The sequence below is a fragment of the Puntigrus tetrazona genome, chromosome 9 (assembly GCF_018831695.1).
Source record: "Puntigrus tetrazona isolate hp1 chromosome 9, ASM1883169v1, whole genome shotgun sequence".
In the NCBI taxonomy this organism is placed as follows: Eukaryota; Metazoa; Chordata; class Actinopteri; order Cypriniformes; family Cyprinidae; genus Puntigrus; species Puntigrus tetrazona.
The window spans coordinates 21,329,152-21,743,533 of NC_056707.1; the positions used below are offsets into that span (position 1 = coordinate 21,329,152).

At 37.8% G+C, this 414,382-nt stretch overlaps 5 protein-coding genes and 1 pseudogene across 25 annotated transcripts in view; all 6 read left to right on the plus strand.

Moving 5' to 3' along the window:
- Positions 1–64,580, plus strand: part of znf385b (zinc finger protein 385B) — a 110,345-nt gene extending 45,765 nt beyond the window's left edge. For 2 of the 3 annotated variants that reach the window (XM_043248684.1, XM_043248682.1), the window contains exons 3-9: positions 33,432–33,574; positions 45,498–45,608; positions 55,526–55,718; positions 59,504–59,815; positions 61,505–61,689; positions 61,890–61,991; positions 63,268–64,580. In XM_043248684.1, coding sequence (XP_043104619.1) covers positions 33,432–33,574; positions 45,498–45,608; positions 55,526–55,718; positions 59,504–59,815; positions 61,505–61,689; positions 61,890–61,991; positions 63,268–63,480 — 1,259 coding nt within the window. In that variant the 3' untranslated portion in view covers positions 63,481–64,580. The remainder of the gene's footprint in view (positions 1–33,431; positions 33,575–45,497; positions 45,609–55,525; positions 55,719–59,503; positions 59,816–61,504; positions 61,690–61,889; positions 61,992–63,267) is intronic. The other variant, XM_043248683.1, reaches the window with a different exon arrangement.
- An 8,663-nt stretch (positions 64,581–73,243) lies between these two features.
- On the plus strand, positions 73,244–101,190 carry sestd1 (SEC14 and spectrin domains 1). 2 transcript variants are annotated; one of them, XM_043248673.1, is made up of 19 exons: positions 73,244–73,362; positions 75,429–75,492; positions 76,672–76,757; positions 77,866–77,974; positions 79,289–79,379; positions 81,258–81,371; positions 86,579–86,692; positions 88,207–88,301; positions 88,518–88,573; positions 90,616–90,836; positions 93,140–93,262; positions 95,391–95,585; positions 96,234–96,348; positions 96,669–96,828; positions 96,920–97,001; positions 97,095–97,217; positions 97,728–97,919; positions 98,886–99,007; positions 99,966–101,190. In XM_043248673.1, exons 3-19 carry the CDS (start codon positions 76,703–76,705, stop codon positions 100,120–100,122), a joined length of 2,124 nt encoding a protein of 707 aa, XP_043104608.1. In that variant the 5' UTR covers positions 73,244–73,362; positions 75,429–75,492; positions 76,672–76,702; the 3' UTR covers positions 100,123–101,190. The 2 variants fall into 2 exon arrangements, with proteins under 2 accessions (XP_043104608.1, XP_043104609.1); XM_043248674.1 differs by lacking the exon at positions 73,244–73,362 and adding an exon at positions 73,395–73,497.
- A 3,484-nt stretch (positions 101,191–104,674) lies between these two features.
- ccdc141 (coiled-coil domain containing 141) lies at positions 104,675–129,253 on the plus strand. 3 transcript variants are annotated; one of them, XM_043248666.1, is made up of 27 exons: positions 104,675–105,073; positions 107,014–107,136; positions 108,165–108,356; positions 110,766–110,874; positions 111,063–111,316; positions 112,501–112,620; positions 113,338–113,532; positions 114,204–114,376; positions 114,532–114,673; positions 115,351–115,470; positions 115,638–115,829; positions 115,926–116,105; positions 116,236–116,415; positions 116,529–116,654; positions 116,742–116,930; positions 117,566–117,727; positions 117,968–118,126; positions 120,930–121,070; positions 121,253–121,450; positions 121,747–121,930; positions 122,108–122,220; positions 122,325–122,387; positions 122,810–123,328; positions 124,093–124,214; positions 125,764–125,936; positions 128,709–128,848; positions 129,006–129,253. In XM_043248666.1, the coding sequence occupies exons 1-27, from the start codon at positions 104,942–104,944 to the stop codon at positions 129,021–129,023; spliced, it is 4,419 nt and encodes a 1,472-aa protein (XP_043104601.1). In that variant the 5' UTR covers positions 104,675–104,941; the 3' UTR covers positions 129,024–129,253. The 3 variants fall into 3 exon arrangements, with proteins under 3 accessions (XP_043104601.1, XP_043104599.1, XP_043104600.1); XM_043248664.1 differs by having other exon boundaries at positions 104,676–105,073; positions 124,093–124,913; XM_043248665.1 differs by having other exon boundaries at positions 104,676–105,073; positions 117,968–118,117; positions 124,093–124,913.
- Positions 129,254–130,007: 754 nt separating this feature from the next.
- On the plus strand, positions 130,008–286,169 carry LOC122351533 (titin-like). 16 transcript variants are annotated; one of them, XM_043248646.1, is made up of 204 exons: positions 130,008–130,217; positions 131,831–131,934; positions 132,558–132,761; positions 134,509–134,796; positions 134,888–134,976; positions 135,068–135,282; positions 135,764–136,016; positions 137,152–137,388; positions 137,477–137,590; positions 138,442–138,681; positions 138,993–139,058; positions 139,146–139,404; positions 139,768–139,816; positions 139,926–140,138; positions 140,224–140,366; positions 140,475–140,656; positions 140,790–141,020; positions 141,094–141,332; positions 141,429–141,670; positions 141,777–141,941; positions 142,030–142,198; positions 142,286–143,979; positions 144,067–144,348; positions 144,438–144,704; positions 144,792–145,064; positions 145,160–145,423; positions 145,527–145,787; positions 145,867–146,127; positions 146,216–146,479; positions 146,567–146,827; positions 146,910–147,170; positions 147,299–147,559; positions 147,656–147,797; positions 147,890–148,058; positions 148,151–148,382; positions 148,631–148,915; positions 149,007–149,132; positions 149,717–149,905; positions 151,273–151,323; positions 164,999–165,277; positions 177,565–177,855; positions 178,148–178,435; positions 178,862–178,981; positions 179,075–179,348; positions 179,607–179,790; positions 180,123–180,206; positions 181,139–181,406; positions 181,499–181,759; positions 181,978–182,187; positions 182,274–182,351; positions 182,445–182,471; positions 182,585–182,638; positions 182,737–182,787; positions 183,052–183,102; positions 183,459–183,530; positions 184,008–184,067; positions 184,275–184,346; positions 184,735–184,887; positions 185,071–185,178; positions 185,505–185,615; positions 185,906–185,998; positions 186,316–186,423; positions 186,591–186,695; positions 192,579–192,668; positions 192,886–192,960; positions 193,470–193,544; positions 193,629–193,706; positions 194,190–194,234; positions 194,558–196,180; positions 196,651–196,695; positions 196,849–197,247; positions 197,367–197,636; positions 197,727–198,002; positions 198,090–198,229; positions 198,312–198,438; positions 198,549–198,815; positions 198,926–199,192; positions 199,373–199,636; positions 199,792–199,931; positions 200,018–200,144; positions 200,591–200,857; positions 200,963–201,229; positions 201,329–201,595; positions 202,309–202,448; positions 202,668–202,794; positions 203,605–203,747; positions 205,105–205,228; positions 205,417–205,683; positions 205,783–205,880; positions 206,041–206,209; positions 206,295–206,561; positions 206,654–206,920; positions 207,007–207,285; positions 207,725–208,133; positions 208,219–208,343; positions 208,435–208,701; positions 208,798–209,067; positions 209,154–209,453; positions 209,541–209,843; positions 209,931–210,118; positions 211,087–211,201; positions 211,297–211,581; positions 211,677–211,828; positions 211,917–212,064; positions 212,164–212,341; positions 212,430–212,551; positions 212,633–212,920; positions 213,250–213,546; positions 213,643–213,829; positions 213,909–214,024; positions 214,142–214,441; positions 214,937–215,236; positions 215,332–215,437; positions 215,645–215,841; positions 216,377–216,688; positions 216,787–217,065; positions 217,206–217,505; positions 217,596–217,898; positions 218,022–218,540; positions 218,642–218,944; positions 219,033–219,332; positions 219,415–219,711; positions 219,820–220,104; positions 220,204–220,497; positions 220,593–220,892; positions 221,011–221,319; positions 221,683–221,882; positions 221,996–222,425; positions 222,531–222,839; positions 222,943–223,124; positions 223,226–223,355; positions 223,460–223,759; positions 223,854–224,171; positions 224,275–224,571; positions 224,674–224,973; positions 225,425–225,739; positions 225,853–226,001; positions 226,219–226,369; positions 226,460–226,741; positions 226,822–227,124; positions 227,220–227,525; positions 227,612–227,893; positions 227,992–228,291; positions 228,397–228,699; positions 228,784–229,092; positions 229,215–229,496; positions 229,626–229,925; positions 230,037–230,330; positions 230,421–233,375; positions 233,493–233,828; positions 233,915–234,199; positions 234,304–234,603; positions 234,708–235,010; positions 235,101–235,376; positions 235,471–235,767; positions 235,853–236,155; positions 236,237–236,536; positions 236,626–236,913; positions 237,837–238,139; positions 238,408–238,710; positions 238,849–239,154; positions 239,238–239,525; positions 239,610–239,900; positions 239,990–240,277; positions 240,632–241,219; positions 241,304–241,408; positions 241,491–241,688; positions 241,810–242,106; positions 242,215–242,802; positions 242,914–243,216; positions 243,317–260,419; positions 260,526–260,822; positions 260,934–261,521; positions 261,612–261,914; positions 262,042–262,626; positions 263,030–263,329; positions 263,417–263,719; positions 263,838–264,143; positions 264,233–265,999; positions 266,125–266,418; positions 266,504–266,782; positions 266,911–267,210; positions 267,301–269,367; positions 269,484–269,786; positions 269,880–270,185; positions 270,273–270,563; positions 270,652–270,951; positions 271,057–271,362; positions 271,449–271,751; positions 271,868–272,149; positions 272,237–272,830; positions 272,941–273,231; positions 273,320–273,619; positions 273,707–274,009; positions 274,099–274,401; positions 274,503–275,087; positions 275,191–275,496; positions 275,591–275,890; positions 275,983–276,558; positions 276,676–276,981; positions 277,910–278,503; positions 278,644–284,340; positions 284,457–284,753; positions 284,844–286,169. In XM_043248646.1, the coding sequence occupies exons 2-204, from the start codon at positions 131,844–131,846 to the stop codon at positions 285,140–285,142; spliced, it is 80,955 nt and encodes a 26,984-aa protein (XP_043104581.1). In that variant the 5' UTR covers positions 130,008–130,217; positions 131,831–131,843; the 3' UTR covers positions 285,143–286,169. The 16 variants fall into 16 exon arrangements, with proteins under 16 accessions (XP_043104581.1, XP_043104591.1, XP_043104583.1 ...); XM_043248656.1 differs by lacking the exon at positions 194,558–196,180; XM_043248648.1 differs by lacking the exons at positions 198,549–198,815; positions 198,926–199,192.
- A 6,837-nt stretch (positions 286,170–293,006) lies between these two features.
- LOC122351535 (titin-like) lies at positions 293,007–400,357 on the plus strand. The gene is given in 172 exon segments (XM_043248663.1): positions 293,007–293,213; positions 294,770–294,873; positions 294,984–295,187; positions 295,270–295,557; positions 295,648–295,736; positions 295,815–296,023; positions 296,217–296,478; positions 298,294–298,359; positions 298,544–298,802; positions 298,883–298,958; positions 299,040–299,258; positions 299,533–299,675; positions 299,756–299,943; positions 300,054–300,284; positions 300,451–300,689; positions 300,812–301,020; positions 301,112–301,276; positions 301,396–301,564; positions 301,688–303,390; positions 303,477–303,758; positions 303,849–304,115; positions 304,236–304,508; positions 304,604–304,867; positions 304,966–305,226; positions 305,341–305,601; positions 305,689–305,952; positions 306,033–306,293; positions 306,394–306,654; positions 306,742–307,002; positions 307,121–307,262; positions 307,607–307,775; positions 307,867–308,095; positions 308,507–308,791; positions 308,897–309,022; positions 309,135–309,323; positions 309,940–310,419; positions 310,714–311,208; positions 311,543–311,587; positions 315,825–316,103; positions 317,635–317,904; positions 322,456–322,740; positions 322,835–323,119; positions 323,246–323,530; positions 324,679–324,969; positions 325,164–325,451; positions 325,984–326,100; positions 326,198–326,471; positions 326,564–326,747; positions 326,865–326,945; positions 327,071–327,338; positions 327,430–327,462; positions 329,538–329,609; positions 329,972–330,034; positions 330,237–330,317; positions 330,632–330,838; positions 333,498–333,584; positions 333,748–333,834; positions 334,015–334,101; positions 334,272–334,358; positions 334,524–334,607; positions 335,340–335,384; positions 337,954–338,004; positions 338,148–338,546; positions 338,689–338,958; positions 339,078–339,353; positions 339,451–339,590; positions 339,958–340,084; positions 341,130–341,393; positions 341,505–341,644; positions 341,738–341,864; positions 341,958–342,224; positions 342,312–342,578; positions 343,050–343,316; positions 343,431–343,570; positions 343,939–344,065; positions 344,557–344,699; positions 345,209–345,332; positions 345,676–345,942; positions 346,059–346,156; positions 346,395–346,563; positions 346,642–346,908; positions 347,025–347,291; positions 347,401–347,679; positions 347,769–348,177; positions 348,256–348,380; positions 348,471–348,737; positions 348,827–349,096; positions 349,172–349,471; positions 349,575–349,877; positions 349,963–350,150; positions 350,240–350,354; positions 350,440–350,724; positions 350,807–350,958; positions 351,045–351,192; positions 351,283–351,460; positions 351,560–351,681; positions 351,767–352,054; positions 352,145–352,441; positions 352,551–352,737; positions 352,825–352,940; positions 353,025–353,324; positions 353,595–353,894; positions 354,078–354,183; positions 354,284–354,480; positions 354,590–354,895; positions 355,042–355,320; positions 355,413–355,712; positions 355,801–356,103; positions 356,230–356,610; positions 356,935–357,237; positions 357,326–357,625; positions 357,773–358,069; positions 358,227–358,511; positions 358,607–358,900; positions 359,035–359,334; positions 359,447–359,755; positions 359,951–360,141; positions 360,248–360,677; positions 360,762–361,070; positions 361,183–361,364; positions 361,454–361,583; positions 361,717–362,016; positions 362,097–362,414; positions 362,502–362,798; positions 362,878–363,177; positions 363,297–363,611; positions 363,699–363,847; positions 363,944–364,094; positions 364,268–364,549; positions 364,646–364,948; positions 365,076–365,378; positions 365,492–365,773; positions 365,893–366,192; positions 366,272–366,574; positions 366,667–366,975; positions 367,134–367,415; positions 367,511–367,810; positions 367,888–368,181; positions 368,262–371,231; positions 371,318–371,638; positions 371,735–372,019; positions 372,187–372,486; positions 372,577–372,987; positions 373,074–373,349; positions 373,437–373,736; positions 373,840–374,142; positions 374,241–374,540; positions 374,633–374,920; positions 375,028–375,330; positions 375,426–375,728; positions 375,813–376,118; positions 376,248–376,535; positions 376,653–376,943; positions 377,050–377,337; positions 377,434–378,024; positions 378,131–378,235; positions 378,369–378,566; positions 378,648–378,944; positions 379,050–379,637; positions 379,757–380,059; positions 380,133–393,515; positions 393,518–396,565; positions 396,568–396,615; positions 396,618–397,274; positions 397,373–397,669; positions 397,755–398,342; positions 398,429–398,680; positions 398,683–398,730; positions 398,823–399,119; positions 399,213–399,500; positions 399,607–399,905; positions 400,065–400,357. Coding segments are annotated over 171 exon segments (61,251 nt in total). The 5' UTR covers positions 293,007–293,213; positions 294,770–294,782; the 3' UTR covers positions 400,215–400,357.
- A 12,688-nt stretch (positions 400,358–413,045) lies between these two features.
- LOC122351743 lies at positions 413,046–414,360 on the plus strand (annotated as a pseudogene).
- Positions 414,361–414,382: the final 22 nt, after the last annotated feature.

Here is a 414,382-nt window from a genome sequence, read left to right on the forward strand (position 1 = left end):
TCTTATTGTTTCACTGCTGTAAACCTACACAATAATTTTGAGGTATAGCTGGAAAGTTAAATTATTAATAGTTGAAAGAATCAAACAACAACCATAAATAGAAATAGAGAGGCTAGAGTTGCTAAAACACATTTAAATCATGAACTTCAAGGATATTGTGTGCGTTGGTGAAAATCATTATAGCTTAAGTTTATAGTCTAAGGAACCAAATGAGCTATTGGATTGCCATTTGGTACCTCCTCAAAAATAGGTACCTGTCCCCAAATCCTGTTTCAAATACCTGGAGTGTTTCTGAGAATAAGTGGTTGAGTCTGTGGAATGCTGAGAGGTGTATAATAAATTCTTGACAAATCAATCAGTCCACAAGAGAAAGTTCATTGTGGTTTCCCTTGAAACCCACCCAAGGGTTATCTGGAATCAATTTTCCGTAAAAACGTATGTTATTCGAGTATGATGTCATGGTGAAAACCTGCAGCTGGACTCTGAGTTCAGAGAATTGCACTTTTGGCCCTGATCACATTTGCCTCACGTCAAACCTCATTTTCATCCTTCCAATAAGTGTTACACATGGGATTAGGGTTAGCTGAAGAATTGGTAGATGCTGATAGAAAAAGACAAAAGCTCATCAAATCGGCACCTGTTTTCCATCCCGCACTGTTCGGTTCCAGGCTTTCTTAATTTGCTAGATTGAAGTGGGAAGTGATATTGTGCCATTAGTCTAATGGAAACGCCTGACTCTCCGGGGAATGCGTCTGTCCACCGCGATTGATTTCTTTTGTAGCACTGCAACATAAACATGAATCTACTCTACCGTATGGTTATGCTTTCAAGTGATGCCATTAAATATTTTACCGATTTGGTGATATATAGGAACAATCCGGCAATGGAGTTGGAGTCTAAAAGGGACCGTTAGCCCAAAATAAAAGTATTATTACCGGTTAGATTTTTATGATACATTTAAGAAGACCTTTGTTTAATTTGAGCATGTACAAAGCAACTCTCTTTGTGTTTCACTAAAGAAAGGAACTCATACAGGTTTGGAACGGCACAAGGGAGAGTAAACGATGACAAATGTTCATTTTTAGCTGAACTGTTCCTGCAATGAGTGTAGCTACATTACTGCAGTTAAAAACTGCATATTTCCTGCAGCCCCCAGACTGTCATTTCTATTGTTTTAAATAACAGATAATGCCTCCATATGCAAGTCCTCTCAGAGCCACGTAGCAAGCTGGAGTTTGTCTGTGCACATATTTTCTTTTCAGCATAGAGCATCAAAAGTAATTGCTTCTGAACTGCTTCACAGTTTGTCTGCTTTGTGTCATTTTGATTTGACATGTCTTTGTCAAGTTTAGGATTGTGTCTATACATATCTCACTTGAGACCCGAAGCTCTTTCCAACTGTGACGCTTTTAGATGAAAACTACAGGTTTCACAAAGATGCCTCGAGGTGGTGGAAAGTTTGCCACTTTGTCAGCTTGTCATGCCAGTGCAATTCCAGCAATTTACATTTGCTGATTTATACATGTCATATGACCTGCTTAGTTTAAACATTTGATAACAGGAATGATTCAAGATTGTCTCTGTAAGCTAAGCTCATTTAAAAATGCATAAAATATGAAAAATTTAAATATTCTATTGGCAGAGCCATCAAAAGTTGAGGAAAAGTACAATGCACAACACTACAATGGAAAAATAAGAAATAAAAAGCTCTCAATATTATCACCTTACAATAATGGCAACAGATTTCCCTAATCCTTTAAAAACTGACTTAGGAGACCTCCCATGTTTGCATATATATATTTACTACTGGCAAGAAATTCAGACTTTTTTATGATGCCATTTAAATTTGGCCATTTAAATTAAACCCCACCCCACCCAAACCCCTGTTTAAGAAATATTTATATAAAGAGGTCCAAGTAAACCAAAAAGCAAACAGAAAATGTTAGTTCAGTTTTACCACCAAACATGAAAGCCATGATTGCGCTTGGTAGAGACTCTTGGGAAATCACGTTGTCGCCATTATTGTAAATTGATCTTGGGAGCCTTTTATTAGCTTCCTTTTCATATGGGCTCCTGTCTATTACAGGTTGCAATTTAGCTTTATTGCTCTCAGTCCTTAAAACTGGGAATTGCGTAGTTTTATAAGAGGTCAGTGGAGTCCTTGTAGGTCATTGCCCAGTGATTGTACATCTAACTTGAAGGGGCCTCTTGTCTTTATCTCCAGACTACCCATTCTGACGCAGAGCCTATGTAATACTGAGAATATTTCACTAAGTACCTTTAAAGATGTTATTTATAAGTAACTTAGGAACAAAGAGGATGCTAATCGGGAAAACTGAGAGACATCAGGCTTCTTTCCTCACACAAACAACTCCATAAAATCAGTAAACATGAACTTTTGTGAACTTGGCGGTGGTGGCCAACACAGCGCTCTAGCAGGGGTCTGCATACTGCTTGTAATGTTGTAGCTGAGCTGGGAGAAGAGCCTAAAGGAAAAGTGCGAATCGGCATGAAGGACATCTCAGAAGCTTTAGCAGAAGGAAAGTCCAGATGGAAAACGACAGTTTGGCCTGTCCATTGTGCAATGAAGTACACCAGTTCTTCACAAGCAGAAGTGTAAATGCTTGACTTTGACTGGCCTTGCATGCTCTCCAGACTATGACTGGCCACATACGCAAGGTGACACCGACTCTCATGCTCATGAGCAAAGATAAGTGTATGCAAATTCTGAGAGTTGCAACCTACCCTCAAACTGGCATGGCGGAATAAGACATGGTTCTGCACCTATGGGAATCACTGTGCTAGACTCTTTTTCCAAGGCGTATTTGAGCCTCTTATTTGAAAAAGACTTTGATATGAAGCCCTCTAATTATTTGATGAGCTTCTGATGGTGAAGTCGTCGCCCTTCCAACACTAGATGAACTCTCCCTGAGAAGCCTCTGGTAGCAGCTGGGTAGACTGGACATTTTTGAGAGCCAATTATTGAATAAGTTAACTCACAAGTACAATTAACAGCAGTCAGTTGGGTAAATTGTATGCAGTTGAGTTCCATTCACTTGAGGCTAGCAAACAGGGGGCCTGTAGCTACTGTCTTTCAGAGAATTTCCAGCAGGCCTCTCTGGTGCATGTCTGCTCTGGATGTAGTGAGGCTTAAACGTATTTGATATCCTTACTTCAAAGCCTAAAATGTGTACACCATTAGAGTAGTACATGATTCAGTTTTCAGTTATTGAAGGAATGTTCTTAGTTAGTAAAACAAACGAATTGTGGCCCTGTGATAATCCAAAGTTATGTCATGAAACTGATTGCACTGTCGCGCGATCTGACATAATGGTGTCATTTGATTCATATGTCAGTAGCTGATTGTTTTTGCAAATGTGCTTGCTGCTTAACACTATGCTTGACTGGTGTTTGCAGCAGTTGCAGTGTTTTCGTGAAACTCTCCACCTTCCCCTAGCTCCAATTCTGTATAGATCTACTGGGGATTTATGTGTTATAAAATTGGGACCAGGGTGATATTTGTTTTTTCTATAAAATATAAAAATTATAAATGTATAAAATGTATGTATTTTTAAAAATATATCTCTAATAATACTTTTATATATATATATATATATCTATATCTCAACAAATCACATATTACAATGATTCCTGAAGAATCATGTGATACTAAAGACTTGAGAAATGATGTTTCACCCAGCTTCAAATTGCATTTAAAATATCATACAGAAAATGTCATATAATTTTTACAAAGAACATTTATTTTGCATTATTGTATTAAACAATGTGCCTAAAAAATGCCTTGAGTAAACTTCTGACTAATGATCGTTGAAACAAAATATGCCATATTTACTAATGAAAGCTTAACTTGAACTCTGAGGAATTTCAACTCACTCAGATTTTGACATGACTGGTGGTATTCGATATGAATACAAATATACTAGAAATGAAGTAAGTCATTATTTTCAAAACATCACTAATAATTTAATGTAGTTTGTAATAAGATGTGGGTATCTATTAAAGGTTGCTTCATGAGGGATACAGTTTCCTGATCTTTTGAGATAAAAGACTCATTGTACTACCAAAACATACTGGAAACTTAGAACCCCAAACCTGTGGAATATGTGTATGTCAACAGCTGTACGTGACTGATGCTTACTTGCTCACCGCTGTTGATTGTAATTTGTAGGAAGTATATTTTAAGTAAAAACTAACAACAACAAAAAATAAAAATAAAGTAGAACTGTAGAAATGTGCATCCAGATCATGCTAATGCTTGCCCTTTTCATTTTGCAACTGAAGTTTAACAGGATGCCGCCTATTTAATGTCTGACTCCACAGTCTGAATGGCACATTCATGACTAGTTTTAGTGTAGATGTTTTATCGTTTAATTCAGGTTTAGAGGCTGATATTGAAGGATGAGTCTGGAAATGAACCTACACATTTGTGAGTGAATGGAAATATAGCTATTCCTAAATTCACATGCAAAAGAGAGTGCTTACATAAAAACTTTAAAGGTACAGTACCAAAAAAGATTCAAATTTAGGTTTTATTTATATTTAAGAGGCAGAAAAATTTATTGAGTTACATTATTCATACATGAATGCATTCTTGTGCAAGTGTTGATCGCTTTGATATTCAGTAGATATAATTTGACACCTATTTTAATGTGTGTTTTGAAAACTACACAAAAACGCTGTATGGAACGCCTAAGATGCACATCAATTCTAAAATGTATAAGATTAATTATATGTAATCATATATCATGTATTACAAATTAAAATGATTATATTCAGGTCTCCTACTTCTTAGAGAGATTTAGTGCCAGGTTTGTCAGGAAGTTACAATTTTTGTTCTATGAATCACTGGATGGAAACGTGCTTTATAGATAAATGACTTGTAATAACATTAAGATATCTTCTAAGAGATGCTCTATAAGGTTATTGTATGCCACTCAAGGGAAAATGCAATGATAATCACATTCAAAATAAAAGTTTGTTTAAATTATATATGGTTGTGTACTGTGTATATTTATTCTCTAGTGTGTTTAAATGTATATTATAATGCATGTAAATACATGTAAATATTTTACGATACATATGTCAACTAAAAACTTTTATTTTGGATGGATAAATCGTTTGACAGCACTAATTAAAATGCTTAAAAAGGAATTACTAAAAGTGCATGACCCTCTTTAAATGTCAGTGAACAGACAAATTTTGCACCAAAAATTATATTTCTATATAAATATATACTATATACAGCCTACAAGAAAGATTTTAATGGGTATCGACAGCAAACAGCGCACTTATTAAATTGTTTTCTATTCTCATGCTATGTTTCCACAGCCTGAGGGGTACGACATTGGGATTGTATTTCGCCCGGCCCCCGGCTTCTGAAGAAATCACAGCAGGATTAGCGGAAGTTGTGCCGCACCTGACACGAGTGATCATTCCGTCACCGCGGGGCTGCAGCTCAATGGCGATGATAAACAACCAGTACCCGGCGTAATTCAATCAGCACTCACTGGCATGAGAAGGGAGCTCACAGCGAGATTGGCCCCGGCTTTGATAAGGTCCTCTCGAAGTCCTAAATAAAGACATTTAAGGAGAAACAAAGGACTCTGGAAGGTTCAGAGGGGCCAAGAACAGAGAGTGAGAGATAAAGATAGCTAGGAGCCGGCCTGAGGGGAGGGCTGAAAGAAATTAAAGAGGACTGGGCTTGAGACAGGAACAGGCAGTCCACATTCCAATGTGTTTTGAATGTCTAATGCAGAAGAACTCATAGAGCCAGCGACAAATCAGTGATCCTGAGATTACCTCCCGCTATGTACTTCCAGAATGCACAGCGGAGTTCATTAGTGCAATGTGTCTAACATCTTCATTTGACCTCCTAAGCTGGATTTTATATTGTCCTGAGCTTATTTGATTTACGATCTGGTAGAGGCGGCCAGCCATGTTGAGTGAAATATTTGTGTCCTGGCTGCAGAGATTCTGTGCGCAGACGTGTCCAAATGCGTGAAGACGGCAGGGAATAAATCTTCAAATTGGGAAAATGTGAGCTTCCCAGAAGTGGAATCTTGAAAAGGCCATCCTGATCTAATGCCCGGAGAGAACGGTATAAAATATTGTTTAATTTTGAACTGTGGAATCGAAGGCCCAAAGGCTTTCCCTGTGTGTTTCAGACAACAGATTCACTCTGATTTTGTTGGTTTGGCGTTGATTTTTACTCCCTTTACTCTTCAGTTATTCTGTAATGAGAACCACCAGACCTCGGATTGGCATCGCCTATAAAGTTGTCATGAAAACATCATTTCTATATTTGCTTGGCTTAGGCAAGTATGTGCACTCATTCTTCAGTGCATGATATTCATATTTCTGTTTGACACCTCTAAAGCCAATTAATAATAACGTTATATATTCATTACTTCTAATTAGTTAATGATAAATTAGAACAAATAATGCTAGTAGTAGTACTAGTGATGCACTATTATTATTATTACAGGCACTGAAGAATTATCTTCCACCTAGACTGAAATGAAGCAATAGATTTTCCTGCAGGATAAAAATCGCTGAACAAGGAAAATATAGTTGTTTAGGAACCACGTTCTTGGCTTGTCTCTTCTAAATTGCTTTAGGGAACCAAAAAAACAAATTAAATGGTTGTCTGTGTACAGTAAGCTACAAAATCAATTTGAATTTAAAAGTCAGATCATTCATTTCTTTATGAATTTGAGAAATATGACTTGATAGTTGACTTTTCCTCCTTTGAGACACTGAGATGCACTTGAGATTACCAGCTTGAGCCAAGAGAAAGATAGTTAAGAGAGAAAATTGCCATTGCTCGCCATTTAATCTGGATTATGTGTAGAGAAATGGTGCAGATTATAAAAATATGTAATTGTGATTTCTTTTTTATTGGCTTATTCGGGCAATATCTAATAGCTTGTGAGTTTTTTACATTTATTCAGTCTAGCTTTTCTGTGTGATGACACCATTATTTATTCAGCCTTACAGTATATCTAGCGGAGTAGAAAAAGAAGAATTGCAACATCTCTTCATGCAGATGTTTCTTCCATATAATCCTTAGTAGTATTGTCAATGTAATTTTTAAGAACCGTCCCTTTAAATTCCATAAACACTGCTCAGAAACTACATGCATTCATCATCGCACGTGTTTCTGTGTTTGTCCTTGTCTCTGGCTGAAACTCCACCTTTGGTCTATTAGCTTGCGCTGTGCCATCCTCCTCAAGGCTCAGTGCTCTGTACCTGATTTAACACTTCCTAATGTTCCTATGACTCACCATCCCACCTCTTTATCTTTGCTCTGCCCTTTACAGCATTAACAAATTGGAGATCTCTCTCCTACATGTCTTCATCCAGCTCATTAGCAAACTGTTGCCACAGGCCTCGTTTGTGTTGGCACACCACCCACACCTAAACATAGTCATGTAAAGGTCTGGCACTGTCTGAATGATATTCAATGAAATACAGACACACTGTATGGCTCTTACAGCTGTACACTGCATTTAAGTGTTTTTTTTGTGGGTAAACATGCATTATATCGAATGCTGTAAGTTAGCTAAGCGGTTTTACTATTTAAATAAAATGATTTATAACTGTCATGTTCAATTAGTTTAATCATTTAATGCTATTTAAATATTTAATAGTAAATGTTTGACAACAAATGTTTGCAGCTTTCATTTAGTGACTATTCAAGTAAGTCCATAAGAATTCAGTTAATCGGGTCAATTATTAAGACTAAAATACATGGTAAGGTGTGTAATCAAGAAACCCACTTCTCCTTGTTTAAAAGTGTTATATAAATAAGATTGACATTGACAATTCCAGCACCGTGTTGATTTTGCACAGGCAAAACTAAACGGAACCATTTGGGCCTTATGGCTGCTAAGTTACCTTCACTACATTAAAAATATTCTGCACTCGTTATTGTCCAGAAGAAAGATTATTTACAACCCAAGTCCTTATAGAGGAAGCTATTATTTACTGCGTATTCCTGACCGCTCACACGCACTATATTATCCTGCATATGACGACAGGCCAAACAAGCGCTTTTAGTAGGGCAGCAGTTCTCAGAATGTCTTTGACAGCACCAAGGTGAAATGGAGCAGTTTTACGAATGTCTCAAATAGGCACCCTCAGCGCCACTAATGCTATACTTTGTCAAAGGTAATATGGGTAATAGTCTCCTGCAAGTCCCCAAACGTGTGGGCTTGACAAAAGAAACATTAAATGAATTTTTCTTTGCAACAGAAAGGTTGAATATTTTCACCGCACAAAATAAATAAATATGAAATAAAGCCCAAAAAAACACAATGTAAAATATTAAATCTGTTCTAATTAATATGGTCAAAAATGACCAAAACTTTAAAAAAATTATGACAAAGTAAAAATAAAAATAACACAAGCGCATTAAAAATAAATTAAATGGAAATAATACTATGTTTTTTCAGGCCCTATTATGAAGTTTTCTTGATTGAGGTTTTGTCTTGTTTGAGTTGGGGATGACCTAAAATATTTACTTCACCTCATGTCTTTCCAACCCATACAAAAACTTTAACTTTAAAAACCTGCAGAATAATGGCATTTAAATGAAACTCAAAGTCATTGAAATTTCAGTCTCATCATTTAAATTCGGTTACTAAATTTTAATAGATCCAAAAGATCAAAAAGGTTTCAAATGATTTCACACATGAATCAAGCACCCTCAATTCAAATGGAATTGTTTTAAATTAAAGTCTTCATGTACTTAATGGTTTGTTTATCTGGATTCAATGGATGTAAAGGAAAATCTCTCAGTTCTAAATATTAACCAAAGTCTTGGACCATAAAAATATGACCGTATTGCTTTTGAGTAAACTGTCCTTTAAGTAATTTATTTTAGAGACAGAAGCAAACTTCACACTTGTCATGACCGATTTGAAGACTACTTTGTATTGTCAATGGAAAAATCTTTTGATATGTTTCATATTTATAGTTCCCTTAGCTTTGCATGTTGTTGTAAAACAGAGAAAGGTTAGAGTAGTTTTCGCACGAATGGAGGCAGCCTGCTAAGTGATCAGCCGCTTGTAAGGCTCCTCTCTATCCAGTTCTGTAACCAGAGAAGGAGACAAACTTCCAGTTGCTGGGAAATGCTGCAAACAGATGCTGCCAGTCCCTGTCCCTGTAAATCACATCAGCACTCTCCGGTGGGGTGGAGGTCATAACCCCTTTACTAACCTTCCTAGGCTTACGGCACCGCCGGACGCCGAATATATGTCGTGGATGATCGGGACAGCGTGTTTGGAGAAGTGCGAACTGTTCTCCGCCGGATTTCTGCTGAAAAGGGAGACGAAAATTGACGCTGGTGACAGGTCTGGCTTCGCTCATTGTAACTCTTATGGACTTGCAAGCCAATCTAAGACATCAAATAATATCTGGTATGTCCGAGTGACAGCGACATGAGTTTCCATTCAGGGCGAATGCGAGATCAAAAACAACAAGGTTGTGTGAAAGTAGGAATGGCTGAATGTAACTTCATTTTGCCATTTCAAGCCCGCCTCCTTCCTCAGCTGCAAGCTCCGCCTGTCTCTCCTTTGAAGTTCTGGATTTACATGTCGTGAACCGTTGTATTCATTTCAGAATGTGAGGTCTCGTGACTATCACATGAGTCAGAAGATAACTTGATCCCAAGAGAATTCTGTTTAATTTCTTTCAAATGTTCTCTGGGAAACTCGAGGCAGATGAAGGCTTGAGACCTGCAAAAGCCCACCAAGAGATGTTTCTTCTACTCCCAGATTTGCAACTCCTCCTCTCCACCTGTGCATTTATGTGTGTGTGTGTGCATATTTATATATATACATCGCTCAGAAACGCTTTCCTTCATGAAGTCACTGTGTGGTCGGGTTGTTTTCTGTGAGAGCTGATCTGTTTCGTTAGCGCCTCCTGGCGTATTTTAGCCATGCAGGGTCCGCTTGTGACAGAATCATATTAGGATTTCTCTGCAAATGCGCACGTTGCTGCAGCCTGTCACGCATTTTGCTTTGTTTTCATTGTAGGTGCTGTCAGCTATCTCTGTGGCTGATGTGCGATTTCCGCCAGAGGTTTCGTTGTTTTGTTGTATTTACCGGGTCTGTTCTTTTGTCAAGGTTGCTGGTTTTCTTCTTTCACAGAGAACAGGTGGTCTGCCACAATATGTGTCTTTGAAGGATCTGATAACACACACATTTATAAGCACCCAGCTGATTTGAGATTTCAGTAAGCACTGATCTGAGATTTTAAACCACAGAATATTTTTTTTATTTTTAGCAATTGGTTGATGCACTTAAATAACCCGAAAACTTTGGAATGACATCATGCACCATACCGTCACAGCTTTAATTGCATTTTTAAGATTGTCATTATTACCCACAAAATACCTTTATTAAATTCATACACCATATGTACCAACTGCATAAGTGCATGGTATAGTTGGGGCGCACACTCCGCTTAGTCCCAGACTATTCAGAAGGATCACGTAACACTGAAGATCGGAGGTCAATGCTGAAACGACCTTGTCTCGCAGTAATAAATTTGACAAATATATTTTTTATAGAGAAACGGTTTTATTAATATTATTTCATATTGCTGATTTCATTATATTTTGATTAAAAAAAGAAGCCTTGGTATATAAAATATACAATATAATGTATACCTTTTTTACTTATGTTATATATGGTGCGTGTTTTAGTTGGAACCTTTTTTTCAACAAGAAGGAATAATATAAAACTGAAATAATAATTAAGAAGTTATAATGAAAACCCTTCAATTTAGGGTGATTCAGTTAATGCTCCAAATGAGTTCATTCAGTGGAGTTTTTTAAATGAATCAATACAAGAACTGATTCGTGAATCGTGAATCTGTTTGGGATTAGTCACACTGTGTGTTTGTTTTGACTTTGAACCCATGAGGACGTCTCAATAGGCAGGTGTCATTTTAAGCCTTTTAATACCATCACATTCAATTTAGCCTGAAAACCCCTTTTGATAATTACTTTGAAATGACACACAGTAGATACATGATGATGAACACAGGGTTTCTACACACATGGGCTATTTCAATTTATTAGTGCACTCTCACCTTACTTTTCATAACTCATTTCATTTAATATTTCCAAATCTTTACAGGAGCCTTATTAGCGCCCAGTCTCCAACGAGACTTTTTGAGTGACCAGCCTGTCTTCCAGCATCTGCCAGTGAGTCAGGGGTTGCCTCGATTTACGAGATCCAGATTCTACGGTAGCTGAATCACAGCCAGGTGCGCGATTTAAAGCAGATCGGCCAAAGCCCCGCCTTGATCAGCTGCTCTGCTGATTTCCCATACAGCTTCTCGCGGCTACATCCACAGCGCAGCGGTAATCTGCACTTTTCCCTTTTCTCCACTAGAGGGACTGTGGGAGCCGTGATCTGCCGACTCCGCCTCTGGGTAGACTCTCTCTCTTTCCTCTCTCTCTCCTCTCTCGCCTCTCTCCCCGCTTGGTTCAGCTGAGAGCAGCACGCGCTCAGAGTGTATTTCTCTCTGTCAGCTGTACTGCACGGATTGCCCTTGCACGAGTGCTCATCACTGAGCTTGACCGCACAGAAATCTCACCAGCTGCGCTAAACGCAACCATGCTCTTAGGGTGAGCACGGTTTACGGCATCGATTCGCCTGCACGCTTTCTTTTCTATACCTACAGTGGTAAAGTTACCCGAAAGAATAGACCTGCCTTCAATCTAGATATGCAACAGAAAGCGCTTGTGATTTATCAGGGCTGCGCTGCTGTTTGGAACTGAGCTTTAGTAACATAACTGTGCTTGGATTTCATGTAAGATCCTGTCAGCACCATTGTTTTGTTTATGTAAGTTAAGTTTGTTCCATCACAATACAGCGTGACACCTTAACTTCTAAACAGACCGACTGTTTCCTTTATTGTAATTTTGCAAATCAGAAATTTCATATTATCGCGGATACCTGTCTTATAAGACCAGATGTGTCTGTTAATAGTTTTGTTCTTTCACTGAAGGCACTGAATAATGTCTCTTTCTTTAATTTAAAAGTCTTAATTTGTTCTTGTTTTGGTTTTCAAGTACACTTGGAGTTCTTTAGCTGCTTTAAAGCCAAACAGGTTCATCGAGAATTTTTCACGTCATATTACACCTACCCGCCTGAACGCCGACCGCCTCGTAGCGACATTGCGCTTACACGCCCAACCGCTGATGTGGGTGTTCGTGGAGCGATCGCCTCCTTCAAAAGCCTATTGATAGCTGAGCGATGAAAGCTTCAGGAGCACCTGTTCATGAAGTACTTCACGCAGTGTCACATTCCAGAGGAGTGCACTCGAATAATCAGGCATGTCTGTGGGGAGCGGGCTTGAAATTGCTGTTGATGGTCGCTGGTGCGGCTGTCTGCCAGTCTCCCCAAGCCCCCGTGGAGTAGCACCTGGGGCTCTGCCTTGCCAGAACTTTAGCAGCTTCAAGTGGCTTTCGGTTTCATTGCACCTAATAGAGTGACTAAAAGAAATGAGTTCAGTGCAAGCTCTTTTTAATGTTTATCCAAATATTTTTACACCCCATTTTAATGCGTAGAGACTGTAAGTAAGCCATTTATGGGGGTGATTGAATGAAAAGAGCAAACAGGTGGCTTTGTGGCTATATCAAAACATTGTGCTGTTTGTTTATGTATCCCGACATAGCATGGTAAGGAGTTTAGGCTAGACGACATGAATTAGGAAGACTCGGGTGCTCGGGAAGCCTGGCTGAAAAAAAGTTTTAGTGGGTGACATTAGTGTATCTAAAATCACATTTTATCATTTGACAGCATTTGTATTTATTGTCAGTAATACAATAACTTCATATACTTATACATATTTATAATATGCATTTAAGAAATAGTTTTTCTTTGTTAATATTTATTTATACATTTATTTGTTCTTCTTTTTGCTTCTTCACAATGTAAGTGCATCATGTTTTTTTGTTTTTCCTACAGTGTGGAGGTAGTACATGACCTTTGATCTCATCAGTTGCTCAGTACAGAATGCTAATCAAACTAGCTTAGTTTGTCATCCAGAAATGTTTTTCATCACCCAATTCTCTACCATTTTTTTAGAAGTATTTATGCCCACATTGATTGACATATATATATATATATATATATATATATATATATATATTCACCCTTTCACAACATTCTACATGCCCAAAAGAATGTTTGAAAGCCACCTCTACATCATTTAATTTCAGGAAATAATGCTCATTGAGGAGGCATTTGCATAATCAGGTTTCTTAAATTGGTATATATGTGATTAAATATTTAAGCACTGTATTTGAGCATCATCCCCTGTGAGCAAAAAGTTTTGTTGATCTAGGAGGCGAAGCTCTCTCTGTCTCTGTCTCTGTCTAAGAAGTCTCTCTCTCTCTCTCTCTCTCTCTCTCTCTCTCTCTCTCTCTCTCTCTCTCTCTGTCTCTGTATCTCTCTCTGTCTCTGCATCTCTCTCTCTGTCTCTCTCTCTTCTCTCTCTCTCTCTCTCTCTCTCTCTCTCTCTCTGACTCTCTCTCTCTCTCTCTCTCTCTCTCTCTCTCTGACTCTCTCTCTGACTCTCTCTGTCTCTCTCTCTGCCTCTCTCTCTCTCACTGTCGTTTCCTCTTTCTGTCAGAGGAATCTGATAGTTGAGTGTTGAAAAGAAGGAATGCTTTTTGGCTAGCTGTACCAGCCTTCATGAGACAGAATAGACCATCTTAATTATGATTCATACTCTCCGGTCCTGTTGTGCTGCCCTGTTGTGGTCGTCCAATTGTTAAACCATAAAAAATACAGCTTGAAATTAAAATGGTCATAAAATGCTGACTCACATGTGTATTGTATAAAGAAGCAGATGCATTTCTTAGTCACTTATCAAAGTTTGGGGTTATAGAATTTTTTTTTCAAGAGTCTCTTAGTCTAATCAAGAATACATTTTTTGATTAAACCTACAGTAAAATCAGTGAAACTGTGAAAGAGTATTACAATTCAATGTAACTTTAATTTATTCATGTGATGGTATAGTAAAGCTTAGTGTACATTACTCCAATGTACACTGTTGCATGATCCTTCAGAACTCATATTCTAATATGCTGATTTGGTGCTCACTTAAAGATTATTTGATGAATTGAAAGTTCAACAGAACAGCATGCATTTGTGCACTAAATGTGAAAGTATTTGCTGTGCTGTTTGACAGTGTTAAATATTAAATGTATTTTTTGATTCACTTCTGAAATGACTTTTCTTTTTCTTTGATGTCACCAAACTCCTTTACTTCAAACCTCTGGCTACGTTCAGGTTTATATCACAACTTTTAACAGTACAATCAATTTTGAGTCCTGCTGTAGAATGTTGAATTTAAATTTCCTGTGTGTGAAATATAAAATAAAATATACTGTCTCTTTAAACTCGGATCTATCAGTATGCAAAACGAACTAGACTCTGAGGTCCATTGTTTTTAAAGTATTTCCAAACCATTAAGGGAAATAAGTTTGCAGGTACCAAGTGTCTTGTGTTGCCATGGTAGACTGCACTGATATGCATGACAATTACCCTGGTCACGTTTGTGGACCTGATCTCTCATCTCTTATCTGTAATTAGAGTCGAAGCGCTCTTCCACGCTTCACTGCGAAGTAATCGTAATTGCAAACATTTGTTATAGCAAACAACTCTGTCAGCAGTAACAGTGATAAATCTACAGGCCTCTCTCATTGACCCTAGGTTAATACAGCCGCCGTTTAGGTTTTAATTGACGCAAAGCGTAACTCCTGCCCAGGAGGAATGGTGCGACACGGCATGGCACGGCAGGCGTACATAGCGAATATGTCAGCCGCAGCTTTGAGCGATGCAATAATCCCCTTGACAGGATTTGATTTGCATGCACTTCTATGCTTCTCACTGCACTGAATATTAATGCCCAATATTGTTTGATAAAGTAAAATCAGAGAATACATCAGGGAGTGAGAGAGGAGAAGTCACTTGGAGCATCGGCCCACGCGACGCGAGCAAACCTACTGGGACCGGGTCGAGGTACATTTCCAACCAGCCCTGGGGTTTTGGACCATGTGCCAAGTTGATAACGCTCAGAGCTGGCTTTAGCAGGCATTTGAGATCCTTTGACAAAATAAAAACGCCCCAAAGCGCATTAACACAGGTGGCCGGGAGGCGTTCGGTCTGTCTGTCTGTCTGTCTGTCTATGTGTCTGTCTGCTCAAGGGATGTTGTTACCAGAGGGAGCCAGGCTTGGAAACAAGCATTAAGGATGGAGTTTGGGCTCGAGCGTGACAAGAGGTTCTCCTGTTCCTGCTGTTCCTTAGTCTCCATGGAAACGACAGAGCTGAAACAACAAGTACTGCCGCTGGTAAAATCACTTTATGAAAGTAATTTGCACAGCAAGAGCAGTTGCGTTCGGATGCGAGATCGAGCAAACCCACATGTACTCTTAATAGAGTGATATTTATGTTTCCGTTTTGGTCCGTCCTTGTGTTCAGTACAAAACAGCCCACTCGGATACCGCTATCTTGCGTAGAGTCTAAACATGAAAAGCATAAATGCTTGTCATTTGATCCTGGCCCTGCTGATGCGACAGTCAGGTGAACAGGCGCAGCCCTAATTGTATCGCTCGCACTTTACGGAGGTTTGTTAATGCAGATCTGTTTCCGACAGAGGTCTTGTGTCGCTCCGCTCGCTGAATGTGACAGGGTTTGTTCTTAGTGTGAATAATGAAACATGCTCCCAGAGTGTGGTGAGAGATCCCGTGACAGCCCGCTTTAATGATCTTGTTATTGTTCTTTTGCAGAACAGATGTTGGTGACTTAACGATTGTTTGCGTTTGTGATCTCCCACTTTTCCGAACATTACCATCCCGTAAATCTCTGTGTTTGATTTGCGCTGCATCTATTGCATTTTTGTAAGCTTTTAATTATCAGTGCTTCTTTCTGAGCCAGACATTACCTTTAGTGTTGTTGATACTTGGGGGTAGGTTTGAGTTGTTTTGGGTTTCAGTGAGTAACTCGTTCAGTATGGGATGATTCCATACATTTTTGCTGCAGTCAAGAAAGCCTTTAAATTTAAGTGTTACTTTCTGCATTGCTATACCATTTATGCACCTTCCTGATGAGCCTACTGCTTTTTCAATTATGGGTGGCACTTCCGTTTGGGTTTGACTGAAAGGAGTCATTTCAAAACATAAGTTGGCCTAGTTATAACACGTGACGTGTTATAATTAGGACATCTATGGCATCTATGACTCTTTTCAGTCACAACATATACTATGGTCTTTTGGCCTGTTCTCCCTATTTAATTTCCAACGAATAATTCACTGGAAAGCATTAAGTTTTTATGTCTCATTCCAGGTTTGTTTTAGTACATCATACATCATGAAAATTTTTGATTAAGGCAGCGTATGCTACATAATACAGATATACTGTATATTAATACAATGATATTTCACCCGTCTGTTATTGCTATGGTAAGAATTGTGCTTATTCATGGTCTGTTTACACTTATACTCTACAAAATGATATTTTATATTTCACTGCTGAACGGTGATTACAATAATGTCATCTCTTTGTACCCAGTGAAAAAGCGTATTGTGTTCATAGAGCAAAATTTTCACTGATTGTTTTTCATTTTAAACGGAAGTCACTCCTATAATTTGTGCAAAGTATCCTGGGCGATTAAGGTGGATGCATATGAATGAATGAAAGTGAATGGTGTGCAATCTGGTGTGACTGGCTAATAGATAGTCCCCATTCTTGATTCCAAATGGCTGTGCCTTAGTAAGTGACTTTTCAAAAATACACCTGTGACCTCCATTTCATCTATGAGTTGCTGCAGTTCCTTTATGATGCATTTCAGCAAAATGAGCGGTTTGTTATTTTCAAATGTATTTTCTTACCAAAACCTTCCACCATCAAAGAAGCTTTCCCATGAGGAGAAAGCGTTGATGCGCACGAGAGTTTCTGAAGAACAGAGCTGTCCAACCTGCCAGTCAATGCATGTATTCAAGATACCTTCACGCACCCGTCTGCGCAGACGTGATACGTCATCAGATCGGAAGGCGTCATTAATTTGCACTTAGTACTGTAATGTCTTCTTACCCGGTGAATGAGACATGAAGCAATCTGACAGCATTGCATTGAACTCTCCACCAGCGCTGTTTCTTATCGTGTCGCTGGTTAGCCTCTGGTCTGCTTGTGTGCATTCATGTGGTTTGGAAAGGGTTATGCAAGGAGGGGTGGGATTTTGTGCTGTTAAAACTAGCTTGCTTTTGCTAGCCTCTCTGAGAAGCCTCTCGCTCCAAGAAGCTGCAGTTTAAAGTAAAGGGCCAATGTTTGGCACAATGTGAAGTGGTGCTTTAGCAAGTCAAATTTTCAAGTCCAAATCATATTTAATTTTTTTAATGCACTAAGACCGTTTTGAACACTGCACCACTGACTACCAGCATTGCGCAAAAAAAATTAGAACACATTAGCTACCGTGTTACACCCCATTCAGAACATCTTAGTAATTGCATAACAACAAATCTTCTTTTGGAAGTCCAAATGTTTAGTTTGACTGTACTCTTCACTTTTCTTCATCAGAGCTTTTAACAGTTTAGTGTGATATTTCGTGGACTCAATGCTTTTTCTTTCTTTAGATGCAGTCTTCAGAAAACGCCTAGGGAAACTAGTAATCATATTATTGACAAGCTGCCAACATGTCCGACATTCTCAGCTGAAGTGTTGTAGCTGAATAACTGTACACAGTCTATTTTATCTCATTTCTTTTTCTTTTTCTCTTTCTTTTATTCTTCCTTCTGGTGGTTTTATTTGGTGTGCCATGTTTTATTGTTCAGTGAAGTGTAGATCTTGAGAACGATGATATTGGTGGTATTTCTTTCATGCTGGTTTTTCGCCAGCCTTACATATCTGATGCATGTCTCTCAGCGGGCCAAATGTTTCCTTTCCCATCCTCCCAGAGTGGTCACAGATTTAGCGGCGGTCCCATTGCTGGCATGTCTCAGTGCGGTGAGTTCACAGGTGTCCAGAAAGCAGGTGATGGATCTCTTGAATGTTCCCAGAGCATTGTCTCTCAGTCAGTATCCTCCCGAGAACCACTAATCCTTCTGTCAACACGAGAGTCTATCTCTCCAAACGATCCGTCCGCGAACACGCACATCTCCTGCACTTCATTCTGTTGATGAGGGTCTGACAGCTGTGGATTTTGGCGGTGGGATGCATTGAATCTTCTGAGCATCCAAACACAAGAAGTTGGCTCCAGTTTTTGCCCCTTTGATTCCACCCTCCTCCTCCTCCTCCTCCTCCATCTTCTTCCAGCCTTTATCTCTCTTTCCATCCTTCATCTCTTGCAGGTGGTTTGAGTCAATCTCGTGAGTCACTCCGGGGTTCATATATAGAGTAAAATAAGAGTAAAAGATTCACCACCCACAATTCCACAGAGTGATTGAGAGAGCGAGAGTAGCCTTTCTCTGTATAGCTGTAATGCTTCTGCTCATTTGCACTTTCACTCGAGGACCTTGCTTCCATTTGCACACTTATACAGTAGTAGTAGGTATGTTCGCCTCCTATCGGAGAACAAACACCACACTTCTCCTCACACACAAATGCACACTTACACCTAAATGTGTGGGCGAAACTTTACCATCATCTCCCACAACCTGTTACGAAACAATCTGTAGAGTTTCTAGTATATGTATTACTGAAAAGCGAGTATTTGAGAGAAGTGAAACCATTTTATCGTAAAGTACACTTTGAGTGCACTAAACAGATGGTAGACGGCAGCAACGCTTTGAGAATGGGATGATGTGTTTTGTAACATTATCTTTGTGTTCATTCAGCTGAAGCCAGAAAAAATTTTTATTCCAAGTATGCAAAGACAGATGTGACTGAGCCAGCAAGTGCAGGCAAGGTCTAGTTGTACAGTACTGTTGCTAGTAGCAAATCTCAGAAATAAACCGGGTGGATAGTCACTTTTTTTTAAATGTGTGTTGGAAATGCATTTTTCAGGATTTTCAACAACAACATTAAAATAAAGCTAACTGAGACTTATCTCATCTCACAAAAACATATCAAAAAATTCTTAAATGAAACATTACAAAATATCAAAATTAAGTTAGCTTTTGCTTAGAACAACCAAAATAATCTGCCAATGGGGTAAGCAAAATAATGTTACTAAACAAGAAACCAAGAAACAATATGCTTACCCCACTGACAGATTATTTATTTTGAAAACAAGATAATTTTTCTTTGTCTTTTATATTTAATTCTGTGGCAGAAGACTTAAAGATTTTTTTTCTAAACATTCTGACTTGTGAGTTTATATCTTGCACAATTCTGACATGATGTCTCACAGTTCTGAATTAGAAGCATCTATTGAACATTTATCAATTTTTGATTAATGGAAAGAATCATCACCAAATTAATCAAAATAATCAGTGATTACTACCTAAAATGTTGACTGGAAAGTTAACCTAATTGAGTTGTAATCTTGTAACTATACATTTTTAAACGTCTGCCAACAAACACTTCAATCTATGTCCAAACCCGTACTTCCACGGAAAGACGGCAAGAAAAACATTGCCGTGTGGGAACGCTCCGCTCTGACCTGTAGATGCTCTCGTAATTCCAAGCTGTTCATTGCATCACCTGGCAATTTCTGGCAATCTAATCATTCCCTGTAGCACAAGGACACACGCTCATTGTGAGGCATGATTTCATTTACCCGTTGTCAGGAGATTTTTATTAGAAGCCACACCAACCTCGTTTTCTCAAATTGTGTTTAAAGTCACAGACTGAGCCCGCTCTGTCTCGCTCTGATGTGGACCTGAAGCACTGGCTTGTAAATCTGCATTTAAATTGAATTTAGGACATTATTAGATTTGCTTGAAATAGTGATGGCTTTGCATGTGTCGTATACATGTGAATGTCTCCACTGAAAAACACATTTGAGCAGCTGCGTGAGCATTAAGTAGTTTCATCCGACCCGCGGTCACTATGCTATCCAAAAAGGGTGTCTCTTTACACCTTACGTCTAGCTGCGATTGACGGCCTTTGTGTGATCTAGTCTGACAGAGAATGTGCCAGAATTATGCCTTCTGTTTTCTTTTCAGCACCACTTATGATCTATGACTGACTTCATAAAGCCATGTAAGCCGGCTAATAGTTGGTCTATTTTAGTATCGTATCCATTTACACAAGACAGTCAGTCAACACTAAGCCCAGACTTATTAAATCCTAAAATATGTTTTGAAGTCAGCGTGAAATCAAAATTGATCCCATCTACTTTTTGTGCAATATGAATTTGGCTCGCAAATCTTCCTCACAATGTGACTTAATGTCCCACGGCTGTAACTTTTTGTCATATACATGCAAATTTTATATCGAAAGTTTGTATCTCAAAATTGTTACTTCGTGCTACAGTGTGACTATGTTGTATTGCAAAGTGTGTCATTTTAATTTTGATGCAATATTACTAGTAGTCAGGGTCACATGATCCTTCGAAAATCATTCTAACATGCTGATTTGTGGCTCAAGAAAAGGAAAAGGGTGGTAAAGCAATCGGTGGGGGGCAGAGTTCAGTAAGGAGACAGCTCTGGGGAAAAAAGATGGTTCTTGTTCTGGGGCATCTGAAGCGCCTACCGGAAGGCAGAGAGAAAACAGTCCGTGGGCAGGGTGAGAGGAGTCCTTAAGAATATTGTGTGCTCGGCACAGACAGTGTTTCTTCTGGGTGTCCTCAATGGCTGGAAATGGAGATCCTGGGATGCGCTGGACGGTTTTCACCAACCCCTGCAGTGCCTTGCGCTCAGCAACAGAGCAGCCCCCATACCAGTCTGTGACACTTGTTTTTTATGGATGGATGAAAGTCAAAAGAACAGCTTTTTTTTTTAAATATGATTAATTTTTAACATTATGTCAGGCATCATTGCTGAATAAAAAGCGATTAATTAATTTTTTATTAATGTTTGATTTCAAATATTTGAATGGTAGTGTATTTCTTAAAATTGAGACAACTGTGACTTTAAATGTCACAGTGTGCTTTTTTCAAATACCAAATCCCATCATTTATCGGGTAATGAAGTAAATGGCCTGCAAATTGCTTTTCATGTTGACATTAAAATGCGTGTGCGTGTGTGTGTGTGTGTGTGTGTGTGTGTGTGTGTGTGTGTGTCTGTGACCTACCCTGTAGCAGTTAATGCATGCTCTGACACATTGAGCTGTGGTGCACATGCAGCCAATTCAGGCTTGAATCTGACCACCGTTTCGGATCTGTCCACTCTCCATAAAAGTGGACAATGTTGGTTTGATTTCAGAGCCTCTCAATGATTCAAACCTGATCATTACCATATCCAATTATAAAACAGAAGAGTCTTTTTGCATCAGTGAGCAGTTTTGCAGTAAGTAAATAATTTATTTAAGCAGTTTTTTTTTTTTTTTAATGCAGTGCTCTAACACATAATTCTCTTTTAATCTAATTACTATGAAAAAGCGTTTTTAGACACTGAGTGTACTCGGTGCACCAGCTAGTTTGTAAACATGTAAACCTGCCGTGTGGGGGTGGAAGTAGAGCTGAATGCTGCTGTTATAATACCACTGGGTTTATATGCTCTTATGCATTACATTTCACCATTGCAGTGTGTTTTTTCCGTTGCTCTTTTAGACTCTCCTCTGCGTGGCTTCACATCAGATCAAGCTAATATCATTGACCTGCTGTCGTCTTACTAATTAATATCTTTGTGATGGACGGAAGAAACTCGCCCCTTAGCAGACATTTCACATCCGTAGTGATTTACGGTGCACTAATTACATGGACAGTCCCTCTGGAGGAACCGAGGGTTAAGTGCTGTCCTCAGAAGCCTCATTGATGAATGAATAGGATGGTGTCTTCAGTTTCTGAGTCACCTGATTTGAACTTGAAACTTTGATGTTAGCAACCTTGATCCAAATGTAATGCTAATTTAAATAATTGTGTGTCTCTCTTATTTTTTCTTTACAACACAGTTTTATTTTAGTTTTAAAATACTAATACAGGAAGACCTGCGTGTTAAATGACAGGATTTTCATATTTTTAGGTTGTTAATTAATTTTTTCCCCTCTGTCAATTAACATTTATTTACAATATATAGCACTTTATGCAACATAAAGCTATTTTATAGGAATAAGAAAGAAATAAGACTATATACATGGTAAAGTATGTGTGTGTGTGTGTGTGTGTGTGTGTGTGTGTGTATATATATATATATATATATATATATATATATATATATATATATATATATATATATATATATATATATATAGCAAGTCAAAGGCAGAATAAAGTGGCAGAAATTTCTTTTCAAAATATAAAAAGAATAGTTTAGGCAAAAAGAAAACCTCATTATTCTGTTGTTCCAAACCCGCAAGGTTTGTGTTTTTGTGAGGAAAAAAAAAAAAAAGGTGCTAAACTGATCTTTTCCATACAATGAAAGTAAACTGAGACTGTCAAACTCTTAAAAGGACACAAGAAAGCTCTATAAAAGTATACTATAAAAATGTGGCTTTGTGCGCTAAATTCCAAGGCTTCTGAAGTTATAAAACTTTTTTTTTTTTGTTTTTTTTGCGGGACTGAATTTTAGCTGTAAACTCCACATTGTCATTTGCAAAACACCAAGTCGCATAGAACCAGTGGCGCGAGTTGTATGGACCGCTTCTGTATCTACGATCTTCTACTGAATGAAGAAGCACATCACTGAAATTTTGATGAATAATTTTGGTTGAAATGAAGTCATGCACGAGGTGGATAAATGATGACAGGATTTTCATTTCTGTCTGAACTACATCTTAAACAGCAGAAGCAAACCGCCATTGAGTTTAATCGTGCACCTGCTCGCGGATATTCTAAACACTGTAGATCACAGAGACAGTCTGCTGTTGGGCTGAATTATTTTCTCTCCTTGGAGATCTCCTTTATACGAGCAGAATCAAATTCAGATGTGTGGGTTGGGCTGCGCTCTCAGAGAATAGCTGCAGCAATGAATGTTCATCGTTTATGGCAAGGATGAATAAGCCCCTGTATCCCGGGCCTGATGTGTGCTCATTTAATCCCAAACATTTTCCTTTTGTTGGCGTAGGAAATTGTCCTCAAACTGTCAGCATTGAGTGTTTCTGCGATTCAGAGTGTTCTCCTGTTGTTTAATTCTTCAAGCTGCATCTCGCCGCAGCCTTTCTTTTTTTCGGTTTCCGTTCAGTGGGTTTCTACGCTTCCAATAGTAACAGCCAGAAAAATATGAAGTCATAACCACAGTATCTGTTTTCCCCTGTACAAAAGCTTAAGAAACATTATCCCAGTCTAATAACGTACACCCTTTGGAAAGGCCTTTTTTAGGAATTAGCGATGAAATCATTCTCCGAGGGCCATTTAATAGGAAAAGTCACTCTCAGTTGGGTTTGGAACGCCATCAAGATATGGGATGGCTTAATTTGCTCAAAGTACTGGTCTTGCTTGTTTTTCCAGCTAGATCTGAAAAGCTTCACCTCCACCCTCATTTACTGCACACTACTATAATTGCATAAATCCAGCTGTTATTTCGCCTTGTGGGTGTAAATATCAGGGCAGTGCTATATGTGGAGATACAAATGAGATGTTTATGATCTCTGAAAACTCTTTTGCTGTAGTGTTTACTGAACTGCAAAGATGTGCTTTGCTTTGTTTTTTTCGTCGCAGCTTGGTTTAGATTAGGTTTCAGATGACATCTGAGCCGGTGCAGGTCCAGTACGATTTCTCTTCGCCGCTCATTTGTTGCAGCAGGTGGCTAGAGACCTGCGGGGTGCGAGTTAGTGACCACATCTCAAGATCTCCCTCGCTCGCTCTATCTCTCTTTCTCAGCTTGGTTTCTTGCTTCCAGTACAAGGATTAAACCGATTAAATCCCACCTGCCACAGATGCACCCTCCCCCCCTGAGGAGACCCCCTTCCCGAAACCTACCTCACCTTTTCCATTCCCGCCTGGGAGAGATGGAGCGAAAACCTAGACCTGACAAACAGCCTGGACTCAGAGACCGCACAGGGTAGTGAATGAATCATTTCTTCTGAGTTGGATCTTTTCGATGTGAATCAGTTTGCAAGAAAACATTCGGAAACATTCAGTCTTGAATCATTCACGTCACGTTATTTTAATGATTAAGTGTGCTGTAAATATATATATATATAGACCACAGAAATTAATTACATTTTAAAATATATTGCAATAGATTTTTTATTTTATTTTAGATTTGTAATAGTATTTAGGTTAAAATTTAGGTTAAAAATAAAAATAAAAATACCGGCCTCAAACCTTTGAACTTTTGTACACTACCTCTCTTTGCCGTTTTTGCATATTAAAAAAAGAATGTAGTAATTTAATTTATAAAAACCATCTGTGCTGCATTGCATTGATTTGCTGCAAAGCATGTAATAACTTAATTAAATTAATAACTATTAATTTATTTGTGTTTATTAATGTGCAGTAAAAACAGTACTATTGTAAAATAATATAATATAAAAATGTTTTCTGTAATATATTTGAATATACTTGAATAAATTCTACAATGTCAGACCAAAAAAATTGTAGTTCTCCCAACTCAAAATCTTCTAGTGACTTGTTGCATTTAAATTTTTCTATTGGCCCAGTTGAATTTACGGTTTACTGTCAGTTTACTGTTTTTTAATCGTGGCAACAGTTGTCCCAACAGAAAATTTGCAGAGCAGAAAATCAACTGGGCGATGGAAAAAAATTTTGATGCAATAAGTCAATAGAGTTTGGAGGTCAAAGTGAATTAGTGATTTAAATGAATCATTTAATCATTTTTTGAGTATTTATTTTAACAAACTGTTCAATAGAAGCGATTTGCCATGAGTCAGAACTGCCATCACTCCAGGATGTTCATGTGTAGCTTTGACATTTTTCACAAAGCTGTCCAGTAGTGGGAGAATAGTGCACACAGAAAGTTCCCCAAACTTAGACTTTTGACTCCAGAAGCTCTGCTTGATTCCATGCGTCGTTCCAAAGTGTTACAATTCAGTCACCGTGATTAATGGAGAGTGAATTTTTGGCAGTTGTTGTTCTGTATGCAGTGAATTAATGTTAGGACTCTATTCAAGGACACGTATCCTCTGTTTTGTGCTGCAGGCTTCTTTATGCTGTCACATTTCTCTTGATTCATCAGAAGGTATTCGTATAGTATTTCTTGCATCGTGTGCTTTGGAGGATACCTTGGATTTTTTTTTTTTTTTCACGGCCAGTTTTAAAAGGTAAAGTATTCGAGATTTGTGTGTGAAAAACTTTTGGTAATCTTTTCATGCATTCTTCATGAGTAAATACTTTCTCTGAGAGTACTTTTCTCCACGCTTTTCGTGAACTGTGTTTATATTTTAAAAAGAATAAATCTGTTGAAAATCCCTGTCAAACTCTTAAGAGGGCTAAATTTGGAATGAAAAGTCAATTCGTGCGGTATTCCTCACTTATTTTTATCTCCCAGAGTGCCCCTGTGAGATAAGGTGCATGTTGGCTAACCTTTGGGAAAAGAGCAGCCTCACACAGCGTACCATTTGATTTGCCGTTGTCAAATACAATCAGACGGAGAGACTCTGAATTGCGAAAGGGTGAAGGTGAGCCAAGGGGCTCTCGCCAGCTCTCGTTCCTTCTCCGCGGGAGGGTCCGACCTCTCACTAAATCAACGCTGCAAATGTCACGGCGTCCCATCCGACAAGGCAAAGTACAGATAAGCACTTCGGTCCTGACCTACTGTGGCCCAAAAGGATTTTAGACACTTAAGTCACACTTAAAACTGTACAAATGTCACTGCTTTAGATAACAAAATAGGAAAGAAAGTATCTGCAAACTGCTTTAACTGAAAAATAACTTTTAAAAACACATATTTGAAAGAACTCCTCAAACTCACGAGTGATAAAAATAGTAATAATGCATGATATTAAGTTAAAATATATAGTTTTTATTTTTAATGTAATAAACATATTAGAAGGATAACATGCTCAAGGATATTGTTTTAAATCATAATTATAATGGGTGTTCTGCCTAATATTTTGGTGAAAACAGTATTTAATGCTGCAATAAATGAATAATATCTTATTCAGCAATGCATTTAAAATATAGCGAAAGTGACAATAAAAGATTTGTAATGTTTGTATGTTAAAAGATGCTGTTTAATGAATGTTCTGTTGATTAATGAATCCAGACAAAATTACTTGTTTTCCAAAAAGGCAGTATTCAACATTGATCGTAAGAATAACCACTGAATAACTGAATGATGATTAATAATAACTGTGCACCAAATCAGCATATTCAAATGAATTTCTGAAGAATCCCTGTCACTGAAAACAGGAGTAATGGCTGCTAAAAATGTAGATTTTCGATCACAGTAATAAATTACATTTTTTAAATATATTCAAATTTGAAATGGTTATTTTAAATAGCAATAATATTTCACTGTTTTTATTGTATTTTTAATCAAATAAATGCAGCTATAGTGCATATAGTAGACCTTATTCAAAAACATTTAAAGTCCTATTTAATACCACACATCTGATCAGTTGTGTATATTAACAAATCGACATTTTCAAAGCTTTTGACAAGTGGAAAGTGTTTCCAATGAAGCTTTAGCTTGAAAAGTATGTTTGGCCTATGTTTCGATATTTCACTACAGTCCATTGACATTCAAACATTTTTCAGTGTTGCTGAAGTGTCTAAATATTGTTTTTTGGCCGCTGTGTGTTGCAGTTGTATTAATGGCGCTGAAGTCTGCTGGCCGTTTGCTCGTAGAGCAAATCTCTGAGAGACGAGTGCCGCTGCCAGCTGCTGCTCAGGCATTTCATTTCTCGAATCGGACTTGGAAGCTCATGGCTAGATGATGAAACCGAGTTGAAAGAGAAGCTTGGGTCAAGGCTGATTTAAATATTTTCTTTTTATCTTCTCGATTTCAGACTTCATTCTCTGCAAAAAAAAAAAAAAAAAAAGCTGATGACTTTGAGTCAACAGAAGATCATTTTGACAGCTTCCGTAAGCTTTGATTACAGACCATTCGATCACTCTCAGTTGAATGGTACTTATCCAGCTAGACTGACCTTTGAACTCGGTTTCGTGGTTGTACACCTTGTACACCTTGCTTTGTTTCCACAGTCAGAAGTGGTCTGCTGGTTTCTTTGTATATCTGCAATTCAAGGTCTGTCAAGCCAGATAAGTCTAATGCCCCCACGGGCCCTTCAGAGTCCGCTCACTGACTGTCTGATGCATATTGTAAACACAAAACAGAAAGAGCTACATGTCTCAGGATATTCTGAGAGCTGGGTATCAAGAGCCTGCTAACCCACCTGGAAACAAAGATTAAAGTGATTTTAGGAAAGAAAAGTGGTTATACAATTTCCCCATGAAGATTTAAGTTTGGTATATAAAATGGCATGTATATAAATGGCACATAAATGAAAATCCATCTTGTCACTTTTCATATAGGAAAGCGAACATTTCTATTTGGGAAGATCCTTGTCAGAATATATAATTTATCTGCACATTTTGATTTGCAAAAGATTTTCGTTTTAAACCCAGTTTGACAACAAGTTCAAAGTTTAGGTTTGGTAATATTTTTTGATATTCTGTGTACAAAATAAATACGCACCGTACATGTAACATCTAAGCAAAACTTTTATTTTGGATGTGGTCGCTAACAATCACAATTTTCAGAACTTCATAATTGACCCGACCTCAAACGTCATAAAAAAAACATTAATCATACGGCTTTGTTCGCATATAACATAAATACAGACATTTCCCAGGCAGCAGGTTGCAGCTAAATGACAAATTAGCATTTTAGAAGGAAAGTATGTAGTAATGAAATTGCAAAACACAATGCAATACTCTGTTTTGAAAATGAAGAAAGAAGTGTTTTCTAAAGAACCCGAAGACTGCCTGCGGACACATTTTCAGCTTTACTAACAAGCTATCAGGCAGGAGGCTAAAAACACTAGCGGGTCTTTGTGAGGTTGTTAAAAAACCCCTGTTGTTTACCTGGCCGGGGTAGTTCAGTTTTGGATTATATGCTGCAATTCATTCTAACCTTTCAGTTACCTTTACTAATGACATGCAGCTCATAAGCTTCTGGTGGTGCAGCTAATTTTTTTTTAGCATTGTTAGGAGAAGCTAACCTTGGAAACAGCAAAATGGTATGATCATTACAGTACCTGCTTCAACAACTGAATGCGGTATGTTGGAGTGCTTTGTGCGAGTGTAAGGCTCTTTAGCCCGTTGGAGGCTGATTGGACTTTGGTTGGTGCTATTTTTTCCTTAAAGAGGTTAATTACTACATCAACAGAATCAGATGCCTAATAAACAGACATGTTAATAGATTTTACTCCATTTTACCAGTTTTTTTTAACCTCCAAATAAAAACATAACCCGTGTTCTGATTGAATTTTTATCAGCATATGCAAACATCAAATATTTCAAAAATGGAAATGAAGAGTTTCGCTGTTTTCAGGGTCAATGCGAATCCAATCACATCCTCGGGAACCTTGCAAATTACGCAGAACTTTCCTTACAGCATATTCTCTGGCTGTCACCAGCGTTTCCCAGGTAACAGTCATTACTTTCATGGGTTTCATTCTCTGGATGCTGATGTGGTTTAAGAGATGGTGCTTTTGAATCTGTTTGAATGACACATACATTCTGGGCTCTGATAGACCTGATGACTGCCGCTGTAAGAGAAACAAACTGAATATCACACCAGAAGCTCACTGTCGAGTCTGTAATCTCCTTGAACAGAATAAATAGAACGGATGTTTTCGTCTTTAGCCTCCAAATAGTTCTTGGACAGGTACTATGGCAATAGCATTATGGTAGTTATTCATTTCCATAGCTACATGGTATGATTCATATGTCTATTTATTGTGCTGTCTCATTATACCTCTGTTTGCTTTGAGTCATAATGTTGGTCTGTTATTAAGTACCCTACATGACTATTGCCCCAGTTTTTTCTCAATTTTCAATCTGGAGAAGTTGACACTAGTTTCCAAATGCCAGTCATCTGCATATTTGAGTTGACCGACTTCATTGAAAAAGTGTATTATGGTCTCTGACTGTGATTCCACTCATTCCTAGGATATCAATTAAATCTGTTAATGTATGATCCTCAGTTGTCTATTGTGTGATGCCCAGATTTTGCCCAGATGCCCAGAGTTTGGCTTCATTGGCAAAGCAAAATAAAAACGCATAAGCATAATATTGCGTATGATACTTGTTAATTGTATTGTTTTAAAAGAGCGCTGAATATTGAGAACAGCACTGGCTCATGGTGAATATTGTGTGAATATGTGGTTTGTTTTATGTATGTGTGTCTAATATATGCCAGTATATGATACGGTAATACTACAATTAACAGTATTTTACTGTAACATATTTTACAGTGAATATCATAAATCACTGACTCTGATGCTGTTGTTTTCTCCCAGTGGTCTGTTTGCTCTGGTCTGCTTCATAACACCTGTCCTGGCCAAACACAGCTCTTTGGCTTCAGAGTGCACAATGAAGAACAGTAATTACTGCTGCCTCTTTCACACACACACACTTTATCCTGTCATCGGTTTTAGTGATTGGCCCTGACCACAGTCTTCAAACCACTGGCATGTCTGCCCTGCAACAGAGCTCCATGTCTCTCTTTAATGGTCTACTAGTATTGTTCCCAGCAATTTAAGCTGGCGCTTGAAGTAGAGTAATAGCGTGGTAGAATAAATAGAGAGAAACAACAGAAACGGTTTCTCAGGGAAATACGTTGACTTTGTTTTTAAACTCTTTGATGCATGGCTTTCATCACTTACTCCAGGGTTTAATGGTGCATCCTAACCACCATGGCTGATGACTCCTTATCCATAATTCTGTGACTGTTATACGTCACGGTGACTGAATCAAAAATCACACTCTTTGTAGGTACTTATTTTAAATAAGTAATTACTTTTGAGACCATAAATATATAAGGGAAGTATGTGATTTTGGATGAAGCCATGTGAATACTAATTTTTACCTGAATACTAAAAGGGGAAATATGTGATACTGCAAGCAGCCTGCGAATTTGTACATACTACTTTTCAAATACTTTTTTTTTTTTTTTTTTTTTACCTACTGTATAATATGGAAATATGTAATATAGATATATAGGAGATATTCTCTTATCATATACTGTTTTTCATCTACTATATAGAAGGTAGGTATGTAATTTTTGGATGCGGAATGCGTACCTATTACTTTTCACATAATATTTTTGCGTAATGTATGGTAGGGAACTATGCAGTGTCATACGCAGTCTATGATTTCAGACGTATTTATCTTTTTGCCAACCATATAGTACGGTAGTATGCAGTTTTGAATGCAGAACGTGAATATGTACATATTTCTCTTCACATACTGCGTTACTGTATTACACAGAAGCGTGCGATTTTTGGATGCAGAATGTGAATCTTTACATACTACTCTTCACATACTATTTTTGCTTATTGTATAGTAGGGAAGTACGGGATTACAGATGTAGCCTGTGAATTCTGAAATACATTTTACATACTGTTTTTCAACTAGTATAAGGCAATAGAAGGTGATTTTTTCATACTGTATAGTATGGAAGTATGCCATGTTGGATGCCGAATGTAAATCTTTACATACTACTCTTCACGTACTACTTTTGCCTACTGTATACTAGAGACGTATGCCGTTTCATATGCAGTCTGTGATTTCAGGCATATTCGTATTCTCTTTTCACATCCTTTTTTACATCTACTATATAGTACAGAAGTATGCAGTTTTTTGGATGCAGAACGTGAATCTGTACATGCTTCTCTTCACATACTCTATTACTGCTGTAGGAAAGTATGCGGTTCCAGGTGCAGCCTGTGAATCTCTTTTGCATACTGTTTTTTTTTTTACCTGCTGTATAGTATGGAAGCGTGTGATTTTTGGTTGTAAACCAAGCTACTTTTAACATGCTATTTTCACACACTGCACAGAAGGGAAGTATGCGATTACAGATGCAACCGATGTGTAAAAAGAATTGGCTGACAATCGTGATAATCCACAAAGTACCTCTGAAATACTATCCTTTATTGCAGTGGCCAGATGTGTAACTCTCTTAAAATGAATCATTTTGGCAGAGAAAAATATTGGTAATGATTATAGTCTTGTTTTGAAGTAAAAGGAATCGCTAAGAATATTTTCCTTCGCGATTAAACAATTCATGCATCAAAGCGGTTAAACTAATACGGTGAGTCAAAACCTAAATGATGAGGACAATCATTATCCATCGGAGTCTTTGCATCTCTGATGGTTTCATTAAGCTTTGAAATATGCAGCGTTTCGCCTCATCTGAACCATGAAAACGCAGTTGTTTTATTGAAACTGAATGTTCTGGTCGGGCCACAGAGCTTCAAATCACGGCTATGAATTTTGATGCCAGTCAGAGGGCCAAGTTCAGTTATTGCATGTGGTTCTCATTAAACTCAGCAAATGGGAATAAAATAAGTGTGTTTCAGCGCTCGGATGTACAGGTGGTGAGGGAGACATCTGTCTAGTGATGGAGTGTGTGCATTTGTGTTATACCGAAGTGGACTTGTTCTGGCCTCTGCATTGCAATCAGTGAGGTTTAAAAAAAGTGAAATTAGAAGCGATTTTCTTGAAATGTTGACTCTGACAGTCTGAACGGAGCGTAACCATAACAGTTTTTCTTCATCTCCATAATTTGATTTTGTTTTACAGCCACGAATGCAGTTTTATATAACCAAATAATACTTGTAAAGCAGCCACAAAACACACTACAAGACGCCTCATTGAGGACGTCTAGTCAGCCTTGACTTGTTGGACGACATCTGAAAAGAAAGCCAAAATGCATTCCCCGTGCTCTGCCTTACTCCTTTTGCCGTTTAGCTCATTTTGACAGCCATTGATTCCTTGTTTATCTTTTGCACTTTTCTTCAGGCAGACCAAATGACAAGAAAAAAGCACATTTGCAGCTTGTTTTTTTTTTTTTTTTTTTTTCCTGCAAAGAGCAAAATGTGCCACGCTAGCTTATGATTAAAGCAGCATTAGTGTGCATTATACCTCCTGGGTGCTGTGCAGTAGCTTTAGATGTTCCTGTATCCCCTGCCATGCTAAAAGCATGTTTGCTTTAGCATCGTTTTTTAGAAGCATTACAAGGATTTGTTAACCATTACATACAGAAATTCAAGACTAAGACGACATGACCGCTGTCTGCAATTTTTTTTCGACTGTACTCAAGCTGATTATGTTTCGCAGCCTGACCTCTGATTCTTACAAGGAAAGATCTTGGATCTCTTTTAGTCGGGCAGCGAACTGGAAATGACCCTTTTTTCTTTCGTCACATACATGATTAGATATCTCCATGGCGCATTACACGAGATCCTTCTTCATTACACGTCCGATTGGAGCTGTCATTTTGTCATATAAATGGACATGGTACTGCTCACGCTGATCAAAGCGCATTAGGGGCCAATTTATTCAGCGACGTTGCAGTAACGTTACAACTCTCTTCTATTATTGTAGAAGTATGTGATCCAGATCTCTAGTCAGAATGAATGACTGTAAGTAAATGAAAAGAGGCTAAGTTACTGATTGTATAGAATTAAAAATAATTTAAATGAACAAGCTTACTTATGTGACAAATACGCATGCTAAAATGACAAGGCAGGCATTTAGAAGACGCTTTTATTCAAACCCACTTACGATAGACTTGTCATTGTCACAACAGTGAAAATTTACAAACGGTCCCTTAATGAGCTTAGACCATCAGAGTTCAAGCTAAGATCATTATCCTATGTCACACCACCCCTTTGTTGAAGAAAAAGGACTCTAGTATTCCAAAATTCAGTATCAATATTTTGAACTCTTTCATTTTTACAGAGACTCGTTTTATTAAGTCATTTTAACTTTCTGTTTAGTTTTACTTATTTTATTGCTTAAGTTGGCAAGGCAGTGTTTAAAATTTTAGATAGATAGATATTTCTTTTTTTTATCAATACAGTGATAATGAATAAATGAAGTGAGATTTATTTCTCTGCGAATAATGTGCATGCAAATGATGTTTTAAAGGGATAGTTCACCCAAAAATGAGGAAGACCGAATTTTCATATGTAAATGAACTACATTTGGAACATTGCATACCAGAACTAGTCTGTTTTTGTGCCAGTCTTCCTCCCCAGAGCACCAAGGTATTCTGCTTCTTTGGCCAGTTTCTTCTTATCAATGCCTGTTCTCCAATGCCTCTCATCTTGCTTTCCTCATCTACGCTTGAGTGGATGCAAGAAGGGATGTTTTATCCCCAAAGCATTGCAAGTTTTGTGTCCTAACTCTCTCCACTCTTCTTCCACTCCAGGAAGTTCCTGTCATAGCAACACGCTCCCCGCTTTGGTTCGGACTCCTTCTCTAATGATGCAGTCCGGTCTGGACATGAAGCCTTTCATGACCTTCCCCGTGGAGAGCTCCTCTCCGGTCGGCCTGTTCCCTAATTTCAATACGGTAAGCAAGCATGCTTTCATCTCCCTGCTCTTGGCCGCCTGCCCCTTTAATGTTGGCCTCGTTCCTGTGTGTGTTGACACTGATGGAATTAAAACCTTCTCTGAAAATCATGGAGTGAGGAGGGATAATGCTCTTTGTTAGGTGTATATCGTCCTTCACAAACTGAAGCTTGTGTGGTCGTTTGGAAGAGGGTTCAATAATTGCGTGCTAGCGGCTATTTAGGATGGCGTAATATAGAATTGAGCCATAAGGTTAGCAGATAGCAGGGGAAAAAAACAATGCTGAATCCAATCCTGCAGAGTTAGGACAGCAAAATAAACCAGCTTTTTAATGTTTAAACGGTAATTAGGTATTTACAACCTTGCCAAATTAGGCAGATGCCAGCAGGGACAGGTTGTGCAACGTGCCCCTCATCAAACAACTAAGTAAGGTAAAGTAAGAATATTTTTACCAATCTTTTTTCTGTAAGAAATTAATAATTTTTTTTAAAGCAAGGTCACATTAAATTGATCAGAAATGGCGCTGAAGACATTTATAAGGCTACAAAAGATAAATGCTAGTCTTTAGAACTTTCTGTTCACCAAAGAATTCTAAGAAATGTTTGTTGAGCAGCAGATCAGAATATTGATTGATTTCTAAAGCATCATAATACATTCAAGATTCGAGCCCTGATGTTGAAAGAGCTTTGCGTCTTAAGAATTGATTCTATTTAATTGTATGTCTAAAACATATTGTTGTAGAAAACAATTATTGTAACGTGTAATGATAATTCATAATATTCCCATTTTTATTGTGTTTTAATGAAATAAGTGCAGCCTTGTGGGTCATCTTTCAAAACTTCTTTCATCTTTCAACTTCTTTTAAAAATGTTACTGTGGCAAACTGTTGTGTAAGTGTTCACTAGCAGCTAGGATGAACTAAAATGAATTTTGTCAACTGCAAGGTGTTTTTTTTTTGCAAAATTATTGGTTGCCAGGAGGATAATTCCAAATATGATACATTTAGTATATTGTTGACCCTAGTGGTTCAATGTTTAAGTCACAGATGGGATCGTTTTTGGGTTCAGCAATAACAAAAAACCCAATATAACTTTGCTTTCCATTTATCATTTGACATACTTTAAGGTCCTCTTCAATACCACAGCATAAAAGTACTAGCCTAACTAAGAAATAGCATAGATAATTACAACAGCACAAAGTTAGAAATAAAATAAGGTTGGTAGCATTCAGGTACGGAAATGTAATAATTAAGTGTAAAATAGCACTGCATAGTGTTTACTGTATAAATTACATATATATTCATCTTTTTCAAAGCTTGATTAGCATTAATGACATTTAATGACAGGCTGCTGTCCCTGATGCACGGGTCCAATGATACGCTTCAAAAACTTTTACCAGAAGGACTATTATGAGTATTTTATCAGAATTGTGTCCGTTCAGATGCAAGAAGGTGCAAAGGGAGATTCAGTTCGGTGTTCATGCAGCGTCTGAAACTGAATACCAGATCGAGTTCTCTTTCACCTCTCCTTTTGAATCCCTTGAGTGTGCAAACACGCATGAATTGGTGAATTCAATATTTTTTTTCACCTAATTCTCTTCTGGATCATTGTTTTAAACATCCTTACCTAAACTCTCTCCGTTCCTAGCAGACCGTAGGCAAGACATTAAGGCATCGCTGACAAATTGGTCATTTTTGCTCCCACTGTTCAACATGAGATGATGTTTTACTTTTTTACGATATTAAAACAGCAGCAATATCAGATGTTTAGTTAAAGGCAGAATGTCTGCAGTCGTGTCGACCCCTCACGCATTGATTCAAGCCCCTGATCCAACCCCCAAAATGAGAGGGAGCAAAATCGATTTGTGCTTTTATCTCCACACCCAGACTGCTGTAGTGATGGCAATGAAGGGAGACAGAGAGAGCGGCTGATGGGATCTGGAATAGAAAGAAAGTCAGTCTGAATTTGGGGCTTGTTTAACTGCCGTGGTTTTATTGTGCACCTTGAAACCTTTCTTTTTCTTTCTTTTCACTTTCTCCCTCTGTCCCTTTCGCTTTCTTGTCACTCTTCTCACTTTCCGCAATGCACCGTCCTGCTGTGACTCAAGGTGACAGGGCTCTTTAAAGTGGTTAGTAAAGGCCAAGCCTTGGGTCAGTGTGGCACAAGGATGGCGTGCCGTTCCGAATTACAGAATTAAATTACAATGTATTTCCAATTGACTAATAACTAAGTTATGTGTGTGTGTTTGTGTGTGTGTGTGTGTGTCTGAGAGAGACAGAGAGAAAAATAGAGTGTGTGAATTACCTTTGAGTCTGTGCATCTCTCAAAAGTGTATGGCTAAAACTGTGAAATTTTAAAGGAACACTTCATTGTTTTTGTAAATAGGCTCATTCTCCAACTCCCTAAGTTAATAAATTGAGTTTTACCATTTTGGAATCCATTTAGCCGTTTAGGATACCATTTCATCCATGCTTAGCTTAGCGTAGATCATTGAATCCAATTAGACCAGTAGCATCGCGTTCAAAAATGAAGTTTTTCCTATTTAAAACGTGATCTATATAATCTAGGAAGTTTGCTGCCTTACCATGGCCACTAAAGGTGCAGTGATATGTGGAAAATAGTCCCCAGCTTGCAAGACACGCTCCCTGTGCAAACAAGAGGTTTCTGGCTGTTCAAAAACTCAACAGTAAAACTCAACTTATCGACTCTGGGGGAGTTGGAGAAAAAAAAAAGTGTTCGTTTTAGTTCATTTTCTTCACTAACAGCGCCATTGTTATCTCACTTGTAAGAAGCCAAATTGTTTTTTAGTTGATGTTACGGATAAAGTGGTCAGTAGCACTAAAAACATTAGCGTTTATGTTAATGTCTGTGTGTCTCTGAAGGAGAGAGTGAGAGAGACAGAGTATGTGCTTTTTCCATACATTATAAAATGTGTATTTATATATACGTATGTGTGTGTGTGTGTGTATACGCACAAACATATAATGCTTCCTGCAAATTTGTAAATCTGTCTGCAGTTGACCGCACTGTTTTTATGGCCCAGCACCCAACGGATTGCACAGAAAATAAACAAATAAACAAGGCAAAAGCTGTCATAATTACTGCTTGACTGTTGGTGCAAATCAAGAGGTTCTCCAGGCTGCAATCACGCCACCGCAAAATTAGCGTAATTATACCATCTCCCTACAAGGCCATCAAATGAATTATTTTCTCCTAATGAAACTAATCACAGTAGTCTCTGTTGAGCTTTCCAGGAATGGCATAGGCTAATTATAGTTAGTGATGCGCATGATTTGTGGGTATTTTGGAGGTATCGCTTGATCAGCGCTGCTGTTTGTTTGTCCCTTATACTCATGTCATGGTGACTCCCCTCCAATCAGCATCTATGCTTCCGAGTTGGATCATTTCGACTATGCAGCTCATCGTGAATGCGTATGCGTGGGCTTACCTGTCTTTGAAAGCGTGTTAGCTTTCTTACCTCAAAACAACTTATTGCTGATTATTTTGCATTTGGCTTGAGCCTATTCTACAATTAAAATTTTTTGAAATTGAATTAAAATGATTTTAACCAATAACCAAATTATATGGGTGTCCTCAGTTTCGCTTTACATGCAGTAAATCTTTCATCCCTTCACCTAACAAAAGCCATCGATCTTCAGGAAGTGATAACGCTTTGGAAGGTAATCAGCAGCACAAGCTTTTAAAAAGTAAAAAAAAATAAAAAATTTTGCCCAACATTCAATTTAGCAGTCAAATTTGTTTCTGACAGTTTGATATATTCTCTTTTTAAATTACAGCATACGTATGATTATTTTTAAGTTAGTGGGTTTTGAAAAGGACTGCATAACAGGCATGACTCAACCTGGAGATTCAGAGGAAAGAGAGCTGCCATTGTGTCATAAAAACAAAGAGTTGTGCGTGTGTGTGCCCTGACATATGCCTCTCCTGGCACACCGTCAGAGCTGACTGTTTGTGGAACATCATGAGCAGGTGTCCTTATGTATAATTAGTGCTTCCTCCACTCCACATGCAGAGAAGCCTGCAAGTCCTCCCAAGCTGCTATTAACACGAGCCCACCATCTTACTGAACTCAAAAAAACACATTCTGCCTCTTGCAGATGATAACAATATCATGCACACTAGGGATGAGAATCGTGAAGAATTTAGTAATGATTTGGTTAAGTTTCACTAAATATTCAAAACCACCATGTTTTAATGGTTACTTTTATTCAGAAGGAACACATAAACTTAGTAATAAGTGACCAAAATATTTATTTAAATATGTATATTTAATATTATATACTATTTATATTATGTTACAATTGTGATTTCCATTTATTGAGCGTCCTGTTTAGAGAATCCTAAGAATGTGTGTATCATGATTCACACAAAAATGATTAAGCATCACATCTGTTTTCTGCTTTGATATTAATAGGAAATTATGTAGTGCACCAAATAAACATGTTAGAATCATTTATGAAAAAATTGAGATTGAAGATTAATTGTGTTTACATGTGTAAATGTGTGTGTGTGTGTGTGTGTGTGTGTGTATATATATATATATATATATATATATATATATATATATATATATATATATATATACACACACACACACACACATACACATACACACACACACACACACACAGAGAATAAACAATCTAGTACACTTGCATGTGATTTCTTATTCTTCTTTTTATTGTTGCTCCACATTGGCGGGAAAAGGGATCTCAACCAAACTGATTGAAAGCAGTTGTGAATAAGAACCGATTTCTCAGTTCATGACGGTAATGAATACAAATCATAACAACAGTAAGTGGAATCAGACTAATTTGTGAAATATATCGAATAAATCTCCGCGGTGGAGGCAGTTGCGGCAGCATTGGATAAAGAGGAGTTAGTCATCAGTGTGATTGTGTTTATGTGCTTGAGAGCACTGCGCCCGATCAGGGATCCCAGCGTGATTACAGCGAGCGCATAGTCACGGCTCTCTCTCTCTGTGACTGAAATCAATGCTGCCAGAGTCACAACAGACTGAGGCCGGTTTGTGCTCAGCCAGGTGTTCTCAGCCATGAAGAGAAGCACCACATTATCCATCTGCTGTGCTTTCTGTGCTTCAGAGACGGTCTCTGGCCTTGGCAAGGTCACAGCTATCGACTCACTCCAAGATATTCTCGCTATTACAGAGCTACAGATATCATTGAGGGAGACCGTAAATAGGTTCAGAGACAGCCAGAGAAAGAATGATGGAAGAGAGACGTGAAAAGAAAGATTGTTGTTTTGTCAGTTGTCCCCGAGAGTGGACATTAGCATGAACTCTTTGCTTCTTGGGCGTTTTCTTTCCGTTCGACTAATGTCATGGCAACAGATTGAAGAGATTTGAATAAGATTTGCATGTTTATATCGATTGATTAATCTTGGTTTGCTTTCTTGACGTTGCGGGTGATCTGTGTTGAGCGCACTCTTTCTAGATGATATTACTTCTCGAATTTCATGTTTGTTTACTTGTTTCGATTTTTAATTATGTCAGAATGGAGGTGAATGACAGGGAAGTGTAATTGTAATTCATCTGACAGTGACTGAGGGCTCTTCGCTTCCACTCAAGCTAATGTGATTAAAATGCCTGATTGACAGGTAAATCTCATGAGATGGAGCTCCTCCCACAATGCCTGACATCATCATCTGTGTTTGTATGTAAAAAAAAAAAAAAAAAAAGCTGATGAGTGAGGAGTCAGAATACATTTGAACTGATAGACAAATAACTGAAAAAAACGTATGCAAGATGTGCTTAATCTTGATAGAGCACACATAGAATAAAAAATAAAAAATGATTGCTAAGGAAATAGTAAAAGAAAAACTCTACGATAGTGTTTTTATGACTTTCAAGAAAAAAAAAAATTTGAAAGACTGATCAGAAGAGAGAACGGTGTTAAATTTATGACGTTGTATTAGAAACACCCTTATAATAGCGCAAACAATTTTTTTTGTAATTTGACGGGAAAGTAACATAATACAAGGAATAGTGTCATAAATGTAAATGTTTAAATATACGTGTATAAAGGTATAACGTTTACATTAGCCCGTTTTCATTTTAAAACAAAACCTTTGCTATGATTACTCCTGTGAATCACATTACAACTTTTGAAAAGAGCCTTTTACTGTAGACGGAGATCGTTTATAAACCGAGGTAAAAAAAAAGCCAGCGTAGACGAGGATCATTTTAATTTTAAACACAGTTTTAAAATGAAAACTCACTAGCCTCAACGGGGCTTTAGCGTACTGTTTACAGTACCGCTGGTTTATCATTTATTTACATTTACATTTTGAATGTTATTTGTGATTCTACAACATTTCGACATTTAACATTTAAAACCTGTTTGTCCGTTTAATTCAAAATCGCATTGTTGACATTTCAGATCTGTAATCCCTGAGCATTGTCAGTACAAACTAATTAATATTCATGAGCTCGTATTTTGCCACACGAGGACATCGCAAACCCATCCATCTCCAGTTTACCCCTTCTGTCAAATTTCTTTCAGCGCCACAGGTTGAGCTGCATCTCGTACGGCAGGTTTTTAATACGCATCAGGACGCCCCAACCGCACGCAGAGGAAGAGCACAATAACAGTCCCACCAGCTGCATCTTCTCTCCTGACCCCTCCATCTCCCACAGTCATTATATCTTTAGCCTGTAACTTCCCTGCACTGATAGCTGTTGTGCTTGTTGCGGTGGGAGAGCGAGATTTTAATTACAGATTACCGCTGTTCAGCATCATGCACAACAGGTAGCATGTCAGAGAACTGACAGACTGCATCTATGGACTTTGGATTCTTTAAAAACAGGATGGTTAGGGGGTGGTAGGGGGCATTTTCTGTGCTGCGGTTTTGTAGAGTTGGCGGAGTGGTGAGGAACTGCATTAGTGACCCGCAGAGGTCATGAATGGATGGCTGCTAGACCACTTTAGTGTCCTCTAATCAAATAGAGAGGATGGCACTCTTATCCCAGGATAAAATGGCATCAGCAAAATAGGAGGTCCGGTTTATGCAAACTCATAATTAGTCCAATAGCAATCTGACTTAACAGAAGTGAACAGTCATTGATGGCTTAATTTGATCTTTGTAGCATGACAAAATGTTATGAAAAATAAATGTTTGTTTTTTTGTTTTTTTAATGGTATCCATCTTCTTCACATAAAAATGTATTATCTTAATTATGAACACACTGGTTTGTAGTGCACATAGTTTTACCTTTTTTTTTTTTGTGAATGATAGCTGTGCATAAGTCTTTATTTGTATTTATTTTTGCGTACTTTTTTGTACTATCAAATGATTAATCGCATCCAAAATAAGTTGTTGTTTACATAATGTGTGTGGCGTACTGTGTATATTTATTGTGTGTGTATATATAACACACACAAAATGCATGTATATGTATTCAGAAATGCTAATTTTTTAATATTTATTTCTAATATAAATTATATGAATATAAATATAGACATGTAAATAAATGTAACATTTTCGAAATACATGCATGCGTGCGTATAGTAAATATAAATAATAAATATACACAGCACACACATTATGCAAGATATTATGCAAACAAAACTTTTATTTTGGATGCGATTAATCGCAATTAAATGTTTGACAGCATTACTTTATGTAAATGTATATAGTGCTTATATTTCCATTTAGTAATTTTTCATTCGAAATTCACGATTGGCGAGTATTCAGACAAAGCTGTCAGTGCTAGAAACCAACAGCACAGGTACTTGCTGATTTCCAGTACTCCAGTGATTTAATTGCTGTCGCTGCGAACGGGGCTTGAGACGCCATTAAGCTAAACGTGTAACTGGTAAATGTGGAATTCCAAACATTTTAGTTAAATAAAGCCAAGGCTTTGGGTGTAATCCATCCAGCTCGAAGGGTAACTGTCGTAAATACTTAATGGACCGAGTTCATATGAACTCTTATCAGTAGTGAACAGAATTCGCTGTGTAGAGTTGACTCCTGTTTACCCAAGCTCATCAGTTATTCAGAGCTAATCAGCCTGAGATGCGAGGATCAGCAGGCAGGCAGGGTGACAGCGAGCGTGTGTGTGTGTGTGTGTGTGTGTGTGTGTGGTTGAGAGATGGAGAGAGAGCTAGAGAGAGAGAGAGAGAGAGAGAGGTGTTGCTGTGAGAACAGACCTCTACTGCATCGCTACCGGAACGCTCTCTCTGTCCGTCTCTGTCTCCGCCGGTCTCTCTATCGCTTGCGATTCCTCACTAAAGTGCGCTATGGACACTCTCTGTTTGCGTCAGGTAAAATATTGCCAGGATTGTGTCTGAAGTTGAATGTGCTGGGGTTTTTCTGTGAGCTGTGAAATGCTTCGAGAGGCGACTGTAGCGAGTGTGCGAAACGGTTAAATGACTTGGAGGCAAACTCAGAAGTCAGCTCTCTCGTGCCAGGGTTTCATGCATGGCTTCGAGAAGTGGCGAAACACTGTGCGTAATCCCGTTGGACGCTGCTCAGCACATATTTTAGAGCTTGTTAAATTTTGTCCGTTTATTTTCTTGTCTCATTAAATTCTCAGATCCATGAGCATAGATTTGTGATACCATATGAACGGAAACATGTCCCTACCACAGTTAGAAACTACTGAATAGCGCTTATCGTTATTGCTGCTGTAATTGTATGTCATTTTAGCATTGCATGTTTGTGGTGTATTTTTACTGGGTCAATTATTTTATCTATAAATATAAATTAACAAGGACACTGCCTGCTGTTACAGTTGTTAGTTATTCAATAAAACGCCAACTCTTTCTCCATTTTCTTTACCATTCTGTTCAGAAGTTTAGAGTCAGTAAGTGGCAGTTAATTCATTTATGTTACAAAATATATGAAATAAATGCCGTTTTAACTTTCTATTCATCATAAATTCCAGATATGTATCATGATTTCTAGCAAAAAAAGCTCCGAAGGATCCTGTGGCACTAAATACTAAAAAAAGTAATGGCTGCTAAAATTCAGGTTTCCAAAACAGAAATAAATTACAAATATATTCATAGTTTGTTTAACAGGCAATAATATTTAATATTGTACTGCTTTTTTTTTCTTTCTTTTTTTTTTTTTTTTTTTTTTTTTTTTTTTTTGATCCATTAAGTGCAGCCTTGGTGAGCCTTAGGGACTTCTATCAAAAATAGTTTAAGTAACTCACTTTAAATCTTGTTTTCGATTGAAACATTCACTCTGGCACAAACCAGATGTTTACTTTTAAATGTCTTGTAATTGCAATTATTATTTCAAATCATCAAAAAGAGTCTGTTTGGATGTTTTAACGATACGTTCAAACGACAGAGGACAAATACTTTTGTTATATAAAAAGAATCGAGTTGTTGATGAAATATTCATTTGATTTTAAAACATGCTTGTGAATGTTAAAACCAAACCCACGCCGAGCTATTCCTGGATCGCGGTAATGAAGTGTATTTGTTGTGTCATTTCGCTGCCGCATTACTGGCATTCAGAATTTAATTGGAGAAAATGAGGGCATATTTGTAAAGGTTTATAAAAGGCTTTTGTTTGCTTGAATTTCATTTTATTTGCTTGAATGAAGGATAACTAGCTGGCGGAACTTCAGAAGCTGCAAGTGATCAGGTCCACAGAGGTGCTTGGATTCTCTCCTGTTCTGATGTGGCAGAGATCGCATTTGCTTTCCTGTCTTCATCCTCCTTGGTTCAGTAATCAGTGTGTCTATTTCTATCAGGTAGAGCCCAGGAGACCGGCAAGGCTGCCATTGATTCTCACCATTAAACAGCTGTCTTGCCTGCAGCTTGGGATCCTCATTGCTCTCATTTCCACCTAGCGTTCAGGGTCGTGGAGACCGTCTAATGCAGGGGGCACGTGTGTCCGATTCCCATCTCGCTAACAATCCTGATTTCGTATTTTGCAAACGATACTTTTTGGTGCGTTCATCAATGCGACTGCTTTGCGAGTACTAGCAGCAGCTGTGTCCCACCGCAACTAGGTAATGTGTCGGGACAAGAAGAAGCCAGCTTTACTGTTTTATTCATGTTTTTGTCACTTTGAATTTACCACCAAACCTTTACGTGCACAGAACCCAGGCGCCAGCATCCTGACAATGTATTGCAATAGAAGCAGCTGTTGAGCAGAGATGGAATCTCAAAGCTGCTTTACGCTCGACTACTCGGTTGACTTGGACTACAAATTAGAATCTTTAAGTTTGCAAGGTGGAATGTTTTCTGCAAATTCTATGATACAAATCTTTGTCACACTTTATGTTTGGTTGGTTGGTTTATGCTGTCATTCGCTCCTATATTACTCGGGAATCTTATTCTAGTAAATCAGGAATTGTTTATCTACCTTATTTACCCCCAGTTGGTGAGTATTAGTATCTTAAAGGTATATATTAGTACCTAAATAGAGCATATGTGACCCACAAATCCAGTCATTAGTAGCACGGGTATATTTTTAGCAAAAATCAGGATATTAAGTTATCCATTAGGATATTTTGTATTTGTTTATTTATTTTTGTACCCTCAGATTCTAGATTTTAAAATAGTTTTATCTCAATTATTGTACAAATCAGTGGAAATGTATTTATTCAGCTTTCAGATTTTTTATATATATATATATATATATATATATATATATATATATATATATAAATTGCAACTTTAACCCTGTGGTATTGTGGTGTCCAGGGTCCAGACACATTAGTGCCTCTTTAAAAGCGTACCACCCCAGTAACATATTTAATAATGTGAAATATGAAATAGTCCTGAAACAGGCTTTTTAGAACTTACCCAAATCATATAAATGTAACAAACATTATTATGCTCACCAAGGCTGCGTTTATTTGATTAAAAATACAGTAAAAACAATATTACAAAATATTATTGCAATGTAACAAGACTTTTCTGTTTTAATATGTTTTAAAATGCAATTTAATCAGCAATTATTCAATCTTGAGTATCACATGATTCAGAAGTCATTCTAATATGCTGATTTGTTGAAAAAAGTTAGGTAACAATTTCTGTATTTATAATACATTGTAAGGATATTCTTAAAGCGTTGTAATGAATGCATAATGCATTATAAATAACTTCATAATATGTTGTATCATCATTTTTTTCAGTTGAAAGTACTAGATAGCTACCTTAGCCTCAATATTAGCCTCACAGGAAAAACTCAAGTTGTAAGGTAATGTGTAAATCTTTAATAAACAATGTCAAGATATGAAATAGTCTATTATAAATGAATTAGATTTAATATGGTGTTCATAGGGTGTTATAAATAATCATACTGTTGAAAGTTATAATCACAAATCTGTAAATATTATAATAGTATAATCACATTTTCGTACATAGGATATTCTAACACATTATAAGGTTGTTTATAACGCATTATGCATTCATTCTAATGCCTTAAGAATACACTGTATTATAAATACAGGCTTCACAGAAAGTGAAAATCTGTGGATTCTTACTGGATTCTTTGATAAATAGGAATTTGAAAAGAACAGCATTTGTTGACAATGTGTGACATTTATAAATGTATTTGCTGTCACTTTTGATCAGATTATTTCATATTTTATGGATAATGGCATGCATAACCGTGAATGACTTAAACCTTCATTTTACGTCAGAAACCTTCTCATAACAGTTTGGTTATGAAAAATACTTTATACGATTAACTGTGACGGGAAGCATGAAAAGATGCGAAATTAACATCATTAGTAGTTCACATCCACAAATTAGACAGATTATAGCAATTGCGCGCTGAACATTTTTTAGTGCACGCTCACTTCAGAAAACCCCTCAGCCAAACGGTTCAAACCCTGACAACAAACAGACTCTGATCCACGCCAGAATCTCTAGTGTGAAAGCACCCTCAAGTGTTCCTCTGCTCTTTGTCTTCCAGATGGACCCTGTCCAGAAAGCAGTAATCAACCACACATTTGGAGTCTCCATTCCTCCCAAGAAAAAGCAAGTTATTTCTTGCAACATCTGTCAGCTCCGCTTTAATTCAGATGTGAGTACCAAAAACAAACTTTTCACTGGTTATCCGTGTGTGTGTTTATATGAGGACGTGTAAATGTTTGTCTTTGGTGTGTGCATGTGCTGCATCTCCTTCCAGTGTACCCTTTTCTCTTAAATATGAAAGAGAAGTGATCTTAGCCCGTTCCAGTTCTGCTTGTGTAAAAGTGGCTGTTATAGTGCTGTGTTTCACTCTGCACGCTGATGGCTGATTAAAACTAGCCCCAGTACAGCCGTTTAGGGTGCAAGTGGCAACGCTCTTCATTAATCATACAAAACAAGGTAAGTGCGCTAATGTATGGTGATTTTTAGCAGACGTGATGCTGCCAGTTCCCTCAGCCAGCTTTTAATGAACACTTCTCAGCCATTTTCGACAAGATGCATGCTGGATCATTTGAATGGTTTCATTAAATCAATTGTTATGTTTGCTGTTTTTCGGCGGTCTCTCGTTCTCTTCCTTTACCTGTGTTGATTGCACCGTAAATCATTGAGTCCATAATGCACACAGCAATTAAGCACAGGTACCACAGTACGCCTTTAAAATACATTTTTTCTTTGTTAGTTGAATATACAAAGCATATGTTTTTAGTGTTGGGAATCAAGGATCATTTCTCAGAACCATTTAATTTTTAGTAAAACAAAAAATGTAATCGGGTTTCAAAATGTTTGGTTTTATTAACTGTGCTTGATTCCTGGCTCATGAGTCACGGCCAATTTTAGGGGAAAAATACAAAACAAATCATCAGTTGTGAATAGGATCGTGTGCCGTTTGAAATTGATTTGAGAAAGTCTGTTCCGAAATAGAATTTCAATTGATCAAATAATTTCCTTGAATTGAAATGGCATTCTAAGCAATTCCTTAATCTCAAATTATTAATTGACCGAGCCTCGTTTCAAAGATTTGAAAACAATTGAAGATTTGTTGAATGTTATTCCGGTTCCACTTCCTGTGGGTTGTGGTATGGTAAGATTTAAAGCGAGCAAATTCTATTCATTCTGAATTTTTCAGAACTCTGTTTGCGAGCTTGCAGTTAAAATTGAAAACGAAAGTAAAAGACTGAGGAAGAGTGCATAAAAATATGGCAAAACATGTTTAATTTGCCTTGCCATTTCTGATTCTGACACATTTTATCAGCATTGTAGTCTGCTTCGTGGATTATTTTTGACTCTTTTGAAGAGACTCTTTTTGATGAATCACCAGAATGACTCATTATTCAATTCACTCTAAATCCACTTCATTTATTTGGTTGTGTGTGTGGGGGGTGTGGGTGTGTGTGTGAGTAAATTATACAAACACGTATACGTACAGTGTTGGCCAAAACAAACAAATTATTATTACTAAATTATAAAAACACTAGTACAAATGATTAGAACACTACTATTTTCACCAGCTAAAAAAATGGTTTCTAGTCAGTTATTTCTGTCTTCTGTTGTAATGTGTTTATGGGAAATATCAGTTTTCGTAGGCAACCATTCAATTTGACATTAAATGCAATGAGATGTATTTTTGTACAAGGAGTAAGACAACAGCCAGTGCAACACACGACAGCAGAAGATAGAAATAACTTACTTGAAACCATTTTTATTCTGGTGAAAATACTAGTGTTCTAATCATTTTGGGCACCGCTGTATATATGTATAATGTATGTGTGTGTTGGTTTGTCACTCAGCTGCTGTTTATGATATCCCTAGGCTTTTGTAATCTATAATAGATTTTCATGCATAATGTCACAAATAAAATGTAGCATTATTTACTCACTGCAGAGCGGTAAAATCCCAGCGGTTGCTCTAAACAGTACCGTTGTGTTAACGAGTGCGCATACAGGTGTGGGGTTCTGCATAGAGTTCTCTGGCAGAGGCTTGTGTTGTGGTGTTCTCTATGGGAGAGGGGTAATTACTTACTGTACTGCCATGTTGTTCCACTCTGTCTTGGCATTGATTAAGCCATTTAATTTAAGATGAATGGCACAGGGTGGCAATAAGCCCTGGCTGACGGAGGGCTCCCACTGCGAGCGGTAATTGAGAAAAGGTTTCTCTCCGAGTGGAAAACAGACGCAGGAGAACCATTGTGCATCTGTTTTGTCTCCTCCAGGTCTTTTTCATCTTTATCATGACAAACAGGCAGGAATGCAGCACAGGAACCCGGGGAACCCCTTTGGACTTCTGAGCAAAGGCAGACGTGGTCCTGTTGTCTCAGTGGGGCGGCTGCTGGGTGTCCCAGCCGGCCTGTTGTTCCCTCCTGCGGTGCATAATTGCTTGATTGCTATCGAGTTTGAAACCAACGTTTTCCAACACGGCCAACGTGCTTCTGAATTGAAGCGACTGCTAGAGATTAACTCGTCTCAGCTTCCTGTTATCGTCTTCCCCTCGCTCTCTCTCTCTCACTCCAAACAAGCACAATAAAACGGAAAGTGAAATGACTGCCCTTCTTGGGATAATTTAAAACAGTTTCCTCTTGCAGTCTCCCATTTGAACAATGCTTTAAAGATTAAGCGGCGTATCTGAGCTAGCGTGGGGCGAACAGAAGTGTCAACGGATGTTCCCCAGACCGCTGAGCTCTTTGATGCTAATTCTGGGTGCATGTGTTGCCACGTTGTGATCTCCACCGATAGAGCTGTCTCTCCTGCTCTCCGTGCTCCCTGGAGATGCTCATCTGCAGGCCCAGTCCAAAGCACATCTTGCTTAAGTGGAAGTGATGGTCTGGTTGGCGTGTCAGGACGAATCAGCCCGTGTCCCGTGTTTACCTTCGTTCTCTGCGGGCCTGAAGATGCCGTGTTTGTCGAACGCTGCGCCGTTACCATTTTCTGTTCCAGGGGAGCAGAGATTCGTACGTGTTATACACAGGCAAAATGACTCTTATCGGTCTCACGGCTCGCTCATGTAGATTAGCCATCGCCCTCGGAAGCTACAAACTTTACCCATGGTTTTATTAAAGCTCAAACGCCTCTTCGTTTTGCCACAGTCCTGCGATGTAATTTAATCCCATATTTAGTGCATGCTTTAGACTCACTGTGTCATCCAATCCTGTTGCCAGAGGGGAAAAAACATTGTGCAACCAAAGGTTGAGCACATCCTCGGCCAAGCTCTAATGAAGTTTTGAGGGAAGCAGTAGTTCCACTCAGTGGTTTTGTTTCCATAATGAGTCCAAGTGTGCTGCTGTGAAGTGTCTAATGGGCATTTTCAGTGAAAATACACCATAAACAGATGAGATAAATAGGGTGTGATATTCCTCTCTGCTTGGTTTGTTATTTTACACCACTGTGAGAATATTTCAAAATGATATTCAGATTCATTTGGACTTTTAAAACACAATCATATTTACGTAGTTCATTTATGTGTGAACTTTTCTTTAAATTTGTGTTTAAATTTTTTCTGCGTATGACGTATGTAATCTAATTTGATTATACATGTAATCAAAAAATGCTTTTTTTAATCAAATTTGAATAGTGCTTGCTTGTTCGAAAGGTTTTGAAAAAATTGCTAGATTTGTTTCTTTGTCATTTCTACAGCATTCTAGGCGGTTGCCAGGTTGCTGCTTTGTAGTTGCTAAAACGTTGTTGCCGAATGTTTGGTGCAAATGTTTTTATTTCAAATTTAAACTTTAGATCGTTGCATCTATGCTTTCATCAAACATTCCTGAAAATAAAATAATAAGAAATGTTTCTTGAGCACCAAATCGGCATGTATGCAAATGATTTCGGGAAAGGTCATGTGACCGTAAAGACTGGACTAACGATTGCTCCAAATTCAGCTTTGCATCACAGGAATATATTACATTTTAAAATAGAAAATGTTACATATTTATTGTTATTTGAAATTGTATTAATATTTTATAATTTTACTGTATCCTTATTGAGCATGAGAGACTTTTAAATGGTCATGCAATGCAACTGCTGTCACAGGGAATACTTTAACTCCACATCATCAGGCATCACGGATGTGACTTGCTGGTGAGCATCACCACTGCTGTTGGGCTAATGTGTATAAATGGACACACTCACACGCATTGCATGTTCCCCAAGTCACTATAGATTAGCACTAATTAATGGCCCAGATCAATGTGTGTAAAAGCCAAACCTTAAATGCCATTTATGTCCATTATGTTTCAAAACTTTGCCAGGCGTGTAATTACGGTATTTAACTGTTCAAACCCGCCACGCAATTTAGTGACCCCGTGTGAGTTTATAGTTCAACTCCAGCCTCTGAAATGCCTCATATAAATGACCTTACCATTAATGTGTTCAGCATTTTATTTTATATGCTTTCCACGAACTAAACACGCTCCCATTTTCTGTAGAATGCAAGTTTTTTAATGCTATAATTGCACTTCAGGCAGGGCCTGCAGGCAGCTGACAATTCTATAAATTGTTTTTGGTTTGATATGGTGTTTTTATTTCATATTTTAACTCCGAAATCTTGGCCCTCTGTTTAGCTGTTAAAATAAATTCTTGCAGATGTGGCCTGAATAAACTCTGCGAATGTGGGAAAATCGACGCTTTATATTCAGCTTTTCACCGTACTGCCTTTTACAAATACGCAGAAACTGTTTATACCGAATCCTTTTGTTACCTGGCAGCTTTGTCTTTTTTCAGTTACATTATATTGTCTGCATGGTTTTTTTTTTCACCTTTGCAAGGTGTGTGTTTTGAAGGTTGTGTGTTCTTTTGAAGCCTGCATTAAAGAAATGAGAAGAATGGTTTGCGAACGCTCTTAGGTTTCACTTATCTCCTGTAAATGAGCTGTTTTATCTCCATTTGTGCTCAGCGTAACAGAGAAGCCCCGGCCATTTCATTTGAAGTTACCTGATCTGAAGGCGTGCGTCCTGCTGTGATGTGACATTAGGTGAAGTGGTGGCTTCCCTCCAGAGACCTACAGCCCTTATGTGAGAACATGCCAATATGGCAGATAACCAGCACATCTCATTAAAGCTTTATGGTCTCTTATACATGCTGTGTCATTACAGCCGCCACACCCCCTGCAACACGTGTCTCTGTTGAACTGTTGTCGTTGCTTGACTAATGTTACCCAGCAGCATAAGGAGCTCCTAGTCTCAAATGTCCTATTAACACCTGGTATAAAGATGGTGGACACTGCTAAATTTTAACATTTCCCATATTTGTATTATATGAACGATTTCTGAAGGATCATGTGACACAAGAATCGCAAGGGTGGGTGCCTCCTCGAAGTGCATTCAAAAGCGTTAATTATGCCGCTTATTTCATGGTCATTTGCCAAGTTGTAGATAAGTTAAAACTAGCAGCTCCTTGCAGTGCAATATTTGATAGGAAGGGTAAAACTTGTGCTTATTTTTGTCGGTCACTGCTCATTAGGGCAAACAGTTTGTGTGTATCAGACTTGGAACTACCTGTGCATTAAATGATTTTAATGCATACCCGCCAGCCAATCAGAATAGAGTATTCAGACAGAACATGGAATAAATCTAAATATATGAGCTATTTTTGAATAGTAGTGAGTAGTAGAAAAGTAATTGTTGTATAAATATACACAATACACACATATAAACAAAAACATAACATAACATAAATATATACAGGACTGTAAATACTATCAAAATATATGCGTCTCTTTATTTATATATATATATATATATATAAATAAAGTTCACACACATATAAACAAATACTTTTATTTTGGATCTATTAATCACGATTAATCACTAGTTGTATCTTGTCTGGGCCTTCAGAATACCTGCCAGATTATAGGGTTTCTCCACTTTCAATACCTCAGTTTAGAAACCATGCTAACAGATATTTCTCGGATGAATGCACGTGATTGGATCGCAGAGACAGATCTTAATACCAGGTGTGTGCACAGCTTAAATGTGAGGAGATAAGAAAAAAGCTGGAAATGAATGTTTCAATGCATTTAGATCTGCAGAAATTCTTGTGAACTTCTTGTGAATATGTGGATCAGCTCCATTAATTCTTGTACTACGGCAAAATACTTAATGTCTGAGTTTTCCTATTGATTTTTTTGTCTAGAGCCCGCGTACGTTATATGTAAATGTATTGGCCTTGCTTTGACCATCCTCTTTGTGTTTAAAATGACTAAACGAATCAATAATGGAATTGTTAAGGAATTGAAATCAATTCAATACCTCACATTCCTGTCCCTAGTTAGAAAACACAGCTAATTCTTGCCTTAAAAAAGGTTTTATGGAGGATAGATTACCGGTGGGGGTTTAGATCAAGGCATACCCTGTTAAAAGTCTTTTGTATTGAGCTGAAAGTTGTTGTTTTTTTTAAATGAAAATGCATTTTACTAAACACTTTTATCTGCGCTCTGAGATAAAGAACTGAGGAGTGGAAATTGGCTAATAATCAGGCTTTTGGCATGTCTTGTTTTTTTTTAGTTTTTTTTTCATCAAACGAAGGTTGTTATTGTGCTTAAAATTATTTTAAAGGCTGAAGTGAAGGGAAAGAGTATGTCATAATTGCTGTATGACTTCATGCGTTGAGGGAGTTTGTGAGGTTTTGTGGCAGGGACCTGTGGCCTCGGAAAAACAACAGCGGTTGGCACTAATAATGCTTGTATTGCATAATTGGCTGAATCGTTTGAAATTGTCAGTGCAAGACTAAATTTGTTGCATGCACGACCACGAGCGCATATATGTTTAAAAACTGAACAATATCAACAGCAAACCATATATAAACAAAACACTATGCAACCATCTGCAGGTAGTCCTACTACAAATGAGGCCGATTCAGATGGCTTTTTTTTTATTATAGGCATTTCTACACACTATAGTCTGTCCCGTATTTTAACATAGAGAAAAAGTATACAAGATGCTTTTATGAGACACATTGAAGTGGGATCAGAGCGTAACACACACAAAAACCTATGACAAATAGAAAAGCAAATACGTTTCTGACAGTGATGCCCCATCTGAGGCCGGTCTGTTTATTGCATCAGCCAGCCTGTGAAAAGCACAAAGACAAAGCATGTATGCATGAGAAAGTAGGCTCCCTACAAGCTACAAGATCAACTGTGTGCTTTCATACAACAAGCTGTTACAATGTGTAGGTGTGTATGTCTTTGACAGGTATCTTGTACAGTACATGAGCGCTGAACGGGAGGAAACACAGACAGCTGTAGGGTAATGCACTGATATTGCTGGCAGCTCCTATTTGCAAATATCAGCAGAAAGGCTTACTGATGCTTATCGCACATGCAAGCCTTTTTTGTTTGCTCGTTCGTGTCCTGCTCTTGTTGCAAAGACATTTTTGCAACATAGCTATTAATAAAGAGTGTATGTGTCTGACTGTTCACTGGAGATGCCATATACTCTCGTTGGGCCTTGCTCATGAAACGCGAACAGAATGAATTTCTAATTGTCTGGAAGACGCAAAACATTTTGATTGAACTATTCACACATAAATTTGTATGGTTTCTGCATAAATATTAAGCAGATATATATAATTAAAAATGATTCTTGAATATACAAATTAAAAATGCTTGAATACACAAATCAGCTTTACTATCACAGGAATAAATTACATTTTAAAAATACATATAGAAAACTGTTTTTATTTTAGCAGTATTACACAATATTAATGTTTTACTTTTTTTAATTAAACAAATTCTAACTTGAGTTTAAAAGACTTCCTTCAAAAACTTAAATTAAAACAAAAACAAATAAACCCCAAACTTTTGAATGGAAAGTCTGTTTAATTTAAATCTATTTATTTTATTTTAATTTATTTTTTAATCAAAACTGATTCCAATTCCAGATATCTTTTTTTCTTCTTTTTTCAAAATTATTGGAATTTCACATTTATTTGTGACTTCTTTTTATTTATTTATTTTTTTTTTTTGTGGAATACAAAAGATATTTAAAAAATGCCTGTGTTTTATTTCCAATGTATTTTGGACCCCAGCATCATTCAGAATATAATTTTTGTGCTTTGCAGAAGAAAGGAATGCAAACAGGTCTAGATCGCCATGATCAAATGATGACAGAATTTAATTTGTGCAACGTTCCCTTTAATTTGTGAAACGTGAACTGGTTGGTAAATCCATTGTTAGTTTCAAATAATTTACCGAGAAATTTGTGCTGCTCGTGTTCCATGAATGAGGCCCTGTGATTGCTAGAACTACTCTGGAAGACACTTGATGTTATAAAAACTGAAATTACAGTCAGAGTGTGGATGTTTTTGTAAATGTTAAAATGGACACACACACACTTAGCTTTGGAGAAAGTCAATTTATAAATGTCAAGTGCACTTAATCCAGGTCACAGGAGCTGCTAACATTTGCACAGTGCAGAGAAGACAAAACGCCCCGGGTCGTCACATCATTCTCTCCTGTCACTGTCTGCAGCAGCGTCCCGTGTGTCATTACGACTCTCATGCCTGTCACTTGAACAAGCAATCTGTGCTGTTGGTGCGACGGACATTACGCACCTCATTTTCGCTTGGTCTGTCTCTCTCTTTCTTCTATCTTATCATATTTCATGTTTTTCCCAGCTCTGGCTCAGATGGTTCAAAACACATTCACAAAATCACAAGTGAACTGCAGCCATTTTGTCTTTACGACAGAAAAGAGAAAGCAAAAAAAAACAAAAAAAAACTTTGACCCCTCTTTAATCACAACGCCTTTGCGACATGCTGTTAGCCGCATGCTTTGTTATAGATATTCTTTTGTCTGTCTGTTTGCGTGTTTGTTTTGATCAAATGTATATGTATTAACTAGTGAAGTTAATATGTTTCTTTCAATAGAGGCACATCCAGTACTGCTCTGAAATCACTCAACTTATAAAATCCGAGTCCCCTAAATGTGTGTTCAGACTGACAGCGACTGAACTGACTGTTGGCACCAGTACATTTTATTATTTAAAAAGCATAATTACAAGATAAATATCATATTGTGATATTATTTCAGAATATTTTAATGTATGTTTTATTGAGATTTATAATGTTAAATATTTAAAAAATGCAACAAACATGCATGTATGTGTATATATACATACATGTGTGTGTGTGTGTGTGTGTGTGTGTGTATATGTATGTATGTGTATACATACATATATATGTGTGTGTGTTTGTGTGTGTGTGTATATGTATATGTATACATATATACACACACACAAAAATAATTCATTCGTTGTTGCTTAAGAACAGCCTCTGTCAATGTGAACGGCTCTTACCTGACTTAACTTTTTTTCTGTGATTTATAATGAAAATATTGCTTTAAATGTTTAGTCGTTACTAAAGGACAGTAATTAATACTCAGAAATTACATTCCTTTAATTGCCATTTTAACACCTAGAATACCCCCCAAACTTTGGATAATCTGCTGTAAAAGCATCCATGAGCAGTGCTGTCTGGATTTTCCCGGCACTGTCAGAAATCCCTTAAACTTGCAGTTAGTGAACGTGACAGAGTATCAGCATTTGGAGAGAAAATCCATCTGCAGGTCTTTTGGGATTTTGTCACTTTTGATGTCATAAAAATGAGAAATTGAGCTCCTAATTCTTAGCAGTCAGATATTCAAAGGATCCTAATCCCTCATAAGCACTCTCTCTCTCTCTCTCTTCTGCTCCATCTTGCTATTTTTAAGTGCGAGGTAGTCATTTTCCCCTTAAATCTTCACTTGGAAGTTGAACTAAAGATATGAGTGAACTCTCCATTAAAGGCCTCAATGAGTGCCGGCTATTAGTTTTCTCCGTTGACAATCGATTTCCTCCAAACAAACAGTGTCCGGCTCTATTTCGTGCGCTCGGGAAAATTTGTTCGTCTCAATCTCATAGTTACCTCGATTGGAACAGTGCCTGCTATTGAAAGCACGTTTGAGATGTGTGTCTGTGTGTGTGTGTGAGATTGCAGTCCATGATGGTAGATGCTAGTGTGAGAAATGAGCCTGATTGGATGGTTCATTTGTTCTCCTTTGTAGAGCCAAGCCGAGGCGCACTACAAAGGCAGTAAACATGCCAAGAAGCTCAAAGCACAGGAGTCCACGAAAAATAAGCAGAAAAGTGCAGCCGCCCAGGACAGCGGCGCTAAGACAATCACCACCACCAACACCACCACCACCACCACCACTTCCTCCTGCACTGCAGTCACTGCCAGCTGCTCTGATCAACCAGGTTAATAGCTCCTTTTGTTCTTGCTCCACATCACCTGTCCCGTCCTCTTTCTCCACTTCTACCCTCTCCGTGTGTGTTTACTCCCATGCTTTTCTAACCCTTACCCCTGTTTCTTCGCTCCATCTATGTGCTTGTGTTCGTGTGTACTGTATGTAGTCGTGTTTTTCCTCGTAAAAAGCCCATTTAGGATGACCGGGGGCACCCGTCAAGCTCAAAAACGTGCTCGCGTGCGAGGTAAGATTCAGTTATCACGCTAACAACAGCTCACTTTTCCTGCTTATTTCGTCATTACCTGCATATTGAGTTTCCCGCACATGATCTTTCGCCTGTTTTTGTGTTGCTTTTAAATGTTTAATTATGGAAGGCGCACACAGAATTGGAACAGGCGGCCAGATGCGTGCTGGGATGCTGTTATGTTCTTTTTTCTTTCTTTCTCCCTGGCCTTTGATTTGACTGAATTACATTTGTGTTCCATTTCAAAGAACATAATCATCTGATCTTTGCTTCACGCTGTGACCCACTCAATTTCAGACCCTTGTGTCTGATTAAGAATCAAGACCGGGATGTACCAAGACACATGCCCTACGGGGTGCAAATCCGAGCCAGTGCATACTTTCCGAATTCGCTCGTTCTCTAGCCGGAGACAGATTTGGGTGCGCCTCATTTATTAGGCAGTGGTGGTCCTCATTGATATGCAGTGTCTTTGCACAAATCAGGCCAAATGAATGTCAGCCTGATTCACAGATGGCTTATGGGTCCTCGCTGTCACGCCGTCGTATTGGCGCGGCGTTGAGCTCGGCCCGAGACTCTGGGAAGGGGGCTGCTGTTGACGTCTCTCCCCGAACCCTTGCTATGCACAATGCAGTCAGATTTAGTTTACATGGGAAAACTTCAAGCGCTAAATCATTAAAATTGCTAGCTCCAGTGCTTTACATAAGAGCCCGCTTTATGTAATGCTTCAGAACTCGGTGTGTTGGATTATGTGCGCACGATAATTGCCCTGGGTTTTTTAAGATCCAAGAAATGTTCCCTACTCACCGTCTTCCTCGGAAAGGATAGCGCAAGGTCGTTTCAATATAGCGGTCACTGCTTGATCTGCATCCAAACAACAAGTGCCTATTGTTATATTTGTGTTATTTGGCTCTGTTCCAAAACCTGGGGAGCTGCCTATGTTGGCTGTATTTTAAGGTATTATTGGCACATTCTTGTTCTAAAGTTTTTCTTAGCTGATTTCGTAATCTGAAATATACGCTACCATTTTGAATTGATCAAAAGTGACAGTAAAGAAATTGTTATAAAAGTTTTAATGCTAGAATCTAGAAGCATGTAAAGATGTGTTAATGTCTCCACAAAAATAATAAGCAACACAACTCTTTTTAACGTAAATAATAAGACATTTTTTGAGTCACATGGGACTGATAAAAAAATATATTAGAAAATAGATGCGTTTCCCAAAAATTACAGTTTTACTGTATTTACTGTAAATAAATGCTGTTTTGGTTATCATAAGAAAACAAATTATATTAATTAAAAACTCAAATGTTTCTGCCAGTAAATAAATAAAAATGTATATTATATTATATTACATTATATTTTTTAAGTTGAACTCCTTGATGAACTCCTTGGTAATCAAAACCTTTGAGCTACTGGAATACATAATAAGCATTGCTTTAATTTAATTCTAGTCAATTCAGTTTACTACCAAAACCTAATAATTAGAATTAATGTTTAATAACTATTTTGTTACTCTGGACCACAAAACCATTCATGATGGTACATTAATGATTTTGTACAGATTTATACATCGTCTGGATAAGCTTTTCATTCATGCATGGTTCATTGTGACTTTTAAAAATGAAAATGAAGTCCTTAGCAATGCACATTACTAACCAAAAATGTATTTTTAATATTTACGGTAGGAAATTTATGAATACATTCATGGAACATGATATTTACTGAATATGCTAAAGATAAATCAATAGTTTTGTCACATACAGTGAGTCTGTTGCTACAAATATAGCCGTGCTACTTATGGCTGTTATGTTTTGTGCTCCAGCATCTGATGTGTGTGTGCGCTGCTGTTTCTTGTGTGCTTTTTATGAAGAGTTTCTGCCTATCTTGCCTCTTCCAGGCTGGCTTAGAAAGCAGCTGCCTGTGTAAGCATTGAGGAAGCTTACTAGGTTTTGAAACAGAGCCTGTATTTCTTTCAGTTTTGAAAAGTTTTCCAAATAGTTGTACTTTATCTCTGATCTATTTTCTTATTCAGCTACAATAAGTTCTTTATGACTCACCGCAAAAATATTGAGAACAAGAACAAAGAGGCATATGTCTCTATGTCTACCTACCACGCTTTGGAAGATTTGAAATATAAACTTAAACTTGGAGAGAGAGAGGGAAAAAATGCAAAAGAGCAGCAGTTCCAGCAGCCTAGAGGTTCAGGCTAGTGTCAGCGGGTGTAATGTCACTGTACGGGGGAACATTAGACTGTTCTGGCTGCTTTGAGTCCTCCGGGAGAGGAAAAAAAAGCACGAGCAGAGAGTGACATTCATATAAAGCAGCGGAGTATTCCCTCAGAGGCCTGTTAGAGAGTGGGTGGAGAGTATAAGCATCCGACATCAAGTGCTTTTAGGGCCTCCCGCGGCATGTAACGCTATGACAAGGGCGTAAGGGTGGTGGGCGATCCAGGGGTCACGTCCTATCACATTACAGCACGCGGGACCCGAGCAGGAGCCTGACCCGGTGTAACTCATCTGACATAGAAACTAGAGCGTTTGCCTGCAGCGAAGGGCCTCATATCAAAACCAACCACACAAATAGGTTAAGAGATTTAAAGGAATGAGGCCCTATATAAATAAAAAAAAAAAAAAAAAAGAAAATATGTAAAGTGCAATAATAATAATAATAATTAATAATAATAAATTATTATTATTATTATTGCACTTTCCATATTTTTGTTTATTATTATTATTATTATTATTATTATTATGCTTTTAGACCATAAAGCTTTTATTTTGGTGAAATGAAGGAAGATATTTGAAGTTGACTCATTTTAATGTGCTTCCAATATGTTCCAAAAATAAATAAATAAAAATACATGTATGTGTGTGTATTTATATATACATAGAACAAACACACATATTATGTAAATGCAGACTTTTATTTTGGATGTAAATAATATAATTATAAATATTATAGTTATAAAAATAGTTGTTGTTGTAGTTGTAGTTGTTGTTAATGTTGTGATTATTATTATTATTATGATAATTACTTATAATTAAACTTTCAAGCACTAGTTTTTGTGACACATTGTAACACATTTAAGTTTCTGCTTTTAAATGACTATTTTTCATTTGTCTTTATATTAAATTATATTACATGTATGTGTATTTGTTTAATTTATATTTATACCAAAAAAGATCTATAAAACACTGAAAGAATGTGAATATATAGAATAGTTTCACTACATCTCAGCCTTTTATGCATTATTAATCATACTAGGCCAAAACATCCATTATCTTTTCATTTAAATGTGTACCCCTAAATTCTTTATTGACATACACTCTGCTCCTGCTTCTTCACTAAAGTCATCCGACATAGAAACTAGAGCGCTTGCAGAAAACGGCCTTATATCAAACCTTAACTTACAATCCCGGAAAAAACAGACAGGAAGGAGATGAAAAATGTGCCAGTGCACAATACAACATGCTGAGCCCTTCACCACTAACTGTCAGATTTGCTCTTTCCTTGTTTCTTTCTCCCTCTCTTTCTCACTCTCATGATCCCAGAGAACAGCACAGAGCCGCTGGCTGCGCACAAAGTCCCAGCTTCCCCGCAAGCCTTTGTGCCAGCTCCCGCTGCGCCCGCGGTGGCATTAGTGCCCAGCCCTTGCAAGACGGCACCCGCTCATGCCAGCCCACCCACTGAGCCGACAGGACACGCGGCGGCCCTGAAGAACACCTCCAAACCAGCAGCGCTGCCAACAGCCCCGTCAGAGCCCAGCGTGGAGTCCGAGGAAGAGAAAGCCAAGAAGCTCCTTTACTGTTCGCTGTGCAAAGTGGCTGTCAACTCCCTCTCGCAGCTGGAGGCGCACAACACAGGTGCGGCCAACATCTGCCTCTGCATCGCAATGTCTTTCCCACGGCATTATGCCTTCGTTTTTTTATCATAAATGTTTCACAGAGTGACCCTCCGAGGCTCGGGAGTGTGGAAATTTACTTGCAGTTAAGACATAAATCAAACCCAGCGTAGCAATGCGAGGCTCATCATCGATAATGTATGAAGAACTGGAAAATGTAGATGGGGTTCCCACGGTGACGGGAAACCTGGACACATTGTGGAATTTTAAAAAGGCAATTTCTAAGCCTGGAAAAGTCATGGAAACTAATCAAATATTAAAAAGTCACGGACATTTATGCAGCCGGTATGCATTTCTTCTAGTTATGCTCATCTTTAAAATATTTCAACTGGAAGAAATCGCCTTAGAAATATTATCCAGACACACCGGGAAGAATATGTTCAGATGAGCGGGCTGCAGTCAGAGTAGTATTAATATATGAAATATATTGGTCATGCTTTTGATGACATTCACTATATGTCTTGATATTTTTCAATTAGAAGAATTAGTATTTTAGCCAAACATCTTTTTTGGCAAGTTGATTTACAAAAAAAGCACAAAATAAAGTACAATAAAAGTATAGTTATAAATATTTTGTCACTGTGAACACTGTGAATTCTAGAAGAATTGTATACAAGACTCTAATAAACAGCAGTTATTGAATATCATGCAAAAGTCTGAAACTGAAACAAAGTTCGAAAGTTTGGGGTCAATATTTATACTTTTTGAAAGTTTTTTTCTGCTCATCAACGCTGCATGTATTTGATCAAAAATGCATTACAAAAAAGCAATATTATGAAACTTTATTGCAATTTATTGCTATTTTTTATTTGAATACGTTAAAATGTTTTGAAAAATCTTCACTTTCAGCAGTGTGGCGTGACGATTTGGAAATCATTTTAGTATGTTAATTTTGTGCTCAAAATGAATTTCGTATTATTTTTCATTTTGAAAACAGTTCCTGCTTAATACTTCTTTCAAAAACTGTAAACTGCAGCTTTCTCTGATTAGTGGAACGTTAAAAAGAACAGCGTTCAATTAAAAATTGATGTGAATACATTGACATTGAATGACGTTGAATACTTTTGTGACATTATAAACCTGGACCGGCTCTTTTGATTAGCTTAATGGGCCCTTGCAGAGTTAAAGCATTACTTCTTATTTTACTTTTAATTTTATTTGTTATTTTTCCAAATTAAAAATCAACCTCAAATCTCCCAGACAAACCCCCACCCCTAGACTTTCGAACGGTTGCGTAATTTTAAACCGATTCACTTCAACACAATTTGAACATACTGATGGAAATGAATCAGACTTACAGTAGCAACACAAAAGCCTTTGTTGCATCTCATCGTCTCTTAATATTCTCATCCTCGCAAAGAAGAAACACTAATTAGTCTAATGAGTCATTAGTAAACACAGTGGCCAAATAAAATGCAAATTAAACCATAATATTGATATTATACCCACAACAAAATCACCGTGTACTAGTCCATTCAACATCCCTGGAAAAGCTCCAAAAATAAACATGTCAGCGAGTAAAAGTAAGCTCTCCGCTGACATAATTCAAATGTCCAGTGAATCAAATCACTTCTAACAGCCTAAGCCTTAAATAAACAGATTTGCTTCAATGAGGCCAGAGAAAACATCCTCATTTTGTCTGTTTCGTCAGGTTCAAAGCACAAAACCATGCTGGAGGCGCGAAATGGAGCGGGCCCCATTAAAGCGTACCCCAGACCCGGGTCCAAACTCAAAGTTCAGGCCACGCAACTGAACAAAGGCTCAGGCTTACAGAACAAGACGTTTCATTGTGAAATCTGTGATGTCCACGTCAACTCAGAAATCCAGCTTAAGCAGGTATTCGCCATTGGTTGCATGCGTCGAGGTCGTTATTTATGCGGCTGACGACAAACGTAACGCGTACGGCGATGAATGATGCAAATAGAAATGTGATTCTGTGACTAAATTTGCACTTCCTGTTGTGCGGTTCAGGCAAGTTTGGTCACAGATGTGTTTGGGTTGGGTTCGGATGGCAACGAGTTGTGTTTTCTTCACAGCATATCTCCAGCAGGCGGCACAAGGACCGAGTGGCAGGCAAACCCACCAAACCCAAATACAGCCCTTACAACAAGCAGCAGCGGAGCTCCAGCTCTCTGGCAGTAATGCATTATTTATGCTCTTTATAATCAAGCGCTTTCATCAAGTGTTACTCGCGTCTCAAGTGTCAGGGCTGTGAGGAGTTTGTTGTGCACTTTCTAGGCTGACAAATGCCTCTTTGGGATGCTAATGCTTCACGAGGGCTTAATGGTTCGCTTGTCATTTTTTTCAAATTGTATGCAAAATATGTTTGAAACGTCTTATTGTTTGTTGGCCCTTCGCTAGGCTCCGCCTACCTTGCTTACTGTTGCCAGCTCAGATGAGCTTAAGAATAGGATTTTAGACTTGCATTTTATTTGTTGTTGTTTTTATCAAAAAAAGTATTAAAAGATGTACAATTGTGTTATGTATTATAATTATAATAACATAAATACAAATGTTTTGTCATGTATTAATGTTAATTATAGCTCTAATATAAATAATAACAATAATTCATATTTGTAGAGTATTGAATTATTAATAATGATGGTGAATAAGAGTAAAGTGTTAAATTATTTACTATTATACTTATATTTATTAAAGTAGTAGAAATAATATTATTAATAATTGCAATTTGTGTGTATTATTATTATTATTATAGTAAATAGTTTATTATTCATAATAATCATAAGCATCACAATTATTAGTAGTATTATCATCATTATCATTGTCGTTCTTGTTCTGTCAGCAAAGTATGAAACCTGTTAAAATTATTAATAGTAATAAGTTTAACAACATTATTTTGTAATGTATTAAAATATTAATTTTAACACTAATATCGGTAATAACACAAATTCATATTTGTTGAGTATTTGAGTATTAATAAATATTTACTATTGTATTTCTGTTACTAAAATACTATTTATTAAATCACTAATGTTATTAATAATTGCAATGTTTGTTGTTATGGTAAATGAAGTAAATGTATTTTATAATTAGAATAATGTTATTATTATTATTAATATATTGTCTAATTTTATTATAATCAGTAAACTGTTAAAATATGCATATAATATAATTTATTATTATTATTATAGCAACAATGATGGAATAATCATTATTATTTGTAGATTATTAAACTAATGTTATTATTTGCACAAATCCTTGGTGTGTATTATAACACAGAATCACTCAGTCTCAGTATTTAATTAATCTCAGGCTTTTGTGGTTTATTATCCGCACAAGGCCATAAAATCCATTTCCTTTCGATTAATTGCGCAGCCCTAATTTCGTTATTGACATAGGCACAGTTCTTGCTCCTCCACCAAAGTAATTGCGTGTGTTTTGTCTTTCCTCCAGGCCAAACTCGCCCTGCAGAACGACCTGGTGAAGCCCATTTCCCCGGCTTTCCTCCAAACACCCTTCTCCCCCACCACAGTCCCGTCCATCTCCCTCCACCCTCGCCCCAACGCCTCCATCTTCCAGACAGCCTCGCTCCCGCACTCCTTCCTCCGCGCCGCTCCGGGACCGATCCGACCCACCACGGGCTCCATCTTATTCGCGCCTTACTGAGCGAGCGGACGTTTCTCGAACCACGCCGCGCCACGGCCTGTATGCTCGAAACGATGGTGTATTTATTCAAAACTCGATCCTCAACCGTCCTCGCCGTCGCAAAACCCAGGAAGGATGCCGTCTTTTTGCGAGGGCTTTTGCTTTTGAAACGCTACAAATAAAACGAGAAAAAGTGTCGAACTGCTTCCTGAAAGACTTGAATTATCATGGTCTTCCTTTTCAACTCAACCAACCATCTCCGGACAAGCACACGTCTTGAGGCGCTGTCGGGAAACGATCCCAAATCTTACCGTAGGACAGTACGTGTCCAGTCAACGGCTTGATGTTGTCAGGGGGCCTGTGATGCAGTTTTTGGCCTGTGTGCTGTCTTGTATCGTGTAGTCAATAAGCTCAACCACCAGTACTTCAGCGGCGCCCACTCTTTCCCTTTTAACGGGACACACAGCGTTTCTCTTCTCCACATGTGTTCGGGTTCCTCTTTTCAGCATAAAAATAGATTCAACCTGTTTTCAGCGCGAGACGAACTCTCTTTTGTGTATTAGGAAAACCGCGGGCCTTTCATCTCTCTGTGATGTCCTTATTCGTCACGTCTCCGATGATGCAATAATGTACAGATCATTAAATATTGATATTCTCCATAGTGTATTTAACGTTTACCTAAAAGGTTGCAATACTAGTTGTATTTTATGAGCTGAAGGAGGCACTAAGAGAACTAGGTACGATATTTGGTACGTTATTTTTAGAGATCAAAAAAACAATTTCCATTCACTGAGAATTCTTTATTTGGCTGTGGAATTTCATCGTCCATAGTATAAATGTATGTATGTATGAGAGTCTGTACATAAAGATACTACGTTTTCAATAAAATAATATATTTAAATGATTTCTTGATGAATTTATACCGTATTTCACTTTTGTTAAATGTGTAGCGAACTGATGAATCGCCTTCGTAATTTATTTTATTTAATTTTTTTAATTACGCTGCTTCTACTGTACTGTTTTCCTTGAGTTCGTTTATTCGTGTGGGAGATTTGGTTGATGAATTTTATTAAAAGCGGTTCAGTGTTGTGTAATTTGATTATTAAATTTAATGTGTTTCCCCCCGTAGTCCTTATTCTTTTTGTGTGCATTCATCTCCTTGATGAATGACTCATTCGAATCTCGCTCGCTAATATAAATAACAAGTTCCTTCATTTCTCTGTACGCACAATGCAATTAATGGAAATGATAGAGAGAGAGATATATATAAATTGTGTGTGCGCGATTTTGTTCATTGATTTATGTATTTTTTATTTGTCAAGGATGTAGTCAGTCGATGTAGGCTTTTCATTTTATTTCACATCATTACTATTTGAATTTCAGTGCATTAATTGTGTTATTAATTACATTTGCCTCCCGTTGTTTCATTTTTTTAAGTAGTTTACGTGTACGTATATATTGCTGATATTTGTCATAAATGCCAAGCACGAAGCATCACCCCTATTTTTTTTTTTTTCTCTCACTCGCCTCACTATTTCTTCAATATTGTGACTTCATTTGTCATGATAATGTTCCTGTGATTATGTGTGCAATGACAACTGCAATAAGACGCAGATCAGGGCGTCTGGCCGGTGATTGCTGATATAATGGGACTGCCCTTCACCTCTGCTTTTCATTAGGATTGTGATAGTAATACTGGCTGACAGATGTCCGGCTCTCGGTGAGAGCAGCTTAGAGACGCACAATCCTTTCTGACACGCTCCCTTCAAACACTCAGAAGAGCCAATCAAAAAGCACAGGCCGGATTCCGGTTCACCGGGGACCGGACACCCCCACTGACCTGTACCAATGTCACCCTTGGCATTAATAAAATGATGCCGCTACATTCCACGTACAGTACTTTTAGAGAGGTAAGCCAGAGGTTATATTTCAGGATGTCTAAAAGAAAACCGGTCTCAGTTGACCAGAGTGGGGGGGGGATTAACCTGTGCTCATGAATCATTTCGAAATACGTTGCTCTTGTTTTATTACAATTCTGTATGCTTCATAATGTGCTGTAGGCGTATCTGTTATGATTTTGAATCTTCAGCACTGGTTTATATTGAATATAGACTACAGGAAGTAGTAAAAAAAACTTAATTGTAAATATCGCTTTGGATTAAAAACGTCTGCAAAGTGATCAAATGTAAATGAAGAGTCAGAATTTGAGCAATGCTTAACTGGCATTAAAAAAAAAACGTGAAGATCTTTAAAGAGACGAGCTATAGTGTAGGAAATTGAATTTATTGTATATTATTTGCAGCTACTTTGACTTGTAAGTCTGAATAATAAGGATTTTTTTAATTGAACAGGTTATCGAACCGAAAAAAGCAGGTAAATAATATCAAAACTAAGCAGTATATGGAGTGCACGTGAGAAGTAAAAACTGCTCGGTTGTATTTCCAAACTAAAAAAAAAAAGTAATTTGGTGCAATAGCTGATGTTTTTATGGCCATAATGATAATCTGCACAACAATATAGCACACCACTTACATAAAATGCTTATAAATATCAGTTTTATATCTCCCAATAATGTTTTAGTAAGATGATATTTGCATGTTTCGTTTTATGATCGAAGCTCTGCCGTTTTTATTGAGGAATACATAATGCAATACACTAAAATGATGGCTGAGTAATGTACAACTAAACCTTCATAAACCTAAAAGCATCCTATTTGATAAAAAATGGAAGGCTGGTGAAGTGAACCAGTTACACGAGTCCAGTGTTCGTCCTGAAATATTATTAAAAATAAGCTTACGTATAGTTATCCTCACATAAAACGCACAAAAATAAATAAACAAACCACAATCTTGACACTTAAAGGCCTTTACTTGCCTTAAAAAAGTATAAACTGTCAATCAGATGAAAGATTGTCTTCAAGTGTTTTTCTGAAAAGTCCATCATTTAACTGATTCAATTGAAATATTTACCACAGACTGAAACGAATACATAAAAGACCAGATAAAACAAATCTAGAGTGTAAATATTACATAAATATTCAATTTGTGCCAGTGCAGTATTGTATTTGGGTTGTGTATTCTATGCCCCAAGAAAGCGCACAAATGAACCCCCGACAGCAAAGAAGAGTCATTTTGAGAAGAATGGGCTCTGTGTGGAGCGTGTGATTGGTAGGCACCCGTCTCATCAATCCTACAATAGCTATTTTGTCTTTTTTTGTATGTTTTTCATATTTTTCTTTCATACAGGCAGAAAGGTAGGGCGGCCGTTGATGCAAAAAGAGGGTTTGCTGAAAGGATTGAAGATTTTCCAGACGTTTCATCCGAAAAAGCATTCATCTACAGCACGGGCCTACATCCAGAAAACATATTTGCTTGTTAGATAACGACATGTTAAACAGAATGTACGTGATGTTCTCCATTGAGCGTTTTGATGAGGCAGCCAGATCATTATAAGCGCCCCCCAAACGATAAGTTTCGCATCAAAGCCGTCGGTTCCAGGTTGGGCTGTGACAAAATAGTGAGTCAATTTGTTAAACCAGATTATGAAAGTGTAGGATAGATTGTGTTCGATGCCTGCACAGCTACACGTCTATGTATAGTTTCCGTAATCGGTGTAAAAAAAGAACGGGAATTATTGTCAGAGGATACCCGGTCACTCCGGCCTTATCCGAAAATACGGCAGTAAACTAACGTAATATAATACGTGACCACTAATGCTGGCTGATAGTAAATCCTTTTGAGTGACGGTGGGGTCTATTTGAGCAGCTATGTCTAGTTGATGCTTTGCTCTCTTGTGTTTGAACTGGACTGAGACTCGAGTATAAATCAGGTGCAGAGATCTTTACGTGGAGACAACATTGCGCCTTGGAGACTGAATCTGCGAACAAGGGCAGTTTTGTCGCTCAGCTCAAATGAAAGGGCAGTTAATCCTCACTGTTTGCTCAGCATTTCAATAAGAACTCAAATCATTTGTCTTCCATAGGGAAGAATTACTCGCCATCTCCTTGTGGCCCTCTTTGACGTATTTGGAGAATGGTTGGTCTTTCTTAGATCGGGAGGTAATTTATTGCATTTAAATATCATTTTTGTCCTTTGAGATGCAAAAATGAGTCAATTGCTGATATATAGAAGGGCTAAAATATTCTAAAATTGCTATGCATGAATCATTTGTTCTTTAGAGAATCTTATGAGATGCATTTGGGTTCAGCATTTGGGTTTTGCCGATTGAATCTACAGTCGATCGGTATATTTCAATAATGCTAATATACTATATTACCAAAATTATATATATCTACAATTACACCGAAAGGCCTTAAATACAAACCAGAAATACAAATGATCAAAGTTCATTGAGTGGCTTTTTTACAAGCTGAGATAAATACTAAAACGTGTAATGTTCACTGTGAAAATGACATGACACTAAAGCAACTTTTTACAGTATGTGTGCTTACAGTGTACTTAAAGAGTACCTACCTAAGAAGGTACTAGCAATAAAAGGTGACTGCATGATGTAGGTTCAGGGTTACTGTAGACTGTTACAATACTGAAAAAAAAGTAATATGAAAAAAACCCATCAATTTCAATTGAATGTGTTTTCACTGTAAATGATAAAAAGATGTTCTTTTTCACTTTCAAAAACCACATTTAACAATATTTCAGCGTAAAATGGCTCTATTACAGTTTTTTGTTATAAAGATTAGCTTTTACCAACGAACAGGATTTTATTGTAGAAACCGTACTGTATTTTACTGACAAAATCACCATCATTTTTAGATTGTGTATTGAGTATTATTATATTGTTTTAGTATCAAAGCAAATGTAGAGACGCAAGTGATTATACTGAGGTATTTTTCTCTGGCAAATCATCGGTGGCCCTGTCCCAAATGGCACCCAAACCCTCACTGCCTTCCTCTGAGTCAACACTTTCCGACGTTATGCCGCTTTTATAATAACTAATTTCATAAGCTCATTTCATACTAACGATTGCTCTCTGCTACAAGCACGGCCTACACAACTTGAAATTGCTCGTATTCAGCTTTTCTTTGACAAGCACTCTTGAAACCCTTGCGTGCCAAAACGTTAACTAACTAAAGTACACTGACTATAGTGCTGTTGGTGTAAATCAAGCTCGCTGTCACTTACAGCAGCAAGACACTTTAGCGTTTTTATCAGGGCTCTTTACTAATAAACATCAGTCAGCTCCGCTTCAGATCACACCATAAATGTGCTTCACAGCAATAAAGCTTATAAGATATAAGCGGTGTTTATGAAATGTATTTTGTAGTGGGTCTCTTGTGAATCAAGTTTTCCAGCGCTACGAACCAGCTAGTGTTCCAGTATTGACAATCTCCGTAACTTTTACTGCAGTTAATATATATTGCATACATAAATCAACAGTCATCTTTTATGTGGCAAAATAAATGAGCGCGCCGGATCCTCAAAACAGCAATTGCTTCCAGTCATTAACTCTTTAATGTAATTATTTTTAATTTGCAAGACTGATCGATACTAGTTTTTCCACATAAAATGACCCATAATCCAGCGCCAACCTGCAAAACTCCATTACGTTTCTTCTGAAAGTCCCAGCACACCCATCTATTTGCAAGGATGAATTGATTTCATTCAGGCTTGTTTGTGAATTTTCCAATTTCTTTTTGCAAATTAGATTTGTAAGATAAATTGGAATCTCGTGAGACTGCTGGAAACTGCCGGGACTTTGTCTGTAGTCATAAAGGCTTTGGTCTACATTCTGCATTAATAGACAAAAGTGCTGTAAACAAATGACTTGTCATCTGCGTGCACAACAAAGATCAATTTTAAGGTAAGTCGGTTCTTGGCAGTCATCTCGCTAACAACCAAGGGTAGGGACTAGAAAAGACTATAAAACATTAAATACTATAAGACTATAAAACATTAAATACAAATAGAATTTATTACAAACAGGCAGACGACTATACTAATGAGATTTGTAGTGGGTGGGATTTACCGGTGGGAGTTCCCGCCCAAATAAATGCTATTGGCTCATTTAGCTACCTGTAAGGCGGGGCTTCCACTTCTAGCCTATCAAAACTGCGATTGAACTAGAAAGCGCCAGGCCTACTACAGCTACTATAATTAATGTGATAATTTCCCTCACTATTTACTTACGAATGGACCATATTCATCCTTTTATGCTGTCCCTTATAGCTACAAATTCAAAAAGACCAGAACATGCGTGGTACCATGTGCTTAAATCCATGCACAGTTATGTAACGCACTCTTTGCTACCTATTAGCATGTTAATGCACAACTGACTGAAAATACACTAAAAATATGCCGTTGATGGGGTGATGACTGAGCCACATTTATGCTATTAATTATGGTCATTTGGAGCCGCCAGGATCCTGACAGTCGGAGGCTCGATTGCGCCCTCTGTTGACTGCATTTAGTCTGCGGTTATTTGGTGAGGGTTTCAAACTACCTCCAAACTTTACTGAGAAACTTACGATGGGCTACTGCAAGAAACAGACAGACAGACAGACAGATAGATAGATAGATAGATAGATAGATAGATAGATAGATAGATAGATAGATAGATAGATAGATAGATAGATAGATAGATAGATAGATAGATACTCAATGCATAATATATAGATACTCAATGCATGATAGATAGATAGATAGATAGATAGATAGATAGATAGATAGATAGATAGATAGATACTCAATGCATAATATATAGATACTCAATGCATGATAGATAGATAGATAGATAGATAGATAGATAGATAGATAGATAGATAGATAGATAGATACTCAATGCATGATAGATAGATAGATAGATAGATACTCAATGCATGATAGATAGATAGATAGATAGATAGATAGATAGATAGATAGATAGATAGATAGATAGATACTCAATGCATGATAGATAGATAGATAGATAGATAGATACTCAATAGATAGATAGATAGATAGATAGATACTCAATGCATAGATAGATAGATAGATAGATAGATAGATAGATAGATAGATAGATAGATAGATAGATAGATAGATAGATAGATAGATAGATAGATAGATAGATCATAATCAAAGTGACTGGACACACTGTCCTTGCAATGTGAGTTCCAGTAGGTCTGCTCTTGTCAAACTGTCCTCAGGGGTGACAGGCAGTAATCACATATCAGCACAATTACTGCGCACTGCCACGAGAACAATACGCTGAGCTGGCCGTATCTCTGCATCTGCTCGTTACCGCAGTAAAGCTCATTGTGTAATCCAGCGGCAACCGTCTCACTGTGGTGACTGCGTATCATTCCCACCGCCGTTCCGTTCAGCCCAGCAGCTTTATTTAACTAACAACTTTATCTCGCCAAATCATTGAAATTCGAGCCAACACCGCGTATTTATCCAACGCACCAGTGCCCAAACAACCTGTTCGCAAAGGTGATTTCTACAGTAGGATGACGGAAATGTGGAGGTCGACCCGAGACGTTTTCAATCTCAGCTGAAGTGCTACATCTGCATTGCTTGTTTGCGAGAATGATGAGAAACATATCTTTAGAACAGCGGTGAAATTTAAAAGTAGTCGATATATAAAAAGTGACTGGACTGAAACGTGTGTTTTCTTTGAAACATATTGAAAAAAAAAAACAGCATATGCTGGTTAGGTAGCTTTTGGTGCGGGTTTGAGCTAGTTTAAGCTGGTTTTAAACCGACCGGTACACGACTAGCTAAGGACCAGTTTAAACCAGCTGTTTGATGTTAAAAAGTTATATTAAAAGTGCAATAAGCTGAATGGGCTCCTGCAAAGTTGTGACATCGAAAAAGCCTACTGCAAGAGTGATTGAAGAACAGATTATTTTTCAATGTTTTTTCTACATGAGTTCTTAATTGAGGTCCCCCCCTCAAAAAAAAAAGTGCTATTGGCTCATTTATCTACCTGTAAGGCGGGGCTTCCGCTTCTAGCCTATCAAAACTGTGATTGAACTAGAAAGCGTCAGGCCTACTACAGCTACCATAATTAATGTATATATATATATATATATATATATATATATATATATATATATATATATATATATATATATATATATATATATATATATATATATATATATATACACATATACATACATATAAGTACATATACATACGTGTGCGTGTGTATGTAAATTCTTTCAATGTTTTGTTGAAGAAATCAAATCATGCATAATGAGTATTTGAGAATGTAAAAATGCTACAAAAAATTCTCTAAGGGGTAGGTTCAGGTGTAAAAAGAACGAGTGAGGGAGTGAGTGTGTGTGTGTGTGTGTGTGTGTGTGTGTGTGTGTGTGTGTGTGTGTGTGTGTGTGTGTGTGTGTGACTGACGCTTGGTGTAGATAAGGCTGGAAATGATTTATGTTTGACAGAAGTGACAAACGAGAGCAGTTTCCAGCAGTGACTCAAACAGAGCAAACAGAGACATCTAGTGGCATCTTTCTAAGCCTTTTAAACCTCGATAATTAGGCTACTCTGAGCTAATATTATTACCATAGCAACTGAATCTATCCATGTTCTTCTATTTTTGGAACTCACACAACATAAGACGTGGGCCCACTTATCTTCATTTCCCTTTCATGCATCTTAAAGGGAAATTAGATGAGTCTGTCATCAGCTAAAGCATGACTTTTCTATCAAATGCATTAGTTTGTATATTTCGTTTTATTATTAAAATGATGGGAGGGACACTGTAATGTTTAGTGCAAATGAGCACGTTTCCCATACTACAAAATAATTTACGAAATGCCTTTTGCATTAATGTTTACAATCTACATTGTGTTTTCATCTAGAGCCAAACCTGATGAGAAGTGCAAGTGCTGTTTTATAATAGCACTTAGCAGAGGTTTTTCGACTGCTTGCTAAGTGATTGTCAGTTATACTATAGATAGATGATAGAGGGTAATGAACAGCATGTGGTTGTGATTGAGAGGAAACTCAATGAACTCAATAAGACTGATAGCAGTCTACAGTTGTAATATGTATTCTCTTTTTGTTTAATTTAAATGTGTTCACAGACACAGCGAACAATATAGTTTGAGAAAGAAAATGTCATTATTATTATAACTCAATGAAAATCAGTCAAACAGCATACGAGTTGAGTGTATCTGCATATGCAATATCTTTCGAACTTATGTGAGATGAATAACTATGCTTGACTTCTAACTCAAGGAGATATTTTACTGGACTGATCGTCTCAATATCAGACACCGTTAAGCCATTTTGTTCAATTTTAAGCCATCATATACAGATTTCTGTAATTTATTAAACAAAATGTAATGTTTTAAAGTGAGACAACAAAACATGAAATCCATGAAAATCAAAATTGATCAAATCTACCAAAATCAAATCTATTTCTAATATTTGGGTAATATCAGTAACCAGTAACCAGAAAATGTCTTAGGTTTAAAATAGAGAAACGTCAAATAATATATTCATCAACAAATATGTGCAAAACAGGCTTTACAAAAATCTAACTTATTTTGAGTACAAACTGATTACTATTACTGAACACTATTACTTTTATGAATTTCTTTCTTTAGTGTAATCTTTAGTATTAATGTTGTATTTAAATATTTGTCTAACATTTGTCTGCTTTGTAAGGTTTAACTGATTACTTAATATAAAATGTTTCATTTGGAACATTTGGATAAGAGGAGGTCTGTATAAAATATCATTTATTTAAAAGACGCACTGTGTGTTTAAAGAAACTCTAGACCCCACCCATTACAGTGTGAGACACGCCTTGTTTCGTCATGTGGGAGGGGCTACATGAGCAGGACCGGCCCCTTTCTAACAAAACACAACGCCGAGTCTCTTCTCGCTATCAAAGGCGATTATCAATAACGTAGATCGACTCCGGGGCTCAATACGGAGAAAGGTAATTTTATTTTTCCATATAATCCATGAATGTGACTAAGGATGCTGTGAGGTTCTGAGCGAAAGCACATGGACCATGCATCCGCGTCTTTAGCAAGGCTAACAATCACAGCATTATTGTCGACGTTCATCTAAGGTAAGTTAGTCAGGGATCGTCCTTATATTCAACCCCAAAACGCACCGCATTCACGTTAGTCATGCATTAACCTCCGTAGTATGAAATATAGGTCATTGCATGCGGATCTGCGGCTCGCGCGTGCCAGCAGCCATGCACGCTGCCAGAAAATGTGGTTCATGCTCATGTGGAATGAATGCCAAACTGTATTTAAATATGTATTTTTCCATGACACCCAAGCCTCGTACGCTGTCGTTAGTAGGGGTATCGTTTCACTGCGCAAATGATCTGTAATCATAATAATATGTAGGCCATATAGGTGGATCCCGTCTTTGTCTCGCGCCTGAGCACCACAGCACGAGCGACTCATTCCTGCAACTCTGAGCCAGCTGTTGGTTTGAGGCCAGACACTGATTCCCAGAACTAGCCAACTGTTGTCTTTATGTGTCCAGAAATGGGTCTCAAAGACCACTGTATGAATTTTGATGCTCGAACTGCTTAAGTTTTTGTTTATAGAGCGTCACTGACGTGCTGTACAAGTAGACTGAATCTCATAAGAGCTGTCAAGAACATGCCCAAGTCCTATCTCCTCATTTAATTAAAAGAATTGAATGGGAAAACTATGCTTTGCTTAAAGAAAACAGACTTTTTTTTTTACATGATGACATTATGACTGATAAGCAAAGCCTTTTGAATCTCATTACTGTATTCTAAATTCAGCTTTATCGTGATATATCCTAGTTTTGCCTTTTATTTATGCTTATCTACATTAAAGCATTGCATCACAGTATTGTTTGTACTGAATGCAGCAGTCTCTTACAGTAAGAGAGTCTTGTGACTATTACAGTGACGAGAGGGAATGTGAAAAGCATTGGCTTAACTAGCATACTATTAATACAATTAAAAGATCAGCCTTTCTTTTAATTATTTAAAAGAAGTGTCTATCCATCAAGAAGGTTTTTTTCTTCCATCTTTAGTGTCATAATCCAAATAAAATGGAAATCTTCTGTTGCTTCACATAAGAAAACCAAGCGAAAACAAAGCTCAGTAAGGGAACAATTAGATGTATAAAGTTGAGTTAAAGTTGTCATGCAAATTTTTCACAATCCTTAATGGACCTAAAAGGCATACTTTTTGTGCTTCTTTGATTTTGGGTTGAACTATTAGTTATTTATTTAATAGTATATCAGTGAATTCATTGTAAATGCGAAATAGGCCACCTCCTTGCATATTAAAGCTGAAGTTGCTGTTGAAATCATTTTTCCTAATGCAGTGAATGTGCAGAATGATTATTACGTACTAGAACCATTTGGAGAGATTTGCACAAACATGGTTATTGGCAGACATTTGCATTGGGTTTGGCCAGCGGGCTGCAAGGTTCTCAGCGCTGCAGTGCAATGTAATACTTTTAAAGGTCCAAAGGCCTTTTTTTGTGCTAGCACTCATTTCTGGCTTTCGGACACATCAGCAAACCTTGTAATCGCTGCTGAGCTGTCCTTTTCTAAATGATGTGGCGCTTTTCCGTGCATCAGCTTATGTTAAGACGAGTTTGCCAAGCCATGTTTCCTTTGCAATCCTCCCTAAATCTTGTATTGCCATTTAAAGAGGCTGCTGATAATCTTTTTTGATGGACGTTTAGTTGGTATGACCTTCACTAACAATTGATTGTTGATGGTCGATTATTGAATGCTTACCACTACCACTTCTATTCTCAGCAGTTCATAAGGAGTTCTATACCACTCAAATTAACTTACCTGATGTATTCAGATTGGTCAGACTGTGATTGCCATAAGCTGAATTCCAGAATCCCAATCACCTAAGAAGGTCTTAAAGTAGATTTTTCTTTTTCGTTCCCCCTCACTATCTGTAACTCTTCCACATGTCCTGTTTTCCCCTTTCTCCTCCTCCTTTCTTTCTTTGCTTCTCTCCTGCATCTTTCTGCCTCTTTGCAGATCATGGACCAGGAGGGAATCGCATGAGATGGAATGTACTTGATGTGCTGCATCACAGTTGAAGGTGAGCGAGACTGTCAGCTTTTTTTGAAAACTAGATCAGCCTTCATTTGAGGACTCCAGATCTCTATGTAGTTGAATCATGCTGTGAACATTGCAGTGTTGCCTAATTATAGTGATTTTAACCTAGTTTTCTCCTTGTTTTGCCTGTTTGTCTGTTTTTGTATCGTTCTGGTATTTCTGGCATGGAGAATGTTGCTCTGTTAAGGGTTTTGTTGGAAGCCTCTTTTGTTTAAAATTGTTCTTGTGTGTTTATTATAAAAATGAACAGGAATGCAGTGTGTGACTTGGCATTAAAGTAATAATCCACTCAGTTGAAGTTCTGCCATTAGTTACTCACTGAGAAGTTGCTCCAAACCTCTCTTTTTTTAATTATTATTATTACTATTTTAGTTTTCAATGAAATGCTGAAGAATCTTTACACAGTCCCAACCTGGCTTTCTTCAAGCTATTTCCTAAACTCACTCTCATATTGTTTCTGAACCAGTATGACTTTGTTCTGTAGAACGTGAAGTAAGATATTTTAAGAATTGTCTCTGTTTTGGTCACAGCTGAATTTCCGTTTTATGGACAAAAAGTGTCTGGTTGCCAACATTCTTCAGAATAGCTTTCGTGTTCTGCAGAAGAAAGTGAGCGATACAGGTCTGAAACAACATTGTTGAGTAAATCTTGACCAGTCACGACAGGTTTGATATTCTGCGAGTAATGACTTCAGTTTTGGTTGGTTGGTTCCTTATACAAAGCTGTTGTTTTTTTTCAGTGTTTTTTATGCTGTTATGAGTAGTGGTAGCCATTTTGGAGTACAGTATTTCTTTATTTTACAGAAAAGCATTTTTTTGTGTTTTAATATTGGTCAAAGAACTGTATGTTATGTCTGCCTGAAGAGCATCTATTGAATTATTATGTCTATATGCACAATGTAGTCTGCATGTAGTTTTATCCATTCTGTGGAAAATGTTCAGGCTGTAATTCTGAATATGCAGGTTTTTACTCCTATATGATGTATGTTTTCCGACTCTTAAAGGGGTAATTCAGCCAATAATTGAAACTCTAATACTCATAACTCATATACTCCCAAGTATACTCAAGTAGATCCAATACTTTCTGAAGAATACACATTTTTAAGTATAATCTTTCTTTCAATATTTTCTTAACACAATACTATGTTGTCAACTCTTTGCAGCTGCATAAGTAGAGAATAGTCTCATTCCAACATGGAGGCCTCCCAAATACTGGCTGTGCTGAAGAAGAAGCTGGCCTTTCTGTCAGGTAAATCCCTGAAAAACAAACTGTTTTGTGATTTGATGCTAAGTGAAGTGTTGAGTTCATGATTTTAATGCACACAGAAAAAAAAAAGCGTTACAGAAATGTGTTTGCTGCAGGCCGCCCTCCTCTCCTCTCCAGTGTAGTCCATGATGTGAATACTCTATTTGCATTTCATGATTAGATGTGACCATAGCGGTGAGCCAGAAATAAGCTGCTATTTGATAAAACTGACAGTGCCAAGTCATGATTTGAAACCCTTCACTTCCTTTCTTGTTTGCCATGATGGACTGTGTCTCAGGCAGCATTATTTCATCTTCTATATATTTGTTTTAGAGAGGGTTAGAAAGACGTTTTTGGGGGCAAATAATTTGAAGTAGTTATTTTATTTGTCATTTATGCAAGCTGGGCATTCCCATTCATATCAAGGATGACTAAAATGGCCTCAGTATAATACAGTGTTGAAATTGTTCCAAATTAAGAATATCAGAGTCGACTATTACTACATGACTACTTCCACAACATCTCAACATGCAGAAGTCCTTCAGACTTCATCTCTGACAGCAATTCAGCGTATGGAAAAACTACTTTTGCTTGTATGTTCTTTAGAACATCCTTATAGATTTCAGAAATGCAGTATTATCAGGGTATGAAGTTGCTTTGTCCATTATCATAGGTAGTATCTTTGTCAGCATGGCTCTTGCGTTGAGGGGAAATGAATGCCTTTCATGTCAACAAGAACATTGGCTAAATGGACTAAAAGTTCTTTTAAAATGTCTACTTTTTGTTGATGTGCTGTGCCTCAACAGTATTTATTTTTTTCGCTAAATTTGATAATGAAAGCCTCAAGGAAAGGAATTACTGAAGCATTTCATGCTTGGTGTCCTTGAAACGGTGCATGTTCCCATAGTCGGCATACTGTGAATTAATTGTAGGTTGCAATGTCACAAGGCTCTACTCCTCCAATAGCTTTTTATATTACTTTAGTAATGTTTTTGTCACTCTTTTCCTTTAAGACACGCTCTGACACTCTTTTTCCATTCGAACATCATATTTCACTGCGTGCTGCTGGATGTTCTGCATATTTCCTGACTCGGCCTGTTTGGTTTTCCAGGAGGCAAGGACAGGCGCAGTGGTTTGATCCTGACCATCCCGCTGTGCACCGAACAGACCAGCATGGAGGAGCTCAGTGCCACCCTGGATTACCTACTGGGCATTCCCAGGTAAAACGCAGCTTTGGAAACCTTTTTTGAAATTCATGCGTCACTCCATTGCAAAAGCTGTGTATCAAGCCGTCAAAGAATTGAGAGAAGAAATGGAGCATTAGTCTGATCACTGTAATTATAATGCACACTGTTACGGTATTCACACACGGAATGGAAAGTGGCCATAATTCATAGTCAGACTGTGGTTAGAAGTTGAAAAATGCTTTTATTGATTTCTCCAGACCTTTGAAGGTCTTTTAGGCTCTAAGGCACTGGAAAGATTTTGCTGTGTTTCTTGTTATTTTGTACTTTTGTGTTTTACTGTATTGATTTTATTTTATTTATTTTTTTTAATGAAATGAATTGCTCTGATTGGATGAAGCATGTCCTAAACCCCTGGATAAATATGCATATTCTGTATTCATACCAAGTTGTTTTGCAGCCACAGGCTATGTGAAGAATAATGAAATTTTTGGGGGCTTTATTTAATATATTTATCGAACCGTTCTTTTATCATTGTTGCAGTTTGTCAAAATACAATGGTAGAAATCAGTGAAAGTCAAAGGTTTCTTGTATCTCTGTGAATTGTAAATTACCATTTATTTACTCTAGTTTAAAACGTTTAAAGACTAAGCTTTAGAATCAATCGTTGCATTTTTAAAATCAAATGTATAGTATGTGTAGTATTAAAATGGATATTAAGAGATGGATCATTTTGCTTAATGTTAATATTTAAGTGTTATTTGATTATTAGTGCTTTTAAACATGAGCTGAGCATTATTTGATAGGCTGTAAAATTATGCACAAACAATTAAATATTACTTGTTAAATCATACTAATAAAGGTCTAATATTAGTCAATAGCAAATGTAGCAGCAATGTGTTTAGTAACACAAAATTAAAGTAACACACAGTATTTATTTCTTTAACTTCAATTTCTTCAATAAAAGAATCAGATTAAAGTCTGACAGTCGAGATGGCCGCTGACCTTCTCCAAATTACTTTCTGGTGACATTTTTAGAGGCACTTTACAGGGTGAGTTGGCTGTTCTCTTCCCTCAAAGAATGAAAAGTGTTGTTCAGCCCTAAAAAAAGTTTTTTTTTTTCTTTTTACAAACCAAAATAGCAACTGCATGATTGAATACATGTTTCTTGGAATCTGTGACTCACACGAAGTCAGTTTTTAAAATGCCACCACAGAACAAACAAATGAATCTGTTTAACAACACCGCCACAGTGGAGTCGTTGTAATTGATTCATTGTATGAGGACTGACAACATGTATTCGTGCTACGTAACCAAATAAAATGTCATGTTTTTTCTGTATCTCTGCAGCGAGAAGTGCAAAGCTCGTGGTTTCACAGTCATCGTCGACGGCAGGAAGTCTCAGTGGAATATAGTGAAGACTGTTGTTCTGATGTTGCAGGTAGGAAAATAGATTTTTGGCTTTTGTTTTTGTTTGGTGGAAAAAGGCAAGGGAAAAGTAGTTCATGTGAAACGTGTGTACTTGTTTCTTTTGACATCTGTTTCTGGTTTTTTTCCCACTTTTTCCACTAATGAACCCCATTTAATAATTGTGGTGATTATTTAAAAAGTGCTTAACTCTATTATCGCTAATCACAAGTCACTTCTGAAGCAATACCTGTAAATAATGAGATTTCAGTGCTGTTATGAGAAGCCAATGCGGTTGTGTGTGTTGGAGGCGCTTCCTGGTTCTGTAAAAGGCATTGTGTTTTTGGAAATCTTAGACTGAGCTTAGTTGAACAGAATGGATGCTTGTTCTGCCCTGTTATTTTCCCCTGTTTATGGGACACACCACTTAATTGCTGCTGTAAACTTAGGCTTTTATATTATGACTTACTTTGTGTGCAAAATTCAAGTCCAGTCACTAAGTGGCCATCTTGGCAGTGGCTCTGGACTGCAGAGGCAATTTCTAGGCAACAGCAATGAAGTTTGGCGACAGTGGTATTGTACATGTAGTTGAAATAGTGCTAAAATGCTTTCTTCAGGATGTTCCAGCTAAGAAGCATGTTTTGATGGGGAAAACAGGTTGTTGGCTTTTTAATTGATCCTATAGCCTCTGTATTAATCGTTGCAGTTTTATTTTTTTATTTAAATAGTCCAAATACTATACTGCGTACTAGTTTTCTAATCCCAACAACTAAATGCCACTTGAAGCTGAACATCCAACTTGGAGAGGTGCATTGTGAAATAATGACAAAGTATGACGTTCCACAAACATTACAGCACTCGGTCACTTTTAAACAAATAAACTGTATCCGTGAATTTTCCCCCACACATTAAATTGGTGTGTTTTCAAAGACAGATGTTGAACATACTGTAAGTGACCCCTCTCTGTTTCTAATAGTACACTTGATACACAGTGACTGTGTAATTTACAGTACTGTTCAAAAGTTTTGTTTTTAAAGTAACTGATATTTTTATTCAGCTAGGATGTTAAATTGATCAAAAGGGACAGTATTTTTTAAATTAGTTTTTTAATTTGTCATGGTTTAAAAACAGAATAAAACATTTTTATTATGTATGTTTTCTGAGCTGCAAATAAGCCTATAGAATTATCTGAAAGATCCAATTATTATGGAGACTGGAGTAAACTCAGCTTTGCATTACAGGAATAAATTGCATTGAAAATATCTTGACCATATATTAAAATTATTATTACTGTATTTTTGATTAAATGCATACAGCCTTGGTGAGTACATTAGCGGTTTTGTTCAAAAAATGCAACAAAGAAAAAAATGACTGATCCTAAACTGTACGTTAGTGTTTTTTTATTTTATTTTTTTGCAAATGAATTATTAAAGACCGCTGTTGGCATATAAACACTTGTTTCAGGCATTAGATTTCCTGAAGGAAATAGCAGCTTGAAGGCAACATTACAACATCATTAGCTTCAGGCTTAGGATGAATTTTATTAATTTGATTTGTTTTTCTATAAACTATATCTATAAAATGTTTTTAATAAATTCAATAACGACTTTCGAATTTAGCACTACGATGTTTGACGAACAAAAACAAGACCTTGTTACATCTACTTTGAATAGAATGCAGCGCATGGACTATTTTATCATAACCTACAATATTGATTTGACAAAGAAATCCTTCATGTTAAAGTGGATTCAAGCACGTAGATTTGTGTAATTTAGCTTGGAGTATTGGTAGTAGAGATGGCCCTTGTTCTCTGCTCGATCGATCCACCACTATTGTAATAAATCGCTTGCCTCTTATTTTATATTTGTGATTTTTAGCTGGAGTGTAAACTGATGGGTTTTGTTCCCCTTAGAATGTGATCCCAGCTGAGGTCTCTCTTGTCTGTGTGGTGAAGCCTGATGAATTCTGGGATAAAAAAGTCACCCATTTCTGCTTCTGGAAGGAGAAGGACAGGCTTGGCTTTGAGGTAAGCGTACTAGAGGTGTTACAGGTGCACAAAGAGCTACACTTTGACTTATCTGTATTTGACATTAGGGATGGGCACAAGTACTTGATCAAACATGAAAATGTAACATTTGTGTTGTTGTTTTTTTTATTATTTTGTGCTTGCAATAGCATGTTGAGCGGTATCTTGTGGTCTGATTGGTTAGAGGTTGAGACCGCAGTGTATACAGACACTGTTGCATCGATTTTTATTTGTACATTGACCTCACAATACATACTGTCCAAAACAGCTGTACAGGAAATAATACCTTTTTTAAATAAACTCCTTTTTTTTGCCACAAAACAAACAGGATAACACTTCCATTTCTAAGTTTGGACATACTCATTTTTATTATTAGAATAAGTTTATTTTACATTTTAGCAATTTCAGCACTCAATTATTGAATTAAAACTTTAACTTTTTGTTTTTATTTTATTTTTTTTAAACCTGAGCTTTTGTTTTCATCCTAAATGGACTATTTAAAATGGTTGCGCTGGGATTTCCGTATACATCAGACTACTGCTACATCACTTTGTATAACTGTGCGTAATACAATCACACAGACTGCGTATTTAATTAGTAACGCCTGAAGGATCTCATGCGTATAAGTCGGTAATTTCCCACATTCACTGTGAATAATAAAACACCAAATACAGACGCTGCACTTCTTCATTTACAATGACTCTAATACAATGATTTCCTTACTCATTTATTTGTCAGGAAAGTGGTGTTGTGGGGGGGAATAAGGTTTGCAGGGCAGATTTTGGGCTTTAAAGGTCATGCAGCACATCTGGGCATGTCCGAATTAATCATGCAGGAAACTGCTGCGAATAAGAAGTCTTTGTTTTAGTATTGTATTTTTATTTTTTTCCTTTTTAAGGTTGACTTGTGGTTTAACAAAATATGTGTGTGTGTATATATAATATTTCATTAACTTCTGAAAGTAATTCTGACTTGGTTGTAGAAATCATTTGAAACAACAATCAACGTTTATTTTAGCCTTCCTAAATACTACCAGTAATATTTATTGCACATTAAAAAATATGTTGTATTATTTATGATAATTGTATTTAAAAATAAAAATATTATGTAAGCTATTTATGCGAATATTTAGCATAATAATTCTAAAGGTGTAAATTGTACATTTCAAATGGGTTGGTTTGGATCTTTCACTTTAATAGATCTGTCCATTTCATCGTCTCTCCTGTAAAAATTCATAAATTAGAGCAGACCGCAATGTTTCCTCCTAATTGGGCCATGAAGAAAATGGATTAAGTTAGCAGCCGGTGGCGTTTGTGTAAAATGAGCGGCCTTCCACCATGCGCTTTAGGAGCAGGAAATGGGGCTGTATGTGAACGTAACCATAACATGATGGTGCAGATGTGCACTACAGCACGCAGTCGTGCATAGTATGGTCAACACTGAACCGAACACCCATCTGTCTGGCTATGTCTTGCTCCGTGCCCTCACTGGGCATGAACCGATAACTCCATGTTGCCTGGAAACCATCGCACGGATCCTGCCAAGAGCTGAATGACGTATTTAGAAGGACAGTCGAACCACTGTCTCCTAAATAGAAACCTCTGTATGTGTATGTTTGTTGGGGTCATTGTGTTGTTTGTGCTGTGATCTGGGCCAGCAGGCCCCTCTAGCTGCTTACAACTACCAGATGGCACAGTTTTGGCTGAATGGAGGTCAGTGTATCAGCATTAGGAAGTGGAGGCTTGAATACAGAGACTAGTAAAAAAGGGTCATTACCATACTCTTGACCTACTTGAGGATCCATACTTGAATGGGGGTTTTGTACGTGCGGCCGATCGCTGAGGTGCACGAGGACCGTACGCTCCGCATTAATCATTCTGCCCAAGAACCTCTTCATCACTGATGCTTGGCCGGGCATAAGTGAGCATATGGGAAGAGAAAGACCCGGAGGCCTTATTAAATAAGTGGATCCTCTTTCACTGCCACTTAGGGTCCACGGGACCATCTGTTACTGGACTGCACATTTTTTATGCTTATTATTGCTGATTTTTCTTTCTTGTAAGGAGTTCAAGATGCTGATGCTGAGGTTCACTATCAAGGGAGTTGATAGAGATTGGCTGATTAACTCTGTCTGTCTGGCAGAATTTTCTTTTTTAGTTTGATTCATATATTGCTTGCTCCAAGAGCAAGGCCTTCAGTGACACAAAGGCTGCTTTTCCAGCCAGGTGGTGTATTATTGACAATCTTCCGGCAGAGGTTAAGTGGATCCTGCTAACCAGCCAAATCTTGACCCATTGATTTATTTATTGACAAGGTCAGTTTTGACAATTTAAATTGCATTGCATTAGCTGATGACCGTATTGGCAGCCATTGAGGGTATATTATATATGTAAATACAACTTAAAAATAAAGTGGTTTTTTTTTTATATATAAGCTGAGCCACCCTGCTCAGTAAGTTGGGGTTTTTTTTTTTTTGTTTGTTTTTTTTATATATATATATATATATATATATATATATATATATATATATATATATATATTATTATTATTATTTTTAAATGTGATTTATTCATATTATAGCAAAGCTGAATTGTCATCCATATGTCACCCAAATGTTACATATGTTTAAAAACTCTTAAAAAGTTGATTTGGTGCTGAAGAAACGTTTCTTATTATCAATTATTGTCTTAAATAACTGTTTATTACTGCTGCTTCGTACTTTTGTGAAAACTTCATACTTTTTTTTTTTTTGTTTTTGTTTTTCATAATTCTTAATAAAATTAAATTAGCAAACTTTTTCCATTACAATTACCTTTTGTTGCCTTTGATCAATTTAATGTCCTTGCTGAAATGAAAGAATTTAATAATAAAAAAAAATCTTACTGACCCCAAAAATTTTAATCCCCCACTTATTTTTATGCATCCAAGAGCACAGTATTTTTTTCTATTTCTGATGTGCTTTTTTAAAATTGTGTTATACACTTGCAAGGTAACCAGAATGCGAGCTCCTTTAGGTGACTGTATCGATCAGAGAGCTTTAGCAGACGCAGTGTTTAATCTCCTCCAGCTAACCTTGCAGATGTGAGGGCACCGCTGGCACACGTCCAAGCTGTTGCGTCCCTCAGCTCAGGGTCACTGTGCGTGAGGAGGATTTCAAAGAGCACACATTTCTTTGATTAAATGGATAGATTAAAAGTTTGGTGAGCAGATGGTTTTTAAAAGGCATAGTTCACCCCAAAATTAATATGGTGATTTAATTACCTGAATACAGCACTGAATACTGAATATAGTATGCTGTTTGTTTTTTCTCACAGATGTCAAGCCTTAAAAAAATTTCACTAATAATTGTCCTCTTTACTATATCTCTTAATCCCCACATTTGTCCTGTAGCAAAATATACAAGAATCAATTGTGTCGTTGAAACGTTGAATGCTTTTGGTTAAAAAATATCAATCAACAAATAATATGAAAGGGGTTTGAGAGTTGAAGATTGTTACTCAGTCTGTTAATCTCACAGTTAATGGATGATCTTAAATAGATACTATAGAAATAATATGGACTCTTTAAGCGGTTTTCTTGTTTCAATGAAAGCATAACAGCTTCCATGTTTGGAATATGATTGATGGCAGCAGTGTTACTTTTGAGAGAGCATTTGAGAAAGGTGTTGGGTTTTTTTCCTCCAGCTTTCTATCTTTTTTTTATTTTCTCTGCACGTCCTCCCATCTTTGGATTTGCAGTGATGTCATGGCAGAAGGGGATAAGACGAAATACAGTTTAAAAGCTTTTGTGCTCAAACTGCATTTTGGTATCTGCCATGGAAACTTCACAGCTCAAAACAAGGCTTTTTAGATGTGATTCGAATTTGAAACGAACCTCACTGTGACTCTCAAACTGTCCCAGGCAGAGGCAAACACGCCCCTGACATCCTGTGAGTAATATACCCCAGATAGTATGAATCCAAAATATTTTTCCCCTCTCTCCTCTACGCTGGAACGCAGGCCGGATTTGTTTGCAGCGAGGCTTTGTCCCTCCGTCCCGTTTGTTGACTCAGCTGAACACATTTGTAAAGACAGCTGTGCTGTCTCTCTTCCCGTCCTCACGCTGAAGTGCAGGGTGGAGGGGGGTCACATCGTTTTTGAGACGGCATACATGAAGACATAATAATGAGTAACATTTGCATTGAAAGCATAACGTAAGCTTCCTCCTCTAAATTCTGATTTAATGAGCCTCCTTCTCATCTTAATGCACCAAGTTGTTACGCTGCTTGACAGCTGTAAATGGTTTTGTTTTGCATTAATGACCAGCGGATTGTACATTCGCCCTGCTTATTACATGGCTACATACCAATTAAATAAGTAAATAGACATAAAATAGATATGAAATGGACATGAAATATTGATTAAGCTGGTTATCTGAAAAGAAAGACCAGAGAGTTGCGCAAGTTGTGTGTATTATTCATCACATGCACATAGTGGTAGTTACTGTGATGTTACAAAAGCGATAATTCAGTTATAAAACAATAATGTCTATTAAATGTTTTTTTTTTTTTTTCATTCAAAGATAAGCATTTTCTTAGATGCAATGTAAAGTGTATTATTAAAATCTTTTATTATGCTCTTAATTATTCAATATTTGGTCGCGTAAACACTTAATATGCATACATTGCTTTTAGCTAAAAGCCACATCTGAAATGTCTTTTATAACCTTTTGTTAATCATATACCTTGTATAATTTATTCAGAGATCGCTATAAAAATAGCCTCGATGCTGGCATGGCATGAATAAATACATAAAGCTAACAGCCAACACCTATATTTAAAAAGCTGTAATCATTCCCTTTGTTTCTAATATTTTTGGGTGACTGCTATTAAGTGACTGTTTTTGATTTCGACCCAGCAGATGAGCTGCGTCACCTCCTGAGTTTGTCCTATATGCTTTCAAATATCAAATAAATTATTCATGGATATTAACCTTGCATGACATTTCTGCTGCAGAAGGTCTTGCGCGGTTTTGATTATGCTACATTACATGCACAGATGCCCGTTTAATTGGTAACATTAACGAATGCTGCACTTTGCCCTCTTTTAAATACCGTTTTTAAATTTTTTTTTGGTCTCATAATAGGTCAGAATGGTTTCACTTTTTGTTCTATTAATATTCTAAGCACAGATGCTGAAGTGGCCTAAGAGTTAATTTTCTCTGTTTCAGGTGATTCTGGTTTCTGCCAATAAACTCACACGCTACATTGAACCATGCCAGCTTACAGATGAATTTGGCGGGAGTCTGGTTTATGATCATTTGGACTGGCTCAACAAAAGATTGGTGAGAACAAAATCCCTTCTTTTAAATGGCACCCTTTACTGGTAGACCGGAGTGATTCGGGGTTGTTGTAGTTAATAGACTGGGTAATGTATTCATAATATATGCATGTGATATACATGGATTGAAGTTCTCCGTCGCTACAACAGATTTCCGTTAATTGCAGCGAGTCTATGACGGATTTCCATCTGATGGGGAAAAAATGAGGGGAAAAGAAACGCGTAGCATGTTGTTGTTGTTCTTTTATGCGGCACACGGCTGCAGCTTCTTACTGACAACATAGTGATGCTCGCCTCATTCACAAGCAGGTTATTAGCAGAGAGCAGCAGAACTTGAATTTCAGAGCGGGATTGCGGCTCTTAATAATAATTCTACTCATTCCCGCAGGCTCCAACGCAATGTATCACATTTGCACATGCTTTTGAGTCTTGAGAACTCACTTGCGTGCTCGTTTTCTGTGAGCCCACAGGTCGCAATAAGGAGAGTGACGGCTCTTATTAATTATTAAGGGAGTTTGCAAATATGATATTGATTTAACACAACATATCAATAAACAAGGTCTGCATGATTTTGCTCTATATCGACGAAAATAGTTCATTCATGAAAAATGTGTTTTTGAACGAATCTAGTGAGTCAGTGATTCATGATTATCCAGTGTTATTTTGCAGCTGAATAGATTATAGTTAGACCTAACTGAAAAACTTTAAGTTAATTTAATTTGTATCTTATTGATTTTGTTTGTGCTATTGTTAAATATTTTATTAAACATTTACATTAAATTGAATTACAGGAATATATATATATATATATATATATATATATATATATATATATATATATATAAAATGAACTAACACTTTGAATATTACTGTAATTTTGACATGGCATTTGTAGGTTTCTAATAGTTAATTTCTGGGGACCAAATGGTTTTGGCGTATTGATTCATAACCCTGATTTACAGTATGTTCAGACATATTTCAAAATGTTTTAGCAACAATGTTGTTGTTTTTTTAATTGAGTTAAAGTTGAGTACTGGTTAATAGAAGTTAACTAGAAGTAAAATTAAATGTTATGAACATTCTCCTTATATTCTTACATTGAAAATAGTGTGGGAAAACATGGCTTTTTGTGAAAACATTATTTGCATTTTGAATCTTTTTAATGGTGGCTGTTTAATTAAAACTGTTTAATATTTTAGTATTTATTAATATTTTTAATTTGTATTTCTATTATCTGTATTTCTATTTGGCTTAGTTTAGTTAGTGTAGTTAAAATTTCATTTTCATTCAATTTTTTTTTTCATTTTTACTTTATAATTATTTTTATATTAGTTAATGAAAAATACATATTTTTAGAAGTTTTAGTTTTAACAAAAATAACACTGCTGAAATTGTGATTATCATCAAAAGGCTGAAAAATAATTGTAATGTTTATCTATATTGCCCTGTCCTAGTGGCTGTTTCATCAGTATGACATTTTTAGCTTGAGGTCTTATTTGCCATTTGTTTTTCATCTAGGTCTTTGAAAAATTCACAAAGGAATCCACGTCCCTTCTGGATGAACTTACCGTCATAAATGAGAATGAGAAAGGAAGCCAGGCAGAGAAGGAAAGGTACTTTGTCTCATTATCATGAGCTCCTAATTAAGACTGCCATTTCAAGGGCCACTGTTTTTCTGTTAGCTATTAGCCATTCTTAAAAGTGTAATTGAAATGTTTAGTGCATTTAAAAAGCAATCTAATATCCAGAGAAACCCACATGTTTGTTTCATTAAATGGTCATGATTTTAAAGACGAATGCTCAGGAACAACATATTGTTACACTCATAGGTCTTCAGAGAGCAACATCCTGCCTTCATTTGATCCCGAAACGGTCCTACAGACTGGTGAGTGCCGATCTGTGCTGTGTTTGTATGCATGTATTTGACTTTGCCTTGAAATTGCAAAATTGCAATCAGTTATTTCTGTAATACTTTAGGTCCATTAGTAAAACTAGTTGCAAAAGCAGATTTTGGTTTGGGAATTTTAACTGCAATGCTCTGTCTAGCATGTGATGTCAACAGTGAAGCTGTTTTTCCAGCTGGCCTGTAACTCCATTCGTTTTATTGCTGGGGTAGAGCTAAGAACTTGGCTTTAGTGTTGTTTAACACTCAAAAGCGATTTCACAGCTCTTATTTGAAGCTAAAGCTGGTTTGTAAAGTGTGGTGACTCTGCCCTGATCAGTATGTTTGTACACCATACTATATTCTAAAGAGTGAATTCAATGGATAGAGTGTGTGGCTCTGCTTTCAATAAACAGTTAGAGGCAGGCTTGTGCACTTCAATTGCCTCTTTAAATGCCTTAAAATTAGAATTAGAATGCAGTTAAATGTATAATTGCAGTTTTAAATAATGCACTTTGCTTTTCTGTTTGAAATAAACATGCTTAATGAAATTAAATGAATTTTTACATTAATATATTCGCATTGGCATTGCCTGCCTGTGGTGTCTGAATTTTCGATGCACTTTTGAAAGGAACGTAAGTTTAAACATTTAAAAAAGAAATAATTGACGAACAAAATAAACAGTTAAAGGAATAGTTCACCAAAAAATTACCTCATAGTCACCCTGAAGCCATTTTATTTTCCCTGAGAACGCTGAGTTCCGACTTCTTGGATGACCTATGACTTGATGTATGACACTTGCTTCATATGTCAAGTCAGAACGCAGCCAAGAAGCCGGAACTTTGTGCTCAGTCAGTTATTTACGTTACAGTTTTAAATCTAGAAATATTTTTGTTACAAAAATCCATCGATCTGCTTCAGAGGACATGTGATAACCCCCCAAAGGCGTATAGGCTAGTTTTATGTTGCATTACTTGTGGAAATATATCCGATTTATGGATTTCTAAATAATGGCCGCTATGCACAAGCATTACCAAGCATGGAAGAACCAGGAATTTAAAAGAAAAACAAACTGTACTGTGTTTTGCTAATTTGGGCTAATAATTGTCTTTTGAATCTTCGCTGATTAAATTCCAATTCCAATGCAAATTCCAGTGTAACATCTTAAAAAAACACAATTAAATTCATATTCATGTTCACAAGTTAAAAAGCAACAAATTCTCAATGAATCCTGAATTTTGCCTGACCTTGGTTAGAATAATTCAGAAGTATTGGCACAAATAAAAATGGAACAATGGTGCCAAATAATGTTTTCCTCTGTTCCTTTCTTCTGTGTTTGAGTACGTCACTTTGTGTCTAATTTAGGTGAAATACAGGCCTAATATATTCATACTGCATCAATTCAATCCGTACCCCTTGACAGATGGGAAAATTTGCCATTTGCATTCATCATTTTCTTTTTGTTTGAAACTTTGCTTACGAAACATTTTATTATGTTTACTGCATTCAGTTTTCCAACGGCTTAAACGTTGTTTTCTGTCCTAAATGTTGTTTTTTGGCCCTATTTCCTGTGTTCTTGCATAGTAACTAGATGTGTATATAGCATATAACCACAGTGTAAGTGCACATTGGTGCAGTGTATCTACATCTGTAATATTTCTGTAACTACACACAACTTTTAAAATGGCATGTGTACAAATGTGTAACAGGACATTTGTAACAATGCTTTTTCCCCCTACACTAAGTGCTAAGTAACATGAATTATATAAATACTTTTTGTAATGGCAATATGCGTAAGAGTAATTGAAACAATTTGATCCAGGAGGTGGAAACTGATATGAAAAGCAGTAATACCAGTGTGGTTAGTCCTGTTACACATTTGTACTTACACATGCCATTCAGTGGGTTTTTACATGTGTTTGGAAGATGCTGTGTACCAATGTGTACATACACATTTAGTTGCCTTGCAAGTGCACAGGTATTAGTGCCACTTAATATAAAGAGGGACCATTGTTTTTCTCCACTGATTTCTTCCTGTCTTGCAGGACATGAGTTGCTCTCGGAGCTGCAGCAGAGGCGTTTCAATGGCTCTGAGGGTGGAGGAGGTGGCACAGCCTGGTCGCCCATGGACGATGAGCTGCTGGCTCAACCTCAGGTGATGAAGCTCCTGGACTCTCTGAGGGAGCAGTACACAAAGTATCAGGAAGTTTGCAGACAGCGCAGCAAACGCTCCCAGCTAGAGGAAATCCAAACCAAGGTCATGCAGGTAAGACACTGGGGGGATATATAAGAATTGTAAGCCAAAAAAGGAAAGATCACTTTCAGATAGCTGGGTTGTGTTGTAGAAAAACTGTCTTTAGGTTGCCTTTGGTGCTTTTCAGCTGCAGAAACATTCCTCTTTGTTTTAGCCAAGAAACAAAACTGTTGTACTTTTGTTTTGCCTAATATTTTTGGGATCTCTTTGCAGAGTCATCTTTTATGAGCGCTGCATGATGTGGTGGAGTGCGAGTTACGATTTTATCTGTCAGCCATTTTGCTTTATACGAATGTCTTAATTTCACTGAGGTTTGAAAGAAGACATCTTGCTCCACAGTGTCTGTTCAGAATGTGGCTGGGTTTTGGTACTTTTGTGAATCAGCAGTCTTGGTCCACAAATAGAGCTGTTTTTGGTGGTTCTTCGCACCATACAATCTTTGAGTCTTTCCACAGAAAAGATTTGTCACATAATTCTTTCACAAACTGTACCGCGCTGTTTTCTTGGAAGGCTTACAAAATACACGCCCACAAAATGCCCACTGAGAATCCAATTACCATAGAGAGAGCAAGGCCTATACACAGACATATACATTGCGCTTATGTTTTCTTTTAATAATAATCACGTAATTACTATGCAATTTTTTTACTTTGAGGAATATTCCACTTCTGAGGTACCATGTGGAGGTTTAAAGGGGTTGTTGACTGCGTTTTTATAATAACACATAATTTACCTTTATTCTACATTGCTCTGTTGCTTCTTCTGTGAAGGCTCTGATTTCCTGGTTTTATGAAGCCCCTCCTCCAGAAATACGCAAGGGGCTCAGGTTGGCTGGCCCAGTGTATTGTGATTGGCCCGGTTTTACATACATTGTTTAGATGTTAACATTGTGTAAACCAGGATTAGGCCATAGTTCTATTAGGACATTTAAGTCATTTTCATAAACGTGCTTAGAAACAAACATTACTGGGGTGCATCTTTAGACAAAACAAAGGCACTGATGAAGATTAAGACATCAGTGCAAGTTTATTTCAGTTGAAAAGCCTAGTCCTAGACTGTAAGTCTGAGCCATAAGTTTGCATTGAATGTTTTATGCCATAACTATTGTTTATGTTTAGGCAGCAACATTACACACTAGTTAGTGTTAAAAAAATCAATCAACCAGTCCTTTTAAAATCCCTTTCATAAACCTCTGATGGATATAATTTACACTTAATATTTGTTCATGCATTCATATGAATCCTTAGTTTAATTTAATATAGAATTACTAGACTTAAACTAAACTAGTTTAAACTATTTCTTCATTAGTTGTAGATGTGCAATCACCAAGTGTAGTGTTTAGGCTGTGTAAGGTGATGGTGAAACCAGAGGTTGTGTATCGTATAAAAGTCTCTGAGCCACTCTTGTCAGATGTAATAAAATGTCTGTTTCCATGGTGATCAGGATATGGGGAGGTACACATCTATGTCGGCAAAGAGTTTTGGCCTACTTCTTTTCTGTGAAAAATTGCGCAGGGAAGGGGGGATCATTTGTAAGCCGCAGTGCCTGAAGCAATTACAGACGGAAAGGCGTGCAAGCTAAGCAGCGGTTCTTAAAAAGTTCAGTCACCTCAGCATTAGACAAATTAATGACTTTCTTCACAAAGCGGGTTCTTTTGCTGCTCTTCCAGACTTTTCATTTGCTCCCCTAGTTCATTAAACAACAAAAGTGAAATTAGTTGGTCTGGCATTTCACCTGTTATTCCAGTTTTTACCTCTCAGCTGACTGAACTTGCATATCAAGCAAGTTAATTAAATGGTTAGTTCATCTATAATTTAATATTTTGTCTTTTTATTTCACCTTCATGTTGTTCCAAACCTGTATGCTTTTCTTTCTTTGCGACACAAAAGGTTTAATTTGGAAAAAGAACAAAACCCCATACAGTTAATTTGACATTTGAAGACACCATATTGTATGAGAAGCACACTGAAGTACAAGTCATAATTCACTTAACAATCTTCCATTTTGCTGCAGCTCTGAAATCCCATTTGTGCTCTGATACTGATGTTCAATCAAAGTCTGACAGCTGGAAGATCGCGCAGCCCTCCAGACATGCAACCCACATTTGTCTTTTTGTAAATGAGTAAATATCTGATTTAGTAAATCTTTCGTTTGTGCTCTCGTCGACCTGATCCTGTCATTTAGATAATTACATTTGCTCTGTGTTCTTCTTGATTTCTTTCCGATTAGAGTCTGTTTAGAGGCTCGGGGTCAAATGTGGCAGTGATTCACTAATTAAAGGTTTCTTTGTGTGTGTTTGTTTTGTGTGTGAGCAGGTTGTGAATTGGCTGGAGGGTCCTGGCACAGAGCAGCTCCGCACGCAGTGGGGGATTGGAGACTCCATTCGTGCTTCTCAGGCCTTGCAGCAGAAACATGAGGAGATTGAAAGCCAACACAGTGTAAGTAAAATCAGTCTCTAGTTCGTTTTTGTTTTTTGGTAATTGTATGTGTATGTATGTATGCATGTATGTATGTAGAGTTAAATGCAAATCAAATTACTTTTTGAAAAGACAGTTCCATACAATGATAGTTTAGAGTGAATATCTAAAAAAGACAAAAAATAGTATCATGCACTATATTCCAAGTTTTCTCAAGTTCCCTGTATGGAGTCAAAATAATGCCACATATACTTGCACAAAAATTCAAAAGAAAAGTATTGAGGAAAAAAAATGCTTTTTGCAAACAAAAAGGAAGAATATAAATGAAATGAAGCATTTTCGGTGGCCATAGCTGCTAATTTATTTGCAACACTGCTTTTAATTTGTGTTTGTCCAGTGTGAAGCGTGGGTTTTTCTAAATACTTATCGGTTTTGCAAACAAACATTTTTTATTTATTTATTTTTCTGCAATATTCAATTCTTCTGCAGGTGTATGTGGCATTATTTGACTCCATATCACTAGGGCCTGGTTTCACAGACATGGCTTAGACTAAGCCAGGATTAGGTAGTTTAATTATTCATTTTTATAATCTTGCTTAGAAAAATAACATTACTGGTGTGCATCTTCAGACAAAACAAAGGCCCTGATATATTTTAAGCTCAGTCAGTGCAAGTTTATTTCAGTTGAAACGGCTTAAACCTTTTCTGTGAAATGGGGGGTAGTCTATAAATATATAAAAGGAAACTTATTAAAAAAAACAAACATTTGAACATCCATCGGTGTGATTTAAAAACTGAATGAAAAGGTAGGGTTTATGATCTATCCTGCAGACAGACAGCAGTTGGTGATCAAAATAGTTTGGCTTCACATTTCAGGACGTTTAGCACAACTGAACTAAACAGGCATGTGCACTGGTACATATTGTATTTTAATTTGTGAGCACTGGTTAAACGGTGAACAACAAACAGGCAGAACTGCTGGAAGAAAAATGTTCTGTGTTTTGCCCAATTAAATGAAGTCAGTCAGATGACATTAAAATGCCACATGCTGTAGTTTAAGTCCTGTCAGTAGGTGGCAATATTGGTGCATTTTACTTAAGGAATATTTGTGCTTCTGATTGTGCATACTTTTTGAAGAAATAAAAATATATTGTGTTTAGGTTCGTTTTGAAGATTCAAGCACAAAAAGTCATCAAGCAAAGCATTATGTTTACAGTCTTGGTAGACGCGTTTGATTTGCTTTAAAGATTTACCGTTTTCTTGAAGGTCAGTTGGCTGTCTGTGTCAAGAGTGGTTTGTGGTGTGCTCTTGGCTTGTCTGAAGTAGTTACTGCCTCTGTATTTCTTCGGTGTGGTTTGTGGCTCCCTGAGATCACAAACAGCCTCTTTGATTTGCAGGGATCCCTATGACGTAGGGTTGTTGGTCTTGATGTTTTGTTACAGGAAGATGTAACAAATGGAATGCGTGTGTGACTCTGTAGCTTTGTTTGTTGAACAGTGCCCTCTTTGTCACATTGAGTCAGGAACCAAGCCAGTTATAGACATGGTTCAAACCATAGGTTATGTAAAAGTGATTTAGCGTTAGTCAGCATGCAAAGCGTTGCCATAATGGTGAGCTTTCATGGAAGATGGTTTAACAGTGGTGTTATTTCAGCATGTGAATGAGGATTTTGGACACAATAGTCATTTGATATAAACGTGATATAAAGCAGTTGCTCAGTATTACAGAAATGTTTAAAAAACTATTTTTTAATTCTTACTGAATGGTAGCAAGCAATAATGCCCTTGCCTAAGCATTCATCACTAGTTAACATTTACATTAATAAGCTTTTATTATGTGTTAACCTAGTTTCTCTATGAAAATATATGGGGAAATTAATGTGGTGCTAATTACAAAGAAACATTTAATTTAGTTTGCTTGATGCAGTTAATTATTGGCCTTTTAATCAGTCCATAAACTCTAAATGTTCTGCTTTTTAGAGATTTTGTGTTGTTTCTGAATCTTTTATGTATATTTCTGTTTAATGGGAGCTGTTGTATCCATTTTGCCTGCGGCATTGGTTAACTGTTTACGGACCCGTGGTCTTTATGAGTGTTGGTGTTTTATTTTAACTGTGTATTAACAGCTCATGCCTTGCTGTTTGCTGCAGGAGTGGTTTGCTGTTTATGTGGAGCTGAACCAGCAGATCGCAGCACTGCTGAGCGCAGGCGATGAAGAGGACCTGGTGGAGCTCAAGGGTCTGCAGCAGCAGCTCAGTGACGTCTGCTACCGGCAGGCCAGCCAATTAGAGTTCAGACAGAACGTCCTGCAGTCTGCCCACGAGTTCCACATGACCGCACAAGATGTAAGGTTCAATACAATCAGATGATATCACTAGATCTTCATGGAATCTGCACTCACAGATTTGCTCTGCGGATTTCCACAGAACACAAACATATTGTGCGTGTAGATACATGTAAATACGTTGGCTGGCTACTGATGGTTCTAGTTTTGTTTTATCTTAAAAGTCAGCCTTGATTTTAAATTTCTTTTAACACACTGTTTTGGCTTTTTTGTGCACAGTTCTTCTGGGGCTGTTCAGCCACTGAATTAAATTTTCTTTTCTTTTAATCATATGAATCCCTCTTAGATTATCATCCTGTGCCCTCTATTCATCTGGCTCCATTGTGGTATTTAACACCCATTTTTTGCAATCATATCCAAATTCCGAAAGGATAAAATCAGGTCTCGCCCCACTCTCTATTTTGCTTTTGTTGAATATCCTGTTCCCCTTGGGTGTTTGTCGAAATATAGAAATGTCTTGAAGTCAACATCAATTGCCGTTAACAGGCCATTTGCGCACTTTTAAAGCCACGGATTTCTTCACCAGTCAGTACAGAAAATCAGTGTATGCATTCATTGTGAGCCTGCATATTAATTAAAATAGTTTTGCTTCAGCATGCATATATAGAACGCTGCTTTCTGATGCTACACTGTCATGTGTTTGTCGCAGTTGTCTCAGCAGTTGGACGGTCTGTTAGGCATGCTGTGTGCAGACGTCGCCCCTGCAGATGGAGCTGCAATCCAGCAAACTCTAAAACATCTGGAGGAGAAACTCAAGAGCGTGGGTAGGAAGCTCTGTTGTCCTACTCATACATCTAATCCTGGTTCATGTAATTAAAGTTTGATAAGCCAGAACCTTTGGTGCTTATGCATCATACAAGCAGATTTTCGAGAACCACCAAAGAAAAAGTAAAAAAAAATACTAATTTGAATTTAGCAGATGCTTGTATTTGAATTTTTGTCTAATTTTAAAGTGAATTATTAAACTGACTAAAACATTCATTAAAACAATGTGCCGCTCTTCCTGCAGATTATCAGAATCTTAAAAAAATCCGTAGGGAAGTTTTCTCTCTTTCTGTGTATTGAGTCTCTCACTGTTTTCTAGAGGGTGCCTTGCAAAGCTTGAGAGAAAAAGGCCAAGTACTGCTTGACCAGATGTCTACCCAGACGTCCTTTTCCTATGGCAAGGATGTAAGCATTGAGAACAAGGAGAATATTGACCACATTCACAGTGTCATGGAAGACATGCAGCTCCGCAAACAGAGGTTCCTCTTCTTTTTCATGATTTCAATTTTTTTTTAAATCAATGGCAAGATATTCCTGGTGTGTGGTCTGATGTGTTTGCTTGTTTTACAGGTGTGAGGACATGGTTGATGTCAGGAGACTCAAGATGCTGCAGATGGTACAGCTCTTCAAATGTGAGGAAGACGCTTCACAGGTCAGTGATTGAAATTCGAATAGATAGACCCTTAGAAGTGTGTCCGTGTTTCGCGAGGGGCTGTAAGGGCCATTTAATTTTTTTTTTTTACAGGCAGTGGAGTGGTTGGGAGAGTTGCTTGATGCTTTGTTGAAGACCCACATTCGACTGGGAGATGATTCACAAGAAACCAAAGTGCTGCTGGAGAAACACAAGAAGTTTGTGGATGTTGCACAGGTATTTTGAATTTCCTCTCCTGGCCCACTCATGAGTAAATTTAATTATATTGAATGAGCAGCTAAAGACAATGTGAAAAATCATACATTTTGCCTCTGCATCATATATTTTATAGTATTAATTAATTTTAAAGTTGCATTAAAGTAGTCATGATCTAATTTAATCCTCATACATTTTCATGGATTAGGCTATTATTATTATTATTATTTTATTTTATTTTTATTTTTTATTTTATTTTTTTATGTGTGTTGTTACATAAATAGTTATTTTTCTTATCAAAAGTGACACTTATATATGTTTAATAAATGTTTAATTCTTATTTGAAATCCAGTTTTGTTTTTTTTTGTCGTTGAGTACATTTACATTTAGTCATTTTGCAGACGCTTTTATCCAAAGCGACTTACAATTTAGAGTACAAGTTGAGAGTGTTGTGTTGTTACTTGTTAGAGAATCCATCCAGAGAATGTTTTGTTATCAGTTCTCAGTAACCACTTCCTTTTCTGCTTCCAGAGCACCTATGATTACGGCCGCCAGTTGCTGCAGGCCACAGTGGTGCTGTGTCAGTCTCTGCGTTGTACCACCCGCTCCTCAGGGGACACGCTGCCCAGACTCAACCGCGTGTGGAAACAGTTCACGGTCACGTCTGACGAGAGGCAGCACAGGCTAGAGATGGCCAGTGCTTTCCACACAGCTGCGGAGAAGGTTGGTCCAGTTCTGCAAAACAGATGTCACATCAAATCTAGACAAGTAGTTTAAGGGAAACCGCAACCATTTACTCACCCTTGTGTCGTTCCAAACCTGTATCAATTTCCTTCTTCCATGGAACACAATTTTTGGAATTTCTGCTTTTTGTGTTCCATGAAAAATGTAATGGCAAATAGGATTGCCAAAGCATGAGTGTATATATATAATTTTGGTGTGGACTGTTCCTTTTAAAAGAGGGTTTAATTTGTGCTGAGCCTGTACAGATTGTCGTAAAAATAGGTGCAAATTATGCATTTTTGTGACGATGCGACAATTGTCAAATGTAACATTTCATTTTCAAGTACAAGCCCTAATAATAGCAAGCAGGCTGTTAATAACTCAAAATAGTCCAACAATGCGGTTGTGCAAATGCTCGGTTACCACTCCCTCCTCTAATCGCAAGCCGGATCTATCACCCCGCTTTGTTTTGGGACCTTGAAATTTACAAATTAAACATTGTTTAAAAGGTATAGTTTGAGCTCATTTATCGTGAAGAGTCATTGTTGGCTTAATTCTGTTTATTATGACCTCCATAAAAACTGTTCTGCCTGTTGGCAGCACTAAGATTTTATTTTTTTTTCTCACATGTTTATTCATGTTGATGTTGAAGAAAATCTGCATATTCATGTTTATTTTTAGCATTTTAACACATTTATACACCTACAATGGGGGTTCAAAAGACTATGAATTTGCATTTTGTTTTTCCTTTTTTTTTTAATTATGATGATGATAGTTTTCGATTCAACAATCTAACCACGGCCTGATGATTATGATGTTGATTTTTGGACCTCACTGTATATTTAACTAATTTCTCATTAATAGTTAATAGTAACAGAAAACTGGTGTTTTTCAGTGATGTGGGCATGTGTATAATCTTCCCTAGCTGCAGTATCAGACAGTGACTGGCTTTCTCCCTGCCCATAGATTTTGAGAGAAAGCCCTGAATTAGCCGAGCTGATGGTGGATGTGGAGGCATATGAAGAGGTGGAGACTGTGGGGAAAGGTCTGCTAGACAGGCTCACTGTGCCAGTCATTTTCCCTGATGGGTAAGAACAGAAAAGCCAAAGTACAGCCCACTTATCAAACTCTGCCACACACTGTTTTCTGTCATTCTAAGTCATGGGTGTCAAACTCAGTTTTTGGAGGCCTGTAGGCCTGCACAGTTTAGTTCCAATCTTGCTCAAACACACATACCATGCAGTTTTCAAATAAGCCTAAATGACTTGATTAGCTGGATCAGGTGTGTTTAGTTAGGGTTGCATCTAAACTCTGCAGGGCTACGGTCCTCCAGTTTCACTCCCTGGTCTAAGTGCTTGTCCTTGCATGTTCAAATTGTTATTATTTTTATTTATTTTTGCAGTTAATTAGCTTTATTTTGATAGGCAAGCGGAACTGTGAACCAGGAAATTTGCACTATATGTTGATGCACTGTTCTATTTGTATCAGCATGCACAGGATTTAGTTATTCGTTGAAAAATCTTATCCATTATTATTAGTATTAGAATTAAGCGAGTTCCCATGTATTTGAAAACTTGAGTTTGGTTCTCAAGGAATGCATGAATTGACAATGTATAGATTGAATCCCATGTTACTTTGAATAAAGTGTCTGCCAAATACATAAAAATAAACAAATGAATGAGTGAAGAAAAACATTTTATTTACTTATTGATAATTATGTACTTATTTACTAATTTATTTCTTTATCCAAATCCAAAACTATTCATACTCTTTTTCCCAATAGAATTGGTGTTCTCATGTATGTTGGCTGTTTTTAGTTTACTGTATGTTCTAATTCGTTAATTTTAAAATGCTAAATTTAAAAATTCACTTGTGTAGTGAAATTCTCATAGGCAAATTTAACCCATTCAAGCATAATCTTGTAACATTTAATTTATTAATTGGATTGCTTTATCACCTTGGGTTGTTATTCATCAATCACTAAGATGTTTTTTTTTTTTTTTAATTGTCATATTTTTCTCCTATCCCCATTTATTCTGGTTGCAGAAGCGAGCAGTTCTTTGGCAGCCCGGGCGACATGGCCTCCTCGGCTGAAAGCATCCGTGAACGGATGAAACTGGTGGAGGAAAAGAGATTCCTACAGGAAGAAGCAGAGCAGAGGCTGGATGAGGAGGCTCTGGAGGCGGGGCCAAGGGAGAGCTGAGAAGCAGATACCCCTCATGCCCTCTTGAAAGCGTTGCAGATGGCAGCACAGCGCCTGATCCTCACGTGCATCTCGCTGCTCTGCCGGCCCGGTCCAAATGTGACCCTGATCACCCGCCGTCTCTGTTGTACTCCACCTCACCAAGCCATCTTAACTTACCGAGCGCAGATAAAGATAGACTCCACGGGCTCGCGTTGCATTGCCTGCGTGGACAGCTGAATACTAAATCGACCACACTACTTTGAACTCTCGCCTCCCTACAAAGCTTTACCTTACCTGTTGACTCTTTCTCCTCCCAGCGAGGCGCCTTGAGCTTGTAATGGTGCTACTAAACCTATAGAATGTACATAAAGCGGCATCTTTATCCCATTTGTATCTGGTGCTCTAGATTTGTAGGCCTTTCCTGACCGTAAGCATTGTATTTTCTATTTCTTTCCTTCGGTTGCTTTCTGTTGAGAATTACCAAACCTTCTCTTTTGTGCCAGTATAAATATCCATCCACAAGGCCTTTGCTAAAGATGGAGTTTAATTTAGAACCCGTATTGAAACAAGACGCGACCGCACATTGTTGTAGTTCAATCATGAAGGTACAAACAAAGCAAAGCTTTAAGGTCCAATGTCGAATTGTTGTTTAGAGCTTTGTTTTGACAGTAAAATGTGAAACAGAGCTATGTTTCATCTCATAAATTGTCAGTCTAATGCGTACGCTGCTTGCATATGGATGCATGTCATGAAATATTAATTTCATATTTATTTTCTTTTTTTTTTTTTTTTTTTTTTTTTTTTTTGTACCTTGCATACCATTTAAATTGTGTAACGCTATTGCCATTTTTAAAGTCTATAGTGTATTTTATGAAAAGTTGTATAAAATAAATGAAGAAAAAGTTGCGCCATAAGAAAGGAGAGGAAAGACTCTTTTGTCTCTTCTGACAACGTCGTGAAGCTGGTAGGTTGTTACAGTTTACAGGACTTTGTTACTGTATATGTGCTTTGCATAAATCTGCCTCATATTGTCCATTGCTGTACAGAAATATTCTAGCACCCTCAATAAACATGGGCAATATTGTGGGGGTTTTTTTTTGTTTTTGTTTTTTTGGTCAGTGCAATGCCAAAGAATTAGCATTTCTGACTGATTATATTGGTCGTTGTGCATACTAATTTACTACATTAGTGCTTAAAAGCTTTGGGTCAGAAACCATTTTTAAAAATTTTAAAAAGTTTTTAAAAGAGGTCTCATTCTCATCAAGGCAATGCAGTTTATTTGATTAAATATGCAGTAAAAACAATGAAATATTACAATTCTGATCCTACAGGAAGCATTCTTTATATGCTAAATTAGCACAAGTGTTTCAAGAAACACTTCTTTACATTATCTTTGTGAAAACTGTGATTCCTTTTTTGAGCTGTTGACTGGTTTGTGGAGTAGATATTTCTGAAAAATCTTCATGCATACTGCATGAACTCTGACTTGTTTTTATATAAATGGTTTCTTTTAACTTCCCGAGATGCCAGGCTGTGAGTGCATAAGTCAAGCAGGTCATTAGTTGCCTGAGGCATTGCTTTCTGCTTATATTCTCCCTGCCCTGTGCAGCATTTCAAGAGAAAATCTTTGTCAATTTTGTATCATTTTAGACAAGGTTAAGATATTTTTATACTAAATATTTCATACTGCATCAAAGTTTTATTCTACTTCAGCTCTAAGGGATTTGCTTAGTTTGTAAAGGGAATCAGTGACATAGTTGGACATTGATTTGTTCTCACTAAACCGTCCAAAACGTATTTAGGTCACATTTTACAAAAAAAAAACACCCATTTATTGATATTGCAGTATCTTGGTATAATTTTATTATGTGATCTTCTTATGTTATTCAAGTTTTAGGCATCATCACAGCAAAAAAAGAAAACAAAACAATCCTGTGACAGCTCATTCCTTTTTCTAAATTCTGATTTTATGAAGATGTATAGGGTGGGCAATTTTAACATGCTTGTCATTTTTCCAGAAAGCTTAGTCACAGAGTTTGTGTGATGACCGGCCTGAGAATCTGTGTTCTTTCTAATAATAACTTTCTGAGTTTATCAGGGCCCCTGACAGATGGCATGGGTGTCGTCCGGGGCCATAGGGCCCTTTTTGCTTAGTCCTGCACTGCCCATTGGTGCTCTCTAAAGTCTATTGGATTTCTCAGCTGTCTTAGCAGCTGCTGCCTCTGTACTGGTTTTGGGAGGACTGCTGGGATGTCTGTAACAGTGGAAAAAGACAAACCCTCTTGACAGTTTACTGGAAGCCTATAGTCTAAAAAAGTCTAAATTGGAATTCAAAAAGTTTTATATTGGAAATCACATGATCAGAAATTCAGTCATGCATAACCTGTTTAAAAGATTAGAAGTATCACCTATTTTTGTTCTGTAAAGAGCCTGTAGATATTTTTTTTTTCACAATGATATTTGTAGATAAAATGGTATAATTATGTCTATAATCTTCCTCACTTCCTTCACCATGTTCATACATTGTAAAATTTTGATTAATTATTAAACGCACAGCAAAGCTGAATTGCTCTTCTAATGCTGCCCTGTTGTTATAAACGCCTCTACTTTATCTCAAAACATTTCCTCCATCAGGCTTTAATAGGAAGACCCCATAGGAGGACCTCAGGATGTTCTGCAGACACTATTGTCCTCAATGGAAAAGACAACATTACTTCAGCAGTAAGTATGTGGTGTGATGCTGAACTAACGGTAACTTTTTCCCACTGTTTCAAAGTGATCATTCAAGAAAGATTTTTATTTAGGAGTGTTAATTATGAAATGTCAGTATTACAGTATATGGTGCACGTTACTGAAATATACTACTTTTCAAAAGTTTGTGGTTGGTAAAATTAAGTAAAATTGTTTCTGAAAGAAATTTATGTATTAAGACTGCAATTGTTGTAATGTTGTGAAATATTAAACTTCAAAACCATTTGCTGGCAAAGCTCAATTTCCTGTATTATGCCAGTCTTCTGTGTCACATGATCTTTAGAAATATTTTTAATATGATGATTTGGTGCTGCTTAATGTTTTAGTGGGCCCAATCATGCATTGCTTTTCTTTGATGGATCAGTTTAATCAAAAATACAAATTCTAACATTTATTGTGGAACATTAATGATCTTTTGAACAACATCAGTACCCAAACTGCTCATTTATTCCATTAACATTTCTGAAAATATCAATATCAACTGTTACGTACCGTAATTTTTTTAGTTGGATTGTCCCCTTAAGAATTTGGGGACCAGTCATTATCAGAGTCTCTCTGGCCTTTTCCGTTCATTATGTTGACTGATGCACATTAAAATCTGCCACTTTAAAAAATGTTTTAGTAATTAATGAATCTTTTTTTAATTGCTCACAACATCACTGTTTGTATCATTGTTTATTTGCATAAAACTATACAAAATAAATGTATAAACAACATATACATCAAACTGTTTTTGGTTGCACATTGTTTGGTGGAGTAAAGTGTTAGAAAGACATAACGGTTTTTTAAAAGCATTTATTATTTTAGTAGCCATTACATTTAATAGGAATGTAATGTGGCTTTCTGGTGGTCTGTGGTTTGGAACAGGCGTTTAAGCACAGGCCTCTTCCTCATTTTAAACACAAGCTACAACAAAGTTGCCATGCAGGGCACGCTGAGAATGCCTTTCTGTCATTTCTTACCAGTAAATTATGCTGATGGGAAAGTATAGTTTAAGTGAAAGTAAATGCTTAGGATTAGTTTACATTTACATTTTATAATTTGTTTCCCCTCATGTTGTTCAAAATCCTGGACTTTATGTGGAACAAAAAAATATGTTGAAATCAGAGATGCTTATTAAACTTATTAGTTTAGCATTGAAACTAGTTTAGCATTTGTCATAACAGGAATAAATCACATTTTAAAATGGAAAACAGTTATGATAAAAAAAAATGCAGCTTCGATAAGCAAAATTAGTGTCTTATTTCATAATCTTACCCTAAAACTTTATATGGCTTGTTTGTTGTATTTAAAGTGTGTTGAAGCCGTATCATAAAGTGACGGACAAGAAATGTAAATAGACTTGCCTTCCGTTTCAGGTTTTGTGAATTGGGTGATTGAAAAGATTTAAAAAAGTACAATTAAATGAATTGTTTAAGAATAAGATGATGTTTTCTTGCACCTCGAAGCATCAGCGAAAGCTAGATAAGATGTCATGGTGTTTTACAGTGAATGACTTGCAGTGCTTTTCAGTCAAGACTTATGTTTTCAGTATTGGAATATAGCATGCGCTTATGTCTTTGTCCTTTTGAAATGAGGCTAAAATAATGGCAAAACGGTGAGTTGTTTCTAGTAGCAAAAGTTCCCTATTGTGATGAAAAGCAAAGGTTAGTCATAGTGAGACATGCAAGGGGAGGGGAGAGAGCAACAGATTCACCAAAACAACCAAATGGGGGTGTGTCAAATGGCTCTCTGCACAGTGTGATAAACTTAGTGGATATTTCTATTTTTAACACGCCTCTTTCTGCCCTGTCAACATAGACGGCTGTGTTTGCACCATACTCTTCATTCAGGCCAGTGGCCCCGGTGGAGCCTGCCAGAGCCCAGCAATGCTGAAAGACCTTTAAGGGGTTGTAGAGTTTACCTGCAGGGCAAGTGGAGCTTTGATGTGGACGTGGGCCATGTCACTTTAAAAACCCCAGAGACTTCACTCTGTTTGGGTTTAGGCGCCTGTCGAGACAGTTGTGGACTTTGGAAAAAGGGGAGATTTGGATTACAGCACAAACCTGTGTGTACCGAGCTTTGTTCTGACCTTTCAGGTTCTTGGATGTGTGGACTCGAGGGAACAGTCTCCACAATGTCCAGTGAAGGTAATGCTGGAGGTCAGCCTTCCACAACAACTATCAGCACTGTGGCTGTACAGGCTGGAACTGCCCAGATTGTTGTAGCAGTACTCAAGGTATTTAAACTTTTCTGCTTTACATTGCAAAGCTTTATGTAGATTGATGATGTGAACTGTATGATTGTCATTTTTAATTCTTACCGTTAATTACCGTTCAGTTAAGAACTTGTCTTGGCTTAATTGGATAATTGTCTCAAATATAAAAGTTATTTAGTAACCCCCGTGTTGTTCTAAATCTTCTGTGCAACACAAAAGAATCAATTTAGCAAAATTTCCCAGCTGAAGTCATATTGTAGTATTTACTTACAGGTTTTAGCATTTATTTTTGTATTTTCAGTTGTCACTTGAATTTTGTGCCTTTGTAATGTTTATCTATTTTGCTTTTTGTACCAGTTTTAGTATTAGTTTTAGTAGCCTACTTCAGTTGCCAGTGAACATTTTTTATTGTTTATAAATGTAATATTGTATTTTATTTCATTAATTTCTATTTATATTAAATTACTGACTGTTAATAGTTTTAGTAATTTTACAAATACATTACTTTAGCTTATTTCAGTTAGTTGCCGTTTGAATTGAATTTTTGATCTAATAGTTTTGTATTTTATTAATATGTATATAATTTAGATTTTGAATTATATAAACAGCTATACCACAACCAAAAACAATTGCAGGTTTTAGTTAAACAATAAAAACAATGCCTAGCTGGGACTGAATTTTTATTTTTAGCGTAAACTATTCCTTTCATGATAATATCTTTGAATGAATAATAGTATTGTACGGCTGCATGCAATGTTGAACTCACGTCATTGCTTTATCCAAAAGCACCGCTGCAATCATGGAAGAAAACTGCTCTCACCCGTGATGTTATGAGCACACAGTTCAGGGTATTCAACAGAATCTTGGCTTGGGCTATCAATAAAACCTTATTGTTTTTCCGTGAGAGGATTCCATGGAATGTGAATATTCCATATAACGCCTGATGCAGTGACTTAATGGGGAGGCAAAAACAGCTGTGAGAAAAACACAGAGCTCTGTGATGGTCCAAACTCCTGATGGTCTGAATTATTCATAAAGATTCCCTGACCGGTCAAGCTTATGCCTAGATTTAAGAGTCCTGTTATTGTCTAATGTACGCTTGATCCAGCTGCTTTTTCAAAGAATAGTTCAGCCCAAAATGAAAGTCTGCTGTTTCGTACTTTTCCTATACACTCCTTATTATCTTATATTTCTCTGTTTGGATATGAAAAGCTCCGTAAACGTTTACGCTTTTTCCAATCCTCCAAGTTTAGTCATTTAATAGATAGGAGAAAAGAGTGTATTTAAGTTATTAATTGACAATCTTCCTTCCTTCCCTCTTTCAAATCTATTTATTCCTCCTATATATGTTGCAGGTTTGACATAATTGATTTGTAGGTGTAGTATTCATCTCATTCCTTGTTTATACGGCTGGTAGTTTACACACACACACACACACACACACACACACACACACACACACACACACACACACACAGCAGTTAATGCGTGCTGTTATTAAAAACCACCAGATGCCTGCAATAGACCCCATAAGCAGCCTTAATGTATACAGAAATGATAATTAGCCATCAGTCTGCATACCTTAAACTGTATTTTTGCAGTTGTTTAACAAACATGACAGGCTGTGGCAGCTGTGGCAGCTCCACATTTCATTCACCCTCAGAATGGCCCTCCCTGTACAAATTGCAATGCAGTTTTAAGATCAGCGCAATTTGCATGCCAAAGTTTGCTTTGGGAGTTGAAATTTATCGGATGAGAATTTACTGAGGGGGCTTTGCAATGAAATCGAAGTGCTCTTTGGTCAGGGGCCAGTGGAGGACCTTCTTTCAGTCTTGTTTACAGTCTGTGAAATGCACTTGAGGCCACGGGGATGCTAGAGGTGAATGTGCAGAAGCACAGCCATACGTTAACATGTTCTCGGGTGTTTGGATTGCGTGCATGTGTGTGTGTGTGTTTTAAAGTGTGGTGAGCTGGTGCATCTACAACTGACAGAAGCACAACCCAACCTTCTGGAGATCGGAAACAACCAGGATGAGAACAAAAAGCTTCTAGAGGAACATGAGCAGCTCCTTGCTAAACTTAAGGTAATCTCTACTGTACCAACTCAAAACAAAAATGTTTTAATCTTAAAGCCTAATAGTTGAATCTATAGTAGTAGTTTATACCCTTTTTATTTGAAAGTGGTTGTGTAAACAAATACAAATAGTTTTTGAATACTTTTTTTTTCAAAATCAGCCAATTATAATGATTTTTTTCAAAATCAGCCAATTATAATGAATCCCAATTATAATGGGATTGATACTTTTATTCTAATAGCTTTAACTTAAGCATGTTCTTGTTACAGAACCATGAGGAGATGATTTATGGGATTTTTACAAACGTTATTGGTGCCATTGTTGGAGGCATCATTATAGCTCCTGAACTTTATATTTAAGACCCACCGACTTCAAGGTTCTTCAACGTTTCATTTGAGCTTTTGAAATAGAAACGTTGTTAATCTGCTTCGTTTAGTGAATGATTCCATTCATGATGAATGTTTTGCTGTTGAATCATAAAGACATTTGCAGGGTATAAATAAACTTTTTTTAATGAATAGAAATTAATAACAGATGTTAAACATTTTGTGTACAGTTTCATAAGACGTTTTGTACGCTTTTATACTGCCAGATCCAAATAGCTGGCATTACATCAGGCATATGCCACAAAGCGTTGCTTTCAGACCTTACAAGGACAGTTCCTTGCTTCTTCAAGTCGTCTTCCGAATATTGATCTGAACATACAATTATACACTACAGAAGCATTTCCTTGCTATATTTGTTATATTTTCCATGCTATAAGTGAAAAAACATCAGAGCCACTATCTGACCAAAAGTAACTACAGGCTCAGAATGAAGAGCGCAGCCTTTAATCAGAACAAAATCCTCTACCAGTTAAAATGTATTGCACGTTACCAAACATTTCATCATGTACTTATGCGCATCTGCCCACCATGCGTGTCTAATCAGCATGGGGGCTGCTTTTTGTTTAGAGTTTAAATCAAAGTAAAAGCTGTGCACACTTACAGACTAGGGCAATGTGCAATGTCTAATAATTGAATTTCAATTTTACACAGAGAAATGAAGGAGGTGTGTGGGCTTTGCTGGAGGAGGCTGATAAAACAGCAGCTCAGAAGGAAGGAGAGGAGCTGGTTTACGAGGCCATGGCTGTCTCTCTCAGCGAGGCATGGAAAACACTGGTGGCCCACCTGGAGAAGAGGAGATCGCTCCTGATCTTAGCGTGCCATTTTTTTGAGTGTGCTCTGGAGGTAATGTGGTTTTATGTAGAACCTGCTGAAGTACTTGAACCATCAGAGACTCGCTGTAGGAAAACCGCAGATGTTGATTAATGCCTTATCGTAAGGAATCTATTTTAACTTTCCCCTTTTAGGTAATGTGAAAAAATGCAGAATTCAAATCCTCTCTAGGCTAAAAGGTAATTTACCGGAAATGTAACGAGGGATGTAGTGTTAACTCATGGTTTGATTTTATTTTTAATTTTTTTGACAAAATGACATTTAAGACAAATGATCAGCTAAACGTGTCCTTTTCGTATTGCTTTGACAAAATGCTGTATGTTTCTTTGTGAAATTAAAATATAACTCTAATAATAATAATAATATGCTAATATATTATTGCTCTTTTGTTGATTTTGAAAGCTATTGTTCACATTTGTAAGTCGCTTTGGATGAAAGCATCTGCTAAACAGCAAAATAATTAAATATTGACATGACAACAAAACACGACCCAAATAAAATTAATAAAGTAATAAAATTTAATAAAGTAACACAAATAAAAATGTAATGTAATGATCCAAACAAAAAATCAGTTGTACACGTGCAACATGAGCAATTTAAGTCTAATCCAAGTTTAATCTAACTTCGAAACGTGAAACAAAACCTGAATGGTTTGACTTCAGTTTTGTGAAACTGTAGGCTACGTGTAAAAATACGTGTAAAAATTTGAAACAAAAACCGCAGACGAGCAGAATGAGACGCAGATTCACTCTTTGCCAGCAGGCGGCGCTTAACGCCTTTCATTGATTAGGAAAATCTGTAAACAAAGCAACGCTGTATCAATGACTTTTAATATGCATTGCACAGAAGGAAGACGAAGTGAAAAAATACCATCTAAACTTTTCTAAAGACAGTAAGTTCCCCTCGGACATGCATTTATATAAACTCCTACCCCTAAGTGAACCATGTTTTGTTTCCAAATCGTCACATATGAACCAAATTTAATCGTATCGTAAATGCGGCTATGAAAACGCAGCGTGGTCGACTAAAGGTGTAGTTCATCACATAAAAAGAAAGTGTACTGTACTTTGTTTTAATTTTAAACCGTATATTGCAAAATAAAGGCAGCAGCACACTCTTCCCACAAAATGCTAGCAGCTTCCGGTTGGTCAATACAGAAGATTAACTCTTAACTCTTAATTCTCGATCAAGTAGATTCTTATTGAAATTATGACATTTTTGTTTGTACTGTGTTTTGCTTTGTTTGTTTGCGCTATATAATGCACCTTTTTTACAAGCGTTAGGTGTTGCTGTACATAAGAGCAGTGCGTTTTTCTGACTTGAAAAGAGCATTGTTCAAATTTTGGAACGTTTTCCAAACATGACGTGATTATTTTCATAACTACTGGCTTTTAAAAAAACTATTTAAATGGAGAAAAAAAGGTTTGTCCCTGACGGTTAGACGTGCTACAGGGAGTGTGCTGCACCGTGTAGAAATACAATGAATGGTTTTTGTTTTTACAGCTTTAAAGTTGGGGAACACTGTGCCATTTGATACTGACTGAACATGCAATGTTGTGTATTTGTTTTGTTGTTGTTTTTAACAGTGAACTGCTGTTTCCGTTTATCTTCAGCAATCTGAAGCCATAGTCAGTCACATTATTTTGATATGTGCTTCGGTTAGATATTCTAGATAAAAGAAGATGATTCATCATCAAGGTCATATGCTGTTGTTTGACAGTAGCAAAAAGAAAAAAAAAATGTGGTTGTGCAAATAAGCTCAAGCATGTGCATGTTTCAGAGCAATATTTGTTTTGCTGATAACGTTTCAACAGACATGCTTCCTGCTAAATTACAGTCGATGATGATGTACATGGAGTTGACTCCATTCATCTGCTGAAGGTTGCTACTGCCATTTATGTAACATGATTGTCATTCACCAGAAGCTGGCTACACGGAACACACAGTGTTTCCAGGCAGATGTTGAAGGAAATGTAACATACCAGATCTCAGATATCAGTTTTTACCAGATATCGGCCTACACTGTTTGCATGTTTGTTGTTGCATACAAATTTTCATACAATACACACATACTTTTCACTTTGATATTGTGATTTTATTTTGAAACTATTTACACTACGCTTGAAATATTTAGGGTGGGTAAACATCTTAAATTATTTTCAATTATTTTATTTAGCAGTGATGCATTAAATTGATTGACAAAAATTGCATGATTTCTAGAGTATCTTGAATATATATTGTTTTGCCATGACTGTAAATATATATATTTTTATTTTAACTCATAGTATTATTTCACAATATTAGTGTTTTAGCGTATTTTTGATCAAATAAATACATCCTTTGTAAGATTTAGTTGAATATCTAGCCATTTTGATTTTAAATTTATATTGGCCTTTTAATCTTACTGCTTTTTTATTACAGTTTGCCATCAGGATAGATGAAGCTGAAGACTTTCAGAGTGTTGGTCAGAAATCAGCCACTGTAGACAACATGAATGAACTGCTTCAGAGACACAGCAATATTAGAAGAGGTATAATCTTTGTTTCCTGGTTCTGTCATTTTGTGTGATGGCATAGGAGCTTATGTCAGGAATTTTTGGAATTCTCAATACAAAATATCTTTCAAATATGTGATATAGAAGAGGTTTTTTGTTATCTGTCACGCATGCTGTAAAATAAAACACCAGTACATTTTAAAAAGCTAGTTCTCTATTCTCAGGGATGTTGGAGAAATCAATGCTGGTGTTAAATAAGAGTCGTGAGTTGCTGGAATTTTTGAAGGACTTCCAGTCCCAGCAGGCCCTGAAGTATGGTATAGCTTCTCGCGGGGCCTGGAACAGCTTTGGAAAGGTGGAAGGTTTAATGGAGATTCTGCAGGACAGACGCCGGCAAGTGGACCTTTGCATGAGACTCCAAAAGCATGAGCTGGAAACGATTTGCCGTATTCGACAGTGGGAGAGACAGGAACAGGAGGTAAGTCACTCTTAAGAAAAAAGGTTAATTATTATAGAAACTAGCTGTCCTGTGATTAAAGTAAATTCGCATAAAAATATGGCATCAGATGCACCAGTTTAAGTATACTATTATTTAAAAGGTTAGGGTCTCTTTTCATGTTTGATTTCGAAAATTAATTCTTTATTCAGTAAGGATGCGTTACGTTTCTATTCATTAAAGAATCTTGAAAAAAAAAACCTGTTTCCACAAACAATATTAAACAACTGTTTTCAGCATCGTTGATGATCATTAAATAAAGTCTTAATTACGAATCAGCAAATCAGCATGTTTCCAAAGAATCATGTGACACTGAAGACTGTATTAAAAGAATAGTTCAAATTCTGTCATCATTTATTTACTTTCAAGTAATCTTATGATTTTCTTTGTTCTGCTGAACATAAAGAAAGATTGTAACCAGGCTGTTTAGGTCACCATTGACTTCCATGGTAACAAAAAACTAAAGAGGTCAATGGTGACCCAACACAGCCTGGTTACACACTTTCTTCAAAATATCTTTCTTTGTGTTCAACAGAACAAAACATTTCATACAGGTTTGGAGCTACGTGAGGGTGAGTAAATGATGACAGAATTTTCAGTTTTGGGTGAACTATTCCTTTAATGGCTGCTGAAAATACAGAGGCATCACAAACCTGAAAAAATCTCTCAAGGCTGCATGAGGTCTAAGAATTTTACTGCCTTTGTGTAATGGATACCTTAATGAAATACAATATGACAAATATAGCTATCATAAACTGATTTTTTGTGAGTAGATTGTCATGGTAGATTGTCCAAACTTTCACATGGTAAAGGATATTCAAGCATATTCAAAGGCACTCAGCATGAAAACACACTGATGACTGTCTGCCTTTTTAAAAATGTTGAACTAAAATAACTGGCCAGCATACTTAGCATGCTGAGAGGGGACAGGGCACATGCTTGCGTTTGATATGATCCCTGTGGAAAACTCACTTCGCTTTCATTAAAGGGCACTAATGCTTTGCCTATCAATGTTAAATTTAAAACTTTATTAAACGTTAAACTTTTTCTTTTTTTAGGAATCACTGTGAATCGAATTATCCAGCTACATAGAGATATTTTTATCGAATCATTGTCAAATTTTTTTTTTCACATATGCATTATGTGTCATATGTGCTTTTAAACAGGTAATACAGTGGTTTAAGGAAAAGGCTACTTTGTTCTTGGCGAACAGTCAGCTAGGTTCATCTTTGTCAGAAAATGAGGACTTACTACGTGAATACAAAGAGTTTGAACAGAAATCCAAGGTAAGAGATCACTACACAGTTCAACGAACATATAAAATATACTTTAATATATTGTAGAAAATATAAAACTCAAATTTTTCAAGTTAGAATAGTTTGCTATATATATAATTTATTTTTTTATTTTTTCTCCTTCAGTTATTTGGTTTGAGTGGGGATACTGCCATTTTTTTATTAAAAAAAAAAAAAACGTGTTTACCTTTCTGCAATCAAAATATTTCAAACAAAACATGTGTTATGCTTGATGTGTACTTAGTCATTTATGTCCTCTTGTTTCTACCCTAAGTGTTTGTTAAATCACTTTCAATCAGGACATCATTTGTGACATAATTTTGGTGGGCAAAAACAACACAGGCATAGTAATCTTTCAAATATAATTACATAAATGTGTGTGGTAGTTTAGTTTATTAACTTTAAGCTAGAACCATCATGTAAGCTAATTCTCGCTCTTATTCAGCAACAGCTAAAGTAACATTAGGTCTTTATTTCTGTACTGTTAATCTCTGTGCCATTGTGTAAATAATTAAGTTATAATAATAAAGTGTAAGTGCCTGACCACAGCACATTACTGAAAGCCTAATACCCTTATAGAAGTGCTTTATATTATTATAACACATATTCTTAAAAATAAAATAAAGATGTTATTTTATATAAAAGTTAAAAAGGGTAATTTCATTAGGTGTCCAAAGCTTTTTTTTTGGTTCATGTATCTTTCTTCAGGACTGGAGTGTGCTGGTTGAGAAGTTGATACAGCATGCGTCAGATCTGCTTTCCTCGAATGAGTGCTCACAACTTCAACGCTTGTCAGAGAAGAGTGTAAAACTCAAAGCTACACACGAGCAGTTCTGGAGCCTCATGATGAATCGCCTCGCTCAGCTGCAGGAGAGCAATGCCTTTTACAGCAGTGCTAATAAAGTATGTAACATAGTAGCACTTCACATGCTTTCACTAAGTTGAGGTTTGGATAACTGAGCTGATAGAGCCCTAACTCTTGGTAAACACTTCAGCAGCTATATTTCTTCTTGACCACACTCTAGTGACTTTTGTCATTTGTTTTAGTGGTTGATGGTAGTACCCCCTAGTGGAGATGTAAAATGCGAGTGATTTATGGAGACACATTGTCATGATATCAAGGATTTATTTAGCATGGGTTCCCTCTGGAATTTGATATGTATTTGTTTATTTATTTATTAAGGCTTTGAGTAAAGATCTGACATTAATATTACTTGCAGATAGTGTTACATTTTGTTCTACAAAGAACTTGTGTTAATAATAATAAAAAATAAATGGTAACACTTTAGAATAGGTAACGCTTAGATATTAACTACAACTTTTTCCTCAGTAAATTTGTAATTTGCTGCTTATTGACACTTATTTAGGTAGTTGTTAAGTTTAGGATTAGGGATGCAGAATAAGACATTAATATGTGCTCAATTAGCACTGATAAATGGCTAATAGTATAGTAATATACATGCTAATAAGGAACTAATAGGTGTAACCATAAAATAAGGTGTGACCTAATCAATATATATAATTAATATAATGTGTAATTAATAGCAAATAAATGAAATGTAATGTTTTTCCAGGCATTTGAGGTGCTGGGCACCATAGAGATTGCTATAAAGGAACTGAAGAATCAGCCTCTGCGATTACCTGAACTGGCTAGGAAACATGATGAGTATTCACGGAGTATAAAAGACGCCTCTGTCGAGCCTCTTCAGAGAGGTCAGCTGTTACTTCAGAAGCTCGACCCACAGAGGTGAGAAGACGAAGAGCAGATGCTGCAGTGTGTTAAAAATAAGACCCTATCACAGCAGATATCCAGACTCAGGGTTTTCAGAGGATTGATAAAAGGATTGAGATATTCTGTGTAGTGTCAGGCATCCATGACTCGCATATGTGTTTGTTTGTTAGTGGCCAAGTTGGAGGGCTGCAAAGGATGCTGGGATACATCAAAGAGAGAATCGATGTTCTGAGCCATGAGTGTCACGCTCACAGAGAGTTAACAGGCAAACGGCAGCAGCTGGTGTCTTCATTTGAAGAACTGGTGGATAAGGTATTGAAAAATGTGGTAATGTGTGTATGTATCTATAACACAGATTTGAGGGCGATTGTCGTGTATCATCAATTTTGTGGCACTTTTTTAACAATAATTTAATAATAATAATGATAAACAAGCTTACCCCAAGGGCATCTAAGGTGTAGGTCTTTTTTTCTTTATTAGATCAAATTTAGATTTTTAGTAAAAACGTTGTAGTTTGTCAGTATAGAGAACTTTCTCTTCATTTGGACAACTTTAAAGGCAATTTAAAGGCACCCTCATATTGCAGATTTTAAAATAGTTGCATTTCAGCCAAATATGATCCTAATAATCCATACATCAATGGAAAGCTTATTTATTCAGTTTACGTATAAATATAAATGTAAAAATAAATTCAGACTTATGACTGGTTTTGTGGTCTAGGGTAGGGTCACATATGCAGTATGTAATGCCATGAAACGTCAATTTCTCGTCAAATATATTTACCCGTTAATAATAAAAAATAATAATTCAGTGATGTAAGAACTATAAAGGATCTATTTATTTATTTAGTGCCATTATATTATTAATTTCATTTGTATTTTTATGCTGTTGAAAAACAAAGCAAACACTAGTTATTTATTTGTTTGTTTTCTATTTTACATGCCTTTAAAAGCGCATATATAGTTTGATTCTTGTCAAACTCTCTGCAGGTCTCTACTTGGATTCAGAGCAGCAACAGCGTCCTTTCTTCCAGCACAGAGCCTGGTTCTTCTTTAACTGAGGCTGAGGGCACCCTTAACAAACATGTTGAACTACTCTCACAGTCTCAGGTGATTTCATGCGTATATAGAAAGAAAATACAATATGCAATTGAAAGTTCAAGTTGTTTTACCATTTTATACAATCCTTAAAAAGTAAACATACTATGAAGATCTTCTCATATTAAAACCTTCTCATAGTAATCAGGTCTTTCTCTGAATGGTGTTTTATCCTGCAGGATACTTTGATAGAATCCGAGACTATAGCTGGTTTTATAAACCAACTAAAGGGGCTGGAATCAACAGATGCTGTTGAGTTATCTAACAAAGCTTCACTTTTGGCAGAGGAGATGAAAACATTGCTAAGAAACATTTCATCTCATGTGGAAAGCCTTAGACCCTATGTGGACTTTCTGCGCAGTGCAGATGAGGTATGGTTATATATTTAGAACATGCATATACAGTATTGTTGTGTCCAGTTAGAGTAAAAACAATATTCCAATGATGAATTTTGTGTGGTGGCACAGGTTGAGGAACAGATCAGGACACTTGAGGATTGCTATAAGAGCGGGCCCGAGGAAGTGGAGGAAAATGAAGGAGCAGGTGCAACCATGAAGGATATGTTAGATGCTAAGTGGCAGTCACTGCTGCAGAAGTTTTTCATCATGCAGGACCAGGGCAACAATTTTATTAACTCTTCTAACATGGTAAGAACCTTTGTAGAGCAATCTTACAACTAGTACTCTTTGCAAATCTATGGAGGTGTCCTTGCGGTATAATCTCCTTAGATATATAGGCATATATATATAGATATATAGATTTTTTTTTTTATTGCAGATCAGTGGCAACCTGAATCTAAACATTAAAGCAGCAGGACATGTTGTAGAAAAGCACATGGAGACACTGACCGAAAAGAAATCTAAACTAACAGACTTATGGACATCCTGGCAACTACATTATAGTCAGATGAAATCTGTGAAGAAGCAGTGGAAAAAATTTAAAGATCAACTTAAAAAGGTAACTCTTGATTTTGTTCATAATTACATCAGTTTACGGAGGCAACTTTGAATATTTAAAAAGGATGCTATTTAACTTATTCAGCAAAACATAAATAACATTATTGCCTGCAGGTTCTTCATGATTTAAAGGCAATGGAGGAGATTTTTGCTCCGGCTTCAAAGGTAGATTTGGGAGGTGATTCTCAGTTTGTGTCTGAACTACAGGAGAACCTCAGTGCTGTAAAGCCAGAATTCCTGGTAAGACTATTCTTTTTGCTTTCTCGTTATTGCAAATGCTTTGTTTTAACAACTGTATAACTAACCTCAGTTTTAAAAACTTCACAGCAACTGACTGCAGAAGTGGAATTCCTGGTTAAGACATCGGAGCTGCTAGGCTTAAAGGGAATTCCTGTGAAAGAGAAGAATGAGAGAGTTTCTGAGCTCCTACAGCTACATCAGCGTGTCAGAGATAAAATCAGAGAGTATGAAACCATTCTTAGTATGGCCAGTAAATTTCATCAGCTCTATCAAGAGGTAAAGTCTCATTTCTATTAGAAATCTTTAAAGAATCATTTAAAAAGAGATTGTAAAGGATTTAAAAACCAAAATTAATTAATGTACTGTTAAAGGTCAGCCACCTACTCATTCTAATGGATTATGAGAAATAATAGGTGTAGGGAAAAAACGGTTTAAAGAAAAATTAAAAGCATTTTCAAAGTCACTAATGGCTTTGCAGACGGCTGAACAAGCTAAACATTTTTTTACATTTTGTGTTATTAATTTGTTAATAAAATAAATATAAATTGAGAATAATTTCTTATATAATTTCTTAACATTTTTATTCATATTCCTTATTAATAGGCAATATTATTATATTATATTATATTATATTATATTATATTATATTATATTATATTATATTATATTATATTATATTTATATTTATAACGTTTTGTGTGTGTGTATATATATATATATATATATATATATATATATATATATATATATATATATATATATATATATATATATATATATATGTGTGTGTGTGTTCTTTTTATTCTGGATGAGATTAATCATGATTAATTGTTGCCCAGCACTAAATATTGTATTATATTATATTATATTTACCTAAATGTGTAGCCAAAGAAAACTTTTTTTTTCTCCAGTTGGACACTGTATTACATACAGAACCAGTGACTGTGTTCAGTGACACCATCCAGGCCAGGACTCAGTTGACTCAGCATCAGGAAAGGCAGAGGCACATCCATCATCTGTACAAGCTGGCCCTCTCACTGGGTGCAGATCTCACCAGCACCGTAAAGCAATCGGTGTGTCAATGGCTTAAGAAATATTGCATGCCCTCATTATCTCCAAAAGATTTCATGCATTCTCTGGATTTCCTTACACGAAACTGACAACATAATGTGAACAAAACCTGTGGAACAATCATGTTGATGCTTTTTTTGCTTTGTCGTGCATAAATACATACCAGTGCTTGTTGCTTTTATAGAAATAGTATGTAACAAGTTTCGTAAAAGATCATTCTTTTCCATTCTTTATGCTCCAAGCGCCTGCTGGTGTTGTCAGTGCAGCAGTTAAAAGAGAAACTGGAAAAGTTACAGAGAGGAAGCACTGAATGGATTGCTGAGGCTAACAAATGCGAAGAGAGCTTGATGAGAAATGTCCACTTCTGCCTTTATAAGGAAGAGATTGGCGAGGTAAGATTTGTAAGTGAGTTTTAGTCGATGTTTGGATCAATCACTAATTTCTGTTAATCTTGTCTGAATCTTGCAATCCAGGAAACACACTGTGCAATTTCTTTTGTCATTATGTGACTTGATTTCATCATGTGATGTTAACAGTTATCTTTAAGGTCCACTAAAATAATTTTATGATTCCCATACTAAACAATCATAAGTTATATCATAAGACCATTTTGGACTTTCTCTCCCATTAAGAGTGCAAACGGCCCCTAACCCTGTTCATGTAAAACAAGACTGTTGGGTTCAATATAGTTTTTAATGTTCAAAGCCTGCATTGCATTGTACAAGGGTTATTACAAAGTGTCAAAAGTCATATTTTCAGATGTATTCTGAATCATGGTAATAATCAGAATGATGTTACAAAAGTACAGAACAAGCCAGCTTCCAAGCCAAGTTCCACACTCTTGTTTTCACTGAGGAATAAATTCCTTTTGGAAGTTAGTATCTTTTCATAGTACAAATATTTTTTTATTTTAAAACATCACTGAAGCTTTGATTCCTTATGCCTTTATTGCCTGTAATTTTCCCAGCGCACAGTACCAGGGCTCAGAAGCACACTTGTTGGTCTTTTGTGGCTGACTATCATTGTCTCTCTCCCTGAATTATTTATAGCTTGTCTGGCCTTGTTAAATTTAGTCTGTGAACTGCAGGGTTTGTCTCTCTCTGTGTTGACTGAGGGATCCTGCCATTTGTCTCTCATCGCTTCAGATAGCAGAAAGGATTCCACCCTTATCACATACTTGCCACCCCGCAGCCACAAAATCCAACACTCAATCCCTAGGATTACACCGCAAACCTCACAGGCCACAGAACATCAGATAGGTTTCCTTCCTTATAAGTTAGTTTCATGATGTTCTTTAATATTTTGCTTAATTGCACAAATTGGTTTCTGTTTATGAAGGATGCACATATTCGTATTCTGCCTTTTTTGTTGCTGATTGCAGATAATTAAAAAAAAAAACAAAAAAAAAAAACATTTTATAGTTTGGTCAAAGATACCATAATTAATTGCAAGTATTTTAGAATGTCTTCTACTATAAAATCAGTATTTTACTGTAGTGATAAAATTGTAATCTCTGTCTCCCTCTAGAGGATAATAATCATACTTATCCCATATCTGTAAGCAAAGGCAGTGATTCTCAACTGGGGGGTCAGGGGCCTCTAGGGGAGCGCAGCAAATTGTTGTGCCTCCAAAAAGAGTGACCTAATTTAAAATAAAGACAAAACAAGGATTAATATAAGCTAAAATAGCTTAGTCAATTCATTCATTTCAGTTCATCCCATCAACAATTGTTTTATTTCAGTATTTATAAAAGTGAGATTTGAAGACATATAAATGTATACTATTGGCTACATGGCTAATTTTATACATTTGATGAGTGTACTTTTTATATTGATGGAATTTTTAAAGTATTGTAAGCAGTGTCCTTATGCTTAATAATTTCCAGATCATTCAAAAAACAATCATTCGCATTCATATAATGTAATCAGATATAATCAACCTTCAACATTGTTTTCAGAAAGTTTAAAAAACTAACATGTTGGAAGGTTTTGTGAATAGTGATGAGTTGTCAAATTCTGCAGACCATAATAATGAAATCGGAATTAATTAAATATTCTTTTATCTTTCCAAGAGGAGATTTCACACAAAGACATGGATTGTATTAAATTCATGCAGCTTGTGGGTCTCTTTATGGAAGTCAGTCTTCTAGAAGCTCAGTGTCTATCTTGTTCTTCAGTAGAAGCAGAATTCAAAGCTTCTTATACATATCTGAGGTCTCTGTGTCACGTGACATCGTTTTATTTCAGTGTGTGACTGCTGGAAGACTTTAAATAGAGCAAGGAAATTTCTAAAAGTAGCTGTACTTACAGCCAGCCTGGTACTACTGTAAAAGCTCTTTTATGAAATGAGTTGTATACGCTTTCAGTTCAACGTTCTGGGGTTGATTAGATTTTTATGCTCACCAAAATTAATTTAAGAATTCTACATATTTGTGAAATTGTGATTTATAATTCATTTGAATTCATTCCTCGTTTTACAAGACCCTGAGAAACAGCTGCCACTATAAATGTTAAGTGAGCATAATTTAGGCAAGTTTTTTAGATGTTAATAGTCACCATTGTGCCATGTGAAAGTTATACAGCATGAATGTATCTGACTTTTCAGATACGGGTGCACATCCCTTTGTTTGGGCTGCAGCAGAAACTTTTTCTACAGCCCTCTGTTGGAAAAATCCAGTAAGACAGTTGTGAGGCCTCTTTAACTGTCTCTAGATGCTGGGCTGCAGCTGTCCTTGGGCGACACTTGAGCCTGTCATTTGGAGACACGACACCATTGCAAAAGCTCATCAGGCTGGACAGAAATGGATCTGCATTATAAATCATCCACCGGCCTGACAATTAATCCCTCCAAAATAATCCCCCTGGGCTCAGCCGAACCTCACATATAAATATTCCTAAGAAAAAAAAGTACTAAAATACATTGACAATATTGCCCTTTAATGAACTTCTTTCAGAATAATACATTATACAAAGCCATTGTAGCCAACATTAACACTTTTGTACTACATTTGTAGTACATAATACATTTGTCCTACTTTTGAGACACTTTCTCCCTTTTTTTTTGAGCATGATCACATGACCACTTTGAACTTTTTATGTGGAAAAAAGGTTCCTTTCAAATTCCTTTATTTATGTGTGAATCATTCATTTAACCATTAGCTGTCTTTCAGCATTTCTTTGCATTTATGTTTTTTGTTTTTTTAAGATGAGAGAGTCCTTTAAAGATCTCAAAAAGAAATTCAACAATCTGAAATTCAACTACTTGAAGAAAAATGAGAAGTCGAGGAACTTAAAGGCGGTGAAAAATCAGATTCAACAAATTGAGATATACATTGAAAAGCTACAGGTACAGAAACACGTTTTTAATCAGCTTGAAAGTTTTATTATTATGTTTTTTTATTTTATTTGAAGGTCTTCACTTCCCAGTAAGAGAATAATACAGACTCATACCTGCAGAAGATTCTTCATCTTTTAATGTTTTGACAGTTGCCTATTTATAAAATGTATCCAAATCCCTCCCTGTTGTAGGTTTTGAAGAAGAAGCTGCAAGCCTTCACTCTGAAAGTATCCAGCAGCAGTGAGAGGCATTTAATTGGCAACAGCCTCAGAGAGATTGAGGATGCCTTAAATGAGCTGCAGAGACAGGTGGGCGATTTTGACAGGGCAGTGGAGGAGTACAAACAGAACCTGGACATGAATGTCAAGCTCCAGCAAGCCTTAGAGGAGGTGGGGTGCACCGGGAACATATAATGAGCCAACAGGCGCTACTATCACAATTCAGCAGCAATTCTAATAGTTTATTTTATAATCCTGATGTGGAATTTCTGGATTTTTTCCTTTTTTCATTTCAAAGTTTTGTATTTATGCTTACTTACACATCTTTCCATTTATAATGCTGCTAAAGGAAGCTGAAAACAAATTATATATGCTTTGCTTTCGCAAATGTATGACTTTAAAGCAGTAAATGGCTATAAATAGTGTCTGAAAATAGTCTCTCCTCTCACCTTTCATTTTAAACACAGTATCAGTTCTGGTGCGACGAAGCAAGCTCCACAATTGTACGTGTGGGTAAATATTCCTCTCAGTGTAAGACTAAGGAAGCGGTCACCTCTCTCTACAAACAGTTTGAAAAATTTGTGTGGCCCACAATACCCCAGCAAGAGGAGAGAATTAGCCAGATCACAGAGCTGGCAGTACGGCTACATGGTGAGAAATTAAGAATGCATTCTGAAATATTGCTTCAGATGTGTTTATTATTAACACTTTTAGTGAATAGAACAAATTGCTTAAAAGTAATTGCAGGAACCCATTAAAATCTTTTAGAAATTTTTCCCAAGCAGTAGAGCTGCTGGCCATAAAGCATGACTGCTGTTTTTAACGTAGGTGCTGAAGAAGGAAAGAAATATATGGAGAAAACGATCAACAAACACCATGAAATTGTAGAATCAATAAAAGAACTGTCAAATGGACTGCTGGACCTTGAAGCCAAACTTCAGGTGATTAAAAAAAATCAAACATAATTATTGGTACATTAATGTGACGGTTGTATATATCTAACAATGTACTTCTATTAATGTGTGTACATCATTTCTTTATTTAGTTGGAGACCTTGAAGCAGTCTCTAACACCTGAAGACAACAACAAACGAGACACCATTGATACGGTAAACACCAATAATGTGTACATTATGTTGTATTTTATGTTGTACATTCAAAATTATTAATGCGGTAAATTACAATTTCAGCAGAATGTATTCAATAGAAATGTTTTCACCCTGTCAAGATTATTAATTAAAATCTGTCAACATAATTATGTGAACATATTCATAGAAATGAGTCACACTCACATGCAAACTTTAACACCATATTTGCTGTTTAAAGTTGTGACAAATTACAAGACACAAAACTAGTGTACTGATGTTCTTAAGGAAACACAGTAAGCAAAAAAGAGAGCATTTAAATCATTGCTCTATTCGGTGTTGTTTAATTTTGTAATCCGCAAAAACACTGCAAATATATAATAAATATTAAAGAAAAAAAATCACTCAACCCTAAACCGTAGTTTTTTTTTCCATTTCCTTTTCAGCCTGAACCAAAAGAAAGTGGACATACCCCTGAGATGACAGGCCCACACTGTACTAAAGAGATGCCTGTCGGCAAGAATCCGGAAAACAAGAAACCTCAGCTTCGCAAGACACGAAGCCAAGATCTGCCAGACAAACATCATCCAGAGCATCAAAAAGTGCTGTCAGAGACCAGGTTGTACACACAGGAGGCCTATTCCAAGACCAGCAAAGTGGAGACCATCACGAGCAAATCTTCTGTAGAGAGGACAGAAGAGACCTCTTTCTCTCACTCTCACACCATTAATGTAAGCCATTCCCCTGCAGAGCGGGATAAGAAGAGTCACATTCTCCAGCAAACCAAGAGAGACTCACAAGAAAGCCCACATCCCCCCCCTCCTCCACCTCCGCGGGATCCAGGTGCATCACGTCCCAGCATCATAGACCTTCAGAGAGAGCTGCAGTGTGCTGTTCAGAAGACCAACTCTGAGGACAAGTATCAGGCCTGTAGCAGAAATCATCCGTTTCACTTATATTCTAAGGTGAGCCTTCTTTTGACATGGAGTCATTTTCCATTTGATTATTCATGTAGGTAAGGTTTTTATCATTTTTATTAGGCAAATAATATTTTGAAGTGCTACTAAATTATATTGTGAGGTAAGTAAATATGTTAGGATAATATAAACATGTGACAGGGTGGAATATTTAAAACCAAAATGGGTACATGCAACAATTAACAATATAACTTTGACAGAATATAATTAAATACTTAAATAAGTCTCTTTTGTGTGTTTTGGCTCCTCTGAAAAATGTGTTTATATCTGTTTGTCAGTTATAGTTATAGTTAATTACACTGGAATATGTTTATTTGATGCTGCATAAACAGTTATTTTGATTAATTTACAGCATTTATTTGAAATATATATAATTTGAAACATTATAAATGTATTTGCTGTCATTCTTGATCAGTGTAATGAGTCCATGCTAATTTAAAACAATTACAGATCCCAAACTTTTAAAAAGGTTACATTTATTTATATATATTTCATATATATATATATATATATATATATATATATATATTTTTTTTTTTTTACATCAATATCTTCATGCTACAGTAAATTTTGTAAATTATTGTAAATAATGTATATTGCTTCTGTAGACATGTAAAATGTATATACAAAACAGATTTTTGTCTTTAGTGGATTTTAAATGCTAACCAACTAAAAATGGCAAACAAAATGACATTACAGGGAGAATTACAGATTTTCTTTCCTCTTTATTTGTGTACATTTTGTTTCTATAGACTTCTGCTCATCATTCTTTAGAGGAGGAATATTTGCCACATGGGACACCAGAGCCAGCAGCTCCTGCACCAGAAGGAGACCATCCTGACCATCTTACTGAGGAATCACTTTCCAATGATGAGTATGAATGCACATCCCCAGATGACATCTCCTTACCTCCTCTATCTGAGACTCCAGAATCCAACATTATTCAGTCAGAAAATGACCTTGATGACGGCTTTTGCGTGAGCTCTCACAGCCTTCGCATTAACCAGCACAGCCATCAGTCCCACTCCCAGCACGGAGACACACTACACCAGAGGCAGCGGGAGTGGATGTCGAGTCAGGCCGAGAGCTACCCATCTCCCACCACTTGCTTGGGGGCTAGGTTCAGAGCAGAGTCGTCCTCTTTTATTCAAAGCCCCCTTACAGTACCTGCCCCAAGTCTTATGTCAAACACCATATCCAGCATCTTAAAAAGCAAATCTGGCAACCCACCACCAAGCAACATTACTGAAACGCTTTACTCTGTGCATGAGAGTCATACCGGGATGCAAAAGTGTGTGCATGATTCTAGTTCGAGTCAGTGCCACAGCGCTCGGCCCAATAACACGCATGCTGCCCCTACCCCATTAACCACAGAGCAGGATTCGGATCTCTGCAAGCCCATAGCCATCCGAGAGGAGATCAGGCTGGCATCTTCTAAAAAGGTTATGGGAAAACTGGCAGGTGGCACAGGCCCTAACTTCTCCAAACCCTTGTCTAATACCACAGTAATGGAGGGCTCTCCGGTGACCCTGGAGGTGGAAGTCACTGGATTCCCTGAGCCTACATTAACATGGTGGGTAGCTTATAACAAACTTGACCCATGAATAAAAACATTCTTTGCTAATAGGAGGAAAACTGGCTGTTGTTTCGTAATATAATATTGTATTCCTAATATCTTTTAATAATTTATAGCAAAAATTTTTTTAATAATATAATATTCTACTACAGTTGAAACATTCAAACATATATATATAAAAATAACTTTATATAGCGAGGACACATTAAAATTATCAAAACACAATGTAATGTTTGATAACGATAATGATTGATCCCCAATCTTTAAATTAGAATGATTTCTGAAGAATTGTGACACTTAAGGTTTTTACTGTATTTCTGACCAAATAAATGCAGACTTGGTGAGCAGAAGGGACATTTCAAAAACAATAGAATCTTAACAATCCCAAGCTTTTAAACGGTAGTGTAATATAGAGATTATTAAATTTAAATGCAACTGCATCCAAATGGGTAGAAAATTCTCATTATACAACATTTTGATCAATATTCATTTTTTTCATTTATCTATCAAAAAGCATGTGTTTGTAGTCCAGATAGGTTAACAATTAGATACATAAATATTTTTTCTGCCTGCATGAAGCAGGTTTGTTGAGGAAAGTTGATGTGTCCTCCATTATTTTTGATCTCACTTCATTCTAACATTTTTTTCTCATTGTCCTGCATATATTCCATGTATACTAACTTATTAATCCACATTTCCTTTCGCTAACCTTTCCTTTTTATGTAACTTCTTTAGGACCTTCCACTTTAACATTACCTCTAATTTTTCTCTTTCATTGTGTGTTTTCATGTTTGCCCTTTTTTGCTGTGGTGTGATTTTGTAACATAATAATTCACTCTTTGTTCAGGTTCAAGAATGGACACAAACTGGCCAATGATGAGCACATAGAACTATCCCATAAAGAAGGCAAACATGCGTTGTTCATTCACAGCTCTGCAGTGAGAGACTCTGGGCAGTATGTGGTCACTGCCTCTAATTCAGCTGGCACTGTCACGTCCAGCTCCATGCTGCAGGTCAAAGGTAACAACAGCCCTGACTTAGATGTACTCAAACTGGACTGGCACACCTGCTTTGGCACCCTCTGTTTCTTCTTGTGGCTTCTCTATCTGCTGTTGTTATAATGGACACTGCCATTAACATAAGGAACACGCATGGATGTTGACTCTTCATTTTTGAACTTTGTTCATGTCACACAACCACTGGTGTGCACAGAATTAACTATCTTTATTGACTGCACAAATGTAAGAGCACATGGGTAGTTGATATATCATCTGCATCTAAAAATAGTCTAAACTAGCAGTTTAATAGTTTTAAAATGCAATTAATTCATAATGCGTGCAGCTCTTATGATCTTGTTTGAAAGAATATTTTCATTTAATTAAAAAGAGTTTTAAAAATGGTGGTTAGGTATAGGACCAGGGGTGTTGCTAGACCTATAGGTCTGCTGGGGCACAGGCCCCCATTAATTTCTCTGTCACTTTTTCTTTACACTTTACAAACTTCCAGTGCTTAAACCACTATTTATACAGTGCAACAATACTAAAGGAGGTTAAACATGTATGTATTTAAAAATACTTATATTTTTAACATACTTATTGAAAACACTGTATGGAAATAATAAAAGCAGAGAGAGTTTCAGTGAACACAGCTATAGCAATAATTAATTTTAGTTAGTTGCTTAGTACTGTAAGTGCAAAACTATATATTGTATTTATTCTATGTTAAAATAGCAGGATGTTCTGCTAATATGTTCTGCTTTATACTAATTTCAAATAGTGGCAATTATCCGCACCTAAGTATTTTAGAACATTACAAAACTATGCAATAAAAACATATTTTTTGGTATTGGGATAATATAAGCCCTCCCTACACCTAACCGATATAATATGAGATTTTAAAATGGAGAAAAAAAAAGTTTGGTAAAGGGGAAATCGAACCCAGGTCGATCAAAAATGAGTTGAGCTTGTGATCTATGCCTCTGGACTTGTTAATGAACAATTTCCTTTTGTAGTATCCTTGCATTTATGGGCGGAGTGTAAGTAGATTCTGCCACAGACACAATGATACATCTTTCATTTCATCAAGCTGAATGCTCACTGTATTAACTGACCATCATCACATGCCCCAGTAAAAGGGGTCTAGTATTCAATATACATTTATATAGATTTCAACATATATTTTGTTGTTTATTGTGTGTGCTTTTTTTTACCATTTACACATGCATCAACTACCCACAGATTTGTAAATTTTGGCATAACCATTGAAATCCCTATAATAATGGTTTCAAAAATGTTAAAACTTAGCATGAACTGAACTATTGTGCATTTTTTCTATTATATTATGAAAGTAGCAGAGGATCTGCATTCAGTTCCCTTTGTGATAGCAATGAAGCCTTGGTCCGCTCTGCAGTTATTTATAGTTGCAGTTCTGAATGTTCAGCATTTTACAATTAAATTATTTATTTTTAAAGAGTTTGAGTGTTCTTTTTAAACAAACCCATGGTGAATCTATAAGAATGTATTTATTTGTTTTGGCCATTATATTTAAACTAAACGGGGTCCAAATAAAATAAAAATTAGAGACATTTTTAGAACAGAATTGTGATGAAAGGATTTTGCATTGGTGTTAATATTTGTTATTTATCATGCTTTTCATAATTACAACAATAAACGATAGCCATAATGTATTATTTATCTTATATAAATGAAGGTAATTTAACATTTTAAGCACACATAGTGGTTCATCTGAAGCTTATTTAGTGAGCCTTATCATTTTATACAAACAAGTAATATTGTATTGGTGTTCAAAATACTTCATATTTACATTAGCTTGAATATGGGAGTGTAAAGGACTGTTGTAGACAGGGTGATGTCATCTGTCTTTAGCATATGTATCTTTGGTTGCGAAGGGGTCTGTAACTTAATCTGGGGTAGGTGGTGACTGAGGTAAGTGCTGTATATTCAACTCACAAATCACCAGCTTATAGACAAATCACAATTCATTTTGTTAAATGCATGCAAGTTGCTTGTCAGTGTTGTTTTAATATCCATATGCTCTTGAGTTCAATCTCTGGGTCTGATATTTCTGTTGATTTATAGTATATTTTCTAGTGATAAATACTTACAATATTGTCTCTATTGCTATGAATTACATTTTTTATTCAGAATAAGGCCTAATCAAATCTTTGACATTTTTGTCAGTATTGGCTAAAAAAAAAAAAAAAAAAAAAAATTAAATTTTGGGGCATTTACTCTCACTCTCTTTTTTTAATACAGTATAGGATATACTGTTTATATATATAGGCCTATATAGAGATAGAGAGTGAGAGTAAAAGATCCAAAACAAAACTTTTAATTTCATGGGATAATGGTTCCCCACTGAAGTAAAGTAAAGATGACTATTAGTCATCGCCATTTTACTGTTATCACACAGCATAACTCAGTGTTCTCCGGTTACACCTTTGCTTCCTTGGTATGTCGCCCTACTGAGAAGGTGTCTGAGGCGTCATTCTGCACCCCAGCTGATTCAGATACAGCTGTCTCACAGACACAGGCCCTGCACTTTTAACTGGACTTTAGTATTCTTTACTTTTTTACTTACTGCTTTCCAAAAGTAAATGATGAAGAAGCTTTGAAAAACCATAATGTGCTTAATGAGGCTCAAGCTGGAGTATGACAACCCTTTTTAAATTATAAAAGCTTTGTTAGCCTGTTTTTGTTTGAGATAACAATGTGATAATTTCTGCTTCATCTTTTCAATGCAGTAAATCATAACGTAACCCGATTTCCTCAGTGCGCAGGGTCAATCCACACTTCTCCTGCAAACCGGATGAGCAAAATTTATTAGTGGAAGAGGACCTCAGCTCACGCTGCACTTATCCTCAAATGCTCTGCAAGAAAGATACTAAGGTTGCAGCATGTGAAAAGAGCCAAGTGAGTCAAACAGCATAAAGTCTGAGATCACTTGAGCTATTCGGCAATTGTTTCATGTTCACCATACTTTTGAGAATGACATAATGGAAAGAAGAAAATGTGTCCATAAACAGATTAAATAATTTGTGTGTTTTTTTTTTTGTTTTTTTTTTAACAGAAGCCAAAACCAAAATAAAGTCCACTGATTATGGAACATACTGTATAAGAATGATCTGGAAATCCCATAATCAAACCCATAAGTTCGCCGAGTTCTATCTTCTAATCCTTTGTGAATCATTCATAATTATGATATCTGTAACACTGCTGATAACCTGGTATACATTGCCTTGTGAAAGTATTCTGTATCCAGTACCGAGATATATTGTACACATTCTGAACAAAAATAAAAACAGCTGTGGATCATCATAAAGATCGTCATGAGTTGTTACTATCAAATAATGATTAGTGTTTAAAGTGTTTGCATATAAGTTATGGATGAAGGAAAATTAGCTGCATGAAGCTACGTAAATCGTTATAGATGTACACATTGTTTGCCTCATGAATGTTAACACTTGCAAGTCCACGTCAGTGCTATCACTAGTCATACATTCCACTCCTACATGTCACTGCCTATCTTTAACATGCTCTCCTCTGTCAGTTTTAGTTCACCGCAAAACCAACTTGGTCCCAGAAGAACGGTAAAGTTCATAACTTATTTTCTGATTTTCAAAGCAGTACCATAATTTCTTCTACCAAATAAATGAAAGAAAAGCAGGTGGGTAAACACTGCCTGTGATCTGGTCTGGAGACGTTTATCTCGTCTGAGTGACAGTGACAGCCCCTCTCCCCCATTTGGTTTATCCCTTGTTGAGGATTGACATGTTGTTGCAGTGACCGATTAATTTATGAGATAAAGCCAGTGAAGATTTCTCTCTTTATGAGGGGCATTTTCCTGTTTCTTTAGGAGCGGGGGTTTCAGCCATCCTGTGATAATGGCTCCTGCGTTGTGTTAAGTAAAGTGGGTGACAGGTGTGAGCTTGCATAAAATGGCTGCTACCTCCCATGATGCCTTCTGGGGGGGAACGGCCAATGAGGCATGGCGATGTAGTGATGATGCTCATTAGCCAAGGGGTATATAAAGAAAAACCACCATGTTAACTCTTCTGAGCAGTTGGAGCATTCCCAGCCTTGCCTCGGGTGTAGGGATTGCAAGGGAAAAAGCAAAACTACACGGATAAGACCCTGTGTAGTTTTGTTTTTTGGGATATTTCGAGGCTCAACCGTTCTCACACTGTGTTTTCTGAAATCATATCTGGATAAGGACTTTGTTTCAGAAGACAAAACTCTTTGGGCTTCGTCCCTCCAAATCAAGGCACTCTTGTGGATACAAGTAAGTACGCTTTGTGCTCTTGTACCCATGTGCCAGTGCAATGCTTTCTAATGATGCTTTGTCGTGTGTTTCTAACTAATAAAGAGAGTGGCAGTGCCAAATTTGATGTTCACTTTGAAAGATTAAGAAGGAAGGGGACCGTTCTGAAGCAATTTAAACACATTTCCATTACTTTTGACTTAAGACATTTCATTTCTAAAGGTTATTAAACGGTGAGGTGGTTTTAGTAAAGCCAAGAATAGCCTGTGATAGCATTAGAGTGGTGACCCGGCTGGGCCATGATGTCTTTTTAAGGGAATCAGCAGCAGAGATATCAGTTGCACCTCCAGCTATGTGCCACATGGTGACTGTCAATCAAGCTTTGTACTGACTATTTTTAGAGGATGCCTTTTGTGACACTAGGTTTCGTTTGCTTAGGACATTAATTGCAGTTTTAAAGGATTTTCTTCAAATTGTTTCTAGAAATGTATTATTAAAAATTGTATTGAGGATGTTGAGTCTGTGATTTTCAGGTTGTAGTTCTTGAAGTTGATATATGAGGTTATTTGCTAACGTCAACAAGAATTTTTATTTCGAGTTTTTCCTTTTGATGAATTTGGTTGTACCTTGAATTATTGCTATGTTAAATCCGTTCACAGTGTTCTGTAATTTTTTTTCATTCATTTATTTCTTTGTTTGCTTTAAAGTGTGCGTTTGCTTTAAATGAGAATGCATGTTGAATTATTCTCGATGGAACATGAGGTGCCAGTCATTTAAAGATGTGTAATAAAAGTACAGAGATGTTGTGGATGTTTATTTCAGAACCATGTTTTCATTTGACTTTGATTCATTTTGATATATCTTTATAAATGTAATTATGCAAATGACATAAGATATTTATGGTAGCTATCCAAGTAAATACTCCAATTAGTATACAAAAACATTGCAGTACTTTTACAGTAATATAATTATTTCCATTTAAACTTTCAATCATTGTTGTTCTATTTTAGGTAAAGGTCATGCATCTAGAAGTTCCTGTCAGCCATTTTAAATTCTAATTATAAACTAGTTCTCTAAGTAATTATTTTTTATTTTTATGGCAGACAGTCAATATTTGTAAATCTTAAATGTGGAACATTTAAACTTAGCAGCTTAATAATATATGATTGTGTATGTTTTTGAACAACATCCTATTATTGCTTGGTTTAAGACCAGTCATTCAAATCAGCATTGGCATTAATCACAAGTTGAATTTATATGTGTTAGCCACTGATTTAAATTAGTTTTTGATAGTGACGAGATTTGATGATACATGCCTGTCTGGATGGCTATTCTAAATTATGCGTCATGCCGGAAAAAGAGCTCACTGCAGGCCACAGGCACCAGTTGTTACTGTCATGTCCCATAAGCTGTCAGTTGATACGATGTCCAACTGTTTGGCCTAACACCCAGCAGAGCCAACTGAATCTCAAGTGACAGGCCAACTTCTACCAGGTTGTCAGGGATCAAACTAATGATTATTATTAGTCTGTTTAGACTAATCACAGCTAAAAGTCCTATCTGTATTTTATGGTCTTTTTAAGTTTTGCAGGGTTCCATGCTATAACTGTAATTTATTCTATGTATTCCTTTAGGGTGCCACACACCATGTCAACACAGGCACCAACATTTACACAGCCGCTTCAGAGCGTTGTGGCACTTGAGGGTAGTGCTGCAACGTTCGAAGCCCAAGTTAGTGGTAAGAATGTTTCCTGCTTTGCCATTTCATTGCTGATGTGTATTCTTCTTGACTCTTTTATGTCAGAGTGTACAACATGTGAAATAAGCTAAAGGAATGTTTGTATTTACATAATGCTGCAGCTTCACATGATTAAAATGACTTATGATACTTATGAATTTCTTTTAATCAGCCATTATTGTTTGATCTCAAATTATTTGAGAAATTCATTTGATATCAGTTGAATAAATGCATAAAAATAAATGCAACTTAAATGCATTATGTTTAGCTTAATATGTCCGTCCCATTATTAGTGGGAGGCATGTCAATTTTTTATTTTAATATGCAAACATCAATTTGGTCTAATGAAGAGCCTGCATGCTATTCAAAAATTATTTTTAAATAAATGTTGATATTTTTGGAGCTATGGTGTTGCCGACTTTGCATTTAAGAGTTGATTAAGGATGAAATTGAAAATGCATTAATATTGTACCATATGCATGTTCAGTTCAGTTTAGAATTCAAATGAAATGAAAAATTTTAGGTGCCTCCAGCTCCAACTTTCTATCCAACAAGAGGACATGGTTTTGACTATGGGTTATATAATTACATAATAATATGATAACATAAGGCTGCATCCACAGGTAATCCAGTTCCAGAGGTGAGCTGGTTTCGTGATGGCCAGGTTCTTACTGCTGCCGCTCTGCCCGGCGCTCAGATCTCGTTCAGCGATGGCCGTGCTGTTCTGATGATCCCCGCTGTGACAGCCGCACACAGTGGAAGATTTTCTGTGAGAGCCACCAATGGCGCTGGACAAGCCACTAGCACTGCTGAACTGCTGGTTACAGGTAATGTCACAACACGATATGTAGCCTAACTGGATTTTATCGAAATGTTCCTGCCAAAATACTACAAATAATGTAAAGTAATGCTAATGTGCATTACTGGACAATGATTGAAATTATTGCAAGTCTAATTTGTCTAAATGTTGAATTTGCAAGTCTCCCACGGTATCTGGTCCCCTTGAGTAGACCTACAGTAAGCAGATATGTGGATTAACTGCTAGGCTCATAAAGTTAATCACTGTTACTTGTTATAGAAAATGGTAAAGATCCATACTATTAAATGACACATGCAGGCTACCATTGCTTTGGGAATTTATGGTAAGGAATGTACGTCACCTTTTTACAGTCCATGAAAGGTGGTGTTGTGTTGACAGTTTTGAAATATGTTGGGTTTGTGAGGATCTGACCCCTTTAATAAAGCCTTGAACCCCAAGAAGTCAAAGCAGAAGGGTGGGGCTGGGGGCGGGGAGGGGTTGTGGGGGTCGTAAAACCACAGGCAAAAATATTGTAGTGTAAAGACTATATTTAAAAAAAAAGTAATAAAAAAAAAAAAAAAAAAAAAAAAAAATATATATAAATATATATATATATATATATATATATATATATATATATATATATATATATATATATGATCTTAGTTGAATGCTTAGCGTTCAAAAGGTGACGTCGCTCAGCTAACGTTAGTTTTGATTTAGCTGAAATATTGTCAGGGATGTGACGGATTATCAAATTGACACACTTAATCTCTGCTATCGGACAACCAGATCATATTCATCAAAAATATTACCTGAGCACGGTACGTTTGTATTTGTGTCGCAAACATCGCACACTTTTTTTGTTTAAAAACGGGTTTGAGTATAGTTTGGGTGCTATGGGCGCCAAACTCTGTGGGTAATTTCAGTCTGCTAAAAATACCTGCGCTAGTGCTATCTATTTTTGCCGTTTATAAATTGTAAAGAAAATTCGGATTTCACTTTGATAATGTCTAACTTTACAACTCTCTCTCTCTCTCTCTATATATATATATATATATATATATATATATATATATATATATATATATATATATATATATATATATATATATATATATATATATTAAATACTTTATTTAAGCACGTGTTTATCAGGGCTGCCAGCTTTTGATTTGAGCTTGGAGTGAGAATTCTTGCGTAATCCGTTTAACTTTTCAAATAATATTTCATTTTAAAATACACATACAATTTAGTTAATTGAGTTAATTTGTGCAAATGTAAAAGCAAAACAACAAAATGTTCCTTGCCACATTCAGTTCCGAATTACTTGAATCACCTAAATGATTCGCTTTAATTTCAAACGGTTGTCGAGTAGTTTGCGTCACAGAATATTATCTAAGGTTATCTAACATTTCTTTTTCTGTTGTTCTGTTTTAAAATAGCTGTCAAATAATACATGTTTTTCTACTAATCTCACACCCTTGAACTGTTACATTTTTTTTTTGTTTTGTTTTGTTTTTTTTACACAGCAGAAAGTAAATGTTGAATTTGGCAGAGACATTTCTCTGTGGCATTAGAGCATGAGAATTGTGTGAGAGTTGGCAGCCTTGCTTATCTATGCACATTTGTACTATATATGCCAGGCAAGGTTTATCATGTAAAATAGAATGTGTACAACTGTTGTGTTAAAAGTTAGAAAAATAACTTATATTATTATATATCTCATTTACTTATATTATAACTAATGACTTTAACCGTCTATTCATTTACAGCTGAAACTGCGCCACCAAACTTCATTCAAAGACTACAGAGTATGACTGTGAGACAAGGGAGCCAAGTGAGACTAGATGTTCGAGTTACAGGAATCCCTGCACCTGTGGTGAAGTTCTACAGAGAGGGAGCTGAGATTCAGAGCTCTGCTGACTTTCAGATTGTTCAAGATGGAGACCTTTACAGTTTGTTGATTGCCGAGGCCTTCCCAGAAGATTCTGGAACTTATTCTGTCAGTGCTTCTAACAGCAGTGGACGTGCAACTTCAACTGCTGAGTTGCTTGTTCAGGGTAAGATTTTTACCTGTTAAAAATTTGTTGCATGCATTTTCATTTTTATGGGAAAAAATGCCTGGACAAGATTTTCTTGCACGGTTCACAGGTGAAGAAGAAGCTGTACCTGCAAAGAAGTCAAAAACGATTATTTCAGCTTCTCAGATTTCACAGACACGTCAGACTAGAGTAGAGAAGGTGAGTGACGACTTCTTTCAGAAAGTGACACAATTAAGTCTCATCAATCCTTTAGATCAATGCTTTAATTGTTATGTATTTTTTCTAACAGCGGATGGAGGCTCATTATGAAGCCACAGCAATGATGCAAATGCAAGTAGAGGGTGGGGTTGTGACCCAACAGCTGGCACATAAGACTCCACCTCGTGTGCCGCCTAAACCAACCTCCAAATCTCCCCCTTCACAACTGACTAAAGTGTCAGCTGTTCGTCAGCAGTCTCCCTCTCCTGTGAGACATGTTAAGGGCCCGACACCCACTCCTGTCAGGTAATGTGCCTAAAGTTTCTAGAGTTACATTTAATCAGCTTCATAATAAACCTATATTGATTTGATGATAGTTTTAAAGTAATGGCTTCGTAACATCATAACTTTAAATAAATGAACTTGACACTCCAAATCATTTTTCCAATGTTACTAAAGGTTTATACAACAAATAACACATGCATATACACTGAAATTATATTATGTAGATGTCAGTCATATCAGTGACAGAAGTTTGGTTACACAGACTAAGTCGCCCCCTTATGGGAGCTGCCATGTAGACATGACATGACTAGCCATGACTCCTTGTTTAATGGAGTACCTCTGCTGCTAATGAATGAATGAATTAAAAATGATTTTACAATATTCTTTTTTTATAGAAATTCTTTTAGATGGAAATTAGATATCAATTACCCTGCTTTCATTAATGCAAAGGCTGTGGTTTGTGATTCATGTTCTTATAAAAATAGTTTCCATTTCATTTCAGAGCTGTGTCCCCATCTACCAGACTGTCTATTTCCCCAATCAGACCAGTCAAATCCCCTGTGATGACCCGCAAACAGGTCACGCAGGGCTCTGAGGTGCTTCCCCCGTGGAAACAGGAAGGATATGTGTCAGAAGCCAGCTATACTCGCATGATTGCTGGAGCAAGACAAGTCCAGACTTCTACCCATGTTCAAATGGAACAGCTCTGGGAAGGCTCTGTTGCTGTTCAGCAACAAGCTGGTGCTGTCAAAGAGGTAAACCATTTTTTCATTAGGCAAAATGTTTCTGCACGTTACAAGTGACTTTTTCAGGGGTGTCACCATTTTTTTTCTGCAAGTGTTTATCTCATGGGAATGTTTTTGTCAGCGAAAATACCTGTAATGTAAACTTAAACAAATCTTGCAATCCAATTCTACTTGCATTTAAAAAAGGAGCAGCAAAACATGGATGAGAAAAGTATTGCTGTTGCCAATGTGGTGGCGGCAGTGGACCAGGCTCGTAGTCGCGGCCCGCTCAGTGGCTCTCTAGAAAAGCCCAGTGTTGAAACCGGCATAACTACAGTACACATTACGTCCCAAAATGAGCAGGTAGTTTAGTAGTGCTGTGGTTGTCACCCATTCAAATCTCCTAATGCCATTATTTCTCCACTGACTCCACAAACATTTTTTAGGGATGACAATAACCGATTTTACTAGCCATTTTTTCCACCCATTACTTCACTCTTACCTACCTTTCCAAATGTAAACGATTTTTTCCACATTTAGAGAACAATTTAGAGATTTCTTTCTACATGTTCATAGGTATCATGCAAGGAAATCCAAGAGAAATCCTTCACAACTGTGACAACACATAAAATCAATATCAGTGTTTCGACCACTAGCGAGAGATCATTGGAAGAGATCTCATCAGCTGTGGAGGTAGAATCTAGGATAATAATATTTTAGTCTGTCACATTTCTAATGCCTTCTATCCTTTTTTCCATTCACTTCACTTTGTTTTTTAGAGAGCACCTTCTGTTATGTTTAAGGGCAACATTTGAAAGGAATTTCAAGAATTTGAAAATTCAGATTAAATTCAGATTTACTGAAATGAACATTCATCCTATTGACTTCAACATAGTCAAGAAGTACAACAAAATTGATTATAAAGTCAAAGCTTTTATAGCAGTGGATTTTCCCAATGCTCTAAATGCAATATAAATGTTATATGCAGTCCATGTAAATGTTACCCTTGAATCAATGAAACACTAACATTTAGTAGACAACTTCACTGGATGGTGTATAGTGTCATCCCATATTTTCTTTTCAGTGGTCAAGATGTGTGTTTTTAGATGAGAATGGATTCTACTTACATGTGTTTTAGATTTTGATCAGTGATTGCTCTCGCCAGGGTGATGGGAAAAAAGCCGAAGCCGTGGCCACTGTGCTTGCTGCTGTTGATCATGCACGTATAAGAAAGCCCACGCATGCAGAAGGGGCTCAGTTGGAAGAAGAGGTTGATATAAGACATCAGGAAATGCTAGCCACTAAGCAACAGGTCACAAGTAAAAAAGAGTTGCTAATTCCCACTGAAATGCCAACTTCTACTACATCTTCTACTGCTGAGAAGAGTATACATGTCACCCAGGTTAGAAGCATTAATCAGAACCTGAAATGTAAAAAAAGTAAAATATGAAAATGTTTGCATTCAAATATCTTCTGTTGATTTATAATAGATTCAAAGAACTACCGAGGTTAGCTCCAAGGTGGAGACTGACCTTGCACCATCCCCAGTTCCACATTTCACAGTATCAAAAGTTACTGTACCAAAACCAGATCATAGCTATGAGGTAAGATTTGGTGATTACAGGCAAGCAGCGAAATCCCCTTTTTCAAAGGCACACAAATTTCCAGATATTTTGGAAAGAGAAAATGTGAATGAGAAAACTGTTAGAACAGAAACCTATTTGTATGAACCATATGAAATGAATCTGAAAAGTATTTTTATTCAATGTATTTTTTTCCCTGCTTGCCTGAAACAGTACTCAACAATAGTGTACAGTGGGATCCAGAACTCTTGAGACCACTATAAAAATCTGAGATTTAAGAACTTTGAAAAATGTGAGAATAAAGACTTATTTAATATTTTTATTGAAGTTTTTATATAAAGTTTTTATATAATTAATCAAATAAGTTAATTTGTGCTATTGCACAAATCATAAAAATGTCACACACTCTGGCAGTTTATGCAGGTTGACTCCTACTTTCATAACAAAAAGGGGATATACCAAGACTTTCTGAAATTAAAGTACATTCAAGTTTTTATTATATTTTATGCAATGCAAAATATATGGTCTCAGAATTTTGGTGTCACTTTATATTTCAGACTTCATTTTAACATTATATCACTATCCTTTAACAAGTGTCGCCTATCCAGAACAATCTAAAAAAACCCACCTTCAATATCTCACATTTAAGCTTCACATTAATATAACCACCATAACTCTCATTCATTAGTTTGTCCATCAACCTGTTATTAAACCATCAAATATTAAACCATCAGGTATATCTGAACTTGCTAACAAATTAATTTTTCCCTATCTTTCTAAAGGTTCCCTGACTCTCACCCTCTTTGTAGCTAAACAAAAGTGATTATTTTTGTGGTATTCTTTGGTAATGTTGCTCTTCTTGGGTTGGTCAGGTTTCAATAGCAGGTTCTGCTATTGCCACACTACAAAAAGAGCTATCCTCTACAGCTGCAACTCAAAAGATCATCAAGCCTGTAAAACCTCCAATACATAAGATTGTGGACACTCGTGTGACCCCAGAGCCGACTCCTCCTCCTTTTAGGGACACTGCAGAAAGATATCAGGCTCATTTTGAAACAGAATTACACAGAAAGATAGGTGTTTCATTTGCTGGGGAAGAATGGGACACAAAGGTTTGTAGTTTGGCCTGTTTTCCACTTGTAAAGCTAACGTTTGCCTTAATATCACTGGTTATTCATCACATAGAGCCTTGTGTGATTGGATTATCATTTACTGAAAATTTTCTCAAGACCTAACCATTTTCCTTACAGATCTCATCTGATATACAGAGGATTTCTTCTCATTATCTTCTCCTAATTTTAATCAGATATTTTAGTTTCATACTCAGACAAGCTTTTCTTTTTTTAACATCATTTCTGCCACTTCTCTAACAAAAATAAATGTGCCAGAGTTACTTGGTAAACATTGATTTTTTTTTCTGCAGGTTGTTGAGACTGCAGCGATCCCCTCAGCTATCAAAGAGCCTGTAGTACCCCCTACTTTGATAGCAGTAAGTGTTTTATTAGTGTTTTAATGAAACTCAGAATTGTAGAACCTTGAAGAATCACTAAATACAAATTGGTATCATGTTCATTAGGGTTTGAAGAACGTGACTGTCACAGAGGGAGAGTCTGTCACTCTGGAGTGCCAGATTTCAGGTCACCCTACCCCAGCCATTATGTGGTTCAGAGAAGATTACAGAATTGAGCACTCCATTGACTTCCAGATCACTTATGAAAACAGCTATGCCCGCTTGGTAATTCGAGAGGCCTTTGCTGAAGATAGTGGCCGCTTCACTTGCACTGCTACCAGTGAGGCTGGAACTATCAGCACCTCATGTTACCTGCTTGTCAAAGGTAAACCTTCAAATAATTGTATATATTCAAGTTAAATTTCTTTTGTGGTGTTGCTGTTTTTGTGTATATCTACAATAAAACTATAAAAGTACGTTCAAAAATGTTTTAAAGCAAAACCACAATTTAGATTTGCTTCACAGAAATCTTATGCAAACCCATCTGCATTTCTTTTGAAACGTGAAAACACTGATATATTATTGTATATATTTATTTTGTTTATTATTTATGTATTATTTTTATTTATGTATTTACTATTAAAACCTTATAATAAAAGACAGAATAAACAAAATATAGGACACCCCTCCATACCTTAACCATTTCTTAAAATTGAAAACAAAATTATCTTATCTTGTTTTTCAACAGTGTCCGAGGACATTGAGAGCAGAGAGGAGATTATTGTACAGGAGAAACAGTAAGTTACAAGGGCAAAGGCTCTTGGACCGTAACTAGTAAAAAACATAGAGTTGATCGATAACACACTTTAATAATTGTTGCAATTTGTGTGTCTGTGTTTAAACAAGGACTGTCATTGAAGGCAAAGAGGAGGCCATTTCTGAAATAAGTGTGGTCTCTGTGGACACTGGAGCACCTGCTGCTCCTTTCTTTGTGAAGAAGCCAGTGGTTCAGAAGCTGGTTGAGGGAGGCAGTGTTGTCTTTGAGTGCCAGATTGGAGGAAGCCCTAAGCCTCATATTTACTGGAAGAAGAGTGGAGTAGCACTCACTACTGGATACAGGTATAGATTTTCAGTACAGTTTTAATCAGGCTGGTCTCTTTGTGTGGTAAATCAGAAAGCTAATACTTTCCTTGTGATATAACAGATATAGAGTTAGCTATAACAAGGATACAGGTGTATGCAAATTGGAAATTTCTATGACATTTGCTGATGATGCTGGAGAGTACACCATCTTTGCCAAGAACCAACATGGAGAGGCATCCGCTTCCACAAGCCTTCTTGAAGAAGGTTAGTTGTGACTTGTACTGTTAAAAGTAATTGTTGACCGTGATTTCCATTAAAAATAGCTTTGAACTGAAAAAAAAAAAAATCAATGAACCATTACGCTTTTTACAGAGGAATTTGAAGCCTATATGAAGAAACTGGATGTGACATATGTAACGGAAGTGACAACAGTGGTGCAAGAACCCAAAGTGGCAGATGTACCCCCTGTAGTTATAAGCGAATATGAAAAAGAGATGATGCAGAGGAGGATGGCTCAGCAAACACAGATGATGAAGTCTTTCATCTCAGAGACGGTAATGAATCGTTATGGACGTAATGTTATTTTAATCATTTTTGTAATTAAATCATAAATACTAAAAATGTTTCAATATGTTTACTAAGAAATGACTCTAAACTCTAATTATATATACATTCTGTTAATTTCAGGAATTTCAAATATCTGCAATTGAACAAAAAATAATCCAAGAGATTGAAATCCGCATCCTTAAAATAACTTATCGAGAATTGGTGATTGAGGATGGTGAGGAGATGGTCATGAATGTTGCGGAGCATGAGGCTGTTGGATCCTCATTTAGCACTCCAGTCAAAAGCTACAGAATTCTGGAAGGAATGGGTGTTACTTTCCATTGCAAGATGGAAGGAACCCCATTACCAAAGGTAAGGGCGTTAATTCTGTTGATAAGCTTGTTCTCACTACAGCACAATGTATATATAATTTTCTGTTAAATAGATTGCCTGGTATAAAGATGGCAAGCGCATTAAGCATGGAGGTCGCTATCAGATGGAGGTTCTACAAGATGGTAGAGCTAGTCTGCGTCTACCTGTGGTTTTGCCAGAAGATGAGGGAATCTATACTGCATTTGCTAGCAATATGAAGGGTAACGCTGTCAGTTCTGGAAAGCTTTATGTGGAGTCCACAGCAGCTGCTCAGCCTTACTACCCACAGGCTGAAGCTGTGAGGAGAGTCCAGTGAGTTGCTTTTTCCTTACTAAACTTCATGTCTGTATTCACTGTGTTATGACTATATAATGTAATAATGTCATCATTTACAAATCTAATTTTCAGGTCTACATCTCCAATGTCTGCTCGCTCAACTAGTTACTCCCCTGGACGTTCTCCTGCTCGCTCTGTTAGCCGTTCTCCTGCTCGTAGACTTGATGACACTGATGAGAGTCAACTGGAGAGGCTATATAAACCTGTCTTTGTTCAGAAGCCATCATCCTTCAGGTGTTCAGAAGGACAGACGGCAAGGTTTGACTTAAAAGTAGTTGGAAGACCTATGCCCGACACTTACTGGTTCCACAACGGTAAGTTTCTTTTAAATTACACTACTATAAAAAGAAAAAAAAGAAAATTTACACTTTTGTTGAGCAAGGATGTATGGCTTATTGTTTTTAATTATCTTTACAAAAGGGCAACAAATTGTCAATGACTATACCCACAAGATTGTGGTAAAGGAGGATGGTACTCAGTCTATGATTGTGGTTCCTGCCATGCCTCAGGACTCCGGAGAATGGACAGTTGTTGCTCAGAATAGAGCTGGAAAGACAACTGTTTCTATGACTCTCACTGTGGAAGGTAATCTATTTGTTTTTGTTCTAAAAACTGTTAGAACTGTACTTGGTGGTGTGGCAGATTGGGTAAACTCATGGCTTACATGTTACAGCAAAGGAAAACTTGGTTCGACCCCAGTTCATTGAAAAGCTAAAGAATATCAGTGTTAAGGAAGGAAGTTTGGTTGAGCTGGCAGTAAAGGCCATTGGAAACCCCCTTCCTGACATTGTCTGGCTAAAAAACAGTGACATTATCTCTCCTCATAAATACCCCCACATCAAGTAAGTGCCTTACAAATAATCTTTTAATTATGGTCTGTTTTGTGGTACAAATCTATGCAAAAATTTTATGGAAAATTTGTATTGCAGAATTGAGGGTACCAAAGGACAGGCACATTTCCAGATACCTCAGACTGCTGGCTCTGACAGTGCGTGGTACACAGCCACAGCAATTAACAAAGCTGGCAGAGATACCACTCGCTGCAGAGTCAATGTGGAGGTTGAGTTCACTGAACCTGAACCAGAAAGAAGACTCATCATTCCTAAAGGAACATATAAGGCTAAGGACGTTGCTCCACCAGAAATTGAACCACTACATCTTCGCTATGGCCAGGAACAATGGGAAGAGGGTGACCTCTATGACAAGGAAAAACAACAGAAGCCACACTTTAAGAAGAAGCTTACTTCAGTTAGGATGAAGCGATTTGGACCTGTGCACTTTGAATGCAGACTGACCCCTATTGGTGACCCAAATATGGTTGTTGAGTGGCTCCATGATGGCAAACCTCTAGAAGCTGCTAACAGACTTCGTATGATCAATGAGTTTGGCTATTGCAGTCTTGATTATGAAGTTGCTTATTCTAGAGATAGTGGTGTCATTACTTGTAGAGCGACCAACAAATTTGGTGCTGACCAGACCTCGGCTACACTAATTGTGAAAGATGAGAAGAGTCTAGTGGAGGATAGTCAGTTGCCAGAAGGTAAAAAAGTACAGAGAATAGATGAAATGGAGCGAATTGCTCATGAGGGTGCACCCTCAGGAGTAACTGGAGATGACATGACAGAGAAGACCAAGCCAGAGATTGTCTTGCTCCCAGAACCCATGAAAGTATTTGAGGGTGAAACAGCCAAATATCGCTGTAGAGTGACCGGTTACCCCACACCCAAAGTTAACTGGTACCTAAATGGACAGCTCATTCGAAAGAGCAAACGTTTCAGACTACACTATGATGGAATTCACTATTTGGAAATCACTGACTGTAAGTCATATGATTCTGGAGAAGTTAAAGTATTGGCTGAAAACCCAGAGGGTACAGCTGAGCATTCTGTCAAACTTGAAATCCAACAGAAAGAAGATTTCCGGTCAATCTTGCGCCGTGCTCCTGAGAAGGCTCTGGAGGCACCTGGCCCTGAACCTGGCAGAGTATCTTTTGATGTTGTGAAGGTAGATAAACCTACAGAGGCTTTGCAAGCAAAAGAGGTTGTCAAACTGAGGAAGGCTGAGAGAGTTGTTCATGAAAGATCCACAGAAGAGACAGAAGAGCTGCGAAGCAAATTTAAACGCAGGACTGAAGAGGGATATTATGAAGCCATATCCTCGGTTGAGTTGAAGTCTCGCAAGAAGGATGAATCTTATGAAGGAATGCTAAAGAAGAGAAAAGAAGAACTTCTGCACTGGACTAAAGAGGTGCCCGAGTCTGAAAAGAGGAAAGAGGAGGAGGAAGGAAAACTTAAAATTCCTGTAATTAGACCTGAGAAAATTACTCTCTCTCCAAGCATGGAGGCTCCAAAGATCTTGGAAAGAATTCAGAGCCAGACAGTGTCCCTGTCTGATGAAGTTCGTTTCCGTTGTAGGGTTATTGGTAAACCAGAGCCAGAGTGTCAGTGGTTCAAAAACGGCATTTTACTTGAGAAGTCAGATCGTATTTATTGGTATTGGCCTGAGGACCATGTCTGTGAATTAGTAATCAGAGATGTTTCAGCTGAGGACTCTGCTAGTATTATGGTGAAAGCCATTAACATTGCTGGTGAGGCCTCAAGCCATGCGTTCTTGTTGGTGCAAGGTAGGTATTGTCATTTATAAATCAGTGTTCATTGTTTGTCAAAATTGTCAAAATTTAATCTAATAAATTCTCTGTATATTTTTGCAGCCAAGCAGCTTGTGTCTTTTACCCAAACACTGGAGGATGCCAATGCTAAAGAGAAAGACACAATGGTAACCTTTGAATGTGAGACAAACGAGCCATTTGTCAAAGTCAAATGGATGAAGAACAATGCCGAAATTTTCTCTGGAGACAAATACAGGATGCACTCTGACAGAAAGGTGCACTTCCTGTCTGTGCTGATAATCGGCATGCAAGATGATGCTGAGTACACTTGTGCTGTAGCTGATGATGACCATATAAGAACCACGGCCAGACTTTACGTTGAAGGTTAGCTTACACTTAAATTATTTCGTTGCTCTTTTAACTTCACATGTACATCTTTGAAGTTTTAGTCAAACCACTAATTTGTTTTATAGGTGCACCATTGGAAATTCTAAAAAATCTGGAGAGTGTTGAAGTTCCTGAGACATACTCTGGAGAGTTTGAATGTGAGCTGTCCCGTGAAGATGCTGAAGGCACCTGGTACTTTGAGAATAAAGAAATTACACCAAGCTTAAAATATGTTGTATCCTCTCGTCGTGGCCGACACACCCTGTCTGTAAAAGATGTTAGAAAGGAAGACCAAGGCAAATACACTTTTAAAGTGGGTGATCTAAAAACAAGTGCCACACTGAAGATGAAATGTAAGTTGAATTTTAAAATAATTTATATATTACTATATAAGAATTTACATAAGTGATATTTTAATAACTGTATACATTTTATTTCAGTGCGCCCTGTAACTCTGATGCAAGGCCTCTCTGATCTGACTATTTGTGAGGGTGATATTGCCCAGTTGGAGGTGCGATTCTCTCAGGAAAATGTGGAAGGAACATGGATGAAAAATGGCCAGCCCATCACTGCCACAGACCGCATTCACATTGTCATTGACAAACTTGTCCACAAACTTCTGGTTGAAAATGTCAACAGGGATGATGCTGGAATTTATTCATTTGTTGTTCCCATTCAAGACATTTCTACAAGTGGAAAACTTTCTGTCCAAAGTAAGTTGTTTTTTAATGCGGTGCATAGAAAATTAAACCTGAAATACCATACAAGAACGCAGAAATATACTTTTTCCTTTTTTCCCTCTTCACAGCAATTGAAATTATATCTCATTTGAAGGATGTTCATTCTATTGAGGGTACAAAGGCAGTATTAGAAGCTAAAATCTCTGCCTCTGATGTTGCTGCTGTGAAATGGTACCAAAATGACAAACTCCTTGTGGCTAGTGAGAGAGTCCAGATGGTTGCCAAAGGGACCAAACAGAGACTAGTTTTGAACAGGTCCTTTGCTTCTGATGAAGGACATTATAAGATGGTTGTTGGCAGAGTGGAAACAGCTTGTAATCTGACTATTGAGAGTGAGTATTTCTGTTAATGAACCAATGTAATATTGTTTTAAGTGTTTGTTTAATGTTATGTTTTATGAGTTTCCATTATTAATGAACATTTTATTTGATACAGAGGTCAGCATCATCAAGCACATGCAGGACTGTGTGTGCACTGAAACTCAGAATGTCACCTTTGAAGTAGAATTATCCCACGCTGGTATAGATGCCTATTGGACCTTCAAGAATCAGCCTCTAAAGGCTGGACCCAAATACAAAATTGAGTCCAAAGGGAAGCACTATAGTCTGACCATCATCAACACCATGAAGGATGAAGAGGGCCAGTATACATTTGCAGCAGGCGAAAAGACTTCCAGTGCAAAGCTAACTGTATCAGGTATAATTTTTTTCATTTGTCAAATATCTGTCAAGTTGATGCAGGTAATGCCTCACCATTATGTTTTTTCTTACACTAGGTGGAGCTATAAACAGACCACTCCATGATGTAACTGTAGCAGAATCCCAAACTGCTGTTCTGGAGTGTGAGGTCGCAAACCCCACCTCTGAAGGCCAGTGGCTTAAGGATGGCCACCCTGTTAACTTCAGTGAAAATGTAAGGAGTGAAGATATAGGTGCAGTCCGCCGACTTGTCTTTGTTATCACAAGACCACAAGATATTGGGGAGTACACCTATCAAGTGGCAAACTCCAAGACATCTGCCAACCTAAGGGTGGAAGGTATTTTTACTACCATTGTTTGATTCCCATTTTCATACTGAACATATTTTCCATGGTATGTAACTGATTGGAAATGTGTCTTTCACAGCTGTGAAGATCAAGAAAACACTGAAGAACCAAACAGTCACTGAAACCCAAGAGGCAGTGTTTAGTCTTGAACTCACTCATTTAGATGTGAAAGGATCCCAGTGGATCAAGAATGGAATAGAAATTGAGCCTAGTGACAAACATGAGATAACAGTAGATGGATTGGTTCACACTTTAAAGATCAAGAACTGTAACTCCCAAGATGAATCAGTCTATGGATTCAAACTGGGGAAACTCTCTGCTAATGCCAGACTGAATGTTGAAAGTAAGTTTATTGTTTGCCAAAATCAAAGACAGTATGCATTTAACAGAGACAAAAACTCTAATATTCAATTAAAATTTTCTTTTGCAGCTGTTAAGATTGTGAAAAAGCCTAAAGATGTGACTTCCCTGGTTAATGGAACTGCCTCTTTTGAGCTGAGTTTATCTCATGATGACATACCCGTTAAATGGATGTTCAAAAACCAAGAGCTGAAACCTAGTGCCAATATTCAAATTATGTCTGAAAGAAAAGCACATAAGCTGGTCATTCAAAATGTTGATGAAAGCAATGATGGAGAGTACACAGCTGTAGTTGGACATTTACAGTGCAGTGCATATTTACATGTTGAATGTAAGTAAGAATATAAGAATTCTCCAGCCTAAAGTTTTCTAATGTCTAAAATACACTGCTAACTTATTTAATATTATTTTAGCTTTGAGAGTCACAAAGCCCCTGAAGAACATTGAGGTTCCAGAGACCCATGTTGCCACATTTGAATGTGAAGTTTCACATTTTAATGTTCCATCCACCTGGCTGAAAAATGGAGTTGAGATTGAGATGAGTGAGAAGTTCAGGATTGTGGTGCAGGGCAAACTGCATCAGCTGAAAATCATGAATACCAGCAGAGATGATTCTGCAGAATACACTTTTGTATGCGGAAACGACAAAGTCTCTGCCACCCTGACAGTTAACCGTAAGTTCTTTTTCATGTTATTTGCTAAGTGCTCACCAGACATATAGCCTATTTAATTATCCAAAAGAAGCAAAATTGGTACCAAAAATCAGAATTCAGTCAACAAATGTTTCTTCCATCTCTTTCAGCTGTCCTCATCACGTCTATGCTGAAAGATCTGAATGCACAGGAAAAGGACACCATCACATTTGAGGTGACTGTCAACTATGAAGGCATCACCTACAAATGGCTGAAGAATGGTGTAGAAATACGATCCAGTGATAGATGTCAAACTCGCACTAAACAGTTCAGTCACTCACTCACAATCCGAAATGTTCACTTTGGGGATGTTGGAGAGTACAAATTCGTTGCCGGATCTGCTGAAACCGCCGCAAAGCTCTTTGTTGAAGGTAATCTTTGCTTTTCTTAGTGATTTTTAAAAAAAAATATTTATTTTGGTTTATCCATTCATTCTGATCAAGTTGTTTTGTCATGGATAATTTTAGCTCGTGTCATTGAGTTCACCAAGCACATCAAGGACATTAAAGTTACTGAGAAGAAGAAGGCCATTTTTGAATGTGAACTCTCTGAGCCCAATGTCCAAGTGACATGGATGAAAGATGGTCAGGAGCTTGAAATTTCTGAAAGGTACTGCTGATTTTCACAATTTTTTTTTTACATTATCACCTGTCTCTGTTAAGTTCATTGTCTTGATGGAGATATCATCTTTCACCATTTAGGTACAAAGTCTCTACAGAGAGACATATGCATCGTCTTATGATCCAGACTGTGCGCATGTCTGATGCCGGTGAATATTCTGTGGTTGCTGGATCTAGTGTATCAAAAGCTACCCTCACAGTTGAGGGCAAGGATGTGCGTATCAGTGAACCTGCTGAGAAAGAAATCACTGTAAGTACCAGACTGTCTTAATTGTTAAGTACTGATAAACAGTGATCATCCCATCAAACATTTTATTAAATTGCTTTTTTAATTTAATTCAGGTGCTTGAGAAACAACGAGCTACATTTGAATTCGAAGTCAATGAGGATGACATTGAAGGTCGTTGGCTAAGAAATGGAGTTGAGATCCAGTTTTCTGTAGATCAGCGTTTCAACTATGCCATTATTAGAAAAATTCACCGCTTGACAATCACAGAAACCTACAGAAGTGATGCCGGAGAATACACATTCATTGCTGGAAAGAACAGAAGTGTTGTGACCCTACATGTTAACAGTGAGTTTAAATTTAAGCACTTTTCTTTTGTTAGAGCCAACTGTCAAAATACTTATTTAATTGACATACAGTGATAAACAGTTTTATATATGCAGTACTGAGGTAACTGGATAACATAATTAGATTTTTAGAGCGTAACAGTAATGTAAGACATTTACATCAGAAATTTCATTATTTATTTCCTGGCAAATGCATTTCTCTCTGTATGTCTATTATTTATTCTCATACAATGTTAATTCATTGTTCAGTCCCTGAGCCTCCTCAAATCATCAGACACATGGAGCCCCTGTCTGTTGAAGCTGGAAAACCTGCACGTTTCTCTGTGGAAGTGACAGGAATTCCTCAGCCTCAGGTATCCTGGTATAAGAACTCTCAAGCACTGTCTTCTGGGTTCAAGTGCAAGTTCCTGAGGGAGGGAAATGAGCACACACTCCTGCTTATTGAAGTCTTCCCAGAGGATGCAGCTCAGTACAATTGTGAAGCTAAGAATGACTATGGAGTAGTCACAAGCTCTGCTTCACTTAATGTGGAAGGTAAAGAAAAACACGTGAAAAAAACCCTAAATGAATTTTAATTATTTACAAAATTTATTTACTTATGCTTTACTACTTATGCTTTACTCAGTTCCAGAGGTTGTTTCCCCTGACACTGGAGCACCACTGTCACCTCCTGTTGTCATAACACCAATACGCAACACCACTGCCATTGAAGGACAATCTGCTAGATTTCAGTGCCGTGTCTCAGGGGAAGGTGAGATGAGTTAAAAAAATTATTATGGGTTATTAAAGGTTCATATTTTTGTTTTGGGAGTACCCAACAACAGGTTAACATGCATGCAAGGTCAAAAAATATGCATATATTTGTTCAATGACTCCTAAATGATTTGTTTAATGATACATTTTCCCAAACCCCTCCCCTGAGTGATGTCAATCTGCATTGATTTGTTGACTTAATTTAAAGCAGTATCTGTGAGCTTTTAATGCTCCAATAGCGGCATCTAGTGGCAATGAATCAATTTGCATTTTAATTCAGACCAATGCGAAAATTTAGTCTGCGTTCCAATGTGCATGATATCCACCCTAGATTTTATGTGATGTTAGTAATTTTCAATACTAATTAGTGCAGATAGGGTGAATAATATGCACATTAGGACACAAGGCAAGGTTTCCCTACTTGTACAACAAGTGGGCGGGCAATATGTAAATATTTCACTTTGACGTCACCATGAAATGGCGTGGTGTTATACACTGCATTAAAAGGTCATTTTCAAAAATCCATAATAGGGAAACTTTACTTAAAGTCAATGCTTATTTTTCCGATTTACTCTTGTTTAGATCTGACGATTACTTGGTATTGCAAAGATAAGGAGATCAAACAGTCTGATATATTCAGAGTGTCTCAGTTTGATGAAAACTGTCAGCTGGAGATCACCCATGTTTATCCTGAGGATGAGGGCGAGTACACATGTGTTGCTCGTAACTCGGCAGGAATGGTTTCATGTTCTGCTGTACTGAAAGTGGAAGGTGAGTTAAAACTTCTTATCAAACCAAAAATTGCAAACTAATTAAAAAAAAACAGTGACTTCAGTGATGTATGTACTGTATGTATGTATGTTTTTGTAGTAATTATTAATGATATTGGTGGTGTTTTGTCTGTTAATTAGGGCTGTTAATGCTAACAATGATTACTAAAACAGTTGTTTAAAAAAAACTGATTGAGCAATTCAGAGCGAGTTAGAACTACATAAACACACAAGGGATTAGCTGAACACTGGTTTATCAGTGAATTCTTGAACATATTGGCATTTCATCATTTATAGATATATTAAAAGCAGAGAACTGTTTTTTTTTTTTTTTTTTAGAGTAAGTTGAGTAAAATGCACTGTTGCATAATTTTTTGCTATGAGTGTCATCCACAAAAACTGCTGAATGTTTTTACTTTCTTCAAAAAAGGAACTGAATTAATGCATTAACAAAAAAAACAAAACATGAGATACTCCATCCTGAAGTTGCTGAAACAGCCCTATTGTTAATACAGAACAATTATGCCACCCAAATGTGATAATAGAATAGGTTTTGTACAAACAAACCTCAAGGCTGCACTGTAGTAATTAGTTGCGGAAAAATCAATACTTCCTTTCAGGACAAACCCAAATTACGGACTATACAGCCGAGTCTCAGTTGCAAGCCACATCCAGTCTCTTCACAAGCATTATGACTGCTCAGAAGGAACCTTTTGGCCAAAGGCCCACTTTTATTCAGCCTATTGTGAGCTGTGAGGTTGCTCACGGAGAAGTGGCTAGATTTCATGCTTGTGTGTCTGGCATGCCAAAACCAGAGATAAGTTGGTTCCATAACCACCAGGCAATAAAACCTACCAAAAATGTTGTCTTTCATTTTGATGAAATGACAAACACCGCTACGCTAATCATAGTTGATACTTTTTCTGAGCATGCTGGACAGTACACTTGCAAAGCAGTCAATATCGCAGGAGAGGCAGCTTGCTCAGCCAACCTTGCTGTAACTGAAGAAGGTAACTGAGATCAAAGTAATTTGTTTTTTGATTAACAGATCACAATTAATTCACATCATTCTTTTATTTAAGCCTCTCAAATCAAGTGAATTTCCTGATCACCTTCACTAACTACACTTTATGAAACCTCATCAGTGTTGCTGAAGAAGTTGTGTCATACAGTGCTCTCTTGGTGTCGGGCTGGCAAATGCATGCCTTTTCAAACTCTTGTTTCACCTCTTTTAAAAATTTTTTTCATTTGTTTTACACGCAGATTGGATTATTGCTACAGTGACCTTTCCTTGGATTTTGTATGTTGTAGGTGACATATTTAGTTAACTGTTTGTTGTTAATTCATGCGTATTACTCTATTTTACAGTTACAAAAAAGCGAGAGGACATTGAAGCAAAAATTGAGGAAGAGGTCAAAGGTAGGCTCTTAATTTCAGTATTAACTTTTAAATAATGATGTCTCTTTGTAAAACTATTACATTTAACATTTCTGAGCATATTGTATTGCATGCGAACAAATCCTCTTTAATGAGAACAACTTTCATATGTTACTGTTGGATATGTGTATGGTTGGAATCAAGTGATTTTGGATAGCAAGCAATTTGGTTGGTAAAATGCTTGCTGTGAAGCACTTTTGCAAAGTTTTGCATCTGTCCATTCCCCTTTGAAAAGCATGAAGGATATGGTGGTACTTGGTTGTTTTAGAAATAAGAGGTGCAGGATGAATGTCATTTAAAAGTTCCAGACCACAGGAAATTCTGTTTTAAAAGATATGGAAGTAGCCACATCTTTTAATTGCTTCTTTGTTTCTTGCATCTGGAACACCTTCCTGCAAATATTTCTTAGACTGGCTTGCAGATAGCGGTATGTGATTAATGTTGTTTGCTTTTTAAAATAACATGGTACCTGTAAACTATATTAGTTCGAATAAACGCCTTCTCAAAGAAATCTAGAGCTGTTTTAATGACCACACTCTTTTTTTATCAATAGAGAAGTGATGTTTCTCTGTATGTATGAAAGATTTCCGTCATTCTAAGGATTAGAAAGGGCGTTTATTCATCATTCTGCAAGTCAGGTAAGGAATATTTTAGGATATTTATATACACCAAGTTAAATATGTAAGAGGCTCTTTTGCGAAACAGATCAGCATTATTTGGATACATATTAATGCTTTGAAAAGAAATTTATGCTTTGAAGAACTGTCCACAGAAGAAGGAACAAAACATCAAGTGATTTTCGTGTCAGAATCTTTAATAAAGACTCAAGTCTTGCGTTTATTCGAACAAATATGGTGAGTGAATTTGTTTTTTATGGCTTTGTGACTTGATGCATGCTTTAATATATCTATTAATATTCTATTTGAAATATACTTCAGTTTATTTAGCAAACTGTGCATTTTGTTGAAATTTGTCTCCTTTTTTTCCAGAGTTGTTTTATAATGAAGGAGCTGAACACTTGGAAAAAGGAGGACCACAGTGTGGTGCATTTTCAGACCCTGAGGAAAGTTTAGATCAAGGTCTTGTAGCCCCATCTGAAAACATTAAACCCTCCTTCACCAAAAAGCTGAAATTTCAGTCTGTTGTGGAGGGTGACACTGCAGCTTTTAAGTGCAAGCTAGTTGCAATGCCACCTCCAACAATATTGTGGTTTCATAATAACAGACAAATACAGAAGGAGCACCATCGTAAAGTAAATACAATGAGTAAAATGCATATGCATGCAACCAGTTTAACAATTGAGGGGATTAAGGAAAAAGATTCAGGCAGTTACAAAGTCATGGCAATAAACACTGAAGGATCTGCTGAAACCACAGCATCACTTCTTGTATCACTGAGGGAAGAGCAAGATGTTACGTACTTCAGTCATTCTAGATCTTCAAGCAAAGCCCACTCAAGCTCAGATTCATTAGCTGATTCAACAAAAGAAAGAAAATTTAGAGTCGATCTAAGATGTGTTGGTTCTCCTTTTGATAAAACATCTAAAGGGCAAACAAAGGGACGTCATAAATCAAAAAGCACTCTTTTCCGAACAATGTATTTTAGAACTTCATCTCCTTCAAGAACAGAGAGAGAAAGCAAGTTTGAGACAGCATCCGAACGTGCACGCTCTCCAACTCTGATGTATGAGAGATACGAGAGGTTCAGCGATCGATACAGTGATATATACTGTGACAGATTCACAGGTCGAGACAGATACAGTGATAGGTTTAGTGACAAATTCAGTGACCGGTGTAGTGATAGGTACAGCGACAGATTTAGTGACACAGACAGCCTTCATGGAGAGGTTAAAGCAAAACTCAATCTGTTACAAAAGGCTGTCAAAAAGAAAAAGAGACTTTCTATATCTACAATGTCTTCATCTGAGTTTGAAGTGGAATCAGTTACAAGTGAGCCTTGTTACACAGATTACGTTGAGAGACTGAGAGTCAAGCCATCTACTTTGCCTGAAATTCAACATGTCGTTCGCCCTGGTGAGGGTGAAAGTGGTAGAGGTTCAGCAGAATATCAGAGCAGACTGGAGAGAATTACTGGACTCAGCTCCCAGTCAGCAGAGCGAAGAGTCAGACACTCTTTTGAACCTCAGTCGAGATCTAGGGCACTTCGAATGATGAAGGGTGAACTCCCTCTAGAAGAAACTTTAAGAAAAAACGTCCAGGTTGATGTATCCGATGCACAGATAGAGCAAAGGATCACATCCAAAGGAAAGTCAGGAAAGGAGATGGAATATGATGTTTTAGCACACAAAGATGATGCTAGCCTTAGTCAGTGGGATGATGAGGTACAGACTAAGGCGAAGGAGCCATTTGTGTTGCAGTGGTTAGAAGCAGGAGAAGCTTCCAAACAAGCAAGCAATGCAAAGGAGATAAGTGCATCACATGAGGGGTCCCAAGAAAAAGAGTCTTCAAGAGCTAAGGCAGTGAAGCCAATGAAAGAAATATTCTTCAGTGATGAAGGCAAAACGGCTCCTGTACAGAAATTAGAACAGAGAGCTATGTCTGTGGAAAATGTCTTTGAGAAAAACCAAGAGAGTGAGTGCTTAGAAAGTGAAGATCAGTTCTTAGCTCAACGCATTCGAAAATGGCAACAGGATGTGCAGTGGGATGAAGAAGCACAGGTCAAGGCAAAGGAACCATTTGTGTTGCAGTGGTTAGAGACAGGACAAGCATCCAAACAAGTCAGTAGTACAATGGAGATCAGTCCATCTCAAGAGAATCCAGCAGAAAAAGAGTGTGCAAGAGCAAACATAGTGGAGGAAAAATTTCTTGCTGATGATGGTCTGCAACATGAAAGTAAAAAAGCTCCCTTAAAAGAATTAGAAAAGAAACCTATGTTTGTAGAGAACATCCTTGAGAAAAATGTGGAGGGTGATCACTTAGAGAGTGAAGATCAGTTCTTAGCTCAGCGTATGCGAAAATGGCAACAGGATGTGCAGGTTGATCAGGCAGAATCTGTTGTGCCCCGAAAGTCAGACAAAAAAGGCTCTTATCATGAATCTTTGGGTAAAGTTCATAATGAAGAAGTAGCAGCTTTGAAAGCTCAAAGGGAGTCTTCATTTACAAAGACTTCAAGAACTTCATTCAAAGAAAAACGTTCACGTGAACGCTCCGGTGAGAGTGAATTACATTTATCGCGAGAAAGAATAAATGAGTTAAAAAGTGAAAGTGATCCTGTCAGTGAAAAAGAGGCATTGACACAGCGTATAATGAAATGGCAACAAGATGTTTTGACAGTGCAAGAGCAGGCTGTTGAACTGGATCCTGACTGGGGTGGTGTCACTGAGAGGGCTTTAGAAAGTGCAGCATATAAAGATGTTGAGGTGGAAGAAATGAATAGGAGGTCACCACAGAGAACAGCGAAGGAGAGGTTCTTTTGTGACGTTTCTTCTCAGTCCTATGTAACTGATAGGTCTAAAACACATAAGCAAATTCTTTCTGAAGCTGATAGTGAGAAGTTAAGAACAGAAAGTGACTATTTTGTCAGTGAGGAGGAGGCTCTAGCAAAGCGTATTAAAAAATGGCAACAAGACGTTCCAATTGAACAAGAAGAAAGTGTTGAATTTGAATCTAATTGGGCCATTGCAGAGCATGTACTATCTTCTGTTGAAAAACCAGAGACAGTGTTGACATCAACAGGGGACGTTCCGTCATATACAAAGCCTGAACAGCTTGTGACTGATAAAATTGGTACAGATGTGAGTGGAGGTATTAAAAGCCTGGGTAATGAGGATGTAGTTCAGCGGCATCATGGTAATGTAAATGCTGTGACAATGCCTAGACAGGATCCTGATGTAGTACAGCAACAGAAAACCCTCTCAAAACAAGAAATACCCAGTGTTACTCCCACAGCAGGGAAAATATCTACAAGTGTAGTAAAACCAGGAGCACCCGTATTTGTGAAAACATTAATTCCAGAGGTTGAAGTAAAGAGAGGTGAGATGACTGAACTAAGTTGCCAATTCCAGGGAGATCCCCCACCGTCTGTTTCATGGCTTAAAGATGGACATCTTATAATGAGAGACCCTGATTTTGACGTTCGTACCAAAACAACTTCATCAACACTGACCATTTATTATCCAACTATTGACCATCAAGGTCTGCTTACTTGTAATATTGCAAACAAATATGGAAAAGCAAGTACATGTTGCATATTCAAAGTAACAGAAGATGTTTCTTTAAGGACAGAGATAAGACCTCCTCAAGAAGTTAAAGTAACAGAGGAATCGGTGTTCACTGAAGAAGAAATAATAGAAGAAGAACTTAAGTTAATAACAAAACCTCAGATAGACAGCAAATACACATTGCAGGTTCCTCAAGCAGTCATCCACATACCACAAACTTCAGACTCGTCTATTCATTCTTCACCAGTTGAGATCAGAATAACCGCTCCCACTCCGGTGCTAGAGATTGTTGATGAGGCTAAAGACACATTTGGTCCTGTTAAACAAACCTCAGAGTCTCCGGCTGATGATGGCATCTCTCAAGCCATGAAGCATAAGTTCACATTTTCTTTTGATGATGGTCGTGAAATTCCCCAGGTTGTTCAAGAACTAGAGAACATTAGTGCTTCAGAGGGACAGACTGCTATGCTTGAGTGCATTATAATTGGTGAACCAACACCTGAGGCCTTTTGGTTCCATGATGACATTTGTCTTGATCTTAACACCAGTAAATATAGATTTGAAGTTCAAGACAGATATTACAGGCTTTTTATTGACAATTTTACTTGTCTTGATGCTGGAACTTATAGATGTGTTGCATCTAACAAATTTGGGCAGGTTGAAAGTGTTGCTGATGTGTCTTTTGATTCTGTAACTTTGGACTCTGGATTTTCATCCATTGCCATGTCAGAGGTGGATAGCCAAACAAGATCTTTTGGCATTTCTTCGGAAATCACCAAAGTTGGAACAAAGAGTTTATCAAGTTCTTCTACATCATCTAAAGATGTTATTCAGTGTTTCACTTCAGTCAGTCCTGCTGGATTTCAAGATATTAGCAAAACCACTGATTCACATTACCCAGAGCCAGATGCTCCCAAAATCATTAAGCGCACTAAGAAACCTGCTTCAGACATGCCGGTAATAACAGGCTGTGGATTGCAGTCATCTGGGGCAGAAGTTAAAGTATCAAAATTAAAACAAACGTTTGAAGCACCAACAACTTCTATAGATGTGCATGTTGAGCCAACAGTACAACCAAAGGATGAGTCATCTTTTCCTATAGAAGATATTCCAGAGTTTTCTATTGAACCTGATCAATATGAAAAGGAACAAACAACTTCAATTCTTTCTAGTGAGGACAGGACAGATGATCTTACTTTGACTGCAGCTAAGACCTTCCAATTGAGAGCTCCCCCAGATGATACAGAGGCAGTTCTTGACAACACAAAATATACTTTAGAAACGTCAGAGATGAGAATGCCTTCTATAGAATCAAAATTATTTGACTCGCAACACTTTGTATCTTTGGCAAATGTTACTGAGGTCCAGCAGTCTCCCACTTTAGTCAGACCTCAGGCTAGATTACCAGAGAAAATTAACCCAAAATATAGTTCTGTTAGTCCTAAAACAGTTCCAGACCTCACCGTTCGGCAAAATATTACACAGGAGCAGGTATTTGTTAGTCAATGTGGCACTGACAACTCTGATAACACTGATACTATGGCAAAGTCAATGAAAATGGGCACCATTAGTATTAAGAGAGCAGAAGATGTGGACATGCCAGAGGATAACATCAGTCCAGTTGATATAAAAATGGTAGCTACAGATAGAGCAAAATCTATTAGCTTAAAATCCAAAATTGAGGTTGACAGAGCATTGCAATCTGACCCAGCAGATTACCCTTATTTAACACAGAGACAGCAATCACATCAGAAAAAACCTGCTAGGCAAGGGGTTGTTGGTGTTCCCAAACTTGAGGAAGAAGAAGTAACTTTTAGTGCTGTTTATGATTACTATAACCCACCAACTGATTGGGGAAGGCCTTTGTCGCCAGAGTCAGAAATGTCTATTGAAGTAGGTAGCACAGTGAGTGAAGATGTGGCAGAAATAGAGCGGTTTTACACACCCACTTCATCCACAGAAATTTCTCAAATTCAGAAGTCACCGGAAAATTTTCATACCCCCTCAGAGACTCCAGGGGGTCTTATGACACCTCGTGAATATCCATTTTCCCCTGTGGAACATAAGAGACCCTCAACAAGCTCCAGTGAAGATTTTTATTCTCCTGCCAAATTTCTCAGTTCTCCAGACGATGAAGGTATTGAAACAACTCCCCCTGTATTTACTATCGATGAGGGTATGATTCTTCCAGAAGGACGTGGATCACTAGTCTTGGGGACACTTCAGGAAAAGGTTCAGGGAATTCCTCCAGCTTTCCTTAAGCCACTCACAAAAAGAAGAGTTTTTGAAGGTGATTCCTTACAGTTCTGTGCTGAAGTGTTTGGACTACCCACTCCAGAAGTGAAATGGTTTAGAAACAAAACTGAGCTTAAGGCAGATGAGAGGACTAGTGTTGAAAGAGATGGTGATAACATTGCTCTGGAAATTAGGAATATTACAAAAGCTGACCAAGGGGAATATATTTGTGAGGCTCTTAATTATGTTGGTGAGGCAAAAAGTGTTGCTTTGGTTGTCGTTATATCTCAGGAAGCAAGGCAAATGCTGCCCCCTCCTGCTGTTACCCATCAGCATGTCATTGAGTTTGATGTTGAGGAAGATGAGGATCCGTCAAGGTCACCCTCTCCTCAAGAAATCTTGTTGGAGGTTGAATTAGATGAGAATGAAGTGAAAGAATTTGAAAAACAGGTAAAGATTGTCACCATTCCAGAATATACAGCTGATAACAAAAGTATGATCATATCTCTTGATGTTCTGCCAAGCATGTTTGAGGAAGGGGCTGTGGATTTTATAACGCAAGAAAGTGATGATTTAAAAATAGCTTTTGAAGTTACAGAAATGCCTCCACGGTTTATAAACCCAATTTATGACATTGAAACTCCTGAAAACACAAATGTAATGTTTGAATGTTCCTTAATGGGTATTCCCTCACCCATAGTTTCATGGTACAAAGGCAATGTAAAGATTCCTATGGATAAGAAAAAGTACATCTGTAGCTCAGATGGCGATAACCATTTTCTGAAGATTCTCAAAGCCAACACACATGATAGTGGCATATATACATGCAGAGCCATTAATGTTGTTGGTGAAACACTTTGCAGGGCGTCACTTACGGTTATGAATCCACAGGCATTCTCAGGCAAGACAAGGGGAAGAGAACTAACTGCAGTTTCTCTTGGCAGTGCAAAAGTTCAGCCTCAGAAATTTGACTTGGTTGTTGGAAACTCATCATTTGATGGAGAACAGACATCAGAGATAGAGCTTGAATTTGAGTTCCAGCAGGAATCCGATGAATCTCAGAAAGCTGTCAGACTGGTTGCAGTTACTGATAATGAGACAAGTGAGCAAGGAGAAAAATACGTTAGTATTAATTTTGATGTCTTTGCTGAACCCTCGAAAGATGAAAAAATAGAATTTAAAGGCAAGTCAACAAACACATGTAGTTTTCAGTTTCAGGTCACTGAAATCCCCCCCAAATGTATAATCCCACTGCAAAATGTCACTGCAGCTATAGGTACACCTGTAATGCTTCAGTGCTTAGTGAGCGGCAAACCAAATCCTACAGCAGAATGGTACAAAGATGGTGCTCCAGTAAAAAATGCTAGATATATTATCCAGGAGAAAGCATCAGGGCATTTCAATCTGCTTATAACAAATGTCACTCACAGTGATGCTGGTGAATTCAAATGTATTATCCAAAACAAAGCTGGTTACACTGAAACAACGTCATTGTTAAAAGTGTTTTAATTTGACATAATTTTAAAACAAATCATTGTTCATAAAACAATGTCAGAGAGGTTTGTTGTTTTGTTTACTTTGAATAGATGTAATGTAATACACATTTTTATGTATTACAGTTGTACATTATTGTGAAATTGTGTATAGAAACTTTTGCTCTATCTGCATTCAGAATTGTTGTTCAGTAGTATATATTTTAATTATTGATCCTTAATTTATTTAAAAGACCTGCTTTGATCCTCATTTACTTTTGACTATCTCACATAGTGTTCCAGTCTGTAGGGATGGTTTTAATTTGCTTCTATTTTTGTTTTTAGGGTGGTGTGCTGTATCTTTACTTTTTGGTAGTGAATTTTGTAATGAAACAAAATATTTGCTTATGTCTGCCAGCAGTATAGTTGAATTTCAAGCACAGTTTTCAAAGATCTAAAAAACATTTCTTGATAATGCATGCCCAGTATATTTGAAAGTCAAGGAAAATATTCAAGACAGAAATGTTTTAGTTCAAACTGCATGACTATTTATTTCCCATTCTGTGCCATTGTTCTGTGTGTGATCAGAAAAATAAGTAAGAAAAATAATTTGAATACTTTTTTGGAGAGTTTTTGGAGAGACTAGATTTTTCTTTCTTAATCATTTACAGTTTTGGTAAATGAGTTTTAGGATAATAATAAACATTTTTTGTTGTATAGTTTGATCATGTTTTCTTTCCCTAAAGGTAGTGGTAATTGGGTTATGGATTTAATAGGTTGTAAATAAAAAGAAGCTTAAAAGAGACAATGATATACAGTGATGATAGTTATTTTCTGTGTGTGTTTTTGTTCCTGTACCCTTCAGTTTAATTAGTTATTGTTAATTTTAGATAACAAATACAGGTGAGCTAGTCAAACCTTTACGGATAAAAAGTAAATTAGTGTGCCATCATTTCATTAGAATTACAAATGTTGGTTACATCCCATTTATTGTAATTCTGTTTACATGAAAAGTAAATAAAATTATGAAACCCTTTACTTTTATTTGCATTTTTTAAGTCTCTTAAGGGCAATGTTATGTCCGCTTCTTGACAAATTCTGAATGACCTCCATCTTTATCTTTTCTGTGATTTCTGAAGATAATTTGGTGAATCTTTAATCCCATTATTTTCATACAGAATTTTCTAGTTTGACTGTGAAGACCGAAGAAGAGGAAGAAACCTACAGCACATCACTACATTTACCTGAAAAATCAAAAACACTTGAACTCAAGCCAGAGCAAAAGCGTTTTTCTAGTTCTTTGGAACGGAAAAAAGAGAAACCTGTCTTTCAGTCCAAGCTTACACCTTCTGAAGTTAACGTTGGAGAGTCAGTTAGGTTTACTGTCACAGTATCTGGTTTTCCAAAGCCAAAAGTTCAGTGGTTCCACAATGGGAAGGTTATCACGTCTTCAACAGTTTATACGTTTGTTGAAGAGAGAGAGGAGTACACTTTAATAATAACACAAGTCAAAAAAGAGTATGAGGGAGAGTACTCTTGTACCGCCAGTAATAGATTTGGCCAAACCACCTGCAAGACATTGTTAAAGGTACATGTGAGTCAATTATCAGAAGCAGAAAAATGGGTGGAACGAATGTTCAAACTACCAGGACAACCACCGTGCTTTACCACACAAATCCAACCTGTGCAGTGTGCAGAGGGCAGTGATGTAAAGTTCCACTATAGAGTTACTGGTACTCCTTTCCCTGATGTTCAGTGGTTTAAGGGTAATTCTCAAATTAAGTCAAGTGAGATCTGTTCTGTTGTAAGTAACCCAGATGGCTCTGGCTTCCTAATCATGAATAACATCCAACAGAGAGACAGCGGACTGTACACTTGTAAGGCTGTTAATCCATTCGGGGAGGCCAGCTGCAGTGCTGAGCTGATAGTATTCCGCAAAAAAGTCTCAGTATTTCATAAACAGCAATTAGTTCAAGAGCAAAAAAGTTACAATGTGTCCATGCAGGAGGAAGCTACTGAATCTCGTTTGTACAGTGTTAGCCTTCCTGGACAGGCAGGTGCTAGTTTGCAGGGAGACCATCAGGTAATTTACACAATTGGTACAGAAGATAGGCAAATGGTAGCGAGTGAGCAAGTTGACACATTGCATGACTTGGATGTTTCCGTTGCAATTATGCACAAGGAGCAGGTGACTCATCAAGCTGCTGTATTGCAGTCTCATGAAGTTCAAGAGAGAGTCATATCTGCTTCAGTCCAGCCTCATCCAGTGGTAGCAACCCCTTTGAAACAGCTCCAGATGGCTACTATGACCTCAGCAGTTCAAGAACGCCAAGGTTTTACAGAACAGCACTTTGAACGAATTAAAAGTCCTGAGGTTACAGAGTTAGAAATTGAAAAAGAGCACCCCTCACAGGTAATGTCTGCCATAACTGAGAGTGTCACTCCACTGACGATTATCAAAGCTGAGGCATTATCAACCAGGGAAACAGAACAGATCAAGGCATCTCCTGAGCCAAAGTATCCAATATCAAGTCACCAAGTTGAAACGAAACTCCCAATTATTAAAGAACAATCACAGGTCATACCGCATACTCAGCAGGAAAAGGGCTACCAGGTTAAAGAGGGAGTTAAAATTCTATACAGTGCCATTTCAACAGAGAAGCAGCAGATCACAGAAGGACATACTAAAGAACTGCAAACACAAGAATCTACCTTTCAGACATCCGTGAAGAAAGAACCAACAAAACCAGCTGTCCTTTCAGTTAGTGAGACTGCTCAGACTTTATCAAAAGAACAGAGGTTATCGATACAGAAACCAAATGAAGAGACAGCATCTTTAATCAAAGATAGTGTATTTAAATCAGCTCTTATTGCTGAGGAAAAGCATCAACTACAAGCTGATCAGTCAAGTTTGATCCCAGGTTTAGAAAGTGCTATTTCAGTGCAGGCCCATAGAGAAGAAGATCAAGTTCTGCATTTACAGGTCATCACAGATCAGGATATTCTTCCATCTGAAGGCAGGTTCAGCAATGAGAAACCAAGCACAGAGAAAGCAGATGCTCAAAAAAGTTCTCTTCTTAAGCATACAGTGTCTGTGGATTTACAACAGACGGTGACTTGTGAGGAGTCTTCTCAGTTTTCAGCACAAGAAACAAAAATGTTCATTCAGCCTGGTAAGGAAGCTCCTGCCCCTTTGCATCTTCAGGCAGTTCAAATGGAAAATACATTGACTAAAGAAGGGATAATCTCATTGGAAAAGCCAGATGAACAGATTGCAGTACAGAGACAGGAAAAAGCCCGTCATCATGCTGCAAGCACAGAAGAGAAAAGAGAGCATACAGCAGATTATTGTAAAGATCTTGATGTGTCCGTTACAGGTGTGCAATCTGAAATCAGAAAAGAACCCAAACCTGAAAGTTTTCTTCAAGTCTTTTCAGAGCCTATGCCATTACCAAAGGAAACTCCTTTTGTAAGCGATCTTAAACAGCAGCGAGCCCTAGTACAGAAAGAAGATCACTGGAATATTGTGCATGTGCCATCTGTATCAGAGAGTCAGGATATAGAGGAGGGGCACACAGAGAATATAGGAACAATTGAGAAATTTGTGTCTAAAAGCGAAGTTGAACCTAAAATCCCATCTGAATTAATTTATGTTGAAGAAAAGGCTATCTCGACAGAGAGTAGCATTGCCCTTGAGGCCACTGAACAAGACTTTGCTGTTCAAATTCAAGAAGGACAGTCTGTTAGACAGTCTGTTTTAATGGAAGAAAAACGTGTAATCAAAGGTGAGCTATCTCAGGATATTACAAAATCTGAAACATCCACAGCAATTATCAGTAAGCAGAAGATGGGTAGCCTTTTAGTGTCAGAGTCAAGAGAGAGCCAAACTCTACCCAAAGAGCTCACTTTTGTTATTTCGCCTACAAAACCACATACATTAGACATTAAGCACCAATTAAAAAGTGCTCTTGCAACTGCTGTTGCTCTTGACCAGCCATTGATCCTGGCAGATGTAGTTGAGAGTTTAGGAGCTGTGGAAATTCATGAGGTAAAAGAAAAGAAAGAACCCAAATATGTAATGTTCACATATCTTATTACAAGTGCAAGTGCCCCACTTGAAATTACAATTGCTTTTGAAGGAGAATACCCCCAGACTGCTGATCTCAGAAGTGAACTTCATGCTGCTTTCTACTCTATTGTCTATCGAGAGCAACAGGTTATGACCTCAGAACAGCCAGGCACAATGCAAATCGACAGGCCCCAAAGATTACAGGTTACCAAGGCTTCTTCAAAAGAAATGCTTTCACCCATGGTAGAGACTGTAAGATTGACCGAAAATGTAGAACCTTTTACATCACCAATATCTCAGTCTGCAACTGTGAAAACTGAAGCAAAGGCTTCTTTTCAGTCCATAACAGCTAAAGAGAAAGCTTTTGTTCATCAGTCAACAGTTCATATGACAAGTGAATCAAAAATTGAGATTGAACAGTCCATCCAGGTTGAGCGACAAGAAACCAGATCTGTGACAGTAAAAGAACATGAGAAGGATATAGGAGCAGTAAGTATGACAACTGAACTTGTTTTGGGGCCTGTTCCAATTGAGCAGGCAACTGAAGTCGCCTTTCAGAGGGAGGAAAAGGAGGAATATATAACTGAAGCATTTATGAAATTAGAGAAAGAAGAAGTTAGAGAGGAGGGTTACCCAGTTTTTAAAAATTCCTTGGAGGATATTGTAATAGACGAACATTTAGAGGCAAAATTCTCATTGACTATTAGACGTGTAAAGAAAGTAAATTGGCTTTTTGATGGAAAATCTCTTAAATCTGGCAAAGAGTTCAAGTGTTCCAAAGACCATGACACTTACACATTAGTAATCAGCAAAGTTACAAAGGATCATCAAGGAGAATATACCTGTGAGGCTGTAGGTGATGCTGGCAAGACTTCAACATCCTGTCACCTCACTGTGGTCTCAAGAGGTTGGATTTACGGGATTATTCTGCCATCCCATCCCACATGACTAACTCTTGCCGTTCATAGCTAAAATAGAAACGCTTCATCAGACATGCTTTCTCTACACCAACTAATAGAACAGATCTTTGTATTTCATATGAAGATACCTTCTTAATATCTTCCTATCTGATCTTCTTCACAATGCTGTGATTTTGCCACCATTTTTACATCACTGAAAGTTTAGCATGTCCTCACTTCTTCACATCAACCCTTTACCTTCTAGATCTTTCAGTGTCATTTCAGTGTTCATCACCTTTGTCAATCCTGAAGTATTTTTCACTTTTTATTTTATTCATCTCTAGGAATTGGTTTTGAAATACTCCATTATTGTTTTCTTCATCAGCCATTAGGCACCTCATATTTCATTAGATTTATTTCATTTATTTTTTGCATGCATGCTAGGATGTCAAGTCATTATTTCACTCTTTATTCACTGTTTTTTCCTCCCTCATAGTGAGATCACCATTACTCTTCATGGTCACACTTTTTTTTACTGATCCATTACAGTCACCACAGAAATCGGCACTTTTGAAAATACCATATCCATTGTGATGGTTTAAGATGTAGCTCTTTCAATGTTTACATTTAACCACTTGCTAAACTTCTGCTAAACTCAAATAAATAGAATATTATAGAATATTATAGGTGTTTGAAAGTGCCAATCAGTGGTTTCTGCTTTTCATGTTCATATTCATTAAGTGTCAGCAAACATGTTAGATATAATGCACTAATGTGCTTTTTATCTCTGTGCACAATTCAGTGCCACCTGTTTTTAGGCACAAAATAAAAAATCTGGAGGTCAATGTTGGCAGTCCTGCAAAGTTCGAATGTGAGATTGAGGAGGCTCCAGGTGTGACCTTCAAGTGGTTCAAGTCTGGTTCTGAGCTCAGACATAGTGACAAATGCAGGATTATCAGTCTTCATCACACCTCATCTCTGGAGATATTTAGCCCAGCAGTCGCCGACAGTGGAGAATTTACCTGCAAAGCTTCAAACCGCCATGGAAGTGACAGCTGCTCTGCTCAACTAAGTGTGACAGGTAAGAAATATATATCTTTCCTATTGTCCGTTGGGCTTCTAGAAGTAGTTATCCTTGGCATTAAAATGCTTTGTGTATGATATGTTTTTGCTAAAGTTATGTATATCATTTTTTATTGCTATTTTCTTTTTATAGAGATTTTCCCACCAGAATTTGTATCAAAGTCCGATTCAATGACTTTATTTGTGGGCAAGCAAGCAAAATTTCAGTGTGTTATTTCTGGTTCTGAACCAATGAATGTTGTCTGGCATAAAGACAATATTGCCATTTCACTTGATGATCACTACAAAGCGTCTTCTGACAAGAACAAGTATTTTCTTGAAATCTTGAATTTACAACAAAGTGATCAGGGAACATACCTTTGCAAAGCTTCAAACAGTGTTGGTACAGCTACATGCTACACTGAACTGAGAGTTGTAGACAAACCCAACTTTGTGAAGAGCTTTGAGTCAACTACTATTGCTGTTGGAAACACACTACGTCTTGAGTGTCTGGTAGATGAAGACATTGGTGTTTCCATCATCTGGATGAGAGATGGCAAGAAGCTCCATACTACAATGGACTGTAAATTAGCTTTTGAGGAAAAAACAGCCTGTCTTGAGATTCAAAAGGCTAAAATTAAAGATACAGGTACATATACATGTACTGCTGCCAATGATGCAGGAAGCAGCAGTTGCTCTTCTAGTGTGACAGTGCAAGGTAAGACTTTGAGATTAATACTCTTTTTAAATGCAGTATTTGACACAAATCTGCATGTCAGGGTATTAATTTCTGTCAGTGTGCATTTGCATTGTTTAGACAGAGGTGACAAAGCTTAAGCATCAGTTGATGCTGCTCTTATTTGCCATATTAAGTATTCATTTATTCTTCAAATCTCTCTTATTAAGCTGTTTTTTTCTTAACTTGTCTTTTTCTCTTCAAATCAAAAATCTTTTTCTTCCTTTGCATTTCAACCCTTAGAACCTCCAGTCTTTGTTAAAAGGCTGGAGCCTAAGATCTTATGGAAACAAGGAATGTCTTCACGCCTGTCGTGCACTGTCAAAGGATCACCTGAACTCCATGTAACTTGGTTTTTGAATGACAAACCACTTAGTTCCTCTGAAAAACACAAAATAACTTTCAAAGCTGGCCAAGCCACTCTTGAGATTAGTAATTTATCTGAGTCTGACAGTGGAAATTACACTTGTGAAGTGATGAATGAGGCTGGCTGTGAAAGCTGCAGCTCTCAAGTAACTGTAAAAGGTAATTCTTAAGATTCTTACATTCTAAATAATGCTCACTATGTTGAGATTGAAGAGTCATCTTATTGCTCTTATTGTTTTTAGAACCTCCTGCATTTAAAAAGGAGTTGAAAATGGTAGAGGTTATCAAGGGGTGCACAGCCCAGCTTGAATGTGAAGTTACAGGCACTGCTCCATTTGAGGTGACCTGGTTTAAGAATAAAAATCCAGTATTCTCTGACAAGAAGTACAGTATTGTCTCAAAAGAGACAGTTGCATATTTGGAAATCAAATCATTTGAAAGTGCAGATGTTGGAGATTACCAGTGTTGCATTTCTAATGATGTTGGTAAAATAACTACAAAAGCAGTGGCCAAGTTGAAAGGTTGGTAGAATCCATTTCCGTGGCCTAATTTTTATATCTTTTTTGGTTGTTAATATTTTATTTTATGTGGAAATGTATATGCCCTTTTTCATGCAGAACCACCATCATTTGTAAAGAAAGTTGAGAACACCACTGCGGTTTTAGGCAGCGCTGTGAAAATGCAGGGAACTCTGAAAGGTTCTGCTCCTATCACAGTTCAGTGGTTTAAAGATTCTGAGATAGTCAGGGATGATGATCCTAATATTATCACAACTTTTGAAAACAACCTTGCTATTCTGGCAATAGCAAATGTGGCCATTGACCATGGGGGGAAATACACCTGTCAAGCTGAAAATGAGGCTGGAAAACAAAAATGCGAGGCCACTGTATCAGTACAAGGTTAGAATTAAACATATTAAGCGGATCCCTGAATTTTTTCTGTAACATTTTTATTAGTATTATTATTGATGTATTAATTTATTTATTTTATATTTGTTAAAGAACCAGCTAGATTTGTTGATAAACCACCATCCATCAGTGTGACTGCCGGTGACTCCGCAACTTTTGAGTGCAAAGTTTCAGGAAGTCCAGATCTCAAAGTAAAATGGTTCAGAGATGGCAAAGAGATTACAGGAAGTCGAAAATGCAAAATCTCTTTCAAAGACAACGTGGCAGCCTTGAAGATCCTCTCAGCGGAGAGGGGAGATAGCTCTGAATACAAAGTTGAAGTGTCTAATCGGGTTGGAAAAGAGCAGTGTTCTTGCTCAATTGTTGTTCTTGGTTAGTCCTATTCTTTTACAATTATCTTCCATTTTCTATTTTTGTATGTGCACATTTCATTTTTTTTTTTTTTTACAATGGTGTTTTACTTCTTTTGAGCAGATAAAATAATACCCCCAACTTTCACAAAAACACTTAAGAAGGTAGATGGTAATGTTGGAGGTACTATTCAGTTGGAATGCAAAGTATCAGGATCCCAACCTATAACAATATCTTGGTTCAAAGAAGGAAAGGACATTACAACTGGAACAAAATATAGAACAGAAATGCAGGAAAGCACTGCAGTACTGAAAATTACTGATTTAGAGACATCAGATGCTGGGGTTTTCACCTGCCATGCAACTAATGCTGCAGGACACAGTGAAACAAGTGGAACCGTTTCTGTAAAAGGTTAGAATTATATCAATTGAAAATATTTGTTGTATTTTTATGCTGTTGCCTTGAAATTTGGTTGTTAAAATAATCTCTTCCCCATTCAAATTAACTTTAGAACCCCCAGTCTTCTCTTTGAAACCTCAAAGCCAAGAAGTTATACCAGGAACTACAGTTGTCCTATCAGCTGCATTCACTGGGACAGCACCTTTTACTATTAAGTGGTTCAGAGAAGACAAAGAAATGTTAACTGGAGGAACTTGCTTCATCAAAAAAGAAGCCAACTCAAGTTCACTGGAGCTGCACTCTGTGAAACCATCTCAGTCTGCAAAATACACTTGCCAAGTGTCTAATGATGCTGGAAAGGTCTCATGCACAGCATCCTTATTTGTGAAAGGTGCTTTTTATCACTCTTGCTCAATTATTTTTCTTTTATATTTTGCAGAATAATTATTCAGTTAATTTATCTTACTGTGTTATTCTCTTTTTTTTTTAGAACCTCCAAAATTTGTAATGAAGCTTGACTTGACTAAACTAGTACTAAATGGGAGTCTTGCAACTTTGGAATGTAAAGTCACTGGCAGCCCAGAGATCAGTATTAGATGGTATAAAAATGAAACTGAAATTAGCTCAAATGATAAATATCAAATGGCCTTCATCGACTCAGTTGCTATGCTAAAAATTTCCAAATGCTGTGTTGAAGACAGTGGAGATTATATCTGCCAAGCATCAAATGAAGCTGGCAGTGACAGAGGCAGTTGCTTGGTTACAGTGAAAGGTTTGTTTGTTAATTACTTTACTTTTTAAAGATGTTAAAGTAATTTTTTGTAGGTTACCTCATTAGCTTCTCTGTGCTGTCTTATTTTAGAACCTCCCGAATTTGTGAAAGCATTTGAATCCAAAGAAATTGTTAAAGGCACAGATGTTTTGCTGGAAGGAACTGTGTCAGGCTCTGCTCCCTTTGAGATTTCCTGTTTCAAAGACTCAAAGCAGATCCGAAATGATAGAAGGCACATCATAAGCCTGACAAAAGATGTAGCAGCTCTTCAAATTTTGAAATTTGAACCTGGGGATGTTGGCAAATATCAGTGCACTGTAGAAAATGAAGTAGGGCAGATCTCCTGTGATTTTCATATTGCACTGAAAGGTTAGTAAGAACAGGAAATTCTTGGATATTCGTTTATGTATAAGTAAAGGTTATAGATATAAGTGTTGCTTGTAAACATTGTAAACAACATCTTGCGCTTGATATTCTTCAATTAGAGCCACCATCATTTGTGCAGAAGATGGATAATACAAATGTCCTCCTTGGTGGCGAGGTTTCCTTGCAGTGTGTTTTGAAAGGGTCAGTGCCTATGACCGTCTCTTGGATGAAAGATGACCATGAGATCAAGGAATCTGAGGATGTTCAGATATCTTTTGAGAACCAGACAGCAGTGGTGTACATTTCTAGTGTGCAGTTAAAAAATGGTGGAAAGTACACTTGCCAAGCTCAGAATGATGCTGGTAGTCAGAAATGTACAGCGGTACTGGCAGTAAAAGGTGTGTAGTAATCTTTAAATTAGATATTTATAATGTGGCTTTTATACTCAATGACACAGTTTTACACAGTTTATAATCATGCCATTTTGTTAAGTTAAACTTTAGTTATAATATCCATATACAGAGTGTTATTTGCATGTATTCATAAGTGTTTTACTGCACACAGAGCCTGCAAACATCACAGAGCAAGCCAAGTCTATCAGTGTTACAGTAGGTGATCCTGCTACTCTAGAATGCAGGTACTCTGGATCTAAAGTCCTTAAAGCAAAATGGCTAAAGGATGGCAAAGAGCTGACATCAAGCAAAAAGTACAAAGTACAGAGCACCGATACAAGTTCCATATTAAAAATTCTTTCTGCCGAGAAGAGTGATGCTGGAGAATATATCTTTGAGATTTCAAATGATGCTGGAAGAAGCAGTTGTGAGGCAGCTGTTACTGTTTTAGGTTAGTATGTGTAAAATAATAGCCATTTATGGTGTTTGTAACAATTGGAAATTTTAGATAATTTAGACTGAAGCTGCTATATTCTCCCTTCACTGTAACAGATCAAATAATCAAGCCTTCCTTTACAAGAAAATTGAAGGACATGGAGAGTATAAAAGGATCTTTTGCACAATTGGAGTGTTTGGTCTCCGGATCTCTTCCCATAACTGTCACTTGGTTCAAGGAAAATAAGGAGATAGAAACAGATGAGAAGTATAAATGCATATTCTTTGAGAATGCAGCATCTTTGGAAATCAGTCGTCTTGATAGTTCAGACAGTGGCAACTACACCTGTATTGCTAAAAACAAAGCAGGAACTGTTCAGTGCTCAGGCACACTGAAAATTAAAGGTTTGCAATTACTGTTGGCTTTTTTATAAATTCGAAATGTATTTGTTAGTTTGTAAAGTTAAAAATAGTTTCTTATGCAATCTTATTGTTTCATGTTGTTTTATCTTTGTTTAATCTTTAATCTTAAATTTTTGTACGCAGAACCTCCATCAATAATTGAAAAACCTGAATCACAAGACGTTATACCAGGATCCAGAGTGCAGTTTAATGTGCTTGTGTCTGGCACACCGCCACTGACCATTAAGTGGTTTAAAGATAAGAAAGAGGTTTCATCAGGGATTGACTGTTCAGTTCAGAAAAATGACACCTCTAGCTCACTTGAGCTCTTTTTTGCTAAGCCTTCCGACTCCGGAGACTATATCTGTGAAATAAGTAATGATGTTGGATCGGATGCTTGCCAAGCAACGCTCTTTGTTAAAGGTTTTTACAAAAACAATTTTTTAACAATTTTTCCCCTATTATTAAATGCTGAAGTACATTCTTTTTCTTTATTTTTACAGAACCACCCAAATTTACCCGCAAACCTGAAAAAATAACAGTTGTAAAACCAGGCCAACTGGTAGTTTTTGAATGCCAGATTACAGGCACTCCAGAGATAGACACATACTGGTTCAGAGATGGGAATGAAATAGGTCCAAGTGACAAGCATAAAATGACTTTTGTCGATTCTCTTGCACGGCTTGAGATAAGTAGCAGTGATATCAAAGACAGTGGAGTGTACTACTGTGAAGCCCGGAATGAGGCGGGCAGTGAGAGCTGTAGTATGGAACTAAGAGTGAAAGGTTAGTATGTAGTGCATTTTATAGTTATTTTGATATGATTCCTTAAGAAATGTCTGGCCAGAACGTAGATTTTTCCATTCAAAGTTTTCTTCTTTTTTCAGAGCCTCCCATTCTTGTCAAACCACTGAGTCCTCTTGAGGTTGTGAATGGCTCAAATGCATATTTTGAATGTCAGGTAAAAGGCACAGCTCCTTTTGAGGTGACCTGGCAAAAAGATTCAAAGGACATCAAATCAAGCCTTAAGCATTTAATTTTGCAGAAGAATGGTTCTATAATGACTCTTGATGTGCAGAAATGTGATGCTTTAGATGTTGGAGAATATCAGTGCACTGTAGCAAATGAAGTTGGGAGTTGTTCAAGTCAGACTACACTCAGCATAAAAGGTTAGAGTATATTTAGTATGTTTAATAAGTCTGATATATTTAGGATTTTATCTCTTTTTATTTAACATATTTCACATTTCCAATCAGAGCCCCCATCATTTGTGGAGAGGATTGAGAATGTTGTCACAGTTTTTGGAAAAAAAGTGGAGTTTAAATGTGTTGTAAGAGGATCGCCACCTCTGTCCATACAATGGCAAAAAGATGAAAACTGGATTTTGGAGGATCCTTCAATTGAGAGGACTTTTGAAAATAATATTGCTACTTTGAGAATCCCTGTGTGCGAGTCAATCCACAGTGGAAAATACACCTGTCAGGCTGTGAATGAAGCAGGGCAAGAAAAGTGTTTTGCTACCCTTTTGGTTCAAGGTTGGTTTTTTTTTTTTACAAGTTTTTGTAGCTGTCAAACATCCTGTAGCTGACTATCTGTTATAAATATGTTTGTTATATTATTCCCAGAGCCACCCCAGATAATCGAAAAGCCAGAGGTCATTAATGTCACTGCTGGAGATCCAGTAAGTTTTGACTGCAAAGTTACAGGGTCTCCTGAGCTGAAAGTGAAATGGAGTAAAGATGGCAATGAAATTATGCCTTCAAGACAGCACAGCCTCAGCTTCATCAATAATGTTAGCCAACTTAAAATTCAATCTGTCCGTTTGGAAGACAAAGGAACTTATGTATTTGAGGTTTCCAACCACATCAGTGCCTGCCAGTGCAAAGTGACTTTAAATGTGCTAGGTTAGTGATATTCATAATTAATGTCATAATTTGTACTATATTACTTTTAGTTATATTTATGATCTTTAATTTCTTTGTCTTTGTCAGAGCAAATAATCCCCCCATCCTTCATCAAACCTTTGATGGAGATGGAGGAAATTCTAGGCACCAGTGTTCAAATTGGATGTAAAATATCTGGCTCACTCCCTATAACTGTGGAATGGGTGAAGGACGGAACTAAACTGTCAGGAAGAACCAAACATAAACTTCTTCAGGATGACAACAGCGTGTCTTTGGAAATTGAGTGTTTAGAGAAAGCAGACACTGGAACGTATATTTGTAAACTTACAAACAAAGCAGGCAGTTGTGAATGCAGTGGTACACTGAGAGTGAAAGGTCAGATAGCTTTTGTAGTAGCATATTTTATTTTCAAATATATATCCTGAGATCTCTGATGGCTGCCAGTTTCTTTAACAAATGTATATGTCTTTTTTTCCTATTAATGATTTAGAGCCACCAAGCTTTGTGCTGGTTCCTGAATCACAGGCTGTCATACCAAATACCACTGTTCGGTTTAAGAGTACCTTTAAAGGAACACCTCCATTCACAGTGAAATGGTTCAAAGATGACACTGAGCTAATTTGTGGACCTTCATGTTTTACTGGCCTGGAGGGCCTCTCGTGCTTCCTAGATCTTTTTTCCGTTGGAATATCACACAGTGGAACTTATTCTTGTCAAATAAGCAATGATGCTGGTACCGCTAAATGCACCACAACCTTGTTGGTAAAAGGTTGGACCTCTTTCAAGTACTCTTATCAGTGCTCTTCATTATCATTCTTTTTTCATGCTTCACCATTTGCATGTTCTTGTATTGCTTATACAAACTGTCTGTCTGCCTTTCATAATCATCTTACTTCATTACGCTTTACTCCCTTTCAGCCATCATGTGCCTCTTGTCATCTGCCATCTTTTTGAAACCATCCTCAGCGCCCCATTTTATTTATTATATTATTAATATAACATGATAACATGTTGTAATTTTGATTTTACAGAACCTCCAGAGTTTGTACAGAAACTTCCAGCTGCAAAAATCATAAAGATGGGAGAGTCACTCCAGCTTGAATGCAAAGTCACTGGCACAGCTCCTCTAAAAATTAGCTGGTACAAAAATGATGCTGTTCTCAGTGATGGTGACAACTTGAGAATGGCATTCAATAACTCTGTGGGAGTCCTCGAAATGTTCAAATGCAGCTTTGAGGATAATGGTGTCTATACTTGTGAAGTTCAGAATGATGCGGGAACTAAGAGTTGCAGTACGACACTCACAGTCAAAGGTAGACAATAAATGGATCTTCCATTCACTAATTAATGTTTAGCGTTAACTGACTGTTTCAGAAGCAGAGTTCTTTAAGTGTAGTTTATTTTTTGTATGTCATTATAGTTTCTATTAAGGGTGAATTTGGTTTTATTTTTATATTTTCAGATTGTTCAGTTAGTTTTTTTTCTCACTGGTTAATAATTTAAATTCTTAAATTTAATCTTGTTTTAAGATTAAAAAAAAAAAACACTTTAGAGGATATGATTTATACATTTTTTTATTTATATATTGATTGTAATATGCATAAGTGCTCATTTTGTTTCGATTTACATTTTTTGTAGAACCACCAACTTTCCACAAAGTGCCAACACCAGTTGAGGGACTGAAGGGCAAAAATGCCAGTCTTAACTGTGAGCTGAAAGGCTCAGCACCTTTTGAAATTACCTGGTTTAAAGATAAAAAACAGTTAAAGGAGAGTAGGAAGTACAAATTTGTGTCTGAGGGATGCTCTGCTACTCTCCACATTCTTGGACTGGAAGCATCAGATGCTGGAGAATATGAGTGCAAAGCATCAAATAATGTAGGAAGTGATTCTTGCCAGGGCACTGTAAAGCTAAGAGGTCAGTGCTATTTTAAAGTATTAAAAAAGAGATTTTGTACTTTTTTGAATTTCTGATGACTCTTATTCCTGAAATTCAGAACCGCCAGCATTTGTGAAGAAATTGTCCAACACGACAGCCATCTCTGGTGAGGAGGTGGTTTTGCTGGCAGTGGTCAAAGGCTCACAGCCTATGACTGTGTCTTGGGTTCAGGATAAAGACCACATTCTCAGAGACGGGGACAACAGGAAAATTACATTTGAGAATAATCAGGTCGCCCTCAAGATCTTTAAAGCTGACTCTACTAGCCCTGGAAAATATACATGCCAACTTAAAAATGATGCCGGAGTAGCTGAATGCACAGCGAACTTAACTGTCCTAGGTTTGTACGAACAAGACAGTTTTCTCATTTGAGTAGTATATATATATATATATATATATATATATATATATATATATATATATATATATATATATATATATATATATTCAAAAATTTATCATAATTAACAAAATTACGCTTCTAAATTTCTAGAACCTGCTGCAATTGTGGATAAGACAGAGTCAATCAGTGTAACTGCTGGTGAGGCCGCAGTCTTAGAGTGCACTGTGTCCGGAACTCCAGAACTTAAGCCAAAATGGTACAAAGATGGTGTGGAGTTGTCTTCAGGCAGGAAATACAAAATCACATTCTCAAAAATGATCTCCAGTCTTAAGCTATTGTCAACAGAGAAAAGTGACACTGGAGAATACACATTTGAAATCAAGAATGAAGTTGGCAGTGATAGCTGCAAAATGCACCTTACTGTTTTTGGTCAGTAATGTTCAATTTTCTTGTATTTAATATTCGTTACAATCTTAGGATTCTTATAAATTCAAAAGCTAAATATGTTGTTTTCGTTAAACAGACAAAATTGTTCCTCCTTCATTCTCACGAAAACTGAAGGACACACAGAGTATTGTTGACAAATCTGTTGAAATGGACTGCAAAGCCTCAGGGTCTGCACCTCTCACCATCTCTTGGTACCATAATGAAGAGGAGATTAAAAGTGGGCCAAACTATGAGATTACATTTGCTGAGAATACCTGCACATTGAAAGTGCCAACTTTGAAACTTTCAGACTCTGGCACATACAAATGTAAAGCAGTGAACAGTGCAGGAACTGCAGAGACATCTGCTTCCTTAGTTGTTAAAGGTTGGTGTTTGGCTGCAGAATCATGTAAAATAAGTAACAAATGTATGTAAATTGGCAAAGGCACATTTCAAAATTTTCTCCTCAATGTACTTGCTATAGAACCACCATCTTTTGTGACCACACCTCAACCCGTGGAAGCCCTCCCAGGCACAAATGTCACCTTTACAGCAACTGTTCAAGGAAGTACCCCAATGAAACTGAAATGGTTTAGAGGCAGTAAAGAAATAGTGTCTGGGAGAAGCTGTGAGATTGCTTTAAAAGGAGATAATGCAATTCTGGAGCTCTACAACATTGATAAATCTCATGCTGGGGAGTACACTTGCCAGATCATTAATGATGCAGGAAAGGAAAATTGCCCTGTGAACCTTTTTGTCAAAGGTTAGTTTTAATTTAGTTAACATATATGTAACTATTTCTTGAATACTTGTTATAACGGAACTTTGTGTCTCACATATATAATATGCCATCTATCGTTCAGAGGCTGCACACTTTGTCAAGAAGCTCAAGAATCTGTCTGTCGAAATGGGCAAGTCTCTAATACTTGAATGTGCATATGCGGGAAGCCCAAAGATTCTTGTGAAATGGCATAAAGATGGCCAGGAGATTTATTCCTCTTACAAGTACAACATTACAACCACTGAGAGTTCCTGCATCCTTGAGTGTCTAAACAGTGACAAAGAGGCTGCTGGAAAATACACTTGTGAGGTTTCCAATGATGCTGGACATGACACTTGTGAAGCAGCAGTGTCCATCTTAGGTTTGTTATTGAGTGAAATTGCTCAATATAAGTACAATGAAAAAGCAAAATGTACATGCTTGTCTTCATGGTATGTATACATATTTTGTTACTTTTAGAACCACCTTTCTTTATTGAGAGTTTGGAGCCCATGGAAGTCACTGCAGGTGATGCAGTTTGTCTGAAATGCCAGATTGGTGGCACTCCTGAAATTAAAGTGTCATGGTTCAAGGCAGATGGCAAAGTGCGGTCTTCTCCAAACTGTAAGATGGAGTTCACCAAAGGCACTGCCTGTCTGAAACTAGCTAAAGTTGCCAAATCTGACATTGGTGAATACACATGTAAGGCAGAAAACAGCATAGGATTTGCATCTTCAAGCTGTCTCTTAACTGTACAAGGTGATGCTAACTTCTCTTCAGAGCTCTCTTAAATACCATAAATGTTTTGATTGCACTGCACACCAGTATCAATTTATTTTGCTAAATGTTTTGCTTTTCAGATGTGAAAACACCACCGTCTTTCCCTAAAAAGATTACTAGCATTACACAAATTGAAGGACAGCCTGTCCAGTTTGAATGTCGTGTTGCAGGATCTTCTCCTATGGAGATCTCTTGGCTCAAAGATGGTGAAGCTCTTAGGAGCGAATCAGAATACACAATGTCTTTTGATGATAACTCTGCTGTCCTAAAGATAGCCAAAGGTGAAATGAGACATTCTGGGGAATATACTTGTGTAGCAACTAATAGTGTCGGAACTGCTTCTTGTAGAGCCAAGCTCACCCTTCAAGGTCTGTTTATTTCTTTCATATTGTTCTCTGATTAAATGTGTTTCTTGTGTTGTGAAACACACTGAATTAAATGTTTTACCATGACTGTACAATTGTGCTGTTATTTCTATTTAACTCTACAGAGCCAAGATATCCACCTGTGTTTGATAAAAAGCTCATACCTGTGGATGTGACAGTGGGAGATACTGTAGAACTGGAATGCCACATGACGGGATCATTGCCAATAAAAATCACTTGGTCCAAGGATCACAAAGACATCCGCACAGGGGGCAATTATAAGATATCATGTGTGGATAACACCCCACATTTGACAATTTTGAAAGCTGATAAGGCAGACTCTGGTCGTTATTCTTGCCATGCTAGTAATGATATTGGAAAGGATTCTTGTTCCACAGAGGTTTCTGTGAAAGGTATTTTGTCACGGCTTTTCAGTGTGACTGTGTCTTCATTGTCTTGGGACTGACCTGTGGCTCTTTGTTTTTGCATTCTTCAGTTCTTTATGCCTTTGCATTAATGTTTTTCTTTGCTTGCAGTAGGCCAACAGGTGGCACTGTTGAGCATTCTTTTTTTTGCTTTATGCGCTTTAGGCGCAAGAACCACTTTCTGCCATCATCATGTATGTTCTGTCTAACAGCACCTCTCTTTGTTGTTCTTTCTATAGAACGGAAAATTCCACCTAGTTTTACCAAAAAGCCTTCAGCAATGATTGAGGACACTGAGGGCAAATTGGTGAAGATTGAGGGTCGTGTAGCTGGATCACAGCCCTTGACTGTCAACTGGTATAAAGATGGCACAGAAATCTTCACCTCTGACTTTTATGACATAACCTTCAAGAGCAGCTTGGCTGTCCTGAGCATTAAAAAATCTCAACTGTCAGATAGTGGAACATATATGTGCAAAATCTCCAACGAAGCGGGCACTGCCTCTTATGATGTGTCAGTTAACATTACAGGTATACAGCTGGTTTCTATGTCAAACTGTCTAGTTATAAATATGCTATTACTTAAAAAGTGCTGTTGCAGTACTGTGGTACAGAGACTGTATCAAATGGTAATTCCATTGGGGCTCAAATTCACTATTATTGGAAATACCTTAGAGTGCCATGTAATTAAGATTGTAATTTCATACTATTTTCTTGTATGAAAAAATCCTTTTATAAATGAGTCTGTATGTTAATATGCATGCATGTATGTATCAAAAAGTATTTAACATATGCTCATAATTACTGTATTTTCTGAATACAGAGCAAAAGGTACCACCAAGCTTTGACTTGCCTCTTAAACCGGTGACTTTGAGTGAGGGTGAAAAACTCACCCTCAGCTGTCATGTACGTGGATCTCCTCCTCTAAAGATTCAGTGGATGAAGGACAGACGAGAGCTTTCTTCATCTGGAAATACAAAGATCACATTTGTTGATGGCACTGCCACATTGGAGATGATCCGTGTATCTAAGACAGATACTGGAGATTATCTCTGTAAAGCAACCAATGAGGCTGGTAGTGAATTCTGCAAGTCTAAAGTCACTATCAAAGGTATTTTTTGTGTTTGTAAGGTACAATGTGTTTTATTGTCCAAGGTAATACTTTCTTTTTTGGCTGCTTTTCTTTTTCTTTTTTTATTTGCTTTATCCTAACTTTGCCATTCTGTTGGCTGTTTTACAATATTACAATCTTCTAATAATTATTATTCTTTAATTCTTTCATTAATCTGATTCTGTCTTCTGGTTCTTTCTTGGCCTGACAACAGATTACTTTTGTCAGGACAAGTACTTGCTTGTTGCTTACAAACTGGTCAAATCTGCTGCTTTGCAAATGTTTCTTTGGCATTCTTATTCATGCACCTGTTAGTAAAAAAGTAAACAGGTCTTGTGTTTTTGTTGTCTAAGATGTTTTAGACCTGGGTCTTGAATATCTTAAGTTAAAATATATATGTATCTCACTGCAATATTCCATCAAAAGTTTTAGAGAAACCAGGAGCTCCTGCCCCAGCACAGGCGGCCCCTTCACCACCAGAAGCAGTTAAAAAGCTGGACAACTTGTTCTTCATTGAGGAGCCAAAGAGTGTCCATATTGTAGAGAGTAAGTGACTCTCCTTTTCTTTTTTAAGAGGTGAAATGTAGTAAAATGTAGAAAATGTTTTATTGATGCTATGTGTGCTTTATGTTTTTGCAGAGGGTACAGCTACCTTCATTGCTAAAGTTGGTGGTGATCCCATTCCCAATGTGAAGTGGATGAAGGGCAAATGGAGGCAAATGACCCATGGTGGTCGAATCATTATTGAACAAAAGGGCCAAGAGTCCAAGATGGAGATCAAAGAGGTGACCAAATCTGACTCTGGTCAGTACAGATGTGTTGCTTCCAACAAACATGGAGAAATTGAGTGTAGCACCAACCTGAATGTTGATGAGAAGAAAGAGAAAGCTTTAGAAGTGGTGAAACTGAAGAAGTAAGTACCTATCTAATTGCAAACAACCCTTTAAGTCACCTCTTAACAAACATTAGTTATAGAAATAAATATATGACTGAATTAGTTTATAAATAATGATTGTTATTATATCAGCGTAACAGATAATTATAGATCAAAATTATATTGAATGATCTAATTAGTTATTTGTTTTGCATACATATAAGCAGTACAAGCTGTGAAACACTAATTTAGTGTGATGACTATTGAATGATTGCCTAAATTGTGTTGTTTTAACAGGACTCCATCAAAGCAGAAAAGCCCTAAAGAGGAAAAGGATATTGACATTGTTGAGTTGCTTAGAAATGTTGATCCTAAAGAGTATGAGAAATATGCTCGCATGTATGGCATCACAGACTACCGGGGTCTCCTTCAAGCTATTGAGTTTCTGAAGAAGGAAAAAGAACACGAAAGTGGAAGACCGGTAAGATTGATTCAGATAACAGTATAAGAGCATCACATATTTTCTTTTAGAAGACCAAGCATGTAACAATTTAGTGATTTATTTCTATGATATTTTGTTTTAAATCAAATTAACAGAGTGCACTTTAACTTTAAGCGTTTAACAAACATTTATTTGCCACATGATAATATACCTCTTAATTGATAGTGTTCATACTTTTACTTAAATTTAGCAACTCAAAGAATTAAAGCAAGGTTCTAGTGATATTTAACTTTCAGTAACTCACATTTCAAGCCAGGAATGAAAGCAAGTTATAGTAATTGTTTAAATGCTTGGATTTTTTTACATTTCAGGAAGTGGAAAGTGGTGCAAGAGAGTCTGAGGAAGATTTAGCTAAACTTGTTGCTGATTTGCAGAAGAGGATGGAACAAACAGAGGTTTGAAATCTAATTGTTTTTTGTATTAAATTCATGTTTTTACATACCTTTACATTAAGGTACACTGGGGCTAAAGGCCATCCTTGAGAACAAATGTGCTATTCACTTGGTCTAAAATGTATAATTGCAGAAAAATATATTTTTGGCAAGTGCTACGCCATGTTTTTATGCCATCTAGTGGTTTACATAAAAATGATTTTAAAGGCATCTCTTACCCCAGGCACCTTGAACCTTAACATTATACTGTATAACAGAAAATAAAACCAAGTGGCTTATGTTTGAAAGAATTATACCTCAAGCATACTTATCAAATAAAAAGGTTCGCAAATCTTATTGAATATTTAATGATACTCTGATATACTGTTAAAAATGAGACTTTCTGGTCATCAAACTTTAGTGAAAGATGTCTATAGTTAAACCACATGTGTCATTTGTAACATTATCTGCTTTAGACATCTTAGTTTTGTGTAGGTTATGCTGCCTGCAAGTGTATCTGGGAAGCCCATACCTCAGAGTTGGGCATTTGTTATTATGACAAGCTGGGCAAATAATACAGAAGCATCTTAAAGAAAACAGTATAAAAATTTAACATTTAACATTATACCCACTTCTGAAGAGAAAATTATGAAAATAATTATGAAACCATTTATTTATGCATGGTATCTTCAAAGCACTACATAAAGCAAACAGTCAGAGGAGCATTGAAGTACCTTGATTTATACATAGTGCCAAAATATAAAAAAAGAAATGTAAAATATCCATGCTAAACTGACTTTTTCCACAACACAGCCCAGTGCAATATAACAAGCAATGCAACAGCAAATCAAACAACTTTGTTTAATGTCCATGTAATGTAATTTTTTTTTGGCAGGTGGGGGATCCAGTATATGTCATTTACAGAGTTTTAATGTATTCTTTTCTTTTCTGTGCAGCCTGTCACTGTGATACATGATATCACGGACCAGACAACTACTGTCAAGAAGGAAGCTGTGTTTGAATGTGAAATCAAGATTAACTACCCCGAAATCACACTGTCCTGGTACAAAGGAACCCAGAAACTTGACAGTAGTGACAAGTATGACATCAAAATTGTGGGTGATCGTCACATCTTAAAGATAAAGGATTGTCAGATGAGAGATGAGGGCAATTATCGTATTGTGTGTGGCCCACATATCTCCAGTGCCAAACTGATAGTGCTTGGTATGTAGTAACATCATTTGAGTTTAGTGAAAGCACTAAACTATATCTTATACTGTACATTTTTACAATATTGACCTTTATTCTTTCTGCAGAAGCTGAAGTGGAACAGCGTATGCAGGATGTGGCTGGTAAGGAAGGCCAGACTTGTACATTGACTTGCCAGTTCTCTGTACCTAATGTAAAAACCCAGTGGTTTAAAAATGGGAAGCTTTTAGAGCCCCACAGCAGATACACATTTGCTGTGGCAAATTACACTCAGAAGCTCTCAATCAAAGATGTTAGACCTGAAGACCAAGGAGAATATACCTGCAAATATAAAAATCTTGAAACAACTGCAAATCTTTGGATCGAAGGTTTGTATAGATTCCCTGTCAGACTTACGCTTACTGTAAATTCTCTACTAACCTCTTTAATCATCATCTGTGACCTCTTCTTCTTCACTTCTCATGGAAAAACTCTTCTTTCTTTAAATGCCAGGGATATTTTTACATTTCCCTGGCTTTCTTTATCAAAAAAGGTTTCCACCTTAGGTTCTAGTCCTAATCATCCACATTGCGTTATCTTTTTCTAGCCGAGCAAATACATTTCACCAAACGCATCCAGAACATTGTGGTGCGAGAACATCAGTCAGCCACATTTGAGTGTGAGGTGTCTTTTGACAATGCTATTGTAACATGGTATAAGGACACTTGGGAGCTTAAAGAGAGTCCCAAATATACCTTCCAAAGTGAAGGGCGACGCCACTTCATGATCATCCGCAACGTTACCTCTGCCGATGAAGGTTTGTGGAGTTCCAGTGAAGGACCATTTTTCGTTGTAATAATATTACATAAAAACGCCCATTTAACCGAATGAATAATCCTTTAGGCGTGTACTCGGTCATTGTCAGATTGGAGCCCAGGGGTGAGGCTAAAAGTACAGCTGAGCTTTACCTGTCAGGCAAAGGTCGGTACAGCTGTCGTGCTCCAGAATTTACTTAACTAACAGTCCTTAAAATATGAAGCCTCCTTACAGTTATTTTTTTCTATTTTTTCTCAGAAATTGATATAGAAAGGGTACCTTATGGTAAGTATGTGACATTTTTTAAGCTTTTAACACCTATAGTGCATATTGACAGATTATTTCACCAGTTTATTAAATAAAACAAAATCTGTAAATATTAAATAATACTCACACAGACATCCCAGATACATCAATACAAGTGCCCGAAGCAGCTACATTAACCATTGAAGGTAAGGTTCAGATTTTAGTAAAATTACTTAGAAAAATACATAAACCTCTATTCTCAAAATGAGTGATAGTTACTCACACATTTATTATTTTTAATAAGCTGAATCCTCCATGGAATATTACCATTCAGAAGAAAAAATGGAAACACAAGGTAAACTGCATAATTATGAGAATAAAACTTTTTCGCATCACCCCAACTGACAAAAGTTAATTCACTATGAAAATCATTTAACTTAATCTTTTTTAACCATTTACTGTATCTGTTCGACAACAAAAGAAATTAAAAGGAATAACATTTTTCTTTAACAGTTTTGTTTTGTGTCTTTCCCAACATCTTGCGTGAAATAACGAAATAACATCAATATTTGAAGTATTCGTCTTTGGACACGTGTAACAACTTTTTACCCTTTACCAGAGTATGTGAGCTGGACAGTGGAGAGTGTTGTAGAGGAAATATCAGTCACAGGTATTACTGAGAGCTTTTGAGTCTACACATATATTTTCTAACCCTCTTTCCACTTTTCTTTGCCAAATAATATATTTATATGTCTTGTATGTATTTGTGTCATTCATTTTAATGCCTGTATCTTCATTTGTTTTCATTCTGTCCATCCAAAGTACCATTAAGTTTTGCTGTTTATGCGGTTGTGTTTTGTCAGTTATTTTCCAGTCTGACTTTGTTTATCTGTGTGACTTTACCAACGTGAATATTTCTGAACTTATTAAGTTTTTGTGTCTCCATAGTCTCCATTTTGTTTCTCCATAGTCAGTTTTTATGGTAATTAGGGTGATTTATTCTAAGGACTTTCTTTGTCTCATCAGCCCCAAGGGTCCCGATTGAAGAGGCTGTTGTTAGAAAAACCCTGGGAATGAGAGAGGAGGCTCCAACGACAGGTACAGAAAGAGAAATAGCTTGCTGCTTTGCTTCTTGTTGGCAAACAGGTTTACGTCATTTCATTACTTTTGTCATTTTTATGTGTCTCTTTGTAAATATATGTGTCTACTTTCACGTAAATTTGTTTTGTCATACATTATCAGTGTTGTGTGCTCTTAATGTTTGCAATATTTGCTTCTTTCCAAATAAATGAACATTTTTTGTATAAAAATACATTTTAAAATACAACATTATGCATATATTTATATTTTGCATTTCTTTTTTGCTCTTTGAATTCTTAATTTCAATAATGTTTCTTAATTTCAATAATTTTCTTAATTTAATAATTCTAAACTGCACTGTGTGGATGGATCAGTTTGTCTGTGTTAATGTCAGTGATAATCTTTGTAATTCTTGCACTAATGCTTATGCACGATGGCTTTCAAAGCTGAAGCTACTAATAATTATAGAGTTAACTTTTCTTAATATTCTCAAAGAATTCGAGGAACCTGAGCCATCTAAACCAGTGGAATTAATTCCTGAAGTACCTGTGAAAGGTATGCAAATGTCTGTCAAAAGTGCTCAAGTGCTGTTTAGTGTCTATAAATTGATGTTTTAATAAATTTTTTTTGTGTCTGTAAGGCTCTTTATAAACATTATTCCTGTTCTATCTGTGATGTTAATTTTCTGTTGTAGTTTTATTTATTTGTTCTATGTCCAATTAAATACTCTTACAACACTTATAATTATTTTTGCCCAAAAAGCCAAAAAGCCTGTTGAAGAAATAGTTACTGCAGTTACATTGCCAGAGCCAATTGAACCCCCCAAAGCAAAAGGTATGAAAAGAACACATCATTATTTTCTGTTCTGTCTTACGTGCATATGCCTTTTAAGTGAATCAAATTCTTTTAAGTCCTCTTGTGAATCCACAGTAGACGCTTTGCTTAAATGTTTATGTTATTGCAGCAACATATTGTGAACAAATTGATATTTGTGTCTTGTTTAATTTCAGATGTGACCTTCTTAATTTTGTTGATTGATGTTAATTGGTGTTAATTGGTTTGTGTTCTTAATCTTACTGCACCTTGAACAGCATTGGTCAAATCTTGTGTCTGTCCTTTTTTATTTGTCTTGTCTTTCTTTTCTACACTTCTGTTTTTATTCATGCCTTAACTCTTCTGAAACTCTACAAATGTACTAATTCCAAAAATATGTTATATGAAGAAGTGCAACAGCCAGAAGCATCTGTAGCTCCTTTGCCTTCTGCACCTAAACCTGAAGAGCCTAAACCTGCACCAAAGACTAAGCCTGAACTTAAACCTGAGCCAAAGCCTGAGCCCACGCCTGTGAAAAAACCTGAGCCACCAACAGCCAAAGGTACTGTTAATTGTTTATACTTCATGTTGTGTGGGATTCTTGTTTTTCATATAACGTTTGTTGTTGCAATTGTCCAGCTTCCACTAGGAAGTGCATTGAATGTGACACTGTGTGTTCTTTGATGTGTGCTTTTGAAAATTAAACCTTGCCTAAATACCTAAATACAATGCATGTTCTTTGAAGTTCTTGTGGAGGAAAAGCCAAAACCAACAATTCCAGAACCACCAAAGAAAGTGCCAGCTAAACCTGAACAAGCCATAGCTGTTCCAGTGGAAGAACCTCCAAAGAAAGGTACTTTATAGACTCACTTTGTTTCTGTTGTATGTATGTTCCTTTATTTAGAAAACAAATTCTTATATGGAACACATGACTTACAATGTCTTTTAATTCAATGTCTTTATCCTGAAATATATCCTAACTGGTTTTTGTTGAATTCTTCTTATTATGTACTGTTCATTGCATACATTGTATTTTGTGTGGGTTTCTTGGGTTGCATATACCTGTGTTTGATGTGCAGTTGTCCAGCTTCTGTTAAGAAGTGTGTTATATGTGACACTGTTTGTTCTTTCATGTATGCCTTTGAAAATAATTAAACCATACAATGCATGTTCTTTAAGTTCTTGTGGAGGAAAAGAAACCAAAACCACCAGTTCAAGAACCATCTAAGAAAGTGCCAGCTAAAGCTGATGAAGCTCTTGCAGTTCCAGTAGAAGAACCTCCAAAAAAAGGTATAGGTTCACTTTTTGTAGGTAGGGCTGTGTTCCTTTTTTACTATTTTGAGGAACACATGGCTTTTATGTTAATGTGTTTGTTCTACATTATTACTGTTTGTTTTTGTTGTTGATGTACTCTCATTATGTTTAATGTTTGTTGTTTATATTGTATATTCTTTTTATATACCTGTCTCAGTTGTTGTAACTGTCCACTAGGAAGCATGTTTTATGTGACATTGTGTTTGTTCTTTGCCATGTGCTTTTGAAAATGAATCTTTAAACCATGCAATGCATGCCCTTTAAAGTTCTTGTGGAAGAAAAGAAGCCAGAACCACCAAAGAAACTGGCAGCTAAACCTGAAGCCATTGCAGTTCCAGTGGACGAACCTCCAAAGAAAGGTATAGATTCACATTTTGTGCTGTTTTCTATTGTATGTGTGTTTATATCTTATAGCCACACTCTTATTAGGTACACATGAATATACATTGGCTTTTTTGTTAATGTCTTCGTCCTGCAGTATTACTTTAATTTTGTACACATATTATGTATTCTTGTGTATGCTTAATTGTTTTGGCTTCAGGTTTTCATATACTGTACCTGTCTTTGTTGTGCAATTGTTCAGCTTCCATTAAGAAGCATGTTATGTGTGATATTATGTGTTCTTTCAAGTGTGCAAGTGTGAGTCTTTAAACCATACAATGCATGTTCTTTAAAGTTCTTGTGGAGGAAAAGCCAAAACCTACAATTCCAGAACCTCCAAAGAAAGTGCCAGCTAAACCTGCTGAAACAATTAAAGTTCCTGAGGCAGAACCTCCAAAGAAAGGTATAGACTCCCCTTTTGTATGTAGGGATCATTTCTGTGTTTATCTTTATTAATTTGCCACACTCTTCTGATGAACACATGACCTTAAAGTGGCATTTGTTAATGTTTTCTGCCTGCAATTGTATTGGGCTTGAGCGTATGTCTTTATTGGGTACTGTTCTTTAAAGTTCTTGTGGAAGAAAAGAAACCAAAACCAACAATTCAAGAACCACCAAAGAAACCCCCATCTAAACCTGAGCAAGTGATTACAGTTGAAGAACTCCCAAAGAAAGGTATAGATGCATACTAGGTTTAGTATATAAGTCTGTTTTCTGTTGTATGTTTGTTTCTTTATTAACTAGCCACACTCTTATGAGGAAGACATGACTTACAGTGGGTTTTGTTTGTTACTGTCTTTGTCCTGCAATGTTATTGGGGTTGAGTGTATTCTCGGTAGCTTCTACCAGATCTTTTACATCTTATCTCTTGGTTTCTTATGTATCTTAGGTCTTTTATATTTAAATAATCTTTCACTCATCTTGTCTCACTCTTAATACAGTGCGATTTGAAGCATTGTTCTTAACTTTAATATTCTTTCTAAGTACAAGAACCTTCCAAGAAGCAAGAGGCCCCTTTGCTATTGGCTAAACAGAAAGAAGACTTGACAGAGGAAATAGGTTATAAGAAAACAGATACTGCTGTTCAAAAATTAGAAGATAAAGAGCACAAAGTGCAGAAGCAAGAGACTGTTGCTGTTCTTAAAAAAGAAGAAATGATAGACAAATTGCCTACAAAAGAGACTGTTCCTATCCATCAAAAGGAAGACAAGAAAGAGGTCCCCCTTCCTCCTAAAAAGGAGGAAGTTGTACCTCAAAAGAAAGATGTTCCTCTTCCTGCTAAACAGGATAAGGAAATATTACCTAAAATGAAAGAAGTTCCTCCTCCTCCTAAAAAGGATGAAGTTGCACCTCGAAAGAAAAAAATTCCTCTTCCTGCTAAAAAGGCTGAGGCAATTGAACCTAAAAAGAAAGAGTTTCCTCTTCTTCCTAAACAGGAGGAAATTAAACCTAAGAACAAAGAGATTCTTCTTCCTCCTGAAAAGGATGAGGCAATTGAACCTAAAAAGAAAGAGGTTCCTCTTCTTCCTAAAAAGGAGGAAATTGAACCTAAGAACAAAGATATTCCTCTTCCTGCTGAAAAGGATGAGGCAAGTGAACCTAAAAAGAAAGAGGTTCCTCTCCTTCCTAAAAAGAAGGAGGAAATTGAACCTAAGAAGAAAGAGATTCCTCTTCCTCCTGAAAATGATGAGGCAATTGATTCTAAAAAGAAAGAGGTTTCTGTTCCCCTTAAAAAGGATGATGAAATATTACCTAAAACAAAAGAGGTCCCTCTTCCTTCTAAAAAGTATGAAATTGTACCTCAAAAGAAAGAGACACTTCCTATACAAATTTCAGAGAAGAAAGAAGAAAAAGAAATTTTCTTCATGGAAGAGATTACACGTCTACAGAAGGAAGTAATGACTCCTGTGCAAATTGTAGAACTGAAAGAAGAAAGAGAAGAAATTTTCTTCAGAGAAGAAATTGCACATCTACAGAGGGAAGTATCCTTTAAAACAAAACTCGAAGAGAAAGAAGATATTTTACCTAAAAAGATAGAAGTAGTTTCTCTCACTAAAAAAGAAGAGGTCATAATGCCTCAAAAGAAAGAAGTTCCTCTTCCTGCTAAAAAAGATGAAGAAATTGTACCCCAAAAGAAAGAGGTGACCCCTACAAAAGGTACAATGATCTCAGGCAACATCTTCTCTTGCTTTATGCCTTCCTGTCTTTGAAATGATTTTTATTGAACTTCTTTTTATTTTATTGGAGTAATTTCTTTGTATTTGTGTAGTCCCTTATGTTTGTCACTTGTCCTGCTCTAGTTTGCTCTTATTTTTGTTCATTAACCTCTTACCACTCGCTAGAGTGATCTCTTGATCTTAAAGATTTGAATCTTACATATTTCATACTCTCTTAAGTTGCTTTGGATTCAACAAGGACAAAATCTACAACAGAAGGACCGCAAAGAAAGCAGGATATAGTTCTTTTTCTGCCGAAGAAATATAAGAAGACTGAAGGTACATAATTCAAGCACCATTGCAGTCTTTGTAATCTATTTTCTCTTGAACATCATCTTTGTCTTCATATTGTTAAAATCCCATCACGTTTACTAAGTGCAGCAAGCTTTAAAGTTAATTTCTCCAGATTCATCTCTTAATTTTACGTTTGTTAATTTTATTATTATTTCTCTGAAGAAGTACACATGCGATTCAAAATGTTTAGTATTAAGCGTACCCCTTTGGTATATTTAGAAGAAGAATTAAAAAATTCTTTCTATTGTCAATCAATCTCCTGGTTCAATTGTTGGATACAAATTTTTTATCGCATCCAAGATCTTCAAGAATCCATTTCTGTCTGGAGGAAGGATGAAGCCACACCATCAGACAATCAGAAAAATGCAGTGAAGTCATTTCTTTTGGAAGGAGCGTCAAAAGAGGATATCACTCATCAGAAAGCTCAAAAGACATCACAAACAGAAATGCTGTTTGACAGAAAACATAGCAAAGAAATTGACACTTTACAAATTTCTAAACTGGGGGATTCTTCAAAAGAAAGTGTATTGTCTTCAGAAGAATTTAGAATGATTGAAACATTTTCTGGTGCTGAAGCATCTAGAACACTTGAAATAACAGGTAAGATAAAAAATAAAAATAAAAATGACATACCGTGCTTAAATTATGATTGTGAAATTGTAGCTATGGTCACTGAGAGTTTTAGGGGATTTGTACTATTTATACTCTCTGTAATCAGTGAACTCCAATTTCAAAATCATAAAACAAACAAAATTGGTTTCAAAGACTGAGGCAATATTAATTCTTCCACATTCTCCTTTTACAGAAGCTTTTTTTGAACAAAATTCTTTTAAAGTGCAAGAACCTTCTAAGAAGCCAGAGTTTGTTCTGTTATTGTCTGCAGAGAAAGGGGATTTAATTGAGGACATGGATCATAAAAACCTAGTTGCTGCAGATAGTAAATTAGACGTTAGAGAAGAAAAAGTACCTCAGAAGAGAGAGACTGATGCTGGTCCCAAAAAAGAGATTTTTGCTACCCCTAAAAAGAAAAAAATTGTACCCCAAAAGGATGAAATTGTACTTCAGTTAGAAAAGTTTGATATTTCTGGTGAAAAGGATAAGGCTTCTCCAAAAGAAGAATTAACGGTTCAAAAGAAAGAGGTTCCTCTTGCCCATGTAAAGGCAGATAAAATTGGACCTCAGAAGAAAATGGTTCCACCTCCCCATAAAAAGGAAAAGGAAATTTCCCTTCAAAAGAAAGAGGTTTCTCTTCCTGCTAAACAGGACGAGGAAATGTTAACAGTAAAGAAAGATGTTCCCCCCAGGAAAGATGAAAAAATTGTAGTTGATAAGAAAAATATTATTCTTCCACCCAGAAAGGATGAGGAAATAGTGTCTAAAAATAAAGATGTTTCTCTTTCCTATAAAAAGGAGGAGGAAATTGTGTTTGAAAGAAAAGAGATGGTTTTTCCTACAAGAAAGGTTGAGGAAATTTGTCCTAAAAACAAAAAAGTTCTTGCCCATAAACAAAACGATAAAACTGCACCGCAAAAGAAAGAGGTTCCTCTTCCTGCTGAACAGAATGAGGAAATGTTATGTAAAAATAAAGATGTCTCTCCAAAAATAAACAAGGATATTTCCTTAAAAAAGAAAGAGGTTTCTCCAAAAGAGGAAGATAACATTTTATCTAAAAAGAAAGAGGTTCCTCTTCCCCTTAAATATGAAGAGGAAATTGCACTTCAGAAGAAAGAGCTTTCTCTTCCTGCTAAACAGGATAGGGAAATGTTACTTAAACAGAAAGATGTTCCTCCCAGAAAGGATGAGGAAATATTGTCTAAAAATAAAGATGTTTCTCTTCCCTATAAAAAGGAGGACATTGCACTTCAAAAGAAAGAGTGTTCCTTTACTGCTAAATGGGATGATAAAAAGTCGCCTAAAAAGAAAGATATTCCTCCCATAAAGGAGGAGGAAATTGTATTTGAAAGAAAAGAGATGGTTTTTCCTACAAGAATAGTTGAGGAAATTTGTCCTAAAAACAAAAAAGTTCTTCCTGCCCATAAAAAAGAAAATAAAATTGCACCTCAAAAGAAAGAGGTTCCTCTTCCTGCTGAACAGAATGAGGAAATGTTATGTAAAAAAAAAGATGTCTCTCCAAAAATAAACATGGATACTCCTCCTAAAAAGAAAGAGGTTTCTCCAAAAGAGGAAGATAACATTGTATCTAAAAAGAAAGAGGATCCTCTTCCCCTTAAATATGAAGAGGAAATTGCACTTCAGAAGAAAGAGCTTCCTCTTCCTGCTAAACAGGATAGAGAAATGTTACTTAAACAGAAAGATGTTCCTCCCAGAAAGGATGAGGAAATATTGTCTAAAAATAAAGATGTTTCTCTTCCCTATAAAAAGGAGGAGGACATTGCACTTCAAAAGAAAGAGTGTTCCCTTACTGCTAAATGGGATGATAAAAAGTCACCTAAAAAGAAAGATATTCCTCCCATAAAGGAGGAGGAAAGTGTATTTGAAAGAAAAGAGATGGCTTTTCCTACAAGAAAAGTTGAAGAAATTTGTCCTAAAAACAAAAAAGTTCTTCCTGCCCATAAAAAGGAAGATAAAATTGCACCTCAAAAGAAAGAGGTTCCTCTTCCTGCTGAACAGAATGAGGAAAAGTTGTGTAAAAAGAATAATGTCTCTCCAAAGATAAACAATGATATTTCCTTAAAAAAGAAAGAGGTTACTCCAAAAGAGGAAGATAACATTTTATCTAAAAAGAAAGAGGTTCCTCTTCCCTTTAAATATGAACAGAAAATTGCACTTCAGAAGAAAGAGCTTTCTCTTCCTGCTAAACAGGATAGAGAAATGTTACTTAAACAGGAAGCTGTTCCTCCCAGAGAAGAGGAAACTGTATTTGAAAAGAAAGATGTGGTTCTTCTTCCCAGAATTGATGATGGAAAACTGCCTAAAAAGAAGGAAGTTCTTCTTTCGTCTAGAAAAGATAAGGATATTATATGCAAAAAAAAAGATTTTCCTCTTTCTGATAGAAAGGATGAGGATACTGCTCCTGAAAAGCAAGATATTATTTGTCCTCCCAAAATGAATGAGGAAATATTGTTTAAAGAGAAAGAGATTCATGTACTCTCTAAAATAGAAAAAGAAATTGTGTCTGAAAACGAAGAAGTTTGTATTCTTCCCAGAAAAGACATTTTACCAGAGTCTTACCTCCCTAATAAAAAAGTTGTAGTTAAAAAGAAAGAGATTCCTCTTCTTCCTGAAAAGAAGGAGGAAAATGTATTTCAAAAGAAAGAGTCTCCTCTTCCTCGTAAAAAGGATGACGATACAGTAAATCAGAGTGAAGACATATCTTCCACAGCGCAAGCTGTAGTTTCACTGAAAAGGAAGCAGGTGGTCAGTCTTTCTAATATAGAAGAAACTGTGCCTCAGAGGAAAGAGAAAACCCATCCACTAATTCTGAAAAAGGAGGAGGAAAGTACACTTAAAACACCAGAAGTTACTAACTTCTTTGATAGGGAAGAAATCCCACACAAGAAAGAAGTGCCCCACTTAATTAAACTGGAAGAGAAGGAAGATAATTTGCCAAAAAAGGAGGTTGTTACAATTCCTAATACAGAGGAACTTATGCACGGGAAGAAAAGAGTCATTTCTGAGCATAAACCACAGGGGAAAGATGATGCTCAGCCTAAAAAGGAAAATGTTGCTGTCACTAAAAAACCTGATGCTATAGTACCTCAAAAGAAAGAGGTTATTCTTCAATCTAAAAGGCTTGAAGAAAATATTACACAAAAGAAAGAGGCAACCCCTACAAAAGGTATAACGGCATCAAACAGCATATAGTTGTCTATTTCTCTTGCTTTTTTTAGTGACCAAAACATTTTTGAATTTTTTTTTTCGGACTAACCTCTTCTTTGTCCTGTCTTGAAGTCTTAAATAATGTTACAGCCACTGTGTCTCTGTTTTGTGTGTAGAAATATTTTATATTATGTTTGTTGAATCTGATGGTAAAATTACAAAAATTAGGTTCGAGGTTATAATGTACAATTTTATTTGTGATGTAAAGTAGCAGAACCAGAGAAGAAACCATCTCCTGAAAAGATACTATCTCCAGAGAAGACACCTCTTTCTGTGAAAGAAGTCACAGCCCCAAAAGGTACAGAGTACTGTGGGGATTCTTTAGCAAACTCTTTTATGATATTATGGTCTCTTTTTGTTGTGTGTCCTGCTTTTGTCAACTCAGATCTTTTATGTATATATTGTTGTATTTCATTTTTTTTGGTCAAAGTTTTACTGTTGGTTCACTGCCACTTAATACTGTAACGACTTGATTTCTTTCATAATAACATCTTAAAATTTGTAAATTTTTTCAGTTGAAAAGAAACCATCTCCAGAACCTGAAAGAAAGAAGGAACCTTTGCCGCAGGCAAAGAAAATTTCCCCAGAAGGTACTTTTTTTGCTTGTGATATGTTTGTTTTTCTTTAGCACATCCTAACCTCAATAGAGGGCCTTAATACACTTAACATTTGCTTTCCTGTTTTTATGTTGTTCTGTATCATTTATGTGGTGTGTGTCATTGTAACAAAACATCTTAATGACAGAAGGTTCATGCTTAGTGAACCACTCTTATTTAGAAAAATAACTTGTCACAATGTTTTGTTGTTATACCTCTTAGAGGGGCTAAAACTTGTTTTGTTAAGTCTAAAAACGCATGTCATTCTTGTTGTTTGCGTGAGTGAATTCTTAATACAATCAAATTTTCACATGAAATATCTTCATATTTTCTTCAAATAATTACTTAAAATATAATGTGAATCACTTCATATTTTCTGTCATACATGTTATATTTGTGCGTCTGTCTGTAATTCTTGATGGAAGTGTAAAAGATTCTGTTCTTTCATTGCGTTATCTTCAATATCTTTCAACTTGAATTAATGCCAAAAACACTATTTTAAGTTAAAGAGATCGAAAAGAAAGCTGAAGATAAACTCATCCCTAAGCCCAAGGAAGAGAAGATAATTCCAACAAAAGGTATTATGGTCTGCATCCGTGTACTGTGCTAAATGGTATGTCTAGTTTAGAAACCTCATCATGTCTTTGACATTTCTTTTGAAGTACCTACACCTAAAGAACCAGAGAAACTAAAGCCTGCTCCAAAGGAAGAACCAGTACCAATTGTCGAAGCAGTGGAAGGTACTCAAGCTTAAACTCTTCTTCTTAAAGTATATACTCCCTTTGTTTATAAAATATCTTTGGGCAATTATCTTTATTGAAAAAAGTTTGTTAGTAACAGGTAGGTCACAATCTTATTCTGAGTGTGTTTTCTTAATCTTTTTTTGTAAATTCTTTCTTAATTTTAGTAAGGTGTGTGGTAATGTCTGTCAATGTCTGTCATGTATGTGCTTCTGGTATGTGTAAGCTATTAAGTGATCCTTACAGCATCCCCTTTCCACTTAATGAAAAGGCATGTCTTCTTTATCTCTCAGCAGTTTAACTGACAACCAGTTACTCACAGAAGAGCATAAAATGCTATGTATACCAAAACAGCTTCACATTATAAACCAAAAATGCCCCTAAAACTTTTTCTAAACAATATGATCAGTTTCTTTGCACTACATGAAAAAATATTGTTGTTGTGACTTGTTTTAACCATTTGTGACAACTTTTCTAAATCAGATGGTGAAAAGGGACCAGTTTCTGCACCTGCTCCAGGAAAGAAAGGTAAGAAAATAATTACATTCTTAAAAATGTAAATCTTTTCTCACAGATGGCGAAGCCTTCTCAAATTATATGTTCTCTTTGGTTATATTTGTAATATTTTTGGGGAATTGAATTTTGTTGTGTGTATTGAAATGTTTTATGTTGTCAGTACAATCTTTGTTGGTTCGTCTGTTATTGATTGTGTCCTATAGTCTTTTGTTATGTTTTGTCTTGTTTTAGTTTGTTTTACTGGCAAAAGTATGTCAGTGTGTTTAATGCGACGTGTTTATGGTTGTTTTTATGTATTGTTTGCTTTATAATGGCATACATTTCCAAATCTAAAGGCAAAGTTCTTAAATTGAAGCAAGAAGAGGGAAAATTTGAAATTCCAACCTTAAAGAAAGCTACAAGATTGTCCAAAGATAAAGACGAAGATCAGGAAATGGTAAAACTGAGGAAAGTGCTCAAACCACAAGAGGAGGAATATGAAGAGGGTCCAAAAGTGTATGCTGAGGCTCATACTGAAGTTATGATAACTGAAAGTTATGAGGCAGAAATGCATTATGAGACTTATGAAGTGACCAAGAGAGTTGAGAAAATTCAACCCGAGGTAGACAAACATTTTTCCGATGAACCTGATCAAGTACCACCTGAGATAAATCCAGAAGCTCAATTAGAAGAAAAAGCAAAAAAGACACCAATTGCAAAGGTTCCAAAGAAAGATACACCAGAGGAACCTAGCTTAGCACTAAAAAAGGTTAAAAAGTTACCAGTAGACACAAAAGTAGAAGACTCTATCAAATTAAAACCATTTGAGAAACCTGTAAAACCTCCAACTGAAATTGAAAAAGACACTAAAAAAGAAGATAAAGGCAGAGAACCTATAAGTTATGACAGAAGTAGGGAACCAATTACCTTTGAGAAAGGAGACAAACCTGAAAAGGATAAAAAGCCAAAAGAATCTGATGTCATCACAAAAAAAGAAGAGCCCCTTTTTCCTGACAAAAAGGTGCCAGATGAAGTTGCTGTTAAGCCTGTAACCAGACCTCCCAAAGAGGAAGCACCTACAGAGCCTGAAGAAAAATTAATTAAAGGTAAAGGTAAAATTCCACCTAAAGATCAGGAGCCTGAAATGGTTAAACTAAAACCAATTCCGAAGAAACCTTCAGCTGGATCACCAAAAGAAAAGGAGGTTGCAGAGCCAAAGGAACGAAAACCAATTGAGCTGTCACCACTTACTAGGTCACCAAAAGATCAAATTAAAACAGAACCAAGTATTCCGCCAAAAAGAGTTGACAGTAAGGAAACTCCAGATAAAGCTAAAGAGGTTGAGAAGATACCAACGACTGTACCTGCAGAAGACAAAAAGATACCACCTAAAAAGGTTACGCCAATAAAGAAGGAGATTACGCCAAAGGAGAATGAGAAAAAGCCATTAGTCATCAAAAAGGGCATTTTGCCCAAAGAGGCTGAGGAGAAAGAAGACGTAATTCTAAAACCTGTTGAGCGTCCAAAGAGTGGAGAAGAGCCTAAAAAGATTCCTTCGCCTAAGGTTGAAAAACCAAAACCAACTGAACCAGTCTCTGTGCAGAAGAAGCCAAGTGAGGATTTGGCAAAGAAGCCCAAGGTTTCACCCAAAGACTCAATTGAAGCTGTTATTTTAAAGAAAGTGCCTCAAACGGCTTCACCTACGGAGGACAAATCTGAAGCAACTCCTCAGATCACTGAAAGAGAGAAGGTTCCAGCCCTAAAGGAGCTGTCTCCTGGAGCTGTGGAGTTAAGAAAAATGTCAACTCAGTTCGAAGAAGAAGTATTTGAAGAAGAGGTTGAAGCTGAATATGAAGATGACGAAGAAGCATGGGGATGGGAGATTGCTTCTCGAGAGAGTTATGGCTCAGAAGGCTCTGAAGAAAGGTATTTGGAGGAAGGTGCACTTGAGACTCCTGGGATGCCAGGGGGTAGACGAGGTGAGAGGGTGGCTGTGAACTACACCAATGAATGCCTCATTTTCCGTGCTATGGAATCCAGCTCCCTATTGTTTTTTTTTTCACCCTAGATAATTTCCATGTCTACATTCATGTTCATCCACATAAAACTGCTAAATCTTGTCTGCCTCCTTCTTCATCTTCTTCAGTCTTCATTGTGGCATGTGTGTTTTCAGTCTTTTCATCTTGTTCGTTGTTTATCTGTGTGTCTTCATTGATCTACGAAATATAACCACTGATGGTAAAAATAGTCATTGCATTGGGATCACAATTTGTCATCTAACTTCTCATTAATTGGCAGCATGATTCTATCATCTACATGACCCTTCATTCCCATGTTTAATATTTATCCTTTGTTTTAAGTGTTTGTTAAGTACTGGACATTTTAATTTAACTTAAAATACATGTTCCATGTTCATGAATTAGAAGTAATTTATTTTTGTTTTGTACAGAGGGGAAGCCTAAAGAGGAAGTTGGAAGAGGCAGAGGCTTAAAACGTAGGTTGATTTATTAAAGCATGATTTTTTTATCCTTCAGCAATTTTTAGCTTTACATTATACATTACTCATGACAGTTTAGCCAAAAAAGGTATGCAAATCTTACTATGTGTATAAGTATTTTTTCCATTTAAACATCTTTTTGCATTACAGCAAGACAAACTCCATCTCCTGGTGATGCTGGAAGGGGTAGAGGGCTAAAGCCTGGTGCTGGTGGTGACAAGCCTCCAGGAGAATCACCATTTGGTTTCCAGCTAAAAGCTGTCCCCTTGAAGTTTGTGAAAGAGCTGAAAGATATTGTGTTGCAGGAGGCTGAGTCCATTGGCTCCTCCGCTGTATTTGAGTGCCAGATCTCTCCATCTACTGCTATCACCACCTGGATGAAAGATGGAAGCAATCTAAGGGAAAGTCCAAAGCACAAATTCACATCTGATGGCAAAGATCGCAAACTGGCTATTATTGATGTTCAGCTTTCAGACACTGGGGAGTACACATGTGTTGCAAAGCTTGGCAACAAGGAGAAGACTTCAACAGCTAAACTTATTGTTGAAGGTACTGCATTGATTATGAGTAAAAACTTTGAATATACAAGCTTAGTCTTGTTCAAATATATATAAAAAAACTATACCCAATGTATTGAGATGTTCCTCTGTTTGGTTTTCATCTAATAGAGTTACCAGTGAAGTTCACAAAGAATCTGGAGGAGGAAATGTCTGTAATTAAGGGACAGCCAATGTACTTAACCTGCGAGTTGAGCAAAGAAAGGGATGTTGTTTGGAAGAAAGACGGAAAAGAGCTCAAGCTAATTCCTGGCAAAATTCAAATCAATGTTATTGGATTGCAGCAGTCTGTGACAATCCAAGATGCAAATGACAATGATGCCGGTGTTTACACTTGCGAATGCGAGAACATCAAGACACAAACCAGCGTCAAAGTCATTGGTATGCGTATGACTAACTTTATGGTCATTTATATTAGTTTTTAATTGCTCTTTACCAAACCACAAGTAAACCAAATATTAACCTTTGCAGAAATAATCAGAGATTGGTTAACAAAACCTTTGAGGGACCAGCATGTGAAACCAAAGGCTACTGCCACATTCAAGTGCGAGCTGTACAAGGATACTCCTAACTGGAAGTGGTTCAAGGGAGATGAAGAAATTCCCACTGACCCTACAGATAAGACTGAGGTGAAAAAGGTTGGAAAGGATATGACTCTTACAATCAAGAATGCTCAACCTGGTGATGTTGGAGAATATGCTATTGAAGTTGAGGGTCGCAGATATGCAGCAAAACTCACTCTTGGAGGTGTGTTAGGCAGCGTTATGAGTTATTGCATTAATACATTTTTTTTTGTATTCCCTTAAATGCCCTTTTTGTATTTCACAAATATAGAGCGTGAAGCTGAGATCTTGAAGCCTCTTGCGAGTGTAGAGGTGGTTGAGAAAGAAGAGGCCAACTTCGATACTGAAATTTCAGAAGATGATGTGCCTGGAGAATGGAAACTTAGAGGGCAGGTTCTGACAAGATCACCGGTAAGATTGCATATTGTTAAAAAAGGCATTGCTCTTTATAGGCTATTTTACAATAGTAATTGCAATTTTCTTTTGTCCCAAGACGTGTGATATCAGAGCTGAAGGAAATAAAAGGTTCCTTACCTTGAAAAATGTTCAACTTGACCAGGCTGGAGAAGTCTCATACCAAGCTTTGAATGCCATCACTACTGCAATGTTAACGGTCAAAGGTATGTTGTTGATGAGCATAAAAATGCATGTCGAAACAAGAAAAGGAGTATTTAAAAAATAAAGAGGGTGAAAATAATTATCTTGTGATAACTGTTATTCACACCCATAGAAATTGAAATGGACTTCACAGTCCCATTAAAGGATGTTACTGTGCATGAAAAGAAACAGGCAAAGTTTGAGTGCACGATTACAAAAGATGTGCCTAAAGTCATGTGGTTGAGAGGATCTGATATTATAACACCAGACCAAAAATATGATATCATTGATGATGGAAAGAAACACATGTTGGTCATAAACCACTGTGAATTTGAGGATGAGGGAGAATATACTATTGAGGTCTTGGGTAAAACATCAACAGCCAAACTGACAGTTGAGGGTAAGTTTTCATTCAAGCTATGCTTCAGTCATCATGGGGTCTTCTGAAAATGAATTTGTTCACAAAATCACCAAGCTAAAATGGTTTTGTAATGGATTAACAAATTATAGGTATGCGTCTGAAATTCATCTCACCGATAGCGGATCAAACTGTTAAGGAAGGTAAAACAGCTCGGTTTGAGCTTGAATTGTCCCATGACAATGTACCAGTGACATGGTACAAAAATGAAACAAAACTGCATCCGAGCAGAACTGTACTTACGCATGTTGATGGAAAGAAACATATATTAGAAATCAAGAATGTCACACTAGATGATACTTGCCAAATAAAAGCAGAGGCTAAAGGATTATCAACTACAGCAAACCTGACGGTTCTAGGTAACATTTTATTATTATTATTATTATTATTATTATTTTGATGATAATGATGCTGGTAGTATTGGTGGTAAGATAATTAATCCTGAAATCTGTAATCTCAGTTTGTTTGTACACAAGCTGTTTTATCTCACAAACAGTACATTAGGTCCTCTGAACTTTATTTTTTCTATTTTAATCTAGAGGGAGATGCCTACTTCACAGTTAAACTGCAAGATTACACTGCAGTTGAGAAAGATGAGGTCAATCTGGACTGCGAGCTCAGCAAAGATGTTCCTGTGAAATGGTTCCACAATGAGACTGAAATTAAAGCCTCCAAGATGGTTACCATGAAAGCTGAGGGTAATAGAAGAATCCTAAACATCAAGAAAATTGAGGACAAAGACAAAGGATTATATGTTTGTGACTGTGGAACAGACAAGACTTTGGCAACCATGAACATTGAAGGTCAGTGATCAATGTTATGCCCATGAAATGTAAATGTGTTTTTGTTTGTTGTTTTTTTTTGGCTTCAGATTGATCTACACACCTACCTGAAAACTTTCAGCATTTACAGGTGATGGAGTTGTTTGATTGAATTTTTTTTTTTGTATTAACTTCAGCTCGTGACATCAAAGTGGTACGACCCATGTATGGTGTTGAGCTGTTTGATGGTGAGACAGCTCGTTTTGAAGTGGAAATTTCTGAAGATGATGTACATGGCCAGTGGAAGCTGCAGGGAGAAGTACTCTCCCCGTCACCTGTAAGGCTACTAAAACTATCTGAAATGCTAACAAATGTAACATTTGTGTGAATGGCATAACTGTATTTTTGTCTTTGTGGCAATAGGATGTTGAAATAATTGAGGATGGTGCTAAACACATCTTAACTTTGTACAACTGCAAAGTGTCCCAGTCTGGAGAGGTTTCATTCCAGGGTGCCAATGCAAAATGTTCTGCCAATCTAAAAGTGAAAGGTACTGTATGCTTATTGTATGCAGCCACTGTTTGATTCTAGATGAGTGATTCCTAAAACCTTTTTGATCACCGACCACTTCCTCGGCTGAATAAAAGTTTGGAATAAATGACTTACTTCTCGGGGTAAACTGGCTTAAAGCAATTAAACTATTTAAACTTAAAATCTATTTAAAATGTATTCATTTATTTATTTACTAGACTACTTATTATATAATATAAATGTCACTTAAGTTATTGAAGAAACACTTAAGTGCAAATTAATGTTAACAGTAATTATTATGATGAATTATTATTATGACTGAATAACCAGTTTCCTGTTAGAATATTTTATTTGTTTAGATCATGTTTTTTTTAAGTTCGAGGGTAACTGTCTTAGATTATTGAATATTTTATGATATGTGGGCTGTTGGATTATTTAAAGGATGTTTTTTCTATATTTTTGCAGAGCTTCCCATTACTTTTGTTACACCCCTGGCTGATGTGCATGTATATGAGAAGGACGAGGCAAGGTTTGAGTGTGAAATCTCAAGACAACCAAAGAGCTTCCGTTGGATGAAAGGATCTCAAGAGATTACAACTGATGATAAATTTGAGATACTTCAAGAGGGCAAAAGACACATTCTGGTTGTCAGATCTGCTGCCTATGAGGATGAGGCGAAGTATATGTTTGAAGCTGAGGACAAGAGAACATCTGCCAAACTTGTTATCCAGGGTAAGGGGAAGAAAATAAATACATTATTTGAAAAATATTTTTCTTTCATAAACTTTTAAAGACAACTGATGTCAGATTGAATCATGTGCTTGTATATTTCCCCAGGCATCCGGCTTGAGTTTGTCAGACCCATTAAAGATGTCACTGTTAAAGAACGTGAGACTGCAGAATTCAGGATTGAACTCTCTCATGAGAAGATTCAAGTCACCTGGTACAAGAACGATGTGCGTTTGCATCCAAGCAAAGTGGTGCACTTGACTGAGGATGGGAAGATCCACACTCTGTCCTTCAAAGAGGTGTCTATTGATGACACTTCTCTAATTAAAGCTGAGGCCCTTGGTAAAACCTGTGAGGCAATGCTTACTGTGCTTGGTAAGCGTTTAAATATTTTGAAGACACTCTTAAAGATTCATCTAATACTAAATTGTAAAATAAATACTAAATTCAAATTTAAATACTGTATTTCAACAGAGGGAGAACCTTACTTCACCACCAAGTTACAAGACTACACAGCAGTTGAGAAGGATGAGGTTGTGCTGATGTGCGAAGTGAGCAAATCATCTGCTCAGGTGAAATGGTTGAAAGACGGCAAGGAAATCACTCCTTCTAAGAACATCCTCATCAAGGCTGATGGAAAGAAACGTATCCTGACAGTGAAGAAGGCAGAAAAGGCCAACATTGGTGAATATGTTTGTGACTGCGGCTCTGACAAAACAGCAGCCAAGCTCAACATTGAAGGTATGTATATTTTTGTATGTGGCTCAAAGACGTTAAGATGTCTGCATCAAAATAAATTTACAAAAGTGATTTTATGTCCATAGAAACCAGATTAAAAGTAAAATATCTGCTTTTAAGGTTTCAAGTAGAATAAAATGTCAGAATTTGGTTAAAATATTGTTACATTGTCATTCAGTGGAACACAATATTTATTTACAAATTCAAACAACCTGCTTAATCTGACTTGTACATAAAAATATATAAAAAATAAGGGAGCATATTACATTTTATTGTTTTAAATGAGTGAAAAAAGTTACTGACAAATTGGCAAAACCTAGGATGGCGGCAAAGTTTTAAAATGTAAAATTAAAACTAATTAGTATTTAGTATTAGTAATTAGTCGCAGATAGAATTTTGTTAAAAATATGCCTGATAACACTGAATGACATTTCAGTGGGTGTCTTCTGTAAATCAGGGAAAATGTAGGATATTTATTTTTTGCTCAGAAAAACAAAAACAATATTATAATGAAATTAAACAGAAAACTTTTTTGGGGGGTTGGGCAACAACAATTTAAAGCAGTATTACACTGTTTTTATGCTTAAACCTTTTTTCGTCTTTGACTTATGTGTTACATGTTTGTTTAATTAATGTTTGTTTTATTTATTTGTTAATAAATTTGTTTTGATGAACCCCTATAACTTTGCCTGCCTGTCCTCTCCTGTTCTTTGCAGAACGTGATATTAAGATTGTCCGTCCACTGTATAGTGTGGAGGTCACAGAGACAGAGACTGCTCGCTTTGAGACAGAAATCTCTGAGGGGGATGTTCATGGTAACTGGAAACTAAAAGGAGATGCCCTGCACCAGTCACCGGTAAATTACTGATGCTTTTCGTATATTGTAATGTTCAAAATGAATATTTAAAATAAAATCAAAAAGAATCTACAATTCTTGTATTAAATGAAAAATTTATATAATAATTCTGTCACCATGTGCTCAGCTTTATGTCATTCTAAACTTATGATGTAAAAAGAGATATTTTGTTGACACATTCTCATATTTTCATATCACATTTTTTATTTTATTTATTAGGACTGTGAAATTAAGGAGGAAGGCACCAAGCACATGCTTATCCTTTACAATGTTCGCATGGATATGGCTGGTGGTGTGGACTTCGGTGCTGCTAACGCTAAATCAAGGGCTCAACTCAGAGTTAAAGGTGAGAATGATGAATATGATGCCTTCTTGCATATTTTGGATAATTGCATCTCCGTGGACGTACCTGAAACAATTAGTATTGCATAACAAAGGCAGGTGATATGAGTTCCTTTGAAAGATAGTATGTATAACTAAAGGAAGTTAAATTAGTCAGTCTGTGCAGTTTATGATGACTGGCTTGTAAATTATACTGACAGATGCCATGTAGTGATAACAGGGTGTGAAAAGTATTTATTATGGCAGGGATTAATGTGTTAGAGATAGCTTTGGCATTCAATCAAATTTTGTTTAGCTTTTTAATATTCTTGCTTTAGAAACAAGCAGATACACTGTTATGACATTCAACCCTTAAGCATGGTGAGGAATTTTTTTCCCCATTTTATAAATTAAGTAACACTAAACGTAACATTCTCCTTTTCCTGGAAAATTCCAGCAGGTTGATTGACAGTAACAGATTTCCTGGCAGGGTGTCATTACAGGGGTGGGCTAGTGGCCAATCAGATGTTGCGGTTATTTTAGAAGCCGCATGCCATATGTAGAGATTCTCTGTCAGTGATTGGCAGAGGTTAAACAGACCTACCTCCACATTTTTTTTGACCATATACATCTTAAGGAAACTCAATATGCAAATGAAGTAGGCCCCCAACACAAGTCCCTGTCCTGCTGAATCCCACTTGTCCTGGAGGCTTACAAGCTCCAGAGCAGTGGCCTGTTGTCAGCGGGAAAGCGCTATGTGGATTTGTAGTTAAAGGATTACCAGTGTCTCTTGGAACTTGGAGGTGACTAATAATGTCTTCTCCTAAATCCAAAGCACGAGTGATAGGCCTCCTGAGGCCCCTGAAGGATGTAACAGTGACAGCAGGAGAGACAGCTACCTTTGACTGCGAACTGTCTTATGAGGGCATACCTGTGGAATGGTTCCTAGGGGGTACAAAGCTGGAACCAAGTGACAGAGTAAGTGTGCATGTTATCCTTTTTACATTCAAAAGTCATTTGTGGTTTCTGGAATAACTGTTGGTATCGCTGTTTTGTATACACTAATTGAATTGCTGATTAATTTGGATGATCAATCTGACAATTTCACTGATACACTGCGAATGGAATAACAGTAAAGCGAGATCAACTGTTTTTAGCAGCTAGGATTACACATGTTTGGAATATTCAACAACTGCAAAACAACTATTTAGCTTTTCTCCACATATTGTATAATAGTTCTTTACATCTGTCAGTTAAATGCTTTCCTCATATAAGGACCTGGGGGATCAGGATACCAGTTGAGCATTTGATCCGGGTTTTGAGATAACACACAGGGCTATTCTGCTCTGCAAGCGTTCCTCCAGTTATTTTTAACTGCTTCAAAACTGTATGTGCAGTGGCAGGTGGCAAGAGGCCTTTTTTACAGCCATAGCTTGTATATACATGCAGAAATGTATGTATTTATTTATTTATTAATGTATTTTGTTAGTAGCATTTAAATGTTGTGTTAATGTATTTTGTTAGTAGCATTTAAATGTTTGTTGTGTAATTTGCAGTTTGTGCGTGTTAGATGAGTTAGTCATGGCTTTGAATTTGATGTATTTTACATTATAGTTTAATTCAACTGAGTGTTGTGTAGCAAATGGGTTTAGTAATAGGCCACACATTTTGGTGACAACAAGCTGTTTGTTTGAGAACCTGATTCTTACAACAGAGATTACAACTAAGTTAAACTGAACTAATGAACCTTGATTGTAACAGTTTTGATTATTTTTGGGCAAACACATATTTTTTTTGCTTCTGTGTTACATTAAGGAAAGCATTCAATATTGGCTTTACAGATATATATGGATTTTATATTATTAATTATTGTGCTATTATTATTACATAAACAACATCATTTAACAACATGAACATATAAATATATATGTACAACGTTTTGGAAATGGTACTGAAAATAAAGGATTCATTTGCTAGAACATTGATTTATAACTAGTTAATTTTTTATTTATTTCTGCCTGTTTTATTTTTCATTTTTATTGATGATTTAAGGAATATGTTAATTGTACAAAAAATTATATAACTTTTCAATCAATTAATACCTATTATCTTATTTAACTTAAGCTTAGTTTTATTTGAAGTTTCACAAGCCACATGTAGGTGTCTAAATTGGCTTCCAGGGCACATAGTTGGGGCAGTAGAAGCAGAGGTGTGAAAATGAGAACAGTTCCTAGTGCTCAGCTGCTGATGTCTATTGCAGAGGGGCAGTAAATAGCCTCCCCCACCCTTAACATGGCAAGAGTGCTTGATTTATCAATTGGTTTGATCCGCACAGGTGGTGACCCGGGCAGAAGGCAGAAGTCACACGCTGACCCTTAGGGATGTGAAGCTGACAGAGGCAGGAGAAGTAAAGCTCACTGCAAAGGACTTTGTGACACAGGCTCAACTCATTGTAAATGGTGGGTGCCATTTGTTCACAAATGCAGATGTAATTGCACCTTCTTGCTAACAAGCATCGCTCATAAAATTAATTAGCATAAACATTGAGGTGAAGATATCTTGTGATTGTTAGGGCTCTAACTTATTCTAAAAATAATTATATATTAGCATTGGAAATCATAATTCTATTGTTACATTTGCTGTGCAGAACCTCCAGCTGAATTCACCAAACCTCTGGAAGACCAGACTGTAGAAGAGGAAGCCACCGCTGAATTAGAGTGTGAAGTTTCCAAAGAGAAAGCAGAGGTCAGGTGGTTTAGAGATGGACAAGAAATTCGTAAAACCAAGAAGTATGACATGGTTGTTGATGGCCGTAAAAGAAAACTTATTATCCATGACTGCACACTTGATGACTCAAGGACATATACCTGTGATGCTGGACAGTTCAAGACATCAGCCTTCTTAAATGTTGAACGTAAGTCAACCAGAATGTCAAAGCAAAAGCTAAGAATTTTAACAAGTACTTGCAATGAAAAAAATAAAACACTGAATGTGGTTGACTTTTGATCTTCAGCTCCGCATGTTGAGTTTACAAAACCACTCCATGATGTAGAGGTCAAAGAGAAGGAATCTGCCAGATTTGAATGCGAAGTGTCTCGTGAAAGTGCAAAGGTTTGTTGTCTAGAATTCAGTTAATCTTTTTCAAAAATGACATTTAAACCCATCTATTTAATTTGTAAGTTAGATGTTAAACATAGGATATGTTGTGTAATTGTCTGACTTTATGAAAATCACTGAGAGTTCATTCATCAATATATTTATTTATGAATAGGTTCGTTGGTTCAAAGATGGCAATGAAATCAGAAAAGGCAAGAAATATGAGATCATTTCTGAAGGAGTAAAACGAATTCTCATCATAAGCAAGTCTGTCTTTGATGATGAAGCAGAATATGAATGTGATGCCAGGACATCCAAAACCTCTGGAATGCTGACTGTCGTTGGTAAAGTATTCTTTTTATTTTTAGTCTAAACAGGCTTCGGCAGCTTACAACATTATGCTGATTTGTATGCTTTCTTTTACCACAGAGGAGGAGGCTAGATTCACAAAGAACTTGGCAAATGTTGAGGGCACTGAAACCGACAGTGTTAAGTTGATTTGTGAAGTCTCTAAGCCCAGTGCAGAGGTTACATGGTACAAGGGTGACCAAGAATTGCCTGAAGTTGGTAGATATGAGCATATTGCTGAGGGCAAAAAGAGAGTCCTCATTATTAAGGGCCTTCGTATGGATGATGCTGGAGAGTACCACTGCAAACTGCCCACCTCACAAACCACAGGGAACCTGAGGATTAATGGTATTTTATACTTGAAAACTTACTTAATCTTTTGTAAAAACTTGCTCCTTGCTTGTGGTTTACTTAATACTGTAATTATTTATCCACTTTAGAACTTGCCGCTGAGTTCATTGCAAGGCCTCAAAACCAGGAGGTGGTTGAAGGTGAAAAGGCACAATTTGTGTGCTCTGTCTCCAAAGACACATATGAAGTAAAATGGCTCAAAGGAAATAAGGAACTTCAATCAGATGACAAATATGAAATCATTTCTGAGGGTAAAAAGAGAGTTCTTGTTATCAAAAGTTGTGAAGTCAAGGATGAAGGGGGCTTTGTAGTCCTCATTGGAACCACAAGAGCATCTGCTGATCTGACTGTGCTCGGTATGTATAGCATGCTTTTTTTTAAATGTTATTTTTTAATAATGTTTTTTAAAATAAAACGTTGATTTTTTTTTCTTTTTCTACAGAAAAGCTTAGGATTATCACTCCTCTCAGAGATATAAAGGCAAATGAAGGACAAGAGACTGTCCTCAATTGTGAAGTTAACACTGAGGGGGCCAAAGCCAAATGGCTTAAGAATAATGAGACTTTATTTGAAAGCAGCAAGTACATCATGGTCCAGAAGGACAATGTATTCTCTCTGAGAATCAAAGACACTCATAAATCAGATGAAGCCAACTACACCATTACACTGACCAATCAGCGTGGTGAACATGCAAAGAGCTCTGCCAACATTACTGTGCAAGGTATGATATACACTTTTTTGTTATATCAAAGTAACAGTGAAGAGAATCTCTTGTCATGAAAATGATTGTGAATTTCTAATTGAGTGGGTAATAAGGGGAATGTTTTGTATTAGTTATACTAGATTCAAGGACTGTATAGTTAGTAAATCTCACATACTTTCTATTTAAAAAGTACAACAATATTTTAATAAAATGCATTTAAATATAAAATAACATGCATATAGATTGATATATATTTCTAAGAAAATATAATTGTTTGGAAATTATATGTATGACTGAATTGTAAAATTGAATGTTCCCTCTTGCCATAAATATAGACACTGTTGCTGACATGAAGTTAAATCATAAATAAATATTTCTAAGAAATAAAACATACATTTTCCTGTAGAAGATCAAAACACATGCCTAGTTAACTTATCATACACCTTAATTTCCACAGAGGAAGATCTTAGAATCATTGTTCCCCCTGAGGATGTTGACACACAGGAGAAAAAGACCATCAGCTTCACATGCAAGGTGAACAGACCAAATGTAACAGTACAATGGATGAAGACAGGTCAGGAAATCACTCTCAGCAAGAGAATTCTCTATCGAGTCGACAAAGACAAGCACACTCTGACCATTAAGGACTGCAGCCTTGCAGATGAGGGTGAATACACTGTAGTTGCTGGCGCTGATAAGTCCACAGCAGAACTGATCATCAGTGAGGCACCAGCTGACTTCACTGCTCAGCTTAATGACCAAACCATCACAGAGTTTGAGGATGCTGAGTTCACATGTGAACTCTCCAAGGAGAAGGCTGAAATTAAATGGTACAGAGATGGCAGGGAAATCAGAGAAGGACCAAGGTAAGCTGCATATTATTCTAAAGGGGTTTTGTCAAGGGTTTTTGTTGGCTTTGAGTGTTTAATGTGCATTAAATTAAATTTGAAGATACCGATTTGAGAGAGAGGGCAAAACATGCAGACTGCGTATAAAAGAGTGTAGACCAGATGATGAGTGTGAATATGCCTGTGGAGTGGATGACAAGAGAACCAGAGCCCGTCTCTTTGTTGAGGGTAAGTTTGTTTCAGTGTCTATTGAAAACATAAAATGTCATTAAAATGAATAGAAACTTAAATGGTCTTCATGACTTTTTCACCTCTTTAGAGACCCCTGTAGAGATTGTCAGGCCACCCACAGACGTGTTTGAGCCCCCAGGCTCAGATGTTGTGTATGAAGTTGAGCTCAACAAAGACAGAGTTGAGGTCAAATGGCTGAGGAACAACATGACCATTGTTCAAGGTGATAAATACCAGATGATGAGTGAGGGTAAAATTCACAGACTTCAAGTCTGTGAAATCAGGCCACGTGATCAGGGCGAGTACAGAGTCATTGCCAAGGACAAAGATGCAAGAGCCAAGCTTGAACTTGCTGGTAAGATTAATTTTATATTCACATAAAAAATATGTTTTACAACAAAATAAACTATATTATTTATTACTTTAACAATGCCTTGGTGTTTTTCCACAGCTGTGCCAACAATTAAAACCTTGGATCAAGACCTGGTGACAGATGCTGGAAAGCCATTCGTTATGGCGGTTCCTTACAATGCTTACCCACAGGCTGAGGCTGAGTGGTTTTACAATGACATCAGTCTTCCAAAAGACAATGTTCACACTTCTGTCGACAGGACAGAATATAGGCTAAAGGACCCTAAGAAGTCAGAGGAAGGCCGCTATAAAATCGTCATCCAAAACAAGCATGGAAAAGGAGAGGCTTTCATAAACCTAAAAGTTATTGGTGGGTTATCTTCATAGTGTATATTTTCCTTTCAGTCAAACATCCTAGGATTATATTGTTGCTTACAAATGTTGCTCCTTTCGCAGATGTTCCTGGACACGTGAAGAACCTTCAGGTTGTTGACACTGCTGACGGTGAGGTCAGCATTGCATGGGAAGAGCCAGAGAGTGACGGTGGCAGCAAGATCTTGGCTTATGTAGTTGAAAGACGTGATATCAAACGTAAGACCTGGACTCTGGCCACTGACTGTGCTGACAGCACAGAGTACTGTGTAACTGGCTTACAGAGGGACTCCAAGTACCTATTCCGTGTCTGTGCACGTAACCGAGTCGGAAGTGGGCCCAATGTTGAGACAGATAAAGCTGTTCAAGCTAAAAATAAGTTTGGTAAGTCAAGAAAATCTGGACCTTTAGGAAGTTTTATACATACTTGCCAGTGATACTTATTGTGGTTTTCAATTTTACACACTCTAGATGTTCCTGATCCACCACAGAATGTTATTGTTGGAAATGTCAACAAGTTTGGTGCCACAGTCTCCTGGGAACCACCACTGTTCGATGGTGGATCTGAGATCACATCATATGTTATTGAGCTCCGTGATAGAACTTCAGTGAGCTGGGCTCCAGTCATGGTGACCAAAGCACATGAACGCTCAGCTATTATTAATGATGTTATTGAGAACAAAGAATATATCTTCCGCGTTAAGGCTGAGAACAAGGCTGGAACTGGCAAACCAAGTGCTGCCACTAACCCAGTGAAGATAATGGACCCTATTGGTTTGTAAAATCCCATATATCATTAAATTTAGCACACACAAAAACATTCGTACCTAATAATACTAATCATAATGTTTTGATCCACAGAGAGGCCAAGCCCTCCACTGAATTTGACACACTCAGAACAGACAAAGGACTCCTGTCTGTTGACATGGGAGACTCCCTTAAAAAATGGAGGCACACCAATTACTGGCTACATTATTGAGAGATGTGAAGAGGGCACAGACAAGTGGCTAAGATGCAATGCCAGGCTTTGCCAGGACCTGCTCTACAGGGTAATTTTTGCCAAGGACTTTATATATATGGTTCGCTCATATTATTATGTATGGTATGGTGTAATAAGTCCTGCTTTCTAAATAAAACAGCCAATCTCCAAGTGCTAGTCATTAGCCCTATTAGGACAGGACTAGTTTTACAGGTGGTCATTCGAGAAATTTGTGTTTCCCAGACGTATTTTGTGATTTGAATCCCATCCGAATCTGCCACGTCTGTTTTTCTAACACAACCTCTGTAATAATTTTGGAGCAAATTACCTACTGTTTTTCAGCAAATTCAGTGTTCTAATGAGGCAGATAATCCAAATGCGAATTCGATTGTTTATCATTTCCATATTAATTATGTAACTTTATGAACATTAAAAATGGCTTCACTACAACAAAAATTAAATAGTTAAACTAAAGTAATCACACATTAACATTGTTTTGCTATACTACCCAATTAGCTTTACCATGGTATTTCTAGTAAAACTGTGATTATACCAATGGCAATCGATCCAAATGTCTGCATGCAATGCATGCATACAGAGTGCATGAAATCGGTGACATCCAGATGTACAAAACAGACCCACTCACCTCTGTAATAAACACAAATGTTAGTCCTAAATTGGTACATGAAAATCGCAGACGTCATGGGATAAAAAATCGAAACTCAAGTATAGTTCAGAAAACTAGTCCTGATCTAATTAGGCTAGTGTGTCCCTGCAGCTGCTATTAGAATCTCTGGTTCCCTCAAAGATGTGTGCTTAGGTGCACACTTGCTTTTTCTCATAGGAAATAAATATTAGGATATTTGAGTTTGGCGAGCAGTTTTTGAGATGTTGTTATTTTTCAATTTAAGTAAATAGAAGTTGGCCTTTTATGCATCTGCCAAGAAGCATTGTGAATATAGTTGCTTTTACTTCGCTTCTTGTTACAGAGCGTATTAGGATTGTTACATAATGCCAATGTTGACTTTCATTTCATAGATTTCAGGCCTGAAATTTGGAACAAAATACAGCTATAGAGTACTTGCTGAGAATGCTGCTGGCCAGTCTGACCCCTCAAATATTGTTGGGCCTGTATTGGCAGATGATCCCCACTGTAAGTGATTTCCAGACCATTGCACCCTAAATAATCTCTGATACATTTAAATTCTTACAAATTGTTTAACACATGAAGTGCTTCTCTTGACACAGTTGCACCTACTCTGGACCTGAGCGCATTTAAGGATGGACTGGAGGTCATTGTCCCTAATCCTCTTGCAATTCGTGTCCCTATTACTGGGTATCCGGTGCCCACAGCAAAATGGACCTTCGGTGAAAATGAGCTTACAGCTGGTGACCGTGTGTCCATGGTTACAAAATCAACCTTCACAGAACTCATTGTAACCCCAAGTGTGCGCCCTGACAAAGGCACATACTCTTTGACACTGGAAAATGATGTAACCAGTGTCTCAGGAGAAATTGAAGTTAATGTCATTGGTATGCACAATATTTTATTATAGACATGTATAAATCAATTTACAGTTCAGAAAATAAAAAGTGTTAAGTGTTATACTTTTTACTCTCCATTTAAGCATCTCCAAGTGCACCCAAAGACTTAAAGGTTGCAGAAGTGACCAGAAAACATGTTCACTTGATGTGGGAGGCACCTGAACATGATGGAGGCAGTCCGATCACTGGCTTTCAGGTTGAGAAGCGTGAGGTTTCCAGGAAGACCTGGGTGAAGGTATAAACATCACTAATATCTTTGACCATTTATTTATTTGAAATGATACTGTGAACCTTCATCATTTTTCTTGTTTTTGTGATTTTAGGTAATGGCAGGTTTGCAAGACCAGGAATACACCATCACAGATGTTGTTGAGGGCAAGGAGTACTTGTTCAGAGTTATTGCCTGCAATAAATGTGGCCCTGGAGAGCCCGCCTACATTGATGACCCAGTCAATGTGTCTTCACCTGCAAGTGCGTGTCCATAGTAATGATTTATTAGTCTGTATTAAATATTGTACAAATTGAAAAGTATTAAATACCTCATAATTTAATTTGTGTGTGTGTTTACAGCTATACCAGACCCACCAGAAAACCTCAAATGGAGAGACAAGTCTGCTAGCAAAATCTTCTTATCATGGGAGCCTCCCAAGTGGGATGGTGGAACTGCAATTAAAGGTTATATAGTTGACAAATGTCAACGTGGCACTGACAAGTGGGAGCCATGTGGAGACCCAGTTCCTGATCTTAAGTAAGTGATCCTTTTCAAATGAATTTCTCTGCAGACTGAATGGAGTTGCATACATGCAAAAGTGGAGCTAAATTAAATCTACAAACAGGTATGAAGTGACTGGTCTCATTGAAGGACAGTGGTATGCTTATCGTGTGAGGGCTTTGAACAAACTTGGTGCCAGTAAGCCTTGCAAAGCGACAGATGAGATTTTGGCTGTTGATCCTAAAGGTACAATAGTAGATTATAATTTTACATTCAGGAATTAATTCAAGTTTAATGTTTATTTCTTACACTTACCTCTTTTAACAGAGCCTCCAGAGATTCAGCTGGATGCAAAACTGCTGGCTGGCCTCACTGCTAAGGCTGGCACAAAGATTGAACTTCCTGCTGACATCACAGGCAAACCAGAGCCTAAAGTCAAATGGACCAAGGCTGACCTAGTCCTGAAGCCAGACGATAGAATCACAATTGATTCTAAGCCAGGACACTCAACTGTTTCCATTGCTAAGACCAAGAGGGATGATACCGCTACATACATCATTGAGGCAGTCAACAGCAGTGGCCGTGCAACTGCAACAGTTGATGTCAACATTCTAGGTTGTGTGACAGCCTGTTTTTTTGTCTTATTTGTCTTATTTTTATCTTATTTTTAGTAAAAATATCCTATCAAACATAAACAAGAACCAATTCTGTTTAGCATTGTCAATATATTTTGAATTATATACATGTATGTGTGTGTGTGTATTTTGTTTCTTTTAAATACATTTATATAAATTGTATGTAAGTATATATTAAATATTAGATATATTTGTTTACTTTTTTATTGAAAAAAAGATACATTTGACATTTAGGATAGACTTTTCATGTTTTCAAATGAATTAGTATTCAGATTATACTAATTTTCTATCTTTGCTGACTCCATATAGATAAACCTGGTCCTCCAGCTGCCTTTGATATCTCTGAAATCACCAATGAGTCCTGCTTATTGGCTTGGAATCCTCCAAGAGATGATGGTGGCTCAAAGGTGACAAACTATATTATTGAGAGGAAGGCTGTAGACAGTGAAATCTGGTACAAGTTGTCCTCCACTGTGAAGCAGACCACCTACAGGGCCACCAAACTTGTGGCTTTCAAGGAATATGTCTTTAGGGTGTATGCTGAAAATCAGTTTGGAATTGGTGCTCCAGCAGAACATGCCCCAATAACTGCCAGATACCCCTTTGGTATGTTATTTAATGCTGTTTCAACAATTGAGACAAGTTTTTTTTTTATTTAAACCTGCTTTAGAAATCATTATATATGTGTTCTCAATATCCTAGATACTCCTGGTCCTCCATACAAATTGGAGGCATCTGATATTGTAAAGGATGCTGTAACTCTGTCTTGGTACGAGCCTGATGATGATGGTGGAAGTCCTATTACTGGATACTGGGTTGAGAGATATGAGCCTGATCACGACAAATGGATCAGATGCAACAAGCTGCCTGTCAGGGACACAAACTTCAGGTGTGTGAACTTAGCTTTAGCATGCCATTTTTGTGTCAGAAACTTTGTCTAAATGTCTAAAATACAAATTTGCTTACAGGGTAAAAGGACTGCCCACACGAAAGAAGTATAAGTTCCGTGTTTTGGCAGAAAATCTTGCTGGACCTGGGAAACCAAGCAAAGAGACAGACCCGATTTTGATTAAAGATCCAATCGGTAGGATAACTGTTTAATAAAAATCCTGATTTACTCATTTCAATAACAAAAGAGCTACATTTTTATTTTATTTAGAGAAAGCAAACTGCAAGAATCAAGTGACAATTTTTGTTTCAGATCCCCCATGGGCTCCTGGTAAGCCCACTGTTAAAGATGTGGCCAAAACATCTGCCTTCCTGCAATGGACAAAACCAGAGCATGATGGTGGTGCAAAGATAGAGTCTTACATCATTGAGCTCCTCAAGAGCGGTACTGACGAGTGGGTTCGTGTTGCTGATGGTATCCCTTCTCTTGAGTACTTCCTGAGAGGACTGATGGAGAAGCAAGAATACTCTTTCCGTGTCAGAGCTGTCAACGCAGCAGGAGAGAGTGAACCTAGTGAACCAAGTGATCCAGTGCTCTGCAAGGAGAGACTCAGTAAGTCACACTATATAAAAATGAGAACTGTCATCATTTATTTTGTAAAAGAACTTTCTTCAGCAGAACACAAAAGAAAAAATTCTGAATAATGTAGTTGGTCGCATTTTTCCATACAGTTGCAAAAAATATAGAGCTTTCAAGCTGAAAAAGAACATAAAATCATCATAAACATATTCTGAAAGTAGTCCATACACTATGTTCACTGGTCTTTGGAATTCATACAGTAGTTTTGTTTATGCTAAAATTTAACTTGGTTTTCTGTAAATTATATTACATGTCTGCTTGTTTCTTATTTTTGTTATCTTGTGGCTATGATATTCTTGATATTTTTGATATTGTTCTTTTGTGGTCTTATGATATTTTGTACAGGTTAGGAAGAGCATATAAATGATTACAGAATTTGTATTTTAGAGTTAACTATTGTTTTTACATTTAAATGTTGAAGTGAATAATTCTGAAGAGCATTTTCTAATGATGATCCTTCTCCTTTAGATCCTCCGTCACCCCCAAGATGGCTTGAAGTAGTTTCTAGTAGCAGGAACAGCGCTGATTTGAAATGGACAGCACCTGAGAGAGATGGTGGCTCTCCAATCACAAACTACATTATTGAGAAGAGAGATGTCAGACGCAAGGGATGGCAGGCTGTAGACACCACTGTGAAAGAGCTGAATTACACTGTCACCCCATTGAATGAGGGGTCTCTCTATGTTTTCCGCGTTGCTGCAGAGAATGCTGTTGGACCCAGTGAATTTTGTGAACTTGCAGACTCCGTTCTCGCCAAGGATACTTTCAGTGTGTACTTTGTCTTTCTCATTGCTTGTTTTTTCCTTTTGAGTGTTTGATATTTTCCATTACATTTGTCTTTCATCTGCTTCCCTTCTTCACAGGTACTCCTGGACCTCCATATAATCTGACCATTACTGAGGTTTCCAAGACTCATGTTGACCTGAAATGGGAAGCTCCTAAGAATGATGGTGGAAGACCTGTCTTGAGGTACTTACATATGGCAGTATTATGTTATTACAGTACTTATTCATATTTTTTATTTAGCTTTTTTTTCATGTGCTATTAATTTGTTTATATTAGTTTTAGTTGTAGTAATTTTTGTATTAAAAACTTTTCAACATTTCTAACAGTTTTGAATCTATTTTAGCAGTAAGGTGTTAATGTGCCATTAATTGGATAATATCTCTTTCCTAGATATGTCATTGAGAAAAAGGAGAAACTTGGAACCCGTTGGGTGAAATCAGGAAAGACCTCAGGTCCTGATTGCCATTACAGAGTGACTGATGTTATTGAGGGCACTGAAGTGCAGTTCCAAGTCTCGGCTGAGAACGAGGCTGGAGTTGGTCACCCAAGTGAACCCACGGATATTGTGGTCATTGAGGACCCAACAGGTATGCTAACCAAAATATCACATTCTATTTATTTATTTATTTGATTTGATTTGATTTAGATATGATATATAAACAAGTATCTACTATTTTTATTTAGTTTGTAGTCTTGGAAACTTAATTTTAATATTTTGAAGAAACATACTGTAACATTAAAGATTTCATTAGGATTATGATTTATTACTTTTCTTAATCTTATAAGAAGCATTGAAATGATTTAAAAAACTTAAAAAACAAATATTGAACTATACTTACTTAAACTCAAACAGTAAAGAGTGTTACTACAAAAGTGAATATTCACTTTTTGATTTAACAGAAAGTTATATCTTCAGTCACTTTTCCGAGTTGGTTTTATTAAGTTTTATTATTAGGTCCGAGTATCATATTAAGATAAATAGAAAATAAACTAAATATCTGTTTATTTTAATTATATGTAATAAAAAATAGTGCTGTCTGTAGGACCTCTAACATTAAGTGTTAAATACCTGATTTAGATATTTAAGATGAAACATAATGAAACCATTCTTTATCTTGTCAGGCCCACCATCACCACCTCAGGAACTGCATGTCACTGAAGCAGCTAGAGATCATATATGTATTGCTTGGAAGGCACCAGAAAAGAATGGAGGAAGTCCCATTATCGGTTACCATATTGAGCTTTGTGAGGCTGGAACTGAGAAATGGATGAGAGTCAACTCTCGACCTGTCAAAGAGCTAAAATACAGGGCTGGGGAGGAAGAGGGCATTGTTCCTGAGAAGCAATATACCTTCAGAGTCCGTGCTGTCAATTCTGTTGGTGCCAGTGAGCCCTCTGACATTTCTGAGAATGTATATGCCAGAGATTCTGACTGTAAGCTATTTTTGCTGTTTTTGTCAAATTATAAATGATCATTTGTTGCCATTTTAATTAAAGGATAATTGATTGCTCTTTGTCTCACATCATTGCAGGCAGTCCAACCCTTGACTTCCAGACCAAGGACCTTGTTGTTGTAGAAGGTGAAAAGATGCATCTCCCAATTCCATTTAGGGCTGTGCCATCACCTAAGATAACGTGGCACAAAGATGGAAATGAACTGAAGGCTGATGACAGAACTTCCTTCAGGTCTGAATACACATCCTGCCATCTGGAAATTCCAGACTGCTTGCACGCTGATGCTGGCCAGTACAAAGTTACCCTGGAGAACAGCAATGGTTCAACTAGTGGAACAATCAATGTTAAAGTTATTGGTATGTTTTTTAGTTTTGTTATCAACAATTTTTTTGGAATATTACAGCTTTTAGCAACTGATGCAAACATAATAATGAAAGTGCAGCTTTGCAATTTAAACATTTGCTTTGGTTTTACTTTGCTTTTTTACAAATGTTAGGTCTTCCTGGGCCATGTAAAGAAATTGTTGCTAGTGATATTACCAAGAGCACCTGCAAGGTGTCTTGGGATCCTCCTGACTATGATGGTGGTAGCCCTGTTCTCCACTATGTGCTACAACGCAGAGAAGCAGGCAGGAGAACCTATGTCAATGTTATGTCTGGAGAAAACAAAGTTAGCTGGCCAGTTAAGGATCTCATTCAAAATGGAGAGTATTACTTCCGTGTCAGAGCTGTCAACAAGATTGGTGGTGGTGAATTCATTGAGCTTCGCAACCCTGTAATTGCTGAAGATCAGAAGCGTAAGTAATGACATTTATTTAAAAAACATTTAAATGTAACTTTTTTTTCACAAAAAAAAATGTCAACAACTTTTTGTTCTTCAAATGCAGAACGTCCTGACCCACCAGTTGATGTAGAAACACATAACCCAACTTCTGAGAGTGTGACCCTTACATGGAAGCCCCCCATGTATGATGGTGGAAGCAAAATTATGGGTTACATTCTTGAGAAGATGATGAAAGGGGAAGAGAACTTTCAGAGATGCAATGACTTCCTTGTGCCAGTGCTGTCCTATACTGTTAAGAGGTTGACACAAGGAAAACAATATCAGTTCCGTGTACGTGCTGAAAACGCAGCTGGTGTCAGTGATCCTTCACGCAGCACACCTTTGATCAAAGCCACAGATGCAGTTGGTATGAATGTAATATTTTGATATTTGCCATATCATACATTTTTATCAGATATGAAGTCCCTCTGAAGCAAGCTTTTGGTACTGGATATGTAATAATTTGTAATAATTGTCATTCTGCTTCCAGATCGTCCAAAGGTATTCCTTAGCGGTAGTCTACAATCAGGCTTAGCTGTGAAGCGAGGTGAGGAGATCCGATTGGATGCCAATATCTCTGGATTCCCTTACCCCCAAATTACATGGATGAAGAACAATTCAACCATTTGGCCAGAGCCACTGAAGAAGAGACCAGAAAGGCCCATTAAGAAGAAGAAGGAGAAAGAAAAGGTAAAGGAGGAAAAGAAGGATGATGCAGAGAAGAAAGATGCAGATGCAGAAAAGAAGGAGGAAGACAAAGAGGCAAAGAAGGAGGAGGTCAAGGAAAAGGAGGAGGAAAAGGAAAAAGAAAAGGAGGTAGAGGAACCTGAGGAGAGTGAAGAAGCTTATCACCCATCCTTAAATGAACGCCTTACCATTGAATCCAAGAGGAAGGGTGAATCCTACATTATTGTGAAAGATACTATCAGAGGTGATCATGGTGTTTTCACCATAAAAGTAGAAAATGATCATGGTGTTGCCTCTGCCTCCTGTGAAGTTAATGTCCTTGGTGAGTATACAATTCTGCAATGTGACATCAACACTTTACAAGAAACATGTAAACCCTTTCCCACCTTAAAAAATCTCACTTTTTTTTTCCTTCTTTTTCAGATACACCTGGACCTCCAGTCAATTTCAAATTTGAAGATGTGAAGAAGAACTCAATCCTCTGTAAGTGGGATCCTCCTTTGGATGATGGTGGTAGTGAAATCCTTAACTACATATTGGAGAGAAAAGATAACTCCAAGGCTGAGCTTGGATGGATCACTGTAACATCAATCCTTAGAGGCTGTAAATTTCTAGTACCAAAACTTATTGAGGGCAAGGAGTACCTCTTCCGTGTCACTGCAGAAAATAAGTATGGTCCTGGAACCCCATGCATCTCCAAACCTGTCATTGCAAAGAATCCATTCGGTATTATGGTTTTTCATTGTTTAAGAACATTATTTGCATTATTGTGTTAGACAGTTATTTAAAAGTTCAATTGGTTTTGTCGCTTCAGATCCTCCAGATGCACCAGAGAAACCTGACATTAAGGATACCACAGCCAGCAGTATGCTTGTTACCTGGACAGAACCCAATGACCATGGCAGCCCTATTGAAGGATACTGGTTAGAGAAACGAGAAATTAACAGCACACACTGGGCGAGAGTTAATCGGACAATGGTTCCTGATTTGGAAATAAATGTAGAGGGCCTTTTGGAGGGTCTGACATATATTTTCAGAGTCTGTGCAGAAAATGTAGCAGGACCTGGAAAGTTCAGCCCTCCTTCAGAACCAAGAACAGCACAGGCTGCAATCAGTAAGTTTGTAGTAATAAAATTTACCATATAAACATATAAAAATGTAATATTTACTATATGTGTATTTGTTTTACATTTCAGGGCCCCCAGGTCCACCAATTCCAAGAATTGTAGACACCTCTGACTATTCAATTGATGTAGAATGGGATCCTCCTGCAGACAATGGTGGCGCAGACATCTTTGGTTATCATGTTGACAAAGTTGTTGCTGGTACCAAGGACTGGTCACGAGCCACTGAGAGACCACACAAGAACCACGCATTTACAGTGTATGGTGTAAGGGAAGGAGCAAAGTATATGGTCCGTGTTGTGGCAGTTAATTGTGCCGGTGAAGGAGAACCTGGTTTTACAGATGCAGTAATTGTCAGAAACCCTGCAGGTATAAAGTTAAACTGATGCAAATTATCTAGACATTCTTTATCTGTGTAATTTAAGTGTTGTTCTAATATAAACAGCTAAATATATGTCTTTGTTTCTTTATTAACAGAGGTTCCAGTCATCGAGCTTGATCTCTCCGTGAGAAATGGTGTTGTCATTAGAGCTGGTGAGATGCTGAGAATTCCAGCACATGTGACTGGTAGACCTTTTCCATCTTTGAAGTGGACAAAGGATGATGGTGCATTAGAAAAAGATCGTATGGAGGTGGAAGAAGCTGGAAAGGACAGCACTGTTGTCATCAAAACCACAAAGAGAAGTGATCATGGCAAATACCAAATCCAAGCAGCAAATCCTAGTGGTATTAAATCTGCATGGACCAGGGTTGAAGTTATGGGTAAGAATTTTTTAATTGACATTTGTATTTGAAATGTTTACACTCATTTTCATTAAAGCATGCATAACATATATTTTCCCACATTTAATTTTTCTTCAGATGTTCCTGGACCAGTTCTTGACCTGAAACCTGTTGTGGTTACCAGAAAGCTAATGATGTTGAATTGGTCAGATCCCGATGATGATGGTGGTAGTGATGTGACAGGGTTCATCATTGAAAGGAGGGAGCCAAAGATGCATACCTGGAGACAACCTATTGAGACACCTTCATCTAAATGTGAGATTGTAGGTATTATTGAGGGACAGGAATACATTTTCCGTGTTGTGGCTAAGAACAAGTTTGGATGTGGACCTCCAGTCGATCTTGGACCTATCCGTGCTGTGGATCCTCAAGGTAAACTTTACACAAACAATGCTTCACTCGTACAATAACACTCAAGATTATGACAGTTTCTATGTATTTATTATTATATGTTTATTAAATGTCAGGTCCACCAACTTCTCCTGAAAAGTTCCACTATACAGAGAGGACCAAGTCCTCTGTTACTATTGAATGGAGGCCACCCCGTAATGATGGTGGTAGTCCCATTCTTGGCTACATCATTGAGAAGAAGCGACAAGATCAACCAGCCTTCCAGCGTGTCAACCCAGAGTTGATCACTGCTCAAATTTTGACAGTTGAAGACCTTGATGAGCTGCATATGTATGAGTTCCGTGCAAAGGCTGTCAATGCATTCGGGGAAAGTGAGCCTTCAATTACCATGACTGTTGTCATTCAGGATGATGAAGGTTTGTACTATTCTAGTTTAACACCACTGTTCTTCACAGAGTTTTATGATGTCTCAGGACACACATTTTATTTTTATTTTTCATGACACAAATTACATCTTTCTTTTGATGATTATAGTGGCTCCAAGTCTGCATATGTTGAAGCACTTCAAGGGTGATTTGATCCAAGTTAGGAAAAACGAACCTGTTGAGATGCCTGCTGAAGTCACAGGCCTGCCAATGCCAAAGATCGAATGGTTGAAGGATGATGTTGTTATTGCCAAGTCAACTGAGAAACTCTTGATAGAAACTAAAGAGGTTGACAGGGTGACATCACATACAAAACTCTCTATCCCTGGTGTTAATAGATTAGACAAGGGCACATACACAGTTACTGCCTCAAATCGTTTGGGATCTCTCAGTCATTCTATCACAGTGGAAGTGCTGGGTAAGTCATCCTATACTGTACAAATATTGGACACTTAAGTAAAACATGTTGACAAAATATCAAACCAAGTGGCATCTGTTAAAAAAAGTGTACTAGAGTATTTCTCAGCTAACTTCACTTTTCCTATTCCCTTTTGCTACTGCTTTTATCTTATTTTTAAATTGTATATCTCTTATGTTCAACATATAAAAAAAAAAACATACTTTTGTAAAATATTTTAAGTTGTACAGTCTTTTATAAAACACATTTCACCTGATTTGATATTTTGTGATCCAATGACATGCAGCAAGTCATAGCTTAATTATCAAAAGTGTTTGTATATTTTGCACATACCTAATGTTTTATGATAATCTTTTTTCATAGATCGACCAACACCACCAAGAAACATTGCTGTTTCAAATATTAAAGCTGAGTCTTGCAAACTTTCCTGGGATGCCCCATTGGATCTTGGTGGCAGTGAACTTACCAACTACATTGTTGAGATGAAAGACCTTAATGGTGAAGATCCTGAAAAGGCTGAGTGGGTGCAGGTTACTAACTCTATTATCGAGAAGCATTATGAGGTAAGCAAAACAAATTTTAAAGCAGTTGTATATGAAGTCATTCAATATATATAAAAAAGAATATTGTTTATCATGTGTATGAGGACTATAAAAAGATTTTATGTTTTTTGCAGGCATGGAATCTTCAAACTGGTGGCAACTATAAATTCAGAGTCAAAGCTCAAAATAAGTATGGAATAAGTGAGGCCTGTGAAACAGAGGAGGTTCAGATTAAGGATCCTTTTGCTCTGCCTGGCCCACCTGAGAAAGTCAGTATTGCTGAGCGTTCTAAGACCCATATGTTACTGACATGGGAACCTCCTAGGGACTGTGGTGGTTCTATGATTACTGGCTACTGGCTTGAGAAGCGTGAAAAGGGCACTTCCTATTGGTCTCGTGTGAATAAGATCCTGGTGTCAAAACGTGGCACAAAAGGCTGGGAATACCAGGTTACCCGTCTTATTGAGGGAACAGAGTATGAATTCCGTGCAATGGCTTGTAATTCTGCTGGTATTGGACCACCTAGTGCCATCTCCGAGTCTGCTGTTGCCGACGATCCCTTGAGTAAGATCATAAATTGTAGATCATAGATCATAAAGTGCATTTATATTTTGAATAGATTTTTACCCATGATGTTTTTTAATATATTTTATGTTTGTGTGTGTAAAGCTCCACCTAGCATGCCAGCAGCTCCTGAGATTGCTGATAAAACCAAGCATAGTGTCACACTGGCGTGGACTCCACCAGCTAAAGATGGTGGCCGGCCCATCAAAGGCTACATCATTGAGATTCAGGATGAAGGCACTTCTGAGTGGGCCAGGATCAATGATGCTGAAAATCTGCATCCTTCTACTGTGTTCACCATTCCAAACCTCCCAGAACTTAAGAAATACAGATTCAGAATCATTGCAGTCAATGAAATTGGCGAGTCTGAGCCAAGCCCCAGAACTACTGAAGTTCGCATAGAGGACATTCAAAGTAAAATCTCTCTCTCTTTTTTTCTTACTTAAATACATATTACCATCCGCTAGAGTCATATGTTTATTTTTGCACGATTTTATGCATTCTTTTAATTTCACAGCTGCACCAAAGATTTTCATGGATATCAGTGCTCCTGACCTGCTGTGTATCCGTGCTGGAACTCCATTTAAGATTCCAGCTACCATCACAGGACGTCCTGTTCCTAAAGTTACGTGGGAGTTTGATGGCAAAGCAAAGACTGAAAAGAAGGATCGTCTTCATTTCTTACCAGTGGATTCACAGGTAACGTCTTTCTCTAATTTTAAACATGAATAATTATTATTTTCTCACAAATTTTTGTAAGATTTATTTATTTTGTATTTATGCATTATTTTTGGAATTAGGTTGAATCTACTGACACAACCTCAGTTGTTACAATTCCTGTGAGTTTGAGAAGCCATTCTGGCAGGTACACAATTACAGCAAAGAACAAATCAGGACAGAAGCATGTCAATGTCAGAGTAAATGTGCTTGGTGAGTTTGCTTACTGTTCAAATATAAATATATATATATGAGAGAGAGAGAAATACTTAATTGAAGGAATTGTGCTCTGAGGTAAACTGATAATGTTTTCCCAGATGTTCCTGGAGCACCCAAAGAACTCAAAGTTACTGATGTCACCAGGACCACAATGAGACTTATTTGGAAACTGCCAGATAATGATGGTGGTGAGAGAATCAAGAGTTATTTTATTGAAAAGAAGGCTGTGAATGGAAAGGCTTGGACAATTGCCAATGCCGCTTGTGCCAGTATGGCCTTTGTTGTGCCCAACCTCCTCGAGGGACAGGACTATTTGTTCCGTGTTCGTGCTGAGAATCGCCTAGGCTTTGGACCATTTACAGAGACCACGGAACCTGTTAGGGCAAGGGATCCTATCTGTAAGTCGTTTACCCTAACATTTTGAAAAGCATCATACATGCCTTTAAATTGGTTTTCAATTAACAGTATTTTCTGTTTTCTTTTAATTTAAAGATCCTCCTGATCCTCCTACCAAGGTGAAAATTAACCTTGTTACCAAGAACACTGTAACCCTGTCATGGGTGCCTCCCAAGAACGATGGTGGAGCACCAGTAAAGCATTATATCATTGAGAGGCTAAGTTGGGATACCAGTGGTCCACAAAAAGAGACTTGGAAACAGTGTAATAAGAGAGATGTTGAAGAGACTACCTTTATTGTTGAAGACCTTAAGGAAGGTGGCGAGTATGAGTTCCGTGTTAAAGCTGTGAATGAGGCTGGCGCGAGTAGACCCTCTGTTACTGCCGGACCAGTTGTCATTAAGGACCAGACATGTGAGTACAAGATCTTGTTTTTTTCAAAATCCATTTTTGGATTTTAAGTTTCTTGAAATATGGCTATTACTTATTTGCTGATATTTGTTTGAAATCTTTTTAGGTGCTCCAAGTATTGATCTCAGAGAGGCATTAGAAGGTGCAGAAGGATATGATGTAAACATTATTGCTAGGATTCAAGGCTGTCCATTCCCATCTCTTGTCTGGCACAAGGCTCCGCAGGACAAGCCAGATGACAAAGCACCTGTACAGTATGACAAACATGTCAATAAACTTGTTTCTGATGAGAAATGCACTCTATTAATTCAGCAGTCAAAGAGAGATGACAGCGCCATATACACTCTCACAGCCACCAACAGTTTGGGAACAGCTTCCAAGAGCATCAAGCTTAGCATTTTGGGTACGTCCCTGAATTTCATAATTCCATTTCCAATCGAATTTTGAATGATTCATTCATTTGAAAGTTAAGAAAAAAAATTATATCCCATTTTTGTGTCCACAGGACGTCCTGGTGTACCCGTAGGACCAATTAAGATTGGGGAGATTTTTGCTGAAAGGATTGGCCTCTCCTGGAATCCACCATTAGATGATGGCGGTTCCAAGATTACAAACTATGTTGTTGAAAAGCGTGAAGAAAACAGAAAAACATGGGTCCATGTCTCTAGTGATCCAAAGGAATGCCAATACACTGTACAAAGGCTGACAGAGGGTCATGAGTATGAGTTCCGTGTTATGGCTCAGAATAAATACGGAGTTGGACCACCTCTGTACAGTGAACCCGAGAAAGCACGAAACCTTTTCAGTAAGTTTCATTCACTAAATTCAGGGGTTTTCAAACTTGCTGATGACCATGATCTCCAAATATCATGATCCCCTTGTGAGGGACCACCTTACTACTATGTGTATATATTTTTTTATTATATTGTGTGAGAAAAAAAAACATTATAAAGATGAAGTAAATTATCTGGAATATATAATATTATTTTACTCTGAAAATGAGTCACTAAATAACATAATACATATCACTTATAGTATATTATGTGTAAAAAAAAAAACCCAAAACTATGTATTAATTAGAATAATGAAGAATAATCCTATGATTACTGTTTTATGATTTAGAGTCTTTATAATGCAGAATAAAACAATAATGATATCAAATTCAACTGATTTTATTAAATGTTTAGTTTGGACCCTGCAAAAATACTGTATTGCTACAATTCAGTCTAATACTTATTTTACTCTATTCTTAACAGCTGTACCTGGACAATGTGAGAAGCCAACAGTCACAGATGTTTCAGTTGAATCTATGACCGTTAACTGGGATGAGCCAGAATATGATGGTGGCTCTCCAGTAACTGGCTACTGGTTAGAACGCAAGGAAACTACAGGCAAGCGCTGGACAAGAGTGAATCGTGAACCTATCAGAATCAGGACTCTAGGTGTTTCCCATATTGTGACGGGCCTCTTGGAGGGTGCTGTCTACCAGTTCCGTGTTCTGGCAATTAATGCAGCTGGAAGTGGCCCACCAAGTTTGCCTTCTGATCCTGTTGCATGTAGAGATCCCATAGGTATGCTATGCTTTCATCATTTTGTTTTGTTTTTTCCCCCTCAGTTTTCAACCAATATATCTATACTTTTTTGTAATGCATATGTATATTTAATTTGTATTCTTTCTTAACAGCACCTCCAGGACCTCCAACACCAAAAGTAACAGATTGTACCAAGTCAACTGTTGATCTTGAATGGATTCCTCCACTTATTGATGGTGGATCTAAGATCACAGGATATTTCGTTGAGTACAAAGAAGAAGGACAGGAGGAATGGGAGAAGGTATATATTAGTGTCTTTCTCTCTCTCTCTCTCTCTCTCTCTCTCTCTCTCTCTTTCTTTCTTTCTTTCTTTCTTTCTTTCTCTCTCTCTCTCTCTCTCTCTCTCTCTCTTTCTCTCTCTGTCTCTGTTTATCTGTCTATATAGATATGTAGATGTACAGATATGCATATTGTTATTTATTGTATGTTTTGTTTCATTTAAAAAAAAATCTGTTTAGGTTAAAGACAAGGAAATCAGAGGCACCAAATTTGTTGTTCCTGGTCTTAAAGAGCTTGGACTCTACAGATTTAGAGTGAGAGCTGTAAATTCTGCAGGTGTGGGAGAACCTGGTGAGGTTTCTGATGTGATAGAAGTCAAGGACAGGACAAGTAAGCATTGGTTTACATTTTAGATTTGTCTTTATAATAATCTATTTAATACTTTCATGTTACTTCATATTTATTTGCCATATATTTTAGTTCCCCCTGAGGTTGACCTGGATGCAACTGTCAAGGAAAAGATTGTTGTTCATGCTGGTGGAGTAATCCGCATCCTGGCCTATGTGTCAGGAAAGCCTGCTCCAGAGATTATTTGGAATAGAGACGATGGTGATTTGCCAAAGGAGGCTGCTGTTGAGACCACCTCTATAAGTTCAGCTCTGGTTATCAAAAACTGCAGGAGGCAACACCAAGGCATTTATACGCTGACTGCCAAGAATGCAGGTGGAGAGAGGAAGAAAGCAGTCATTGTTGAAGTGCTGGGTGAGTGTTTTTTCTTTGAGTCTGAATTCTGAAATTATTTCAGGAAAGTAAAAAACACTAATTGTTTTATTTCTTCACAGATGTCCCTGGCCCTGTGGGTCTGCCTTTCTCGGGTGAGAATCTTACTACTGACTCTTGTAAGTTGACATGGTACTCTCCTGAAGATGATGGTGGCTCTGCTATCACCAACTATATAATTGAGAAGAGAGAAGCTGACCGTAGAGGCTGGACTTCAGTGACATATACTGTCACAAGGCACAATGCTGTTGTCCAAGGTCTTATTGATGGAAAGGGTTACTTCTTTAGAATTGCGGCTGAAAATATTATTGGACTAGGTCCGTTCACTGAGACTGCAGCTCCTGTCGTCATCAAGGATCCACTCTGTAAGTCTCTGTTTCATTGTATCAATATTTCTCATTTAGATATATTGTCACTTTAAATTACTTGTAAAATGTCTCACTCATGTAAACTTTTTCAGCTGTACCTGAGCGCCCAGAGGATCTGGAGGTGATAGCCATAACAAATGATTCAATCAGCGTTGCATGGAGACCTCCCAAGTATGATGGAGGTTCAGACATTACAAGCTATGTTCTTGAGGTTCGTCTTATCGGACAGGACAACTTCAGCCGTATTGCTGTAGACGACAAACTAATGGAACGTAAATTCACACACGTGGGTCTTAAAGAAGGGTCTTCTTATGAATTCAGAGTTAGTGCTGTGAATCAAATCGGTCAAGGCAAACCATCATTCAGCACCAAACCAGTTACATGCAAAAAAGAGTTTGGTAAGTAAGCGCATGCAGGTGATTTGTTCTTTAATTTCATTTTTTTTGACAATTTATAATTTATTGTGTATTATACTTTTTATTAGAACCACCAAATCTTGATCTTGAGTTCCGTGACAAGGTCATTGTTCGTGTTGGGGAAACTTGCACTCTTCAAAGTGGATACACAGGAAAGCCAGCACCAACTATTAAATGGTTCAAAAATGATGAGGAGCTTCAGTCAAATGAAGAAATTGCTATCACTAGCACAAAGAAAAAATTGTTCTTGACTATTGCAAAGTCAAAACGTGATCACAGTGGAAAGTACACTGTTCTTCTAGAGAACTCCATTGGTTCACGCAAGGGCATATGTACTGTTATTGTTGTTGGTAGGCTAATTTATTATTTAGTCAAGCACATTATTTAATTATCTTGCTATTATTTATGCTAATTTAATTGTAAATCATATGTATTTTGACTTTTTCAGATCGTCCACAACCTCCAGAGGGTCCTGTTGTCTTTGATGAAATCTATAGGAATTATATGCTCATTTCTTGGAAGCCCCCACTGGATGATGGTGGAGCTGCTATTTCTAACTATATTATTGAAAAGAGAGACACCAACAGGGATCTGTGGATGCCTGTTACAGAATCTTGCACAAGGACATCATGCAGAGTTCCAAAACTGATTGAGGGAAGAGAGTACATCATTAGAATCTGTGCTCAGAATATTCATGGCATTAGTGATCCACTGCTATCTGCTGAGACAAAAGCAAAAGATGTTTTCAGTAAGTAACAGTTCCTAATATAATGGTCACTAATAATTTTAAGAACAATCATTTAATATATGATCAAGAACCTCACTCATGCTCTCAATTTTCTAACACTTGCAGAGGTTCCAGATGCTCCACAAGCACCTGTGGTAAAAGAAATCTATAAAGATACAGCGCTTATTTCATGGCTTCAGCCTGCTGATGGTGGAAAACCAATTACAAACTACATTGTTGAAAGGAAGGAGACCATGGCCAACACGTGGGCTAGAGCTGGAAAAGAACGCATTTACCCTAACACAGAATACTGGGTTCCTGATCTTCTCCAGGGATGTGAATATGAATTCCGTGTCATGGCAGAGAATGTGATTGGCATTGGTGACCCCAGTCCACCCTCAAAGCCTATTTATGCCAAAGATCCTATTGGTATGTGTGTAATGATGAATTTTTTTTTTTTTCCAAATTTTTGTCCAATTATTAAACTCCTATTTTTTTTATTTCTTCTCACAGTGATCCCAAGCCCACCTGTACTTCCAGTAGCAATTGACAAGACAAAAGATTCTGTCACTCTTTCTTGGCAACCACCAAAAGACAGTGGCAGAGGCAAAATTTTTGGCTATCTCCTTGAGTATCAGAAAGCTGGAGATGAAGAATGGCTCCAAGTTAATCAAACACCTGATTCTTGCCAGGGCACTACATTCAAGGTCATCAACCTTGAGGATGGTGCACTTTACAGATTCAGAGTAAAGGCAGTGAATGCTGCTGGTGAATCAGATCCTGCATATGTACCAGAGCCTGTTCGAGCACAAGACAGACTTGGTAATTTACGCATACTTGGATATGGATGACTTCTCTAATTATGCATATTATGCTTTTTATTGCATTTAAGGAAATGTCTGTGGAAATATTAAATGTTTTTGTTTTTTGCCTATTGTCAATAGAGCCCCCAGAACTTCAACTTGATTTGGGCATGCCTCGTGAGATCAAAGCAATGGCTGGAACCCATATTAATATTATTGCTGGAATCAAGGGAATACCTTTCCCCAAAGTCACATGGAAGAAAAATGAGGCAGATGTTCCAACAAGATCAGAGATCGAAACATCTGGAACAGCAACCAAACTAGAGATGCGTTATTGCACCCGTGCAGATTGTGGAGATTATACACTTACTGTTGAAAATCCTGCTGGATCAAAGACAGCAACATGCACCGTGCTGGTTCTTGGTATATATATTTAAAGAATATGTTCTTATTTATAAGAAGAATAATATACAAAATAAATAAAATGAAAATTAAATACTGTTCTTTTTATGCAGCATGTTAAGTTGTTGTTTTATTTGTTTGTTTTTATAGACAAGCCTGGACCAGTTCAGCATCTCAGAGTATCTGATGTCAGAAGTGATTCTGCCCAGCTGTCTTGGAAAGACCCAGAAGATAATGGTGGTACACGCATCACTAACTTTGTTGTTGAGAAAAAGGATGCAGCATCTGCACAATGGGTGCCGGTCTGCTCATCATCCAAAAAACGTAGCATGATGGCCAAACATTTGATTGAGGGAACGTCATACATGTTCCGTGTGGCAGCTGAAAATCAGTTTGGAAGAAGTGAATATGTTGAGACACCAAAAGCTATTAAAGCAATGAATCCACTTTGTAAGTATGGCCTGTGAACATTTCTACATAATAATGCTTTGAGCATCTAAAAAGTGTAATATAATTAAAAAAAAAAAAAAACTAACTTTGTTATTCAACTGGAAATTTCAGTCCCACCTGGTCCACCTAAAGACCTGCATCATGTAGATGCTGACAAAACTGAAGTATGGCTCCAGTGGAATTGGCCTGATCGTACAGGAGGAAGTGACATCACAGGGTTCTTGGTCGAGTACCAAGAAGAAGGTGAAAGGGATTGGGTAGTTTTTAAGACTGTCAGTATCCCTGAGTGTCATGTGACTGGACTGGAAGAAGGAAAGACCTACAGGTTCCGTGTTAAGACAGAGAATGCAATTGGTCTAAGTAGACCAGACACCACTGTGCCAGTACTTTGCCAGGAAAAATTAGGTTAGATTAAAATTTTAACATTCTGTATAATTAATTTAAAATATGATTTCACTTTGTATTATAAAATGTTTTTCTTCTATTTCTTTGTAGTACCACCAATTGTTGAGGTGGATGTGAAGTTGATAGAGGGAATCATTGTGAAAGCTGGAAGCACTATTAGATTGCCTGCCATTATGAGAGGCCTTCCAGTTCCCACTGCCAAATGGGTCATTGATGGAGAGGAAATCAAGAGTGAAGGCAATATCAAAATTGACACTGACAACTTCTCCACTGTTCTGAGCATTGCTGACTGCACTAGAAATCACACTGGAATCTATATTCTGACAGTGTCTAACTCAGCAGGGAGTAAGACTGTTTCTCTGAATGTCACAGTTCTTGATGTGCCAGCTGCCCCAATAGGTCCTGTTAATATCCTTGAAGTGACTCCTGACTCCATGGTTATTGAATGGCGTCCTCCCAAAGATGATGGTGGAAGCCCAGTCATGAACTATATTGTTGAGAAGAGGGAATCAAATAAGGAAACTTGGGGAGGAGTAAGTTCTGGCAGCACTTCCACTAGGCTCAAGATTTCTCGTTTGCAGCAGGGAGTTGAGTATGTTGTGAGAATTCGTGCTGAAAATAAAATGGGAATAGGCGCAGCTCTTGAAAGTGCACCAACTGTAGCACGACACCAGTTTGAGGCCCCTGGCCATCCAGGAAAACCAGTTGCATCTGATATTTCTGAAGATGCCCTCACACTTGGATGGACAATGCCTCTCTTTGATGGTGGTAGTCCAATCAGTGGTTATATCATTGAGCGAAGACATAAAGGAGGCAAATGGATTAGAGTGAATAAAACACCTTGCAAGGACCTTAGATACAGAGTTCTTGGCCTTTTTGAAAGCAATGAATATGAGTTCAGAGTATTTGCTGAAAATATTGCTGGCTTTAGTGGACCATCACCTATTTCAGATTCTGCCAAACCTTGCAGACCAATTACTGTTCCAGGACCTCCAGTAAACCCTAAGGTAAAGGACTACAGTTGCACATATGCTGACTTAGTCTGGATCAGACCCACAAGAGATGGAGGCAGTCCAGTCTTAGGATATATAGTTGAATACCAAAAGGGAGATGCTGAGTGGGAGAAAGTCAATAAGGATGATCTAATTAAACAGTGTGCTTATAGAGTAAAGGGACTGACAGAGGGCACGGAATACAGGTTCCGTGTTAAAGCTGTCAACATGATTGGGGAAGGTGAGACCAGGGAAGTTCCAGAGTCAGTTGTTGCTAAGGATATTGTTATTCCTCCAGAAATTGAGATGGACGCCACATGTCGTGACCGTGTAACTGTTCGTGTTGGACATAACATTAATGTTGTAGCATATGTGAAAGCAAGACCTGATCCAGAAATCACTTGGAGCAAAGGTGAAAGTGTTTTGGAAAGGGACAAGCGCACCACTTTAACGAACAACTTCCCAGTACTGCATATGCGTATCAAGGAAGCAACCAGAGCAGATCATGGAAAGTATACATTGAAGGCTGTTAATGAAGCTGGAGAGGCCTCAGCTACTATTACAGTAAATGTTCTAGATAGACCTGGGCACTGCCAAAATCTTACACTTACCTATGTAACTAAAAACTCTTGCATGGTGTCCTGGGATGCACCAGAGGATAATGGAGGCACTGAGATCACAAATTACATTGTGGAATGTCGGGAGCCAAGCATACGAGCCTGGTCAATGATTTCATCTGACTGCACAAATCGCAAGGTAAAGACTAAACTCATGGAAAATCATGAGTATTTATTCCGTGTGTCTGCTGAGAACAAGTGCGGTCCTGGGCCAGCAACAGAAACCAAAACTCCTATCCTTGCAATCGATCCACTTCAGAAGCCAGGAGAGCCAGAGAACTTCCACGTCAGTGATATTGGTAAGAACTTTGTTTTTCTTAAATGGAGAAAACCCGATTATGATGGTGGCAGTCCTAACCTGGGCTACTATTTGGAGAAAAAAGAAAAGGATGCTGAAGAATGGGAGAAGGCACATGAAGGAGTCTTGAAAGAGACATTCTTTATGGTAGACAAATGCGTTGAGAACCACACCTATCAATTTAGAGTCCAGTCAACAAACGATGGAGGAGAGAGTGCATGGGTTAGGACATCTGATATTCTTGTCAAAGAAGAAGTTCAGAAACCAGTTCTTGACCTGAAATTTGTTGGAACTGTTGTGGTCAAAGCTGGTGAATCAGTTCGACTTGAAGCTGGACTTAGAGGAAAACCACAGCCTGAGGTTACCTGGGTGAAGGAAAAGGCTACAGGCGATAACCCAAGAATCAGCATTGACACTGGACATGATTACTCCAAATTCCTCCTTACTAAAACCAAGCGTAGTGATACTGGAAAGTATGTGGTCACTGCTACAAACTCAGCAGGATCATTCACAGCATATGCCAATGTTACAGTTTTGGACATACCAGGACCTGTCAGAGATTTGAAGATTTCTGGAATTTCCACAGACAAGTGCAGAGTTGTATGGGATCCTCCAGAGGATGATGGTGGTTGTGAGGTGGACAGCTATATTCTAGAGAAATGTGAGACAAGAAGAATGGTCTGGTCCACTTACTCTGCTTCTGTTGTCACCAGTTACTGTAATGTAACACGTCTTGTTGAAGGAAATGAATACATATTCAGGGTCAGAGCGGAAAACAAGATGGGAACTGGACCACCAATGGAGAGCAAACCTATTACTGCTAAGACACAATACAACAGGCCTGGTCCACCTGATGCACCTGAGGTAACCAAAATTGGTAAAGATGAGATGACTGTGGTATGGGCTCCTCCTGAAAATGATGGTGGAAAGTCTATCACTGGCTACATTCTGGAGAGAAAAGAGAAGCGGGCTGTTCGATGGGTCCCTGTCACAAAGAGCCCTATCTCTGAAAGGCGTATGAAGGTCACCAATTTGATCCCTAACCATGATTATCAATTCCGTGTTAAAGCTGAAAATGAAGTAGGTTTGGGAGAACCAAGCAAACCATCCAGACCTATTACTGCAAAAGATCCAATTGGTATGTATAGTCTGTTATCTGTTATAGTATTTTTCTGTTTTTTTTTTTAAATATATTTTTTTCTTACTGATGCATTTATTTGTTTTAAACTAAACTGGCATTGCATGTACCATTTAGAACCCCCTGGTCCCCCTGGCAGCCTTAAAGTAGTTGACAGCACAAAGACATCTATTACACTTGGCTGGGTGAAGCCTGTGTATGATGGTGGTGCTCCAATTATTGGATATCTGGTTGAAATGAGGGATAAGGTGCAAGTGGAAGGTGAACAACAGAGAGATCCAGAGGAAGGCTGGAAGAAATGTAATACTGCTGGACAGCTTGTCATAACTGAATTTACAATGATTAACTTGGATGAGAGGCAGGAATATGAATTCCGGGTTTCTGCTCAAAACCAAGTTGGCATGGGCCGCCCTGCAAACCTCAAGGAAGCTGTATCACCAAAGGAGATCCATGGTAAGCATTTTTTTAAAGTGTCATTCATATGATTACCTTTGAAATTCAGTATGCTTATGTTTTATTTTTATTTTTTTTTACAACAGAACCTCCAGAGATTGATCTTGATGCCAGTCTAAGAAAAGGCCTTAGTGTAAGAGCAGGATGTCCTATTAGACTTTTTGCAACAATTAGAGGAAGGCCAGCACCTAAAGTGACTTGGAAGCGCATTGGTGTTGACAATGTCATTAGGAGGGGACATGTGGATCAGATTGATACTATGACCTTCCTTGTGATTCCGGAGTGCTCACGTGAAGACTCTGGAAAATATTCTTTGACCCTTTCCAATGCATCTGGAGAAAAGGCTGTATTTGTTCGTGTTAAAGTCTTAGGTAAACTTACATTTGTAAAAAAAAAATGCATTTTAAAAATAAAATAAGCAATGCTTTTACTTAATACCCCATACTGTCACTAAACAAGTGAAATTTGCCATCAGATACTCCGGGTCCCGTTGGTGGACTAGAGGCAACTGACATCACCAAGACAACCTGCCAGCTTGCATGGTTGCCTCCAGAAAATGATGGTGGTAGCCCAATCCTAAACTATGTTGTTGAGAAGCGTGAGGTTGATAGAAAGACATGGACAAATTGCACAAATGACTTGAAAAAAACAAGCTTCAAAATCACAAATCTGACACCAGGAATAGAATACTACTTCCGGGTCATGGCAGTTAACAAGTATGGTATTGGATTGCCTCAAGACTCTCCAAAATCCTATCTGGCTACAGATCCGAAGAGTAAGTCCACCTTACACAGTACAATTTATTATATTATATTATATTATATTATATTATATTATATATGTATTTTTTAATAATGTCTATCTCATTACCTTTCAAAGGTGAGCCTGATCCTCCAAAGAAGATGGATGTATTAGAAATTACTAAAAACAGTGCAACTCTAGGGTGGCTGAAGCCACTTAGAGATGGTGGATCTAAGATTAATGGCTACATTGTTGAATACCAGCAGGATGGTCAGCCTGAGGATAAGTGGACATTATACTCTGTTGTGAAAGACTTGACAATTGTGGTAGCTGGACTGAAAGAAAACACTAAGTACAGATTCAGGGTTGCTGCTAGAAATGCAATAGGATGCAGTTTGGCAAGAGAGGCTGAGGGCATATTTGAAGTCAAGGAACAGCTGAGTAAGTATACAAAGATAATGTGCACTCCTATTTTTAATTTACTTTTATTGACACTTTTAATCACACACTGAATCCTTTAACTTTTTATAGTGCCACCAAAGATCATCCTGCCTGATGTGGTAACAGCAAGGGCAGGATCTAAACTTGTTGTTGAGGCTCTTGTGTCTGGAAAGCCTGCTCCAGTCACAAAATGGAAAAGAGGAAATGATGACATAGTTACATCAGATCGTCTCTTCATACAAAAAACACCTACCACAAGTTCACTTTTGGTTAAAGATGTCACAAGGAAGGATAGTGGTTATTATAGCCTGTCTGCTGAAAACAGCACTGCAAAGGTCAACCAGATCCTTAGAATAATCATTCAGGGTGAGTTTGTTTGTTATCATTTTTATTAATATTATTATTTTTATATTTATATTTTGACTTATAATTACTTATTTTGTTTGTTTGGCTTTTTTAGACATCCCTGGTCCTCCACAGGGTCCTCTACAAATTCTTGAGTTTGACATGGATTCCTGCACACTTGCATGGGATTCGCCTGCTGAAGATGGTGGCAGCAACATCACAAACTATATTGTTGAGAAGTGTGATGTCAGCAGAGGTGACTGGGTCACAGCTGCATCTTGTACCAAGACCAGCTGCAGAGTTGGGAAGCTCACATCTGGCAAAGAGTATGGTTTCCGAGTCCGTGCTGAAAATCGTTTTGGCATTTCAGAGCCAATTTACTCTGAGAAAATGATTGCTAGACATCCATTTGGTAAGTCTCATATTTCGGCACATTTGAACATTGACACACAAAGGGATTAGGCTTTATTTACAATAATACCAATTTTACAATTTAGATCCACCCAGTGAGCCAAGGAATTGTTGTGTCAACAAAATCAACAAGGAATCTGTTGTGTTGTCATGGGAGAGACCAGTGAATGATGGCGGCAGTCCCATCACAGGATATTGCATTGAGCGCAAAGAAAGAAATAGCCTCCTGTGGGTCAAGGCAAATGAGATCCTTGTTCGCTCAACTGAATATACATGCTCTGGCCTCATTGAGGGTCTGGAGTACACATTCAGAGTCTCGGCTGTCAACAAGGCAGGGCAAGGCAAACCAAGCAAGCAGACAGACTTTATCACTGCAAGATCTCCAGTTGGTATGTATAAGGGGGAGGGAACTACTGCTGTCACTTAGAAAAATTAAAAACACTACAAGTTAAATTCATGTTCTTTTTCAGATCCACCTGGAAAACCTGAAGTCCTTGACGTGACTAGAAATTCTGTCTCTCTTGTCTGGAGCCGTCCCAAACATGATGGTGGAAGTAAACTTATTGGTTATTACGTTGAATTTCTGAAGCTTCCAGGTGACAAATGGGTGCGTGTTAACACAAGCAGTCAAAATGTACCAAAGGAAGAGTACACTGTTCCTGGACTTGAGGAGGGAGCCCAATACAAGTTCAGAATAATTGCAAAGACAGCAATTAATGTCAGTCTCCCCTCAGAGGAATCTGATGCTATCCCAATTATTGCAGAACATGGTAAGTCTTACGATACACTAACATTTTATTATTTATTAACTGATGGACTTTATATAGCTAATTTGATGTCGCTCTTTGTATTATTTCAGTTCCACCTAGAGTTGAGATTAGTCTTGAAATGAAGAACCTAATTGTTGTCAAAGCTGGAGCAAATGTCTGCCTGGATGCTGATGTTTTTGGCAAACCATTGCCAAAGGTCATTTGGAAGAAAGATGGTATTCCTTTGAAATTAGCTGAAGGTATGAAAATGACTCAGAAGGTGCATCACTTCAGCTTGGAAATGTTCTCTGTGACAAGAAAGGAATCTGGCGAGTACACCATTACTGCGGAGAACCCAAGTGGCACAAAGTCTGGCAATATTAAATTGAAGGTTCTAGGTGAGTTAACATTAAGTGTGTTTACATGGACCCTCTTAAGGCAATTATAATGAGATTTTGGCAATATTGTGATTAAAATGTAACTCGTGTAAACGCAATACTTAATACTATATACTATATACTCAATACTATAAATAATGTGATTAAGCTCATAATCGCAGCAAGCATAATTTTATTAACATAGGTAGTGTACGCCGATTTGAATCAAAATATACAGGCGTGGAAATACCTTAAACACAGTATTGCTGCTTTGGCCTGGAAGACTCATGTGCTTGTGATGTAGGCTGATATAGATGAAAGCCCAAACCCGTCTTTTCCCCCTTCTCTAATTTTTTTTATTAAGTTGATGTAGAAAAACACTTGCATATAAGTTTTTGTTTTTAATAAAAGTAATGACCAAGCGCACACTGAAACATTCTCATATCCTCATGAATTGCCTAAAACAATCTATACTATACTATCTATACTGAACTGTTCAAACATATAAAAATGTTTAAGGACAGATCGAAGCACCAGTGCAATCACTTGCATTTTTTTCTGTGGATTTTTTTTTCTGATGAGATTAAGAGTAATACTACATCAATCAGAACTGTAAATGGTCTAGTTTTATTTGTGTTTAATCACAATTTTTATAAAATAAATCATGATTTGCTGTGGGATGGCAGTAAGAAATGAATCACAATTCTTACTGAATCATAAGAATATGAAAATTGCATGTAAACAGGAGTGAAGAGCATTGCTCTTAACATGGAAACATCATATAGCGATTAAGTCCTTACTTTGATTGGAAATAATCGTATTATTCGTGCACATGTAAACATAGACATTAACATATGCCAACAAAGGACTGATAGTATATTACCCTTCAGACATTTTAGAAAGAGTATGTGTTTTGTGAAACATGCATAATTTTGTATTTGCAGACAAACCTGGACCCCCAGCATCAGTGAAGATAAGCCATGTTTTTGCAGACCGAGTGAAACTGAGGTGGGAGCCACCTCATGCAGATGGTGGTTCTGAAATTACAAATTATATTATTGACAAACGAGAAACAAGCAGAGCTAACTGGGCACAAGTTACTGCTAACATCAATGGCCAGATAACAGACTGTTCTGTGGAAAAACTGATTGAAGGACATGAATATGAGTTCCGCATCAGTGCTGAGAACAAATATGGTGTTGGAGACCCAATTGTAACTAACTCTGTGATCGCCAAGAATCCATTCGGTAACATTTTATTTTTTTTTCACATTCTTTTATATTACATAGGTTGAACAGTGATCATTACATATATCTAATGTTACAGGCTTTGGCTGCATAGAGTGGCTGTTTTATACATTATATAATAATTAGATTGTTTGGGAAGACCACTGTTTTGTGTGTTTTGTTTTTTTTTATGTCAAACCAATTAGATTTCTCTACACATCTTACACATTTAAAAAAAGCATATTTTAACAAATTAATTTGATTTAAAAATTTTTTTTTCAAATTGTAGATGTCCCAGGACCTTGTGAACCTCCAGTTATTACCAATATCACCAGGGATCACATGACTGTTAGTTGGAAGGCCCCTGCTAATGATGGCAAGGCCACCATTCTTGGATACATGGTCGAGAAACGTGAAACTCAAGACCTCAATTGGGCTAAAGTGAATAGACGACCAGTTATTGACAGGACAATTAAAGCTGGAGGCCTCACAGAGGGATCAGAGTATGAATTCAGAGTCATTGCACTCAATAAAGCTGGTCTTGGCAAACCAAGTGATCCATCAGCTGGTGCTCTTGCAGTAGACCCAGTGTGTAAGTATTAACATTACTGTATTTAATAGGTGTTAACAATTAAACTGGCCAAAATAAATAAACAAACAACAGAAAAAAAGGAAGAACATATACATTGTTTGTGTATTTAGACCCTGAATTTCTGTGTTTTCACCATAGATCCTCCTGGACCACCTGCTTTTCCAAAGGTTGTTGACTCTACACACAGTTCAATCAGTTTATCCTGGACCAAGCCTGCCTATGATGGCGGATGTGAAATTCTAGGCTACCTTGTTGAGTTCAAGAGAGCAGATGGAGAAGACTGGCTTAAGTGCAATGTGCCAAAGAATCTCCAGGCAACAAAATTTAATGTTACTGGTCTAATGGATAACACAGAGTACCAGTTCCGTGTTACTGCTGTAAATAAGATTGGATTTGGCGAGCCAAGTGATGTTCCTGGAAAACATATGGCAAAGGATATCCTAAGTAAGTATTTTCCTATAACTATATTTTGGATTTCTGGTATCTGTACATTACTGTACATTATTCTCATCTTAATTTTCCTTTAGTTGCCCCGGAGGCTGAACTTGATGCAGATCTTAGAAAAGCACTAGTTTTACGTGCTGGAGTCACAATGAGAATTTATGTACCTCTAAGAGGGCGTCCTGCTCCAAAGGCAACATGGACTAAGGTCAATGCAAACTTGAAAGAAAGACAAGGCCTTATGATCACAACAACTGAATGGGATACCTTTGTTTATTGTGAGGATATCAACAGATATGATGCTGGCAAATATGTCCTAACTCTAGAAAACAGTAGTGGTACCAAGTCGTATACCATTGTTGTCAAAGTACTAGGTAATGTTTCTTCTTTCTCATTACAAATTGCCACTTGAAATTTATTATTTACTGTATCTAACTGTAGTCTTTAAATGTACACAGACACACCTGGACCCCCAGTCAATCTGATTGTTAAGGAGACCTCAAAGAGCCACGCATCTATCACTTGGGATGCTCCATTAATTGATGGTGGTAGTCCCGTTAAGAGCTATGTTGTTGAAAAACGTCTGGCTGAGAGAAAGGCTTGGACCTGTGTTGTTGCTGAATGTCCCAAGACATCTTTCAGGATTACTAATCTCGAAGCTGGTAAAGCTTACTGCTTCAGAGTCTCAGCTGAAAACATATATGGTATTGGTGATGGTTGTGAGACAGCTGGACCAGTAAAAGCCTCAGGTGAGACTTTGATAATGTTGCAGTTTAGTTTAAATTTTAAATGTTAATCGGCTGATTTTGCCAAAATCTAATATTGATGTCAATTGCAGAGCAACCTGGACCAGTTACAGATTTTAAACCTTCAGAGATCAGCAAGAACTCTTGCACTCTTGACTGGAAGAAACCAATCAGTGATGGTGGAAGCCATATTGTTGCATATGTTCTAGAGATCTGTGAAGGGGAAGACAAATGGAAGATGCTAATGAAGTCTAAGCTCACACAGTACACAATGGCTGACCTTGCAGAAGGAAAAGAGTACCTCTTTAGAGTCAAAGCCATTAATGAAGCAGCTGAAGGACCACCAACTGAGCTCGCTGTCTTGGCAAAAGATCAAATAGGTATTCATATATTATATTGAATGTAAAGGAAGGGGGACTGCATAGATCCAATATATTGAAATGCATCCAATTTTATCCCAGTTGTTTACATTAACTGTTACACAACCAACTGTGTGTATCAGTGTGTGTATCAGTGTGCGTATTACTGTTCAAGCACAATGAGTCAAGCAAGAGAGCTGAAATGGATGCCCATATGTGGGTGCCTAATTCAGTTCTCTTGCGTTACTGTGCTTTTAATGACTGAAATGTGCAACCCACACTTTGAAAACCACTGGTCTAGTAGTAGCATTTGTTTCTTAGTGGTTATGCAGTCACACCCAATAATGTAATTTAATTTTTCTTGTCTTTTTACAGTCCTTCCAGACTGTAATCTTAAAGGCTTGCCAGACTCTACCTATGTGGCAAAGGAAGGAAGCACTGTTCGTCTTAATATCTCTATTAGTGGTATCCCTGCTCCTGCAGTCACTTGGAAAAAGGGTGACATTACTTTATCAGACAGTGGCAGGATCTCAGTTGAATCAACGGCAACAAACACTGTCTTGCTGATTCGTGATTGCAATAGAGGTGATGCTGGCAAATTCACTATGATTTTGAGAAACAGTGCTGGAACAAAGGAATCAGCTATTGATATTAAAGTTGTTGGAAAGCCTGGAATCTGCACTGGTCCCATCAAATTTGATGAAATCACAGCTGAAGCGATTACTGTAGAATGGGGTCCACCCAATGATGATGGCGGATCAGAAGTTACCAACTATATTTTGGAAAAGAGGCATTCTACTGCTAACAAGTGGGTCACAGTTGCTTCTGCAATCCAGAAGAACACTATGAGAGTTACAAGACTTCACGATGGAACAGAATACATTTTCAGAGTTTGTGCTGAAAATAAATATGGAGTTGGAGAGTTCCTCAAGTCTGATCCAGTAGTTGCTACTCACCCATTCAGTAAGTATTTATAAAATCCTAATTTATGAAATATGGTGGATATTTAAAAATTAGTTAGCAAAAAATATACACACTTCCCCACAGATGCACCAGGGGCTCCAGCACCACCTGAGGTTGTGAGCATTCGTCATGAGTCTGCTATCCTAACATGGTCTGAACCAAAAGATACTGGAGGCTCACCCATCACAGGTAAAACATTTTTGAACTGCATTTATTTATGTATGTATTTGAAGTTTGTAACATCTAAACCCTTTTATTACTAATATTATAGGGTATTACGTGGAATTCAAAGATAGAAATAGCTTGATGTGGAAGAGAGCCAACAAAACACCTTTGAGAGTAAAAGAATGCAGAGTAACTGGTTTGGTTGAAGGCCTGGAATATGAATTTAGAGTCATAGCTATGAATATAGCTGGACTTGGAAAGCCCAGCAAAACAACTGAATCACTTGTGGCTCTTGATCCAATTGGTAAGTCTAAGTGTGCTTTCTTTCAGCTTTTTAAAATTTGTGATTCATCAGGAAGAGATCGGAAAAATGATTTTTGTTATTATTATTATTATTATTATTATTATCATTATCTATTCTATAGATCCACCTGGCAAACCTGATGTGATCAATGTCACAAGAAACAGTGTAACACTTATTTGGTCTGCACCCAAGTATGATGGTGGCCACAGACTAACCGGCTATATTGTTGAGAAATTAGAGCATCCTGGAAAGACCTGGATGAAGGCCAACCATGTGAATGTCCAAAGCTGTGCATACACTGTAACAGATTTACAGGAAGGCTCTACTTGTGAATTCAGAATAAGGGCTAAAAATGCAGCCGGAGCTATTAGTGCTCCCTCAGAGACAACTGAGCCTCTTGTGTGCAAAGATGAATACGGTAAGCTTTATTATCATGTTTTGACAGATTTGCTTAATCAAACCCATATAAACATATAAACAATGTAACAGTAAACAATGTTCATAATCATCACCTGACTTTTCACAGAACCACCAACTATCACAATTGATCCTGAAATGAAGGATGGAGTGACTGTGAGGGCTGGAGAAACAATTGTCATCACAGCATCAAGCATTCTTGGCAAACCACCTCCTACATCTGTGTGGTCTAAGGGTGGAAGAGAATTCAAGACCTCAGATATTGTCCAAATTACAAGCACTCCCACATCTTCAACACTGTCAATCAAGTATGCCAGCCGAAAGAATACTGGGGAGTACACTATTACCGCAAGTAATCCATTTGGCATTAAAGAAGAAAAAGTTAAAGTGAAAATCCTAGATGTGCCTGGACCTCCAGGTCCTATTGAGGCCAGTAGCGTCTCTGCTGAAAAATGCACATTGACATGGTTGCCACCAGAAGAAGATGGTGGCTGCAGTATCAAATCATATATATTAGAAAAGAGAGAAACCAGCCGCCTACTCTGGACAAAACTTGCTGAAGATGTTATGGATTGCCGCTATGTTGCCAGCAAGCTGATAAAGGGAAATGAATACATATTCCGTGTTTTGGCAGTCAATCAGTACGGTATTGGTGATGCCACACAGTCTGGACCAGTTAAAATGGTTGATAGCTTTGGTAAGATTAACTTTATATTTTACATAATCAGTAGTTGTTGTTTTTTTCCTTTGAAACACACATTTAAATAAACATAGCTATAAAAAACAACCTCTTCAATCTTTTTTGCAGGACCTCCTGGGCCGCCTTCAAAACCAGAAATTGATAATGTCAGTAAAAATGCTGTAACAATTTCCTGGAAGAGACCAATTGTAGATGGAGGAAGTGACATTAGAGGCTACAGTGTTGAGAGAAAAGAAAGAAGAGGAATGAGATGGGTCAGAGCTTCAAAAAAGACAATTTCTGATCTACGTTGTAAGGTCTCAGGCCTGTCAGAGGAAATTGAATATGAATTCCGTGTAACTGCAGAGAATAAGGCTGGTTTTGGCGAGCCTAGTGAGCCATCACAACCTGTAATGACAAAGGATATTGCATGTAAGCTGACCAAAAGTATTAGAGAAATTACACATATTATTTTCTTGTCAATCTTTGTCCCAGAAATGTGTTTGTCATTGTCATTTTATTGTTTTTTTAGATCCACCTGGACCTCCATCCAACCCACGGATTACTGACACTACCAAAACAACTGCAACGTTTAACTGGGGTAGACCCTTCTATGATGGTGGACTTGATGTGGCAGGATACATTGTTGAACATAAAAAGGAAGGCGATGATGATTGGGTTCAAGACACAATTGCTCCATTGAGAATAACAGAATTTGTAGTTTCAAATCTACAATCAGGAGGAAAATACCACTTCAGAGTAAAAGCACTGAATTCAGAAGGACTTGGTGAACCTTCTGAAGTTGAGCAAGTTGTTGAACTAGTAGATAGAGAGGAGGCTCCTGAATTTGAACTTGATGCAGAATTGAGAAGGACTCTTGTTGTTAAGTCAGGTGCTTCAATCCGCATATTTGTGCCAATCAAGGGAAGGCCAACTCCAGACGTAACATGGCATAAGGAAGATGTACCGCTTAAAGGCCGTGCACACATTGACACTACAGAATCATACACTCTTGTAGTCATCCCTGAGTGTACAAGATATGATGCTGGGAAATATGTCCTAACATTGGAAAATGTAGCTGGAAAGAAGTCTGGATTTGTAAATGTTCGTGTTGTGGACACCCCAGGACCTCCAGTAAATTTGAAACCAAGTGAAATCACAAAGAATAGCATTACTTTACAATGGGAGATTCCAATCATTGATGGTGGTTCAAAGATTACAAACTATATTATTGAGAAGCGGGACGCAACACGAAAGGCTTACTCAGTTATTACAGCAAACTGGCAGAAATGCTCATACAAGATTCCAGACTTGGAAGAGGGTGCTGAATATTACTTTAGAGTTTCTGCTGAGAATGAAAGGGGCATTGGTGAACCGGCAGAGACACCTGTACCAATAAGAGCTTCTCAGGCTCCTTCTGCACCAGATAATCTGATTGTTTCAGATTTTTCCAAGGACACAGCAACTCTTGCATGGACAAAACCAAAATATGATGGTGGTAGTCGAATAACTGGCTATGTGATAGAGGCTCAGCTAAAAGATTCTGAACAGTGGACACATGTGACAACAATAAAAGCTTTGGATTACACTGCAACAGAATTAGTTGAAAATGCAGAATATGTGTTCCGCATCTTTGCTGTAAACAGCTCAGGCAGGAGTGAACCGCGTGAAAGTCGACCAGTTGTAATCAAGGAGCAAACCACTGCTCCAGAATTTGACCTCAGGAGTGTATATCAGAAGATGGTGGTAGTTAAAGCAGGTGATAATCTTAAAGTTGAAATCCCTGTTCTGGGGCGTCCAAGACCTCTTGTTGTATGGAAGAAAGAAGATCAGGAACTTAAACAAACTCAGAGAATAAACATTGAAAATACTACAACATCTACAATTCTCAACATTAATGAAATTAAGAGAAAAGATGGAGGACAGTATTCAATGACAGGAAAGAACATCTTAGGAACTGTGACTGAAATCATTACTGTTCAAGTACATGATATTTCAGGACCTCCAACTGGACCAATAAAATTAGATGAGGTTTCTTGTGACTATGTGATAATATCATGGGAAGCTCCAGAAAATGATGGAGGAGTTCCTATTAATAACTACATTGTTGAAATGCGTGAGACAACTGGCACATCCTGGGTGGAACTGGCAGCAACTGTTATTCGCACAACATTTAAAGCTGCACGCCTTACAACTGGTATTGAATATCAATTCCGTGTAAAAGCTCAAAACAGATATGGTGTTGGACCCTATATAACATCAGAACCGGTGGTGGCTGCTTATCCATTCGATGTTCCAGGACAGCCTGGAATTCCACAAGTAGTTGCCTTCACCAAGGATTCAATGACAGTCAGCTGGAATGAACCTTCTTCAGATGGAGGTAGCCCAATTTTAGGATACCATATCGAGAGGAAAGAGAAGAACAGCATACTCTGGCAGAGAATCAGCAAAGCTCTAGTTGTTGGCAATATGTTTAAATCACCAGGTCTAATTGATGGTATTGCATATGAATTCCGTGTTATTGCAGAAAATATGGCTGGCCTCAGCAAAGCAAGTAAGCCATCTGAGATGACATATGCACTTGATCCTGTAGACCCCCCAAGTCAACCAGTGGCACTTAACATAACTAGACATGAAGTTACTCTTCAATGGACAAAACCAGAGGGTGATGGTGGTTTCTCAATAACTGGATATACAGTTGAAAAAAGAGAGCTGCCTAATGGTCGCTGGCTGAAAGCCAACTTCAGCAACATTCTTGAAACATCCTTCACTGTAAGTGGTCTAACAGAAGATGCATCTTATGAATTCCGTGTATTAGCAAGGAACTCAGCTGGAGCTGTCAGCAAACCATCTAAACCTTCAGAGGTCATTGTCTGCAGAGATGACATTGAAGAGCCAAAAATTGATGCTGATGCAAGTTTCAGTAGCGCCGTGGTAGTTAAAGCAGGAGATATCTTCAAGCTAGATGCACGTGTCACAGGTCGCCCAATTCCATCCTTGGTTTGGACTAAAGATGGCAAGGAGCTTGAAGACACTGGAAAACTAGAGATCAAGACATCAGATTTCTATACTTGTTTGATTAACAAAGATTCTTTACGTAGAGATGGTGGTGCATACACTCTAACTGCTAGCAATCCAGGAGGATTTGCCAAATTTGTCTTCAACGTTAAAGTTCTTGACAGACCTGGCCCACCTGAAGGACCACTGCATGTCACAGATATGACAACAGAGAAATGTATCCTGTCATGGCTGCCACCACTTCACGATGGAGGAGGAAAGATTGAATATTACGTCATTCAAAGACGTGAAACAAGTAGACTTACATGGACAAATGTAGCCACAGATTTACAAGTAAACCGCTATAAGGTTACCAAATTGCTAAAAGGAAATGAATATATCTTCAGAGTCATGGCTGTGAACAAGTATGGAGTTGGAGAACCTCTGGAATCTGAGCCTGCTGTTGCTACTAACCCATATGTGCCTTCTGATCCTCCACAGGCACCAGAAGTAACTGCTATAACAAAAGATTCAATGGTGGTTTGTTGGGGACATCCTGAACACAATGGTGGAAGTAGTATAAATACCTACATCATTGAAAGGAGAGATAAAACTGGTCTTCGTTGGGTAAAATGCAATAAAAGGACTGTTACTGATCTACGCTTCAAAGTGTCAGGACTAACACCTGGCCATGAATATGAATACAGAATCCTAGCTGAAAATGCTGCTGGTTTAAGTGCTCCAAGCCCTTCAAGTCCATTCTACAAAGCATGTGACACAATATTCCAACCTGGACCCCCTGGAAATCCTAGAGTTTTGGATACAACTAAGTCATCCATTACTATTGCTTGGAATAAACCAGTTTATGATGGTGGCTCAGATATCACAGGTTATATTGTTGAAACCTGCCTGCCAGAGGAAGATGAATGGACAATTGTCACTCCACACGCTGGTCTAACAGCAACATCGTTCACCATAACCAACCTAACTGAAAACCAAGAGTATAAAATCAATATTTCAGCTCTTAACTGTGAAGGTATTGGAGAGCCAGCCTCTGTGCCTGGTTCACCTAAAGCGGAAGACCGACTCCTTCCACCAGAAATCGAGCTTGACTCCGACCTTCGGAAAGTAGTGAACATCAGAGCATGCAGTACCTTAAGATTATTTGTGCCAATTAAAGGAAGACCTGCACCAGAAGTCAGATGGTCAAGGGAGTCAGGCGAACCCCTTGATAGAGCATCTATTGAAATTACATCATCCTTCACCACAGTAGTTGTTGAGAATGTAAACAGATTTGATGGTGGAAAATATATTTTAACAGTGGAAAACAGTTCAGGAACTAAAACGGCGTTTGTTAATGTCAGAGTTCTTGACACTCCTGATGCACCACAGAACCTTACAATTAAGGAAATCACAAAAGATTCTGCTTCCCTCATCTGGGATCCTCCAGTCATTGATGGAGGATCAAGAATCAGGCATTATATTGTTGAAAAACGTGAATCTGCACGAAAAGCATATTCCATCGTCAACGCCTCCTGTCCCAAAACAAGTTGTAGAATTGGAGACTTACAGGAAGGAAGCATGTATTTCTTCAGAATTTTAGCTGAAAATGAGTATGGTGTTGGTCTTCCAGTAGAGACCACAGAAGCTATAAAAATCTCTGAGAGACCCCTTCCTCCTGGAAAAGTGACTTTAAAAGAAGTAACTGGAAACAGTGTAAAACTTTCTTGGGAAAAGCCGGACCATGATGGAGGAAGCAGAATTACAGGTTATATTGTTGAAATGCAAGGGAAAAACAGTGAAAAATGGACACAAGTAATGACTGTTAAAGTAACAGAGGCAATTGTTGTTGGCCTAACACAAGGTGAAGAATACTCCTTCCGTATTTCAGCAACTAATGAAAAGGGAACCAGTGATCCACGTCCACTTAGTGTCCCTGTAGTTGCCATGGATGTTATTATTGCTCCTGCCTTCAAACTGTTGTTCAGCACATTCAGTGTTCTGGCAGGTGATGATCTGAAAATTGATGTGCCTTATGTTGCCCAGCCCAAGGCAGCAGTTACCTGGCAAAAAGATGGTATTGCTCTGAAAGAGACAACAAGAGTAAATGCTGAAGTGGCAGAGAAACACCTTTACCTTGTGATTAAAGAGGCAACACGGGATGATGTGGGCAAATATACTATTAAACTGACAAATTCAGCTGGTGAAGCTACAGCAGACATCAGTGTTATTGTACTTGATAAACCTGGACCACCAACTGGCCCAATCAAAATAGATGAGGTTACTGCAGACAGTGTTACATTATCATGGCAGCCTCCAGAGTATGAAGGAGGCTGTAGCATTAATAACTATATTGTGGAAAAACGAGACACATCTACTACCAACTGGCAGATTGTATCTGCAACAGTGGCAAGAACAACAACTAAAGCGGCAAGATTGAAAACTGGCTGTGAATATCAATTTAGGATTGCTGCTGAAAATAGATATGGAAAGAGTTCAGTTCTTCTGTCTGAGCCTGTTGTTGCAAAATATCCCTTTGAGATTCCAAATCCTCCAGGAACTCCAACTGTTCAATCTGCTACTAAAGAAAGCATGGTTATCATGTGGAACAAACCCAGTAGTGATGGTGGAAGCAAGATTTTGGGATATCACATTGAGAGTAAGGAAAGAAACAGCCTTCTGTGGGTAAAACAAAACAAAATGCTTGTTCCAGATGCAAGATTCAAGATAGGTGGCCTTGAAGAAGGCATTGAATATGAATTTAGAGTTTATGCTGAGAATATAGTTGGTCTAAGCAAAGCTAGCAAAGTATCAGAAATACAGGTGGCTAGAGATCCATGTGACCCTCCAGGCAAACCTGAAGCAGTGATTGTCACAAGAAGCTCTGTAACACTCAGGTGGACACCACCACAGTTTGATGGTGGCAACAAGATTACCGGATATGTCATTGAGAAAAAAGAATTGCCTAATGGCCGCTGGATGAAAGCCTCTTTTACGAATATCATTGAGACTGAATTTGTTGTCAGTGGTTTGGTAGAGGAACAGCAGTATGAATTCCGTGTCATTGCAAGAAATTCTGCAGGTGTGTCTAGTGCTCCATCAGACAGTACTGGTGCGATCACAGCAAAGGATGAAGTTGATCCACCCCAAATTGACTTGGATGCCAAATATTCCCAAACTATTGTTGTTAATGCTGGAGAATCATTCAAAGTAGATGCAGGGATACTTGGCAAACCTATTCCTTCAGTTCACTGGATAAAAGCTGGCGAAGAACTTACAAATACTGCAAGACTTGAGATAAAGAATACTGACTTCACAACAACTCTTAGTGTGAAGGAAGCTATCCGTGTTGATGGAGGCCAGTATACATTGCTACTGAAAAATGTTGGTGGGGAGAAAACAGCAATTGTCAATGTCAAGGTTTTGGACAGACCTGGGCCTCCAGATGGACCAATTTCAATCTATGGTGTTACCAGTGAAAAGTGCTGCATTGCCTGGAAAACTCCCTTGCATGATGGAGGTGCAGAGGTATCTCATTACATTGTGGAAAGAAGAGAGACCAGCCGATTAGTTTGGACTGTTGTGGAATCTAAGGTACAAACCCTCAATCTGAAAATTACAAAACTTCTTCCTGGAAATGAATATATTTTCAGAGTGATACCTGTAAATAAATATGGAATTGGTGAGCCTTTGGAATCTGATCCAGTGATTGCAGCAAATCCATTTGTCCCACCTGATGCACCAAGTAACGTTGAAGTGTCAAATATAACAAAGGATTCCATGGTTATAACATGGGAAAGACCCACTAATGATGGTGGCAATGCAATTGGAGGATACATTGTAGAAAAGAGAGACAAAGAAGGAGTTAGGTGGACAAGATGCAACAAACGTGTAGTGAGTGAACTACGCTTTAGAGTAACAGGACTTCTTGAAAACCGAAGTTATGAATTCCGTGTGTCTGCTGAGAATGCAGCTGGAGTCGGTAAACCAAGTCCACCCACAGTTTATTTCAAGGCAGTGGATCCAGTCTTCAAGCCTGGTCCACCAAACAACCCCAAGGTAATTGATGTCTCAAGAGCATCTGTTTTCCTGCATTGGGGAAAGCCAATTTATGATGGTGGCTGTGAAATTCAGAGTTATATTGTTGAGGCATCTGAAGTGACTTCTGATGAATGGATGATGTGTACACCACCCTCTGGGATAACAGAAACAAGATTTGAGGTTAAAAAACTGCTTGAAAAGCATGAGTACAAATTCAGAATCTGTGCTGTAAACAAGGTTGGTGTGGGAGAAACAGCTGATATTCCAGGAACCGTTATTATAGAGGACAAACTTGAGGCACCAGATATTGACCTTGATGCTGACCTAAGAAAGATGATAACTGTTAGGGCTGGAGGCTCTCTCAGGTTGTTTGTTCCTATTCGTGGACGACCAACTCCTGAAGTCAAGTGGGGAAAGGCTGAAGGTGAAATCAATGAGGCAGCTCAAATTGATATTACAAGCAGTTTCACCTCTCTCATAATTGAAAATGTTAATAGATTTGACAGTGGAAAATATAATTTAACTCTGGAAAATGCCAGTGGGGTAAAATCTGCATTTATAAGTGTCAGAGTCTTAGATACTCCTGATGCACCTGCAAACTTCCGTGTAAAAGAAATAACAAAGAATTCAGTCACTCTTACTTGGGAACCACCTTTGCTGGATGGGGGAGCTAAAATTAAAAACTATATTGTTGAAAAACGAGAGAGTACAAGAAAGGTCTACTCTGCGGTTGCTACCTGCAACAAAATGACATGGAAAATTGAACCACTTCAAGAGGGAAGCAACATTTTCTTCAGGGTTCTTGCTGAAAACGAACATGGTATTGGATTGCCTGCAGAGACTCTAGAACCAATAAAGATCTCAGAAGTGCCACAGCCCCCTGGTAAAGTTTCTCTAGTGGATGTTACACGAAAGAGTGTTTCTCTCAAATGGGAAAAACCAGAGCATGATGGAGGAAGCAGAATTTCTTATTATGAAGTTGAAATGCAAGCTAAAGATCAAGATAAATGGTCTCTTTGTGCTCAAGTTAAATCTCTCGACACTGTTGTAACTAATTTAGCCCAAGGTGGGGAGTACAATTTCAGAGTCATTGCTGTCAATGACAAGGGAAAGAGTGATCCCAGACTCTTGGCAAATCCTGTTGTTGCAAAGGATCTTGCTATTCAGCCCTCAGTAAGAACAAAACTTAGTACCTATAATGTACAGGTTGGGCATGATTTGAAAATTGAAGCACGAATTGCTGGTCATCCAAAACCAACCATTACATGGACCAAAGATGGTTCAGCTCTTAAACAGACCACAAGAGTAAATGTTGCTGATACTGCACATCATACAACTCTTACCATCAAAGATGCAACAAGAGAAGATGGTGGTATGTATAACATTGCTGTGGCTAATGTACTTGGACAGGCAGAAGCCACTGTTGAAATAATTATACTTGAAAAGCCTGGCCCACCAACAGGTCCAGTAAGGATTGATGAAGTGAGTGCAGAGAGCATTACACTATCTTGGGATCCACCAACATACACTGGAGGCTGTCAGATTTCAAATTATATTGTCCAAAAGAGAGACACCACCACCACTAACTGGGTAGTTGTTTCTGCCACAGTAGCAAGAACCACACTTAAAGTTGGTAATTTAAAAACTGGAGCTGAATACCAGTTTAGAATTTTTGCTGAGAATAGGTATGGTAAAAGCTATGGTATTGACTCAGATCCAGTTCTTGCCCAGTATCCTTTCAAGGAGCCTGGGCCTCCAGGAACTCCATTTGTGTCTGCATTCACAAAAGAATCTATGGTTGTTGAATGGCACAAACCAGTCTCAGATGGTGGAAGTGTAATTCTAGGATATCACCTAGAGAGAAAAGAGAAAAATAGCATTCTTTGGACAAAGATCAATAAAATACTAATTCAAGACACCAGATTTAAAACATCTCCTTTGGAAGAGGGCATTGAATATGAATTCAGAGTCTATGCTGAAAACATAGTGGGAAGTGGATTGTGCAGCAAAGTCTCTGAGGGTTGTGTGGCACGTGACCCATGTGACCCACCAGGCACCCCTGTGCCAGTGATTGTGACAAGACACTCAGTGAAGCTTAGATGGACACCACCAGAATATGATGGAGGGAGCCTTGTCACTGGATATGTTGTGGAGAAACGAGACCTGCCAGAGGGCCGTTGGATGAAAGCTAGTTTTACAAACATTCTTGAAACTGAATTTACAGTCACAGGCCTGACAGAAGACTGCAAATATGATTTCAGAGTTATTGCCAGAAATGGAGCTGGGTCAGTTAGTAGACCCTCTGTGAGCACAGGCTCAATTACAGCTAAAGATGAAGTTGAACCACCAACCTACGATGTTGCCTCAGAGTATAGCCAAATATTGACCGTGAATGCTGGAGACACATTTACCCTGGAAGCATCTATCCTAGGAAAGCCAGTTCCTACAATACAGTGGTTTAAGGGTGATGTGGAAGTTGAAAATTCAGCAAGAGCTGAGATCAAGAATTCTGACTTCAAAGCAATTCTTGTTGTCAAAGATGCCATTCGAATCGATGGAGGACAATACACACTGCACCTTACTAATGTGGCTGGAACAAAATCTGTTGCCTTCAATGTAAGAGTCCTTGATAGACCTGGACCCCCTGAAGGTCCTTTGACAGTCTCTGGTGTAACATGTGAGAAGTGTTCATTGTCATGGCTGCCTCCAAAACATGATGGTGGTAGTAGCATTTCTTATTATGTCATACAGAAGAGAGAAACAAGTCGTCTGGCTTGGACTGTAGTTTCAGGTGATTGTGGAGCAACCATGTTTAAAGTTACTAAACTTCTGAAAGGAAACGAATACATATTTCGTGTCATGGCTGTCAACAAGTATGGAGTTGGCGAACCACTTGAGTCTGTAGCAGTGATTATGAGAAATCCTTTTGTTCCACCTGGACCCCCTAAAGAGCTAGAAATAACAAATATTTCAAGGGACTCTATGACAGTATGCTGGACTCGTCCTGAAACTGATGGTGGAAATGAGATTGTCGGTTACATTGTAGAGAAGAGAGACAGAGCTGGAGTGCGGTGGACAAAATGTAACAAACGCAGAGTTACAGATTTACGTTTCAGAGTCACAGGCTTGACAGAGGATCATGAATATGAATTCAGGTTATCTGCAGAAAATGCTGCTGGCGTTGGACAGCCAAGTCCACCAACTGAATATTACAAAGCCTGTGATCCAACATTTAAGCCTGGCCCACCAACTAATGCACACCTTGTTGACACTACAAAGAATTCAGTCACAATTGCTTGGAGCAGACCAATTTATGATGGTGGTTTAGACATCCAAGGCTATGTTGTTGAGATATGTAAAGCTGATGAAGAAGAATGGACCACATGTACTCCACCCTCTGGATTAAGCAATACAAAATTTACAATAACTAAACTCACTGAACATCAAGAATACAAAGTTCATATATGTGCTCTTAACAAACTGGGTGTTGGTGAGCCAGTGTCTATCCAAGGAACTGTCAAACCAGTGGATAAGATAGATGCCCCTGAAATTGAGCTTGACTCTGAGTTGAGGAAAGGTATTATTGTACATGCTGGAGGGTCTATGAGAATCAGCATACCATTCAAAGGACGCCCCATTCCTGAGATAAACTGGACCAAGGATGAGGGAGATTTACCAGATAAAGCCCAAATAGAAAAGGGACCAGACTACACTCAGTTATCAATTGATATATGTGACAGAAATGATGCTGGAAAATATACTCTGACATTGGAAAATAATGCTGGCACTAAATCTGCCTTTGTGTCAGTGAAAGTACTCGATACACCAGGTGCTCCACAGAGCCTTGTTGTGAAAGATGTAACAAGAAACTATGCCACCCTCATTTGGGAACCTCCCCTTATAGATGGTGGTTCAAAAATCAAAAATTATATAATTGACAAGAGAGAATCAAACAGACAAGGATTTGTAAACATTACTAACAAGTGCTCCAAGACCAGTTTCCGCGTGGGTGATTTGATAGAGGGTGGTATTTATTACTTCAGAGTCATGGCAGAAAATGAATTTGGAATTGGTCTTCCTATAGAAACAGAAGAATCTGTGAAGACAGCAGATCCTCCTTTATCCGTTGGCAAGGTAACTTTGACTGATGTAACAAAAACCACAGCATCACTTTCCTGGGATAAACCAGATCATGATGGTGGTAGTAGAATCTTGGGTTATTATATTGAAATGCAGCCAAAAGGATCTGAAGAGTGGATAATTGCGACAGTCACCAAAACGTGTGAAGGTACAGTGACAGGACTTAGTTCAGGACAAGAGTACTTCTTCAGAGTTTTAGCTTACAATGAGAAGGGTAAAAGTGATCCAAGGCCATTGGTTGCTCCTGTGATAGCCAAAGATGTTACTATTGAACCAAGCTTCAAACTACATTTCAGCACATACAGTGTTCAATCTGGTGAAGATCTCAAAGTGGAAATACCATTTAAAGGGCGTCCAACTCCAAAGATTGCATGGATGAAAGATGGACAAGCACTGAAAGAAACAACCAGATTAAATGTCTCAAGCAACAGTTCTTCAACAGTTCTTAAAATTAAAGATGCAAATAGAGAGGACTCTGGCAAGTATACAGTTACAGCTACAAATAACATTGGTATGGTCACAGAAGAGATTGGCATAATCATTCTTGACAAGCCAGGCCCACCAGTTGGACCAGTTAAAATTGATGAAGTAAGTGCCACCTATGTTACCATCTCCTGGGAGCCACCTGTATATACAGGAGGTTGTCAGATAAACAACTACATAGTGGAAAAGCGTGATACAACCACTACTAACTGGCAGATTGTTTCAGCAACCATTGCTCGTAGCACAATCAAAGTCACGAAGCTCAAGACTGGTTCTGAATATCAGTTCAGAGTGTTTGCTGAGAACAGATATGGAAAGAGCACATCGCTTGATTCAGCACCAGTTGTGGTCAGTTATCCTTTTACTGAGCCTGCAGCTCCTGGTGCACCATTTGTTTCATCAGTGACAAAGGACCACATGACAATTGAATGGAAACCCCCTAACAATAATGGGGGTAGCCCTGTTATTGGGTATCATCTTGAACGTAAAGAAAAGAACAGCATCTTATGGACCAAACTTAACAAACTTCTAATAACTGACACTCGATTAAAAACGAATGGTCTGGAGGAGGGAATTGAATATGAATTCAGAGTGTATGCTGAAAATATTGCAGGTATCAGTCCATCAAGTAAAGTCTCAGAAAGTGTTGTTGCTCGTGATCCATGTGATCCCCCTGGAATTCCTGAAGCCATTGTTATCACAAGAAACCTAATAACTCTTCAGTGGGCCAAACCCCAGTATGATGGTGGTAGTGCAATCACAGGATACATTATTGAAAGGAAGAAGCTGCCTGAAGGTCGTTGGATGAAGGCCAGCTTCACAAATATTATAGACACACAGTTTACAATAACTGGACTGAAAGAAGAACAAAGATATGAATTTAGAGTTATTGCCAGAAATGCAGCTGGTATTTTAAGTGTACCCTCTGAAAGCACTGGACCAATTACTGCTCAGGATGAGATTGAAGCACCATCTGTCTCCATGGATTCAAAATTCAGAGATGCTATCATTGTAAAGGCCGGTGAGTCCTTTACTATTGATGCTGACATTACTGGAAAACCACTTCCTGATATTATGTGGCTTAAGGATGGAAAAGAAATTGACAGCACTACACCCAGAATGGAGATTAAATCCACCATAACACAAACAGTTTTGAGTGTTAAGGACTGCATCAGAGTAGATGGTGGTCATTTCCTCTTAAGCCTCAGTAATGTTGGTGGAACCAAACAGGTACCCATTACTGTCAAGGTTCTTGATAGACCTGGTCCACCTGATGGCCCTCTGAAAGTAACTGGTGTCACAGCAGAAAAATGTTATTTACACTGGAGCCACCCATCACATGATGGTGGAGCTAGCATTTCTCATTACATTATTGAAAAAAGGGAAACTAGCAGATTGTCATGGACAGTAGTCGAACCTAAAATTCAAGCAATTAGTTACAAAGTCACTAAACTCCTACCAGGTAATGAGTATATATTCAGAATCATGGCAGTGAACAAGTATGGTATTGGTGAACCACTTGAATCCGAACCTGTTCTTGCAAAAATTCCCTTCAACAAACCTGGACCACCTTCTACTCCAGAAGCAAGTGCAATCACCAGAGATTCAATAGTCCTCACATGGGAACGGCCAGAGGACGATGGTGGATCACAAATTGATGGTTATGTTCTTGAGAAACGAGATAAAGAGGGTATAAGATGGACGAAGTGTAACAAGAAAAGACTGAATGACTTGAGATTCAGAGCTGCTGGGCTTACAGAGGGACACTTTTATGAATTCAGAGTCTCTGCGGAAAATGCTGCTGGTGTAGGCACACCAAGTGAAACATCTGAGTATTACAAAGCATGTGATGCAACTTATCCTCCTGGTCCTCCTAATAATCCTAAAATAACAGACCACTCAAGCACAACTGTTTCCTTAGCATGGAGTAGACCAATTTATGATGGTGGAGCACAGGTGTCAGGATACATTGTTGAGGTAAAGGAAGTTAATGAAGATGAATGGACTGTGTGCACTCCACCAACTGGTGTGCAAACAACTCACTTCACTGTCAAAAAATTAAAGGAAAATGCAGAATACAACTTCCGGATTTGTGCACTTAATATTGAGGGTGCTGGAGAGCATATTGATGTTCCAGGATCTGTAATTGCTGCTGAAAAACTTGAAACTCCTGAGATAGAACTTGATTCAGATCTTAGGAAATGTGTGACTGTGCGTGCCAGTGCAACACTTCGGTTATTTGTCACCATAAGGGGAAGGCCTGAGCCAGAGGTTAAGTGGAAAAAGGCAGATGGTACCTTACCAGAACGTGCTCAAATTGAAGTAACAGGCTCTTACACTGTGCTTGTTATTGACAACGTGAATAGATTTGATACTGGCAAATATGTTGTGACCCTTGAAAATAATAGTGGCACAAAATCTGCATTTATTAATGTCAAGGTTCTTGACTCTCCAAGTGCTCCAGTGAACTTTGAAATTAAGGATGTAAAGAGAGATTTTGTCCAGCTACAGTGGGAGCCTCCACAAATTGATGGCGGAGCCAAGATCACCCATTACATTGTGGAAAAGCGAGAATCTAAAAGGCTGGCATTCACAACTGTGTCAAACAACTGTGTCAGAAATTCATTCAAAGTTGATGGTCTCCAAGAAGGAGGTCTTTACCACTTCCGTGTATTGGCTGTGAATGAACTTGGTGTTGGTTTGCCTGCAGAGACCATAGAGGCTGTCAAAGTTTCCCAATCACCCTTACCACCTGGTAAAATTACAGTTGTTGATGTAACACGCCATACTGTTACTCTAGCATGGGAAAAGCCAGATCATGATGGTGGCAGTAAAATCACAGGGTACACAGTGGAAATGATGACAAAAGGATCAGATAAATGGACTGTATGTGCTACAGTAAAAGCACTGGAAGCCAAAATTGAAGGACTTACTACAGGAGAGGAATACAGCTTCAGAATAACAGCAATTAATGATAAAGGAAAAAGTGATCCTAAACCCCTAGGAGCATCTGTTGTGGCAAGAGATATTACTATTGAACCCATTATTGATTTGCTGTTTAATACCTACAATGTAAAAGCTGGAGATGATCTCAAAATTGATGTTCCATTCAGAGGCAGACCTGCTCCAGAGGTTACATGGAAAAAGGATGGTCACTCATTAAAGGAAACAACCAGAGTTAATGTGTTGACATCAAAGACATCATCAAAAATTGTCATCAAGGATGCAACAAGAGAGGATGTTGGAAAATATGAAATTACTTTAACTAATTCAATTGGTGTCAAATCAGCAGAGATATCTGTTATTGTTCTTGACAAACCAGGTCCTCCAGGTGCAATAAAGGTAGATGAAATAAGTGCTGATTTTATTTCACTATCTTGGGACCCTCCAATTTATGATGGTGGCTGTCAAATTAATAATTATGTGGTCGAGAAGAGAGACACAACCACTACAGCATGGCAAATTGTTTCAGCTACAGTTGCAAGAACATCAATCAAAGTAACTCGTTTGACACAAGGAACAGAATATCAGTTCCGTGTTGCTGCAGAGAACCGTTATGGTAAAAGCCATGCAGTTGATTCCACTCCAATTGTTGCACAGTACCCCTTCTCACCTCCAGGTCCTCCAACTAGTCTTCACATTTCTCAAGCCACTAAATCAGGAATGCTAGTTACCTGGAACAGACCAGCAAGTGATGGTGGAAGTCCCGTCATTGGATATCACTTGGAATGCAAAGATCAGAGCAGCATTCTCTGGACAAAGATGAACAGAGGACCAATTACAGAAACTCAGTTCAAGGTAACTGGTTTGGAAGAAGGCCTCTTGTATCAGTATAGGGTATATGCTGAAAATGTAGCTGGCATTGGACCTTGCACAAAAGCATGTGATCCTGTTTCTGCCCGAGATCCATGTGCGCCTCCAGGTCAGCCAGTAGTTATGAACATCACAAGAACATCTGTTTCTCTCTCCTGGGCAATACCTGAGTTTGATGGTGGAGCTAAGGTGACTGGCTACATTGTTGAACGCAGGGAACTTCCAGATGGGCGCTGGTTAAAGTGTAATTTCACAAATCTTCAAGAAACATTCTTTGATGTGACAGGCCTGATTGAAGATCAAAGATACGATTTCCGTATAATTGCTAAGAATGCAGCTTGCTTACTCAGTGAACCATCAGAGGGTACAGGGCCTGTGACTGTAAAAGATGATGTTGATCCACCTCGCATCACAATTGAGGACAAGCTAAGACAACTGGTTGTAGTGAAAGCTGGAGACTTACTGAGAATTGATGCTGAAATATCAGGACGTCCAATTCCTGTGATTTCATGGGCAAAGGATGGAAAAGAGATTGAAGCAAAGGCCAGATTTGAAATTTCTTCAACACTCACTAGTACAACACTTATCGTGAGAGATGCTATTAGACGAGACTCAGGACAGTATGTTCTAACATTGCAAAATGTTGCAGGAACCAGATCTTTGGCTGTAAACTGTAAGGTCCTGGACAGGCCTGGTCCATCAGCTGGACCATTGGATGTAACTGGTATGACTGCAGAGAAATGTACATTAACCTGGGGACCACCTCAAGAAAATGGAGGTGCTGAAATTCAGCACTACATAGTTGAGAAACGTGAAACAAGCCGGCTTGCCTGGACTCTGATCTATGCAGATATGAAGGCCACAACATGTAAAGTAACAAAACTGCTTAAAGGTAATGAATATATATTTAGAGTTCGGGGAGTTAATAAGTATGGAACCGGTGAAGCTCTTGAGAGTGATCCTGTTAAAGCAATGGATCCATTTACAATCCCTGTTGCACCAACAAATGTTGAAGTCACCAGTGTTACAAGTGAAGCAATGACAATTTGCTGGGAAAGACCTGTATCTGATGGAGGCAGTAGTATTTCTGGCTATGTAATTGAGAAACGCGAGAAATCTGGTCTACGTTGGGTACGTGTCAACAAAAAGCCTGTTTATGACTTAAGAGTAAAAGCTTCCAATCTCCGTGAAGGAGCGGAGTATGAATACAGAGTATTTGCAGAGAATGCTGCTGGTTTGAGTGCACCAAGTGTGCCATGCCCACTAATAAAAGCAGAGGATCCATTGTTCCTACCATCACCTCCAGCTAAACCTAAAATAATTGATTCTACTAAAACATCAATAACTTTGTCTTGGAACAAGCCATTATTTGATGGTGGCTCTCCAGTTACAGGATATATGGTGGAATACAGGAAGACCAATGATGATGACTGGACACTTGGTGTCAGTAACACTAAGAGCACAGAGTTCACTGTAATGGGACTCACTTCAGGAGCAGAGTATGTCTTTGTAGTCAGATCAATTAATAAGATTGGTCCGAGTGAGCCAAGCCTTGAAACTGATCCACAGATAGCAAAGGAAAGAGAAGATGAGCCAGTTTTCCTAATCAGTAATGAAATGAGGAAGACACTGATTGTCAAAGATGGCAGCTCATTTACACTTAGAGTCCCATTCAAGGGAAAGCCTGTTCCACATGTAATGTGGAACAAACCAGATGTTGATCTGAGAGTGAGGGCTGCTATTGATATAACCGATAATTGCACATCTATTACAATTGAGCAAGCTACAAGAGATGACTCTGGGAAATACACAGTAACTCTCCAAAATGTTGCTGGAACTGCTACACTGACATTAAGTGTAAAGGTCCTTGATTCTCCAGGCCCACCAGCCCGCATTGAAATAAAGGAAGTCACCAAGACCTCTGCAACTATTACATGGGATACTCCTGAGAATGAAGGTGGTGCTCCAGTGAAGAACTACCTTGTTGATCTCCGTGAGGCAACTAAAATGGGCTGGACCAGGATTACAGACAGTTGTCCCAGGTTGACTTATAAAGTTAATGATCTTCAAGAAGGCGGTGTTTATTATTTCCGTGTTACTGGTGAAAATGAGTATGGTACAGGAGTCCCACTTGAGACCAAAGAAGGAACAAAGATTACAGGTAACATAAAATTACTTTACGTTTTTGCCTTTTTTTTAGCGCATCTGTTTATAATAAGTGTTTGACACACATATTTTGCTTATGCTATACTTTTTTACATTTTTAGAAAAACCAAGTCCACCACCTAAGCTTGGAGTCACTGATGTAACAAAAGACAGTGTTTCACTAGCATGGCTTAAACCAGAACATGATGGAGGTAGCAGAATTACAAATTACTTGGTTGAGGCTCTTGAAAAAGGACAACAAAAGTGGATAAAGTGTGGTTCCACCAAATCAACTCACTTTGTTGTCTATGGATTGAGAGAAAATGCTGAATACTACTTTAGAGTTCGGGCTGAAAACCATGCTGGACTGAGCGACTTCAAGGACATGGTTTTACCCGTGCTTGTAAAAGACCAGCTGGGCAAGTTATTTCTTATTTATGTTTTATTTTTAAACATACACAATGTTTAATGGATTTGTTTTAAATTATGTTAAATTATTATATAATCTTGTTTCTTTCTTTAATCAACAGAGGCACCTGAAATTAACATGAAGGACTTTCAACACAACACTGCCTATGTTAAAGCAGGTTCAAATCTAAAGATTGAGATCCCCCTCACTGGTAAACCATTACCAAAAGTATCCCTTTCTAAGGATGGACAAGTTCTAAAGTCAACCATGAGATTCAACTCTGATGTGACAACTGACTCACTAATAATCTCTTTGCGTGAGAGTGTTGCTTCGGATGCAGGCAGATATGATATCACAGCTTCCAACTCCAGTGGAACCACAAAGTCTTTTGTAAATATTGTGGTCCTTGACAGACCAAGCCCACCAGTTGGTCCTGTTGAAATGTGTGATATCACAGAGGACAGTGTCAGTCTGAAATGGTTGCCTCCTGCTTATGATGGTGGTAGCCCAATTACCAACTACATCATTTTGAAACGTGAGACCACTACTGCAAACTGGATAGAAGTCTCATCAGCTGTTGCACGATGCACAATCAAGATCATGAAGCTGGTTACTGGAGTTGAGTACCAGTTTAGAATCAGGGCTGAGAATCGCTTTGGCATCAGTGACCACATTGATTCACCTACTGTTACAGTCAGTCTTCCATACAGTGAGTAAAATTTTTCTTTACAGCATAAGCTACAGATTGTTAAATACAAATTTGTGAACATCTATGAAAACCTATTCTATTCTATTTCAGCGCTCCCCGTGGCACCTTCACAGCCATGGGTGTCAGCTGTAACAAAGGAAAGTATTACTGTTAACTGGAAGGAGCCCTCTTCGGATGGTGGAAGCCATGTCTTTGGATATCACCTTCAGATGAAAGACAGAAACAGCATTCTTTGGCAGAAAGTTAACACAACTGTTATCCGTGCTACACACTACAAAGTATCAAACGTAAATGCTGGTCTGATCTATGAGTTTAAGGTTTCAGCTGAAAATGCTGCTGGTATTGGTCCAGTTAGCAAGCCCTCGGATGCTGTGCTTGCAATTGATGCTTGTGGTAAGCATTTTGTTTTCTGTAAATTGATTGTTCTAGTTGCTTAATTCATTAGTTAATTGTTGTTTTATTTTTGTTTATTCCATTTGAGACATTATCATTACTTGCAACAATTTTTTCCCCCCCACAGAACCTCCAAACAACCTCAGAGTCACTGATATCACAAAGGGTTCAATTAGCCTCGCATGGGAGAAACCATCATATGATGGAGGAAGTAAAATTACTGGATATTTGATTGAAAGAAAAGATGGTCCAAAAGGCAGATGGTCAAAAGCTAATTTGACAAATGTTACTGACACAAAGTTCACTGTATCAGGCTTGATTCAGAATGAATCTTATGAATTCCGAGTCATGGCTAAGAATGCAGTTGGCTCCATTAGTAATCCATCAGCAACTGTTGGACCAGTCACATGTGTGGACACATATGGTGCCCCTCAGATTGAACTTCCGTCAGAATATCTTGATGTTGTGAAATACAAAGCAAGTGCTACAGTTGAGCTTAAAATTGGAATTATTGCTAAACCTCAACCAACAATTGAATGGTACAAGGATGGAAAAGAGCTTGAGTCTGGTGCTCAGATTTCCATTTCCAACACCACTGAGTTTGCATACATCTCAGTTAGGGAAGCCACCCGTTTGAATACTGGAACATATGAACTCAAGATCAAGAACTCTTTAGGCTCAGCATATGCTGCTGTTAGAGTACTTGTCCAAGGTATGTTGGTTTACTACTAAATACATTTTAATAACTCACATAATATCTAATGTTACTTTTGACCATTACATATTTTACGTAGTTAATTTGCTTTTAACATCATATAACTTTTCCACATTTTGTAATCATTGCCTTAATGTGTTTACTGCCTTTGCCTAAATTAGTATGTTACATTAACAAACTGCATGATTTATATAATCTTAGAAGTTTAGATTTCTTTCACATGGACATTAATTTGACACATTCCCCTTTAATAACAGATCAATCTTATATTCACATTCATTTTCTGTAAAGCTGGTTTAAAATAACATGTATAATGAAAAGCGCTATACAAATAAATGTGGGATGAATTAATTAGCCCTAATATAACAAGTTGGGCTGAATTTTTGCTCACTTTCATCAGACAAACCAGGACCCCCTGCTGGAGAGATACAATTCAAGAAAATCAGAGCAGACACTATGACTATCATGTGGGATCCTCCAGCTGATGAAGGTGGTGCAATGGTTACCCACTACATTGTGGAGAAACGTGAAACAAGCAGAATTTTGTGGTCTATTATCTCAGAAAAACTAGAAGACTGTATTGTCACAGTCCCAAGGCTGATTAAGGGCAATGAATACATATTCCGTGTTCGTGGTGTAAACAAATATGGAGTTGGAGATCCTCTGGAATCTAGACCAGTAATTGCACAGAATTCCTTTGGTAAGGAGTTTTTTTTAGTAATAAACATATTTTAACAAATATTAAATGTGTTATCTGATATTTATTGCTTTACCCCTTTCCCCACAGTTCCTCCTAGTCGACCTTCTAAACCCCAAGTCACTTTAATTACCAGGTCAACAATGACTGTGGTATGGGAAAGACCAAGTTTAGATGGGGGCAGTGACATTGATGGATATTACTTAGAGAAGCGGGAGAAGAAAAGTCTACAGTGGTTCAAGGTTATTAAAGATCCAATTCGTGATACAAGACAGAAAGTCAGCAACCTCACAGAAGGAAATGAATATCAGTATCGTGTCTGTGCAATCAACAAAGCTGGAGCAGGCCCATATTCTGATGTGTCAATCTTCTACAAAGCTTATGACCCAATTGGTAAGCTTTTTTGTGGTTTCTTTTTATTGCTTTATTTTCCAGAATGTGTACTGTATATAAATATGTGCAAAGTATGCATTGATGTTAAAACAGAATTTGCTTTTAATTGTTATGTTAGATCCACCAAGTGAGCCAACCAAGCTCAAAGTTGTTGATTCAACAAAGACATCTATTACCCTTGGATGGGTCAAGCCTGTCTATGATGGTGGCAGTGAAATTACAAGCTATGTTGTTGAACAAAAAATGGCAGATGAGACTGAATGGGTCACTATAAGTTCTAGAGGAGAAGTAAGAACAACTGAGTTTGTAGTGTCCCACTTGAAACCTGGAATATACTACTACTTCCGTGTCTCTGCTGTTAATTGTGTTGGAACTGGACGTTCAATTGAGATGATACAGCCAGTGCAAGCCAAAGATATTCTGGGTTTGTATTTTCTAACTGTCTAAAAACAAAAATTGTTTTATTCTGATACTGAAAAACTGATCAAATATGTTTCTCCTTACTTTTAACAGAGGAGGCAGATGTGGATCTTGACATCTCAATGTCAACTCAGTACATAGCAAAGGCTGGTAGAGATGTGGAAATTGTAATCCCTATTAAGGGTAGACCTGCTCCAAATGTAACATGGAGAAAGGGAGACAAAAACATTAGTGGTGATACAAGATATGTAATCAGAAACACAGAATACTCAACTACACTCATAATTCCAAAGGTCACAAGGGATGACACTGGCAAATATCTTCTTGAAGTTGAAAATGGGGTGGGAGAGCCAAAAACCATCCCAGTGTCTGTTAAGGTATTAGACACACCATCTGCTTGTAATAGGTTGATAGTGAAGAATGTGACACGAGGTAAACTCACTTTGAGCTGGGAACCACCTTCTATAGATGGCGGCTCTCCAATCACAAATTATGTTGTTGAAAAGAAGGATGCTAAAATGAAGGCATTCACCATTGTGACAAATGAATGTGCCAATACAACCTACAAGGTTGATGGTCTGTCCGAAGAAATTTCCTATTTTTTCCGTGTTTCTGCTGAAAATGAATATGGCGTTGGTGATCCTTGTGAAACTGCACAACCTGTGCGAGCAACTGAGATGCCTGGAGCTGTAAAAGACCTTTCGTTGATGGATTCAACTAGTACATCTGTATCATTGGCATGGACAAAGCCTGATCATGATGGCGGCAGTCATATTTCTGAGTACATTATTGAGAGGAAAACAAAGGAAGAAGAAGTGTGGAGTATTGGTGGTACATGCAGACGTTGCCAGTATGAGGTAACTCACCTTAAAGAGCTTTCAGAAGTTTACTTTAGAGTTTTTGCAAAAAATGAGAAGGGCCGCAGTGACTTCTCTCAAATTGGACCTATCACTGTAAAGGAACTCCTTATACAGCCTGAGGCAAACCTTATTGATTATCCTAATTCAGAATTAAGTGTTCGCATTGGACAAAATGTGAATATTGATTTGCCCTACAAGGGTAAACCAACACCAACAATCCAGTGGATGAAAGATGATGTGCCACTCAAGGAAAGTGAACAAGTTCGTTTTAGACAAACTGAGAACAAGGCAAGTCTCATTGTAAGAAATACAAGAAAGGAGAACGCAGGAAAGTACACCTTGGTCCTTGATAACAAATTTGTCAAGAATTTCTTTGACATTAAAGTCATTACACTTGGGCCACCCTCTCAGCCTATAGGCCCAGTTCGTTTTGATGAAATTAAAGCCCAGAGTATTATTATCTCATGGGATGAACCCCAGGATAACGGTGGTGGCGAGATCACCTGCTATAGTGTAGAAAAGCGAGAGACATCTCAAGCAGCATGGAAGATGGTTTGCTCTAGTGTGGTAAGGACCTCATTCAAGATACCAAATTTGGTTAAGGGTACTGAATACCAATTTAGGGTGCGTGCAGAGAACAAATATGGAATGAGCGAGCCTTTAACCTCATCAGATGTGGTTGCTCAACACCAATACAAGCCACCAGGTCCACCAGGAAAACCTGTAGTATTCAATGTTACAAGTGATGGCATGACTGTTCAGTGGGAAGCACCAGGATTTGATGGTGGTTCTCCAATCACTGGATATCATCTTGAGAAAAAAGACAGGAACAGCTTATTGTGGATGAAAGTGAATTCCAATGTTATCTCTGGAAGGGAATACAGAGCCATTGGACTTCTTGAAGGTCTGGAGTATTCATTCAGAGTTTATGCCCAAAACAATGCAGGAATGAGTCCAGTCAGTGAACAGAGCAAGCACAGACTGGCAATTTCCCCAGTTGGTAAGTCTCAGTATTTGTCTTTTAGGTCACAATTGTCTGTAAAAACCTTTTTATCAATGCTCATTGCTTTAATTACAGTATTCATCTTTTTGCCAAAATTTAAAATGTATTTTTTTGTTCTTTAGATCCTCCTGGCACACCTAACTGCATTGATGTTACAAGAGACTCGGTAACACTTCAGTGGGAACCACCAAAGCGTGATGGAGGCAGTAGGATTGTGGCATACAGTGTTGAAAGGCGTCAAGGAAGAGCACGTTGGTTGAGATGCAATTTCATTGACATCAGTGAATGTCAATTTACTGTAACGGGCCTTTCTGCTGGTGATCGCTTTGAATTTAGGGTAATTGCCAGGAATGCTGTTGGAACAGTTAGTCCTCCTTCTCAGTCATCTGGCTACATCATGACCAAGGATGAAAGTGGTATGTATATACAAAGTCATCATGCAATAAATATTGTTCTATATTAAATATATGCTAAATAATGAAACTTATTGTTCTTTTTCAGTCATTCCTGAGATTGTGTTTGAAGCTGAGAAGACCCTCACTATCAAGGCAGGAGAAAATATTAAACTCAACTGCAGTATAAGTGGACGTCCTGTACCTCAAGTCACATGGTACAAAGATGGCAAGGAAGTTGATAAAATGCTGGTTGACATCACAACTGTTATTGGATCAAGCTCACTTTTCATCAGAGATGCTGACCGCAATGACCGTGGTATCTACACAGTTGAGGCCAAGAACAGTTCAGGCACAACTAAAGTGGATGTTCTTGTCCGAGTACAAGGTATGATCTAAAATCAGTTTTTACTTATAGATTTAATTTGACTTATAGTTTTAATTTTAGCTATATTTGTTTTGGTTTATTTTAGCTGGATTTGTTCATTGCTTATTTTCACTCTGTATTAATACCAGATACCCCTGGACCACCTGAGGGCCCACTTCGATTCACAAATATATCTGCAGAGAAAGCAACTCTTTGGTGGAGCCCACCTGAAAACGATGGCTGTGCGCCTATCACTAATTATGTAATTGAGAAGCGTGAGACTTCCAGAATTTCTTGGGCACTTGTAACATCCAAGTGTGAAGCCTGCTCCTTTAATGCCACAAAACTGATTAAAGGCAATGAATATCAGTTCCGTGTCTCTGCTGTCAACAAATTTGGTGTGGGCAAGCCACTAGAGTCTGATCCAATCATTGCTCAGATGCAGTACAGTAAGTAAACATCTTTGATCTTGATTCAGTCAGTAATTGAGTACTGGTTATTTTTGACTTAACATATTAACATATTTTGATATTTCACAGCTGTACCAGATGCTCCTGGAACACCTGACTGCACTCATGTGACAGGAAACAGTATCACCCTATGCTGGACAAGACCAAGGCATGATGGTGGAAATGAGATTAAGCAATACATTCTTGAAAGACGAGAAAAGAAGAGCTTAAGATGGGTGAAGGTTTCTGCAAAGCGACCAATAACTGAGCTTAGGCATAGAGTAACAAACCTTACAGAAGGAAATGAATATGAATTCCGTGTTATGGCTGAAAATGGCGCTGGAATTGGACCTGCAAGTGGTACATCCAGACTGTTCAAGTGCAGAGAACCAACAAGTGCACCCAGTGCACCAACTCTGGTGAAGGTCATTGATTCTACCAAGATGTCTGTTACCTTGGAATGGACCAAACCAGTGTTTGACGGTGGTATGCAAATCATTGGTTACATTATTGAGATGTGCAAGGCGAGCCTTGAGGAATGGCACAGAGTCAACAACCAGACTTGCATCCACACACATTACACAGTAACAGAGTTGGAACCTGGTGAAGAATATAAATTCCGTGTGTGTGCAGTCAATGGTGCTGGCAAGGGAGAATTCTCTGAGACTCCAAATGTAGTACAAGCTGTTGATAGACTGACCTCACCTGAAATTGATATAGATGCAGACTTCAAGCAGACACATGTTGTAAAGAACGGCGGAACAGTTGCACTTCATATTCCCTTCCGTGGAAAACCAGCCCCACTTGCCACATGGACCAAGGCAGATGGAGATCTTGGGGTAATGGTTGATATTAATACAACAGACACATTCAGCACTTTGACAATTGAAAATTGCACCAGATATGATGCTGGCAAGTATACACTCTCTCTTGAAAACAACAGTGGTCGTAAAACCATCACGTTAACAGTCAAAGTGTTGGACACACCTGGCCCTCCTGGACCTCTCTCATTCAAGGATGTGACAAGAGGTGCTCTAACACTCATGTGGGATGCACCATCCAATGATGGAGGTGCACGTGTTCATCACTATATCATTGAAAAGCGAGAAGCAAGTCGATTAAGTTGGCAAGAGGTTAGTGAAAAGTGTACACGTCAAATATTGAGAGTGACCAACCTTGATATTGGTGTCGCATATTTCTTCCGGGTTATTGCTGAAAATCAGTACGGCAAAGGTGAGCCATTTGAAATGACAGAACCTATTATAGCCACAGAAGAACCTGCACCTCCTAAGAGACTGGATATCATTGATACTACATCCTCAACAGCCAGCTTGGTATGGATGAAGCCTGAGCACGATGGAGGAAGCCGCATTACTGGTTACATTGTTGAAACTAGAAAGAAAGGTTCAGATCACTGGGTTGTAGGTGGTCAAACTAAATCTTTGAAAATGGTTCTTGAAGGCTTGGTAGAAAACACTGAATATGAATTCCGTGTTAAGGCTCAAAATGATGCTGGCATTAGTCACCCAAGAGATGCACTAGCCTCTGTCATTATAAAGGAGCCACGTATAGAGCCAACAGCGGATCTCAGTGGCATAGAGAAACAGTTAATCATTTGCAAAACTGGAAATTCCTTTGCTGTAGATATTCCAATCAGTGGCAGACCAGCTCCCAAGGTAACATGGAAGCTTGAAGAAATGAAACTTAAAGAAACAGACAGAGTATCGATTAAGATTTCTAAAGACAGAACAACTTTACTGGTTAAGGATGCCAAGAGAGGCGACAGTGGAAAGTACTATCTCACACTTGAAAATGCAGCGGGATCAAAAACATTCACGGTCACTGTCAATGTCATTGGTAGACCATCCATACCAGTTGGACCTGTTGAAGTTTCAGGAATATCATCAGAATCCTGTGTATTGACTTGGGGAGAACCTACAGATGATGGTGGAACAGACATAACCAATTATATTGTTGAAAAACGTGAGTCTGGCTCCACCACATGGCAGGTTGTGAATTCAAGCGTGAAACGGACTACCATCAAAGTAACTCACCTCACAAAGTACATGGAGTACACTTTCAGAGTCTGTGCTGAGAACAAGTTTGGTGTTAGCAAGTCTATTGAATCTCAAGCTATTGTTGCTGAGCATCCATTCAGTGAGTATATGTAATATTGTATACAGCTTTTGGTTATTGATGAAATAGAGAATACATAATGCTGTTTTTTTTAGTTGTCTTCAATCTGGTAAGTGTTACATTTTTGTTTTTTTTAGTTTCACCAAGCCCACCAACTCGCCCTGATGTAGTCTCAGTGTCTGCTAATGCAATTTCTATCCACTGGGATGTGCCGTATCATGATGGTGGAAGCCAAGTAACTGGATATTGGATTGAAAAGAAGGAGCGTAATACCATTCTCTGGGTCAGGGAGAACAAAATTCCTTGCCTTGAGTGTCACTACAAGGTCTCTAACCTTATTGAGGGCCTTGAGTATCAGTTCAGAGTATATGCAATGAACATCGCTGGGTTAAGTAAAGCAAGTGAACCCTCACGACCAGTACTGGCTTTAAATCCAGTTGGTAAGTTTTGTTTGTTACATTCTACTGTCATTTATATGCTTTGTTTTTATTCATGATGTCATATTTATCAAGTGTTTATGTCTGCATTTTTAGATCCACCTGGCAAACCAGAGGTATATGATATAACTAAGACCTCAGTCTCTATTAGATGGTCTACACCATTTAATGATGGTGGCAGCAAGATTGTTGGATATGTGGTTGAACGCAAGGCATTCAGTGATGATGAAGAAGCTCGTTGGTTGAAGTGCAACTACACTACAATCACAGAAAACGTCTTTACAATTACATCACTCCATGAGGGAGAGCAGTATGAATTCCGTGTTATTGCCAGAAATGGTGCTGGAGTCCACAGCATGGCATCTGAAACAACTGGACTTATTACATGCAAAGATGAATATAGTAAGATGATTTGCTTAATTGATGCATACATACAAAACATATATACTATTATGAATATACTGTAATACATTTTATTTTTTATTTCAGCACCACCAAAAGCTGAGCTGGACAGTAAACTTGTGGGTGAGACAATCACTATTAGAGCAGGATCAGACTTGGTTCTTGATGCTGCCGTTGGTGGAAAACCAGAGCCTAAGGTTTACTGGGCCAAGGGTGACAAGGAACTGGAACTTGGAGAGAAATACTCACTGACATACACAAGTACAAGAGCAATGGCAATTATTAAGTCATGTGATAGAAATGATACTGGAAGATATATTCTTACTGTGAAGAATGCAAGTGGAATAAAAACAGCTGCTGTCAATGTTAAAGTACTTGGTAAGAATGTAATAAATCACATACTATTTCATTCAAAATATCTTTTATTGGCTGTACATTTCATGAGAAAATCTTTTATATATTCAAGATACACCTGGCGCACCTGAGGGTACAATAACAATTAGCAGGGTCACAGAAGAGAAATGCACAGTTTCTTGGAGGATTCCTATGGAGGATGGTGGAGATCGTGTCACTCACTATATTGTTGAGAGACGTGAGACCAGTAGGCTCAATTGGGTCATCATGGAATCTGAATGCAAGACTCTGTCTTGTGTCAGCACAAAACTGATCAAGAACAATGAGTACATTTTCCGTGTCAGAGGTGTAAATAAATATGGGCCTGGTGTACCCCTAGAGTCTGAACCAGTTATTGCAAGAAATGCATACAGTAAGTATAATTATGATTATTATGTTTAAACGTAATTAACTGTAGTATAGCCACAACAATAACAAAAATAAAATATTAATATATTGTTTGTAATTTACATTATAGCTGTTCCAACACCTCCTGGAGCACCAGACATTACTGCTGTTGGAAAGGAACATGTCATTATTGAGTGGCTGAAGCCAGAGAGTGATGGCGGAAGTGAAATCAAAAACTACCTTGTGGATAAACGTGAGAAGAGTAGTGTTAGATGGACAAGAGTAAACAAAACCTACACCATTTATGATACACGCCTCAAAATCACTGGTCTCCTTGAGGGTAGCGATTATCAGTTCCGTGTTTCAGCTGTCAATGCTGCTGGCACCAGTGTTCCAAGTGATGCATCTCAGTATGCTCACTGTAAAGACCCCACATGTAAGTAACACTGACCTGCATGAACTAAAAAAATTCTTAAACACAGAAAAATAGTATCATGCCTAACCTGCAACCTCGTTTTACAGATACCCCAGCTCCACCATCCGTTCCTCGAGTTACAGACAGCACAAAACACAGTATTAGCATAACATGGACACGACCAATGTATGATGGTGGATCCGATGTCGCAGGCTATGTTGTTGAGATTCTGGAGGAGGGAACAGAGCAATGGTATAGAGCCACCCAGAAAATACTGACAAGTACTCAGTACACAGTAGCTGGTCTGGCAAGTAACAAAAAGTACAGCTTTAGAGTGGCTGCAGTCAATGCTATGGGTACTGGAGAGTTCAGTGAAGGCAGTATTGAGGCTGCACCTGCAGAAAAAGTTGGTAAGTCATTTTTTTAAGCTCTACATAGTTAATAGCGATCCTCAAGCTAATAAAGCCACCCAAAGGCCTATTTTCATGGATTCAATGAATGAAATTTGTTATTGCTATGCCCTCAGAAATTCCTGATATTGAGCTACCTGATGAACTGAAGAAGACTGTTTGCATTAGATCTGGCAATACTTTACGTCTTAATGTAACTATAACTGGAAGACCTGCACCAGTTATTTCCTGGAGAAAGACTGGAATTGACCTACAGTCCCGTGGATTCATAGATACTACAGAAAACACTACAACTTTAATAGTAGAGAAGGTTCATCGTTATGATGCTGGAAAATACACAGTTGAGGCAGAGAATCCATCTGGCAAGAAAGTAATTACCATTCTTGTCAAAGTTTATGGTGAGTAAATTTATGTAATTAATAATGAACGCTGTGCATAAACGTTTTGCAACTGATGCATAAAAATGATTAAAAATTGCTTTGTAGATACTCCTGGACCATGCGGTGCAGTAAATGTTAAAGATTACACAAAAGAGTCTGTTGTAATCACATGGGATGTGCCTACTGTTGATGGAGGTGCTCCTATCAACAACTACATAATTGAGAAGCGTGAAGCTTCAATGAAATCTTACAAAACAGTGACAACAGAATGCAAGAAGACATTATACAGAATCACTGGACTGGAAGAAGGAACACAATACTTCTTTAGGGTATTGCCTGAGAACATATATGGTATTGGAGAACCTTGTGAAATTACTGATCCAGTATTGGTTTGTGAAGTTCCATCTGTTCCACAAGATCTGTACTTAATCGATACCACAAAATCTACTGTCATTCTTGGATGGGACAAACCACTTCACGATGGTGGTAGCAGACTTTCTGGTTATGTTATCGAAGCCTGCAAAACTGGAAGTGACCGCTGGATGAATGTCGCTAATGTGAAATCATCTGTGCTACAGCACACAGTTGTCTCACTGAATGAAAATGAGCAATATCTCTTCAGAATCAGAGCTGAAAATAGCAGAGGTGTTAGTGAGCCAAGAGATCTCATGACACCTGTAACAATACAAGAACAGAGAGGTAAGATACAATTAAATCTGCTGGGGAAAGCAGTATTTTATTAATGTTAATTAATGTAATTTATTGTTTATTTTAAACTTTAATTATTCTTATTTCTATTTTCATTACAGTCATGCCAAAGATTGACTTGACTGGAATCCCACAAAAGATTGTCAATGTGCCAGCTGGTAAGCCAATTGTACTCAACATTCCCATTAAAGGTAGACCTGCACCAGTGTGTTCATGGTTCTTTGGTGGAGTTAAGATGAAGGACACGCTTGACCGCATCAAGATTGAGACAACTGCTAAGTTCACTAAACTGACAGTCCGTGAAACCACAATTGATGATACTGGTGACTATACTCTTGAAGTGAAAAATGTCACTGGAACAGCAACTGAGGTCATCAAAGTCATCATTCTTGGTGAGAAACAAATGACTTTTTCCTAAAGTTTATTGTAGCAACATTTAAAGTGTTTTTGAAAAATTAACCAAATGTATTTCTTCTCTAGATAAACCTGGAATACCTGTTGGGCCTATGAAAATTGAGGAGGTTGATGCCGCATCTGTGACCTGCAGCTGGGAACCACCACTGAAAGATGGAGGCGCAAATGTCAGTGGCTACATTGTTGAGCAGAGGGATGCACATCGACCTGGATGGATGTCAGTGTCTGAATCTGTCACAAGACCCATGTTCAAATTTACAAGACTTGTGGAAGGAACTGAATATGTATTCCGTGTTGCTGCAACAAATCGTTTTGGTATTGGCGGGTTCTTGCAATCTGAAGTTGTTGAGTGCAAGAGTGCCAAAAGTATGTTTTTCCACTACTGATGTTTTCTACTTCATTTTTATCTATTTAAAAATAAATGTATTGAATTTATAAAACTTTTTTTTCTAGCTGTACCGGGAGCGCCCAGCACACCTGAAATACTTGATGTGTCTCACGATGGCATGACACTTACTTGGATACCACCCGAGGATAATGGTGGTTCTACTATTGCTGGCTACATAATTGAGCGAAAAGAGGCTGGATCTGACAGATGGATTCGTATCAATAAGAATCCAGTAACCATGACAAGATACAGAGCCACAGGACTTATCGAGGGTCTTGAATATGAATATAGAGTTACAGCTATCAACTCCAGAGGCTCAGGAAAACCAAGTGCGAACTCTAAGCCAACTATTGCAATGGATCCTATCGGTATGTACAAAGGACCTATAAATAGTAAGTAAATCAAAATTGTCAATAGAACAAACATGACTAATGTATTAACTTTTTCTCTTAAACAGAGCCTCCTGGTATTCCACTGAACCCAAGAGTCACAGATACCACAAGAACATCAGTTTCACTTGCTTGGTGTCCTCCAGAGGAAGAGGGAGGTGCTGCTATAACTGGCTATCTAATTGAGATGCAGAAGGTTGACCAGGTTGAATGGACAAAATGCAACACAACACCAACAAAGATTTGTGAATACACTTTGACACACATGCCTCAGGGAGCTGAATACAAGTTCCGTGTGATGGCATGTAATCCTGGTGGACCTGGAGAACCAGCTGAGATCCCAGGGGTGGTAAAAGTTACAGAAATGCTTGGTAAGATGAAATACTTAATGAGAATAAAAGTATATATCATTCTGTTGTGTATGTATAAGGTTGTGCATATTTGTTTTGTAAAAATGGTATTTTCTTTTCAGAATATCCTGATTTTGAGCTAGATAAAATCTACCAGGAAGGCTATGTTGTCAGGCAAGGTGGTGTCATCAGGCTATCTGTGCCCATCAAGGGCAAACCCTTCCCAACATGCAAGTGGACAAAGGAAGGTCGTGACATTTCTCACAGAGCTATGATTGCAACCAGTGAAGAACGAACTGAGCTTGTGATTAAGGAAGCCCACAGAGATGACACTGGCACCTATGACCTTGTGTTGGAAAACAAATGTGGAAAGAAAGCCGTTTATATTAAGGTCAAAGTTATTGGGCGTCCGGATCCACCTGAGGGTCCTCTTGAATTTGATGATATTCAGGCACGTTCTGTCAGAGTGAGCTGGAGACCACCCTCAGAAGATGGAGGCTCTGATATCTTTGGTTATATTGTGGAGAGGCGAGAGGTGCCTAAAGCAGCTTGGTACACTGTAGACTCACGAGTGGTTGATACATCACTTGTGGTCAAAGGACTAAAGGAGAATGTTGAATATCATTTCAAGATTACAGCAGAGAACCAGTTTGGCATAAGCAAATCCTTGAAATCAGATGAATCTGTTACACCAAAGACTCCTCTTTGTAAGCATTTTTTGTCATTTATTTTTGTCACTATTTTAACATCTTTCTTAGTTACGCCCTTTTTAATGCTTATTTTTTTTGTTTTGTGTGTTTTGCAAAAAAGGTCCACCAGAACCTCCTAGTTTCCCTCCAGAAATCATGGATGTTACAAAGACCACAATTGGCCTGTCCTGGTCAAGACCAAAGGATGATGGTGGATCTCGTGTAACAGGATACTATGTTGAAAGAAGAGAGGTTTCCACTGAGAAGTGGGTGCGTCACAACAAGACTCATATCACAACAACAATGTATACTCTAACTGGTCTCATCCCAGATGCAGAGTATCAGTTCCGTGTGATTGCTCAAAATGATATTGGCCAAAGTGAGCCTGGACCAGTATCTGAGTCAGTTGTGTGCAAAGATCCATTTGGTATGTAATCCTCCCCCTATCCCTTCCAAACAAGTTAATATTTTGCCTTAATTAAAAAGTATACAAAGCTTAATCTGTTCTTTGTGTTCAATAGATAAGCCAGGTCAACCTGGTGAGATTGACATCATTTCTATAACCAAGGACTGCATAACCATTCACTGGTTACGTCCAGAATCTGATGGTGGAAAAGAGATCCTTGGGTACTGGATTGAATTCAGGCAAGCAGGTGAAAGTGCTTGGAAGAAATGCAACAAAGAGCGTTCAAAGGATAGACAGTTTACCATGGGTGGACTCATGGAAGCTACAGAATATGAGTTTAGAGTGTTTGCTGAAAATGAAACAGGACTAAGTAGACCAAGAAGAACAGCAATGGGCATCAAAACCAAACTGAGTGGTAAGTTAAAAAAAATGTTACTTAAATTTTTTTTCCTAAAATGACAGTCACAAAGTATGCAAAGTGACTAACATTTTCAAATGTTCCTCTAGTTGGGGAGGCTCCATGCTTGAAAGAGGAAATCAAAGATACTACCACTAAACTAGGAGAATCTGGAACAATGACATGCCAAATTATTGGAAGACCTCTTCCTGAAATCAAATGGTATAGATATGGAAAGGAACTGATCCAGAGCCGAAAATACAAGATGAGCTCTGATGGACGAAATCACTCTCTAACAGTATTGACAGATGAACAAGAAGATGAAGGCGTGTACACATGCAGAGCTGTCAATGAGGCAGGGGAAATTGAGACCAGTGGCAAGCTTCTGTTGCAGGCTGCACCACAATTCCATCCTGGATTCCCACTGAAGGAGAAATACTATGCAGGTTGTGGAACAAGCCTACGTCTCCATGTTGTTTACATTGGACGTCCTATTCCACAAATCATGTGGTTCTATGGCAAGAAGCCTCTTAATCCATCTGAAAACGTCATAATTGAAAACACTGAAAGTTACACTCACTTAGTTATCAGAAATGTCCAACGTAAGACAAATGCTGGAAGATATAAGGTGCAAATGAGCAACAAATTTGGCACAGTGGATACTGTTCTCCGTGTTGAAATCCAAGGTATATTGAAATCTATTTTTAATCAAAGATAAATACTTAAAATATTTAAAAATAAATAACTGGCAATCCATAAAAATATGCTAGCAAATGTAACAAACACCGTTTCTATCTTTTCAGATAAGCCTCTCATGCCTGAAGGACCAGTTGTTGTTGATGCTCTCTTGAAGAGTTCTGTGATCATTAGCTGGAAACCACCCAAGGATGATGGTGGATCAATGATCACAAATTACATTGTAGAGAAACGTGAAGCAAAGGAGGGTGAACAATGGCATCTTGTGTCATCAGCTGTCTCTGGAACCACATGCCGTGTTCCGAACCTTATTGAGAGTGCTGGATATTACTTCCGAGTTTCTGCACAGAATCAGTATGGAATAAGTGAACCTCTTGAGATTCCATCAGTTGTCATTATCAAGAGTCCATTTGGTAAGTTTTATGGTTTAGTGCTCGTAAAACATATATACATATATGTATGCACACACACACACACACACACACACACTATTTACATTTTTTAAGAAAACAAGCAGAAAATTAATAGAGAAAATTAATAGAGCAAGTCTAAAAGGAACATGTTTTTTTAAAGAATTAGAATAGAGTGTGAGAGTTAGAGGGTGAAATTAAGACGCTTGAATTGAGGGCATGTTATTCCACCAGAAGGAAACATTTAATTTAAATGTCTGTGAAAGGAGTGGCACAATAAACCAATGTTTACTTATATAGTGCAAGCTATAAATTTAGGTGAAGGGGTGCAGAGTGATGTTTTTGTAGGTTTTTGCCTTGAATTTTATGCAGTAAGCCATTTCAAACTGATAAACAAAGTTAAACAAAATCTTGCTGCCATGTTCTAGATTAATTGTAAATGTTTGATAGAACTGGTTAGAAGACCAAGAGAGCATTTGAATAGTCCAGCCTGTAAAGAACAAGAGCCTAAACATGAAACATGTTCCGAAAGAAAAGGCCTGATCTTCTTGATGTTGATTTTTATATATATATATATATCAAGTCAAGTCAAGTCAACTTTATTGTCAAATATGCTCTATGTACAACATACAGCACAGATGAAATTCCTTCCCTTCTGACCTTGCAATCATGCAGAATAAAAGAATAAAGATAAAAGAATAAATAAAAAAAAACAAAACTAAAGTATAATAAAATAATGGTAAAATATCTAAAATATCTAAAATATAAATAGTGCAACATTAAACATACAGACATTAAACATACAGACAAGGCACTTGTTGGAAAATTAAATATATAAAAACATATGTGTGTGTGTACATACATTGTCTATACATTGTCTAGTTCAATTAGTAATCTATCAAATGTATTCCTCTTTTATTTCCTAATACAGAGAAACCTGGAATCCCACAAAAGCCATTTGTTTCTTCTGTAACAAAGGATTCATGTGTTGTTTCTTGGAAAGCACCAACCAGTGATGGAGGTGCCAAAATTAAGAACTATTATCTTGAAAAAAGAGAGAAGAAGCAGAACAAATGGATTGCAGTTACTACAGACGAAATCCATGAGACATCTTACACTGTTAAAGGCCTTCTTGAAGGTTTTGAATATGAATTCCGTGTTAAATGTGAAAATATTGGTGGAGAGAGTGACTGGAGTGAGATTTCAGAACCAGTCATTCCAAAATCAGATGCAGCTCTCCGTGCCCCATTCTTTAAGGAAGAATTGAGAGACATGTGTGTCAAGTACAAAGCAACTGCAACCTTTGTCACAAAGGTTATTGGACATCCCAAGCCAGTGGTTAAATGGTTCAAGAATGGCAAAGAAATTTTACCTGATGGAGAGAAAATAAAGATCCAAGAATTTAAAGGTGGTTACTTCCAACTTGTTATCACCAATGCTGATGAGAATGATGCTGCTGTTTACCAAATTAGAGCTACCAATCAGCTTGGATCAATCTCCAAAAGTATGAACCTAGAGGTTGAGGGTAAGTATTTCTAATTGTTTTGAACATAGTTTATTTAAAATTAACATTTCTAAAATTAATATCTGTATACTTTTAGAATCCTGCAGCACTGTTTATCTGATTGTCTTTTGTCTTATGATTATTGTTGTTTTTTTTTCTAGTTCCTGCCAAGATTCACTTGCCATTACATCTTCAAGGAATGGGAGCTGTTCATGCCATTCGTGGTGAAGTAGTTACCATTAAAATTCCAATTAGTGGCAAACCTGATCCTGTTGTGACATGGCAAAAGGGACAAGAGATAATTAATAATACAGCTTATCATCAAGTAATTATAACAAGATCATTCACCTCCCTTGTGTTCCTTAAGGGAGTACAAAGGAAGGATTCAGGCTATTACATCATTTGTGCCAAAAATCGATTTGGTGTGGATAAACAGACTGTTGAACTTGCTGTTGCTGATGTCCCTGATGCACCAAAAAATATTAAAGTCAGTGATATTGGTAGAGATACACTCACCCTCACTTGGAGTCCTGGAAATGATGGAGGAAGTGAAATTATCAATTACATTATAGAAAAGTGCCCAACCACTGGAGACAGATGGATTCGTGTTGCTCAGACATCTGAGACCCAATACACTGTGATGAGCCTCTTTGGCAAAACAAAATATCAGTTCCGTGTGATTGCAGAAAATCAGTTTGGCTTGAGTTCTCCATCTGTGCCAACTGATCCTGTGACAACGAAAGAAGACAAGTTAGCAATTCGAAACTATGATGAGGAAGTGGATGAAACAAGAGAGATTACAAAGGAGGAGGCGCCACATTCAAAAGTCAAACATCTGCAATCTCTGTACACAATCTCTGAGGAACTTGCACGCAATGGACAGTTTGGCATCGCACATCGCTGTATAGAAATTAGCTCCAAGAAGACATTCTTGGCAAAATTCATCAAAGTTAAAGGTGCTGATCGAGAGCTGGTTGCAAGAGAAATTGAGACACTCAACATTGCAAGACATAAAAACATTGTTTATCTTCATGAATCCTTTGATAGCCTAGAAGAATACGTCCTTATCTATGAATTCATATCTGGTATGGACATCTTTGAGCGTCTTGGTACAAACTTTGACCTTACAGAGCAAGAAATTGTTCGGTATATGAGACAAGTGTGTGGCGCCCTAAAGTTCTTGCACAGTCTCAACTACTGTCATTTTGATATCAGACCTGATAACATTGTTTATTCTACAAGAAAGAGTAGTACAATCAAGATAATTGAAATGGGACAAGCTAGGTTGCTTACACCTGGAGAAAACATTAGGATTCAGTTCACTGCCCCTGAGTACTGTGCACCTGAAATCCACAACAGTGATTTCGTCACCACTGCCACTGACATGTGGTCTGTAGGTGTTCTTGCATATGTCCTACTTGGTGGACTTAATCCATTTGCTGCTGAATCACACCAGAAAATGGTTGAGCACATTTCAAATGCAGAGTATGTTTTTGACAGCGAAGCCTTTAAAGAGACCAGCATTGAGGGTATGGACTTTGTCGACAGACTGCTGACTAAAGACCGCAAACTACGTATGACTGCCTCTGAAGCTTTGGAGCACCCTTGGCTTAAGATGAAATTGGAACATGTTAGTTCAAAGGTCATTAAGACTTTGAGACACAGAAGATACTACCAATCGCTGGTGAAAAAGGAATGGAGTGCTGTTATTTCAGCAGCTCGTATTGCCTATGGTGGTGGTTACAGAAACCAGAGAAATGTTTCAATTGGCAGAGTGAAGGTTGGGCATCCTGAACAAGGCTTGAGAGCAGGTCCTGTCATGCATGGCTCTGCTGAAGAGGGAGGACATGTCAGGTTTGTGTGCTGCCTTGAGAACTATGACAGAAACACCGAAGTGACCTGGTACTTTGGTTCCCGTAAACTGACTGCAAGCCACAAATATGAAATCAATTATGCAAATGGAGTAGCTAGCATCTATGTTAAAGACATTGAAGAATGTGACGATGGATTATATAGATGCAAGGCTGTCAGTGAAGACAGGGAGGACAGTGCATACGCTGAGTTGTTTGTTGAGACTGTGAGGTCTCACCAAGAATACTATCTGGGACGCTCGCTCAAGAAACCAAGGCGTAGAATTGACAAAACAAAAATTTTGCAGAGGCCACCTGAGTTTACTTTGCCATTATACAACCGTGCAGCATACATTGGTGAAGATGTGCGCTTTGGTGTAACGATTACAGTCCATCCAGAGCCGAGTGTTACATGGTTAAAGGCCGGGCACAGAATCAAACCAGATTCTAAAAAATACACATTCACAAGTGACAAGGGTCTTTATCAACTCATGATACACAATGTCGACCTAAGTGATGATGCTGAATACACTGTCGTGGCAAACAACAAGTTTGGTGAGGACAGCTGCAAGGCTCGTCTTACTGTAACACCACATGTTGTTCCAGAGGACACTATGAGACCAATGTTTAAACGTCTCTTAGCTAACATTGAGTGTGTTGAGGGTCAGAGTGTCCGCTTTGACTTGAGAGTATCAGGAACCCCAGCGCCAACTCTAAAATGGGAGAAAAATGGTAAACCTCTTGAGTTCAGACCACAAGTTGAAGTCGTTCAAGAGGATGTAGAGCATCACGTTTTACATATCAGAGAAACCCTCATAGAGGATTCAGGCACATACAGAGTCACAGCAACAAATACAGCTGGATCAGTAAGTTGTCAAGCTACTCTCAAGGTTGAACGCCTGACATATACAAGGAGGGAGTTTAAGAGTGAGGAAGAGAGGCAGAAATATGTAACGAACCAAATAGAAAAGACACTGAAAATGGCACAACAGTTTTCAACAGCAGAGGTTGTTACACTTAACCCCGTAGCACAAGAAGCTTTGAAAGAGGCTGCTGAATTATATAAACCTGCAGTCAGCACCAAAAATGTGCAGGGTGAGTTTGACATCTCTGATAAAGAGGATCAAGAAATAAAGAAAATAAAAGAGGAAGAAAAGAAGATACGTATGCCTTACGAAATCCCTGAAGCTCGTGCACGTGATCTTACAGTCCTTAGTGAAGATAAGTTGATCAAGCACTTTGTGCCCCTATCTGACATGAAATGGTACAAGAAACTACGTGATCAGTTTGAGATTCCTGAGAGAATGGAAAGAATTGTCCAGAAGAGACAGAGGCGTATTCGTCTTTCCAGATGGGAGCAGTTTTATGTCATGCCATTGCCTAGAATAACCGATCAGTACAGACCAAAATGGCGCATTCCAAAACTCACACAGGATGATCTAGAGACTGTTCGACCAGCAAGAAGATCACCATCCCCCGAGTCAGAGGCTTCATTCAGGCTGAGAAGACGTTCACTAGGAGATCTTTCAGATGAGGAGCTCCTCGAGGGTGAGGACTATGTGACACTGAAGAGAACTGAAAAAGAAAGGCAAGAGCTTGAAGAAGAACTAGAACTTGGCTTCTCTGCCTCCCCACCCATGGGAAGCCCTGTTCGCTTTGAGCTTTCTGCACTGCGTCATACCTCACCGAGACCTGTTCACAAAACTGAAGTGAGACACGTAGAAGAAACAAGACATGTAACAACAACTGAGAAAGCTCGAGGTTCTCCTCCTCCCATTTCACATTTCATGAGAAGGAGGAGATCATTGTCTCCAACATACATTGAACTGATGCGCCCTGTCTCTGAACTCATCAGACAACCTCGTACACACATTTCAACAGAGGCTGAAGTTGAAATCATTGAAAGAAGATCACCCACCCCTGAGAGGACACGTCCTCGATCACCAAGTCCTGTGTCAACTGAGAGACGATCTTCCAGATCCTCCTCTAGATTTGAAAGGTCTACAAGATTTGACATCATGTCTAGATATGAAGCAAGAAAAGCAGCTCTCAAATCTGAACGCACGTATCAGGTTGTGACACAGCAACCCTTCAGTCTTGACCATGCTCCACGTATAACAGTAAGAATGCGTTCTCACCGTGTACCATGTGGACAAAACACTAAATTCACTTTGAATGTTCAATCAAAGCCAGATGCTGATATCCAGTGGTTCCATAACGGACAACAAATACAAGAGAGCAGCAAATACCAGTTCACAAATATGAGTGGAGTCCTGACTCTTCAAATTAATCACTGTCAGGAAGAGGATAGTGGCACATATCGTGCTGTGTGCACAAATTCAAAGGGGGAGGCATCAGACTATGGAACTCTTGATGTTTCAGGTGGAGCGTTTACTACATACTCTTCAAGACGTCGAGATGAAGAGGCTCCAACACCATTTGTGCCTGATATAACAAAAACTGATTATTATCATTCAACAACAATCCGAGCATCCTCTGCCTCAAGAACTCACTTGGAGATCAAAGAAACCAAAACAAAATTGACAGAGAAACATGAAGTTTCTGCCTTTGAAAAGTATGAATCACAGAAGCTTGCATCATCTCCAATTAGATATGCATCCACTGAATACCTGTCATCAGCTTCGTATTCATCCTCTGAAAGACATACAACTGAAAAACGTGTGTCATCTGAATCAAAGATAAAAGAATCAGAAACAACATCTGAAGTATCAGTAAAGAAAGTTAAAGCCACTCTTTCCGCCAAAATACTCACAAAGCCACAGTCTCTGACTGTATCTGAGGGTGACTCTGCAAGATTTGTCTGTGATATTGATGGCGAGCCAGCACCAAGTGTTACATGGATGCATGAGGGAAGAACAATTGCCTCTTCACACCGTATTCATGTGTCTACAACACAGTATAAGTCCACATTTGAAATTTCGTCAGTTGAGCATTCAGATGAAGGCAGTTACACTGTAGTTGTAGAAAATTCAGTAGGAAAACAAGAGGCAAGGTTTACTTTAACTATTCGTAAACAAATAATTGAGGAAGTTACAACTACACAAGTGAAGTCACCAGAACCCTCAGTGACATCTCCAGTGCCATCAGTTAAATCACCAGAGCCATCAGTTGCATCTCCAGTGCCATCAGTAAAGTCCCCAGAGCCCTTGGTGAAATCCCCAGTGCCATCTGTAAAATCACCAGAGCCTGCAGTAAAGTCTCCTGTTCCCTCAGTTAAGTCTCCAGAACCCCAAATTAAAACACCAGAACCCACTGGTGTCAAGTCTCCTGAACCTCGAATGAAATCTCCAGAGGGTGTCAAATCCCCATTCAAAGTGAAGTCACCAGAACCAGCCACCACTCTTCAGAGGGTAAAGTCTCCAACTCCTATTAAGTCTCCTGAACCAACCACCCCTCAAAGAGTGAAGTCTCCGACAGCCCTGAAGTCTCCTGAGCCTATAGCCTCACCTCCCAGGGTAAAATCCCCACCTCCAATCAAGTCTCCTGAGCCAGCTGCATCACCTCTGAGAGTTAAATCCCCTATAGGACCTAAATCTCCTGAACCTCAGAGAGCCAAATCCCCACCAACAGTCAAATCTCCTGAGCCTATCCTGTCACCTAAAAGAGTTAAATCTCCACTTACAGTAAAATCCCCAACCCCCTCAAAGGAAGCACCACCAAAGATCATCCAGCAACTCAAAGCTGAAGCTTATGAAGACAAAATCAAGATGATTTTTGTTGCTGAGAGTTCAGTAAGAGAAGTTGTGTGGTACAAGGATAGCAGGAAACTGAGTCAAAGTAGTCGCTACCAGATTCAGTCATCCGCAGATGGAACTTGCTGTCTCTATATATCTGATGTTTCAGAGAGCGACCAAGGGGAATACTTCTGTGAAATCATAAGTGAAGGAGCAGCAGTGTCAAGAATATCATTCTCTTTTGTTGGTCAAGTGTTTCAAGCAGTCTACACAAAAGTTGCTGCATTCGTGGCTACACAAAAGGCAATTCAAGGTACATTTCCTTTGCATACATCATATTAAATTCTCTTCCATTTGAATCTTGATGCCCATTCTTCCCAGTGCCAGAGCTTTATGTAAAAGTTGTATTTATTTATTTTTTCCCCCCAGAATCCACTTCATCCCAAATACGTGGGGCAGGTGAAATGATTCTTAAAAGGGAAAGTGCAGCTGCTAGCAGTATGCTTGAAAGTTTTTCTTCTAAATCCATCCACATGGAGAGCACAATGCAAGAGGCATCCTTTAGCAGTTCTTCAATGGCTGAGATGAAATTTGAAACTATGTCAATGTCTAGCATGTCCTCTATGACATCGGAGTCAGTATATGCCATGAGCTCAAGCAGTATAATGTCAAGTCATTCACATGTTGAAGAATCTTCAGTTAGAGCAGCTCTCCACAGTGCTCAAGGTAAGGATCAATTTGATTAAAACCAATCATGCATGCCAATTTCCGAAATAATTTTGTCAATATAGATGAATATCAATTTATAATTCATAGGCTTGGCTCCAAGAATTGAAGCTCTTCCTGAAGATATCAGCATTGAAACTGGAAAGGTTCTAACAGTGGCCTGTGCTTTCTCTGGAGAGCCAGCACCTCGTATTGAGTGGTCACGTGGTGGAAAAAAGCTGCCTAGTGAGGAAGATAGCAGTAGGTTCCATATTGAGACCACAGAGGACCTAACTACACTCATCATCACTGGTGTAAAAGAGAGTGATGCTGGGGCATACACACTCAAACTTTCCAATGAGCATGGATCTGACATGGCAACTGTAACCATCAGCATTCGATCAAAGTAAAGCCATAATTTCTACCCCCACCCCTTCCTCTATTAAGCGACGTTGTATTTATTAAATGAGCAGAAAAAAAATCTTGATAAATACCTGGATATCTGTTCCTGTAAATATAAACTATTTTTATACCAAACTTGACATTAATTTATGCCAAACTAGACTAAAGTCTAAAGTTATTATAAAATATGCCATATTGGATAATTATGACTTAGGATTTTTGATCCATTTTTCTGTGACATGTACATAATGTATATAGCCGAATTTAACGGTTATGGAAAATGTATGAATTGTTATTTATAACAATATTAACTGAAACAAATGGAACTAAATGTTTATCAGGAGAAAGTTTCACATGGAACGAATACCTTGATAAACCTGAAACTAAACTCTGTGCCTCAACAATAAGTTGAAGTCTTAAGATTGCCTCAGCAGGTAGAGAGGCTCCCTGTTGACGTTACACTAAATCTGAGAGACTAAGTTATACCTGCATTTTTATACGTGCAGTGATATTATAACCATACTCTTATGCATTGTTACTTGAACGTAAGGCCTTGAGTGCTGTTTACATTTTACCCTCATGTAAGCAGGGCGACTAGGCCTTGTGTTCAGACTGACTATGTCATACAACCATTTTAATGACATGCTCAAGGTGCGAGCGGCCTGCACTTTATGAGCAAAAATGTTTAATGTGCTCTGTTTCTGGCAAGGGACTGCTTGAATAAACTTTCAAAATTAACATCTCCTGGCCAATAAGGAAAGTATATCTTGTACTTCCTTGCAGAAGCAGAGCCTCCTCTTGGAGGTTTGCTTTGAAGCATTGTGTGTTTGTGTGTTAGCCTTAGAATTCACCAGATGTTGGGCAAACATCAAGAAAGTGTGCCACAGCAACACCACCTGCTGTGCATTGGGAAAGAAACGGTTTAGTATCTAAATGCCCTACAATTTGGTTTGACTTTATGTAGAATTGTAGTATTATCTATTTATGCAACCTCCTTGAGTATTAATGATTCAATAAAGCATGTTCTCAGCACTACATTTTGTCTCGTTTTTATTCAGTGGTCTTAGTGATTGGCATTTAATTATGGCAAAGATTGAAAAAATAAGAAAATAGTAAATCAGTTTGTGGAATATAGACAGGAAATTTGTTTTGAGAAAGGTTGGAATAAGATTGAGGCATGACACAGATCAAACTCAAACTGTGCATGAAGGAAATACATTCTACAACTAAAAAACACTTGACACAATCAGGGCCTAGATGTTTTATATTTTTAAAAGCACACTAAGCTTATGAAAGAGGATATAAAGTGAATAAGGTAGGTAAATTGAACTTACTGAATAATGGCTAACTGTGGCCAGAGAAAATGTATCCACTTTTCCAGGTGTCTATAAGTCTAAAACAAGACAACTACCCAATTGGGTTCTTGTTTTTCTTTATATATATATATATATATATATATATATATATATATATATATATATATATATATATATATATATATATATATATAATTTATTGATTCAAAAAATGTATAACCATTTTACTACAAATACCACGGTGAAACTAGCAAAACCTTAGAATTTTTTTTTACAACATTAAATATATTACAGATCCTAATTTGAACACTATATGTGAATGTATGTAAACATTAAACGTGTTGTTTTACTTATAACTATTGTTTTCTTTTTTGGTTTTATTTTACAGAACATTAAAATCACAATACTTACATTTTTCTATGTTAAAATTGATATATGTTAAATGCTAATAAGCTCTGCTGGCGCTGCCCCGCTCTTCCGTGGAGTGACATTTAAAAAATTTAATAATCGGTATGAAACGGAACTTGAGGTTGTCAATTTTCCTGAGCGTGATGTATATCCGAGTGAAACGGCTTCTGAAATGTGAAAAAAAAACAACAGGGCGGGGCAGATTTGAATACACCTTATACACCGCCATCGCTCGTGACCGGAAGAGAAGATGAGTCGTTTTTAGGGGGAGGAAGGGTTACGTTTTTGATTAAAGATTATGAGGGCGCATGAATTAAAAAAAAAAATAACTGCACAGATAAGTTATTTATAATAAACAGTTATTCCTTTAAAAATAAGACGTGTCAATTTTGATTTACCGCCGATTTCAAGGGAATTTACTTTTCCGTATTTGTGTTACAACTGTTACATGTTTGTTTCTAAACGTGCAGGCTTTTTACATAGCAAATATATTAATAAAGATTCATTATACTGTAATGTTTAATGGCATTTATGTAACAAGTGCTACAGTTAAAGTTATGATACATTTTCTTAATATCATACCTTCTGCTGTCTTTAATTCCTTCGTATATATTTATATTTTATTTTTAATCACGGAAGTCAAGCGTTATTGAACATTTTCACCAGCAGAGGGCACAGCGAGTTATACTGACTCGCATAAGCCACGAGGAACCTGGACGAGAGCAGATGGCTCAATTAGAAGAGACATGTTACCGGTTTCAAGGTAGTTACATGTTTTTTTTTTGTTTTGTTTTTTTAAATGTGTGTACTATTTACCAAAACATAGAACGATTGCGGGATTGATTTGCATACAGTACTGAACATTCATGAACTTCCGCCGTCAATTAGGTATGAATAAATAATATCAAAATGATAATCAGTTACACTTGCAGAAATTACATTTGCAGAAAGCAAATATTTTGTGATCAAAATGAGCTTACAATGCTAAATAAAAAGCAGATGCAAGACATAAACATAAAATAATTCAAAAGTTCTCAGTTTGTGAAAAATATAGTGTTAGTTAATAAATATATATATAGTCAATGTTCTCGTAAGATAATTGGCCTTTTATGTTTGGGTTGGTTGATGTTTACAATAAGCTACTATTTACAGCTTTTTTTTTACTGTAGCCTATGATTTTTGGTGAACTGTAGGCTGTAAGAAATAGTAATATTCAAAAAATATTTTTTTGTATTAATGTAAAATAGAGTAGTATCCGATCGTTTTTCTTTTTTTTCACTGCTATTGTCATATTTAATCAGAATCAACTTTATTGCCAGGTATGTTTACGCATAGGAGGAATTTGTTTTAGTGACAGAAGCTCTACAGCAGGGGTGTCCAAACTCGGCCCTGGAGGGCCAGTGTCCTGCAGAGTTTAGATGCAACCCTAATTAAACACACCTGATCCAGCTAATCAAGTACTTCAGACATGCATAGTATATTTGTTTTAGCAGGGTTGAATCTAAACTCTGCAGGACACCGGCCCTCCAGGACCGAGTTTGGACACCCCTGCTCTACAGTGAACCAGATGACAAGACAAGACAGATAATAACAATAATTATATACAAAATATAAAATCCAAAAAATACAATATATACTATAGACATTCAAGTATAAGCAGGAATTATGTTTTTGTACAGTGTTATGTGCAAATTGAAGTGTAAATAAGTCTATGTTAAATAAATAATGTATAATAGTGCCTGGGGGAAGAAACTGTTCCCGTGTCTGACTGTCCTGGTGCTCTGTAGCGTCAACCAGACGGCAACAGTTTGAAAATGGAGTGTGTTGGATGTGAGGGGTCCAGAGTGATTGTCTTAGCCCTTTTGCTCATTCTGGATAAGTGCGGAGAGTGGGGAGGGTTGTACCAATGATTCTCTCACCACTGGATGGCGCAATATTTTACTTTTTAATTTTTTCAAATAGTCGCTAAAGGGAAGTCCTCCTTTTAAATTAAACAAATTGACCAAATAATAGAATAAATAAATAAATAGTAGATAAAAAGTAGATTATGAAATTACCCCAAGGTTTGTCCACAAGGAGGCAATAGTATGCCGTATAGCTCCTCAAAAATATGTGATTATGGTTGATTGACTAACCACACATATCAAGAGAAAGGTGATGAAATATGTTTCAGTGTACTGTATTGTATTTATTTAGTTTTTGTACATTTTATTGTTTAGACTATAATAAAAATGATACACAAATAATCTAATTAAATTAATAGCCAAGATGTACCATATTTGATGACTTTTTGTGTAACAGCTCTCTAATTAAGCTATGTGGCAGGTCTCATGATTTGTTGCTGCTGGAGCTACCTTTTGAATATGTATGCATAAACATGCTGACAGCCAAGAGGGGCAGTTGCTGCTGCCTGTCATGTGACACATCATGCTATTTTGACAGAAGAAGATGAGATTCTTTTGAGAATGTTTGATAGAAAGGAACAACTTTTATAGTGTTGTTTTTGCAACTGTTATTTTGGACTGTATATATTGGATGAAACTATAAAATCTCTGGGCATTCACTTTACTTTGTTTTATTTAGTCATAAAACAGCTTGACCGGCGTCACACTGTAGCACCTCTGAAGTGATTGTCTTTGTCGATGCAGCTGCCATTTATGTCACCCCCATCACCAAATGCCTTGCCCAGGTGGTATAACCCTCTAATGACCTTATTGCGACACAAAGCCAGCAACGCAGGCATGAATTGTAAAGTCCAGTAAAAGCTTTTTTTGTGTGTAGCATGTAATGAGTCACTGCAGAGGCCTCCGCTACTCCGCTGTCCACAGCAACATTCTTGGTGGCCTCATCCCACTTTTTAAACTCCCGATATCCAAATTTGATCACTTTTCTCCCCTTAATATCCATTTGTAGTTGCAGTACATTTAGTAACAATGCTGTGTATGAAAAGCACCTTCCTGTTTTACTGTAAAGAGGTAGGTAAAGAACCGAGTGACAGTTCTAAGTTTCCCAAACTTGAATTTAGATGGCCGCAGCTGTTCGTTGGTGACACATGAGCTTCCCCCCTTGGAGACATGATACCATTGCCAACTCCTGGTGAGGGAGACAGAAATGGCTGCTGTTTAAATCACATCTTTAGACTACAGTGATGGACTACCAAAATAAACCCATGTGCCATACAAGAGCAAGAAAATCTCACTCACTGAGTGGAACACAACTTTCCATATCCTCCATTTGTTTTCAGGAGCTTTCAGCAAATGATATAGTAATGTATTTTTATAGATATTTGAATTATTTGACTATTAACAGACTGTCATTTATGAGAGCCATATCCAGGTAAATCTATTAAGATTAATACTTTAGTGTTTTAGAGACAATAAAACATAGCTGTATATCTAGATCCTGGGATCACCACACCACAACTGCCTGCCTGTAATGTACTTGCATTTGGGTTTAGTTTATCTAGAAAGCATTTTAAACTCATTACATAAGTAATTTTGTCTGCCAGTCGTTGTTTCTTGCTGCTTGTCCAGAAGAGTTATTTTCTTGTCATACCTTGTTCACTATTTTGATTTCAGGCTCTCTGACGAACACATTTTTATTGCCTTGGCCAGTATAGCTTTTTGCCCAAGATCAAAATGACTCAGGGGTCTAATTGGGGACATGGTAATCCATCATAAAGTGACTGTTCTGTTCCACAGCTAAACTGTACTTGGATACTATGCAGTGCATTTAAATTTTTGTTCCTTTTGTGGGGCTTTCTTGTGTAATGTGTTTTTTTGTCCTGTACCTGCTATATCAGTCTATCGTACTAGTCTTTTGTAATATGATTTTTAGTAACACAAGCCAGTTCCATAATGATACCATCTTCCAAAAAGTGACATTTATGGTGGGAAAATAAATAAAACATATTTTGTTATCTTTTATAGTATTATTGTATGGTTTGATATTATAATGCTCTAGAACATTCCACCTTATTTGATAAACAAAAATTTGCATTGGTTAAATCAGCTTTAATTGTCATTGTATAAATGCTAATGTTTTAATGAAGTTTTAAGAGCCTGACCAGAGTTTGCCTCTTGGCATACTTTGATTGGTTAGGACCAGAGTTTTGTCCCACTGCTCTTTCCCTGCCCCCGCTAGTTTCTTTTCACATTATACTTCCGGGCCTGTTTGAATCAACGTGAATACCACCAGGAGTACTAGTGGCAGCTGTTTACCACTGTAACTTGGAAGCTGACTTGGGAGGAGAAAGCACCAGTTTTGTTGTTTTATTGTCACTTTGAATTTTTACCCAAAAAATCTAAGTAGGCACACACCCTACTTTGAGATCCCAAATTTTTTTATGTTCTCGCCAACAGATGACGTTTCAAACTTAGATGAAATACAAAGTCTGATGAAGAGAGTCTAAGCTAGAGACATTACTTGTGGTGAGTATCTCTAGAGCTGTGGTGTACCTTTTTGTTCTTATGTGGTGGATCACCCACATTAAGCTTTTTGTCCACTAAATGTGAGCTTTTTTTAATTACTCAAAATGTACATTTTCAGAACTGCACGTTTTTGTTTGCTACAAATGCAATGCAAGATATGTCAAATATGCAATCTGATTTCCATTTTTTGTGACAAGCAGCTATGAAAAAAGCATCATATTATAATAAATGTGACTGGGATAAATGTATTTTATAGTTAGTAATACCTATTATCCAATATTGTACCAATGCTGTGCTGTAGTGAACTATGGTTGCTATGGTTAACAACGAGACTAAGAACATTTTATTTATTACGATTGTTTTAATAGCTTGTAATACTTGGTTCACATTTAATGAAAATGTATTTAAACTCTAATGTATTTTATTACTTACTTTTTAGAACCACAAAATTGTGGTTCAAACACAAAGTGCCAACACCGCTTGAGAGGCCAGGATGCTTGTTAGATGCTCACTTTTTGCAACAATCTGGTAAATGGAAAAAAACCATGAAAGCGGATAAAGCAAAATATATATATTGATGTTTAAGAGGTAGTCTCTTGGTTTAGCTTGTAATGTGATTGTGATGAAATGCTTATCATAACCCACCCCTCCTTGGCCTGCATTATCAGTTCTGTTGCTCTTTAGGCTAATGCTTTCAGTTTTCATTGTATTCTGTGTCTAATTACCAAGCTTTAGAATATAGGTTAATTCACGTTTATGGTTTAATAATCATGGATAGATCATGGTTTGGTTGTTATTTCACATTTCATCGATTAATGAGGCCAGGTCATGTTGTGCTGCTTTCTGCATGCTTATTTACCCTCTTGTAATGAGCTCACGTTAGAACGATTATCAATCTTATTGTAAATACATGCATTTTTGATTCAGCAAGGATTAATTTATGTGAAATAAAAACGTTTTAAACATTCTGTTTCAAAATATCATTAACATGCTAAGCTAAAAGCCACTAACTGTTTTGGACCTGAAGACGTAAATTCTTAAAAAGGTATAATGAGTAAAAATACTTTTAGGAGCTTTATGTGGTTTTGATTTTTACACCCCAAACAGTGACTACAAAATATTTATTGTTGCAAAAGCAGTGCTTTTTAGAGCTTGAATATACTTTATTTCATTTAAACATTAACATGGCCACTGAAACAAAAAAATTTAATTTCATAAAATTTAATAAAATTTATTCATCAAGACTCTCACAAATTTTGGATGATTGTAACAAATGTCAAAAATAGGCAAGTTAGCAAACAATCTGTAACCAGTATATCTGTCCCTTACAGTGGGGGTTGCCTTGCCTTTGCCTTTGAGTGACAGGGACAGCCAGTCTCTCCTTTTGGTCATCAACAGGTTAATGCCTGCCATAAGGCTATCCAGCACTCCATGTCATCAAATCAGGCATGAGCATAATCATTTACTTGCATGAACAATGAATTCACAAACTCAATGTATTGAAGAAACTTCAGAGTGAGAGGTATATCAAGCTTGCATTAACCTCACAGAGGGGGACCACTAAGTAACAGGTGTGAAGTTGCATAAAATGCATCGCTTTCCCATGGTGCCTTTCGCACAGAGACCAATTGGGAGTGGCTTATTAGTGATGATGCAGGCTAGGCTCGAGGTATATAAACTAAAACAACTATGTTAGCAGTTCTGAGCAGTTGGAGCATTCCCAGCCTTGCCTCGGGTGTAGGGATTGCAAGGGAAAAGCAAAACTACACGGTCTAGACCCTGTGTAGTTTTGTTTTTTGGGTTAAAACGGGGCCCAACCGTTCTCACCTTGGATTTTCTGGAAACATTTTGGATAAGAGGATTGTTGCTGAGGCACTAGCCACCTGGGCACAGTCCCATCAAGTGTAGGCAACCTTGTGATACAAGTAAGTGGCATTTACTCCATAGAACACAGTCATTATAAGCTACAATGATACAGGCTTGCACACCTTTTAAAGCAAAATAAAAGTGCTGTTGCTTGCAGTGTGCTATTTGATCGAGGCTGTATGATGTATGAGATAGCAAGTTACTTTTCAAGAAATGTATAAAACATAATAATGCTCACGGTTATTAAATGGTGATATGATTTCAGAATAGCCAAGAATAGCCTGTGATAGCATTAGAGTGGTGACCCGGCTGGGCCATGATGTCTTTTTAAGGGAATCAGCAGCAGAGATATCAGTTGCACCTCCAGCTATGTGCCACATGGTGACTGTCAATCAAACAAGGGACAGATTATTTTTGGAGACTGCCATTTCTGTCATAGTGAATATCAGCCTTCACACATGATGCCATTTAATTAGAATTAAATTTGTACTATTATTGATATTTATTACACAAATAGTTTGACTCTGTTCTTGCAAGTCATGTAATGGGCAATGCTTGTCCACTCTTACCTGTTGTTTTTTCCATATGACTGAATGATACAGATGGCATATCTAGGGGATACATATCTTTCTTTCTTTATGTTAAGCAGTTGTTTTTAGATTTTTTTTATGTTGTATATTGTCTGTAATTATTTAATGATCTTGTTGTTTTCTTTTAGGATGAGATATAAGACAGTTTATAGATATTATTATTTTGCTATATTATATATTGGAAATATCTTTGTGATACACATGTGAGGCCTTTTGTATTGCTGGTATATGTGCTTGTTTGTTTTTTGTCCACTGTAAATTTCTTCTGTGTCGTTGAGATTAAGATAAATTATTAATCTTTTGGAGTGAAGTGCTTGTCATCATGTCAATATGCTCATTTGCAGGCCATTTTGGATAGCCTAAACCTGGGATGGGCTGGCATAATATTGTTTCATTATACCAATCAAAGCTTTATACTTGCTTGATATTTTAAATATTAACATCTGGTAACTGATATTCTTAATAAATTACTCTGTGTATGAATGTATCCAGATATATTGACATTATATAGCACCCCTTTTAATACAAACCATTTTGCTACTGAATTATTTAATTTAGTTTAGCTTTTGGGGGCTTCATCTGTAGCTCATGGATTGTGCACTGTGTTCTTTTGTCATCCAATTATCATTTGAAACATCAGCAACACCTGTCCCACTATGCTTGTAGATCAGGGCTTTTTAATGCAGTTAATTATCTGTTTAGGTGTTTCCTAGTGTTATCTTACAGCTCACAGTTGCTGTTCACACATTTCTAACATATTCAATTGGGAGCTTGACCTGACTCTCAACAACTCGACCGTTCACAGTTCTCATAAATGACAAGCTGCTGATGGCCAGGTGCGGGTGGGGGCAGGGGGGTGTTAGTGATTAGTCAGTTCATTTCTTTTACAGCTAAAAATAATCCACCTAGTTTGTCAAGTAACATACATTGTAATGCTGTTGTGTATATAATTAATTCAGCTGGCATTAGGCATTTATCTGTCTGTGATGTGGTATTCATTACTTGATGCCTGTTTTTTTTCTTAGGGTGCCTTCTACCATGTCAACACAAGCTCCAACATTTACACAGCCGCTTCAGAGCGTTGTGGCACTTGAGGGTAGTGCCGCAACGTTCGAGGCTCAAGTTAGTGGTAAGAACAGAAAGGAGAGCTTTAGTAATTGTGCTGAGGGGGTGACAAAAAGATTGAAAAACACTGATCTAAAATATATTATTTAATAATTTCTACCCCTGTTTCTGTAGGTAATCCAGTTCCAGAGGTGAGCTGGTTTCGTGATGGCCAGGTTCTTACTGCTGCCGCTTTGCCCGGCGCTCAGATCTCGTTCAGCGATGGCCGTGCTGTTCTGATGATCCCCGCTGTGACAGCCGCACACAGTGGAAGATTTTCTGTGAGAGCCACCAATGGCGCTGGACAAGCCACTAGCACTGCTGAACTGCTGGTTACGGGTAAGCAGTCATAGAAACAGATGAGTACCTTTCTGTTATTTACTTTTGATGCCAAACAAACACTTTTTTTTTTACCTCAAAGCGGAAACTGCGCCACCAAACTTCATTCAGAGACTACAGAGTGTGACTGTTATTCAAGGAAGCCAAGTGAGACTAGATGTTCGAGTTACAGGAATCCCTACACCTGTGGTGAAGTTCTACAGAGAGGGAGCTGAGATTCAGAGCTCTGCTGACTTTCAGATTGTTCAAGATGGAGACCTTTACAGTTTGTTGATTGCCGAGGCCTTCCCAGAAGATTCTGGAACTTATTCTGTCAGTGCTTCAAACAGCAGTGGACGTACTACCTCTACAGCTGAACTTCTGGTTCAAGGTTTGGTTTGATTTGATTTCCAAATTCCAAATTTTTTCATATAGGGTACGTCTGCTACATTTTTATTTGATTTTATTTTTTACATTTCAGGCGAGGAGGTTGCAGTGCCTGCAAAGAAGACCAAGACTTTTGTTTCAACTTCTCAGATTTCACAGACTCGCCAGGCTAGAGTTGAAAAGGTAGTTAACATCCTGACGATATCACACCTAAAGTTAACTGCCAAAGTAAGTTAACTCAAAATTACATGTCCTTCACAGAGAATGGAGGCCTCTTTTGAGTCCGCAGCCATGATGGAAATGCAAATAGAGGATGGTGATTTGGCTCACAAGGCACCACCTCGTGTGCCTCCTAAGCCGACCTCCAAGTCTCCAACCCCACCAACAGGAGTGTCAAAGGTCGCAGCTACACGCCATCAGTCACCCTCCCCTGTGAGGCCTGTTAAAGCCCCCATTCACACACCTCATAGGTAAAGTATATTTTCAACATCATAGCATGACAATGGGGAGCAATTTGTTCTCTTATCCACGCTTATTAAAAAGCAAGTACAATGACAATAAACTTAGGTTACCATCAGTTACACAGAACACAAATTCAATTTAACTTTCATATGTACCATTTGCCTTTTTTTAAGCCTTTTGTCCCACTATGTCTTATTTTAGGCCTGCTTCTCCTTCAAGACTGTCCGTGTCCCCTATCAGACCAGTCAAGTCCCCCGTGGCTACAGTGACTAAACAAGTTGTGCAGGCTGCAGATGTATTGCCTCCATGGAAGCAGGAGGGTTACATAGGAGAATCCAGTTATACCAGCATGACTACTGGGGCCTCGTATGTGCAGACCTCCTCCACATTTATCCACAAGGAGCAGCAATGGGAAGGTTCTTTTGCTATGCAGCAGCAAGCCGGTGGAGTCGCTGTCAAAGAAGTAGGTCTATTTTTGCAACTATGACCTCTAGGGGGTAGAAAGTGGCATTTTGTCTTTGTGATAATATGTAAGGAAAAATATTGATTGCTTAAAGTTTTTAAGTAATTAATTACTACATTTTAATTAAGAAACCAAAAAAATGCATTGAAGAGAAATGCAACAGAAGGATGACAGTGCTGCATTATGTGTGGCCACTGATAAAAGATCATTTGAAGCTATTTCAGATCATCATACTGCTCTTTTGTTGACATTAATTGCTTCTATTGCCTACCTCATTTGTACGTCGCTTTGGATAAAAGCGTCTGCTAAATGTAAATGTAAATTTGTCTTCTCCTGCAAGCAGATTGAGATAAAAAGGAGACCGTACACATATTAATGAGACTACTGCTGACCTGAAGTGTAAATGAAACCACATCTGAGCCAGTGGTAGCAGTTGGTTGTTTTCACACCTCATTGTCACACTCTGTCTTCATGGCTCATGTAAACCCAGTCATTTTCACCAACTTGCCATTTTGTAGTTTAACTGATTTAATATGATGTAACCAACATTTTACCAGCTGGTGATTTTCATAAAGATTTGATCGTTGCATACTACTTGCAACCACTTTCTTCACAAAAGAAATAAGTTCTTACATAGTAGTCTGCTGTTAACCAATTTTTACAGTATGCAGATGATATTCATTCTATGTGCATGATTTTAATCAATTAATTACTCTTGAAGTAAGAAAAATGTGTATGCAAGTGGTTTAATTTCTTGGTTAGACAAAAGTCTGTGCCTAGAGTATATATAGACTGAGGGTATAATTTGAAGAGAGGTTTCTAAAAGTTATATTATTTAGAAAGATTTAGTATGGACCATTTGTTTTGAATCTCCTGAATAGGGGTAGACATGAAAAATGACATGCAAACAGGTGGGTCCCTAAATAAATGATTACACCTACCTTTTCTTGAAAAAGGACCCCCTTTTACTTTTAGCCTGCAAAAATGTGCATGAAATTGGTACCGAAAATATCTTGTCAATAAAAGAATAGAAGGTAAAAGTGAGACTGGTGTATTTACGCTGACTGTGATGAATGTGCACAGATGCTGAGCTCTAGACATAGCTTGTGTCATATGATGGTCTTATAATAGAATGATAATATAAGGGTGCCAAGAAACGTTCACTGTTTGCCTGACATTAAACTATTTTACCAGTGTACAGACTAAATATTCTTTTACTTTAATGGTAGGATTCAACCTAATATTAGTGAACTAATTTAGTTTTATTTATTATTACTATTTTACTATCTATTAATAAATTACAATTCAGATTTAAATGTAGATTTTCGTGATAATAGCATAGTTTATGGTAGTTTTAAAAAGATGTTGACACATTTTGAGGAGTATCACACAATCTTATTTTGGTTGGAATTTTTTTTTTTAGATTCATATAGTTAATCTGATTGAATTTACTGGCTGAATCCAGTTACAATATCGCCCCCTGCTTTTTGTCCATTGTAAACACAAGTTGTTCTATACAGATCTCACCTGCTTCACTTATGGAATCTTTCGTCTTTTCTTGTTTACCCATCCAACATTGTCATGTAACTGTTAGAAATATAAAAAAATTATTTGCATTATGTATGGGAAATATATGTATTATACACATGGCCTTTTTTTAAAGCTGGTATGTGTGCTGGTTTGGTTTTTGTCTATGTGACTGGGACTATTATTTCTTGTTTACACATTGGTCACTGTGTCATATAAATGTTACTGCAAAATGAATGAAAAATGAATTTTTGTTTTAACAATTGATTGTTTCTTTTTGCAATCCAGATTGTTGAGACTGCAGCAATCCCATCTCTCACTAAAGAGCAAGTGATGCCGCCAACTATTGTGGCTGTAAGTAAATGAGTACTTCTCATTGAAAAATTCTGTACACATAAAAGTATTAGTGCAACACGCCTAATATTTTGGCTAGTGTAAATTACAGAGTACACCTTTAATCTGAGATATTTTAATTAGTGTAAGATATCTTATAAGGTTAAGGTTTTTTTAACTTAATTATGTTTTTTACTTTGTCCAGGGTTTGAAGAACGTGACTGTCACAGAGGGAGAGTCTGTCACCCTGGGGTGCCAGATTTCAGGCCACCCTACCCCAGCCATTATGTGGTTCAGAGAGGATTACAGAATCGAGAACTCAATTGACTTCCAGATCACTTATGAAAACAGCTATGCCCGCTTGGTGATCCGTGAGGCCTTTGCTGAAGATAGTGGCCGCTTCACTTGCACTGCTACCAGTGAGGCTGGAACTATCAGCACCTCATGCTACCTGCTTGTCAAAGGTAGCGGATAATAAAATATGACTTGTGATTTGATCTGTGTGACTGCAAACAGATTTTTACAGTTCGTTTTTCATCTTTAGTGTCAGAAGAAATTGAAAGCAGAGAGGATTTTTCTGCTGTCTCTGAACACATTGAAATGTCTTCTCAGGAAAGACAGTAAGTTAGTGGACTTATTTGTGGTATGATACTATACAAGTATAATATTTGTAATCTGAATCCTTGGTTTTTAAAAAACAGGCTTACAGTTGAAGCCAAAGAGGAGACTATGTCTGAAATGAGTGCCATCTCTGAGTCTGTGGAGGCTGGGGCAGGTGTTGCCCCATTCTTTGTGAAGAAACCCACAGTACAGAAGCTTGTGGAGGGAGACAGCATAGTCTTTGAGTGCCAAGTGGGAGGAAGCCCCAAACCTCATATTTACTGGAAGAAGAGTGGAATTCCACTTACTACTGGATACAGGTATGTTTTGTAATGTACTGTGAATTGTGTGTAAATATCTTTTTTTTTTTCATCATACTTTTTCTGTGAGTAAAGAGTTCTCAAACCTGTTTATAATAAATAAGCTAATAAACAAATTATATTGTATACAAGATTTTGTATTTATTAATACATATTTATATGTATTGTATCTATTGTGGCAATTTTTTTTAAAAATATATATATTTTCTTCTGCTTTATTTCAGTTTCTGTCGTGTAAATATGTTAATATTCAATACAATCATTCATCCTCTAGGTACAGAGTAGCCTACAATAAGGACACAGGCGCATGCAAGCTTGAGATCTCCATGACATTTGCTGATGATGCAGGAGAATACACCATCTTTGCTAGGAACCCACTTGGAGAGATTTCTGCTTCAGTAATGTTGCTTGATGAAGGTTAGTTTTCTGGGTGACTTTATTATAAATGGCAATAGTATGTTAGTTTAAATGTTAATAGTGTTTTCTTCATTTTACAGAGGCCTTTGAGTGTTATATGAAGAAACAGGAAGAGACATTCAAGACAGAAGTAACTACTATTATAGAGGAGCCAAAAGTGGCTGACATACCTGCTGTTTTTGAGACTGTAACTGAAAAAGAGCAGATGCTCATGCAGAGGAGAATGGCTCAACAAACCCAGATGATGCAGTCCTTCATTTCAGAGCAGGTATAAAAGGTTTTAAGCTGCCAAAGGCTATTTTAAAATCATACATCCTGAAAACCAAATTCTGAATTCACAAAGCTTGTGAATGAATTATAAAATGATTTTTTTTACAGGAGTTGCAAATATCTAACTTAGAGCAGAGATTCATTCAAGAAATTGAGTTCCGCCTGCTCAAGATTACTTACCAGGAGCTGGTGACTGAGGATGGGGAGCAGCTCGATATGAGTGTTTCTGAACATGATGCTATTTCTCCAGTTTTCAATACTCCAGTTAAAAGCTACAGACTCCGTGAGGGAATGAGTGCAACATTTCATTGCAGGATGACAGGAACCCCTCTCCCTAAGGTAAGATTCAATTGTTATGTTTAAACATATTCTATGTTTAATTAAAAGTTATAATGTTTAAGCAACATCACAAACAAAATTGCTTTTTTACTAAATATCATTGATATCATCATTAACCTTCCATAATAGAGGACTGGAACTAACTGTTGTGTTATTTGAACTATAGATTATCTGGTACAAAGATGGCAAGCGTATAACACATGGAGGCCGTTATCACATGGAGGTTCTGCAGGATGGTAGAGCCAGTCTGCGCCTTCCAACAGTGCTGTCAGAAGATGAGGGTGTATACACTGCTTTGGTCAGTAACATAAAGGGTAATGCTGTCAGCTCTGGAAAGCTGTATGTGGAGCCAACTGGTGTAGCACAAGCACAGCTTCCTCAGCCAGGAGCAGTTCAACGAATCAGGTAGGTTTTGACATCCCAATGTGAGAAAATCACATAGTTTGTAATATCACTACAGCAAATTGTGTGATGTTAAAGTATTAGTACTTATCAGATCAAGATACTAAAAATAACTCATTTTTCAGGTCCACATCACCACGCTCCACAAGTCGTTCTCCTGGTCGATCACCAGCTCGTAGACTTGATGAGACAGACGAGGCCCAGCTAGAAAGACTCTACAAGCCTGTGTTTGTACAGAAGCCATCGTCCTTCAAGTGCTCTGAGGGACAGACAGCAAGATTTGATCTGAAAGTAGTTGGGAGACCCATGCCTGAAACTTACTGGTTCCATAATGGTTAGTGATCTACATATGTTGCATAGGAGGTTTTAAAACAATAGAAATGATTTTCTTGCCATGGCATGACAATTGTACTTTTTCATCACAGGACAACAAGTAGTCAATGACTACACCCACAAAATTGTGGTAAAGGAAGATGGTACTCAGTCTATGATTGTGGTTCCTGCCATGCCTCATGACTCCGGAGAATGGACGGTTGTTGCTCAGAACAGAGCTGGAAAGACAACCGTATCTATGACTCTTACTGTTGAAGGTACATACAATACAGTTTAATTTAAACAATGACTTTCTCTAAAACAGTCACATCAGGCCAACTGCATTCTAAAGCATTCTAACTGCATTTCTTAAATTCTACATTTTTGTCATTTTTAGCCAAGGAAAACTTGGTGAGACCACAATTTGTGGAAAAGCTAAGAAACATCAGTGTTAAAGAGGGTACTTTGGTTGAGCTGGCTGTTAAAGCTATTGGCAATCCCCTTCCTGACATTGTTTGGCTGAAGAACAGTGACATAATCTCCCCACATAAACACCCACATATTAGGTAAGTTTTCAGATCTGAAGATATACAGGTGTAAGGAAATGATCAATTTGTTACACTATGATGATAGGTATACTATTAAAAATACATTTAACTGAGAGTTAACTGAATTTACTTATTTATTAGGATTGAGGGTGGTAAAGGCGAAGCTCATTTCAAGATTCCATCATCTACAGGATCTGATAGTGCATGGTACACTGCTACTGCTATAAACAAAGCTGGTAGAGATACCACACGCTGCAAAGTTAACATTGAGGTGGATGCAGTAATGCCTCAACCAGAGAAAAAGCTTGTCATTCCCAAGGGAACTTACAAGGCCAAAGAAATTGCTGCACCAGAGTTAGAGCCACTGCATCTTCGCTATGGTCAGGAACAATGGGAAGATGGTGACCTCTATGATAAGGAGAAGCAACAGAAGCCTCACTTCAAAAAGAAGCTTACCTCAGTCAGGTTAAAGCGATTTGGACCTGCACACTTTGAGTGCAGACTGACCCCCATTGGTGATCCAACCATGATTGTTGAGTGGCTGCATGATGGCAAGCCATTGGCAGCTGCTAACAGACTACGCATGGTCAATGAGTTTGGCTATTGCAGTCTTGACTATGAAGCTGCTTATTCCAGAGATAGCGGTGTCATTACTTGCAGAGCCACCAACAAATTTGGAGTTGACCAGACCTCTGCTACACTAATTGTTAAAGATGAAAAAAGCCTTGTTGAGGAAACTCAGTTGCCAGAGGGAAGGCGAGGACAAAGAATAGATGAAATAGAGCGTATTGCACATGAGGGTGGCCCATCTGGAGTTACTGGAGATGATAATCTTGAAAAGACTAAGCCAGAGATTGTGTTACTTCCAGAGCCAGTAAGAGTTAGGGAAGGAGAAACAGCTAAATTCCGCTGTAGGGTGACTGGCTACCCTTGCCCAAAAGTTAACTGGTACCTCAATGGACTGCTCATCCGCAAGAGTAAAAGGTTCAGACTTCACTTTGATGGTATTCACTACTTAGAAATTGTAGATGCCAAGCCCTATGATTCGGGAGAAGTCAAAGTTTTGGCTGAAAACCCTGAAGGAGTTACTGAGCATCTTGTAAAATTTGAGATTCAGCAGAAGGAGGACTTCAGGTCAATCTTGCGTCGTGCTCCTGAGATTAAGGCTTCTGCTCCTATACCAACACAAGAACATGGTAGAGTCTCGTTTGAGGTTGTCAAAACTGAGAAACAACCTGAGACCTCTAAAGAACCCAAGGAGGTTGTTAAGCTGAGGAAAACTGAAAGAGTATTCCATGAGAAACTAACAGAAGAAACAGAGGAGCTAAGAAGCAAATTTAAGCGTAGAACCCAGGAGGGCTACTATGAAGCCATAACTGCCGTAGAACTGAAATCCCGCAAGAAGAATGAAACCTATGAAGATATGCTGAGGAAGAGAAAAGAAGAACTTCTTCATCACACAAAAGAACTAGGGCCTGATGCAGAGAAGAAGAAAGAAGAGGAGAGTAAACTTACCATTCCCAAAGTCAAACCAGAGAAAATTGTGCTCTCTCCAAGCATGGAGGCTCCTAAGATTATAGAACGCATCCAGAGCCAGACAGTTTGTCTTGGAGATGAAGTACACTTCCGCTGCAGAGTTACCGGTAAACCAGATCCAGAATGTCAGTGGTTTAAGAATGGTGTATTATTGGAGAAATCAGACCGGGTTTACTGGTATTGGCCAGAGGACCATGTCTGTGAATTAGTGATCAAAAATGTCTTAGCTGAGGACTCAGCAAGTGTAATGATCAAAGCCATGAATATTGCGGGAGAGACCTCAAGCCATGCTTTCTTACTAGTTCAAGGTAAAATATTTTTGTTGTTTGCATGTTACCAATCCCATAAATAGTAAAAGTAATCTTCAGTTATTGTTCTTTGACCTTGCTTTTAGGCAAACAAGTTGTTTCATTCACACAACTTCTAGAAGATCAAAATGCTAAAGAGAAGGACACCATGGTGACCTTTGAATGTGAGACAAATGAGCCATTTGTGAAGGTCAAATGGATGAAGAACAATGCAGAAATTTTCTCTGGTGACAAATACAGAATGCACTCTGACAGAAAGGTGCACTTCCTGTCAGTGCTGATCATTTCTATGAATGACGAAGCAGAGTACAGTTGTGTGGTTATTGACGATGACCACATAAGAACCAGTGCCTCACTTTATGTTGAAGGTTAGTACAATACACTTTAATCTAAATGTTTAACAGCTTTGCACAGTTAATTATTTGGGCAAATGAACAATAATTTTTTTTCTTACACAGGTGCACCACTTGAAATTGTAAAAAATCTTGAGAATACAGAAGTACCTGAGACATACTCTGGAGAGTTTGAGTGTGTTTTGTCCCGTGAGGATGCTGAAGGAACCTGGTATTTTGAGAACAAAGAAATCACTCCTAGCCTCAAATATGTTGTGTCTGCACGTCGTGGTCGTCATAGTCTTTCTGTGAAAGATGTTAAAAAGGAGGACCAGGGAAAATACACTTTCAAAGTGGGAGATCTTAAGACAAGTGCCTCCCTTAAGATGAAACGTGAGTATGAAGCAACCAAAATTTCTGTATTAAAAAGTCTTTTTAGGCTACAATATCTTCTAGCAAAACAAATTTCAGTTGTGATCTGAATATAACTTAATATCTTTTGGTTTGCTGTAGTGCGCCCTGTGACTCTGATGCAAGGTCTTTCTGACCTGACAATCTGCGAGGGTGATATTGCCCAACTTGAAGTGCGATTTTCTCAGGAAAATGTTGAGGGCTCATGGTTAAAAAATGGCCAAGCCATTTCTACTTCCGATAAGATTCACATGGTCATTGACAAAGTCACCCATAAGCTTCTTATTGAGGACACCAGTAAGGATGATGCAGGAATGTACTCATTTGTTGTTCCTGCACAGGACATTTCTACAAATGGAAAACTAACAGTTCAAAGTAAGCCCCTTTTTAAGTTATTTAATTTTTATTGATTTCTATTTTTATGAGGAGTTTTATGTGAGTGTTTCATTAATATTTTTTTTCTTACACAGCTATTGGCTTCTTGGCACCACTAAAGGATGTTTCCACGGTGGAAGGCACTAAAGCTGTTCTTGAAGCTAAAATCTCTGCTACTGATATAACTTCAGTAAAATGGTTCCACGATGACAAGCTGGTGACAGCAAGTGATAGAGTCCAGATGGTTGTCAAAGGATCTAAACAGAGACTGGCTATTAACCGGGCCTATGCATCAGATGAAGGACATTATAAACTGATTGCTGGCAAAGTAGACTCAACCTGTAAACTTTCTGTCCAGCGTGAGTGTCCACTCAAAATATGTTTTATTACATATTCATTTTCTTGCTTTAATTGTTAAATAATTGATTACAATGGCATTGTTCTTTGTGTTTTATAGCTGTTTCTATCGTAAAGCACATGGAAGACTGTGTTTGCACTGAGACCCAGAATGTCACCTTTGAAGTGGAGATATCTCATCCTGGCATTGATGCTCTCTGGACTTTCAAGGGTCAACCTTTAAAGTCAGGTCCAAAGTACAAGATTGAGGGCAAAGGCACACACTATTGCCTCAGTATTTTGAATGCCATGAAGGATGAGGAAGGAGAGTACATGTTTATGGCTGGAGAAAAGGAATCTAGAGCAAGGCTTATTGTATCAGGTATGCAGACATTGAAATAGCTTTTTTTTAATAAATCAAAGGGCATACTTTTTTAACATGAAGAATGTCAAAACATGTCTAGCATATGATATTTTATTTTTATCTCTTCACTAGGTGGTGCAATTAACAGGCCACTCCATGATGTGACTGTAGCAGAATCCCAGACTGCAGAGCTGGAGTGCGAAGTTGCAAATCCTACTACAGAAGGCAAATGGCTTAAAGATGGCCACCCCATTGACTTCAGCGATAATATTGTAAGTGAAAATAATGGTGCTGTCAGGCGGCTTGTCATCGTCATCACCAGGCCACAGGATGTTGGAGAGTATACCTACCAAGTGGCCAACTCCAAGACATCTGGCAACTTGAAAGTTGAAGGTAAATTGTGTATCACAGAATAGTTTACAGTATATGATGTTTTCTCATCTATTTACAATTTCTTTTTTTTTCTTTTTTTAATTCAAGCTGTTAAAATCAGGAAGACTATGAAGAACCAAACTGTTACTGAAACCCAAGAGGCAGTATTCAGTATTGAACTCACCCATTTAGATGTGAAAGGATCCCAGTGGATCAAGAATGGTGTTGAGATTCATCCAAGTGATAAATTTGAGATAACTGTCCAAGGCATGGTTCACACCCTGAAGATCAAGAACTGTAACACCCAAGATGAATCAGTCTATGGGTTTAAACTTGGAAAACTCTCTGCTAATGCCCGACTTAATGTTGAAAGTATGTTTTTATCTTTTAAAATATCAAAGTACAAAGTTAAATCTTAGATGTATTTCAAAACCCATTTAATCTCTTTTCAGCTATCAAAATTGTGAAAAAACCAAAGGATGTGACATCACTGCTGGGTGCCACTGCTTCATTTGAGCTGAGTTTGTCCCATGATGACATTCCAGTTCAGTGGATGTTCAATAATCAGGAGCTCAGACCAAGTTCAAATATTAAAATACTGTCTGAGAGAAAGGCCCACAAACTTATCATTCAGAGTGTTGAAGGTCACATTGCAGGTGAATACATTGCTGTGGTCGGGCATCTGCAGTGCAGTGCACACCTTCATGTTGAACGTAAGTGTTTCAACTTTTTCTTTACTGTGTTCACTTTATACCACTTTATATGTGAACTTTGGCAAGCTAAATATGTTTTGTTTTTTATGCATATATTCAGATTTGAGAGTCACCAAACCTTTGAAGAACATTGAGGTTCCAGAGACCCATGTGGCAACATTTGAATGTGAAGTTTCTCATTTCAATGTTCCATCAATCTGGATGAAAAATCAAGTTGAGATTGAGATTAGTGAGAAGTTTGCGATTGTGGTGCAAGGCAAAATTCATCAGCTGAAAGTCATGAATGCCAGTCAGGATGATGCTTCAGAATACACATTTATGTGTGGAAATGACAAAGTCTCTGCTAACCTGACTGTAAAACGTGAGTAATACATTGTCTGTAAACCTGAAAGAAATATAAAATTACTATTTACATCAAATCACAAATGCATTTATATATATCTTTCAGCAATTCTGATCACATCCATGCTTCAAGACCTCAATGCTAAAGAAAAAGACACGGTTACATTTGAGGTGAGCGTCAACTATGAAGGCATCACCTACAAATGGCTGAAGAATGGAGTAGAAATTCGTTCCAGTGATAGATGCCAAACCCGCTGCAAACAATTCACTCATTCCCTCACTATTCGAAATGTTCACTTTGGGGATGGAGGAGACTACAAGTTTGTGGCTGGATCTGCTGAAACATCTGCAAAACTCTTTGTTGATGGTTAGTTTTGTTTATATATATATATATATATATATATATATATATATATGTGTGTGTGTGTGTACAGTTGCCTTTATGTAACTTAATAGATTGACTAAAGCAAAAATCTGTTTTTCAGCTCGTGTGATTGAATTCACCAAGCATATTAAAGATATCAAGGTAACTGAGAAGAAGAAGGCTATATTTGAATGTGAGCTCTCTGAACCCAACGTCCCTGTGATGTGGATGAAGGATGGGCAGGAACTTGAGATGTCTGACAGGTATATTTTAATTTTCAATGTACATTGCAGATAAATTTTAAAGCAAACAAACAAAAACCATTTCTTTACAATATTATATCATATTTACTACAATGTCTGATTGACATTATATTGGCATGAAATATTGAGAATTTCTGAACAGTAATTATTTACCTGTTTAAAGAATAAATCTCTCAAAATTTTGATTGATTAATGCTTAAAGGCCAGGATTTACTAACTTCTTGGGCCAGGTTATCTGCACCAGATTATCATTGGCTCTGCCTGACCCTGCGCTTATTTGCACCACTCTTGGTAGATTGTGTTGGTCAAATGAAAATGATCTTATAACCTACCCATTATTTTAGATTCAAAGCCACCAGTGACAAATTCCTGCAGCGTTTGATGATCCAGACAGTGCGCATGTCTGATGCTGGAGAATACTCTGTTGTTGCTGGTGCAAGCGTTTCCAAGGCAAACCTCATAGTGGAGGGCAGGGATGTCCACATCTCTGCGCCTTCTGAGAAGGACATCACTGTAACTATTTTTATCTTATTGCCAACAGTTTTTAAATGTTATCTGTGTTCCATGGCGAGACAATTTTTTCCTCTTTTTTCATGTTTTCCAGGTAGTTGAGAAACAGAGAGCTACATTTGAATTTGAAGTTAATGAGGATGACATTGAAGGCCGCTGGCTGAAAAATGGTGTTGAAATTCCATCTTTTGATGAGCGCTTCAACTATGTGACAGTTAGAAAGACACATCGCTTGACAATCACTGAAACGTACAGAAGTGATGCTGGAGAATACACTTTCATTGCAGGAAAGAACAGGAGCACAGTCACTCTGCATGTCCAGAGTGAGTGTACAGTTTGGAAATCTATAAATGTATATATAAATACATACACCGCTGTTCAAAGATTTGAGGTTGTTTTATTTAATCAGAAATGCAGTGAACATTGAAAAAAACAACTTAATACTTTAGTGGTAACTATCATACATATTTTGAAGATACAATGATAATTAGTAAGTTCTCAATATAAAAAAAAAATGTGACTACAGATAGTCTTTTCTGTCACGTTTGATCAACTGAATGCATCCTGACCTCAAAACAAATGAATGGTAGTATGTATGTACAGTACTTAATCTGAATACTAGTGTTTTCCAATTGCATTGTACCACTGTATCAAAGTGGACCTTTATTTATAGCCCATATAATTTCAATTGTGAAGTTAACTGACTTGGTCTATTATGTCTTAATTTAATTCAGTCCCCGAGCCTCCTCGTATCATTAGGGACATGGTGCCCCTATCTGTTGAAGCTGGAAAACCTGCACGTTTCACTGTGGAAGTGAGAGGAATTCCTCAGCCTCAGGTATCCTGGTATAAGAACTCTCAAGCACTGTCTTCTGGGTTCAAGTGTAAGTTCCTGAGGGAGGGAAATGAGCACACACTGCTGCTTATTGAAGTCTTCCCAGAGGATGCAGCTCAGTACAACTGTGAAGCTAAGAATGACTATGGAGTAGTCACAAGCTCAGCTTCACTTAATGTGGAAGGTGAGATGATTATTAAGCTGTTGTTTAAAACCAGAATTATGTACAGAAGTTTTACATTCTCACATATAAATTATGGTTTAACATGAACATGGTTTTTGTGAACAGTTTCAGAAGTGGTTTCTCCAGACACAGTGGCTCCAGTGTCTTCACCAGTGATTATTACCTCACTGCAAGATACCTCTGCTGAAGAGGGAGAATCAGCTAGATTCCAGTGCCATGTCTCTGGAGATGGTAAGGGTCAAGTGAATTAATCAATTGTGGAAAATAGAATATATTTTTAAATTCTTAATAAGCATATGTGCATTTTTTGTGAAGTTAAAAAGCTTTTGTTTGATTAATGCAGATTTGAAGATTACCTGGTACTTCAGAGATAAGGAAATTGTGCAGTCTGACAACTTCAGAATCTCTCAGTTTGATGATAACTGCCAGCTTGAGATCTCCAGAGCATATGTTGCAGATGCAGGAGAATACACATGTGTTGCACGCAATTCTGGGGGAATGGTCTCTTGCTCTGCTGTTCTGAACGTCAATGGTATGTGCAAACTTTTAGCTTTCTTTTTCTCCATACATTGCCATCATTTTTTCAGTGAACAACCAGATTTCTTTCTTTTCTTTCTTTTTTTTTTGCATGCTCCATTGCTTAATGCTGGTTTTAGATGTCATGCATGATCAGGTCATTAACTTGAAATACACTTTTGTCAAATTGTTTGTCATAGGCATTTCATTATCTTTATGGATTTTACAAGACAGATGTGCACTACCATCTGTGATCTTACCAAGACCAAGACCTGTGCATGCCAAAGGCATTGTTTTCCATCAAAATTCATTAGTCATTTAGGCACAGTGCAGAAGTGTTAAAAGATAGAAATTGCCTCACCTCTCTTTTTTCATTGTGAGAACTAACCACAGACTTGATTAATCACCAAGTTTTATTTTTCAATGAATAGGGTTTTTCCTCAGAATATCCATATAAATAACATTTTAAAGCCACATTTTGATTGTCATCATCCTCATAAATTGTGAGAACTCATCTATTAAAATTCGCAATATCTCACTACCTTTCCCCTAAAGTAATAACTATTAATTTGAAACTTAAATGGCAACTTGACATTTATAAATGTCTAATGTTATTCTTTTTTATCGCTCAGATCTCAGTGTGAGAACAGTAGGTAGTCAAAGTGTTTCGAGCACTGGAATGACTCATTTGGAGATGGTCAGCTCCCAGACCATGAGTGAGACTAATTCTTCCACTGTACAAACTTTTGAAAGTGTATCTACGGTGATGATGTCCACAACGTCTGTTAAAAGCATTGAGGTTCAACAAGTTACTTCTGTGGAAGAATATTCTACAAGCCCCACTCTGACCCTGAAAATGAGTGATGTCATTGTCAGCCTGGGTGATATGGCTCAGTTCAACTGTTCCTTCAGTGGACAACCATTTACTGAAATTATATGGGAGCATAATGGAAGAACAATAAGAAATACAGAAAGGGTGCAGTATGTACATCAAGGCGGGCTCATTTCTCTCATCATACTCAATGTCCATCTTGGGGACCAGGGAAGTTACTGCTGTACTGTTAAAAATATAAATGGTGAAAACCGAACATCTGCACAGCTCACAGTGGAAGGTGGTTATAGATTTTATTTGTCCTTGAAGCTCATTTCATCCCATCTGCTTCCTGCTGGTGTTTTGTAATTCTAAATAGTTTCATGTGATTATAACCAACTTAAATGTTTAATTAAATTTACAATGTAATATCCCATGTAATCTATTTTAATACTTTAAATAGCTTAATCCTTCACGTGCCTGGCCTAACATCATCCTCCATCCTACTAACCTTTTTGTTCTTATCAATGCTAAAATATCTTGCTGAATTACTGAATAATCCCTAATAAATTTCCCTAACTTTATTCTCACTCAGCTAAAGAAGCGCACCCCAAAGAAACCCTCGTACCCTCCGATTCTATCAGTAAATCTTCTAAAACTGAAAATGAGTCAAGTAAAAAGGCCACTGACCAAGAAAAGCAGGAATCCTTACAGAATGTTGGAGAACTGACAACAAAGTGGCAGATAAGCCGACATTACAATCCTGATGTTATCCCTTTGTTGGAACGTGACATTTATGATGCAATTCAGCCAGAGTTCCTTGTGAAACTGTCCCCAGAATTCCTTGCCAAACAAAAAGAGAGCGTTTCTCTTTATTATGTAATCAAAGGAAGCCCCTCTCCATTTGTTGTATGGCTACACAACCAGTTGAATGTTGAAGAGCCAAGGTCATACTCCTTGAAACATGATGGGCCTTTGTGCTGCTTAAATGTAAAGAATATTGATTCTGAGCAAAGGGGCACACATTCTTGCAAAGTTATCAATGCTGCAGGAGACAAAACATGCAGCACTCATCTCAGAGTGAAGACAGGTTTGCATTTGCATGCTTTGGTCTTTACCACCTTTATAGTTAGCCTGGGCACACATATTTTTTTACTCATATATCCACTCTTATAAGTAGAAAGAGGAAAAAAAAAACATGTGACATCTCTCAAAAAAGGAAAAATCACAACATGCAAATGTTGTCTCTGTAGGAGTCTGACCCTGACTGCAGTGGACATGTCATGGGTGTTCTACAAGGGAGATGTGGTCCATTTTCATTATGTTTGAAGGAGAAAATGGGTTTATAATAATAATGCACTGATACTAAATGCAGCACAGAAACTTTACTGTCACATATGTAATATTTGTTTGTGTTTTTCCAGTGTCTAAAGTGGACGAGGAGGCCAGTTATGAAGAGGAAGCCAAAGGTAAATGAATAAATACAAATTATGATAACTTATCTTATATAACTTGTTAATTATTATGAATCTTTTAAAACAGTTTTAGGCACTAACAGAATATCTTTACATGCAATATTTAATATATATTATAAAATATGTGTCATGTATGTTATGTATTAATTGTATTGAACCATTGCATCATTTTTCATTTAGTGTTTTCTACCTCAACTATATCAACTGAGGAGGACTCTTGTGCAACAAGTCTTCATTTAAAAGAAAAAAGTAAAACATTTGAACTCCAGCCAGAGTGTAAATTATTTTCAGAACAATTACAGAAAAAGCCAGAAAAGCCAGTTTTTATAACTAAATTCTCATCAGCAATTGCAACTGTTGGAAACACTGCTAAGTTTAGTGTGATAGTTTCTGGATTTCCTAAGCCAGCTATTCAGTGGTATCACAATGGCCAGTTGATACAGTCTTCAACTTTTTACACATTTGTCCAAGAGAAGGAAGAACATACTCTTGTCATAACTAACATCATCAAAGAATTGGAAGGAGAGTATTCTTGCTCCGCGAGCAATCATTATGGCAAGTCATTGTGTACGTCGTATCTTCATGTAAACCTTAAGGACATAAAGGAACAACAAAAGGCTTTTGTGCAGCCTCCATATTTCATAAAAGCAATTGAGCATGTGAAGTGTGCAGCCGGTAGCCATGCTCTCTTTGAATACACTGTAGCAGGGGCTCCACTTCCTGATGTTCAGTGGTACAGGGGTAGCAATCATATGCAGCCTAGTAAGTACTGCATCATTGTGAAAAACACAGATGGGTCTGGCTATTTAAAGATATTAGGCATTCAGCAAAGCGACAGTGGTCTTTACTCTTGTAGGGCATCTAATCCTCTTGGAGAAACCTCTTGCAGTGCAGAACTCATTGCATTCTTGGAATCCTCCTCTGAAGGACCTGAATCACGTTTGTATAGTGTCAATCTTCCAGAGCAAGACAGAACTAGCCTTCAGCAGGGATTCCAGATGGTATGCACCACTAGCACTGAAGATAGGCAAACTTTTACAAGTGAGCAGATCGATACCTTGCATGCTTTAGATATATTTGCAGCCACTGTGACCATGGAGCAGGTAACTCACCAAGCTACAGTGATTCAATCTCATGATGTGCAGGAGAGAGTAAAAGTTGCCCCTGCCCAGCCAAAGCCAGTGGTGGCAACTCCTTTGAAACAGCTGCATATGGCTGTAATGACCTCTGCTGTTCAAGAAAACCAAGGCTTTACTGAGCAACACTGTGATCAAATTGTTAGTCCAGAACTAGAAGTGCTTAAATTGCATGTTGAGGAGCCCTCAAAACTTATGTCTGCCATTTCAGAAAGTTCTACACCTCTAAGCATAGTGAAAGCTGAGGATTTGATAAAAAGTGAAACAGAAAAGATACAAACAACTTCAGAACCAAAGCCTGTTGTTAGTGGATCACAAGTTGAAATTAAGATACCAATTCTGCAAGAAGAATGCACAAATGTTAAAAGTCCCGAGGAGGAGAAAAGCTACTGTGTTAAAGAAGGGGTTAAGTTATTGTATACTGCAACATCACTGGAGAATGTAGCACTTACAGAAGGTCACACTTCCGAGCTAGCAAGTGTTGAGTCCATTGAATGTTTAGCAGAAAAAGAACAAGCCAAGCCAATGCTTACATCATTCAGTGAGACTAAACTTACTCTTTTAAAAGAAAATAACTTTGATATGCATAAACCAGTCAAGGAAACTGCTCAACTCTTCAAAGAGCCAATATTAAAATCAGTCTTGATTACTGAAGAAAAGATCAAGCTTCAGGCTGACAAAATTAACAGAATACCTATCTTGGAGCATCCTCTTTCAGTGCATTCCCAAAAAGAAGAGGATCAGGTGCTTCATTTACAGCTTATCAGTGATCAAGACACTCTTCTGTCTGAGGGCAGATTTACTAGTGAGAAACCAGGGTTCGAGAAGGCGGATGTCAAACAAATGCCAATTCTTTTGCACACAGTATCTTCTGATGACCAGAAAACTGTTTCTTATGAACAGGCAACACAGTTAGCGTCCAAGGATATGAAAGTTGTTGTAAAGCCTAGAGAAGAGGTTCCTGCTCGATTACATCTTCACTCAGTGCAGTCGAAAACAACTTTATGTAAAGAAGGGGTACTTCCAGTCGAAAAGCCAGATGAACAAAAAGCCATCCAAAAACAAGAAAAAGGCCGTAAATTGGTAGCCACTAAAGAAAAACATGTAGAACTAACTTCAGATTATGCCAAAGCTCTTGATGTGATGGTAGAAGGTCTTAAGATTGAGCACAGAACAGAACCCAGACCCTTGAGAGTTCTACATGTAGTCTCACAAACTGTTCCACTTTTAAAGGAAAGCCCTCTAGTCAATGAAACCAAGCTGCAAAGTGCAATTGTGCAGAAAGAGGATTGGTGGAATAACATGCATGCAGCATCTGTGTCAGAATCTCATTCAGTAGAAGAGGGTATCACAGACAGTTTCAAAGCAGTTGAGAAATTCACTTGTAAGACAGATGTAGAACCTAAAGCACCAGTTCAGTCTCTTCATGTAGAAGAAAAAGCAATATCAACAGAAAGTTGTATTTCTCTTGAGGCTGCAGAGCAAGACTTTGCAATTCAGATTCAAGAAGGTCAATCCGTAAGGCAGTCAATACTTATGGAGGAAAAACATACTCTGACAGGTGAAATGTCTAAGGGATTTACTAGATCAGAGGCAACTAAAATAAACAATACAACTCAGCCACTAGAACCTCTTTTAGTAAGTGAATCTCAGGAAAACAAAACTCTTCCAAAGGAACTTACCTTTGTAATTCCTTTACCAAAATCACACAGCCTGGACATAAAACAACAGTTGGAAATGACACTCCGATGTGCTGTGGCTTGTGAGCACTCTTTGCTTTTGGCAGATGTAGTGCAAAAGTTAGAAGCTGTAGAAGTAAAGGAGGTCAAGGTGCATATGGAGCCAAAATACATGATGTTCACTTACCTTATTACAACAGCTGGCCTGCCCATAGAAATTACATTTGCCTTTGAAGGTGAATATCCCCAGACAGCAATTCTTAAAAATGAGCTTCATGCTGCTTTCTACACTATGCTTAATCAGGAAAAATCTGTTTTGACCTCTGAACAGTTAGACACCTTAAAAACTGACAGACTTGAGAGATTGCAGGTTAGCAAAGTTTCTTCATGTTCATTATCTTCAGCAATTTTAACAGAAAATGTTGAAGTGTTTGCAACACCTAAAATGCAGTCTGCTGCTCTGCAAACAGAAACTGAAGTCTCTTTCCAATCTGCAATGTCTCTAACAAAAACTGCTATCCAGGAGTCAAGGAACCATATGGGTCACAAGACTTTTGATTCGAAAATGGAGATCTGTAGTTTCACTGAGACTGAACACATGGAAATTAAAATAGTTTCAGCTGAACATTACAAGAGAGGTGTGTGTGTTTCAGATAGTACTGTTGATGCCCCTCAAAGGCAAGTCTTTGTGGAAGAGCCTGTTGATGTTCTTATTCAAGAAGACAAACAAGAGAAGGTTTTAACAGAGGACGTTTTGACTAAGCATTTGACTGAAAAGCTTTTTTTTGAAATACCATTGAAAGACATTACTGCAGAGGAGAATTCCAAGGTTACATTGTCTGTGAGAATAAAAGGTGTAAAAAGTGTAAACTGGCTTTTCAATGGAGCATCAATCAAATCTGGCAAGGAGTTCAAATGTTTAAAGGATAGTAACTCTTACACACTAGTAATCAACAAAGTTAACAAGAAACATGAAGGTGAATATACCTGTGAGGCTGTGAGTGAAGCTGGCAAGATATCATCGTCATCAAGACTCACTGTTGTCTCAAGAGGTTGGACTGTGTGGATTTTGTCATCAGAGATAGATAATTCTTAACAATTCAATTTAGACCATCACTAATAGCTAGTATGCAGCTACTACATCATCTTCCCATTAGATTCTTTCTTTAGGAATTTCTTTTAGGAATACATTTTGTGTGCTAAAAATCTTTCCACCCTCTGTCAAAATAATGGCACATTTTTCATCTTCTTCTGAGTTCTTCAAGCATGACCATGTCATGTGTGACTCTTCTTGACCCTTTTGCTAACGCTCACATCACATGGATTACTGTCATCCCTTCCTTTCCATCTGATATATTACTCAAATCAATTGTCATGATGTTGCCAATGTAATGTTTTGCATTTTTCATGTTTCAGTGCCTCCAGTTTTCAAGAAGAAGATTTGTGACATGCAGAGCAACATTGGCAGCCCAGTGAAGTTTGAATGTGAAATTGAAGAGACACCCTATGTGACCTTCAAGTGGTTCAAGTCTGGCTCAGAGATTAGACAGAGTGACAAATTCAGAATCATCAGCAGGCAAAGTACATCATCTCTAGAGCTCCTCAACCCAACAAAGGATGACGTTGGTGAATACAGCTGTCGAGCATCAAACAAGCACGGTAGTGACACCTGTTCTGCTAACCTGAACTTCACCGGTGAGTAGCTGGTTTTATATTTATATGCTTTGCTTTAGCTGCTAGCAACTCTTTAACAAAGATTTCCGATTTTCAATGTTTCAGTGTTTTTTTTTTACCTTTTGTATCCAATCTGCACTCTTCTATTTGACACAGTTGTGTATGTTTTGTAATGTTATATTAATATATGTTGCATCTTATATTGTGTGTAGTGATTATGAAATTGCTGAAGACAGAAATGTCAAATCTTTTCATCTTTTCCTCTTAATGTTATTCTTTATATTCTGTCTTTTTAAATCAACACAATTAAGTCTCTTTAACCATGTCTAAACCAGAAACTTGGAAATTTATGTGATAGGTTTATGATTATTCCCAATTTTTTCCTGATCTCATTTTACTAAAATGAGTACAAATGCTGACAGATATTATATTCAAAATGTTTTTTCTGGGGCATTATGTCGTAAAGATAGCTGATACAAACAAACTCTGATTAATTCCCTTTTAAATTCAATTGTCTATTGAGTGCATATTGGATTATAATTTTGGTAATTCATCTGTTTCAGTCATGACTTTTTCCAGCTCATCCACCATGTTTATGACTTGAATTTGAAATTTAACAATCCCAGAAGCACAAACCATATCCAATTGCACTATGGATGAAAATCCTGTCAATGATTATTAGATTTAGTTGGGTCTGTGCTAACTTGATATCTGTAGAGATATGTTCTGGGGTCTGAGTGTAGCTCAAATCCAGTAATTGATATGTTTTTCTTGGTATTAACATTCACATGTTTTCAAATTGACTGTCATAATTTCTCTTTTGTGAGTTGTCATACATAAGAAGGATGAGCAGAAATAGTAACATGTCTGAGACAGTCACTATGATTAAGGATGGACGAAGGATTCATAACTTAATTGGCTTTCAAAAATGCCAAGACATATCTAGAAGATAGTGAAAGATATTGCTTTGCTTGTAAGGTAGGGACAAAAATACTTTTCGTTGGTGACAGAATATGGTAAGTCCTTTTTAGAAAATGTGTCCCAAGGGATAAATGTTCTGTGTTACCTCATTTGTGATGTGCTTTAGTGTATATTTATGTGTATAGAAAGTTATGGATGATAAAAATGCTGGTCATTTAGCACTTACCACCTACCCATAGAAGTATTTCCATACACTTTGCCTTCCTGAGAATTGTGTTGGTTTGTTTTTACTTGTCAGGATCTTTGATTAAATGGTTAAAGCTGGCATATTTGTACAACCACGCTACAATAATATGCACTTATTTGTACAACAGCACTATACATAAAGGAGACATAGTGAAGGAAGCCCCCCCTCAAAAAAAAAAAAAAAAAAAAAAAAAAAAAAAAAAAAAAATATATATATATATATATATATGTTTCTATTAGACAGTGTAAATGAAGCTGGTCTAGTGTGCCATTACTAGGCCAGGTAATATAGGTTGTTATAGTTAGTTATTTTTTACCAAAACGATCAATACTATTGAGTTTATGACTATGGTTATGCTGAAATCCATTTAATTTTTATTCTCAGAAACCCCACCCATGACAAAAGAATTACCAATGCTGGATGTAGTGAAGGTGACCGGTGCTTTATTTGGGAGTGAGGTTATTGGTACTGCCCCATTTGAAATAAACTTGTTGAAGAATAAAAGACATGCCAATTCTGACAAAAACATTTTTGAAGATTTAATTGAATATTTGGATACACATGCATTTGAAAGTTCAGATGTCGGGGAGTACCAATGTTGCCTATCAAACGAAGTTGGAAAAATCACCTCAAAATCAATTGCTATGATAAGAGGTTAGTATGCTTGAGAAAGACAAGAAAAGAATAATACCTGCAGGTGCCCAACACTAACAGGTGTGTTACTAACAGGCAGCGCGGGCTACAATGGCTAGCTAAAACTGTTAACAATGCTTTTAAAAGTAAGCAGTTGCTGTTGCCATGACTTACATGATTCAATTGTAATCTTTCAAGGTTGACCTGCAATATCAATGCTTTAAAAGACTTAATAAAAAAACACCAGCGCAATTAAAGGTAAAAGTAAAGTACAACTTCTAATATTTCTGATGTTCTACATAGCTTTACATTGTTTTAGAAAATACTGATCACTCATACAACCTGCAAGTTCATTCTTGAGAACACAAACAAACACAAATAATCTACTTAACTCTCATAAGTTTTATTAAACATTTGTTTCTATGTTCAGTTTTTCACTGCATTATGCAGGATTATTCTCTTCACTTCTTGATTGTTCTTCTGGCTTAGAATTTCCACACAACATTTTTTTTGTTGTTGTTGTCATATAATCCACTCTTTAATTCTCTTGTTAGAAATTGGCAAAAGGATGCAGGATCTTGAGATAGTTGAACATGTTTTTTGAAATTTGTTGGATTGGACTGTGTTTTGCAAACCTTTTCTAGATTGGACAAAAATGCATTTGCTTTATATTCACTTTATATAGGTCAAATCTTATATTTTTGATTTGTGTTTGCTGTTGTCAAGCGTTTACTTTTCCCATGTTTGTTGTGTAATTGTAACTAAGGTTGTCTGGTTTAAGCTAATTTTCTCTTCATTATGATGTATTTGGTCTGCTTCATCACCTTGTTTTGGATGTCAGAAGCTATGGATTTTTTTACTGGTTAAAGAATAATGAAACTCTTGACAATGGTTGCTGGTAAAATTGAATGCAAAAACATCACTCTTGGAAAATGGTAACGAAACAATGAAAAAACTCTGCATCTTTCTAAAATGTTCTTATTCGAATCAGAACCACGTTCATCTGGCATCTGAAGAATATACCCAAAAGGTGATGAAATAGAAGAAGTTCAAGAAAAGTCTTGTGTTTGGAAGAAACTGAAAAGTGAGAGCACCTGCAACATTCTTCAAAAAGGAAACATTACATTCCATGTTGAGTCATTATTTAAAGGATGAACAACTGAAGATGGCATACAATTTTTTGCATTTTTACTGGCATACTGAAAATTTTTGATTCTTGGATTTTGCAATGAAATAACCAGTCTTATAATTCTTGTTGGTCCTCAGTGTTTTACCTCTTATGGAAAATGTGTAATTCACTTTAAATTAGATGCTGTTGCTCTACATGGATTTCAGCTGTTACCATTATATTTGAATTACCTCTCTAATATTTAGGCCTATGATTATTTTCCTGGACTAAAGCATTTCAATCCTCTTCACCTCAGGGCCTGCCTGCTTTGTGAAGAAATTGACAGACCTATCTATTCCAATGAGCAAAAAGCTAAGACTTGAATGCACATTTATTGGAGCTCCAAAAATGTTTGTCACTTGGTACAAGGATGGCAAACAGCTCTATGCTTCATATCGATACAACACCAAAGTTACATCAAACTCCTGTATCCTGGAGTGTCTCCATGAGTGCAACAAAGAAACTACAGGAAGATACTCATGTGAAGTTTCAAATGTTTTTGGGACGGATATATGTCACGCACAAGTAGTAGCAGTTACAGGTTTGTAATTTTTACTTGTCTCTTGCCTGCCCATTTTTCGAAGTTCCATACATATGGATTTTGCCCATGGATATAGAAGGAATAGTTTGGTTGATTTTGCAGCTTTGGACCGCATGTCACATGGAATGGAGTAATTTTTGTTGATGAGGTTTTTTTTAATATTGTCGAATTATTACATTTTCAGTTAAACATTTCTCAGTTTAACTTAAAGATATGAGTACTTAAAAACCCACAACTGGAAATGACACTTCTCTGGTTTGAAGGTCTATGTATATATTCATGGAGTAAAGCTTTTCAATCCTCTTCAACTCAGAACCTGCCCGCTTTGTGAAGAAGTTGACTGATCTCTCTATTCCGATGAGCAAAAAACTAAGGCTTGAATGCACATTTATTGGAGCTCCAAAAATGTTTGTCACTTGGTACAAGGATGGCAAACAGCTCTATGCTTCATATCGATACAACACCAAAGTTACATCAAACTCCTGTATCCTGGAGTGTCTCCATGAGTGCAACAAAGAGACTACAGGAAGATACTCATGTGAAGTTTCAAACGTTTATGGGACAGATATATGTCACGCACAAGTAGTAGCAGTTACAGGTTTGTAATTTTTACTTGTCTCTTGTCTGCAAATTTTTTGAAGTTCCATACCTATGGATTTCGCCCATTGGATATAGAAGGAATAGTTTAGTTGGTTTTGCAGATTTGGACCGCATGTCACCTGGAATGGAGTAATTTTTGTTCATAAGAGTGTTTTGTAAACATTGTCGAATTATTACATTTTCAGTTAAAAATTTCTCAGTTTAAATTAAAGATATGAGTGCTTAAAAACCCACAACTGGAAATGACACTTCTCTGGTTTGAAGGTCTATGTATATGTTCATGGAGTAAAGCTTTTCAATCCTCTTCAACTCAGAACCTGCCCGCTTTGTGAAGAAGTTGACTGATCTCTCTATTCCGATGAGCAAAAAACTAAGGCTTGAATGCACATTTATTGGAGCTCCAAAAATGTTTGTCACTTGGTACAAGGATGGCAAACAGCTCTATGCTTCATATCGATACAACACCAAAGTTACATCAAACTCCTGTATCCTGGAGTGTCTCCATGAGTGCAACAAAGAGACTACAGGAAGATACTCATGTGAAGTTTCAAACGTTTATGGGACGGATATATGTCACGCACAAGTAGTAGCAGTTACAGGTTTGTAATTTTTACTTGTCTCTTGTCTGCAAATTTTTTGAAGTTCCATACCTATGGATTTTGCCCATGGATATAGAAGGAATAGTTTAGTTGGTTTTGCAGATGTGGACCGCATGTCATTTGGAATGGTGTAATTGTTGTTCATAAGAGTTTTTTGTAAACATTGTCGCAATATTAAATTTTCAATTAAAATTTCTCAGTTTAAATGAAAGATATGAGTACTTAAAAACCCACAAATGGAAATGACACTTCTCTGATTTGAAGGTCTATGTATATGTTCATGGAGTAAAGCTTTTCAATCCTCTTCAACTCAGAACCTGCCCGCTTTGTGAAGAAGTTGACTGATCTCTCTATTCCGATGAGCAAAAAACTAAGGCTTGAATGCACATTTATTGGAGCTCCAAAAATGTTTGTCACTTGGTACAAGGATGGCAAACAGCTCTATGCTTCATATCGATACAACACCAAAGTTACATCAAACTCCTGTATCCTGGAGTGTCTCCATGAGTGCAACAAAGAGACTACAGGAAGATATTCATGTGAAGTTTCAAATGTTTATGGGACAGATATATGTCACGCACAAGTAGTAGCAGTTACAGGTTTGTAATTTTCACTCGTCTCTTGCCTGCCCATTTTTTGAAGTTCCATACCCATGGATTTTTCCCATGGATATAGAAGGAATAGTCTGGTTTTGCATCTTTGGACCGCATGTTACCTGGAATGGTGTAATTTTTGTTCATCAAACATTGGTAAATTACTCTATTTGGACTTTTGAGTTTAAGTTTAGTTAAGTGAAAGATTCCCATAGCTATAAATGCAGAGTAGGCACTCCTCTAATAAAAAGGCCTGTATAAATTTTCCTGGAATAAAGCTTCTCAGTCCACTTCACCTCAAAACCTGCCCACTTTGTGAAGAAGTTGAAAGATCACTTTATTCCAATAAACAAAAAACTGCAATTTGAATGCACATTTACTGGAGCTTTAAAAACGTTTGTCACTTGGTACAAGGATGGCAAACAGTTCTCATACTTCATATTGATTCAACAGCAAAGATACATCAAATTTCTGTATTCTGGAGTGTCTGCATGATTGCAACAATGAGACTACAGGAAAATACTGTGAAGTTTCAAACATTTATGGAATGGATACATGTCATGCACAAGTAGTAGCAGTTATTGGTTTGTAATTTGTACTGGACTCTTGCCTGCCTGTCTCCGAAAGTTCCATGCCCATGGATATAAAAGAAATTGTTTGATATTGCAGCGTTGGACCGCATTTCACCTGGAATGGTGAAATCTTGTTTCTTTTTTTTTTTGTGGTCTTTTTTTTTGGTTGGCAACAATATGGTGTGCTGCTGTGACATTTTGCACGTTCATTGAAGTGGCTCAAGCATCTTAAATGAAGTCTATTTCGTTCTATGTGAAAAATGTGATTGGGAGCTGGCATGTTTTTAAGTGCTTGTTGTTGTGGTATATTGATCAACTTGAGTTTGCATCCGCAAGTTTCCTGAGGCACGCTTTGAAGATACTGCATACTTCAAGAGATTTGAAGAGCTGTTTTTAAAGATAAATCCGCATGTTTTAAAGGTTGACATGTTGCCTGTTTATATAGTTCTTGTCGTTGTTAAGAAAATAATTTAAATGGATCTGATGATATTCTTCTTAGAGCCTGCCCGCTTTGTGAAGAGGTTGACAGACATGGCTGTCCCACTCAGTCAGAAACTGAGACTTCAGTGTACATTCACTGGAGCACCAAAGATGTTTGTCACATGGTACAAAGATGGAAAGCAACTGTACGCCTCATACAGATACAACACAAGGATCATTGACAACACTTGCGTCTTGGAATGCCTCCATGAATCTAACAATGAAACACCTGGAAAATACTCTTGTGAAGTGTTAAATCCCTTTGGCACTGATATCTGTCATGCCAATATAACTACAGTTACAGGTTTGTATGCCATCCTAGTTAACTTATTTACAGATATTTTTTATATTTAGGCAGACATAGCTTAATAATAATTTCGTTAATTTCTTGTTCTCAGAACCTGCCCGTTTTGAACAGAAGCTTAAGGACAAAAAAGTTGCAATGAGCAAAAAGCTGAAGCTTGAGTGCACATTTACTGGAGCTCCTAAAATCTTTGTCACCTGGTACAAGGACGGCAAACAAATATATGCCTCTTACAGATACAATACTCAAGTTGTTGGAAACACCTGTTCTCTAGAATGTCTACATGAATGCACAAAAGACACTCCTGGTATATACTCCTGTGAGGTGTCCAATTCTTATGGAAATGATATCTGTCATGCTGAAGTGACCACTGTTTCTGGTTAGTACGCATTTAAAGGCTCTTCATTCTAAATTTAGTGTTGGATGGAATTCTAGTTGATTTCTCTAGGCGAAGCAATGTTTTGCAAGCATATTGATGATGCTTATCCAATATTATTCCTCTCAGGACCTGCTCGTTTTGTGAAGAAGCTCACAAACCAGACTATTCAGTGGGGACAAAAGTTGAGACTTGAATGCTCCTTCACAGGAATTGAAAAAATGTTTGTCACATGGTACAAGGATGGCAAACAGGTCTATGCTTCGTATAGATGCAACACAAAAATAATTGGAAACAATTGCATTTTGGAATATCTCGATGAATGTGATCAGAATACTACTGGAAAATATTCTTGTGAGGTTACAAATGAAGATGGATCAGATATATGTCATGCGCTGATCACCCTTGCGACAGGTTAGTTAACTGTAGTCAGCTAATTTGAGCAAATTTGCAGATCATCCAACATTTCTGTTCTCTCCATATGTTCCAGTCCACTTCTTTTCTTTAATCTCAAAGAGATTATGTTTTTCTAGATACTACTAGAATTCAACATAAAACACTGCTGGCATTTACAAATCATTATAAATTAACAACAACAAAACCAATTAAGAGTTTTTTATTAAAACAAAAAAAGGAAATAAGCTCAAACTTAAAATTCAATGTGTATTACACAGCGACTTTTCAACAATAGCACTGGTGCAAAATAGCCAAATGCAAACTAGTCATTTTTAATACTGTTATTATTTATACAGAAATATGATATTTAGTCATTTTCATAATTAGCTTTTATTTTTATGCATTTTATATTCATTTAAAATTTAGTTTTAGTTAGTGTGTTTTGTGCATGTATTTTTGTGCTTGTTAGTTTTTGTTATTTAAAAGTTATTTTAGATTTAGTTTAAAATTTAATTTACCTCTTATGCTCACAATTCAAATTTCATCTAATATTTATATTTCATTTTATTTTATTTCTATTAACAATATTATTTAAATCATTCTAGTTTTTGTTAACAGTAACAGTGCTAATGCAAGAAATGCATTAAATAAAGCATTAAATAAAGCATTAAATACAGTTGTTGCTGCTTCATGTAGTACACAGCTTACACTTCAGGTATAAATTTCATTTTAACTCTATAATGTCACATTTAACAGACCTTGAGTAGTCTAATAAAACAGTGTAGTCTCCTACTTCAGTCTTCTACTGTGGAATTATTCTGTTTCTCAACTATATATTTCAACGGGAATTTAGTGTTGGATTTAAAGAAGTTAGACCGGAAGGTTAGATTGGAAGGGCCATGGCAGGGGCATTGCAGAACTGAATCATTTGGTCACAGATTTGAGAAGACTAATATGAGAGACTGCAAAAATTGAAATTGTGGAAAAAAACTGCACGCCTAGCTATTTTGAAAGACAGATGCTTGTCTTGCCATGCAAGCAAAGAACTTGATTTTAAAAAAAGGAAGAAAAAAACAACAACAACAACATGTTTCATTAAAACCTTTATGATATGTATTTTGATTAAATATGTGACCTTGTGTGTATGTAATGTGTTTTGTTTTCAGAGCGCAAAATTCCACCAACTTTCACTAAGAAACCCTCCGAGCACATTGATGATGCGGAGGGAAAAATGGTGAAGCTTGAGGGTCGAGTATCTGGGTCACAGCCTCTATCTGTAAGCTGGTATAAAGATAACAGAGAAATCAACACTTCTGACATCTATGACATTTCCTTCAAGAGCAACACGGCTGTGATGTGTCTCAAAAAAGCCACAGTCACAGACAATGGCATTTATACATGCAGTGCTTCTAATGAAGCTGGCACTGCCTCCTTCCAGGTGGTGGTTAACATCACAGGTAGTCAGTGTTTTCTTACTGCATGATTTCTTATTTCTTCTTGTCAAATTCCCTTTTCTTCTTTGCATGTTAGTTAATGGTAATTCTGTTTCTGTGATGTGTATTAGATTCCACGTTCTGTTGTACTGCATAAACATGACCTCCCCTACTTTTCACTGAAAAGCACAGGTATAATTATTCACTTTTTTTTTTAGAGCAAAAAAGGCCTCCGACTTTTGACATTCCCCTTAAACCAGTGACAGTGAGTGCGGGAGAAAAGCTAAACCTTAGCTGCCATGTTTCTGGGTCTTCACCAATAAAGATTCAATGGATGAAGGACAGAAGGGAGGTCACATCCTCTGCTAACACCAAGATGATGTTTATGGATGGCACAGCCACCCTGGAGATAAACCACACATCTAAAACTGATGCAGGAGATTATCTGTGCAAGGCAACCAACAGTGCTGGTAGTGAATTCTCCAAGACCAAAGTCACAATGAAAGGTAATTAGAAGACTATTGCAAATCTAATACAGAATATATATTTTAATGCAGGTAAAGTAAAAATGTAGCATGTAAAACCAAACTTGGTTTGAACATACATTTAGTTTCTTGTTCTACTTTTGGGTGTAATATTTTCAACTTTCCTAACAGTACCAAGTAGAGTGTAAACTAATTTACACTGAATTTCTTATTTCATTGCCATGTGTTTCAGCATCTTTACCATCTTATTGTTTTTCTTGTTTTGTTTGCCCCTTAAATGGTTTGGATTCATCTGATCTTGCTGTTTTTTATAGTGCACCACTAAGCTGCAGTGTTTTGCTGTGATCTTGAAAATATTTGAAGACCATTTGTTTTCACTTGAATATTTGTTCTTGATTCGCCAAGGATCTTTTTTGACATGCATTCTGAATATCAATGCTGAATATCAATGCTTAAGGCACCGATACTTACATAAACTGCTAACTAAGGTCCCCGAGTTTGGCTCATTTTTATAAGTTACATAATATGATGTTACATTATCGGTATTTTTTAGATAAAGCAGGTGCAGAACCTGCAAGAGCACTGACAGCCCCCACAGCACCTCAAACAGTTAAAAAGCTGGATAACTTGTTCTTCATTGAGGAGCCCAAGAGCATTCATATTGTTGAGAGTAAGTTGTTGCTTTCTGCTGAACAGTGCAGACATGTCTTTTTTATTTTATACATTTTGAATTACATGATGGAATCATATCATATTCTGGATTACAGAGGGTACAGCTACCTTTATTGCTAAAATTGGTGGTGATCCCATTCCCAATGTGAAATGGATGAAGGGCAAATGGAGGCAGATGACCCATGGTGGTCGCGTCAACATTCAACAAAAAGGCCAAGAGGCCAAGTTGGAAATCAAAGAGGTGACCAAATCTGACTCTGGTCAGTACAGATGTGTTGCTTCAAACAAACATGGAGAAATTGAGTGTAGCACCAACCTGAATGTTGATGAGAAGAAAGAGTCCGGACCAGAGATGGTGAAACTGAAGAAGTGAGTCAGAAATGATGGTTTTCCTTGGCAGAAAAGCTCACATCACAATTTTATAATGATTATAACCTTGCAATCTTTTTTGTTACGTTCAGGACTCCATCAAAGCAGAAAAGTCCAAAGGAAGACAAAGACATTGACATTGTTGAATTGCTAAGAAATGTAGATCCAAAAGAGTATGAGAAATATGCTCGCATGTATGGAATCACAGACTTCCGGGGTCTCCTTCAAGCTATTGAGTTTCTGAAGAAGGAGAAGGGTGAAGAAAGTGGAAGACTGGTAGATAAATCTACATTGTTTTGTCTTAACAGCTGATCAAAATCTTATGCTTTTGTCTACACCTCACTGAAATCTACAACAAATAGCCTTAATCGGTGCCCTTGTTTTCTGAATCAGGAAAGTGAACATGGAAGAGAATATGATGAGGATTTGGCTAAGCTTGTGTCTGATTTGCAGAGGCGAATGGAACACAGTGAAGTATGTTCCTTCTTTAGGAAGCTGAAGAACCACTGCTTCAATTTTAAGACAAATTTTTATTTTGATGCATATGGTAATCAGATGCATGTTGATGACTTAAATGTATGAATATTTTGTTTTTGCAGCCTGTTAATCTGCTTAAAGACATCACAGATCAGACAACGCAAGTTAACAAAGAGGCAGTGTTTGAGTGTGAGATTAAAATCAACTACCCAGAAATTACACTGTCTTGGTATAAAGATACACAGCGGCTAGAAACTAGTGATAAATATGAAATTAAACTCGTGGGCGACCGTCAGATATTGAAGATCAAGAACTGTCAGACCAGTGACCAGGGAAATTACCGTGTCGTTTGTGGGCCACATATATCCAGTGCCAGACTGACAGTGTTGGGTAAGTCGATTTTAAAGACCTTGCATTCTACATTCATATACTATTTTTGTGCCTATGATAAATTGAGGCACATTACCTCAATGTTCTACAGAGAATCAAGATCATGTGCAGAAACCATCACCTGGTAAGAGGGTAGAACTGCATTGTAGTGGAGTGCTTGCTGACACATAGATTTATGCCTTATAACATATTCACTTCAATTAAATGATCAGAATGGCCACATAAATTGCCCAATTATGTAGGGAAATTACTAACCTCTTCTTGTTGCTCTACCTACTAGCAAATGCTAAGCATCTTTTTATTTTTCCTCTTTAGTGCTTTAAAATTGCTTGGCTATAATGCGGTTGATTGTGTACCGACAAAGTTGGTGTAAACAAAAAGTGTGTGCAATTGAAAGCACAGTTACATTTCTTATTATTTCTTTCCTCTTTTCCTTTTTGTAAAATTATTATTATTGATTTATTTATATTGTTATTTTTATTTTGTTTGAAAACAGTGACATTTTGAGATGACTTACCATTCCAAAACTTTTATGTAATTTCTAGCTGATCAAATTCAATTCACCAAGCGCATTCAAAATATTGTGGTGAATGAGCGCCAGTCTGCCACTTTTGAGTGCGAGTTGTCTTTTGACAATGCGGTCGTCACCTGGTATAAAGATGCTTGGGAGCTTAAAGAAAGCCTGAAATATACCTTCAGGTGTGAGGGACGAAGGCACTTTATGATCATCCGTAACGTAACATCTGACGATGAAGGTGTGTATTGTACCACTTAGTGGCTCGATATAAATATAGAACTAAGCAGATTTAAACTAAATTAACTTCACTGGAAATCTTTTAGGCGTGTACTCTGTGATTGCTCGCCTGGAGCCTGTTGGTGAAACTAAAAGTACAGCTGAGCTTTATCTGTCAGGAAAAGGTAAAATCTACAACAGCATCACTTTGTGGCTTGACCTAAGTTTAGTCAACAGCAATTATATTTTACCTTCTTTTGCAGAATTTGAAATAAGAACGCATTCTTTTGGTAAGTGGTTTATGCACTAAATAATTTCTGAGAATTAACTGTCTCTACTTTCTTTACAAATTCTGCAAAATGTAAAAGCAAACTTTATTCTATTAAACCATTAAATAATAATACATTTATTAAGAAATTAAATTAATCTTAACCTGTCCAGATGTTCCAGATACATCAATACATGTACCAGATGTGTCGCCTGTGATTAGTTTTAAAGGTAAGACTAAAACAAATAAATGTTTAAATATAAGAAAAATGTTTAATTTTAATTTACCCGTTACCTTTGTTTGAAATAACAGGTACTATTTCAAATTACAATTAATGTGTTTAATTTCTTAACCTTTTTGTACGTTGTGAGTACATTAAATACACTAAAAGACTAAATATTAAATAATTTTTTCCATCATGTCAACCCTGAATGCACTGGTTAACTAATGCTGCCGTATTATTAGCACATTACCATTTAATCTCACTCTGGTATTATCTAAAGTGGATGTTTACTTAAAATACAACTAATGTAATATGATCATGTTCTGAAGTTGGTATTTTTTTATATTATTTAAATTTTTTTGTTATCTTTATTTGCACTAACATCTGAGCTGAACAAGATTTTGTCCAACATTGTTGTTACAGAAACTGCATTTTATATATATATATATATATATATATATATATATATATATATATATATATATATATATATATATATTTTTTTTTTTTTTTTTTTTTTTATTTTATTTTATTTATTTATTTTTATTTATTTAAAACATGAAACAATTTTATTATTGTATGATAGAGTGTCAGAACTGGACAGTTCAAGAGGAGAGTGTTACTTATGAATTCTCTTCACTGCAAGGTATACTACAGTTAACAGCCTTAGAGTCTTTAACTAAGAGCATAACATTTTGCTCGTCTTATTTGTACAGTATGTGTGTGGACCTGCTTCACTCATCTTCATGATAATTCTCTTTTTTACATATTTTGTATTCTTTATCTTTTTGATATAACTGGCTATTAAACATCAACACTGCCTATCCCTTTCAATAACTATCTCCCCCATCTCTTTCAATTCAGCATCATTAACATTTGAATTCACAGGTATTGTGCTGCAGACCTTGTGTGTGTGTGAGAAACTGAATGTGTGTGTCAATGTCCATGCCTAAGAATGTTCTTGTTTTTCATCAGAATTGAAGAAACCCATTGAGGAGACTGTAACGAAACGTGTAGTGGAAAGGACAGAGGAGGTCCCTATGAAAGGTATTGGATGAAGGAAAAATGCTTTGCTTATGGCTGTCCCTTATGATCTCTTAACATTTATGTAAAGCCAACTACCTTTTTTCTTTTTCTTTTTCTTATTCCAAACTTACAACATGTTGTCTATACTGAATCAAAAACATTTAACATTTTTGGTTCTTTCCTTGTGCTGTGTTTGTGAATTATAATTATTATTATTACTGTCACTGTGTTGTTGTTTACTGTATAATTGGTCTTGGTTGTATGTCCATGAATACGTTCTTCTAATGCATTCATGCTAAAACATGGACGCTTTGGCTACTTAAACTCTGCTTAAGCTTTGCGGTTGTTTTTTAACAAAGCTAATGTCTTTTATGTACCTGAAGTTGTGAAGCAACCAGAAGACAAAACTGAAACTTCCTTTGTACAGCCACCGGTTCCTGAGAAAGGTATTATTATTTCTTTGCTTGAGTGTTATATTGTTCCACTGTTTCTTCCTTCTGTTAATTTTTTTCTACCAAAATTTTTAAACCAAGTCCGTGTTTGTGTAAAAATTTGTGTTTGTGTACCTGCTGTATGTGTAGCTCTTTGGTGTAAAGATTCATGATTTGCAACTTAATTTTATTTCTATGATGCCATGATATTTTTAAGAACCTGAAATCAAGAAGCCTGTTGAAGAAAAAGTCACATCTGTCAAGGTGACAGAGCAAAAACAACAACCCACACACAAAGGTATTATCAGCAGTATGTGTTTTCAGTGTGTATGTTTTATATATGTTCTGTATGTTGACTGTATGTATAGTTTCTTTTTTCGTATTTCTGTATGTTATGTGTATATGTCTGTAACTGTAATTTGCAGTTTCTTCTTGTCATTTTCTTGTTGTTATGTAAAGTATTCTTCATGTCTTGGAATTCAAAATATCTTGCACACAGAAATTAAATATCTAAAACTGTTGTATAATTTCTGTTTGTGCTGTCATTCTTCTTTGAGAATTTATACCAACATCAGTGTTACTTAAAGATGTTCTTAAACCTACACCCCTTAGAGCCTAAACCTCAGGTGCCAGCAGAACCAAAGGCTACAGTGGCTGAACCAAAGCCTGAACCTAAGTCTGAGCCAAACGCTCTTCCCAAACCTGAGCCAAAAGCTTTACCAAAACCTGAGCCCACACCTGAGCCAAAAGCTACACCAAAGCCTGAGGCTGAACCTAAGGCTGCAGTTGCAAAGGAAGTTGAGGCACCTTCTGTCAAAGGTATTGTGTGTAATTGAATCATATGTGCAATTGTTTTGGTGTTTGTATGTGTGTTTGTTTTGTGAGTCAGCACGTCTGTCTGTGTCAAGCACTGTATGTATGAGTGCTTTACTAAATTTATTGTGCGTTCAGTTCTTAGACTCTTAAAATCTACCTCTTGTTCAACTTAACAATTTGAAGTTCTCTCTTCTTTATATTTTTGAGTTTATGTTTTTTTGGTGTTCTTTTAAAGCACCCAAAGCTCCAAAAAAGCCAGAAGCTGCACCTCAACCATCCTTACATATTAAAAAAGATGATGCTTTAATTCCAAAGTCAGACACTACTCAAATAAAAAGTAACTTTAAAACTAAATAGCTAAGAAATTACTGAGCATAAGTCTTGCCAGGGATCTTAAACAATTTTTGTTTGTTCTCTGTTCAAAACTTTGTCATCAAAAATGGTGCTCTTGCAATGCATGTCAAACTCTTCTCTTGATCTTTTCATTGATTCTTTTCATTGTATGGGCTTCTGCATTCTAGTGTGAATGCCTGTCTTTTTTTTTGTTTTATGACACTGATTAACATGTGTGTTCTTTTGAAGCTTTTGTGGAGACCAAGGAAATAGAAGCACCAAAAGTAAAGCTAGATAGAAAACCAGAACCTGCGTGTGTTGCCGCTGAGCCACCAAAGAAAGACGTCTCTACACTACTACCAGATGAATCTATCAAAGATCATTTGCCTGTTCACTCTGAGTCATCATCTGTAGAGCCAGCAATTCAGCTTAAAATTACACAAAGCCAGCCTCCTGAACCAGTTAGAAAACAAGTAGTCACAGCTTTACCAGACGTGGTTGAACAAGCAAGAACACAACCTCCCCATAAAGTTTTCAAAGCTGAGTCTTCAGTCAAATCTTCAGAGCCAACTCAAACTGAAGCTAAAAAGCAAGTGCCATCAAAGAGTGAGCCAACCCCTAAAATCAGTGAGCCAGCACTTGCTCACAAAAAGGAGGGTCGTCCACAGAAAGGTATTTTTAAGTCTTCATATTACATTCTTATAATTCCTTGCTTTAATGGTGTAGCAATCATTACAAAACCTATTTAAAGGTATCTTGTTATCTTATTGACTCTTATTAATGTGCTGTTCTTTGGCTGGTATTATTTTTATATTTACAAAGTGGTTGAAGTAAAGGCTGCAGAACTGCCATCTGAGAAAAAGCCTGTGAATAAAGCTAAAATGGATACAGAGATACCCTCAGCCAAAGGTATGCTCGGCTGGTCATAAGAAATACAAATCCTATTTGTATTTCTTTATTAAAAGATCTGTTTGGTATACAAAAACAGATCTCACACTATTTATAACATAACCATTATTAACAATCTAATCAGAGATATAATTATTTGTAATATTATTAATATATGAATCTGTTCTGGGGTTAAATAAATTTTGCCTTCAATAACCCAAGCCAGAGAAAATATTGCATTCTGGCAGTGCAGGAGAATTAAAGATTATCTCTAATATCATGAAAATCTTCACTAAGAAAGATGTTATTTTTACTTTTATTTTGCACTAACAAATGATCCTTTCTAGGTTAATGTAGGAAAATGTAGGTTTTGATGTTTGTATGCATGTTTTATTGAAAACTCTTCTGCCACCATTGCATGGTGCAATCTTGAAAATCTTTCATCTTTAAAGTCTTTGCAGCTTCTGAGAAGAAAACTGACCAATTTCTTCAAGCAGTGGAAGATTCAATGGAGGAAATGTTTTTGAAGGAGGAAATTGTGGAACAGAGGGAAATTTTGTCTTATCAAAAGAATTTTATAAGGATGGATGGAAGTCATCACAGTAGAGAATCAGCTGCTGAAGATGGGAAGACAATTAAAACAGAGGTTTACCAGGAGCCAGAACCCTCTTTTAAACTGAAAAATAAAAATGAGATAACTGAGATGAAATGGTCAAAAAAAGAAATGTACACTGAGAAAATGGAAAGGAAATTAGAGATGTCCAATGTTGAAACATGCCCAGATGCTGTGATGGTACTTGGCATTAAGACACCTCAGAAAAGGCAAGACATTATTTCAGATAAAAAGAAAACATCTGAAGATATGCCTCTACAAAAGAGAGATGGCATCCCTAGAAAAGAGATGGCAATTCGGAGAGAAATAGATGTTCACAAGAAAGTGTCTATTGAGTCTTTTCATGAAAACAAGCAATCACACGAGGAAACCCTTCAGAAGTTACCAGAGATTACACCAATAATAAAACCAGAAGAAAAGGGAACTATGTTAAAGGAAGTGCATAATGCACTTGAAAGAGGTAAACCTTACAGTCTTAAGCAAATGCCTTAAATGGCATTTTGCAGTCTTTAATTATTTATCTTCAGGTATTTGCCAAAAAGGCAACTGCGATTTACTTTTCATTGTCTTATAAGTCATGTGCTTGCATGTTACTCTTTAGTTTCTTGTATCTTGAATATGTTATAATTCTTAATTAGACAAGAAGACCCAGGCTGTTACAACTCCTGTGTCAGCAGTTGTTTCTCCTGCAAAAGGTACTCAAAGGAAGGCTGGAAGATATGGTGCTATTACTCTTCAGTTCCTAGTTTAGAATGTGATAATTTGTCCGTATGCTCATCTTTATATGTCTATTTCTTCATTGTGACCATGGCTTACTTTTATTTAAAGAACCAGAACTTTTGAAGAAACCTGAACCAGAAGTCCCTAAGCCTACTGTGGCTCCAGCTGAACAGAAAACGTTGCCTCCATCAAAAGGTATACAGCAAGAGCTATTTTCTGATATAAAAGTCAGTCTTTGATATCATGTTTGTTTGGTTGTTTTGTATGTTCTTTTGTCATCATGTTAGTCCAATTACACCTTATTCCACATGTGGCTTTATTATTTTCAAATGTGATTATGATATTGTTTTAATTAAAGAGCCAACTGTTGAAAGGAAAACATCACCTGAGGCACCAAAACCAATTGTGGCCCCAGTTGAACAGAAAATATTACCTCCTTCAAAAGGTATTCAAAGTCGCATTGTTTTATAGCTCTATTCTGCTCTCTTTGTTAGTCTTTGGTATGTGTTTGCTTGCTTTTTTAGTCTAATCTTTTTTCTGTACTCATCTTTAGATGTTGTTTGTCTTATTCCCATATTTTATTTGTTATTCTTGCTTGTGGTTCATGGAATTGTTTTATTTAAAGAGCCAACTGTTGAAAAGAAACCAGTTGCTGAAGTACCAAAGACAACTGTGGCTCCAATACAACAGAAAATAGTAACTCCTCCAAAAGGTATTCAAAGCAAACATGGTTTGCTGGTCTATAGTCTTTAAAATGATGTGGGATTGTTTGTTCTTATTTGTGTACTTCTTTTAAATGTTTCATGTCTGGTCAAACAACATCTTATTCCACATTTGCCTTCATTATGTTAGGTTGTGATTATGGTATTGTTTTATTTAAAGAGCCAACTGTTGAAAAGAAACCAGTTCCTGAAGTACCAAAGCCAACTGTGGCTCCAGTAGAACAGAAAATAGTATCTTCTCCAAAAGGTATATAAAGCAAACATTTTTTGCTGGGCTATAGTCTTTAAAATTATGTTTTGTTTGTTCTTATTTGTTTTCTCTTTAAATGTTTCTTGTCCAGTCAAATGACATCTTATTCCACACTTGTCTTTACTATTTTTGTTTGTGATTATGGTATTGTTTTATTTAAAGAGCCAACTGTTCAAAAGACACCATCTCCTGTGGCACCAGAGCCAAAAGCAACTCCAATTGAACAGAAATTCTCTCCTCCCACAGGTAGAGTCTCTGTTTTCATGTCTTCTGTGCCAATGGTTATTGTTGTTTTTCCCTTTTGGGGTTTTAATGTGTCTTTGAGGTACTGTGAATTCTACTTTTTAAAGTATCTTTTGAATCTTGTCATGTGATTACATGTCTGTCTTAAAAAACTTACTAACCAGTTTGACATTGTTTTTATGTTTCTCTTCCAAAATTATGAATGAGAGGCGTCTACTTTTGTACTAAACATTTTTGTCTTAGTTTAGTATGCACATTCATAATGACAACATTATTTAAACAGACATTTTCCTATTTTCTTTTTCTAGTTTAAATTACTTTCTTTCTTTAATTCTATGAAACACCCAAAGGTGTTGCATAGAATGTTTCATAGAATGTCTGAGCCACAGTTTTTTATACAATGAAAGTGGACTGCCATGCTGCAAAAATTAAAAAATGCATCATAAAAGTAGTCTATAGTCTATAATCTATAGTTTTCTGAAGATATATGATCTAAGGAACAGATTGAAATTTAAATTAATTTAACAGCCATGTTCACCATTCACTTTCATTGAATAAAAAGAAGAGCTAGGACGTAATGCTATAAATATTTTTGTATTCCACAGAAGACAAAAAACATATAAAGCATTAAAAATAAAAGTGGAATGAATGATGACAGAATTCAATTTTTAAAGTAAATTCCATTTAACGTGTGTATACTGGTACCTGTTTAATCTGAAATGATCTCTGAAACAGATGCAGAAAAGGGCCCTGTTACAGCTCCTGGACCTGCTGGCAAAGGTATGTTGATGTGTGAGTTACATGCCACAAATGAACCTTCAAATGTTTAATTATTAAACATATTCAAATCAGTCATTCAGGCAACACATTTCACATGTCTGCTTTTTGTTTTGTTTGTTTTGTCTCTTTTTTGATAGCTTATTGTTTTGTTTTATTGTTTTTTTTTCTTTTATTATTATGGTTTTGTTTGCTGATATCAGGGTTGAGGTTTATTTCATTTTAATTTCAAATCAGATGACTTATCTTAAACCCTGCTGTGTGATATGTGTACTGGTGTCTTATGTCATGCTGATTGTACAGTCCATGTTATGTGATATTGTGACCTTTATCGCCTCAGAAACAACTAGCACCACACAAGCACTTCTTAAACAAAAGAGTAAAATACACATCAAAGAAGAGGATAAACTAGACATGCCAACCATGAAAAGAGTAACCAGTAGAACAAAAGAACATCAGGAAGATTGTGAAATTATATTACTTAAGAAAGCTGGCAAGATTTTGTTTGAAGAACCATCAACAGAAGAAGGACCACATCTCCGGAAAGTTGAGAAAACTGAAATAAGTGGAGAGGAGAAGGTGTATTCAAAGGCTTTTACTGAAATCAAACTCACCAGCAGCTATGAAGTCAGAGAAGATAATTGGTCATATGAAACTGCTACAAAAACACTGAAAACAACTAAAGGTGAGGAAAAGAAGACAGAACAATACAAAGATGTGAGGGAGAAGAAAGATATTGCTCCTGAATTTGGTGAAAGAGAAGCAGAAAATATGGGTAATCAAGTAAGTAAAATTCCAATGGATGATGAACCTAAGATACCTCTGAAAAAAGCATCTAAGTCAATATCAACTGAGAAGGAACAGGACACTGTAAAATTAAAACCTGTCAAGAAATTAGATAACGTTGTTGCAGGTACCCAGAAAAACAGCAACATAGACATGAGTAAAGATAGTGTTGGTGCTCAAAACCATGAAAGGCTTATAAAGGATGAGTCTGTTTCTAAGAAGGAAATAGATGCAACACCTACAAACCAAAATACTAAAGAACCCATAACTCCAAAACAATTTCTGGCTAAAGATGAAATCTCCAAAGAACCTGAGAAGTTTCCAAAGAAAGCAAAGAGAACTCTACCACATGATGAGAAGCCAGAAGCTGTTACTCTGAAACCATTTTCCAAAGAATTGCATGCTAATGTGGCCACTGACATGGTACCTCAGGAACAAACTGAGAAAAAGCCTGTTGACATTAAGCGTCCTGAAAAGCCCAAAACAACATTTATCCTTAAGGACTCTCACATTCAGGTAAAAGAACCAGGAAAAATTGAAAAAACGCATGAAGAGGCTGAAAAGATAAAAAAGCTAGAGTCACCCCACGAGTATCAGCCCGTGAAGAGTTCTACTACTCCAGAAAAGATAGAGGAAGGTTCCAAAGAAGTGGGAAAGGAAATAACAAAAAAACACAGAATTATTCCAAAGGATGAAATGAGAAAAGAAGAGGTATCCCTGAAACCTATAGAAGGAAAAATAATTGTAGAGAAAACTCCTTCACCAAAGGTAGATAAACATAGTCCTCAAGCCACTCCACTGGCTAAAAAGGTTCCAAAAGAGGAAGATAGACCAGCAATGACAAAAAAAATTGGTCTTTCACAAAAGGAAATGATGAAAGAAGAGGAAATATCACTGAAGCCTATAGAACCTGAAGATCTAAAAAAGACTCCTTCACCAAAAGTGGACATACAAAAACCTAAACCCACTGAATCCATCCCAATGGAAAGAAAGTTTAGTGCAAAATCACCCAAGAAGATTTCACCAAAAGATTCACTTGAATCTGTTATTCTGAAGAAGGTCTCAAAGACAGTCTCCCCCAAAGAAGAAAAGACCACTCAGGATCCTTCCTTAAAAATAACTCAAGACAAACTGCTGATGATAAAGGAACTGTCTCCTAGTGTTCTGCATCTACAAAAGATTCCAACGCAGCAAGAGGAAGTAGTATATGAGCAGGAGCAGGAGGTGGAGGATGGTGATGAAGAAGAAACTTGGGGATGGGAACTTGTTCCTAGGGACAGTTATGGATCTGAAACCTTTGAAGACACGTTGGAGGATGGAGCTATTGAAACCCCAGGAATGGGTGACAAGAAAGGTGAGATGGTGTCTCCAAAAGCTCACCGCTGGTATCTTGTGGCTCTCTACAATCGTTCCAAATAATATCAACTCAACTCATCATCCGTTATTACCCCTAACAAGCGTCTTCATTTTTAAGTGTTAAGTTGTCTTTGATGTTGTGTGTCTTTCCTTTGATTTATTAATTCTTTCATTCTTGGTTCATCAAACCCTCTTGGTAGAATGTTGTGTGTCAGTGAAGTCCTGTTCTGTCATGTAACTGTTTGTCAGTCTCATTTTCATTACTTTGTCTTGTTTCGTCATTTTCGTTGTGGGTGTTTTTATTGTCTTGGTCATTAAAACGCTCACAAATAAGGTATCATTTGTTGTTAATTTATTAACCAATCATTTCAGATCCTGTGCAGTTTTACAATTCAAGCCTTGCTAAATAGTATAACAATATTTCAAACAGATGGAAAACCAAAGGAGGAACCAGCTCCAGGCAGAGGCAGAGGACTAAGACGTACGTTCGTAATAGACAGTACTTCTGTAATATGCATTTATAATGTTACAGTGCATATGTTAATTTTAAAATGACAAAATAATTTAAAATGGTAAAACTTTTGTGTGATCAGAAATGTGACATTTTTTCTTTTTAATTATTAGCAAGACAAACTCCATCTCCTGGTGATGCTGGAAGGGGTAGAGGGCTGAAACCTGGTGGTGGAGGTGACAAGCCTCCAGGAGAATCACCATTTGGTTTCCAGCTAAAAGCTGTCCCCTTGAAGTTTGTGAAGGAGCTCCAAGACATTGTGTTGCAGGAGGCTGAGTCCATTGGCTCCTCTGCTGTATTTGAGTGTCAGATCTCTCCATCTACTGCTGTCACCACCTGGATGAAGGATGGAAGTAATCTAAGAGAAAGTCCGAAGCACAAATTCACATCTGATGGCAAAGACCGCAAACTGCAAATCATTGATGTCCAGCTTTCAGACACTGGAGAGTACACATGTGTTGCAAAGCTTGGCAACAAGGAGAAGACCTCAACAGCTAAACTTGTTGTAGAAGGTATTCCACTGCTATTCTCAAAGCATCTTTTCTATTCATATAAAAAATCATGGCATCGCCTCTGAAGGCCATTAATTTTAATATGTGGGTACTAATGATTTATGATTGTAACAAGTGGCATTTCTTCTATCGTTTCATATAGAATTGCCTGTGAAATTCACAAAGAATCTGGAAGAAGAGACCTCCGTGCTTAAGGGCCAGCCAATGTATTTGACCTGTGAGTTGAGCAAGGACAGAGATGTGGTCTGGAAGAAGAATGGAAAAGAGATAAAGGAAATTCCTGGCAAAATTCAAATCAATATTATTGGGCTACAGCGTGCCATCACAATCCAGGATGCAAACGATGATGATGCCGGGGTTTACACATGCGAGTGTGAAAACATTAAAACTCAAACTAATGTCAAGGTTATTGGTATGTATTTTGATCCTTTTAAACTTCACCGCTTCCTATTTAATTTGAATGATTTTTCTTTGTGTTGTTTGGTAAATTTAGAGCCAGTGTGAGAATTTAACCATGTATTTATTCAACAGAAATTGTTAGAGACTGGTTAGTGAAACCTTTGCGGGACCAGCATGTGAAACCCAAGGCCACTGCAACATTTAAAGGCGAGCTCTTCAAGGACACCCCTAACTGGAAATGGTACAAGGGCAACGATGAAATCCCTAATGAGCCTACAGATAAGACCGAGGTGAAGAAGGAGGGTAAAGATATCTCTCTTACAATTAAAAATGCCCAGCCTGATGACATTGCTGAGTATGCTGTGGAGGTTGAAGGACGCAGATATGCAGCAAAACTAACACTTGGAGGTTTGTTTAAAAACAGCATCACCACCTGAGGACTGTTGATTTCTGCTTATATGACCACCCGAAAATGTTGTGTATAAACCTTTTAATCTCTGTTCAGAGCGTGAAGCTGAGATCTTGAAGCCTCTTGCGAGTGTAGAGGTGGTTGAGAAAACGGAGGCCAACTTCGATACTGAAATTTCAGAGGATGATGTGCCTGGAGAATGGAAACTTAAAGGACAGGTTCTGACAAGATCACCGGTAAGACCCTATTCAAATCTCTCAGGTGTTTTAAAATATTAATCATTCCCAGTATTGAGGAGGATACTTTGAAATTGTGGCTTCCCAAGCTACAAACTAGTCATAATTTAAGTAGTTAAATAACCACTCTACCGATTTGAAGATAAAAATATATCCTGGTAAAGCTATTTCTAAGAGGAAATTATCTTTTGAGGTGATTCAGTGATTTAAGTCTTTATTGCCACACACACAAAACTCAATTAGGTATTTACACCCAAAACATCAAGAAATACAATTTTCTTCCTTACAGTATTAATATCATTATGTAATTTATTCATAGCACATTGTTCAAAAGAATTTGCTGCTTTTTATTTTTCCTTTATTTTAGACATGTGACATCAGATCTGAGGGAGGAAAACGCTTCCTTACCATCAAAAATATTCAGCTTGATCAAGCTGGTGAAGTTACATACCAAGCTCTGAATGCTGTGACAAGTGCTATGCTCACAGTAAAAGGTAAGAGAAGAATGAATGTTTTTTTTAAAAGCTTAAGAAAAAGTAAATTCAAATCTACAAATGCAGATGAGTGACGATATGGACAATGTTCATTCATACTTACCAGAGTTGGAAATGGAGTTCACAGTCCCTTTGAAGGACGTTACTGTGCATGAAAAGAAACAGGCAAAGTTTGAGTGCTCCATCAATAAGGATGTGCCTAAAGTGATTTGGTTTAAGGGTTCTGATATTGTTACACAAGGAAATAAGTATGAAATCATTGATGACGGAAAGAAACACATACTCATTATAAATAACTGTGGCTTTGAGGATGAGGGTGAATACAGTATTGAGGTCTTGGGCAAATCATCAAAAGCAAAACTGATGGTAGAGGGTAAGTCGGTTATCATCTTGGTTAGTTAAGTGTTGGTCAAAATACTTTCTGACAAAATTTAACAAGGGTGTTTATTAATGAATGGTCTAACAAATAGCAAACAACACAGTTTCTAATAAATTCACTTTTTCTAATAAATTCACTAATAAATTCACTGGTTTTCAAGTTTGTAGTATATTCATTTATTACACCCATAGTCATTTGTTATGCACTGAACAAATGTCATAGGTATGAGGCTGAACTTCACCTCAACATTAAAGGACCTAACTGTGAAGGAAGGTAAAACAGCTTTATTTGAGCTTGAACTCTCTCATGAGAATGTCGCCGTGACATGGTACAAAAATGAAATAAAAGTGCACCCAAGCAGAACCGTGTTCACCAGTGTGGTGGGAAGGAAACATACACTAGAAATTAAGGAAGTATCACTAGATGATACTTGCCTAATAAAAGCAGAGACTAAAGGAATATCCACAATGGCTAAGCTGCTCGTAATAGGTAATTTTACTTTTATTTTACCGTTACATTTATTTGAACAGCTGAACCAATTCTTGTTTTCCCCCCTCATTGTCTCCTTTTTGAATTAGAAAAAAATCTTTTATATAGATTACTACTTATATTATTATTATTATATTATTAGTTTCTGAATATTAACACAGCCACTTGTTTTCACAGAGGGTGATGCATATTTCACCACCAAGTTACAAGATTATACCGCAGTTGAAAAAGATGAAGTCACATTCGACTGCGAGCTCAGTAGAGATGTTCCTGTAAAATGGTTCAAGAATGAAATTGAAATTAAAGCCTCCAAGATGGTGACCATGAAAGTTGAAGGCAAAAGAAGAATCCTTAATCTTAAGAAAGTTGAGAACCAAGACAAAGGATTATATGTTTGTGACTGTGGAACAGACAAAACTTCAGCCAACTTAAACATTGAAGGTCAGTAATTAGGGTTATATCCCCCCCCCAAAATAGCATTGCAATCTTTTGAGGGTGCAAGGTTGTTTTTTTTTTATTATTTTGATCTTAATTTAATATTTTTAATTCCAGCTCGTGACATCAAAGTGGTGCGACCCATGTATGGCGTTGAGCTCTTTGATGGTGAGACGGCTCGTTTTGAGGTGGAAATCTCTGAAGATGATGTCCATGGTCAATGGAAACTGAAGGGAGAAGTCTTGTCCTCTTCACCTGTGAGCACAGCTTCATCAGTAAATTCAGTGAACATCTTGCATAAACACGTGGCAATATAACAATTTTTTTTTTCTCATGTGTTTTGCTAACAGGATGTTGAGATTATTGAGGATGGTGCAAAACACACATTAACACTCTACAACTGCAAAGTTTCCCAATCTGGAGAAGTAGCCTTCCAGGGAGCAAATGCTAAGTGTTCTGCAAATCTTAAAGTAAAAGGTAGCTAAAAAACAAACACACACACACACATGAAAAGGCTCTTATTATTGTGCCTAACTAATCAAATTTTCTTTCTGTTCACCTTTGTTATAGATTTACCAATTTCTTTTGTCATGCCCATGAACGATGTACAAGTCTATGAGAAAGATGATGCAAGATTTGAAATTGAACTTTCAAGGGAGGCTAAAGTCATCCGTTGGCTAAAGGGATCTCAGGAGTTGAAAGCTGACGAAAAGTTTGAAATCCTTGCAGAAAAGAAAAGACACATTTTGGTGGTCAGATCTGCTGCCTATGAGGATGAGGCTAAGTACACGTTTGAGGCTGAGGACAAGAGGGCATCTGCCAAACTTGTTATTCAGGGTAATGAAAAAATGTGTGATTGCAAAAACTTACAGTAATCACATTTCCTTAATTTTATTTCTGATCGGCATTTATTGTTCTACTCAGGTATCCGTCTTGAGTTTGTCAGACCCATTAAAGATGTCACCGTTAAAGAACGTGAGACTGCAGAATTCAGGATTGAACTCTCTCATGAGAAGATTCAAGTCACCTGGTACAAGAATGATGTGCGTTTGCATCCAAGCAAAGTAGTGCACATGTCTGAGGATGGGAAGATCCACACTCTGTCCTTCAAAGAGGTGTCTATTGATGACACTTCTCTAATTAAAGTCGAGGCCCTTGGTAAAAGCTCTGAAGCAATGCTCACTGTGCTTGGTAAGTGTTTAAAATGTTTTGTAGTACATTTTATAATAACTGTAGTATAACTGACTATACTTTGAATGTACTTTGGTGCTGCTTTCATGTCTATTGTATCATTCTGTAGACTCTGTTTTTTATACCAATACATGTTTCAATAGCTAACTGGCATCATTTACATGTTTGATCCAAAACCTCTTCTGCTATCTAAGGAATTTCAGAATTAAATTTATGGTGAGCATAAACAATTTGGTAGATGACTAAAAGCTCAAGAGTAAGTACATGAAAACTAAATTCAGTCAGAAGAACAAGGAACAAGAAATATGAGGTGGATGACAAATTTTTTAGAATAGAAGAAGAGAAATATGTTGGCTAACTAGTCCATAGAGAAAACCATTTTGTGTCAGGTCATCACTATGTGGGCTAAATTTTTTACTTTTTGTGGTAAATCATGTAAATAAAAATTCATGTCCTCCTCTATATGAACAGAGGGAGAAGCTTACTTCACCACCAAGTTACAGGACTACACAGCAGTTGAGAAGGATGAAGTTGTGCTGATGTGCGAAGTGAGCAAATCATCTGCTCAGGTGAAATGGTTGAAAGATGGCAAGGAAATCACTCCTTCTAAGAACATCCTCATCAAGGCTGATGGAAAGAAACGTATCCTGACAGTGAAGAAGGCAGAAAAGGCCAACATTGGTGAATATGTTTGTGACTGCGGCTCTGACAAAACAGCAGCCAAGCTCAACATTGAAGGTATGTATTTTTTATGTGTTTTATGTTCGTTTTACTGATCCAGATTAACAGACTAAAATTAAATTATTATGAACCCCTATAACTTTGCCTGCCTGTCCTCTCCTGTTCCTGCAGAACGTGATATTAAGATTGTCCGTCCACTGTATAGTGTGGAGGTCACAGAGACAGAGACTGCTCGCTTTGAGACAGAAATCTCTGAGGAGGATGTTCATGGTAACTGGAAACTAAAAGGAGATGCCCTGCACCAGTCTGCCGTAAGGGTTTCCTGAAATTTATATTTTCACACACACACATTTAAGTATATATAAATACACACATACAGTGTATATATATATATATATATATATATATATATATATATATATATATATACACACACAGTATATATATTGAAAATAATTATTATATTTGCATGTATATATTTATATTCATATGATTTTTATCATATATATATATATATATATATATATATATATATATATATATATATATATATATATATATATATATATATGTACACACACACACGGTGTGTATTTATATATACATAATACATATACACAATACACACACACACACCACATACTGTGTCAACAAAAACTTTTGTGTTTGTTTCAATTAGGACTGTGAAATTAAGGAAGAAGGCACCAAGCACATGCTTATCCTTTACAATGTTCACATGGATATGGCTGGTGGTGTGGACTTCAGTGCTGCTAACGCTAAATCAAGTGCTCAGCTCAGAGTTAAAGGTGAGAATCCTCATAAGGGAATAAAAATAAGCTTAAAGAGCATTATTATTGTCTTTAATCAATTAGTCTTTCACATAGTTCATAACTTAAACTTGTCATAGAGCATTTTTTAATGCACCTATCTGTGCAACTTCTTTGTTTTACATTGGTTAACAAAACAGCCTGCATTCTTATTTCACTGAAAAAAATTGTTGAGTGACAGTAACAGATAACTTTTAGTTCACAGCCAATCAGGGCTCAAGGCTATTTTAGAAGCCCCATACCTTATCAGGAGAAGGTGGGAGTGTTTGGCAGAGCTGAAACATGCCTCCATGTTTATCTAACCACAGACAGTGCATGGAATCTCAATATGCTAATGATATAGGATCCTGTGTCAATCGAAATAGTCTTTTGGACTGCAAATTGTGACTTAAAGAGAGAGAACAATGACAAATTGTAGTAGTAGGATAATCTTTTGTTATTATTAAGGATGTCCTTTTCCTCCTCTAAAGCACGCACAATTGGCCTCCGGCGACCTCTGCGGGATGTTACCGTCACTGCTGGAGAGACTGCTACATTTGACTGTGAGCTCTCATATGAAGATATTCCAGTTGAATGGTTTGTTGGCTCAACAAAGATGGAGCCAAGTGACAGGGTGAGATTCTTTGCTTTTTATTTGGTTAGATTTAATTATAATTTGAGCATTATAAATTTAGTTTTGTTCCTGTCTGGATTTTCATTGACTTCACTGTGATTCACTATGTTGCTGTATTTATGGAAAAATTACAACAGACTATAGGTTAACCCTACATTACTTGTACACAGTATGAATATTTTGTTGTTTTAGGGTGACAATTGCAATATAAATATTTTCTGCATATAAGGACTTCCAGCAGCAAGTTTTGAGATAACGCTGGGTCTATTTGCCTTGCAGGCGCTCTTCTGGTTATTTTTAACTGCTTCAAAAGTGTTGTTGAAGTGGTGGTGTAGTGAACTTCATAATCTTCAGAGTCACATTTCTTTAAATACATATCTTTAATTGTAATGTTTTGTTAAACAATATATGCTTCTTATGTAATTACTTATCACATATTCACAAAAATGTGAAAAAGTATTTGATAAAACCACTCAGCTTACAAAACTATCCCACACTGTTTTATACAGGTGGTCACCAGAGCAGAAGGAAGACTGCATTCTCTGACTGTAAGAGATGTCAAGATGACAGAGGCTGGGGAAGTGAAACTTACTGCAAAGGACTTTGTGACCCAAGCTACACTTATTGTGAACGGTATGATTTTTTACTATTATTTTTTAATAAATAAACACTCCAAGGTTATTGTAGTACCACCAAAATGCCATCATAGTTTTTATAACCATTTTGAATTAGTTTATTTTTGTATTCATTCTTACTGTAGTTTTAATTATTTTTATATCACATCTTGTTTATATTATTTAAAAAAAAACATTTAAGCAACAAATTTTGTTTGATTATAGTTTAAGCATACCGTAGAACACTACCAAATATAATATATATATATATATATATATATATATATATATATATATATATATATATATATATATATATAGGAATTGCTTAGGGTTTCACATTATCACATTACATATCAAAGAGCCACCAGCCGAGTTCACCAAGCCTCTGGAAGACCAGACTGTTGAGGAGGAAGCCACGGCCATTCTGGAGTGTGAACTGTCCAGGGAGAAGGCTGATGTGAAGTGGTTTAGAGATGGACAGGAAATCCGTAAAACCAAGAAGTATGAATTGGTGGCTGAGGGACGCATAAGGAGACTGATCATCAAGGACTGTAACCTTGATGATTCCAAGACATACACTTGTGATGCAAAGGAATTCAAGACATCTGCTTTCTTAAACGTTGAACGTAAGTTAAAAAACTACAAAAAGACCAACTAAAAACATATATATATTGTATGAAGCATATACATATATCTATGTATAGATATTTTATTGGTTTTTATTGGTTATTGTTTTTTTTAGCTCCATTTGTTGAATTCACAAAGCCTCTTCATGATGTTGAGGTTAAGGAGAAGGAATCTGCTAAGTTTGAATGTGAAGTGTCCCGTGAAAGTGCCAAGGTATTTTTTTTTTTGTAGTGTTTAGAGGCTTGAGACTACTAGCAATGATGTGAATGATTTACATATTAAATTTAATGTAGTAGTTTTAATTACAAATTATATTTTTAGCATTGCAAATTTATGGAAAGCTAAGCTAAAAATATTCACATGATTTTCAGCATCTTTTACTTTAAAAACAGTATGCGCACATAATCTGACGAAAAAAGAGTGGACTGATTTATAACTTTTTGTTGCACAGGTTCGCTGGTTTAAAGATGGCGCTGAGATCAGAAAAGGCAAAAAATATGAGATTATTGCCAAGGGATTACAGCGTATTCTCATCATCAGCAAGGCAGTATTTGATGATGAAGCAGAATATGAATGTGATGCTAGGACATCCAAGTCCTCTGGAATGCTGACAGTTGTTGGTAAGTTTAGTTTTAGACATTGTTCTGAAATCTAACAAAAAAATAAAGACTTTAATGATAATTCCTTATGCCTTGCAGAGGAGGAAGCTAGGTTTACAAAAAACCTTTCCAATGTTGAGGGCACAGAAACCGACAGCATTAAGATGATTTGTGAGGTATCCAAACCCAGTGCAGAGGTTACATGGTACAAGGGTGACCAGGAGATCCCAGAGGGTGGTAGATATGAACATGTTGCAGATGGGAGAAAGAGAATTCTCATCATACAGGACCTCCGTATGGATGATGCTGGCGAGTACCAGTGCAAACTGCCTGCTTCAGAAACTAAAGGAACTCTAAAGATCAGTGGTAAGTTTTAAGCTTAGATTTTTTTCAAACTCGCTATTATATTAAAGTCCTTCTAAGCGTTCTTATTGGTCAAAAGTCATTGATGTACCTAAAATTGACTTTTTTTATTGCTTTAGAATTGGCAGCTGAGTTCATTGCCAGACCTCAAAACCAAGAGGCTGTTGAAAATGAAAAGGCTGAGTTTGTTTGCTCAGTGTCTAAGGAAAATTATGAAGTCAAATGGTTCAAAGGTGACAAAGAAATTACAACTGATGATAAGTATGAAATTGTTGTTGATGGCAAGAGGAGGGCACTCATTGTCAAAAACTGTGAGCTAAATGATGAGGGTGCATTCACTGCCCACATTGGCTCTGTAAAGGCTTCAGCAAACTTGGTGGTGATCGGTAAGTTGTTTTTAGTACATTTTTCTTTAATATGTTTCTGTAAAGGTCTGCAAATCTTTTTTGAATTTTGAATTGGACTAAAAATGGGTACTACTATTTGTCTCATTAGAAAAACTGAGGATAATCACTCCCATCAAGGATACGCAAGTAAAGGAAGGACAAGAGATTGTTCTTAATTGCGAGGTAAACTCAGAGGGAGCTAAAGCCAAATGGCTAAAGAACAATGAGACAATGTTTGAGAGCAGCAAGTTTGTCATGGTTCAGAGAGACAATGTGTTCTCTCTGAGAATAAAAGCTGCAGAAAAGTCAGATGAAGCCAGCTATACCATTACACTGACTAACCAACGCGGAGAGCAGGCCAAGTGTTCTGCTAACGTCAATGTACTAGGTGCGTTGTTATTATGTGTCTGTCTTTTATACTATGTGTCTTTTGTTAGCAGTGTATGTACAATGTTGATAGATATTTTTGCATCTCAGAGGAAGCCCTCAAGATCATTGAGCCACTAGAGGACTGTGAAATAGAGGAAAAGAAGACTATGACTTTCACTTGCAAAGTGAACAGACCTAATGTGACAGTTCAGTGGATGAAGGCCGGTCAAGAGATCACTTTCAGCAAACGCATTCTGTATCGTGTGGACAAAGACAAGCACACTTTGACCATTAAGGACTGCAGCCTTGCAGACGAGGGTGAATACAGTGTAGTTGCTGGCACGGATAAGTCCACAGCAGAACTGATCATTAGTGAGGCACCCACTGACTTCACCGCTCAGCTCAGAGACCAGACCATCACTGAATTTGAGGATGCCGAATTCACTTGCAAAGTATCAAAGGAAAAAGCCCATGTTAAATGGTACAGGAACGGACGAGAAATCAGAGAAGGTCCAAGGTGAGTTTTGAACCATGAAACAAAGTACTCTGTAATAATTAAAAAAAAAAGTTTACTAATGATCATGACCCCTTTTAGATATCATATGAAAAAAGATGGAAAAGAATGCAAGCTTGTAATCAAAGAGTGCAGACCAGATGATGAATGTGAATATGCCTGTGGTGTGGAAGACAAAAGGTCAAGGGCACGTCTCTTTGTTGAAGGTATGTTTTTGTCCACCAACCTGTCCCTGTGATTTTTATAGTCTGATAATTTGATTACCTAATATTGTCTGTCCTTTCTTCCTTCAACAGAGATTCCAGTGGAAATTATCAGGCCACCCACAGATGTATTTGATCCTCCAGGATCAGACATTGTGTTTGAGGCCGAACTCAATAAGGACAGAGTTGAGGTCAAATGGATGAGGAACAACATGATTATTGTCCAGGGTGACAAATACCAGATGATCAGTGAGGGCAAAGTTCATAGATTGCAGGTCTGTGAGATCAGGCCGCGTGATCAGGGAGAATACAGAATTGTTGCAAAGGAGAAGGATGCTAGGGCCAAGCTTGAGCTTGCAGGTATGATACAGTGTTTCCATATTGTTACTGCTGCTTCAGTTTCCATATAAGGTGATACATTTGTTAATGTTACATACCTTTCTTTCCAGCTGTTCCAAAGATCAAGACTACAGATCAGAACCTTGTAACAGATGCTGGAAAGCCTTTTGTCATGACGGTACCCTATGATGCTTATCCCCGTGCTGAGGCAGAATGGTTTTACAATGACATCAGCCTACCTGGGCAAAACATTGACACATCCAGTGAAAGGTCAGAATACAGGCTGAAAGACCCTAAAAAGTCAGACCAGGGCCGTTATAAGATTGTCATCAAGAACAAACATGGAACAGGAGAGGCTTTCATTAATCTTGATGTCATTGGTAAGTAGGAAATCAACCTAGATGCTTTCCAGAGAATTTAACTGTTCTAGATGTCTAATAAAAGTGTCATTGTAGATGTTCCGGGACCTGTGAAGAACCTGCATGTTGTTGACACTGCTGATGGTGAAGTAAGCCTTGCTTGGGAAGAACCTGAAAGTGATGGTGGAAGCAAGATCTTGGCTTATGTGGTTGAGAGAAGAGATGTCAAACGCAAGACCTGGACAATGGCCACAGACCGTGCCGACATTCCAGAATATTGTGTTGGTGGATTGCAGAGAGACAGCATGTATTTCTTCCGTGTATTTGCTCGCAATAGAGTTGGAAATGGAGAACCTGTTACTACTGATGAGGCTGTTCAAGCCAAAAACAAATTTGGTGAGCTATGCTTCAATGAATTGCTTCGTTTGAGTTGAGAATGTAACAACTAATTTTATATTGTCCTAAAAATAATTTGAAATTATTCTTCTGCCTCTAACAGATGTGCCTGATGCGCCTCAGAAGTTTATGGTTGGAGTTGTCAATAGGTTTGGTGCCACGGTTTCTTGGGAACCACCACTTTTTGATGGAGGATCAGAAATCACATCTTATATAATCGAACTACGTGACAGAACCTCTGTGAAATGGGAGCCTGCTATGGTAGTGAAAGCTGAAGATCGCACAGCCACACTCAATGATGTTGTTGAAAACAAGGAGTACATCTTTAGGGTCAGAGCTGAGAACAAAGCTGGAATTGGCCAGCCAAGTTCTGCCACTGATCCAGTGAAGATCATGGATCCTATTGGTTAGTAGGGTTCATATCTTGCTTGCTAGTTGCCAAGTTGCTTGCTAAGTCGGTGTGAAATATTTAATTTTGTCTTCTATTACAGAGAGACCAAGTCCACCTCTGAACTTCAACTACACAAATCAGACCAAAGACTCAGTACAGCTGTCATGGGAAACACCTATCAGCAATGGAGGCAGTATGATTACAGGCTACATCATTGAGAAGTGTGAAGAAGGTTCTGACAAGTGGCTGAGATGTAACGCCAGGCTTTGTCCTGACCTTTACTACAGGGTATGTGTTGTTTAATTCTGTGTTTTGAATTTAACAAAATGTATCATCATATGATTTTTTTGTTTATGTATCCTACTTCCTCCATTAAGGTTTCTGGACTGAAGTTTGGTCAGAAGTATCACTACAGAGTATGTGCAGAAAATGCTGCTGGCGTTTCCGATCCAGCTGATGCAATTGGGCCACTTTTGGCTGATGATCCTCATGGTAAGCCATTATAATTCCTGTTAAAGACCGGTAAAATATATACATACATAAGTTTACATGTGCAAATTTCTTTTTACACCTTTAGTGGGTCCCACCATGGACCTCAGTGGGTTCAAGAATGGTCTGGAGGTCATTGTTCCCAGTGCTCTTGTCATACGAGTTCCCATTACGGGATATCCTGTGCCAAAACCAAAGTGGACATTTGGTGACAAAGAGCTCACTGCGGGTGACCGTGTTTCCATGGTTACAAAGCCTACATACACCGAACTAGTTGTTGCTCCAAGTGTGCGTCCAGACAAAGGAACGTACACATTACAATTGGAGAATGATGTGACATCTGTTTCTGGAGAGATCGAAGTCAATGTTATTGGTATGCAAATTTTCTTTTGACTAAACTATGTTGTAGTTTTTGCACAGTAATTAATATACAATCACAATTTTGCATTTTTCAGCATGTCCAAGTGCACCCAAAGACTTCAAAGTTGCAGAGGTGACTAGACATCATGTGCATCTAATGTGGGAAGCACCAGATCATGATGGAGGCAGCCCTGTAAGTGGGTACAATATTGAGAAAAGAGAGGTTTCCCGCAAGACCTGGGTTAAGGTGAGCTGTTTTTAACAGTTACTTGTTTACAGTATATGTACATTATACATACTGAAATATTTATGTCTAAAACATCTATACCTTAGGTGATGTCAGGTGTACAGGACCTTGAGTACACCGTCACAGATGTCATTGAGGGCAAGGAGTACCTGTTTAGTGTTATTGCTTGCAACAAATGTGGACCAGGAGAGCCAGCATACATTGATGAACCTGTAAATGTGTCCTCCCCAGCCAGTAAGTCTTAAAAAGTATTAAATTCTATTAGTTTGAGGGGTATGAATTAAAGAACAGTTTGACAGTGAATGAAACTTCTTTGAATTACAGCTGTTCCTGACCCTCCTGAGAACCTAAAATGGAGAGACAAATCAGCAAAGAGCATTTTCTTGCTCTGGGAACCTCCAAGATATGATGGTGGCACTGCTGTGAAGGGCTACATTGTTGATAAATGCCAGCGTGGCACTGACAAATGGGAAGCCTGTGGAGATCCCATACCTGAACTTAAGTGAGTGGTGTTTCTTTATGACCATCCCTGTAACAGAACAAAGCATGTTTAATAATTACTCAAATATATGTTTAATCGTTATCATTATACGTATTCTAGGTTCCAGGTGACTGGTCTTACTGAAGGTCAGTGGTATGCCTACCGTGTAAGAGCAGTGAACAGACTTGGGGCCAGCCGACCATGCAAGGCTACAGATGAGATCCTGGCTGTAGATCCTAAAGGTTAGTGATCTAGGCCCACCAGTATAATAGATAAATAATAGTTAGAATTTACTAGACTATATATCAAAATTTTATTATATTTCAGAGCCACCAGAAATCCAGTTGGATGTAAAGCTTCTAGCAGGCTTAACAGCTAGGGCTGGCACTAAGATTGACCTACCCGCTGATGTGCTTGGCAAGCCAGATCCAAGAGTAAAATGGACAAAGGCTGACCTTGTCCTGAAACCAGATGATAAGATTACCATCGACACAAAACCTGGCCATTCCACACTTTCCATTGCAAACACAACCAGATCTGACACAGCCACTTATATCATTGAGGCAGTCAACACCAGTGGCCGTGCCACTGCAACTGTTGATGTCAACATTCTTGGTATGTTTTTTTCTGTCATATCAGCATAATCAAATGAAAGAAATCGGTGATTATAAATATAATTTTAATGTCATTTATATTTAAAAACAGACAAACCTGGCCCGCCCGCTGCTTTTGATATCTCTGAAATCACCAATGAATCCTGCTGTCTGGCCTGGAATGCCCCCAGAGATGATGGTGGCTCACCAGTAACCAATTACATTGTGGAGATGAGACCCACAGATAAAGAAGAGTGGCAGAAACTGTCTGCTACAATCAAACAAACTGTTTTCAAAGCCTCCAAACTCACTCCCATGAAGGAGTATGTCTTTAGAGTATCTGCTGAAAACCAGTATGGCATTGGGACTCCTGCAGAGCATGTGCCTATTGTTGCAAAGTATTCATTTGGTAAGCATACAGCTCACTATATAATACATATATAATAAATGTATGCATGCGTGTATGTATGTATTTCTTTCTTTTATACAAAAAAAAAAAAACTTTCTCTGTCACTCAGATACACCTGGGGCACCAACTAGAGTTCAGCCTTCTGATATTACAAAGGATGCCGTAACTCTGACTTGGTATGAGCCTGATGAAGATGGTGGAAGCCCCATCACTGGTTACTGGGTTGAGAGGTTTGATCCGGAAACTGACAAATGGATCAGGTGTAACAAACTGCCAATAAAGGATGCATCATACAGGTAGGATAATCATTTTCATTGTGTCTGAATTTAAATGGTGATGAAAGTGCAACCTTAGAAAGTCTCAAATGAATGTGACCTCTTTAGGGTGAAAGGCTTACCAACAAAGAAGAAGTACAAGTTCCGTGTTTTGGCTGAGAATCTTGCAGGACCAGGAAAGCCTAGTGCTGAGACTGACCCGGTTTTGATTAAGGACCCAATTGGTATTTTATGTTTTTATTTTTCAATGTCAAACCAATGAAATAGTTAAAGTTTGTAGTCATGAATCTTAAATGTTGTTATTTTAGATCCTCCCTGGGCTCCAGGGAAACCATTCATCAAAGACATTGCCAAGACTTCAGCAGACCTGCAATGGACCAGGCCAGAGCATGATGGTGGGGCTAAGATTGAGTCCTACATAATTGAGCTTCAAAAGACTGGAACTGAGGAATGGGTTCGTGTAGCTGACGATGTGCCAGCAACAGAGCATTTATTGAAGGGTCTGATGGAAAAGCAGGAGTATTCTTTCAGAGTCAAGGCCATCAATGTTGCTGGAGAGAGTGAACCCAGTGAACCAAGTGACCCTGTTGTCTGCAAAGAGAGACTCTGTGAGTGTTTACAGAAGATCTGATCTAAGTGATTTTCTTAATAATTATGATCACTATCAAAATCGTATCATTAAGAATATATCTAGATATCAGTATCTACTGTAGGTGTCAAAAGCAAGACATTTTTCTTCCAAGTTGAAGTGTGTATTTTTAACCAGAATATTATCATATCAAACTCCATTTAATAAGAACTAATAATACATTCTCTCATTCTTATATTCAACCTGCAATTATCTGTAAATATTATTTTTGTTATTCTCATTCTGATAGATCCTCCAAATGCCCCACGTTGGCTTGAGGTGGTTAACATTACTAAAATCAACTGTGACCTAAAATGGACTGAACCAGATAGTGATGGTGGCTCTCCAGTTACCAACTATGTTGTTGAGAAGAGAGATGTCAGACGCAGAGCTTGGCAGAGTGTGGATACCACAGTGAAAGATATGAAGTATACTGTCGCTCCACTGAATGAAGGCTCTCTTTATGTGTTCCGTGTTGCTGCTGAGAATGCAGCTGGTGTAAGCGAGTTCTGTGAACTAGAGGACTCTGTTTTGGCCAAGGACACTTTCAGTAAGTTAAGCAATATTTTTATCTGTAGCAATTTTATATATATGTGTGTGTGTGTCAGAGAGAGAGAGAGAGAGAGAGAGAGAGAGAGAGAGAGAGAGAGAGAGAGAGAGAGAGAGAGAGAGAGAGAGAGAGAGAGAGAGAGAGAGAGATTTCATTAAAATGACTTTGTTTTGTCCTTTCTAGCAACCCCTGGACCACCCTACGCTTTGACTGTTGTTGAGGTGTCCAAGAGACATGTTGACCTGAAATGGGAGCCACCCAGCAGTGATGGCGGAAGACCCATAACCAAGTATGAATATTTTTATGTATAAAACACTTGTGTAAACTTCAAATAAAATTGTGTGTATGTTTGTGGTAAAAAAAAGTCTTATGAATCATTCTTTTCATAGGTATGTTATTGAGAAGAAAGAGAAACTAGGCACACGCTGGGTAAAGTCTGGTAAGACATCTGGCCCTGAATGCAAGTACAAGGTGACTGATGTTGATGAAGGCTCTGAGGTACAGTTCCAGGTCCGTGCTGAGAATGAAGCAGGAGTTGGTGACCCAAGTGAACCAACTGTTATCATGACCATTGAGGATCCCATAAGTATGTTAACTTACTGTATAATCGCTTAGCATGCTATTTACATTACTAACACTAGTGATATTTGATGATTTTTCACACCATAATCTGGATTGATTCATGTGGATTTTAGGTCCACCTTCTCCTCCACTTGAAGTCAAGATTGTTGATGCAAGCAGAGAGCACATAAACATTACGTGGAAAGCTCCAGAAAAGAATGGCGGATGTCCAGTCACAGGCTACCATGTAGAGCTGTCTGAAGCTGGAACTGAGAAGTGGATGAGAATTAATGCTCGTCCTATCAAAGAGCTCAGGTTTAGGGCTGAGGAAGGCATCATTCCTGAGAAAAAATATGTTCTTAGAGTTCGTGCTATCAATGCTGTTGGAGTCAGTGATCCCTCTGAAATTTCAGATGGTGTCTTTGCCAAAGACCCTGACTGTAAGTACTATTAAGTTATTAATTGTGAAAGAATGTACTTTATATAAGTGTGAGTGTGTGGGTATAATATACATATACACACAATAATATATTTATTGTTTTATTGCTCTTGTACTGGAATTTAATACTTCTTTCAATATTTAAAGGTGCACCAACCATGGATATCCAGACCCAAGATATTGTAATTGTTGAAGGTGAGAAGATGGACATAAAAATCCCATACAGAGCAATACCAAAACCATCAATGGTCTGGAAAAAGGGTGACACTGAATTAAAATCTGAAGACAGATTGACATTGACATGTGAACTCAATCGTGTTCACCTGGAGCTTCTCAAGTGTAAACACGAAGATGCTGGCGTGTACACTGTTACTCTTGAGAACAGTTTGGGATCAATAACTGGCACAATCAATGCAAAAGTGATTGGTAAGAAACTATATAGTTACACTGATTCCATTTGCCACACTTATGTAGTCTACTGTTCAAATACTTAATTACCTAATTTTTTCCATTAAAAGGCCTGCCTGAACAATGTAAGGACATCTCCTCCAGTGAAGTCACCAAGAACTCTTGCAAGGTCTCATGGGAGCCTCCAGAAAATGATGGGGGTAGCCCAATCTTGCACTATGTTTTAGAGCGCAGGGAAGCTCAGAAGAAGACATTTTTGCCTGTGATGTCTGGTGACAATGTTTTAAGTTTTGTGGTCAAAGATCTTATGCTCAATGGTGAATATTACTTTAGAGTAAAGGCTGTTAACAAGATTGGTAGTGGCGAGTTTCTTGAACTCCGTAATCCTGTCATAACAGAAGAACAAAAACGTGAGTATAATTCTTTTTATAAATTTTAAGATTTTATTTATATATTTTTCTATTATTATTTTATTTTATTTTTAATTCATAATTACAGAACGCCCAGACCCACCAGTTGAGGTTGAAGGACACAATCCCACCTCAACTTCAATCACTGTTACTTGGATGGCCCCATCGTATGATGGTGGTTGTCCAATCACAGGGTATATTCTTGAGAAGATTGAAAAAGATGGTGACAGATTTGAAAGATGTGTTCCAAATCTGGTACCTGGTTTCTCCTACACTGTCACTGGCTTGACAGAAGGAAAGGAATACCAGTTCCGTGTCCGTGCAGAGAATATTGCAGGAGCAAGTGACCCATCTCGCAGTACACCATTGATTAAGGCTGCTGATCCTGTTGGTATGTTAAAAAACTGAATCTATTACAATTTAATTTCAAATATGAAACATTTTGAACTGTGTCAAGTAAAACATTACATATATATACATATACATGTATTTAATAAAGTTTTTTTTTCTATTTTAGAACCACCAAAAGTATCACTCAATGCCCGTATTGCATCTGGCCTCAGTATTAAAAAAGGCGAAGAGATTAGATTGGATGCTTACATTTCTGGATCTCCCTACCCAACTATTACATGGCTCAGAAATGATGAGAATGTGAGGCAGCCGCCAGCTAAAAAGAAACCAGAAATTGTGAAAAAGAAGAAAAAGAAGTCTGTTCAGCCTGAACCTGAAGAAGAATTTCATCCACCACTTTTAGATCGCTTGTCATTCGACCAGAGCAAAAAGGATGAAACTGCTCTGATGGTGCGTGATGCCATTAGAACAGATCATGGAATGTTCACTATTAGACTTGAGAATCCCCATGGTGTTGCAACAGCATCATGTGAAGTCAATGTTCTTGGTGAGTTACTTTTGGAACGAGTATCTTCCTAAGCATTTATGTAATGAAAAAAATAAGCCTGTCAGTTTAACATGTTAACCTAATTAATTTGCTATAAAAATTAACGCAATTCAAATATTTTAACCCAGTTAATGCACTGGCCCTGTGCCAGACCTGTATGTCAACTTACAGTCCACACAGTTGACCGTTGACAAATTAAATGCAGGCCAACAACTCCATAAATGCTATCGTGACCTAAAATGCAAGATATTGGGGCAAAAAATACTCTACAAATTTTGGCTTCACTTTTTTATTTAATCAGTTTCTGCTTGTTGTAACTTACAGATAAGCCTGGTCCCCCTGTTAACTTTGCATTTGATGAGATCAGGAACACATCTGTTGTTTGCTTGTGGGATGCACCTCTTGATGATGGTGGCAGTGAGATCATCAACTACATACTGGAAAAGAAAGACAACACTACTGATGACATTGGTTGGGTAACTGTGACCTCAACACACAAGGGATACAATTACCCTGTAACCAAGCTTATTGAAGGAAAGGAGTACATCTTCAGAGTCACAGCTGAAAACAAGTTTGGATGTGGACATCCATGCTACTCTGAACCACTTATTGCAAAGAATCAATTTGGTAAAATTATATTTAAGTTATACTTTGGATGGTCATTGTCAAATTAATGAAAATGTTATCTGAAAATATCGGAAACATTGTTTTACAGAACCACCTGATGCTCCCAACATGCCAAGAATTGGAGAGGTCACCTCCAGCACAGTTGCTCTCAGCTGGCATGAGCCAAAGGACAATGGTAGCCCTATCTTGGGCTATTGGGTTGAGAGACGTGAAGTCAACAGCAAATACTGGACCAGAGTGAACAACAATCTTCTTAATTCACTGTCAGTTAAGGCTGAGGGTCTTATGGAAGGCCTTGTTTACGTTTTCAGGGTCTGTGCCGAAAATCTTGCTGGCCCAGGAGAATTCAGTCCACCAACTGACCCTCAGACCGCAATGGATGCAATTTGTAAGTCTGAAAAATGAAACTAAAGATTAAAATATGGCTAAGGTTAATAGTTATAAAATGGTCCTGAAACTAAAGTGTGACCAAACTAGACTTATACTAGATCCAAATGATTTTATAATTTGATTACATTTAACAATTATTTTGCAGTGCCTCCTGGCCCTCCTGTACCAAAAATTGTTGATGTCACAAATACAACAATTGATATCAGCTGGGTACCCCCATTGTACAATGGCGGTGGAGAAATTCTTGGATATCATGTTGAGCGCTGCCTAGTTGGAGAGAAGGACTGGGTCCGCTGTACTGAGTTTAGGTGCAAAGACCGCAAATACACAGTGACTGGACTGACGGAGGGAGCTGACTATTACCTTCGTGTGTATGCTGTAAATGAAGCAGGCCATGGAGCACCAGGCATGACTGAACCTGTGCAGGCCAAAGAGCCAGAAGGTATGTTAAAAACTTCTGTCACTTTCTCCTTTCTACAAGTGCAACAGAGGACCTAAATACTTTAAACAATAAGCCCTGATTTAGATACATCTCAGCATTGTTTTGCAACTATTAGTGAAATTCTGATTGAATTTGAAATCTTTATTTGAATTTACAGAGGCCCCAGGCATTGAGTTTGATGTCTCTGTAAGGAATGGAGTCATCATTAGAGCTGGAGAAACATTGCGTCTCCCTGCTGTTGTTACTGGACGCCCTGTACCAGAAGTTAAGTGGGCAAAGGATGATGCAGAGCCAGACAAGGAACACACAGTTATTGAGACAGAAGGAAAAAACAACAGTTTAACCATCAAAAATGCTTTGAGAACTGACCATGGCATATACCAGATCACAGGTACCAACCCCAGCGGAACCAAGTCTGCATCCGTTAAGGTGGATGTGATGGGTAAGTCAAATCATTTTCTTTAAAGAATTTTTGCTATTAAAACTTGAAATGTAACCTCTCATTGTGCTGATTTTTTCTTCCTTTTTATACAAAAGATGTTCCCGGACCAGTGGTTGATCTTAAGACAGTTCATGTGACCAAGAAAATGATTTCACTCACCTGGTCAGATCCTCTGGATAATGGTGGAAGTGACATCATGGGCTATGTTGTTGAACGAAAAGATGCAAAAATGCACATTTACAGACAACCCTTAGAAGTTGCTGCTTGCAAATGTGACATTGTTGGTCTTCTTGATGGAGAAGAATATATGTTCCGTGTAGTCGCAAGGAACAAATATGGCCTTGGTGCTCCTGTTGAACTTGGACCTGTTTTAGCAGTGGATCCTAAAGGTAAATAAAACTGAATAATACATTCATGAGAACAATTAATTTAAAAAATATATATATATTATAAAACTATATTTGATTTATGTTAAAATTTGCATTGTTTTCATATCTGAAACAATACTTTATTGAAATTTTAGGAGTTCCATCTGCCCCAGAGAAATTGCACTATAAGGAAAGGACCAAGAGCACTATTACTTTAACTTGGGAACCTCCTCGTAGTGATGGTGGTTCTCCAATCAGAGGCTACTATATTGAAAAGATGAGACAAGACAGCAATGAATATGATGTTGCCAATCGCCAACTCTGCAAAGACCTTACCATCACTCTGGAAAATTTGTCTGAGAATATGATGTATGACTTCAGAGTCAAAGCTGTCAATGAAGTTGGAGATGGAGAACCATCCAAACCAATCAGTGCCAATATTCAGGATGATGAACGTATGTATTACTCCATATAACATAAATCAATGACAACTTTTGTACACATTTAGTTTTTAATTAACTTGATGCCTTACTATTTCCATTTATGTTTGTTTTTCCTCTATTTTAGTTATACCAACTGTTAAATGGTTGAAATTCTTTAAGAGTGATGCTATTATTGTCAAGAAGGGAGCAGCTATTGAAATTCCTGGTGAAATCGTTGGCCTACCCTTGCCTACCTTTGAGTGGACAAAGAATGGAGAAGTTATCGACCAACCTACTGAGACAATGACACTGGAATCAGAAGAGATTAACAGGCAAACTATTAATACCAAAATTGGTATTCCTGAAACTGTAAGAAAAGACACAGGCATTTACAAGTTAACTGCCACAAATACCCGTGGAGTAGGTCAACGCACAATCCGAGTGGACATCTTGGGTATGACTTTAAATTGTATTCAGTATTTGATTTTTTTCAAATGGGAAGTAGAATTGGGTGTCACAATACTAGTTAAACAGTGCTTTTTCTTGTAATTTAAATATGTTAGATACAACTTTTCAGCAATACTGCTACAAGATTACATTTATGATGCTTTGAGGATATGTACTAATTGTGGTGTTGATGTTTCTCTAGATCGCCCATTGCCGCCAAGAAACATTGTGGTGTCTGACATCAAAGCTGAGTCCTGCTACCTTACCTGGGATGCCCCAGAGGACAATGGTGGAAGCGACCTCACTAACTACATCATTGAGAAGAGAGATGCCAGCAAAAAGAAGTCTGACTGGGAACAGCTGACATGCTGCATCATAGACAGACGTTATGGGGTTAATATATATTAATAAATATTACTATACATATTACTTCTTTTTAGAATGAGACTGCAATATGTGTTTTTAAATGCTTTAAATGTGTTTTAATACTTTTCTGCAGGTGTACAAGTTGGAGGCCTATGGTACCTACCAGTTCCAGATCAAAGCTGAGAACAAGTATGGGGTCAGTGATGGATGTGAATCCGAAAAGGTTGTACTCAAAGATCCATTTGGTCTTCCTGGGCCACCCCAGAGGCCAAGGATTATTAGTCACACTCGCTCATCTATGTTGGTCGCTTGGGATCCCCCAAAAGACAATGGTGGCTCAACTATTCAAGGCTACTGGCTTGAAAAGAGAGAGAGAGGAGCTGTATACTGGAGCCGTGTTAACAGGGCTCCAGTAACAAAACCAGCAGTCAGGGGCCTGGAATACAATGTTCTCCACCTTATTGAGGGTTCTGAGTACAAGTTCCGTGTGATGGCTCAGAATGCAGCTGGTGTTGGACCTCCAAGTGAAGCAACAGAGTGTGTGTTTGCGCTTGATCCAAGAAGTAAGTAACATTTCTTAAGCTAAAAGGTTTATGAATTCCAGATTTTAATGAATAAAATTGTGCATTCTTAAATGTTAATTCTAGAACCACCAAGCCAACCACCAGCACCTGAAGTAACAGACAAAACCACAAGCAGTGTGAGCCTTTCTTGGACCCCACCTGAAAAAGATGGAGGAAGTCCAATAAAGGGTTACATGGTTGAAGTTCAGGATGAAGGTTCACTTGAGTGGAGAAGGATCAATACACCTGATAAGCTGATCCTAACCAATTCATACACTGTGTCAGGGCTTAAAGAGAATAAGAAATGCAGGTTCAGGATTGTTGCTGTCAATGCTGCTGGTGAATCTGAGCCAAGTCCCAGAACTGCCGATACAATTGTTCAAGATATTCTGGGTAAACCTTATTTTGTGTAGTTGTGTTGTAGTAATATAGAGTAATACTTAACACATACATGTAGAATGGCATCAATGATTAAAGATATATATGTTACTTGACATGTTTACAGAGGAACCTGTTATTACCATGGATGTCACGGCTAATGAGCTTCTCAATTGTCGCGCTGGAACGACCATCAAGATTCCAGCCACCATCTCAGGCAAACCTATTCCAAATGTTACATGGGACTTTGATGGAACTGCCCCAACAGAGAAAAAGAATGAACGTCATACTTTGCCAGAGGATTCAGAAGTAGGATAATTTTTTCCTCAAAACACTCGGTTTAAGTCCAAACAAACATGCATTATTCAAATAATACATTTTGCATTTAAACTTTGCAGATATCATCCAGCGATACAACATCAGTAGTGATAATCCCTGAATGTAAATTAAACCACTCTGGGCGATACATCATCACTGCCAATAACCAGGGTGGCACCAAAATCGTTAAAGTGCGCGTGAATGTACTTGGTAAGAAACACTGCATTTAAAATACAAAACATCATAACCTGAGACAGCAGTAGCTTCATTAGAATATAGGTTTAGAGGTATGTATCATATCACATAAAATCATATCTCATAATATTCTGTCTCTTTTGTCCAGATTTGCCTGGAGCTCCCAAAGATGTCAAAATCAGTGACATCACACGTGGAACATGTAGACTAAGCTGGAAGCCACCAGACTGTGATGGAGGTGACAGAATCAAGAGTTACTTTATTGAGAAAAAAACTGTTGAAGGAAAGGCTTGGACAAAGGTCAACCCAACTTGCGCAACACAGTCCTTAGTTGTGCCAGACCTCATTGAAGGACAAGAATACTTGTTCCGTATAAGAGCTGAGAATTGCTTTGGTTTGGGACCTCATATCACAACCATTCAGCAGACTAAAGCCAGAGATCCTATTCGTAAGTATATTTAGCAATCAAGTCTCACATTAAAAATGTTCAAATACCGTTTATCCTGATCATTCAAAACTTTTTTACAGATCCTCCTGATCCTCCTACAAGAGTCAAAATAATTGATGTGTCCAAGGGCATTGTGACTCTGACATGGAAGCCACCAAAGAATGATGGCGGTGCACCTGTAACTCACTACAACATTGAGCGTCTATGGTGGGACAGCAGTGGAAACCAGCAAGAGTCCTGGAGACAGTGTAACCGCCGAGATGTTGATGCCACCACATTCAAAGTAGAAGATCTCCACCAGGGTGCTGAATATGAATTCCGTGTTAAGGCTGTGAATGAGGCTGGTGCCAGTAGACCCTCCTCCACAGCAGGACCCATTATTATTAAGGACCAGAACAGTGAGTAAAAAGTAACACACAATAAAAGAATTCAATGAATTAGGGTTGCATGGTGTACAAATTCATCTTTGTTCCTTTTCCTTTTAGGGGTACCTGTTATTGAGCTTCCAGAATTCATGGAGGTTGAACAGGGTGCAGATATTCATATTGTTGCTAAGATTAAGGGCTGTCCATTTCCGACACTCTCATGGCAGAAGGCTCCTCCTCACAAAAGTGAAAACAGGATTGATGTTGAGTATGATGAGCACATCAACAAACTTGTTTCTGACGATAGCTGCACACTGCTAATTCAGCAGGGCAAACGGTCAGATACTGGCCTCTACACTCTTACTGCCAGCAATAGCCTTGGCACCATTTCCAAGGAAATGAGGCTTAATGTTTTAGGTAAATTTCAACAGTTTTTTTTAATATGGAGACACCAAGGTGGTGTTGTTAAAAGTAACATAATTCTTCTTTTAAACAGGGCGTCCTGGGGCTCCATCTGCACCCATAAAATTTGAGGAAATTCGTGCTGAACAGATAACGCTGTCATGGCTGCCTCCTAAGGATGATGGTGGCTCCAAAATTACAAACTACACTATTGAGAGACGTGTTGCCAACAGGAAGACTTGGATACCTGTTACTAGTGAACCCAAAGAGAGGATGTTCACGGTCGAAAATCTGATGCCAGGCCATGAGTACATTTTCAGGATTAGGGCTCAAAACAAATATGGCGTTGGTGATCCTCTTGATAGTGAACCTGAAGTAGCCAGAGATGTGTTCAGTAAGTATTCATTCACATATTTAAAGTTTATATAATTAGAGATGTTGTATGTTTAGATTACATTTATATCACTTATGTTACATTTATAACAATCATGTTATTTTATATCAATTTTTTAGTGCCACCTGGCCAATGTGACAAGCCAACACTTTCTAGCGTCACAATAGACTCCATGACTGTAAATTGGGAAGAACCAGACTCAGATGGAGGCACTCCAATTACAGGCTACTGGCTTGAGCGTAAAGAAACCACATCTAAACGTTGGAGCAGAGTAACCCGTGATCCAGTCAGGCCCATGCCACTTGGTATATCACACAGAGTAACAGGGCTCATTGAGGGATCTCAGTATTTGTTTCGCGTGATAGCAATAAATGCTGCAGGATGTGGACCTCCAAGTGAGCCATCTGAGCCAACATTTGCTAGAGATCCAATAGGTAGGAAAATAATACACTGTGAGATTTAATTTCAGATATTTTTTTATTAATAGAGACTCAAACTATGACAAACCTGCTTTCTTGTAGCTCCTCCTTCACCACCAACCCCAAAAGTCACAGACTGGACTAAGACTACAGCAGACTTGGAATGGATACCACCTTTAAAGGATGGAGGTTCAAAGATAATGGGCTACCATGTTGAATACAAGGAAGAGGGCACAGAAGCATGGATCAAGGTTTGTTTAAGTTTGTTTTGTATACCCAAATATTTGAATTCAGCAAAAATGTTCATACATTCGTTATACATAAAAAAAATCTTCCTTCTGTTCCAGGCCAAAGACAAAGAAGTTAGAGGAACTAAATTTGTGGTCACAGGACTGAAAGAGAATGCATTTTTTAAATTTAGAGTTTTGGCATTCAATGCTGCAGGTCTGAGTGAACCAGGTGAAGTTGCTGATGCTCTTGAAATGAAGGACCGGATAAGTAAGTCTCAGTAATTCAACATTCTTCAAATGAAGTGTGATACAACCTGTATTGTTAAAAGTGCTATATAAATAAAAATGATTGATTGATTTTATTGCTTGTGTGGGGAAAACAAAAAACAAGGATTTATATGCGAAATATGAATTTAATAAAAAATTGTTTTGTCATTTCAGTTTTGCCAGTCCTTGAGCTGGACATATCAGTAAAGGAGAAGATGGTTATTCATGCAGGAGGTGTTATTCGTATCATTGCGTATGTATCAGGCCAACCTCCACCTGTGATAACATGGAGCAGAGATGGGTATCCAGTCCCATCAGAGGCTGTTATTGAAACCACATCAATCAGCTGTTCCATGGTGATGAAAGATTGCACTAGGGCACAGCGAGGAGTATATACAATAACAGCCAAGAATGATGGAGGAGAAGTGAAGAAGTCTGTTATTGTTGATGTTCTTGGTAAGTGAGAATTGTCAGGCACAAATAATATACAGATTTCTGTAAAAGAGCTACATTAGGGAAAGTACAGTTTCTTATTTTATTTTGTTACTTCAGATATCCCTGGTCCAGTGGGGGCACCATTTACAGCAGAAAACCTTACAAGTGATTCATGCAAACTGAACTGGTTTTTCCCTGATGATGATGGTGGATCTGCTATCTCCAACTACAAAATTGAGAAACGTGAAGTCGATCGCAAGGCTTGGACATCTTGCTCCTATACAGCTGGCAGACAAAATGCTATAGTAAATAATCTGGTGCTTAAAAAGGCATATTTTTTCAGAGTTGCAGCTGAAAATGCAATTGGAGTAGGTCCTTTCTGCCAAACAGCATGTGAAATTGTGATTAAGGATCGTATTAGTAAGTATTTTTCTTTGCTTTTCCAGCTTTAAAAATAGTTTTGTATTAAACTGTAAAAGGTATTAATACAACTGTAAAAAATCTGTATCCATGGTAGCTAATCATCATTTGACTTCTTTTAAACTAGATGTTCCAGAACGGCCAGAAGATCTTGAGGTGACTGCCATCACCAAAGACTATATCAGTGTGACATGGAAGCCACCTAAGTATGATGGAGGGTCTGAAGTGATATCCTATATTCTTGAGGCTCGCATGATTGGCAAAGACAAATTTGTGAGACTGACCAAAGATACGCTGATGGATAGAAAATATACTTATGATGGCCTTCGTGAAGGTGACACATATGAGTTCCGTGTCAGTGCAGTGAATGAAGTTGGTCCAGGCAAACCATCTTTCTCCACTAAGCCAATTACATGTAAAGATGAACTTGGTGAGTGTTTTCTTTTAACTCTCCAACTGTTCTTCATTTGGTACACCATATTACACTAACTATAATTTTTTATGATGTTCACAATGTCTTTTTTTTCCCTTTTACCATGTTAGAGCCCCCGACAATTGAGCTGGACTTCCGTGATAAGGTTGTCTTTCGTGTTGGTGAAAGCTGTGCACTCCAGGGACGGTATACTGGAAAACCAGCACCATCTGTCACCTGGTCAAGAGATGATAAGGAACTAAAAGCAGATGACCACATCAAGTTCAAAAATACTACTACCACAATGTGCCTGGGTATTATTAAAGCTCAGCGTGGACACAGTGGCAAGTACTGTGTGACAGTTGAAAACTGTACTGGTGCTCGTAAAGGCATCTGTAATGTCACAGTTGCAGGTAAGTCTCATGAAACAAGACAAAAGTTTACCAAATACACATTAATTAATGAATATAAATATGAATATAAATAGATATTTTGGACACATCTTACATATGTATATTTTGTGCACTTTTAGATCGTCCATTGCCTCCAGAGGGCCCAGTTGTATTTGAGGAAGTTCATAGAGATCATATGGTTATTTCCTGGAAGCCCCCTCTTGATGATGGTGGATGTGAAATTTCTAACTACATCATTGAGAAGAGAGATGTAAACAGGGACATGTGGACAACTGTAACATCTGCCACCACAAAAACCCACTGCAAAGTACCTAAACTTGTAGAGGGTCGTGAATACATCATGAGAATTAGTGCTGAGAACATGTATGGCATAAGTGACCCACTGGAATCAGAGGAGATGAAAGCTAAAGATCTATTCAGTATGTAAAGACACAAAATATATTGTCAATTAAAGCTGTAAAACTGCATGTTTTACTGATATCCTTTACCTTATTGCAGGGGTACCTGAGGCCCCTGAGCCACCCACTGTAAAAGACGTCTTCCATGATTCAGCACTGGTAATTTGGAACCGTCCTCGTGATGGTGGGAAGCCTATCACAAACTATATATTGGAGAGGAAGGAGCCCTCAGCTAAGAGATGGTCTCGTGCAACCAGAGATCCAATCTACCCTGCTACACAGTATAGGGTACAAGACCTCGTTGAAGGCTGTGAATATGAATTCCGTGTAATGGCAGAGAATGAAATTGGCACTGGAGATCCTAGCCCACCCAGTAAACCTGTTCTTGCTAAGGATCCCATTGGTAAGCATTAATGATTTGATTTTTTCTTTTATCTTAATCAATATCAAGAAATAGTACATTTGATAATTCTTTATTCACTTATTCTTTAATAGTTCAGCCAAGCCCACCTGTTTTGCCTGAAGCTGTTGACAAGACTAAAGATTCTGTAAGTCTGTCATGGCGTGTTCCTCGCCATGATGGTAAAGGAAAAATATTTGGTTACTTAATTGAGTATCAGAAGCCCGGTGCAATCGAATGGATCCAGGCAAATGAAACTCCTGAATCATGCCCAGACACCAAGTTTGTTGTGACAAATTTACCAGATGGTGGAGAACTTCTATTCAGAATTATGGCTGTGAATGCATCTGGAAAATCTGAGCCTGCTTATGTCAAGGATCCAGTGAAGGTTCACGACAGACTTGGTAATTTTTTCCTTTTTAATTTCATCCAGTAGTATTGAAAAGTAAAGGCTGTTTTATAATTAAATGTATTTAACTGATGATATGTTACTCATTTATTGGAAGATAAAATAAAATCAGTAATTCTTATTATTATTTTCCTATTATCTTCATTCATGCAGAGGAGCCAGAGTTGCTGTTAGATGCCAATATGGCACGTGACCACCTTGCCATGGTTGGGACAGACATCACACTTAGTGCCAAATTTAAGGGCATGCCAATTCCAACTGTCTCTTGGAAAAAGAATGATGGTGATGTTCCTGCTCATTGTCTTACTGAGGTCACAGCAAGTGGAAGCAAACTTCACATTAAGAAGTGTACCCGTGCTGACTCTGGCAATTATACAATCACTGTCCAAAATGCAGCTGGAACGAAATCTGCTACATGCACTGTTCTTGCTCTTGGTATGAATGTTTTAAGAACAACACTTAACAGTTAACACAATGTCTATGATCAACTGGTTATCTAGCTAAATGTATATATTTATTTTTTTATTTAGATAAACCTGGACCACCAAGGAATTTTAAAATCTCTGAAGTCACAAGTGAGTCAGCTTACCTGACATGGCAAAAGCCAGAAGATGATGGTGGTGCCGTGATCTCCCACTATGTTGTGCAGAAGAAAGATGTAGCAGCTGAGAACTGGGTTCCAGTTTGTGCTGCATGTAAAAAGATTAGCCTTATGGCTCAATATCTGATGGAGGGAATTCAGTATCTTTTCAGAGTTGCAGCTGAGAATCAGTTTGGCAGGAGTGCATTTGTTGAAACCACCAAACCTATCAAGGCCATTGATCCACTTTGTAAGTATTAAATGCCAATGTTGATTTTAAAAGCTTGACTATTTCAAACCAATTTGTTAAATTAATTTTACCTATAGATCCTCCTGGTCCACCGAAGAATCTGCATCATGTGGATGCAGACAAAACTGAAGTATGGCTTCAGTGGGAGTGGCCTGATCGCACAGGTGGAAGTGAGATCACTGGATTTATTGTTGAGCATCAAGAAGAAGGTTCCACCGATTGGGTGACCTTCAAGACTGTCAGCAATCCTCTGTGCCATGTTACTGGACTTGTGGAGGGTAAAACATACAGATTCCGTGTAAAATCACAAAATGCAATTGGCATTAGCCGACCAGACACCAGTGTGCCAATTACTTGTCAGGAAAAAACATGTAAGGCTTAAACGATATTATATTATATAAAAATATACATTCTTTATACTTAATGTTAATGAAAATATTATTTTTTTCAGTGGCTCCAACTATTGAAGTTGATGTGAAGCTTATTGAGGGTCTTGTGGTGAAAGCTGGCAGTACAATCGTCCTCCCAGCGGTTATGCAAGGAATTCCAACTCCAACAGCCAAGTGGCAAAGTGAAGGAAATGAGCTTAAAACTGAGGGCAAATTTAAGATTGTTACTGAAGGAAATTCAACTGTATTGACTATTAGTGAATGTGTCAGAACTGACAGCGGAGAGTATGGTCTTACTGTGGTAAACCCTGCTGGAAGCAAGTCTGTTGCTCTACATGTTACAGTCCTTGATGTTCCATCTGCTCCAGTTGGTCCCATAAATATCCTTGAGGTTACACCTGATCATATGATAATCCAGTGGAGGGCGCCAAAAGATGATGGTGGCACTCCTTTGATGAACTATATTGTAGAGAAGAAGGATGTCAAGAAGCCTTGGGAGCCGTGGTCAGTTGTGAGTTCTGGAAGTGCAAGCACAAAGGCCAAAGTCCCACGTTTGGAGAAGGGACGTGAATATATTGTACGTGTACGTGCTGAGAATAAAATTGGCATTGGTGCTGGTCTTGAAAGTCCTCCAACTATTGCGAAGCATATGTTTGATCCACCAGGTCCTCCTGGCCAACCAACATGTTCTGACATAACAGAAAATGCTGTAACAGTGTCATGGACTGAACCAGAAACTGATGGTGGAAGCCCTGTGAGTGGCTACATTGTTGAGCGCAGGGAGATGACTGGTAAATGGATTCGTGTCAATAAAACACCAGTCTTGGATGTAAGATACAGGGTCTGTGGTTTGTTTGAGGGCAATAGCTATGAATTCAGAATCTTTGCTGAAAATGTTGCTGGTGTAAGTGAGCCTTCATATCCATCAGACCCAATAAAAGCTAAACGTCCAATTACTCCTCCAGGGCCTCCAAGTAACATTAAACTAAAAGACTGGAGCAAGTCATATGCAGATTTGGTATGGACCAAACCTTCCAGAGACGGTGGCAGCCCCATCCTAGGCTATGTTGTTGAATGTCAGAAATCAGGTTCTGCACAGTGGGATAGAATAAACAAGGATCTTATCAAGTTTTGTGCATTTAGAGTGCCTGGACTTAGCGAAGGCACAGAGTACAGATTTCGTATTAGAGCCTCAAACAAGGTTGGAGATGGCGAGCCAAGAGAACTCACAGAAACTGTGCTTGCCAAAGACATTCTCGTTCCCCCTGATGTGACTGTTGATGTTGCTTGCCGTGACCTTCTAACAGTTAGAGCAGGGCAAATCATCAACCTTGTAACCCGTGTTAAGGGCAGACCTGACCCTGAAATCACTTGGACTAAAGATGCAAGAGTTGTAGGGAGAGACAAACGCACTGAGATGAATAATAACTTCCCTCTTGTTGAGCTGGTAATTCAGGAAGCTGTTAGAGCTGATTACGGAAAATATGCAATTCAAGCAAAGAATAGCAGTGGTCAAGCACAAGCTACAATTATTGTCAATGTTCTTGATATTCCAGGAGCCTGTCAGAATTTGAAAGTTGCTTATGTGACTAAAGACTCGTGTATGGTTTCTTGGGAAAATCCAGAGGATAACGGTGGCACTGAAATTACTAATTATATAATTGAGTGCAGACAACCAAGTCAAAGAGGATGGACTGTTGTGTCTTCTGACTGTACCAAACGACTTCTCAAAGCTCCACTTGTCCAGAATTGTGAATATTTCTTCCGTGTGAGTGCAGAGAATAAAATTGGAGCTGGTCCACCAACAGAGACAAAAGCACCAGTCCTTGCTGTTGATCCAGTTGAGAAACCTGGTGAGCCAGAGAACTTCCAAATCGCTGAAATAGGCAAGACATTTGTGTTTCTCAAGTGGAAGAAACCAGAATATGATGGTGGTAGTCGCAATCTTGCTTACCATATTGAAAAGAAGCCTAAAGAAGCAGATGAATGGGAAAGATTACACAAAGGTGCTATAAAGGAAACATTTTTCATGGCTGACAGATGCATTGAGAACCAAATTTATCAATTTAGAGTTCAAACGAAGAATGAGGGAGGAGAGAGTAACTGGGTGACAACAGCTGAAGTTCTCGTAAAAGAGGAACTTGTACAGCCAGAGCTCAAAGTCAAACTGGAGGGTGTTCTTGTTGTTAAAGCTGGAGATGCTGTTCCAATAGAGGCAGATCTTATAGGTAAACCTCAGCCCGATATAAAATGGTCTAAAGAGGGAGACAATGCAGATATCATGAAAAGCCCACGAATACAAATTGAAACTGGCACCAATTTCACAAAGTTCCTGCTTACAAATTCAAGACGCAGAGATACCGGAAAATACATTATTACTGCAACAAATGCTGCTGGAACCTGCTCTGCTGAGGCCAAGGTGAATGTTCTTGACAGACCAGGTCCTATAAGAGACCTGAAAGTGTCAGACATTTCTGTAGACAGATGCAAGCTTACATGGGAGATACCAGAGGATGATGGTGGTTGTGAAATCTATAACTACATCATAGAAAAATGTGAGACAAAGAGAGGTGTATGGTCAATTCATTCAGCAGCTATTATTACCAATTCAGCTAAAGTTACTCGCCTAATTGAAGGAAATGAATACATCTTCCGAGTAAGAGCTGAGAACAAGATGGGTGCTGGTCCTGCTGTTGAAACTGAGTCCATTGTTGCAAGGACACAGTTCAGCAGACCAGGTGCACCTGATGCTCCAGAAGTTACCAAAATTACAAAAGATGAAATGGTTGTTATGTGGTGTTCTCCTGATAATGATGGTGGAAAACCTATAACTGGTTATATTCTCGAGAAAAAAGAAGAGCATGCCATTCGGTGGGCCCCTGTTGTTAAGTCCCCAATTGCAGGAACACAGATGACTGTTACAGGTTTACTGCCTAATCATGAATACCAGTTCCGTGTCAAAGCTGAAAATGAAATTGGAGTTGGAGATGCAAGCAAGCCATCCAGATCATTCACTGCAAGAGATCCAGTTGGTATGTCAAATTACAGCACAACAATTGATAAATGGTTATTTGTTGATGTATTTATAGCAAAATGTGTTTGTTTTTCCAATTCGCAGAGCCTCCTGGTCCTGTTAGCAACTTAAAGGTGGCTGACAGCTCAAAGACATCAATTACTCTTGCATGGACAAAGCCTTCATATGATGGAGGTGCTCCTCTTATTGGATATGTTGTTGAGCTAAGAGTAAAGGGAACAGGCAAAAAGGGGGATGAAGGCTGGAAAAGGTGCAATGTTGCTGCCCAGTTGATCGGAACAGAATTCACTGTCTCAAGCCTGGATGAGAAGCTTGAATATGAATTCCGTGTTTCTGCCCAAAATCAGGTTGGCTTGAGTCAGCCAACTAACCTTGGGGCAGTTGTGACACCAAGGGAAGTCTTGGGTGAGTTTCCACTCTTGAGTTGACTACTCTTAAACTTTCAGCAGCTCTTAAACTATTAGCAACATTCTTAATTCCTAAATTTTTCACAATTTTCAGAGGCCCCTGAGATTGATTTGGATGCAGAACTGAAGAAAGGTGTGACTATTAGAGCTGGCTGCCCAATTAGATTAGTTGCAACAATTAGAGGCAGACCCGCTCCCAAGGTCTTATGGAGGAGGATGGGCAAAGATAACGTTGTTCAGAAGGGCCATGTTGATCTCATTGATACCATGACATTCCTTGTTATCTCTGAAACCACTCGTGATGATTCAGGCAAATATTCATTGACTGTATCCAGTCCAGCTGGAGAGAAGGCAGTGTTTGTGAATGTCAAAGTTCTTGGTAAGTAAAACAATTTTTTTTCACGTTTCAGTAACATGATTTTTACTGCTCATCTACCATATATGGTGAATGAATGGAGAAAAAAATCATATGATTGAAAAATAAAAATGTATAAAAAAAACTTTCCATCAATTATGTGTAAATTTAGATTTTTATTTTCAAAACAGATACGCCTGGACCTGTTGTTGGTCTCGAGGTTGCTGACATCACAATGTCATCTTGCAATCTCACATGGTCTCCACCTGAAAATGATGGTGGCAGTAACATCACTCATTACATCGTTGAAAAACGAGAAATAGATCGCAAGACATGGGCAACAGTCAAAGCTAATGTTGATAACACCACATTTAAAGTTACCAATCTCGTCCCAGGAACAGAGTATTACTTCAGGATCATTGCTGTAAATGAGTATGGTTCTGGGGTCCCAAAGGTTACAGCAAAATCCTATCTGGCCTCTGATCCTATTAGTAAGTGTATTCTTTGTCAGAAAAATTTTAAGGCATTTAAAATTCTTGTTAAAAGGGTATTACTACAACAATTGTGTATTTTCCCTCAAGGCAAGCCTGACCCACCACAAAAGGTTGATGTTCTGGAGATTACAAAGAACAGTGCAACCGTGGGATGGGTGAAACCAATGCGTGATGGTGGAGCTAAAATTGATGGCTATATTATTGACTATCTTGAGCTTCCGATGCCTAAACCTCCCAAGACACCAGTGGCAGCTGAAGGTGAGGCTGAGCCTGGGGTGGAGCCAGTGGCTTCACCTCCACCTGAACCTGTCGTGGAGGAAGAGAAGGAGGAGAAAAAGGAGGAATGGACACCTTACACAATAGTAAAAGATTTGAGCATTTCTGTTGCTGGATTAAAGGAGGGAAGAAAATATCGCTTCAGAGTGGCAGCAAGAAATGCCATGGGATCCAGTCTTCCCACAGAAACCAGAGAAGCTTATGAGATCAAGGAGCAAATGTGTAAGTTATTCAATAATATATTACTCAAATATATTTTAAATTACACTTTCACTAAAAACCGGTTCAATCTTGTGATCTCTTCCTAGTGGAGCCCAAAATAATCATGCCTGAGCTTGTCACTGCAAAAGCAGGAGCAAAACTGAGGGTTGAGGCTCTTGTATCTGGAAAGCCAGCACCAACATGCCAATGGAAACGGGGAGAAAATAATGTAGTCCCATCAAGCCGCCTTGCTGTGCACAAATCTCAAAACATGTGCGTGCTCATCATTAAGGATGTTTCAAGACAAGACAGTGGTGAATACAGCCTTGTTGCTGAGAACAACACTGGAAAAGTTGATCAGACTTTGAAAATCATCATCAGAGGTTAGAACTTGTAATTTTCACTTTGACGCCCTTTAACAATAATGAACTACGTGAACATACAGTTAACTTAAAAAATGTATCTCTCAGATATTCCTGGACCACCTGAGCCACCATTTGAAATCAGTGACATAGATTCTGATGCCTGCACACTCTCTTGGAACAAACCTAGTGAAGATGGTGGTAGCAATATCACTAATTATGTTGTTGAGAAGTGTGATGTAAGCAGAGGTGACTGGGTTACTGCTCTTTCCAGCTGTGGGAAAGCTGGCTGCAGAATTGGAAAGCTTATTCCTGGAAAGGAATATGTTTTCCGTGTTCGTGCTGAGAACAGATTTGGTATTTCAGACCCACTTACATCTGAAAGGATGGTTGCTAAGTTCCCCTTCGGTGAGTTAAAATACAAGCATTAGCATCAAGTTTCAACATGTAATGGCTAATAAAAAATGCAGTGGCCTGTTTGTTAGTATTTAACAATTTAATATTTTTTTAGATGTTCCTGGTGAACCTTTGAACTGCCGCATCAACAAGGTGAACAAGGACTGCATGTTTGTAGCATGGGATAAGCCAGAGTCTGATGGTGGCAGTCCAATTACTGGATACTACATTGAACGCAAAGAGAGGAACAGTCTTCTTTGGGTCAAGGCTAATGATTCTGTCGTTCGCACAACTGAATATCCTTGTGCTGGCCTAATTGAGGGTCTGGAATACACTTTCAGAGTGTCTGCTATAAACCGAGCCGGACAGGGCAAACCAAGCAAGAAAACTGAGTTTATTACAGCAAGAACACCTGTTGGTAGGTGCATTTAAAATGAATTCTTGTAAATGTCTGTATATTAGATTATGTTATATGATAATGTTAAATGTTTCTCTTTTCATTTTTTTCAATTGTAGATGCTCCTGGAAAACCAGAGGTGCTTGATGTGACTAAGAACTCAGTTACATTGGTTTGGACTAAACCAAAGAATGATGGTGGAAGCAAGATAATTGGATACTATGTTGAAGCGATGAGGCTTCCAGGAGACACCTGGGTGCGTTGCAACACAAGTAGTCAAAATGTGCCTCGTGAGGAGTACACTGCAACTGGGTTAGAAGAGGGTGCTAAGTACCAGTTTAGGGTAATTGCCAAGACAGCAGTTAACATTAGCAGGCCCTCTGAAATCACTGACCCCATTCTGGTGTCTGCAGAAAATGGTAAGCATTTTTATGTTTTTCAAAATGTTTTCTAAATGGCTGTCAAATACTATTTGTCTTACTGATTTCTTCTCATGTATGCTCATTTATAGTACCTCCAAGAATAGAGCTTTCTATACAGATGAAAAAGATGTTGCCAGTAAAGGCTGGATCGGATGTTTGCCTTGAAGCTGAGGTTTTTGGCAAACCAATGCCCAAGGTTACATGGAGCAAGAATGGAGAAGTGTTGAAAGCTGACAAAGAATTTAAGATGTCTCAAAAGAGACACCTCTTTTCTCTGAGCCTTGATGCAGTTACTAAACTCCATGCTGCAAGTTATGGAATTCTTGCAGTAAATGCAAGTGGTTCTACAACTGCAGAAATACAACTCAAAGTTTTAGGTGAGTAAAATTCTAACTGATATTATTTCAGTATTATGAAAAGATGAGATATAGCATATTCATGCCTCTATTTGGCAAAATAATAATCATATATTTCCCTTACACAGATATACCTGGCCCACCAGCCTCTATCAAGTTTGATGAGGTACTTTCAGAGCAGATCAGGTTGAGCTGGGAGGCTCCACTTGCTGATGGTGGTTCTCCAATTACAAATTATGTTGTTGATAAACGTGAGACAAGTAGGGCTAACTGGGCCCAAGTTTCTGCTAAAATTAGTGGTGATACAAAAGAATGTTTAGTGGAGAGACTGATTGAGGGGCAAGAATATCAGTTCCGGATTCGTGCTGAGAACCGCTATGGTACTGGTGATGGCATTGTATCGGACCCTGTCGTTGCAAGGAACCCCTTTAGTAAGACTCTACTTATTGTTCTATGTATTTTATTTCTTGGATATATTATTCCTGTGTTGTAATGTACTTTATTGTAATATTCTTGTAATTTACAGCTGTTCCTGGAGCATGTGACCCACCGGTCCTTACAAACATCACAAAGGAGCGTATGACTGTAAGCTGGAAGGAACCATCTGATGATGGAAAATCCCCTATCCTCGGATACATGGTTGAGAAACGTGAGACCAAGGAAATTAACTGGACCAAACTGAACAGAAAACCCTTGCTGGAGAGAACACTTGAGGTTGCAGGCCTCTCTGAGGGAGCTCAGTATGAGTTTAGAGTCATTGCTGTTAACAAAGCTGGCTTTGGCAAACCTAGTGATCCATCAAATGCCACCTCTGCTCTTGATCCTCTGTGTGAGTATAAAAAGCTATTTACAAGATTTTGTATATATAGAACTATGCACAAACATTTATTTACATTTACTTGCTTATTTACAGATCCTCCAGGCCCACCTATTTCTCCCAAAGTTATAGACACGACCAGCAGCACCATTAGACTAACTTGGACTAAGCCTGCAAATGATGGTGGTACTGAAATTTTAGGATACCTTGTCGAATGCAAGAGAACTAAAACAACAGACTGGATAAGATGCAATGTACCCAAGAACCTTCAGGATACAAATTATGTTGTGACTGGACTCTTGGAGAACTCAGAGTACCAACTTCGTGTTACTGCTGTAAACAAAGTTGGATTCAGCCAGCCTTGTGAAGTTCCTGAAAAACATGTTGCCAAAGATGTTTTTGGTACACATAATTCACTAACTTTAAATCATTAATTGTATATTTTGTTAATCCTCCTTTAATTCTGGTCATGAACACACATGATTAAATATGGTTTAACTATAATATAAATGTATTTTTCTGTTATTCTAGCTGCTCCTGAGGCTGAGCTAGACGCAGAGCTGAAGGACACTGTGGTTCTGACAGCTGGCAGTAAAATGAAACTTCATGCCATAATTAAGGGTCGTCCAATTCCCAGAGTGACCTGGGCCAAGATGAATACCAACATTAAGGACAGACATGGAATATTAATCAAGACAACAGACACTGACACATTGGTTTATGTTGATAAAGTCAATAGATATGATGCAGGGAAATACATTCTTAATCTTGACAGTGTAAGCGGAATGAAGATGTACACAGTTATTGTCAAGGTCCTTGGTGAGTCTTAAGAGGTCTTTTATATGTAGTTTATAGTTTAATATTTATATACTATAGTATACATTTGTATTAATATTTGGCATTTACTACAGTAATATCACTTTTAACCATGAACAGATACTCCTGGACCTCCACTGAATCTGATGGTAAAAGAGACATCAAAAGACAGTGCCTCCATCCTATGGGACGCACCTCTAATTGATGGTGGAAGTGAGATTACAGGTTACATTGTAGACAAAAGAGATGCAGAAAGGAAAGCATGGTCAAATGTCTCAACTACTTGCACTAAAACGTCTTTCAAGATTGATGGTTTAGAGGCTGGTAGATCTTATTGTTTCAGGGTTCTGGCTCAAAATCAGTATGGCATTGGTGAGCCATGTGAAACTGTGGATTCTGTTAGAGCTTCTGGTAAGTGATCATTTTTGATTATGTAATTTTCGGTTGCATAAATAGTTTCAATGTTTTATAATAGCAATACTTATATGTATTATTAAATAAACTTAATATATTTCAGAACAACCTGGACCAGTTATGGACTTTAAGACCTTGCTGGTAACCAAGGACTCTTGTACTCTTTCCTGGAAAAAGCCCATCAGTGATGGAGGAAGCCGCATCATTGCATATGTGCTAGAAGTACTTAATGGAGAAGACAAATGGAAGGAGCTTCTTAGATCAAAGAACATGCAATATAGTGCAAAGGACCTTGTTGAAGGAAGGGAATACAAATACAGAGTCAAAGCAACAAATGATTCTGGTGATGGTCCTGTAAAAGAACTCTCTGTGATTGCAAAAGATGTCAATGGTGAGATTTCTGATATTACATTTATATAAAAATGCCCTTGAGCTCTATGTGGTATTAAATCTGGTCCTTTTCAATTTTTTTTTCTATATTATTCAGTTCTTCCGAGCTGTGACTTGTGAGAGTTGCCTAACCTGAATTATATTGCAAAAGAAGCAAGTACCGTTCGTCTCAAGATTCCTATTAGTGGAAAGCCTGTTCCTGTTATCACATGGAAAAAGGGAGAGGATGAAAATCTCACAGACACAGGAAGAGTGTGTGTAGAATCAACGGCCGTAAACACAACTCTTCTGATACGTGACTGCCAAAGGACAGATGCATCAAAATACACTATCACTCTTCGCAATGCTGCTGGAACAAAAGAGTCCACAATATTTGTCAGAGTTGTTGGCAAACCAGGAACTCCAGCTGCACCAATAAAATTCAAGGAAGTGACTGCAGATGGTGCAACCTTAAAATGGGGTGTTCCTAAAGACGATGGTGGATCAGAAATTACCAACTACATTCTTGAGAAACGTGACTCCATTACTAACATGTGGGTTACTGTGTCTTCATCTGTGGATACAAACACTTTCAGAGTGACTGGTCTCCATGAGGGAACTGAATACATCTTTAGGGTCAGTGCAGAAAACAAATATGGAATTGGCGAGGGCCTCAAATCAGACCCTATGGTTGCCAAGCATCCATTCAGTGAGTGCAATTTTTATTCATTTATTTTTTTTTGTCAATGTGGTTCCGATACTATAGATAAATGAAAAGTGTGAAAATCTAACTTTCTTACTCATGATTACATCAGATGTCCCAGATTCCCCTCCACCCCCTCAAGTTATGAGTATGGGTCATGATTCAGCAACCCTTACATGGTTTGATCCAAGGAAAACTGGAGGCTCACCAATCACAGGTATACAAATAATTAATATACCTAATATAAGACAATAACCTTTTCATTAAGGCAATGTTATTTGTTACATTTAATATAGTAAAGACTGAAATAATACAACAGCAAATTGATTTATTATTTATTTTGCATATAGGTTACCATGTCGAATTCAAAGAAAGAAACAGCATGTTATGGAAAAGAGCAAACCCGACTGCTTTGAAGATGAGAGATTTTAAAGTAACAGGCTTAACAGAGGGTCTAGAATATGAGTTCAGAGTTATGGCTATTAATCTGGCAGGTGTTGGTAGACCAAGTCCTGCCACTGACCCAATGGTTGCCTTGGATGCAATTGGTAAGTAAAGCTTATTTCAAATGCACACACACCACTTTCAGTAAGGTTATTTTTTTAATAATTTAACAAATTTAATTCTAGATACACCTGGCAAACCTGATGTGATTAGCATTACTAGAAGCAGTGTAACACTCCAGTGGACTGAGCCTCAATATGATGGTGGACACAGGCTTACAGGCTACATTGTTGAGAGACGTGATCTCCCAGCCAAGGTCTGGGTGAAAGCTAATACAGTAAATGTTGTGGAATGTGCATATACTGTAGCAGACCTGCAAGAAGGTTGCAAATATGAATTTAGAATCAGAGCAAAGAATGCAGCTGGAGCAATAAGTCCACCCTCTGAACAAACTGATACCCTTGTGTGCACGGATGAATATGGTAAGACTCAATTACTCTTTTTGCTTCATACATCTTGAGTAAATAACATGTCATCTAACCTAAGAAGTTGTGCTTACTTGTTTTTTTTTTTTTATTATTTTGCAGCGGCACCAACTATTATAATTGATCCAACAGTAAAGGAGGGCCTAACTGTCAGAGCTGGAGATACTATTGTAATTACTGCAACAAGCATTCTGGGCAAACCTCAGCCAAACTCTGTGTGGTCAAAGGGAGGAAAGTATTTCAAGCCATCAGATGTGTGCCAAATAGAAACTACACCTTCTTCTTCTACTCTTTATATCAAGTATGCAAGTAGGAAGGATTCGGGAGAGTACACAATTACAGCAAGTAACCCATTTGGTGTGAAAGAAGAAAATGTGAAAGTAACAATTTTAGATGTTCCTGGTCCACCAGGGCCAGTTGAAGCAAGTGGCATTTCATCTGAAAAGGTCACTTTGACATGGTCACCACCTCATGAGGATGGGGGATCTCCAATTAAATACTATACTTTGGAGAAAAGAGAAACAAGTCGTCTCCTTTGGACTATTCTTGCTGAAAATGTTATTGACTGCCACTTTGTGGCCAATAAACTTATCCAGGGAAATGAGTACATCTTCCGAGTTTCTGCTGTCAACGGTTCTGGAGCTGGTGATGCTTCCCATTCTGAACCAGTGAAAATGGTGGATAGCTATGGTATGTTTTAAAAAACTCACTCTCTCATATTATTTCCATACTGTGCCTTTATGTGATGCTGCACAACTGGAAACTGTATGTGTAACCAGGATTCTCAATAGACATATTACTTATTTCAGGTCCCCCTGGTCCACCAGCTAAACCAGAAGTTGAAAATGTTGGAGGAAATTCTGTTACCATTGCCTGGAAAAGACCAGCTGATGATGGTGGAAGTGATATAATAGGCTACATGGTTGAGAGGAAAGAAAAGAAGGGCATGAGATGGACACGGGCATCAAAGAAAACAATTGCTGACCTCCACTTTGAAGTGAAAGGGTTAAAAGAGGGAGTTGAATATGAATTCAGAGTAACTGCTGAGAATAGGGCTGGTTTTGGTGAGCCAAGTGAACCTTCAATGCCAGTAAGGACAAAGCTTGTTGCAGGTAAGTGAAGTGAATTATTAATATTTAATATGATAGTAGAGAGGGTTCTAACATATATGATGTCAATTTCCAGATGTACCTGGCCCTCCAGTCAACCCAAGAGTCACTGACACAACAAAAACTACAGCTGAATTGCATTGGGGCAAACCACTTAGCGATGGTGGCATGGAAGTCACAGGATACCTTGTTGAGCACAAAAAGGAAGGAGAAGAAGAATGGGTAAAAGATACAGCTACACCCTTGAGGATCACTGAGTTTGTTGTGCCCAATTTGCAAGCTGGAGTAAAATATAATTTCAGAATTTCTGCAATGAATGCAATGGGTGTTAGTGAACAAGCACAAACAGAGGATCTTGTTGAAATTGTGGAACGTGAAGAAATCCCTGACTTAGACCTAGATGTAGAACTCAGAAGAACGTTAGTTGTTAGGGCAGGTGCATCTATTCGTTTATTTATTCCTATTAAAGGACGCCCAACCCCTACAGTGACTTGGACAAAAGAGGATTCACCATTGAAAACTCGAGCAATTATTGACAATACTGAATCCTATACGCTGTTAGTCATTCCAGACTGTAATAGACGTGATGCAGGAAAATATGATTTAACATTAGAAAATGCTGCTGGAAAGAAGACTGCTTCTGTGGTTGTAAGGGTTTTGGACTCCCCTGGTCCTCCCCTTAATCTGAAACCAAGAGCAATTGACAAAGAAAGCATTACATTGGAATGGGAAATGCCTCTTATTGATGGAGGTGCTAAAATTACTAATTACATCATTGAGAAGAGAGAATCTACTCGCAAGGCATATACTGCTGTGATCACACAATGTGAAACGTGCTCCGTCAGAGTTCCTGATCTGGCAGAGGGTTTGGAGTATTATTTCAGAGTTTCTGCTGAAAATGAGTATGGCATTGGTGAAGCAGTTGAAACTCCAGACCCAATCAGAGTATCTCAAGCCCCGACTCCACCAGAAAATGTCACTTTTACGGATGTCACGAAGAGCTCAGCTGGTCTTGCATGGACTAAGCCAAAGCATGATGGTGGAAGTAGGGTTACTGGGTATGTAATTGAAGCACAAAAGAAAGGAACAGACCAGTGGGCCCATGTGACAACTGTGAAAACTTTGGACTTTACTGTAAAAAACCTTAATGAAAATGAAGAGTACATATTCCGTGTAATGGCAGTGAACAGTTCTGGGCGAAGTGGTCCTCGTGTAAGCAAGCCTGTAGTTATCAAAGAACAAAATTCAGAACCAGAATTTGATCTCCGTGGTGTGTGTCAGAAAACAGTTATTGCCAAGGCTGGCGATAATATAAAGGTTGAGGTGCCTGTTTCTGGACGTCCTAAGCCTACAGTTTCTTGGCAAAAAGACAATCAAGCCCTCAAATTAACACAAAGGACAATGATTGAAAATACCTCTACCTCAACTATCTTGATCATAAATGAATGTTTAAGAAGTGACAGTGGAATATACTCAATGACAGGAAAGAACATTGTGGGCTCAGTTACAGATAATATCACAGTAAAAGTGCATGATGTGCCTGGTCCACCAAAGGGACCAATTAAATTGGACAAAATATCTCGTACTTTCATTGAGTTCTCATGGGAATCTCCTGAAAATGATGGAGGTGTACCAATCAATAACTATATAGTAGAAATAAGGGAAACAACTAGTCAGACATGGGTAGAACTCTCTTCATTGATTATTCGTACAACATTTAAAGCAACTCGTTTAACAACAGGAACTGAGTATCAATTCCGTGTTAAGGCCAAAAACAGATATGGTACAGGGCCTCCATTAACATCAGAGGCAGTGGTTGCTGCATATCCATTTAAAGTACCTGGGCCACCTGGAACACCCAAAGTTGCCGCTTTCACTAAGGACACTATGACAATTGGTTGGAATGAGCCTGTTTCTGATGGTGGAAGCGAGGTCATTGGTTACCATGTTGAAAGGAAAGAGAGGAACAGTATTGTTTGGCATAGAATTAGCAAGGCACTTGTGATTGGAAATCTGTTCAAATCCACAGGACTAGAGGATGGTGTGGCATATGAATTCCGTGTGATTGCTGAAAACATAGCTGGAATTGGAAAACCAAGCAAAGCTTCAGAACCAATGCTTGCTCTTGACCCAGTGGATCCACCTGGTCAACCTGTCCCAATCCATGTGTCTAAAAATGCCATCACAATTCAGTGGACAAAGCCAGAGTATGACGGAGGATTCAAGATTACTGGCTATACTGTGGAAAAGAGAGATCTTCCAGCTGGACGCTGGATGAGAGCTAACTTTACAAATATCATTGAAACCACTTTTACTATAAGTGGTCTAACACAAGACGAATCTTATGAATTCCGTGTACTTGCAAGAAATTCTGCTGGTGCTGTCAGTATCCCATCAGACCCATCAGATCCGATTATTTGCAAAGATGACATTGAAGAACCAAGAATTATGGTTGATGCTAAATTTAAAGATATTGTCCTTGTCAAAGCCGGAGAGGTGTTCAAACTTGAAGCTGATGTTGCAGGCCAGCCACTGCCATCTATGGTTTGGACGAAAGATGGAAAAGATGTTGAAAACACATCCAAACTACAGATCAAAATGACAGAACTTGCAGCTGTCTTGATCAACAAGGATTCTGTCAGAAGGGATGGTGGTGAATTTATTTTGACAGCAACAAATGTTGGTGGCTTTGCTAAGCACGTTTTCAATGTAAAGGTTCTTGACAGACCAGGACCACCTAAAGGACCTCTGGCAGTTTCCGATATTACAGCTGAAAAATGTGTGCTAACATGGAATCCACCTGCAGATGATGGCGGTGCAAACATCGAACATTATGTCATTGAAAAACGTGAGTCAAGCAGACTTGCATGGACAAATGTGGCGTCAGAATTGCAGGTTAATCAGTACCAAGTGACAAAGCTGCTCAAAGGAAATGAATACATTTTTAGAGTTATGGCTGTTAACAAGTATGGTGTTGGAGAACCTCTTGAATCTGAAGCAATTATTGCAGAAAATCCATATGTACGACCAGATCCTCCACAAACACCTGAGATAACAGCGGTCACTAAGGATTCAGTAGTCCTCTGTTGGGGTGCACCTGCTAGTAATGGTGGAAGTGAAATCACCAACTATCGTATTGAGAAAAGAGACAGGATTAGTTTGCGTTGGGTAAAATGCAACAAGAGGAATGTTACTGAACTGCATTTCAAGGTTACTGCTCTTGTTCCAGGCCATGAATATGAGTTCAGAGTTTCTGCTGAAAATGCAGCTGGAATAAGTGAACCAAGTCCTTCATCACCATTTGTTAAGACCACAGATACCCTTTTCAAGCCAGGCCCCCCTGGCAACCCAAGAATCCTAGACACAACAAGTTCTTCGATTACACTTGCATGGAACAAACCAGTTTATGATGGTGGTTCTGAAATTACTGGATATGTTCTTGAGACTAGTCAACCTGGATCAGAAGAGTGGACAATTGTCTCCCCTAAAGATGGTGTAAAGGGGACATCATTTACAATTACAAATCTTAAAGAAAATCAGGAATATGAAATCAATGTGTCGGCTGTAAACTGCGAGGGTATTGGAGAAGCAGCACCTGTACCAGGTTCACCTAAAGCAGAGGAACGACTCATAACACCAGAGGCTGACCTTGATGCTGAACTTCGTAAAATTGTGAACATCAGAGCATGCAATACACTTAGACTTTTTGTGCCAATTAGAGGTAGACCAACACCAGAGGCCAAATGGTCAAGAGAGAATGATGAACCTTTAGACAGGGCTACAATTGAAACAACGTCATCTTTTACATCACTGGTTGTTGCCAATGTAAATAGATTTGACAGTGGCAAATACAATTTGACTGTAGAAAACAGTTCTGGAACAAAAACGGTTGCTGTAATAGTTAGAGTTCTAGATACACCTGCAGCTCCACAAAACTTGAAAATAAGCCAGGTTACTAAAGAATCTGTTTCCCTTGTTTGGGATCCTCCACTTAATGATGGTGGCACAAAAATTAAGAATTATATTGTTGAGAAGCGTGAGGCTACAAGAAAGGCATATGCTACAGTAAATGCCAATTGTCACAAAACTACTTACACGGTCGACCAGCTTCAAGAAGGATGCAACTACTATTTTAGAGTTCTGGCAGAAAATGAATATGGCATTGGCCTCCCTATGGAGACTGGTGAATCTGTTAAGGTGTCTGAGAAACCACTTCCTCCTGGCAAGATTATACTTCAGGATGTCACAAAGACAAGTGTGACATTATCATGGGAAAAGCCTGAACATGATGGAGGAAGCAGAGTGGTTGCATATGTTGTAGAGATGCAGAGCAAAGGGAGTGAAAAATGGACACAAGCTGTGATTGTCAAAGTACCTGAAGCATCTATTACTGGACTTGTACCTGGCGAGGAGTATATGTTCCGTGTTTCTGCAAGGAATGAAAAGGGAACCAGCGATCCTCGTCAAATTGGTGTACCAGTGATTGCCAAGGACCTTGTAATGGCTCCATCTGCTAAGATGTTGTTCTCCACATTCAGTGTCCTGGCAGGAGAGGATTTGACAATTGATATTCCATACAATGCTCGTCCCAAAGCGACCATTTCATGGTTAAAGGAAGCAATTCCCCTTAAACGAACAACCAGAGTTAACTTTTCCTCTACTGATACGCAGCTGAATTTAGTAATCAAAGAGGCCTGTAGAGATGACGTTGGCCAGTATAGCATTAAACTATCAAATACAGCTGGTGAGACAAAAGTAGATATTAGCATTGTTGTTCTTGACAAACCTGGTCCACCAACAGGCCCTGTTAAAGTTGATGAAGTAACATCTGACAGTGTTACCATTTCTTGGAAGCCACCAGAGTATGCCGGAGGCTGCACCATTAATAACTACCTAGTAGAAAAGAGGGACACATCCACAACTAATTGGCAGATTGTAGCAGGAAATCTAGCAAGAACTCAAATTAAGGCAGGAAGACTGAAGACAGGATCTGAATATCAATTCAGAATTACAGCAGAGAACAGATATGGCAAAAGCCCTCTGCTTGTGTCTGAATGTGTGGTTGCACAGTACCCGTATAAACTACCAGGCCCTCCTGGAACACCTTTCTTGCAGTCTTCCACAAAAGATACTATGGTGATAGTGTGGAATGAGCCTGTCATCGATGGTGGAAGCACAATCTTAGGATATCATCTTGAGCGAAAAGAGAGAAATAGCATTCTTTGGATGAAATTAAATAAAAGCATAATCCAAGACACAACTTTCAAGACAACAGGTCTTGAAGAAGGCATGGAATATGAATTCAGAGTTTATGCTGAAAACATTGTCGGCACAGGGAAGGCTAGTAAGATCTCAGAGGGCTATATTGCCAGAGATCCTTGTGATCCCCCTGGAACACCAGAAGTGGTTAGAATCACAAAACAAACAATCGCAATTGCATGGACCAAGCCAGAGTATGATGGTGGAAGCAAAGTCACTGGATATATTGTAGAAAAGAAAGAATTGCCTGCAGGACGCTGGATGAAAGCAAACTTCACCAATATTATAGAAACTGAATATATTGCAACAGGTCTTACTGAGGACGAGAAATACGAGTTTCGGGTTATTGCAAGAAATGCTGCTGGAGTTTTCAGTGATCCTTCATATAGTACTGGACCTATCGTGGCAAAGGATGAGATTGAACCACCACATATCAGCATAGATCCAGAGTACACTCAAACTATTGTTGTAAATGCAGGGGACAACTTCAAGATTGATGCAGATATTCATGGAAAACCAACACCATCAATCTGTTGGATGAAGGATGAGCAGGGACTTGGAAACACCATATCTCGTGAAATTAAAAGCACAGATAGCTATACCTGTTTGACTGTAAAGGAGGCCAAACTTGCTGATGGAGGCCAATATACTCTACTGCTGCAAAATCCTGGAGGAGAGAAGACTGTACAAGTAAATATTTGTGTTCTAGATAAGCCTGGGCCACCAGAGGGACCCATCTCTATTACTGGTGTAACCAGTGAACAGTGTTGTCTTGCTTGGAAACCACCTAAACAAGATGGTGGCAGCAAAATAAGCCATTATATTGTTGAAAAAAGAGAGACTAGCAGACTACTTTGGACAGTTGTTGAACCCAAAGTCCAAGCTCTCAACCTTAAAATAATGAAGCTTCTAGAAGGAAATGAATATATTTTCAGAGTTTTACCAGTAAACAAATTTGGTGTTGGTGAGCCTCTCCAGTCAAGTGCAGTCGTTATCAAGAATCCATTTACACCTCCAGATGCACCAAAAGGAGTGGAAGTCTCTAATGTCAAGAAAGATTCAATGGTCATAACCTGGGAGACTTCAACAAATGATGGAGGTACTCCTATCACTGGTTACATCATTGAGAAACATGACAAGGAAGGCATTAGATGGACCAGATGCAACATGAAAACAGTTACTAATCTCACATTTAAAGTTACTGGACTCCTGGAGAACCACCTCTACGAATTCAGAGTTTCTGCTGAGAATGCTGCTGGAGTAAGTGAGGCAAGTTCTGCAACTGTTTTCTATAAAGCCTTGGATCCTGTATTCAAGCCAGGTCCACCACATAATCCAAAAGTGTTAGACATGACCAAATCATCTGTTTTACTTGCATGGGGAAAGCCTATTTATGATGGTGGCTGTGAAATCCAGGGATATATTGTTGAAGCATGTGAAGCAAAAACAGTCGTAGAGGAGACTTCAGGAGAAGAAGGAAAGGCAGCTGAAGATGAATGGACAATGTGCACTCCACCAACAGGTGTTAAACTGACACGCTTTAATGTGGAAAATCTGAAAGAAAAGCAAGAATATAAATTCAGGGTTTGTGCAGTTAATAAGGTTGGTGTTGGAGAGCATGCTGATGCTGCAGGGCCCATACTGCCAGAGGACAAAACTGAGGAACCAGATCTTGATATTGATGCTGAGTTTAGAAAGCTTGTACGTATTAAAGCTGGAAGTTCTCTTAGAATGTTTATCCCTTTCAAAGGAAGACCAACACCAAAAATCAAATGGGAAAAAGATGGTGGGCAGGTTAAGGAAACAGCACAGACTGAGACAACCAGTAGTCACACTTCTCTGGTGATTGATAAAGTCAGCAGGGCAGACAGTGGTAAATATACTGTTAATGCAGAAAACTCTGCTGGTGCAAAATCTGAAACAATTATTGTGAAAGTCCTTGACACACCAAGCGCTCCTCTCAACTTCAAAGTTACAGAAATTACAAAAGAATCTGTTACTCTTTCATGGGAGCCACCAATTTTAGATGGTGGAGCAAAAATAAAAAATTACATTGTTGAAAAACGTGAGAGCACAAGAAAAACATTTTCTGCTGTTGTCACAAACTGCCACAAACTCTCTTGGAAAGTTGAACCACTTCAGGAAGGCTGCAGTTACTATTTCAGAGTGCTTGCAGAAAATGAACATGGTATAGGGCTACCTGCTGATATCACAGATCCTTTGAAGGTTTCAGAGGTGCCACAGTGTCCTGGAAAATTAAGTGTTGTAGATGTTACTAAAACAAGTGTGTCTCTTTCTTGGGAAAAACCTATTCATGATGGTGGCAGTAGAATTCTTCAATACCTTGTTGAAATGCAGGTCAAGGGTAATGATAAATGGTCTGGATGTTCCAATGTAAAAACACTGGAAGCTGTAATCAGTAATTTGAACCCTGGAGAAGAGTACATTTTCCGAGTAATTGCCATTAATGAAAAAGGAAAAAGTGACCCAAGAACACTTGCTGTCCCTGTCCAAGCCAAGGACCTCGTCTTTGGGCCTGATGTAAGACCTGCATTTAGCAACTACAGTGTTCTTGTTGGAAAGGACCTTCAAGTTGAAATCCCAGTTTCTGGTCGTCCAAAGCCAAAGGTTACATGGACAAAGGATGGTGCAGCCCTCAAATTCACAACAAGGGTTAACATTTCTAATACTGCATACAGCACTGTCCTTAGCATCAAAGAAGCAGCAAGAGAAGATGGTGGCTTGTATGGAATAAATGTGTCCAACGTTGTTGGACAAAAGGATGCTACCATTGAAATCATCACTCTTGATAAACCTGGCCCACCAACTGGTCCTGTACGATTTGATGAGATAACTGTTTCAAGTGTTACATTGTCATGGGATCCTCCAAAGTATACTGGTGGTTGCCCAATTTCCAATTATATTGTGCAAAAAAGAGATACAACTTCAACGACTTGGGAGAATGTTGCAATTTCATTAGCAAGAACAACAATTAAAGTCATACGACTGAAGACTGGTGCTGAATATCAATTTAGAATCATTGCTCAGAACAGGTATGGCAAGAGCTATGCTCTGGACTCTTCAAATGTCGTTGCTCAGTATCCATATAGAGAACCAGGACCACCAGGAACTCCATTTGTATCGTGCCTATCAAAGGACCATATGGTTGTTGAGTGGAATGAGCCAGTTTCAGATGGAGGCAGCACCATTATTGGATATCATCTTGAAAGGAAGGAGAGAAACAGCATTCTTTGGACAAAGATAAATAAGACACTGATTCAAGAAACAAAATTCAAAACGAGTCCTTTAGAGGAAAGTGTTGAATATGAGTTCAGAGTATATGCTGAAAATATTGTTGGCATTGGCAGATGCAGCAAAATCTCAGAGGGCTTTGTTGCTCGTGATCCATGTGATCCTACTGGAACCCCAGAAGCCGTTCATGTGACTAAAAATTCAATAACTATCCAATGGACAAAGCCAGAGTATGATGGTGGAAGTGTTATCACTGGTTATACTGTTGAGAAACGTGATCTTCCTGAAGGACGCTGGATGAAAGCAAGTTTCACAAATGTTATTGAAACAAATTTTACAGTCACTGGGCTCACAGAAGGTGCCAAGTACGACTTTAGGGTAATTGCAAAGAATGCAGTTGGCACTATCAGTAAACCATCATACAACAGTGGACCTATTGCTGCATTGGATGAGGTAGAGCCACCAAAGTTCTCTATTGACCCAGAGTACACCCAGACTGTAATTGTGAATGCAGGTCATACATTCAAACTTGATGCAGACGTTCATGGTAAGCCACTTCCTTCAATTCAGTGGTTTAAGAATGACAAGGAGCTTGAAAACACAATTAGATGTGACATCAAGAACACTGACAACAGAGCTTTGATTATAGTGAAAGATGCAGTAAGACAAGATGGTGGAAATTATACTCTTCAGCTCACTAATGTTGCCGGATCTCAGACCGTTCAATTCCATGTGAAAGTACTTGATAAACCAGGTCCACCAGAAGGGCCTCTTCATGTCACAGGTGTGTCCAGTGATAAATGCACACTGATATGGCGTGCTCCACTAGATGATGGAGGAAACACTATCACTCATTACATTATTGAGAGACGTGAGACAAGTCGACTTGCTTGGACTGTAGTCTGTAATGATTGCAAAACTACAACATACAAGGTGTCAAAGCTCCTGGAAGGTAATGAATATATATTCCGTGTCATGGCTGCAAACAGTTATGGTGTTGGTGAGCCAATTGAAGCACCATCTGTAATAATGAAAGATCCATTTAGTCACCCTGGATCACCACAAATTATCGAGGTAACAAATATCGCAAAGGACTCTATGACTATTTGCTGGAGTGCACCAGATACAGATGGTGGAAGTGAAATTCTTGGCTATATCATTGAGAAGAGAGACAGGTCTGGAATAAGATGGACAAGGTGCAACAGACAAAAAGTAACTGATGTATGTTTCAGAGTTCATGGCCTAATTGAGGACCATGAGTATGAATTTAGAGTGTCAGCTGAAAATGCAGCTGGAATTGGAGAACCAAGCTTGCCAACTTCATACTACAAGGCTTGTGATCCCAAATACAAACCTGGCTCACCTATGCATGCACACGTTGTTGATACCACCAAGACTTCAATTACAGTAGCATGGGGAAAACCCCTTAATGATGGAGGATGTGCAATTCAAGGATATATTGTAGAGATCTGTAAAGCTGAAGAGGAAGAATGGACTATGTGCACTCCCCCTACGGGCTTACGCGTCAACAAATTTGAAATCACAAAGCTAACAGAACAACAAGAATATAAGGTTCAAATATGTGCCATCAATAAATTAGGTGTTGGAGAACCTGCAGTTATTCCAGGGACTGCCAAGCCTGAGGACAAGCTGGAGACTCCCGAAATTCACCTTGATTCAGAGCTAAGGAAAGGCATTGTTATTCGTGCAGGAGGATCAGTAAGAATCAATGTACCATTCAAAGGTAGACCAATACCAGATATAAAATGGTCTAAAGATGAAGGTGAACTTTCAGAAAAGACAATACTTGAAAAGGGTGTTAACTTCACCCAGCTTTCAATTGACTCCTGTGATAGAAGGGACTCTGGAAAATACACTGTGACTCTACAGAACAGCAGTGGCTCTGTATCTGAATTTGTGGCTGTTAAAGTGTTAGATACACCTGGAGCACCACTAAACCTTGTAGTTAAGGATATCAAGAATGACTCAGTTACACTTGTTTGGGAACCTCCACTTATTGATGGAGGTGCAAAGATCAAGAATTATATTGTTGACAAGCGTGAATCCACAAGAAAAGCCTATGCAAATATAACAACCAAGTGCAGCAAAACAACTTATAAGGTGGAAAATCTTGCAGAGGGGGCCATGTATTATTTCAGAGTTATGGCTGAAAATGAATATGGTGTTGGATTGCCAGTTGAAACAAAAACTGCTTCAAAGGCATCTGAAGTACCTCAGCCAGTTGGAAAGGTGATGCTGACTGATGTGACAAAAGTAAGTGCATCTCTGGTCTGGGAAAAGCCAGAGTATGATGGAGGTAGTAGGATTGCGGGCTACTTGATTGAAATGCAGCCGAAAGGAACTGACAAATGGGGTGTAGCAACTAATGTAAAAACATGTGAAGGAACAGTCACTGGATTGACTGGCGGTCAAGAATATTTGTTCCGTGTTTTGGCATATAATGAGAAAGGTAAAAGTGAGCCAAAGCCCCTTGCTGCTCCAGTTATTGCCAACGACCTCACAATTGAACCAAGCCTAAAGTTGCAATTCAACACATACAGTGTCAAATCTGGAAAGGATTTCAAACTTGAAATACCTATTTTTGGACGTCCAAAACCAAAGATCGCTTGGTCAAAGGATGGACAGTCACTTAAAGTAACATCCAGAGTTACTACTTCCTTAACACCAACATCCACAATCCTGCAGATTACTGAAGCCTGTAAAGATGACCTTGGGAAGTATTCAGTTACGGCAACAAACAGTGTTTGTGCAGTTACAGAAGATATCAGTATCATAATCCTGGATAAGCCTGGTCCACCCACAGGTCCAATAAAAGTGAATGAAGTAAGCAACAATTCTGTTTCTATCTCATGGGAACCTCCGGAGTATACAGGAGGCTGCCAAGTAAAGCATTATATTGTTGAAAAGCGAGACACCACTGAAACTACTTGGCAAGTTGTTGCGGGATCAGTTGCCAGGACATCCCTCAAAATTACCAAGCTGAAAACAGGTGCCGAGTATCAGTTTAGAGTAATTGCTGAGAACAGATATGGTAAGGGTGCTCCTTTGGATTCAAAATCCATTGTTGTACAGTATCCTTACAAACCACCTGGGCCACCTGGTACTCCATATGTGAAATCTGCCACAAAGGATCAAATGATAATTGAGTGGAATGAACCAGTAAGTGATGGTGGTAGTTCAGTGATTGGGTATCATCTTGAAAGTAAAGAAAGAACAAGTATTCTATGGACAAAATTAAATAAAACACTTATCACTGATACGGTTTTCAAAATATGCAATCTTGAAGAAGGCATTGGATATGAATTCAGGGTATATGCTGAAAACATTGTTGGTACTGGCAGAGCAAGCAAAGTTTCAGAGAGCTTTGTTGCCCGTGACCCATGTGATCCTCCTGGAACACCTGAGGCTGTTGCAATATCAAAGGACTACATTAAGATTCAGTGGACAAAGCCTCAGTATGATGGTGGCAGCAAAGTGACTGGATATATTGTTGAGAGAAGAGATTTGCCTGAAGGCCGATGGATGAGGGCAAATTTTACCAATGTAATAGAGACTGAATTCACAAACACAGGCTTAACGGTAAGCAATCAATATGAATTTAGAGTAATTGCAAGAAACGCAGTAGGTGTATTCAGTGAGCCTTCAGACAGCACTGGACCAATTACTGCTACAGATGAAATTGAACCTCCTAGTGTTTCAATGGATCCTAAGTACAAGGATGCCATTGTTGTCAATGCTGGAGACAACATAGTTTTGGATGCAGATATACATGGTAAACCAACACCTGATATTCAGTGGCTAAAAGAAGGAAAGGAAATGGATAAGACATTGCATATTGAAGAAAGAAGCACACAAAAATATGCTTCTATTACAATAAAAGATTGTACAAGATTGGATGGTGGACACTATGACCTTGTATTACGTAACAGTGGTGGAACAAAAACAATTCCAATAACAGTAAAAGTTCTTGACAGACCAGGTCCACCGACTGGACCACTACGAGTGACTGGCGTCATGTCTGACAAATGTCATTTGTCCTGGTCTGAGCCCTTGCAGAATGGTGGAGCTAATATTTCTCATTATATCCTTGAGAAAAGGGAAACTAGCAGACTATCATGGACTGTTGTTGATTCTAACATTCCTAGTGTAAATTATAAAGTGACCAAGCTCCTGCCAGGTGATGAGTATATCTTTAAAGTTATGGCTGTCAACAAATATGGAATTGGTGAACCACTAGAATCGGAGGCAATTATTGCACGCAATCCATACAAGCCACCAAGTGCGCCCTCAACACCAGAAGCAAGTGAGATAACAAAGGATTCAATAACTCTATCATGGAATGCCCCCGAGAGTGATGGTGGAGCAGAAATTAAATGTTATCATCTAGAGAAGCGTGACAAAGATGGTGTGAGGTGGACAAAATGCAACCGACAGAAGCTGACTGATATGCATTTCAAAGTAACTGGTCTGTCTGAGGGACATTTCTATGAATTCCGTGTGTCTGCTGAAAATGAAGCTGGCGTGGGAGAATTTAGTGACCTGTCTCTGTTTTATAGAGCTATAAATGCCACCACTCCCCCAGGTCCACCTCATCATCCTAAAGTAACAGATCACACAAACTCATCTGTATCTCTATCTTGGGGAAAACCCGCTACTGATGGTGGTGCATATATCAAAGGTTATATTGTTGAGATGAAAGAGGTTTCTTCAGAGGAATGGATCATATGCACACCTCCAGCTGGAATTCAAGCAACACACCTCACAGTTGAAAACTTGAAGGAAAATGCTGAATATAACTTCCGTGTTTGTGCAGTTAATTCTGAAGGAGTTGGAGAGCCTGCTGATGTTCATGGATCAGTAGCTGCATCTGAAAAGATTGAAGCACCTGAGATTGAACTTGATGCTGACCTCAGGAAAGTTGTTTCTGTTCTGTGCAGGGGATCCTTCGTCTTTTCATTACAATTAGAGGTCGACCAGAGCCATCTGTAAAATGGGAAAAGGAGGATGGGACTCTAACTGAGCGTGCTCAGATTGAGTCTACCAGTTCATATACCATGCTTGTAATTGACAATGTCAACAGATTTGACAGTGGAAAATATAACTTAACACTTGAGAACAAGAGCGGCACAAAATCTGCATTTGTGAATGTCAGGGTGCTTGATACACCAAGTTCTCCACAAAAGTTTGAAGTGAAAGATGTAAAGAAAGATTCAGTAACTGTCTGCTGGGACCCACCACTTACAGATGGTGGGGCGAAAATAACAAACTATGTGGTTGAGAAGCGAGAATCTACAAGAAAAGCTTATACAACTGTCACAAGCAACTGCACACAGACTTCCTTTAAAATTGATGAACTGCAGGAAGGAGGCATTTTCTACTTCCGTGTATGTGCTGTTAATGAGTATGGCTTTGGTGTGATGGCAGAAACAAAGAGTCCTATTAAAGTTGCACAGGTACCTATGCCTCCAGGAAAAGTAACTCTTGTGGATGTGACAAAGAATAGTGTGACACTTACTTGGGTTAAGCCTGTCCATGATGGAGGGAGCAAAATCATCTGCTACAATGTAGAGATGCAACCCAAGAGTAGTGACAAATGGGGTGTAAGCTGCACAGCTAAGGTTCCAGAGGCTACTGTGAGCAACCTCACTCCTGGTGAAACATATTCTTTCAGGGTTATTGCATTGAATGAGAAGGGCAAGAGTGAGCCCCAAGAACTTGGTGTACCTGTGGTAGCTAAAGATATTGAGATTGAACCCTCTGTTCATCTGCTGTTCAATACATACAGTGTTAAGGCTGGAAATGATCTCACTGTGGAAGTTCCTGTGAGAGGCAGGCCTAAGCCAGTCGTCTCTTGGAAGAAGGATGGCCTTCCTTTGAGACAAACAACCTCTCTTTCAATTGTCAATACGATGGTGTCAAGCAAAATCATCATCAAAGAAGCTGCTATTGAGCATGTTGGTAAATATGAAATTACTCTTGCTAATACAGCAGGCACCAAGTCTACGTATATTGGCATTGTTGTTCTTGATAAACCCGGGCCACCAGCTTCTGTGAAGGTTGATGCTGTGACTTCTAGCAGTATTACACTGTCATGGGCCCCTCCAGAATATGATGGTGGATGCTCAATCAACAATTACATCGTTGAGAAGAGAGATACTAACACAACAGAGTGGCAGATTGTTTCAACAAATGTTGCCAGAACCTCAGTCAAAGTACCTCGGTTGACACAGGGTTCTGAGTACCAGTTCCGCATCTATGCAGTGAATCGCTATGGAAAGGGTAAACAAATTGACTCTCCGGGAATTACTGCAGAGTACACATTTAAACAGCCTGGGCCACCTTCTACGCCCCGTGTTGCTCATGCCACCAAGGTCTTTATGCTTGTCACATGGAATGAGCCTGTTAATGATGGTGGTAGCACAGTTCTTGGCTATCACTTAGAACGCAAGGAGAGAAGCAGTATTCTTTGGACAAAGGTGAACAGGACAATAATCAAGGATAGTGAATTCAAAGTAACTGGCATTGAGGAAGGTATGATGTATGAATTCCGTGTTTATGCTGAAAATATTGCTGGAATTGGCAAAGCAAGCAAAGCCAGTGAGCCCATAGCTGCACGTGATCCCTGTGATCCTCCTGGTCAGCCTGTGGTGACTAGCATTACCAAATCCTCTGTATCTCTTTCTTGGACCAAACCGGAGTATGATGGTGGAGCCAAAGTTACTGGTTACATAATTGAACGTAGAGATCTCCCAGAGGGTCGCTGGATAAGATGCAATTTTACTAATGTTGTAGAGACTTATTTTGATGTTACTGGCCTAACATTAGATGAGAAGTATGATTTCCGTGTCATTGCAAAGAATGCTGCTGGACTATTCAGCGAGCCATCTGACAACACTGGTCCTATTACTGTTAAAGATGATGTAGATCCACCACGCATCATGATGGATGTCAAGTTTAAGGATGTTGTGGTAGTAAAAGCTGGGGAATCCCTAAAGATTAATGCTGACATTGCAGGGCGCCCTCTTCCAGTTGCATCTTGGTCAAAGGATGGACATGAAATTGAACAGAAGGCAAGAATTCAGATAACTGGAACAGATACTAGTACTACAATAGTAGTTAAAGACTGCAAAAGGAGTGATTCTGGACAATATGCTTTGACTTTAAAGAATGTTGCAGGAAGTGTCACAACACCAGTAAACTGTGTTATTCTAGATAAACCAGGACCTTCAGCAGGACCACTATCAGTAACAGGCCTCACAGCAGAGGAGTGCACATTGTCATGGGGACCACCACAAGAAATTGGTGGCTCTGAAATAACACATTATGTTGTTCAAAAACGAGAGACCAGTCGATTGGCATGGACGCTTGTACATGGAGAAGTCAAAAGAACAATATTCAAGGTCACTAAGCTCCTAAAAGGAAATGAGTACATATTTAGAGTATTAGCTGTCAACAAGTTTGGACTTGGTGAAGCCCTTGAAAGTGAAATGGTCAAGGTCACTGAACCCTACACTATTCCAGGAGCTCCAACAAATGTTGAAATTACAAGTGTGACCAGTGAGGAAATGAGCCTAACTTGGGCAAAGCCTGCATCTGATGGAGGCAGCGAGATCCTTGGATATATAATTGAAAGGCGAGAGAAATCTGGTCTTCACTGGGTTCGCATGAACAGGGAACTTGTGAAAGAACTAACAGCTGTGATATCAAAAATAAGAAGAGGATGTGAGTATGAGTTTAGAGTTTATGCTGAAAATGCAGCAGGATTGAGTCCAGCCAGTGACCCATCTCTTTCAGCAAGGGCAGAGGATGAACTTTTGGTACCGTCCCCACCAACTAAACCTAAAATTCTAGACCATACCAAGAATTCTATTACTATTGCTTGGAAAAAGCCATCATCTGATGGTGGTGCACAGATCCTTGGGTACAGTGTAGAATATAAGAAATCTGAGGATGAGGAATGGATTGTGGCTATTCAGATGACAAAAGCAATGAATTCACATTTTCTGGTCTTACAACTGATGTAGAGTATGTTTTGCTGTAAAAGCGATCAACAAAGTTGGTGTCAGTGAACAGTCACCTGTGTCTGAGCTACAGTCAGCAACGGAGAGAAAGGAGGAACCTGTATTTGACATTGACATGGAGATGCGAAAAACTTTAATTGTCAAGCATGGTAATTCATTTACTTTAACAGCTCCATTTAAAGGAAAGCCTGTGCCTTCAGTTATATGGAATAAAGAGGAGGTCGATCTCAAAGCTAGGGCAAGCATAGAAACAACAGAAACGTGCACATCTATTACTATTGAGAAAGCAACAAGAAACGATTCTGGACAATACATTGTTACTTTGGACAATGGTGTTGGAACAGCATCTTTGCCAATGATAGTCAAAGTTCTTGATACCCCTGGACCACCAACTAATGTGAAAATTACAGAAGTCACAAAAGATTCTGCTACAGTTACTTGGGAACCTCCAGAGAACGATGGAGGAGATGCTGTGAAGGCGTATCATGTTGAGAAACGTGAAGCGAGCAAAAAGGCCTGGGTATGTGTAACAAGCAACTGTCACAGTTTGACGTACAAGGTTGAAGACTTGCAAGAAGGTGCAATCTACTACTTTAGAGTCACTGGAGAAAATGAGTTTGGAACAGGGGTACCTGCTGAAACTAAAGATGGAACCAAGATTACAGGTACAATCAATTGTACCGAAATTCCATGTTTATTTGTCTAAAAATATTTTTTTTGTTACATTTGTGTTTTAAATATTATTTCTACTTTGCACCAACAGAAAAACCAAGTCCACCTGCTAGACTTGGTGTTACTGCAGTAACAAAGAATAGCATCACCATTGCATGGTCAAAACCAGAGTATGATGGTGGAAGCCGAATTACCAGCTATCTCATTGATGCCATTGAAAAGGGCCAACAGAAGTGGGTTAAATGTGCCACTGTTAAAACCAACACCCACATTATTAAGAACCTGAGGGAAAATGCAGAATACTTTTTCAGAGTTCGAGCTGAGAATCATGCTGGACTTAGTGAACCAAAAGAAATGATTATTCCTGTGGTTGTGAAAGATCAACTGGGTATGTCTTAATTCAATTTATTTCATGTTTATTATCTTTTTATAATCTATTAATGTTGTACATTCATTTCCTTTATTATTTACAGATGCTCCTGAGTTTGATATGAAGAATTTCCCACACAACACTGTTTATGTGAGAGCAGGATCAAATCTTAAATTTGAGCTTCCTCTCTCTGGTAAACCAATGCCAAATGTCACAATGTCAAGAGGCAATGCTCCAGTTAAGTGTGGCAAGAGATTCAGTTTTGAAGTAACCCCTGACAGTCTTAATATCAACCTCAAGGAAAGTATTGCAAGTGATGCTGGAAGATATGACATTGTTGCTTCAAACACAAGTGGAACGACCAAGATGTTTGTAAACATACTGGTTCTGGATAGACCAGGTCCTCCAGTTGGTCCTGTTGAAGTTGCTGATGTGAGAGAGACAAGCTTGTGTCTCAAATGGCTGCCACCTGTGTATGAAGGTGGCAGTCCTGTTACAAACTATGTTGTTCTCAAACGTGAAACAAGTACTCCAGCCTGGACAGAAGTGTCTTCCAATATTGCACGCAGCACTGTTAAAGTAACCAAACTTACAAAGGGAGAAGAATACCAGTTCAGGGTTAAAGCTGAGAATCGCTTTGGCATCAGTGATCACATTGATTCTCAGTCGGTTACAGTGAAGCTTCCATACAGTGAGTACCTAAATAATACATTTGCAGTTGTTTTTAGTTATATCTGAACAACTATTAAACCCTTGCTTGTTTATTTTATTTTTTAGCTATCCCTGGACCACCATCAACACCATGGCTGGGTTATGTGTCAAGGGAGAGCCTCACTGTTTGCTGGAATGAGCCAGTAACAGATGGAGGAAACCCAGTGGTTGGATATCATGTCCAAATGAAAGAAAGAAGCAGCATTCTTTGGCAGACAGTGAACAAAACAGCAATTCCTGCAACTCAAATTAGAGTGACAAATATATGTCCTGGAATGATTTATGAATTCAAGGTAGCTGCAGAAAATGCAGCTGGTATTGAAAGTTTAGCAAGACATCAGAAGAAGTGCTAGCAATTGATGCCTGTGGTAAGTTTAAATAATAATAAAAAATGAAAGTTGATACATTGTCAAGTTTCTATGAATTTGTCAAATAACAAAAATATATATATTTTTTTTAGATCCACCGGCAAATGTTAGAATTTCTGAGGTCACAAAAAATTCAATTAGCCTTGTGTGGCAGAAGCCTCCATTTGATGGTGGAAGCAAAATCACTGGCTACATGGTTGAGCGAAGAGATGCTCCAAATGGCAGATGGACAAAGGCAAACTTTACCAATGTCATTGAAACTAACTTCACTGTGTCAGGCTTGACTCAGGACCAGGCATATGAATTCAGGATTTTTGCCAGGAATTCAGTTGGCTCGGTCAGCAATCCATCTTTAATTGCAGGGCCAGTAACCTGTGTTGACATTTCAGGTAAGTTTATTACTGCTACTTTGCTGATTATCTTGTGTTATATTGCAAGCAAATAATATCCCCACTTCATTACACACTTTTCTGTTTTCTTAGGTGCACCTGTAATTGACCTACCCCCAGAGTATTTGGATGTTGTACAATACAAAGCTGGTACATCATTCAAAATCAAAGTGGGGATATTTGCTAAACCCTTGCCAACTATTGAATGGCTTAAAGATGAAAAGGAGTTAACGTCAAGTGCACAGCTGTCAATTGAGAACACAACTGACTCGTCTGCCATCCTCGTTAAGGATGTTACTCGTCTTAATACTGGAACCTATGAGCTCAAAATCAAGAATGTATTTGGCACCGCGTCTGCTTCTGTCAGAATACAGATTTTAGGTATGCATTAATTTGTGTCAAAAAATAAAGAAATGGCATTTTTGTGTCATTTTCACATTTTTATTTCCTCATTGTAAATTTTTTATATTTTTCATTCTGTAAATAGACAAACCTGGACCTCCAGCTGGACACATTGAATACAAATCAGTCTCTGCTGACAAAATAACAATTGCATGGGAACCAGTGGCTGATGAAGGAGGCTCCAAAGTTACTCATTACATTGTAGAAAAACGAGAGACAAGTAGAGTAGTGTGGTCCCCAGTTTCAGAATCAATGGAAGCACGTACTGTCACTGTCCAAAAATTGGCCAGAGGAAATGAATATGTATTCCGTGTCAGAGGTGTTAACAAATTTGGAGCTGGAGATCCTCTGGAGTCTGAGCCTATAATTGCCAAAACGCATTTGGTAAGGAGAGTCATTAAATTACATAATGTATACTTTTGGTACACCAGATAATATAACAAGTACACAATTTATGTGAATTTATGTTAAGCTAATTAGTTTTTTTTTTGTTACTCATGAACAACCTTCAATTCATGTTAAGCTAATTAATTATTTTTGTAGTTACTCCTGGACAACCTTCTACACCTGAAGCAACAGATATCACCAAAACATCAATGCAGATTGTTTGGAATAAACCTGGTGTGGATGGTGGTAGCATGGTTACAGGATACTATCTGGAGAGACGTGACAAGAGGAGCCTGCGCTGGGTAAAAAATATACAAAGATCCCATTAGTGACACCAAAGCAAAGGTCCATCACCTCACAGAAGGAAATGAATATCAGTATCGTGTGTGTGCAATCAATAAAGCTGGGGAAGGTCCATACTCAGACGTTTCTGACCTCTACAAAGCTGCTGACCCAGTTGGTACGTATTACTGTATCATTTTAGTGAATTTTGCATTTTATTATGAATTTTATATTTAATTAAGTTCATGACAAAATTTTAACCAAGTTTTGCAAATTCTCCTAAGACCCACCATATGAACCAACTAAGCTCAAGGTAGTGGACTCAACTAAAACATCAATCACACTTGGATGGTCAAAGCCAGAGTATGATGGAGGCAGTGAAATCACCAGCTATGTTGTAGAAAAAAGAGTTGGTGAGGAAGGGGAGTGGACAGTGATTAGCCATAAAGGAGAAGTGAGAACCACAGAGTATGTCGCCTCAGATCTTAAACCAGATATTGACTACTACTTCCGTGTATCTGCTGTTAATTGTGCTGGGCGTGGAGACCCAATAGAAATGGAAGAACCAGTACAAGCCAAGGACATTCTTGGTATGTACTGACATTGAAATGCTTTTAATATCTTTGTTCATTTTTATAATATTATTTTCTGCTTGTAAGAGAAGCATAAATAATTTGAATTGTTATTTTGCAGAGGAAGCCCAGGTTGATACAGATGTTGCAATGAGAACTCACTACATTGTGAAAGCTGGTAAAGATGTTGAAATCATGGTGCCCTTGAAAGGCAGACCTGCTCCAAGTGTCTCTTGGAAGAAGGAAGACCAAAACATTGACCATGACCCTAAATATGACATTCACAATACAGACACGTCGTCATGTCTCATAATTACACAAGTAACTAGAAACGACACTGGTAAATACACCATTAATATATCAAATGGTGTGGGAGAACCAAAGTCCTCAACTGTGTCTGTTAAAGTACAGGACACTCCAGCTGCTTGTAGGAATTTGATTTTGAAAGATGTTACTCGTGGGAAAGTTACACTTTGCTGGGAGCCTCCTCTACTGGATGGTGGTGCTGAAATTACCAATTATGTTGTTGAGAAAAGAGATTCTTCTAAGCGTACATATGCCTGTGTAACAAATAAGTGCAAGGAAACAACATGTGTAATTGAAGAACTCTCTGAGAAAGCATTGTTCTTCTTCCGTGTATTAGCAGAAAATGAGAATGGAGTCGGAGATCCATGTGAAACAGCAGAGCCAGTTAAAGCCACAGAGACACCAGGACCAATTAAAGACATTTCTATGAAAGACTCCACAAAGACTTCAGTAGCACTACAGTGGAGCAAACCAGATTATGATGGTGGTAGTATTATTACAGACTACATAATTGAAAAGAAACTCCAAGGTCAAGAAGAATGGGCACCTGCTGGCACAAACAAGCACTGTGAACATGAAGTTACTAAGCTTAAAGAACTCAGTGAAATGTTTTTCAGAGTCTGCTCCAAGAATGAAAAAGGTACAAGTGACTTTGTTGAAATTGGACCTATTAAAGTAAAGGACTACATTATTCCACCAGAAGCAAACCTTGAAGAGTATCCTGATGGGCAAATAAGCGTTCGTTTGGGACACAATGTCCACATTGAATTGCCATACAAGGGTAAACCAAGACCAACCATTCTTTGGTTAAAGGACAATTTACCACTAAAAGAGAGTGAAAAAATACGCTTCAAGAAGACTGAAAACAAAGCCACTCTTATGATAAAAAATGTAGAGAAAGAGAATGGAGGCAAATACACACTTACTCTTGACAACACATTCTTCAGAAAATCTTTTCATACACAGGTTATTACCCTTGGACCACCCTCTAAACCTGTTGGACCCATCCGCTTGGATGAGGTCAGAGCAGAAAGTATTGCTATATCTTGGGATGAGTCAAATGATAATGGGGGAGGAGAAATCACTTGTTACACTGTTGAGAAACGTGACACCTCTCAAACAGACTGGAAAATGGCTTGTTCAAGTGTAATTGGAACATCATTTAAGGTACCCAATCTGATCAAGGGAATTCAATATCAGTTCAGAGTCTGTGCAGAGAATAGATATGGTGCAAGTGAACCTTTAGTTTCACAAAATGTCATTGCCAAGCATGAGTTCAGACCACCTGGCCCACCAGGCATGCCAGTAGTTTACAATGTTACAAATGATGGTATGACTATTCAGTGGGAAAAACCTATTTTTGATGGAGGTTGTCCAGTCCTTGGGTTCCATGTTGAAAAGAAGGAGAAGAACAGCATAATGTGGCAAAAGGTTAACATTGTCTTGGTCAAAGAAATGGACTACAGGATTCTTGGTCTTATTGAAGGCTTGGAATATCAGTTCAGAGTCTATGCCCAGAATGATGCTGGATATAGTCGCATGAGTGATGCAAGCAAACCTGTTATGGCAGTTTCTCCAGTTGGTAAGTTCAACTTTGAGGCTTGTTTTTTTACATATATATTTCATGTTAGAAATATGATAGTTGATCGTTTCTAAATAGTAAATAAGATGTATTTTAATTTCAGATCCTCCTGGTACCCCTGACTATGTTGACGTAACAAGTGAATCAGTTCATCTGAAATGGGACGCACCGAAACGTGATGGTGGAAGCAAAATTGTTGCTTATAATGTAGAGAAACGACAGGGCAAAGGACGGTGGTTAAAGAGCAATTTTTCAAATGTGACTGACACAGAATTTACAGTGACCGGTCTTGCTTGTGGTGAACGCTATGAATTTAGAATCATAGCAAGAAATGCTATTGGCACAGTGAGCCCACCCTCTCAGTCTTCTGGATATGTCTTAATCAGAGACGAGAGCTGTAAGTACATCCAGTTATGTTTTCTTTGTCATTGTTCAGGGGTTAACATTTTTAGATGCAATTTTATTCTGGTCTGCATATGTAAAATTTACAATTTTATCTCTTTCAGTTTCTCCAAACATTGAGTTTGGACAGGAATACTTTGAGGGAGTCTCTATTAAAGCTGGAGAAAACATTAGGCTAAAAGTGACAATCAGAGGAAGACCAACACCAAAAGTTACCTGGTACAGAGATAATACTGAGTTAACCAAGAAAATGGTTGATATTACAACAATTTCTGGATCAAGTACCCTCTTTATCAGAGATGCTGACCGTAGTCATCGCGGTGTTTATAGTGTGGAGGCCATAAATCCTTCAGGATCTAAAAAGGAATCAGTGAAAGTTGAAGTCTTTGGTATGAATAATTTATTTATTTACTTATTAATTCCACCCTTTAATCTCTACATTGTATATATATATATATATATATATATATATCTAAAAAAATCTTTATATTTTAGATACACCTGGTGAACCAGTTGGACCAATCACATTTTCAGATATCTCTGAGGGCAAAGTAACACTTTCATGGAATCCACCTGAGAATGATGGTTGTTCTGAGGTCACTCATTACATTATTGAGAAGCGGGAAACATCTAAAATTTCATGGACACTTGTTACAGATGAGTGCTTGGCGAGCACATACACTGCCACCAAACTGATCAAGACAAATGAGTATCAGTTTCCGTGTTTCTGCAGTCAATAGGTTTGGTGTTAGCAGACCACTGATTCAGCCCCTGTGATTGCACAGATGCAATACAGTAAGATAACAAAAAAAGTCTACACAAATTTTTGTTCATAAAACACTAAAACTTTTCTTTTCTAAAATTTTTCTTTTTTTACTCCTGCAGCTGTTTCAGATTCTCCTGGAACTCCAGATGCAACAGATGTTGACGGAGAAAGTATCACAATAAACTGGGCTCCACCAACACATGACGGTGGAAACCCAGTAAAATATTACATTGTGGAAAGACGTGAAAAGAAGACTGGTCGCTGGCTGAAAGTCCTAACAAGGAAACCCATTGTTGAGGCTGCACACAGAGTGACTCATCTCACTGAGAATGTGGAGTATGAATTCCGTGTGTATGCTGTAAATGATGCTGGAATTGGAGCACCAAGCAACATTTCAATGCCAATTAAATGTGCGGAGCCAACTGAAGTACCTGATGCCCCATCTATTGTCAATGTGAACGACACTACCAATACATCTGTCAGCCTGGAATGGACCAGACCTGCCTATGATGGTGGTATGGAAATCCATGGCTACATTATTGAGATGTGCAAGGGATCTGAAATAGAATGGCACAGAGTCAATGAGGATCTCTGTGGGGTCACAAAGTACAATGTCACTGGATTGGAAACTGGTGCAGAGTACAAGTTCCGTATTTGTGCAGTAAATTCTGTTGGAAAGGGCGAAGCCAAAGAAATTCCTGAGTCTGTACAGGCAGTAGACAGGCTCTTGGCACCAGAAATTGACATAGATGCATCCTTCAAACAGACACATATTGTCAAAAGTGGTGGAAGTGTATGTATCCGTATTGCTTATAGGGGAAAGCCAATACCTACAGCTTCCTGGACCAAAGTAGATGGGGAACTTGGTGTTATGACAGACATCACCACAACTGAGACATTCCACAGCCTTGACACTGGAAAACTGCACTAGAAATGATACTGGAAAATATACTCTCACTCTTGAGAACAGTAGTGGCAATAAATCTATCACTGTTGCAGTCAAAGTCTTGGACACACCTGGTGTACCAGGGGCTTTCACCGTCAAGGAAGTCACCAGAGGAGCTCTCACAATTGCTTGGGAACCTCCCACCAATGATGGTGGTGCACGTGTTCATCATTTCATTGTTGAGAAGCGTGAGGCAAGCCGTCGTACATGGACAGAGGCAGCACCCAAGACAACTCAAACAAGCTTGAGAGTTTCTGATCTCCTGGAAGGTGTACCTTATTTCTTCAGAGTCATGGCTGAGAATCAGTATGGTCTTGGGGAAGCATATGAAATGCCTGATCCAGTTATTGCCACAGCTGAACCTGCTCCACCAAAGAGAGTTGATATCATTGATACAACTGACACATCAGCAACCCTGACCTGGCTCAAGCCAGAGCATGATGGAGGAAGCCGTATTACAGGCTACTGTGTGGAATCCAAGGCAAAAGATGCAGATAAATGGGTTGTTTGTGGTACAACAAAAAATCTAAGCCTCATAATTGAAAGACTTACAGAGAACAGTGAGTATGAGTTCCGTGTCAAGGCAAAGAATGATTCTGGGTTCAGTTTGCCAAGAGAAACTTTCTCCTCAGTCATCATTAAAGAGCCACGAATTGAACCTACTGCCGATCTCAGTGGTATCACCAACCAACTCATTACTAGCAGGATTGGTGAATGCTTTGAGATTGATGTTCCAATTAGTGGAAGACCCGCTCCGAAGATATCCTGGAAGCTTGAGGAAATGAGACTAAAAGAAACTGACAGGGTTTCAATTAAGACTACCAAAAACAGGACCACTCTCACAGTTAAAGACTGCATGAGAGGTGATGGAGGCAGATATTTCCTCACCCTTGAGAATGTCACTGGGTCAAAGACCTTCACTGTCACTGTCAATGTTATTGGCAGACCAAGTCCTCCAGAGGGCCCTATTGAGATTTCATCAATTACATCAGAGTCATGTGTACTGTCATGGAATCCACCAGAGGATGACGGTGGAACAGACATCACAAACTACATTGTTGAGAAGCGTGAATCTGGATCCACTGCGTGGCAGCTAATTAATTCAAGTGTAAAACATACCTCTTTCCATGTTTCACATCTAACTAAATACATGCAGTATACTTTCCGTATCTGTGCTGAAAACCGTTTTGGTGTGAGCAAACCAACAGAATCTGAGACGATTGTTGCGGAACATCCATTTGGTATGTAATACCATTACGAAGTGTGCATTTTTGAGATGCATAAATGATCAAATATAAAATATTTAATTACGTTTTCATTTTCATAGTTCCTCCAAGTGCTCCCACAAGGCCAGAGGTGTTCGCTGTAACTGCCAACAGCATGAGTATTCGTTGGGAGGAACCATACCATGATGGTGGCAGCAAAGTCTCTGGATACTGGATTGAAAAGAAAGAGCGTAACACAATTATCTGGGTGAGAGAAAACAAGATTCCCTGCTTTGAATGCTACTACAAGGTGGAAGGCCTTGTTGATGGTCTTGAGTACCAGTTCAGAGTGTATGCAATGAATAGTGCTGGCCTCAGCAAAGCAAGTGAAGCATCAAAGAGAGCTGTGGCACAAAATCCAGTTGGTAAGTAAATTACAATTAAAAAACAATTAATTCCAGTTTAGATCAGCAAAAACAATACTTACGTGTATTCTTTGATCATACAAAATTATAGATCCTCCAGGAAAACCAGAAGTTACAAATGTATCAAGATCAACAGTCTCAATCAAATGGTCTGTGCCCTTAAATGATGGTGGAAGTCCAATTACAGGCTACATTGTTGAGCGCAAGCCATATACTGTCACTGGAGAAGGTCGCTGGCTTAAGTGTAACTACACTAATGTTACTGACACAAATTTCACTATCACTGCACTGGGAGAAGGAGAAGAATATGAATTCCGTGTAATTGCCAAGAATGCAAATGGAGTGTTGAGCCTGGCATCAGTTTCAACAGGACCAGTGACTTGCAAAGCAGAATACAGTATGTATCACACAAGGTTCTTTCACTAGACATGTAACACTAATATTTTTGATTAATGAGAACCTAGATACTCATGACACTTAAATTTTTTTGCAGTTCCTCCTAAAGCAGAGCTGGACAGCAAACTCCTTGTGGACACAGTTGTAATTAGAGCGGGATCTGATCTGGTGCTGGATGCTGCTGTTGGTGGTAAACCTGAGCCTAAAGTCAGCTGGTCCAAGGGTACAAAAGAGCTAGAGCTCTGTGAAAAATATGCTCTCCAATATTCAAGTACCCGTGCTATGGCAATCATCAAGTTCTGTGATAGAGATGACACTGGGAAGTATGTTTTGACTGTTAAAAATGCAAGTGGAACAAAAACCGCTGAGGTCAATGTTAAAGTGCTTGGTAAGTATGCTAATCATACAGCAATAACATTCCCAGTCCCAAATAAATGAAATCTCCAGTCCCAAATGCGTTGCCAGTTCATTCATACGATAAACTTTCTTTTTTCCAAGATACACCTGGTCCCTGTCAGGAGATTACAGTCAGCAATGTATCTGAGGAAAAATGCACAGTGTCTTGGAAAGAGCCACTAGAGGATGGAGGTGACCCCATCACACATTACATTGTTGAAAGAAGGGATACCAACAGACTTAACTGGGTTATCATGGAGGCTGAATGCAAAGCCCTAACATGTGAAATTAAAAGACTGTTTAAGAACAATGAATATATCTTCCGTGTGAGAGGTGTAAACAAGTATGGATCTGTGTGGTAGTACAGTCTACTCCCATCTTTGCCCGAAACTCATTCAGTAAGTGCCAGGATTAATATTAAAAACATTATCTTAGATCATTTGTAATGTTGTATGTTACAATTCCACCTTAATTTACAATTACAGCTGTTCCATCACCACCTGGAGCTCCAGAAATCCTTGCAGTTGGAAAAGACTTTGCAACGATTGAGTGGCTGAAGCCTGAGAGTGATGGTGGCAGTGAAGTCACAAACTACTTGATTGAGTTCCGTGAAAGAAAGAGTGTTCGTTGGATCAAGGTTAACAGAGATTCTGTTCTCAAGGACACATCCTTCAAAGTCACTGGCCTCCATGAAGGCAACATTTACCAGTTCCGCATTACAGCCATGAATGCAGCTGGTGATAGTGAACCTAGTGAAGTGTCAATGTATGCAGTATGTAGAGTACCAACAGGTAAGTTTTTTCTTAAACAACCTGATAGCATTTAAATGTGTTTTACTATTGTAACATCTGCTTACTTTATTATGCTAATTCCCCCATTTAGGCACTCCAGATCCACCTTCAATTCCACGGGTTACAGACACCCACAAAGATAATATTAGCCTTGCTTGGACACGACCAGTTGAAGATGGGGGTGCTGATGTTATTGGTTACGTTCTTGAGATGCAAGAAGCAGGGGCAGAAGAATGGACAAAAGCGCATGAAAAGAATCTTAGGGTGACAGAACACACAGTTACAGGTCTTTCTGCTGGCAAAAAATACTGTTTCAGAGTTGCAGCGGTCAATGTAAATGGAACAGGTGACTTCAGTGATCCTTGCGCAGAGACTGAGCCTGTGGAAAGAATCGGTATGTTCACACAAATGTAACATTTTTGTATGTTGTCAATGTTTGACAAACAAATTAAAGAAATATGTTCAATATCTTTGTAAATATATTCTCTACTAAACTCTCTTATTTTGTTTATTCTTTGTCCCAGAAATTCCTGACCTTGAGCTACCTGATGAGCTGACAAAGACAATTTGTCTAAGAGCAGGAAGTTCTCTTCGCCTCCATGTTACTGTTACTGGTAGACCGATCCCAACTGTAACGTGGACCAAACCTGGCGTGGACCTCCAAAATCGTGGCTTTATTGAAGTAACCAATACTGCTACAACCCTCATTATTGATAAGGTGCACCGCTATGATGCCGGTAGATATACCATTGAGGCTTCAAATTCAGCTGGGAAGAAGGATGCAAGCATTCTTGTGAAAATCTATGGTATTTTTTTTTTATATATTTTGTTCTCATATTACATAATGGAAATTATTCATGGTGCATATATTAACATACTGTGAAATTATGTCTAACCAGTATGTTTGTAAATTTTACTCAGATACACCTGGTCCAACTGGTCCAATTAAGATGAAAGAACTTACAAAAGATTCTGCTCATATTACTTGGGATGCTCCTGAAGTTGATGGTGGAGCACCTGTCAATAATTACATCATTGAAAGAAGAGAGGCATCAATGAGAGCATACAAAACTGTCACATCCAAATGTAGCAAGACATCATACAAAAATAACTGGTCTGACAGAAGGAATGCTGTATTATTTCAGAGTCTTACCAGAGAATATCTATGGTGTTGGTGAACCCATGTGAGACAGGTGATGTTGTGTTGGTGAGTGAAGTTCCACTGCCACCAGCCAAGCTTGAAGTTGTAGATGTAACCAAATCCAGTGTATCACTTGCCTGGGAGAAACCTTTACATGATGGAGGCAGCAGAATCACCGGCTACATTGTTGAAGCTTGTAAAGCTGGTACTGACAAGTGGATGAAGGTTGCAACTTTGAAACTTACAGACTTTGGAGTTCACTATCACGTCACTTAATGAGAATGAACAGTACCTATTCAGGTACGTGCTGTCAACAACAGAGGAGCTGGTGAGCCAAAAGAAATTGTAACAGCTGTGACAGTTCAAGAACAAAGAGGTATGTAAGATAATAACAAAAATAACAAGAGGCAGTCATTTTTTTGCCATATCTCACTGTTTATACCTTTTTCCTCTTTCAGTCTTGCCAAAGGTTGATCTATCAGCTATTCCACAGAAGACAATAAGCGTTTTGCAGGCAAACCCCTTGAGCTTGATTTACCAATTATGGGACGACCACCACCAGTTTGTTCTTGGTTCTTTAATGACAATAGGTTAAAGATTGTGGAGCGTGTGAAGATAAAATCAACTGGAAAATTCTCTAAATTAACTATTCTTGACACCACCATTGATGACAGTGGTGTGTATACACTTGAGGTGAAAAACATAACTGGAATAACAACTGAAAACATCAAAGTCATCATTCTTTGTAAGTACCATTCCTCTGCATGAAAATAAAAATGGTTGGTTTCAGTATTAATTCTAAACCATTTCTCTCTGTGTAGCCAAACCTGATGAACCTCAAGGACCCATACGATTTGATGATGTTGATGCAACATCAGTCACAATAAGCTGGGATCCACCTATGAGAGATGGTGGTGCACCAATTAGCAACTATGTGGTTGAACAACGTGATGCCCATCGCCCAGAGATGGGTGCCTGTGTCGTGGAATCAGTTTCTAGACCAATATTCAAATTTGACAGATTGACAGAGGGCGATGAATATGTGTTCCGTGTTGCAGCAACCAATCGCTATGGCACTGGGGATTACTTACAGTCAGAAATCGTAATGTGCAAGAGCTCCAAATGTAAGAAAAACATGTTTTAAATAATACCCACACAAATATATATATATATATATATATATATATATATTTTTTTTTTTTTTTTTTTTATCTACTTCATTACAATTTCGTATTGTGGTTATTAGCCATTCTGAATACCTGGAAGACCCATTGTATTTGATGTATCATGTGATGGCATGACTGTTGCATGGGAACCACCAGATGAGGATGGAGGCTTAGAGGTGTCCGGCTACATTATTGAAGCAAGGAGGTCAGGTCAGATAGATGGATCCAGTGCTAATAAAAATCCAGTGACAATGACAAGATACAGGTCCACTGACTTAATTGAAGGCCTGGAATATGAACACAGAGTGACAGCTATTATTAATGCTCGTGGTGGTGTCGGCAAACCTAGCCTTCTTTTCTAAACCAGCAGTAGCAACTGATCCTGTTGGTAAGCAAAATATCACTATTAATACATTTGGTGTGTAAAAACTGAGACAGAATTTGGTAAATTCAATTATTACCACTTAATAACAATTACATAACTTCCCTACAGATCCACCTGGTTCACCTCAAAACCCACGAGTCACAGATACCACAAAATCTTCTGTGTCTTTGGCCTGGAGTCCCCAGATGAGGAGGGTGGTGCTAATGTTACAGGCTATCTAATTGAGATGCAAAAGGTTGGTTCAAGTAACCTGGATGAAGTGCAACGCTACACCTTCACTGATCTGTGAATATACTTTGACACACGAATGCCACAAGGAGAAGAATTCAAATTCGTATTATGGCTTGCAATGCTGAGGTGGACCAGGAGAACCAGCTGAAGTACCAGGAGTTGTGACTATAACAGAGATGCTTGGTAAGATCTTAAACCCTGTCATTAACTCCTTGTGTAAGTGTAATTGTATATAATATAATAATTTTAAATGTGATTCTTTCAGATCCTCCAAGTTATGATCTTGAAGCAAAATACAAGGATGTCCTTGTAGTCAGATCCAGAGGAGTAACTCAGACTTTCAGTGCCCATCAAAGGCAAACCTACTCCTACCTGCAAATGGACCAAGGATGGATCAGAGGTTACCAACCGTGCAATGATTGCCTCCAGTGAAGATGTATCAGAGCTTGTAATCAAGCTAGCTGAAAGGTCTGATTCTGGTCTTTACCATCTCCATCTGGAAAACAAGTGTGGCAAAAGATGCTTCAATAAAGGTCAAAGTTATTGGCCGCCCATCTGCACCTGAAGGCCCTCTTAGATTTGATGATATACAAGCACATTCTGTAAAAGTTAGCTGAAACCACCAACAGAAGATGGTGGTTCAGAAGTGTTAGCTACATTGTGGGGAAAGACGTGAAGAAACAAAAGCAGCTTGGTACACGGTTGATTCAAGTGCAGTGGTTGATACATCCCTTGTAGTTAAGGGACTACAAGAAAATGCAGAATATCACTTTAAGGTGACAGCAGAGAACCAGTTTAGAATAAGCAACTCCCTGAAATCAGAGACAACTATTATACCAAAGACTCCTATTTGTAAAGTGCTTGTCAGGATCACATTTCTATGCAACACATATTTGTTAATGAACATTAAAACATTTTCTTTTTTTATGTTACTATTATTTAGGGTGTCCTAGAGGCTTCAGGTACTCCACCAGAAATTATGGATGTTAACTAAGAATTCTACGGCTTTGGCTTGGACAAAACCTAAAGATGATGGTGGATCTTGCATTACTGGTTACTATATTGAGTCTGCAAAGAAGTGTCATCTGATAAGTGGATTCGTCATGAGACAAAGATCACCTCAACGATGTACACTCTTAGTCAACTCACTACTGATTCGAATATCAGTTCCGTGTTATTGCTGTGAATGACATTGGGCTAGTGAAACAGGACCTGCATCAGATTCAGTAATATGCAAAGATCCATTTGGTATGACCTCATTTCTTAATTTGTCTGGTTATTCATAATAATGTCCTTTGCTCATTCAAATTGTCTTGATTGAACTGGAAAAGTAATTTTATTGAACTCTTGATTTATTTAGATAAACCAAGCCAACCTGGAGAAAATTGACACTATGACTGTTACCAAAGACTATCTTACAATTAACTGGGAGGCTCCAGCATGTATGGTAACAAACCAGTCATGGCTACTAGTTGAATACCGAGAGAATCTGGAAAGTGCTTGGAAGAAATACAATAAGGCGCACAAAGGACAAACAGTACACGCTCAATTGGTTTACAAGAGGCAACTGAATATGAATTCAGAGTATTTGCCAGAAAATGAAACCAGAATTAGCAGACCACTTAGAACAGCAACTGGCATCAAAAACTAAACTGGGTGGTAAGTATGGTTTGAAATAACATAAGAAATGTTATTGCTTATGTGTGTGATTACTTATGGCAGTAACAGCAGTCAAAATATTTATCCCAATGCATTTTTTAGAGGAAAACTGATTTGACTAAAAATCAAATCTCTTTTTTATTTTAGTTGAAATAAACCAGCTCTCAGAAAAGAGATGGATGAAGTCAGTACTAAACTGGGACAAACTGCAACTCTCAAATGTCAAATTATTGGAAGACCTGTTCCAGAAATTAAATAGTACAAAGGGTGGAAAAGAAATCAAAGAAGGCAATCGTATGCAGCGACCTCTGATGGCCGCAATCATACACCTAAACCATTTCAACCAAATCAACAGGAAGATGAGGGTCTGCAACTATACACATACAGGCTGTGAATGAGCTGGAGAGTGTGAGACCAGTGGATGCCTAGGTCGCCGAAACAGCACCACAGTTCCCCAGATGCCACTGAAGACAAATTCTTTGCAGCATGTGGTATGGTAGTAGTGCGCTCCATGTTGTATTTGATACTGGTCGACCCCAGCCTAAGATCATGTGGCTTTATGGAGCTGAAGGCTTTGAGCCCTCTGAGGTATATAATAAGTGAAAAATACAGAGCACTATACTCATTTGATTCTATAAAAAACGTGGCCTTATGTCAGACCCAATGGAGAGAAAATACAGAATCAGGATCAACAACCATTTAGGGCTTTAGATACTATAACTCAACAATGAAATCTTAGGTACATACTTAATAATGCTTAATAAATTACACAGAAAATATATTCTGGGCATTGTTAATGAAAATAAAGAAAAATTAACATATTCTTTTTGTTTCCAGATAAACCTGCTAAGCCAGAAGTCCTCTGGTTCTTGATGCACTATTGAAGAGATTCTGTGATTATTAGCTGGAAACTTTTAAAGATGATGGTGGATCATATGATCACAAATTATATTGTGGAAAAGCGGGAAGACAAGGAAGGAGCAGGAGAATGGGATCTTGTATCTTCATCTATCACTGGCACTTCATGTAAATTCTAACCTTGTTGAAAATAGAGGATACTACTTCCGTGTTTCAGCACAAAATCGTTCACGACAATAGTGAATCACTGATTCCTTCTATATACTCATCAAAGTCAGCTAGGTAACTATTGAAGAAACGTGATTAAGAAAAATACTTTAGACATTTTTTTATTGTTACTCAAAATTTTAATTTCTGTTTTGCAGAAGCCAGGAGCCCCATTAAAACCAGTTGTTTTACTTCAAACTCCTGTATTTGTGTCTTGAAGCCACCTCTCAGTGATGGAGGCTCTAAAATTAAGAACTACTGTCTTGAAAAGCAAGACAAGAAGAGAATTGAATGGGTTGCAGTTACGACAGATGAAATCCACCAGACTGTTTATTCTGTCAAGGCCCTGACAGAAGGTGTGAAGTATGAATTCCGTATGAAATGTGAAAACCTTGGAGGAAAAGTGATTACAGTGAAGTATCCGACCCTGCCATTCCAAAGATGAATGTTGATGTAAGTACTCCTGCATGAGAACATAAACATGAGTGTAAATTCAAGAGCAATGCAACATTTGTCTGCAAGATAACAGGACAGCCCAAACTGTATAATAAAATGGTTCAAGCGTGGAAAGGAAATTCAAGCTGATGGCACTAAAATCAGATACAAGATTAGAGGAAACTACCATCAGCTTGTTATTGCTGATTGTGATGCAGAAGACTCAACTGTATATCAGATCAGAGCAACAAACCAGGGTGAATCCATTTCTGCTACTGTTTCTCTAGATGTTAGAAAGTAAGCTTCAAATATTCTCTCTCTCT

Bases quoted from the DNA above. Each gene is read 5' to 3' on its own strand.
- sestd1 (XM_043248673.1), top strand. From the start codon at position 76,703: ATGGAGGCCTCCCAAATACTGGCTGTGCTGAAGAAGAAGCTGGCCTTT. The intron at 79,380-81,257 runs GTAGGAAAATAG...TGTTCCCCTTAG, and splicing joins CTGTTGTTCTGATGTTGCAG to AATGTGATCCCAGCTGAGGT. The intron at 97,920-98,885 runs GTTGGTCCAGTT...CCCTGCCCATAG, and splicing joins TCCACACAGCTGCGGAGAAG to ATTTTGAGAGAAAGCCCTGA.
- ccdc141 (XM_043248664.1), top strand. From the start codon at position 104,942: ATGTGTGGACTCGAGGGAACAGTCTCCACAATGTCCAGTGAAGGTAAT. The intron at 116,931-117,565 runs GTAAAGTCTCAT...TTTTTTCTCCAG, and splicing joins TTCATCAGCTCTATCAAGAG to TTGGACACTGTATTACATAC. The intron at 123,329-124,092 runs GTGAGCCTTCTT...TTGTTTCTATAG, and splicing joins CGTTTCACTTATATTCTAAG to ACTTCTGCTCATCATTCTTT.
- LOC122351533 (XM_043248646.1), top strand. From the start codon at position 131,844: ATGTCAACACAGGCACCAACATTTACACAGCCGCTTCAGAGCGTTGTG. The intron at 218,945-219,032 runs GTATTATGGTTT...TTGTCGCTTCAG, and splicing joins CATTGCAAAGAATCCATTCG to ATCCTCCAGATGCACCAGAG. The intron at 241,220-241,303 runs GTAAGTATTTAT...ACTTCCCCACAG, and splicing joins AGTTGCTACTCACCCATTCA to ATGCACCAGGGGCTCCAGCA.